This window comes from Candoia aspera, chromosome 6, assembly GCF_035149785.1.
Source record: "Candoia aspera isolate rCanAsp1 chromosome 6, rCanAsp1.hap2, whole genome shotgun sequence".
Classification (NCBI taxonomy): domain Eukaryota; kingdom Metazoa; phylum Chordata; class Lepidosauria; order Squamata; family Boidae; genus Candoia; species Candoia aspera.
Genome location: NC_086158.1, coordinates 37,119,215 through 37,695,930, shown reverse-complemented (window position 1 = coordinate 37,695,930; position 576,716 = coordinate 37,119,215). Strand labels below are relative to the sequence as shown.

The 576,716-nt window shown below is 38.3% G+C and overlaps 1 protein-coding gene across 1 annotated transcript; it reads right to left on the bottom strand.

Moving 5' to 3' along the window:
- Positions 1-104,423: 104,423 nt before the first annotated feature.
- Positions 104,424-512,785, bottom strand: LOC134499867 (glypican-5-like). The gene is made up of 10 exons (XM_063306738.1): positions 512,311-512,785; positions 509,210-509,212; positions 490,103-490,264; positions 402,499-403,193; positions 348,870-349,003; positions 343,496-343,555; positions 341,711-341,836; positions 272,756-272,876; positions 208,878-209,028; positions 104,424-104,665 (listed from the first exon to the last, which is right to left on the bottom strand). The coding sequence occupies exons 1-10, from the start codon at positions 512,501-512,503 to the stop codon at positions 104,475-104,477; spliced, it is 1,836 nt and encodes a 611-aa protein (XP_063162808.1). The 5' UTR covers positions 512,504-512,785; the 3' UTR covers positions 104,424-104,474.
- Between the last annotated feature and the right edge of the window lie 63,931 nt (positions 512,786-576,716).

Genomic DNA, 576,716 nt, shown 5'->3' with positions numbered 1-576,716 from the left:
ATAGGAGTACTTGCATGGACAAGGTTAGACAATCTATTAGCCTGCAAAGTATAGGCAGTTTCCAATTGTATTGTGCATAATCTGAGGACAGAAAAGATATTTACTCAACCAAAGATACAAAGGCAGTCCAGTATAAGTCTAATACATATCCTCTGAATGTAACTACTGCCAGTGTTGAAAACTGGGATGATTTGATTGATTATGTGCCATCAAGTCATTTTTGACTCCTAGCGACCACATAGATAGATTTTCTCCATGATGATTTATCCCTAACCTGGTCTTTCAGTTCTTCCAATGGTACATTCATTGCCACTGTAACTAAGTCCATCCACCTTGCTGCTGGTTATCCTCTTCTTCTGTTTCCTTCTACCTTTCCCAGCATTAGAGGCTACTTTAGAGAGCTAGGTCTTTGCATAAAGTGTCTGAAGTAGGATAATTTGAGTTTGATCATTTGTGCTTCAAGTGAGAACTCTGGATTGATTTGTTTGATGATCCATTTGTTTGTTTTATTGGCTGTCCATGGTATTCTCAGAGTATTCTCCAATATCAAAGTTCAAAAGTATCAATAGTCTTCCTATCCTGCTTCTTCAAAGTCCAACTTTTGCTTCCATAGAATGTCACAGGGAATGCCATGGCTTGCATGATTCTGATCTTTGTAGTTATAGAGACATCATGGCATTTGAATGTACTCCAAATGAAAAATGTTTTAATAGATCATTCAGAAGAAGTCCTAATCTATAATAATGTGATAGGTTTTAGTCCTATCACATATGCTATTATTTCCTAATGTAATTCCAAAATTTATTATCATATACCTGAATCTTATATGAACTATTATAGACTATATGACAACTTTATAGACCCCATGTATTTTGCAGCAACAAACACATTAAGTATGGTTGCTTCAATGTAGCTAAGACTGAAATAAAGTATTAATTTGTACAGGATAATTTTCGTCCAGTCTCCCACCTCACCTTTTTGGGGAAAGTGGTTGAGAAAGTGGTGGCATTACAACTCCAGAGGATTCTGGAGGTAATGGATTATCCAGACCCCTTTCAGTCAGGTTTCAGGCCAGGATATGGGACAGAAACGGCATTGGTTGCACTTATGGATGATCTCTGGCGGGAGCGGGATGGAGGCAGTGCATCCATCCTCACTCTTCTTGACCTCTCAGCAGCTTTTGATACCATCGACCATGGTATCCTTTTGGGTCGGCTCAGGGAGTTGGGGGTGGGCAGTGTAGTTTTGCATTGGTTCACCTCCTTCCTCCAGGGCTGGTGTCATGAGTACTGATGGCGAGCAGGAGGGGGCCTCTATCCAGGGGGGAAAATGCATGCATAGTACTGAGGAATTAAGCAGCCATTCAAAGAGACACAGATCAGATCCACCTTAACTCTTGGGGTTTATCTATCTGGGTTTTCCCACGCTTGTTCAGTTTGTTAGGATTTTCTGTCTTATGTAGCAGTAATAAACACTAGAGACCTACTCCTCGTCTCAGCATGATTCCTGACTGTTAGGACAGCCGGTCCCAGTCGGTGGTGATATGGGGGGAGAGATCCAACCCTCGACCTCTCCTTTGTGGGGTGCCGCAGGGCTCAGTCCTCTCTCCTCTCCTATTTAACATCTACATGAAACCGCTGGGCGAGATCATCTGTCACCACGGGATGAGGTATCATCACTATGCCGATGATACTCAGTTGTATATCTCCATCCCGGGTGAGGTAAGTGATGCTGTGACTGCCCTCTCTCGGTGCCTGGGGGCTATAGGGGTCTGGATGGGGAACAACAGGCTTCGGCTGAACCCTGGTAAGATGGAGTGGCTGTGGGTTAAGGGTTCCTCTGTATCCGGGACTTCGTCATCTTTAGTTCTGGATGGGGCTGCACTGCCCCAGACAGACCTGGTGTGTAACCTGGGGGTCCTCATGGATTCACGGCTCCTGCTGGAAGAGCAGGTGGCAGCCGTGGCCGGAAGGGCCTTTGCACAGCTTCGTGTTGTGCACCAGTTGCGCCCTTTCCTGGATCGGAAGGCCTTTGGACGATCACTCATGCCTTTGTTATCTCCCATATAGACCACTGCAATGTGCTCTACATGGGGCTACCCTTGAAGAGTATCTGGAAGCTTCAGCTGGTCCAGAATGTGGCTGCGCAGGCTATTTTTGGTGCCCCTAGAAGGGCGCGCATAACACCTTTGCTACATGAGCTGCATTGGATACCAGTCTGCTTCCAGGTCCAATTCAAGGTGTTGGTTATCACCTTTAAAGCCCTACATGGCATGGGACCGGGTTACCTGAGGGACAGCCTCTTCCCCGTAGCATCAGCCCGTTCCACCCACTCATGCAGAGAGGGCATGCTGCGGACCCCGTCAATAAGAGAATTCCATCTGGTTGGGTCCAGGAGGCGGGCCTTCTCAGCAGTAGTGCCTGCCCTTTGGAACATCTTGCCCCCGGAGGTAAGATTAGCCCCATCACTTTTAGCCTTCTGGAGGAAGTTGAAGACCTGGCTCTGCCACAGGGCTTGGGGCAGGGAGGAGAATCGACATGCTGGGGGTTGGCTGGTGCCTTGAAGTGCCCCTCCTCCATGATGGTTGAAGAGATCATAGCCATCTGGATTTTATGAGCTGGGGTAGTTAAGAAATTGTTTTGGTTTTAATGGGATTTTATTGGAATTTTATCGTGTATTTATTTGAGTTTTTACTGTATATTTATTCTGTGTTGTAAACTGCCCAGAGTCCCTCTGGTCGGAGGAGATGGGCGGTGACAAATTTGATAAATAAATAAATAAATAAATAATTTAAATGTACCTGGATGGAAAAAATTAGCATGGCAAAATCAGCTCTAGATAGCACAGAATCCAAGACATCAGGTTGGGAAAAACTGTTATGGAAGATGACAGATAGATAGCCTTGTATTGTCCTGTTTCCAATGATAAGTTTAAAACTCATTTAAATTTGACTCAGACTTTTTAGATTAATGGGCTTCTTTCCAAGGGACTTAAACTCAACTCTCAGTCATGTAAAACCTATACTTCAAAGTCTTGTGGCCACATTCAGCTCTGGCAGAAATACCTGACATTTGCTATAAGTCCTGTGAGATTATGGAGGAGGTAAATTGAAGGCCAAATGCTGTTTAAAGCATGGTTATTTCTTTGCATGAAAATAGCAGTACTCACTTCCTGACAAAAATGATTATCACTTTGACAGTCTTATCTCTGGAATGCTTATTTGAGGTCAGAAACTCAAATAAGCATTCTTAATATTCCAAAAGTGAATATTAAGGTTCGGAGGCCCATGTGAACTTGATCTCGGGCAAATAATTAGTAGCTCATATGGCGTAGGCTTGCAAAATTTGTTAGTTTGGTTAGCTTTCATATCTGGTTTTCAAATATAGAATAGTTGCATGAATTAAGTTTTATAAAAAGCATAAATAAGGCACTAAAAGTTTCACACAGGTCTGATGAATGCAGGGACCAGTCAAATTAAGGCCAGATCCAAAAATATTTTTATGATTGAATTATCATACATTACTAGCCTTCTCCAGATAGTTGTTAAAAGGAATGAGTGGAGATGAGACATGCTTTATCCTCCACAACCTCTCCCCTGCCACCTCAAATTGACAATGAAAGTCATTATGAAAGTTGTGTTTATCCTTCACAGTTCTTGATTCATGGAACACTGTAACTGTGTTAAGGCCAGAATTGAACCCTGTGTTAGGGTCAGAATTCTAACTAATTTTCAGCCTGTCCTGCATCTAGAAAGGCATATTATTCTCTTTAGATGTAATACAACTTTTATTCTGTTTTTTTTTTTTTTTGGTATCGGGAAAAACACAGCTATGTGAGAGGGGAAGGCGTAATATATAGCCTCCCCTTCAGGCAGCTAAATTAACTACATGATTACAAGCCCATTTTGTATTGTCCTCTTCATGATGTAAAGGTCAAAGGAGGAGGTAAAAGGGTTAGATTATATGTCTGCATCCCCTCCCATTTGTTATTCTGATGGATGCCTGAAAAAGTAGATCTCTGTCTGTCTGTCTGTCTGTCTGTCTGTCTCCTCTTTATATGTTCTCTCTTTCATGAAAAACCTGTAGGCAATATTCATATTGATCATAGTTAGCCTTCTTCTCAGGGACTGATCAGACCATACCCGCTTAGCTTGAGTATGGGGCTGCATCATATGTCTCCAAGTTATGCCTGTGTTAATTATACATCATATGAACCAGAATATTCCATTAAGCTTCTGGCCCCCCAGTTTCAGTAATTGCCAGCCTCACTGATCAAACACAACTTTAGCTGCTTATGGCAACTGAAGACAAAAGTAGTCATTGCTCAGAATTAGCAACATAGCTCATGAGTGTTAAAGCAGAAGGCTCACTGAAATCCAAACTTGCCTTGCCAGCAGCTTCTTGGATGAAAAACGATAGCTTGGTAGATTTGGCTATATCATTCTGCTCAGTTTTATGTCCAACATAATAGGGTATGACATTATGGGCAAAAAATATACCCACTGTAGGAGACGGAAGGAAAAAGTCTATAAAAGGGGGAATGAAAGAGGAATAGAATGAAAGGTTTTTTTTGAAACACAGAATACACTGATAGGTTATGTCAAAATAATAGACATGTATTTGAAAACCAACATTTCCAAAATTATTTAATAAGGCATACCAAATCACTGGACTCTGAAAATTAGCCATGTTACTTGTTCTTTTCACTTAACCATGAAGAACCACTCTTTCTTGTACATCCATTATAAGAAGCTAATATTAGAATCCACTACCGACAGTCATTCTTTCTTAGAGTTTAAAAGAAATACACGTCTGACAAACTAGAGTTGAAAACTCACACACATAGCATATCAGGCCCTTTCAAAGGTATTTTTCAGTTGACCAAATGGCACAGACATGTGCGCTACCTCAAAGAATTCTTATTTCCTGTACACCTGAAGTTACTTTTAAGAAGCCTGTTTGGAAGTTTCACCAACTGAGCCTAAGATCATTATAGTGTTGACTAGGACCCCTAATAGAATCTACAAGTTCAAGAGACAGAAGCAGAGTCTGGGGAAGAATGCCCAAGGAGAGCTATTCCCTTCATAATTTACATGTGGATTTTCCCCCTTATAATGTTTGAGAAACAGGTTGCTGGACTGAATAGTTCCGTAGTTAATGTGGTGGGACTTTGACATATCATAAAAATAAGAGTAGCCAGCAGGGTTAGGCCAACAGATTCTACTGCTTAAAGTAAAGCAGCAAATTGTCTCTTCCCAAGTCAAGATTCAAAAAATCCAATGCCAAGGGTCTTCAGCATTTGAAGCAGAATATCTGATAAACTCCTCTTTGGATGTGTCACTTGATGGTATGGCTGGTTGCAATGTCCTGCAACCACACTGAACTTATTGGAATTCCAGCAGCACATAAATTTTCAAATGTGATAACTCATGTCCAAAACGAAAAAATGATTGAGGTTCTTCCAAACACTATCTGTAGCACTTAATTTTTCAGTTGTTTTTATTCCTATGTAATTGCAATGTTATACCTCATTAGAAAATTGAATGTTTTAAAGCAAATTTTGTGCAGACACAAACATAACCAAGTTTATGTATATCCTTGCTGTTAAAAGGTGTAAGTCACCTCTTTTTGTAACTTAAAAAAAATTCTCTTGTTTCCACACTTTTTTAGTTTTTTTCTCTTTGTAGCTTTTTGTTTTTCTGTAGTTTTTATATTTGTCTGAAATTTAATAAAATTCTTATAAAAAAACCATAACCAACTTGACAATAACCTAAACATCAGATAGTTAGGTAGCAAGCATGGGAAACCATATTACATTGATTGGATGTATTATTATTATTATTATTAAATATGGCAAATAATGGAGGGTTTTTTGCCCCATATCCAGGCAGTCACCAGGAGTCAACACTGACTTGAAGGCACAAAAAATAAAATAAAATAAAATAAAAATGGTCTATTCTGTCCAGAAGAGGGTATTCTTGATGTATTTGGCTTAGACTCCAAGGCTAATTAACTAGGTATTCTGGAGATTTAATGTGAGGGCTTTTGATTGTGCTTGACTACTGAGTCATGCTTCTGAATTGGAGAGCTATCATGTCCAATGAAGTTATTAAGAACTTTATCCTACCTAAAAACAGGTGAACTTGCCTTGCCTTGATTTGTATTATACCCATTAATTGTAAGTTTTTGTGCCAAGCATACAGTATAGAAGAATCTCATATGTTTTCTTCGTGCTCTTTCCCTGACTGTACTATAGGCATTTATCTTACTGCACCATTCCCTGGGAAATAAAGTTCCTATTATTCACCATACTGGACAACCTTTTGGAAATTTAATCTCTCCAAACTCATAAACAAATGGAGAGCACAGCAGAAACATTGGCACATATGCTGAGCTGCAGAAGGGAATGAACCAAGGGGAAGGGCCCCAGTCATTGATAACAGAGCAAATATCTCCATAAAAACAGGATGGCCTTTTCTCACTGTAGAACAGTATTTCTCAACCTTGGCAACTTCAAGCTGTGTGGACTTCAGCTCCCAGAATTCCCCAGCTGGTTATAATGATAACACTTGAGTTCTGCTTTTTCTACCTAAATGGATGATCAGATGGACAAGAGGGATGTAAAATATAGACTGTTTACTAAACAAGGATCAGGTCATCTAGAGACTCCATAACATTTTCACAGTTAATTGTTCATACTGCACTTTGAAATATCTATTTGGACACAACCCCACTTTCTCAGTAGGCTACACTAGATTAAAAAAGTGCAAGGAGCACATCTCTTTGGAAATAAAAATAAGGAATAGTTTGGCTTATGTGACTTGTTTTTATCCTTTTAAAAATGGTTAAATTTGTTCTTCTGCCTTTCTCAGCAGAAGAGTTCCTTTATTTCCCATATCATGCTGTGATAGAATTTCTTTTCTGTATTTTCTTAGAGGGGTGGGGTTCAGGAGAGGTTGGGTAGTATGTTTTAATAAGTATCCATCACCATATCCTTTATTTTTCCTTATTCTCCAGTCAGGAGAATTAAACTGAAAGGACTATTTCCTTCCATTCCTCTTTGGCAGAATATCTATTTCCAGGCAAAGCAGCAATGCTCATAGAAGCTGCTTACTCCCAATCTATTTCATTCGTTCAAGAAATCTCAGTTGTCTCTGATCTGTCAACTAGCAGTTAGTCCTGGAAGTTTTGGATCCCATGGAGGCAAAATATCACTCCATGAGAGGAGGGGCTCAACAGATTGGATTCTGACTCTCAGTCTTTCTGATAACTCAGAGAATACCTGGACACTTTTATCCATAGAAGTTTTGTCTTCATTGCCAGACTGTGGTCCTTCCATTTTCTAAAGCAGACTTCCGAATTTGATACTTGCTAGTGTGCTGGATTACAGCTCCAGTTTCATCAAATGCATCTAAAGGGCACTAAGTTGGGGGGTGATGCCCTGTGGCATTACTTTGGTTATATTTTCTCATTTGACATTCTATAGACAAAAACCATGTAAAGCAGTCATTCTTCCAAGTGGAGCAACTTCTGCTATTGACTGTTTACAAGTTTCAGAGCTTCAGGGAGTCTACCTGGAAATATTATTATTAGCCTATGCAAAATATTCAGAAGAGATACTTGTGCATTAGTGTGAGCAAATCCCTTCACTTTGGCAAAGCTTGACAAAGCTTCCCAGCAGTTTCAAAAGCTGTCCTCAGCTGTCTCAGCATCTGTGTGCATGCACAGCCACATCACTTAACAGCTTTTGCACAGCCCTATTCATTATGCAACCAATCCCTTGTTATTAATTATCAACTCATTTTCTCATTAAACTAGTATCTGATTTTCTCTCCTATTTTCAGCATCTCTCCTGGGATACTGCAAACATTTACAACCCAATATAGGAAGCAATGTTGCAAATAATTTCAGGAGTTGTTTTAGGCTATAATCCACTTATAGTCATACATGGTTACCAGCTCCAGATGGAGAATTAATTGGCTGTGTGTGTCTTTTGCTACATATAAGGATGAATTTCCCCGTAGTATCAAAAGACAGATCCAGGTCATTCATGGAAGTCTCAGTGGTTCTCACAGTTTGCTGCAGATTAATACATCCCAGATTGCCTTGGGTGTGCACAGCAGTGGCAAATATACCTAGTGTCCTGTTCAGACTATGAGATGGCCAGGCAGAATACTAATAAAACTCTTTATTGAACAAACTATTTACGATAGCAAAAGTTCTACGATAGATTAGAATATGTTTTCAACTCAAGTCCAACCAGGTAGCAGAGGGCACGCAGGCAACACTGCAGGGTCAGGCTAGGGCAAGGCGCAAGGCAGAACTTGGCCACTTCTCTGATGGAGGCTGCGAGGTTGGAAAGAGCTTGAGTGTGTGGCAAGGAAGAGGCTTATCGCCTGTACCTACTGTAGGTCAGTGATTTTCAACCTTAGGAACTTTAAGCTGTGTGGACTTCAACTCCCAGAAATCCCCAGGTGGCTGGCTGGGGAACTCTAGGAGCTGAAGTCCATGCAGATTAAAGTTCCCAAGGTTGAGAAACACTGAACTAGGGTGCGCCCCCCCCCCCCCCGCTCCCTCCTTGGTATGGCACTGGTGCAGAAATCTTTCTCACTGAATCAAAACAATTGCCTAGAATTTAAGCAGCTTTCAATAAAGCAACCATGTTTATTGTTGCAATGCTTTTAAAGAAAAACACAACTGGGAAAAATTACTGTTATTCGTTTACCCAGTTATTTTTGAAAAAAAATCAGTCCTGAATGATTAATACATTTGAATTTCTTTTGCACATGCAAAGTTGAGGCAACACTTGCTGTAGCAAAGTTAATTGAAGTTTTAACACTGGAATCTATCATCATTAGATGTTTCCTTGTGAAAACAGTACTTAGAGATTATTCCTCAAGACAATTATGGTTTCTTTCTTTCTAATGCCTTCTGCCATAGCATTAGTAGCCCAGCTAACAATAAGAACAATTTTGAGGAATTAAGAATGAGTTTATTAACAGAGCAGAGGGAAAGGAAGGGGAAAAAAGCAGTTTGCCTACTTCTAAATCACTGATGTCACTATTGCTGTTTTATGCTACAGACTCTTTTCTTTATTTCATACAGTTGGAATGCCTTCTATACTCAAATAGTTTATTGACTCCCAAGCAAAGTCTTTGCCACAAGACCAAAAAGCATCTTTTGGAATCTGATTTCCATTTCTGAGATCCAGAGGTCTATGGAAAGGTGCATAAAAGGATCACCAACTACAAACACCTAAATTGTGGGCCTTCAAGCTGCTGGAGAGAAGAGATAAAACTATTGTAGCAGTGAAAATAACTGACAGGAGATTCAGGGCAGAAAAAAAGGTTCTCACACAATACATAGCTAGAGGATAACTTGTGCAATATATTAAATGTGTAACAAGCAGCTGTACTTTTTTTTAAAATAAAACATAAAAAAGGGTATGGGGCCAATCCTGCTCAAAGTCACATGTGCAAAGAATAAGGTTTAAATTTTTTCCCTGCTCTTGTTCACAAAATATCCCTCTGCATATTTGTTGTTTGTTTCTTTATTTTTCTTTTTTAAATGCATGTATGAGTGAGTGTGAATTCTGCAGATAAATGGCTGGGAAGAAAGTTGAAATCTTCTGAGTCCAAGATCTCTATTAAGATCAGGTTGTCTGGTATAAAGAGAAGACAAAAGGACAGCATTTTAATATTGCTTCCCTTTTGTTTTCTTTTTATGCTGTATAATTTAGCCTTAACCTACATAATTTGCTGGTATCAGAATCCTGTGGAGATGCTTAACCTGTTATTATGACACTTTATCAAAGGGGAAGAAAATGTGCGTGTTTATGCAATTTTGGCCTCTGTGCTCTTTCTCAATAGATGTGTTCAGAGGACACATTTCATCATGGCTAACTTAACCACAGTTATAAAGTTAACTCAGCTTTCAGAATTAGTGCAGCTTGCTAAACAGAAAACCAACCCTTCAGACTGGCTTTGTGCAGTATCCTAACTAAAACATGGTTGACTAGTTTGTGATTTAGCGTTCCATATGAATTAAACCAATCTCTCAATTATCAGCCTTCTTGGAATTTCTACCATAATAATAGGCACTGGCTTAGTTTATTTATTTATTACATTTCCAAACTGCCCCTCCTTTCCTAGCCTTACAAAGCCATTAAATATATTTATGAAATATAAAATAAAGCATAGATGACAACAGGCAACTACACGGAAGATAATTCTCATACAGTTATTAACAATACTGTACTAGTAAAATGAAACTTGTTTGTTAAGTGGCAATATAGAAGTGGTTACTAGTTTCTGGAAAATAAAGTACAGTGAATGGCTACAATCATCATGTCTGTTTGATAGTTTTCTGATTATTGTTGCATCAGAACAAAGAAGCCAATATCCTTTGAATGCTGAATTATTATATATTGGTAAGCTGCAAGAAAGTTTCTTGAGCACAGCCAACCCTATTGTACAAAGTATCTGTTCAGACAAAATGATTCCATTCAAAAGTCAACTGAAAAAAGAAGGCTTACCAAAATCTGGGGGCAAACTAAACATTGCTGGCTGCAAATCTTAGATTTCTAAAAAAGAAAATAATAACTTTGCATCAACCTGATGATTGACTTTCTTCCCTGAGTCCATTATAAATGGAAGGTGTTAGTTGGTTAATTTTCTTCTATGCCTTTGATTGTCAATTTTTGACTCAGTTCAGCCACAGTTTTTGTAAATGCTCAGAAAAAATTGAAAGGATACATTTGGATATGTTGAAATTCCATTCAACTAAAATATAGTAGACATATGCTTTACTATAATCACTGATTTCATAAGTATATCCAATTGCCTACTTTTTAAATATATGTAAAGCTTTCACTTTGGCTCCCTGGCAGTATAGCTATAGATTACATTAACAGGCATTAGACAGAGGATAATTCTTGTAACAGTGTGTGTGTGTGTGTGTGTGTGTGTATCTGTGCCCTCAAGTCAGTGTTGACTCCTGGCAACTGCCTGAACTAGTCCTGACAGTTTTCTTGGCAAGATTTGCAGAAGTAGTTTGCTTTTGCCTTCTTCTTCCTAGGGCTCAGAGAGAGTGACTTCAACCTCTACATCAAAATAGCAGTTTGTCTGTCTGTCTGTCTGTCTGTCTGTCTGATTCTTTGTCTCTCTCTAACTGAACACAGCATAAGCCCTTTTTTTTAAAATACCACTTTTTGTTACTCAAGGCAGCTCACAGAAACTGCAGCAAATGGGCAAAAATTCTTAAAGACAGGTTTTTAAATATACTTTTTATTAAAGAAGTTTTCAACAGAATAAAAACAATACAGATTTTGAATTGAAGAAAAGAAGAATAGGGAAAAGTAATAAGAAATTGAAAAAAATAAAGGAAAGAAAAAAAGAAGAAAGAAAAAGAAAAAAAAGAAAAGAAAAGAAGTAATAAAGAAGAGGCTTCCAATATTCTTAACAGCAGTTGTAAGTACATTTATATTTTACTCTCTAAGATTACATCATAATTTCCTTCTTTCCATAATTTACCCTTTCTAATCATCACATCCATAAATCACCGGTTCATTTTTTTTCTTTTTTCAGTAAAAAGTCCATAAGGGGCTTCTAGTCACTAATAAATATAGTTGTTGATCTTTCTCTAGGCAAATGAGTTAATTTTGCCATCTCTGCTAGTTCCGTCATCTTCACCAACTGTTCCTCCATTGTGGGTGTTTCCATTTTTGCACAGTATTTCCATTGTAATGTTGCAGCGGTGATCATATATAAAAATAAAATTCCATAGCTCTTTTCTAATGGTCTGTCCATTAGTCCCAGCATGAAAAGTTCTTGTTTCAATTGAATATTAGTCTTTAAAATTCTTTGTATCATTGTATATATTTGAACCCAAAATTTTCTGGCTTTTTTACAAGTCTACCAGGCATGATAAAATGACCCTTCATGTTGTTCATATTCCCAACATAAATTTGAAGTACCTTTATACATTCTAGATATTTTTTCTGGAGTCACATACCAACAGTATATCATTTAATAAAAATTATCTTTTAAATTATAGTGTAAATTTCAATCCTCTCAACCACATATTTTCCCACTGTTCCAACAGTATGTTATAACCAAAGTTCTTAGTCCATTTTGTCATACATTCTTTCACTTGTTCTTCCTCTGTTTCAAATTTCAACAAGAGTTTATACACTTTAGCAATTACACGTTCATCATCTGTACATAATTCTGTACATATTTTTTTACTGTTTATTATACTTATATTTATTGTATTTAATGGTACTGAATTTTAAACTTTGTTCTTGTTGTAAACTGCCCAGAGTCCCCCTTTTGGAGGGAGATGGGCAGTGATAAACTTAGATAGATAGATAGATAGATAGATAGATAGATAGATAGATAGATGATAAATAATTCAACTTCAAATTCTGTCTTCCACTGTTCAATTCCAAATGTCCTGTTATCTGCCTTAAATCTTTCTCTTAACTGTGCACATGAAAACCATTGAAAACTAAATCCCTCTGCAGCCAGTTACTCTCTTGGTTTCATCTTATATTCTCCACGATCTTGCTGTAACAAGTCTCAGTAGGTTAACCATTTCTTTTTACCTGCTGTTTCTTTCCTATAAAATGCTTCCTGTGCTGAGACCCGTAAAGGCATTTTTCGGCATAGTCTGGGTCTTATCTATTCCATATTCTCAATATGGAACTTCTAATATAATGATTTTTAAGATCTACATTAACCTTAACTTTATTGTACCATAAAAATATATGCCATCCAAGCCTCAGGTCATGCCCTTCTAGTTCTAAAATCCTTTTATGTCTCAGCACCCACTCTTCCATCCAAATCAAACAGCAGGCTGCAAAATTCAGCTTCAAATCAGGCAATGCCAATCCTCCAGAGACAGTTTTCATTAAACAGATGAGAACTATTTCTTGCACCTTCTGATAGCTGGATTTAAAAAAGTGTTCTTTTGCCATGAAATATGTAATTCAAAGGGTTGAAACAGATATAACCCCATATCAGGGGCTTAAGGCAGGGTGAAAAAAGTATGGCTGTGGTAGTCATGGCCCTAACAAATGCCCATTTATTAGAAGATAAACTGAAATTGTTCTTTCTGGACACCCAAGATCTTCCTCACCATCTCTATGTAACAGTGTATATACGGTGGTGGTAGTAGTGGTAGTATGTATAAGTCACTCACCATTTTTATCTTCCAATATGCTTACCGGACCTAAGTAGACACCATAGAATAAATATGATGGAAATAAATATGATCTGCTGTGAGCTAGTAGTTTGCTTCCTGCCAGCTGCCCTTTGTCTTTAAAAATATTATCTAAAATGTTAAAAGTCAAGAGGTAAGGAGTGTGGTAGGCCTCAAAGGACCTGTGTATGGCCACACTTGTTTCCATGGGCAGGGCTCTGGGGAACTTAGTCCTTAATGTTTTTAAAAAGTCATGTTCCTTTTTATACACAGATATAGTATTGCTCTGAATTTTTCCCGATGGTTGTATAAATAAGAAGAGGGTCTTCTCATGGTTCAACTGGGGTGACTCTGCATTAAAATAAAGCATTCAATACTTGTCCCAATACATTGTCACAGGAAAATGCCAGCTTATTAAGGCAAAGGGTGAGGAAAGAAGGGAGTCTTTAAAAATATGGTTCTTGTATAGCAAAACATGCCTTGTTGGCTGCATTGAATTGTAAGTAATCACCTCAACTTTGCTTGATTTTCAATTTCATCTTATTTACATAAATAGTGTTTTAATCCTGCATTAAAAGTACATGTTGTATGCTGTGTTTATTTCTCAAACTATGCACACTCTTTATTACCAACATTATTATCTATATTACCAAGAGCACTAGATGGTGAAAGAAATATCTTTATGGCAAGCCAACAAGAAGTGATGGAAAGTCATTTCATTTTGATGTTCTGAGTCAAACAACTGTTTTGCTTTTTATAGGAAAACTCAATAGTATAGTTTCTAGTTTGCATTCTAAAGTTTGTCATGTCTGATGGCTCTTGTATTTGTATATTGATTTATAATTTGCAACTGCTTTGATCTGAAAGGATCTAGTAATATTAATATTAGTACCTAGAGTGCTTCTTACAAAGGAGCCAAATAATCACCTCTTCAAGGAAATCTGTGTTTGCTGTCAAGCTCTACCAATCAGGACTTGGCAGTAAGTCTCAGAGATATAGTTTGGCTTGATAAGAATCTTGACTGCAAATGAGAATGAAGACATGGTTTGATTGCTCACTGCCAGACTGCATCTTATACTTCAAGTATTCCCCACTTTCCTACAAATTAATGGACTCTTCACCTGGCAGCCTTCAAGATGAATGGTTGTTAAGTATATATGTAACTACTAATTGTGGCCTAAGAAATGCTGACTGTCTGCTTACTTCTCACACTTGTAAGGAAACATTAACCAGTTCTTAGATCTAACCAGTCACTATGTATATCTTCGTGTTCAAAACCATGCTAGGGAAAATGCCTGAATCCTTCCAATGCATCTTTAGGTTACAACAACTAAAACTCTGACTTATGGCCATATTTGGCCTATAGGAGGTCAACATCTGGCCATAAGAATTTAGGAAGACTCCATTCCTTTACCCCAAATGCTACATCTTTTCTAAGGTCCCCATTCTGTCATTACTCCAAGTATCCTAAATCTATTATTTATTTATCTAGGAACAAATACTTTTTTTCTTCAAAGAAGCATTTCTTTTGGTAGGGCATACATATTTTCTTCATTTCCATGGCTTTCATTTAAGGTGCTATGTCAGTTAGTTTGATACCATCACTCTGGATGCGTTTCTAACTAAAATGTTCTTTACCATATCTATTTACTTGTTTTATTTACTGCATTGTTTATTTTAAATAAATTGCCTAATTAAGTCACTTGTGAGAGAAAAGAAAGAGAAGAGAGCAAGAACTTGTTGTGGATTGCAGAATCACAGAATAAAATGTGCCCAAACAATTGAAAAGATATGATTTGCTTCCATACAAATAATCTGTGTAAGAGAAAATGAGTTATTGTCTCTAAGTAATAAATATTATATATCAGCATGCCCTGAATTGTTGGGAATGGTGTTGGAAAAGTATTCCTCCCCCTCAGTCCTTGTTAAGGGAGGAACTCTCCATTAGGGAGATGTCAGATGACTGACCTACTTACACTGCAGCAGCTTAAGCTAATTCCTATGGATATTTTGGTCGAACAGTGTCTCTTAACTGTACAAAAAAGTGACTTACATTTTCAAAAAGCATTTGGCCATAGCTTAAAAATTAGATGTATTTCAACATGCCCTCCCTGTTTTCTTAAAGGGCAGAATGGAAGGCAGCCAGAAATCTTAAACAAAAAGGTCCATGTGGAGCATATTAATTCAGAAAGAGATTACATTCAGAGTAATCAAATAATGAGAGATTCTTCTTTTAGCCAAAACATGGCCTCTGTGCATGTGTTTACCAGATCAGATTATGTTCCTAGTTAAAAAATAATAATGTTAATAAAGGAAGATGGATATCTTGGAAAGTAACTATTTTCTTCCTATGTTAACTGTTTTGTTACCAAACATTTCAGGTGGATTTAGTAGTAGTGGAATGGCTGTCAAGGGTTATGATAACCTCAGAATTCTGTTCAAGCTTTTAATCTCAACCATTCCCCTAATGCTGTTTCCAGTGAGGAAAACATTGGACCTTTTCTAAATATTGCCAAGTTGGGTATTTCAAGACATTAGCAACAGTCCCAACAAAGTTGGATAAAGCAACCTTGTGCAGAAGCAAGAGTGAGAATGTAACCTGCCTTTAAACTAGCATTTGCTTGAAGGACTCCTTGAAGAAGACATATTAATAAAAAAACTCTAGTTACTTCCAAAATATAAAGAAGCTAATATCTTAAGTAAGCTGGGTCACTTAAACACGCCTCAATTCTCCTAGACCTTGGGGTACGTTGAGGGAGGAGGCCCTGCTGGAATGATATTTTTATATATCTCTCTTCAGGTTGCTTATAATTTGTTTATTTTCTTTTTTGTCATCGTTCCTGCTTTTTTAAATTGTAAGTTGCTCAGAGTTACCAAGAATTGGGTGGCATCCATACTGCTAAAATTAAATAAATAAAAAAACAGCATTTTAAATGGATGCAATTTCATTAGAATCCATGAGAAACCCTCTGGTGCAAGCAAGGGCTCTGGATGAACAGGTTCACTTGAAACCAAACCAAGAAGCAGATGCTTTTAGATCCTCTTCTTGTGGCCAACTAGAAGAAACACTGATTGGATTAATAAATCCAATGTATGATAAATCAATTACCTGAAATGCTGGAACAGCTGAGGCCCAAGCAATCCCCTCAGAATGTAAACCATCATGAAATGGATCTCTGCTGGGAGGGATTTACCTCCCAAAGATGCAATGGAATAGATTTCCATTTTGTTTGGCCAACTAACAGAGGATGAGGATGAAGTAATCTTTATAGTTTGTTCGTTGAATGAACAAAAGATCTCAATCTCTTGGAACATCAAAAGGTAGTGACCATGTCTTTTTGAGTCTGGTAAACGGTCTTGACTTCGTCCTCTTTCAAGAAACTCACAGAGGAACGAACAGGATTTAGGACAGGGTGACTCACACTCAGTCACTGCGTAGTACTACAGCATTTAGTGGAAAATATTGTCCAAAAGGAGCCCTGTATGCTGCCTTTATTGATTTAAAAGAAGCATTTATTTATGTCCCTAGGAACCCTTTCATCAATCAAAACTCCTATGTAAGCTCCATCCCTTTCATACTTACATCTGGAAAGGGCAGAGCTTGCTTTGCGACCCTGTTTTTACCAACTTTCCTTGTTTGGTCTTTCTCCATGGATGTCACCATTACTCTTATACCTAATTAGCTTCCACCCCACATGATTTCTTATAAGCCTGTTTGTTTGTTTATAGTATCTTAGCTTAGTGGCTTCAGTTCAAATAACACATGGTCTCTATCTTTATTTCTCATTTTGCTCCATTAAGTGCTCTAAAATTATTTTCTCTAGCTGTAGAATTTCTGATAACTATGCACATGTCTGACTTACTGGTTTAATGTCCATAAGTGTGGAATGTAATAGTAGGATTTCTAGAAGGATTAGAGGCTTCTGATTTATAGAGACATCTGTATAGTGTCTTGAAGTCTTGCTCAATAATTGTGAGGAGCCAAAGGAGAGCAGTTTGTTAGATCAAATCAGGCTCCTCAAGCTGATTCATCTTACAGATTTCAGGGTTTGATTTGAAGGTTTGTTTTAAAAAAATACTTCACATGTTTCACATGTAGTCTATTGATGTGAGCAGTTTATTCACTCTCTTTCTCTTTCAAATCTGCTTTAAGTTATTCCAACCAAGGTTTTTCTCTGTTCTGAAAAACTTTCCCAGTTCATTCATGGCATATCTATGTATGTGATACATCCTGCATTACTTCGTTAGTGAGGGATATATTTTGCAGATTTGTTGTCACTCGAATTTAGTTGATGTTCAAATGTCTTTATTTTATAAAAGATTAAAACTGTTTTTATTTATTTAATTTGTTTATAAATGTATTCACCGCCCATCTCTCCCCAATGGGGGGACTCTGGGCGGCTTACAATAAAACAAGATTAAAATATAAAACCATTACAATTACAAAATAGAATAAAAATATAAATATAATAAAATCTACATGGCGAAGAAATCTTAATCAGACCTTCAGTGTGGTAGATCCCTCCGGATCACTTCATGGCGCTAGCCATCCCCAGGTGTAATTATTCACCCTCCCATTCCAAGCTTGCTGGCAAAACCAGGTCTTTAATCTTTTGCGGAAGTCCAGGAGCGAGTGGGCTTGTCTCACTTCTGGGGGAAGGATGTTCCAAAGGGTGGGAGCTACAGCAGAGAAGGCACGCTTCAGAGACCCCGCTAGATGGAATTCTTTTACGGACGGGGTCCGTAACATGCCCTCCCTGCATGACCGGGTGGGGCGGGTCGATGTAATAGGGATGAGATGGTCCCTCAGATATCCTGGTCCCATGCCATGTAGGGCTTTAAAGGTGATAACCAACACCTTGAATTGGACCCGGAAGCAAACTGGAACCCAGTGGAGCTCATGCAACAAAGGTGTTATGTGTGCAAATCTTGGAGCACCCAAGATTGTCCACGCAGTCGCATTCTGGACCAGTTGTAGCTTCCGGATATTTTTTAAGGGTAGCCCCATGTAGAGTGCATTACAGTAATCTATATGGGAGATAACCAGGGCATGAGTGACTGTTCGGAGGACCTCTCGGTCCAGGAAAGGGTGTAACTGGCGCACAACATGAAGTTGCGCAAAGGCCTTCCTAGCCACCTGCTCATCGAGCAGGAGTCGTGAGTCCAAGAGGACCCCCAAGTTACGCACCGATAAAACAGTTATCAGTAAACTGATGTGCAATTCAGTCCTAGATTCACCTCACTCTTTTCCCCCATGGGAAAAGACATTACATGTCTGGGTGACTTATCTTGGCCACAGTTATTTCTCTCACTTCTATTTTTCCTGGATGGATCCAAACTGTGTTTTGTCACAGTTTAGCAAACTTTAAATATCAAGCAGGGAACACGTAGAGAAAAATTAATACTAATAGAGTTGTACTATGGTGTACTATGCTATAAAGAGTAATCAGTGTTCAAACAAGTTTAATTAGACTTCCAATATTTTCATAAGTCATATTTTACAAATATTTTAACTAAATTTTGTAATCTTTGATGTAAATAATTAATTTTTTATCAGCCATTAAATTTTTCCTGGATTGCACAGATAATCTGACCTGATCCCCCATTTCATTTTTTATGCATCCTCTTATAACAGTTCTTATAGCAGTACCCTTCTGAAGTAGTACCCTTTTGCTTCTTTCTTTAGTGTGAATTGAATCACAGAATATAAGGATTGGAAGGGACTTGGAAATCATATAGTCCAACTCGCTGCCCAGTACAGGAATCCACTACTACAGCATTCCTGACAGATATCTGCCCAGCCTCTGCTTAAACAACTCCAGTGAATGAGAGGCTACCTCTTCCAGAGGCAGTCTGGAATAAATCTGGTATTTACTACTCAGGACATGAAATAGAAATAAAGAAGGGCATTGCTTTCATAGTCAGGAACAATATAGTAAGGACAGCACTAGGCTGCAATGTAGCCAGTGACTACATAATATCAAGTAGACTTCATGGACAAACCTTTAATATGAGGGTTATCTAAGTTAATGCTCCAACCATTGATGCAAATGAACTGGAGGTGAATGAGTTTTATGGTCATCTTCCATCTGAAATTAACAAAACATGCAAGCAAATTTACTGCTTATGGTTGGAGACTGGAATGCCAAAGTTGGAAATAGTAAGGAGGAAAATATAGCTGGATGAGCAAATGAGTAAATGAATATTTATTACAGACCAAGACCAGATCATAAAAGTTAAAACAACCAAATTTAATTTAAAAAATACAATAAAATCTGATTAAGTAAACCTACTTCTGCTGTTGGATCTGAACTTAGTGAAGCTTTATGGTTTGGGTACAAAATTTAGCCATTGTATAGGTGATTTCCAGGTGCTTATCTTTTAGAAAAAATTCTGAATACTATTGATCTGAACAGTCAGGCAGTCTGTCTATTAAGGGTTGAATTATTTGGGAGTGCAATTCCTTGTAAAATCTACACCTCACAAAGACATGTTCTAAGATTTCAATTTCATAAGAGGCACAGGGGTATTTTCTGGGTGAAAAGGGTGTCTGACTCTATCTACCATCCATGATTGCAAAGAGAAGGCTATTGAAGTATGCTCTAGAGAAGCCCCTGAGATATCTGAAATAGGATTCCTTGTGTAAGTGTGGTGTAGGTTGCAGTTTCCTTGTTGAGTCAGGATAGCCTTGGGACAGTGGCAAGGTTATTCTAGATTTCTTCATTACTAACAGTCTTCAACAGCCAAAATGACACCTATATACATGGACATCACTAGATAGAAATCAGATCGACCATATTATTGTTACAAGGAGGTGGAAAAATTCAGTTATAACAGCAAAGACATACCCAGGGGCTGACCCATGGAACTGATCACAAACTGCTCATGTGCAAGTACCAAGTCAAGCTAAAATGGAAGAACAAAGCCAACCAGTTTCCACAATATAATCTTGAGCAAATATACACCATTTTCAAGGAGAATGTTACAGGTCACTTTGAAGTTCTGAACCTCATTGATAGGGAACCAGAAGAATAAGTTGGTATGCTAAAGGATGCCAATGGTCAGGTGGTAACTGAGTCAAAAAAGTTTAAACAAAAATGGAAGGAATATATAGAAATTCCGTACAATAGTGATTAAATATGAAGGAAATCAAACTAATGACAACAACTACAGTAAGCAGTCTTAGAAATGACAATGAAGTGATGGATATTCAGATGTTACAAAGAACAGAATCATGCAAGTAATCATTCTCCCTGTGATATTTTATGGAAACAAAAGTTTGACTTTAAAAAAGCAGGATAGAAAGAGTATTGATGTTTTTGAATTTTGGTGTTGAATACGTTATACAAAGATCCAGCTTCCTTGACCAGTTCATAATGTGAAAGGTGAAAGGAAAGAGAAGAGGATGACCAGCAGCAAGGTGGATGGATTCAATTACAGCAGTCATTACACCATTGGGAGACCTGAAGGGCTAGGATAGAGACAGATCATCCTGGAGAAAGTCTATTTATGTGATCACTATGAGTGGATACTGACTTGATGGCAAGTAGTCAATCAATAAATCAATCTAGTGTGGTGGTGAAAGGTACCCGGGCACACACACATGAACTGCATTGACTACCAAGCCTTTGAGATGCTCCTCCCTGAACATGTGAACTGCTTAAAGTGCCCTTGTAAGAAAATATTCACAGTAAGCTGAATTGACCCTTAGTGGCCCAGTAAACCAAACTGTTTATATTCACTGATCATATCTTAAAGATAGTATAGCTAGCATGCTGACCTACGTAGTAGGAAGGGATAAATAATGAGAAGTTCATCCAGATGGGTTTATCTAACACTTTCCAATGTCATACTGTAATTTACACTGTGTCTGCTTTTTCCTTTGTCCTGTCTTTATCTATCTATCTATCTATCTATCTATCTATCTATCTATCTATCTATCTATCTATCTATCTATCTATCTATCTATCTATCTATCTATCTATCTATCTAAATGTATACACTGCCCATCTCAGTATAAAAGTGATTCTGGGTGGTTTACAAATAAAAGTTGTAATGTTGTAGGCCAGGTATATAAACTGTGGTTTTGCTTTTGCTCAGGGCTGCTCAGCAAGCTGCCAATACTTTGCTGAGAGTCTACTGTACAGGGTAGTTGTTGCATGCTTAATAAATTTATGTTTTATCTTCAAAATGATTTGGTTGTTTTAAGTGAACCAGGAATAACCGAGCCAACTCCCAAGCAATATATTGCTCAAACTTAGGCACCTGAGCAGCAATATTGTATGATTCCTTCTGGGTCAGGAGCTATACTCTCAGTCTTTAATTACATGCAAAGATGGTATTGCAAGACACTGAAGATCAAGACAGCAGCTCTTCTTGTGGTCTGAGTAATATACTAGAATGTTGAACACCTGGTTGAATTGGTTCTCTACTGGGCCTGAATTAAGTGGTATTTCAACAACCAGTGCCATAGAATGCTTCTGAAAGCCCCATTCCTAACTGCACTGCAGATTTAAATGCAACATTAAGCTGTCATGCCAAGAATGTTCAAGTTACATGAATATAAGACTGCTTTTAATACATAGAACTATCTTGCTTGATGAAAGGCAAATAAAGCCTATACAGTAATAATGCTGCTGTGATTTTATGGAATTTTATTTGGATTAGGTAAACTAGCTGTGATCTGTCCCCAGTTAGTTTCCGTTGATTCTCAGCAAGTCCTTTCATGTAGCAAGACTTACAGACTAGCCAAGAACTTAGAAAACATTAAATGGAATGAATGATGTTGAACAGATTTGCAAGTTAGTACCATGGGTTCTAATCAGGTTCTTAGTTTATAAGCTGATCCCACAAGCAAATCAACAAGGAATCCCTAATGCAGCAGTAAGTTTTATGTAGTCTGTGGCCAGAAGTTTTTTTTTTTTTCTGTAAAGTTGGTTGGCACTTAAAAGGAACAGCAGTGTACATGCATATGAGGATTTAGAATTGTGCTTTGGAGTATTATTTGCTTTTCGGCATAATGCCTACAGGTATCATGGGTACCAGATGTGTATATGGTGTCCCATGGATGGAGCAGGATGTACTTTTTTTATACACCAGCACTATATCACTTGGCCTATGAACATTATAAGAACAGAGCTATAGTAACAGATATTTGGTGGATATGTAGCCAATGACTGTTGTAAATTAATATTACTAACATTTAAAAAGAACTAAATGCCATAGGAGTATCATCACCCACTGTAATGCTTTTTTTTGCCCCAGGCATTATTCTCCATAGGACCAGAACATTCCAATTATTCTGTGTTGTCCTACACCCAGATCCAGCCTTCATTTGGACATATCCTGAGATCAACACTCATTAGACAAGTTTGGGATTTGTTCCAGATGATCTCAGCCATACAGTGTTAAGTACACCTGCAGTTTGTGTCCAGTATTTTTATGGGTATCCCTTTATACTGTAACTACCTGATCAGTTTTATTCTGGAAAAGACAACAAACCTAGAAACTTGGGAGCTACGAGGAACAAAGAAAGATTTCAGGATGACTGTACATGTTTAATTATCTACATAATTGCTGAGGAAACTATAGTTCTCCTAAAGCAAAAATGACTCATGAAAAAATGATTAACTTGCAAAAGTAACTGATTATAACTGACCATTATTTGTCTAGAGTTCTTTTTAATCATTGTTTTAGAATCAGTCCTAACTTTACTTTGTAAGGAGATGAAGTAGCTAACAAACTGTTTAAACATTGTTTAATTTAGTTTGAGATTTTAAAAAGAACTAGGATATGGTATATGTTACAATTATCTTTAACACGAACAATGTATTACTTGTGGTGAGAGACATGCTGTTTTTTTGTGTGGACTAAAAGATTTACTTCTAACCACTTTCCTTCCATTTAAAGGAAATAAGATGAAACCTACATTATTAATTCTGAAGTCCATAACACCTTCTTGAGAGCTATATTATAGACACTGTCTGAAAAATTCCAACTCTTATCAGCAGAAATTCCATAGTTGCTAATGCTTTTAAAAATGCAGGTTGGAGATACCATATATGCTGACATAGTATGTTTGACACTAATTCATGGGCTGTTGGTCAGAAGTATACAGCTACCTTAGTATTTTGATCTTGTCTTCATGTCTCAAACGTTCATCTTTGAATTGAGACTAAAACCTGACTCTGGTACTAATAAATTGTTATGCAGAGAGCTGCTTGAACCATTTTTGCTGTGAAGTAAGCTTAAAGTAGTATGGCTCTAGTGTGTTCATGTTGATGCAATGATGATAATATATCCAATATAATATCATCACCATCACCATCACCATCACCATCACCATCATCATCATCATCGTCATCATCATCATCATCATCATCAGTATTTAAAAAGGCAAAATCCCTTCCCCATAAGAAAACCCTTGTTAGCTTTTGTTTCTTTCTCCATCCTGAATTACATAGATAGATTGAATTTATTACAGTCACAGACCAGAATTCAAAATAAAATATGTTAAAAATAAAATTAGAATAAAAACACAAAACAGGATAAGAATGAATTTGTGATGAGTTCATTGGTGGGCAGGGTGTATCTAATTTTATACGCAGTGTAACAGAATTTGGTTATGTTCAAGGAAACTAAATCACAACTGTACATAAAAAAGATCAGAATTTCTTGGGCATTTTACCAGGTAAGAAGGATCCTAGTTAACAGGACATGAGCTGTAGTTTTGATAGCCCCTATCCATAGGGGCATACAGGTAGTCCTTGGTTAGTGACCACTCATTCAGTGACCATTCAAAGTTGTGACGGCGCTGAACGAGCGGTGGTTACATCCAGAGCTCGAAGTTCTGTCCATCCCAGCACTCCCAGCTTGGCAACTGGTTTGCACTTATCATGGTTGCAGCATCCCACGGTCACATGACTGCGATTTGTGACCTTCCCTGCCAGCTTCCCACAAGCAATGTCAATGGGGAAGCCAGCAGGGAAGGTTGCAAGTTGCTTGGGTAAGTCTCCCCTACCCGCACACCCTTTCCCAGCCCCTGTATGCCTGTGCCACACCTCACCAGCCACCCGTACACCCTCATACACCCTCCCTGACTCTCATTGCACTTGCACCACACCTCCCTGGCCACTCACACACCCTCCCTGAGCCTCCCTGAGCCTGCACCATGCCTCCTTGGCCACTTGCATCCCTCCCCTACCAAGCAACAACCACCCTAAGCCCTGCTGTGCCCGTGCCACACCTCCCCAGCCACCTGCGCCCCACCTCATTCCTCTCCCACCTGGAAGCACCCACTTACCTGCCTACCAGCCCACTTGCAAGCTGCCTGGGACTTGCAACTTCCTGCTGGCTTCTCCCTTGACTTTGGTTATTGGAAGCTGGCAGGAAGTTGTGAGGAGGTGCTTGCTTAATGACCCACAATCCTCATTTAACAACAGCAATGGGGATATCACATGATGTCTGTGACTGCATCACTTAGGGATGGAAATTCTGGTCCCGACTGCTGTCATAACTTGAGGACTACCTGTAGTCTCAGCTCGAAGGGAACTTTTTAATATTGGCCTTCCAAAATTTCTTAGAGGGACAAGTAGCATTTAGCCACCTGACATAGAGCAATAATATCCTGAATACATTAAAGGAGTGGACAGTCTCAATCCTACCGGCCAGATGAAACTATCAAAGCCTTTATATTTGGCTTGTTGAAGCCACATATGGGGCCACTTCCTTCATTCTTTCTTCTCTTCCATTCCTTTTCTGTACATGATGATGACCCTGGAGAAACATATTATCTTAGACTCATTTCAGTCAGATTTCAGGCCAGGATTTAGTACTGAGACAGCCTTGGTCATGTTTATTAATGACCTGTGGTGGGCTGAGATGGTAGTGGTGCTCCTTGATCTCTCAGTGGCTTTCAATAACATCACCCATGGTATCCTGCTGAGCTGGTTCCATGGATTGGGAATTGGGGCACCATTTTACAGTGGTTCTCTTCCTTTCTCTGGGCACGTTTCCAGTTGGTGTTGGTTTGGGGGGCAAGAACAAAACACTTCCTAGGTGTCTCCTGTGTGTGGTGCCACAGGGTTCTACTCTCTCTCCCCTAGAAAACTTCTACAGTACATGAAACCTCTGGGTGAGGTCATCTGCTGGTTTGGGGTTTGGTGTCATCAGCAGACTGATGATACCAAATTGTATATTTCAACCCTGGGCCAGCCAAGTGAGGCTGTCAAGGTTCAGTGCCTGAAGGCTCTATGGATTTGGATGAGGAGTAACTGTTTTTGACTCAACCCTATGAAGACTGAGTGGCTGTGGGTGTTGAACTGCCCAGATCTGGAGATATTCCATTTTGACTTTGGATGGGGCTGTGTTTCCCCCTTAAAGGTTAGTATGCTATCTGGGGGTCTTTCTGGACTTGCAGCTTCTGCTTGAAGAGCAGGTGTCAGCTGTGGCTAGGAAGGCCTTTGCACAACTCCATTCTGGTGCAGCAGTCGACCCTTTCCTAGGTCAAGGAGCCTTTCAGACTCATGTCCTAGTCACCTTGCAGCTTGACTGCAATGCTCTCTACATGGGGTTGCCCTTGAAGACCACCCAGAAACTTCAACTGGTCCAGAATAAAGCAGCGCAAGCAGTAAAGGGCATGCCTCAGTATGCCCATGTAACACCTCTGCTTCATGAGCTGCACTTGTTGCCAGTATGTTTCTGAGTGCATATAAAGCCCTACATGGCATAAGGCCTAGTTACTTGAGGGACCATCTGTCTCCCATAACGTCTGCCTGGCTGATAAGACCATATAATCTGGACAGCAATATCCAATTTACAAATCAGCAAATATGTATTTTAAAGCAGTCTGAACATTCTCCATTAACTCTGATGATCAAGACTGTGCTGGACACAGAGCAAAGTCAGCAAAAACTCCAAATGGAAGCATTTGCTTTCAGCATGGCTAATCTTGGGATGCATCCAATCATCTTAACTGTATACTCGGCATTTCAAAATATATTGGAACTTCTGACTGAAGTCATTAAAATTTCCAAAAATATCTGCTGAATAACTGATCAGTGCTTTGCTACCATTACATAAATGTTGGAAGAGTGAGACAAGCCATTCTCCTCTCAAAAAGTTGAGTATGCTCCTGTACCTTTGTTCACCCTGTCAGTTATCTACAGTATATATCAAAAGGAAAGGAGAATGAATTGTCATTCTCCGTTAGTACACTTCTGACTACCACTTTTATCTGAATGTATGTTACAAAGTGAAGAAGGGAAGAATCAATATAACTCATTATCACTCTCCATCTTATATAGTCTTAAAACCATATGGAAACCTCCTGGGCTCAATGGAAGCAAAAGGAAATTAATAATCACAATGGTGGTGGTAAGATGCATTTTGTTTTTCTGCATACTATTTCTTCTGCAGAGACTGTGCAGTCTGTAAGCTTTGATTCAATTGCATATTGTTTGACTGTGCCATGTGGCCTCTGGAAATCACTTTTAAGGAATGAAAGCACTTATACATTTTTGAAGGAAAAAAAAATCCCTGCAATGTCATTATACAATCTCACTGTAGAAATTTGCCATTTGCCTTAACATATCCCCTTCAAATGGTAAGGCTCAGGAAAATGACATGCCCATGCAAAAAAATATGCTTGTGCCATAGTTTCAGTGATACATATTTTATACTTTGGAAGGTTAACTTGAGAAATTTAGGCTGAGAAGCAGGAGTGTAAAGAAGGAAAAAAACCCTTTGAAATAGATTGAACAATAATAATGTTTGAGAGATTAAAAATAATCAAGGGTATTGTGGCACCTTAAAGACTGTATATTATTGTGGTGGTGTTGTTACTGCATAATTTTTCCAGAATCACAGTCTACTTCCAGTGTAAAGATGTTAGCCCAAATAAAGGAGGAGTATATAGCTATTGCTGGAAGGAAGAAAGGGTGTTTGCAATTAGAAAAGCAGAAGTTAGTGAAAATTACCCATAATGGCATTTAACAAAGCAGGATTTAGATGAGACAGACCCTTTGGATAGTTTATAGCATTAGATAATCAGAGTTGGAGGGGCCATTTGAATATTGAGTCCAGCCTCTTGCTCAGTGCAGTGTTGCTGACTGATAACTGCCCAGATTCTGCTTGAACACCTCCAGTGAAAAGGAGTTTACCCCCTGCCTTGGTAATTCATTCCAATAGTTAAAAAAAAATCCCTCTTCCTGTTGGGTGTTTTTTTCCTAACATTCAAATGGAATCTCTTCTCCTGTAAATTAAAATCTTTATTCCATGTCCTATAATCTGGAAATGATGGATCTTGACTTCCCAATCCAGTATTCCCCCCATTCTATACCTGTGCATTTTATTTCTTTTTCCTAAATGAAGAAATTTGTATTTGTTTCTATACTTCATTCAGTTTTCAGCACATTTTTCTAGATTTTCAAGAGCATTTAAAATGTTTCTGTCTCCTGCAATTTCTCTCAGTTCTACATCATCTGCAAAACTGATAAGAATTCCCTCTACATCTTTATCCAGTCATTAATATAAACGTTGATGTACATAAGGCCCATGGTTGACTCTTGTGTTACCCCTATTAATACTTTGCTCTAGTTTGATGAAAAACTCTTGATGAGCACTTTCTGAGAAAAGATTGCAAGTTAACTGTGCATATACCTAATAGATATGCCATTTAGCCGATACTTAAATGGCCTAATAATATGAATGTCTTGGGTATTTCATCAGATGTTTTGCTGCAATCAAGTTATATTAGGCCCACAACATTCTCACAATTTAGAAATGAAGACATTGATCATAAACTGAAATTCCTGTAAATAAATATGTGATCAGATAGATAGTGTGATAAGAACATATGGACACTTTCTGGACACTACTGTGAAGCTACACAAGAACAAGCCAACCTGTTGATGATAGGATGAAATTTGCTAGTATACTGATGGAAATTTCCCAGAGTATCTGTGAATCAGATAATATGAATCTCAGATAGAAAATAGATTTTTGAGGGCAGAATCTGAGAAAGTATTGTTCTAGATGAACTGTAAAGTTGTTGGAATATTGTGCCATTCTTTTGCCCAATATTGTCTCACTGATGCAAAAGGTATATATTTCTCCACAGCTAAAATAATTGTAGATAAATATGAAATTATACAACCAGGTATACCATGACATGAAAAGTGATGGTAGTTTGTAATTATCTTTTTTGGGGAATGTTGGTATATAGGGCCTCCCATTCTGGTGTTCTCTGATAGATGGTGAAAGAATTGGAGTATCCTGTGCCCACTTTGGTAGCATAAGATCTATGGATGGAGTCCATATAACTAGACATCCCTATTGTGATAATGTCAATTCCTGAAGCAATGCATCATCCCAGTTTATGTAATATATTTCAGTTAGCAGATAGAAAATTCCTGGCTGAGGCTCCTTACAAGTCTATGCAGAATTGTTCCTGTACATCTGGAGGAAGTTCCTTCTTAGTCTTTATAATACGAGGAAGTATTCCTCGTATTATAAAATTACCTTGTGTAATACATTCCTGAAGGATTCATTCTGTTAAATATGACACTGGAGTGTTGTCTTTCAGTGTTTTCTGATGTGTTTATTATGATGAGAACTGTTTCTTTGTAGGCCCTTTTGTTTATGATGTCAGTCTAGCTTTTGGGGCTCTGGATGGCATCCTATTCTACATGGCTGAGATTGTATGGTAAATGATACTGTTTGCAGATTTAATACTAAATCCCTGGTTTAGCAAAGCAGTATTGAGTAATTAAAGAAAGCAAAGAAATGGAAAACTAACAATCATCAGTCATGATCACACAAAGGCTTAGTTGTTTTATAAGGCTAACCAGGGCAGGCCAATGTCTTTACTAGTCTTAGGCCCTTCCATTCTCCCATCTAGATTGACCCTTAAAGGCTGAAGGAAAGTAAAAGTTGTAAGTAAGGATAGTATCTGACAACTGACTGCCTCTTATATGTCAAAATTTTTAAATGTTCAGGAGTAATGCACATTGACTCTCTACACTTGTAGGCAATATATAAATGAAAAACAGTACATTTCTTCTACAGCAAAATGATAATGTAGCATTTGTATTATGAGTGAATGCTTATTTCACTAAGGCAGATATGGAGAACCTCTGCCTTGTTTGTAAGTAAGACTCATAGATATGCCAACTAAGTCTGAGCTTCAAATGTTTGGCTGATCATTAGAAAGCACCAGTTGCTAATCTGGATATTTGCAGTTGAGGCGTGTGGCTCTCTTGGTGAGTTTAACCTGGACTGCCAGATTGGATCATCTGCAATATGGGGCTTGTAGCCACCTTCTTGTCACTGGCAGGGAGAAGCACCTGATGTTTCTTGTTGGGTAAAAGGCACTTGATAAATGAGACCACTGTGCTAGTGCCCCAACTGCAGTGCTTGTAAAAGCAGTGGAAAAGTCTCCGTTGAAATCTAAGGTTTTCACCAAGGACAATAGATAAAAACAGGGATAATTGTACTTTGTAGAGTTATTATTCAAGCCTTTGTGTTCAATTTAGCATTTACCTTGGTCTTGAATTAAGGAAAAAACATTTTCCCAGCATTTCTTCTCAAGGAAACATTAATTCCCCATGAGACTTTTGTCAATCTTATCTGAATCAAACAGAAATTTTTTGAATGGTCTTTGCGGAGGCATGCCTAACTTTTGCTGCAATTTATAAGCACTGTTGGAATGATGAATTCTCTTAAATTCCAGTTCCTAGTGAATTATATTTTCAAAACGCCTGCTTATGTTATTTTACTACTGGGAAATCTGCCTCTGAGTCAGACTGAGACAGGGTTGGACCTCAGCTTTTTGAGAATGCCTAGCAATTAATGACATTTATTAATTGTCTCTGTAGAGTAGATATGGTGAAAAATGTGGCATGCTACATTTCCACTGTTCATCTTCTGCCTTTGTTTCATTTGCTCCTGGTTTATAGTCCTCAAAGGAGGATAAATGATCAAGTCCTGCACTTTTATTGTTATTTGTCTGTGGAGCAATACACGTACTCAGCACTAAATAAAAGTTATTTTTCATAAAGAGGAGAGCTTTAAGACTTTTCAAGGTCAGGAGTCTTCAAGAAAGAGGGCAGGCAATTGTAGTGGCTCACTACTTTCAGTTTTTTGTTTTTTGTTTAACTAACAGCACTCATCAAACTAGTCTGGGATGGGGTCTTCCTTAACAGTTTACAATGTCTGAAGGAAGAACTATCAAAGCAATCCGCCTCATCCTCCTTTTGTGTTAACATAATAAAAATCAAACTAAACATATACATTTTCCTGAGAGTTGCAGTTCAGAATCCCAGTTACCCACTTTGCAGTCCTAATCATAGTATAAGGCAACACTTAAGGGGCCTTTTGAATAGGCCTTTTGAAAACCTATAAAACTCATTCAGTTTTCTCAGTTTTGCAATGATTCCACCCTCTTGCCTCACTAGTTGGGAGTGAAAAGTCTAGAGGAAGATTTGTATACATGTTGTGTACATTTCTCTTAATATGTGCATATTTTATGTGCTTTCTTAATGTATACATTTTAAATGCATTTTTTCCTTGCTTAGCGTAATAATGCAGATTTTAGTATATAACTCTGGATACTGTAGGTTTAAAAAATGTCTAGGAAGTTAGTGTATTTAGGACCATAGCAAAAATCCATCTCTTTCACCAAGCATTTAACTTTGAACTATGCTTTTATTGTAATTATTTGATTTGTATTGATATAAATTATTTTTTATTCTTATGTTCTATCATTTTTATTTTTAATTGGTTTTAGGTACTGTGAATGTCCAATAAGAAGAAAAGTGAATATAAAGTTACTAAATAATAAATAATGTGAAATTTGAACAAAAATGTGAACCAAGTATTTTTTCCTCCTCTCTACAGGTTGCCAGTACATATGACTATACAAATTACTTTCTTCAGTGACTTTCAAGTCCTTAGATAGGACTGTATGTATAGAGAAATTATGGATCATTTCCTCTGTATAATTCCACTACTTCATGCTCTAATTTATATGAAAGAAGTAACTATGTCCTACATTGGGGGGGAAAAAAAGCCCAGGGACTTAAAGCTAGAGTCCTTTAAGTATAAATATACTGCATTAATTAGTATAATTAATGAGCATATATTTCCTGGCTTTGACTCTCATTACATAAGAGCTGATATTTTGTGCATGGAATTCATATTAACATTCTCTGAATAGTAATATAAGAAATATATGGGTTTGGGTTAGGCACTATATCTTCATTATACATGTGTACTTTGTTATGTATAAGAAAAGTCTTGATTCATGGCAATTCTGTTATACAAATTATAGTCTAGTTGAAGCCACTCGATGAGTTCATTTATCAATATGACCAAAAATGCAGTGGAAACATCTAAAGGATCAACATTTCATATAGTTATTTCTTTATTTTGAATGTATATACTCAGCCTTTCAACCAAATGATCCTTAAGGTAGGTAGCTTAGAAACAAGAAGCTTTAATGATACAAAAGATCTGGCCAAATTCACACCTAGAGTTCAGCAGCCCACTTTAGTACTTTTTGCCATAGATAATGGCCAAACAAGTTTCCCTTTAGTCAGGTGAATTTCAGTAGAGGAAATAAACACAGTTATCAAGTTTTAGATTGCCTTTAAACAGCATGGGCTGGTTAATAAACCATAAATAACTAGATTTGTTGAATATGCAGAGCCATAAAGAAAGAGGGTGCAATTTTCTTTCAGGTGAGCATCACAGAGCATATGGCCATGCTAGCAGGACATTATTAGATTGAACAGGACCAAAAACGTTTGTACCTTACCCCCTCTCCATCCATTTATGGCATTCATTTTGGTCGTTTAAGTAAAAAATGTTGGCCCAAGTTTTAAAGAATTTGGGTTTTTAAAGGCCTGAAATGGATATGTAGCTTAAGGCATTTGTTTCATTCCTCATATCCTCCAACCAATTTTGGGTCCCCAAAATGGTCCCGTACCTCTGGCCCCCTCCAATAGAGGAAACTCTGATGCCTGCAAAAGGAGTCTTAGGTGCTGCAGGTTGCATTCCTGTGCAACAAACCATGATTGATCATCTACTACTATTAGATCCACATCATTCTAAACTAAACCTAAACAATGACCTTTATGTCTTAGAATGATTGTAAATCCAGGTTTCTAGTCATAATAATCCTGAGTGATAGGCTGAGGTGAGAAAGAATTAAATGGTCATAGTCACCTTATGTAACTGAGGCTGGTTTGAGACCAGCCCTACTCAGTCCATCCTATAGATGCAAAAAAAGAAAAGGAAATGAATTGTTTAATTAGCATGCACACATGGACACACACATCTTTGAGCCCATACAAATTGCATTTGGTAACTTTTAATAAACACAATAGTTATTTTAATGTATTTTAATGTTTTCCCGTGACGAACAACAACATATATTGCACCTTTGCAATGGACATAGAACAAAGATGTTTTTTATAACTGATTTGCTAGTAGGAAGGATTTGAAGACTTCTACCCAATGTAGGATGGATTTTATCTATGGGGGTATAATCTACTGTTTGCATTCTTCTATTAAATCCAACTCTATTTATTTATGTAAGTATAGATAAGAATCTAGGACATATGTGATGGTTTGTGAGGTTTCAGCCCGCGTCTGACTCCGAAAACAGAACTTATCCAGACTCAGAGGCCAGACCTTGATAAAAACTCCTGAAATTGTTTTGAATTCTGGGAGTCTGTGCCCAGATCTGAATGCTGGGTGCTGTGTACATTGAGCCACCTGGGGGTATCTCCGCTGTCCTTATTGAAGGGCTCCTGGCAGCATAGGGGAGATAGGGTGTCACCTTGCCTGGTCTGTATGATTTCTCTTTATGCTATGCTTTTTATATGCATTTGTATAATCTGCCTAAACTGTGTTTCTGTCTGAACTGTGTTTCCTGTTTAAATCTGTTTGCTTAAGTTTATAATAAAGTTTACAGTTTCTTTATCCACTAGCATGTTTATTATCTCTGGATCCAAAAGAACCAATTGCCTGAGGCGCCTGATCACTGCTTAGACACTTGCCAGAACACTGGTTTCCTTCTACAAGAGGGATCCTGAGCTAGATCCTTCCCTCTCCCAAATTCTAGATACATGTTTGATCTGGAACATATAGCCATAAACTGGGTTTCTGAAAAATGCTTAACTTGATTTTTTGCATTAACCCATTATCTAGATTCACACAATACACTGAATTATTAACTAATTAAAAGGGCTGGATCCATACAACCCTTGAAGGCATACACATAAACCCTAACCAAGATTTAAACTAATCAAGCTAAGCATGCTGTATAGTACAACCCCCAATCTTTGAGCTGTTTAAGCAAGTTTTTTATGTGAACCAAGCCACTGCTGAAATGCCCCTTGGGAGGTGATAGGCAGCTCCCAAGGGTAGGCCGTGGTAGGCAGCCTGGGGCTGAAGAAGTAGTGGATGTTGATTGAGGGGACAGGGCTAGTGGACTTGTCCAATCTTCTAAACTAGTGTAGAATCCCAACACCTTTCATAATTTCTAAAGGTTAACATATATAAGGTTAGTGAGGGATATGATTCACTTTGCTTCCTCTGTGCTCATCTTTTTTTGTAGAATGTATTTATGTCTTTACTACAGTTGATATGACACTCAATCCAACAAGACTCAGAGCAGCTTATAATAACAATAAAAAACCCCTACTAAAATAGAAATGTGGATACAAAACAAACAAACAAACATAAATAGTCTCATCTTCAGCAATTGTAGTTCTGGATGTGAGCAATGGAACTGAAAATGGAAAAAAATTGAGTTCATCAAATCTCCTCTGTATGTCTCTCTTAAGAAACTATTCTCCCTTCCTAGTATTCTGAGAGAAAGTAGTTTTTGGTGGAGAAAAAAAGCCCCTCGGCCCTGCTCTGACTTGAGGAGAGAATGCTGAATACCAATCAATTAGTTTTTTAAAAAAATAAAAAAGGAAGAAGAATATTAGTGCAATACGAAATTGCTACCTGATGGGGGAAGTAGGAGCCATTCCTTGCCTTCCTCACTGGAGGAACATATAGATTGATCCTAGCAGGAATGTGTCATGTTTGACTACCCAACCAGCAAGAAAGATTTGGTTCTGTGTCATGGTTGGCCTGGGAGCCTACCCCAGGCTGCTTGAGCTGGATAGGCTGGCCTCACGGGCCGGATTAAGTCCATGGGCTGGAGTTCTCTCATCATTGCCTTAGAAAAGAAAAAAAAGGATGTTAAAAATTAGTCAGCCATGAGGGAACACCTATATATTAAATATAGTTGTGTAAGCCTTAATGTCAAGGGAAACCTTTACCTTTACCTTTACCTTTTTAAGCCTGTTGAAAGGGGAAAAAAAATGGCAAAACCTGGCTGGCGAATTCTAGAACAGCATCAAGTTGGATAAGACTGCACAAGACTTGAATGTTTCCAGTAGATATTGTTTACTTATTTAGGAAAAGTCCATTGTATATGTATCTTTACTGTTTATTACTTCATGGACACTGAGCCTGGAACAAATACCTCCAAATCACCAATCCCACGTAAGAACTGTTGGGCAGTTCTTCCATGTGTTGCTGCTCTGTAGAGAAACAGTAAGATCTAATTGTTTCTCATTATGTGCATCCTCGAAGAAAATATGGGAAGGCTCCTGTGCTGGTTATGTACTGTATATATTGGGATGCATTGATTAGATTCTCCCACCACTGTTGGGTATATCCAGTGAATACATTGGTATTTTGGTGATAGTAATATTGTTGTAGCCTAACCTGGCCCTAATTATTCCTTTTGGGAAACTTTCTGGGAGCAATTAGAAGTATTTATTGGATTCCAATCCCACATGCACTTTATTTCATACCTTATGTCCTACTTCTTGCATCATATTAAGCAATTAATTTGACTCCCTGAAAATAACCATTACAAGGTATATGTATAAGGTTGTTGTTGTTGTTTATTCGTGTAGTCGCTTCCAACTCTTTGTGACTTCATGGACCAGCCCACGCCAGAGCTTCCTGTTGGTCATCAACACCCCCAGCTCCCCCAGGGACGAGTCCGTCACCTCTAGAATATCATCTATCCACCTTGCCCTTGGTCGGCCCCTCTTCCTTTTGCCTTCCACTTTCCCTAGCATCAGCATCTTCTCCAGGGTGTCTTGTCTTCTCATTATGTGGCCAAAGTATTTCAGTTTTGCCTTTAATATCATTCCCTCAAGTGAGCTGTTGTTGTTTATTCGTTTAGTCGCTTCCGACTCTTCGTGACTTCATGGACCAGCCCACGCCAGAGCTTCCTGTCGGTTGTCAACATCCCCAGTTCCCCCAGGGACGAGTCCGTCACCTCTAGAATATCATCCATCCACCTTGCCCTTGGTCGGCCCCTCTTCCTTTTGCCTTCCACTCTCCCTAGCATCAGCATCTTCTCCAGGGTGTCCTGTCTTCTCATTATGTGGCCAAAGTATTTCAGTTTTGCCTTTAATATATAAGGTTACAGTACCATATTATACAATGCTATATTTCTGTTCTTGCTAGATATATTTCTAGTCCTCTAACTGCTATTCTGTTCTCTTAGCTTCCCTCAATTTGTCTTCATTTTTATGATATCAGTATACTCATAAATGAACATCAGTTTTGTGAGCTGAATGGGAACAAGATACTCACTTCTGAATTTTATGATGGGATGACTTTGCTTCCAGGCCTAAAATTTCATTGGCCTTTGTTGTAACATTACAAACTCATTGATGGTTTTGGCTCCTAGATTCTAATTATGTAGATGTCATGTATGTGCCTCTTTCCTGTTTTACAATAGTCTTTTCTTAATGCATAACTCTTCAAATCTTTGAAGGGTTATATAGCACTTCATCCTCCATGTTTTCCTCCACAACCACAACCCTGTGAGGAAGGCTGCCTGAGAGATAGTGCAAAGTCATCCAGTAGCTGAAGGGTGAGCTTGAAATTAAGTCCTCTCAATCTTACAGTTACATATACCAATTGAAAATATGCAGAATTTTTAAAAATGTGGAATCATGGGTAAAATCAGAGCTCTTACCCAGTTACTGAATTGTTAGCTGGCAAACTGTCACATCACTGTCCAATTCAATTAATATTGATTTCCTCACTAATAGCTCCAAAGAAAGGAAGCATAATTATCTTGAGATGTGTTTGAAGAATTGTTTCAAGAGGTAACCCCTTATGAAGAGTTATTTCTTCTTCTCTTTCATATTTGTCATTTGTGTTAGTTTTAATCTGTAACACATCTAGTTTTAAATAAAGCTAAAAGAAGTTATGTATTGTTGTTCATTTATTTTAAATATTTCTAGTCCTACTTAGTAGTAAAAATCTCCCAAAGGTTTGCATTTTGGAGCAGGAGTAGGTTACATCCCCTTGGCATCCACTGTGCCTAATTAGACATTGTTGTTGTTGTTGTTGTTGTTGTTGTTAATTTAAAATCAAATGGGACACTAGCATGTTACAGAATGATGTCCTCTAGCATTTAGGGCCTTCAGGCCCTCTTAGTAACTAAAGATGATTCTAAGGCAGCATACTTATTAGCCATTTCAAAAGAATCGTGTGTACTTACATTTTCAGGTGAAGAGAGATGCTTGTCAATCTTGAATTGACTTGGAAGCATTTGTGGTTTCAGAAATGCATTTTTATCTGAACTATTTCTCAGTGTTTTTTTTTTTTATTCTCATGTTTCCAGGGAAGTGTGTCTATCTTTCTATTCAGATTCCACAAGAGTCAGTGCAGAGCTTGGCAAAGAGGATGTTAACCTGTTGCCATTTTCCCTCCTCCCCACAGAACCATGTTGAGAATTCAGTTTGTTCCTAAAGTTTCTAAGGTCTGTGGTAGATTTTTTTTTACAATGGTTATTTAAACACCAATTTTCTAACAGGCAAGAAATAAGCATGTTTCAGGAATAACATATTCTGAACACATCTCAGCCTTCAGAAGACCTCTCAGCATCTATACACATTCTGGGTGCAGAATTGGCTTTGCCTTGCTCTGGAAATGTGGAATTTGGAATTGGAGACATCCAACAGTCAGTCTCTGACTTGTGTATAAATATGAATGATTGACTGACAAAGAGCAGACTATATATGATTTACAGCTAGCTCACATGTAAGAGTTTATTTATTTATCCCCCCTTTATTATTTTTATAAATAACTCAAGTTGGGGAACATACCTAACACTCCTTCCTCCTCCTATTTTCCCCACAACAACAACCCTGTGAGGTGAGTTGGGCTGAGAGGGAGTGACTGGCCCAAGGTCACCCAGCCAGCTTTCATGTCTAAGGTGGGACTAGAACTCACAGACTTCTGGTTTGTAGCACAGCACCTTAACCACTAGACCAAACTGGCTATACTTTCAAAGTCTCCAAGAATTGCATTTTGATTCCAGTACTGAGCTTTTCTGGAGTTCAGCAAGTTTTTACAAATATTCTAGCTGAAATATCAAACTTTATTAGAAATGGGTGAGTGGATGGCCTTCCAATTTCTGTTGCCCCTTCACTCATATTTTCAGAGGTTGATGATGGAATTTTAAACAAGCACTTGCATTCTTGTGAGTTTTGCATTGTGTGGTATTGTATTTTCCACAATTACCAAATTATACTAGTTTCACTTCTAAAATTTATCAAGTCATTCCAACTTCTCCATCAATAACTGCATTGCATATGTGAAATTGTGATGATGAATGAGAGACACAGTTGAAACAGATTTGGAAACAGTTAATATGATCTATCTTTCTCTCATAACTCATTTATAACTGTCTCATATTGCAATCTGCTTAAGGCATTCTGAATGAGGTATTTCCTCTCAGATTCTTTAGCCATACTCAAGATAGAAATCTGGCCAAATTGTACCTCCACAATGCATCATACATGCCTGTCAATTCCTTCAGTGACATGTGAATCATTCTCCCATTCAGAAAATAGTGAGACAAAAAGTTTAAATATTAGAACTTCAGATAGAATTGGAGAATGTTCTGAGTTGAATTATTACTAGGGTCTTCTTGCATGCTGTGGGCAAAGTTAGCTTTCATTGGAACATCTTCCTTTTCTGAAATTTAAATGTTCTGCTATGGAAAATTGATAGAGTCAGGTGATAATGCTGAAGTTGAGAATGCAATGGCAAAGCTATAAAGAAAAAGATGCTGTCTACATAACAGATGTTGGCTTCCTTATTTATAGCGTTTACTGAATAATAAATTGCACATTTCACATTCATGCAAATGCAAATTGAGTCCTGATCTAGAGACCCTTGTGTGCATCTGTGGGCTGTTGCATACCAGGATGTCCCAGCCAAAGAGACACTCAGCATTGTCAAAACTGACATTTAACATCCACCAGTGGTAAGGCAATGTTCTCTTATCCTAAATTGATGATTGGCCTTCAGCTATTTCTTTGCAATATGCCTACATTTTCAGCATGCATAACTCTCTCCTCCCATTCACAGAGCACGTAAAAAAAGAGAAAAAAAACATTTGAAGAGTAAAATAGATGACTATGCAAAAGTAAAAAGAAGAAACTGAGAAAAGACATAGTGGATGGAATATAAAATACTAGTCAATAGACAGAATTTACAGTTGTCATGAAATTTTACATTCTTTTTTCATTAGTTCAATGATTAAATAATTAATTGAATATACAAAACTAAGCTCATTATATCATGTCAATAAATAATTGTAAATTACTGCCAAACTCTAAAAGTTAATGTTTGTATTAATATCACCATGATTTGTCATAATCTAAAATAAATGCACACAATCTTATTAAAAAAGGAAAGAAAAAAATAAAGAATGAATAGTAAAAACAATCAGTAAAAACAATGTTAAGTTCCAGATTCCCTCTGATTGTACCCAACTTGTGATTACATAAAATTATTTATAAATATTAAAAGAGTGATTAATATTAAAGTGAATAATCGATTTTGGTTACTTTCTTTACATCAAATATTTCTCCCTTAAAAGCCATACTCTAAGAATTTGTCTTGTTGTATAACATGTAATATATAGGGAAGCCGTTCTTACTTAAATTTAGTCAAATTTCTGTTTTGGATGTATACTGTTAATTTTGCTATTCCCCAAGTTTGGTTTCCCAATCTGATATTGTCGGCAAACTATCTCTTTTCAAAAGTTGGGCCGAATTTGTTTTCATGGCGATCAACATATATCTGAGTTGGTTGTGATATTTTTTATTTATTTGTTATGGAAATATTCTTAGTAAAAACCCCGAGGTTTCAGTTCAAGCATTGTTTTTAAGATTTTTTTTTTGAATAATGCTGTGTTTTTCTTTCCAGTACTTTTGAATTTTTTTACATGATCGCCACCTATGATAAAATGTTCCACAGCATTTCCAACAGTTATTATTATATGATTTATCTATTTTTGCAATCATGGACAGAGGTACATATCGTCTGTAAATATTTGTACCAATTTTCTCTTAAATTTTAGCCTGGAGTGAATTTTATTGAATTTTTCCATAAGTGCCCTTGCTGTTGTAATGTAATTGTTTCTTTAAAATTTTGCATTACCTTTATTTTATTTTATTTATTTATTTATTTATTTTATTGTATTTATTTTCTATCCCACCTTTATTATTTTTATAAATAATTCAAGGCGGCGACCATACCTAATACTCCTTCCTCCGCCTATTTTCCCCACAACAGCAACCCTGTGAGGTGAGCTGGGCTGAGAGAGAGTGAGAGGCCCAAGGTCACCCAGCCGGCTTCCATGCCTAAAATGGGACTAGAACTGACAGTCTCCTGGTTTCTAGCCCGTTGCCTTAACCACTAGACCAAACATCATACAGTGTTTTACTTGTCTCTGTGTAATATTACAATACCAATTTATATATATACTTTCTAATAGGTGGTCTTGGTTCTGTATGCATGTTTCAAATTCTGTAATTTGTCTTAAAAACCATCCTTCTTTCTTAAGGTTGCTTTTTATTCTTCCAGCAATCTGTGAATACATCAGTCATGGTACATTTTCATCTTTGCCAAATAATTGTTGCTGTGCCTTTAGTCTATTTCTAGACTCTGGATGGACGATGTTCACAATAATTTTCTCCAGAATAAAAGGCACATGAAGGTGAAAGTAAAGACAAGATTGCTGGACTTACTGTTCTTTCTGTGGAATTCCATGTTCTTATCAAGTTCTGTCTTATAATATATTCTTTAACATTTTTCTTCTTCTTTTGTGTCCTTATACCCTAACTGTATGGAGTCTGCTGTCTAAACCAGCAGCTTCCAATACTGGCATTATGCTATTTGAGGATTTTATTGATTTGACTATCCATGATAAACAGCTTGCACAGTAACTTAATGTAAAATTTGGGAAAGCGAGTCCACATCTGTCTTTTGAATCTTGTAAAATGTTTGATTTTACTCTTTTTTACCCCTTCCAAATAAATTTGTTGACTATTCCTTCTTTGCCAGTTGCAGAATTTTTTCTGGGATTAAGATTGCTGCCATTTGAATTTTTTAAAAAAATCTTAGGTAATATATTCATTCTAACAGTCACAATTGATCCTAACCAGAAGAGTTTTAAATTTTAACACCTTTATAAGTGTTAGATATAAGTATTTTTAAAATTTCTTTCCATAATTTGGTGTAATTATTTGAAAATAAATCTTTATTACTGCCTCTTAAATGCAGTCTCAAGTATTTCACAGGGTCTTTTGTTAACTGGCAACCCAGCTCCCTCTGTACAAAACTTTCTTGTTCTTGGGATAAATGTCTCATTATTATCTTTGTTTTTGTACTTTAATTTTATATCCTGAGAATTTACCAAGCCATTTATTTTATTCTTTAACTTCAGAGTGCAATAAAACAGATGATGAAAACAATTAAAGGGTTTGGTGAATTCTCAGGATTATTTCTTTAATTATGTTGTAATGTACATTTAAATATTATTTGCTAATCTGGGTTTGCTGCTTTTACGCTTAGTAAATGATGTGTATGGTAGGCTGTACTTAAGGTATCTATTTCATTTGTTGTAACTTGCTGGTATTACAAATAAGGCGAACATTAATTTGTTTGTAATTCCCCACTAAGTCAAGTTTTGCTATTAATTTACCATGGTATTTCACAGTAAGGATAAGTTGTCACTTCTATATACAGTATACCAACAATGATTCGTTTACTGATCCTTTCTATCTTTCTAATAATACTAGTAATTCTAATAATTACTGCTATGTTCTACTGTAGTCTCTAGTCTCAATTTGTTGTTTATTCGTTTAGTCGCTTCCGACTCTTCGTGACTTCATGGACCAGCCCACGCCAGAGCTTCCTGTCGGTCGTCAACACCCCCAGCTCCCTCAGGGACGAGTCCGTCATCTCTAGAATATCATCCATCCACCTTGCCCTTGGTCGGCCCCTCTTCCTTTTGCCCTCCACTCTCCCGAGCATCAGCATCTTCTCCAAGGTGTCCTGTCTTCTCATTATGTGGCCAAAGTATTTCAGTTTGGCCTTTAATATCATTCCCTCAAGTGAGCAGTCTGGCTTTATTTCCTGGAGGATGGACTGGTTTGATCTTCGTGCAGTCCAAGGCACTCTCAGAATTTTCCTCCAACACCACAGTTCAAAAGCATCGATCTTCCTTCGCTCAGCCTTTCTTATGGTCCAGCTCTCGCAGCCATATGTTACTACGGGGAACACCATTGCTTTAACTATGCGGGCCTTTGTTGTCAGTGTGATGTCTCTGCTCTTAACTATTTTATCGAGATTTGTCATTGCTCTTCTTCCAAGGATTAAGCGTCTTCTGATTTCCTGACTGCAGTCAGCATCTGCAGTAATCTTCGCACCTAGGAATACAAAGTCTTTCACTGCTTCTACATTTTCTCCCTCTATTTGCCAGTTATCAATCAAGCTGGTTGCCATAATCTTGGTTTTTTTGAGGTTTAGCTGCAAACCAGCTTCTGCACTTTCTTCTTTCACCTTCATCATAAGGCTCCTCAGTTCCTCTTCGCTTTCAGCCATCAAAGTGGTATCATCTGCATATCTGAGATTGTTAATGTTTCTTCCAGAGATTTTAACTCCAGCCTTGGATTCCTCAAGGCCAGCTTGTCGCATGATGTGTTCTGCATACAAGTTGAATAGGTAGGGTGAGAGGATACAGCCCTGCCGTACTCCTTTCCCAATCGTAAACCAGTCTGTTGTTCCGTGATCTGTTCTTACTGTTGCTACTTGGTCGTTATACAGATTCTTCAGGAGGCAGACAAGATGACTTGGTATCCCCATGCCACTAAGAACTTGCCACAATTTGTTATGGTCCACACAGTCAAAGGCTTTAGAATAGTCAATAAAACAGAAATAGATGTTTTTCTGAAACTCCCTGGCTTTTTCCATTATCCAGCGGATATTGGCAATTTGGTCTCTAGTTCCTCTGCCTTTTCTAAACCCAGCTTGTACATCTGGCAATTCTCGCTCCATGAACTGCTGAAGTCTACCTTGCAGGATCTTGAGCATTACCTTACTGGCATGTGAAATGAGTGCCACTGTTCGATAGTTTGAACATTCTTTAGTGTTTCCCTTTTTTGGTATGGGGATATAAGTTGATTTTTTCCAGTCTGATGGCCATTCTTGTGTTTTCCAAATTTGCTGGCATATAGCATGCATTACCTTGACAGCATCATCTTGCAAGATTTTGAACAGTTCAGCTGGGATGCCGTCGTCTCCTGCTGCCTTGTTATTAGCAATGCTTCTTAAGGCCCACTCAACCTCACTCTTCAGGATGTCTGGCTCTAGCTCACTGACCACACCGTCAAAGCTATCCCCGATATTGTTATCCTTCCTATACAGGTCTTCTGTATATTCTTGCCACCTTTTCTTGATCTCTTCTTCTTCTGTTAGGTCCTTGCCATCTTTGTTTTTGATCATACCCATTTTTGCTTGGAATTTACCTCCAATGTTTCTAATTTTCTGGAAGAGGTCTCTTGTCCTTCCTATTCTATTGTCTTCTTCCACTTCCGCGCATTGCTTGTTTAAAAATAATTCCTTATCTCTTCTGGCTAACCTCTGGAATTTTGCATTTAATTGGGCATATCTCCCCCTATCACTGTTGCCTTTTGCTTTCCTTCTTTCTTGGGCTACTTCTAGTGTCTCAGCAGACAGCCATTTTGCCTTCTTGGTTTTCTCTTTCTTTGGGATGTATTTTGTTGCTGCCTCCTGAACAATGCTGCAAACTTCTGTCCAGAGTTCTTCCGGGACCCTATCTACTAAGTCCAGTCCCTTAAATCTATTCTTCACCTCCACTGCATATTCCTTAGGAATATTAGTGAGCTCATATCTAGCTGATCTGTGGGTCTTCCCTAATCTCTTTAGTCTGATCCTAAATTGTGCAAGAAGAAGTTCGTGATCTGAACTACAGTCAGCTCCAGGCCTTGTTTTTACCGACTGTACAGATGTCCGCCACCTTTGGCTGCAAAGGATGTAATCAATCTGATTTCGGTGTTGTCCATCTGGTGAAGTCCATGTATAAAGCCGTCTCTTAGGTTGTTGGAAGAGAGTGTTTGTTATGCAGAGTGAATTGTCTTGGCAAAATTCTATCAGCCTATGTCCTGCTTCATTTTGTTCTCCCAGGCCATACTTACCTGTAATTCGAGGTGTCATTTGACTGCCCACCTTAGCATTCCAGTCTCCTGTGATGAAAATAACATCTCTTTTAGGCGTGTTGTCCAGTAGGTGCTGCAGATCCTCATAGAACTGCTCTACTTCAGCTTCTTCAGCATTTGTGGTTGGGGCGTATATTTGGATCACTGTGATGTTAGATGGCTTGCCCTGAATTCGAATTGAGATCATTCTGTCGTTTTTTGGGTTGTATCCAAGCACTGCTTTAGCCACTTTACTATTAATTATGAAGGCTACTCCATTTCTTCTGTGGTCCTCTTGTCCACAGTAGTAGATCTGGTGGTCATTTGATGTGAAGTGGCTCATTCCAGTCCATTTCAGTTCACTGACGCCCAGAATGTCTATCTTTAATCTTGACATCTCACCAATAACCACATCCAATTTGCCCTGGCTCATAGATCTTACATTCCAGGTTCCAATGGTGTGTTGATCCTTAGAACATCGGATTCGCCGTTCACCACCAGCACCGTCGGCCGCTAGCCGTCCTTTCGGCTTTGAGCTAGCTGCGTCATCACGTCTGGGGCTAGTTGAGCTCATCCTCTGTTCCTCCCCAGTAGCATTTTGACCATCTTCCGACCTGGGGGTCTCACCTTCCGATGGTATACCGACATATCTCTGGTTGTACTGATCCATTTAGTTTTCACGGCAAGAATACTGGGGTGGGTTGCCATTACCTTCCCCAGGGATCGCATTTAGTCTGACCTCTCTGTCATGACCTTCCCGTCTTGGGTGGCCCTTCACGGTTTAGCTCATGGCATCATTGAGGTGCTCAAGCTCCAGCACCACGACAAGGTAACGATCCTTTGCTGAAGCTAGTCTCAATAGCTGCCTTGTTTTATGAGAATATTATGGAGATGAGATCTGAACAGAGAATTTGGAATTAGATAAGAATGTTTATTCCATATTATATTTTAAAATGCATTTGTCTATTGTAGAACTCTTTGTGAGGTTAATATTATTATTTTTTTTGTAATGGTTTGATTCAAATTTCTATTTCAATAAAACAGAACAATTTTTAAACAAGAAATCTATATTATATTTGTAAAGTAAGTTCATAGACCATCTGTTTCAAGTGACCATTCAAGATTGTGTGTTCTGTTCTGAGTTTCAGCTATAACTTTTGCCCTACCAAGTGGCCTAGAAATATTGTAAATAAATCAACCAAAAACTACTGTATAAAAGAGATAGTAAACTAAGTTGGAGTAAATTGAGTAAACTAAGTTGGAGTAAACTGTTGAGTTTCAGTCAATATTAGTTAAGAAACTGGGTTCAGTACCATAGAGAGCATTCTTACAACCACAGTGCAAACAAGTTCCTCCAGAACTGGCTTGGGGGAATTGACAATAATTTATAGCCAGACCAGGATAAACTTGCTAAAACTCTCTCTTTTAAAGAGCTATAGCTGCACATAAAATGGGTAGCATTTTTTAAACAATTGCTAGCTTCTCCTCAATGGTTCTAAAAGAAAATCCAAGGGTAGACCAGATGGTTGGCATAATCATCTATGGAAGAAGAATTCAGAACTAATCCCAGCCACAACATAAACTCAGAAGTTGGTGTTAAATATTGCTTTTATTACAATTGGTAGTTCAGAACAAACAAACAAACAAACAAAAAGTATGAAGCTAAGACCAGCTAAACCTAAGACCTGCAAATATGGCTTTATTTCTAAGCAAAACTTTCTCCTGCTAAGACCAAATATTTATGATCCTAAGGGCTTGGTGAAGTCCCAATCTCTCTGTCTGACTTGGGTACAGAAACCTCAATGTTGCAGGAAACTGGATCTGATCTTAATTGTTCTGGACCACCACCTCCAGTTTTAAAGCAAGCAAAGGCTAAATTGTGGGGCAACATCTTGGCAATTGGATATTAGGGTTGAACTGCTTTGAATCTTTTTTGGATTTCTAAATGCACTGAGTAATTCTGTTGTAAGTTGTTCATAGACTTTAATTAGCATAAAATAAACAATGTCATAAGTACTGTTAACAAATAAGGTGAGGCTGTGGACAGCATTAACTTGAAATGAATATTTCAATAATAAAGTACATTTCAGTATGATGCTGCAGATCTAAAGAAGGAAATTTAATAAACACTGAGTGACTCTATGGGAGATACCCTTTTAAAATTAAAGTACCAAAAGCCAAATATCAAGAAGTTAATAATAAACACTGTCAATTATATTAACATATGCCCTATAAAAATGGATAACAAAATATTCTCTTCAAACAATTCAAACAATATTAAAACAACTGATATTGTTTCAAACAATATTCAAACAGTTCTCTTTGATAACAAAATACATAGTCTAATTTATCTCTAGCCATTTACTAAATTAGATGCATGGCAATTCTCCAAGTTCATACAAGAAGTATTTTTTAAAAACTTGAAGGAAAAGTGCGAAGTCTCCAACACATTTATAAAGAGTGAAATTATGGGCTTGTTTGTTCATCAATACAAAGACACTGACATGAGGAACACCCTAACAACAGTCAATAAAACTGAGCATTAGGATTGCTAAGTATCCAAAGATGACCCAAGATGGGGATTTTTGTTTAAGCTACCATGTTGGAATGTGGGGGGGGCAGAAAAAAAAAAGAGAAGAGGAGGGGTTAGAATATTCTGTACTTCTACTAGTTATCCAGATATTAACAGCTCAGTCCTGGTAACATACTTTGTTGCATATTATTTTAGAATATTGATAGAGGATTTATTTATTTAATTTTTATCCTATCTTTATTATTTTTATAAAAAACTCAAGGTGGCGAACATACCTAAGAGTCCTTCCTTCTCCTATTTTCCCCACAACAACAAACCCTGTGAGATGAGTTGGCCTGAGAGACAGTGACTGGCCCAAGGTCACCCAGCTGGCTTTCATGCCTAAGGTGGGACTAGAACTCACAGTCTCCTGGTTTCTAGCCCAGCAGCTTAACCCCTAGACCAAACTGGCTGTATTGCTTATTGGCTTATTGAACCAGGTGGCAAAAATGAGGATTAGTAATTTTATTTAGCAGCCAGCAACATGGGATTCTTGTATTTGATATTTGCTGCTTCTCATTTTTATGAATAGTAGAATATAATATCTAAGAATAAAACACACAACTCATTCGTTTATGCACTTCAAGTGCCCTGACATTCAGTATTTCTTGTCAAGGAAATTTAAATAATTTGGGTGACATTTCACAAAAATACTTTGAAGAACAGTAGTGTATCTGCATAAGGGAAAACTTTTTTTTACTGGTAAATTACAGCAAATTAAATTCAATTACTATTTTGATTGTCAAATGTTATTGTATGCCAACTGTAAGAGCAAAGAGCCATCAAAACATCTGAAAACATTTATAGAGAATTAGATTTAGAAATAAATAAGCACCCTAACATTGAAAAAAAAATCTTACTTTTTTTCTGGAAAGAGGTTGTCTCAGGTCTCATTGAGATATTCAAACCAACCAAGTTATTTTCTCTATATAGCCCTCCAGGATAAGAGAAATAGCAGAAAAAAATGTCTCTCTGGAGTAGCAATTTCCATGCTTAGATTTCTATGCTCGCCTATTCAGATGGAGGACTGTTAATGTTTACACCTTATATTTTAGGTAGGCTGACCAAAACCCTTCTCCTTGACATTCTAATTCTTCATTTCCTGGAACCAAGATGAATATTGAAATATATGATTCCCACCATCAGCAGAGTGGAGTGTTACCATCCAGGAAGCCTGTACTATGTACTACTTGTGATATTTGAATTGGTTTGTGTGGCGGTGAATGCATTCTTGATATAGGGGATGGTTCTGTTGGCTCTGAAGGAGGTGGTGATCCACCTCATCCTCAAGAGACCATTACTGCAGCCAACAGAGCTGGACAATTTTTGTACAGTTTCCAACATTGCCTCTTTAAGGAAATTTGTTGAGAAGGTGTTTGAAAGGCCCTGGAGGAAATTAATTATCTGGACCCCTTTCAGTCTGGTCTCAGACCAGGATTCAGCCCCAAGATGGAATTGGTAGCACTTTTCAATGACCTTTGGTGGCTTCAGGGTGAAGGAGCCCTATATCTCTCTCCTGACCTTCCTTGATGTCTCAGTGACCTTCAGTACTATTGATCATGGTATTCTTCTGGATGGGCTCAGGGGATTGGGAGTGGGAGGCATAGTGTTGCAGTGGTTCTCTCCCTTTCTCCAGGGCAAGTTCTGAGTTGGTAAGGGAGAGAGGTGCCTCTGAGATCTACTCTCCCCACAACTTTTGTTTTATCTGAAGCCACTAGGTCGGGTAATTTGTTGTCCGGGAGTTAAGTACCACCAGTATGATGTTCATTCTCAATTGTAGATCTCTGTCTCTGGCTGGCAAATGATGTTATGTTGCTGTTTTCCCAGTATCTGAAGGTTGTGGGGATGGGGAAGAGCAGGCTTTGATTTAACCCTAGCAGGTGAGTTCTGAGATCTCCAGGGTTAGGATCTGGATAATTTTCATCCTTGGTTCTGAATGTTTTTTTTTTTCTTTTCTTAAAGCCCATGAGCAACTTGGAGGTCCTCCTGGATTCACAACTCCCACTTAAAGAGGAGGTAGTATCTGTGGCCAGGAGGGTCTTTGCATAACTTCATGTTTTATGTCAATTGTGCCCATCTGTCATGATCACCGTTGCGATGCTTGTGACATCGCAACGGCTTGCATGACAATGTAGGGAAATGGGTCCCTGGCGGATTAAGGGAAAAGGCAACTAGGTAACAAAAGAGAGCAACAGGTGCTGGCAACAAAGTATCAACTCTAGCCGGTGGCACGGAAGAGAAAGATACAATGTTGCAAAGAAAGCAATTGACAAGACCAGACCAAGAGGCGCGCCCGAGCTGTCAAAGAGATTACGAACCTGATCGCCCGGCAATGAACCATCACTGGCCAGGGAAGCAATTGAGGAAACGCCCGGAGCACAGGAGGGGCTCCACGACCCCTCATCTACCCACGACGGAACCGGCAGGGCTCGGGGGTGCAGCCGGAGTAAGGAGGGGTGGAGCACTGACCAGTGTGGGCTATTTAAATCCTGTTCCGGCGCGCTCCACTCACTCTCAGCTTTCTTAAAGGGCACGCATACTGTTACTCAAATAAATCCAGAACCTAAGCCTACGCTAGCGTCTGTGTTTTTACTGGGTAGCAGGCAGAGCCTGACACCATCTTGGGATTCAGAGGCTCTGCTCACAGTCACTCATGCCTTGGTTGTGCTCTACATGGGGCTATCCTAAACCATCCAGAAGCTGCAACTGGTCCAGGACACAGTAGTGTGGGTAGTAATAGGTATACCTCAGTTTTCCCATGTAATGCCACTATTTCTTGATCTGCACTAGTTCCTGGTAGGCTTCTGAGTGTAATTCAAGTTGCTGATTATCACCCATATATCCCTACATGGCACTGGGTGAAGTAATTTGCAGGACTGCCTATCTCCAATTATTTCTGCCCATCACACAAGGTGGGCTGCTCCATGTCCCTGCTTTGAGGGACAGTGTTATCTAATAGGAGAAACTGTGTCTTATCTGTTGCTGTGCCTGCCCTTTGGAACAAGGTCTCCCCTGAGTTAAGGCAGCTCTGGCCCTATTAGCCTTTTGTATAGCTGTGAAGACCTGGCTTTTTTCCTTTGTCAGGATGGTAACTGAGCCTATCCTGTTGAGAGAAGGTGTGTTTGTTATTCCCTGCCTCAGCAATGTCTGTGTATATTATTATGATTTGTTAAGTGGGTTTTATATTATTTTTTGTTTAATTTTGATTGTTCTTGCTTTTTATTGATATATGCCGCCCAGAGTCATGAATCATGAATTGGGCAGCCATAGAAATTTATTAAATAAATGCAAAAAGGAAGAAGTATAATATCTACATTTAAATTCAATGCAGTTGAATTTAATTGCAGTGTAGTCTTATGTTTCTTTTCTAAGAAATAAAATCTACTGACAGGGTATTCACAGGATATGGTCAAGATCCGTGTGTGTTGTGTGGGGCAAAACAAGTGGAGCTTCAATCACCCCATTGCAGCTTTACTTTTTTGACCACACCCTGCAGACACCCCTGTCCACTGAATACATGTCCAGGGAAGAATGCATATATTTGCAGCTTTAACTTTCTTTAACTTATACTCAATAATTAGGGAAAAATCTCAGAAGCAACTCTTCTGAGAATTTATCCCAGAATGAAAGTCCATCTTGACTGCTGTATTCCCTGCAAGACACCACAAACCGACATGTTAATTCTGAGTTCCAAGACAAAGGGAAATACAGAGCTAGTGAATAAAAAAATAGCCACTTCTGACAGCCAAGTCAAAGGGACAATGATAACAGTTCATTTAGGTCATTTAATTCCAGGCAAAGTGCAAACTGAGGTGCTTTCAATAAGAAAAGTCATCATACAGCTTGAATCCATCTTACAGTTCATTGTTGTATAAAATGTTTAGTTGGACTTTGTCTTTTTGTATTTCACTAAGCTGTGTCTTACATCATTTAACAATGAAATGATGTGTCATGTAAACTGCTCATCAGACTTTGAAGTCACATTCCATAGAGTTGCTTGCATCATATAAGCCTTGGTTACTGATGATAGATATGACTCCTCCTATTAATGGGACTCCCATTTTACAACTGAAGATTCTACTTTGATGACTGAGCCGATCCATTGGGCAAATAATGCAGTCTAAGATTTTCTCCAATCAATTTAATGTGTATTTAAAAACTCATAGCAATATGTGGCTTTTTTTTTTGCCTGTGTAGAGATTGTAGCTTTGTAGTAAAATACATGCTTTGCATGTAAAATATAAAGAGATGTGTATAGTCAAATGCATCTATCAAAGAAATTCCTGTGTTTCACCAAAGTAATATCTAGTATAGTAATTTTTAACATTCTACATATTTCAAGATTTATATTACTAATGTTAACAGAGGACCATAGCTCAGTGAGACAGTATATACTTCACACACAGAATACAAGGTATCTGGAAATGCCTCAGACCTTACATACTGCTGTAAATCAGTGTAAACAGTATGGGGCTAGATGAAACAGTAGTCTGACTTTCTAAATTTATAAAGCTAGAATTCCCCAGCCAACACAGGGAAAGGCTCCTTTACATGTAGAATCCCAGCTATATTTAGTAGCCAGATGCTTCTTGGCTATGAGCCATGTAAATGCTGTGGTGGAAAAATGAACTACCACATAATGTCAGTTACTCCAGGGAGGAATGCTTATGATCAGATGTGATTTTCTTTTAGGTAGCTGAAACCTTTGGGCTGCTCTATTTTAAGACATATCCAGTATCTGGCTTATAATAACCCTTTAGATCTCCTGTCCCCCAATCTTTTGCTCTTTTTTCCTGGATCAATTCCTGTACCTCCATATTCCTTTGTTCCTTTCTTTCTTTTATTCTTACAGTCTATTCTCCACAGTTATCTGCCTCATTCAACCTATTCAGGTCCTTCTGATTTATGTAGCACTGATTTGGTGAAAGCAGAACTGGCTATAACACACATTCAGATAGTGGCATATAAAATATTTATCCTATTGGTTGGAAGTTATTCTTTATGAGCCTTGGTGCCCTCATGGGAAAGTTCATAAGCAAATGGGTAAACTCTGAGAAAAAGAATGTTAATCTTTGATGATTAAATTGCACTTTTCTGGGTTTAAGTGTATTTAATATTCTTGGAGATAGAATTTGGTAAAAAATGAGGCAAAGTTTGTTTGACATATTCTTTTAGATAGATAGAACAATAATATGGTTTTCTAAAATAGCACATGGTTGTGTAACAAAATTCATTACATTTCTCTTGACCTGCCTTGTCTTTTGAGGAGCTTGAAAAAATCAGAGAAGGAATGGTTAGATGAAGGTAAATTGGACAATTTGTTTTTTTTAGAAAGAAAATAGAGAACGAAGTCACATTTTGAATAAAACTCTCCTTATGGCTGGGAATAAGCTGAAGATTTTGCACATATTATTTCCTTTTGTACAATATGATAAAGAAATGATACTTGATTAGACTGTAAGGAGATACACAAGGAATTCTATTTATGAGACATAGGTTGGGTTCATACATCATACAAAACCATGGTTAGTTTAGCTATTGTTTATAAAAACATAGTTGATTGAGTTTGTACAACATACAAGGTCATAAACCATATTTTATGAATCACAATGGCTGGCTGCAAACTGTAAGGCTTTAATGATGTTGCTGTAGTTGTTAATATTATTATTATTTACATTTAAGAAGAACGATGAAGATAATTTTTGCTTTCAAATTCGATGCTACTTTCTAGAGAAAATGCCCTCAGTCACTGGATTTCATTGCCCTTTTCTGTGAGGGTAAATTGCTCCTCTTCAACTGAGACAGTAATTACCATCACATCATACTTGTTCGACTTGCTCTGGAGTGTGACTCAGATAATCATTATGATTCTCCAGCCCTGTCTCTCTTCAGTCAGTTCCTTGGAATGACTACCTGACATCATTGATCTAATAAGTGCTCTCCTGGTTCAGGGCCTAAGTAAAAGATTAGCTCTAAGGGCATCTTTTTACAAGGTCCTGGTGACTTCAGTGGGCTTTGAGTCAGTCCGATTGATCTCGATGAAGCTACATATGTGCTTAAATTTATGCACATGCTTAAGTGTTTTGTTGGCTTGAAGCCATGTTGTCTGTATACAGCACTTGAGGACTTTTCATTCCTGAAGTAGCATCTTGTTCAACCAGGTTTTTTGAAAGGGAATACCTATATAATATAATCAAAAGGCTTCAGGACAGCTTTAGCCAAAGTTATCATTCCATTTAGCAACACAAGCTGAAGATATATGGTTAGTGTTATGAAAAGTGCAGATCTTTGAAAGCACAGATTTAATTAAGCAACAGTACTGGAATCATTCATTGGAGATAGATCATTTGTACAATGCAGTGGCCTTGCACTTTTTTTTAAACTGCAGAGTAAACCTGGTGGATCATCACTGAATTGAAGAATCACAGACAGTTCAGCATCTCATATATGAAGGAATGTGGGTTTGACTCAGAGATGGGGGAGGGATTACTGAGCTATTACAGAAAAGACATCTGAGTCCTGGGAAAGTAGAAAGCCTGAGAAGGAAACTCAAAACAACTTCACCATGACAGGGTTAGGTATACATTGAAGGGGCTTTGATAAGCTTTCAAGATACTGTTACAATACCCTAATCATATTAAGGTACATTTCAAGACTTCTAGTGGCTTCTGTTTTCTGACCTTGCCTACCTTGAAGGGCTAGCAGATGTGAACTTTATACCACTTCACATTTCACAAGAGGCTACAGAGAGTCAGACAAATAGCTTAGTAATAGCTTAGTAGTTGGTAAACTGGTTCATGAAATCAGACTGCTTGCAGTCAATGCTTGGAAGCTGGGATGGGGAAGAAAAATTCTTATCTGTAATATTTAATCTCTAGAAGATGGTAGAAATAGTGAAATAGTGGAGAATGCCATTATGGCTGCCAGGAATATTGGTAGCAACAATATACTTGTGTAGTGTTAACCATGATATCACTTGCTTCTCTTTCTGCTCTTAAAGTTTAATGTATGGGTGGGAATTCACTATTCCACTCCAACAATTTCCAGACAATGGTTGTTGGGAGTTTTGCCTTGCAAATTGCTTCACTGGCTGTTGCTATCTATTTGTCCCTTCTCACTTCTGAAACATGGCAGTGACCTTAAAGGGATGTGCAGTCATAACAGATGGTCCAGCTTTTCTCTATATGCTTGCACTTCTATTTTTTGTATAGTTCCTGATGGTATATAATGCCTACCTGTGTACATGCTCTCCTGAACTCAGCTGTTTGCTATTTCTCAGCACCAACTACTTTGCATCTATAGTGGGAGACAGAGGGCAGGCCACTCACAAGGAAGGTGGCCTCAGTATTTAGCACCAAAATCTTGGAGCTCTAGTGGCCCTGGTTTATGGCTGTGCTGCCTAATGGACTGTTGGCCTATAATAAAGCTCCCCCAGAGGAAAATGAAGAGCACATCCAACCAAGCATAGGAAAATGCCTTTCTTAAAGAGTACTTGCAGTGATAAGGTGCCCTTGTTGGACAGCCAGCCAGTAGCCCTATTAAGGATGACCCATCTTTCCTGGATGTGGAGGTATCAGAGAATATTTGCAGGGCTGCTGTGAGGATTACTTATAATGTCAGATAAAGTTGTTCAGATTTTCTTGGAGTTGAACTCTAACTATACAGGTCCTATGGAGCTGCCTGAGGCAACTTCTCCTGTCTGGTTATCAGGAAGGAGTTTAAGTCTGTTAGTGTTGATGAAGTAGACAAGGTCCTTGGAGCTATGAGTTTGGCCACCTGTATTTTATTCTCTGTTGCTACTGGTCAAGGAAGTGACATGTGGTTGCTTCCATGTGGTGGTTAATGGTTCCTTGAGGATGACAGTGGTTCCATTGCTCTGAAATAGTGTTTCCTCTATTACAATGCCTGCCCTGTGGAATAGCAATCCCTCTGAGATGCCATGCTCTGACCTTGTTGACTTTTCATAAGGCATGAAAGACCTGGCTTTTCCCTTAAACATTGGGTCTGGTTCTTAGGTGAGCAATGTTGGCTAGCTGCTTGTTATCGCTTACTGATCTTCTGTGAGATGGGCAGCTCTATAATGGTATAAATAAATATATAAATACATGACTCTGTAAGATGGAATGCATTTATTTGGACCTCTGTGGAATTGTATATTTATAATTTTTTGTAGTTGTTTTTAATAAATCTTGATTTTTGTTGATTTTGGTTTTATTTACTGTTACCCACCCAGTGTTGCTACAGCAGGATGAGCAGTCATATAAATTGTTTAAGTAAACAAAATGTATTATATATTTATTTTAACACATTTTATACAAGTCTTTGCCTTCTGAATTTTATATATTTTATATGAGTATTTGATAACTGATTATTGATATGCTGTAATAATTGATTGTTCACATACAATTTTTTCTCACACCTTGTTTTGCTTAACATCAATATGATGAAGAATTCTGATAAACTTAGAGTACAGTATTTAAGGAGAAAATATTTGATGAAAAGATTGTAACTAGAAGCAATTTTAATGTTTATAAATATTTTGATGTAATCACCAGTCAGGTACAGTAGGATATTTAGAATTTAATATTGATTTTACTGATTTTTTAATTTTTTAAAAAATTTATTACCTATTATTTTTCTTTTTTCTACAAGGTCATGTGCATTTATATGATAAATAGTGGTGTCATCAATATAAATATTAATGTTGAGAGTTTTGTAGTGATTTTCAATTATTTCTCAACATAATATAATGAATCTAGCTTTATATATTTAATTAATTTTTTAATCAATGAAAGAATGAATTTCAAATTTTATGACAATTGTAAATTCTCTGTTTATTTACTGATATTTTATTCTCCATCCACTATATCCTTTTTTCATTTTCTTCTTTTTTATTTTATGTAGTCATTTGTTCTGTTCCTCAAATACATTAAAATAAACCAAAATGTTTTTAAAAAGGATTCTGATGAACTTGAAAGCATGCATATGAGACATTTTGATTTGTCCCAATAAAATGTATTACAACTATTTGATACTTGACACCTATTAATATAATCTAAGCACTTAATGAAGAGGATGTCTGGTGAATTCTGTGTAAACGTGCTTGTATTGCACAATGATTTTATATCTATAATTCACTTTTGGTTTTATATTTTTCAGTTTAAAATATCTAAACATTTGCTGAACGTTGAATGCCTTGAATATTTACTTCTGTGGTAATTGAATCTATGTAATGGAGATGAGAGAGTTTTATTGACAACATATTGAGCAGCTAAAGTAGCATGAAGACCTGCGTCTTCCTCTAGTTTTGCGATCTTAAATTTGATTGTAGCTTAATCCCCTTCTAATTTAATGTCTCTTTAATCAAAATTGGACAAATAAATACTTTCTCTTTCCTCTTTTATGTAGGTTTAAAGGAAAAAAGAGCTTAACTCTAGTTCTGTTGCTTTCAGGAAAAATGTTTATCCATGGTGAGTTATCATGAGCAGAGCCAGGCACTCTAGAGGATTTGGGAAGAGAATTTTATGGGAAGAGAATTTTACAGGAAGTGACCATGTAAACAATGCCTGAGATGAAAATATAGCCAATATATTTTGTTTCTTATGGTGGAAACTTGATGGCAAGCATGATTAGGGAGTTAGCATGTGTTTTTATGTGCTATAATAGGTTCACTTACTGCACATCTGCATTTGGTTTGTGGACTTAAAACTGAATGCTTCAAACTTAATGCTCCAGAAAGCAAACAAATAAACAAAGACTGGTAGTGATATTATACTCCATATTTTCTATTGTTGGCTGTTGGGATGGTCATCCACGATAAAGCTTGTGACTTTGGCTGATTCTATTTTTAAAAACCCTTTAGAAATGTAATATAAGTCAGCTGTATATGTAAAGTAGAAAAATAGCAATAGAGTAACCAATATTTATGTTAATTGACTGATGATGTGCCATTAAGTCAATTTTAACTCTTAGTGATGACATAGATTTTCTCTATGATGATTTGTCTCTAACCTAGTCCTTCAGGTCTTCCAGCACTGCACTCATCACCACTGTAACTAAATCCATCCACCTTGCTGCTGGCTGTCTTATCTACTCTTTCCTTCCTATAGTGTGATCTTGTGACCAAAAGTGTTCAATCCCAGTCCATCTCAATTTGCTGATGCCTGTGATGTCCATTTGTAGTCATTTCATTTCACCTTTCACTGTGTTGAGATTTCCCATGTTGTGCTTCCTACATTCCATATTCCCAGTGTAATTCTGTCTTTAAGAGCCAACAGTGCTTAAAGGTCCTCAGTTATTTTTCAGTAGCATGTTGAGTGCCATCTAACCTGAAGGGCTCATCATCCAGACTATATTATCAATCATTTTATATTTTCTATTCATGTGAATTCCTTGGTAAAATACAGGAGTGATTTACCAATGCCTTGTCCCATGCAGTATGAAGTGACACCTTTGCCATTGTCACTAAAGTGTTCATTAGCATCCAGCACCTTCCTACATCACTGCAGCTAGATATAGGTGCCTGATTGCTTTAGCTGGGCAGCTTGGATGACCTTCACGCCTTGGGTGATCCCACTGGGAATATACACTTGCAACATTCTTTACTCATCCCTCCAAGGAACAATCCCCCAACAGGATGAGGCAGCAGAGCAGGACTTGTACATATTCATGTACTGCTTACATTTAATTGAATAATTCCATAATGCTGAATAAAATGCCTTTGTGTATGTTATAAAATGTTGTGATTAAATATTAACTTTCTCATAATTTTATGTTCCTGCATTCTTATTTATTAACAATTTAAAATATCTTATTTATGCCTGCTCTGCACATTTTTGTGAACACTGTAAAAATCAAAGAAAATGAGAGTGCTGTTTAATGCACACAACTCTGTATCTTGCTGTTGTTTCCTCATTTGTCATGTCTATCCTTTACTTCCTTTTAATGTGTGAAAGCTGTATGATTCCTTGGAGGAAACTTGTTTCCTTGGCCCAGTCTTAATACTTCAAATAGATTATTTTATTATTAAGGAGACTCCTATGGATTGCAATGTGGAGTTTTTAGCTGTTTGAAAATCATAGCTTTACCCAGGGCAGCAACTGGGGGGGGGGGGAAGTGGGACATGTGCCAGGCGCTGCGCTGGGGGGGGGTGCCAAAATGAGCACTGGGGTGGCGCCAAAATGGGCATGGAATCCTTGTTTTTCCTGGGTGACACAGACCCTAGTTGTGGCCCTGGATTTACCTCGCATTTGAAGTGCTTCCACCATTTATGAAATAAGCATATTTTAATGACAAGAGAGTTTAATGTTAATCTCATTTGTTTCAGTAAAATATATTCCAAGATGCACATTTGCAAATTGTGACCTATTTTGCTTTAGAAAATCATTTAAATACACTAAAGACACAATTAATTTATATTTCTTTTCTCACAGATGAGATAATGGAGAAATTATATTGATTTTGATTATATAGCTACTGTCTTGGATTCTCCTGAGTAATCAGTGAACAGAGAGAGATTTTGCAGAATCAACTTCTGCCATGGGAACTATTAGGGAAAACCAATAGGGTTTTGGCTGGAAATTGGAATCCAATGAAAAGGCTGGTCATTAAAGCCAGTCTGGGAAAGCTAAAGCCATCCAAATGTTTATGAACCAATCTCCCACAGTTTTTATGCAGCTGCTAAGGACTGTAACCAAGCAGTATCTGAAAGACCACAAGCTCTACACCTGTGATTTATAAGTGAACATGTGGGCAGGCAGGTATCTCCTATCTCCCCTCCTTCCAGGTCTGAGCTTTTACCACTTCCCACTTCACTCACCCTTCAATATATTGGGGATAGGCTCAGCAAGCTGCTGAAAAGATATTCCTGGCAGTTATAATTAACTACCTGATGTGGTGTCAGATATGTTGCCTATCCCCTTTTCTTTTACCCTGCCTCTTTGAGCTCCAGGAATGAGCTGAAGATTTTAAGCCCTAGCAGAATCTTTTGCTATGCCTGATTACATCACAGCTAGTTTAAATTTGATTACCAAAGCTCTTAAATTGCTTTGCTGAAAGTAGAGAGCAAACCCATTTCTAAAAGTATAGGATAGATCCTTTGTTTCCCATGGAAAATGTATCAAAAATTTATTTTCTGCTGAAAAAAGAGTTTCTCTTACTTCTGGTATTAAAACTTGGTTGTTTTAGCTATTTCACTTTCTAGCATGTACTTATGTATCTTTAACTTTGGGCAAAAAATCCCTAAATTAACCATTTATGTTCCTTTCTTCCATCTTAGAGGAAATAATTTCCAGGGAAAATAATAGGGAAAAATGGCTGGAATTTGAATATTCTATAAGCCTTATCTCATCTGCTAAACCCTTACCTGAAGTCTGGAAATGCTTGACTTTCTTACTTCCAGTCCAGCATCATTGGATGAGGACTTTCCAACAGGTAAGGTTATCTCTTTGACCTTGGCTGTGATATGTCTTAAAAGCAATATTGCTCACTTGTACTAATTCATATCAACAAGTACTATGCATGCCAAAATAGAAGTGGAGTAAGTGGTGAAATATTTGAGTGAATAAAAAGCTATTTTAGTGTTTTATTTGGTCCATTAAAACTCATATATGAATAGGACTGATAGTATGTATTTTATCCTGAGGGACCGTCTCGTCCCCATAACATCGACCTGTCCCACCTGGTCAGGCAGGGAGGGCATGCTACAGACCCCATCAGTAAAGAAATTTCATCTAGCAGGGTCCAGGAGGCGAGCCTCCTCTGCAGTGGCGCCCGCCCTTTGGAACATCTTGTCCCCGGAGTTGAGACAGGTTTCCTTGCTCTCGGACTTCCAGAAGAAACTGAAGACCTGGTTCTGCCACCTTGCTTGGGAGGGGGAGAGTGATAGCCCCACCTGGGGATGGCTGGCACCATAGCACCTCTTAGTGATTGTGTTCCATCTCCACTTGGATTTTACATTTGTTTTTATGTATATTTTAATGGTAATTTTAGGTGGTTATGTTTTTAGTGTTATTTTATTGTAAACTGCCCAGAGTCCCCCATTGGGGGAGATGGGCGGTGATATAAAATTAAATAATAATAATAATAATAATAATAATAATAATAATAATAATAATAATAATAATATCCAGTCCAAATATTCTGTATATGCAAGATCTTCTTAGAGCAGCATTACACTGAAATTCATTGCACTTTTGACAGACTTAGATCCTTTTTTAAAGGAAGTGTTTTACTTTCCATGCCCAACACATTTCCACATCACTCGAGCCACCCTTTCTTGCTGGCTGGATCAAATTTTTCTTTATATTCCAGTGAAATTTGTAATACTGTTGAATATTTCATCTCCTTTGTCAATTTAGTTTTGCTTTAATATTTATATATGACAATTTATGTAACATTTGTACAAAAATAATTTTGTTTCTGAATGCACTATAAATTTAAAATGTTATAAATTCCATAATTTCTCATATTATTGCCCTTCATTCTCTTCAACTATTTAAGAATCCAGAAATATGGTCATCCTTTATTGAAACCTGTGTGTGTGTGTCTGTATGCATGCACACATACATGTAGACACACATGTATGTGTGCATGCAGGAGAAGCTGATGTACATAATAATTGTGTTGAACTTTTTTCCTTTTTCTCTTGTTTCCCTGTTTTGCTTGATTAACTAAAGTAACAGTAGATTTTAAAAAACATAGATAGGATTGAACTGTTTGTCCCATATGAGAAGTCATTGTCAAGTTTCATTCCTCCTTTTTGCTTCCAGAGGGGATATTTATACTAGAACTTTATTATCTGAAACACGGCACTTTCTTAAAAACCTTCATGAACTGAGAATCCACAACAGCAGGAGTTACTTCAAAGTAGAGCTCCAGTGCAGTCAAACCACTAGTGTTTTTTTTAATAACTGTTCTCATGTTATTTGGATCACAGCTGACAAACTGCACAGTAAACTCCAGGAAATACCATCTCCAAAAAATAATCATTGCTTCATTTGTAAGAGCCATATTATTGGCAGAAAGCTATTTGTCAAATTTCTATTATTATGCTCTCTAACAAAAATGGGCAATGTAATGAATACAGGCCAGAAAACCCCAGGCAGTGCAAGGGCTTACAGAAAAGGTTCATTATTTTCCAGTTCAGCTTTACAATAAGAGGCAGAAATGAAAATTATCTCATTGTTACAGAACATTGTCGTCAGTTTAAAAAGCACCTGATGTAGAGCACAGATATCTGAGGGCCAAGCTACATCTTATTTGAATCTCTAGTGCAGCTGGCCTTATTACCTGAAACACAGCACTTTCTTAAAAACCTTCATGAACTGAGAATCCACAACAGCAGGAGTAACTTCAAAGTAGAGCTCCAGTGCAGTTAAACCACTAGTGTTTTTTTAAAAATAATGTTCTCATGTTATTTGGATCACAGCTGACAAACTGTACCGTAAACTCCAGGAATTCATTCCTTCCTTCCTTCCTTCCTTCCTTCCTTCCTTCCTTCCTTCCTTCCTTCCTTCCTTCCTTCCTTCCTTCCTTCCTTCCTTCACCTCCCCAATTCAGAAAGTCCCATCCGTGTAAGTAAAACAAAGGAAAAATTCTATTACTACCAGTGAAAGTCTTGCAAGATGATGCTGTCAAGGTAATGCATGCTATATGCCAGCAAATATGGAAAACACAAGAATGGCCATCAGACTGGAAAAAATCAACTTATATCCCCATACCAAAAAAGGGAAACACTAAAGAATGTTCAAACTATCGAACAGTGGCACTCATTTCACATGCCAGTAAGGTAATGCTCAAGATCCTGCAAGGTAGACTTCAGCAGTTCATGGAGCGAGAATTGCCAGATGTACAAGCTGGGTTTAGAAAAGGCAGAGGAACTAGAGACCAAATTGCCAATATCCGCTGGATAATGGAAAAAGCCAGGGAGTTTCAGAAAAACATCTATTTCTGTTTTATTGACTATTCTAAAGCCTTTGACTGTGTGGACCATAACAAATTGTGGCAAGTTCTTAGTGGTATGGGGATACCAAGTCATCTTGTATGCCTCCTGAAGAATCTGTATAACGACCAAGTAGCAACAGTAAGAACAGACCACGGAACAACAGACTGGTTTAAGATTGGGAAAGGAGTACGGCAGGGCTGTATACTCTCACCCTACCTATTCAACTTGTATGCAGAACACATCATGCGACATGCTGGCCTTGAGGAATCCAAGGCTGGAGTTAAAATCTCTGGAAGAAACATTAACAATCTCAGATATGCAGATGATACCACCTTGATGGCTGAAAGTGAAGAGGAACTGAGGAGCCTTATGATGAAGGTGAAAGAAGAAAGTGCAAAAGCTGGCTTGCAGCTAAACCTCAAAAAAACCAAGATTATGGCAACCAGCTTGATTGATAACTGGCAAATAGAGGGAGAAAATGTAGAAGCAGTGAAAGACTTTGTATTCCTAGGTGCAAAGATTACTGCAGATGCTGACTGCAGTCAGGAAATCAGAAGACGCTTAATCCTTGGAAGAAGAGCAATGACAAATCTCGATAAAATAGTTAAGAGCAGAGACATCACACTGACAACAAAGGCCCGCATAGTTAAAGCAATGGTGTTCCCTGTAGTAACATATGGCTGCGAGAGCTGGACCATAAGGAAGGCTGAGCGAAGGAAGATCGATGCTTTTGAACTGTGGTGTTGGAGGAAAATTCTGAGAGTGCCTTGGACTGCAAGAAGATCCAACCAGTCCATCCTCCAGGAAATAAAGCCAGACTGCTCACTTGAGGGAATGATATTAAAGGCAAAACTGAAATACTTTGGCCACATCATGAGAAGACAGGACACCCTGGAGAAGATGCTGATGCTAGGGAGAGTGGAAGGCAAAAGGAAGAGGGGCCGACCAAGGGCAAGATGGATGGATGATATTCTAGAGGTGACGGACTCGTCCCTGGGGGAGCTGGGGGTGTTGACGACTGACAGGAAGCTCTGGCGTGGGCTGGTCCATGAAGTCACGAAGAGTCGGAAGCGACTAAACGAATAAACAACAAAACCAGTGAAAGATTTTCCTTTTTTTATTCACATCCTCATAGAAGTAAGGATTTTGCAGTGAAGTTGGAACATATTATTATGTTCCTTTTTTCAACTTATGGCAGTTTTATTTCTGCTCTGACTAACTTCCTACTTGGGCAGGTTAGATAAGGAGAACACTCTGGTTTTGTTAGCAGCCAGGTCTACAGAAATATCTAAAAAAGTTGCCAAATTTCATTCCATTATGATTGCCATGAGAAGGTTTAGAGTTTAACAGTGGCAATGCCTGCTGGGTGGTTTATCTCTGTGTTTGTATGTCCTGTACTAAACTTCATGACCCTTTGCATAGATCTTCTGTTCTCTGTAGTCCATGGATAAGCATGATGTTTTCTGTTCTAGAAGATATTCCCTGATTCTACAATGGAAGAAGAGAATATACAATCTTCCAAAACTGGGACTTCATTCTCTGAGGAACACATGCCTTCAGCTGCTAAATTACCCAATCTTTTGGCATTTGGCATTTTTTTAAAAACAGGTATTCTGTCATGAGTACTGATGGCGAGCAAGAGGGGGCCTCTATCCAGGGGAGAAAACGCATGCGTAATACTGAGGAATTAAGCAGCCATTCAGAGAGACACAGATCAGACCCGCCTTAACTTTTGGGGTTTATATGTCTGGGTTTTTCCATGCTTCTTCAGTTTGTTAGAATTTTCTGTCTTATGTAGCAGTAATAAACACTAGAGACCTATTCCTCGTCTCAGCATGATTCCTGACTGTTAGGACATATTCCCCATAAAATTACTTCAAACTTTGTTAGAGTAAAAGGCCTAGTAGCTCCCTGCTTCTGCTTTCCACTGCCCAAGAAATCTCTCCTTTTAGTCTAAGAATAGCAAGAACATTAATTAATTAAACAAGAGAGTTTTAATTAATTACATTTAGAGGCTACCCAACTCCAGATGATTCTGGGTGGCTTATATTTTAAAGATGTGAAATTGATGCATTTTATAGTTTTGGGTTCAACATCCTAGTGACTCCAGAGATTTTCTCAGATACAACCAGAGAACCTTCTAGAGTTGAATTTGAGTGTCAACAACGTCACTGCCTCTTCTGATACTGTGACTAATGCAGACCTAAAGTGTCCAGACAAAAAAGCCTTTTTCTGCCTCTCACCACTTCGCTCTGTTTATATTCTAACCTGATGCAGAGTCCTAGAAAACTCAAAAGTTCATACTCTGTTCCATAATCTTTGAGTAGCTCTAATTAAGACATCATCCTAATATGGATACAGGTTCTAACAGAAATGGGCAGAACAAGAATAGTTATTTTAAAAAATGTCTTTGTTATATATATATTGCACCTTTCCAGTCATGTCCATGTAATCAGTCAAGCTCACCTTGCAGGAAAATGTAACCTTATGCCATAAGAGAGCACATGTAATGGTTGCCTAGTCCAAATACTCAGACTCACAAGAGGTTGCTAAATGAATTCTGATTTATTAGGAAACTTGAGACAAATACAGAGAAAGCTGAGAATGACAGAAAGCGCGCCAAATACAAACTAAAAACCCTCGCTGCCAACGTGACCCTGCCTCCCTACCAGCAGAGTCACCACCACCCATCCCAGGTGCTGGTAACCGTCATTCCTTCTAGCCTGGGAAAGCAACCTTGAACAGATGAGATAACCCAAATACATTCCGAGCCTGCAGCCAAGAGATAAACAGACTCCCAGCAGGAACCGTCCTCCCTTCAAAGATGAAACACGCATCAGGCTAATGACATGCGAAACGTTACGATGTACCAAGCACATTGAAACGGTGAACATGACAGCACAGCCCTTAGTCAACTTACCTAGTCTCAGAAAAAGCTACATAGAGACCATACAAGATTGCCTTGAAATACTTCCTATTAAAAGGGATTTTTTCACCTTATACTAAGTTGGCAGTCACTGAATTTTCTAACTTAGCTTGTCCTATGCCCAGACAAAAAAAGAAAACAAAGAGAGGTAAAAACAATCCACATTTAAAGAAGCAGAAAACAGGCATGTTTAAAGCCAGTTTAAAGCCAATGGTGATTTGTTCTTTTCTGGGGAAAAACAGAGCAATAATTATTTGAGTTGAATAATTTAAAGAAAATACGCTCTTTGATGAAGCAATTGACACTGACAAGATGAAAATGAAAGGTGGAAATATCTATTGAATGAATGAATGAATGGCTTTGTGCATGCAAAACCTTATATTTGGATTTAGTATCTTGTTTTTTAAAAAGATTCCCTATACTCTTGGAAATATTATCTTTGGGAAGAAGTTCAATATGCCATAACAGGGAGAAAATGCCTATATTTTTTAAAAAAAGAAACAAACTTAGTATTTAACTTTTCATTTCACAAAATGGAGAGTTTTATTAGTCCATTCATACCAAACAACACCATCCTTATTTCTGCTGCAAAAATATGCAAGCTATTGAAGGAAACATGTATTGCTTTTATGTAAACCCTTCAAGCCATAGAAATATCTTCACTGAAGACATTCTATTGCTATTTTTCTTTTCCTCAGGGATACCAATTATAGCGTGTTTCTCTGCTGCTTGCTTGCTTGCTTGCTTTATTTATTTATTACAGGATTTCTTCTTTACTTTTGTCTACTACTTTCAAAGTCCCAAATTCTCCTGTGTATGTTTGCTCTCCCTTTCTGGCTAGCAATAGGAAAATTATAATAATTAATCATTAAATCTCCATGGGTTTGTTTTTTTTTTGACTTTCACTTAAATCACTTGCCTTTATGTAGCAAAGGGCAATTAATTGAAACATTAGCTCTGAATGAATTTTTTACTCTGAGGATTTGATGAAGAGCTGTGAACAACATATTCCAGGTGGAATTTTGTTAAGCAAAAGCCCCAGTTATCATCCGAAAATGGAACTAGTGGATATTGATGCAGTAGGTTCTTTTAAACGCTTTGCCCCGTTCTTGCTTTGAAGCTAAAGACTGACAACTGATATTTTGGCCTGATGTGAGGATGCAGGTCTGTTCTTTGTTTTGTAAGGATTCATATGGCAGTTGAAAATAAAACTTTTATTTTCAATTGCCGAATTATTATTATTATTATTATTATTATTATTATTATTATTATTATTTTACAAGTGCCTTTTCAAAACCCTCCACTAAGTTTGTTGGCAGAAAAACTGGATGGATTATTTCTCTATTTTTTTTTCCAAGAGAAAAATAAATTGCTGATACATTTTCAAATCCCATTTAGCTTCTGAAAAAAGAAATAAGGGAAAGAATTTCCTCATCACATTTTCCCTTGTGATTTAAATGGAGCATGGAAAAAAGGGAAGCTGAAGATCACTGGGGAAATGATAATACAATGAAGGACAGCATTCATGCACACTTTGGCCATCCGTCTTTAAAATGATCACTGGCCATCCATCTTTAAAATCATCAAGTACACTACATTTCTACCAGGACAATTTGTCCTACATTGTTGTCTCTTATGAACGAATATCAAAAGCAAATTCTTTTTCATCAGACTGAATTGGGAGCTGATATAAAAATATTCAGGAGAATTTTTCCACCTGGCGCTAGGTTTAAAGCATTCTTTGTATGTTAAGGCTGAATACTGAGGAGATCAAGTGAATCCTGTCCTTTGCTCATTGAGGGGTCTTTGTAAATATTCCAAACCAAGACTTGACATGTAATTTTGGTTGTGAAATCATAGATGTGCAGTATTTAAGAGGCATGTTGCTCCTGTATATAGGCAAAACTTAAGTCAATACTCTGGCCTCAAGCTGTACCCCCTCCTTCACTCTTCTCATTCCCTCAGTACAAGGATGGCAGCTGTCAGCAAAGAAGCAAGATGGAAGCTCTTCTCAAGATTTTAAAACCTTGTGGAACCAGGCCTCTACATTTCATCTGCAATTTCTCTTTATGCAATGCAGTTGTTATGTTTTCCCCACACTTGCTCCTTATTCTTTCAGGAGAAGAGAATGAAAAATGGGGCAAACTGTGTTAAGTACATACACAAGAATCCTGGGAACTGCATTTTGATTCAAATCCTAAATCTGCTTTGATAGAGATTCTTCTCTTTCCCACAGAGCAAATAAGTCCTGTGATTCTACAGGTAAATGAACAACTTCTAATATAGTTTAAAGGGTATATTGCACACTCTAAAAAATAAATCTAAGAATTATTTCAGTATATATACAAGAAGCATCTCCAGTTAGCCATTGACCAATATTATCTATATGATACATTATCATTTTACATGCAGGTGTTGGCAAATAAGAATTTTGGCTCAGTAACTGAGGATGGTTTACAAAGATTTGTAAAAGTCTTTGCAAGGTGCATCACTGTAGGTGGCAATAACTGCAGTAGATTTCTCCTTTATTTACTGCAATCAAACAGCAGTGACAGAAAGTAATTTAAAGCAGCTGCTGACTGGTGCTGCCATTTTCTTTTTTCTCAAAACGTAGATGTAGACTATTTAATGAGTATTCTAGGAAAGGGATGGATGGCCTGCTACACATTCCTTTTCAGGAGAATGTCTAGGTTGTGGCATTGTTCTCAGGAAACAAGATAGGGAAAGCATGCTGTAGCTTCTAGAATTCTTTCCAACTACTTTACCAGCAGTGGCCCTAGGAGGCTATGTATTTTCTTCTGTTTAATGAAGAGTTAAGTTTCTGTGCAAATACATTTATGTCCATCCTGCAACACTTTGAGATGCTGCCCAACTACCTCTCCCATATGGCTACATTGGGGATTTATTTTTCTGGAATGTTTTTCTCCACAATCAATATACACAGCCTACCCTGGAGATGTCAAGATTAAAGATAGACATTCTGGGCGTCAGTGAACTGAAATGGACTGGAATGGGCCACTTCACATCAAATGACCACCAGATCTACTACTGTGGACAAGAGGACCACAGAAGAAATGGAGTAGCCTTCATAATTAATAGTAAAGTGGCTAAAGCAGTGCTTGGATACAACCCAAAAAATGATAGAATGATCTCAATTCGAATTCAGGGCAAGCCATCTAACATCACAGTGATCCAAATATACGCCCCAACCACAAATGCTGAAGAAGCTGAAGTAGAGCAGTTCTATGAGGATCTGCAGCACCTACTGGACAACACGCCTAAAAGAGATGTTATTTTCATCACAGGAGACTGGAATGCTAAGGTGGGCAGTCAAATGACACCTCGAATTACAGGTAAGTATGGCCTGGGAGAACAAAACGAAGCAGGACACAGGCTGATAGAATTTTGCCAAGACAATTCACTCTGCATAACAAACACTCTCTTCCAACAACCTAAGAGACGGCTTTATACATGGACTTCACCAGATGGACAACACCGAAATCAGATTGATTACATCCTTTGCAGCCAAAGGTGGCGGACATCTGTACAGTCGGTAAAAACAAGGCCTGGAGCTGACTGTAGTTCAGATCACGAACTTCTTCTTGCACAATTTAGGATCAGACTAAAGAGATTAGGGAAGACCCACAGATCAGCTAGATATGAGCTCACTAATATTCCTAAGGAATATGCAGTGGAGGTGAAGAATAGATTTAAGGGACTGGACTTAGTAGATAGGGTCCCGGAAGAACTCTGGACAGAAGTTGGCAGCATTGTTCAGGAGGCCGCAACAAAATACATCCCAAAGAAAGAGAAAACCAAGAAGGCAAAATGGCTGTCTGCTGAGACACTAGAAGTAGCCCAAGAAAGAAGGAAAGCAAAATGCAACAGTGACCGGGGGAGATATGCCCAATTAAATGCAAAATTCCAGAAGTTAGCCAGAAGAGATAAGGAATTATTTTTAAACAAGCAATGCGCGGAAGTGGAAGAAGACAATAGAATAGGAAGGACAAGAGACCTCTTCCAGAAAATTAGAAACATTGGAGGTAAATTCCAGGCAAAAATGGGTATGATCAAAAACAAAGATGGCAAGGACCTAAGAGAAGAAGAAGAGATCAAGAAAAGGTGGCAAGAATATACAGAAAACCTGTATAGGAAGGATAACAATATCGGCGATAGCTTTGACAGTGTGGTCGGTGAGCTAGAGCCAGACATCCTGAAGAGTGAGGTTGAGTGGGCCTTAAGAAGCATTGCTAATAACAAGGCAACAGGAGACGACAGCATCCCAGCTGAACTGTTCAAAATCTTGCAAGATGATGCTGTCAAGGTAATGCATGCTATATGCCAGCAAATTTGGAAAACACAAGAATGGCCATCAGACTGGAAAAAATCAACTTATATCCCCATACCAAAAAAGGGAAACACTAAAGAATGTTCAAACTATCGAACAGTGGCACTCATTGCACATGCCAGTAAGGTAATGCTCAAGATCCTGCAAGGTAGACTTCAGCAGTTCATGAAGCGAGAATTGCCAGACGTACAAGCTGGGTTTAGAAAAGGCAGAGGAACTAGAGACCAAATTGCCAATATCCGCTGGATAATGGAAAAAGCCAGGGAGTTTCAGAAAAACATCTATTTCTGTTTTATTGACTATTCTAAAGCCTTTGACTGTGTGGACCATAACAAATTGTGGCAAGTTCTTAGTGGTATGGGGATACCAAGTCATCTTGTATGCCTCCTGAAGAATCTGTATAACGACCAAGTAGCAACAGTAAGAACAGACCACGGAACAACAGACTGGTTTAAGATTGGGAAAGGAGTACGGCAGGGCTGTATACTCTCACCCTACCTATTCAACTTGTATGCAGAACACATCATGCAACATGCTGGGCTTGAGGAATCCAAGGCTGGAGTTAAAATCTCTGGAAGAAACATTAACAATCTCAGATATGCAGATGATACCACCTTGATGGCTGAAAGTGAAGAGGAACTGAGGAGCCTTATGATGAAGGTGAAAGAAGAAAGTGCAAAAGCTGGTTTGCAGCTAAACCTCAAAAAAACCAAGATTATGGCAACCAGCTTGATTGATAACTGGCAAATAGAGGGAGAAAATGTAGAAGCAGTGAAAGACTTTGTATTCCTAGGTGCAAAGATTACTGCAGATGCTGACTGCAGTCAGGAAATCAGAAGACGCTTAATCCTTGGAAGAAGAGCAATGACAAATCTCGATAAAATAGTTAAGAGCAGAGACATCACACTGACAACAAAGGCCCGCATAGTTAAAGCAATGGTGTTCCCTGTAGTAACATATGGCTGCGAGAGCTGGACCATAAGGAAGGCTGAGCGAAGGAAGATCGATGCTTTTGAACTGTGGTGTTGGAGGAAAATTCTGAGAGTGCCTTGGACTGCAAGAAGATCCAACCAGTCCATCCTCCAGGAAATCAAGCCAGACTGCTCACTTGAGGGAATGATATTAAAGGCAAAACTGAAATACTTTGGCCACATCATGAGAAGACAGGACACCCTGGAGAAGATGCTGATGCTAGGGAGAGTGGAAGGCAAAAGGAAGAGGGGCCGACCAAGGGCAAGATGGATGGATGATATTCTAGAGGTGACGGACCCGTCCCTGGGGGAGCTGGGGGTGTTGACGACCGACAGGAAGCTCTGGCGTGGGCTGGTCCATGAAGTCACGAAGAGTCGGAAGCGACTAAACGAATAAACAACAACAACCCTGGAGATTCCTCCATTCTGCCCAATTAATTGGTGCAAATAACATACTTGTACGTGTATATGTGTGAATATATATACCTGCCAGGAGCCCCACTTCCAAGCAAACCAACCAATCCAGGACCAGGACAATATAAAATAAAAGTATATTAATTGATTTAGTAACTAGTAATTAAAATTAAATGCCTGTAAAATCAGATACTCCATTAATTTATCTCCATCTGTTTATACACAGAAATTTACAGGCTCATATATACATCCTCTTTCCAGCAGAAACAAGAAAGTAAAGGAAGAAGAAAATACAATGAAGATTGGATGACAAGAAGAGGAATCTGCACAGAGAAATTAAGAAAAATATGAAACAAGCTGGATGGAGATGAAGACATTGCTGGATAGATAATCTTGTTCATATATTAGAGAGTACATTCACTAGCCACCTCCCAAGCAGCAGCTAATCTCCAAGCTAATCCTCAAAGGCATTCCAACTTTGGGGTGAGGATGTCTATAGCATTTGAAACTCTTTGTCATTCCTTCGTTTTCAACAGCTTATGCTATTTTTATTAATGAACTTAAGTCAAACCCCCACAATTCAGTTAACTGGGAAAAAAAACCTGAACTTCTTACAGTTCATCATGATAAATCATACCACTGATAATTTGGCAATTGCCTTAAGATGTTCTGCTGTTATCACCTCAATAGCATCCATCCATCCATCCATCCATCCAAGTATGTGGTTGGGCTAGAATATCTGTGTTGCAAAAATTGCAAATAAAATTTAAAATGAAATGAAATAAGATAAATAAAAAATGAAATAAAATGAAATAAAATAAATAATGAAATGAAATGAAATGATAAAGTAAAATAAAATAAAATAAAATAAAATAAAATAAAAGAGAGAGATGAGCTCTCTTTGCTGTCATCTGGTGTTTGGCTAGATGTTTGCATGATAGCCCTAATATGTAAACAGCTGGGAAATGCTACAAGCAGCTGTTAACAGTGGGGTTCCTTGGGGAGTTTACTTCAGCATGTGGATGCAGAAGGGGCTGACCTTTTCTGGGTTCAGAAGCTGATCAGGCCCTGATCAGGGTCAACCATGGTTAGTACTTGGTGGGGAGATTCCCAGAGTATATCAGGGCTATGGGCTACACTGGGAAGTTGAAAAAAAACAAGACTGTGGCAAATTGCTTCCATGCTGTTACTAAGAAAAATGCATGGATGTGTTTATGAGTTGCAGGAGTCAAGGTTTTCTTGAACGTGACTATACATTTTAATTTTGTGGAAAAGTTATAAATCTATTCCTTCTCAAGTAAAAAAAAAACCATCTTTAAACCTTATCATTATTAGCAGAATATGAGCACATCCAGATTACAAACTGTGTGGATATTTTGAATTTTTTCCTGATGAAGGCCAGTTTGGGAGCTGAAATATATATTATAAAATATCATTGCTAATATACATTGACCTTTTGGTATTCTATGATTCTTCCTTGAATCATTAATGAATCTGTTTGCTTACTGCTTTATGCACTTCTGTTAACTCTCCATTCAATCAAAGCTCTGTAGTCAGTATCTGTTACTACCATACCTCAGTTGTAACTTTTCACTTCTTTCCCAAAAGTCTCTCAACCTTACATTTCACCTCTTCTATTCTGTCTCTTTGCTGAATAAACATGACATTTCTGTTTTAACATCATATAATTGCCCCAGGTTCCACTTATACCCAAAAACCTGTTTGGGTTCTTACCTCCAACCCTGTGAGTTAGGAATTTCACTCCCAACCCTGTGAGATACGAATTTCTGTGACAGATACTCTGCTATTACTCAAGTGCTTGTAAACTAAAAAACAGCCTGCCCACATGGGAGTCCACTTTAGCAGGGCTTTCCTTTTTTCGGTTAAAGAACCAGATAACTGTGTTCATCTAGCAATCTGGCTATGGATAATCTCCAGGCCAGGCAAAAATAGAGGATCATTAAATAATCCCAAAGAAAGGAGTCAGAAACAGTCAGCTGAAAAATAAAACAAAACATAGGTATATTAACTAAAATTATGCAGATGCACCCATGACCAGGAGTCAAGCTCAAATTGAGATAAACTTTATGTTATCACACCAGTGTTTGGGGCATAAGTTTCTTCTGATAAGGAGGGGAAAGGAGAATGGAGTATTCTGGAAAAGGGCATGGATAATGGCATCCTGACCTGAAAGCATAATACTGTAGTATCTTGTTGAGGATCCCACTTGTCCTTTTGCAATATTTAATACCAGTGTAGTATTTTCAAAAGTTCAAAGCAATTCACATCATGAATTACCTAGCTGTGATCTTTACAACAACTCTGCAAATAGCAGATTGCAGACATTGCAGGAAGCTGAGGCTGATAGAGAACATCTCGCTAAGATTATTTAACCAGTTTATGGCAGTTATAAAATGTAATATATTTACAATTCTTTATGACTACTAGGACTATAATTTAGACTGGGGATTCATAATTCTGTCTCTTGAAGCTTCTATGCAATGTAAGATATCCTAATTACTGCCACCTCCCGACCCAATTGAGAAATCTCTTTGGGTAGCAAATGGGGTAAGGAGTATTTTGATACAGTTCTATAGTTTTGAGTCAGTTTACATCAGCATGGCATCTTCCAGGAAGGTTGGGATAGCAATTGCCAGAATGTCCTGACAATACAACTGATGGGAATTTTGGGAGTTGCAACTCAACATATCAGAAGGGTGTCAGGTTGAGAAGGTTGCTCTAAAGTTTTAACAGTTGTAAGGACACATCTCTTCAGCAAAGGATCGTTACCTTGTCATGGTGCTGGAGCTTGAGCACCTCAATGATGCCATGAGCTAAACCGTGAAGGGCCACCCAAGACGGGAAGGTCATGACAGAGACGTCAGACTAAATGCGATCCCTGGGCAACCCACCCCAGTATTCTTGCCGTGAAAACTCAATGGATCAGTACAACCAGAGATATGTCGGTATACCATCGGAAGATGAGACCCCCAGGTCGGAAGATGGTCAAAATGCTACTGGGGAGGAACAGAGGATGAGTTCAACTAGCCCCAGACGTGATGACGCAGCTAGCTCAAAGCCGAAAGGACGGCTAGCGGCCGATGGTGCTGGTGGTGAATGGCGAATCCGATGTTCTAAGGATCAACACACCATTGGAACCTGGAATGTAAGATCTATGAGCCAGGGCAAATTGGATGTCGTTATTGGTGAGATGTCAAGATTAAAGATAGACATTTTGGGCGTCAGTGAATTTAAATGGACTGGAATGGGCCACTTCACATCAAATGACCACCAGATCTACTACTGTGGACAAGAGGACCACAGAAGCAATGGAGTAGCTTTCATAATTAATAGTAAAGTGGCTAAAGCAGTGCTCGGATACAATACAAAAAGCGACAGAATGATCTCAATTTGAATTCAGGGCAAGCCATCTAACATCACAGTGATCCAAATATACGCCCCAACCACAGATGCTGAAGAAGCTGAAGTAGAGCAGTTCTGTGAGGATCTGCAGCACCTACTGGACAACACACCTAAAAGAGATGTTATTTTCATCACAGGAGACTGGAATGCTAAGGTGGGCAGTCAAATGACACCTGGAATTACAGGTAAGCATGGCCTGGGAGAACAAAATGAAGCATGACATAGGCTGATAGCATTTTGCCAAAACAACTCACTCTGCATAACAAACACTCTCTTCCAGCAACCTAAGAGATGGCTTTATACATGGACTTCCCCAGATGGACAACACCGAAATCAGATTGACTACATCCTTTGCAGCCAAAGGTGGCGGACATCTATACAGTCGGTAAAAACAAGACATGGAGCTGACTGTAGTTCAGATCACGAACTTCTTCTTGCACAATTTAGGATCAGACTAAAGAGATTAGGGAAGACCCACAGATCAGCTAGATATGAGCTCACTAATATTCCTAAGGAATATGCAGTGGAGGTGAAGAATAGTTTTAAGGGACTGAACTTAGCAGATAGGGTCCCAGAAGAACTATGGACAGAAGTCCGCAACATTGTTCAAGAGGCGGCAACAAAATACATCCCAAAGAAAGAGAAAACCAAGAAGGCAAAATGGTTGTCTGCTGAGACACTAGAAGTAGCCCAAGAAAGAAGGAAAGCAAAAGGCAACAGAGATAGGGGGAGATATCCCCAATTAAATGCAAAATTCCAGAGGTTAGCCAGAAGAGATAAGGAATTATTTTTAAACAAGCAATGCGCGGAAGTGGAAGAAGACAATAGAATAGGAAGGACAAGAGACCTCTTCCAGGAAATTAGAAACATTGGAGGTAAATTCCAGGCAAAAATGGGTATGATCAAAAACAAAGATGGCAAGTACCTAACAGAAGAAGAAGAGATCAAGAAAAGGTGGCAAGAATATACGGAAGACCTGTATAGGAAGGATAACAATATCGGGGATAGCTTTGACGGTGTGGTCAGTGAGCTAGAGCCAGACATCCTGAAGAGTGAGGTTGAATGGGCCTTAAGAAGCATTGCTAATGACAAGGCAGCAGGAGACGATGGCATCCCAGCTGAACTGTTCAAAATCTTGCAAGATGATGCTGTCAAGGTAATGCATGCTATATGCCAGCAAATTTGGAAAACACAAGAATGGCCATCAGATTGGAAAAAATCAACTTATATCCCCATACCAAAAATGGGAAACACTAAAGAATGTTCAAACTATCGAACTCATTTCACATGCCAGTAAGGTAATGCTCAAGATCCTGTAAGGTAGACTTCAGCAATTCATGGAGCGAGAATTGCCAGATGTACAAGCTGGGTTTAGAAAAGGCAGAGGAACTAGGGACCAAATTGCCAATATCCGCTGGATAATGGAAAAAGCCAGGGAGTTTCAGAAAAACATCTATTTCTGTTTTATTGACTATTCTAAAGCCTTTGACTGTGTGGACCATGACAAATTGTGGCAAGTTCTTAGTGGTATGGGGATACCAAGTCATCTTGTCTGCCTCCTGAAGAATCTGTATAACGACCAAGTAGCAACAGTAAGAACAGACTACGGAACAACGGACTGGTTTAAGATTGGGAAAGGAGTACGGCAGGGCTGTATACTCTCACCCTACCTATTCAACTTGTATGCAGAACACATCATGCTACATGCTGGGCTTGAGGAATCCAAGGCTGGAGTTAAAATCGCTGGAAGAAACATTTAACAATCTCAGATATGCAGATGATACCACTTTGATGGCTGAAAGCGAAGAGGAACTCGGGAGCCTTATGATGAAGGTGAAAGAAGAAAGTGCAAAAGCTGGCTTGCAGCTAAACCTCAAAAAAACCAAGATTATGGCAACCAGCTTGATTGATAACTGGCAAATAGAGGGAGAAAATGTAGAAGCAGTGAAAGACTTTGTATTTCTAGGTGCGAAGATTACTGCAGATGCTGACTGCAGTCAGGAAATCAGAAGACGCTTAATCCTTGGGAGAAGAGCAATGACCAATCTCGATAAAATAGTTAAGAGCAGAGACATCACACTGACAACAAAGGTCCGCATAGTTAAAGCAATGGTGTTCCCCGTAGTAACATATGGCTGCGAGAGCTGGACCATAAGGAAGGCTGAGAGAAGGAAGATAGATGCTTTGGAACTGTGATGTTGGAGGAAAATTCTGAGAGTGCCTTGGACTGCAAGAAGATCAAACCAGTCCATCCTCCAGGAAATAAAGCCAGACTGCTCACTTGAGGGAATGATATTAAAGGCAAAACTGAAATATTTTGGCCACATAATGAGAAGACAGGACACCCTGGAGAAGATGCTTATGCTAGGGAGAGTGGAAGGCAAAAGGAAGAGGGGCCGACGAAGGGCAAGGTGGATGGATGATATTCTAGAGGTGACGGATTCGTCCCTGGGGGAGCTGGGGGTGTTGACGACCGACAGGAAGCTCTGGCGTGGGCTGGTCCATGAAGTCACGAAGAGTCGGAAGCGACTAAACGAATAAACAACAAAACAAAGGACACATCTACATTAAGTAATGTGTGAAGTAGGCTAGATTTATAATGTAGATATGTCATGAGTCTGTATCAACTTACTGAAACTAGCTAAAAACATATGGAATATTTTTGTTCGTTTTTAGAAACTTTGAACTACAGTGCCAGACTGTTCCTTTATGAAAGTGTCGTGTATAAAAAAGCTAACATGCTGTGCCTAGTCATTGGTTTATATAGATATATATGGCAAACTTTGCAAAGAAAAAGAAGCAAGGAAAGTCACTCAGTAAGAGCCTCAATCTTTCCTTCAACTATCAAGAGCATCCAGAAAGGTATTGTCTGAGCTTAGAAATCTGTATAAAAATAGATAAATGAAAAACAAGAAAAGGCCTGCTTTGAAATACTTTTATGAAGGAAAATACAGTGAAATTAGACATGAGCTTTATTCAGAGAACCATCTTTGGAAAATTATACCTGGTAACAGTGTTAAGGCTTGTCAGAAGTAAAATGATTTTAGTGCAGATACAGTTCATTTGAAGAAATACCAGAAGGATTTAAGTCAAAAGGCATTCTAGGTTCTGCATATATCATTTTACATACATTTATGTGTAAAACAGCAGCCACACTGTTTGACAGAAACTGTACAATTCTCGCTTGACGTTGCTTCTTTCAAAATGGAAAAATCAATTGTTGACATTCTTTAGTACCCAGCTGTTGAAATATATCCAAAACTGAGCAATAGGATTCCCTGTTCATAGATGAAGGTTAACTGAAACTACGTAGATTTTCCTTTCAAAATTTTTCAAATATGGATTCTTTTTTCCTGAGTCTGACAACATTCATGTGATACTTCAGAAAGTCTGTAGTATAACCTCCCTAACTCTGCACTGATTAGAATGCTTTGGTATATTCGTCATGATTTTTAGGTCAAGGAAGCTGCAGCAAATAATTTCAAAGCACCACGTTTCATTGAACAATGGATGTATCTCTGAAATTCTGTGAAAACATTGCTGCTGTTTACTTTAGGCTGGCTGATTTTCAGCTTTTACATAAAGGGCTGTATGGAACCCTAGAAGTGGAGTTTGGGTGACATATGCCCATAAATGAGCTGAGCGAATGGTTCGAGCACATGACAGTGCTACCTAGTAACCTTCTCCAGTGATGAACTATATCTAGAATTATTTTAGATGCTGGGGAGTTAGCTGAAAGTGATGTATCCCATCCTAGAATCTGCATATCTCAGTCAAAACCTTAGGAATTCTCTTTTGGATGCAATTAACTAAAACTGCTTAGAATCCTATAATTGAAGGAGAATGGAAATTAGCCAAATGACTATTGGCTATGGTGGCTGGGAATTGTGGTAACTGTACCCTGATACATCTGGAAAGCAGCATATTAGAAAAACTGCTATGAATGAAATATAGCTAGACTGTCTTTGAATTCCCATTCCCCTGTCCTGCTTTTGTGTATTTTCTTCACAATCTTATTCTGGAACCTGTTTGTTAACTCTGGTAGATGCCACCCTTATCGGTTTCTGCATGGGTTTGTTCTGTGAAACAGATATAAGACTGGGGATGGGTATAATATTTAATAGGTGAAGACTGAAAAAGTATTTGTTTCCCTGACAACATTAGAGATGAATGCACAAAAGTATGTTTTTTTGACTGACAATGTTCTTTCTCTCCACCAAGGGCATTATGATTTTTGTTTGGGGTGGTATTTTTCTTTTTCATTTTACAGAAGAATTTTCTCTGTTCATAATTCAGTGCTTTACTACAAAGCAGGAAATAAAAGGAACTGCCATTAACAGGACATGAATGGACTCAATAAACTGAAGTAGAATCTCAACAAGACAAAGGCACTAGATGGATCCAAAGTGGAAGAATTCAGTATTTAATCTATTCTTGGTGGAGTTACACTTAAGTAAATGTAATTCCTTGAGAGCAGATATTTTATGGGAAATGAAGTAAAAATGTTATGTACAAACAAATAGATAACAAAATTTAAAAGAACAGATGTGCAGCTTGGAAGGAGAAGGTGCTTCTTACTTTAGGATTATCACTATTGGTTATCCCTTTCCAGCTTAATTGATTTGTTGGCTGCAGATTTTCCTGGATAAGCCTTGGCAGTGATTCATATTCTGATAACTGGGTTTGTATAAGCTCACTCTTGAAAAATATTTGAACAATTATATAGAATTTGGTAGTGAGAATTCCAGCCAGTTTACTTAGATAAAACCAGGTCACAGCAATTCTAACTACCCCAAACAATGAGTCCACAAGGGCAAAGGTTATTTGCATGGTTGCAAGACCTGTGAAAAATACACTGTGAAAACTGCCTTGAGGTTTTAATCTGTTGTTATTGAGAAGTAGAATTAATTTTGGTATTTCCTGTCCAGTGTCGCCTGAAACCAAGCTAGAAAAGCAGCAGAGTCTGTTAGAAGATAGCCAAGCAATGGATTATTCTCTGAGGCATTTCAAAATTACTATTTGTATCTTAAACGGTCTTCTTAAGTCTGGTGCTTTTGAATTCAGAGTATTATTCTCAGAATTCTCAGCCAGTATGGTCAATAGCATAGATTAGTTACTGACTAGGGATGTAATCAAATTCAGAGAGGGCAGGATGGCTGGCTGGTGACCTGAATTGCAACTGAAACAAATGCAAAGAAGGACAACAAGGATGATCTGGGGACTGGAAACTAAATGATGTCAAGAGAAATGAAGTGAATTTAGTATGCATGTTGAGAAAAGAAATGGAGTAAGGACACCATACTTAAAGCACATCCTGTAAAGGGCTGTCATGCAAAAGAAGGCCACAACCTGCAGTTTGTTGTCCCAAATTGCAGGATGTGTAATAAAAGTGTTAAATATATGGGAGGCAGATTCTAGCTGACTATTTGGAGGAATTTGCAGATTCTTTGTCCCAGCATGCCCATTTTTTGAAGTATGGCTTTCAGCATGCTCCTCAGAGGCCAATTGCTACCTTTGGATAGAAAAAAATGTTGTGCATCCTTGATTTATGGCATCTTTCTCATAGCTGAATCTTTTGGATTTGTCTAGTACCACATGACAGCTAGTTACAAAATATAGTGCATTGGCTTCCTTAGTTCCAAGACCTCTTATTATATGTGTGACCAGCCTTAGTTGGATAGCCTGTAACTCTTCTCACAACAGTATCTTTGTAATGTCAAGGACAGGTATGTGTAAACCATACTTGAAAATTATTCCTACTCTCATCTGGTATTCTGTCCTTGGATGTGCATACAGTATGTCTTAGCTTTATAAAACGTATGAAACATTTACATAGGCAGAACAAACCAGGCAGGTGAGAATGTTGTGCCTTTAAACCTAAATGAAAAATCTGAAGAAGATATGTGAGATTTCACTTATTTAGGCAAAACTGATTGCTTGTTAGAATGTATGCTGGAAATGGACATGATACTCTACCCATTTATAAAGCAAGCTTCTTCCTTGCATCTCAGTTGCCTATAACTTGGAAATATATGTTCCTCAAAAGAGAGAAAAAAAATCATTATTTGAAAAAAATAAAAAAGATATAATTAGCTTACAAAAGACACATATTAGAAAAAAGGATATAAAATATTTGACTTACAAAAATTTGGGTGAAGAATTTATCTCAAGAGAAACAAAAAGAAAAAAAAAGAAAAAAGAAAAGAATTTGAGTTGTTTTGTATATAAACCCCCAACTACAACCAGAACTTATATTGATTGATGAGCATGGTACATATGTTGGGGTGGAAGCCAATTTGCATGTTAAGACTCTGATATTGGGAATGTATGCCCCAAATGAGAATAAAGCAATATTCTATAAAGAACTTACAGACATGAAAATTGGTGTTTACTAGGAGTTTGGAATGGAGTAAACTTCTGAGAAAAATATTAAAATTACACAAGATAAACTACCAATTTTTTTTTAAATTGATGGACAGTTTAGAGCTTGTTGATGCATGGAGACATAAAAATGGCAATTCAAAGTATAGTTATTTTTCTGAAATACGTAGATCTTTTTTGAGAATAGATATGATTTGGATTTTGAAGAATTTGACTAATAAGGTTCATAAAGTAGAGGTATTTCCAAAGACCTTTTCAGATCATAATACAGTGAGTTTGGTTTTTAAATGGAAATCCAGTTCTTTCAGATGGAGGTTAAATAAAATGCTGTTACAGAAATCAGCAATTGTGGAAGACTGTAGAAATAAATTAAGAGGTTTTTTTAGCAATCTTAATAAAGGTACAGATGTAAAAATGGTTTGGGATGCAAGCAAAGCTTTTATGAGAGATTACTTTATAAAACACACACACATATATAATCCATTCAATTGTGTCTGATTCCTGGAGACTTCCTGGACAAGTTCCTGCAGTTTTCTTGGCAAGGTTTTTTGGAAGTGGTTTGCCATTGCCTCTTTCCTAGGGCTGAGAGAAAGTGACTGGCCCAAGGTCACCCAGCTGGCTTTGTGCCTAAGGTGGGACTAGAACTTGTGGTCTCCCAGCTTCTAGCCCGATGCCTTAACCACTACACCTCTGGCTCTCATACAACATAATAGTAAACTCAAAAAGAAGAGGCAAGAGAAAACACAAGCTATTTTGGATGAGATAAAAAGAAAAAAGGAGAAATTTAAAAAGTTAAGATAAATGGAAATAAAAATAAATTATGCAAAACAAAAAAAAATTGAGTTTGTAAATAAACCAGGGAAGTGGTTGGTATACAAATTATGAAAAGAAAAAAGAAAATGATATTGAAATTATAAGAGGGAGATACTATAATAACAGATAATGTGGCTATGCAAAAAGTATTTCATCAATATTATTCCAATTTATATAAAGGACAAGAAATTTCCCCAGAGAAAATAGATGAGTATTTAAAGAAATACAATTTACTGAAGATTACAGAAACAGATTAGAAACAGACCCATAACAATAAGGGAAATTTGTGAAGCTGTAAAAAAGACTACAACAGAAAAGACTAAAACAGATGGGTTGCTGGCTTCATACTATAAATGCTTTGAGGATGAACTTTTACAGCCTTTACAAAATACGATAAATTCTATTTTACAGAGGGGAAAGATGCCAGAGAGCTGGAAAGAGGCTAATATAGCATTAATACCTCAGGAGGGAGAAGATTTGACTTTAAAAATAAACTATTGGCTGATACTGTTATTGAATAACAATTATAAATTGTTTACAATGATTTTTGCTGCGAGGTTCAAAATAATTTTGCAAGAATTTATTCATGAGGCTCAATGTGCGTTTTTACCTAAAAGATAGTTAAAGGACAATGTTAGAAATGTGTTGGACATTTTGGAATATTTGGAGCAACATAAATGAAAAACAAGCTGCATTGGTTTTCTTAGACACAGAGAAGGCCTTTGACAATTTGAAGTGGGCCTTCCTGTTTAAAGTTTTGGAAGATATGAATTTTGGAGAAAATTTTATTAACTGGTTAAGATTGATTTACACTTCACAGAAAGCACAAATAATTGTCAATGGAGATCTAATAAAACCCTGTGAGATACAAAAAGGGACAAGAAAGGGATGTGTGTTGTCTCCTCCCCTGTTTATTTTAGTTCTTGAAATACTGAATAGAGATATAAGACAAGATGGGAGAATTGTGGGAGTAATGATTAATAAAGAAACTTATAAGTGAAGGGCATTTGCTGATGACTTGGTGTTGGTTTTGGAGGATCCATTAAAGGGAATAGAAACAATGGGAAAATTAAAAGAATTTTGTACCCTAGATTTTAAGATTAATAATCAGAAGACAAATATGTTAACAAAAAAAAAGGAAAATAGAGGTTCAAGCAGAACTGATGAAGAAAACAGGTTTTAAGGCTGAGAAACAAGTAAATTATTTGGGTATCTCTATGACAAATAAGAATTGTATTTTATTTCAAAATAATTATGTCAAGACATGGAATGAAGTTAAAAAAGGCATGCTAAGATGGGAGAAACTACATTTGTCATTTATGGGGAGAATTTCTTTGATAAAGATGAATGTCTTGCCTAGAATGATGTTTTTGTTTCAGACAATACCTGTTTTGCAACTGATGTACTATTTAAACAATGGCAAAAAGATATGTATATGAATATGTATATATCGATATATACATATAGATATATAGATATAGACGTAAATATATACGTTTGTATGGCAAGGGAAAAAGCCACAAGTTAAATATAAGGTGTTACAAGATGTAAAGGAAAGAGGAAGGTTGGGTTTACCTGATTTGAAATTGTATTTTTCAGCTTGTTGTTTGGTTTGGATGAAAGAGTTGGTGTTGCTAAGAAATAGAAGACTTTTAGAGTTAGAAGGACATGACCCGAGATGTGGGTGGCATGGATATTTGTGGTACGATAAAGTCAAGGTTAATATAGATTTCAAAAATCATTATTAGACATGCCATATGGAGACTATGGAATAGATACAAATCCAAGTTGTGCTCAAAAACACCTTTGTGGCTTTCAGCACAAGAAGCATTCTACAGACAAGAAATAATAGGCAAACAGAAATGGTTGACATATCGTGATATACTAGAATTTTGTTAAGGGGAATATAAAATAAAATCAAGAGAAAAATTGATGGCAGAGGGATTTTCTTATTTACAGTTATCAGAAAGATTTAAAGTAGATAAAAGAATTTATAGCATTGAACATTGTAAGACTGATTTTGAAACAGAATTGCCTACAAATGATTAACATGTGATTGCTAAAATGTATAAACTTTTATTGAAATTTGAAACAGAAGAACAAATTAAAGAATGTATGATAAAGTGGGCTAAACATTTTGGTTATAATATACAGATGGTACAATGGGACAATATGTAGTTGAAAGGACTGAAATTTACACTATGTTATAATCTTAAAGATAATTTTTATAAAATGATGTACCATTGGTTTATGACACCATAAAAATTAACTAGAATGTATAAAGGTACTTCAAATTTGTATTGGAAATGTGAACAAGAAGGGTCATTTTATCATGCTTGGTGGATATGCAAAACAGCCAGAAAATTCTGGATTCAGAGGATTTTTAAAGATTAATATTCAACTGAAATCAGAACTTTTCTGCTTGGGATTGATGGATAAGCAGTTGGAAAAAAGTCATGGAACATTGTTTTTATATATGATAAATGATAACTGCAGCGAGATTGTTGTATGCACAAAGATGGAAAGATTTGGTGATATCTACAACAGAGGAATGATGATGACAGAACTTGCTGAAATGGCCAAACTAACTTGTTTGATTAGAGAAAAGTTGTCTACGTCTGTTGGTGACTGGAAACACCTTATGGACTTTTTGTGTAAAAAATTTTAAAAAATGAACTTTGATTTATGTTTTTGGTGATTAGACAGGATAGATTATAGAAAGATGAAGTCACGATTTAACTTTAGAGAGAAAGGTCAATTTATAGTTGTACTGATAACCACTGTAAAGAAGATTGGAAGCCACTTCTTTATATCTTTTTTCTTTCTTTTCTATTTTTCTGCTACTCTTTTTCTTTTTGCACTTTTAGTTTTTCCTTTCCTTTTTCCCTTTTTCCCTTTTATTTTTCGCTCTATTTTACTTTGTATTAGTCTTATTCTTGGGTTTAAAATTTTCAATAAAATTATATATATAAAAAGGAATACTTCTGAAACATTGCAACTCTTAAGAGATAATGGGAAGACAATTTTCTTCATGGGAAATAATAATTTGTTGCCACTGGTATATTTCATTATAATCTTTGCAGTGACAATAGGTATGCACATATTTATTTATTTGATGTACTGTATGTCTTGCCTTTCCTCCAAAAACTCTAGGTGGTAGACATTGCACTCCCTCCCTCCTCCAATTTTTTCCTTCTCAACAACTTGTAAGGTACTGTTCTAACATAGTACGTTCCCATACTGTGCTGGCTGTTCCTGTAAACTCTGTACTGCAATATGATGAGCTGTGCTCAAAAATAATGGGTAAGGTTCTCATCATGAGTAAATATGTTGCTCCAGGGAGAAGAAATTATTTTCTAAATGCACAACAAGGGGAGTATTTATACTGATCTATGATTGCATATTATGATCTGGCAGATGTATTGCCTACAGGATATTTTTTCAGCGGTGCTATAAAATGAGTTTTGGAATTATATATACATGTAAGTGAAGTTGCTTCTTCTCACAGGGGAAAGGATGCTGGTACCAGTGAGCAGACATAAATATGATCCTTCTCTGGTAGGCTATCACTTTATCACATATATGTACTGCAGTGAATGATTAAGAATGTTTAAGAGGTTCATCTCTTGAAATGAAAGAAGATGAATTATTTTCTGAATACAACACAAAAAAGAGGCTTGTGTACATGTAAAACTAACCATGTTTATTAATAATTTCCTGCAAAAAGAGGGTTTCTTTGGAAACTTGGTGAATGATCATGCTTGCCCCAATTTTATGAAGAAAAGCATGGAGTACATATTTTAAGCAAAATACTTCCTTCTGTTCAGAACTGTTCACTGCGTTTGGCACCCCTCTGACCCTCTATTTTATAGAGTGGGAGACACATGCGCCTTTGGGACATGGTTGATTCTATTTGGATGGGTTGGTTCAACTTGCAGGTACCTAGCTATCATGTCATTAGGGTTTTTAAATATCAAATATAGAAATAATTCAATTGAGATGGCTCTCACCTGTTAGCATGTGGCTCCAGCATTCTGCACTGGTTATAACGTCTGAGAAATCTTCAAAGATACCCCTATGCAGAGTCCATTATAGTCATTATGGGTAGTAATTTATAGTCATTATGGGTATGATTTATTATTGCCAGGTTTACCTGTCCCCAGGAGGCTGCAAGTGGCAAACCACAAAAGCTGGGTGAAGATTCTTGTTGCCACAGTTTCCACTTGTTCATTCAGCTGTAGCTGTGAGTCCCTAAGGAGACCCAAATCACAGGTCAGCTCCCTCAAGGATCTAGATGAACCACCAGAGGCAGCAGAGAACCAGACAATCCCTTAACAAATAGCAACCTAATTTGTTTGGGTTCTTCCTCAGCTTGTATCCCCATAACTAGACTCTCACAGAGTTTAAGCATCAAATCATCAACAGCATCTTTGAGTCAGCCTGGGGTAGTGATGTATCAACTCTTCAGCTTATTGGTGATATCTCACTCTGAACCAAGGTAAGGTAACTTATGGTTTCATAAGTACTGTATATTAAATAGCAGAGTTGAGAGAAGCAATCCTTGTGGTACCTTATAAGGAAGCACCAAAGGAACCAACCTCGTCCTTTGCATCATGACTGTCTGGAGCTGCTTTCCAGCAAAAAAACAGAACCACTGTAAAATAATGCCTCTTCAGAAGGAAATCATGGTTGATAATATCAAAGGTTGCTGACAGGTCAAGTAGGGTTCATCCAGATCCTGGAGTGACCAGTGTTGTCTCAATCCAATGTCTTGGCCTGAATCCTGGCTGGAAAAAGTTCAGATAATCTATTTCCTCTAGGGCATTTTGTAGCTGGAGCCATACCACCTGCTTGGAAACTAGACAATAATTATCCGTATAGCTGGAAGTAGGAGGTAGGGAAGACCACTTAAGAAAGACAGTGTGCCAGCACCTCTTTAAAGGCAACTGGACCATTCCCTTCATCATGAGAGGAACTGACAATTTCTTTGATCCAGCCACTTGTACCTCTATAGCCTTCCAGCAAGAACATGGATCCAGAACACATTTCATTGGGGCCCACAAGCCAGAATGACTCCCAGGTAACCATATAAAGTGTTGCCTCAGGCACCACTTCAGAACTTGGACATGAGACATGATTCTGACAAATGTAGTGACTTTATCAGCAAAATTTTGTACAAAATCTTCAGACCAACCAAATGGCAGGTGACCCAGTTCACCTCTCCCTAGCAAGGAAGAAATAACTTTGGGCCATTGGACAACAACCCACCAATTCAATAAGGGTGAAATAGTGAGAATACTTTGCTGCTCTTACTGCCACAGTATGGGTTCAAACCACACTGAATTATTAATCTTGCTTGGTCAAATTCACTTTCAGTCTTTCTGTTCCAGGTTTTATAGAATCATAGGGTTGGAAGGGACCTTGGAGGTCTTCTAGTCCAACCCACTACCCAGTACAGGTCTCATCATACCATCACAGACAAATGTCTACTCAATATTTTCTTGAAAAATTCCAGTGATAAAGCATGCACAACTTCAGGAGCAGGCTGTTTCGGTGCTTAATAGCTCACAGTCATAAAATTCCCTTATTTTACAGTAAGTTTGGATCTCTCCTTGTAAAGCTTCCATCCATTGGTTCTTGTCTTACCTTTGGGTGCTATGGAGAAAAATCCAGACCCTCTTCCCTGTGATATCCTTTAATGTATTGTTATCATGTCTCCTTTCAGTCTTCTCTTTTTAAGGCTAAATGTACCATATTCCTTTAACTGCTCTTTGTAGGATTTAGCCTCCAAGCCCTTTACCATCTTTGTCAATCTTCTCTACACTCTTTCCAGTTCCTCAGGGTCTTTTTTTGTATTGTAGCAATTGAACTTGACACTGTATTCCAAGTGTGATCTGACTAGTGCAGAACTGATTGATTGATTGATTGATTGATTTGATTTGATTATGTGCCATCTGTCCTGTTCAGATTATGCAACCAGGTGGAGTAATATCAAAAATATGCTTTATTAAATAACTATTTACAATAAATAAGTCCTTGATATACGAAAACTTGGTTCAGTGAACTCAGCTGGAACACAACGAGGCAGCGGACAGGACTTCTGACTGGAACTGGAAGCTGAATGAAACTGGAAGGCAAGGTACTGAAGAAAGCAGTTCTCGAACTGGAACAATACTGGAACTGCTCTGGCACTGGAGCACTGAAGCTGAAGACTTGCGCTGGACTGGAAGCAGCAAATGGAACCTTGAAGCAGGACTACGGATTGGGAACAAGGCAGAATTTGACTAGAGACTCTGAACTGGGTTGAAGACTTGAAGCAAGACTGGAATTCAAAGCAAGGCTAGACTCAATTGAGAGCCCTGAATTAGGCTGAATTCTCTGGACTGGAGACTTGGAACAAGGCTGGGAACTCAGAACAAGACTGGACTTGGCTGGAAGACCCAGACTAGGCTGGATTCTCTGGACTGGAGACTTGGAGCAAGTCTGGGAACTTAGCAAGACTGGACTCGGCTGGAAGCCCTGGACTGGACTGGATACCAGATCCTGAACAGGATAGGTGAAACGCCTGGACATGAGTGAGCACACAACGTACGGTTGGCTGGGACCAAAGCACTGCAGTGGTGCTGGAGTTTCAAGGCATGAAGAAGCCACTTGGGAGACTGCAGAGTTTCAAGGCTGGAAGCAAAACTGAGACTGCTGAGCTCGGCAATCAAAGGATCCTTGATGGCAGCAGTGAGAATCAAGTCCTCTTCAGAGCAGAGTGAAGGTGCTGATTCCTCTTCGGCCACAGATGCTATCTCCAACACAGGTAAGGACTCTTCCGAAAATGCTGGAGCTTCTCTCCGGCAGCTTGCTCTTTGCACAGCTGCCTTTTATCCCAATCCTTGGTGCTCTTGGACCCTTGTGTAGCCAATCGGGCTGCCTTTTCCTTCACATGCTTTTCAGCCCATCGTTGGCACGCGCTGATTGGAGGATTCGAATCCTCCCCCGAGTCTTGGCCAATCAGTGCCTTGGATTCTTCCCGCACTGCTGACTCATCCTGGAGTTTTGTTTTCCCGGTTTTAGCCTGGTAAGTTTCCAATTCCTCCTCTGACTCTGAAAGTTTCACTTTCCAAATCAGAGGCAGGCTTGACTCTGCCACCATCAAGTTGTTTTCAACTCCTAGTGACCACATAGATAGATTTACTCCATGACAGGGCAGAATAGAACAGTACTATCACTTCCTATGACCTTGACACATTGACACTTTTGTTAGCTGTGGCACACTGCTGGCTCATGAATAATCTGTGGTCTACCAAGACACCCAGATCTTTTTCATAGGTATTACTGCTAAGCCACTTACCATCTATCTTGTACCTGTGCATCTGGTATTTCCTGCTTAAGTGCAGAACCTTACATTCCTCACCACTGAACAACATTTTTGTTGTTGTTATCCAATGTTCAAGTCTATCAAGATCCTGAGGTACTCCAATGCATACCTCCCTCCATGTGGACCTAAACTTATTAAGGACCATAATAAGCTATGGTTATTCAGTTAACCATAGTTGTTCAGTTAACTGTGGATCAATTTGATAGTGGGACCATTCATCCCACATTGTTCCAGTTTATCATGAAGGAGGCTATGGTCTACTTTACCAAATGCCTTACTGAAGTCTAAGTACACTACATCCAGATCATTCCCTTTGTCCAGTAATCTAGTTCCATTGTCAAAGAAAGCAATAAGACTTGTGTGGCAAAAAGCAATAAGATTTGTCTGGCTGCTCCAAACATTGTTTCTGCTGCTTCATCTTTGATGAAGTAGGCAGTTAGTTCCTTGGGATCCAATTAGTTTCACAGAGAAAGAGGATGCTTAGGAGCGATTTCACTGAACACACTGGTAATCTCCTGGCCCATTTTTTGACCAAGTGCCCCATAAAGCTGCCTGCCATATTTCTGAGAAAATTATACCTCCAGATCCATAAGATCCCTGGGGTTGACCATCCTAATTAGCCTTACCATCCTATGAAGATCCTATTCACCATTTGTTGTTTATATTACTGTTTTTTATATGTTATGTAGTTATTTATAAGCTAATTGGAGTCTTTGGAAATGGAATGGCATATAAGCTGAAGTAATACCTACCTGCCATATAGGTTTAATTTTATTTATTTATTTATTTATATTTGAAATTTGGTCACTGCCCATCTCACTCAAAGAGCGACTCTGGGCAGTTTACAATAAAACATTTTATACTTCATGAAGCCCTCCTCCCCAGGTCTGCCGAGTAAACCTCTGTTTCTGGTAACCTACTGGTGCATAGCTTAAATTCTTAGTACAGTTCTTGAAACACGTTTAGCTATCTTTCTTCACAACTTGATTTTAACCTATATTCTTACTGAATTCCATCTTACCCCAGTCATTCCTATATATGAATATAATGTCTGTTGGGAACAAGTAGTTTTCTTTAAAAAAAATGAAAGTTGTTTGCTGCTGCTTTCTTCTTATGATAATTTTACATTTTCCTAGTTTAGCCTACAACCCTGGGTTTTCTGGATTGTCTCCCACCCAATTATTAATGAAAATCGACCTTACCTAGTGTTTTTTTTCTTCATGAAAATAGGCAAACTGGATTAGCTGAAATTGGTGTATCAGAACCCTGAGTCCTGTTAACTCTTGCAGTGACAAAGCTGAAATAGTTGAAAACTTTATAGAAAAGAAACTGATTTCCCCTTAAAGAGCTATATGAAGGAATGAAAATGTAAAGTATTTCTATAATATTTGCTTTCTGCTGATATTGAGTGATTGGCAGTATGGAGTCTTTTCTTGCCAGGAGAGTCAAAAGATCATGTTGACCCTAAATCCTCAATGTGGTGCCAATAGATGTCAATGTACTTGACAGTGCCTCCTTTGCTATTGGCAGGCTCCATGAATTTTATTTTTTAGATACTTGTAATTAAAAAAAACAAAAACTCAGTGCAGTACAAAATACCAACATCTCCTTAATTTCCACAAGGACCACAGAAACATTCTTAGAAAATAAGGTGGAGGATGCATGCAATCCAGTGGTTTGTGTAGAACTGTATTTATCTCTCCAAAAATAAGATTAAGGTAAATTGAAGTGCCAGAGATTGGGAGATGTGGGGAGTGGTGGCAGATGAGAACACTGGTGAGCAGCTCCAAAAGTCTGAGCAACTTGGTAACCATTTTGAGAGAGTATGTATAACATGTTCTCAGAATTCCAAATATGTTAACTAGCCCTTGTAGAAATCATGCATCTTTAATTAATATATTTCCTTGACAGTAATCATGAGGATCATATAAAAAAAAGAGTCAACAGGGAGCTAGAAATACATTTTTTTTCCTCAGTAGGCTAGAATCAATCTTGTGCCAGACATCTTATGATAAACTCTCCTAGACTTTTTCTTTACAGTTTTGGCAGCTTTTACATTTCTAAAGAGGAGAAGTGTATAGCTTCTTGGCCTTTTGGCTAAGATCATGTGCAGTTTTTGGAAATAGAAACCTTGCTGTGTGCTCTGCTCTTAATGGACTCTGTTGCTTGAGAGGCAATACTGTAACCTCTGCTGGGACAATATTTGCACTGTTGGGCTGGTGCCCAGTAGAAACCAAAGAACTCTCCCCTCTCATTACAAAATAGGCAGCAAAAATGTACCCAGTCATTAACCGGAGAACAGTATTTCCTACTCTTTCACTGATCAGTGAGTTGCCAATGTTTACAATATCTGTTATTTGGAATAACCACAGCTTTCCCATTTGATATCAGTCTCTTCTATTCAGAAGGATAAAGAGTCAGAGACCATTTTCAAGTAGATGAAAGAGTTTCTTTTTAATGTATAGAAAAACAGAGGTTTTTCAGTTGTCATCTCATACAGCTCAGTCAATCCCATTGCTTAAGCAGCTGAGATCTTTTTCTGTTTGCCAATGAAGTGGCATGATCTTCTTGGGTAGTCAGATGGGAGACAAAAGCTGTTTAGCTATGGATCTGAATTGCTATACCTCCCATTGATCAAATATATGCATATTTTTCTTTTAGAGAAAAGTCCCAAAAATGGGGGGAGGAAAATGATGCAGAGCTAAAGAAGTTTGTTTAAAGGCATGGGTCTTCAACTCATAATCCAAGTATTTATTTCTTCAGATAAATAATTCTATGAGAACACAAGTGTTTAATTATAAAGTGTCTTTAGAAATTATGTCTGACAACATCTGTCACAGTGATAAGCTGTGGTTATTTATTTTACCACTCATATTAAAACCTTGACATGATGGCAGGGCTCATTAATTCCATTATTTTGTAAGTGATACCAATGGGAGTTAAAGTTCCTGATAGGGTAACTCTTGTTGGTAAGGTTGAAATGGGAGGGAGTAAAACTAAATGTAATCCACCAGAACCTATGGAGGTGATGGCTGGAGTTGTTCTGTATGGATGAAGGAAGCCAACCATCTAGGAAAAATTCAAACCTGAAAGAACACCATTTCTATCCTGTTGCTGGATAGAATGGACATGGCTGAAGTTTGGATGCCAGATGATGAGATTACCATTTGGAAGGCATTTCTCTAGAGTTTGGGAAGAATGTCAAACTTTCACCACCTGATCAGAGGTGATGATGTGACCAGACCAAAGTAGCAAAGCAAAGGTTGGCTTTGTGAATTCCTGGAAAGGAAAAAGAATAACCAGACTATTTATTTACTAATGCAATATCTATATACTGCCCACTTCAATGAAGAATTGGTAACAAATATGCCTTGCAATGAGTGAGATATGAAGGCCTTAGATTAGCTGTTGCAAAGGTCAGCATATTTTCTTTTCTTTAGGGCAAATAAAACTGGCTATCTATTTGTTCTATTAAAATAGAGGTATGAAAGGAAAGCTAGCATTTTGTGGTTTTAAATACAGTTGCTTGCATGCTCTTCAACTGCCTATAGAATTTAAAACCAACCCATTTTTCACTTCCTGAAAGGTTTCACAGAACCTTTCAGTAAAATCAATAAATGCAAATATATTTTGTCCTCTGTTGTTTGTCTTGATCTTTCAGAAGTGTAAAAGATCATTTTTTTCTTTCCAGGTCATTAATGATGTGATCAATGTTTTCTCAAATGTAGTGTTATATTTTTAAAGAAACAAAATATTTTTGCTTGATATTTAGTCAGCAAAGGAAAAGAACTCCCCGTCTGATAATGGAGTAAGAAAAGAGAACTGCTAGATCAGTTCATAGACCTTTCTAGTCTATTGTCAGTTAATGGCCATCCAGCAGCTTCTACCAGCAGCCATAATAACACTTGTAATGCCAGAAGCCACCAAAGGCTTTTTTCCAACCATATCATCATAGTTTAGGTTATTAGGAGGATCCCTCTTACTTAGTATTTACTAAAGTTCTGTGGAACACATGTTTTGTAGCCATAGCCTCAGAAAGATAATTACTTGATTGCATTACTGTTAAAATGAATTTGCATCATGATTTTGCATTACAACAATAGCAAAAGAAATTATATGTTCCAGGAAAAAATTAAGCTCCACCTGCTTTCCGAGCACTCTCTGAAGAGTCTGTAAAAGCCAAAAACCTAGTTGCTGGAAAACCCAGACACAGAAGGAAAAATATTTATTAAAGTAAGTTCTTAATAAGAGTTATAAAAGAAACAATTTATGATTCATAGGCAAGACAAAGCAAGAATTGATAGATCTTTTCAAATGAGGAGAATTTATAATTCAGAACAAAATGGTTCCAGAAACTGAGGTACCCATTTAATTAGACTAGAAATAGAGGAGATTCAATTTAAAATGTCTTTTTGAGTCACAAGAACAAGCATTTTTCCCCTATTTCAGCAATACCTTTTGATTCAGGTCATAAAATCTCTCTGGTCAGCTGATGCACAGAGACCATTCCACAAAGGCAGTGAGCAAAGAGTTTTACATCCACCTAAAAATTAGTCATTGGGGGAAAAAATAATCACCTTGGAGACATGTCATTGTAATGAGGTTTATTCCTAATGCCACTATTTAAATTGCCCTAGCATTTGGGGGAAAAGGAATACATCAATGATGCCTCAAGAAGGAGAACAATAATTTGGGAAAGCATGAATGAGCAAAATCAAATGTTTTTATGAGTTTTGCATAGATAGGTGGAATATTTAGTGTTAGGGATGCTTACAAGCTTGCTAGTTGAATATGATAAATATTACGAGCATTGTACATGTTTTTACCCAAGTCCTCAGTTCTATTTCAATAAGTCATTGGCCATGTGGACAAGCAAGGTGCAATCAGTGACCTTCGCATGAGAGTTTTTACCCAAAGAATGATCAATTACATTACTTTCAGGACTCAGAGGAAAACTCACAAGTTTCATCCTGTGATGTACCTTAGGAAGAAAATTTGAGTCCTTAATAATGAAATTGATCATCCTTTGGGTGAAAGCACTCAAGCAAAGATGGGTTTATGGAGCAAATGAACTAAAATTTAAGTAGAGTTCCTGTATGGACATTTTGTCTACATTACTTTAGCTCATGTGATTCTGAGCAAGTCGAAGATAATTACTCCCAGGGAAGAATGCTTTTTCTACAAAGATGTACTCCTTAGAAAACACACAGACACATTCAGGCCTACTAAAAATGTGTTATTTATTTTTCTCATGATTTTCATTTTTAGACGTGTAACCCTAGCATTTGGAGAGAGAGGGTTAGGCACTGGGGACTCCCAACTTTTGGCACCTTAAGAATTAAGAAGATTTAGAAATTAAAGACACTGTGGCTTAATTGAGAATTAGTGTACTTGTAATGATTGCCTATTCCAATAAAAGGAGTCTCATCAGTAATTACTAGAGAAAACTAATTTATTGAATGAATAGTATGCAAAGTACGAAGAAAGCTGAGAATGAGCAAAAGCGCGCCAAACACAACTTAAAAAGCCTTGCTCCCGTTGCGAACCCTCCCCTCAGGCTAGCATAGCAACCACCCACCCCAGATGCTAGCAACCGTTAGAATCGGCCTGAGAAAGTAACCTTGAACAGCAGAGATAACCCAAACATACATTCCAGAAGATCACAAGTCAGCACAAAGGAAATTTACCAGCGTGGCCAGGCAGGCACGCAACTGCAGATATGACATGTGAAACGTTACGAGGAACCATAAACATCGGAACGGGAACATGACAGTACTGAAAAAATTAAAAGCGCACTTTAAAAGCTCCAAGGCATGTAGTCAATATGTTAACCAAGAACAAAGTATGTACCCTATTTTCACAACAAAAGAATTACTTCCCATGAACATGTATTGTATATGTGAGTCTTTGTGTTTGTCTCTGTGTGAGGAAAAAGGAAGAAGAAGAGAGAGAATTCATGGGAGTTGGGGAAGTAGGAGAACAGTAGGCTTGGAGATTGACAGTCCGAGGGGCAAAATCTAATTGTTTTTGCTCCTGACTTAAGCATCGACATATAGATTAAGTTCCTGACCAAATTACCCTGGTTATCCCTCTAAGTCTTTTGTCTGAAGCATAATTATAGCTTTCTGTGTGAAATCCAGGGAAGAACAAGAAGTCTGGAGAACAAGAGGTGCACCAGAGAGAGGTGATTACCTTCTGCCATTTATACAGTCTGCTGTGAGTGCCAGATCATACATAAGATGAAAGTCTGTTCATGTGCTTTTCTTAAACGGCAGTGAAGATTCTTTTTTCAGGTTACTGTATCAAAATCAGTATTTGAGGGTTTGTGACTGGCTCTTTAATACTTTCTTGAAAGAGAAAATGTTACTAAATATATTGTTTTAACAAAACTGCAGACTTGTTACCATATTAAAATGAATTGGATTTTTTTACCAGAAACAGTTGTGAATTCATCTTTTATTCAATCCTGTCTCATTGAATTGTTCCAAGGATATTATGAGATATGAAAAGAGGTGTAGAATAATCTATAGGCAAGGAGAGGTCATAGAATCACAGAAATGGTAAGGGCTGTGAAAGTTATCAACTGCAAGAATTCAGTTAAAGGGTCCCCAACCCTTGGCTGTCTGCTTGAACTCATTCAAAGGGTGTTCAGTACCTTTGTGTTCAGTTTCAATAGTTCCACTGCTGAACTCTTCCTACCATGATGATAGTTTTCTTCACTTTCAAGTGAAATCAGCCTTCCTCTAGCTTAAAACTATTATTCCGTGTGCTGCACTCGTGAAGTCTTGAATATTATTGACTTCCTTTTGTGTGACACTCCTTCAGGTGCTAGAAGACCACTATCATATCCACCTACATTTTTTTTTCCTTTCTCAGAGCTAAACATACCCAGTTGCATAGTGTCTTCATATGGAATGGAAATGGCATTGCTTGCGCTTTTGAATGATCTCTGGCATGGGCAGGATGGCGGCTGTGTCCCACTTGACTTCTCAGTGGCTTTTGATGCCATTGACCATGGTATCCTTCTGGACCGACTCAGAGGATTGGGGGGGCGGGTGGCACAGTGTTGTGCTGGTTCACCTCCTTTCTCAATTCCAGTCAGTGGTGATTGGGAAGGAGAGACCCTGCCCCTGGCCCCTACTGTGTGGGGTGCTCTTTCTTCTCCTATTTAACATCTACATGAGACTGCTGGGTGAGCTCATCCATCACCGTGGGGTGAGGTATCATCAGTATGCTGATGATAGCCAATTGTACATCTCCACCCCAGTGATGCTTTGGATGTCTTATCCTGGTGTCTGGAGGCTGTGAGGGTCTGGATGGGGAACAACAGACTTCAACTGAACCCTGGCAAGATGGAGAGGCTTTGGGTTTTGAGGCCCTCTGGTTCTAGGACTATACCATCTTTGGTACTGGATGGGGTTGCACTGCCCCAAACAGATCCTGTGCACAATCTGGGGGTCCTCCTGGACTCATGAGTCCTGCTCAATGAGCAGGTGGCAGTCGCAGCTAGGAGCACCTTTGCATGACTTTGTATTGTGATCCAGTTGTGCCTGTTTCTAGATTGAGGGGCCCTACTCACAGTCACTCATGTCCTGGTCACCTCCCAGTTGGATCACTGCAATGCACTCTACATGGGGCTGCCCTTGAAGAGTATCCGTAAACTTCAGCTGGTGCAAAATGCAGCAGCATGAGCTGTTATGTCTGTTTCTTGTAGAACACACATTATACCTCTGCTCTGTGAGCTGCATTGGTTACCAGTTTGTTTCCAGGTCCAATTCAAGGTGCTAAATATGACCTTTAAAGCCTTACATGGCATGGGACCAGGTTATTTGAGGGACCCCCTCTTCCTGATTTCATCTGCTTGTCCCACCAGATCCAGCAGAGAGGGCATTTTGTGGATTCTGTCATCTAGGGAGCTACATTTAGGGGGACCTAGGTGACAGGCCTTTTCTGTGGTGGCACCCGCATTGTGGAATCTTCTCCCCCTGAGGTGAGGTTGGCCTTATTACTTCTGAGCTTTCAAAGGTCCCTCAAGACATGGTTGTGTCAGCAGTCCTGGGGACCCCAGAAGATGAGTGAGCTAGTGAGGTGGCTCCCCTATTATTAACAATTTGTCATCTACTTTTTGTTTTAGCTTGGGTTTTATAGTTTTTGAGGTTTTAATTGTCAATAATTGTAATGATTTTTAGGTATTAACTGTTTTAACTTCTTGTAAGCCTCCCAGAGTCACTTGTTTGTGAGATGGACAGCTATATAAATTAGATAAACAACAAACAAACATAGGATGTTGTTTCCAGGACCTTGAGTTGGACATCTATCTATGAAAAACAAATTGGCTAGAGTAAAAGGTGATTACTCCATAAAGGAGGCTGACTAATCTTACATTCTGTTCAGGGAGCACTTTCATTATGAGCACTCAGTTGTTTCAGCCTAGAAGATGAAAGTGAAGATGGAGAGATATTTGCAAGGGTATCTGCAGGGTATAGTAAAAAAAAAAAAAAAGTCAATATAGCAGCTGTGACTGTGATTGAAGCATGGCCTGGTTTTTATGTGTGTCACACATGACTCACATAAAAATGAGGCAGAGCTTTGATCAATCCATCATGGCTGCTATCTTGACTTTTTTGACCACACTCTGCAGACAACCCTGTAAATCTGTGCCTCTCTGTTGCCTCCCTTATCCTGTTTTTATTTTTGACTTTTTCCTACAGTTGCTTACAAAGAGATGGAAGAGATTTAGATCAAATGGATAATTTGACTCCTTCTCACATTAGGGCATGGACAAGGTTGGTGAGCACTAGGGGGTTTATGAACCTTCAATTCCCGAATCTCTTCCCTCTCATTTCTGTCCCTGTCTCCAATACAGCTCTTTTTGATGGTTTTCCAACTACAGAAAGAATCAGCCGCAGAAGTTAATGGGGAACAAAATACTAGCTCGGACATCATGAAAGAATCTGAAAAATCCTATGGCTCCTAGGATGCTGTCCCAGGCATCCCAGAATTATATCCTAAGACATCAGTGGGTGTGATAAAAATGAATTAAGTTACATGAGCTAATAAACTTATAAAACCCCAATAGCAATATGTTTTATTATTGTTTATTATTTATTACAGAAATCAATGTACTTACACATCATCACACTGTTATGATTCTTCAGAGTCTCTTTCTTGGAGACAGCTATGACAATAGCTTTTGATTATTTTAAAACTTGGATTCCATATGCAAAGCACAACAAATAAGCAAAGTGTAGTACCCTGGTTCAGCAGTATGTCAGTATTTGAATATGGTAGATAGTAAAGTACCCATATAAAATATCAATAATAACACCAACAGTATTTACAGGGCCAAATAAATTTCTGTGAAAAGTTACTAAAGAAAAGAAAGAAAACTCTTAGTCCAATCAAGGCCTATGAAGAGGTTTGGGACAACTTAATACAAAATAATGCTTTGCAATTTTTATTTTTGATAGCAGGCCACTGAAATGAACCCCTGATGTAAAGTTGTCTTTATAAAGTCCTCTTGACCAGTAATACAGCATTTTTTCTAGGATATTAATTGGCTTCACAGATGCAATTCAAAACACTTTTTTCCCATGATGATTCATAGACATATCTATGTCATAGATTACAGTAATTGTCCCTTTTCTAATTCTACAGACTTCCATTGCACATGTTTCTCAATGTCACCAGTGTTTAATTTTTCTTTCCTGCCTGGCTGAGTTTAGATCTAGAAACTCTCCACTTTCAAGTGTTGCTAATAAAAAACAAGTGGTTGTGAGTGATGTTCTGTCTTTGTGGAACTCCCAGTCCAAAGTGCTGTTTTAAAGTAAGAGGTAGTCTTTAGGAAGCAGAAATTAAAATCATAAATGTGGCACAATTAAAATCAACACCACTGTACAGGATACTATGACAAAGTCTGACAGGGTTTGGTTGAGTTTCGTGCAAATATTGGTAGCAAAACATGAGATCTTGGGCAGTGCTTAAATCCAGGGGATTATATCAAAAGCAAAAAGAAGCCAGGATTGCTGAGGATGGGAAACAGCAAATATTTGTGCTTGGGTACAGGCACAAAATGTAACATACTGCTGAACTTCTACCCAGATGTCACAGGAGCTAAATAAAAGAGACCAAATCATTTTATTGATTAGGGTTGGAAATGGTTTTCTGGAAAAGGCATACCCTTTTAGTTGGATTCTGCACACAAGGCAGCATTTTAAGTGAATGAGAGCCATACAATCAATATGTGGTACTCTTTTTTAATTTAATATTCTCCTGAACTCAGGGCAGGGTTTTGCACACCAACATCCATTTCATTGCAAAGCATCCTAAAGGCATCTACTCTGTTGTCCCCATGTATGTTTACTGTTGGACTTGCACAGCTTCAGCCTATCTTTCCTCTGCCAGAGTTACATGTAGCTGGCACTCAACCTGTTTAGCTCAAATCAATAATGCAATGGCTGCTTGGCTCCAGGACCACCCTGAGAATTTCCAGAGCTCTCTGAATTAACAGATGGAAGGAGGAGGAGGTGGGGAGGAAGAGGAGAAAGGTGGCTTTGTTTCCATGGGTTGGAGGATGGGGGTGATAGGGGCATTATGACATAATCATGCAAATGCTGTGACTTTCACCCACTATAGTGCACAGAATTCTATAATATTTCAGGAAATGTAGATTGAGATAGATATTTAAAAAAGGTTTTAAAAAAGGCAACGTAATTTAAGGTTTCTGGGCTCATGTTACATGCATGTCTTATGAAAAGCAAGAAGAAAATGATCCAGTGAGAGTGAAGATATATAAACATTTAACTTCTAATTGTTGAGACTAGTCTGGGAGATAACTTACAATATCACAGTTATTAAAGGCATTAGTAATCATGAGAAACAAATCATTTTGTAAGCAGTATTCAAAGGTAATGTATACATCAGCACACACTTCTTTCAATCAACAGAATCACTGAGATCATTTTCTCCCTCTATTTATACTGTCACAATAATTAGAGGTCATGATTTTGATAGCAGTTGAGGCTAAGAACACAGAAATGGCTAAGTCTTGAAGAGTCTTGTTTCACATTAATTTAGATTTTGGATTCAGATTTATGAATTTCAAAGAACAAACTGGACTACATATATTCTACAGCCATTGACAGCTACTCTCATGCTAATCTCTTGATACCTGTAGGATCTTAGCACACTGCTTCTGAGTCTACATGACTCAGGCTACCATGATAGAAAATGTATTGTGTGGCATGTTCTTAACTATAATGGCATCTGTTAGAAGGCAGCATAATAAAACTCAAAAGAGTTTGATAAACTTTAGGAGAAAGCAGAGATGCTTTCTGCTTTCTATCAGAAATGTTTAGAAACCTGTGATAGAAACATGGAACTAGGTTTAGGCCCAGCAGAAGGGATGTGCCAAATGCTTTCTGAAGCCAAATTGTCCCTCACCATGCAATCTTCTAATAGATATTTTTTCAAGACAAAGTAGCTAACCTACAGTTTAGAACCTTATACAGAAAACATGTGTTATCTGTAAAAAATCAGAAACAATGGAAAAGTATTCCATATCCTGGTTGCATATACATGTAATCAATAGTAAATGTTCAGAGTTGGCAATCCCGATAATAATTTAAGACCAAATTTTGGAAAGATCAGTTATGTTCCTCCACCAGGATCAAAGCATAGATAGTTACCCTGGCTCTAGATATTTCTCCACCTGTACCAGTCATTGATACTGTTACTGTTTTGTTTTGTTTACTGTAGCTGTATTCCAGCTTTTGGTACTAAGCTCCTCAAACCTCAGAGTACAATATCTGATGCAGCAATGCTAAGCCCTTATCTCGCTTAAAAGAATGTTAAAGCAGTGTGGCCTATATAAAATACTTGATATTGAGACAGCATCATTATTTCTATTCTAGTGAACAGAATTCCCCACTTGTACTGCTCTTCAAACTGGGTTTTTAACACAGAAATATGTGTTGGAGTTACTGTAGATCAAAACAGCAACAATTTAACATAGATATTTAAAAGCTTCTCATGTGAAAATATCATTTTAGGTGAAAAGTATAACATAAGTGTACAATTGCAAAAACTGTATAAAATAAGGAACATATCCCTTCTATGTTTCCTGTGTCCTCCAATTAAATATTTATCGCCTGAATGGAGTTTCACACTGATTCTAATTAGGTGCACAGAAAGGGCACTGTGGACAAATTATATAGGCTGTTGTAATAGACAAAGTGAGCAAATGTTAATTGCTTATACTATGCAACAAAAGATTTTTTTTAGCATGGCAGTGTTATATGAAGTACAAATAGTATAATTGCAACTTACTGATTTAATGGGAAAAGAATGAGAGAGAGAGAGAGAGAGAGGTGAAAGGTAATGATGAAATGAAAACTACATTAACATTGTCATATAAATTTAATTAATTGCCTATGTAAAATAATATAGTTGCTTTTAAATGGTATTTTGGCATATTTTATGAAATTACCAGTTAATCAGCTATTAAGACATGTACCCTTTATTTAGTTTTTGAACAGAAAAAATTCCTGTAAATTTGCTTTTTAGAAGAAAGCAGGAAGCACCTGGTTATGTCCAGCTAGAGAAGTGCAGAATAGCTTTTGTTGCAATCTTCCAACATATGAATTTTTTGTGGTTCTTGGTGCTCTCTGAGCATACGAACCAACTAAAGCCCTTTAAAACATCCTAAGTAACCCAAAAGACCCAGTAGCCTAAGAAGAAAAAACAGGAGTCATCTACAACATACAGTGTAAGGACTGTAACACCCACTATGTAGGACAGACATGCAGAAGATTAGCAGAGCGCATCCATGAACACCAACTAGCAGTCAGAAGACACAATGAAAACTCCTTAATCTCACAACACATGGACAGACTCAACCATAGTTTCATCTGGGAAACTGAGCATCCTACACCAAGCTAAATCCAAAAATGCTAGGGAATTCCTGGAACCTTGGCACTCAGACAAATCAGCCATCAGTGGATACATAGAGATAAAGCACATTCAAAAGAGACAATTAAAAAAGCTAAGAAGGAAACAAAAAGACCAGAACAAATCCTCTCCAGCAACCAACACCCAGATAAACAGGGATTAACACCAGACAAACAATCAAGCAGAAAATAATACCCTAATCAAGGAACTACCAAGGAGAGAACAACCTCTGACCCCCAACACTGTCAGGGCAAGCTACTGTATATAAATGGAGTAAAACCTCACACTCACTAGTGCTGTTACCACTGGGCAATGAAACATCTGCAAGCAAATAACCTAACTCAGAGAGCACCAAGGACTCCACAGTTCAGCCCTGAGCTATACATATATTATCTTCTATTGATATGATTTTTTTTCTTTTTACTTAAAATCACCAAAGAATGGTGCTTAACATAGGTGCATATTCTCAAATGATTATGAATGATTTTTCAATATGGGTTTGAAACATCTGAGATACTTTAAAGAAAGCTATGATAGAGAATTTAAAATTCTGTTTGTTTTAATGCCTACAAATGAAGTTTTCTCTCTAGAATCTGATATCTGCCTAATAGAAGGGCTTGTTGGTATTTGTCCAGCAAGACTGATTTTCTTGGGTAGGGTAAGGTTGTAGTGCCTTAATTATAAGAGAGCACCTTGGTCTCATAAGTTTCCATTCATTTTCTGTCATCTAGATACTATTACGCCATGTACTAAGATGAAATTGCTTTTTTTCAGACATAATGGCTTGATGACTATGATAAACTTTTTTTTAAAAGTGCCATTTATAGCAGAGTCTTCTGACTTCTAAAACTCTGGCATGTATTGTCCCATGTCGGCCATTCATCGCTATGAGGATTAAAACTTTATACAGTACAATTCCATCAGCAGATGAGCATTCTTAAATTTTCTTTGAATAGGAGAGGTCTCATATTATGAATTGTTTTGCTAAATTCAATGGGAGAAAGTGTTGGATTTGGCTGGGTTGCAACTAAATTTTAAAATAAGAAAGCAAAGCCATCTGGGAATAACAGCCCATAAGTCACTAAAGGCAGTACTCTATCTTGGTAATGATGTGTATAAGGAAACCCTTGAAGATAAATAAAACAAAACAAAAAAATACAAAAAATGGTATGCACATCAGAACTCCAACAGCAGCAAGGAACGACTATCCAGCTGTACCTTATGCTTTTATCCTGAAAGTATCAGCTAATACCTAGAACTAGTACACTAGACTGAGTATACATTTTATGCAAATCAAATGGCTGCAGTAAGTGTTGTACACATACATATCATACATACAAATCAAACACAAATATTTTACACTATATCGTTAAAAACTGTACACAGTAATGATCTTTTATCATGAAAACAGCTTTTCAGTTATATGACTTATTAGCATTTTCAGTAAATATAAATTGTGGGTATAATGGTTCTTTGTAATGGTTAATTCTGCTGAGTTTGTAGTATATAGATTTTCAATGGCATTTTAAGGATTATTGTAAAAAATACTCGTATTAGCCTTTTCCCATCTAATTAATAGTAGGATTGTAATTTCTTATCAAACTATGAAACATTAATTTTCTTGAAAGTTTAAAAAGGCTCATTACAAAACATGGAAAATATTTTTAAAATATGTATTAGAAAGTAGTAAATAACAGAAGGTATCATTATAAGTTGACATTTCTTTCACATTTTTATGTCATAGCATATCATTGTAAATAGTTACTATGGGCATACTGCACTTCAGATATTTTTTAGTTTAGGTAGTTTGAAATTTTTGTACTAGACTAACAAAGAAAGTCTGATCACATCCCATGTGTGCAAAAAAAAAAAAGAAAGAAATGTATAAGGGGGAATTCCTGCAGACATCCACAAAACAGTGGGTAGCTGGCGTATAAGCTCTAACAACCCCAATCATCTACTCTATTTGTGAAGGGTATTGAGGGATGGATTCATTTGATTTTCTTTTCTTTCATTTCTCCTCTAACAAGATGTCAAAGGGTAACTGGCTGGGGGCCATATACTGGGTGGAGCTAAAGCAAGACTTGGGTGGAGCCAGAACCCTCAAACAAGTAAGGGTACTCTTTCTTTTATGACATATTCATTTTTCTCTTTTTTTCCTCCGTCTGTCTCTCACATTCTTTTTCTTTCTGAGCATCTTTTCTTTCTCTTCCAAGCAGCAGGTGTCAGGGAGTAGACAAGTATTTATTTCCAGAGATCTGAACTGATGTCTTGCAGAAAGCTGTTGTGTTTACTCCATATGCTCTAACATAGTGTTGAGCAACTCTTTTCAAGTTGAGGGCATACTTGGTGTTTGGATGGTAAGGCAATGGGAAGTTCTAAAATGCAGTTGAGATAGGAAGAAATCCTTTTTCAACCTTAACTTTAATGATCTGCAGTAGATAAATTTTTGATAGACAAATTTATGCTAAATATTCTAAAAGGCAGTCAAGCAGTTCTACCAAATTTTGGTGGCAAATTCTGCCACTGAATTTTGGTAGTGACTGAGGTGAGGGAGGGAGTCCAACAACTGCATCAAATTATGGCAGCTGCATGCTGCTGCTGATTGCCCATCCAGATGTACCTGATTAGACCCCTAGATCAGAGCTTTCCTTTTAATGCAATACAGGCAACTGTGGCTGTCCAGATGTTTCTGAATGGCATTTCTCAATATTTAATTTATTGCTAACCATGCTGGCTGGAGTTACAGAAGATTACAGTCCAGGCTCTGGTTCCTCATTCCAGCTCTACAACATCAAGTCAATAACCATTTTTGTCATGACCATCTAATGTTCTTGTCTCCTTCTTTTTAATTCACCAGATATTTGCAACAAGACAAAATTATAATTATATGGTAAAGAAATACATGAGCAGGGAAATGATTTTGTAGTGTTTTAAAATAAATTGGGAAGTAGTTCTATTTATTGCTGAATGGTTAAAGAAACTACTATATAATGATACATTAAAGCAGCATATATTTTCTACAATCTAAATATTAAGAAATAAAGAAATTCAAGCATGCTATGATTCCTTGACCAGAATTTGATCAAACTAGTAACTTTGTTTATAATATCCATAGATCCCTATAGATATAACTTAGTATTGGCATGTAACTGAAATCCAATTATTTAAAGGAACACAGACAAAAGATAATAGACAACAGTCCAATATCAGACAAGTAAAAGGGAAAAAATGCCAACATATTAATGTATAACTTTATAACATTCTTAACTGTACCTATCACAATAACTTAACCTACATAAGTCTTCTGTCTTCATCCTTTTTCCATGCTGAGTAGTTGAGAAGTTACCAAAAAACACCTCCAGACACTGGAGACACTGTATACACATTGATGCTTGTTGTTAGCCAGTCTCAGACTAGTACTTAGCACTTAAACTAACATACCACATAATATTACAGCATAGAATTTAGAGACCCATTTAACTTTGTTTTCCCTTGAATAAGGCTGAAGGTATATATGATGGTGCACAGAAATTGCATAGTTACTGCAGTGTAATGCAGCTATGACACAAAATGCCACAAAACTGCAAGGCTGGTAATTTTAAAGAACCAAGAACTTGATGCGTGAGTACCCAGATTTCTGTCCTCTTTGTGAATGGAAAATGTTTTTATAGTAGTTGTGGTTGTGGTGTCCATCTTTTCCATTATTAGTATGGTTTTATTTCTGTCTCCTGTTTTCACACGAAAAACATCTGAAAAGAAACACAAAACAAATAGTTACTTATTTGGCAAACTATGTCAGTAAGAAAATGATGATTTTTATTGTTCCAGCACTCTTATATTTGAAAATAAGACCTGCAGCATAATCTGCTATTTGTGTACTTGGCCGTAAGTCTTGGTAATTTAACTCAATTTATACCCTATAAGCATGTTTAGGCCTAAGACTGTAAGTAATTTCATAGTAAATCCTCCGTATACCTTATGTCTGATAGATTATTTTTCAAAGAACATCTGTCAATAGTTTAATCATTAGCTTAATAATAATCTAATTAGCTAAATCAGTGGAATGTTCACAGCAGTAGACATCTGGGCATTTGACTTTGATACACATTCAAATCTCAGTAATGATGGAATTTGATTTCAGTGAATTCCAGTGCAACTGAATGCAGTGCATTTTTACTGAAAAGAATAAAATCAAGTCAACTTAAGTCTTAACACATCTATTCTACCAGTTAAAAAAAACCCTGAATCCCCTCTCCAATTGGGCCATTTTTTTCATTATTTGTATCCTAAAGCTTGGTCCTTTAAACTCCCTGAAACAACAAATTGGGTGCTCCCAACCACATTAGGGACATCATGACATCACTATAAACCATTGATTGTTAATATGATTTTTCCAGTTCTGCATTTACTAACAAATAGCTGTTTCTTTGTCTGGCTATTGGACAATGAGATTATACGAGGGATGTGAAAATTAATTATTTAATTAATTTCATGCAAATTAAATTAAAAAATATTTTCTATCAAAGCTCACTCACCTCTTTTTTTTAAAAAAAAATCCCATCCACTTTGGGAATATGACTTTAGCAAGCCATTCAGCCCTTAGCCTGAAACAAGTCTTCACATCACTAACTACTGTTTGATGTGGTGTTAAGGCAGGTTCCCATGAATGATGAGAAACTGCCAGAGGTTGTAAGCCCTCCTGTCCTTCTATACCCTCAGGGAGAAAATTCATCAGGGCTGGAAACATTCAGCAATAATTAAAAAGAGTTAACTACAATATGTAGTCATCTGATCAGAAATCAAGGGGACTAGATGAAAAGGGGTAGGAAATCAAACAAGAAAAGCAAACAGGCAAGAGAAAAGTGAAAGAGGGAATCCAAGAAAAGAGGAGAAAGGAAAGGAAAAAAGAGACGAGTATAAAGAAGCTTGACCAACAGAAACGAGGTGAGCAGGAGCAATCGAAGACAAACTGGACAGCAGAAAGCAAATCACAGTGCCCAGAAAAGCAAAGTAGGATAAAGGCATGAAAATAAATGGAAGCGGCAGCCTTGGAGAAGGTTGGATGACAAGGGAGGCAAAAATGGGAGGGAACCAGACTGTTCTTTTGCCTTGAGAGTTGTCTAAATAGACCTACAGCACGTTGACAATATATTTAAAATGTCTCTGAAAATTGCATGGGAATGAAGAGAGGAAGAAGTATATTTTGCCTTTGTGATCTAAACTGAAGGGACTGCTGTGGCCTTTTTATGTCCTTAAAGAATAATGTTTTTCAAGCCTTCTCAGTTGCTGTTTCCTTCCATGGAATAGCATTCTCTGACATCTGAATGACTCCTCCCTGACTGGCTTTCCAGAAGGCCATTAAAACATGGTGAGACCATCAGGCTTGGGGTTAGAAGGTTGTGAGCTTGTTCTCTCTGATAGTGGAAAGTCTGTTTCTGGGTTGACTGAATTTATTAATATGATTCATATTGCCAGTGTTGTTTTGATATTATTGATATGCTCTGTTTTTACTGTATAGTTTTAACCTGACTTATGGAATTGGGATGTATGCTACTCAGATTTGTTTGCAATTAGAGCTGCCTAGACACTCAGTAAAGCAATCACATCAAATCAATCAATCAATCAATCATTTAAAATCCCTAAAACAACAAAAACTATGCGATAGCAAGAATATAGAATACAGAAGTAGAATTAAAACAGAGATCTCAGTGAACAAATAGGTCTTCAGTTTATGGAAATATTTAAAATGTCCTCTCTTAGATAGCTGCATAAAATAATTTTTGTAAATGTGGCACCATAATAACAGACCAGCAGTAGATCTGAGAACTTCAGCCGGTACATAAGAGAGAAAGTATTCCATCAAGTATCAATATCCTAAACCATGGCTGGCTTTCTGTGTCATGACAAGCATTGTGAATTTGATCCCTTAGTATGCAAGAAGCCAGTAGAACTGTGTGAATAGGGTGTCCAATTTCCCAGTCTAACATTTCCCACTGGCCCACCTCAAAGTGAGCTGTTTCTAGAGCACATCACTATATTCTACTGTTGAGGTTATTAGTGCATGAATTACGGTTACCAGTGCAACTCATTTGATTGCAGTAGAGTTGTGCAAGCCAGGAAAGATTAAAATGTTAAGCTAAACAGTTAAATTGCAGGATGCAGAGGAAATAAGAACTAAGAGTTGAATTTCTCCCCATGAGACATTGTCTGGCTTGGGGGGAGAAATGGGTATGGGGGCAAAGGTGTCAAATGGGTAGTAGACAGAAAAGCTGGAAGTTTCACCCATGAGGAGGTCACCCAGTGAATTCAGTTGGGGTGAATCATGGTCAGGAGAGCAAACAGAGGGAAAAGCTAAGAGAAGTAGTTTGGAGGTCTAGCCCAGAAGGAGTGATCAAGAAAAGAAAAGAAAAGGAGAGAGAAAGAGAGGATGGGAGGGAAGGTTGCATGCAGAGACAAACACAGTGAACATATTTTCCAAGAAATTGGGTGGTTATGGGAATGGGATTTTTTAAAATATATACTGCAGTCTTTAAGGAGACTCTTCACAGTTGTGTGCGAGAAAAGATAACTTATGACTACCCTTTGTGGCTCCTGAAAAATACCTCCCAGGCACCCACCCTGAAGGTCTCCTGTTTTTCCAAGCACAACAGAGAGCTCCACACCTACCCAAAGAAAAACTGGAACACTTCTTACAAGTGCTCTGCCAATCATCATCACCAGGATGGCCTTCCATAGTAGTTAGAGATCATGTCTGGCTTTCTACTAGGTGTATTCCCTCCTCATGACTATCTAAGAAGCTAGATTCCATTCCCTCTGACAAGCCAACATTTTTTTATTGCAACGTCCGGCCACACCAAGGATATACTTTGTTTTCCAACTTTCCCTTCTGGTATGAGAATGTACTCCTTGCTCCTTGTGCACCATTGTTCTGCCACCTCCTCCCGCTTCAGGGGAAGGTGGGGAAACATTGAAGTAAAGTACATTCTAGACTCTCAGCAAGCTTGAATATTAGATTCATTGGAAAAAACTATCTGGATACTAAATGTTCTTAGGGATGCTGCAGAGGAAGTACACAACGACCTCCCTGGCTCCTTGGGGGCATACCCTGCAGATTGCTGCTTGATGTAGGGCTACAAAACTCAAGAGTTTTCTGAATCTCTTTGCTGTCATCTGTTGGTTGTCTGGATTTTGGCAGCCCAGGTCTCGCAGCCCTATTTTAATGGATTGTTTTTATTCTGAAATATTATTGTGTGGTTAGTGTAAACAGCTTTGGGATTTTTAAAAGTCTTTGTATACAATTTCTTGTTATAGAGAAAATGTTAATGTTTAATTTTTGAGTCAGCAAGCCATGAAATCTTTCAGGATACTCCACATCCCCAGCTCACTTCAATCTACAACAGACAGCATCTAGAGACCACTGAATTCTCACTGGACCATTTCAGCAGTTTTTTTCCCCTTCTTCCTTTTTTTTAATCCTTGCATAGCTATGGTAGCCCTGAGCATCTTTTATGAGAGTTCAATTTTCATTGCATAAACATTAGCACTCATGCCTGAACCTCAAAAGCAGAGGGAAGGTTTAGAAATAAATCATGGGAATAGGTGTTTTTCTGAAAGCACCTGGCCTTTCTTTCCATCACTGTCATGCTGTCAGCTGTGGTAAAGGCACTATTTCTCCATCCTTTTATATCATCCTACCCTGCTGACTTCAGCTCTCTAGAGCCTGCAGATTAAATAAAGACTTCACAAAGTTAAATCTATTCCTCTCTTTCACTTGACCATATCCAGGGTTGTAACTTGATTTGCTGCTATAAATTGGCTAGGTTGGGAAGTATTAATCCGTTTATTCTTCTGATATTGACTTAAGCAAAACGTCTGAAGTAAGATTGAATGCTATCTGAAATAAAAGAAAATGGGGGAGTGTTGGCATTTTAACAGCCTTCCCTTCAGTACTACAGCACTGCTTAATGCACTATATAACAAGCATTAAATAATACATCAGGAAAATCTGCCTTTAACCTTCCTAGGGAAAGGCCCCCAATCTAACTTTTCTCTTTCACTGTGGATTCACAGCAATTTCCTTTTATGGCCTGCTGGCAATCAAAAGGTAGGAAGGTTAGATGTGCCGACAGGGCATTTTGTAAATCTCTGTTTAAAAATTAAATACATGTTGTTTGATAAAGTACTGTTATTGTATAGGGCCATCTTTTCACTGGTAAAGCCTAAGCTTAGCAGGATTGCAATGTTTTACTTATCTTCCCTGGGAATTATTCCCAAGACACACACATAGACACAAAGAAGACAGAAAAGTGCTTCCTCTTAAATATCAAAACTATTAGGAACAAATACCTGAGAGAATGTAATAGTGGTTCTCAGATATTCTCTAGGCTGTCGTTATAAATAACTTGAAATGCTATCATTGACTATAATGCTGCCCCAATGGCAAACATGAATTTGGTAGGGCTCTGGAAGTAAACAAAGAGAACTCTCCCCAACAGCAGAAGAAAACTAGACAGTTTCATGATTTCAGCTTGGAAGGAAGGAATTTATTTCTGGTTCATTGCACTTTTGCATCTTTTTTACCCATATCCTAATTCTCTCTATATATTAAACTGATATTTCAAACAAATCTTCTCCAAATAGGATGAGGAAGTTCTACTTTGCAAGTTATAAATCTGGACCACAATACTTTATAAAGCCATTTTGAAGGAGTGCTTTATTCGAAGCTTTTCATAGACCCAATTTTAAACCTGTATTTTGATTGACCAAAACTGCTGAACAATTTCTCTCACAACATCTGGATAACTGCAAATTTGGATAAAAAGTTAAGTTATTTCTGATCCACCCATTAAAACTGAAATCACAGATTAGTATGTTTTTTACAGGAATATAAAGACCGAACTCTTCAGACATCTCTAGCCCATCTTAATGATGTCTCTATGGGCACAACTCGATTCCATAAAGTGAATGCTTAGTGTTCCTTCTCTGAATGGGCAGGGGAATGAAACAGTACATGGTCTCCTCTTTAGAAATGAGAACTCCTTTACCCATTTTCACCTACCCACTATCACCATTTGAGGAATTTTCTTCACTTAACCTGTAATTCTCATGTATGCCTTGCTACTGTTAGGTCTCAGCTCCACTCAGCCAAGTCCCATGGACATGAAACAATGGCTTTAATTTTCCTTTACAAACCTAGACAGTAAGAATTTCCAGCACTTTTACAAACTCATGTAAATAATTGGACCCTAACAGGCAGCAAAATTCTTTTTTTCACTTTCCAAGCCTAGCTTCTAACTGCCATAAATGCCATTCCTCTTCCTGAAATATGAAAAAAAATCTTACTTTTTCTAAATGGGACTGCTCTCTCTACGAAGAAGAAGTATGCCATCTGGGCGTTCTTCTAGAGTCATTGTCACTGGAGCTCAAATAACCTCTATATCTAGGACTGCCTCTTACTAGCTTTGTCTGGTGTATCAACTAGGCACTTTCCTGGACAGGGACAGCATAGCTGGGTGAAGAGGTAAGTTTTAAGCAGGCTCGTAAACAATAGTATAATACAAGTATCCCAAATCTTAGGGAAAAGAGAATTCAATAGCATGAGCATCATCATAGAGAGGGCCCACCTAAAGCAGCCTTTGGATTCAAAGAAGGCTTCTTCAGGAGTGGGTGGACCATGGGTTCCTTCAATACAAGCACACATTCACCACCTGGTGAACATCACTCAGCTAGCTCAAATGAGTCATAATAAACAGAGATCAGAAGAGGCCAAACAGCATCTTGTCTGCATCTCATAAATCAAAAGCGATTCCATACAATTGGTCCAGAAGATGTACTGGCTACAAATCATATATGTTCTTGGCAAATGCTATATCAAAAGCAGTATTTAAGTCAACACAAATTCAGGTAACTTTATCCTCAAATCTATTTATCCTCAGAAAATCCATCACAGCAGAATAGCTTACATAAATAAAAAAATACCAGCAATAAATATAAGTTTAAAAAAAACTGTTAAAAATGTACATAAAGATGGCATCATATCTATCCATTTGGAACTGAAGATCCTATAAAAACCTGAATAATAAAAAATAGAGTTTTAAACCACTTGAATGTCACAGGGATAACAATAACAATACTAGATGAATTTCCCTGAGGAAAATATTCTAAAGGTGGGTACCATCACTAAGAAGGTCTGTCTTCAATCTCCATATGTTGGAGATAATGTAAATAAATTACTATAAGTGACGGTCTTGGAACTTTGTTCAACTGTTTTGGACTGAAATTTTGAAATAGGGCAAATTACAACTCATTCTATTAGATTAGACCTTATCAAGCTCTTCTGATATTTTAGAGCATTAAGAGTTTATTGTTTTTCATTGGTTGCAGTCAGATAGATAGTGACAAAATCCTGGAAACAGGAAAGGATTTGAATATTTCCATACTGTTGGATACATATTGGAAAACTTTTGTAATGGAAAACTTGAGCCCCCCACCACAAAATATCAATGTTATGATAATGCAGAAGATGATTTTTACCCCATCTGGTTTAAACTTATTAAATATGTGCAAGAAAGGCATAATTACTGTCTACTACCTAGTTCCAGGTTCCTAGATAATTTATAATTTTTAAATAAGTTATAATATAATTTATAATTTATAAATAAATATGTATTTGGCTTTGTACTATATTCTTCACCATAAATAAAATAAAACGAAAATGAAAAAAATATTTGAAAACAAACAAATAAATAAAGCAGGAGAGCTGTAGTATGGAAGGAGCACAATAACTATTCTACAGAGATCCAAAAGTTTTATATTTATCTACGGCAGTACTGTCCATTGTGGTAGCGATGCTGGGCATACACGTTTTAATTTTATAGACTGTGAATTGGGGTAGGCTGTTTTATGTCCTTTCGTCATCCATCATAATCATGGACTAAAACGTTAGCAAATATTTCTGAATAAGTATGTACAAAAAAGTCACTTTTCTCAAAGTAAACTTTATTATACTGGTCTTGTTATTTTGTGTTATAGTCCACATGCTACTCTTCGAACAAAGCTTACAATCCCCTGTGTAAAGATAATAATTATAAAAGATGTCAGACACTTTACTCATGATCAAAAGGTTAGCAGTTCTTTCATTACTGAGACATAGTAACTATCAAAAGATTGTGGGTTGTGGGTTGGTTTTTTAGGGGGGTACCTTCAAGTCAGTGTTGACTCTTGGGAACTGCCTGGACAAGTCCCTGCAGTTTTCTTGGCAAGAGTTTGGAAACAGTTTGCCATTACTTTCTTCCTAGGATTGAGAGAGAGTGGCTAGCCCTAGGTGACCCAGATAGCTTGTGACTAAGGCAGGACTAGAACTCATGGACTCCTGGTTTCTACCCTGGTGCCTTAACCACTACAGCAGACAGGCTCTCCAACGATCAAAGTACTAAAGTATTAATAATGATGTTATCTTAATGACAGCCAATAATGAAATATATTCACTCAAAAGAACAACTTATCAAAAGTTTAAAATGGAAGAAATTGTGCCAGTTTCACCTAACTACCTTCAAAAGCAAATGCTTCAGGATCCATGGATCACAGGTGATAATCATTTCATACTGTAAATATTGACATTAATAAAAAACTTCAACCTTTCCTAATCTTAAAAATAAAAAAATAAAAGTAGGTGTAAAAGTACATGAGCTTTGTATTAAGGACAGACCACATCAACCATTATTGGAACTATGAAAATAATTAATAAACAACAGACTTGCCTTAGAATATAATGATTAGATATGAGAAATAGCATAAGGAAAAGAAAAAAAGAAAATACAACAGTATTTAATCCAGATAAAATTGACTAAATTCTATATGGTTTATCATCTGCATATGAAGACCAAGCCATTTTTGGATGAATAAATATTTAAATTTTAATAACTAACAAGAAACAGATCATTTAGAACACAGGACCCAAATTAATCAAGCCTTTATTATTTTCTTTAGATGTCATCTCCAATATTTGTAAGGCACTTTAATTCTTTGTTCTAGTTGAATGAAATCATATTTCAGAGTAACATCTTGTGCCTTCTCTTAGGACCCAAAGGTGCATTACAGTGAGAATGTTGATCCCCGACAACTTCCAGTGGGATCATGGTGGACTGAGCAGCTGTGCCGGCAGGCTTAGCAGGTGGAACTGACAGTGCAGCAATTTTTTTCAGGCTCAGGCAGGTTTTCCTGAAGCCCAATAAAGGAAAACACCTGGAATTACCCCATCTGTCCTCCAGCTGGCGCTGTAGACTTAAAGGGACATTAATACCAGCCACCCCGTTTCTAAATCCCCAAATTTATATATTTTTTAAAGTATGCATACCCTAAAAGAGGCTTTCTACAGTGAGAAGAATCTGGCTCTCTTGGTGCTTATTGTTATTTTTGGGATTACTTTTTTTTTCAAAAAAATCTTTTTTAAGTTTTGGAATTCATTTTCCTTCCAAATATAAAGGAGGATTGAGAGTAAACAATTGTCTTCCTGTTATTATTTTTGTATTAAATTTGAAGATACCGGCATTTACCTACATGTTAAATTGGCGGATTTGAACATCCAGCTTTCTGTTTCTATTTTCCCATTAGAACTGTCTGCCTATCTCACTTTCGCTTGTGTAAATACACTCCGGAACTTTTCTATATCTTTGACTTTCGCTGGTTAAGCTCCTAGGGGGTGTCATAATCCACTGCGTGAGACATGGAAGATTTTAAACATATTTTTTCTGACTTCCACCAAGATTTTAAACATATTTTTTCTGACTCCTACCAAGCTTTTATGCAAGACATACAGGACATTGTGGAAAATATGAGGTCTAAAATGTGTCATCTGGTTGGGGATGTAGTGGATGAAATTGAGGAATTCAACAGTGATAGAAATGTTCCTTCTAAGAATGAGATTGGGATTTCTATTGAGTTGCTGGATGAAGATTGGATAATAGAGTTGGAGAAATTTAAGGGAAAGATCTGCAAGCAATAAGTGAGCTTGACTTTCTGGTGAAATGCCATGAAAAAGAAGAGGTCATTATGTATGGGAGGTTCTCTAAAGAGAAGTTGGAATTTTTGAGGGGGGCAGTTGGGCTGTTTGATTTTTTCAAGAGAAAAGCTCTGCACATTGTGGGGATATGTAAATGCTCTGGTTTATACTGAAGTGGGACAAAGGTTATAGAATGTTTATCTGGATTGCTTTAAGGGTTTGACTGATGGTATTTGCTTTTAAGGATTTGGATTGAGATTATTAGGGTATAGAAGTGTTTATTTGGATGGTTTTAAGGATTTGATTTAAGGCTACTGTTTTGAATTGTTTTTGCTTTTGGGGTTTATTAAGATTATTAAAACTAATGTACTATTAAGTATAATGGCAGACAATTTATGTGCTTTTTAGTTTGATTTTTATTATAGTAGACAGTATCTTTGGAGAGGAAAAGAGAACAGTTAAAGCTGTCTGCGGAATTAAATATTAAGTAACATCTAATTTGGCTTTTAATGATAAGTTACCACTAGTTCTATAACCCACCAAGCATATGCTGTGAGACAAACAGACAGGCATCATTATATTAAACAAGTGCTAGTCCCTGTGGTGATTGAAGGTACACACAGATTTTGTTTGGAATGCTAACAAGAGAAACTAGCTGTAGATGTTCTGAGCAAGTACACAGGTTGTTTTGTTTTTTAAACACTGGGTTTGCATGGTGCATGCTTTTCAGGTAGAGGTATTTTTTCTATCAGAAAGCTGGATAAACATCCATGTATGAATCTAATTGGCCTCTTTATGAGTTGCAGAAGGACCAGTGGCAAAGTAAATGCCTTCTGTCTAAAAGGCCTCAGTTTCACTTAATAAGATCTTCAAGGAATCCAGAAATTCCAGAGGATTGAGCTAGACTAACTGGTGGTCCAGGTCAATATATGGTTGCTTCATATCACATCATTAGCATAGGAGATTTGAGCTAATTATTGATACTGTACAAGAAGAAATTAAGGATATTATGGTACTTCTAAGGGATAATTATCTTTAGATTGTCATCTTTTCTCATTTATACTTTATGTGAATTGCAACATGTCCGATTTTTTTGTTCTTTCAAATATTGCCTTCAAAAGATATAGTATATATGTCATATACACATGACAACAGTGATTTTCCAACACTTTCAAAATGATACATTTGCACAGGGCAGTCTAGGATAAGTGGGTTGTGAAGTTAAATCTGTCAGTTCAAAACATATTTACTGTGAAGTATAATTGTTTTTAACATAGTTTTTGTTCAAGCAAGTGCATTTAGATTAGAAAGGATAAATTTTAAAGCTGCTCTCTCTACACACCATCTAGGGAATATATCATGTTGCACTCAGTGGGGAATTAATTCTAAATAAGAGCAGACATGGGAATCTTAGTGCATATGTTTTTGCCATGGCTTTGATAAGTCATCACAAGTAGAAAGAAAAATACATAGCATCCCTCTAGATGAAAAGGCAAACTGCTTGTTGTGATATCAGTAATTTGTAGGGACCACCCTCTGATCAGAACATTATGTTTATTTATGTTTATTTATTTATCAGATGTTTATCACCCCTCATCTCCCCCACACAGTTTGTTGGTTGGCAGTTGTGTGAGGAAATTAAAGAAAAGTGCAACACGATGGAACAATATCTTGCATTACAATAGATGTTGCATACTGTTATTTCATTTTTATCACTTTTGGTATCATTAGTTGAAATTGGCTTTACGCATCCTAAACAAAGACCTCTCAAAACATGGTAATAACCATGGAATGTACAGTTTTTAAATAGCCCCAAATTATTTCCAAATGATGCATTATCTTGACATCCTAACCAATACTAATTATTTTCAAATGTGGCTGGAGCAGACAAATGAGGAAAATGAAAGAGTGTGCTTCTTAGAATGAAAGTGGCAATTATAGAACCCTCAAACTGCCATGCCTGTAATATTCATTATGCACGTCTGGGTCCTAATGAATTCCTTTCTGACGATGATTTGGTTGAGCAAGTCAATTGATATGTATTAATGCAATAGTATGCGTGATTAATAAGCATGGTTTATAGGTTTCTTCTGTTAATAGCTGATACCTTTTTGCTTTTAGAATAGAAACGGAACAGACCCAAGGCTTTATTCACTGCCAATTTATTGTTTTAGCCAACATATGGCAACAGTGAATTAAAAAAAAATCTAATAAATAGATACACATGTCTTGGTCTGAGTAAAAAAGTTAAGGAGAAATGGTAAATGCAGCACAGGAATGGAAAACTCCAGAAATTTCTGGTCTATATCACTGCATATGTTTTCACTTGTATGTCCATTAAATCTAATTTCCCCATTTCACTGAGATTTAAAAAATACACAAAAGCACATATTTGTATATAGCAGGCATTTAAATAAGTATTTATTACAAATACATGCTAAAATGTTTTCATTAAACATATCATTTTTAAACAATTTTTTCTCTCTCAAAAGATGCTTTGTTAAATCCTTTTTGACATTTATTTTTTAAGTTGAAAATTGTAGTACAAATTTTGGAGATGTGTCAAATGCAGTGGACAGGTATGCCTTGATTTTACACATTTTTTCTAAGGAGTTCAGATTCTATAAGAATTTGCAAATATTAACATCTAAAACATTTATTCGGTTAAGGTTAACGTCTAAAGTATTGACGTGGTCAGCGTCCTGTTTTAGTGGGGTAGATCTATGAATATTTGGAAGAAATATGTAGATAACAACATTGCTTCTAGACCATATGCCTTATTTACACTCATCAGTATAAAACAAGCAAAAACAAGAAAAAAGTGTGCAAACTGAATGTCAGACTGACTGCTTTAGGAAATACAAATGTGGGTTAAAAAAATAGCAGGGCAGTAATTTTGTTGGACCTCATCCAAATGTCACAAAAATACTGTAGATGTGCAATGTTCTGAGTTTTCCAGAAATTCTAATCAGGCAAGATGTTACAAAAACAGGCAAGACCTGATGAAAACAGGAGAATTCAAAGTGTGCAAGTTCTTTGTACTTTGTACTATTCTGATTCATACCAAGAAAGTGATTGCGCTTGTACAGTAGTTGGACTTTTCTTCCCTCAGAGACCAACAATACTATTTTCATTGTAAACATACAGATTAACCTCTCTCTCTTTTTTTTTAGAAAATATAAGTGACACCAAAGTTATCAATTATGGAATGGATTAATAAGAAATGGATTATATGTTAATTAATACTCTTCGTTTTAGTTGTTCTACATGGTATTTTTCTAAAACTAAAATTAGGAACAGTTGATGCATATTTTTGAGCAAATATTGCATGAATTGCTAAGATGGCACTAGACTGATTGTTTATCTATTTATAAGACTTAGAAGGCTGCCCATCTGATATGCTATAACCCCAATAAAAACAGAAAATTGCAGTGAAAGCTCCCAAAGCCCAGAAAGCAAATGCTCCTCCTACATCTGCATTTCAGTTTTCCTGGGTTCCAGCCTCACCCTACCCCAAGGCTTGCAGGAAGAGCAGTTCTTCAAGAACTTCTGGAAGGCATAATTTGTTTATAAGGAAAATCAAGCCTTGTTCTTTGGATACTGCTGAAAATTATTCCAATATTTCTTTTTAAAACATTTTTTAAAGACAAAACATAGAGATCCACATAATTCCTCCCAGAGTAACACAGCTCTGAAATAAAATAGCTTAAAATAACATTTTAAAACAGAGAGTGAAGATGAAAAATCTGTGATGGGGCTGTTAATAAAGCAAATTATAGAGAACCCACAGCATGACAACCAATCTGATAATAAAAGCCCAGCCGATTACAGAATTATACTGAGAGAACCGTACCACAAGATTTTGACATAAGGTTGTTCTTTAGAGCCATGACGCTTATCTATCAGAATATTTTGTGATACTTTGCAAATGAACATCAAGAGTGTCAGCAGCTGGAACATCCTGTCTGATCTCAGAAACTAAGCAGGACTGGGTTGGTTAGCACTTTAAATGTGAGAACACCAGGAAACCTCAGGGCTGTAGGCTAAATTAAAAAAAAAATCCCAGAAGAAGACACTCCCATACTGTTGCCAAGAAAACTGGTGGGTTATCACCGTGTAGTCATCAGGAACCAAGTTCAGCTTGAGGGCATCTCTACCTGTCTAGTAAACAAATGACACCACCAAGACTGGGATAGAGTAGAAAGTCCATGGTGTAGGATAGCCCATGGTGCTGAAAATGCAGATACCTCTTACCAGCTCTACTTCTCACCCAATCCTATCCCTAACATTTCTGTCTACAAAATATTTTGAGCATGCAGCAGATAAGGGTACATCTGTTCTCAGCCAAACCTGTGTTTTTCTGAGATACATAGGAAGCTTCTGTCCTGGCAACACTACATAAAGTGCAGTTCGGTTTAGTTCTGCCTGGGTTGAGGACTTTAAAGTATGACCTTTTCTGACTTTTGTGACCTCCAATAACAAAATGTGTTTGTAACTGCGTATTAATGAAAATGTATCAACAAATATAAATATCAGTGAAAATTGCATATCAAAACATTTTATATTGCAAGGAATGTGTCTTGCAAAAATGTATATATTGGGAAAAACTATTCACAAGAATTGTGTATATTAGGAGAAACGTTAAGAAATGCTTAAGTTCCCTACAAACATTCATTCAGATTTTTGTAAAACTGCAAACATATGAAAAAAAGAACAAGCTGAGAAGAAATTAAGCAAAAGTAAAACTGACACACTAATCTATCCTTGCCTGTACTAACTTTAATTCTTGCACAGCTTTCAGAAAATTCTTCACTTTGCCATCCCCTGAAGCTTTGGAGATAAACTTCCCTGAATCCTCTCTTCCCAATTGTAGGATACCCCCCAATTGTAGGGCATTTTGTTCTATTCAGTCATTATTGCAGTAACCAACAATGAGTATAATCAATAGTCCAAAAAGGTTGCCTGACTTGGCTTCAAGGAGTGATACAAAGAGCTTACACATTATTTACAGTGTTGCATTTTCTGTAACTATGACATAACACAAACCCAATTCATTTGATACAGAGGCTGAATAATAAATCTCTCCTGAGATGGCATTGTAACAAATGCTGCCAACATTTTAAAGGTTTTCTGTGATGTATCAGAATAAAGAAATATTTTCATGTTGCGTGATAAAACTCTATCAGCTTCCCCAGACCTCCCCAAAGAAGGAGTAAACCCACAGATATGATTCTAGAGTCAAAAAAATAACAATGTTGTCTTGGAACAAATCATTGAAAATTAGGACGCAGATAATAACCTCAAACTTGCATTGCAAAAACAAAACAAAATATAATCTGAACTTTAGGTTATTTTGTACAAAACCAGTTTCAAAGTAATACTGAAACAAATGATTCTGATAGAGAACAAAATTTGATGGCATGTTAGAAATTCTTTTCTTCATGTAACAAGTTGCCCAAAGTTTCTGACTATACTTTGAAAACCTGATTAGTGTTTCATTGCAAAGAAATATATACATGCATTATATTGCAGTCAAGGAGGCATTTCTGTATGTGATTTAGTGCCCTGAGCAGGAAGCTGGACTTGATTGTTACAGTACAAATATAAGTGTACAATGTAAGAAGGAAAGCAGATATGAAGGCAAGAAGACACAGTAATTAATAATTAGACCTCATAATTAAGTTCTTTACATGGAGAAGGCAATGATCCTGACCCTGAAAGCGTTCATTCACTCAAAAGCATCCATTAAATTTAATGAACATTAGGAGAATTGCCAATACTGAAGGAATAGCTTCTGTGGCTACACAGAAATGTTGCTGCATGTTTCAGAACTAAATATTTCTGTCTATCTGAGCCACTGTATTGAAGACATCTGTTAAAGATCATTCCACAGCTAGAAGATGCAATCAAGACATAATTTTTTTAGTAATAATTTAAAATACTATAGCTGATGACTTCATTGTGATGACCTCTTTGGCCTTGGACCCAAACCAAGTTATCTTTTCTGCTAAAATGGAATAAATAATTCTTTTTTTTGACATACACTAGTCAACAATGCTTTGCAAGTTTATATGGGCTTTATGTTAAAATAAACATGTATTTGAAGAGATACAAAAAAGGAAAACTATCAATTCCTTGTGAACTATCTTCTCTATTACTGAACATAACACACTATCAGGATGCGTAAAACTGTTTGAATGGGTGAATGAATGCTTATCAGGAGCTCCAAATCTTGTCATGGAGCCTCCATGCATTGCTTGCTCCTCAGCCATTACCTGAAAATATGCAAGTTTACCAAATTTGTGGGTGACTATGGAGCTCTCAAGACATGTCCACATTTCCCTGTCAGCATCATGTTGCTATCCAGAAAAGCAAAAAAGACCAAAGAAAGACTTGGAATAGAGAATGGACAGATAGGGAGGAAAGAAAGAATTTTCATAGAAAGTGAGGGGCAATGTGAAAGGAATATGTGGACAAGGAAAAAGAACAAATGTGGAATAGGAACAAAGGGAGAGACATATGTGCATGAAGAGGGAGGAGTAGGACAGACAAAGAAAAAAGCAAGGAATAAATGGGAAAGAACAAGAGGTGAGCGGGGTTGACAGGAATATGGGAGACCCAAAAGGAATTCCTGATCCTCCTAGCAGGACCAATGAATAAGCTCTTAGAAAATATTCATGGTTTTGTCAGAATAAAAATTTGTTTTTTAAGCCTAGATTGTGATCACCTTTGGTGGGGGGAGGGTAGAGAGAAAGACAGGTGAAATAATTGGGAGGAGGATGTTTCTGCATAAAACATGCAATTTCTATGTTTGAGATAAATATTGAAACCACCAAGCACCAGAAACTGGGCTCTGGAACCCAACATTTAGCTGCAGTTTTTCTCTGGTGTTAACTTTTGGCAGATATTCAACATATATTTCTCCTTCTCCCCATTTCACTTCGACAGGATTATCCAGCCAACCCGAACTTTAGCTCTATCACAGTTGACAGTTCCTGATGGAAGATTTTATTAGCACCATCAGTCTGCCAAATATCCATATCAAGAAGAGCACATTAGGTGCAGAAACATCAAACTGGTTTGAGACATAATTGTATTAATCAGGTGCTTTGAAACCAATAAGCCCATGAAAATGGATAGAATGAGCTATTCATTCGGGGAAAATGGTTGTAGTTGTTCATAATCACTTCTGGAACTATTGTTTAACCAATTTTTCACTTATGGCAGAGGTAGATGTTATTTTCATCACGGGAGACTGGAATGCTAAGGTGGGCAGTCAAATGACACCTGGAATTACAGGTAAGCATGGCCTGGGTGAACAAAACGAAGCAGGACATAGGCTGATAGAATTTTGCCAAGACAACTCAATGTGCATAACAAACACTCTCTTCCAGCAACCTAAGAGACGGCTTTATACATGGACTTCCCCAGATGGACAACACCGAAACCAGATTGACTACATCCTTTGCAGCCAAAGGTGGCAGACATCTATACAGTCGGTAAAAACAAACCTGGAGCTGACTGTAGTTCAGATCACGAACTTCTTCTTGCACAATTTAGGATCAGACTAAAGAGATTAGGGAAGACCCACAAATCAGCTAGGTATGAGCTCACTAATATTCCTAAGGAATATGCAGTGGAGGTGAAGAATAGATTTAAGGGACTGGACTTAGTAGATAGGGTCCCAGAAGAACTATGGACAGAAGTTCGCAACATTGTTCAAGAGGCGGCAACAAAATACATCCCAAAGAAAGAGAAAACCAAGAAGGCAAAATGGCTGTCTGCTGAGACACTAGAAGTAGCCCAAGAAAGAAGGAAAGCAAAAGGCAACAGAGATAGGGGGAGATATGCCCAATTAAATGCAAAATTCCAGAGGTTAGCCAGAAGAGATAAGGAATTATTTTTAAACAAGCAATGCACGGAAGTGGAAGAAGACAATAGAATAGGAAGGACAAGAGACCTCTTCCAGAAAATTAGAAACATTGGAGGTAAATTCCAGGCCAAAATGGGTATGATCAAAAACAAAGATGGCAAGGACCTAACAGAAGAAGAAGAGATCAAGAAAAGGTGGCAAGAATATACAGAAGACCTGTATAGGAAGGATAACAATATCGGGGATAGCTTTGACGGTGTGGTCAGTGAGCTAGAGCCAGACATCCTGAAGAGTGAGGTTGAATGGGCCTTAAGAAGCATTGCTAATAACAAGGCAGCAGGAGACGACGGCATCCCAGCTGAACTGTTCAAAATCTTGCAAGATGATGCTGTCAAGGTAATGCATGCTATATGCCAGCAAATTTGGAAAACACAAGAATGGCCATCAGATTGGAAAAAATCAACTTATATCCCCATACCAAAAAAGGGAAACACTAAAGAATGTTCAAACTATCGAACAGTGGCACTCATTTCACATGCCAGTAAGGTAATGCTCAAGATCCTGCAAGGTAGACTTCAGCAATTCATGGAGCGAGAATTGCCAGATGTACAAGCTGGGTTTAGAAAAGGCAGAGGAACTAGGGACCAAATTGCCAATATCCGCTGGATAATGGAAAAAGCCAGGGAGTTTCAGAAAAACATCTATTTCTGTTTTATTGACTATTCTAAAGCCTTTGACTGTGTGGACCATGACAAATTGTGGCAAGTTCTTAGTGGTATGGGGATACCAAGTCATCTTGTCTGCCTCCTGAAGAATCTGTATAACGACCAAGTAGCAACAGTAAGAACAGACCATGGAACAATGGACTGGTTTAAGATTGGGAAAGGAGTATGGCAGGGCTGTATACTCTCACCCCACCTATTCAACTTGTATGCAGAACACATCATGCGACATGCTGAGCTTGAGGAATCCAAGGCTGGAGTTAAAATCGCTGGAAGAAACATTAACAATCTCAGATATGCAGATGATACCACTTTGATGGCTGAAAGTGAAGAGGAACTGAGGAGCCTTATGATGAAGGTGAAAGAAGAAAGTGCAAAAGCTGGCTTGCAGCTAAACCTCAAAAAACCCAAGATTATGGCAACCAGCTTGATTGATAACTCGCAAATAGAGGGAGAAAATGTAGAAGCAGTGAAAGACTTTGTATTTCTAGGTGCGAAGATTACTGCAGTTGCTGACTGCAGTCAGGAAATCAGAAGACGTTTAATTCTTGGGAGAAGAGCAATGACCAATCTCGATAAAATAGTTAAGAGCAGAGACATCACACTGATAACAAAGGTCCACATAGTTAAAGCAATGGTCTTCCCAGTAGTAACATATGTCTGTGAGAGCTGGACCATAAGGAAGGCTGAGCGAAGGAAGATCGATGCTTTTGAACTGTGGTGTTGGAGGAAAATTCTGAGAGTGCCTTGGACTGCAAGAAGATCAAACCAGTCCATCCTCCAGGAAATAAAGCCAGACTGCTCACTTGAGGGAATGATATTAAAGGCAAAACTGACATAGTTTGGCCACATAATGAGAAGACAGGACACCCTGGAGAAGATGCTGATGCTAGGGAGAGTGGAAGGCAAAAGGAAGAGGGGCCGACCAAGGGCAAGGTGGATGGATGATATTCTAGAGGTGACGGACTCGTCCCTGGGGGAGCTGGGGGTGTTGACGACTGACAGGAAGCTCTGGCGTGGGCTGGTCCATGAAGTCACGAAGAGTCGGAAGCGACTAAACGAATAAACAACAACAAAAGTCTGCCACACTTTTGACTAAAGTTTTCACACTTAATGCATGATACAAAAATAGAAATAACATCCCAGCTGTCAACAAGAAATAATATAGACAAAATGTTGTTGTTTTTTATTTGTTCAGTCGCTTCCGACTCTTCATTTTTAATGTTATGTTGAAATAAACCTGAATATTGGGTGTGGAGAATCTGATTGATCATAAAGGATAGACCACTTCAATTAGTTAGCTATTGTTGTTAATTATTATTTTGGCAGTTTCTGCCAAATTCTGCTCTGACTCTAACATTCATACTTAAAGTACTAAACTGTAATGTGCTTATCTTTATGTCTGTTCCCATTTAATATGACTTGTAAGAATAATAGTAGATTTTCTTTTCTTTTAATAGTTCGTATTAAATATTTCCAATGGCATGGAAGATTGAGTGGCCCTATCTGTTCCTGCTCCTCCCTCCTTGGCTTATTTTGTTGAATCTGACTGAATAATGGATAAGTTATCTCTTTGCTTTCTCTTAAACTCATTACTTTGAACATGATTTTTTTTTAGAGAGAGAAGAAACTCCCGATTTAATTATGCCTTGTAAGCAGCAGATAAAGTAAGTCTCATCCTCTTCAGCGAATGAGGATGTTCCTAGCTGGCCGTCAATAGAAGCATTAGTCCTGATGGTAAAAATCTCAAGATGAAGCTGCTTCTCAATATTCAGCTGGAAAAATCTGAATTGACTCCTGATACAATACAGGTTGAGTTTGGGGCTTCTTCAAGGAAGAACGTGTTCTCCTGATTACCAATGCAGTTACAATCAATGTAGCAGATTACAGTCAAGCTAATCAATGTGAAATCTTATGAAGTCTAATCATGGCAAATTATGCTGTGAGATGGAATCAAGCCATGGCAAAATATGCAGAAATTGGCTCTATTTGGGGGAAGATGGCAACTATAGAATATAATTTTAGAATATAATTATTTTGGTTATTAACATGAAATCATTACATGATGAAATGAAAAGCATGCAGGCACAATTTACCAAGATCCATCAAGAGCTGGACAATCTAAAAACAAAAATTACACATTCACATGAACCAAGATTTAAGACAGCTGAATCTGTAATTCAGACACATGTAAAGGACATAACATCTACATAATAAAGCTCTGAATTACTTACTTGAATTAAAGTTTAAATTACAAAGCAATCTGACTTGTAAACATTTGAAAATACTTGGTCTACCCTTGATATTGGATGTTCAGAGGCTCTTCCTGACTTTTTGGAGAATTAAGGGATTCATTTTCAGTACCTTCTGATTTTGATTTCCAAATTGATAATACCAATAAATTATGTTCTAGAGCAAATATCCCAAGAAGTAATATTCATATTATCATATATTAACTGCCAGACATGCAGTTGAGGGCATGATTTTAAGAAAAGCATGTGAGATTCCTACTTTGAATTTTAAAGACTATCATCTCCACATCTTTCCAGACATTTCTCCTACACTGATCTCATTGAGAAAGTAGTTTGTTCTTGCTCAGTTAGCTTCAACATGATGAAACATAAACAAATATTCTGAGATGATCAATGGAAATAAATGTATTACCGAAAAATCAGCTGATCTGACAATCCAGATAATGGCAATATAATATAATGAACTTTGTGTTTGTCTATGGTTGGAAAGATGTGCTTGAGATTCCTAACGAGCCAGGGAATTCACTAGATTACTTTGTACTTACTAGTCTAACATACTTTACAGAATTCTCATGAAAATAAAATGGGTTGAGGGAGGTTAAGGATTTGTGTACTCTCCTAAGCTAAATTAAAGAATGGTTTGATAAATAAGACTGACTGACATTTTACTGGTCACTTAGTTGCATGTATCAGGTATCTTTTTAAAAAATCAAGTCAGTTTGGAGTAGTAACTTTTAAAATTAATTTATATACCATTTTTTCTTCAAGAAGCCCAAAGAGATTTTGGAGATGCTTCCATGCAGTCATCCATCTGTATATCTTTAAGTAACTGACTTAGTTAACTAAAGCCCTGAGCCTTGTTTTCCCATATCTTCTCCTAAGCCTTTGCCAATCATTGTAGATAGTATCGTGCTAGATGCAGAAATCTGATTCACTGTTAAGATAATACACAAGTGATACACTGAGAAACAAAGTATTTTTGTGTTCATTGGAGAGCTACTATTATTAAAAGGTATTGTTTGTGGTGCAAAACTACAAAAGCCTGTTTGAACTTTTAGTATATGACCTAATTTTGCTGTTTTTGTTTAGGAATACAATATTATCTCATTTCCATATTTTTCAAATCCATATACTAATTTCCATTCTGAAAAGAAATTCTTCAGGACATAGGGAAAAGTACTAGAAGTGACAATCTGTTTTGTTGGGTCTGACAATCTGTTTTGCTGGGTTTGGTGCCTTTGTTGTGTTTTATTAATAAACATCTTAAGACACAAATTATGCAGATATTTATTAAGAGACCAACAGGTAGATTATTCATGTAGCACAAGGAACAACAACAACAGAGCTGACTTCTTGTGAACCTCTTGTGAGTTCCCATAAATGCCTTGTGGATACAGTACTGATGTTTCTGTTGCAGAATTTAGTTATGATAAATTGCTAGAGAAAACAATGACACAGATGATTCCTCATATTCATAAAAGCTTCTCAGAAGCTTTCAATGCCTGAAGAGAATATTACCTCAGCAATATCAGGGTTCAGTTTCAGTTAGTGTACTGGTATCTAGAGCACGAGACCCAGTTTGGTGTAGTGGTTAAGGCACCAGGCTAGAAACTGGGAGACCATGAGCTCTAGTCCCGTCTTGGGCACAAAGCCAACTGGGTGACCCTGGCCAAGTCACTTTCTCTCAGCCCTAGGAAGGAGGCAATGGCAAACCACTTCTGAAAAACCTTGCCAAGAAAACTGCAGGAACTTGTCCTGGCAGTTTTTGAGAATCGGACATGAATGAACAGATTAAAAATAAAAATCTAGAACATAACCATCAGCAATTTACAAAGTTGGTATCAATAAATACACTAATTTGGGGGAATTGTACTACTTAGGGAATATTACCCAGGTCTACAGTTTAGCTGTTGCACCTTATGGGAGTCTCTTCCATTGGGAAAAGAAAGATGAAACAGTAGGAATGATATACCTCCTGTGGCAATGAATGAAAAATGGCATTTGTGGTTGTTGCTAGTAGAACTATGGCTGGATTCACACACTGAACTCAACTATAATGTGATTTGTTTTGTTGTGACTTTAGTGTGAAGTGTGAACCCAGCCAGTGAGGTTTTAAACTATTATGGCTTAGCAGTATGTGTGAACAGGAAATTATATTTTTTTAATCAAACATGGTTAAAACAAGCCACTGGTTAGTCTTCGAATAGAAGCAAGTTCTTTTGAATGTAAATACTTGCAACTCTTCAAGTGAGTACAGGTAGTCCTTGAGTTATGATGGAAATCGGGACTGGGATTGTTGTTGCTAAGCAATGTGGTCATAAAGTATGACATCACGTGATGACAATCCTGGCAGTCCTGGCTGCCGTTGTAGCCCCAAGATATGCAGGTCGTTAAGTGGGAAATGCGGGGTGTCCCAAGTAAGAAGCGTAAGGGTGCCACGGGGTGGTGGTGGAGGCCAGGGGAGGAGATGGGAGGGCTGGTGCAGGCTGTGCATTAGCACAAAATGGCCAGGGGGTGGATGGCACAGCACAGTGTGAGCACAGGAAGGCTGGGAGACTTACCAAACAGACTTGTGACCTTCCCTGCCAGCTTCCCCATTTACTTTGCTTGTGGGAAGCCAGCAGGGAAGGTTGCAAATGGCAATCATGTGACCACAGGACCCTGCTACTGTCATAAGTATGAGCTGGTTGCCAAGCACCTGAATTTCTACCATGTGACTACGGAGGTGCTGCGATGGCCAGAACTTTGAGGACTGCTTGCAAGTACCACTTATGCAGCACTGTTGCAACTTCAAACAGTCACTGAATGAGTGGTCGGTAAGTGGGGACTACCTGTAAGGGTGAAATTGACAAAAATTCTGCTTTCCCTTTTGATAGTATGGGCGTGGGAAATGGGCACATTATTCTTTGACCAGGTGCTTTTTGCTCCAGATCTCATGTACTCTACCACAACATTTCAGTGAAAACAATCAAGGTTGATCTCTCTTAGCTAGTTGCAAAGTCAAGAAAAGTGGCCTTTCTGCATGAACAAAAGCCCCTACTGTGGAGCTTCACTGTGTATAAGTTTGGGGACTTTTCTCTTCATCTGGGTGCTTTCAAGGAGCACACTGATCAATCCTTAGTCAAAGTGAAGTGCCCCTTTGAAGCTTTGCATAGCCTTATTCAGCAGGGACTATCCAACTGCAAAGTTCCAGGCTATGATTTGGGATTTGCAAGCAATTCCCATTTATTAGAGTTATATTATAAGTGGAAGCTCTGTTGGGGGTGGGAAGGAAGAATAATTGTTACCTTGAATTTTGGAGCCAGAAGGAACAGTAAGGCATGAATTCTTGCCATTAGGCAAACCAGACTGCTCAGAATACAGTATTCTGTGTTTCAGAATACTGCAAAAGAAAATACTAGCTTTTTTGTGGTTTCAAATATGCCACAGCAGAGCCAGAAATCAATCTGTTCAGGTCTTAAATGCTACAGACATTGTGAGATCATATAGCTCAGAGGTTGCATTTGAACTCACACCAAATCTTTACATGGAAGTGACACACAAAATTGTTCAGAGTAGTTGTAATGGTACTATGGATATCAGCAACAATCTGTTGTATAGCTTTTATATGGGCAAAAAATTCTCATCCAGTTCTTTCAATGAAAGAAAATGGGCTCACAAAATTCCTTTCAAAGAGGAACGAAATTTTAATGGCATTCCTAGCATGATATGAAATGTCATTGCATTTATTTAGTTATGGAGTGTTTGAAAAGCAAGTGTGAATTGCTGGAATTCAACTTTACACACACAGGCTTCTGCACCTATAAACTATTGATCCCTAGGGTCAAAGAAAATCCGGCCCTTGAGACAAATTTAATGAGATCACCCACTGACATTTTCTGTGCACAAATATGGATGGAGAATTTTGAAGGACCATTTCTTCCAAGCTGTCTAATATTTTATCAAGTACAAGCTGTTAAGCAATTGCATTTTGGGTATCCTCCCATTTCCAACCTGGGAAGTATGATTTGGCAATGTACTTCTAGGGATTTTATGCACCAGCAGTATCGTCTGAGGAGTGAGACAGAGCACAGAGTGAAAACACATAAAGCTAGGAGCTAGTAATATTTGGCTCTAACTTTTATTTGTTAAAGCTTATATCATTTTGATGTCGCTTTAAGGGCCTTGATTTCTGCATACAGATGCTTCATACATTCACATATAAATTATCCTGTACAATGAATTCACAAACATGTATTTTGTGGCAGGAAGATAGGGACATGAGACCATTTAAGTGGGCAAGCAATACTGCCCACTGGGAAAGTGCTTTTTGTGTAGAAAAAGCTAACACGGAAAGCTATTCTAGTGTGTGTGTGTGTTTGTGTGTGTGTGTGTAGAGGATGTATGTTTTCAAATCAGCTGGTCTATAGTCTTCCAATTCGGCACTTCCTGGAAACTTCCCTGAGGCAATGATGTGGTTGATATTAGCCGCTCCCTACTTGCAGGGTAGGACTTTTTTCCCCCCTGATAGTCTTTGAATAACAGATTTTCTCACCCCTGCATTCCCTAATGAAAACAGCTACAAAGCCACGGATGCTGTTTGCTGACAGTTCTAATAGTCTCTTTTCCATTACATCAGCCTGTCCCCACCCCGATCATGCAGAGAGGGCTTGTTACGGACCCCATCTGTAAGAGAACATTATTTGGTGGGGTCCAGGAAGCCGGCCTTTGCTGCAGTAGCTCCCACCCCGTGGAACATGCTGCCCCCAGAGGTGAAATTAGCCCCATTGCTCCTGGCCTTCCGGTGGAGCCTGAAGACTTGGCTGTGCCGCCTTGCTTGGGGTGGAGAAGGGAGTAGCTCCGCTTGGGGATGGCTGGTATCTTAGACCACTCCTCCCACATACGGGCTGAATCAGATTCTTCTGCCACTTGGACTTTATTCTTATTTTTACTCTTATTTTTATATTTATTTATTAAGAGTAATGATATACTACATATTGTATTTATATTGCATGTTCGTTGTTTTAATTGATTATTCTCTTGTAAACTGCCCAGAGTCCCCTGATGGGAGGAGATGGGCGGGGACAAAATAAACAAACAAACAAACAAACAATGACTCGTAATAGCAGCAGGAAAAATAAGTACAAATAAAATCACCTATGTTTCTCAGAGACAAAAAAGACAAAAAATGATTGATGCACCAATCATTATATGGAACAGTGTTCAGTGGGAACAGACATCATATTCATCTTCTTCAATATATTATCAATGAAAAATAGTATAGAACATTTTCAATTAACTGAGGAGTTAAATTGCAATAATCTCCTATAAACGCTGAGTTGGTACTCTTGCATGTCATTCCCCAGATCTATGATCAACCCATATGAAAACCAAGGAATAATAAAAACTTGGCAGGCTATTGAGACATGCAAATGCCTCAGTGTGCTGGAATAGGTCTAAAGAATGATTGCCAAACTTTCATGTCAGAGCAAAACAGAAAGAAAAGTATATTGAATATGAGTTGACTGAAAATGGGTATTTATTTTGGTTTCCAGCTGTCTTTTCTCTGTTCTTGCTAGGAAGTTATACCACCCTGACATAGATGGCTATTTTTACCTTAAAGAGAAAAAAAGTTGGCTCCATTGGACTGGCATATTCAGCTGCTACAATAATCAAGGTGTAAAACAATTCTTTGCCTTTCCATCATCTCAGCATAGTTCTTAGATACATCTGTAAAGGTAGAGTTTGAGTATTAAGCCAGACATTCCAAATCATAAGAAATTATGCTGGTGGACAGGATGGTAATAAGCCACTTCACTGTTGTGCCATTTGGGCTGTCTGCTGTTAGAGGCTTTATTGTCCAAATTCTGTGTACCTAGCAGCACATCTAAAAGAGTATTGTGTCAGACAAAAGTTTCACTTCTGCTTTCAAGAGCAGGGATAGCTCTTTATTCATTTTTATTTTCCTCTTTTCTGTAGACAGACTTTCTATTGCAGAATAACAAATGATGGGGAAGTCCCTTCGAATCTAGATAAATTGCCAGGGTATCACTTGATTACAATTATGTACTTTTTTCTTGATTCAAAAGGTTTTTTTTTTTTGCATAAATACGAGTCAAATTGCCTTGACATGTATCTGCCACAAGCATCTGAGAAGTAGTCCTAAATTTACTCGAGATAATGCCAAAAGCATAATTTAGTTCACGGTTCTGATGAGAGTCTGCAAAATTAGAAGTGATGTAGAAGAAACAAAGGAAGTTATTCTGTGTTGCCTTTGATACCCATGAGAAAATTCCCTGGCTTAGCAGGAAGTATGAACTACATGGTAAAGTATATGACTCCTTTTACCAGGTTAAAGATGCTGAAAATAACTGAGTAAGGCCTTTAAGCCATATGGTTGTAATTGAAAGTAAAGAATTGCTAGTAGTCCCCTGTTTCGTGATGCAAGGAAAGTCATCGCTGAAGAAAGGAAATGAAGTAATTAAGGCTGCAAGACTCTTCCATTAAAATCAATTTTGTATTTGATTTCAGTGGGAAGACTGAAGTCTGCGTATGCATGTGTATTCACTCTTTTCCATTTTTCTGAAGAAACTGCTTTCTATAAGTAGGAAAAGATAGCTGTCTTTAAAAACCCACCACAGCAACCTACACTTTACAAACAAAATCATGAAACTGACTCAATAATACAAGGACAAACCGTTTTTTAAAATCTCAGTTTCTTTATTTTCTTATGAATTTTGCTTATTCGGGCACATTTTCTTGGGAACAAGGACCGGTGGAGTTTTCTTCAGACGGACATGCACAGACCTGCACTGCTGACCTCTGATCTTCATCCCTGACCCCTTAACATTACCACATGACTTTTAAGAGTTTTGGTCTGCCAGTAAACTCTCTGGGCTTTTGGGAGACATTATTTTGCAATTTCTATGAAAAACTGGCAAATCACAATGATGCATTTTGATGTGAGTTGAAATGTATTTTTGCCTGTTGGGTGATACTATTTCCCCCCTGACATTAATAAACTAATATTTAATGTCCAGAAATGATACTTAGAACATTAGAAGTTTGGAAAAGATGAAAGGATCTAGCTTCCCTTCTCCATTCCTGTATTATTATTCTTTTAAGCACAAACAGACATTTCTTTGATAAAAAGGATGGGGAAATGGAGGGTTTTATAGCATTAGGAACTTGATTATTAATGGGTAATTTATTCCAACTGAAAAGAATGGGAAAAGAATTGGTCACAAGTTCAGCTTGGTTTCAAGTAAGTGAAGTTAAATTATTGTTTCAGAACTCTCCTAGATAATATTATGACCACTATCAACATTCTAAGAGCAATGTTTTAAACTTCATTTAAAAGCAAGGGAATTGCTTCAACGTGATACTAAATTCTTACATTAAGCACAGAAGAAAATTGAGATAATAACTTATTATTTACCAATGTATATGGCAAATGAATAATTCATCACCAGCATTATAAAAGTAATGTACTCAAGAAATGCATGGTAAGATTGTAGAAAATAAGGACAAATCTTCAGAATTATTTAAAATATGATTATTAGCAAGGTTGTTTGCAGAGTTACATTAATGAATAGGTTTTCAACAAATGTTTCACATAAAACTGTATGCTGGGTCCAAAACTGGTTTCAATGGAACTTTTTTCCAGGTAAATTTGCTTGGCTGCAGAATCCACTTGTTTATATGTTTATGCTATAAGTGTCGGTACATGTGTATGTTCTGCTTATAACATTTAAGCAGCTACAATAAAAATATATAAAATATATAGCTTATTTTATAGCAGGTGGAATGTACTTCTTTGACTAATGCTTGTGCTTATCATTTTAAAGAAGACCCCTTCAGAAAATAAAATTAAAGCAAAAACAAAACAAAATAAACAAGCCTATTACAGTATGCAATCAGTAAATAAAAAAATTAAAAATGGTGTCCAAAATCATTCTTCCTCATTCTGTTTTGACAACTTTTAAGGTAGAGAAACTAAATAAGCTTTAAGGTGTGATAAGCACAAAATAATTTTATTGCAGCGACATGATTGACAATATCAGTTTTTATTCTAAGTGTAAAGGGACTTGCACATCAGATGTTCTTTTATGTTTGTATAAACATAACATCATTTCACACCACATCACGGATATCAACACCTTATTAATTCCATTGTTCAAAACTTCCAATTCATTATCCTGAAAACTAGGAAAATAGGGCTCATTTGCATAATGAAAAAATGAATGTGGAAATAGCATTAATTGCTTCTCAAAGTAACAGCAGAAGGTGCTAAAATGCTGTTTTTCTAATTGCAGTGGTTGCATCTAAACTTGCCTTTTTTAGATGGGAAGAGCTTTTGATCTAACAGCTTTCCCATGCCCCCAAATTTGTTATGGGAAGCTGGGATATTCCTCCTCCCAAAACAGTGGAGAGGGTAGCATGGTTGATGGCAAAAGAGAGGGAGAATATCATTTCAGTGGAGAAAAACTGAGATCATCTCAGCTTTAAAGTTCTAAAACCACATCCTTGAAATATGTATTTCATTTTAGGGACTTTTGCTATTATTTAATTTCTGCCTCCACTTCTGCTTTCTTTGTTGTTGTTTATTCGTTTAGTCGCTTCCGACTCTTCGTGACTTCATGGACCAGCCCACGCCAGAGCTTCCTGTCGGTCGTCAACACCCCCAGCTCCCCCAGGGACGAGTCCGTCACCTCTAGAATATCATCCATCCATCTTGCCCTTGGTCGGCCCCTCTTCCTTTTGCCTTCCACTCTCCCTAGCATCAGCATCTTCTCCAGGGTGTCCTGTCTTCTCATTATGTGGCCAAAGTATTTCAGTTTGGCCTTTAATATCATTCCCTCAAGTGAGCAGTCTGGCTTTATTTCCTGGAGGATGGACTGGTTGGATCTTCTTGCAGTCCAAGGCACTCTCAGAATTTTCCTCCAACACCACAGTTCAAAAGCATCGATCTTCCTTCGCTCAGCCTTCCTTATGGTCCAGCTCTTGCAGCCATATGTTACTACAGGGAACACCATTGCTTTAACTATGCGGGCCTTTGTTGTCAGTGTGATGTCTCTGCTCTTAACTATTTTATCGAGATTTGTCATTGCTCTTCTTCCAAGGATTAAGCGTCTTCTGATTTCCTGACTGCAGTCAGCATCTGCAGTAATCTTTGCACCTAGGAATACAAAGTCTTTCACTGCTTCTACATTTTCTCCCTCTATTTGCCAGTTATCAATCAAGCTGGTTGCCATAATCTTGGTTTTTTTGAGGTTTAGCTGCAAACCAGCTTTTGCACTTTCTTCTTTCACCTTCATCATAAGGCTCCTCAGTTCCTCTTCACTTTCAGCCATCAAAGTGGTATCATCTGCATATCTGAGATTGTTAATGTTTCTTCCAGAGATTTTAACTCCAGCCTTGGATTCCTCAAGGCCAGCTTGTCGCATGATGTGTTCTGCATACAAGTTGAATAGGTAGGGTGAGAGTATACAGCCCTGCCGTACTCCTTTCCCAATCTTAAACCAGTCTGTTGTTCTGTGGTCTGTTCTTACTGTTGCTACTTGGTCGTTATACAGATTCTTCAGGAGGCATACAAGATGACTTGGTATCCCCATACCACTAAGAACTTGCCACAATTTGTTATGGTCCACACAGTCAAAGGCTTTAGAATAGTCAATAAAACAGAAATAGATCTTTTTCTGAAACTCCCTGGCTTTTTCCATTATCCAGCGGATATTGGCAATTTGGTCTCTAGTTCCTCTGCCTTTTCTAAACCCAGCTTGTACGTCTGGCAATTCTCGCTCCATGAACTGCTGAAGTCTACCTTGCAGGATCTTGAGCATTACCTTACTGGCATGTGAAATGAGTGCCACTGTTCAATAGTTTGAACATTCTTTAGTGTTTCCCTTTTTTGGTATGGGGATATAAGTTGATTTTTTCCAGTCTGATGGCCATTCTTGTGTTTTCCAAATTTGCTGGCATATAGCATGCATTACCTTGACAGCATCATCTTGCAAGATTTTGAACAGTTCAGCTGGGATGCCGTCGTCTCCTGTTGCCTTGTTATTAGCAATGCTTCTTAAGGCCCACTCAGCCTCACTCTTCAGGATGTCTGGCTCTAGCTCACCGACCACACTGTCAAAGCTATCCCCGATATTGTTATCCTTCCTATACAGGTTTTCTGTATATTCTTGCCACCTTTTCTTGATCTCTTCTTCTTCTGTTAGGTCCTTGCCATCTTTGTTTTTGATCATACCCATTTTTGCCTGGAATTTACCTCCAATGTTTCTAATTTTCTGGAAGAGGTCTCTTGTCCTTCCTATTCTATTGTCTTCTTCCACTTCCGCGCATTGCTTGTTTAAAAATAATTCCTTATCTCTTCTGGCTAACCTCTGGAATTTTGCATTTAATTGGGCATATCTCCCCCTATCACTGTTGCCTTTTGCTTTCCTTCTTTCTTGGGCTACGTCTAGTGTCTCAGCAGACAGCCATTTTGCCTTCTTGGTTTTCTCTTTCTTTGGGATGTATTTTGTTGCCGCCTCCTGAACAATGCTGCCAACTTCTGTCCAGAGTTCTTCCGGGACCCTATCTACTAAGTCCAGTCCCTTAAATCTATTCTTCACCTCCACTGCATATTCCTTAGGAATATTAGTGAGCTCATATCTAGCTGATCTGTGGGTCTTCCCTAATCTCTTGAGTCTGATCCTAAATTGTGCAAGAAGAAGTTCGTGATCTGAACTACAGTCAGCTCCAGGCCTTGTTTTTACCGACTGTACAGATGTCCGCCACCTTTGGCTGCAAAGGATGTAATCAATCTGATTTCGGTGTTGTCCATCTGGTGAAGTCCATGTATAAAGCCGTCTCTTAGGTTGTTGGAAGAGAGTGTTTGTTATGCAGAGTGAATTGTCTTGGCAAAATTCTATCAGCCTGTGTCCTGCTTCGTTTTGTTCTCCCAGGCCATACTTACCTGTAATTCGAGGTGTCATTTGACTGCCCACCTTAGCATTCCAGTCTCCTGTGATGAAAATAACATCTCTTTTAGGCGTGTTGTCCAGTAGGTGCTGCAGATCCTCATAGAACTGCTCTACTTCAGCTTCTTCAGCATTTGTGGTTGGGGCGTATATTTGGATCACTGTGATGTTAGATGGCTTGCCCTGAATTCGAATTGAGATCATTCTATCATTTTTTGGGTTGTATCCAAGCACTGCTTTAGCCACTTTACTATTAATTATGAAGGCTACTCCATTTCTTCTGTGGTCCTCTTGTCCGCAGTAGTAGATCTGGTGGTCATTTGATGTGAAGTGGCCCATTCCAGTCCATTTCAGTTCACTGACACCCAGAATGTCTATCTTTAATCTTGACATCTCACCAATAACCACATCCAATTTGCCCTGGCTCATAGATCTTACATTCCAGGTTCCGATGGTGTGTTGATCCTTAGAACATCGGATTCGCCATTCACCACCAGCACCGTCGGCCGCTAGCCGTCCTTTCGGCTTTGAGCTAGCTGCGTCATCACGTCTGGGGCTAGTTGAGCTCATCCTCTGTTCCTCCCCAGTAGCATTTCGACCATCTTCCGACCTGGGGGTCTCATCTTCCGATGGTATACCGACATATCTCTGGTTGTACTGATCCATTTAGTTTTCACGGCAAGAATACTGAGGTGGGTTGCCATTACCTTCCCCAGGGATCGCATTTAGTCTGACCTCTCTGTCATGACCTTCCCATCTTGGGTGGCCCTTCACGGTTTAGCTCATGGCATCATTGAGGTGCTCAAGCTCCAGCACCACGACAAGGTAACGATCCTTTGCTGAAGTCTGCTTTCTTATATAGAGTTTAATGATTACTGAATCTGATACATCACAGGCCTGCTACCCTTGTTAAACAATGGACATGCAAGAAGAAAAGCCTACTTATTTCAATGTGTACAACAAATAGACAAGATCCCTCTCTAAAAAAATCTAATTTGTTTTGATTCTGGTGAGTGGTCGTTACTGTTGCACATGAGAATGTAAAAGTGTTGGAAAATATGTCATTTAATTTCTACTGCTGTTCTCTTGTTAGTCTAAGCTGGGAGAAGCTCCTTTGCTTCTGCTTCCCAGTCCCAGAGCAGAATAAGATGGGCTATTATTCAACTATTTTTCCATGCTATTAAGCATATGTTCCTATTCACCAGTGTCTTTGACATCTGCTAAAAATGTTACATATGTTTCCAAAAACTCATGCCATTTTTCCTTCACTTGTTTTTGTAATGGCTGAGGAGAAAGATAAATATTAATAACTCTAATATGGTAAAATCGAAATTGGAAATGTACAGCCGTAGCAAATAGGCTGGAAGATTTCAGTTTAGTCCTCACTGATTAAATCAATTTGAGACACAAATGCATAATCCTCCACTTGGCTCCCCTTCCTAAAGCTAGTAGCTTTTGAGAGAATGTAATTGTCAAGCTCTACATCATCAGTGGACTATGTCTCCTGTAACAGGATAATGTTATACTTAGAAATATAATCCAGGAAAGATCTATCCCTACTTTTAGAATAATAGGCAGCAATGTTCCAGGAAAGAATGGTCACTTCCTGTAAATACCTTGATTGTCAATTAACAGGCACAGCTAGACTATCTGTCGAACAGTGTTTCTTGGACATGTTCCTAGCTGGGGACTTTAATGCCAGGATTGGTATAGACTTTATGAACAATATAACCCTAACCCTCTTTCAAATCTGGAACCAGATATCTCCCTCTGAGGCATGTCAAATAAAACGTGATGCTTGCTAATCATCTGATAGCCCGCTCTCTCTCTGCACAGTTACAGATTGTTCACAAAGTGCAGTTCACCTTAGTGCCAGGACAGTGCAGGGCAATAATTTCATCCAGCCAGGGATCTATGCCAGGAACAAACACACACGCACACTCCACCCCAACACACATTAAAAATTCAGGCAAAAGGAGTCAGGAGTCAGAATGCTGGTCGGTTTCTAAGGAATTGGTACGTCAACACTGTAATGTGGGCTGTAGTTTATTAGTCAAACCTCTTAGCATCATCATCACTCAACTTTCATCTGCCTATTATGAGGCCTGGGAGAAGGAGAATTACAGATAAATATTATAAAAGGATAAAAGATGTATTGTACCTACCCTTGAATTTGAAATACAAGAGGTTAAATTGGTCAAATATATTTTTAGAATCTTTGATACTTCCTATATTATATTATAGTTTATTATATTAAATTGCTGACAATGATGTTTAGGCTGGTGCTAATGGATATCATTACCATTTAATAATTGGGACTATATTCTGTACTACATCTGCAGTTTGTGGTTGGATGAGTAGCATTCATTACAAATGAACTTATCAGTGTTTCACCTGTCACCAATTGTTCCCTCTATTACTCTAACTGGAACAATGGTTTGCATTAGAAGTAGGAATAACTCCATCGCTACGCTCTGGAGATTAAAGGGACGTGATTTGTGTTGGAGTTAGAGAACATGAGATACACTTTACTAATTGCCGATTACCAAAACAGCACAGGCATGATTTGCAAACGGGAAATAGCATTAGCATCAATACCACATCAATACAGAAAATGAAACGGCAAACAGAACTACAGCTGTAGTTGATGAGCCCCACTGTGACATTTATTATTTATTGCAGCAGTGTGGATTTGATTTTATCCAAATAGCTGAGCTGGTTCCTGACTCCTTTGTTTTTTATGCAAATGTGTAAAAAGAAACAGGACAAATCATGTATAAGAATTGCCCTATCTCCTGGACAGACACGAGCATGCATTTCATTAAGCAAGATTAGGATAAATGGACACTTAACGATTTTTACACTCAGGACTGATATACCCACACATGAGTTTGTGGAAGCCTGGTATCGCTACCGTAGCCCATTTGTTGTCAGGATGCAGCAGTCATAAAGAACTTTTTAATGTTGCCTTTATTATGTTCTACAACCATTATCATATTGGTGCCTCCATGCATCGTACCTACAGATAATTGCAAATCAGGACTTACTTCTGTTGATAAATGCTACAAATTGGTTTGTGGGTATAGAAATCCCTTAAATGAGGATCTGAGGGGTTTTAGTGGGGTTATGTTTTATGAACCAAAAGAGAGAGCAAGAGAAAGCCTTTTGTCACTTGTTAATATGTTCTTAATAACTGTGTTAATACGATGCCTGGAAGAGAAAGGCTTAAAGATGTCAATACTGTACGATATTGAGATGTATACCAAAAATGTGGAATTGATGTACGAAGAACTCTGGATCTATTGGTTACAGACTATAACGTAAAAGATTGTTCTACTTAGACAGAAAGACTATGGCATGATTTAAATTCATGGATTGACAATATTTATTTACTTTTCTCCTTTTGTCTTGATGTGGAATTAAAATGGGCCAGTATATTTTGGTGTCGTCAAAGTTTAATTTGTTTAAAAGCGTTATTTTCTTAATTATGTATGCTGTGATACATATATTTTGCCATTTTGATTCTCCTAGATATTTATTCAGTTCGGGAAGAAAAGACATGGAGTCCGTCTTAGACAATGTGGGTCTCAGTTCGATACCTGGTTTTACTAGGGCTGAAGGGAGCCAATCTAAAATTGAAACAGTGTGTTTTTCATATTGATCTTCACAGTGAATGAAGTACTACTCCCCCCCACACCCCTTTAATGTGGGTAGTCTGGGTGGAAGACCTTTTAACCTAGCAAATTACCTGACAAACATTCTGTGTGTGTCACATTGAGAGCTTTCTCTTTGATGAGATTTGACCCCTGCCTCCCATGCTATCCAAAGGGATACAGTAATACCTAAATCGGATACTGACTACACCTTGCAAATTGGGAGTTATTGAGTCATATTGACGCATGTTTTATTCCACTATCCTTTTTGTGCAGTTTGCTGCATAGACTTAATAATACGTCTTTTGTCAAATTGTTGAGTTTGGTCTGATGAAGAGAAAACTCATTTCCTTTTAGTTGTGCATTCTGAAACATCCGAAAAAGTAGCTGAGCATTGTGCAATTGTTATTGCCGTTAGGAGATGGATGATTTAGATTTTTGACTACTATATAACCAATATTTTATAGGCTTATTTTCCTCATTCTAGGGATAAGATCAATCAGTAGCTAATTTCCCATTTTATCTATTTTTCCATATATAACTTTTTATTCATTAATATCTTTTTATTCTGTTTTACTTTACATTGTATTATGTTTCTTTTTAATTATATTAGTCTGTTGGAATGTGTAACTATCTTATTTGGCCTCAGACCATAAATAAATTTGTTTTTGTTATTGAAGTTTTCTTCCAGCTTTCATATTGCTCTGTTAATTTATGGTTTTATTATGTTTGCGTAGTTATTTATTTCTGACTTTTATTTTCTTTATACCAAAAAGGATAAAATTATTTTTAAAGCAAATTTTCATAAAGAGGAAGAGAGTCTCTTTCAACTGCTAAACCATCAATCCATTTTTAATAACAATCAATGAAATTTATTTTATTAAAAGTAATATTTATTTTTTTATGCCTTCAAGTCAGTCTTGACTTGAGGCAACTGCCTGGAAGTCCCTGCAGTTTTCTTAGCAACAGCTTTCAGAAGTAGTTTGCCACTGCTTTCTTCCTAGGACTCTGAGAGAGTCATCAGAGTCCCAGAGTCATCCAGGTGGCTTCACACTTAAGGCAGGACTAGAACTAACTCATGGAGAGAGTATAACTGGCAAATTAGTTTTCCTGCTTTAAAAAAGTAACAAGTCACATTTGGAAGATGTTAGGATGAAGGTTTAAGTTTCATCCTGGTTCTTATGAGAAATTGACTCTGTGGTGGGTAAAAGGGAGATGTTTTCTTTTGTTTTTGAAACCTGGGCAGAAAAAATATTAGTACTTTAGATCAATTGATTGTTAAATGTTGTTCAGGGTGTTCAAGTTACTACCAAAAGTATTAAGGCTGCCTAAAAATATTAAATGGCAATATATCCAATTAAAACATGTGTTGGTTTCTCAGACCTGGCAGCCTGAAACCCCTGAAATATTGCACATACTGTAAAAGGTCTTGGTGGAACCTATGATATTAGCTCAATAAAGAATTGCATTAAGGTAAGCAATGATAATTTACAAGAATTTTAGAATAAAGAGTTGGAATATTCTATTTTACCAAATCAGTAATCTTGCATCCTAAAGAATGTCTAAGTTCATCCTTATGATTTTAGGATGATATTAATTCATCAAAAAAATTTCGTGTTTCTTGGATATTCCACTGGATGTTCAAAAGAGGCTGGTTGCCAGATTTTTGTACTGGAGATGTAATAAATTAAAAGGAACTTTAACAATTTTCATTTAAAGTTGCTATGTGATTTAATAGTTGCTTTTTTTATTTTTTTTATATAATTTTTATTGAAGATTTTTACATGAATAAAAGACAAATATGAAAACGTATATAAAGAAAAAATTAAGAAACAGGAAAAAAAGATGAAAGAAAAAAATGTGAAAGCCAATAGAGATAAAGAAGGAAATAAAAAAGATAAAGAAGCAATTTCTGATTTTCATTGCAGCAGTTATAAACAAATTAACTATCCCTCCTCCCTAAGATTACATTACATATTTCCCTCAATCCTGTATTCAACCCTTTTTAATCTACAATTCATTTTTTTCCATTTTCAGCAAAAAAGTCCATAAAGGGTTTCCAGTCTTTTATACAAGTTCTCAGTTTAATCCCTGATCAAACAGATCAATTCTGGCATCTCTGCGAACTCTGCCATCTTCACAGTCCATTCCTCCGTTAACAAGTCTATCCCTGTAGTTCCCAAAGAGGCTTCCTTAGCCTCTTGTTGTATCTGTTGTGCTTCCTTTTGATCCACTTGCATCTCCTCCAGTTCCAATATTCTGATAAGTATTTCCTTGAACAAAATTACTTCTGAATTGTTTATTCTTAATATTAAAATGTTGTTGTAGAGCCTGGTCTGTTGCCTTTTTCCTGACAAGGAGCACAAGTATATCTCTTGGCACATTTTTTTAGTTTTGCATATCTTTTATTAATTCTGCGCACTTGTCCACCTCTGCATCCATATCGTCTTCATCCCATTCCAAAATTTTTACTAAGGATTCAACAACCCTCTCTCTAATATCTTCACCAGGTTCCTCTGGAACTGCTCTCAGTCTAGAACAAAACTCTTTCTCCCTTAATTCCAGTAGTGCCAAATTACCGAAATCTTTTTCCATTTCTCTATATTTATTATAGATAAATATAGACAAATGGAAATATTTATTATTTCTGTCTTATTTTTCAAAATCTCCATTTTTTTCTTTAAATTGTTTAACTTCTCCACTTATCTGTATTACAGATTCTTTGATTTTTTTTATTCATCTTTTCTTCCATATTTGCAAATCTTTCCTCCATTGTCCCTTCTAGTAAAGCCAGATCTCTTTTAACTGATGCAGTTATGGCTGCAGCTACAGCCTCAGTCACTGATGCTGTCATTAATGCTGTGACATTCGTCCCCATTTCTTCAAATATCTTGTAAAATCTCTGGCATAATTCCTTTTTCTGTTATTTGCTCTATAAATAATCCTCTCCTCCCTTCTGCGATTTTTGTTACTTTTTTAGCAGTAGCCATTTTTCTCTTTTAATTTGTAACCCAGAAAGGAGAAGTAGAAAACAAAGAGGGGCTTCCCTCCTCTCCAGTAATCTTTAACTCTTTAATCTCTTTTGGCACTCTGTACTTCTATAGCCACATAGTCTTTCACAGCTTCCAGTTTTCCTTATCTCTTTATTTATGGAAATCAAACAATCATCCTTCTTAACAAGTTTAAATAATCCTCTTTCCCATGGAGGTATGTATTATTTATTTAATTATTTCAAAATTACCTTAATAGGCAATATTCCAAATTAAAGCTTTTTTATTTTATGATTTTGAAAAGAGAATTAAAGGTAAAAGATGTGAATCTAATGTTAAACTAGGTACCAAAAATGTGGAATGTGTTGATCTATGAGGAACTATAGGTATATAGAGTTTAGTGTGTACCAAAGAAGATATTAATTTGCAGTTGGAAAGAAACTACAACCCAGATATAAGGGCTCTTTATAGATTTAATGGAAGGACTTATTAATAAGACTCCATGTGGTCAAGGTTCATCATGTTGTTGAAAAAGTAAGATATTTATATTGTGATTGATAGTCCTTTATACTTATTTCATGATGTAATACGTTGTATTTTAGTTTTAGTTTCATCTTTTTAAAATTGTCCTTTTTTCCTTCATTTTCTTTGTATTTTAGCAAAGGAGGAAGAAGAAAAGGAACATTATACCAGATGATTCCTTCCTTGCCACTGTATCTGAACTAGGCCCACCCCCGCTGCCCACCCTTCCAGTCAGAGATATCCTGCTCTACATTAATGGCTCCTCCTTGGTTTAAACTTCACAAAATCAAAATTCTAAACCAAAGGGGAAACTCTGTGCATGTAGCAGGCTCTCCTACTTTTCTTCAGTTTTTCCTCTGATATATAGCCAACAGGGGTGGGAACAGAAGGTGATACAATGATTGGTATAGGGCAAAGAGTACTATTGTACTTTTTTCTTCTACACAATTAAAATTGCATGATGGATAACATGCAAATAGGGCCACTGCCTGTCAACACACTGAGATAGCAAAATAATAATAATAATAATAATAAAAATAAAAATCAAAGAAAGAATGTTTAAAAATTATTTAAGCTTCCTTCCTTTGAATTTTAATGTGTATCCATTTAGGGCATAGGGTTTAACTTGGGCCTTGAAGACTAGTAAATATATTCCCTTTTTAGAGTTTGAGTGAGATTAAAATCTAGGATTTGCAGGCATATTAACTTCCAAATGACAAGCAACTTGGACAGGAATTGAGACTTTGGACAAGTTTTCTCCAAGCTGGCACTATTCATATATTTGGGGGCTGCTTTGGATTACTCTGGTTTGTTCTGAGATAGATGTTCTATTGGACTTGAATTCTCTCATAAGGAAGATCTTGTATAGGTGTGTGTAAGGGAGGACTCTATCTTCTGACATAATACATACACAATCCTTCAGATAACTGAAAGTTCCAGTAGTATATAAGCTTTGTTTGAATTTCACTAGCATTATAAACATGAAAGAACAAATAAATAATTGGCTTTCTAATCCAGATAAAATACACATGTGGTGGCTCAACCACTTACCCTTCCAAATTTACACAAGGCTGTGTACATAATTTAAGTGAAGAAATACTCTTGTATATGAGAAGTAGAGCTAATATCTATATTACTTTAAGTAGAAATGCAGCCTGGTTTAAACTCTCTGCTAAAAGCCCCATTCATAGTTTGTGGGTCAGAGTTACCTTCAGTCTAAATGACCTTCAGTCTAAACATTTAATGGTATGGCCTGATGCAAAATATAAGTTACTTGAAAAGCTACTTGATAAAGAAAAGTTATCTTGGTTTCCTAGCACTGCCCTTGCCTTTGGATTTGTGAAAGGGCTATCATGTGTTTTTCTTCTGGTAAAAACACATGAGAGAACAGTTTACTGAAGATTAATTGCATTCCTTTTGACGTGGGATTCTTCACTAAATGTGTTTGTTCCCATCATTCTGTTTTACTGAAATGACAAGCCTTCTGATAAAAATGCAGACTTTGTATAATTCATCAGGAATTTAAACAAACACTGTTGCAAACTACTAATTCTTTCCTCTCCAGTTCCACAGGCATTCTCCAAAGTAACAGCTTCTGATGTGAAAACACCAGGCCATTTGTGGCATCTTAAGGCTTAATAAAGCTCTTTAGAACAGCAGATAGATACATTTCTTAGAACACACATACAGCCAGAATGCTTCTGGGTTTAATGGCCTGAGGTCATGTTATTTAAGGACCAGAGACTGGAGTTTATATAATCTGCCCATTTGTTTGTTACAATATGAAGCTGACTAATTTCACAATGATGACGTTAAGGAGGAGGACGGGGTAGGGTGAAAGTCGGCTGGAATTAGAATAAACTCTGAGGGTTGCTGACTCTGAAACCACTGAAGTATGGGACTTTTTTTTAAAGATTATTTTATCCCACCTTTATTATTTTTATAAATAACTCAAGGTGGGGAACATACCTAATATTCCTTCCTCCTATTATTATCATCATCTATTATTTAATTAATTATAGATATTGTCCTAACAGTCAGAAATCACGCTGAGACGAGGAGTAGGTCTCTAGTGTTTATTACTGCTACATTAAACAGAATCCTAACAAACTGAAGAAGCGTGGGAAAAACCCAGACAGATAAACCCCAAAAGTTAAGGCGGGTCTGATCTGTGTCTCTTTGAATGGCTGCTTAATTCCTCAGTACTACGCATGCGTTTTCCCCCCTGGATGGGGGTCCCCTCCTGCTCGCCATCAGTACTCATGACAGATATTATTAATAATATCAAACTTTGATATTATTGCTCTTGATCTTTTCATTCACTGAGCGCTGATATTCATATGCCAAACTCCAAAAGTCATATTCGAATGATAACTTTAATAGCCAATACAGGATCACAAAATAATGTGCACATTGATTACACAGACTTCCTCATCTGGTAACCATTGTTTTAAAAAGTGGTGGGGCATACACCCACAGCCAAACCCACATCAGTTTTGGAGGAATAGAGTATCAAATCTGAGTTGTCCTAAAACAATTCTGCTGTAACTAAATCCAAACCACCAAAATATCAATGTGGACATCTTTTTTCTAAACTTTTTTCTAAAGTGGCTGTGCTCCACCTCATGATGCTGCCTCAGTCTGGCCTGTTGGAGCAATCGGATTCAAAATCATGCTTTTACTTGGAAGAGCAAGCCATTCTGCCTCAATCTCTTAAGACGAATGATTGAAATTGAGTGTCTTGATCCATCTGTTTTCTTCACTCCACCAGAAATGGACATGTAGTGAAGCCCCTTTAGTGCTGGGATTGAAATGGCCCAAATACTCCAACCTGCTGCTTCATGGCAATAACTTCATGGCTGAAGAATAATTTACACCAGGGACTTACTGAATCATTGTTCAGAGTAGTCTTGCATAGGCATTCACTTACACAGTTTATTAGCATGTGGGATGTGAGCACACATGTATGACCCTCCTCATGTCCCCAGCAGTCTTTTTGATTTTGACATGTTGAACAAGACCTGAAAAGGATTTTATAAGTGCACTTTGCTGAATGTCCTTAAATTGCTTCTGTGATCAGGAACCCTGTTAAAGGGAGGCACTTGGCTGCAAATGCATTTAGCCAAATATACCAAAAGCTAAGTCGGCATGGGTGGACATGTTGCTGGACTTATGTACATGCCCATATTCCCTAACCAGTTAGGCATATGCTTGTTAACATCAAAACTTGCATAGTCTGCTCATTTATTTGGCATTTAGGTCTGAGTAGTCTTGGATATGACTGCATAGTTTGCCATCAGGCATGGTATCTAAAAATCAGACAAATAGAACAGTTTTGTAATAAGGTGTTTGCTTGCCTTGTTTCTGAGTAAATTATACTTTCCCCCTGCCCATCCAAAATAGTAGCCTGTTATTGTGCCAACATTTCCTCAATGTTGGGCGTATCATGTGAAAGACACAAGAATTACAGCCTTCTGAAGCTTTATAATTTGCATATAATAATTTTTAAAGTTCAGAGGAATACTATAATTTGGCTTAGTTTCCAGTCAATACAGTGAAAAATGTCATTCTTGTTTTAGCAAAAGACAGCAGAAATGCAATGCAAGGAGTAAAAATGCTAATATAAGAAATCGATATATATTACTGTTTAAATCACATTTGGGTCTTTTAAGAAGCTATTGCTGGTTCTATTTGTACTAGAAATCACTACAGTGTCTTTCGGGCTTTGCTCTGGTTTACTTAAAGAAAAAAGCCACTAAGAAGCCAACATGCCTCCCTCATATCATCCTTTCACTCTCATTTTCTAAATGTGACATAGGCAATAAGCAAAACTCAAGTAATTGCCTTTTCAAGGTACAGCAGATAAACACTTTGTGGCACACAAGTAACTATTGGTATTCCAAATGCATTTCACTGTGGCACCTTCCTGGGATTTCATTGGCAGAGTTCTGCTATTACCTCTTTCTGAACGAAATATTCAGTCCAGGAGTCAAACAAGGCTATTTTCCAGACCCCCTAGAGCAGTGTGTCTCAACCTGGGCCATGTGAAGATGTGTGGACTTCAACTCCCAGAATTCTCCAGCCAACTCCCAGAAGTCCACAGATCTTCACGTGGCCCAGGTTGAGAAACACTGCTCTAGAAATCAGATTAGGATAGTGGAAGAGGCTTCCTCCCTTTATTTCGCGAGAGAAAATAAGAAATGGTGCTTTCAGCAAGGGGTGCTTCAAAGTGCCAGCTCAGCTTCAGCCGCTCCATGCCTTTGCTTTTTGGGAAAGGTGCAGGGTAGCACCTAACCAAAGTCAAGTTCGGCTTGTAGCTATTCCCTCTGTCCACTCTGTGCCTTCCTTCATCTCTGCCATAGCGGACTATTCCAGACAAAAACTTGGATCAAAGTTTTATCAACATGCTATTGGAATTAGTCAGTAGTCCCAAATGTGGGTACATTCTTAATTTTTAATGGTTCCTCAAATAGATGGTAATTCTATATGCCCTTACTGAGACATTTCACTCAATGAAGGTTAATTCCTGAGTAAAGATGAATACGTTTATATTGCAAACTTATTTTCATATACCATTTTTCTTTTTGTCATTCCATCATGATATATAATGATATAATCTGGAATAAAAGACAATTCCAACATAACTAATTAAACCAAACAACCAAAACTACCATTTGCACACTTTCCTGGTTAAAAATAATAGCATTGTTGTTGAGGAAGTAAGAACCTAGAAAAATCTAGGAAATGTGTATTGCTGCATTTATCTTGAACTTTCCATCTGATTTCCTGAGGATTTTTTTAAAGCTCATTAACAATGTCTTTAAGAAATATTAGCAAATATTATCCAATTAGAACAAAAAGGGCAGTTAATAGGTTGTGTACATTAACTTGTGCAATAAACCTCTCATGATTGATTATGTATTTTTAATTCTTATAATCTCCATGAGCTTAAATTAATCATTAGTTTGAAAGCATATTAATATTGGGCTCTAGTGACATATCTCTGCTGTTCAGCATGCCTTAAGGAACCATAAAAATAATTATTAAAACAACCAGAGCTGGCATAAGCATGCTATGATGAAAGGAAATGAATTTTTGCATTGAAAAAAGAATCCTAGAAGAAAACTACAATATGCACCTTAATATGTATTAGAAAATTACATTTAAGTCAGAAAGTGAAATATACAGTAAAAGTGAATACATGTGGAACATCCAATTTACTAAAGCTAATTGGGTCTGGATCCAGACAGTGTCCACATGGGAGACCACATGTATAATAGAAGAAAAGAGGGATATGTAATAAGCACCACAACACAAAGCAGATCATTCTCACATTAACTATCAATGTATCAAAAGATGCTCACATGCAAATATTTCATAGCTATGCTATTTAATTTGAGATTGAGTTAGTTCACATGCACATATACAGACCATGCTTTGCCAAGCTTATCAGGCATATTATGACAGCATGATATTATGGTGAGTGCCTCCGATGGTTTTGTCTGGCTTCCCTCCTCCCATGTGGTCAAAAGGTAGTGATTACTGAGAAAAGATGGGAAACTGGATGTGGCCAAAGATGGCACTGCCTCGCCAGCAGTACCTTAGATTGAGAACTGGGTAGTATAATTTTTGCACATGGGGCTGCTTCTCACAGTGATATTGGGTTGACCCTTATCAGAACAGGATCAGATGTATACTGCCCTGCCTTCACAAGAGAGTCAAACTTCCATCTACCTATATTGAAAAAGCATGAGGAAATGGACAAGAGTTTTTTCCATCCTACATTGTCTGTATGTGAGATTTGAAATTAGAGTTCTTGATGGAATTCTTGTGTTGTAACCTTAACCTTCCTTCTAATACATACAATTAATCAAAGCTCTTAGACTCTTGTTCCTTGGATTAACTGTTTTCAGTTTTGTCAGCCCTTTGAGGAAGTCCAGACAAGAAGCACCAGCTATGAGTACTAACACTACCTTCATTGTAAGTTAGTATCAGAATCTTGCAAGCCTGAATCTCTCCCCTCTTGCTTTTGCAGTCCAAAAAACTAAGGAGGGTTCCTTCTGAAACATTTGCCACATTTCCATTGCTTCTGTGGGCTAAGTTGCCTCTTATCTGACCATTGCCTAGTATGCTGCTGCTGCTCCTTCTCCTGTCTCTCAAGCACATTCTGAGAGACCATTACAAGTTTAGACTGCAAGTTCTGATATTAGTTTTGGTTTCATGTGTGAGGAGAGTTGTTTGCTCCTTTTTTGAACTAAGTAGAATGTATTTATAATTTGTAAACACAGAATAGTATTGGAGTAATATTAGAAATGTGTGTAGGAATCAACCACCTGATGTTTTCAGGTAATGCAGCTTTCTAATTAATTACCATCATTTTTTGAACTGTTGGAAATTATTGTTGTTATAGAAAATTTGTATGCAACAAATTGTTTCAGATTTTCTATGAAATGGAGTGAGGTATTTGGTCACCATAAAAAGCTGTTTTTCTAATCTACATTATATGCAGTAATAAAATAACTTTAGGCTTATGAACCATTTCTTCTTTTTTCAAACTCTTCACTTCTCAGCTGGATTACTGTATTTCACTTTATCTGCTGACCACCCAGAAACTTCAGCTGGTACAGAATCTGGATGGTTATATGATGATGTGTTGGACCTGCTATTGTCATATTGCACCACTATTATGGGAGCTGCACTGGTTACCAGTTGCTTCCAAGTACAATCCAAGGTACTGGTTATCACCTAGAAAGCCCTATATGTCTTGGAACCTGGGTATTTTTAGGACTGCCTAACCCTGGTAGAATCTACCTACCCATTGCATACAAACTGAGAGTGCCAGCTGAGGGTTCCCACCTACCAGGTTTTCCAGTGGGATATGGTGCTGAAGCAAGCATTTACTGTGGACGTTCCTGTTAGGGAATTGACTGCTCCCCACTATGGAACATTTTGCCCTGGGAGGCAAAAGTAGCCCCTTCCCTCATCATTTTTCAAAAAGCTGTCAAGCTTTTATTTTGGAAGACATTTGGTTTTTTCAGTTGCTGTTGCTCTGCCAGGAAAGTTGTATGGTAGGATGAAATTATTGTATTTTAAATTCTCAGTCTAAACAACCTTGATTGATTGACTGATTGTGTGTCATCAAATTGATGTTGACTCCAAGAGACCACATAGATTGATCTTCTCTAGAATCTATCTGAAATCTGACTCTTCAGATTTTCCAATGGTAAAACCATTGTTGTTGTAATGAAGCCCATCCACCTTGCTGCTGGGCATCCTCTTCTTCTCTTTCCTTCTACCTTTCCCAACATTAAAGAGAGTTAGGTTTTCACATAATGTGCCCAAAGTATGATAATTTGAGTCTGGTCATTAGTGTCTTGAGTGAGAACTCTGGGTTGATTTATTTGATAATCAATTTGTTTGTTTTCTCAGGAGTCTTCTCTGTGTAATGGTTTGTAGAAAGATTGCATGATTGATGTCAGCCTTGCAAGGTAGACCAGACAGGAAACTTGTCCAAATGAGTTAATTCTACTTTATTATAAGGTTATATTAACAGAATCTTGCAAGTCTGAAAGTACATCTCTCCTCCCTGTCTCTTTACAGTCCAAGAAACTCTTGCCCAATCCACATTCCTGCTGTGGGCTAAGTTGCCTTTTATCTGACTGTTCCCTTGGCTGCATCTCTTCACCCTGTCTCCCAAGGACATTACCACAAACCATTACACTCTGACACCAAATTTCAAAAGCATCAATACTCTTTCTATCCTGCTTCTTCAAAGTCCAACTTTTACTTCCATAGAGTGTCACAGGGAAAAAACCTGAAAGCAGATCTGATATTTGTAGGTATAGAACTGTCATGATATCTGAATTCTTTCCCAAGACCTTCATTGCTACTTTACCAAATGCTAGTCTGCAGCATATTTAAGTCTCATTTTTTTGGTACTGACCTCTTTCAATCTGTTGTTCTCCATTGTGTTGTTCTCTGGTGGCATAGCTATATTCTTCTCCATGTTTGCTGGCATAGCTTAGAACCTTTACTGATTATTCTTTGTTATTTGCCATATTTCTGTAGATATTCCATCAATTCTTGTAGCCTTCTGACTTGGTAAGAACTGGATAATGATCTAACTTTATCTTCTGGGACTAGAGGTTCTTGTAAGAACCTTTCAATCTGTTTATTTCACATGGAAAGAGAAATATCACACCTTGTGACTAAGTGATATTTAACAGAACAAAATGAATTGGGTTTTGCATTTTTGAGCAGGCAGTTCTGGAAACAAGTCACCTTAATAGGCAGTTGTCCCCATTATTTATTTATTTCTTCTACAAGGGCCCACCTGCCATAAAATGTGGCATCAGCACTTAATTTGAATTATTTGTTAACATGGCACATGCCAAAAAGTCTTCATTCATTTTTGCAGTGATGTACTAAAGAAAAAAAGATGTACTTCTGGTACCACAACACTATTAGTGGCAGCCATAACAATCCAGGGAAAACATCTGGGGTGTGTTCCCATGAGAACTGCTATCAGCTTCATTTTACCCTCTGAAAATATTAATCAGTATCTATATATCTTCTCTACATTGCCTGCTGTAAAGTGCACTGAAAGCTCCTTTTACAAAACAGGCTCATTTAGCAGATAAGTCTGTCTTCTTGATCAGAGTTTTGTCCACAGTGTTCTGTGACCTGGATAATCCCTCATGTTTTACATTTTCTGTGAGGAGTTAAGCAACTAATTTTGTGTAGAATTAGGCAACTCTTTTTGTGTGCTTCCAGTTGATTCACCTAGGAGATTAGATGAAAATGAACTGTAGGTATGCCACCTTCGTTAAAGCTCTTTTCCAGGTATTCTCCAGGATTTTATCTAGTATGGAGAAATGGAGTGTGAACCATGCCACTGAGCAATTTCCTAACCTTTTGCAAGGTATTACTGTCACATCTTAATTGTTCTCACACTGACATAAGCATCGAAACAGAAAATGTCTGGAAATAAGTTGTCAGCTTTCCCTGTGCAGGGATCCTTATTAACATATGGATATCAGGGCTGTAGCAGATATAGTAAGAATGAACTGGTCAATTTTACTTTTCTATGGCTCCTTTACAAATGTAAGCTGCTTTGCTCCAACTTGATGCACCCATATATTAGCCTTCAGCACCCATAATGCTGATATCATGGCCAACCGGTCAGGAATTATAAAACATGAAGTTCACCCCATCTGGAGGGGTACTGGGTTGAGGAAAATCTGATTCAGTGTGAGTAGCTCAAGTCCATTGCTGAACTATGTGGAACTGCTTGCATTGGTTGTGGAAAAGATCGTTAGAACGTTTTGTGAGTTGAGTTTCCCTTTGCCTGTAGCATAAATCTAGATATATAATGAGAACAATTAGTACCCTCACTCCTGTAATAATACCAAAAGCTTTGACACTTAACCATGGTGAACATTTCTGTGTGCTTGTCTATTCAACTGTAATAAACTAAATTAAACTAAATTAACAGCAGTGGCTATGCTCATAAAACTGATCCTGGGGAAAAACAGGGCAGCATGTAGGTGAGATGTGTGTAGATATCTCAGAAAGTACTGTAAGGGATAGGGCTAATATTGGATGTGTAAGAATGGAGGACCTCAATTCCCTTAAGTAGACTGGGTCTATTCATTTTTAGGCCATGTCAAGAGAACCATATTCCTAAATATTCTAAACAATTGTTCTTAGAACATGTTCTGAGTAGAGGAGGCAACCTGAATTTTATCCTAAGTAGTGGCTATGATCTGGTGCAAGACAAAAATGCTGGGGAACTAATAGGAAACAGTCACCATAATACTATTACAATCTGCATCATACAGATAGGAAATTGCCAGTAGGTTCATTACAATCACACATTTTTCTACAAAAGGGAAAACTTCTAAAAAAAAAAAAGGAGAGTGTTGTAAAATGAACAAAAGAAAAAGTTAAAGGGGCCTAATATTTTCATCATGCCCTATCTAGGCATGATGAAAATTCATATGGCATGATTTGTAAAAGGTGCTTTCAGTGCACTTTACAGATTGAATGGTTACAGGCATGTTGTACTATACTCTCACACACATTTAGTTTCTGAAGCTACAGAGAAATCAATTACATTTGTAAAGAAGAGGAATAAAGCCACAGCTGATAGTTTTCAAAACTAGAGCAAAATAAGCATGACACTGTATTTTTTAGGGTTGTGTAGATGTTCAAAGGGGCACTTTGTTCCAAGAGGTGCAAAACGCCTCTTCAAAGTACAACTTCCCATTATCAAGGCGGATCAACCTCATCCCCATCCATCATCTCACCAAACACATTTCCATGAGGCAACACAATCTACTGTATTAAATTGGGTTCCAGCCAATATGAACAGGAATATTATCTTTATGAGCAAAATGCTACAAACACAACATCTATATTATAAATTCAGTTACATTGCAGTACTGTGATCTTGGCTGAAAGACATATCCTTACATTATTTGTTGAACTCAGAAAAATCATATTTTCCCATGCCATTGCCATATTTTACATTATAAAATACTTTATATTACACTATACAAGACAATCAGATGATCATTAGGGCATTTTGTGTAGACTATTACCCGGAATAAATTGTGCTAGATGCTGTGTCAATAGGGTATGATTCTAAGCGGTCTACAGAAAATGTACAACTTAATTATAATGGTTGAAGGTGTGATATTTCCAGAGCATCTGGTGAATCTTTGTTGAAAGTAATTCATGGTGTAAAAGATGTCTTTGTTAGAAATGGCAGGATTTAAATTTAATTACACATATATACAGTTTGTAGGATATTGATTAGTACTCTTGTAGCAGATGCATGTTTCATTATTAACATTACGTGTTACCTTTATTAGTATGTGATTTCTACTTTTATTTGTAAGATACCTCAATTGTGATTTTACCATGGACAGAGATACATAAGAGGAATCCAATGTTTGTTTCTCCGATGTGGATGTACATTGGATGTACATTGACTCTGACTTCACTAAACTTTACTTTTGCTATGAAATGTATTATACGTCAACAATCAAATAATATTGGATAGAAATATGCATGAAATAGGAAAATTATGTTCAAAATAGCAATAGACTTTAGAAATGGATATAATATTGTGAATGCTAGAGATAATTTTATGGACATGATTATAAGAAATTAAAACTGCTTGCTATAAAGACCTGTCACAGGCTAATAGCTAAAGGGCATGAGAAATAATGTACAGATGGCACTAACATTGCCGCAAAAGAACACAATGATTCAGGTGATTGTCTCCATATTTCATAAACATAGGAACACTGCCAGCTATGGTGATAAATATGTTTATGCCTTTGGAAGCAAGAAAACAGCTATAAAATTCAAAATCCTTTTTTCTTCTACTTGGAAAGAAAGCAACAGAGACTTATAGCAAAGGCACCATAGCAAAGGAGCTAAGCATTCTGCTGTCATACAGTAAACTTCTTAGACAAAGCACAGTGATATCTTCTCCAAGGTATGGTGAACATTATTTTGACCAATTTTAAAAGATGTCAAAAGACCTTAAAATATTCTATGTATGTCTAGACATGCAAGCAAATAAGAAACTTGATGATGCTAAGAACAAGGGTACATAAAAAGGAATAATCACATATTGATCCATGAAAAGCAACCCCAAATCCATACTGAGTAATATCCTCAGTATTAACTGTGCCAGGGAGGTGTTAACATGGAAGTGTTAACAAGCCATTCAGGTGTAAGGACAATGCAGCCACCCTAGAAGACATATATGGGGTCCCCTCACCAACCTTTGCCCAGACTGAAGAAACTGCTTGGACAAGCAGCAAAATGTTTCAACCAAAAAGAAAGAAATCCAGTTGCTATGACTCAACCTACAGACAATTTCACCTGGATGGCTGAGAACCTTCATCGACATATACCACCTCTTTTTATCTTTTTCTTTTTTCCAGACATTGGGCAGACACCCAGAGACACCATGTTGCCAATACCTGATATAAAAAAGTAACACTTTCATTGCCAGTGTGGCCTAATACTGAAAATATTTTTTTAACTATTTAAAAAATTAAAATTTGAAATTGTGCAAGAATAACATCAAATTGATCAAAGGTGTAGGAAAGTAAAGAGACCTTAACAGTCCTCCCAGCTAGCTCTTGTCATGTGCCTCTTTTCAGCTGACCATGGAATTAGTGGGAATCTTGCATTTTTGGATAGCATGGAACATGGAATCATTGACTAAAAAGAGGCAGATTTTTTTTATTATTAGTCATTAAATGAATTAGAATCAAAGTAACTATGCTACAAATCTTTCTAACACAGAACAATGAATTAACAGTTTAATGTTTTAATTGGAAGTCCTGATGCATCATCAAGTGAGAGCTCAGATGGATCTGAATCTTAAATAATGACATTTTCTATCTGCTAATTTATCAGATCACATTATGATGCTTTTCACTGAAGGTTTTAAAAAGGCCTATGCATTGTGCAGCACTCATCATGTGATAATATTAATGTATCTCACCTGAAGAATACATATTAATAGTTAAATAACACATGCCTATTCTGCAAATAGATTTTCTCATATCTAGAAATGTTAAAAAGCTCTAATTATGCACAGGCTAAATCAAGCAGATAATTTCAGCTGAGTATGTACATTTAAGCTTCCTCAAAAGGGAAATGCTGCAGAATTCTTTTATTTGAATCAAAAACACCTTCAAACAATTTTTAAAAATTCTCACAATTTATCTTTGGTCCTATTGCTGCTAATTTTACTTTGCCAGAGCTGGTACAGAATTCTCAAAAGGACGCTTCTTAGATATTTCACTAGAATACTTGTCCAATGTAAAGCTTCTATTAAACCAAAATGATTTTAAAAGTACAGAGATGAAAGAAGAAATCTTTGAAGACAGGTTGCTCACCTGCCTGCTTTGCTCCTTACTGTGAATTATGTCTGATATAATCAGTAAACAGTTCCTGTGGAACATGAATAGTGGGAAATTGGTTCAGCTTTATTTTATGTAAATTCACCCAATCTGCTCTTTCCAGTCTTATATCTGAACAGGAGCAAGTTATCTTATTAAAAATAACCCCTGCTTTTTTCAGAATTTGGTTAGTAAGCAAGACAAAAAGATGCACAGACAAATGCAGGTTTATTAAAAACATACATAAAAGCTATTGTGGTTTGTGGTTAAAATGTTAGACTAGGACCAGGAAGACTTGGGCTCAGGTTTATCCTCAGACAGGAAAATTCACTGGATGAATTTGGCCTGCCACTCAGGAGGGAATGTTACATATACCTTAAGCTTGCTCCATCTATATATCCTTTGTTTGAAAAATGTGTAGAAATAATAATAGTATCTTAGGACAAACATGGACAAAAATATTCAAAATATTTTGGGAAACTTTTTTCATTTAACAAATTATAAACTGATATAGAAATGGATTGAAATGCATCCAACAGTCAGAAATTTAGAAAGGGAAGGAAATGGAGATTGGTCTATCTCTACACCATGGAACATCTGCCCATCTAATGCTTGCAGTTAATTGGTAATAGCAATGGACGATGGGCTCATTTTTTATATATATAACAGGAAAAGAAGCAATTTTCTTGATGCAATATTGGATATTAAAAGTTGTTCTTCGGTTAACACCATTATGTACCACTTGTCTCTGACAAAACTGACCTAGTCAGGATTAAATAATTTCTAATTGTAGCTGCTTTGCAGAATACTGCATATACCCTTGCTGGGATCATTAATCAAGAACACCAGACTAAGGTTTATTGCTTTCAGCAGCTTTATAAATCGTTACAGCAGGGATCTGGCTTGGAAAGTTTTCTAGGAACAAAGGATCCAGCTGCTTATTGTGACAACAGAACTTTTCCTACTTCCTCTCTTTTCCAGGGAAACTGTCCTTATCAGCACTCTTTTGGAATAAGCTCAATTCTCACTTTTGTGATTGGATTATTCATGTACTTGTCTGTCACACAAATAGAGAGGGTTGATATTGTTCATGAAATCCCCAGTCATCTCTTGACTACAAAAAGTATGAAGCACATGTTTTTGATGAAACACCATGCAAGCCTCAGTTATTTCTTATGGACTCATACTTACTGTCTCCTGGAGTAGAATCAAATCACAACCAGGCACAAGGGCAAGATTTCTCAGTCTACTATTCACATTTTTTCCCATATTTTGAGAGTATTTCACTAAATAAAATTAGAATTCATTCTGAGCATTTAATGTTAGCCGGAAATGATTCATTCTATTTTCAAACTTTCTGTAAAGATATAGGTGGGTCCTTGCACTTCTTCATTTCTCTTAGGTTATTTTCTTACACTATTTAATATTTACATTTATTCTGAATGCTGTGGCCTCTCTTTTACCACTGACAGATCTTTGGATCTGGATTTCAAAAGTAAGGCTTCTATCTCCATAACTTTAATGTACACAGGAATATTTTAATAAATGAAACAGGAAAATAATTCTTTGAAATGAGTTCTTTTGTTATCTGTATTTACTTCTCCATGTAATTACCACCATCTGCTAATACTTCTGCCAATAATGGACAAGGTTTTTAAAGCTCTTACTCCATACTTGGTCTCTTCAACCAAGTCCTGACTGCTCTTTCTACCTCTTCATTTGAGTAAAACAGATGCCCACAAGGTATTCCTTCAATTTTGGGAAAAGGTGGAAGTTGCATGGCACCAAGTCTAGCATGTAGGATGGACAGAATAAGAAGGTGAGATCCAACTTCGCAGTTGCCTTGTGGGTGGCTTGTGCAGTTAAAAGCCTAGTGTTGTCATGTTGCAGCAAAATTTCCTTCTTGTGCTTCTGAAATCTGTTTAATTATTGTTTCAAAGTTTTGAGTGTTGCAATATAGCATTCTGAGAGAATAGTGGTGCCAAGTTCAAGGAAATCCATGTGAGTAACATATATGCCTCAAAAAATGTAATCATGAGTTTTCTGCTGAAGCATGGATTTTGTTTTGGTTTCTTCTGCAGGTAAAGTTCCATGGACTGATGCTTTGTTTCTGGGTCATAAGGATGAGCCCATGTTTTGGTCACTGTCACAATCCTGTGAAGAAATTTCTCACCTTCATTCTTGTAGTGTAAAAACGATTAGTGGCAAATTTCAACTCCCAAAGCTTTCATCTCTGCTATCAGCATGTGAGGAACTGATCCGGCTTTTGATATTGAAGAACATCAATTATGTGACCCACACAGTCTTGTGAAATGCCAAGTTTCACAGCAATTTCCCTTTGAGTGATATGCCAGTTGTCCTTATCTGTTCAATTTTTCTCACGTGAAACACATTAGCTGCCACCACAGGTCATCCACTTTGTTCTTGATCACACAGATCAGCTCTTCCAAGCTTACCATCTTTACATAATTTGGCCCAGAGATGCACAGTACTCACTTCAGCACAGTTATCACCATAAACAGACTACATTCAATGGTGAATTTCAAATGGAAGGACTCCTTCAGCAGAAAAAAATGCTACCATGGCATGTTAAGTAAAGGGCACTGATGAGTACCTACTGCAGGTTTCCATTTCATGAACAATAGCAAAACCACCTTTTCTCACAATAACTTCCTATCAATTGAAGTGAAATAACAGATGCTAAAAAACGTGTCTCATCTCCTAGCACATCAGTACTGTCATCTGTTGGCAGCTTATAACACTGGAGACATTTCATTTCATTTAATCCTTAGAAATCATTTAAAAAATGCCCACTGTTTATGAAAAACATCAAATACATTTTAAGATCCATATTGCCTTTGTGGGATAGTATTGTATCAAGAAGTAAAATGTATTTGGAAGAATTGATATGAAATGTATTAATATATAGAAAATGTTTTTCTATAGTTTGCAAGGAATATTAGGAAATTGGTGTAGAGAGTAAAGGAGAAATATACAAGAACCATTATTTAAGCAAAGAGGGCTGAAATATTCTTTATGTCCTGAGAAGCAAGATAACATTTGGAAGTGATTCAGGCAGACTTCCCCATGGTTCACTGTGGTATGAGAAGGAGGGGAGGTACAATCAGGCTTGCAAGATATTATTATTATTATTGTTGTTGTTGTTGTTGTTGCCTTTCTCAATGAAATATAGTACTGCTCTTCCTCTGGGGTTTATTTTTTGTTCTGGTCTATCTAGTGGGGCTGACAACAGGGCACATCATTATGTATGTATGTATGTATGTATGTATGTATGTTTTTAGGTTTCTGGTATCTATTACCTTTCTTTTATCCAATGAATTTCTTCTTTATTGTAATTAGGTTCACTTGGGATTTATGCAACCGTGCTCTCCAGCACAAGAGCAGATTCTTATTCTTTTAGAGTTAATACAGTCAATATTAATAAACTACCAAATTAGGAGTGGCCTCTTTGACATCAGCAGGCTGAATGATTTCAATAGTAGTAAATCCATTTGGATCAGCAGGATACCTACAGCCAAACTGAATTCTGCTGAGTACTTTCTCTGACATACTTTAAGTGTATCTTGGCAGAGGTATCTTGGCTTCAGATGTCATTGCAAGGAATGGAGGTTCTAAGGGTTGCGTAATTATTTGAATCAGAGGTTGAATAGCAATGCTGTGAACTGGAGTTATAAACTGCTATGAACTGGAGTTTTAACAGGCTTTTGTGTATGTGCAACCACATTTCCAAATTAATTAGAAAATCCAAATCAACCTGGACTGATTTTGCGAATGAAATAGCAAATCTTAAATATATTTTTAATAATTTTTATTGAATGATTTTACATAATTAAAAGATAAACAAGAACAAATGTGTAAAAGAAAAGTAGAAAAAGAAAAAAGAAAAAGTCCTAGACAGATAAAGAGAGAAAGAGGAAAAAGAAAAAGAAAAGTTAAAGAAGCAACTTTAAGGATATACAATTAGAAAGGACCCATGGGCAATTTTATATATGGTAACTGCAGCAAGGCTACGATATGCACAAAAGATGGAAAAATACACAAGTACCCACAATGGAAGAGTGGATTGTGAAGATGGCAGAACTTGCAGAAATGGCAAAATTGACCTGTTTGATTAGAGATAAAACATTAAGTACTTTTATAAAAGACTAGAAACCTTTTATGGACTTCTTGCTGAAATTTGATATAAATGAACTGGTTATTTCTGGGTTTGCTGATTAAAAGGGGTTGAATGTGGGAAGAAGGGAACTATATAATATAGTTCTAAAGGGAGAGAAATGATAAAGGTTTGTTTATAACTGCTGTGAAGAAGATAAAAAGCTGCTTCTTTAGCAAATTTTAACTCATTTTGACTTTTCAAATAAATCTGGATCTTTAAACTAGTTCAAGGCTGACTGATACATCTCTGGAAATTACAGATCACTTATGAAGTCTGGAATCAATGATCAATTCCAATAATGTGATATTCACACTGGTAGCATTTAGTAACCATATCTTCCTTTAAGAGCAGCAGTTGACAATCTGATTCACTCTGTGCATGTGGCTCCCAAACCACTTTTTGGTGGTATTTGAACTCCCTCCCCCTGCCCAAATTACAACCCAATATCTTTGTTGCCCAACTTTACTAAGGAAACAGTAGGGTAATACATGCAGAAAGAACTACTCCACCTGAAAAAAAAACCCCTCTCCTGTTCCTTCTGTTAATATTATTTTACTGCCTCACCCATATTGGGACTTAGACACACTAAGAATAATTTTAGAAGTGTGCCCTCCCCCCTCCCAAACTACTGAAGGTTACTGATCCCTGTTAGGGACAGAATTAACACCCTGAACTCCATGATACCCTGAAACATCCATAGGGCTAAGCATTATGGTTTCACATGAAAAATGGAATTACAGATCCAAATCATGGCAGTGACTGGAGAAGCCCAAGTTAATGTATATAAATGCTGAGTAATTGTTAACAGTAAGGAGGCAACAGGATGAGTCCTGACTGTAGGAATGTTTCTCTATATCTATCATCTATCAATCTCTTCCTATGCATATTGGAAGTCTTCCAGCACTAGGAGGCATAATTTTTCTAGAACAGAGCTATACCAAACTACTTGAAAGTTGTTGGCCACTAACTACATACGAATAAACAAGGGAGGAAATTTACCTCTTACTTCATAAGAGACAGAGAATATACTATCAGGTTTCCAATTCATTCATTCATTCATTCATTCATTCATTCATTCATTCATTCATTCATTCATTCTTATATAAGATTTGGTACTCTGCTGAATTTGTGAAATGCTCATTATCCTACAGAGGTCAAAAATCATTTTTCACAAGCAGAATATAAGTGTAGGAATGAGAAAGGTGCATTAAAAACATAAAACATAGGTAAAATATATGTAAAACTGTATGACAGAGAATTGAAGCTTTGCTGAGTTACAAAGAATTAAAGCTTATTGTTCCAAATAATGATGATGTGTTAGACTTCCTAAACAACAATACATTGGGGAGAAATGCAGAAGAGTCCATGCCAGTAGACCTAGTATTTAATACTGAAATGAAATTCTTCTTTTTCTATTGCGGAGTCAGCTCCCTCTGTTATGGTGCTCCTGTGGTATTATATAGATAGTTGGCCATCATGCTATTTTCATTATTTAATCATAATCATTATTTAATCATTATGATTTAATCATGATCATTTGCAGTTCTGTATGCACTTGAGAATAAGTTGGTTGACTTCTGAATAGACACAAATAGGATTGCAACCTTTGTTATGCGTGGTAATCCCAAGAGTCAAAGTGCTTTACTACCTCACACATTCAGTTGGTTGTGCTGCAATACCAGTTGATCCTTCTGGATAGACTTTTTAAAAGCCAAGATAAATCAGAGATGAACCAAATGCTGCTGAACCCAGCATTGATTAGGCTGGTGAGGAGGCACCAAGAACAATAATTCAACAAGTGTTGCTGCGCTGTAAGTTCTCAACATAGTCCAAAAGAGATCTTTCAGGCAGGACATGGGTTAAGAAGCAGAAGAAGCACTTGCTAGTATCAAATGTCCAAATTATCTATTATCAGAATGTGCACTTTACTAACTGATAATCTAGCTCTCTGTATTATCACATCAAATAGTAGTAAGAATATAATTTCTCCTCCATCTCCATGTTTCTAAATAAGTATGCTCTGACTATTTCTAGCATCCTGGGGGACAGTACCAAAAATCAAGTAAGAGTTTACCTGATCATTCCCATTCCCCAAAAAGCTGGTGCAGCAAAGAAACTGAGCTGTGAATTAGGCATCTCTTCTCAATTCTTCATCCTCAGTCTCTCCATATAAAACATGGGGAAATAACTGTGCTGATGTAAATTTTCTGATGGTTGTAGAATTACAACCAGATGATGCTTGCTTAGAATACAGGTCAGCCCCCAAAACAGCAATATTCCACAGAGGATCAATATGTTAGTCCAGATTTTAAAAGAGGAGTTTGAGCTTGAAAACTTGCACCTGCAGAAAGCAAAACTAACCATGGTTAATTAATTTTAGTTAAGTGAAAGGTAAACATAGATGTGAAAACAATATACATTTAGTTAACATGCAACCAGTATGCACTAGCTTTAATTGGTAAGAAAAAATGCAGGCTGGGTGTACTTTCCATATTGCATGCTCTTTTCCAGCCCATTTTTGATGTATAAGAAGTGGCAAAGACCTCCAGGCTTTGCATTTATGGGGACTCAAATAGGGCAGCATTTGAAATGAGTGTTATTTTGCATTTAAAATAGCAGTATAACTTAAGGATTCTCTTTCTGCTGTCTCATTATATGTCATTCATAAATCATCATTAAACTACTGCATGTTCTTCTTCATTCACCAGCATTCACTTATGCAGCTTCTCGTTTAAATAAAACCCCACTTAAGGTAAAACAGGCTATTGTGCCAGGAAAGAAGTGACAGTTGGCTTTACCTAAAATTAATTAAAACAATTAAAAGAGAAATGGAAGAGGAAGGAGGAAGAAGCTACATTTCAAGAGACCCTGAAATGAGTTTCAGTATATTCCGAAAAAAAGGTGGGAAACCTTTTGAGAACTGTCAAGAATTCTGGCAGTTTTTACTGGGTAAAAATAAAAAAAAAATCCACCATATGATTTATTATTTGTGTGATAATCATTTGGGAACTCTATGTTCTGCAAATGCTTGGGAACATCAGTTGGGGAGGACTATTACAATTTGTGGGTTTCCTTAAAAAGCATGATTGGTCATTGTGGGAAGCAGAATGTGGATTATGTGGACATTTCCCTGATCCAATTAAAAAGGGCCTATAAAAGGGTTTCCTCATAATATCCTCCCCCAAAACAGGAATGTACAAAATGTTGTCTGAGGAAATCACCTACAGCTACTAGCAATTTTTTTGTATCTTCTGAAGCTCTGCTCAGGGTGGGTGGATCACAATATTAGGGCTATTTTTTAATTGGGGCAAATTTTACAGATGTCTAAGGTACCCATTTCACTGATTAAAACTCCTAACTCTCCAGTATTGCATCCTTAACTTCTTTCAGAGTGCATCCTTTGACAATCTACGCAAAGCTTTAATTTAGATTCCAGGAATGAGCAGGGATTTGACTCTGGTTAAATAGCCCCTATTTATCACCCCATACCCTAAGCATATTTGTTCTCCTTTAGCAAAGAAAATGGAAACCAAATTCTATGCCATAAAATTGAATAAAAATGCTTGAAAAACAAAGCTGAAGAAAATGATCAGAAAGTGTTAATCTTAACATGTTCTGGGGCATCATTTCCCGGCACAGAACACTGGATTTCTAATTCCAGTAACTGCAGAAAGAACAAATCCCAAAAGAAATTTATGAACACGATCAGGAACATTGTTTTCAATTAAGGAGAGGCCAGGAAGGTATGTATTAAAAAGGAGTCCAACTGTCAATTAGCTTTCATCTCTTTCCAAATGTTGAATTGGACTAACTTGAAAAAGGGGCAGGGGGCAAGGAGAGAAGGCTGACTTAAGGAATGATTGCATGCAAATTCAGTGGGTTCTGAAAACTCAGCTTGAACTCAGATTTGACTTTTTCTGTGTGTGTATTTTTTTAACAATTAAACTTCCTTGCTGCAAATCTAGCAATATTGCTAAATAAGATCAAACCAAAAGTTCTACAAACTGAAACCCAAAAATGGACTCTTGCCAGGAAGAAGTAATGTTGTCTGTTGTAGCAAAACTGTATCTTAGGAACTAGCATTTTTTTCCTGAGGAAATTAATTAAATTCAGATCTGAGCAAACAGGTGCAATGTGATATCTAAAAGGCAAACTCCTCTCCCTTTAAAGTAATAGAATTTTGTCTAGAGTCTTCAATCAGTACCTCCTTATAGTAATGAGAGTTAGTGTGAATGCTAGCTTGATTTTCATATAAACATATAGATAATAGAATTTTTTGAAAAAGTAGCTACAGGTTATCATGGCAGCCTGGATTAACTATCAAACGGATGGCAAGTCTTAATTGGAGAATCAATACCATAAGACCTGGCAGCGCAGCTCATGGAGCAGAGGTGTCATATGCCCATCATTCGTCACACCACTGCATTTGATGCATTAGTGCTCTGATATCAGCATGGACTTTCTGCAAAGTTGTAGGGAGCCTGCATGATGGCTGTACTGTGTACAGTGTTTAGATGGATGTTCTTTTCCCGCAATCTTGCTTTTATTTATTTATTTTTTAAAAGTGTTTTAGCAGTTGTGACATTGTTTTAATTGTTGGTTGTATGCTGCCCAGAGTCACGTTCAGTGAGATGGGTGGCCATATAACTTTGTTAACTAAATAAATGAATGGTGCCCTGTCTGCCACATTTCTTATGGGCTAGTCTGAACTGTACTTTAATTTGTACTGAATAGCTTCTTAACAGTGCTCTGAGTGTTCCTCTACTGTAGTTTGGCCATAACTTTGTTAAGTTATTATCATAATGGGCAGATAAGACTTTACGGAAGTTACTAAAGTTAACCATGCAGGGATGAAGAACACAACCTCTTAGCATGTTAGAAATGTTGACCATGAATTGTTTAGCAAAACAGGAGGGTGTCATAACTGATGTTACTAAAGGAAGCTTTCCTTTTCCTTTCAATGATGCCCCTTTAACTAAGGGAATAATTGCTTAAGGCCAGCTTTTTCAGTTTTGTAGTTATCATTACAGCCTATAAATTCTTATTACTCAGTGCTAAGATCTCTTTAATTATCATCCCTGCCTAATAATTTCTTTTCCACATTGTTCAGCTTGATCCCTTAGCTTTGATAAAGTGGGTCTCCATTAACAAAACAAATGAGGTCAAAAACTGTTGGCCTTATAATTGAGAAGATTCAGAACTGTTATGCTGTGATAGTTTGAAGAATTAAACCAATTAAATTTGTTTTGTAAGTTATTTTCATGCCAGTTTGGGTTAATATAGAGATGTTCTGGTATCTACTTAATTTGATGAACTGGAATGATGGCATATACAGTATTCCTTATTAATACATGGTTCACATGTATGTGAAAATTGCTCTATTTATATTCTAAATCACTCAGTTCTCAAGCCATTGATTCTTATTTTATTTATTTTACTTATTTATTCAATTTGCATAGCCACCATCTCACATTTGTGAGTCTGGGTGGCTCATATTTAATGCAGAACCATCTTACAGAATACTATGGTTCTGAATTAGAATAGGTAACCTAACAAATTAAAGAAAGAAGAAGATAAGTTTGAAATTTTTACTTGAGAAAGAATGACAGTACTGTATAAAGCAACTTCACATCTAACCTTTTCACCCAGGGAGTTTAATGTAACATATCTGGAGTGACCGACTGGGGGAAGCTGTATGAATTTATAGGACATTTGCTAAGTGTACCCTATGTAATAAGTTTCTTGCTTTGTAAGATGTAAAGGCAAGCGTTATATGGTCAAAGAAAGAGTTGAGATACATTCTACTGTATTTATTTGTGCAATTGTTTGCATTTTGCAAAAGTTGCAGATTACATCAAAAGACAGAATAACTAGTAAGGTAAAATGTTTTCTTAGTCGATCATGACATTTGTTAAGGAGAATTAGACCAGGCCTGAACAACTTGTAGAAGGGAAAGGGCCACACTGATAAATTAAAAACCATTGTGGGCTCCACAGGAATACCTGGAGTGCTGATCAGCTGTTCAATGGCTAAAGGAGTGACAGCAGCAATAGAGCTGGTGGCATCAGTGAGGCCAGGAAGCACTGGAGGCGCTCGGCACCATGCCTTTTGGGGAAGCCGCAGCAGTGGCGATGTTTGGCAGCAGTGAATTTAATGCGTTTTTTTTTTTAAATGCCAGCAGGCTGCACAAGTCTGCATGCCAGGCCAAATGCAGCCTGTGGGCCATATATTGTATAAGCCTGCTGTAGACTATAATAACATAACCCTTGCAATGTATTTTTCAGCATTTCTAGTATCATAGTAGTTGTTAAAAAAAATCTGCTTATAAATGGCATTCAAAACAGTGAGCTATATAGCTGCTTAAAAATAAGATGCATTTATGGCAGCAATTTCAGTTCTCTTTTTGCAAAGGGTAACTAACATATCACTGTTTATCACTGTTACTCCTACATTTCTGCAATCCAGAATAACTTTAAAAAAAAAAAATCTTATTAAGGATTACAATTATATAGATAAAAACTAATACAAACTACCAAAAAAAAAAGAATGCAGATAAGAAAAAGAAGAAATATATAATAAATATTGTAAATATATAAAAGGAAGAAATAGGAAAAAATAATAATACAACAAAGAAAGGAAAGAAAATATAAAATGTAAAATCCAATTCATCACAAGTATAAACAATTTAAACTACTTGTCACTTTCTCTTAAAATCCAACAAATGATCTCTTCATCCCATATTTTATTTATTTATTTATTATTCAAATTTAATTATCGCCCATCTCCCCCAAAAGAGGGACTCTTTACAATAAAATCACATCTCTTATCTATAGATAAATCCTAAAAACCTAATTGTTCAGTCCTGGTCAGCAAAAGTCCATTAAGGCTTACCAGAAATAACAACATTTGTTTTAACCTTGATCAAATAAACAACTTTATATTCCTTCCCTTTACTATTAACAATCTTGGTCTTTAGTCCCTTCAAATAATATCCTAGTACTTGATTTCTTTTTTTTTTTTCTTTGTCCCTTCTCACCATGTCTTTCAAAACTTTAACAGGTCTCCTTTGTAAATCCAAGATAAGAAAATTATTGAAATCACTCTTCTGATTTGTTATTTGTATGTCCCTTTTAATTATTAAAGCATCAGCCAGTTTCATTTGTATATCCAGTATTTCATATTTTTCCAGATCATTCTTGTAGTCGGTCATTTTTAAAGCTGTGTTCAAATCTATTTCCATCTTATCCAGTAGAACTTGTTCCATTACATCATGCACACACAGTCTATCTATGATGACAGACATTCTTAAAATTAACTTCTGAGTCTATTGTTCACAAATATCCTTCAGTACATCCAGTATTAAAGTATTTTGCTCCATTCTGTGTTAACAGGTTGAATAGGTGTTCCTCTCTTTTAATTATAATCTTTACTTCCTTCTGGCTTCCTCTAGTGTCCAACCTTCAAAATCCCATCCTATCATACTGTTTTTTTTCTGGAATTCAAAACACCAGCCATCTCTCATGAGAAGGATTCTTTCAATTAATTTCAAAATCCCATTTCAAGTCCATCTAGACCCTTAATCCATTTCCAAAAACAACACTCTAATCACCCTTTTGCCATTTATTCCCACATATTGCGAAGTCCTTAAACTCATACTTAAAAACTTCTTTCGCTGAGGATTGGAACTCACCCATCTTTTACTACTGAAGGTTCCTAATATTTGAAAAGTAATAAAAAAGGTAATTCCAAAGGTGATTAAGAAATGAGGCTCAGCCAACTTTATGTCCATATAGGCTACATTACAATGTGGGCATAGTTGGAATCTCTCGACTTCCAGCCACTCAATTCACCAGCCAACTGCAAAAACTCCAGTTTCTACAGTCTACCTGTGAGGAGTAGCTGTACAGAGTACATGTGGGTGATCTCACGATCTCTCCTTTCTCTGGAGAGCTTTTGCCAGCCAGGATCCATCCTCTGGCTGCCACTTTCAGCTGTAATGCTGTCCCTACTCCTTCAGGGACGTCTAGCTCAGCATGTCTTCACCAGAAGTCTCTGCAATCTATACTAGCTCTGTGACTGAAAGTATTGATGGTGTTACTACCTGTCTCTGTTTACCACATACTGTATATTTCAGCAGAATGTATTGCATAGAAAGAGTAGGCTTGGATACATCTATGTCACCTGTTGCTATATCAAAATACACCAAACTGCACCACTCTGCCATCATAGACTGCCAAAGAAGTTAGTGTAGTATGAAGCAAATAATTTAAATGGCAAAATACTGAAATGAAATGAAGAATTCACCAAATGCCAACAGTATTTTATGGAACAGGTCAACCTAGCAATGTGGAAGTCATGCCATTATCTCACATAAAGTATTTTATCAAAAGCAAGTTGCACATGCAATGGAAAACAAGGAAGACTTGAAGTGACATGGTGCTATTTGTGGTGCTAAAAATTAAAAAGGTCTTATTAGCACCTAAAAAAAGACAAATTGCATTCATGTATCTCAGTCTAATTAAAATCTGGCACTATGTTTTAGGTGGAGTTAGACCACCTAAAAGTTAGGCTGGAGTTAGGCTGGTGCCATTAAGCAGCTATATACATAAGGCTGTAAGATTTTACACAAATCCAACAAAAACAGAATATTAAAGTGTTTTAAAATAAGCTCCTTTCATAGCTGAGCCTGCAAATTATTTGTCCCTAGTTTCAAAGCTGTGGTTTTAGTGGATAAAATAAAAGATGACATACCAGCAAGATACAACTGTGTTGCATTATCCATAACTCCCCAGGATGTCAGCACAATAATAGCACAGGAACCTCCTTTCAGAAGCCAGGGCTCATTTGGATATCTGGAAACTATTTGTACATTTTGCAGATTTAGGGCTGCTGTTAGTTCCCAGAAGCTAAATCCACCCTGAACTGTTGCAAACAGAGTTATCCATTAAGAAGATGCACACTGTGGTCCACAGGATATTTTATAATAAGTTTTTCCAAAGCTTCTGTGTCAAATCCTGTTTTCATAGCCCAGCTAATATATCAAAGTATGGTAAAGAATAAATAGAGAGATTTTTATCCACTATAACATTTTTCTAATGTAAGTTTCAGTGTATCACAGAAATCTACCATGTCCTCTTCTATAATATGTCACTTCACATGACATACCAGACTATGGAACAAAGTCCTGATACCTTAAAATGATTCAGATTAACTCTTGCCCTAGTTATTTATAGTATTTGCATTATTCATGGTAAAATTAATTGTAATTTTATAGGATTCTTTTGCTCTTTAATACCTGCACTCTGTAATTTTACCTTAGTAATTTCATATTTACCTTATTTTATGCTATCAATATGACTTTTTATTTGTATTTCTATTTTAGGGTAATGATTATGTTACTAGTTGTATGCTGGTCTATGACTGAAATAAAATTGATTGATTGATTGATTGATTAACTCTTGAAAGTTATTCATTCTGGACTTCTCTGGCTTAATTTGCCTTTGCTTATTTCTCACTGTTCAATTATTTCTCAGTATTCCATAAGTTTATTAACCTTAATTGGAGCAGTAATTTTGGCAAGATTCCCATTTGTATTTGTTTCATGGCATTATTTATTATTACCACCACTTTTAAGCTTTAAATCCTTCTTGCTGATGGCATTCTCATGTTACTTCCCTTGGTCATTGATTATGGGAATACAATACTTGAATTTGTATAAATTGCAATTAGGAAATAGAAATTGCTCCTCATACTGTCTACTCTAACTACTTTCCTTGGGCAATAGTTTTTAGTGCCCATTTCCCAAGAGTATAATTTGCTAATCTTGTCCTTAGTAAATGACTGTCACTATTATAGCATGGAGGTACATTTGTCTACGGGAAGTAATAACTGTAGTATGCATTCTGTCATATGATGATAAAATATTCATAAATATCCAAAATGACTTAGGTGGTATGTATAAAGGCAGAATGCCAGGTAGTTAAGAGCAATCATGGTCTTTGTTTTTGTCTAGGAGAAGCTTATAGCCTTTTGAAGATATGGCAGCCTTCTCCAATCTAGGTGTTTCTAAGATGGATGGCCATCAGCTTCCAGAACTCTTAGCATGACCATGCTGGTATATGGATTACAGGAACTGCAAATACACTGCAATAATGCATCTCATATTTAAAATGAAACTATTTGTATATCTAGGGTTAATCTTGGAAAGGGCATACTAGGGACCCTGTCTGTAAGAGAATTCCATCTGGTAAGGTCTAGGAGGCAGGCCTTCTCTGCAGCAGTTCCTGCCCTTTGGAACATCCTTCCCCCAAAGTGAGGTTACCCCCTTCCTTCCTGGACTTCAGAAAACAGTTGAAGACCTGGTTTTGCCACATGCTTGGAGTGGGGAGAGGAACAGCCATTCTTGGGGCTGGTTGGTTCCCTAGTCCTGCTGGGACGGGTCTAATTCCCTTATGGGCTGAATTAGATCTGCCGTTACTTGGATTTCATTGTATTTTACATTTATTGATTACTGGTATTATTTATGATTTTATTGAATTTTAAATTGTTTTATTGTGAACTGCCCAGGGTCCCCTGTGTGGGGGAGATGGGCGGTGATAAAAGTATGATAAATAAATAAACAAACATAAACACCCATTGCCATAGACAGAAAGGCAATATGGAAAAGAAGGTTCTTATATGCACTTCTTACAAATTGAGATTTTACAAATGATATTGCATATCACAAGATTGTTTTATTATTCCTTTTTGCAGCACACCACAACCTTATCAAACTCAATTCATAAAAAAACAAGAGCATAAAACATTCTTCTTTCTTTGTTCACCTAAAGGGCTGATTTAGACCTAGAGAAATAACATTGTGATGGTCTCGTGCTGCCTTGTAAATGCTGTTTTTCTTGTCTTTGCTTTTTATAGCCAATACACTACCCTTGTGATGGCTCTACCACTGCAATAATCCACATACTTGCTACTCTCTCAAAAGTGACTACTATTTTTTCTAGTGAAGAGGACACATAGCTGATTACAAGCCTGTCCTAACCAATCATATCTTCCCATGGGAGCAAGTTACTCTACTTGTTGATCCATTTATGCCTTGAAGCATGAAGATTAATATCCTGGGTGGCCATTAACTGCGCTGCCTCCAAGAGACATCTTTGCTTCTGTTCCATTTATTTTTCCTGACAATATCAAATTTCTTATTTGTCCTAGACAGCTCATTTGAGAGAAGCCATACTTTAGTGGTGAAAGGTATTAATGCTCTTAGTAACTACATATTTCAAATCCTTCTGCTTCCTTTCCAGCTTGCTGTTCCAAAGAGGTGAAGGCTGTTTTGATGGATTCTTGGTCCTGGAAATATTAGGTTAGAGAAGGAACCTTACAGCCAATCTCAGAAGTGAGATACTAATTCCTGATCAGGAACATAATCCCCTCCCTCAAACTCTACCTGATTCCAGAGGGGAGGTCTCTAAGGTATAATATCCCTAAACAGTTACAGATTAGTGAATCAGAAGTGGATTGCAAAGCACAAAAGGAAAAAAGAGTTTGAACCTCCAGTTTAGCCTCTACCAATCTCATACCCTATAGTTGGATTGAACGATGGTTCCTTCAATTCCCAGGCTGGGAATTAGGAGACAGTAGGAAAAGCCAATATTACAGATGATATGTGCTATGTTAATAAATTACATTTGATTTGTGAATTTAATTTTGAACTAATTAAACATAGTGCAATATTCTGCGATTCAGCCTTCTTTAGGATTAGAATCTGTGTCATAAGGCTACTGGATATGGCAGGGTTCACAAGCCTGGGAGCTGATGAACAGATGCAGGCAAACGCACTTATGCAGCTCTGTTTAAATCATCTCATGCAATGTGTGAAGACAGCAAAACCTGCTATTTGTGTGGTTAAACCAATTAACCTGGGATATCTGTCATCAAGCAATGCCTACGATCAGTACATAATCTCCTTTGCCCTCAAAAATTCACACTTTAGCATTCCAAATCAAGTTTTAGATTTTGAATAGCTGTTTCCAAGCAAAATATACCCTAAATATCATGTTTCTACTGGAGAATTCTTCTTGGAATCCTCCAGAAGAGGCACAACACTTAAGATAATAAAGTTTTTTCACAGAATTTTATGAAATGATAATTCATCACAGCCTGAAAATAATGTGATGCTAGCTTGGAAAACAATACCACAAAAGTGAAAAATTAAAAGTGAACCTACATTATATTTTATACCTTTAATTAAAAAATGTTTCACATTTTCAACTATTTCTGTCTCTTTTTCTATGCATATAGAAAGACACACACAATTATATATTCTTTCACTTTTATACACACATGCACAAACACATACACACATGCACAAACACATACAGAGAGTGAGAAATATACCCAGGTACTCAAGACTCCCCAGAGACATAGGAAATGATTTCAAGTTTTGGTAGAATGTATGAATTCATGGCGTAGGATCTGGCTATCTGAGGGAGTGCCTTGCTCCCATTCTGTCTGCCTGTCATTTTGAATAGGCAGTCATTACACTGCCTGTCTGGTAAGATCTGCAGCTTAACTTGTATTCTCTCCAGGGTGGGCATGCTCCAGGTCTCATGTTTAAGACAGTGTCATCTGATGAGAGCTAGATGACTCCTACCCTAGGGTTCAGTGAGAGGTCACTAGGGGTTCTCTGGGAGATCACAATTCACTTAAAAAAATATTTCAAATTTGGGCAATTTCACATTAAAGAGGTAAATTTCATGCTTTATTTTTAGTTTAAGAACACTGTTAATGCATATATACAGGCCTACACATGAAACGGATATAATTTTGTAACTTCTGTCCTATATTTAAGCTTGAATGTGCAGAGGTTCACTAAGGCCTGAAAAATATTTCAAGGGATCCTCCAGGGTCAAAAGGTTGAGAAAGCCTGCTCTGGAGCAACATTCTCCTGGAGATTCAAGAGGCCCTGACCTTAAATAGGTCCTGAAGACCTGGCTGTTGAATTGGATTGGGGAAGTAAGTGCCTTCTGTGGGAAGTTTATTCATATGCTGGATGTATTATCACATTTTTTTTTTTGCTTTTGTTATCTTGGATGTATTTTTAACTTGTATTCTGTCAAGAGTCATTATGAGTATGATGGCCTGTATACATTTGTTATAAGTGGGCAAACAAACAAACACAAAGCTGAGCAACATCAGAATACTGATGACATCTCATCTTACTGTTGGATGACCTCTTCAAGGCAGAACTGTATTAATTATTTTAATTATTTGAAAAGTGTTCATTTCCCTTGTTCCTTTGCAGCTCATAGTTGGCATATTAACAAGAATAAGATGAACAGCATTTTATACTTTCTTGGCTTACAGTGTATTCAAAGGAAATATTACAATATAATCATTGCTAAAATTTGACTTTACTGTCTTAAATGCACAAGAAATTCTATTGAAGAAGCTGCCAACTTTTTTTTTTCAACATGTATACCATTCTCTGTCATGTTGCTATTAGCAGAGAAGAAAGGAAGGAAGGAAGGCCTACTGTTATAACATTTTTGTACACTGAAGTCCATTAAAAAGGTTTGATTCTCTAACTGCTTGGGAAGGAACTTTCTATATTGCAAAACACCCAATATAACCTAGAATGATTATAATCCTATATGGTAAAGGCAATACCATATCATAATGAGAGTTATTTTTAAAGAGATTTTTTTCCAGGCTGTGTGAGACAACTGGGATTTTTGGTTTATGACTTCAGTTTCTCAAAAAACACTGGCAGTTTCTTCAAAATGATAGGATCCAAATGGAAACACATTTCAGCTGCACAAACCACAAGAACCAGGTTACTATGGCTCTTTCCCAAATCGGTCCCATACTAAAAGGCAAACTATCCCCCCTTGGATATTTTCTACCATACAGTGTGATCTTTGTGGGTTGCGCTTCATTCCCCAATAGCTAATGAAAGTATTATGGTACATGCTTATTCTTCAGTTTGAGGTTTAATACAGGCAAATATCTGATCAGTACAGAGCAGTATTAGGAACATCTGACTAATTTCATTCTTACCATCCATTAAATATTTGGAACAATTGGGTCATTCTCTTCTAAATCATCTCTTTTATCCAAGAAGATCATTTTATTTCATTGTATTCTTTTAAATTACTATAATAAAAGAAATGTTATTGAAAAACTCATTTTTACTACACAGATTACCCTTGCATCAATATAAATTTGCTGTAACAACCAGTTCCTTATGATAGTGCTCTGCTTTGAGAACTTTGGCAGCTTTAGAAATATTATGAGGCAATGTTGCTGACTCAAGAATCTGATATGTTGCTGTTGTCAGTTGGAAATAATCAAAAAGATGGAATCTCTTGAAGTGAAGGTTAGAACATGAAATAGAGGACATCTGAAATATATTGATGATTCTGATGTTTGAAAGTAAAGTAGCAGGCTTTATATTAAAAGTTGTTTGGAACTGAATTTTCAGTCATTTAAAATATTCATTTTGATTTCTACTATATTCTGTCCCTCATTAAGAACTCTACATATCCTAAGAAACTTCATATATAAATTGAGCTCCAATTAAAAGAGAGAATAACAATAAAAGCAGTCAAAATACCAGTTAAATCTCCCTAGCTGTTTTAATCTGGGAGCAGGAAATCATCTACCCATTTAAACTTTCCAGTTTAAGTTTGCTCACTGATCTAATGATAAACATAATAAATCAATCAAATGTAAAAAATTAAAAAACGTGACATGCATCTCAATATGTTCATCTTTTATCTGCTTTGCATGCATTATTTTCAAAATGGACCATTTTATGAGCTAATCAAAATATACATCTCTATCTACAGCCTAAAGTTAGATCAGGGCAAGAACCCAATTTTGCATTTCAGACAGGTAGTAAAACCAGCTGCACAACATGAAAGCACTGAGTTAATTTCAAAAGGCAATGATAAAGCTCGGTTTGTTCTTAGTGATATTTTCATATAACTAAATCTGACTGGCTATTGAGTGTTCCCTATTTAATCCTTGCTTGATTGGAGCCACACAAATTAAAACAAACAACAATAAACACTTTCAGTAAAGATAGTAGGAACATCTGTATTTGAAACACTAAAAAATACACTGTTCAGACTAGACTACACATTACAATAAAACTGGTGTATATTATTCTGGCAAACCTGATTACTACACAAAATATTATCCAGACTTTTTTTTCTTAATAACAGTAAAATATGTGATTCCTCATAATATACATAATGAAGATAAGACTGTTTTGTAACTGAGGCTGAGTACCTGAAATAACACTTGAAATTCCTATCACTATAAGCCTAGACAGTCTAGAAATGTATTAAAATAGAGCCCCATTTGACTGAACAATGCAAAATATCAATTATATTAGAAAACTACACATTTTTATATTCTGGTATATACACATGAGACCATTTTCATATTCCAGTTTGGTGTAGTGGTTAAGGCATCAGACTAGAAACTGGGAGACCATGAGTTCTAGTTCCGCCTTAGGCACAAAGCTGGTTGGGTAATCTTGGGCCAGTCATTGTCTCTCAGCCAAGAGAATCGGACACGATTGAATGGATTAAAAAAAAAATAGCATCATACAGTTTTCATGTAAAAGAATTCAGTGTGCCTTGGGGACAGGGAAGGTATCAGCAGGCTATTAAGGGGGTACTTTCAGAAGAGATTACACAATCTACAAAGAGGGAAGCATGAGAAAGAAACTCAACATAAACTCCCTCCCACTACATTTTAGTGTAGGATGGGATAAAGAGAAACTCTGAAGGCTTTCAGAATAGAAGTCAGTCTTTAGATGTAGGCCAGGTCAAGAAACATGCATGGCAGGGATTCCAGGAATGATCTTTATTATGGTAAAGTAGAATAACAGAATCTGGAAAGCCTGTTATTTCATCTGCTTATGGATAAACATTGTGGTAACATTAAATGAGTGTTGCTTGGGGATCTGGATGTACATGGATTTTTGTTTCCGGTTATGGCTTGTTGTTGGCTGAGAACCTAAATGATTTGTGGTGAATAATAGACTGTTAAATAGATTTTGTAAAACTACAAGGAGTATGGATATGAAAATTAATTAAGACTTAGTATGTTTGAAACAGAAAATGAAACTAGAGCAAACAAATCGATTTGATAGAATATAGATATGAAAATGGTTAAAGAAATATTAAGATATGCAAATGCTCATAGAAATGTGGTTGGTAGTATGTAGTCTGTTGTGAGGAATTAATGTTTGTCAAAAGAAGTGAAAATGGCAGAGTATAAGAGCATGCTTTTCTCACTTAACTCACTTGGATATAGAGTATCAGGAGAAACATAAACACAAATTGAATGTAGTGGAAATTGGGTACTTAAATGTTTATAGTAAAATAAGGAAAGGGTGAAGAATTAATGGGAGTTAATATGTATTGAATACAAAATACAGTGACCTGTATGAAAGAAAAAGTTGAGATGGTCTGGTTATCAAAGAGAATTTAAAAAGATTGGATTGCAAAACATATAAATAAAATCATGAAAGGGTTGACAAAAAGGGAGGGCAGGTAAATTTGGATGGAATTGATGAGATCTTTAGAAAGGAAAGTTGAGAACTTTAAAGAAAAAAATCAGTGCATGAAATGGTGTACTGATGTGATGGAAGCAAGGATGGTTTTCAAGGATAGAAATGTATGGAGAGGTATAATGGATAAACTAGTTTTAGATATGCTTCCTTTTCTTTTTCCTATCTCATGCCTTTAATTTCTCTGACTAATTTCTTATTCCTTTTCTGCATTCTGCATTATATTGCTTGTTTTGAAAGGAAATAGTGTGATGCAGTGTTTCTCAACCTCAGCAACTTTAAGATGTGTGGACTTCAACTCCCAGAATTCCCCAGCCAGCATGCTGAGAACTGAGGTTGAGAATCACTGGTGTGATAGATACTTATGTATGTGTGTTATGATTAATAACCATAGTTACGTCATGAAATGTTCTAATAGCAAAGCCAGGCAAAAACTGCATCATATATTTGATTCAGTATGATCAGCTTATGCTGGTTCCATCTGAACAAAAATAATATGCAGGAATACCTCTCCTGAAATTCTAAGCACATACTATTTGAGGAAGCAATATAATAAGTTAAACTTAATTCTAAATGAATGTATTTAAATGGGAGGTGCCAGACTGAATGTAAATAAATTCTAATGTGCTTTACCTTAAAAGGCTCATGCAGTACTTCAGACTAAGAAATCAATCTTTAATAATATCAGTGTCAAAATGCAATTTTAGAAGCAAGTTGGAATGTCTTTCTGGCACATGTATTAGCATTTTTCCTGACTTCACATTACTTCAGAACTTAGCAAGCACACAGATGATGAGGGTATTTAAAGGCATTAAATTAGAGACAAATTTCTCTAATTTCTGTTCAGAATAAATCTCCTTAAGTGTCTATGTCTGAACACTTCAGCAGAATAATGTTCTTGCATCTTGAGACATTAATGGGAAAATGTTAAAACACTGGCACTGTACCATCCTCTGTTATTGGGTACAATTTACAATAGTACAATCTCATCAAGAGATTATTTTTTACAAGAAAAGTAAGGATGCTATAAACCAATGGCTGGGGTAAAACTGAAATTAAAACCGAGCACAATTGCATGTTTTCCTCCAGAAATGGAGCTTTCTTGCATAATGGAGAGCTCTGCATGATTTTGAGCTGTGTCACATAAAAGCCTTTGGGGGGGGCGGTCATACATTCTTAATAGGTTTATGGGGAAGAATCTGAGATTAAAGTTGCATGCTTCTTCTTAGTGATTGTTATAAAAAAAGTCTAATTTCTTAGCAGTGGAGAAACAGAGATATTGAGAAAGATCACTAGGGGCTGTGACTTCTCCCCCAGTGGCTTTTGATAGGAGTGTTGTTTCTCTGATTCTAATGGAAGTGAAGGAACAATGATCTTTAGTAGATGATGAAGCAGAGAAAAGAGGCTGCGGTTCCCAGCAGTTTGCTTATCACAGAGATGGGAGTTCCAGGCTATATGGATTGCCTATGAGTGTCCTAGACATAGGGAAACTGTTCAGGGAAAGACGCTGTTGTGTTCATTTAAATATATTCCTATTTAAAGGAAAGCTGTGATTCAGTGATCTAAAAGATGATTAATGCAGCTATACAACAAATGTTAAGCAATCTGGTAGACATACATTTCAATCACATTTCTACCGTCCCCTTGGAACAATTTTCCTGAAACAGAAACAGCACAGGATCTGAAAGTAACATGTTCAAGGGATATTTGCAGTCATTAATAAGTGCAAGATTTTATAAAAAGGGAAGCAGAAGACAAGCTGGAAGTCTCTGTCCCTCCCTGTCTTTCAATTGTTTAGACTGTAGTGATGGAGCAGTATTAGGAACTATATTACCAGAAGGTCCAAGGTACAAAACTTCAGAAGAGCTGTGATAGATCACACCATGTAATCCAGTATTCTGTTCTTAGAATAGCCAGCTAGATGTCTCTGAAGATGAATGCAATAATGTTCTTCTATATGTGCAAATAGAACTGACAGCTCTTGATAGACTTATTCTTCATGAATGTGTCTGATCCATTTTAAAAGCTATCCATATTGATAAGCAATTGTTATGAATTTCTTAGCACCATACAAACTTTTTCAGTCCCAAATTCATCACTATTCAAACTCTTCTGGATGCCACCAAACTCTGGAATTATGAAAGAGGAACATAAATTTCCCTCTTATTTTTTCCATACCATGCATGTTTCTATATGATTATCACTTTAGTCCTTACTTGATTTTTTTCAAGTGTATCCTTTCTCCAATTTCTTGATCATTTGGCTTCCTCTTTTATGTACTTACTGGCATTTTTAGTTAAAAATATCAAGTATCAGGTGATGAGTAAGGCCTCTTATCTGAGACATAGAAGACTCAGGGCCCATCAGAGTAATCACCTAGCTAGATGGACCACTATTCTTAATTGTATATATGGCGACTTTCTCAAACATAATACTTTGCATGTATAATTTTCACTCATCTCTATTGATGCTTTTGAAATTTGGTGTTGGAGAAGGCTCCTGAGAATACTATGGACAGCCAAAACCCCCAAACGAATGGATGATTGAACAAATCAACCCAGAGTCTTACTTGAGGCACAACTGACCAGGCTTAAATTATCCTACTTTGGACACGTTATGAGAAGACCTAGCTCTCAGACTTCCAGTGGGGACATGGTGGACTGAACAGCTGTGCCTGTGGGCTCAGTGGGCAGAACTGACAATGCAGGAGTTTTTTGGGCTCAGGCAGGTTTTTCCTGAAGCCCAGGAGTGTTTTCCAGAAAAAGGAAAACACCTGGAATCACCCCATTTGTCCTCCAGATGGCTGCTCACAGACAGAAGATGGCAAACAGCATTTGTGCTTGACTGATAAGAGCTAGCTAAGATGCTGGGACGTCACCATTTCCAAGCTGTGCTGTAGCCGTAAAGGGACACTAAGACCAGCCTCCCCATTTCTAAATCACCCAATTTATATTTAAGTACATGTACCCTAAGAGAGGCTTTCTACAGCAAGGAAAAGTGGGTACTCTTGGTGCTTATCATTATTTTTGGGATCATTTTTTAAAAAAACTTTTTAAGTTTTGGAGTTTGTTTTCCATCCAAGTATTAAGGAGGATTGAGAGTAAATAATTGTCTCCCTGTTATTTTTGTACTAAATTTGAAGATATCAGCATTTTCCCACACATTGAATGGGTTGTTTTGAACTTTCAGTTTTCTGCTTCTACTTTTCCTGGGGAACTGTCTGCATATCTCACTTTCACTTATGTAAACACATTTCAGAATTCTTTCATATCTTTGACATTCTCTGGTTAAGCTCCTAGGGGGTGCCATAATCTACTGCTTGAGACATGGAGGATTTTAAAAATACTTTCTCCATCAAGATTTCACTTCCATCAAGATTTTAAACAGATTCTTTCTGATGGAAAACATGAGGTCTAAAATGTGTCATCTGGTTGGGGATGTCATGGATGAAACTGAGGAATTTAACAGCGACAGAAATGTCTCTTCTAAGAGTGAAATCGGGACTTCTGTTGAAATCCTGGATGAAGATCGGATAGTCAAGTTGAATAAATTAAAGAGAGAGATTGAGTTGCAAGCCATAAATGAAATTGATCTTCTGATGGAACGCTATGGAAAAGAAGGGGTTATTATGTATGGGAGGTCTCCTGAAGAGAAGTCAGAGTTTTTGAGGGGGGCAGTTGGAAAAAAGCTCTGTGCGCAATATGGGGATATGTAAATGCTCTGGTTAATGTTGAAGTGGGATAAGGGTTAAAGAATGTTTATCTGGATTGCTTTTAGGGTTTGGCTGATTTCATTTATCTTTAATGGTTTGGATTATTTGGATTATTAATCCAAATCATTAAAGATAAATGAAATTATAATGAAATTATAATAAAATGAAATTATAATAAAAATAATAAATGTCTGGTTTGGGGTTTAATATTAAGATTATTAAGATTGTTGTATTATCAAGTACAATGGCTGACAATTTATGTATTTTTAAGTGATCTTTATTATAATAGACAGGAATGTATAGAATAGTAGTAGGAAGGAGGGAGCAACCTTATTTAGTGATTTTTATAATGTGCCAATGGAATGATTTATAGTAATAATGCGATTTTGGTTTAATATAGAGTAAGGGATTGATTATGGAAAATTGTTGTATAACCTTGTTGTTAAAGGTCAGAAGTCATCTCTTTTTATAATTTTGAAAAATTTTCTCTTGTGTTTCTATACTTTTTTAGTTTTTAGTTTTTTTCTTTGTAGTTTTTAGTTTTTTTCTTTGTAGTTTTTAGTTTTTTTCTTTGTAGTTTTTAGTTTTTCTGTAGCTTTTATCTTTGCTTGAAACTTAATAAAATTCTTATTAAAAAAGAGAGAAGATACAGCTCTCTGGAAAAGGCTCCAATGCTGGGAAAGGTGGAAGGAAAGAAAAGAGGATGACCAGCAGCAAGGTGGATGGACCAAGTTATAGTGGCAATGGGTGCAATGTTGGAAGACCTGAAAGACCAGGTTAGGGACAGATTGTCATGGGGAACATCTAAGTGGTTGCTAGGAGTAAAAAAAATGACTTGATGGCACATAATCAATCAATCAATCAATCAATCAATATCTATTGAATATATGAATGCTGAGGCATATATATGTGCTGAGGCATATTATATGTATGTGAATGAGTTCTGATATTTGCTAAAAAATTAATCTACAAAAGTTCTGGAAACAAGGACCTCTTCTCCCTTTATTTCATAACAGGCCTGAAGATAAACTTGGAAATTTAGAGAAAGATCTTTAGTGTTTCCAGCCAAGATGGGAGAAAAAAAAGAAAAGAAAATCAATAAGTCATTCTGGTGATTGGCAGTCTGATAATTGTTAAGCTTTGACAATGGACATGTTCATGTCATATGTATGCATGTGTGTATGTGGGTGGGTGTTATCTTTGCTTTGATCTCCTTTTTCTTCTATAGGTAGTCCTCATTTAGCAACCATAATTGGGACTGGCAACTCAATTAATAAGGAACGGAGTCGCTAAGTGGAAAATCACATGAGTGTGACTGTGTTTGCAATTCTACTTTGGTTTTCCTTTCCCCCCATTCCCCTGCCCTTTGGAATGCTCACCCCAGTGCTGGGATAATTACCAACAAGTTCATTGTAACTTTGAATGGTCACTGCACGAGGCAGTTGGTAAGTGAGGTCTACCTGTATACCTAAGAAAACTTCAGATTATGAATTATGGGGCAAGGTATTGTTATATTTTTATATTTCCTGTGGTAAGTTTACTTTAAGCAATATACAAAATAGATGAACAAAGTCCACTTTCTACATAAAAGTCTGTGAAATGTTCTTTCACATTCTTATAGGTTAAGAAACAGTAAGCAGAAATAGAGTGGCTACATCACCAGAATTGATGGAGTGCATCACCAAAAATGGGGTTAATAGGACAAATTTGCACCAATAGCTTATGTTACATATACACACGTGTGTGTGTGTGTGTGTGTGTGTGTGTGTAATGCAAAAACAATGACCTGAGCTTTTTCGGTGTGTTGTCCATTAGTGCTAATTACTGGTGGGTAGTCCATGGAGAACTTCAGAGAGCTGCCCTCCTCTAGAAAGAAGTGCATACACTCACTTTATAAAGCATGGAATTATGCACATGAAGAGCTGGGGGCAATGGCAACTCATATTGGCTGCAGTCTGAAACAATTGAATAACCTATCCTATGCATATCATCTTATGAATCAACTAATTTAAATCAGTAGACTTACTTCCAAGTAAACAGACATAGGATTGCCCTGCATGGCTACATTCCTATGTGCATTTGCATATTCTCTCTGGCTAACTATCTAACAGAATTATTCAGAATTATGTCTGCGATCCGTTGATACCAAACCCAAGCTTAAAAAATATATATACAAGGAAATATGGTAGTATGTTAAGTTAGCTTCTTTTACAGAACTGCAGAAGGATTTTTAAATTGATGATTTGATATTTAACAAAATGTGGAGAGTTTGCACTTGGTTAGTCAATAGTGCAGTACTTTACATAAATGCTTTACAAATGCTGACAGTAATTGCAATTCCAGCAAATGGTTATTATCTGCCTTTTCTAAATTTTCGAGACTAAGTACAAATTTCATGCGTGGTGAGTACATTTGCATTAGTTCAATTCATTCTCCTTTTCCCTCCAAAATGGCTTTATAAGGTAAGAATAATATCAATTCCAAATTACTATTCAAGTGTTATCTGTAGTCATTTATCACCAGCTGAATTCTAAAGAAAGTGAATCTGCACTGTAACTATGTTCAGTGTTTGCATAATCCCTTGGAGAAATTTATTTTACCAAGTTGTTATTTGCACAGTTTTTACAGATCTTCCTGTGATATAATATTTGCATTTGTATATGTGTGTATTTATTCGCATACGTTTTAAGGTTTTATCTCCCCACACAGACATATTTCCTGGCATGAGTTAATAGAAATAATTTGGTCATAGTTTAGATGACATTGTGAGTGGTGAAAGGTCCCCTTTGCAAGCGGTGAGTCATGTCTGACCCTTTGGGGGGATGCCACTATTGCGACGTTTTCTTGGCAGACTATGGCAGGGTGGTTTCCCAATGCCTTCCCCAGTCGTCACCTTCCCCAGCAAGCTGGGTACTCATTTTACCGACCTGGGAAGGATAGAAGGCTGAGTCAACCTGAGCCAGCTACCCAAGAATCCAGCTTCTGCTGGGATCGGACTCGGGTCGTGGGGAGAGTTTTTGGTTGCAATACTGCCACCTACCACTCTGCGCCACATGAGGCTGCTACTTTAGATGACATTACTAAGATGCAATTCATTAAATCTTACTGATGCTATAATTCATGCATGAATTCAGATGACTAATCTTTAGCACCTAAGTATATATTTATATATTTGGTTCCTTCAGGGTCTAAGAATTGTGAGGCTCCCACTAGACCTTCTCTGGTAGCACATTGCACAAATACTTCCAGAAAATATGTCAAACTATTGAGACGCCTCCATTAAAAGGCACTATTTGCAGGGATTCTCAATTTTTTTGGGTCAAAGCCCACAAAAGCACCGATGGCATAGCAACTCTCACAAAATAATTGCCATAGTGTGGATCACCTGCTTACAAACTGGTTGCAGTGGTGGAAGTGCTTAGTTGTAAAATAATCTAGCAGAAGACAAACTGGTGAAGCTGCTGCCTGCCCCCAGTGTTAGCCTTCCATAATGCTCCATATCAATTCCCACAATTTAGCTTTGTCATTTGGGAGGGGGAACAGATGTGCACATCTCCAAATAAACCATAGCTCTGAATTGTTACTTGAAATTTGAATGGTTATGCATTTTGAAGCCATTAGTGGACAGCTAGGACCACTGAATGGAGCAGAGCTTAACACAGCGGAGAAGCTGCACACAGAAAAATAATATTATCTTAAATAGTTTTAATGAGCACATCAGAGAAATACAGGTTATTGATCTTACACAGCCCTCCCAACCATAAAGAATCACACACTTGGACAAAGTAGGTTTAAAAGTAAAAAGAGTCTTACTGATTTTATTCTTGGTTCAGTTACATCCATCTTCAGTGGAAAATGAAGATTCTTTGTTTCTTCTTTTCCTAAAACTTAATGAACACTTAGCCCTCATAGCTGCTAAGAGCTGCATGCAAGAAAATGGCCACAATGGAAGGAGAGAGAGCAGCGAAACCATGCTGCCTCCTCAGATGGTGGAAGAAGGAGGAAGAGTGAGAGAGGAAGTGGGAGTGGAAACAAACAGCTTCCTTGCACATAGAGTCTGCATCCCAGAGCAACTCATACATATGCTAAAATGAGGCATGCTGATTTGTTAACATCTCCAACACATTTGACAGAAGACTATAGGGTGCAGCATCACTCCTGGAAACAAATATGATTATGCTTTGCTTTGTATGATGCCAACTTACATTTTTTTAAAAAAATATTAAAAGATACTAAACAACTTTACTAGCCACTTTATTTTGTTGTTGTTTATTCGTTTAGTTGCTTCTGACTCTTCATAACTTCATGGATCAGCCCACGCCAGAGCTTCCTGTCAGTTGTCAACACCCCCAGCTCCCCCAGGGACGAGTCCGTCACCTCTAGAATATCTTCTATCCATCTTGCCCTTGGCCGGCCCCTCTTCCTTTTGCCTTCCACTCTCCCTAGCATCAGCATCTTCTCCAGGGTGTCCTGTCTTCTCATTATGTGGCCAAAGTATTTCAGTTTTGCCATTAATATCATTCCCTCAAGTGAGCAGTCTGGATTTATTTCCTGGAGTATGGACTGGTTTGATCTTCTTGCAGTCCAAGGCACTCTCAGAATTTTCCTCCAACACCACAGTTCCAAAGTATCTATCTTCCTTCTCTCAGCCTTCCTTATGGTCCAGCTTTCACAGCCATATGTTACTAGGGGGAACACCATTGCTTTAACTATGCGGACCTTTGTTGTCAGTGTGATGTCTCCACTCTTAACTATTTTATCGAGATTTGTCATTGCTCTTCTCCCAAGGATTAGGCGTCTTCTGATTTCCTGACTGCAGTTCTTACTGTTGCTACTTGGTCGTTATACAGATTCTTCAGGAGGCAGACAAGATGACTTGGTATCCCCATACCACTAAGAACTTGCCACAATTTGTTGTGGTCCACACAGTCAAAGGCTTTAGAATAGTCAATAAAACAGAAATAGATGTTTTTCTGAAACTCCCTGGCTTTTTCCATTATCCAGCGGATATTGGCAATTTGGTCCCTAGTTCCTCTGCCTTTTCTAAACCCAGCTTGTGCATCTGGCAATTCTCGCTCCATGAATTGCTGAAGTCTACCTTGCAGGATCTTGAGCATTACCTTACTGGCATGTGAAATGAGTGCCACTGTTCAATAGTTTGAACATTCTTTAGTGTTTCCCTTTTTTGGTATGGGGATATAAGTTGATTTTTTCCAATCTGATGGCCATTCCTGTGTATTCCAAATTTGCTGGCATATAGCATGCATTACCTTGACACCATCATCTCACAAGATTTTGAACAGTTCAGCTGGGATGCCGTCGTCTCCTGCTGCCTTGTTATTAGCAATGCTTCTTAAGGCCCATTCAACCTCACTCTTCAGGATGTCTGGCTCTAGCTCACTGACCACACCGTCAAAGCTATCCCCGATATTGTTATCCTTCCTATACAGGTCTTCTGTATATTCTTGCCACCTTTTCTTGATCTCTTCTTCTTCTGTTAGGTCCTTGCCATCTTTGTTTTTGATCATACCCATTTTTGCCTGGAATTTACCTCCAATGTTTCTAATTTTCTGGAAGAGGTCTCTTGTCCTTCCTATTCTATTGTCTTCCTCCACTTCCGCACATTGCTTGTTTAAAAATAATTCCTTATCTCTTCTGGCTAACCTCTGGAATTTTGCATTTAATTGGGCATATCTCCCCCTATCACTGTTGCCTTTTGCTTTCCTTCTTTCTTGGGCTACTTCTAGTGTCTCAGCAGACAGCCATTTTGCCTTCTTGGTTTTCTCTTTCTTTGGGGTTTATTTTGTTGCTGCCTCCTGAACAATGTTGCGAACTTCTGTCCATAGTTCTTCTGGGACCCTATCTACTAAGTCCAGTCCCTTAAATCTATTCTTCACCTCCACTGCATATTCCTTAAGAATATTAGTGAGCTCATATCTAGCTGATCTATGGGTCTTCCCTAATCTCTTTAGTGTGATCCTAAATTGTGCAATAAGGAGTTCGTGATCTGAACTACAGTCAGCTCCAGGTCTTGTTTTTACCGACTGTACAGATGTCCGCCACCTTTGGCTGCAAAGGCTGTAGTCAGTCTGATTTCGGTGTTGTCCATCTGGTGAAGTCCATGTATAAAGCCGTCTCTTAGGTTGTTGGAAGAGAGTGTTTGTTATGCAGAGTGAGTTGTCTTGGCAAAATTCTACCAGCCTGTGTCCTGCTTCGTTTTGTTCTCCCAGGCCATGCTTACCTGTAATTCCAGGTGTCATTTGACTGCCCACCTTAGCATTCCAGTCTCCCGTGATGAAAATAATGTCTCTTTTAGGCGTGTTGTCCAGTAGGTGCTGCAGATCCTCACAGAACTGCTCTACTTCAGCTTCTTCAGAATCTGTGGTTGGGGCGTATATTTGGATCACTGTGATGTTAGATGGCTTGCCCTGAATTTGAATTGAGGTCATTCTATCGTTTTTTGGATTGTATCCAAGCACTGCTTTAGCCACTTTACTATTAATCATGAAGGCTACTCCATTTCTTCTGTGGTCCTCTTTTCCACAGTAGTAGATCTGGTGGTCATTTGATGTGAAGTGGCCCATTCCAGTCCATTTCAGTTCACTGACTCCCAAAATGTCTATCTTTAATCTTGACATCTCACCAATAACCACATCCAATTTGCCCTGGCTCATAGATCTTACATTCCAGGTTCCAATGGTGTGTTGATCCTTAGAACATCGGATTCGCCGTTCACCACCAGCACCGTCGGCCGCTAGCCGTCCTTTCGGCTTTGAGCTAGCTGTGTCATCACGTCTGGGGCTAGTTGAACTCATCCTCTGTTCCTCCCCAGTAGCATTTTGACCATCTTCCGACCTGGGGGTCTCATCTTCCGATGGTATACTGACATATCTCTGGTTGTACTGATCCATTGAGTTTTCACGGCAAGAATACTGGGGTGGGTTGCCATTACCTTCCCCAGGGATCGCATTAAGTCTGACGTCTCTGTCATGACCTTCCCGTCTTGGGTGGCCCTTCATGGTTTAGCTCATGGCATCATTGAGGTGCTGATGCTCCAGCACCACGACAAGGTAACAATCCTTTGCTGAAGAGCCACTTTATTTACTTCCCTGCCTATCTGTCCCTCCCAAAAAATCATTGAGGGAAAGAATATTTGAAAGTTGGCTGAGATTCAGGGAAATGATCCCAGTGTTCACCCCTAGCAACACTTTACCTTGGCATGAAAGAAATCTATCATGGATTTCAATAGGAGCAAAAAATGTCATCTGGTCAGTATCTCAACACTGACAGGCTCTAATAGAGCTTGCTAGCATCCATCCTTCAGTCCTCTAGAGTTTGCCAAAATAATTATGTGTTTGGGAAAGAAATGTACAATCCTGCCTGCCTCCCCTTCTCCCATAGATATATTTGGAATAGAAAACTGTGATTAAATAAGAATACTAACAACAGCTACATTCAAATATATAGATTTCTGAGATTTTAGAGATAGTTATGTTTTTAAAAAGTATACAATAGAGAGAGTTTCATTAAAAGCTCTGCATATTAGGGAAAGTAGTAATTGACAATAGAGGTGGATTTTCCAGCATTTGTTATGATCACATATAAATAGGTGGAATAGAATAATGCAGTGTTTTTCAACCTTGGCGACTTTAAGACGTGTGGACCAACTCCCAGAATTCTGGGAGTTGAAGTCCACACGTCTTAAAGTCGCCAAGGTTGAGAAACACTGGAATAATACATAAAGCTTTCAGTACTGACACAGGCTGGATTTAGACTGCTGCACATATCCATATTTACAGATGCATTATATTCTACAACTGGAGAAGTAGTGTTAGGACAGGGACCAATTCCTCACCTTGCAAGCATGGATTTATAGGTCAAGGATATTTTATCTAAGCCATGTAGGCTGCTTGATTCCCCCCTTCTCATTTGCATGAGCACTGAAAAAAGTCAGATTTGGGGGTTGACTATATAAGTTTTCTCTTCTCACATTTGTTATCTTTTTTTATGATGAGTAATTCAAGTTGTCCAGTTTTTCTGACATTGTACCAAGTTGTGGTAACAGAATGGTTTCTTGAATATATCATTTTTATATAGCTAACAGCTTTTGTTTAAACCAAGGCACAGACCAAATCTGTTTGCAGAGCATGTGATCATGACTTCACTATTAAATGTGCTCAGAGGCTTTAAAGAGACCAAGAACAGGGCTTACAAAGGCCATTGCTGGTACTAGTGCAGATAGTTGTTTTAATTTCTGATAAATCTGTACTTCTTTGCACAGAGCCGCCACACCAGATCAGCCATGTGCACTGGAAACAGTTTGGAGCATGTTCTGAATACCACCTCCTATTTTCACAATAATCATGACTTTCTATAAAGTATATATGGTGTAGTCTAGTGATGAAGGTAGTGGACTAGAACCATGGAGATCCAACCAGGAGAAGTCCTGGAGTAACTTTGGGCCAGTTGCTCTTTGTTATCACTAGCTCACATATCATGGTGGGGGAAAAATTGGAGGAGGGAGGTCTGTATAGACTGCTTTAAGCTTCTGGACAAAAGGAAGGATATACTATAAAACTAAATATATTATATTTATAGTGTAAATATAAATTATATATAAATAACCAATTTTCTCCCTCTTTCAAGGAAAAAAGAAAAATTTCAAGAAATGTGGTATGTGTATGGGAAATAAACACATGTCATCACATATCTTTATCTCTATATAAAATTAGACAGGCTTGAAATGAACATGATAAAATTTAACAGGCAGGAATGTTCTGCATCTGGGGAGAACAAAATAAAAGGCCCAAGTATAGGATAGGGGAGATCTAGCTTGGCAATTTATATATCCAAAGAATCATTTCAGCAAATCACAAGCTGAACATGAAGCAACACTGTGAAAGAGCTGCTAAAAAGGCAAATGTTGTTTTAGGATGTATTAATATGAACATAGAGTCCAGATCATGGGAAGCAATTGTCCTATTCTATTCTGAGCTGGCCAGACCCACATGGAATACTGCGTCCAGTTCTGACACATTGTTCACAAAGGATGGTGAACAAAGCAAGTTCAGGGAAGGTCTACCACGATGGCAAAAGGTCTGAAAACCAAGCCTCAGGAGGAAAAAATAAAGGAACTGGGTGGAGAAGACTGAGGGGAATAATGGTAGCAGTCTTCAGATATCTAAAGGGTTGTCACATAGAGAAGGAAGTGGACTTATTCTCTATCATCTTGAATGTGGTATGTTCCCATTCCTAGGTCTCCAAGCAGGATAGATAGCCCTGTGTTCACAATCCTTTACAAGATCCTGCATTGAACTAGATGACCTCTGATATCACTTCCACCTCTATGATTATATAGAAAACGAGGTCTTGTCTTCTACAGACCTCTTTAAAAATATGCCTCCCACATATTCAACACAAGGCTTTCACCCCAATGTGCATAGCTTGACAAGATAACATTTCCTAGAATGAGCATGTAGCTCTCAATCTCTTCACCAAAGGATATGAAACTTGCACTCTGTTGGATGCCTCTGATCTTTTATTCAAACCAGACTTTACTTATTTTTATTTTTTCAGTATTTCATTATATTATATTAATTGTAATGTTGTGAACCATCTTGATCACTATTTGTTGAAAAGGTTCAGTAAAAAAGAAAACATTGATGCATTAGGAACATATCTTTGTCTAATTTTTTTTTTAAACAGAGAACTTTTGTCCTTTTACCTGACTGAGATACACCTTGATTTGAGACAAAGAGGCATGGGATAGGTGCAATCAGATACTTGCAAAACACATTCAGTCTGCTGTGTGTAGAGATAAATTCTTAATTGGAAACCTCATCACCAAAACACTTGGCTTAATTTTTGTTTCTTCCCTCATCTTCTCATGTTTTACCACCAAGCCCAAGGAGCAGTTACTGTGAATTTAAAAAATTCACACACACTCTGGTGGCATTTTGATTGTTCCTATGAAAGTATGGCCCCAGTACATATTGCGGATTTTTTTATTTCCTATCTTGAACCATTATTATTTAGTGCGGGGTTTTAAAGTATATTTTATAATATGGTTTTTATGTTTCTTTTGTAAACCACAATGAAAAGGTTGCTGAAGGATAGAATGTCCATTTTAAAAAGCAAACAAGATTACATGACAACATGAAAAGAATTGTGATGAAACCATGTACAATCCCACTGACATTTAATTATATATATATATATATATATATATATATATATATATATATATATATATGGTGTGTGTGTGTGTGTGCGCGTGCGCGCTCATCATAGAGAAAGAGGAATTATATGCAATTGAACTAATTAGCTGCACATGCCACATTTCCTGAATTTATGTTAGAAGTTCTCCTATTAATCAGAATTAATTGAGGAAGAATAGCAATCAGGGCAAGGCAGACTTATGGAACAATAATAAAAAGAAACAGGGGAAATCCACTCATTTCTAAGACTAATAATATATTGGAAGGTGAAAGGAATACTGATATGCCTGAAGCCCACTCAGGGATTTGCCAAAATGGATGGAGAGCACAAAGTTGGAAACAACCGGATTTATGTTTGTAACCGCACCCAAATGTTTCTCTAACCGGCATACACTCAGTCAGTGGATCCGGTCTATTCAAACTCATTATCAGGTAGAGAGAGAATTTGCTTTTGGAATTTCTTTCAGAGAAATTCAGTGAAATGTTACTATGGTTTCCAAGGTATCTGTATATGTTTCTGCATGCATATGCACTGATTTTCATTGTACGTACAATCACTTTTTCAGAAGTCTGCAGCCTCCTTGGCTTTCCATGGTTCAATTAACTCCCAAGAGAAAACGTCTTACAGAAACACATCCCATTTGGTTTCTCAGATTATTAAGTGAACACAACCAGATGGGCTTTGGATAACGGAAAGGTGGATAAGAGAAACTGTATCATCAGTGCCTCCCTCTGCTGTGTTTAACAATAAAATATTATTTCTGTTATTAACATTATCTCTGGAAAATAACTGCATGCAGTACAACCCAGTTCAAAGCTACTTAGTCAATAAGTCTCATAAAACCTATACCAAAGACCTTGAAAAATTGTTGCCAAAAAAAAAAAAAAAAAGCAAAAATTTGGCTAGGTAGACTCATGATGCATCAGGCACATTCAAACATTTGGCCCATAATATCCAGCATGATTTATTACTTGGCACTTTTCATGGGGCTAGAATAATTGTGATTCATTGAGTTCAGGTATTGTTGATCTGACACTCTTGATGTAAATAGTCCTAAACAGACTCTTCAGTTAATTGTTGCTTCAATTGAGCTATTTCCAGGGGACTTTCAGTACCTAATATATTCCTGTTTAATGGCCAAATGGAAATAATACTTTGGTGCAAAATGGACTGAAATGCTCCTCTAAAGAATGGCCATCTTTAATAACTAAATAGAAACAATTAAATGAGCAATTATTAAGTTACCTTTTGTGTTCCAATTGCATCCATTCCTGCATCCATTCCTGGATTGGGAAGCATTACTCACAGTCACTCATGCCTTAGTCACTCCTGCTTAGACTACTGTCATGTGCTGCACATGGGACTGTTCTTGGAAAGCGTTTGGAAGCTGAAGATGGTACAATGTGTGGTTTCCCAAGTGGTGATGTGTGTATACCCACTGTGTCAACAGCTGCCTTGGTTGGTAGTAGGCTTTCAGGTGCTATTCAAGGTGTTGGTTGTTAGGTTTAAAGCCTTACATGATTCCAGACTGGGTTATCTGCAGGACAACCTTCTTCTGTATTCATCTGCCCATCTGATCAGGTTGAATAGGGTCAGCCCCCTCTGGGTCCCATCCACAAGAGAATGCCACAATGGCATCCCAGAAACAGACATTTTTATCACTTCCCCCATGCTATGGTATTCCCTCCAAACAGAGATTCACTCTGGTTCTTCCTTCCTGAGTTTCAGGAAAACAGTTAAGACCTGGATGTTCCATTTAGTTCAAGAGGAATGCCTGGTGTGATGGTTGTCTGAAACTGATTTTGATAGTTCTGATACCTCTGGTAGTTTTGTTTATATTATATATAGAGCTACTTCTTATTTTTGAGGGGATTATTTTTAACCTATGAAATGATTTGTTAGCCACCCAGAGCCTTTGGGAATGAGTAGCATACAAAGCAAACACACAAAGCTTATGAATGATTTTCTTACTTAAAATTTATTTTATTATGATAGCATCTACAAAAATTTTCAAATATAAACTTAAAACAAAAGTGCTACCTGAAAAAAATTGATAGTTTTCCATTACCTCTACAGTTCTCACCTTCAAATACATGCTATATATCTTTATTTTTAAAGCTCAAATATAGAGGTACCCATATAATTCTAACTACCACACCTAAGCATACAATATTTGCTTGTTTTTTTCCCCCTTAAAAACCTGCCTTGATCAAGAAAAATGTGTTATGCTGTCAGGAAGCACAATATCAGGAAGTGGAAATTTATTTACCTGAAATGAAAAACAGATTGCAGACTTCAGGGATATATCAGTTTGGAAAATGAACAAACTGTAGACTTGACACTGGGCACTTGGGTATAGGAAAAAAGGATTTATATTCAGTTTCAAAATGTAATTCAATCAAAGTATTTTAGTTGCAAGTTTTTTTAAAAAATGTTCCTGCATTATTCCCCCATGATTTCAGGTTTAACAGCCAATAGGAGTAACTCAGAAAACAGCAATAAAACACTTCAGAGGACTGGGGCCAATGCACTGTGAAAACAAGCCAGCATTACAGTCCTCAAATTGAGTACTCTGGTGCTGAATTTCAAAGGACTGCACTGGAAGCTCCTAGTTTTAACCATGTGGATTTAACCAATTTTAACCACGTGGATCTGACTGAATGCCAAAGTCAAATCTCAACTCATGGTGAAGAGGAGTTTAGCCAAATGCTGCAAATTCCTTGACTTTAATATCCAGTCAGAAGCAACTATCCATACTTACTATACTTGTCACCATATGGTGACAGTTTCATTTTTCCTGGTGAAAAGAAATAGGGAGAACTCAAAAAATGTTGTACTTAAAATATTGCTCTCCTTTCCTTCCTTTGAAGAGCAGAACTTATGATTTTCCACATTTAGTATAGGTCATGAAGAAAAAGATTGAAGACCAGACAAGCTGGGGGAGAATATAAAATAAAGTTATGGACAATTTGCCTCTTCCAAAGCCATCTTGACTCACAGTTACTAGGTGAAAAGGTAACAGGTCTTTTGACAAAGAAGCCTAGCAGATCTTTAGGTTTTGTTTTTTTTAATTCTTCCCACTAAAACCAATGGAAGAAAATTTAATTATATCACCAGCTCAAACCTAGCACATTTGATTTTGTTCTTGTCCCCAGATCTGTAGGATCTAGCAAGCTCAAGGCTAACCCCAAATGTCTTCCCTCTAAACCAGGGTTTCCCAATCTGTGAGGTGTGGGAAGGTGCAGACAGAGTCCAGGTGAGGTGTGAAGAACCTTTTAGTTACGTTGTTACAATAAATTCACCTTTCCCAAAATGTCATTGTATTGTTTGCATTGTTCATTTGTCTTCATTTTTAGTGTTTGGATTTTTAGAGGTGGTGTGTGCATTAAGATTACACTAAAGGGAGGTGTGATGGCAAAAAGTTTAGGAACCTGTGCTCTAAGCAGTGAAGGAACATTTTTACTCATCCTGCTATGACTCCTTAACATATGAATCTAACTGTGAGGATGACTCAGAATCCAGCATGTCCCTCCTTCATATCTCTCCACCACCAGACCTTCTAGACATACCTCTCCTCTCTTTCCACTGAAAAAACCCACACCTACTTCCAAGCAGCCTCACCACAATTGTCAAATCAAATCAGATAAAATCTTTTTTACAAAGATCAGAAGTTGTACACAACACAGAGAAATATGTGACTGTAACACATTTCAGTTAATAAGAAATAGTTCCTCTTAGTAAGCTAACATTCAAAATAGGATTTATAAAATGAAATTAAAATTAGTTGGAAAAGTCAGCTGTTCTTGTGTCTTCACTGTGGTCTCAGAAAAGTTGGCAACACTTCTTGTTATATCTTGATCAGATCTGATAGTAGCAGTTTGGTGTAAAACTCATCTGTTTTGCCTGGGAATCAGTGGAAGATGGGTGCTAGAATGCATTTCTGACAGTCTCTGTAGCAGTCACAATAAAGCCGCACATGTGGAACTGCCTCTCTCTCTCCAGACTCGCATGGGCATAAATGTTTGTGTTTAGACATTTTGTTATATCTACCAGTTATCAGGCAGAAGGTGAGACATTATGCCTAGCTCTGAAGAATTCTTTTTTTGGGCTGGAGGAGGTTAGGGTGCTCAGGTACTTTGCAAATTTCCAGCTATTCCCGGTAATGAATTTTCTAGAGCTCCATGCTAGGAAGCTAATTTCAGTTTGTAGTTGTAGACACATGGTATACAATCCTTTAAGCCCAGTCAAAGCAAGCAGAAATAAGTTGTTCCTTGGACAATCCAATGATATTTAATTCATTTCCAACTGTAAAGTCCATAATGAGGCGAAATGATCTGTTAAAACAAGTGGTGCTTAGTCCTATGGAAGGAACAGCAGTTTCAACCAATAGTGACCTCCTGGTCCAAAGTTTGTTCCTGGGCATTCTTACTTGAAGTCTAAGGGCTGCATTAGAGAAGCTTCTTGGAGTAGCAAGTATTGTCCTCAGAAATTTGGTTTGAATAACCTCTATAGAGTTAACAGTAGACTGAACCATGCTTTGTTTAGAATCTGGGCAAGAGTTTTGGCCTCAAAATGTTTAAGAGTTGTGGGAATGACTTCTCTTCTTCTGGTGAAAAAGAACCTTCTATTGGCCATTAAGGTTCTAGCCACTGTTTCATTTATATTGTCATAGTGGGATTTCTAAGACCCTGTAGTGTGAAGTATTGTCCTGAGGTATCTAAAGAAAGACACTTCTATCCTTGCCCCATTTACCATCCATCTATGTTGCTTCACCTTTTGGCCAAATATTATTATTATTTAAGACTTCTAGTGGTTTATAATCAACTTATGAACATCACAGAAATGCATACTAGTGCTCAGCATTCTTCTAAGGCCAATTTGAGTATATGAGATTACTACAGTGGGGTAGGGGGATTTGATATCCAACAATTTTAGAGGCTTGGATATCAGATGAATCCAGAGAAGTTGAATAGGGTTTATACTAGAATGCAACCCTTTTGAGGCATATGCACTCTTTTTAGCACTCCTTGAGGGTTGCATCTCACTCAGAGCGACATAGTTATTTGTAGCTTCTGTATTAAAAATAAATATGTTGGTATTTCAGAGCTTTTCCCATAATACGGTTCAAAATATTGAATCAAATGTTGATGTGAAATCAAGAAAGACACATGTAAGGCCACATATAAATTTGTGCATGTATTTTTCTATTACACTGTAGAACACAAAGATGTGATCTACCATTGTACATCTGATTACCACAACTAGCATTTGAGGCAGAAGACCCAAGAGCTTCATGGTAGGGTGCAGCTACATGCCTGCTTTGCCAACTACTCTATGTAACCAGCTCAGTTGGTTGTGAATCAGTGTTGAACAACATCATTGCAAAAACTTAATATTTTTTTCTTTTTCATCCACATTTGGAATGGCAACTTGCATTACAGACTGCTTTTTCTGTCAATTTCATTACAGATTTTGGCTCCTGAAATTTTGCTGCAAACCCTATCTATTACAATTGCATTTCCTCCCTTTAACAACTACTCCTCTACATTTCCTTCTTCAGTCTTGTTACTGCCTCAAACTGCCCTTGTTCTGACCATTCTTTCCATTAGAGACCAATAACCGTCAGCCCAAATTGGACACTAGCCTGCACCTCCTGTCCAATCTCAGTAGTTGCTATTGTGTTGAAAAACAATGATTCTGAATGGTTTATTTTTACACCTTAAGACATACTGATCCAAGCTAATGCTTCCGATATATTATGAGAATTTTGATCATACGTGTTTATATTCCTAGTGACAAACCACTGATGGATGGAAACAGCTTTCCAAGCAGAGAAAGGATATATATTTTTGGATGAGCCTTTGCTGAATAATTCAGTGGACTTGAAGATGATTTATTTATGCTGAAAGCTAATTTGGGTGTTCATGGTTTGTTAAATTATTTTAATATTCCTTTTCAGTTTCACATTTTTAGTTACTTCATTAGATTTCAATGCCTCATTGGTGCTGGTTGCCTTCTAAGTTCTGTGAGAAAATTATTTTTCTTCAGAAAATGTGTACAGGCTAGAGGGAAAATGTAACTTATGGCTCAGAACTAAGCAAGCATCTATTTTCAAAGTTTACAAACAACTACATAAAAATATTAATGCCATCTGTAACTACACATATGCAGCTACCATATTAAAAAAACAGTTGGTGTAGTCATGAAATGCTATCTTCAAAATACTTGGACAAATGTAACATTATAAATAGAAAAGTGGAGTGAGAAAACGGCTTCTGCTTTGATGGAGGGGAGTGAACGCTGTTCACTTGTAGTACAGCTTCAGAACCTGTATGCAGAGAGTCCAATCAGGCACAATGGGCAATCTATGCTCATACGGAGTAGAGGATATTTGGCCAATATAAGCATTAGAAATTGAAACTGGCTGAGAGGAAGAGCTTGATGGGGGCATTGCAGTGGTGTGCAAACCTATGGGCTTGGTGCTGTATGTGGCTCCTTAAGTGCTTTCCCCTCTGCCCCTCTTTCTTTCTTTTTCAACTCCTTTGCCACCTTCCGTTAGAATATACCTAATCACAAACGGCCTTTTAAAATTCTCCACAAAAATTAGAATAAGAGCAGTTGGGTGAATAATTTTCCTAAATAATAATAATAGTTCAGTACTTTCTCAATGGCAGGACTCTCCTTTAGTGGGAGTATTGCTACAGAAAAGCACAGTGAGAAGACTTACTTTATTAATTAAATAAGAACTGGTAGAAAAAGAGTAGAAAAAGGTCTCTATATTATACAGTGCTGTTGAAGTTTTGGTTCTCTCACCAGTTTGAGGTGCAAACAAATAACAATTGTAGTATATTGCTAAAATAGACTTCACATAATTAATGCCCAGCTGTAAAAAACCTTCCTGGAAAAAGTTGAAAGTCTTGGACCAGACCTAGCCTATCCAGTCCATTCTGTATTATCGCTTGTCCCTAACCCATAAGCCATTAGGTTTCACTTCTTCCCATACTGTAAACTACAGGGCTCCAATCTGTGGTCTACATGTGCCCCCCCCTTCGGTGTCTGTGTGTGTCTGTGTGTGTGTGTGTGTGTGCTTTCAGATCTTTCAAGATCTTGGTGCTGAAATTTGACAGCACAGTTTTTTATCATCTAAAATAACCATAAAACACATCTATTTTATTTATACAAATATCTCAAACCCACCACAAAAATGAACAATGAATTTCAGTCCTCTATTTGAAACATGACCTTCCATACTAGTTTTTTGCCCCATACAATGCTGAGACATTTATCATATTTTATTTTTATAAATACCCTATCTCATGTAATCCTTTTAAAACAATGACATACTTAGTAAAACTAGTCATCTTCTTTAATTCAATTCAGCACTAGATAATTTTATGATTTACTTGATTGGACATAGCAACAGCCAGTTACCCAAAAGAGGCTGTTTGGGGTTTTCTCTATATTCTATAAAATGAGATTAGTGCTCAGAAAACAGAAGGAGTAAGAGAAGCTTGCTTAACATCATCCATGCATGGGCTCCAAATGATCCTTGTCCAATCATCCTCTGTGCAATGAACTCTGAACATTTGCTGAAATGCAAGATCGTACATAGGCAGATAATAAGTTACTAGTTTGGCTAGGCTGGTTGTATCAATTTTATTTGGAACATTCTGTGTGGCCTTCCTTTGCTTTCCTTTATTTGTCTTTTGTCAATAAACTATTTTTTATATCTAGAGATTATGGTACGAACATTGGGCCAAATAATTCCATCCTTGCCATTGCCTACAAAGTATTCCGTATGAAAAGTTCCTGGTTGCACAGCTACTTCTTATGTTCCAGAATTGGCGCTAGTGTGTTAAGTATTTTACTTCTGGGCTTTGGGCAGGAAAATCCAAAATATATCTCTATTTTAACTAGAGCTGAATTGAACAGAGAAGTCCTTGGTAGAATTCCTAAGAACTGGCAGATTAGTGTGTCAGAAGGTTCAATCTGGCCTGAAATATTCTGGCTAGACCTCTCCTTTCATTCACCATCATTATCACTGACTGTAAACTTCCTGTGCCTACATATAGGCAGGAGAGGAAAAAACTCTGCAGTGTAAATTGATTGCCTTGTTATATCTGAACACAGAATCCTAGACAAATATGACTAGCCTCTCAACAGATGGAGTGGGCTCAGAGGAAATTGAAAGCAATTGTGATGGTTATAGAGATTATGATTTTTCTAAAAATGGAAATCTAAAGTCACTAAATATAAATATGGCACTATAAAGTGATCTTGAAGTGATTTATACACTGAGATGCTTAGGATGTTAGCATAGCAGTCCCTGGGAACAGTTAGATTACTTCCTCTGAGATCTGGATGCTGCTCAGCCAGATCCCTTCCTGAGCTCCTGGATCTAGTCTCTGGGCTGATGTTGTAGTCCCCTTACCTATTGGGTGACTTCAATAACATCCATCTCCATGTCTTAGGAGCTGGGGCTGGGAAGGCTCAAGAGTTCATGGCCTCTATAGTGAGCATGGGCTTATCCCAGGTGGTATGTACTGGAGCCCTGGATTTGAGGGCATAACATTTTTGCTACGGTGAAATTTTTCCAGATGAGACCAGCTGCTACCCAACAACTCTGCAGGGTAAATGAGCTTATTAGAATAGCCTGCCCCAGCCACCTTATGGATCCAAAAGGATTCTGGCAGGACTTGGTGAATTTCCCAGCAGTCTGGTAGGCAATTGCATTGATTGCCTGATTAGCACTGGCAATAGGAGGTGACTCAGTCTGTTGATGTGACTGTTTACCAGCTGCCTCTCTCTGTTTGCTGATCCCAGCTAGCTTCTTGCTTTATCAAGGACCTCCAAAACATGAAGTGTGGAATGCTGTTGGTAGAAGATGGCCAAGCATGGGCATGGGCTCAAGTTTGAGTCTACAACCTTGTGGTAAGAAAGGCAAAGTGCACTTACTTCTCCTTCTTATTGCATTAGTGTGCTGTCAGCTGGATCCCGGAGGTAAACAATGCCTCATTATGAGAAGAAATATTTCCTGCTGCCTTGAAAGAGGTTATAGTACTCCTCTACTTTAAGAGGATCTCCCTGGATCCAACTGCGTGAGACAACTATAACTTTTCTTTTTAGGTAAGTTTGTTGAGGCTGTGATGCGAAGGCAGCAACAGGACATACTAGAGGAAAGGGACTATTTGGACCTTTTTGGACAGAATTCAAGTATGGGCATGAAACAGAAGCCACACTGGTTAGGTTGGTAGGTGAGGTCTTCCTGGACTCCCAGCTACTGCTGGATAGGTATACTGAATATGTAAGTGGAAACTGTAGCCTTTGTCCAGCTCTGGATAGTTTACCAGTTACAACTCTACCAGGAGGTCCTAAAAACAAGTCATGCACTCAAAATCACATGTTTTCTGAGCAGAAAGATAGCAATGTCATATTTAGTTTACGTTTAGTTTTGTTGGTAGTCACTGGTTTTATTTCATGAACCTATGAATGGATGAGTGGAACCATACATATGAATTCCACCAAAGCTTTTCCAGACATGTTGGCTCTGTCTCTGACATTATTGAATGTGAAGAGGAATGCTAGAAGCATGTTTGGTTGATTAAGGCTCTTAATAATTTAGGAGGATTCTAGATGTGCTTGGCTGACAATGTTTAACAACCCTTTGGGGCCTGCTTGATCAATGTGGGGCAGTTCAAAATGGGGACAGCATCTGCAAAGACAATGGAAGAGGCCTTACAAGTACAATTCAGCTCCTCCTACTTGGGTTTCAGGCAATAATGCCTTAAAAGGACTAGAGTGACATCAATTAGCTAACAACAATGTAGCCTGAAGATGAAACTATTAGTTTAGGACAATCTAAACCATCTGTCTTGCTGCATGTAGCATTTCCTCTCCTCTTAATTTGTGTGCCATTCAAGCACTGACTCTGCCAAGCTGCCTATGTTCTAATAAACTGTGAGGAAAGTATAGACCCACTGTGTTGATAATGGGACCAATTAAGCAATTAAGTCATAGTTAGAAGAGTTCCACTCAGGAATCTGAGGGTGGTATTGGGGTGGGTGGGTAAGGGGGTTAAAGCAAAGTAGAGTATTAGGCTCTCTTTAAACAAAATGAACCACCAACAGTGGCATGACACTGAAACCATTTGTAAGGATTATAAAGAGTGCCAGATGAAAACAAAGCATCTTGTGAAACACAGGACACTGTACCAAAACAAAAACAAAACAAAACAAAACCTGAAAGATGCAATTGTTTTCCATTACAGAAGCAGAGAAAAAATATAACTGAAACAAAAAATATGAAAGCTTACAAGGAGATTGAGAGCTGTTGAGATGACGATCCAGTGATATCCATGGCAAGCTGCCAACAGATGTTCTGCTCATTGAATATTGATGAAATAACTGCTACAAAAATCACCAGTTGTACAATTACATATTTAGAGACATACACATCTTGGTACAACTGAGAATATGGCACATGGGATTGAAGACTGATTAAAATGTAGGGGAGTTTATGCCCTACATTGGTGATGAAAAGAGACATAGAAGTGTTAGCAGAGAAGAAAATAATAATGAGGGCTAAAAGGTTCCTGACATGGGAAAAAAAAGGCTCATAATGAGTGAACAGTGACAGAAACGTATTAATTTTCAACAGCTATTGAGATGTGACATAAATGAGGCAAGAAAATATCAAGAACGTATTTTTTAAAAGCCAACCATTAGCATATCAAAGGATGACGTGTATGCCAATGGCAGATTTACCCTCTGAACATGGATCATTGTGTCGTCAGAACTGCACCATCCACATGGAAAACAGAATGGAGTGTCTTGGGAAAGAGCATGACTTGCTGGCTGAAATGCTAATTAGGAATATTGGACATTGCAACATTTTGCACAGTCATTATTTCCAGAATAGAAAAGCATGTTTCTATGTGGCAGTTGTATGTTTATGTTGCCATGGTGTGTGATATCATCAGAATGCTGATGATACCCAGCTGTATTTCTCTGCCCTGGACTACCCAGTTGAGTCTTTCCCATCCAAGGTTTTATCCCAGTGCCTAGAGGCTATGGATGGGGGAGAACAGGCTTTGGCTCAATCCTGGCAAGACCAAGTGACTATGGGTTTAAATGCCAGCCAGATCCAGAGATTTTCCATCTTTAACTCTGCCATAGTTCCTGCTTGAAGACCAGATGGCAACTGTGGCTAGGGAGACCTTTACTCAGGTTTATCTTGTGTATCAGTTGTGCCCATTCCTGGATGGGAGGCCTTGTTCATGGTGACTCATACCTTAGTTGCCTTCCATTTGGATTACTGTAACACATTCTACATGGTCCACATTCCACATTCTACATTCTACAGCAGCAGGGCAAGTTCTGGCATGCCTTGTTTTACCCATATAACACCACTGTTCTGCCAGCTGCAGTGGCTCCCAGTGGGCTTCTGGGCTGATTCAAGGTGCTGGCGATCACCAATAAAGCCTTCTATGGCACAGGGGCCATAGTATATTTTCAGGACCATCCGTCTCCCATTGTTACTGCCTGTCCCACCAGATCTAGCGGGGGGGGGGGCATACTCCAGGTCCCTTCATCTTGTTGGACCCCAGAGTCATGCCTTCTCTGTGGCAGTGCCTGCCCTGTGCAACAGCACCCATTTGAAAATCTGGATGGCGCTAACTCTGTTACCCTTTTGTAAGACATTGAAGATGTGGCTGTTTGTCCAGGCACTTGAGTCAGAAGGCTATGCAACCTTTGTTGGTTAAAGTTGCTTTTATAAGTTGGAGCTATTATTTCAACCTTGGACATTGTGGTTTGGATTATGAAATCATCATAGAATCATAGAGTTAGAAGGGACCTAAGAGGACATCAAGTCCAACCCCCAGCACACTGCAGGATTCACTACACCATCCTTGATAGATGACTAACCAGCCTCTGTTGGAAAATCTCCAGTGAAAGAAACCACTCCATGTATTAATCTATTCCACTGATTGACAGCTCTTAATGTCAAGACGTTCTTTCCAATGTCTAATCTGTATCTACATCCTTGAAGTTTCATCCCATTTGTTTTAGTCTTACCCTCTGGAGAAGTGAGAATAAATCCAAATCCTCTGCAATGTGACAGCACTTCAGGTATCTGAAGACAGCTATCAAGTCACCTCTCAACCTTTTCTTCTGCAGGCTAAACACAACTACAGTAGGTCTTTTAATTGTTCCTTGTAGGACTTCTTTTCCAGTCCTTTCACCATCCTGATAGTCCTTTTCTGGACTTGCTTCAGTTTATCAATGTCCTTTTTATACTGTGGTATGAAGAACTAAACACAATACTCCAAGTGAGGTCTGACCATGAAAGAGATAGACAAGGATAATTGCTTCCCATGATCAGGACTCCATGCCCCTCTTGATGCTATTTAAGATGTCATTGACTTCCTTTGCAGCTGCATTACACTGTTGGGACATGTTGAGTTTGTGATTCACTAGTATATCCAAGTCCTTCTCACATGTGCTGCTCTTGAGTTAGGTTTTCCCTATTCTGCACATGTTTCTTTTGTTTTTCTCATCTAGGTGCATGACTTTATATTTCGTCCATATCATTTATAAATACATTGAACAGGACTGGGGCCAGGACAGCACCTGGAGCACCCCACCCAAATATCCCTCCAGGTAGATTTGATGCCATTTATAACTACCCTTTGAATACAATCCTTGAGCCAATTGTGGATCCACCTATCAGTTGAGTTGTCAAACCCATATTTGACATATACCCATATTTGTTAATAAGGATTCTATGAGAGACTTTGTCAAAAGGCTTGCTAAAGTCAAGGTATACTATAACCACAGCATTTTCCCAATCATCCAGTCTAATAACTCTGTCATAAAAGGAGATCAAGTTAATCTGGCATGACTTGTTCAGCATTAATGCATGGGGGCTCCTGTTAATTTATGAATTCCTAATTAAGAGCTCACAGACATGCTGTTTAATAATCTGCTCAAGGACCTTGCCCAATACTGATGCCAAGCTCACAGGCCTGTAGTTTTCCAGCTCCTGCTTGTTCCCCTTTTTAAAAATAGGAACAACATTAGTTCTCCCCCAGTCTTCTGGGACCTTACCCGCTCTCCAGGACTTCTCAAAGATTACAGACAGCGGCTTTGCAATTACCGCTGCTAGTTCTTTCAGTACCCTGGGAGTAATTCATGGCCCTGGAGACTTTAATTCATTTAGATTAGCTAGGAAATCCATCACTTGCTCTTTGCTTATGCTGAGCTGCAGTTCACTTTTCCTCCCAGTGGCACAGTGAGGGCCACCCAAAAGTTCGTTCAGCTGAGACAGAACAGATGCAGATTAATCTTGTTCACTGCCTATGATCACTGGTGTAGGATGGATAGCCATTTATTATTATTATTAATATTGTTCTTATTCCATTGATATTTTATTCTTTATTGATGGATGCTGTAAATTACCAAGATACTCCTTGATTTAAGCAGGTATAAGTCCAATACATCTATACATAAAGAGAAACCAGCGCACGTGGTAATGACTTATGATGCATCATCTAGGAATTTTACCACTTTTGTTTTCTTTATTCTCTTAAATGTCATCTGATGTTTTGCCAGATGAGCCTAAACATTTCATTTTAGGTTAAATATATTGCTGGGGGCCTTCTGGGGATACTACCTGCTCCAAACCAGCTAGGTCATGAAGAGAAGAGTTAGACTGAAGGAATTTGTAAAGGATATGAAGGGGAATGAGAGTTTTCTCTGCTGTTCTGTATCTCAGCTAGTATAATACAATTTTTGAATATTTTTCAGTGAAAATCACAGTACCATTTAACGTAAGTAATTAGTCAAGATAAAACTTCTAACCAAATTCTGTTTTTTTTCCTGCCATTTTATTGAAGAACACTGGGCACATTAACCTCTTTGCATTAAAGTAACTTCAGTGCCATTAAGTGTGAGTTACATATCTGAATATGGATGTGGACCATGCTCATGGAATTATCTTCAGTACGGGTGTAATTGAATACACTTCACCACATTCAACCCAAGAGTCAACAAATTTAATTAGATCAAGGTAAGGAATCTAAATGGCCTGGTGGCTTCAACAAATAGGAAGACATTTCTTCTTTTACAATGAATCCTACTGTGAATATTTTCACACATTTTCACAAATATGTAAAATAAAAAAGGGATAAAGTAAGTTTCATCAGTGGTAAAGAGAAATCAGTCTATTGTTTTGGTTTCGCAGATGTCTACAGTATAGACATCTTGATAAATTCCTGAATTGTTGGCTCGACTGGCTCAAATGTATGCATGTGTTTATGGCTCTGTAGCCATAATTAAATATATTGTGCTTAAATATCAAGCTGGTAGTTTCAAAGCCTGTAAGTGCAATAAATAATTTATAAATGATTATACATCTTTTTTGTTTTGTTTTGTTTGTGTTTTGAATCTTTTCCCTGAAAAGATTAAGGAACATAGAGAATTCTATTAGGATACTTTTAGGAAGGCAGTATTCTCTCTTGTATATGGACATGGTGCTTCATCTTATTGCTGTATAAATATATTGACATAGTGAGCCTTATACCATAATCTCTATGACCATAATAGCCTTGGAGGATGTCAGCAACAATTTCTAGTTGCACTTGTCATTTCATATACTTAGGACATAACAAATTACTTTAAATAGAGCCATATATACAGTATATATCTCAGAGCACTATATAAAATAAAAAACAATTTTCAGTAGAAGCAATTAAACAAACAACAGAAAAGCCATCTATCATGACATAAAACTAACAGTAAACACAGCCATTAAGATAAGTTAATTAAGTGCAGTCTAAAAGGCATTCTGATCCTAGAACTCTTGCTAGCCTGAGAATTCCAGTGTGAACAAGCATGTCTTCAGTCTTCGTTTCAGATTAGAAGGCATGAGGGCAACCATATTTCCCTTTAGTAACAAGTTCCACAATTAGGCTGCTACCACCAAGACAAGCCCTATTCTTGGCTACCACACTGGCCCACTCAAGAGACAGTGTGATCTCCGAAGAAAGCTGATCTTAGCCTCTCCCAGGTTCAGTGCTAACATTGGCCAAGATTATAAGAATCTGCAGAGGTTTTATTTTCCATACTAAACAAAAGATTATATACTTTCTTTGCCTGGGAATGTTTATTTTAATCTATCTTTCTGATCTGAAAATAACATGAAAGAGTTTCTTTCTGTGACACAATCCCCTAAAATAATCAGTAATATTAAGCATAAACTCATAAATATTTCTACAATAATCAGTAAATTCGGTTCCTCCCGCTCCTTTGTTCAATCTATTTCTTTACTATAATGGTATCACCATGGATATCAAAGCAATGGAAAGATTCTTTTAAAAGAGAAAGGATCCGCAAATGAAATGGTTGTAACAATGTCTGTGTTTTTCTGTACATCAACCAAACAGAAACCTACAGAACAGAATTCGATCTGAAACTATTTCTTGGCACGGGCAGAGGTTAACAATAAACCACTGCAACTGAAAAATGTATAGTTTTTCAGTATTACCTGTTGCATAAAATGCATGACTCATTTCTACAGTTTGATTAGGACAAATGTCTACTAAATACTCATAAACTCCAAACCATGGAATAGATCAATTGGAATGTGCCCAAATTAAATAAACTCCTGATTTCTTTGGGGATAGTTTTTGATGTTCTAGATCATGATGAATCTAAAAAATGATCATAGATATTACTTGCTGAGATTATTCATACATGTAATAATGCAACTATGAAAGCAGGTATACATGTTCCTTTTCTTCCCTACTGCATGTCCTTCAATATTTTCTATAAAAGCCAAAGTGGTCAGGATCATTCCTTCTGTTTAAAATGTTGTTGGAGTAGAGAGTGAAGAAGTCCCCTCTTATTCTTAAAAATGAGCTATTAGTTCCTCTAAGTTGGGTACTCCCCACCAAACTAGCAAGCCAGTCCAGTCCTCGTACTTTTGGGTGGAACAATCAATCTCTGCTCACAATGCTGAGGGGAAACAAAAGGGGGGCTTTCAACCAAGGTATTATTAGTCTTATTTTTAAAAAAGTTAGTCAATGGTAGAGTTGCAGCTATGTAAGAACATAAAAATTGCCCTGGACTAGATTTAGTACAGTGTTTACTGTCACACAAAGGCCAACCAGAGGCATCGAGTAGGGTCATAGACATGGACTGGATGGTAATATCCTTTCATTATTGTTCCCTGGTATTTCAGATATGCTGCCTCTAATCAAGAAGGTAGCAAACTATCAACAAGACTACTAGTCACTGATACCTGATTCTCCATGAATTTATTCAGACCCCTTTAAAACATCTGCGTTAGTAATTATTACCATATCTGTTGCTACAGTTGAAGAAATGTGAAAAAATTGCATCCTAAGAGGGTAGAAAAATTCCAGCACAAAAAGTTTTTCATTCTGGAACAAGGATTCTGATGTATCTAACTGGCAAAATACATACATCTATATTAAATCTAACTAAAACTATTAAGATTTATATCATTGTACTAAACATATACTAAAATAATTACTCTAAAGGAATCTGGTAGCATCACAGACAACATGGCTCTCCTCCTACATTGTCTGAAAGAATTACTAGAATTCTGAAAAATCATACTGCTCCTTAAGTGAAGGAGTTATGCAATTACATCTAAATATGCAAAACACATGTGCAAGTAACCCCAATTATTTAAATATACTATTACTTTTATTAATAATTTTAAATACTAAATATTTTAAAGTTAATCACAAAATACCATTATAATGTTTTCAAGATGGAATTGCTACTTTTAATGGTACTAGTTCAAACCATTCACTACAGTTTATTTGGGCTATATTTTAATGGACATAATTTCTACAAAAACATTATTCTTCCTTTCTATTCCACCTCACCTCCTCCCAAATCCATGACATTGTCATGGGAAAATCATGGACTATTTTCAAACACTGTATTTGTGTTGGTAAGCCAAATTTAAAATGCTTTCTTCTACATTACTGGATAACTAAAACTAAAACAAAAAAGATTCTTGCTATTATCTGACAGAGCATTGATAGCGTAATAGTCAATAGTCAACTTCCATAGCAGCACCTAAAGCTAAAGGTAAAGGTTTCCCTTGACATTAAGTCCAGTCGTGTCCGACTCTAGGGGGCGGTGCTCATCTCCGTTTCAAAGCCGAAGAGCCGACGTTTGTCTGTAGACACTTCCGTGGTCATGTGGCCAGCATGGCTACACGGAACGCCATTACCTGCCTGCCGAAGCGGTACCTATTAATCTACTCACATTTGCATGTTTTCGAACTGCTAGGTTGGCAGGAGCTGGGACTAGCAACCGGAGCTCACCCCGTCACGTGGATTTGAACCGCCGACCTTCCGATCGGCAAGCTCAGCAGCTCAGCGGTTTAACCCACAGCACCACCACGTCCCTTATAGCAGCACCTAGCTGCAGTTTAATTTGGACCAGTTTGAAATGCAAACAATTTACTTAAAGCATTTGTTAAATTAAAAAATAAAAAATCCTGCTGAACGAAGGGAAATGAAAATTCTACAAGAGTTGCTACAATGAACTTTAAAACTAAAATAATTGCTTTACTTAAATATTATTTAACTGCAACCATACTTAAAATTAAGAACTTGCTGTCATAGAATTCTGATTCTAGAAAGCAACACAGTTCTTTAGTTCAAGCTTATGCATTTACCTTAAATTAGTCATATTTCAAAAAAAAAAAAATGAAGTGATCACATCATCTTTCCAAGGAAGAACACCAAAAGTAATAGACAATGGAATAACAATCTTACAGTAAACTTTTTAAAATAGTGACAATATATAGCTTTGGGTATTATACATACTTGTCCCACAACATTCAACTTAATAAAATTAGTTGTTGAACCATAATTTTCAAAGTTCTTAAATCAAAATGGTCATATTGGCAGCATTTACACATAAAACTAAACCATGATTTAAAGTTACGTGAATAAATTTTCCCAGCATTAAGAGAGACACAAAGAGGAGGAGCTAATATTTTCCATCTTGAATGTACCTAACCACTTCCTAGGAATCATGATTTAAAATTAACTAATGGCAAGTTTTAATAAATTAGCTTTATAATTCATGTTTGACCCTGCTTAAAAGTCAAATGACAATCTTTGGCTTGAATACATGGGAGGCTGCAGTTAACCAAGCCTGAGAGCAAAACCCTCCTCTAAATCAAACTGGAAGGGGAGAGGGTCTGAGCCTTGGAATAAGTAAGGTTTATTCACATTGAGTTCAACCATGGTTTATGTTCATCTATAGACAATGGCATAGACAAGCCAGCTTTGGTGAATTTTCTAAGTGCATATATGAAAAATTAATAGCCCTACCTTTTGTGTAGCTTTTATCACCTGATCCTTGGCATCCATCTTCATCATCACAATCTCCACTGGATTCTGTCTCTTTGTCCATTCCATTCCCACTGCCACCTTCCCTGTCAATCCAACTTTCTGACTGTAAACTTGTTGTGTGGGCTGCCAGCTACAATGCAAAATAAAATATTGGTGAAAGTTTTCAGACTTCAGGGGGAAAAACATGTACCATTGTAGCTTGGCTCTCCTTATATCATTGCTCAGTTTTCCCATTAGAAGTCAGTCAGGCAGTTTAATATCAACACATTAAAAGCAGTATGAACCACTAAATGGAAGATGGAGCATTATTTTTAAAAATAATTTTTATTAAAAGTTTTACAAAGAACATAAAAACTAAAACAGTGGGAAGGGAGAGAGGGAGGGAGGGAGGGAGAACGAAAAGAAATAGAAGAAGTTTCCGATTTCCTCTGCAGCAAATATAAGTACAATTAAAAAATTAACTCTTACTCTATGGTTACAAAAAAAAAGCTCTAACTTTTTTCTATTATCCAGTTTTTTCCTAATAATCAAAACCACAAATCATGAGTCCATTTTTTCCTGTTTCATGCAAAGCATCTATAAGGGGGTTTCAGTCAGCCAATAGTGTAGAATTTGCTTTTTCTCTGATCAAAGAAGTTAACTTAGCCATCTCCACAAGTTCCATCATCTTCACCAGCCATTCCTCTGTTGTGGGTAGTGCTGAAACTTTACACTTTTGAGCATATAATAGTCATGCTGCAGTTGAAGATGGAGCATTACTGATGAGCTCATAACTGAAGCTCAAGGTATTTTACTAGATATACTTTTGCACATCTTTCCTTCTCTTCTAATATCAGTCTTTTGAGTTTTTTGGTTTACAACTACTGGATTTTATTTTCAAAACCAATGGTTCCAGAATGCATCAATTGGCTATCAACCATCATACTTCCTAGCTTTGGTTATTTACAAGTTATGCATTCATGTTGGCTCCAGTATCTGAGGCAGTATACCTCTCAATAATACTTGTTGGGAAACACAAGTGGGAAACTGCTATTGGGTTCAAGTCTTGGTGGTGGGATTCTCTTAAGGGATACCAGACATCTGGCAAAAGGAGGCATGGCCTTAAAATCAAATATTGTCTGGTTTTTTAAGTATCTAACAAGCTTATCTCTTCCTGAGCAGCTTTTCTGTGTAGTGTGGCACTTCCCCAATAAGTGCTAACTGCAAGTTAATAAGCTCTGCTCTGTGACCTTGATTAGTTGATTCCTACCCTCCCACCAGCTTGCTTTGCTGCCTGAAATTCACAAGATCTTTATCAGTTACCCACTGAAGGCTTTCCCTCCTAAATGGCTCCAGCACATTCCTGCAATTGAGCAACCAGTCCTTCTGATGTTGGAAAAAGTAATTTCATATAATGTAGGCCTACATACATTTTTCTTGGCAGTTTTTGAGTATAATTTTGTCATGGATGCCAAGAAAGTTAAACAGTGTGTCCTCCTTTCCCCCCGTTGTCCTCCTTTCCCCCCATTTGTCCTCCTTTCCAATTGTCCATGTCCTCCTTTGCCTGTTCCGATATCTGGTAACACTAGTCTTAAGCATCTAATTGGTAATATGAAAACATTGCTTCTGTTTTATCAGTTGCCCCACCAAAAAATACTATTTGTCATTTTTTGTTTTGGTCCACCCTCTTCAAAAAAAGATTCTCACTATTAATTTCTGGGGTTGAATTTTCTGTTTTTAACAAATCAACTGATGTGCCCCACCATCCATATAAGAATCTCTCTGAAGACTAGTACAGTGGTGGCTTCTAAAAGAAGTGAATAATGAATTTCTATTTGTACAGCATTCAAACAATAGAGGAGGTAGCTAGCATGATTTGAGACAGGCTGAATCTGTTGATATATATTTGCATTATGCATCATTCAATGAATCATTACCATCTTTTATGGAAGGTAACAAAGGCATTCATCATTAACAAATGTCCCTTTCTCTTGGAGAAACATTGAATGATTATTCAGCTCTGTTTTTAAAAAAGTTCACCCAGTGTCACACTTTTTACAGATTATTTCATTTATTGGTGTCAGAGGCATGATTTGTGCCAGTAAGACAATATCTGATAGTTTAATTTTATTTTTAAACAAGCAGCTTGATGTTCTCATAGCAGTTATACGCTGTCTAAAAGCCTGATGTCATGCAGACATGGTTGAAGAAAACTGCTTTTGAAAATGTTCTGTACATGATGAATACATGCTTAATTATCTCTCAGATTTCTGATATCTTTTGACTGTAAGACCCTGGAGTCAGAATGGATTGCAAAAGGTTATCTACCCCACCTCCGACTGAAGCAGAAAATTTCCTGCTTCTATGAATCGATTATATGATCTAATTTTTAATAATAAATGCCTGTATTTTTTTATATTTTTATGCTTTGAAGGGAGTGCTTGCCAATGAAATTAATATTTTTCACAAGTGCTGAATAGCTTTTTCTAAACATTCTAAAAAGCCTTCTTAAGGGTTATTTTGCATTTGGGAATTATCTTTGAGAGCTTTCTTCTCACAATCGAAAAAGGTAAATCCTATTGGATTGAATGAGTTATGTTTTCATGCCACTGCATGTTTGATAACAGTCAAAATCTTTTTACTCGCAGTTAGTCTTGCTTTGTGCAAAAACTGTGCAGCTGTTTACTACACTATGTACAACAGCTGTTCCCAATCTAGTACCCTCCAGGTATGTTGGATATCAGTTTCCAGAAGTCCTTGCTGGCGTAATGTTTAAGAATTATGGAGTTAAAATAAAAAATGGAAAAAATGCATTTGGACACTGCTGCTGCAACTGCCTTGTTAAGGTTCTGATACTAATTCTAAATCAGCAGTTCATGCTGTGATGAAGTTTTACTAAACCTGCCAGAAATACCTACTTCATTTGCAGAGTTCATCTGAACTTTGCTTTTACTGCATTCTAATTTTATGTACTAATCCCTGACTTGTTTTGGTTTCGATTAGCAAAGGCCCCTGCAGTGTTACAACATGTTTCTCTTTTTTTCTTTGCAATTCTTTACTTGGTGTTATTAGTAATTGAAAAGCCAAGCAAGCTGTGCAGGAATTAGTCTACTACCAAAAAGCTCCATATGCTGATTACCCCTGGTTGGATCAACAGCTCTAGGTTCAGGTCAGATATAATGTCAGGCAGTCACTGAATTCTGCATGGTATCTCTCAGAAACAAGTGAATCTTCTTTTACTGTTCACACTATTGGGACATGGTTTATGACCTTTCCTCCTAAGATTCACCACAAAATTACTAAACAAAAGTTTGTGATTTCAGTTTCTAAATGTTATAGTCTCACCAGGTAGAAATAGAGAAAAAAATACATTCTGATGCAGTATCCCTCAACAGGTTTTACAACAAGATAATAGACACTCTTTTTCATAAAAGAAATCCTGAGTAAGAATTTGAACGCAAAGTCTCCATAGACTGTCAAATGTTCTTTCTGTTGTATCATATTTGTTTAACAAGGAACATAGTTTACTTAAAACTGTGAATCATGCTTTAAGTGAGGGGACTTGAATTCTGTATAGAAACTCCTTTGGTAATCCTTCAGAAAGTTGTCTGAGAAGTAATCATGATCAATTTTCAAGCCTGTTGAAGTCTCCTGAATTATTATAAATAATGAAATGTGTTTTGAATAATTCAAAGTCTACACAGTCTACAGTATTTTTTAAATAAGCAATTTACTAATATCTACCTGAATGATACTTTTTATTTGCAAGAATTCTTGGATAAAGAGTTGGAATAACCCATATTAACGAATTAAGGCCAATTGTCCTACAAAAATATTAAATATGTCCCTTATAATCTTAAAATTCAATGAAGATTCAACAAAATATTCTTTTTAATATTTATTGGGCATCCCAGAGAACGTTTTAAAGAAGTTAGCTGTCATCCTTATTATGGTAGAAGTGCAAAACAATGGAGAGGACAATAAAAAAAAATGATACAAGTTTGTCCCACTATTTCCCTGTTTGGTTTAATATCTGTAAGATTATTAATTAAAGTGCTAAAAAGATCAATAGAGTTTAAAAATATGACTGTATTTTTAAATCAATACCAAAACAGTGGAACTTATTAGCTAATGAAGAACTGTGGATTCATTGAACCTGGGAGGCAGCAAATAAGATTATTATTCAAAAGATTATTTATTTCTTGAAAGACAGTGTGGTGCCAAATATTAATAGCAAAAAAAAAAAGAATATTACTCCTAATATATGCTGTAATTTCTATCCTTAAAAAAATGTGGATGTCATTTTTAACTCTGATTTAGTATTCTAAAGTATTAGCCTATCCCCGTTTGTCACTTGCAAATTTAGTAAGAATTCCTTTAATTCTATCTGCTTAGTCATTTATAAAGATATTGAATAGTACAAGGCTGAGGATGGAACCTATTTATTATTTTTCTCCAGGAAGATGCCGAATCTTATATCCAGGGCTGGTCCCAGTCAGTGGTAATAGGGAAGGAGAGGTCGGCCCCATGGCCCCTTCTTTGTGGGGTGCTGCAGGGAGCGGTACTCTCTCCTCTCCTTTTTAACATCTACATGAAACCGCTGGGCGAGATCATCCATCACCATGGGATGAGGTATCATCAGTATGCTGATGACACTCAATTGTGTATCTCCATCCCTGGTGAAGTAAGTGATGCTGTGACCACCCTTTCTGAGTGCCTGGGGGTTGTGGGGGCCTGGATGGGGAGCAACAGGCTTCGACGGAACCCTAGTAGGATGGAGTGGCTGTGGATTAATGGCACCTCATGTGCCAGGAATTTGTCATATTTAGTGCTAGATGGGGTTGCACTGCCCAGACAGACCCAGTGAGTAACTTGGGGGTCCTCTTGGACTCACGACTCCTGCTCGAAGAGCAGGTGGCAGTCGTGGCCAGGAGGGCCTTTGCTCAACTCTGTGTTGTGCACCAGTTACACCCCTTCCTGGACTGAGAGGCCCTCCGGTCAGTCACTCATGCCCTGGCCATCTCCCAGATAGACTACTGTGATGCGCTCTACATGGGGCTACCCTTGAAGAGTATCCGGAAGCTTCAGCTGATTCAGAATGCAGCTGCATGGACAATCTTGGGTATTCCAAGATTTGCACACATAACACCTTTGTTGCGTGAGCTGCACTGGGTCCCAGTTTGCTTCTGGGTCCAATTCAAGGTGTTGGTTATTACCTTTAAAGCCCTACATGGCATGGGACCAGGATATCTGAGGGACTGCCTCATCCCTATTACATCGACCCACCCCACCTGGTCATGCAGGGAGGGCATGTTATGGACCCCATCCATAAAAGAATTCCATCTAGCAGGGTCTCGGAAATGTGCCTTCTCTGCTGTAGCTCCCACCCTTTGGAACATCCTTCCCACAGAGGTCCGACAGGCCCCCTCGCTCCCGGACTTCCAAAAACGACTAAAGACCTGGTTTTGTCAGCAGGCCTGGAATGGGAGGGGGAATAGTTATACCTGGGGATAGCTAGCGCCCTAAGTGATTGTGAGGGGCGTCCTACGCTCATGGACTGATTAAAATCTCTTTGCACTTAGATTTTACTATATTCTTATTTTATTGTATTGTTATATTGAAATGTGCGGGACGCGGTGGCGCTGCGGGTTAAACCGCTGAGCTGTCGATTGGAAGGTCGGCGGTTCGAAACCGCGCGGCGGGGTGAGCTCCCGTTGCTCGTCCCAGCTTCTGCACACCAAGCAGTTCGAAAACATGCAAATGTGAGTAGATTAATTGGTACCGCTTCGGCGGGAAGGTAACGGCGTTCCGTGAGTCATGCTGGCCACATGACCCGGAAGTGTCCTATGGACAACGCCGGCTCCAAGGCTTTGAAACGGAGATGAGCACCGCCCCCTAGAGTCGGACACGACTGGACTTTACGTCAAGGGAAACCTTTACCTTTACCTTTTATATTGAAATGGTTTTAAGTTTTAACTGCATTTTATTGTACACCGCCCAGAGTGCCCCATGAGGGGGAGATGGGCGGTGAATAAATTTATAAATAAATAAAATAAATAAATAGAATATATGAGTACCCTTTAGGTGTACTTGTGGAAATCCACTGGACTGCAGCACTATTCAGTCAACATTTACCCTTTGTGCACAAAGATCTCATGAGAAACCTTGTCCAGGCTTTACAAAGCTCAAGGTTCATTCAGAGCAGTTGCTTGGTCTATCAAACTAATCACTTCCTTTAAAAAGAGAGAGAAGGTTATAATGACACATTTGGTTTTGACAAATGCTGGAATATGTTTTATTAATCGTGTACTATAATATTAATATTAAGCAATATAAAAAGGCAGAGAGAATATTATAATATAATATTTATTATTATAATATAATATAATATAATATAATATAATATAATATAATATAATATAATATAATAATATTCTCTCTGCCTTTTTGGGGAGGGGGCATGAATATGGATTATCCCTGGGGTGTGGGTCCCTTCACTATTACGTCACAGGAGTACAGGACTAATTTATTTCAGTGGTGACATGCTATATATCTCTGAATATCACATATATAAGAAATAAAATAGATTTTTTTCCAAACCTTGGATAGGATTGCGAATTTCTGAATTCCTGACTAAAGGAATTCCCAATGGTTGAGAACTATGAAAGCTGCAGCCCCAATAAAACTAGAAGGCAGGAGGTCAGAAAAAACTGCAGTTGTGATTGGCTGTTCCTTACGTGTCCTTTGTGTATTTCCTGGAGAACGTAAATTTATTAAGAACACAAGTTTAGTCCTGATGGATTTTGGAATTGATCCAACACAATACTTCCTTACTTTGAAATATCAGGCCTTATGTTTTGCAAATCAAATCTTTAAAACAATAAATGTCAAAGTCTTGCAAGCTGGTAAACACTTCCTATGCTTTCCCCCAATAGATCTGAAAATTACTGCACATAATGAGTATAGCTGGGTTTTTTATTTTAATTTTTAGGAAGGTTGTAGAGCAATAAGAGCAAATGAGCTAGGATCCATTTGTAATGCGATGGCTGATGATCAGCTTTAACCTGTGATGAGGCTGTCTTGCCTCTAAACATTCACACCTGCCAGCTTTTAGTCCTATCATAATAGGGCAGAAACATTCTGTTTGATCAGACGTATATAGTGTGAAACGAGAGGTGCTGCAATCAAGGAGCTCATCTCATTCCACCAGTCCTTGAATAATACCATTTTGGGAAGACATGTTCTGATGTGTCAAGTCAGTAAATAGTAGCTCCCTCTGAACTGTCTGAAGGAAGTGAATGAAACATTTCTCATTGCTTTGTACTCAAACCGCAATTACCCATCCTGTTTGCTGGAGGAAATGTTCATGACATGCTCTAGTGTGTATTAATTCTATTCCAAATTCTTGGATAATTATCTGTTTCCAAGTTTGGCATAGGTGGGAATCAGTTTCATGGCAATATGAAAAGTGGACATTTCTTCGTGAAGACCAGCAAAGAATCTCACCATTTATAGCAGCAAGGTCTCAGGTAGTGTCAAATTAATAAAATCACATAGGCTATGTTAACTGGAGCTGGGAAGAAAATGGATGACTTTATCCGAACGCTCTGGTAGAGAGAACAAATCACATTTTATGAATAGGAAAATGAACTATTTAGGATTGAGACAATTTCCATACTGACCAGAAGAGTCCAAAAATGTATTTCCCTGATAATACCCAGGAAGTTGCTGCTACAACTTTAAAAGCTGGGTTTTAATGACTCTCCTAAAACCTAACAAGGGGGCTACTCTGATCTCAAAACAAACAAATGGATCATCAGACATATCTGCTCAGCCCAGAGTTGCTCTTAGTAAGATGGGCAGTGATGAAATATGATACATACATACATACATACATATCAACCAACCAACCAACCAACCAACCAACCAACCAACCCAGAATCTCACTGAGGCACAAATTCTCCTACTTTGAACACTTTATACGAAGCCCTAGCTCTCTGGAGAAGGCTCTAATGCTGAGAAATGTGGAAGAAGGAAAAAAAAAAGAGGTTGACCAGCAGCAAGGTGGATGGACTCAGTTACTGTGCAATGGGTTTACCATTGGAAGACCTGAAGGACTAGGATGGGGAGAGATCATCCTGGAGAAAAGATCTATCTTATGTGGTCGCTAAGATTCAATGCCAACTTGATGGCACATAATCAATCAATCAAACAATCAATCCATATCTAAATATGAACATCTAATAGCTAGTTAATATGCAGGTGTATATCACTATACTCAGCTAAGTACAGGAAAACTACATGGTAAGCTACTATATATTTTGAAGCAGTTTCCCATAATATACAGGTTATATTTAAACAGTAATATTTAAGGGACAACTTGGATGGACTGATTTTTATTTCTTTATTCTTAAATAAGCAATTGCTTTTCATAGAAAAAAAGCATGGTTTTAACAGAATTAGGTTATTGTTCCCATTTATTTAAATATTTACAAATATTCTGTTATATTTTCATTCTTCAAATGGGCACCCAGCATGTATGGAAAATCATAATTGTTTTTTTTTAAAAAATAAGGAACATTTTTTGCAAAAGATAATGGCTTCTGTATTCGTTAACTTGTCAGTAATATTTATAACCTATTAGGCTGCCTTTATTTAGCCTCAGGCATTTCTCTCACAGCTACTTATTAAATATCAAGAAGATGGCATAACAACGTTATGATTTAAATAATAAAACATAATGTTCTCCAGTTTATGTTATCCTAGTTTCTTTCTCATAGCTTGGGGCTTTCTTTTCAGATTTTGCTTTCCACAAATGGCACACTGAGGCTTCAGTGACCTCAAAAACTGACTAACAATCAGGTTGACCACTTGGCCATTATACATAAGCCCACTTCACAAAGTCATTGGAGTCACAAGTTGCCATAAGCCGTGGTTTGCTACCTGTATTACAATTGGTTGGGTTCACAAAGCATACTAAGACATACAACATGTTTTCCCAAACACAATGGCTGGCTTTGCACATTTAGTCAAAACCAAACCAACCACATTCTGGCTTTGTATCACCTGTGAACAAAGCCATTATATTTTTATTAATACACCTATATCCTATTCAGACTAAAGCATATTTTTGGCTACCAGTGTACATCCTAAACTTTCAAATTTCCATATTTACATCATAACGTTTTGCCTAGGTAAGCAAACCTTGCTTAGGTAATGAAGAAATCTTGATTTGCTTAGGCCCCTATTAGCAAATGTCCATTTGTAGGGCGGGGGGGGGGGGGCGGAGAATGTTTTACACGTTCCTGTGTTGACTGTTTTTTTTTTCATGATCAATTGATTTCTCTTCATCTATCCCCACTGTAGAGGAGGCCAAGAGGGAAGCAGTGTGTGGCTAGTAATAGTAGTTATTGTTGCTGAAAAGTAAGTGGCATTGAAACAGTGTGTAGGTTTAATCTCCTGAAATCTGGCAATTGAAGTCTTGATGTACCAACCTATGGGCAACAGTATCTACTTTCTAGATGCTGTGGGGTAATTGCTCTGCAATTGCTCCTCTTAAGGGAGCATTTACACTCAAATTCTGGGAGCTGAATCCATGCCCCTGAACTGATGTGTATCCTTGAAGAAGAAGCAGAGGAGAGGGCAGAGGGCAACATTAGATGAGCAAATGAATGATTCTCACAATTCCAACCTTAGTGAAAACTCTAGCTGGGTGCATAAAACTTCATACAAACTGGCTGACATTCATTTTTTCCCAATCACTTTCACTGGTATCCTGGAACACTATGGGTCAGAAGGCCAAATGTAACAATCCAAATATTATAAATTACTTAGGAAAGTGTAAGCTTGTGCTTCTTTAAGCGAATTAAATGCAAGGCAAAATATAGATGGATGGATAAAGTACAATTGCTTTAGATGCAGTAGAAACTGGAGAGAGGGACCAATGAAGAGGGGAACAATTTACCCATTTTCCCACATAGCTTAAGGCAATACGTGTTCAACCACACTCCTACAGATGATATGTAGCAGCAAATTTAGAGTCTGCTGCCTTTGGCTGATAAATCCTAACCCCATCTGCACATGCTTACTACAAATATATATTATGTAGGTTTATTAGCTGCACAACAAACCTAACAACCAGCTTCCCACAAGCACCAGTAAATATAGGAGGTAACTTTAAGGCCAGGATAGAATCTAAGTATATCACCTTTACCTAAAATTCCAGCAGTATCTCCCTTACAAAATATTAGTACCCCTCTGTGGCACACCAGACTAAAGATACCTGTGATAATTTTTCAAAGCTTTTCTTGGCTCACATCTTTACTAATTTAGATCTAAGTATTTTAAACAGGGCAGTCAATGGGAACTGTCCTGGAGAATTTATACACTAATCAAGGGACACCATGATTACCACTAACTGTATAGCAATCTCTTATAAGTTGCTAGACTTGCTGAACAGCCTGAAGATTGATTGCTGCCTGAGTAGTGATCATCTCCTGCTCACTTTAATCTTTTTCCCTTGGCTTAGGATATATTCATGGATAATCTGTTCCAGCCAATCTTAGGGGAAGATATTAGACTATCTTGCATAAAGTGGTCAAGAAAAATCAGTAATTCTCTGGTGGAGACTGAACTTCACCCACCTTTAGCAGATCAAGCCACAATAATCTGTATATGAGAAACTCATACAGGTTCATCAACATTATAGCATAAGCAAACATGCCCCTCCCATTTTCATCATTCAAAACTTGGCTTGTCTCTGAATGTGTTGAAACCCAAGTGTCCTTATTGCTTATGCCTACAGGATGAACTCCATCCATTACCCCTAACAGAGGGTCATATAAAGTAAAAAGGGAATATAAGTTACTGATAACAACAAAAACAGAACAGAAATGTAGCAAAAATTAATTTCAACAGCCAAATTCAATGAGGCAACTGGTCTATAAGCAAGCAAAGGCTACGCCAAATTAGAGACAGGTAGATGTTAATAACCAAGCAGAGCTTGATATCTGTTACACAAATATTGGAGAAGGAAACCATTATTCCAGTTCTAAACCAACAAAGTACCTTGAGAAGGTCATTCTTCCTAAACAGCACAGAGCATTTACAATCACCTGACTATTTATTCAGTGATATTGGAAGGAAGGTTCAGGAAGCACCTCTACAGGAACAGAACCCATCCTTATGGTTCAGCTGCCATAGAAACATGGGTATACATCTTGTATTGTTGTAAAAATGCCTGCTTAAATTGTGAACCAAAGAGACTGGAGATAGATGCAACAAAGTATCTCCCATTGGCTTGTACAATTACAGTGATCACTGGGCTCCCTGCCAAAGGAATGCAGAATATCCCCAATGCCCACCAGGTTACAGGTTATAGACCTTCTGAAATGATACATAAGAATTGCAAAAGGCAATGTAAATTACAGCATGACTTTTACGGCCAAAATGTAGCTTCTGATAAGGACGTGGGATGATCTTACAATGGGCTGACTGGCACATTTAAAGTCTACATTTCTAAGGAGGCTCCAAGCCCAACATTTCTACTGATCCCAGCATCTTTTAACATTAACAATGTCCTTTATTATGCCCACATATTGCCTCCATTCATACCAAGGTTTCTGATTTCTGTTATCTGTCGTCTTCCCTCCAGGGTCATCAGGAAGTTTTCCTGCTACTTCCCCTGTACAATTCAAAATCCCTCACAGTGATCATGTATGTAAAAATAAAACATTATTTGTCTCCCACACTTGCTTTATTGTAAAAGATTCTTAGCACATTATTCCCTCTGATTAGGAGTATTCCTACATGCTCTAGTGAATTCTATATTACACATCTTCTGAATGACCAATGTACAAACTTAGACTCCAAGTTGCCAACTTTTCTTTTTACTCTTCCTGGAAGTCTAGGACTCAATTTACCCTGAAGTAGATTATGACTGAGAACCAATTTAGTGTAGAAGTTAAAAGCAGTGGGCTAGAAATGGGAAATTGTAAGTTCTAGTCCTGTTTTAGGCATGAAGCCAGTTGGGTGACTTTGGGCCAATCACTTTCTCAGCCATAAGAAAAAGGCAATGGCCAACCACTTCTGAGAATCTTGCAAGAAGTCTGCATGGGTTTGTCCAGGCATCTGCCAGGAGTTGAGACTGACTGACTGAAAGCACAAAAGGAAAAGGAAAATATAATGGTTGCATTTATTCTGGGTATTAATATTTCCTGCATGTGGAATTCACAAAACTGTTAAAAGCATCCAGCCGGCCCATGGACAGTGATAGTACTGAGCTACTGTTTGTTCTTTCTTTTAAATAGATTAATAGTTTTGTTTTGTGGGGTTTTTAATCTGGATTTTATGGTTTGTGAAGGGTTATGATAATTGCGGAGGCTTTGTTATACTGTTGTAAACTATATGGATTCTTTCTGGATTGGACTAGTCTACAAATTGGTGAAATAAATGAAAGATGCTGGGGTAAATTGTGAATACCATTTAGCTGTTCCTTTGTATTTTGGTCTGTGGCTGTAATAAAGTTCTATCTGTCCATCAATCTATCCATCTAGCTTTTGTCTGCCAGGAACAAGAACAGCTCTTCTGTTAGCTTGGAAGTCTCTTGAGCAACTTCCACTTGTCATGGAAACCTATTAAAATTATTGGGAAAAGTGATTGCTGCATCACTTTTTGAATATTGCTAGTTTACCTGAAACATTAAGTCTGGCTGAAAAATTAGTATACTCCAAAAGGTTACCAAAGCATATTACAATTACCAAAATTAATGCTCCCTAATTATAGCAAATTACATATTGTATAAAAGCAAGGAAATTAAAGAATCATTTTTAAAGAACAACTTGCATAAGTTGTACTGTTTGGTTATCCAAGCATCAAATACATTAATTTTACTGGAATTAATATTTTTAGGTTAAAGAAATGGGTGCAGCCCATTACTGCTATGTACTTCAACCTCTTAACATTTCAGTCTCTTGGATACATTTTATGGGAAAATTATTGCTTTCTTGTTTGGACAATTCTTTGTCAGAGAAGACCTTTCATCAGAGAAGCAAAGTTGATGATGGGAATTCACCTAATCACTGTTTGCTGGTAAGGTAAAGGTAGCTTTCCAGAGTCCCGAAGAGATGGAAAATATGGACAAAATCTTGCTTATTGTGGTAGCTAGTAAACAGATTCACAAAATAATGATATCTGGGAAAGAAATATTTCCTTTTCCAATTTTTGGCACTGTGTATATGTGTGTGTGTGTGTGTGTGTGTCTAGGTGCAGCAACCAAATTGACTCCAGACTCTTGTTAGCACTTTGTACACGACTACTCCTGACAACTCCTCTCTATCTCTTCCTTCTCACATTTACAGATGGAAAATCTCATTGCTTTCTATCATTATGAAGTGGCTATTTCTGTTCTGGCTAGTCAACTGCATCAAACTTGGAAAGTTGTGAACAAAGGTTTCACAGATACCAGTGAAACAGGTGGTAGAACTACTGTGCTTGCATTGTGCCTTAAGAAAATTCTTCAGTACAATCCTTCGATACAAAACTAACAGAACTTTTATGTTTGTTTTCAATATTGTCAACTTCATCTCCACATTGCATCTTTTCTTGATTTGTTGGGAAATCTTAACTCAGTATTCATCAGTGTATGAGATCTGAACATATTCAGATAAATAATAAAAAGCATAAGAACTACCTGTTCCCATGGCTTGATTTAAAATGTGTATGGATAGTAGAGGTGGGCTGGCTTACGAATCAAGCAAAGACAGAAGCTGATACTGTCGGGATTGGATCATGTAAATGAAATTATAGTTTCCTGATTAATAAAGATCAGCTAGCTCAGCATCTCTCCATTCAAAGCATGAATTCAGGGATGGTTTTTGGCAACTTTACAAGTCTCTCCACACAAACAAAAACTGCTCTTGTTTGTTTAAGATGTACTGGGGGGCAATAATTTAATCTTACATACATGCTAATAATAGATTGTCTGGGCTGTAGCCCTTAACATTATCTAAGGTTTTACAACAACATATTTTTCCCCTCTGCCTATCAACTTCATCTCTTAGCCCCACTTTTTTTTTCCTTCCTCAACTCCACCTTCCACTGCTGAATTAAACTGACTAATCATCCCTTATTCATTCAGTAGATTTGTTGAAATGAGCTCCTAAATTTCCTGGTTCTGAATATGTTTGTGCTGTTCTCAAGAGTCACATCTGTAAATATATGTAATCTGGAATGTCCACCTGCCATGATAAATGACAGCAGAGATTTGGAAATTATTGTGAAAAAGAAATGTTTTCTCCAGCATGAAGAGTTGTACCTGAGATGAAGGGTGTTGTATAAACCCCACCTAATCTAACTTCTTCCTCACTATTTGTCAGCTCAGGAGTATATTTTAAAGAAAAACGTCACTTGCTATAATTACCCTGTTGGACTGCTCCAATTATTTCATCACTCAGTACAAGAATATGTGGAGAGATTGGCATATTAAGTAGATATACTGTACATTGTCTACACAGCAGATAATGAATCCATGAATTTTTATTAAGAAAGCACAGACTGATTTTGCTTTTTACGTAGCTCAGAATTTTCTCACTGGTGTAATTTGAGAATGTTAATTCTACAGGAAGTATACAAAGATAATAAAAAATGGAGCTTAGATCACAGATGTATATATATGTAGAAATCAGCAGAGTGAAAAAGAGTATGAATAAAATGAAGAGGGAATAAAATGGAACTACAATAAAGAGCCTTCTGGTGTCACTTTTTATCATTAAAAGCCTTGGATTAATATTAAAAACACAGCTGAGGTACCTGTGGTTTGAAGTGCTCGAGAGACTGTCTTAATTGCCACAATCTGTTGTTCCTCTCCAATGTATCTGAAAGGTGTTCAGCAAGGCATGTGCTTTTGCTGATGAGCTGCTCTGCACTTTGTAAAGCAGACATGTTTTGGCTGGTGTGTCAGATGTTGGTATTGCTAAAACGTAAATGTTTGAGAAGAGGAAATGAAGGGATGAAGACTGCATAGTAATGGAGAGAGAGACTCAAGTACAGTAATGTCTGAACTAATAGCATGGGGAAGATTGTGTAGCTTATTGTATAGCTTCTTTTAAAAAAACAGAATCTAGAAATCTGCATTTAGGATTAGGATATTTGCTGGAAACAAAGATTTCCAGCAGAATGTATCTGATCAAATATGCAGGACCACTAGCATATGTCAATCTGTTCTAACTGGCAAAAAAACCCTTGCTTTGCTCCTTCAAAATTACTAAGCTTGATTTAGATCATAGCAGTGAATTAGTAATAATGTAGAAGTTATGTTCCTTAATATATTCTTTTTAAACTTTGGCAGTCTATATAATATATTCCCAGGTCTGACTTATAAGTTTATTAGTTATCCCCCACAGATCAGCAACATACATTGTTGCATAATAGCGTCTATTGCACAAATTCCTTCACCTGGCCAAATTTTCAGAATATCTTCTTCATTAGTAGATCATGGAAATGACTCAATCCACTGTCTAGCCTGCATGCCTTTCCTAAGATGGTACATATAAAAACAACCTTAACAACAGACATGTGCATTGCTTTTGATTTGATTTAGAAGAGGTACTTCAGATATGTGAGAGCAGAGCTCTACTTAACAGTTACTTGTTTTTCTTTCTATTTTTAATGAAACAATTTGGAGAAATTTCTTTTTTCTTTTTCATAAAGCTTTATTAATTTCTCAGAATATAATTAAAACACAAAATACAGAATATGGAACAGATAGAATACAAGCCTAAAAAAGAAAGAAGAAAAACTAAAACAGTGCAAGAATAGACAGCAAAACATGAAAGATAGGTGACTTTCAACCTTCTCCAACACAGATATAAAAGCACATAAAAGTTAATCTCTTACTATTAATTAAATATTTAGCAACATTATTTCTGTAAAATCAAACCATTTAATCATCAAAACCCAAAATCAGGAACCTCATTTTTTCCCATTACCAGCAAATAGTCCAAAAGCGGCTTCTAAAGAGAAACAACTCCAGTAACAGTATTTTCTCTTATCAATGCTGTCACTTCAGCCATTTGCACCAGTTCCATTAACTTAATCATCTACTCCTCCATTGAGGGATTGTGTGCATCCTTCCATCTTTGAGCGTGTAAGAGTCTTACTGCTGTTATCATGTATAAGAACAGAGTTCCATGTTGCTTCTGAAACTGTTGGTCCATCAAACCCAAGAGAAACAGCTCTGGTTTCAATTGTAAGTCCACTTTGAGAATCTTTTGAATAATAATACATATTTGATTCCAGAATTTCTTAGCTTTTCCACAAGTCCACCATAAATGATAGAAAGTTCACCCTGTAAACATTTTCAACAAATATTTGATACCCCATTATACATTCGTCTGAGTTTCTAACACCTCCACTCGATCCTTTACTTGTTTCACCTCTCCAGCAGTTTTTTTCCATTTGGTGTTCAATCTTTTTCTCAAAGTCAGAATATTTACTTTCCATCGTTTTCTCAAAGTCTCCATATTTAATTTCCATCTTTTTCTCAAAGTCAGAATATCTATTTTCCATTTTCTTCTCAAAGGCATCAAAAGATTGTTTAAAGATATTAGTAATTTCATCAATCATATTTCTCATCATCTCCACATTATCAGAACCGTGATGAGGTGGTTTCCTAGAAGCCATGATTAATTCCCTCTAGTGGTTAAAATTAGCCAATACAGCCAAATCTTAAAGCCAGTAGAAATATACTAGAGACTAAAATTGTTCAAAAGCGAAAGTCTTGCCACTAGAGGTGTTTATGGGAAGTATCCAATTAACTCCAATAATAAATCCAAGAGCAGCAACACTCGCTCACTTTCTCACAATAGCCATGGAAGTTCCAATTCCAGCAGGACAGATTTGTTAAATCCCAAAAGGAAACAATAAAAATACCACCAATTAATACACACACACACACACACACCTCTGCTTCTGTAAAATAAATCCACAGTTCAGCTTTCAGTTCTTATTGCCCAAAACATAAAGTACAAAACCAAGTTCAAATGCTCAACAGTTAAGTTTCAAAAATAATGTAGAAGTTACCAAGAGAAATCTCATTTCTGTGTTGGAAAAAGACTCTTTTAAACAAAGAAAAGGCAAACAAATTGGTGCATTAAGAAATGGGGTGGTCAGTTTTAAAGTCCGTTTAACTGGCTGCAGCACAGCTTGGGGAAGGATGACAATCCCACCTCCCAGCTGATCACTCACCGCTGGATCTATAAACTCTGTTACGAACTTCTGGCTATGACTAGCGGTCTGGAGGACACAGGAAGTAATTCCTAGGGTTCTCCTTTATCCAGGGAACACTTCTGGGCTCTAGGGAATCCTGCCAGAGCCTTACAAATGCTGTGCTGCCAGCTCTACTTGAGAAGCTAAATGGCAAAGAGAACCTGTTCAAGCCGCCATTCCCACCGGAAGCCAATTTGGAGAAATTTCTGATAAATAATAGCAATGTAAAATAGTATATACATAATGTGTGTATGTTATAGTATAACGCACCACACCCCCACCAACACTGGCAGGGAAAGGTACTATATATAAACAGGGAGCAAACCCATGCTCACCAGCACTGATAATGTTACCAAGTCAGGTAATGAAATGTCTGGAAGCAAACAACCAAGCTCAGAGAGCACGAAGGACTCCACTATAACACAATAAATTATTCTTTATAAATTACTGTTTCTCTCACAGAGATCATATTATTTATTAAATCTGTAACTGTATATCTGTAATTTTCTCTTTATTCTGAAATAGGCATTCTATACAACTGTGTTCACTGATATTTCATATTAGACTGGTCAAGATTTACAGAAGTCTTTAAAATATGTAAAAATGAAGGTTTCAGAAGGCATCCTTCAATCAGAAGGATGTCCTATTGAGATTCCCTCCCTTACTCTAGTCTGCAGTGAATATCCTTTGAAACAATGATGGTTCATTGTTTGTTTCTTTATTTAAGCAATTTATATGGCTGATTATCTCACAAAAGTAACAGTAGTTAAAAACAATTTAACAACAACCATAATGCCAAAAGTACCAAACATAACTCAGCTCATAAAAGTAAACATTAATGAACAGAGCTTGCCTAACCATATGGCCCAAATGCCTAAAGAACAGCCAGGTCTCTAATGTTGGATTAAAGGCCATCTGGGTCAAGGCCATCTGGATCTATGGAGGGATGCTATTCCACAGGGCAGGTGCTGCCACAGAGAAGGCACGACTCCAGGGTCCAAAAATAAGACATTGTTTAATGGAAGGGACACAGAGCATGCACTTCCTGCTAGGTTCGGAGAGGAAAACAAAGACTATGGGAGAAAGGCAGTCCCCCAAATGCCATGTGGGGCCTTATAGGCATAGCACCCTGAATCATACCCAGAAGCCCACTGGGAGCCAGTATAGCTTGCGGAGCACTAGTGTTATATGGGTATAACAAGTAATATAAAAAACTGCCCTCATCACTGCATTCTGGACCAGTTGCAGCTTCCAAATGGTCTTCAAGGGCAGACCCTTGTACAGTGCATTAAAGTAATTCTTACAGGAGTGACTAAGGTGAGTCAACATCAGCAAGGCCTCCTAGTCCAAGAATGGACAAAATTGGTACACAAGGTAACCCTGGGCAAAGGTCCTCATAGCCTGGCTGCCACCTACTCTTGAGTAAGAGTCCCAAGTCCAGGAGGATCCCCAAATTGTGCACCAACTCGGACTGGGAAAGTGCTCCTCCTATGTAGTGTCAAAGATGGAAAATGTCCATAACTGGGGGACTTTAAATCCCACAGCCACTCAGTCCTGCCAGAGTTAAGTCTCCTTAACTCATGAGTCACACAGGAGCTCATATTCTCTCTTCCTGAAATGTTATTGTGTAGTCTTCATCAACTGGCAATCTCACTTCAGGGATTAATTCTTGATTCTTATTTCTATTTTAGCTTCCATAATAAAATTAAAGTAACCACAATAAGGACTGGGTTTTTTTTGTAAGATAGACAAAATGATGTATCTGTAATAAAGGCCAACATAATAAATTACCTTGCTTCATTACAAGAATCTTGTTAACATTTGACATTCGTGCAGATTTCCAGTGCAAACTTGAGTTCCTCATATGACATTTTAAACCTTTGATCAATGAAGAGTCTCATGAAGCTCCAGACCACATATAACAACGTTCTGTATAATTCCAAATAATTTTCAGCAAGTAATTATATAGTCTTAAACTCCAGCAGCTAAATGATGAGGTGTTGCCAGTGCCATGCTTGTAATCATGTGCCAGAACATTCTTTGGTAATCATACACTACCAGTATGAGAGCAGAATTTCACAGCAGAATTTTACAGGAAAATAGGGCAGTGAAGAAAGATTGCATAAATAAATTCTGCCCAAACTACGAACAAACTGCTGATTGAGGCAGCTACTTCTTCATTTCATTCTGCAAACAGGGTGTAGGGAAAGGTTTACAGAATGTGTGAACAACCTTGCCCTTTACAAAACCACACACTGTCACATCTTCTCTGAATGATATTCATTAAAAGAATACAGCTATATGTACAAAAGAGCCAGTTTGGTGTAGTGGTTGGGGCACCAGGCTAGAAACCAAGAGACTGTGAGTACTAGTCCCACCTTAGGCATGAAGTGACCTTGGGTGACCTTGGGCCAGTCACTCTCTCTAAATCATAGGAAGCAGGCAATGGCAAACCACTTCTAAAATCTTGCCATGAAAACTCCCAAGATGGTATCCTCTAGAAGGGATAGCTACTGGAATTGAGGAAGGCGTAATCTGGAGGGCTTCAGGTTGAAGACGACTTAACTATGGGATCAGTGAAAATATTTTCATCAAACTTAAATTACTAAAAGGGGGATGATTATGTAGATCCTGGGCATATACATTTTTGAGATAATTAACGGCTATTGCAAATATATAATATATAGTATATGCTCCTCAGTGATGAAGTTTATGTTTTCAACCGCTAAGCCCATATTTTTTTATATGACACCTGTGGGTACTGGTTACAGATACAGACTAAAAAGAGCTTTTGCCTTAGATCCAAGAGAATTATCTTTCAAATCTGACACTTTTGAATGAAATATCCCTGCATTTTCTTTAAAGTATGGTGATTGGAACAGTTTGGGATTTATTTTTCCCTGCAAAAAAAAAAAAAAAAAGATGCCTCCACTGAGTCTTCTCCAGATATGTTACATGCCACCATTGTTGATATATTTAAGTGTATTCCAGAATATGACCAGTGGTCCAAATCAAACAAAGCGAACAAATGACATTCTTCAGGATAACAAAAATCGATGGTTAAGAATTTCCTCATGTTGAATAGTTCCTACTGAACTATTTCTTTCATTTCAGAAAAGAAAATGGAAGCCTAGAGTTCAATTAGTTTATTTATAGCTTTTTCCCTTTCAAGCAAAAACAGAAAAGAAAAGTCAATACAGTTTAGATAAATGATCAAGTGTGCTGATACGGACATAAGCTGCTCCCTTTCAATCTAAGCCATTCCTCAGGCAATCTGCACCCTCCCCATATCACTTGAGACCATTCTTACCTTAGAGGTTATAGCATTACTTCCATGCTCACGTCAGATTTACTTTTTTCTATATCTTCTTTTTAAACTCTTCTCTGACTTTCAAATAACCTTAAACATGGTTTCATTTCATCAAAGGCATACAAAATCTGCTTTCCCTGCAGCACTGATAGAGGATTATCTTGTGCTCTTGGCAGACATAGTTCAAAATTGATATGCAGAACATTGTTTTGATCTGCATGAGAGATTTATAAAATGAGCTCTGATTTGGGGGGTGGGGTATGGTAATTAATATACAATGTCTAACCTAGGGCTGCTTTAGATTAACATATTCCTGTTTGAATTTGGTTTTGGTCTTTGCTCTAACATTACCACTCCAAGATTCACCCCTCCCCCAAAGAACCAAATGAACAGATTCATGTATTTCCAACAAATATTTAAATTATAGGGTTTGCACTCAGTCCTTGATGTCTGACATTCGTTCACAGCATTGGTTTGCAAATCTCTTCTGTGCAAAGTATACCTCAGTAGAATTTCTGCAGACCAAAAGAACGCCAAATCTTTTTCAAGACACGTACCTCATTTTCATAAAAACCAAGCAACATTTTGACCCCAGAATTCTCCTCCTCCAGAAGGCCAATATATTGATATTAACATTATGAATCGAAAAATTTGGTATAATGCAAAGAAATTAACTGGTTATAGAAGATGCAGGACAATTTCCTAAGATAACTATTAAACTGCTTTGAGTATCCACTATCACACTGTTCTTGGTGAGGTTTTTTGGCAATATTCAATTGAAATCCATCTTCCTGTAACTTGAATCCATTGTTTTGTATTCTGCAAAACAGGCCTTGACCTTCTTCTGTGTGATATGCTTTCAGGTCTTTGAAGAATCCTATCGTACTTTGCCCCCTTCCCCTAACATTTCTGAAGGCTAAACATACCAGCTCCTTCAGGCTCTCTTCAAAGGAGTACATTTATAATTCCTTGGTTATCACTGTTGCTCTTTTCTGAACCTTTCCCAATGTCTCTGAATCCTTTTTAAAGCATTGCACGTAAAAATGAACAAAATACCAAGATGGGTACTTTGGCCTTGATCAGTGCAGAGTGAGGTAGAAATACTACTTCCTGTGATTTATTTAGGAGCTATGCTTCTGATGCATTTACATTTGCATTTTTTTTGCACCCACATCAAATGGCTTATATTTAGTTTTCAATCAACGACTCTTTCACAACCTTTTTCACAAGTAACCAAGCCAGGAACCAGCCATCCGATATCTATGCATTTTATTTACATTTCTTTGCATTTGTCTTTGTTAAATTTCTCTCAGCTTACTGTTTTGAATAGTATTTGTGTCTTTTGGAATATTAGCTACCTCACCTATTTTGTGTAATCTGCATTTTGATCAGCATTCCTTCTAAAACTTCATCCAACTTATTATTAAAAATGTTGAAAAGTACTAAACTAAATGAAGAATAATTAATGAGCACTCTTTAAATGTGATTATCAAGGCACTTATTCTTCCACATAAATCATTATACCATCCAGTGCACACTTAACTAGTTTGCTAATCAGACTATCATAAGGTACTTTGTCAAATCACTTCTGAAATCGTGATATATTACATCTACATCAGGCCCATAATCTTCTAAGGAAGTTTCCAATTAAAAATGAGATAAGATTAGTTAAGCAAGACCTGTTCTTCATAAATCCATGTTGACTTCTTGTAGTTACTGCATTGTTTTTGAGGTGCTTAAGGATACATCACTTTATGATCTGCTCTGAAACCTTCCCAGATATCCATATCACACTGAGTGGTCACCTTTTGACCTTTTTTACATAGGAACTTTTGTATTTCTTCAGCCATCTGGCACTTCACCTTTTCTTCAGGAATTGTCAAAGATAATACACAACGTTTTTGCCAGATCATCAACAAGTTACTCAGTAGCCAGGGATGCGATTCATCTGGCTATGGGCATTTAAACTCATTCAAACTAAGCATATATTCCCTGGCCATGTTTCTATCAAAAATCTGCCTTTAGGAAAATTGAGAAAGGAGAGTAAAAACCCATCCCCCTTTCAAAGGACCTTTTAGGCAACAGAGTCCCCCACATGTATGGTTTTTTGCTTCCCAGCACCAGCATTATCAGGTCGCTCTTCAAAGTAGTGGAGAAACATACATGCTTTGAATAGTGGATTCATTTGTGGACTGAGTCATTTAGGAAGAAATAATTCAGATTTCCTCTGAACCTATACAACATGATATAAAGGAGGAACTTGCCCATCTCTATGAAGGATACAAACTTCAGTGCTGTTTTAAGGGACTCAGCCTATCTGAATTCAGTGCAATAGTACAGTCTGACTACATTTGCTAATCTTATGATGCACCTATATAATATGAAAACTATTATGGATTCTAGCAACTGATATTAAACGTATAAGATATAAGAAAAAAGCATGCATTTCATCCTTTATTTGATTTATTTGATTGATTGATTGATTGATTGATCAAATTTGTCACTGCCCATCTCCTCCCACCAGAGGGACTCTGGGCAGTTTACAATAAAAACAGTCAATTAAAACAATAAATATAAAATGATACAATATATAAAAATATAAACAGCATTAATAAATAACTATAAAAATAGTAAAAATGAAGTCCAAGTAGGAGGATCTAATATAAACCATGTATGCAAGGAGCGCTCTAGGGTGCCAGCCATCCCCAAGTGGAGCTACTCCCTTCTCCATCCCAAGCAAGATGGCAGAGCCAGGTCTTCAGTTTCCTCCAGAAGGCCAGGAGCATTGAGGCTTGCCTCACCTCCGCGGGCAGCGTATTCCACAGGGTGGGAGCTACTGCAGAGAAGGCCTGCTTCCTGGACCCCGCCAAATGAAATTCTCTTGTAGACGGGGTCCGCAGCATGCCCTCTCTGCATGATTGGGTGGGGTGGGCTGATGTAATGGGGATGAGGTGGTCCCTCAGGTAACCTGGCCCCATGCCCTGTAGGGCTTTAAAGGTGATAACTAACACCTTGAATTGGACCCAGAAGCAGACTGGTACCCAGTGCAGTTCACACAGTAGAGGTGTTATATGTGCCTATCTAGGGGCACCAAAAATAACCCTTGTGGCTGCATTCTGGACCAGCTGAAGCTTCTGGATACTCAAGGGTAGCCCCATGTAGAGCACATTGCAATAGTCTATGTGGGAGATGACCAGGGCATGAGTGACTGTTCAAAGGGCTTCCTGATCCAGGAAAGGGCGTAACTGGTGCACAACACAAAGCTGCGCAAAGGCCCTCCTGCCCATGGCTGCCACCTGCTCTTTGAGCAGGAGCAGTGAGTCCAGGAGGACCCCCAAGTTACGCACTGTGTCTGTCTGGGGCAGTGCAACCCCATCCAGAACCAAAGATGACAAAGTCCTGGATACAGAAGAGCCATTAACCCACAGCCACTCTGTCTTACCAGGGTTCAGCTGAAGCCTGTTGTTCCCCATCCAGGCCCCCATAGCCCCCAGGCACCGAGAGAGGGCAGTCACAGCATCACTTACCTCACCTGGGATGGAGATATATAATTGGGTATCATCAGCATACTGAGGATACCTCATCCCATGGTGATGGATGATCTCACCCAGCGGTTTCATGTAGATGTTGAAGAGGAGAGAACCGAACCCTGTGGCACTCCACAAAGGAGAGGCCAAGGGTTGGACCTCTCGCTCCCGATCACTGCCCATTTGGACCAGCCCTGGAGGAAGGACGTGAACCAGCACAAGACCATTCTGCCGACCCCAAACTCCCTGAGCCACCCCAAAAGGATACCATGGTTGATAGTATCGAAAGCTGCTGACAGGCCAAGAACAGCCAGGATGAATACACTACCTCCATCCCACTCCCACCAGAGATCATTCATAAGTGCAACCAATGCTATTTCTGTCCCATATCTGGGCCTGAAACCTGACTGAAAGGGGTCCAAATATAGTAATTTAGAAGGCAGAAACCTTATTGATTGTAACAACAATTCTTGAAAATCAGTCTGGTTTTGATTTTAAACATCGTCCCTGTGAAAATGTGAAGTACAAAATAAAATATAATGTAATATATCCACAGAAGAACAGAAAGACATTCTGGTTAACTGACTGTTTTGATGCAACTGTTCAAGAATGAAGCAAATATTTCCAATTGTTATTTGTATAGAGAAGGATGTCAGTGATGTCCCTTGTAACTATTATATTATTTGATTGTGAGTGAGTAGCTTTTAGAATGTCATTAAAAATCCTAAACACTTCGCAATTTTCCCATCAATCAATACTTGAAAATTGACCACATATATTGACCACATTATTCATATTAAGCCTTGCCTCTCTCCCTGGGGGAAAACCTCCATGTCATGTTTCCTCAAAGGCTTCCCTGCTCATGACTTTTCCATTGGGGTAAAGCTGAACAGCAGCTGAACAGCTGCCAGCACCTGAAATGTACTGAGTTAAAATAATTGCTTGCCTCTGATTTTCTCCAAACCTGAAATCTATCAGCCCATCAGTTACTAAGAAATATTTATATATCTATCACAGCATTTAAATTAGGCTAATTGAACCTATGGCCACTTTCGTACTCTACAAAATGTGATACTAAGAGCCTTTATTCCTCACACAGAACACAAAAGGGTGAATATAGGAAACAATCAGTAGGCACTAAAACAATTTCCTTAATAAAACAAGAATTTTCTTAATGGATCACCCTCACGTAGCTAAAGAGAATAATAGTAAAATAAGCTTTATTCTTCCCTAAATAACCATAGTATTTGATATGAAACATAGTAAAACAATTAGAAAAAAAACAATTCATATAGCCATACAACTAATTATTTTCTACTGTCTAAGAATGATATAGTTTGTTTGTTTGTTTAAAAGACTTATATGGCTGCCCATTTTACAACACAACTCTGGCAGCTCACAACAATAAAAACCAAAGCAATAATAATACCAAAACCTGGTAACTCAGCCATTCTTCTCCAACACATCTAGCAAAACCATCCCCAGGCTCTAGAAGATCAAGAAATATCTTCGTATTTTCAGTGACAATTGTGTTTGCTATAGGCTACAAAATGAGATGCCATAAAGTTAACAGTTTTCACAATGAAGTCTGCATATATTACAGTCTATCTGGGATCAGCTTCAGGTGTACTTTCACATTTAGTTAAACATTCATTGTTGACAATGCTAACTGCCCATTGGCAAAAAGGTATTATGACTTCATTTACACCTCTTTCCCTTTTATCATCCCCAAGTTACTGACACTATCCACCATCGTTATAGATCAGTGAATACTCACCAGATATGTGGTGTCTACATGCTCACTGGGATTCTCAAGATAGCTGGCTAGCACAAGGCTGGGATGACTCTTGTAGTAGATTTGTTTGGCAAGTATCCACACCGAGAGTGTTGTAGGCAGCAGCCTGTATGCAGCCCTCTGCTGCTCATAAAAGGTTTTGAGTTGCTGCCCACAACTCTAATGTGAAGATACTTAGCAAGTTGTTGAGGGTCTCTAAATATTAAATGATTTTTAGTACTAGATATTTCACCAGCTGTCGTACAGCTCTAATATTAAATATTTAAAGTATTTTCCCTCATAGCTGTTGAATGCTATGTTTTAACTCCTTGCATGATTTTTCCAGTACATTTTATGAGCAGGTGGTAAGGGCAGTAAGAACAAAATAAAAGTTTGTCGGGATTTTCCATTCTGCTTCCTGGAATGAAAAGGTATTTAATGAGATGGGGAGTGAAAGGCATCTTTTGGAACAGGTTGTACATGAAGTATATCTTAAAACAAGATCATAACATTTTAGAAAATGAGTTATAAATTAGTAATTTATGTAGTTACTTTTAAACATACAGTACAATCTCCTTCTCTAAACGGAGAATAGTCTTTCATCAATGTGAAATTGTTCTAGTTTGGGTCAATGTAATTTATTTAACATTTTGATTCAGTTAACTGTTAACACCCTCAGTTAGTAGACAAAACTGAGGGTTATGGAATTAGTTACAGCAATTATTCCAAAAATGAAAGGTGTTCCTGTCAATGCTTTCTGTGCTCCTTCTGGTATTTCTGGTTGTGCAGCAGAGTAAAATGGATTAGCTGTCAAACCCTAATACAAATTCAATGAAATGCCACTTATATCATTAGTCAACAATTTCTCACAGTACTACTGAATACTACACATTTTACCATGTATTATGGCACTGTAATCTGTTTTAGGCTGGCTAAAAACTAAGTAGGAAGGGAAGAAGCAAAAAGGAAATTAGAGTGAAAATGCAGCATACTTGTAGATAGCACCAGTTACATGTAGGTGAAATCTTAAGCAAGCTGAAGCTATGTCACGTCACCAATCAAACATAGGGAAGTACAGGACAGATTTCTCCTTCGTCAACTAAAAATTTAATGGAAAAAAATCATCTCTGGTTTTCAAAATACATTGTATTTAAAATAGGCATGTAAGATGTGTTGTATATTTTATCAGTAAAACTCTAATGCATATACAGTACTTAATGTGTTAACAATCAAGAAAAAAGATCAGGTTAACCAACTAATCAGTTGTAACTCAGTTACAAATTGTATTTACACTTGATTTCAGTTTGTTGTTTAATTGTGTTTAACTGGATGTCATTAATGATACTATGTTTTATTCTGTATGGCTGGATGTGCTCTGAAAGCATGGACAGCCCTCAGCCATTCTTTGTAAGGGTAACAGAGCCCCAAGCACCTCCCTGCTGATCAACATTCAGCTAGATGGTGGGGAGCAATTGTCACTACCTGGTATGGCTATTAGCAAGTAAGTGACAGGAATCAGTCAGGATTTCTGTCAGTTTCCTTGGCATCTGTCTGAAACCAAAGGTGATTCTTTTCCAGGCATGATTTTCAGAGTCTCTTTAGCAAGATTTATTCAGAATGAAGAAATGGGGTTACAAAAATTTTGGCAACTAATTTATTTCCCAGCTAAAGCTAGTACACCCCAAAGTTCATTACAGCAGAACTTTATTTTCTTTCTAACTGGCTTTTTGGTGGGTCTTTTCACTGATAATCAAAGAGCTTCGAGGTGCTTATTTCCATACAGTAAGTGGTCTCCTGAATCTTTATTGGTCTGGAAATCAGTAACTGCTGTGGGTGAGGGTAGTAGTACAGAAGCAGCAATCTAATCTCCTGTGAGTCCCCCAAACAGTCTCTTGATGGGGTGGGAAGAGGGAATGTTCAATGGTCAGCATCATACCCTGCATATGATTCTCAGAATCAAATGGCAAATGTTAGGTGATGGATGGATGGATGGATGGATGGATGGATGGAAGGAAGGAAGGAAGGAAGGAAGGAAGGAAGGAAGGAAAATTATTTAAGAGCAGGCCTTTCTAGTTAATTTTGCTCATGTTTTGTTTTCCTGCTTCATAGTTAGGAGTTTTTGTTTAAATTATGGATCCATAATTCTTTGGAAACATTGTATGTGTGCTTTCACAGGATGGGTGGGATGGTGGCAGAACAGAAATTCCTTCTCTGGAAAATTCCCAATTTTATTAAAAGAAAGATTGCAACCATAAAGTGATTTGGCAAGTTCACGGCACTAACAATGGGATCAATTGGAATAATTTGGTTTTCAACATCTGCTGTTTGAATATTTTATAAATGTATACATTTGTTTATAAAATTATAGTCTTCCTGCTTTTTAACATTTCCGATAGATGCTCAATTGTATAATGTCAGCTTGAAACTACTAAACAAATCATTTTTCATTCTGCAGAGAAAAGAATGGCATGTCTGACATCAAGAATTAGTTATGATGTGCTTTTTTTAAAATATAATTTTGAAAAATATGTATTAACTCATAGTACTACCATATTTGTAAATTCACACAATTTGACAGAGAGAGAAGAGGTTCAGCTAATTCTATTCAGAGAGAAAATGGGGCACTAGAGGAGGTTGCCTATCCATGTGCATTATGGATCCGAAGATAATAGAAGTTTGATTCTGAAAATTATTTGATTTCAAAAATTCACCAAGTGTTTTTATTTTTACGGCCTATTGACTACATGAGAAGTGAACCTTCTTTCTCGTTTCCTCTGCTTCTTCAATAGAGTTGTGTTTTATTATATGGATAATACAATGAGATGCTTCTATCTCTTCAAGATTGGCATGTATATAATGCCAATGATGCCTCTATCAGTATCAGGGATACTACATTTGTAATAATTATACACAAGGGAATTGCTATAGGTTCAGTTTGTCATGGAATGATAGTACTGGGGTAGAAACTATAGATCAGGAATCCCAAGTCCAGTATCCACAAACCAACCCTTTATTTATAGCTTTTTCCTTACCAATGCAAAACATAAAACAAAACCCCAAAACCCCAAAACCTTAATATTAATTTATTCTGTATGGCTGGATGTTAATATTAATCTGCAATACATTTATTTCTGCTCTGTCAGGGAAATATGGCAGTAAGAGATTCTGTGGCTACAAAGAATGCAGAGAGATAGACGGGGTTTAAATTTAGAGAGCACAGTGCAACAGATGTAAATAAATCCATTATCATTTGTAATAAATCAGATAAGTTGAAAACCCAAGAAGATTTTTTAAAATATAACTTAAATAGAAATGTTTGTGTGTTAAAAGCAGATTTCCACTCTTTATCCAAACTATATATTGTGGTTATACACTACAAATAAGAAACTATATTACTAATACAGCTATTGTCAACAGTAGTCAAACAAGGCCTAGCAAAAGTCTTTGTTCTTGATTGCCTTAGGCAACAGTTCTGTTTTCTAGCTCAAGAGATGCTTCACTAAACTTATGTTCACAAAACCTTGTTTACTCAATTAGACCAATATTCTATGACAAACAGTGCTTCAACTAACCACAAGGATCTGTACAAAACAGCACGTTATATGTGGTTGCCAGTTGCTGTTCAATATGTCATGCACATGTAGCCTAAGTATGCCCCTGCTGAATAGGGTTGTTTGAGGATGCTATGAATAATTAACAATTTAGATTCAGAAACTGCTATTTGAGATCCTGTCAATCAGTCTTTTAGCAACTCCATGTGCCACACTTTTATCTTCACAGATTATCAACAACTGAAAATGATTGTAACATCTCACTGCCTTCCCTACTCTATGACATAATATTATTAGTCATCGGAATGATAATTGTTTTAGTTAAGTCAGAGCTTTTATAAAAAGCGAAAACAAAACTTAAGGTTTGACATCCTTGGGCAGTTCCTAGGACACAGATAGTGCCCACTGAAGCTGACTCCAATGCCCCTCCTGCCACACTGCCAGTAGGTAGGCAGCCATGCTTATTAATTTATTTGCAATATTTTTATATCACACATCGCAAACTGCTGAGTGGTATAGAAAAATAAAAGTCCATATAGTAAAGCACCATAATCCAACAGAGGGTAAAATACTCCCCTTCCCAACAGAGAGAAACATATAAAACCTGTAACCCAGTCTCCATGTATCCCCTCTCCATACTGTTTAATATCTTCATAAAGCCTCTGAAAGAGGTTCTCTGTCAGTCTGAATGCTGATGGCACCCAATGATTCTTTGCCCCTCCAGCTCGCACTAGGAATGGCACTGAAGTCCTTCCCTGGTCTCAGGCCACTGTGAATCCCGTGATGGATTAAATTGCACTCAGATGAAATCTTGCAAGATGAAATGCTTGTTTCTGGGTGTGCTTTCCTGAGCTTCAGCAATTGCCCCCCTACAGCTGACAGATAATTCTAGGAAAAAAACATGAATGCTCTGAATCACATTTGCCCTTCAATCATTTGACAGATCATCAAGCAGTTCTGCCCTCTGTTGTAGAAGCTTTGATTAACATTCACCACTACATCTTGAGACCAGATTGTAATTTTACAACTGCTGTTTGTAGATAGGCATATGTGAGAGCTGACAATCTTTATACAGCTAAGCTGCCTAGCCCTGATGTATATGAATAAACAGTATATTATTTCATGGAATCCCAGTATGATTTTATCAGATGATTGAACATCTCTTTTCTTGACTAGTATTGTTTTTAAAAACAGAACACTGTTATGTGTTTGGTAGGCATTAAAAATAAACAATTATACAAATTAGGTAACTGTGGTTCAAAATGATAAGAATAATGTTGGAATCTATTTAAAAATCTTCATGTTCCCATTTATTTAAATGAAATCAGTTTAAATCCTTAATTTAAAAGCATGCTGGAAAGTCCCGGTACTTATTCCCTGGAGGAGGTAGACTAAGTAATGCACAGTCATGTATGCAAAATTGTTATAGGATCATACTCTTAACTTATTTGAAGTCTATTACTTCTATAATATTGTGCTTGAAATTTTTCCAAGGAAATTAATGTTCAGTTGACTGTGAGTTATTTGATTAATTTCTGTTGGCCAGAAAAATTATGAAGCTCAAAAACAACAACATCTCTGTATAAGTTAGCCAATGTTTGGGAAACAAAGAACTAAGTAGAGATGTTGGTTGGTAATATACCAAAAGAGGTAGGCTACTTATGTATGCATTGAAAAAACAGTGAATTTAGCTGAATGGATTTTTCCCCCTCAACCTTTTAAAAAGGGAGGGTTTTCTTAAAAACTATAATGTATTAGGCTGATGCATTCCTCCCCCCATGTAATATTTTGCAGGGGAGAGTGTTGTCTTTAATCAGGCTTGGGGTTAATACATTATTGAGGCACAGGAAAGATCTATTATGTGGACTTCCCAGAAAGAAATGGTGGACTGAAGACGGCTGCACAAAAAGAGGAGCTGACAACCATGGCAGAATGAAGAGCCAGCGAGTGGACTGGCTCTTCAATAATTCATCTCTGGACAAGGAGAGGACTTGAGATTGCCCACAAGACAGTGGTCTCCAGCAGGTTTATTGGTCTGGAAGATGGAAGAGCCACCTTGCTCAAAATGCAGTCAGCACCTTTGAAAGGTCACTAAGATCGCATACTTCCTTTTCTAATCACTTTCAGAAACTGCTTGAAAATTGCTTGCTTGAAAAAGCTTTTCAGCTCTTAGGAACCTTTGGACCGACAAGTTTTACAGCATTGGGTGAGTTTCCTTCAATCCTTAGTGAAAGAAATTTTAACTACAAGTTTAAGAACTTAAAAAAAAACTTTTTGGGAATAAACAGCAAAAGGGTAATTAAAACTTTGACTTTAGAAAGTTACAAGCAGATATTTCAAGGGAAGAGTTAATCTGGGTTATATATTTCTTAATTTAAAGGTAGTCCTCAATTTACGACCACAGTTGGGACCAGAATTCCCATAAGTTGTGGTCATAAGTCGAGTCACCATGTGACCGGACCCAATTTTATGACCATTTTTACGGCAGTCATTAAGCAAATCACAGGTTATTAAGTGAATCACCATGGTTGTTCAGCAAGCGTTTTGCGAGAAAATGGCAAAAAAGTAACAAAATGTTATCATGTGACCACAGGATGCTGCAATCAGTCATAAATGCAAGCCATTTGCCAAGTATCCTAAATTCAATCAAGTGACCACAGGAAGTTAGTGCAACTTTTGCGATGCTCAGAAATGCTTTACAGGCTGTAAAGCACCCATTCTGAGGCCGTTGTAACTTTGGAGCATCGTTAAACTAACGATCGTAAGTCAAGGACTACCTGTGCCAAAATCTAGATGGAATGTCTTTATGTGGACTATAATATTTTTAAGGCTTTGTGAATTTTTCAGGGTAAGTTTTTGCTTCCCTATTACTTTAACAAGAACTACAAAAACAACAGCACTTTTTGGTTGATGAATATACTCCCATTACAAAAGCACCTAGAAAGCAGCATAGAGATTAATTATCTTCTTGTTTCTTCCAAGGTCTGACCCACTACCTTATGTTACTATACATTATGCTTTTAGTTTGTAGGACAAAAGTAAAACCTGTAAAAATTCTTCAGGTTATTAATATATCTAAAAAAGGAACCTCCAAATAGGTGGACATAGAAAATGAATCCACGGTAGACAGGTTTCAAACTAAGCATATATTTTTTCAAAGTAAAAAGCATCTGCCAATTAATGTATAGCCATGAAGAAGAACAAGGTGGTGCCACATTCCATGCATCTTATGAAGACTCTATTCCACAAAAGATTATATCATGATTTCTTGACAAATGGGACCATTTACATTTAGGAACAACATTTACTCAACAACAGAATTCCAGATCTGGCAGATTGAACTCCCATAATCCCCAGCCAGCATGTATGCTAGGTGGAGATAACAGGAGTCAAAATTTAATATATATAGGGGGTACCAATTAGGACAAGGGTGGCAGCTCTTTGGTTACTGGGCCACATCTACAAATTTTTTGGCGGGTTGAGGGCTACAGGTTACAGTGGATGGAATTATAAATTAGAGTAGGAAGGGCTATGTCATACATGTGGACTGAGTGAGATTTTTGAGATTTCTTTCTCTTTTTTTAGGAACTGTGTTGAACCTATTTTATGATAAACATTAAAGTAGTTATGGATCTTCCACCAAAATGTGGCAAAAAACAGTCTACCAATTTTCAACAGTTATGATCAGAGGGGATTCAGAAGTGGAGGAGGAGGAGGAGGAGAGGAGAGGAGGAGGAAAGGATTCAGAAACTGCTTGTAACACTGGAGTTTCAGGTTGCCCACTGGAGGTTAGGAAAAGGACCTCATAAAACATATCATATCCTATTAAATCAATTTATAGCAGGATCCATACAAATGTTATGTACTAAACAGTTTCCCATTTTATCAACAAGAAGCATTAAGCATAACAATGATTTAAATTCACACTATCTTCATCAATATGGAACATTCATATACAAATCCTTAATCTTATCCTTCCCATATCATTCTCATGTTCTATGTATGCCCCTTTTTGTAACAAGACTTATTTTCACTCTCAGTGAATAGAGTGATCCATTGTGTGGAAGGCTGCAGAATTTTAATGAACTGCAAAATATAGCTAATTATGAGGGGGAAAGCATCTTCTGTACTTTCTTATGCAAATTAGACAAATTAATTGGTGTTCAGAGACTTCTTTAAAAAAAAAAGTCATGAAAACCTTAAAGGAAAAAAGAGAAGGGAGGGAATGACAATTTTCTCTGTTGTCCATAGTAAGTAAATGAAGACAAATTGAAAAAGAAGATTTTAATAGGCTAGACAATCAGTTTTAGAACTCTGGGAAATTTATTAGGTTTTTAAAAATCATGTATTTCCCAACTTTATCATACTGAGCTTTTACCAAATAGGCCTTAGATTCAAAGCACCTCATTCACAGCACCATGATTTTCTTCCCAATATATAAGGATAATGGAAATTTCAACTTCATTTAGATGGTTCACTGTGCATAATGAGGCATGTTCTGGTAGACTGGAATATCCCTTGGGTTTCCTTTCTAGGTTTTAAAATAAAAATTACATTTAGAAACTTTTTTTCTCCTAGTGCCAGTTTCCAGATGTCATCTAAAATTGGCCCTTAGTGCACTGGATATAGACACATTTTAGAATACCCTGTGGGTTGGGAAGGTAGAATATGTGTAAGATGGCCACTATAACAAAAACATTGCAGCTATCTCATTTTTGCAGTAAAGAACTAAGGTGGCTCATTGGTCTCTTTTTCTTCTGCAGAATAACTCAATTTCAGGATAGTTGGAAGCAAATCCAGGTAATAGCTAAATTGGGTAATATAAATGCAAAATTGTTGTTTTGTGATTCGTTACCCTACCTTAATAGCCATTTTGTGAATAGGCAAGTCCCCAGAAGGCAGCCATTTTGTGAGAATGCTCACAATAGGGTCTTAGATTTCTAAATTTGTCTGTCTCTGTTTTATATGGAATTATATACATGTTATGTTTCTCTTGCTTCAGAGGAATACTATAATCAATACAATGTGGGGAGCCATGGCTAAAAAGCTTAGTAATCCCCTTGGAGGAACATTCCGTATGCCATATGTTTCAGAAAAGGGGTTATAAAATACTGTGAAAACCAAGTGTGAGATCAGAATAAAATCTTGGGCATCCCAGATGCTCTTCTGATTAACAAATTCACTAATTAATCTTCACAGCATCCCCCACAAGGCAAATACTGGAAGCAAAATTCACATTTTAGAGAACAGGGAAAGTGAACTGTTTCAGTGTAATAAATTCCAGCTTGTAAGGGAAATAAAACCTCAACAAGAAAGATGAACAAGAAAGATGAAAGAATGATAAATGCTATATTTTTTATCAAGGTAACACAGTTCAAAGCAAAGCCAACTATTGCTGATATTAACTGAATGGAAGAGAGAACAGCCTACAGATATTACACCTGGCTTTAATAAAATGATTGATTTGAAATATGCATTTTAAAAAAGCAAAAAAAAAAAAACTCTTGACACAAAGCAGGTGGGATTTTAATGACAGATGATAGATTGTACTATGATAATAGTAAAATAAAGAAAATTCAAAAGGAATTGGTAGGAAATGACAGAAATGTAGCTTCCTAAGATGATGCAGATGCTTAAAACATAGCGAGTGCTTCTATACTGGAAAATTTAAACAGTTTCACTGATTTTTGTGAAGCACATTATCAGATTCTTAAAACTTATCATAGCTGATGTACATACATGCAGACAGAAATGTGTGCAAAATCTTTCTTTTTATAAGATAATTTCATTTATAAAACATTGTACTAGAGTGGAAGAAGAATTTCCACTTTCTTCTGTACATGAGAGAAATGATGCTCTGTTAGACTGCAAATAAGCACAAGTGAGAAATTTTAGGAGCACAACCCTATTTCCTTTAATAGGTTAGAACTGAAAATGAAGAAGGGAAGGCTCAAATTCCTATTGTTCCTGGTAGTGGAATTTGGAATTCAGAACTTTTTTTTTTTAATCCACACCCCTAACATTCTGACAAGCAGGATGTTGATCTGATTTTTAGAATTCTAAACAAACTCAGACTTGGTAAGATTTCCACCAGATCAAAGAAAGACAGCAGCTTGTCTATGAAATATTACATTTTTAAGCTTCTAGATTGTATTCTGGATTGCTTTTGAAACAATCTTGTTCAAACATAAAGAAATCTTTACCTACATTGTTTTCCAATCATTTTTACTATTTTAGATATTATTATTCTTCATTTTGGCCTGATTTATATACACAACAAATATGAATTGCTGTAAAAATGCAACACAAGTAGATGGGACATTAAAGAGCACCTGACAAGGCTTGAAAGGTATTTGTGGCATTATTCACCATGTTTTGCATCCAGGTTGTATATTTACAATGCTTGAATGATATGATGATGTTGAAATAATTAAAGAGAACATTCTCAAAACTAGTCAATTCTCTCTTGACCCAAGAATACTCAGAGTAGGAAGCTAAAAAGAAAGATAAATTTTGCTCAGTTTGTATTTATCAATCTGCACATAGCCAATCTGTTTGTGAGCTGGAATGCAAATATTCTTTGGTATTCATATCTTGGAATGTTGGAACACATTATATTTAGGACAAATTTAAAATAGTGTATATTATGCAAAGTTATATTCATTAAAAAGATACAAAAATGCATACAATTTTTTATACTGAATATTGTCCTCTAAAAGACAGAATAAAATAAACGATGGGGAAAATAAAAGAAACTAAAATTGACATTTATCATCCATCTTCATTTGGGACAGAGACACCAACTTCATGGCGCATATTGGTACAATGCCTTTGTTAGGATTACGGGTTTATGCAATATTAGCAACCCATATATAATAGCAGTTAATGAGATACATAACTTTTTTTAATGTATATTTCTTTAGTCTTCATATTGCAGGTTTCCAGCATTTAAACTGGGATTTGGCATAACAGATTTAAATCAGCTGAATGCCAAGCATCACAGCTCTGCAATGGACTTCAATCTTAAATGCCAGGCAAGGTTCTCTCAACAATAATCAATCATAATGCTGTTGATTTAAAAGGTATTGTTTCAGTCCTCAGGCATGCAGAACCAGGGTCAATGCCATTGACTACAATGGAAACAGAATCAGTCCATCAGGAAAATTAAACTTCCCTACAAATAACTGTTACAAAGCTCATGTTGATTAGAGGAAGCACTATGGAATAGTTCGAAATTATAACCTCTAAAGGACATATGAATGTCAAAAAGATTATTCTACAAGGTTGAAATTCATAACAAAAGTAATTTTCTCACTTAGAGTGTGCCTTTATAAAGATAAGCTATTTCAAGCTTTTTATTACTGAATCTTTTCTTGATTCTGATGAGTTCTAGAACTGGCCCCAAGTCATTGTGGCAACACATTTGGGAAAGCTAATTGGTATTGATAGCTGATTGTTACTTCTCTGAAGAGCATTCCTGTTATAGTAGTAAAAGTTGGATTGATACCCAACAGCACATCTATATCATGCTGTTGTGTGGATTATAAAATTTATCATTGCAAAGTAGTTTGAACATGTAAAGAACTCTTTAAAAGGGCAAGTAATAATCTTTTCAGATAAGAAAAAGCACAGCAGAAAATGTAAAGCATAGACAAAAAATGCTAATTCATGTTCTCAGATGAAGCTAGTGAGCACTGAACTTTTTAGGCTAGAAAGAAGTGCCCAACCCCCATCCACCATCACAGCATTTCCTAAATGAATGTTAGAAGCCTAAAACCTATCAATCAATCAATTTGTTATTATGGTATTAGACCAGCATAGCCTAAAACCTAATTCCTTCAAGGCATAGAAGTATTCTACCTGGAATACCTGGAATCCTGCCCGGAAGACTGAACAGCTATTGAAGAATATTGTGGAATCTTCCACAAGAATCTGGTGGTGCAACATGATCCATTACACTTTATCAATTCTTCATGCTTTTCATGAGTCCTCTTATTTCCAGTTACCGAAATGGCATTGCAAAATAGCAGATCTATTTACTTGACCAATTTGCTTTGAATAGGGTTCAGCATTTAAAATCTTAGCTATTAATTCAGTGCTCTGAAATCTGAGGATGATGTCACAAAGCTACCTGTGGGAGTTACTTACTAGGCTATGTAAGGCAGCTTGGGTTTGCTTTGACTAGGAAATGGAATGCATGGAAATGACAAATTTTCTTGCAGAAGCAAAGAAGTGACACAATTTTCCTCAACAAGGTACTTCATGTTAACTTGCAGTCCCAACCCAGCTCTTCTGATAAGCAGAACAGGTATCTGTGTGTGATGGCACATATACAGAACCTTCTTCTGGTGCTTTCATTAGTAGACTAGAAGCACTGGAATGGGCTTTTGAGGACATAGCACATAAGCAAAAACGTTTTCCAGCTCTTTGGAGTGCTAGAATGAGGCTATGAAGCTATTGGACCATTTTGCTTATAGAAGTAAGGGAAAGGGGTTGCTTCATGTATTTGTCATGATGGAAAGATTTAATTGGATCACCATTAACTACTACAATGAAGCTTAGTATAGTCTTATTGACTAGGGGAACAAAGGTTAGCAAGTATATCGGAGGCACAGTTTGGATAAGAAGTGGACCTAAATTATCTCACCCATCCCATCTATTCCACAGTTTGAGCATTGCCTGTTGGAAAAAGCTCTTTTCATCTTTGAACTTTGCACAATTTTGAAGTTCTCTTATCTGTGTATTTACTATATGTTCTTCAGTAGCTACCATTGCTCATAAAAATGATGCCTGCTTATATTGAAAGCAAAATGCATATAATACAGGTTACAGGTTTTATGACCACATACAACAATTACTCCTATCTAAAAACAAATATATTTTTAAAGATTTTGTAATCTCTTTAATGCTCCATTTTTATTTATTGGGTATATCTCCCACAACTAATTACCTTGCGAATCCCAGCAATAAAAGCAACAGTAAATGTACCAACCTCTAAAGTGGTACTTACTCTCACACAATAATTATTGCAGTGTTGGAGATTCAGAATGTAAGAGAAAAAAGCAGTAAGACAACCCTCTTCAAACATGCTTGCCTACTAAAATTAATGGAAAAGCAACTAAGTCGTCCATTACAGATCTCTCTCCCTCGTTCTCTCTGACACATACACACACACATGCATACACATACGCATGAACATATATGGAGAGAGAGTCAGAGTCAGAGATAGAGATTAGAATATTTGGGGGGAAGGGAGAGAGACGTCTTTCTATATGAGGATTAGAGGTTTCAACAGAATTTCACCAAAAGCAAATTCAAAGGAAAAATATTAGTGATAATTTCATACTTTCAAATAGGTGTGAGGGTGTACCTTCCATATGTTGTTTAATGTACTGTAAATCCTCAAGGCACAATATAGTGGATAGGGAAAATGGGATTCCTAGACAAACTTATAATGTACAATAATAAAATTGTGCAATGTGTAAATTGCAAGTCAAGTATCAGATGGATAAAATACAATGTAATAAACACTGATTCATTCAGGATACTGGCCAACTCACATCCTGCTAAGCCCTTTTCCTGTTACTCCAGATCCATCTCCTTTCTACATTTGCCCGGAGAAGCATGCATGCATGCATGCATGCATGCATTTATTTATTTGTTTGTTTGTTTGTTTGTGAATTAGGTTTAGAGGCTGCCTAACTCTAAAATGACTCTGGACGACTTACACTAAAATATGAATAAAAAGAAAATATTTTTTAAGAAAAATGCCAAGTGTTCAGACAAACACACTCCCTTTAACAAAAGACACCAACAAGACTTCACAAACTCCCTCCTCCAAAGCCAAGTTCTTTGGGGAATGTTGTTCCAGATATAACCCGTTTCTTCCAGTACTCCCTTTCTAAGACAACTGTGTCAATGAAAACAAGAGTTGCACCTCACTTGAAGCATTTACATCACTGCCTAGTTCACTCATGGTAACCACAAAAGTATTTGTATATAAAAATCAGTCCCAGACACAAAATAATTTGCAGGGAAAGTCAAAGGCAAGGTGAGAAAGTAGGAAGTCACTCCTAGAGAAATGATAGCCTTTTCACTCATCAAATCAATGACGAGAGAGTGAAAAGCCATTAATTTCTTAAAACAAAACAAAAAGCATTGCCTTTCAAAGAAAAAAAATGGAAGCAGACAGCAACAGTGCATCAGTCTTGAAATATGTGGGGGGAAAAAGAGCCACAATCATTACTTGAGCTTTCTCCAAAAAAGGGAAGATGCGTACATGGGTTTCTTCCATCTTATTATTGTTATACAGTATTTGAGAGAGTACCATCATATTACATGAAACCTTTTGAAGACACAAAGACGTAAGAGAGAAGACCTAAAACTGATAATACGGCAATGGAATGAGAAACAAAGGCAAGGAGAAAAGAATAGGCCAATGAGAATAAAACTGTTAAATTACAGACTGTGAGAAAAAGGCAGACTCTGAGGAGGGATTTGATAGAATGGGAAGTGGCCCAGTAGATTTCTGTATCTAATTTTCAAAATAGGAATTTTTTCTGTGGCAAGGCCCATACTTAGAATTTTATGTTATGTAACTATTCTTATAAGCTGCCTAGAACAATTAGAATGGGTAGTACTTTAATTTATAAATTAAACATTCTATGATCTTTAAATCAATTAGCCTGTACCCAATGGGCATATGAAAGGCTAGCCTTATATTCCCTGAAAATCCTCTGCAGGGGATGAGCATTTTCTGAATAGTCCTATGGGATATAGTAAAAAGAGAGAAACATTTATATTAGGTGAAGGGAGCTTTCTGCAATGAGGATTCTGCTGATGATAATCACTTTGTTTCATTTCTAATAATATCCCCTTCTGTGGTTCCCACATACCCTTCTAATGGTATGTGGGAATGACCTTGGGAGATGGAGGAAGAGATGTTGCTTAGGGAATGATCAGATAAGAGGGGAGAAGAGCCCACAGCTGCATAACAGAAAGAGAAAGAAACTCAGAAAGGAACCTAACTTATCAGGCTGTAAAAAGAGGGAGATTTGTACTTTCAGATTTGCAAGATTCTGTTATTTAGCCTTACAATAAAATAGAATTACAGTAGCTCATCCGGTTGGGTTTCCTGTCTGGTCTACCTAGGAAGGCTGACACCTTCACACTGCTACCAAGTACAATTAATGGATGGAACTCATCACATGTTCCAAATCCAGTTCTGTAATCCTGAAGTCAAATACTAAACAGTATTTCATGGAAACCAGTAACTGAGATGTTACTGTTCAAAAGAAGTTGACCCTACTCAAGTCTGGCTAATAAAAATAATTTTGATGCAAACTTCTGAAAGCTACTTTTCTAGAGAAGAGAATTCCAGTGACAGAATTATGTTGAATATTATTTTAAATATTTGCTGTTCGGGTCCTATCCTGTGACTTTAAAATCAAATTATTTGAACTTATTCCATGCTTTCAACACCATCAAAGATCACTACAGATTTCTATATCTTCCTGTTAAACCTTTATGTATGATGCAATGAGGATATGCTAAAAATATAATATGTTATGGGTTAAGATCATGTTACTTTATCAGTGCTATCTGATCACCTTTAGATTACATTAATTTTGGCCCTTCAGTGCTTTGTTTTGAAATATATTGTTGAATTGTTCTTGCAACTTTAGTACAAAGTTATCCGGGGGCAAGTCAATTGGAAATAGAAGAATTATACAAGTGAAATGATTAATTCTGAATAATCACATCCATTTATACAGTATGTAAAAGACAGTTGTCAACTCTGTGATTCAGCTCTCACAGAACAGTTTAGCAGTTTATAATTTAATGTTCAGCAATAAAGTGAATAGTGCAAGATTAATTTAATGTTGACTATGGCATCAACTATAAATGTCACTCCTGAGTTCGTAATTTACATTCCCCAGAAACCCTGTGGACAGTGAATGAAACATACCATATATAAAAACTATAGTAGCTTAGTTACAGGCTTGCAATAAATCAATATATTACAGTTCTGATCTTGGCCTTCCAAATTAAGACTGTGCTATAAAACTAATGAGAATCTACAGACTAAATAAAGGCCTGTCATTTCTAAAGCAATTGCCATTTAAAAATAAACTGAATGCACTAGTTTTATTTAAATACAAAATTTACAATTGTATTTGTTTCCTTTTTAATATTAGATCAGATTTCCAGACCAGAAGTAAATTACACTTATGGTAGTATCTGGTAATTTTTCAGTTTACTATACTATATAACTGACAGTGATTACTAGAACTATGGAGGGGAAAAATACAGAATTTATAGATGCATTTTAAGCAACAACATGACTAACAAGAAAGTAATTTCATGTATTACAATGTATTGCAATAAAAATTAAATTACAATTTTGTGTGCCACCCAGGGTTGTTGTTACAATATGAGTAGCTATATGAAATAAAATAAATACAATACAATAAATTCTTTTTTTATGCATGGAGGAATGTTGGTTCCCCTGAATGAAGAATACTTCAGCAGACTTATGGCTAGCCCTTAGCACCATGGATTGTGACCTCAGGATGGAAAATAAGTCTCATGTTTTAATGATGATGGAGAGGTTTTCTGCCTCTGCTTGAATATTATAAATACAGATCCCTAAAATAAAGAGCCCAAGTGCACTACATTACACAACTAAGATCCAGAGGAGATCTGGGAAATCTTAGGCCAGTCAATTTAATGTCTGTTCTGGACAAATTAGTGAAAATAGTAATCAAGGAAAAAATCATGCACACAGGGAACACACCATGTTGAAGGAACAGCAACATGAAGTTAGCAAAGATAAAACATGCCTCATCAGCTTCTAGAGTTTTTTTTTTAAAGTATCAACAAGCACATAGATGGAGGTGATTCTCTCAACATAGTATACTTGGTTATTCAAAAAGCCTTTGACAAAAAACCTCAACAAAAGTTGTTGAATAAATGTAGCAGCCATGAGGTAATAAATTTTATGGATAGCTAACTTGTTAAAAACAGAAAGCAAAGAGTATCAATAAATGGGAAATGTTCTGAATGGAGGGAAGTAAGAAGTAGAATCTCTCAAAGATCTGTGCCTGGACCAGTGGTGTTTTTTTAAACTTGTTCTTAAATATTTCCTGCCCTAGGCATGAAAGCCAGCTGGGTGACCTTGGGCCAGTCACTCTCTCTCAGCCCAACTCACCCCACAGGGTTGTGGTTGTGGGGAAAATAGGAGGAGGAAGGAGTATTAGGTATGTTCACCACATTGAGTTATTTATAAAAATAATAAAGGTGCGATAAAAGAAATCTAAAATCTAAATTACCTTTAACGGAATGTGAGGAGCTCCAGAAGAATCACTATAAAGCTCAACAGTCAACCAAATGTCAAATGTGATTCAATTTAAGTAAGTGTAAAGTGATGCACACCAGGGGTGGAGGAACCTTTTAGCTTCCCATATATACTAATAGGGTCTGAACTGTCAGTAACTAACCAAGAAAAATATTTTGGGGTTACTATGGCCCTTAACAGTGCCAGCTCAATAAAGATGTTGACTTTGCTGTGAAAAAGTCAACATCAATATTATAGAGCATTAGGAAAGGCATTGAAATAAACCTTTGATTATTATAATACCCATATACAAATCTTTGGTATGTCCACATCTGGAATACTACGTAGACTTCAGGTTGCCACATTTGAAACAGGATATAATAGAGCTGGAAAAAGTATGTAAGAGAGCAACTAAATTATCAAGGGGCACAAATATCTTCCCCATAAGGAATTAGTAGAATATTTGGAATTCTGTCATGGGAAAAGAGCAACTAAAAGGACATGATGGAGGTTTATAAGGCTTGCACACTATAGAGAAAGTAGATGAGGAAACTTCCTCTCTCAAAACACTAGAACCAGGGATCATCATTGAATTAAGCTATTTGGAGATGATAGATAGATAGATAGATAGATAGATAGATAGATAGATAGAGATAGATAGATAGATAGATAGATAGATATGCTGTATAGTATATCTCCCAAAAAGCTTATACGGAATAAACTTGTAGCCTTTGTTTAAGCTATTTTCCTTTGTAACTAAGCTTGCTTGTTCTTGCAATAGAGTATCTTATCTACTCAAGCAGAGTTTTTGTCTTCCTGAAACTGCCGAGTTTCAAAGAAAGAATTATTGCAGGGCCCTTGCAGGCAACCTCTATGGCAATTGATGTCTCAAAAGTGGCTAACTGCTAAAGGTAGCTCTACTGATGGTTTGTATCAGTAAAGAGATTCAATCCCTTGCTATAAACAAGTGATTTTTATCACATTTTCAAAGAGAAATTCCAGCCCTAAAGGTCACCAAACTTCATGTTTAGCACTTCATTCAGGAGGAATTCCATCAGTTATAAGGCCAAAGTTGGTAGTTTTCCATTTATCATTCATTTTGATTAGGTTATCTTTCACAAATACGGTATCCATTACAATCTTATTACAATGAAGTGCAAATCATATTTTATATAATCCAATTATTACTTGGCTTGTCTGCCAGATTACTCTCATAAATGTCTTTTTTGAAAATTTTGAGGTAGGCTTCATGTACACAAGAGGAAACAAATTAAGCAACAGGGTATCAACATGACATTGAGTATTATTTTATAGTAGAATGCTTGACATTCATGAAATTTAATTGTTACATTGTTTTTTTAAAGCACAGCTGATTTTCAGACCACAGAAGATGCATCAGCAGTCCTTTCGATCACCTTTGCTCAACAGTTTACTTCCATATTGTCATTATCTTAAGTGAGCACAGTTACTTAATAGTTTATTAAATTACCAGATCATACAATCCATACAGATTCCTGAAAGTTACAGTAACTTCAGTAAAAAATAACAGAATGTAATGATTAAACAAATATTATTATAAACTTAACAGTGCTGGCTCCCCATCCACCAAACATTCTCCAGGGAATATCAGTATTCACCAACTTCCAGAAATTCATGAGAGTAGGTATTAACCTAAACTTAATGTGGAGCCTTTTCCATAAAACAAAAGCTGCAACTGAAAAGCACTGTCTATGAAACCTTCCCTTTGGCATCTTGAAATTGGGAGACCAATAACAACTTCTGCTGGGGAGTGCAGAGAGGATGGATAAAATCCACCTGTGGTTCTAATGGTACTTAGGAGCTAAGCCATATAGAGGTTTACAGGTTAAAATCAACATTTTGAATCACACCTGGAAACCTATTGGCAGCCAATGCAGAAGTCACAGCACGGGTGTCAGATGGCTACAGCATTTCTCATTCACCAATAAGTAGGGTTTTGTATTTTGCAACAACTGCAGTTTCCAAGTGCTATTCAAAGTCAGCCCTATGAAGACTGAATTGCAGTAATCCAGTCAGGTGATAAGGGTTTGTTTCACTGTCAGCAAGTATCACACCCCAGGTAGATTTGTCACTGATACACCAGCCAAAGCTGGGTGAAGATCCCATGGCCACAGCTTCCATCTATCTATCCAGCAGTAGACATGAATCCAGCAAGGCTCCCAAGTCATGGACCTGCTTCTTCAGGATGACTAACCTACTAGAATTACAAATGGTCCTGACTGAGGCCCTTTCTGGATAAACAGGAACTCTATATTACTTAGGTTTGATGTCAGCCTTTGTTGTCCTAACAAGACTCCAACAGCCAATAAGCATTGAGTAAAGCTTCCCAATGGTTTCATGTAGATATTAAGGAGCAGTGAGGAAAGAACTGAATACTGGGCATCACACATGAGGCCCACCTGGATGACTTCTCTCCTCCCACCAGGAAGAAGCTAAACCACTGTAAGACCATGCCACCTACTCCCAACCCTTGTATACCACTAAGAGATCTAATGCAACCATGTCATTGGGCTTTTGTGGGTTCACAGGATCTGATAATACACAGGACTGAAAAACACCTTTTGTGAGTTGTTTTTCTTTTGTATTAATGCAGTAATGCAAGAAAAACAAGTTTCTATTTTTAATTTGAGCTCAGCATTCTCTGCAAGAGTTCCTTATAACTTGATAAGCCCAAAGTCTTCTGCCTGCCTTTGCCCACTTGATTGATAACAGCGATAAACTGACACTGAAGTTAGAAGTGACTGGCCAGGCATTTTAAAAATGGACTGTTCTCTTTCCAAGATACAAACAGCCTGAATAATGGCTAAGCATTACTAAGGCATTGTTTTTATACTATCAAAGTAAAGCTTCCTGCAGTGAGAAGAGTCTGCTTTGTTATGTGTATAGCATAGCATATAAGTATTGCTACTTCTATATCTAAATTTTATTATGAACTGCCCAGGGTCCCCCGTGTGGGAAAGATGGGCGGTGATAAAAATATGATAAATAAATAAATAAAATTTCTTTTCTACTTTGAGATAAGAAAGGAACTAAATATACTGGCCACATTCTCTCCATTTCTGATTGGCTTTGGCTGTCTCTCTGGCTAGTAGAACTTGGTTTCTCTCATTTCACTCTTCAGCCTCTCCCACTGCAGTGGCATTGTGGAAGATTGGCAAAAAGCTAGGGATGTGATCCATTTTTCCTTTCTGCTCATATAAGATAGTTGCTCTAATAAGCTGTTGCAAATTGTAGCAACCTTTGTGTTGTAAATTGCTCCACATGCATGCTTAGAGTTATCTAGCAAGCTTTGTGGATTGCATCATTGTACTGTAAATCACTATCACCTTGGAGCTTTTTATCTGTATTCCTTCTTGTAACAATTAAGATAAAGAGGACAACATGAGTTCTCTGATCTAATATCCACTTGGAGGGATAGGTGAATGAAATAACATTTGCCATAAAAAACATTCTTAGCAAAGGGTCAACTGTCAGGGTTATTGATAAGATATCCCCAACCCCATGTGTTGCCTGTTGGATGTGATGCCGTATTTAAAATATCTCCAGCAGAGGATCAAGAGACCCTGTTGACAGACAATGTTCATTACATTCTCCCTTCCCACTCCTGGAGTCAAGACTCCTGAAGGCACTGAAGCCCAAGAGCCCATATATTTGAAAGGGAGACATCACCACCAGATTTTGGTAATACACACTAGGTTCACTTGTCCAACTACTACCAGATCATGGATGAACATGGCCTTATTACAAATTGACTTGGTATTTACTGAAAGCAGTTCAAAGCCAAGTCACTAGCAATCCAGCTTCCTAGACAAAAGATTGAAGCATTTGGATTGGAAGTGTCAAATTGTTTGTCTCCCTTCCCCTTTAATAGCTTGCCCAAGCCAGCTCTGGCCAGTTGGCGGAAAATATATATGCTTTTCAATGCATTTTTTTTAAAAAAAAAACTCTTATCCAAATGTACTTACTAATGGGACTGTCTCAAGGTTTGGGGGAAATTCCAACAAACAGCTGTTTAGTAAGCTGTTTGATGGCCATCTCCAGTAGCCATCATTATAATTTCCTACAACACCACCCAGCACTGAATCTGATGTCTGTGGGAAACATAATAGCTGCTCCCACATGGGCCACCATTTAAATGAGAAGAGCATTTAAGCGTTGTGGAAATGTAGATGGAAGCACCAAGATCCTTTTAGAGAGAAGCCTTGCTATATGTGTAATTGACAGGTGCCTTTGAGTTAGTGTTTACTCCTGGCAACCACCTAGACAAGTTTCTGCAGTTTTCTTGGCAAGATTTCAGAAGTGGTTTGCCACTGCCTGCTTCCTAGGGCTGAGAGAGAGAGGGACTGGCCCAAGGTCACCCAGCTGGCTTCATGCCCGAGGTGGGACTAGAACTCATGGTCTCCTGATTTCTAGCCTAGTGCCTTAACCACTATACTTTAACCACTACACCAAACTGGCTCATATCTATACATCCTACTATATCAAGAAGGTCTGGAAATTTTCCTGAGTAAAAATTGCATCAATGTACTTATCTGGTAAGATAAGATGCTAGTATTCTCTCTTACCTACCTTTCTGCCTATCTATATTATTTAACTATCTTATAATGATTTTACTATAAGGATATTCATCTTGGATTACTACCTTTGCATTAGTCACAGAAAGTAAATTTTTGGCTTGGATTCTCTTAATAGAGTGATAGCTTGGCCTTCCTGCTTCTAGAACTGTCTAGCAATGTGGTCTTTGTTTCATTATATCCGTTTTATGGCCCTGTTCTGATAACAGCATTTTAAAGCTAGATTCACACACATGCTAAGCTAGGCCAAAATATCATTTGGTATTTTGTGGTTCAATGCATTGTGGATACGAACATTTTCTTAGCATACTGGGAGCCATAATATGGTTGATTTATTTGAGCATAGCCAAGCCACTGGAACACAGTAATTGTGCTTAGTAACCTGCCTTACAGATTTAGTATGCTATATGATCCCAGCCATAATTTAACACAATATGACCCCCTACAACAGTCTTCTTATAGAGACTTTAAGAAAGGTGGGTTTCATGTCTGGGTTCCATGTAAACTGCTTATTTGGAAGCTGTGTTTTTCACTAATGGCCCCCCCATGGAAAATTTCCTCATAGTGGTAGTATTAATTGGTGAAGCTGGAATTGTTCATGAGAGCTTTCAGGGAATGAGGTTGCTGCATGGTGACTTGATTGGTTAGGCTCTTATTGTTATGAGTTTTTTTTAAAATATAATTTTATTATTTAAAATACAAATTGCAAAACACATAGAGGTTAAGTTATAAAGTTATGTGTGTATGTTTTTTGTTATTATTGGTTGTGTGTTTTTGTAAGTTGTTACGAGTTTTTAAGTATTTTAATTATTATGTTTTATTTTGCATTTGCTGTATGTTTTACATTGTTAACCACCCACGTCTAGGATGCAAACTTAATATATAAATACACAAAAGGAAAGTTCAGCAAGAATAGCAAATATACTGTATGTGAAAGAAGAGAAGGGGAAAGTATATTAAAAATATGGGCTGTGTTTAGTTAATTGCTACTGTGTGTAAAAGAGGAACTTCTAGAAACCAGATAATCAGATGGAAGCTCTGAGGATTTCTTTCCTTCTGGCTATTTTCTTTGCTTTTCACACAAAGTCATATTTTTTATTTATTTAATCTAAGAGTATGGCTTTGTTTTGGATTTGGGCCAATGTAATTCATTGCACGCTTTGTCTCAGTTAACATCCCAACAGTGAGTTAAACCTGGAGATTACAGAATAGCTATAGCAATTATTCCACAATAAGATATGTTGTCCAAATCCCTGCTATTCTCTTTCTGCATATTTCTGTTCTTACATTCAAGTAAGATGATTAGCTACCAAATGCATACAGTATATCTGACTCCAATGAAATGCTGTTTATATTATTAATAAACAATTTATCACAATACAATTTAATAATACATATTTTAACCATTCATTAACTTAATGAAATCTATTTTAGGTTGAACAAAATCTAAGTTGCAGGGGATGAGGCAGAAAACAAACCAGACTGACATAAGCAGATCCATATTTGCTGATGGTCCAAACTATGTTACTAGTCTTACTTATGGATGTGCAGATTGGTATAAATTTCATAGGTTTTACTGTCCACTTTGCAGGGCAGACATTTGCTTTTGTAGTATCATGTCTACTTTCTTAGTTTAAAGCTCTGGTCATTCGTTTCCTAGTCTGTTTGGAGAAAAAGGGCTTCTATTTACCTTTGAATATGTATGGGGCAATGGGATCCTTGACCTTTGGTTCATTTTCAAGCAACAATGGTGCAAGAGAATGGGGCTCTCTGCACACCTTCTCCTTTATAGCACTTCAGTCCCATGGTCATTTCAGGAAATACTGTAATGTCTCTGGGGAGAACATGATCCCGCTGTGTGTATATGGGCTATACTGTATATGCCTTTAAAAAAAAAGCTAAGAACTCTGGTCACTTCCTACATTTTCAAAAATGATATAATGATTTGGATTCCCCACCCCCCACCCTGCTGTGGATCCACAGTGAAGTAAAACCCCAAATCTGCTCCTAGGAAGAACTTTGTAAAATTCCTTTACCTCTGTAGTCATACAACAAAGGAGTTGAGGCTACTAGGAAAATGTGGGAACGCCTGTATACTATTTGGAAACTTGCCCAAGATCTTAAAATGTTATCATGAGATATTCAGAGTCCCAGTGGAGAAGGGACATACAGTTCTTAAGTGTATCTAATGGGAACTAAGGTAGAAGTATGTGTGATTTAGATACTGCTTCTGCTATTACAGCTGACATGACACACTAATAACAACAAAGCCACCATTTAAAAAGAACAGCGCACATGATTTACCAAACATCTACAATTCAGCTCTCCTACATTTCTGGACAGCTTTCTTACACCATATGCTGATGGCATGTTATGAACAATTAAACAGCTAACTGTATAAAAATGTAATTATACAGTAGATATAACATTTTAAATACCTTGTCTTGAATCATGCGTATAATTGAGCTGAAATGGGGAATATTTTCTATGAATGTTTTCAACAATCCCACCTTCAGTAATTTGGGGTCCATGTGATAACAATGAAAGATGAAAAAAATGTTTGCTAATTACAATGAAAAGCAATCCTCTCACTTTCAACTGGTTGCTTTCTTTATTGTAAATGCTCATTTAGCCAAATTTGATAGATATGCAACATAATGTCAGACAAAGTCTCTATCATGCAGGGATGTTATTGGACTTCTTTCTAACAATGAATGTCCTAACTACCAGGAAACACACTGAGACAATGAACTGGTCTCTAATATTTATTACTAGTACTTAACAAGAATCCTAACAAACTGAAGAAGCGTGGGAAAAACCCAGACATATAACCCCCAAGGGTTAAGGCGGTCCCGATCTGTGTCTCTTTGAATGGCTGAACAGTTCCTCAGTGCTACGCATGCGCTTGACAGTCTGGGTGGGAGCCCCCTGCTCGCCATCCTTACTCATGACAATGAAGATGGCAAAATAGTGAAAGTTGTTCTATGGGATCAGCAGAGAATGTTTGCTAAATACTTGGCATGGGAGAGGAGATGGCAGCAAGCAACCAATAAAAAGAGTAGACCTTAACCTGTTGGTGTCCACCAGATATATTGAGACTACAAATAAGAATGCAAGGATTCATACTCCCAGAGCATCTGGATGCTACCAGGCTGCAGAAAGCCATGTTTCCAAGGACACATAAAATATTGATATAAATCCAAATGCCAGATGGGTAAATAATTGCCTCAGCTAAAATCTTGCCTCTCATAATCTTGTTATCCCTGTTCAATCAGCATAAGGTTGGTATAGTGGAGATAGCCACCTCCCATTTATCTTTAAAAGACTATCAAGTACCTGTTTTTTTTCTCCCAAAAGTATACAAAGCCAATTATTGACATTTAAAAGTAATAATCCAAAGTCCTTTGGTAGAAGTTAATTCCTGTGATGCCTGCTCTGATTGTCTTCTTTAGAGACTGGGTAAGAAAGTTTGTCTATTCTTTCTCTGCCTTTACCCTATAGACATTCCGATTATCCCCCTCACTTCCCTATTCATGATTAAGTTTACGCATATATAAAATACCACACTGTTTTACAGCTTTTGGTCTCTTTGTATAATTCAATTATAATTAGAATAATTCTTCAAGGATGCTGAGTGACTGAAGCATTTTGATCAGTTTCATTCCAAACAATCACAACAGAGATAGGACTGAATACATATATAGCTAGATTAAGGTTTCATCTCCTCAGGTAGCATTTGTAGATTATCTGAATAATAAGTGCTGACTCTCAGGTTATACTGTAGGTCTACCAAGACATATCCTCTCAGATTCCACCTGGAGTGATTTCTGAGGGTCTGGGTAATCTGTGGATAAATCACCCAACAAACAATAATTTCATAATAGAAGTTTCACTATGGGACCTATTGGGTTTATTTTCTACTTGCTTCAGTGCATGGAATAGTTAATATCCATACTTAGGAAGAGTTATAAGACAAAATATTTTGGAGAGCAGTAAAAACATTTAGAACTTCTTTATTATAAGGTTAACAACAAGAACCATTAATAGTCCAAGAAAATAATGAAATAATACTGAGAATAGCAATCAGCAAGTCTGGATACCACATGCCAGTTTCTAAATTCTAAGCCTTATAGCTATACTTAAGCTTTAACATTTAAATCTAATCTAATCCACAGTAAAAAAAAATGCAGCCTTATCCATTAAGAGCACAGCTATGGAGAAAGAGCTCAGATGGATGTCTCATTCTCAATGTGAGGCATCTGCTTTTGTTTTTATATCTTTTTACAAGCTGTTAACTACAAAAAGTCCTTGCAAGGTCTGCACACATAGATAACCATGAACATCTTCAGGAAATCTAACCACAAGCCTACTTCAACAGGCCTGCCCAAAGCATTTTGGGGGGGCTTTGCTCTACAAAGATCCTAGCTCAAATATTAATATGGAGTTTCCCTCCTTATCTTTAGAAAAGGCCCTGTGTCCTAGTCAGGATTTCACCTTTAGGTGTTAGTTACCAGTGCTGATTGCAATACCCAAGTACATATTTGTCCCAGCTAATCATCTCCTGATAGCCATGACAATATTAAAACAAATATGGACTGCTGGGTATACCTCCTCCAAACATTCTTGAGGCATCACTCTTATGCCCCTTCCATCTCAGCCTTTTCCTTGAACAACGATTCTGATCTCTGCATTTCACCTGCTGTAAATTTGAGACTATATTACCTCCTATCTAGTTTAATTTTATGCCAAATATAGATGTAAAGCAAACCTGTCATGGAGTTCTATAGGTGCAAAGATGGGTGATGCACGAAAATGGACTATGTCACAGCATATAGTATATAGGTAGCAGTATAGCCTCTGCTAGCCTCGTGTGGCACAGAGTGGTAGGCAGCAGTATTGCAACCGAAAACTCTCCCCGTGACCCGAGTTCGATCCCAGAGGAAGCTGGATTCTCAGGGAGCCAGCTCAGGTCGACTCAGCCTTCCACCCTTCCGAGGTCAGTAAAATGAGTACCCAGCTTGCTGGGGAAGGTGATGACTGGGGAAGGCAATGGCAAACCACCCCACGCTATAGTCTGCCAAGAAAATGTCGCGAAAGCGGAGTCCTCCCAAAGGGTCAGACATGACTTGCTGCTTGCACTGGGGACATTTCACCTCACATAGACTCTGCTAATGTTTATTGCTCACAGTTGAAAATTTCATGCAAGAAAGCATTTCTTTTTGTGAAAATGAATTCAAAGGAACAGATATTTGCCAAAATTGCGTATGAAAAGTGACTAATATTGGTAGCATTTTAAAAAAGTAATATGCAACCACTAACTCAGATTTTCCAGCAGACATAAAAAACATAAAAATAATAAAGGGAATAGAATTATACATAAAACCCTAAGAGTTCACATTAGACAGATCTATATATTCCTTATGGAATATGCCTTTTACAAAAATATTTTTCATTTTAATTATTTCTACACTGTACATTCAATACATATGCTTCTATTTGATTCTATCACTATGATTCAGTATAGCATTCTGATTTATTCTGATTTATTTTTCCTAATGAAGAATTAACAACACAGAAAGGCCCACACAAAATGTATACAATGGGCCATCTGGGCAAATAATTCTTGAAAGGGTTTGCAAGAGGAATGATACCTGTATACTCCGAGAAACAGCACATGAATAATAAGCAGTTTCTTAGGGTTATATATTTGCTAGCACATAATAAAAAGAGATGAAGAACTTATATATTCTTTTTTTTTCTTTTAAAATGTTGTATTTGTGTTTAAATGAGACAATGTTTTACAGAATCAGTATCTGGGGTAAAATCTTCCTTCTGTTTTTAACTCTGAAGCCCATTAGTAATCTTTAGTTTAATTGTAGTTGAAGTTTCTATATTTTTACAAAACAAACAGAAAATCTGTAGTTTGAACTACATCAAAAACGCACTGACAACCTTTAAGGCATGAACTACATTTCATACCAGATGTTAAATTAAGAAATGACAGTTTCCAGAAATATTACTTACATAGAAAAACAATGTTCTCATATCTCCACCTTGGTTTTCTTACTCGATTTAGGACAAATCTGGGTGCTCTGAGTATGTTTCTTCATCCAAAATCTCCCAAACAACTGAATCATCCTTTGTGGGACGTAAAATGTTTCAATCTATCTAGAAACAAGCTGACCCACAGGTGCTACATCTAGTTAAATCTCAATAAATAAAGGCTAGGCGGGAACAAAAAATTGGGGCTGAACAGCATTTCAGTCCACTCTGTTCTTTCAAAAAGCACTAGATTTTGGGAAGGTGCTAAAGTTCAGTGGTAGAGTACAACTATTTGCACTTTTGCCATCTTCACTTTGAAAAGAGTAAGGAGTCCATGATATCTCTTTACCTGAAATTCCAAGAAACCAGTTATCATCAAAAGTGACAAACCAGGGCTCTATGGAAAAATGTTATGATTTTGTATAAGGCAGTTCCCTATATTCCCATTATAGTGAAAGTGCAGCACAAAAACAGAGATGAGAGGAGGATACTCAGTCACACTGTAATGCAACGTACCCAATTTGAGAGCCAGTTTGGTGTAACTGGGAGACTGTGAGTTCTAGGTCCTGTCTTAGGCACAAAGCCACCTGGGTGACTTTGGGCCAGTCACTTTTTCTCAACCATAGGAAGCAGGCAGTGGCAAACCACTTCTGAAAAACCTGCCAAGAAAACTGCAGGGACTTGTCCAGGCAGCCTCTGAGAATCGGACACGATTGAACAGATTAAAACAAAAAGAATTTGCAGCTTAAGAACATGGACCAATACAATGAAAGTTAAAACCACTGTTCCTATAGTGCTTAAATGACAAGGGGGTAAGGATTAACCACCTTTTCTGCCCAGATGCAACTGCACAATCCTCTGCCCTAAGAACTCTGCCCAAGTCTCTGAAATCTCACATGTGAGATCATCCAGGTCTAAGATTTTTGCATTCTCTCACAATATCTTGAAATTTTGGTGGCCCGCTAAGATATTTTTGGAGCTGAGGTCTGTTTGAAGGTCTAATACCTATTAGCAACATAAACATGTTGTCACCCCTAGCTAGCCCCTTTACAATTTTTTAGGGCTAGGATTAAGATGCTTAGATCTCACACTGGAGAGAATAAAGTAGTGCTGTCTGTGGATTTATTTTCCTAGGCTAAACTCAGCTGGGATGTTCTGATGATGTGGAATGGGACTATATTTTAAAGCAGGGCAAAGACTTAAGACTACACATTTATTGGGTATGCTAATGTTTAAGTAAGCATATTCAGGATTGTGCTTAATATTTCTTTATATGGGTGATACTGACGAATTGCATATTTATTACCAATCAATTCATTAATTGAGCACAATATGGCTCAACACAAAACGTCCATAAACAAAATTTCCCCAGGATCGGCAGCTGGGAAGTATGTGCCTTTGGTTTTCATGTGAAGACAGTACAATTTTAAATAATTTAAACTTATTGTCATTATGGAGATGATAATTATTTCAGCAGACATCCCTAATAAAATATATTAACTGCATACGTTAAAAGGTAGAACATCCTTTGATTTCAGCTCTGCTCAGAGTGATTTCATGGACATGTCTATGTAGTTTTCTTGACAGGTTTCTATTAATGGAGCTGTGAGGGAAGCAATATGTGGTACCCACTCTCTCCAATTCTCCCTTGCAACACTCATGCCCCTTCCTGTGTTGTTCCAGAAACAACCCTAATATTCAGGTGCAGTTGGAAGCATGGGGGCTGGAAGGAGAAGGAAATAGCTAAGAATATTCTTCCTCACGTTCCATTCCTGTCAAGATCCAGCCCATTTTCAAACTTAATTATTCCTTTGCCAGGGCCAAATCCTGCAACATTGCTCAAGGGAGTGGCCACCATGCCAGTCTCTCTTCCCTCATTACTATTGACTAGAACTGACCACTAAGGAAGTAGTAATGAAAGGTGGTAGTAAAACAGTGCCTCCAATCCATAACTCTCACAGGTTGTCCTGAAGGATACTTGCTAAATGTGAAAGGATGCTGAAAGGTCTAAAAAGATCAGGAGGCCCACTTTACACTAGGTGTACATACAAAAGACAGCATTTGCATTGTGATAGCATAGCACTGATTTTGTCATTTGCCCCTCTTGTTGCCTCGGTTGCCCACACACCATGCCTCCCTCTCATAGCCAGCACAATGTTAACAATCCTTTTAACAATTTTCTTGAATGGATGAAGTGAGGCAGAATGTGTATACATTTTTTCAGATGATCTAGTGAGTAGATGACAGGGTTTTCCCTCTGAAGTACAAAGTTTCTAGTTTGTAAATTGCTGCCATATCCAAGATTTAAAAAGAAGATGAAATATATTTAGTTTTTCATAAACTATTATATTTAAAGACTGAGTGGCTTTGGGTTTGTGGGCCTCCCAGTGATAAGGTTTTTCCATCTTTGGTCCTGGATGGGGTTGTACTTGTTAATGTTTCCTACTGCAGATTAAGGTTGTTATATGTTAACTAATCATTTTGGCCGGGTGAAGAGGTTGAATTTGATTGTCTCCTTTTCACGTGCTTGATGGCTGCATCGCCTGGGGGGAGGAAACTGCCTGGACTTGTTTCAGTTCCTCTTTTCCTTTTGTGCAGGCATGTAGTAGAGCCAGGCTGCTCTCATTGAGAGCCAAGTCCTTTAAATATGTTTTGCTTTCATTTTGTTTTCTGTAAATAAATTATTTTTATAAAAATGCCTGATGTGTGACTTTTCTGATCTCTCCTGGGCCAAAGGCTTTCCCAGCAATCTGCCAACAGGTTATGGGCCCAGTAAACAGCCCAGTAAGGCCAGTAAAACCCAGAGAGAAAAGAGAGATCAGCTTCACACCTCATGCACAATTTAAAGGCAGGTAGCAAAGACCTGTGAAGATTTTCTTTGGAGCCACCTGGAGATTTTCCAGCAGCTGCCGGTCTACAGGACAAAGAAGCCAGCTGAGGTGACTTGCAAAAGAAGGAAGAAGCCATGGCTACCTCCCAGCCCTCAGCAATGCCTCTGGAGCACCTATCAGAGACCAACTATTTGAATTGGGCCCTGAAGATGGAGATGTATCTTCGCAGAGAGAATCTTTGGCTGCCAACTGGTGAGCAAACCCCCCAAAATCCCAGTGCTGAATGGCTGAGACAGGATGAGCAGGCTAGAGCCACCATTATCCTGGGAGTTGAGGACAATCAGCTAGTCCACGTGCGAGTCATGCAGTCTGCAAAGCAACTTTGGGACGCTTTAAGAGACTTGTATGTAAAGGCAACAGCAGGGAGTAAAGTTACTGTCATGACCTCATTGCAAGGCACAAAGAGCCTCACAACGTGGATCATGATCATTAAGGAAAAGGGGAAGGAGATAATCAAACCAGGGATTAACACAAGCACCCAAAGGCACCCACACCCATGGACCCATAAGCAACTGAAAAGAGAGACATCAGAGGAATGAAGATAAGACGCACATGGTGCCCCGGAGGACACAACCGTCGCAGGGAGACAAAGAAGACACCGGGGAAAATGCCCAAGCAGCCATCAAGGGTCCCATCAAGAGGGATCGGGGCATTGAGGGGTGGGGAAGCCCGGGGCAATACAGGAGGGTATAAAAGGGGCGCCCCCACACTACCTACCCCGTTCCCGTTTTTCGTTCTGTCAGCTATCATTCCAATAAACCAGAAATCCTTAATACCCATTAAGTGAGTCTGTGTCTTATTGCGAAGCGAGGCTGGCCCTGACAGTTACCCTGACGAAAAGCCTACCTTGCAGAAGGAGATAGCCTTCCTGAGCACCTGCATTATATTCAGCAGCTGTTTGTTGAGTTGCAGGAGAGAGGAATGGAATTTATACCTCTCACAAAATCCTATATCCTCCTGTCCTCACTAAATGAAATGTGGGACACACTGATTTGTACCCTGGAGGCTATGCCTGAAGCAGACCTCACCCCATCGTATGTTACACAGCGCTTACTCACTGAATGGGAGAAGAGAGAGGAAAGATTCCCCCCCCCCCATCTCTTCTGGAAAGCTGCAATACCAGAAAAGGGAAAAGAAGGGAAAGGAAGCTGAGGCCACCGTGCTAGCCAGCCAGCGATGCTTCACTTGTGGTTCAGCTGGACATTTGCAGAAAGACTGTGCCTTGAGACCCAAGAGTAGAAAGACAGAGAAGAAGAACACAATGGCAACACAGAAGAAGGCTCTTCAGACAACCCAAATTGCACAGGTTGCTGAGAAGGGTAATTCTGATGTATGGGTGTTAGATTCTGGGGCCAACTGTCATTTATGTAATTGTAAAAGCTCTTTTGTGTCACTGTCTAAAACTGAAAGACAACGTGTATCTTTGGCTGATGGGTCTGTGACCAAAATTATGGGACAGGGTGACTTGTATTTATCCTGCTTGGGAGAAACTGTAAAAGGTGTGTTGTATGCGCCAGATTTACAATCAAACCTTTTATCTGTGGCACAATTGGCTGCAACAGGGTATATCATAACATTTAAGAAAAATGGTTGTGAGATACGTAAAAATGGGAAATTGTGTGCTACTGGTATGTTAAAAGACTCCTTGTACATTGTACAAAATGCAAGGAAGCCAAGCTGCAAGGCTGCAGTTGGCAACATGCCATATCATGACCAATGTGTACACCTGATGCACAGGAGATTTGGTCATGCTAATTTCAAATATATAGCACAAATGCCACAGCTGTGTGCTGACCTAAAGATAAAACCCTGTGATAAATACTTAGACTGTGTAGTTTGCAAAGAATGCAAAACACGAAGAGCTCCTGTGAGTAAGCACAGTGACAGAGTTATAACTAGACCTTTGGAAATTGTACACTCTGACATTATTGGTCCTTTTGCTCCAAGTCTTGGACAAGCAAGGTATGCAATGACCATAATTGATGATTTCTCAAGATACACATTTATCTACATCTTAAAACATAAAGATGAGGCATTTGAGAAATTTAAAAGTTTTGTGACATGGGCAAATGGAAAATTCCCTAGGCCTGTATCTGCACTCCAATGTGATAGAGGAGGAGAATACCTTTCTCACAAATTCAAAAGGTTCCTAGTGGAAAAGGGGATAGAACAAATTCTTTCTAACCCTTACACCCCTCAACAAAATGGTGTTGCTGAAAGAAAGGACAGAACCTTGCAAAATGCAATGGAATGCATGCTAGAAGATTCACATTTATCTTTTAAGTATTGGGGAGAGGCCATATCTATTGCCTGTTATGTACAAAACAGATTGTATAACTCTGATTCAGGACACTCCATTCCATTTGTTTTATGGTGTGAAACCAAAGGTAAACCATCTTAGAGTGTTTGGTAGCACTGCATGGGTTCACATTCCAAAACAGCAGGGAAGGAAAGGAGGCCCCACAATAAAGAAAGCCATCTTTGTTGGCTATGAACAAAGCCAAAGGAGCTACAGGTTCATAATGGGAGAGAAATTGATAATTAGCAAAAGCGCTTCTTTTGCTGAACAAAACTGGGGGAGATTAAACTCTAGCTCTGACCACCACAAGAGAACAGCAAGGACTTGCTGATGGTGATCTTTTGCCTGATGAGGACATTAAACCAGAAAAGCAAACTGAAGATCTGTCTGATGAGACAGATGCTTCTCAGGAAAGTGATAGGAGTCAAAATATAAGCCCTGTATTACCTCGCAGATCTCAGAGGAGTAATAAAGGCATTCCTCCATCACGTTTTCAGGCTGAAACAGTAAAGGCTTTTCACATATTCACAGAACCTGAGTCTTTAGAACAAGTGAATGCTTTACCACCTGAGATTGCACAAAATTGGCATTCTGCCATGCAACAGGAGTTAGCATCCTTGAAAGAAAATAAAACATAGAAACTGGTAAATCTACCTCCCAATGAACGCTGTCTGGGTTGTAGGTGGGTTTTCAAACTGAAAAGGGATGCTGATGGCAAAATCCAAAAATATAAAGCAAGGTTGGTTGCAAAAGGGTTCACTCAAAGGAAAGATTTAGACTTTGACAAGACTTTTGCGCCAGTTACTAAAGGTGAATCAATTAGATTACTGTTAAAAGTTGCTGCACTGAAAGGAATGTCAGTTCACCACTATGACATTCAAACTGCATTTCTCTATGGTGATTTAGACCACAAATTATACATGCAGCAACCCCCTGGCTATGAAAAAGGGGAGAATCTAGTTTGTGAACTGCAGAAATCAATCTATGGGTTAAAACAAGCTGCTAGATCCTGGAACCAAAAATTAGATGAAAAACTGCAGAATTTTTGGTTTTGAAAAAGGAAAGGCAGATCCATGTCTATATAAGAAGAAGGACAAACAAGGCTATACGTATCTGTGCATTTATGTTGATGATTTGCTGCTGTTCACATCAACAGAAAAACAAAGGCTTGATTTTGAAGCCTGCATGAAAAGCCATTTCACATTAAAAAGCCATGGAAATATAACAAATAACCTGGGTTTGGAAAAACACAGGGAGGAGGATGGTAGCTTTCTGTTAAACCAAAGGGGAGATAATGTTAAAATAATGTGAATGGAAAGACATACAGAGTTGTCAAAGAAGATTGGTTGGCATCTTAATCTGTAGTATAAAAATGGGATTGTTAATGTTTCCTACTGCAGATTAAGGTTGCTATAGTAACTAATCATTTTGGCTGGGTGAAGAGGTTGAATTTGATTGTCTCCTTTTCACGTACTTGATGGCTGCATCGCCTGGGTGGGAGGAAGCTGCCCGGTCTTGTTTCAGTTCCTCTTTTCCTTTTGTGCAGGCATGTAGTAGAGCCAGGCTGCTCTCATTGAGAGCCAAGTCCTTTAAATATGTTTTGCTTTCATTTTGCTTTCTGTAAATAAATTATTTTTATAAAAATGCCTGGTGTGTGACTTTTCTGATCTCTCCTGGGCCAAAGGCTTTCCCAGCAATCTGCCAACAGTACTGCTCCAGACAGACCCAGTGCACAATCTGGGGGTCCTCGTAGACTCATGGCTCCTGCTAAAAGAGCAGGTGGCAGCCATGGCCAGGAGGGCCTTTGCACACTTTCGGGTTGTGTGCCAGCTGTGCCCATTCCTAGACCAAGAGGCTTTGCTCACAGTCACTCATGCCCTCGTGACTTCCCGTCTGGACTACTGTAATGCGCTCTACATGGGGCTGCCCTTGAAGAGCATTTGGAAGCTTCAACTGGTGCAGAATGCAGCTGCATGGATAGTAAATGGTGTCAGATACTTGACACATGTAACACCATTGTTACGTGAGCTGCATTGGTTGCCTGTGTGCTTCCCAGTGCAATTCAAGGTGCTGGTTGTCACCTTTAAAGCCCTTCGTGGCTTGGGACTGGGTTACCTAAGGGACCATCTTCTCCCAGTTGTTTCTACCAATCCAATTCGATCTAACAGGTTGGGTATGTTATGGGTCCTGTCAGCCAGGGTGTGTCAGTTGGCAGGAACTAGAAGGCGTGCTTTCTCTTCCGTAGCACCTGCCCTCTGGAACATTCTCCCTCCAGAAATTAGGATGTCCCCAAACCTGTTGGCCTTTCATAAGGCCATGAAGACCTGGCTTTGTGCCCGGGCCTGGGGCCTCGAGCGTGTGGATGGTCCCATCTCTTGGTTATATTAACATCCATACATTGCTTACTTGGAAGCCATGCATATTTATCTTATATTTATTTTGTATTTTAATTGTCTTAATTGTAATTGTTTAACTGTTTTATAGTTTTATTCTTGTAAGCCACCCAGAGATGGGTGGCTATAGAAATTGAATGAATGAATGAATGAATGAATATATATATATATATATATATATATATATATACACACACACACATACATACATACATACATACATACATACATACCTACATGAGGTGTTCAGGGTATATAGGATAATACTGTAATATTATGGTTTATACTACAATCCTGAACATGTTTACTCAGTAGTAAGCCCAATTAAGCTTAACAAACATGCATATAGAATTTCAAACTCAGTCATCTTTGAGTGTCAGTTTTATTCACTAATTAATCCAAGTCCAGGATAAAAATCTCTACTACATCTCTAAAAAATTAGAATCTTCTTTGATTATTTCATCTCTGATAAAAGCTCACTAAAATCATGAGTGAAGTAATTAGTAATGCTTAACAGTAAGTCTTAAGGCAATAATAAGGATTTTCTTTAATCCATGCAATGAAGCACAATTTACAGAGCTGTGTTTGTTAGGGAAAGAACATCACTTAAGGAATGTTTTCCCTTACAGGTTAATGGAAAGTCACAGAATAAACCTCTACTTGGTGAAGAAGTAATTGAAGACAAAATGTAATGTTATGCCATTTTTGGAATTACTATTTTTCAAGTACAGGTTATGTTCTATTTTTTATTTATTTAATTTAATTTTTTAATTTTTATCCCGCCTTTATTATTTTTATAAATAACTCAAGGCAGTGAACATACCTAATACTCCTTCCTCCTATTTTGTCCACAACAACAGCAGCCCTGTGAGGTGAGTTGGGCTGAGACAGAGTGACTGGCCCAAGGTCACCCAGCTGGCTTTCATGCCTAAGGCAGGACAGAACTCACAGCTTCCTGGTTTCTAGCCCAGCACCTTAACCACTAGACCTTGCTGAAGGCCAGGAACTAAAAAGCTACGGATGGCACCAGCAGCCTGAGCCTAATGGAGTACTTAATGTGTTCTTCCTGCAAGGATAATCCAAGACTTTTTGCTGTCTGTGTTGAAAAATAAGATGACATCCTCTCCCATTCCATGTATAAAATTGGATAAGGACTCCTTTTTTAGCAATCATAGTGGGATATTCTTCACCACTGTTGTAGAAGGTAACATTCTTATTTAGGAAGTGCTGGGCAGATTGTGTGGCTCATAGCTTTTTCCATCAAAACTTTACCTTCCATCATCTATCATCTAAGGGTCTCTCTTATCCTTACTGATGGTGAAGGTGACTTGGTCCCTTTGTATGGCAGGGCTTCTTACCATATCACACATTAAAAAAGGTAAAGGTAAAGGTTTCCCTTGACATTAAGTCCAGTCGTGTCCGACTCTAGGGGGCGGTGCTCATCTCCATTTCAAGCCGAAGATCCGGCGTTTGTCCGTAGACCCTTCCGTGGTCATGTGGCCAGCATGACTAAACAGAATGCCGTTACCTACTCACATTTGCATGTTTTCGAACTGCTAGGTTGGCAGGAGCTGGGACTAGCAACGGGAGCTCACCCCGTCACGCGGATTTGAACCGCCGACCTTCCGATCAGCAAGCTCAGCAGCTCAGCAGTTTAACCTGCAGCGCCACCGCGTCCCATATCACACATTACTTTTGATTAAAAAGTAAACATTTGCAAAGTGCATCAGGTTGGAGATTTGGTTTTTTGTCGGCATAAAGGACTCAAGTGCCAGAATAAAAAGCAAAAGCAATGAGTTGCAGAACATACAATGTTTCTGTCTTTCTAAATGAATCAGCACAATCAACATTACCACCAGTAGCAATTGTCAAAAGTTGCCTACCTTCTAATAGGTAGGGGAGTGAAGGTACCCTGTCATTACCAACCCATAACAACACTTTCTCAAGTTGGACAAGAAAATATGCTTACATTAATGAAAAGCAATTTCTGTTAAATATGGTAGGTTGTTCACGCTAATTTGGACTGACAGTGTCTACACATTAGTGCAGTGTAATAATATGAACCTTAATATATTCAGCACCAGAAGACAGATCAAAGTTCTCAGCAGATGGCTGCACACAGCTCTCAGAGCTCAAGTGAATAACTTGACAGTACAAGTTCATCATGATTCTGACATGCCTACTGGCAGATCATCTTTTGTTCAGAAAAAAAAAACACTTTCAGGAAAACTTTACAAGCTGTTTTAATAGTGCCACATATGGTTAGTGGAGGATATTTTGAAATCTTTGTGCACTGAGCCTCATAAACAGAATCTAACTCTATAAAATTCTACATGTTACTAATACAGAACGATTGGAATATGAGGCCACAATCAACCTCCTGGCAGCCATGGGAATTTACTGTGACATCATGTCATCTTGCCAGATCAGTAGACATACTCTGAATGAATGTACTTCTTTTAAAAATTGCTGAAAAGTCAATGTGGATAAGCTTAATTTACACATTGTGTATCTCACAATGTGTGTTTTAGTTCAGTTCAGTTCAAGATTTCTTATTAGGCAGAAGACAAAAAATAGCTACATTCTGGTGTTCCTCCACTACCAGTGATACCTCAGATGAGATGGAGGCAAAAGTCTTTGGTATTATCTTACAGTACTGATGTGGGCATTCTTCAAGGTTGTGTGAAGGATTATGAATGGTGTGAGTAGCCTTTGTGAGTATAATATGGTCCTCAATGAAGATGTTTGCCCTCCAATGTGTGTGTGTGTGTGTGTGTGTGAAAAGAAAGAAGAGGAGGGCAAGAAGGGTCAGTAGAGAAGCCACATGAGAAGAGCTTTCACAAAAACCTTTTCAGTTTTCCAAACATAAATACTTACCTGATTAAAATGTTTCAACTTGTCAATTAAATGAACTATCTGTGGATCCAGTTCTCTGACTTTCAGCTCTGGATTATTCATTTGGGCTTTCAATCCATTTGTAACCACTCTGCTTGTATAACTGTAACAGAACAGGAAAGGAAAGACTGCCATGAGTGAAATACCTTTAAATATGGGAAAACAGAACTCTCTCAGACATCTATGAATAACATATTTTGATGAATTTTTGTTTCAGTGAAATACAGACCTGAGGCTGTAAACAATCCACAGTGAAAGGATGCTTCTTTAACAGTCTAAGGAGAAAAGATTAAGCACCCTTCTGCCACTGCAATAAATTATGTTTAACCTTTGAATCTACAGTTCGCCAGTAGCAGAATCGGTAGGATGGTGATACCTTTGTTAAAGCCAAACACTTTGTCATAAAATAGTGACAAAGTTTTGGGATTTTCAAAATCCTTTGTCAGATTTCATTAAGAATTTTAAAGAAATCAAAAGAATGTTGCTATTTTTTCCAGTTGGTTGAATCCAAACCAATTGATACCTGAGGTTGATTTGGGATTTTTTTTTTTAAAAATGGCCATCATATTAAAGTTATTCATAAGTTTTATCTTCCAGAGAAAATCAAAGAAGAGAAATAAACTTTCAAAATTGCTGCATTGTTCTTACAAAATAGTTTGTTAGATCTTTGATATTATGTTAAACTTCTCCTTGCTTCCATTCATCTGATTTATGTATTGTTATCTGACAGGTGGTAAAGATAGACATTTTGGGCATCAGTGAACTGAAATGGACTGGAATGGGCCACTTCACATCAAATGACCACCAGATCTACTACTGTGGACAAGAGGACCACAGAAGAAATGTAGTAGCCTTCATAATTAATAGTAAAGTGGCTAAAGCAGTGCTTGGATACAATTCAAAAAACGATAGAATGATCTCAATTCGAATCCAGGGCAAGCCATCTAACATCACAGTGATCCAAATATATGCCCCAACCACAGATGCTGAAGAAGCTGAAGTAGTTCAGTTCTATGAGGTTCTGCAGCACCTACTGGACAACACGCCTAAAAGAGATGTTATTTTCATCACAGGAGACTGGAATGCTAAGGTGGGCAGTCAAATGACACCTGGAATTACAGGTAAGCATGGCCTAGGAGAACAAAACGAAGCAGGACATAACAAACACGCTCTTCCAACAACCTAAGAGATGGCTTTATACATGGATTTCACCAGATGGACAACACCAAAATCAGATTGACTACATCCTTTGCAGCCAAAGGTGGCGGACATCTATACAGTCAGTAAAAACAAGACCTGGAGCTGACTGTAGTTCAGATCACGAACTTCTTCTTGCACAATTTAGGATCACACTAAAGAGATTAGGGAAGACCCACAGATCAGCTAGATATGAGCTCACTAATATTCCTAAGGAATATGCAGTGGAGGTGAAGAATAGATCTAAGGGACTGGACTTGGTAGATAGGGTCCTGGAAGAACTATGGACAGAAGTTCGCAACATTGTTCAGGAGGCGGCAACAAAATACATCCCAAAGAAAGAGAAAACCGAGAAGGCAAAATGGTTGTCTGCTGAGATACTAGAAGTAGCCCAAGAAAGAAGGAAAGCAAAAGGCAACAGTGATAGGGGGAGATATGCCCAATTAAATGCAAAATTCCAGAGGTTAGCCAGAAGAGATAAGGAATTATTTTTAAACAAGCAATGAGTGGAAGTGGAAGAAGACAATAGAATAGGAAGGACAAGAGACCTCTTCCAGAAAATTAGAAACATCGGAGGTGAATTCCAGGCCAAAATGTGTATGATCAAAAACAAAGATGGCAAGGACCTAACAGAAGAAGAAGAGATTAAGGAAAGGTGGCAAGAATATACAGAAGACCTGTATAGGAAGGATAACAATATCGGGGATAGCTTTGATGGTGCGGTAAGTGAGCTACAGCCAGACATCCTGAAGAGTGAGGTTGAATGGGCCTTAAGAAGCATTGCTAATAACAAGGCAGCAGGAGAAGATGGTATCCCAGCTGAACTGTTCAAAATCTTGCGAGATGACTCTGTCAAGGTAATGCATGCTATATGCCAGCAAATTTGGAAAACACAAGAATGGCCATCAGATTGGAAAAAATCAACTTATATCCCCATACCAAAAAAGGGAAACACTAAAGAATGTTCAAACTATCGAACAGTGGCACTCATTTCACATGCCAGTAAGGTAATGCTCAAGATCCTGCAAGGTAGACTTCAGCAATTCATGGAGCGAGAATTGCCAGATGTACAAGCTGGGTTTAGAAAAAACAGAGGAACTCGGGACCAAATTGCCAATATCCGCTGGATAATGGAAAAACCTAGGGAGTTTCAGAAAAACATCTATTTCTGTTTTATTGACTATTCTAAAGCCTTTGACTGTGTGGACCATAACAAATTGTGGCAAGTTCTTAGCAGTATGGGGATACCAAGTCATCTTGTCTGCCTCCTGAGGAATCTGTATAACGACCAAGTAGCAACGGTAAGAACAGACCACGGAACAACAGACTGGTTTAAGATTGGGAAAGGAGTACGGCAGGGCTGTATACTCTCACCCTACCTATTCAACTTGTACGCAGAACACATCATGCGACATGCTGGGCTTGAGGAATCCAAGGCTGGGGTCAAAATTGCTGGAAGAAACATTAACAATCTCAGATATGCAGATGATACCACTTTGATGGCTGAAAGTGAAGAGGAACTGAGGAGCCTTATGATGAAGGTGAAAGAAGAAAGTGCAAAAGCTGGCTTGCAGCTAAACCTCAAAAAAGACCAAGATTACGGCAACCAGCTTGATTGATAACTGGCAAATAGAGGGAAAAAATGTAGAGGCAGTGACAGACTTTGTATTTCTAGGTGCGAAGATTACTGCAGATGCTGACTGCAGTCAGGAAATCAGAAGACGTTTAATCCTTGGGAGAAGAGCAATGACAAATCTTGATAAAATAGTTAAGAGCAGAGACATCACACTGACAACAAAGGTCCGCATAGTTAAAGCAATGGTCTTCCCAGTAGTAACATATGGCTGCGAGAGCTGGACCATAAGGAAGGCTGAGAGAAGGAAGATAGATGCTTTGGAACTGTGGTGTTGGAGGAAAATTCTGAGAGTGCCTTGGACTGCAAGAAGATCAAACCAGTCCATCCTCCAGGAAATAAATCCAGACTGTTCACTTGAGGGAATGATATTAAAGGCAAAACTGAAATACTTTGGGCACATAATGAGAAAACAGGACACCCTGGAGAAGATGCTGATGCTAGGGAGAGTGGAAGGCAAAAGGAAGAGGGGCCGACCAAGGGCAAGGTGGATGGATGATATTCTAGAGGTGACGGACTCGTCCCTGGGGGAGCTGGTGGTGTTGATAACTGACAGGAAGCTCTGGTGTGAGCTGGTCCATGAAGTCACGAAGAGTCAGAAGTGAATAAATGAATAAACAACTGACAGATGGTATGTACTATATTAATGATTTAATGAACACAAAGGGAATCAACTAACTCTTTAGATGTTAAGACTGTACAGGAAAGTTCCATGAAGAGGGCACAGCTTTTGTAAACATTATGCCCACCTTCAGTGTTCCAGAATGTCTTGTCTGGCCCTTGCTAATTTCAGTTTTCCTTCAGTGGGTGGGAAGGTTTTAAATGGACCTCTATGCAGCTTTATTTGAAACATTTAAAAGACTTCCTAGAATAACTCTAACAAACGGAAGTATGTTCCACCAGTTATACAACCTGATCTCTCCACTTAGTGATGAGAACTCAGGAGAGAGCAGATGTGACAGTAATGTTGGAAGAAAGATGTGAATATGGTCCCTTGCTCTTGCACAAATGTTTAAGTGTATGGTATAAACTTAGTTGTGAATAGCATAAAACCCAAAATGACCCATTTGTTTGTTTATTTCTTTATTAAACTTATATGGCTGCCCATCTTATGAAACACAACTCTGGGCAGCTCACAATAATAATACTGTAAAAAACAGTAAAGACAGTAAAACCAAAATCCTAACACTTCAACCCACATTCTCTGGTCTATCTAAAAGTACAATCCCAACCTCACCCTATCCCAACACTTTGGAGGAAAGCCAGCCTTTACAAGTTTCCAGAGGGATAAAAGGATGGGGGGCTGCCAGATTCAGGGCTGGGGGTGTTTCCTTAGGGCAGGGGCTGCTATGGAAAAGGCACGCTTCCTTGTCCCACCAGATGGCACCATTTAAGGGAAAGGACCTGGACCGTGCCCACCCTATATGACCTATTAGAGCAGGCAGATTATAGGAAAGAAGCTGACTTACACTGAATCAGTCCATTTTTCTATCTACCAGCATAGTCGACAATTACTGGCAATAGCTCTCTAGAGTTTTGCACAGGATATTTTCTTAGCCTTACCTGAGAACTTTGTTTATAAACCATCTGCTTTATTACTAAGATATACCATCCCCCCACTCTAAAGTTAAACTAGAAGAAGTGATATATTGTAGACATTTCAAAAATTTAACACATTGAAGTAAAATATTCCAAAGAGTTATGAACACAGCTCTTATGGATGGAAACTATTTCCTTGCCTAAGTACAGATTTAAAAAGCTTACCTGTACAAGAATCATATTTTTGTAATCCGCCCAGAGCCACTGTGAGTGAGCTAGGCAGCCATATAAATCTCTTTAATAAAAAATAATAAAATACAGTACAGTATGCACTTCAGTTCAAGATGAAGCAGGAATTGATCAGACGTTGATGAAAAAATGGCATGATATATTATGTTTACTGCAACAGTGAAAACAAAGAGGACAAATAATTTCAAATAGTAAAGAAATAGAAATGAAAAGTTGGCTTACTTTTTAAAAGATGAAACTTCACTGAAAAAGCAGTCTTAGTCTAGTGTAATCACATTTAACTCAGGGCTAGACTGCCTGAAAATGGTTCTACAGTGATATTAATTCTTAACATTATTCAAACCGTCAGTTAACTTCAATCCCAGAAAATGTGTCACAGTTTCATGCAATAAATTGCTTTTGCTGTATATAATTTACCTTCCATGGCCTCATTTGATAAGATTGGTCAAGGTGCTCTTCTAACCCTTGTCATTACATGTGCAAGTACTTATTGCTATCTTTTGCTCATGTTGATCCAATAGCTAAGACAAGTGTTATGTGTCTTTAGTTTTGTATAACATGGAACAAAAATTAAGAAGACAAAATATGAAAATGAATTGGCTAGACTGTACTTATGGACTTTGGTACAGCATCCCAAATACTGTAAGGTTGCTGGTATTTCCCACCCTGAGGTTGGGGACAAGGCAGAAATCCCCAAAGGGTTCATGCCATAGATTGATGCATAAAGGACCACATGGGCTTATGCTTGAGCATGTGTGAGTGTCACAGAGTGGAAATAAATTTATTTGTCCATCCTGAAATGTATACTCAATATATATGTATATGAATTCTATTTGAATAATTTCAGATTCAGCTCTTTTCTAAAAGTGCTATGAGGCAGAAGTATACTTTATCAACTTGTCCATTGTTGTTCTCACTATGTAATAGCTTAGAATAATGATCAGAGGATCATGAAAAAAAGAAATCAGAAGCAGTGCCCTTAATCATTAGTGAATCATTTAAGAGGATTCACTAATTTTCCAAATCAATGAACCTATGAGGGATTTTCAATATTTGATAATACAAATCTCATCCTAATTTAATTATGCATCTTTGACTAGATCTGCATCAACATTTGCATATTATTTAGGCAATACCATATTAAATGTCTCCATATAATTATTTTTGGCTGGCTGAACTAATCTTAAGGGGAACAGAAGACTGTATATATTTTGTTTTATCCAGGTCATTTCTAACATTTTTCCTCTGTCTAGTATAAAACAAAGCTGTTTAGGCAGATTCCCCATGGAACCATGCCATTCACCAAAAGTTGTTACCAAATTGTAATTTTTAATGTAACAGAAAGAGAAAATTGTAAAAGACACGACATATAGCAATTCTATTAACTATAATGTTAACTAAATTTAAATTAATTAAATTTAAGGTTAAATGCAATCAAATCAGATTTAGTTCCTGGCCTGGTCCCACCTCCAGCTTTTTGGAGTACAACCCCACTCAAGGACCAAGTACAGCCTGGAAAGAGTTATCTAAAATAATTTTAACTGTTTTCTCTGCTGTAAAAAAGATAAAAGACAATCACCCCCAAAGAAAAAGAAAAGGCAGTATTAGAGAATCACCAGGGAAATATATCTGCAGACATTTGCAGTTTGAAAAGTACTACATTGTCATTACTAAATAGAGGAGCCATTCTCTAAACAGAAACTGTTAGAATTCATTATCATACTACATCCCTAGACTCTGTTTAGTGATCTAGAACTGGATATCAGATTATAACTACCCTTTCACTCACACACAATCACACATATCAATAGCCACTGATCCTTGTATTGTATTGTATTATAGTAATTTATTATTAATAAAAAAAATCTAAGCACTGTATAATAAAAAGAAATACTATTTGTGGTAGATTTAGTAGTCTTTTATTGACCATCGCTCCACTCCTACCTTTAACAAATAAGCTTCAAGATTTGAGTCACAAAAGTTTTTCTCAGTTTTACTAAATCTTGAAATTAAAAAAAAAAAAACAGTCCCTAACATGTTGATTTGAACTGCAGTGAGAAGTATAGGTATTTTATAAAACTCTAAAAGTTGTAACTCTATTTCATCATGAACCAGAAGCATGCAGTTTGAGACAAGTTCAACAGAACAGCATTGTTTCCATGCTGGGTACTCTTTCAAAGACTACGAAAAAGGCTGTCTCTCCTTTTCTAAACATATGCAGACTCACATATTTAAATCCCTGGAAGCTCTTTTTCATGGAGGTTCTGCTATTGTCTGCAGAGACTGCTCTGGAATCAGTAATTTGAAGACTGCTACCCTGAGATATGTGTAATTAAGGTAAAGATAATAGCTTTAAAGTACTCATGGGAAAATAGTAAATGTAAGCAAAGCAATATGCTATCAAAAAACAGTAATAGAATGGGTACCTTCAAAAGCTAGACTATCAAGCAAAGTTTGAACAAAAAATATTTGGGAAAAATAAGAGGAAAAACATTGCAGAATATATATATATATATATAGAGAGAGAGAGATAGAGAGAAATATACATTTAGATGATTGAGTTGTTAAGTTTTTGTAGAACAAACAAAATGGGAAACCATATTCTAAGTACTCCCCAGTTGTCTTTTATGAAGAGTTCTAATGATGAAATGTGTTCTAAAGTCCATATATCAGGGTGACAACTTTTTATAGTCTGAGGATTGTACTTATGGTATTATTTTGGCTTCCAGGGGTTGTAGGCTGCATACCCAGTCACATAGCAAAAGAACAGGAGCAAGGCCAAATTTTTTTCAGCTGCCCTCCCCCTTCCTGGAGGGTTTGTTTTTTAAAGATTGAAATATAACTAGTAAGAATGTTTTTTTTCCCCAAATACACCTTTGCTTTATGAAAGCAGATGCCAAAATGCCTTTAGTCTTTAAGATACTTCTGCTGCAACAAACAAACATTTCTATCTCTTTAGAAGACAATAAATCAGGAGCCTGAAAGATTCATCCTGAAATTCTTAAACAGACAGACAGACACTTGTGGTATAAATTTCATAGCTGTTAAAAAAGAGTAAAACTCAAGTAAAATCCCATTACAGCAGACTGATAGGATTTCTTGGCAGGGAAGCAGAGGAACGTTTCCAAATATTTTATATAGATGATCTGGTTTCATAAAATTGTTCTAACAATGTGGACTATCTACAAAAATGAAGGAAATATGTTGAGGAAATTGGGTCATTTAGAGGATTGAATGAGGATTGAATTGCAAAAGAAATATATGAAGGAACAGTATGTGGGTCAAGAAGAAGGGGAACACCAAGAAAGTAGTGGTTGGATAGAGCTGATGAGATCAATTCTGTTATATTTAACTTCTCATCAGCTTTTGCTTAAATTAATTAAAGCACTGTTGCTTTCTTTATTATTAAAGACATTATAGAATACAATGCTCTCTAGAGCTACTTTGCATATAGGTATGTAAATAAACTCTTTTCTGTGTATACCTAGCTCTATCAAATTATCAGCAACTGAAGTATGGTAAAAATATGATTAAACTATTGAATGTCTTCAAAGTAAATGTAGAGCTTTAAAGGTCAAAACCAGCACCTTGAATTGAACCCAGAAAAAAACTGGCAACCAATGCAGCTCAAGAAGCAGAAAAGTAACATGTGTCCTCTTAAGGGTACACGTAACTGCCTGTGCTGCTGCATTGGCACCAACTGAAGCTTCTGCATACTCTTCAAGGGCAGCCCCATGTAGACCACATTACAATAGTCCATACAAGAGGTGACTAGGGCATGAATAAATGTGGGCAGAGCCTCACGATCCAGGAATGGGTGCAACTTGCACACAACATGAAGTTGTGCAAAGGTCCTGCTGGCCACAACTGCCACCTGCTCCTCAAGCAGGACCCCCAGATTGCAAGCCAGGTCTGTCTGGGGCAGTGCCACCCCATCCACTAGAAAGATGGTAAAGTCCCAGATCTGGAAGGCCCTAAAACCCAAAGCCACTCAGTTTTGCCAGGGTTCACTTGAAGTCTGTTGTTCCCCATACAGACCCCTACAGCCTTTAAGCACCAGAACAGGACATTCACAGCATCATTAATTCACCTAGGGGCAGAAAGACATAATTGAGTATCATCAGCATACTGATGATACCTCATCCCATGGTGATGGATGATCTACCCCAGCAGTTTCATGTAGATGTTAAACAGGAGCAGAGAAAGCACCAAACCTTGTGGCAACCCACACATTAGGGGCCAAGGGTGGGATATCTCACTCCCATTCAACACTGACTGGTATCGACCCCTGAGGAAGGAAGAGAAATAGCACAATACTGTGCCACTCATTCCCAATCCCCAAAGCCAATCCAGAAAGATACCATGGTCGAAAGCCACCAAGAAGTCAAGCAGAGCCAGGATGAATGCACTACCACCATCCCACTCCCACTAAAGATCATCCAAAAGCATGACCAATGCCGTTTCCATCCCATGTCCAGGCCAGAATCCTGACTGAAAGAGGTCCAGATAATCTGCTTCATCCAGGGTCCACTGAAGGTGCTGCAAGACCACATTCTCCACAACCTTCCCCAAAAAGGGAGGTTGGATGCTGGATGAAAACTGTCTGGTATGGTGGGATCCAGCGATAGCTTCTTGAGAAGAGGGCAAACCAAACCTCCTTAAGAGACAAAGGAACCACCCCCTCTCCCAAGGATGAATTAACCACTGCCAGAACCCAGCCACATGTCCCCTTCCAGGCAGCCTTAGCCAGCCAGGAGGGGCACGGATCTAAAGATCAGGTGGCTGAGCTCACAGTCAAAAGAACCCTGTCTGCTTCCTCAGGTACAACAGATTCAAACCATTCCCAGGTAATAGGGCATGCCTGTACCCCAGGCATCTCCACTGGAACTGTACTAAAAATGGTGTCTAACTGGAAACAAATTTGAGTGATTTTGTCCAACAGATGCTCCAAAAATTCTTCAACCTGGCCTTGCAGATGAATGGGTTCCCATTGTCCAAAATGGCTTGGGTCACCTGAAACATTTTCCAGATAACAAAGGAACATACACAAGTCCCCCTTTTGGGGGAGATGGGCAGTAGCAAAATTTGAAAAATAAATAAATAAATAAATAAATAAGACTGTAATTCACCTGAATTGCCCCCCAATAGTATTTCAAGCTCTTTTAGGAGAAATGTTTCACTACAACTTTCTCTGCAGTTGTGCAGAGCTTCCTTGGATGATATGGTTTAAATTCTTACTTCCTGCTGTATAATATGCTTTTGGATGGCACATTTCTATAACAGCTGTTCTAAAGTATGACATCATTGTCAGTTGAACAGATAAAATTCATACTCAAAATTGAGTGATCTAATCAAATGGATCTTTCCCATCTTGAAATCAATGGCAAGCTATGGTGGCCTAGGCATGGACAGAAAATATCAGGATTAAAATGACCCTGTGTGATCTGGACCTCAGGCATATGAACTATTACGATGATTCAGTAGGTCTGCAGTGACTTCAGCACTGCCACAATAATATGACCTTGGCCATCTAAAATCAGAAATAGATACCATCAAGCCAGCTGGAATACTACATGCATTACCACTGCAATCTTGAAGTGATGGACCACAGCTCCATAAATCCCAGTCAGCACCCCTAGGGATTTTGGAAACTGTGACTTCCAATACATCTGGAAGGCACAAATTGAGGGGAATGATGCACTATACGATTTCAGTTTTAACTTTTTTTTATATTTGCTTGCCACATACTTTTCTCTTTCAATAAGACATCTAGATTTAATAAATTCTGGAATACAAACAAACAGAAATGTAAAAGGTACAGTATAAGATAGTCAGCAGTGTCTTTTCATCTCCAGGATATACAACAGCAACTTTTACAACAGCAACTTTAGAAAACATTTAAAAATCAGACTTTCGTCATTCTATAGAAGGCATTATTTTCCAAAGCTTGGTAATTGGCATATTTCACCAGCACTAAGTTCACTTTTAAAAGGGAGGTCAAATAAATGAACATATATGCTATAGAAAATCTGAAAAAGGAATGATTTAGGAAGTCAATTTACTGAGCCAACATTTTTCAATCTTTTTGCTGATATTGGTGAAGATTTATGGCTGATTATCATTGCCTTCCCTCATAGTTTAGGTTCTCCTTCTGCAGAAGACTCATATTCCTGGGTTTATGGTTTCATAGTTTTTGTCATAGATATAACTGATGCCACAAATTTGGCATTATGTATTCATTGCAAAACTAGACTGAGCAGATACCAGTTTTTTAAAAAAAAAAATCTGAAAACACTATATTAAGAACACTTTGCAATACTGAAGAAAGAACTTTTGAAAATATGTAAAATGAAATTTATTCATGCTTAATGAGCGGTATGTTTTTATGAAAGGAAATTCAATCCTTGCCATAAAAGTGTTACTTTTGGAGTAAGAAACTAGATAATAAAGAGGTAGAGCATCTGCTCTGCATTAAAAAAAAAAGTCCCAGATCCCATTTCTAGCATTTCTGAAAGCTACTGCCAATTATTGGACACAAAGTTGGACTGGATGGATTGAAGTTTAGTTCAGTACAAGGCAGTTAGCTTAGTGCCTAAGTAATATAGTTAAAATTTTAAGTACAGTTTTTTGAATATTGTTAAGCAAAAATGCATTAAATATGATTTCTTGAATTCTATGGGAAATAAACAGCATAAGTACAGATTAGAACACAAAGTGGAATAAATGATGTTATTGTCGAATATCGAAAATGGAAGCTACGCTGGGCAGGACATGTTGCACGCATGTTGGATGGCCGTTGGACAACAGCAGTTGCTCTTTTACAAGAGAAGTAAAAAGACCTATCGGCCAACGTCCAAAGAGATGGGAAGATCCAATAGTCAAGGACTTTGGCTGAACCTGGAGAAGAAAAGCCAGGATCCGAGACGAATGGAAAGCGAGTTGCGACCAGCAGGACTTTGTCAGGTGACAGTCTGATCAATCAAGGTGATCAAGGTGATTTATTTATCAAATTTGTCACTGCCCATCTCTTCCCACCAAAGGGACTTTATATTTAGAACAAACATTCTGAACATATAATATAAATTATAAATAAAAAAAACCACCCAGAGTCGTTTGTTGAGATGGGTGGTGAAGAAATGTGATAAATAAAATAAAATAAATAAATAAATATAAAACAATATAAAACAGCATGCATAATCTCTGGCCCATTGAAATCATGCTTGGTTCTATATACCTTTTTTAAAAAGATACAATTCAAGCCAAGAGATGTAGAGATGTTAAATGGAAAATCAACAAATACTCTTCTTCATAAGCACTTGAAACTCTTTTCTGCTTGCCAAAAAAGGGTGAATACAATGTTTTGTCCTATGTGATCACTGTCTTGTGAAGGATGAGAGGCATCTTAATTATACCAGATTTGAAGTAAGATTAGATTTTATTTACTCAATATTTTTAATTTTTTTCTCAACCATCTGGTGTCAACCCAAACTTAACTAACCCAGAATACAGCTTGTTCCAGCAGTTGTTGTTGTTGTTGTTCTGCAGCAGCAGTGGGAAACATGCCTTTCACTGCCTAATCTATACAGTTTGTAGATGCAACAAGCTGAGACCTTTGGCAACGATGATTTGCCCTTATCCTCCCAGATAAAGGGTGATATGCTGACAAAATATCCTAGACAAAACAGCGATATGCAAAACAGAAGGGTTTCTCAATGGAGTTTTCAATTTAGGCTTGCCTACCTGTGGCCTTGGGCATACTTGCCAGTAGCCCTGCAACAAGTTGCTGCTTGAAGAAACAAGACTCTCAGCTGAAAAAAAAAAATCTCCTAATGTATGTTATCAATAGTTCATTGTACGCTTCAGCAAATGCAATGGATGAAATAGCCAATTGTGCTACATGCGCACTGTTGTCCAAGTGCATGTACTTATATATGCATTCTATAAAAACAAAATATAGCTCTATGTCCCATTCAGATATTGATTTCTAAAGTGGAATTAAACCCTGAACAATGACAGATCTAGTAATGCAACAAACAAAGTCTAAGACACTTCCAGACAGCAAAAACAAGACAAGGTAAGGAATCCATTTACAAATAACACACAAAAAAGTAATTTCTGAACAGGGACAATTGGAAGGTATAAGATCTGAGAGCATCAACAGATCAAACCACTCATTCATAAAAGCCAAAGTTGGGGAAGTTGTGCTTTGAACTTTTAAAAGTTAGGATTGACCAACTGAGCTATTAGCTGACTGACATTACTATATATCCTGAATAGAAGAGGTGATGGTGAGGTGAATTTGTCACAAAGCAAGCCTCTGATTTACAGTATGCTGCTTAAGTGAACTGCCTATTAGATAGAAGAGAATCCACAGTCCCATGCAATTGGGATTGATGGACTCAGGGCTGCTAAAACTCTTCATATAAAGAGTAGGTAAAGGTAAAGGTTTCCCTTGACGTAAAGTCCAGTCGTGTCCGACTCTAGGGGGCGGTGCTCATCTCCGTTTCAAAGCCTTGGAGCCGGCATTGTCCATAGGACACTTCCGGGTCATGTGGCCAGCATGACTCACGGAACGCCGCATATAAAGAGTAGTTAACAGATAATTCTTGACTACATGATGGCTGCTACTGCAAAAGCCTTTTCAGAAGTTTATGGTATGCAAATCATTTGGTTATGAACTGGGGATCTAAATGAAATCTCCACATACAGAAGGAGATTACCTCTCAGTATTAGATACTGGGGACAAACAGCTCAGAATAATATCATGAGAGAAGCTGACTTCTGAAAGATCAAACTGTTTGTCCATCTAGCCCAAAATTATCTTGTCAGCAGCTCTGTGATGTCTTTCCCATCATCTGGTCCCTAGTTCTTTTTATTGGAGATGTCAAATATTGAACACAAGGTAGGATGCATTGAGGAGATGCTCTACCACTGAAGTTCATACCTTGGTGCTTACAAGAGTTTCCTATGACATCTCTCTTGGTGCTTATATGAACTTCCTCTGATATCTCTAGCTACTATAAGCAGGCTTAGTTAGATGGACCTTTGCCTGATTCAGCAAGGCAATATTTCTGTTGGGCACATGCCTGCAGCCCCCAGATCAAATTGCAGCCAGCAGAAAACAGATATCGCTGGAGATGTGGAAACAGTAAGTAGTCAGCTTTTAAGCTCACATCCTGGGAATGCAGAGTATGCAGAATTGCATCATTTTTCTTTAGGTAATTTCTCATTAAGGAGGAGAAATTCCATTCTACCCATCGAAGTTCTCCATATGTTTCATGCTCCTTTGTTGGTTCTTGCCCTGTCCATCACTGTAATAATTATCAAAATTTAATGGACTTCAGGTAGACATGTATATTCAGCAATATAATGATCTGTAATCTATTTTTTCCAAAGAATGCTAGATGAAACCTCAGTGAAAGCTTTGCTTTGAGCTTATGATGTAAATTTAAGAAATTGCTTGTGGGGAATAGGAAAAAAATAGATCAATGTTTTTGTTGGTTACATTTTGAATACAGCAGTATGCTGCCCACATCAAAAAAGAAAGTGAAAAGCTATGAGAAATTTGCTGATGATTACATGAACTCAATATAGAAACTAAGCATAGCAGATGATCAAATTATATGACTAATCCTGTGTTATATCTACAGAAAAAAGGACAGGAATGTTTAGACCTAAATCTTTTATAAATGGAAGAAATGAAATATTTTTGAGACACACAGTTTGCACTTTTGTGAATGTTACACAAAAACATCATTTCACTTAGAAATCTATCAGGATGTTAACTTTGTCACTGTTGATGAAAAATGCATTTCTGTTATTGCAGTCAGAAGGCCAGATTTCTGATATGCTTCAACTACAGGACTCCAAGTCTGTAATTTGATCTCTGTAACACCTGTGTGGATCCTCACTATTCTTAGGCAGTTCCATAAAAGTCCAAGTACCTGGGCTAATGGAGCTGAATCTAGAATAGTAGCTATATGCCAGCTCCTGCAATGAATGCAAATAAGACTATATCAAGGAATGTCTGAAATTTCTCCCTTCCTAGGCCTGTTCTCTGCAAGATCAAGGGATGTTAAGGTGTGGAAAAATATATTTTAAAAGGCAACGGTTTAACTGAAGAACAACTGGGTTAATATTTTATGTGGTCACTGTCTGGAGGAATAGCACATTAAGCCTCTTCATTATACAGTGAAAAGACTTATTTAGACATAGTTGAATAAAAAGGACATAATGTTATATTCTATAGTCCCTGCACTACAAGCAGTATCCCAAGCTTGCCAAATGCTGCTGCAAACAAAACTCATCATGCTTAGCAAACAAACACACACTCCCATCAGCCAGAGTTATGCCTGACGTCAGCATTAGCTACCACATTCAGTGAATTTTGCCCTGAACTACCATGTATTTCTATTTAATTAAACTGATGAATCTGAATTCTATCTAGTATATTTTCAGCCAAGATTTTCACAGTACTGTGAATTTTCCCACACTGAGTATGGCGAAAGGTTTTACCTTGTAGTAAGAATGGAGTACAAGTTTGAAATACTTCAGTTAAGCAGAGGAAGTGTTGATAATTTAGGAGATAAAAGCTATAATTTGCCAGCATGTTCCAATATTCCTCCTGCCTGTTGTTGTTTTGGGCTCTATCAAGGAAATAAAGGTATGATTTTTCCACTTAACTTCTTAGATTGATCAGGATGATAGGATATGTTACTACCTGTAATAAGATACAGGTAGTCCTCAGGTTACAAATGCAATTGGGACCAGAATTTCCATTGCCAGGCGATGCAGTCATAAAGTGTGACATCACATGACTGCATAACTTAGTGATGGCAATTCTGACAGTCTTGGTTTATTTATTTATTTAATTTCTATAGCCACCCATCTCAACAAGTGACTCTGGGTGGCTTACAATCATAAAAAACTATAAAACAGTTAAAATAATTAAAACAATTGAAAGTACAAAATAAATATATATGGTTGCCAAGTAGACAATGCATGGATGTTAATATAGCCAAGAAATGGGGCCCTTAACATGCTTGGGGCCCCAGGCCCAGGCACATAACCAGGTCTTCATGGCCTTACGGAAGGCCAACAGGGTTGGGGACATCCTGATCTCTGGAGGAAGAATATTCCAGAGGGCAGGCACTACAGCAGAGCAGGCATGCCTTCTAGTCCCGGCCAACCAACATTCCTTGGCTGACAGGACCCATAGCATGTCCAACCTACCAGACCAAATTGGATGGGTAGAAACAACTGGGGGAAGATGGTCCTTTTGGTAACCCGGTCCCAAGCCATGAAGGGCTTTAAAAGTGACAACCAGCACCTTGAATTGCACCCGGAAGCACACCAGCAAGCAATGTAGCTCACGTAGCAGTGGTGTTATGTGCGTCAAATATCCGACACCATTTACTACCCATGCAGCCGCATTCTGTACCAGTTGAAGCTTCCAAATGCTTTTTAAGGGCAGCCCCATGTAGAGCACATTGCAGTAATCCAGATGGGAGGTCACGAGGGCATGAGTGACTGTGAGCAAAGCCTCTTGGTCCAGGAATGGGCGCAACTGGTGCACAACCGGAAGATGTGCAAAGGCCCTCCTAGCCACAGCTGCCCCATGCTCTTCAAGCAGGAACTGTGAGTCTACGAGGACCTCCAGATTGCACACTGGGTCAATCTGGGGCAGTGCCACCCCATCCAGGACCAACGTTGGAAAAACCCTGTCACCGGAAGGCCCACATACCCAAAGTCTTGCTTGGATTGAGTCAAAGCCCATTGCACCCCATCCAGGCCCTTACAGCCTCCAAGCACTGGGACAGGACATCCATGGCATCACTTGGACAGCCCAGCGAGGAGATATAAAGCTGGGTATCATCAGCATGCTGGGTACCCAGCTTGCTGGGGAAGGTGATGATTGGGAAAGGCAATGGCAAAGTACCCTGCTATAGTCTGCTAAGAAAACATCGCAAAAGAGGCATTCCCCCAAAGTGTCAGACTTGACTTGGTGCTTGCACAGGGGACCTTTCACCACATCATCAGCATACTGATGATACCTCACCCCAACCCATAGGATCATCTTACCCAGCAGCCTCATGTAGATGTTAAATAGGAGAGGGGAGAGAACTGAGCCCTGAGGCACCCACAAAGTAGGGGATGTGGGCTGGACCTCTCCCTCCTATCAAAACCAATTGGAACTGACCCCAAAGAAAGGAGGAGAACCAGAGTAACACCGTGCTGCCCACTCCCAACTCCCAAAGCCAGTCCAGAAGGATAACATGATTGATGATATTGAAGGCTGCTGAGAGGTCAAGAAGAGTGAGGATGGTCACACTGCCCCCATCCCGCTCCTGCCAGAGGTCATCTAAGAGTGTGATCAATGCAGTATCAGTCCAGTAACCCAGCCTGAACCCTGATTGAAAAGGGTCCAGATAATTCGCTTCATCCAGGGTCCTCTGCAGCTGGTATGCAACTACTGTCTCCACAACCTTCCCTAAAAAGAGACTGGATGAAAATTATCCGGACAGGTTGGGTCAAGCTATGGCCCCTTGAGGAGAGGGCACACTACTGCCTCCTTAAGAGTCAACGGAACCACACCTCCCTCAAGGAATTACTTACCACCGCCCAGATCCAATCATGCACCCCCTCCTGGGCAGCCTTAACCAGCCAGGAGGGACACAGATCTGATACATAGGTGGCTGAACTAGCAGCTGCAAGGGCCCTGTCCACTTCCTCAGGTGCAACAGGATCAAACTCCCCCTAGATAACCATGCAAGACTTAGCTCCATAGCCTCCACTGGTGCTGCCATAAAGCCGGAGTCCAGCGTAGAGCAAATGCGAGTGACTTTACCTGCTAGATGTGCAGCATATTTCTCACAGCAACCCTGTAGGTGAAAACCAGTATTACTCCCTCCAAGAAGGGACCGGGTCACCTGAAATAGGACTGCCAGATGACAATCTGCAGATGCAATAAGAGCAGAGAAATAACCACATTTCGCTGCCCTTACCGCCACAAGGTAGGCTCTAATAGTGGCTCTTGCTCGTGTTTGATTGTCTTTGCTCCCTGTCTTCTGCCAGTGGTGCTCCAGGCATCTCTTAGCCTTCTTAAGCTTCCTCAGTTCTTCCGTATACCACGGGGAGCTATGGGAGCCATGGGCACAGAGAGGCTGCTCAGGCACGATCCGATCCAAAGCCGTGGCTGCTCTCTCATTCCATGCAGTCACCAAGGCTTTGGTCGGACTGTGCAGCAGACTTTCTGGAACAACCCCAAGCTCCCTCTGAAACCAACTGGGCCCATCAGTCACCTGGGGCGGGCCAATCTAATAGGCCCAACCTCCCTGAGGAAGGGGGTGGCACCAGAGAATTGGCACTATCATTAAGCAAGGACCATACAGGTCATTAAGCAAGGACCTCACATGATAGGGACTTCCAAATTCCTGCTGGCTTCCCCATTGACTTTGCTTGTGGGAAGCCAGCAGAGAACATCGAAAATTGCAATCATGTGACCATCGCTTGCTGTGATGTAATCATGAGTCAGAAGCCAAGGGCCCAGATCATGCTCACATGACCACAGGGATGCTGCAATGGCCAGAACTCCAAAGACTGGTCATAAGTAGCGTTCGTTCAGCAGTGTCATAATTTTGAACAGTCTCTGAACAGATGATCATAACCCAAGGACTACCTGCATTAGGAAAAAGAGGATTGAGCTGGTTAATTCAATTGGGTCATTAACCCCTTTCATTTTACATAGCTAGTTTATAACCTGCAGATCCAATGACAGTGGGAAGAAAGAAGGAAGGAATTCTAAATGTACTGATCAGCATCATGTATGAAATATCATATTGGTGAAGGAAGGCTTGCCCCAAGCATTCAAGATGTTTGTTGTGTCCTTGCACTTATGGGAGAAAGAATCTGGACTTTAAATAGCTTGCTTCATTCCAGATTAGATAATGAATGGAGGAAACCAGAAATTTGCCTTATATCAGACCCTTGTTCTATTCATCTAACACATTTAATTTGGTTACTGGATTAACACATTTTCTGGGTTGCACAATACATTTGGACCATAAAGTAGTCAGAAGGACCGGGTTTGCATTATTCCCTAAATCTTATACATGCATACACACAAACTAGCCAGGCTTAGACTTTGTATGAATGTAACTACTAGATTTGTAACTGATCTGGTTAAGCGTGTTCCGTGAATCTAGATTGTCTTATCTGACTGGCAAGACATATCACATGCTTGATCCTTTTAACTAGAAATGGCAGGGGCTGAATCCAGGACTTCATGTGTTCAATGCAGGTGCTCTATTACCAAGATTTAGATGAATCTACTTGTTATTTCATGCCTTCATTCATGGCTGTACGGGCAGCGTTGCTTTGCTGTGACCCTCAGAGTTCCTGTTATGTATTACGCTGCAGGGAACACAGCAGAAAACTACAGCATATGCTCAGTCCTCTCATGTATTTATGCTTTTCATATATATCATTGAAATACACATAGGTTTATCAGATACACATACTTTGATTTAAAATATCAATTTTTTTGAATGTGCATCTCTTTAAAAATAAATTAAAGTAGCTCATGGTAGAGGCATTTCTAATGGCTCCCTTTTGCTAGAGTGAATTTTCCCCCAATGAGAATTAAAGACTCATGTCTATACAATTGTTTTCACTAAAGACTCAAGACTCAAAGTGCCCTTTCTGTGATAAGCAGCAGTAATTAATCTCCCAGCTGTAGAGTAAAAAGAGTGGAAATGAAAAGTCTTTTATTGGCACTCTCATTATTTAATGATAATTAAACTCCAGAGTCCCATAACTGCCCCTAATTTTTATTTTACAAATACCATTCAGAGTCGTTGCTCTTCCTACAGCTGTCTTACAAATCTGTTGCCAGCCCCAAATTGAATGAAATGGGGCACAAAAACACATATAATCTGGGCACATCTTAAAACACTAGCATAATCTCCCCAGTTTGCTGCCCTCCAGATGCCCTGGGAATACTGGACATTGTGCTCCATCTATCTGAAAAACAGCAGATGGGGAAGACTGGGTTAGAAAGTCTTAAGTTACTTGATTGTTCCACTTATTATGAGCCATGAATAATTCTACAGGGACTTAGTTATGATCCTGCAGCCACCACCGAACTAATGTTTCAACTGTAAAAGCAGGAAAGCAATCCAGATCGCATTTACATTTGCAATCCTTAAACATTTTATGATTTCCAGTGATAGATCTTAATTTTTATTTATATTTCTTTCAGGGGTGGTAGTATAAAAATATCAGGAGGGACCCAAAAGTGCAAAAGTGAACTGCAACACAGACGTTAGATTTTGAAACAAAAACAATTGACTTCAAGGGTTCATAAATAGTTCATAATTATTTGTCTGAGGGATATTTGCCCATTTCCACTCTCTGGAGCTCTGATTTCTTTTATAGTTATATAAACCAATCACCAGTGTAGACAGACTTGTGAATTAAAACTTTCTCCAAGCTGATTCTTCCACTTCTAGAGAAAAATTAAGACAATTTGTTTTATTTGGCCAATATCAGAACTTCCTGTCATGGGGTACCATATGGTATGAAATTTTTAGCTATATTGGGAGAATTGTTAGTGGCAGAAAGTAATAAAATGTTATTGTAAGATTAAGAGACTTGCAGCTGAAGAATTATTTGTGCTGTTACGTGCTCAGTTATAGATCCACTGCTAAAGTTACACTGCAAATAAGGAAATAAAAAGAACTTTAAAAATAAGGATTTGTATGCTTGTTCATTTACATGCACCTTTGAGTTCACACCATACTTTTCTATGTGTGTACTCAGGTCTCCTTATTTCTGTCATGATGATAAATGAATAACAAAGGTTTAAATAAGTATAAATATCTACTAAATGAAGGATTAGCTTATCCTTGATTTGACATGTATCAATTCAGAAACAGTCCATTACTTGTTCATTTCAACTAAGTTTCCAAAAGCTAGAAAAGAAGGTCACTCTTCTTCTGGCCTCCCAGCACGTGCGCTCTCTCTCTCTCTCTCTCTTTCTCTCTCTCTCACTCTCTCTCTCTCAGTTCTCTCTCAGTTCTCTGTCTCTCTCAGTTTTAACAGAGCCCTTCAGTCATGGATAGACAAGCGATGGAAGACATGCTTGGACTAGAGCTGAAAATATGCCTTTTGGCACTGCCTTTTCACTTTCAATCTTCTGAGTTGATAGGGGAAGCCTGAAGACCAGCTTTTACTCTATAGGATCAAGAGCTCTGTACAATCAGGATCAAAGGGTTGCTAGGTAACCTTTTCCAAGTTGAGACTAAATAGTGGGGTACTCACTAACTATGTCTAGATGGGTTCATATATTGCTCTAAGCTATGCTTTGCTTTAATCATTTTTCTGAGCAAACAACAATGGATGGAGTCTATAACTTACTAAGCTGTAACTATGTGGCTGGGCTCACACATCCTCCCAAACCAAAAAGAAGCAAGCAACTTTATAGCTTAAAATGATAGGGCATCCTTTACCAATCTACTTAACACCATTGCATGATCTCACCCACTGAATGTAAGGGAACAAATTAGTAAGGCAGAAATCAGCGGTTATTCCTCAATCTGACTTCAAAATCACAAAGCACCATGACAAGTATGTAGGATGAAGAAGCCATGAGCTTAAACCCTTCACAATATATAACAGTTCCTGACTTCTTTGCTCTGTAGTGGCCAATCAGCTGCGTTTGTATAGCTTCATTCTTGTCTGCAATAAAGATCTAGCCAAGCTGTATCCATGAGGCTTCTGCCAAGTCCAGCAGAAAAGCTGAGTTAAAGGGAAGCATCAGGAGATGGGTGATTAACTGCTGAGCCCAGGTGTGAAGCCCGACAGTGAGTCAGACACTCCACTTTTTTTTTTTTTTAAAAAAAGTGATATTGCACAAAGACTTTGACAATCTTTTCACAGAGATCTTGTAGGAGAAGAGAGGAATGCCATAGTTTGCTAATTTCATGAGATCCATTAAAATTATTTTAACTTTAGGGAACTGTGGATACCATCTAGGAGTTTTATGAGTGCCATGCTGCTGAACTGATATCCAATAGTGCAAAAGCCCTGTTCCTAAAGGATAAAAGCTTCATAATGGAATTGGTGATGAAGGAAACATAGCTTTATATCAAATATTCTCATAAAATGGCAACCAAAGCAGTTTTATCTTGATTTTTTTCCCATTTACCTACCTACACATACATAACATGCCAATCCAACTGCAATAGCAGCCTTTGTTCCTTATATTGCTATCAATGCTTGAGTAAGTCTCTCCAAATTCCTGGCAATTATTTAGTAGGTCATTCAAGGTGAAGATAAGGTTTGCACTAAATGTCAGTTTTTAATGAAAGAAAATATTTTTTTTAAAAAAAAGAATACTATGTAATTATTTCTGTAAACTTTACGGCATTCTTGATAACATTTACCAAATGGGAGCAGTCCCATTTTAGTTTTGTACAATTCTATCAGAGTAAAACTATAGTTACAGTTAGTACTTTGCCACCATTACAGAGTGATGTGGTATAATACTGAAATTGCAACCAGGAAGAAAACAGTCTGGTGACCTCCTGACATGTTATTCTTCAGTTTCTGCAAATGCTTCCATTAACTAAGCTGGCTAGGGCTGATGGGAGTTGAAGTGCAAAACATCTGGAAAGTATCAGGTACTCTACTTCAGGTATTAGATGCATTTTTTGTGCTCTCATTTTCAGATGATACTGTAAATATGCTCCATTAATGTGTTTTAATTGATTTTTTTTTAAAAAAAACTATATATCCATTAATTTAATATAAAGTATAATATAATATTTCTAGAAATGTAAGACTACTGGTTGGATAAAATGAAATGGAAATCTGGAGTTATTTCTGAGAAAAACCAAGATAGATAGATATGCAGTCTATATACCAGTGTTTCTCAACCATGGCTGGCTGGGGAATTCTGGGAGTTGAAATCCAGACCTCTTAAAGTTGTCAAGATTGAGAAACACTGCTATATACACATCCCTGATTCTAGGGGGAACATTTTCTCATACACTAGAATCTAATACCCCAGTTTACACAAGCAATATTTGCTGTTCGCTAAAATGCTAACCCTATTATTTTGAAGCAAGCTGGAGCTGGAGCTCCCTCTAGTGCTTAAAGGCTTAATTACCATTATGATTGCAACACTTGGTCTTGCAGAAAAGACCTGAGGGTCAACAGTCTCTTTTTACCAAAAGGCACTCTTTTAACAGGAGGGGGGGAAAATGTGTATAAAGAGGGAAAGGCCTGCCTGATTAATTAAACAGCAAAGTGTAGATTTAAAAAAAATCCCTACAACTGACGTTAGTCATGTGCTCAGCAGAAGAAGTGTTAAAAGAAAGAAGACAAGAGAAAAGAAAGCATATCCCCAGCATATATGAGTAATATATTCAAATCTTTGTTTCCACAGGCATGACCACACCTGTCCAATTTTCTTCCCAGTGATAGTTCAGTTAGGCAGTGAAGGCAAGGGCCAAGTAGGTAGTCCTGCTCAGCATGGAGGAATTCAAGCTCTTCCCTCATTTCTGCAATCCCACTCTCACATTAGGATGCTTGAGAATTTTGTTCTGTCTGCATTTTTAAGTGACTGGCCTGATTCACTATTCCTGGGCTAATACACAGATTGGAACATAATTCTCAAGAGCCTTCTTCAGGGACAAAGAGACTATCATATAACTCTTACTGGAATGTTCCAGTTCATTTCCTTGCATCTGTATCTAATAGAGCAAGGTGTGTGAATGGAACTTACCAAACCTATGTAATGGCCCCAAAGGATAAGTACAGTTAATTAAGAAATGTACATGCTTTGATAGAAGGCCTCTATCTCTGGCCTTTATGTCTTCGTGGTAAGGGGAAAGGAAAAGAAGAAGGAAAGAAGGAACCAGGCTAAAAGGGAGGAAGCTATAGGAAGCAAGCTAAAAAGGAGAACCTAAAAGGATCAGACTTTCACTGGGGGGGGGCAGGTAGAAACAAAGAGAGGGGGCCTTGCTTCCTTTCTCCAATCCTAATTGCTCTAGTGATCAATAGATAAAAGAGGCAGAGAATTGATGCTTCTGGACATGGACATCCACAGTCAATTGCCTAGTAGCTGCATCTCTAACACTGTTTCCCGTGTGCTCCAGGATTTTCATAAGGAACAAGGACAATTCCCCCAAGCCCCATTTGGCGCAGGTGGGCCACAAAAAGTATAATTAGTACCTATGATGCTCAGATGGGTTGATACTTTGATAAAGCTAATCAATTCCAGTGTAATTCTGAGATATGTCACTATATTAGATTTCCCAACGCATAACATGTTCCTATTTACTGGGCCATTAACTTCAGGAAGGAAGGAGGGAGGAAGGAAGGATACATTGATATAAGGTGAAATGAGAAAAAAGGGAGATGTAAGGAACAGCTCAAATGAATTCTCTGCTTCATGGCATCTTAGAATCTTAAAACGGTCCTGTAGTTAGCCTCTGGGTTTCATGAAAGGTGAAAGTGAAAGATCCCCTGTGCAAGCACCGAGTCGTGTCTGACCCTTTGGGGGGGATGCTGCTTTTGCGACGTTTTCTTGGCAGACTATAGCGGGGTGGTTTGCCATTGCCTTCCCCAGTCATCACCTTCCCCAGCAAGCTGGGTACTCATTTTACCGACCTCGGAAGGATGGAAGGCTGAGTCAACCTGAGCTGGCTACCCAAGAATCCAGCTTCCACTGGGATCGAGTTTGGGTCATGGGGAGAGTTCAGTTACAATACTGCCACCTACCACCCTGCACCACATGAGGCTTGCTGGGTTTCATAGTCCTCTACATTTTGATATATACTCAAATTCAAAATCCATATAAAGTGAATACTTTGGAGTAGAAGAATAGAAGAATACAAAAGTATGCATTTTAAGAGCAATTTAATCTTAAATTTAAATCTTAATTTAAGGTGAAGATACTGCAAGCATTTTAAACCATCATGGGCAGACAGAATACAGTCTCAGATATGAAATAAACCCACCCTTTCTGTTACATCCATTACCAATTTCATTTTTTTTTCAAGAAACTTTGATTTGCTGTTAGTTATGCAACGGTATTAAAAAAAAACATCAATGGCATCAATTGTTACTCTTCCTCCTGGACCAGCCAGCAGAAGCAGGAATAAGGCATAAAAGACTACATTTCACCCTTAACAAATAACTCTCTTATTTCCTGAAGGCATAAAGAGTTTCATGCAGTGACTTAGGGATAAATATAAAGACTCATTAACTAGATTAATTATGAGCCACAAAGTAACTGTCTTCTTCAGAATATTAACCTGGCAGCTATTTCTGTTCTTTGGCATTAACCTTTACTACTGTATTACTACAGTAGTATCCAATCTTGATTGATCAACTTGAAAAAACTGTGGAAGTTCATACCCAGGGCATTGCAATAAATTTCTCTCCAAGAACTCCAAGTGCAAAGTCTCTCCTGGGAAGTGAACTCATTTCATCTTGAATAGAGAAGGACTAGGAGGTTTAAGTAGCCCTAATAGCTATGAAGATTGGCTTCTACACAGTCTAAGAATCTAGCCACATCTGTATATGTGTGTCCCAAGGTTTAAATCCTGAGTTTAAATCTTTCACTGTAACAGCTTTCTTTAGGCTGTTGATGTGACTTGCACCTTATTTATATTACTGTCTGGGGTTTTTTAATAGCTTTTATTAGTCCATTTTCAAACAAACAAACATAAAATAAAATAATCAACAATTTACCATACACAAATACTCAAGGAAATAAAAACACAGACGTGTCAGTGTGTGTGTATGTGTGTGTATGTGTGTGTATCTATATATCTACATCTATATCTATATATCTAATTTTGTATCTAATTTTATGTTTTTATAATATTGTATCTAATTTTATAATTTTGTAAGCTTCCCAGAATTGCTGTATGTGAGTTGGGTGATCATATAAAAGTATTTAATAAATAATATTTCTATCTCTAACTCTATATCTGTATAATTTTACAGTCTTGCTGGTCCCAGGCTCCAAGTTTCCCACCTTGCAAAGTCCTACCCTCAGAAATATAATAGCTGAATAGATTTAAAAGAAGTATAGGGGCATCTTCCAAAAGATTACATTAATAGGGTCTAATTGCCCAAATAGATCTCTACATCCATACATTTCTTCTGCCTTTACTGTTGGAGGTTCTGTCTCATAACTAGATTGTACACTTCATTTGTAGGAAAGGGTGAAAATATTGTTTGATTTTATTTTCTTTTAATAAGAATTTACCAACATTTACCTTTTTAATAAGTGGTCCAGAAAGAATGTGAGTTTTTTTTTAATTGTGAGATTTTGTGTGGTTAACTCATTGGTCTGAATTTGAGTCCTTGATTATTAATCCAGGTATTTTTCCTCTTACAAATTTCTTATCTTTAACAGCTCCATGCTAGACAGGATGCTAAGAGACTCTTTTTTAAAAAATATAATTTTTATTAAGAACTTTAATTACAATAGTTAGGAGTATGAGGAGACATACCCATAGAATTGCTTTGTGGGGACCTCCTCACTAGATTCTCCATTTGTTTCAGCTTTGATAAATTCCTCATTTCCTCCACTTTCACTGCTGTCTGATATGCAACAAAACTGATGGGTATCATTAACTCAAAATAATGATGGAAGTACATGGCATAGAAATGATCATAGCTAATTCACATGAGTAGCTATTTGAAAGTTTGAAGAAGGTCCATTTTGGATCTAGAGGCATCCATAAAGGTGTTGGAGATCCAAATCCAAATCCAAATCCAGTGGCATTGAACAACCACAAGTGGTCAGCACAATGTAGATAGAAGGTTAAGGCTGTACTCTATGTCCTCTCTTTGGCTATTACTCTGCCTCTTCTTTGCCTAAGAGGTAACTAATCTGAGGTCACTCTTGTCTGCCTTTATTCTCAGGTACACATAAAAAGAATCTTTGACTCTTCTCCTGGTAGGATGAAGTTAGCTAGATGCTAGGCTTTGCCTATCCCTATAATATATTCCCTGTAAATAAATCTCCTTTATGCTGCAGTTATAAAACATGTTTAATCATGCCTCAAGGCAGATTCCAGCTCTCAGGAATGGTCTCTCTCATATACAAAATGCTTCAACTTTTAACAAAAGGATTTTGAAGACAGCCAAGAAAACCCACACCAAATACACAGATGTGTATATTGAAAAATTATTACTAAAATATTGAAGTACAAACAAAAATACTTGCTTCTGGTGGAAGAATCAGACTACATTTAAAATGTATTGATAGTCTACAGTATATACAAGTCAGGAAGCCACAGTACAGATGGATCATGGACAGGTTCAGGTTGGGAAAGGAGTGAGACAAAGCTATATACTCTTCCCTTATTTATTCAATTTATATGCTGAATATATATTAAGGGAAGCTGGATTGGAAGATGAGTATGGAGGAAGAATGGAGGAAGAAACATCAATAACCTGTGCTATGCCAAAGTGTCATGTTCACTGTTTCAATGTACAGTATACATTGTAACGTTTCACATGCCATGGCGCTGACGCGCGTTTCTGTTTGGGAGGGAGCTGCTGTGAAACCTTGTACCAAGCTCTGTATCTGTATTCATTACAATGGAATGTGTTTGGGTTATGTTCTCTGTTCAAGGACTTTTCCCGCAGACCATCAGAAACCGTTAAGAGCACCTGGGATTGTGAACTTGGGAAGATTCTACAGGGGGAGGGATTTCATTTGCACCGAGGGTTTTTAGTTTGTATTTGGTGTGCTTTTATCATTCTCAGCTTTCTTTGTGATCCTGCATACTATTCTTTAATAAATCAGATATCTTTGAATTCCTGCTGAGTCTGATAGTGTTTTAGAATAGGCAACCATTACAAAAAGCTGAGAATCACCAAAGTTGTACCATTAGCTCCTACCAAGATTAGTTTCTTGCGAGGGAAAATAGTTAACAATGGCCGAGTCGAAGCTCACAACTGGGGGACTTGAGGAGACAGCTAGCTTGATGCCCGAGTTGACGGTCAAGAGTGGAGAACTGAGCCTCACCCCAGAACCTTCAGATTTCCGGGATGAATCGAGTTCCAGTCCTGAGGTGGAAGAATCTGACGATGGGGGAGAACCAGAGCAACTGGCACCCAGCGAATCGCTCGCAGAGTTGATCACCTGGGATGAAGTGGGAGACCCCCAGCCAGAGATGTCCCAGGCATCCTGGAAGTATCGGTTCCCTCTAACCCCAGACAAAGAATCTACTACGGTGTCCACAGAGAGAAAGCCGGACACGCGATGGAGAGAGGACTCTCAAACCCCTGAGAGACTAAGAGTGATGGAAGCCAAAATAGAATCGATAGAGTACATGTTAAGAAATCTGTCTCTATCACTGGAGGAGCAGGGGAGATGTGGAGGAGATCCCAGCTTCCCGCAACCATCCCCCATCCTCCCATCCGGGCTGCTGGCGAAGCGGGGCTGGAGATGGCTCCAGGACGAATCTCCACCCCACAGGGCTCGATCACCAGTGTCCCCACCCCAAAGAGGGAAAGCTAGTGTAACCTGGGGCCCAGCCACTCAAGTAGCTGCCGATTCCACTCCAACCGGAGTGGGGGTGAGAGACTTTCCTGTCAAGTTTGATGGGGATCCAACAAAGTTATCTTTCTTTTTAACTAATGCTAAAAGTTACATGAGGCAGTTTGGAGCATACTTCCCTTCCGAAGAGGCTAAGATAACTGCCATTGCCACCAAGTTGAAGGGTCGAGCAGCTGACTGGTATGTTCAATTAAGTGATGCTGACTCCCCTGCACTTGACCATTTCGATGAATTCATGTGGAGTTAAAGCTGCATTTTGAGGATCCTCTGGCCAAGGCAAGAGCTAAGCAGGCACTGAAGGATCTTACCCAGGGCCAAATGTCCGTAGCTGATTACACCCTAGAGTTTAAAGCTCTAGCTGGGAAAATCCCCGACTGGTCTCAGTCAACCTTAATAGAACGGTTTAAAGAAGGACTCAACTGGGACATCCTACGGTGGGCGTTGTGTAGAGATGACCCAGAGTCATTGTACGAATGGATCTGTCTGGCAGGCAAGGCTGAGCATGCTCAGCATACCTTCATGCACGCTAGAAGATCTGAAAGACCACCCGCCACCATGAGGGGACCCCGAAGTGCTGCGACTGCTGCCCGGCCAAGCTATAGAGCCTGGGATGAGGAGAGAGATAGGCGCTACACGAGGGGTCAGTGTCTCCGATGTGGAAAGGAAGGGCATCAAGCAGCTGATTGCCCGAAAGCCAAGGCTGGGGATCGAGTGGGGAAGCCGCCGGCCAAATCACTACTCTAAAAACTGAAGATGCAAAGGATCTGCAAGCTCTAGCAATAAAAATCTATCTATGTGATTGCCAAGGGTTGACACCAACTTGATGGCACATAATCAATGATTAAAAAGGCTATCTTTTCTCAAAGTTCATTCTACATAGTAATTACAAAGTAATTCAGAATAGAGAATATAGTGCCTCAGAAAAAAATGTTTTTGTAAACTACTGAGCTGCATTCATTTATAATAGTATTTTCTTTATGATCTTATTTTACAGTAGTTTTGATGCCTTCCTCCTCTTTTTCTGGGACCATGTACAGTTATAACACTCCCAGGATTCTTAGCAATGCCAGTATTGGCTGGGGAGCTCCTGTAGTTGAAATCTATACATGTGGATGATTTCCGGGTTAGAAAAGGCTGTTCTAGACTCTTCTGCCTATCTTACTTGGCTCTACCCATGTCAGAGGTGGCAGTTGACAAGGGACAAACTTAGGAATCCCATACACACAGAAATGCCTGTGGGCAAAAGGGGCAAAGACATTAAAACATGTGAGTTGCATGAAACTCAACTCTGGATCAAAGCATACATAGAGAAAAGATTAAAGATCTTTCCACCTTTTCTGCCTACCATCTACTGTGAGATGAGAAGGCGACACATGCAAGAGAAAAAAGTGAATTCACATACACAAACACACAGATACTGAGAAACTCCTCAGTATTGCTAATTTGCCTACTGTTGGCTGGGGCTTCACCCAACGTCAGTTGTGGCCCCTATGTACATACACTGAAATCATATGCACCTTAAAATGATTTTCTACACATCCCTTGTGGCCTAATCAATTTGATTACACAGAGATAATATAATAGGAAAAGTGATTATGTATTCAGTGGTACTGTGTGTTCCATGAATAATTGTTTTGTTTTAAAGAACACATATATAGGATCACATGCCAGAATACCAATTTAACTTTCAAAAATATTTTGAGAAGCCATACCCAGAGGTTTTAACTATCTGATACAACCAAATTCTTTTTTGTTTCTTATGAACAAATGTAGTATGTATCTCCCTCCACTTTTAGCTGTTCAACTGAAATTGGAAATTATTATGGTTTAATCTTGTGTAGCATCTGTGTTAAGTATGAATTAATCAGTATCAGAAAAGAGCAAATACAATTATTTACATCTTGCATTGCTTCTCCTTTACTTGGTAATTTTCCAAATAGAAACTGGTACCTTCACAAAGTCAGCAGTAAAACACTGTTGAAACAATATTATTTAATCTCAGAAAGGTAACTATTAAAAAGATAAGATATGTATGTAGGCTTGAAAGCTTCTTGACTCATCTGTGATGTATTCATTTGGTGCTATGATAAAAGGTACAGTATTATTAAGTACACTGCTGTTACACATTAAACACTGTAAACATTCATCTTTCAGAGAAGGTACTATACTGGAAATTAATTTAAAATTTGTTTAAAAAGTACTATCTGTTTTACCATAAGAAGCAAATGCATGAGGAAAGGAGGAAAATATCCATGTGTTACTGAGACATTTGTTTCACTCCAAAAAAGCAAAGCAGATAATCATTTACACTTTTTTAAAACTTCGAGGTTTTAAAATACACATATTTCAACAGAATGGTGTTCATAAGCAAAATCCTTGAATCTGTAATCCTGATCCGTGGCTCACCTCTACTCCAAATCTCCTCCGAAGAATCTAGAAATGCTCTCAGTCAGATCTGGAGGGGCTTCATGAGAAGAATAAAGAGAAAGGTCTACCTTCTAATCGGAAATCTTCCCCCCTAATGCTGGATGCAATCCACAAATATTTTGTTAAATTAAAACATGTACTATAGTATACCAAAACGTTACTGGCTACCCTGGAAACCAGAGCTCATTAACAAAGAACATGCAATGCAGCCTGATATTCCCAAACTCCATGTTTAACATCTTTCTGGGCTAGCGGGATACTGTATATAGCCTGACCAGGATTGCTTGAAGATGTCTTTGAATTCTTATTGATTTATTTTTGCCAACTTATATGGCCACTCATCTCACAATAGCAACTCTGAGCAGCTAAGAAAGTTAAAACACACTAAAAATAACCAATAAGAATAATAATTGTACATACAGTGGCAGCTGAGGACAATGATCAATAGCACCCAACTCACAGACTGCATTCATCTCCTAGCTCCACACCTGGGAAAACAGCCATGTTTTTAAGCTTTCCCAAATGCCAGCAAAATTAGAGCTAGCTGGATCGTGTGTGTGTGTGTGTGTGTGTGTGTGTGTATTATATTCTAGAGGGAGGCACTGTAACATAAAAGGCCCATTTCCTATGTCCTGGCAGATGACATTACCCAATAGATGAGACCCAGAACATTCACCTTCTGTTGGACCTAGTGGCGCAGGTAGTAACTGTTGGAGAGATACAGTCCCACAAATCATCTGGCTCTGTGCCATGAAGGGCTTTATAGGTAACAATCAGCACCTTGAATTGCACCTGGATGCACACTGGATGCAGCGCAGCTTACAAAGCAGAAGTGTAACACAGGCATACTATGGGAATACCATGTGATGCACCCATAACTGCCCCTGCATTCTGGATCAGTTGAAGTTTATGGATGCTCTTCAAGGGCAGCCCCAGAGTGTATTCCAGTAATCCACTCAGGAGGTGACCAAGGCATCAGTCACCATGAGCAGTCTCCTGATCCAGGAAAAGGGGCAACTGGAACACAAGTTGTAACTGTGCAAAAGGCTTTCTAGCCATGGCTGCCACTTGTTCCTCATCCAGGACTAAGATCGCAAATCACTGGATCTGTGGGCTCTAAACCCCAGTGCTACTTCATCTTGTTAGCCTTGAGTTGAAGCCTGTTATTCATTCAAGCCCCTACAGTTTCCAGACACCAAGGAAGAGCCTCAAGAGAATCACTTGGTTGGCTCAAGGCAGAGATGTACTGTATAATTGAGTAACATCAGCATATTGATGCTACGTCACCCTGTGCTGGTGGATGATCTCACATAGTAGCTTCATGTAGATGTTAAAGAGGAGCCAGTAAGTTTTCATTGATATAGAAATGGGCTTATAAATGAATATGTGTGAAACTGTCATGAAATGGAAATACATAATCCGTTCATCTCTAAGAGGCAATAATGCCTCAATAAGGCATTTTGCTATGTTTTGAAAGGTTTTAAGTGTTAATTTTCATTAGACTAGTTAAAAAATGCACAATTGCCCTTAGGCTGCCATCTTGACTTTTTGACCACACCCTGCAGATAGCCCTGTCTGGAGCACACCAAAGACCTATTTACTTCAACATTCTGTTACCTCAGGCATTTTCAGGAAGATGATAAGCAGAATATGTACAGTATATAACAACTCTCTCCTACTAACATTCCCCAACTATGGATATTTACAATGGGGTTGTCTCCAATATTGGATATTGTTTATGACTATCATTAATTTATGACTACTGCTGATAGCTTTATCCTCCATGAATTAGTCAAATGTTTCTTTCAAGCTAGCAAATTTGGAGGCTACAGCTTATAATAAATTCTAGGGACTAACTATATGTGACGGAAGAAGTATTTTCTTTAAAAAGTCCATAATCTTCCACCAGACTCTTTTGTTGGGTGTTCCTAAATTTCACATTTGTAAGAAATGGTAAACAACATATTTGTGTAGCTATTTTAAGTTACAAAAATTATAGTATTTCTTTGTTTTTCCTTTGTGAAAGGATGTTCCTGAGAAAACAAGGAACAGGAATATGCACAATTATAAGATTAAAACTTGAACTTCCAATAATTTCCAGTTTTCTCTCAGGTTTCATAAACTTTGCAAAACTTCTCTGACTATTTTTGGCCCTGAGAGAGGAAACTAGCAAAAAGTACTGAATACTAGAATGGTACAGCAATATATTGTTTCAATATATTACTTCAGTGTTCCCTAAAGTACTTTACAATTGTTTCTGAAGTTAAAAATTAGAGTTATTAGTCATCCAACTAGTCTCTTTTCTCTTCTAAAAGCCCTGACATTTTCCACGTATGAAGAACTTAAGGAGAAATCTTTGCAGGAACAATGCCTGGGTTCACACATTGCAGTAAGCTATTGTGTGGCTTGTTTAATTTTGACTTAATATATTGTGCAAATCTAGCCACAGTGGTTTTAAACAATGGTTCTTGACTTTGATATGTGAAGTCAGCCATCGTTAAAGCACAATATGTAACCCAACGATTTCTGCACCTCTCTACTCCTCCAATTGCCAAGTCAATAATGAAAGATTTGGAACCTTGATTTGAGCAATTCATTTTGAATTGGATATCTCCTGAATCTACTAAATCAGCCTAATTAAGCTTGGCATTCATACCAGTCTAATACTTAAACCTAAATAAATGTCCTAACAAGAGCCAAACATATCAATATATGAAACTGCTGTATAGTTATAAGTTCATTTTCAAACTTTTTGTATAATGATACTCATAGTTTAACTAGAGATGCTAGAACTCACTTCCTTTTCTACTGAGTTAAGGGCCTTCACATTTTAATGTGACATAGTAAACTTCCCACCCAGATGTGCTCTCAAAGAAATTTACCTTAAAATTGCAATTTTCAATTTTTTCACTGTTGCCACTTGGCAAATTTGAGACAAGGAAAAAGTATATATGGGAGAGAACTGGTGGGCCCTCAACCTATGTTAGTGTTGTTAGGAAGGCTCAACTACTTTCTTCAAAACCATTATCACCTTGATCAGCTTGATTGACCAGACTGTCACCGGACAGAGTCCTGCTGGTCGGAACTCACTTTCCATTTGTCTCGAATCCTGGCTTTTCTTCTCCAGCTTTGGCCAAAGTCCTTGACTATTGGATCTTCCCATCTCTTTGGAGGTCAGCCGATAGGTCTTTTTACTTCTCTTGGATACCATTCAGCAACTGCTGTTGTCCAACAGCCATCCAACATGTGCGCAACATGTCCTGCCCAGCGCACATGTTGGATGGCTGTTGGACAACAGCAGTTGCTTCTGTTTTTGATCAAAAACAGTAGCTTCTGTTTTTGATATTCGACAATGACATCATTTATTCCACTTTGTGTTCTAATCTGGCTGCTTGTGATGTGGTCTTGGAGAGAAACTTTCAGCATGGATCTTTCCATAGCCCTTACTACTCTTGAAGGCTCTTCCTCTTCTGCCTTTGTTAGCGACCATGTTTCACTTCCATATAGCACCGCCAATAAGACAGTCAAATTAAAAAGATTAGCACACAGTTTTCCTTTGATCTTCTCATTCTGTAAAACTTCCCTAATATAGTTGTATCTAGCCCATTCAGCTTTCTTTCTTCTGATCAGTTCTTACCTTTGATCGTTGTTCATTTTGATTAGCTGTCCCAGGTAGACATAGTGGTCAACCTCTTTGATAAGTTCATTCTGAAGCCTCATTTGGAATTTTGGAAGGTTCCCTGTCTGCATATTCATCTTTAGACCCACCTTTCTGCTTTCAGTGTCAAGTTGTTGAAGCATTTTTTTTGCAGCTTTCAAGCATCCTTTGTGATCATTATGTGTATATTAAATTGCTGGCTTATTTATTTATTTATTTATTCATTCATTCATTCATTCATTCATTCATTCATTCAACCTATATGGTCATTATATATTAAGGGAAGTTGGATTGAAAGAAGATGAATGTGGTTTTAAAATTGGAGGAAGAAACTCTATGCTAATGACACCATATTGATAGCTAAAAATGCAAAGGATCTGCAAGCTCTAGTAATAATAGTCAAGGAGCACAGTGAAAAAATGGGACTAAAATTAAATATAAAGAATACCAAACTAATGACAACAGGTAGAACAACCAGCCTTAGAACTGATAATGAAGATATCAAAGTAGTAGATAGCTTCTGCCTTTTAAGATCAACCATCAATAGTAAAGGAGCAAGCAGTCAAGAAATATATCACAGACTAGCACTTTGTACAGCAGCTATAAAGGCCTTGGAAAAGATGTTCAAATTCTGTGATGTATCTACACTTACAAAGATCAGAATCGTACAACCCATCATATTCCCTGGGATACTCTATGGAAGTGAAAGTTGGACTTTGAAGAAGCAGGATAGGAAGAGTATTGACCCTTTTGAACTCTGGTGTTGGAGAAGACTCCTACAGAATTCTAAGAATACTGTGGACAGCCAATGGATCATCAAACAAATCAAGCCAGAGTTCTCACTCAAGACACAAATGACCAGGCTCAAATTATCCTACTTTGCACACATTATGTGGAGACCGACCTCTCTGGAGAAGGCTCTATTGCTGGGAAAGGTGGAAGGAAAGAGAAGAAGAGGATGACCAGCAACAAAGCAAATGGAATCAGTTATAGTGGCTATGAGTGCACTGTTGTAAGACTTGACAGACCAGGTTAGGGACAGATTGTCATGGAAAAATTCCATCTATGTGGCTGCTAAAAGTCAACAACAACTTGATGAACACAGTGAGTCAATCAAATTGTTGGCTAAGGCTACAAATATTTAGGCCCTTGTGTTGCCATCATCAGTAATCTAACAAGCAGATTCTCAAATTGGCTAGACCAGATTAAAAAGAGAATCTGGTTTACAGTTTAGTTTTTTTTTTTCCAACTAAGTAAAGCCTGAGTACCTGCATATTTCTTTGGAATCTGTTGTCATGCATGGAATAACTTATTATGATAGTTTAATGTGATACAGTAGAAAAGAGAAATTTAGATTGATTTGGCTTCCAATATATGGTAGTTTTTAATAGAAAGTCATACCAACTTATATGAAGAATGATATATAAGGACATATTTTTTTTCTCAGCTGTTCAATCTTCAAAGGCAATAAAAACAATACCATGCATTTATATCACATCTTTATCTGAGATACCAAAGTGTTGTCTAAAACACTGGATAGGAGAGCATAAAGCAATATTAGAAGTACAGCCATTCAGGGTTTTTAAAAAGATTAATCTATTTCTGTATACTATATTATATATTGTTGATACTTGAGGATAAAAGGAAAAAAAACTCTAATATGTCAAAATATAAAACACAGAAAAAACAGTATTTTCCCATATTTAGGAAAATAGTAAACACTTATGAGCACCCTTGTGCATGATTTTAATGGAAAAATAGCAATTCTCATCTTGCCTATTTTTAAATGAGCTCTAGAGACATTTTAGAAACTGAAGAAAATTTTCTAAGAATCTCTGATTTTCATTTGTTTTCCACAAACATTATTGATATGTTATAATTTGTTATTACACATTATTTTATGTTGGAAAACTATCTTTTCTTTACAAAAATCCAGCTATTTCACTCAATTTATTCAGTTTGGATTTACAGAATAGATCTGCACCTTATTAAATTCACTAAATCAAAGTGGCATAAATCTGGTCTAATGCGGTGATTTGATTAAAAAAATGTTGACTCAAACCACCCTGTTCAACGATGTTCTTATTAGTCAGTGACCTGTTTCTTAATTTGTGTATTTTAGTTACATTGTTTCTTCCCAAACCTTCAGTGAATATATTGGGTTTCTTGGTAGATGATAGTCCAAACTCTAGCCAGGCCTTGATCTACTTAGCATGTAAAAAATAGCTTCACCATATGACTTCAGGCCATGCTGTAGATAGAGATCAAGAACCAATGGCTTTCCAGATGCTACTGAACTACAGTTCCTACTTTTACTTACTATTGTTTATAAAGCTACCAATTGCTGAAAACTATAATTCAGCAACATCTAGGGGGCTATACTGTACCTTTCCTTTTATTAGCCATGCTGCTCATCAAATACTATTATCTGCTATCAAAATTCGTTCTGGATTGGTGGCAGATCCTCTATGGCCAATCAGAGGTGACACAAAAGCTACACAGGGAAGTGACTAAGAGAAGAAGACTGCACAAATAAAAGTCTGCTCATATCAAACCCAGTTTTATTCACTTTATACTGAAAATAGTAATGATAATATTAACAAGGTAACTGCTTCTACTATTAATATTCTTTCTTAAAAATAAACCTTTCACAAATTGAGGGAGTGCCTCAATAAAGTTTTATTCTCTTTTAACTATATCCATTTTCTTAAAAAAAACTGAATAACTTAATTGACTTCAAAAGATTGAGATTTACAGTGGAACAAATGATGAAAGAATTGGGCCACAGACCATTACACTATCAGTAACAAAGATAAGGCTGATCGTAATGTGATCTTTCTGGCTTATTGGTCATAATTACTATTACGATATTTAAATGTGAATTACTGATAGAAGATTAATAAGCATATTTTGACATAAGATGAGTCGGTGCACCCAAAATATGCACAAATCAATGGTTGTTGCAATATTATAGAAATGAAAACACAATTTAAGTTAATTTAAATGGCTGGTACTTAATTCTCAATTTACAAGACAGCATATGTCAATGTAGATTTACTTAGCTGAGCAGAAAACACAAAGCAAGGTACAACTGGCATTACTTTTTAGAACTGCTTCATACATGAGTTCTAGTCCTGCCTTAGGCCCAAAGCCAGCTGGGTGACCTTGGGCCAGTCACTTTCTCTCAGCCTTAGGAATTAGGCAGTGGCAAACCACTTCTGAAAAACCTTGCCATGAAAACTGCAGACTTGTCCAGGCAGTCACTGAGAATCAGACATGATTGAATGAATTAAAAAAAAAAAAAAGGATGCCATGGCCAATTCTAGGAGCTGGCAAATGTGTTGTAAAGAAAACTGGACAAATTCTTCAGAAGCTGGACAATATATGGTATTTATTTTCTTTTTAGGGCTGGGAGGCGTTGCCATAGTGGATTATTCATCTAAAGCAGGTGGTAGGAATTTGTGCCCCACCAGATCTTGTTAAACTGTAACTCAATTTTGAACATTGAGCCTCAATGCCTCAGTGTCACCCATACAACTGGGAATTGTAGCAACTTTTGAAGGGTCATAGATTCCTTACCCCTGACCTAAATGACAGAGTCAAAGTGTCAATTTGTTCTTTTTCTGAAACATGAGAAGTAACTTATATAGCTTTCTTTCAATATTGTGAGGTAAGAAATCTGTTAATTCAAACTAGAGTAATGTAAGACCATATAGGACTATGGTTGGGTGTGTGTGTGCATGCTTGTGTCTCATTCTTTATTCCTGCACTACTAGAGTTCTAATTCTGTAGCAAACCAAGAAGATTAGTTCAGATCAACTAATCAATAGATCAACAGTACCTTTTATATTCCATTACAATTAGAATGCTAACTGCTGACCCCATAACCTAGTAAAACTTCTCCAATTTTATAAATCTCTAATAAAAGACAGCACTGTAACCTGTTCAACTCATCTCACTAAGCTGCAGTCCCTTGGATAGTTTCTAGGCACAGTAATATCTTAGCTTTAAATTAGCATTATCTAAGGATGCCCAAAAACATGGTGGCTAGACACCATCAAAGCCAACAACAGCCAGAGCATAAAACAACTAAGAGAACGCCGTACAAGATTGGAAAATGTTGAGAGAGCTGGTCCATAGAACTGCTGAGAATCAGACATGATTGAATGGATAGCATCATCATCATCATCAAGTTTCCATTAGTAGAAAATTTGAAAGCACCCTCTGACATTCTAATAAGTAAAGGTAAAGGTTTCCCTTGACATTAAGTCCAGTCGTGTCCGACTCTAGGGGGTGGTGCTCATCTCCGTTTCAAAGCCGAAGAGCCGGCATTTGTCTGTAGGCATTTCCATGGTCATGTGGCCGGCATGACTAAACGGAACGTCGTTACCTGCCCGCCAAAGTGGTACCTATTAATCTACTCACATTTGCATGTTTTCGAACTGCTAGGTTGGCAGGAGCTGGGACTAGCAACAGGAGCTCACCGCATCACGCAGATTTGAACTGCCAACCTTCCGATCGGCAAGCTCAGCAGCTCAGTGGTTTAACCCGCAGTGCCACTGTGTCCCACTGACATTCTAGACAAATCCAATAACTGTCTTACACAAATTCTGAACTAGATAGTGATTATTTTTCTTCAGCTGGGCACTACTCTCATACTTCCTCTTTCTTGACTTGCAGAGTTCTTAGAGAAGAGGTAATAAATGAACTATTTTCATGTTTAGAGTCTACAGTGCCTGACACATGCTCTCCCCTTCAGTGATTGGTTGCTGGCCTAGCAGGAAACTGTATCAAAGTCCCAAACTCTGTCAAGATAAATATAAGACCAAGGACACTTCTTCAAATGTATCAGGAAAATATCATTTATTTATTTATTTATTTATTTATTTATTAATAAATCAATCATATTTTTATCACTGCCCATCTCCCTCATACAGGGGACTCTGAGCGGTTCGCAATAAAACAGTTTAAGATTTGATAAAATCATAATATCATTAATCAATAAATAAATATAAAATGTAATGAGATCCAAGTAATGGCAGATCTAATACCACCCAGAGGGGAGCAAGACTGGCCTCGGCAGGACTAGGGAGCCAACCAACCCCAAGCGTGGCTCTTCCCCTCCCCACTCCAGGCATGGTGACAAAGCCAGGTCTTGAATCGTTTCCTGAAGTCCAAAAGAGAGGAGGCTAGCCTCACTTCCGGGGGAAGGGTGTTCCAAGCTTGAAAACATTTTCTTTAAATTATAAATTGGAGATTTTCTTACACTTCAAAGAGAACTTCCAAGCCAGTAAGTTGTGTTGCGAATTATCCCACAAAAACTCTGCTGTCAGCAAACAGAATGAAGCTGATAGCCAAAAAAAAAAAAAAATTATGAGGTTGTTTCAAGGAAGTCATACAACATTTGGATTATGAGTCATCTTCAGAAATGGATCTGCAAATGCTGATTAGCTTCTCAGCAACAACCCTTTTCTATTACAGGGGGAAAAAAATCTCCAAAATCCTAGCTAAAACTTTACTTTTAATAGCACTATGAGATTCTGATCATTGCCATGTTCTTTTCTTTTTCCTCCTTTTTTCTTCAATACATTAAAATAATCTTTTTTTCTTAAAAAAATAACAAAGAACAAGAAATACTACAGAGAGTCATTGTTAAGTCTGTCACAAGGCCCCAGGTAGTTAAGTACATGTATTCATTTATGAGATACTAAGATCTTTTCTTCTGAGCAAAGCTGTCTGCACAGCTCTTGCTACTGCATTGGTAAGACATTTCAGGTGAAATCTTTAAGACTCAAATAAGGAACACAGTGTTACAAAAACGAAAAACATATCTCAACTTCTTTCTCTGAAGAAAGAAAGGGGGAAAACGTCTCATAATTAGTTTTTATGGATATGGGCTTCTTGATTTTGAAAAGATCCTGACATTTGTCCATACTGATATGCTACTCAGAAGTATGCCTCCAAATGGGGAGTGTTTTTGATTAAGCATTATTTAATTTCTTAAAACAAAATATAGTAATTGTATATAAAGAAATAAAAGATATAGAACATAGCATGATTATAACTGAAACACAATCACAGCTATAACACAGACAAAAACATACCGTAGCTAGATCATATACCAAAATTTATTGCCATTTTGTATAAGCTCAGCATCGTCTGAGATTTGATTACTTACAGCAGATGCCTTCTATGGGACACAACAGACTCTCACTGCAGGTACTAGACTATGCAAATACCTGAAGCTTTTTCTTTGCAGACATACAGCATTATCTTGAATTTATAAATTTATGGATTGTGTCTTCTGCAAGCTTTGATTATGTGGGAATGATGATCATGTACCATTCATGTGAAACAAGCCTGGGTTTTCACATTATTATTAAATACATCTGGGTTAAAAAACATATCAAAAATTTTTGTTTGATGTATTTTCACAATATTGCATCATTAACTGCAACTCTACAAATGTAGCTTAGCTGTATTTAATAGGAATTTATTCACTGGTAATCCTATATGTGATTGCAGCTCTAGTATTATCTCAGAGCTACTTAACTGAATCCCAGTGGCATCTCAACTACTTGGACATGAACCACAAACACAGAATTAATGATCTAATAATAAATTATCCTTGGCTAATACAGTTACATCCCAGTATCTTTTTCAAAAATTGTAATAAAATTAGTGTGTAGCAACCAAATATGCTTATGTTCCAAGTTGCAAAAACAGAAATTCAGAGATGCATATAAAAGCTTTACTTAAAATAATCAAATCAGTATGTGTACTGGTTATTGTGACTTACAAGGAAACACCTTCTTTAAGAAAAAATATTTTTAAATACCACAGTGAAATTGAAATATAATCGATACAACCTGAGCAGAGCTTTCAAATATTTAGTATTTTTAGCTTATTACTGCAATCCATATATCCATTTCATGGCTTTAATTACTATACTGATACAGCTGTTTGGACATGGTATGATATCCATACCCAAGCTTAAACAAGGCACAGAACTCCAACTTATACATTCTTCTTTGCCAAAATCTTTAGGCCTATACATTGAGGAATAGACACTCTTGTTCAAACCTGTTTCTTTCCTTCCCACCTTTATCATCTTACAGAGAAATTAAGAACATATGTTTCTGCCCCCACACTGCAAAATAGTCATTTAGTATAACAAAGTCCCCTTATGTCAGTAATAGAAGAACAGTAGAAGATGGAGCTCCTTACATAATGAAGGCATGAGTTTTTTCTTCTTCCCTGTGATGATAAAGTTTAATATGAACTAAGTATTCCATATTACCACCCTAGTTGTATGGAGTCCCTCGCTGTGTGATTCTTCTCTATCTTTTAGAGAGAAAAGAATCATGAGCAGAGCATCATCGCAACTGAACAGATGCAAAATGTAAATAGTACAGGGCTGCAGAACAAATTATGAGTGTCCCCTTTCTCATCAGAAATATGAATAGTGACCAAGATGTGTGCATGCCTGAGGTCCTAAACCAGGACTGGGAAACTTGGCCCTTTAGAATTTGTGCAATCAACTCCATCAGCTGCAGCTAGCATTGTTATTGATTAGGCATGATGGCAGGTCTGGTGGTCCAACAAAATCTGAAGGACCACATGATCCCACCTCGTTTTCTAAGCAATATAAAAGAGAAGGAGTTTGTCCTGGTTTTGCCTGCTTTGTCCTTTCTTTCCTTTTTGAGAGGAAAAAGCAGTTTACTTAATCTACACTAGTAGATTTTAATATCAGGTACAGAATATCCAATGCTATAATCTTTACTTTTTTCTGTATGATGAATCATGTATGGGAAGAGTGGATGCATCAGAAGCTGTCTGTTCCAGCTGTCGTTTCAATCTTGAATGTACTTCCAAGGGTCATGTAGCACTCAAACCTAAACCTGTTCGAAGAAAACAATACAACCCTTTGTACCTGAATTCCAAATATTTATATTAATGCAAAATTTGTTGCTTTGTTAATTAATCAAATTACCCTGATCTTTACTTCTTGGATAAAAAAATGGAATGTTATCTGAAGGTGCAAACACAGAGATAGCTTACATAGCTGTCAGATAGAAGCTCTGTTGGAGAGATGTATTTCTTTCCCTGTGTTAAAAAAAATATGTCTGCTTCCAATTTTAATGAAGTCACTGTTCAAATGAAGCCTACCTAGGGATCTTGGACAGAGATACTTTTCTGATGGAATACACAATGAGCTTAGCCTACTAAGAGTTATCATCCCTCACAACAGATTTTAGACTACATATTTCCTTTTACAGGAAATGGCAATCAAGAAATGACTTTATATATGAAAGGTCAGTGACAATTTCAAGAGAGAGCTGCAGGCTATATGATTTGACTCTTGCACACAGGAGATGGAAAATTAATTATATTTAATCAACAATCATACCAAATGTACAAATGGATTCAAAAAATAAGGAACTCATTAATTGAAGGAGACTGAAACCATTTATTGTGGCAACAGGAAATTAAAAACCGGAGTGACACAGAAATTTAAAATGTTAAAACCCATCTTTATATAATTCAGTGAATATCTCTCCATAGTACGATATTTACCAATCAGACCAATATTTTCAGGAAGAAAACAAAAAATGGAAGGCAATCTTTTCTTACCCAAAAAATGAATGTGAGCAAAACATCTCTTGGAATAAAATTAATGGATAAATCTTTCTTCATTTATTTCTTTCATAGACACAAGTATAGTGCGTCAAGAACCCAAGGGATGTTGTTCTTGCTAATAGTTCACATCTCTTCCCAACATGTCTGTGATATCCAGTTAAAATAGATGAATGATGTGTTGTCACTATATTCAAATGACTCTCCATTCCTTTTGTCTCATGGGGAAAAGCTGAGTATGATTACATTATGTCATGCATCTGCTTTAAATAAACATTATTGGGAAAAGTAAGCTGTAATGTGTGTACCATATTTATAATAATGGTATTTGTACTTTATTTGGTTAGATATTACTTAAGTAAAAGACGTAAAATAGTACATCATTTATTTTATGTTACAAATGTATGAACTGCCCACTCTCAAATGCTTTTGGTCAGCTTGCAATATCAATGTAAAAATGTCCTAGGAGCAGAAATCCCCTAAAACTCTAAAAGGTCTGGATAAAAAGTAAGATTTAAACCCCCACCTCACCCACCATACAAAGAAGGGCACTTGCTTCAACTCCAGTTTGTTCCATGACTAAGTTCCCACAGAAAGAGTATACTTTTCTGCTGGCATTAGAAGAACCCACAATATGTCCCACTAAAGATCTAACATCTAAGCTGATCTTGCAGAGGGTCCTGCAATAACCTGGGCCTAAATTGTTTAGTTTTTTTATATCAAAATGAGCATCCTAAAATGGGCTCAGAAATAAACTAGCAACCACTATACTTGTTTAAACACAGGAATAACATAGCACTTCTGGGTCAGCTTCAGTTTCTAGACTGACTTCAACAACCACCTCACAAAGAGTTCATTGTAATAATCCAACCGTGAGATTACGAATGCCAGCTTTCTATCTTCAATATTAGTACAACTATTTTAACCAATGCTAATAAAAGCCACTACAATAAGACCTTCAGACCTTTTTGTTAAAGAGGAGGGTGACCCCATCCAGGAAACAGGCTTATTATCTAAATCCTGATGTATAGTCCCTGGAATTAGCAACAATTCCATATTGCCCAAATTCCTCTTCATTTCACCAAGTTGCTGCTATGGCATCTTCAAGTTAAGAAATAAATCTACAGAAACCAGTCAATCCATTAAACTTTGTTCTACCTGTATCCAGATTTATTGAATAAAAGTAAGTTATCTCTATTTTTCTTCATCTAACTACAGTGTGAAGATTGAATTTATTTCTGAATGCAATTAAGCTTAATGTGCAAGTCCTCTTTTGGTTCCTGCTTCTACTCTGCAAGATTGCTGTTAGCTGCTTGGAGTTCTTTTATTAACCTTTAAAAACTCCATCAGTCCTTACCCCTGAGAAGGGAATTTGCTATGAAACCCCAATCTTCACTAAATATTGATCTGGTAAGGGAACCACTTTTGGGATTCCAATATATTAGAAGTTCCACCAAGGACACCAATCAAGTGGAGGACATGACTTGCCTCAGAGATTGGTCCCAAAACAACCAGTGTAAAGCCCATGGAAGCCATTTAAGAATCCCAAGACTTAAAGCTTTGTAGCTTCCAGTGCTACATTTGAGAGCGTCTATATCAGTTCAGCCAAGGATTAAATCTAATCCAACTCACACAGATCAGCCTCTTTCCCTCCCAAGATATTTCCCTTTGCCCCACACTATTTAGATAGTGGCATTATTGCTGCTGGAGGAGGCTGAAAAATGCATGCCCAGGCTACAGGAATCCCATTTGCTGCATCAAAAACATCTCAATGTCACAAAAAATAACAAGCATTTAAAATACACATGGGGAAGAGAGGAAAGAGAGACAACTAACTATCACTTGGATTTTATTATATTTTATATGTATATTTACTGATATTATTCTGATTTTATTGTATTTTATACTGTTTTATTGTGAACTGCCCAGGGTCCCCTGAGTGGGGGAGATGGGTGGTAATAAAAATATAACAAACCAACAAACAAATGGGAGAACACAAAATCAGAACATCTCTCAATCTTTGGCCCTGCTTACACTTTTAAACAATTAGAAATGACTGATTCTAAAGTTCACTTTGAGACTTGGGACTGATGACTGCTGCTCAGTCCAGCATAGCCCATAATGTTGTTGTAGTAAGAAAAAGAAAGAGGAAGTGTCATATCTGCTTCCTTGAGCTCCTGGGGAAAAGTGGGATATACTGTAACCCAAAGAGCCTCTTTTCTTGCCTCTACTGCAACTTTTTTGTCCTTGTCCTTCCCTTTCCTGTTACTGTTGTTACAGATCACTCTATAAGGCCTATAACAAATCCTGCTTCCCCTTCCAGTGCACTTGTATAGGCAGGGCCAACAACCGTCCTCTGTTGGCTACATAAAATAGTGACTTTCCTATATTCAAGTGACCTGAAAGTAGTGACGGGCTCCATGGATCCACCAAATGATTAAGATCACCTTAATAGGCAGAGCAGCAGCTTTACATGCAGTATGTGCAACCGATATGTCAATAGGAGATTCAGGATGATTGTCCTGTTCAGACTATGAGGCAGCCAGGCAGGTTTATTATCAAAACCACTTTTTATTAAATAACTATTTACAATAAATAAGTCCTTATGGTCAAGAGGTAGACTGGTTCTGATCAAGACCAACCAGGTAACAACAGGGAAACCGGCAAGGTTGCAGGAGGAGACTGTGGTAAAACAGCAGAGCAGGATTCACTGATGGGAGCTGGAAAGCTGGGAGAAGCTAAGGCACTTGGCACTACTAGAACTGGAGCTGATCGTCCGCAATCTGAGACGCCACTCGAACTAGGCTGGCACTGGAGAATTGGGCAAGACCGAACTGAAACTACTGGATAAGGCTTGGCTCGAGAAGCAGGACTGGACCGAACTAGACAAGTCAGGCTGGACTGAGTACACTGGGCTGGAGACTTGGAACAAGGCTGATAACTCAAAGCAGAGTTTTGGAGATTCTGGGCTGGGCTGGAACCTTGGCACATGACTAGGCTGGACTGGAGGTTCTTGACAAGGTGAGGAGCTTGACACATAGCTGGACTGGACCACAGGTTCTAGACTAGATTGAAAACTCTATTTGAAACAAGATATATCTGAAGTTCCTGGACAACATTGGGCATCCGGAATGCAGCTAGGCTGGACTGGAGATCCAAGGCAACACTGAAGGCCAAAAGCATGACAAAACCGTACTGGAGACTCTGGACAAGGCTGGGAGCTGGAGGCATGGTAAGGCTGAACTGAAGATCTTGGGCAAGGCTGAGAACTGGAAGCATGAAGAAGCTGAACTGGAGACTCTGGACATGGCTGGAAACTCGGAACAAGGCTGGAAGTATGTCTAGAACGTGCACAATGACAACAAAGAGGCTGAGGTTGATGGGCTCAGCAGGGAGAAGATCCTCTGTGGCAGTGGGTGCAGGATCCAAGTCCACTCCAATAGGAAACACTGGTGCTGATTTCCCTCCAGCAACAGATGAGGTTTCTGACATGGGTAAGGACTCTTCTGCTGGAAGTGCAAGCTTGAAGGATTGGTTGTTTCCGGCAGCTTGCTCCTCGCGTGTCTGCCTTTTATGCTGATCCCTTGTGCACCTATTTCCTTCTGCAGCCAATTGGGCTGCCTTCTCCTTTGCATGCTTTTCAGTACATCTTTCGCACACACTGATTGGAGGATTCAAATCCTCCTCCAAAGACTGACCAACCAGCATCTGTGAATTCTCCTGCACTGCTGAGTCATATCTGGGTTTTGCTTTCCCAGTTTCTGCCTGGTAAGTTTCTGTTTCCCCCTCTGACTCAGAAAGAGTTTTGTTTTCTGAGTCAGAGGCTGGCTGGAACCTCACAATGATAAGCTTAATATTATAATCTGTGAACCACTGAAGATCCAGTATGAGCTGTTGATTTGATTCAACAAGTGCATTTGATTTAAATGTTTGAATCTGATGTATTCAACTGAATAAAATATGTTTGTGTACATATACAAAAGTCAGTTAAATAATTGAGTCAAATCAAAGGCACTTGAGTCAATTCAGTGATTCAATTTGAAGAGGTATTTCAATCCAATTGCCCTTAAATCAAAGCTTCACAGAAGTCTATTAAATATTATGTATTTGTATGGTTTTATAGGCAGCCTTGAAAACAGACTTCTTTAATTAATATGTACTAAGAATTTGAACCCAAGAGTTTGAATCCAGGAGTATAAACACCTCATGGTGTTTTGTAGTACAAGTACTGGCAGTGGCAGTGATGCTTCCAAGGAAAGGGAGTATATTGTGTCATCATCATCAACAACAATTTACCCTTAGGGGAAGATTACTGTTGTGTTACAGTTATTTAAAAATAATTACATAAAATTGCTTTTAACAACCTACCTCATCTTTCATCCAAATGTTAAATTAGCAGTTGATTGTGGAATAATATTCTCATTGATTTGTTGAATTAATGAGAAAAATGCTATGCTTTTATTTAGTCTCAAACTATTTCATAAATCAAGCATGATCCTACTACTTTTTGCTCATGGAAAGCTTTACCCACATATAAATAATTCTTTCTCCATTGTGAAAACCCAAGTGACAAGAATTGAGCTCTGCTACTCTCAAAAAGATTATCAGAGGCTGATGTTGTTTCTGCAGCAAAAGCCAAATAGATCTGGGTATAGAATTGCAAAAGATTTGAAAAGTCGAATTGTACTGTGTTCCACAGGGAAATGATTTATCCCTTTGTTGGAAAAGCTATCACTGAGAAGCAGCTCAATGACAGAACATCTGCTTCAAATATGAGGGTCCCATGTTCTATATACATTATATTAAAAGGATCTGGTAGCTAATGATGGGAAAATATCTCTGTTGGAGACCCTAGAGAACCATTGCCAGGCAGAATGGCCAAGCTTGGTTAGATATGCAAGGAGACATGTTACCAGATTTGTCATTTAACAAATGGTGTTAAAGAATGCAATTAGCTACCACACTGCCATTTAACAAATAATGTAGTATCAACAGTACATTAAACAGTGAACCAAATGCCTGCAAATTTTCTAGAAACCTTCATATGAGTCACCTTTTCTTTCTTTCAGATCTTCCTTCCCCATCTCAGTGATAAAGCTGTCTCAAAGAGAAAATAAATAAGACTATATTTTTTTTAAAAAAATGAAAAAGTGGTAATAACTCACTTTAACTTTCCAGATTCCTATACATTCTTCCCTTTAATCAGGAGAATGATGCTACATAGCTTCTGCCTTTGTTAAAAGAAAAGATCAAAAACCTTTCTTTTGTTGAGAGAAATGGACTGGGAAAATACGATTCTATAAGTAACCACCAGCATTTCTCCCTCATAGATTCTATGTCTAAGATGACTGAATGTGTATCTGGTATCTGCCATGAAGACCTGACAGTCTAAAGTATTATGAATATAAACTGGCTTTATACCAATCAGTATAACACTTTAACTTCGTAGTACTTTTATAGTAGTTTTATACCAATCTTATATGATAGGCTAATATCATTACCTTCCTATTGCCAGTGCACCAAGCTGACATCTGATCAGTTCTTTCTAACCTATTACATCATCTTAAGCATCAGTGGAGATCCATTTTCCAGTGCAAATTTTTGTGTATTTCCTCAAACCATTTTATTGGTTTCATTTGTTTCTTCTGCTTGGAAGAAGGCATACATTTCATACTGGGCAAACCTAAATGCAATTAGCTGGAACATACATACATACATACATAAGCAAGCAAGCAAGCTTGTTTAACTCTTCTCTGAATTTGCATTTCTGATTATTATTTTGGAGACTTCATTTCCCTGTCTGTGCAGACTCATTTACAGAAGCTCTCATTAGCAGCCTGAGATTTCCTAGTCTTTCTCCTTGTCAGACATCACTCGCTTTCCTAGAGTTTTAGAAATTACCTGGGGGAGTGGGGGAAGAGTTGGCACATTATTAGTAATATGCATATCTTTATATGAAATAGGATTTGCCAACAGCATCATTTTATTAAAAAAGTAATGCCATAGTATTCAGAAGCATTAATAAAATTCCACTCCACAATTATCCACAGATATATATGTACAGTCAATATGGGTGTCTACATGTATATTCATATTCAAGATTTCAGCATTAAAAAGTACCTTTAATCTGCTGCAATAGCAAATAGTTTCCATTGACTAAAGTGGAGAGAGATGCTTTTAAAAAGAAGTAATTTGCTAATTTTGAGGAAAAGAAAGGAGTTTTGTTTTCAAAAGATATGAAATTACAATCAAGATAAAATGTAAGAAAAAAATTACTTTGATAATAGTGGTATTATCCAATCAAACCTTTCACAGTCCAGTTGCTTTTATAATGGCCTAGTGCCAAAAACTCATGAACACTGGCCAGATGTCATCAAGAAATGTGTTTAATGTCAAAGTTCATATGATCATCACTTTACCAATTCCATAATCCACTGTCCATATTACTCTCATGATATAAGATAAATAGCATTAAACCACATTCTATAGATGGCAAAAAATAAAGAATGAGTGACAGGGAGCCAAACTGGATGTTATATTAATTGTGTGAAAGCAAAGCAGTGAACACATACTTCTTACCAATATAAAGAGCTACCATAGTGAAAGAGAGACAAAATCAAAACTGAATTGCCACTTGGAATATCTGTATCCATTTAGTTTAACTAGGGTAACCAAGGGGAAAGGGAAAAGGAAAAAGGAGGCCCTTCTATCATCTGTTGTATCAGACCTACAGCTGTCCAAGAGAAAGTTTTAACTGGCAGATTTGCTACAGCATCAGTAGAAACCTTTCTTCTGATGAGAAACTATCAAAGTAGCAGTCATCCCCACATGAATCTTCCTGAAGTCTCACAACTACTTGAGGCAAACTTTTATATTGATAATCTGACCAGAAACCGTTTTTTGAAACTATCAGTTGTATTTTCCTCTAGATCTCCCAAATGTAACCTCTTCTTCAGGCCTTTCTCTCCGACTGTTGTTGCCACCTTCTTCTTGTTTGTTTTCAGGCTCAGTTTGCCAAATTAAGAAGCCTGTGATTGCCCTTATACTGTATAATATCTAGCTAGAACTGGACATTTCCATTAACTGTCACCTCAATGAACTATATTTATGAGCCACTTAAGTACAGCAAATGGAAAGTCCATGAACTGGCCTGTATAAATGTTATATTTTAAAAATTCTTCTATCCAATACATAAATACCAGGTCCAATTGTAAACCTGGTAGGTATTTTGATGGGTAACATTAATATCTTGACTGATTGTTTTTGAGTGTATACACACACACACACACACACAATTATTTATAGACTGTGTAAGGTCCAGTCCTATCAGTGGTAGGACTGGACCTCTAAGTTATACGTATTCATAACAGCTTTTACATTACATTGCATTATACCCATTAGAGTTTTTTTCACAACGGAATACAGCATTTACAGCATCAGCTAAGCTAGAGGCAAATGCAGATAATGTGTTCATAATGTGAGCTGCACTTGCTTCCAGTCTGGGCGGAAAAAAATCCCATAACTAATTAATCACAACTAAATTGTACTTAATTATGAAGCAGTTGATTTGGAATTCTGCTTTCACACAACAGCATGGATATTGTTTTCTCCCAAGCTTCCCCAAGCAGTTTCTGCTGATTCTTCCTCCTCTGCATTCCTTTGTCTGTAGCCTGCATTGTTCAAGGGGTAAGATCTTTTGAGAAGCTTTTGGGGAAGAACAGCAGATTGCAGGAAAGAAGAAGACATGGGTGAGCAGGGTCTTCAGTTCACACAACTTTAAATCTAATCAAATTCGTCCAACACATGCTATTGTGTTATATGTAATGGACCTTCTCACTTGTAGACTTTTTAAAAATTGTGGTTTAACAATTGTTCATAGTATGTTACATTTTTTTTTCACTTAATGTGTGTGCTGCCCTTAAGTAGAAAAGTAGAGTGATACATACTCTACTTCCTGTTATGTGTGGACTGTAATTGCCAAAGTAGACAGAATTCAGGAGGAGAAAAGCAACATAGCTGAAAAATATTTTTCATTAAAATCCTGGGCTCTAGCAAGTAATGGACAAAAAATACTTCTTTTCCTTTTATTGACAAAAAAATTGACACAATTTTTCATTCAGTGTGGAATTAAGTTGCAATTGACCTCTCTATGTGTCTGCATTTAATAAATGAAAATGAGTTTATCTTTTATTCTTTAATGCAATATTTCTCTATGATTGATACATTTTTTTTGTTTCATTGAACCATGCTAGCTGTAGTCCATGTCCTCATTTAAGGAAATGTCTGGATAAGTTACTTACTGCTGAAGGGAAAAAGAAGTAGGCTTAGTTTGCTTGCCAAAGACGAAAAGTCAGGAATTAGCATATTGCTTTTGGTCTAAACAAATGGGCAGGGAAAACCCAATTTGTAATTTGATAAAAAGACCAGTGACAACTAGTAATGCAGTTCACTGGAGGGAACTACTCATTCCTGTTGGGCAACAATGAAAAAAGGAAGAGCGGGTCTTGAAAGACAGGGAGCATAAGTGAAAATTGGCTCAGTATGTTGCCACTGTTTCATTAACAGTTCCCACTGATAACAGTAGTCTTCACTTGTTTGAATTCTACCATCACTTTTCAATAATTGCCTAAAAGGTAATTACTATATCCACATATCATAGAAAACAGTTTTCTGGAATAGTGGTCATTATGGAATAGGATGTGGCCTAAGATGGATTGATACTGATCTACCAAGGTTATAGTATGATTATAGTAGTATGATTATAGTAGTGATAAACCAAAAAGGGTTGACTGCCAGAATTCTTAAGTTCTTTCATGGCATATGTATTTATTTATCATGTAACTGAATTCTAAATCATAGCTGTCGCTGATGTCACAGTTAAATACAAATAGTAGAAATGTTTACAAAGCTTCGTTAAATAAAATGATCTATTCCTAATTGACAGAGATGAATGGATCAGAATGGCAAATTTGTGTTGTTCTGATGCTGGTGGATGTATAGCTGCTTAATTACTCTGTTCTGGTTTTTCTCTTGCCATCAACATTTGCAGAGTAAGAAAAGACTAACAGGGTTCCCCAAAAAATCCCTCAGTGGCATCCCAGATAGGATTTCTAATATCTATATCCTTTGAGAGCTAGATTCCAGTAGAACAGTAGACTTTTTTTCTTATCCACGAGGACAAAGTATAGTTTCAAAAGTGAGGCAAAGAATTATACAATGGCATACATTTCCCTGCTTCTGGATAGTCAAGAAAATGGATGCATTAAGCATTTTCTTAAATGACTAGCTTGACCTTTAAAATCCAAGCATTTAACAGATAATAATTCTTCCTTTTATACAAGTTCTGTTTTAGGAAAAATATGTACCAGGATTCCTTCTGTTTTATATTTTCTCTCTCTATTCCTGTCTTCCCCTGGTACTGAAACAATGCACATCACCAACCAAACAGGGCTGAATAGTAAGGGCATTCTTTCCAAAACCTAAAATTGATGCATGCTGGTAACTTAACCCTAGCATTTGAATGTTTACATTAATCCCACCATATTTTCAGTGTGATTTGCAGTTACTGGACATTAAACTGAATATCTTATTGTCTACAATGCAGAAACAAAATGTAGTCAAATGCTGACAAGACTGCAAATACATGGAGATCAGCTGCCTTTTATCCCATGTCTAGGGATTCAAGAGGGCAGCATAAAAATCACACAGAGGATTCACACTTTATGGAAACAATACCATGCATACTTCATTTGCAACATGCACCTGTTGGGTGGAATATATGAATAGATTTATGATCAACTTGCTCTAACTTATGAAGGAATTAGGGTGGAAAGGGAATACTTGCCTGCTATAAAACCTGATCTGCTTGAGATCAAATTCTGCTAATGAATGATTTTTAGTTAATTGTCTATTTCTTTTGACTTCCTCATATTCATATAGGATTATTTGTTCAGCTGATTGAAGGGATTAACTAAAAACATTGTATGTCTAATTTTTCTTTCCAATACTTTGGCAAACTAATTCAGTTGGAACATGCAATACCATCTACACAAAATTTCATTTTAGCGACCAAGTGAGCTGGGTAATCTTTAATAGGATCAAAGATGATTTCATTAAACCTTTAACTGTGAGTATAATTTAGGGCAAAGAAGTTTCTTTCAGGAGTATCTGACAGTTGCTAGATACATACCCACATAGTTTTAAAAACATCTCTTTTTCTCTTTGGATATGGATCTCTTCAGAGATCCATAAGCAAAGCATCTCTCTCACAATCACTGGCATCTTAGAAAAGGATTTCTAATAATTATTCTTTCTCATTCTTTTCTCTGAATTGCATATGGTTGACCAGTGTTGATTATAATGATATATATTGCATAAGATTTTTTTTTAGTATAAGGAGTGACAGTATATAATTGCATATTTTATATTACCAAGATCAAACCACCAAGGAATTGTACACTAAAAAAACTAAATGAACAGCTGAAAAAAATTTCCCTAAGGAGATCTGTTCTAACAAAAGATGGATTTAATGCCTGAACAGCACTACATAAAACTCTCTGAAATAATAAAAAGGGACAAATCCTTGTCAGTAGTAAAGGGAATAACCAGGGATAATAAACTATCCTTGTTTTATTAAACTTCAGTATAAATATTATAGCCCTTAGAGTGCTGTCAGTGGGAGATGGGGTGAGCAATTATTTGTGAAGAGTGTACATTGCCTTATTCTCATTTTGGTTACAGGCAGTTATATAGTATATAATATAATCATGAACTATATAATATGAATACACAGATGAACAAAATGTTAGTAACAGGCCTTCTCCTCCCACCTATTCTATAGCTACAATACAGTAAACTAGCTGTAAAATTTGGTTTTCAAAGAAATCTGAGTAACACTGATTGGACTTGCACATTTCATCTACTTTTCTTTAAGCTCCCAACAACAGTTCATGGGCTTGAAATAGTTCAATAATTTGGTACTTGGATGGTATTTCCATTATGCAACAACTAAAATACTTTGCTCTATCATCTTAAAATGCAGCTCTCTTAAGAATTTAACATGAGACTTAGCAGATACACTCTATGGGAAAATGGATAGGGATCAGGAGGAAACCACAACCAGCTCAGGATAAGAACAGACACGCTCTTATAAAATGACTTAAGTCACTTGGGGACTTATCTGTCAATAGAACCCTATGTACATTTATGGAGTCATCTGTTATAAATTATTCAGGAATCCTTATAAGTGTACCAAAGAATAGAGCTTGCTCTATAAGCTCTCCATGATATTGCAACATCAAATTTATCCCCAAAGAGCTACGTATTTGTGCCAATGTCAGATTGTACACACAAGTGCATAGTTTATAATTCACCACTGAGGCAGAATATCAACCAAATTAAGACTTCTCTTTAGATTCTGTGCAATTATACTAGGCAAAATATTCTTTAAGACATGACCTCTAACATTCAGCATATTATAAACTTAAGAAAACATGCTCCGAGATTCAAAACTAATAGGAACCTAGGTTTCACACCTATTTCACTGATTCTTTAAGCTGAACTAAGTAAGACCTTGTTGTTGTTGTTTTTCAGTTGTTAAGTCATGTCCAACTCTTTGTGACCCCATGGACCATAGTACGCCAGGCCTTCCTGTCCTCCACTGTCTCTGGGAGTTTACTCAAATTCATGTTCATTGCATCAGTGATGCTATCTAACCATCTCATCCTCTGCCATCCCCCTCTCCTTTTGCCTTCAGTCTAGGGTCTTTTCCAGTGAGTTTTCTCTTTGAATTAGGTGGCCAAAGTATTTGAGCTTCAGCTTCAGTATCTGTCCTTCCAATGAGCGGTCAGGGTTGATTTTCTGTAGGATTGGCTGATTTGACCTCCTTGCACTCCAAGGGACTCTTAAGATTCTTCTCCAGCACCACAGGTCAAAAGCATCAATTCTTTGGTGCTCAGCCTTCCTTATGGTCCAACTCTCACAGCCATACATTACGACTGGGAAAACCATAGCTTTGATTATACAGACTTTTGTCAGCAAGGTAATGTCTCTGCTTTTTAATATGCTGTTTAGGTTTGCCATAGCTTTCCTCCCAAGGAGCAAGCATCTTTTAATTTCATGGCTGCAGTCACTGTCTGCGGTGATCTTGGAGTCCAAGAAAATAAAATCTGTCACTGCTTCCATTTCTTTCCCTTCTATTTGCCAGGAAGTGATGGTACCAGATGCCATGATCTTAGTTTTTTAATGTTGAGTTTCAAGCCAGCTTTTGCACTCTCCTCTTTCACCCTCATCAAGAGGCTCTTTAGTTCCTCTTCACTTTCTGCCATTAGGGTGGTATCGTCCACATATCTGAGGTTGTTGATATTTCTCTGGGCAGTCTTAATTCCGGCTTGTGTTTCATCCAGCCTGGCATTTCTCATGATGTACTCTGCATATAAGTTAAATAAGCAGGGTGACAAAATACAGCCTTGTTGTACTCCTTCCCCAATTTTGAACCAATCGGTTGTTCCATGTCCGGTTTTAACTCTTGCATCCTGACCCACATGCAGGTTTCTCAGGAGACAGGTAAGGTGGTTTGGTACTCCCATCTCTTTAAGAACTTGCCACAGTTTGTTGTGATCCACACAATCAAAGGCTTTAGCATAGTCAGTGCAGCAGAAGTAGATGTTTTTCTGGAACTCTCTTGCTTTCTCCATGATTCAGCAAATGTTGGCAATTTGACCTCTAGTTCTTCTGCTTCTTCAAAACCCAGTTTGTACTTTTGGTAGTTCTCAGTTCATATATTGCCAAAGCCTAGCTTGTAGGATTTTGAGCATAACCTTGCTAGCATGTGAAATGAGAGCAATTGTGTGATAGTTTGAACATTCTTTGGCTTTGCCCTTCTTTGGAATTGGAATGTAAACTGACCTTTTCCAATCCCGTGGCCACTGTTGAGTTTTCCAAATTTGTTGGCATATTGAGTGCAGCACTTTAACAGCATCATCTTTTAGGATTTTAAATAGCTCAGCTGGAATACTGTCACCTCCACTAGCTTTGTTGTTAGTAATGCTTCCTAAGGCCCACTTGACTTCACTCTCTAGGATGTCCGGCTCAAGGTCAGTGACCACACCATCCTGGTTATCAGAGATATTAAGATCTTTCTTTATAGTTCTTCCATATATTCTTGCCACCTCTTCTTAATCTCTTCTGCTTCTGTTAGGTCCCTGCCTTTTTTGTCCTTTATGGTGCCCATCTTTGCGCAAAATGTTCCCTTGATACCTCCAGTTTTCTTGAAGAGATCTCTAGTCTTCCCCATTCTGTTGTTTTCCTCGATTTCTTTGCATTGTTCATCTAAGAAGGCCTTCTTATCTCTCCTTGCTATTCTCTGGAAATCTGCATTCAGTTGGTTATATCTATCCCTTTCTCCCTTGCTTTTCACTTTCCTCCTTTCCTCAGCCATTTGTAAAGCCCATCAGACAGCCACTTTGCTTTCTTGCATTTCTTTTTCTTTGGGATGGTTTTAGCTGCTGCTTAAGTAAGACCTACTTAAGTAAGATTTCCCTTAAGAAAATTGTGATAGTTTTCTTCTAGTTTCTCAGCTGCAGCCTTACACAAATGCAACAAAATAGGAAAACTAAGTTTTATCCATTACTAAGCAACCTGCAAGGGCAGAGTAGTAAACTATTTAACTGAAGAGTTCTTACTTTCCACAGCCCATATCTACTAGTTTCAGGAATTTCCTTGCCAAGTTCCTCTTGTTCTGGTGGCATCTGTGAACCTATTCCAAATCTTTGTCAAACTGTTTAGAAAAAGCAAGGGAGAAGAATGACAGCCTAGGTCTAAAACTACAACAACAATATGATAGATGTTCATTGTCTTGCCTGGCCATTTGAATGGAGACAGAGTATTCAGACATTTATTCTTTTTTACGGCTTTTGAAAAATTCAAGTGATTTATTGAAATAACATCAGATTTGTAAGTAGCTGAAATTTCTCCCTTTGAAAAGTTCTTTATTCTATTTATTTACAGGGCACGTATGCTATCCCAGTCATCAAGTCTGAACAACTCCCAACATACTACAAAATATTAAATGTATCATGTTTTTTTTCATGTTTTCATTTCTCTCAAAGTTGGGGGCACCAAACTAAAGTCCTGACATGAAGAAGAAGTTCTTCAAGTTTTCTCTGCAATCTATCAAGTGTTTCTTCTCTCCAAACTGTGACAGTTACTGTTCTTCATTTTAATTATAAATTATATCAGCAATTTAAATTCCTTGCAACCAGACAAGGAAATCCATGGCCACAACCTATATGCTACTCCTAACCATGCTTTCTTATTTATAATTTTCAGTGTTTCCCAAGATTATACTGCTGAATTTAGTGCAAACTCTCAAATTATAATAGTGCACTTCTTGGCTGATGTTGGTGGGAAATCAAAGGAAAGGAATATGTTAAACCTAAAAAAAGTATCACATAAACGAGAGAATCAAGGATATGCCCCTTATAGCACTTAGCTACTGAATGAACTATGAACTATGAACTTCTCTCTCTCTCTCTCTCTCTCTCTCTCTCTCTCTCTCTCTCTCACACACACACACACACACACACACACAAAACATCCTAACAGGGCATGCAGTTATTGAGAGCACTGAGATTATCAATGATGTAAAAATTAACCTATCAAGACTTATTTTCTGGAATTAATCCCCTTATAAAATCTGCAGCAATAGCCATGGAACAATCAGCCCAGCCTCACTTTCCTTCTTGGAAAAGCTGCCTAGATATATAATCGAGAATCACAATCAGTGTTATGTCAGATGCAGTATGAAGGGAACGTTATTTTTCAAGAGCCACCAACGGCTCAGAATGAAAACATCACCACCACCCCAGGAATTTCAGTGTTTGCTACAAATTAGAATGTTACAACAAACCTTGAAGCAGGCTTCCATTCTATGCTATGGTTCTTCTCCTAACATCAGACCATGGTTTGACTATCCACATGAAGCATCTTAGCACTGGATGATGAAATAGAGGAAGACTGTATCATCATAGCTTTATTATAATAAATGCAAAGTACCTAAATTAAACATGAGCAAGAAAACAAAGAGGTCTAAGTAGATTGTGGTAAATATATCAGAAAACTTATTATAACCCAAGTAGTGGAATGATCAATGAATGATCATTTTATTTGGGCTATGAAAAACTCATAGTGCTTTTGGAGCTAGAACGTTATTTTATTACAATTTTTGTTTTTGTTCTTTGTTTAGACATTTTAAATGCAAGTAAAATAAGTACCTCTTATTTTAGTTGGTAAATGGATTCTATACATACCTCAGGAATTTGCCGCTGACCTTCAGACTACTCTGTTCCTACTTAATGACATTCTTCCTCCTGTTGAATTTGTTTTCAAATGCTAGCATTGAAATCCCTTTGAAATTCAAACTCATTTGTCAATTTGCATTTGCATTTGAATTTATACAATACTTCTTTCAAAGCAGGTAGGGGGAAAAATCTCAGGACAACTAGAGATTTATCCCCACAAAGTGAATCGTATCAACTATAATGAAACCATGGCAACTGTCAATTTAAACAATTTAAAAGAAAATGAATTAGTGCAACCAACTCTTGAACTTCTGTGTTTTATCACCTTTGAAAATACATACTGATTCCTATATCATGAATTTTATTATAGTGAAGGTAGCCTTTGACTATTATTTTAATCAGTTATTTCTGATCTACAGTCAGCAGTTCCCCCTGGATCTCAATCTGTACCACAGGGGAGAAAATGAAAGGATTTCCATTTCAAAAGCATGGGGCAAAATGTTGCCAGAAAATGCTTCTTTTAGAATAACACAGAATGAAATGAATTAACTGTAGATTTGCCCTGTAAAATATTGCAATGTCCAGCTTCACAAGTTTTGCACAAATATTAACAGCAACCAGAGATTAATTAAACATATCCATTTTGTTGAACTACATTTAGGTTACATTCCTGAATCCCACTGAATTTAAGTAGCCATACTTTAGAGTAGACATATAGAGATTTGCATACTTAGCAGAATAAATTATTGTTAGAAATTCTAAGGCAAGGTGGGGTGGGGAATGACAGCAGCAAAATGGTGGGAATCTATGCTATCAGCTTTCAAGTGTCAAAATTTTAGGACTCCTAAAACCACAAAAAGGGGAGTTGAGAGCCTTATGGGTCCTGGGTCTACAGGTTACATACTCATGTTCTACAACATCTAAATTCAGGACCCCCTGTTTGGTGGGTTGGTAATCACATTCTGTGTTCAATTCTTGTGACATTATTCAAATAATAGAAAAATCTAATATCAGAATTAAGCAGCTGTAGTAATTGGTAAGCCTTTACCAGGTCCTTAACCTTCTGCATATTTTATAAGCATCTTGCTATACATAACATTTTTACTCTTACTTATAAATAGATAATTAGATTATTAGCTTTACAGATGTGAAGAAGGATAGATTTGCCCTGTTTTAATAATTCATTCTTTTTAAACAGTCAGCTATTAATTTGTGACTAATAACATAATAACAATAAAACTTTGTTAAATATGGGAAACAATTTAGCATTAAATATACTTCTGAGGTGGGGGGGAGAGTTTGACAGTTTGAAAGCCCCAAGTGTTAATTTTTCTAAGATCCAATAGTTGCCAGACTGCCTGATAATTGCCAATAGTCTCTGACAAATTCTTTAATGGTCATAAAAGATTGCCTTTCTCATGTTCAGCAACATGTTTTAATTAACAATGGCATGATTTAAGTTTTTCCAAAGAAGCTATGTTTATTGTGGTTTGGATATCTAGCCAAGAATCTGATAAATAATAATACTTTTTCAAAAATCTGCATACACTTTTCTGATATATATTGTGCAGATTAGCACCCTTGAAATATGTCAAGCTTTTCAGAATAATTACTCTGTTCTTTGCTAAAGCAATTGTACTGCTTTTTTGGAATACTCTAATATCAGATGTTCTAAGTAATTGAACACCTGACAGGGCAGAATTGAGATTGGGAAGATATTTAATGCTGTCTAGCCTGGAATATAGAGGAGCATGGGTGGAGGCCTGGAATTCATTGAACCCATGCAGATTTGCATCTTTATCACCTCCACTGTATTTCTTTCTCCTCTTCCTGGCATTGGGCTTCCCAGTAGAGGAAGTAGGAGGATTGCATCTGATATGAAATTTCCCTGCCAAGACTACAGACTAAATTAATATTGCATCTACTTCATTTGCAACTAACCATGAACCTATGCCTATTCTGATAGAACTTTTACAGACATTTGATAACTAAAAGGGCACAGAGGTAGATGTCTATGCAAGACACACACAAAAAATAAGAAAAGCTGTCCAACACTGAAGACTGATTTCTCGGTCCATTCATCTTAATTTTTGTATCAAGTCACCATAGTAGCTGACATATCACAGAACTCTGGTCCTTGCTTTTTTGTCTTTCTCAAATAAGGAACAGTACAAAGGCCTTCAGTTGTACAGTTGTAGAACAAGAAAGGTGCAAGTCTTTATCAAGCAAGGGACAGCTCACCTGTCATAATGCCGTGCCTTATCAGATACCTGATTAAGTCCTAATTTGGAAAACCAAAGCAAGCTGTAAAATACAAAGCTCCTTGGCAGTGACTTCTAGTAATCTAGTCTGGTTCCAGACAGTGAGTAAAAAAAGGGGCTAAGTTCATAACTTCCTTGTATAACCCACTGTGTGCAGATACTATATGTATGCATGTAATAATAACACTGAAAATATTGTTTTTGTAGATTTTTGAATTAGTATTAGTAATTGGTAAATAGTAATTAGTAATTTGAATTAGTAATTTATAGAATATAAAATCAGTACACTAATTTTTATATTCTTAGAACAGTCATTTTAATATACTGAATATAACATCAAAATTTGTAATGGTATGTAAGAAAGACCTTGAGAAGTGGGGTGAAGAGATGCTGCCTAGGGAATGGTCAGATAAGAGAGGGCATAGCCCACAGATGCATAATGGGAGGAGAAAGAGGCTCAGGAGGGACCCTTCCTAACTTCTCAGGTTGTAAAGGAGATGGTGGGAGATTTGTACTTATGGATTTGCAAGATTCTGTTAATGTAGCCTTACAATAAAGTAGAATTAGCTCATCTGGTCGTGTTTCCTGTCTGGTCTACCTGGGAAGGCTGACAAAATTCAAGTTGAGTGCACAAATATTAAACCATATGATTAAGCCTAAAAGTCAACATAAAATGAATGTGTTTAATTTTGGCTGGACTTAATAGCCTGGAAATAATAAAGTCAAAATTTTAAGAAAACCCCTTTTTCTTCCTAGAAAAGAATGCCTTCCCTTAGGGATGGGACAATTTAAGCAAGGATATAACATTTGCCTAGTTAATGCCACCTACAGTATTATTTGGAACCTGTCCTTTGGGAGGGTGGAGCAGAGGGTTATAAACATGGCCTTCTGCCAAAAGCATTTGGTGCCCTTCCTCCCGCTGTTAATTCATCAGAATGGGTTTACACTGTTCAGGTTTCCAAGTTATGATTCTTCTCCTTTTCTCCAACTGATTAATCTTTCCTTGAGCTTGTTTTTCATCTACTCTCTCCTGCCTTTCAGGTCCATTTTGAAACTGAAGGTTAAGGAGGTAATTTATTTCTGAAAGGATGTTACTACTGAATAGTAAATTGTACTATCATTATTGAAAGTTAACTTCGGTAATCTTGATCTCCATTAAGGTTGGCTATCTGTTCAGTTACAAAGGCAGGAGTGGTTGCAACTATGCCTTAGCAATGTGTTAATACACAGGTCTGACCTTGGTCTGAATGCTTGTCCTTCCCCAGGCAGCCAGAAAATATTTTACCCTGCTTGGCTCAAGATGAAGAGCTAACATGCATATGGAGGAAAGAGACCTCAATTATCCAAGCACCTCTAATAGACCCTCAGCCTTTTAGAAGGATCACAGTATCTTTCCAATCGAACAGTTGCCTCTAGTACCATGCCTAATAATAAAATTCTTTCTCTTTCTGACATTTTTGTGGTGGGAAGGGAGGAGTAGCCAAATATTTAAAAACTCAGGAGTTAGATTCTGTAGGAACCATTTAAAAAGGGATGACTTTTTAATTTTTTTAAATATAAATTTAAACTAAACTTGTTGCTGAGAATAAAATGTAGGTATACAAGTCCAGGAAACAATTTGTTTCAGCCAAAGTAGAGGTGATGGAAAAATGGTATTTATTAGATAGACATCTCTTTGTACATTTGAAAAGTCTGTTTGTAATCAGCTGCCTCCGTGGGTGATAAGAAAGTTTTGGGTGTTGTGCCAAATCTCAGTGTGTGGCCACCATATGAAACTAGCTAATTCACCCCACTTGGAAATTAAGAGGATGCTTGGTTTAAAGGCAATGGAGAGAGAAGTGGGAATGCTGTAGCACATACTCGCCTGAAACTGAAGAAAATTAAATCTAAGAGTTTGTAGCTGTTCCCACTGAAGTCCTTTGAGGAATAAAAGCATCTTGCATAAGTGTTAATTCTGTTTCTACTTAGGAAAGGAAAAGCTAACATCACACAACCACCCAGACTCTAGAAATCATTAGTAATATACTAACTGGAATTATCTTCTATTTGAACTGTTATTTGATAATAAAATGGTAATATCATTTTGCAGTCTACTACTAAATTACACAGAATAGGATGCATGGCTATAACCACAGCTGAAATAGGCACCCAGGGGTTGCAAGTCTCTCATCACTCTCTAATCTTGGGATCCACAGTGGGTTCTAAGGCAATGGTGTTTTTAGGTAACATCAGACTCTGTAATGAAGGGCCCAAAAAGGGTATTTTTTGAAAGTAATATATAGTGTGTCCATAATTTCAGAATGTGGATAATCAGCATTTAATAGTGTTCCCTGCTCATACAGCTGACTGACACCCAGAGAATTCTGTGTGTGAAGTATCAGTATTCCTTCTTTGATGAATGTATGGGGAATGAATTCTTCATGAAGGTAAAGATTCTGAAGATGATGTGGTAGGGCATGTGTACCAATGTACCCTTGATGCCATCTTTTACTGGCACTTTCCATAGAGTTTCAATATGGCAGGTCATACCTATTCCAGTGGACTTTTGATTACTATAAGAATCTTAATAGAAGCTAGAATCAAAGGCGTGTGTGTGTGTGTGTGTTTTGAGAAATATAAGAAAAGAAGAAAACATTTCCTGAATGTAGAAAGGATCCCCCTCTGTGCTACAGACATGGTTTTCAATGCTGATGAATAACCTGAGGTTTCTCAATACAAATATATGTATATTTCATGCAATACTGTACAATCATCAGTTCTCATTAACTGTAATAATACTAACTCATCCAAATCATCCATATTCAGCTTAGTTTAAACAAACACTAGTTACAGAGATATAAAACATAAATGGTCCATTGGCTTAAATATAATGTGCAGTAAAATGTTTGTATTGCATAAAGAAACAAACAGACAAATATTAGTTCCAGCCAGAGTTAGAAGGGTTTTGACATTGTGCAGTTCCTCTTAACATCAATTCCTGTCATGAGTAAGGATGGCGAGCAGGGGGCTCCCATCCAGGCTGTAAAGCGCATGCGTAGCACTGAGGAATTAGGTAGCCATTCCAAGAGACACAGATCGGGCCCACCTTAACCTTTGGGGTTTATATGTCTGGATTTTTCCCACGCTTCTTCAGTTTGTTAGGATTTTCCTGTTATGTAGCAGCAATAAAACACTAGGGACCTGTTCCTTGTCTCAGCGTGGTTCCTGGCTGTTAGGACAATTCCCCCATGCATAGCTAGAAATCTCAGTTCTCCATACACAGACTCCTTATTCAGGAACTGGCTTATTCAGCAGAAGACTCATGGATATAATTTGGTTAGATCAGTTACTTTATTGCAGACTAGAAAGAAGCTGTACACAACAGAACTGCCTACTGCAAAGTATGACAATCAAAGCCTATATAGAGATATAAGCACCAAGGTTTAAATCCTAGGCTTTTTCTTCCTACCTTTCTAAATCAGTGGATTTTTTGCTGTTCTTGTCAAGACTATGGGAAGCAAATGATGTGTTGCCATAATGGTTTTCTCCAGCCTGGGAATTACTAGTTGTTTTTCCAACTTCATTCCTAACATAGATTTTTTTTAAATTCTCCACAGTACATGAGAACTAACTCATAAATCAGATCCTGTAAGATACTAAGAATATTCTCAAATGAGAGCAACATCTGCTGCATCAGTGGGAGCCAAGAAGCCAGGAGAACCCCAGATCATGGACCACTCTTTGGGGCAGTGTGGAACCCTTCCAGTGCCAACATAGAAGCCAACTTTGAATCAAGTTTCTGGATGAATAGCAACTCCATCTTGTTGCTTGGGATTCAATTTCAGCTCATTTCATCTGATCAAATTCCTTACCTTATACATACATTTCCTGTGTAACTTCAAAAAGAATCAATTGTTTATGATGAATAAGAGTTCCTCCACAGTGGTCAATATTGACCCCCAAGGGTTGATGGGACTATCCAAAGGGCCGATGTTGTTGCTGTTGTTATTATTATTAATAGTACTATTAGTTAAAGTAATATTTATTACATTATTTTCATATAATAAATGTTTAGGGGTCAAAGAACAATCTGAAACTTCATGAAGGGGTTGATGAGCTGAAGACCCTTGCTGTAAAGGTTCTGCTAATTGAACCATTGATAGCTGAATGGTGGTATTCTCCTGCAGGAAAGTAGTGTATTAGTCACCTGCAAAAGGAGGATTTATGCTCTTCTCCTTAGCTTTTAATATAGGGGTGGGTAATCAGGTTTCCAGAAACGTATCTGGGGTAGACACAAACATCCTCAGTTTTTATGAGATGAGAAAAAATTCCATCCATCTCTAAATATGGAATGCCTGAAGATTTTATTCAATTCTGCATTTGGGAGGAAACATTTGTTTCACTTTTAATCTGCCAAATAATTGGAGTTCTGTGGGTAGATTTTATTTAATTTCCCATGGCTCTTATATATTTAAAATATAGATACTTTTTTAAAAATGACATACAATCTCTGAATCAGCCTGCCGTTAGATCCAAAAGTATTTATTAATTTTTTAAAAGTTCTGAGCCCACTAGCTGAAGCAGTTTTAATACAAGGATTCTTCCTTTCTTCTATTCTGTTTATCATGGTTAAAGCAACATGTTTAAAATATACACCATCACACTATTCTCTTTTACGGAGAGAATGTCTCTATCTTATATAAAACATAGAAAGGGAATAAAGAATGGTAAGAAGAAGAAATTAAGGCTTAAGCTTTAAAAATGGCAGTGACATTTTATGTCTAATCTGATTTATACTAATACCATGCACTGTATCTCTCCATGCCTTTTAATCGTGTACAGCATCCTTACTTTCATCATATTCATAATCATTTCATACAATGACTTTTGTGTTGTTTTTTTTAAATTAGGGGCTATTAAAAAATGAATTCCAGACCGATTTACTGTTTGTGTTTATTCAGAAGCAAGTTGCAATAACTCAATGGGGCTCTCTAACAGGATAATGGATGACAGACAGAACTGTTCTTTCGTTCCCCTAAAACCAGTGGGACAATTTAGCCCCACTAAGAACCAAATTCACTGAAACTCAGGATGCAACCATTGAATATTACATCTGGCATTTTCTGAAACTAGAGCCTCCCCTCCCTATCATTCCACAAAACAAACTTATTATTACAAAACTACTGCAGTATTTGGCTAAATACTGCAAAATACTGCAGTATTTGATAGCATGGAATTCTATGGCATCATTTGCTGCTGTTTTACTGTAAGAAATGAATGGAATCTAAATACAGACTATTTGCATTTCTCAGTAACAGAAGACTAAGCAAATAGGCCTTAAGTATTACAGTCCCTTCTGTGCTTTGATGAAAGTGGTTCCTGTGTGTGCAGTCCCTGCACATATGCCACTTGCTGAGTGAAGCAGAGCAGTCATCATACTTCACCCATTGGAAATGAGTCAATGTAGAGCAAATCCCAGAGACATTTTGAAAGGGTGTTTCACTTGCAGCTTCACAGAAGTAAAGCTCTTCTCCAAAAATTCATACAACCTGTAAGTAAATATCCAATAGCTTGACAATATATGCTTAAAACATGTCAGGCTTGACATGAAAAATGTCCCTGATTGTTTGATCACAGAGTAACAGCTGTATAACTATTATTTGCTTTTTAAATGGAATTCTAAGATACTTCAATTTGAGTTTCAATATAACTTTTTGGAAAGCTGCTGAAGTGTTAAGCCCCTAATCAGATTACCCTAGTGAAATATATGCCATCTCACTGTCAAGTAACAAAGACCCTTTATTTAAAATAATCCTTTGTCTTATTGAGTTACAATTTTCTGATAAAATAAAATGCACATCACTAAATCTGTAGCAAGCAGGTCCAAAAATTGGCCCAGAAAGCAAATATACAGCAAAACAGCACATACAGAGTCAGATGTAAGGACTGTAACAGGTAAGTTTTTCATGCTCTGATGCCATCACGGACAGAGATTATCTTCGCTTAAAATGGAGAGGCCAAACAGTGTTTGTTACATTTAGGAGGTTAATTCCATCATTACAGGATTTACACCAAGCTAAGTACCAGTTTGGCAGGAATTTCATGGTACATGAAATCCATGTCCTCTTGCCCTAACCCATTGATGGTACAAACATAAAGTGTCTTCAATTAGCAAATTAGCCAAAAACTAATCTTCCTACTCTGACAGTTATGATGATTATGGAAAAATAAAATCTTGGCTAGACTGAATTCGTACTGCACAGAGCATGTGGCAGTGCAGCCACTGCAGCTGCTGCCACCACCCAGGGAGCCTAGAGCCTACCAGGTTTTAGAAATGAAGGAAGGTGAGCCGCTAACAAAGGCAATCCATCACTTTCTCCAAGGCTGCTTCAAAGTAGAAACAATCCAATCTACTTTCCAAATATTGCCCCTCTCACTGCCTGAATATCCCCAACTTTCCACTACTGATCTTAATCATGGTTAAGAATTATTCTTCAGGTGGATAAAACTCCACTTTGCCCTTAAAGATTTGTATATTAAGCCCACATCCACTGTAGTCAAACATTAGCCGTAGTAATAGCACAGGCAATCTTTAAGGCCATCTTAGTGAAATGGCAGAAGTTTCTTTAGCTGATTCCAAATGAAAATAATAATGAAAAGGAAAGCCATAAAAAGTATTCTGATCATTTGAATAGGAAATGTAAATCTTTGTTGGTGATTAAACTTTCACATATGTCTAATGTGTTTTTCACAGTGTTTATGAAACCAGTCAATTTATTAAAAATATAAGGAGAAATATTTAAAAACATTGATCAAGCTATTTAGATCAGAGGATCTAGGGAGGGCCTCTTCTGAGACATTTGCCATGCCCCAATTCTTTCTGTGGACTCGGCTGCCACTTATCTGACCATTATCCAGTCTGCAGCTCTTCCTCCTGTCTCCCAAGGTCATTCCCACATACCATTACAAAAGTTCAGTTAGTTCAAATTAGAATGGCTAGACTGCTCACTGGCCCTGGCCCATATAAACATATTTGCCATCTACACTGGCTGCCAGTCCATTTCTGGACCCAATTCAAAGTGCTGGATTGGACCTTTAAAATCCTAAATGGCTTAGGACCAGAATAACTGAAGAAGTGCCTTCTCCCATATGAACCTACCTGGACTTTAAGGCCATCTAATGAGAACCTCCTCCAAGTTCTCTCACCAAAGGAAGTGAGGTGGCCCTCTAAAGGGGGAGAGCTTTTTCTGTGGTGGCACCCCATTCATGAAATTCCCGCCCCAGAGAAGCTTGACTGGAATCCACACTAGCATCATTTCAGTGCCAGGTGAAGACTCTTCTATTTTCCCTGGCTTTTTAACCATCTTGTAATTGTATTTTTATTTATTTATTTATTTATTTATTTATTTATTTATTTATTTATTTATCAAATATATTCACTGCCCATCTCACCCAGAGAGTGACTCTGGGCGGTTTATACATTTATAATGTTTAAGTCTAAGCAGAAGTGCCGTGCAGCGGCCTAGTCTATATGGTGTTTGAATTTTGCCTTTTAATTATATATGTTTTTATTCAGACTGTATTTTTGTGTGTTTTATTCTAAACTATCCAGACAGCTTTGGCTATTGGACACTTAAAACATTTAAATAAATAAATAAATCATATGATCATAATATAGTCTTTTATCAAAAATTAAGTGCTATAAAATCAATTGTGACTATTCAAGGGTACCCAGAAATTGCTGCAGTGGAACATCTGGTAATCAGATGAAAGATCACAAAGTTTAATATAAACAAAATGAGTAATATAGGCTTCCATTCCTTATCTACTGTATTCATCTCTTAGCCTTTGTATTCCATTTCAGCCTTTAACCAGGATACAATAAAACCCTCATCAAAACTGCAAAACAAACTATTTCATTTTTTCCTTACCAACCAGCTAAAACAATACTATGCTTGTTTTCAGTGAACTTATTTTGAAGCACCAGCTAACATACCTTCTCTTCTTTTTAACAGGTAAAAAAAAATCCTTTTAGGTATAACTCTGTGATCCAGGAAAACTAGCAAGAAATGCACAAAATCTAAAGGTACATATTTAATGGATAATTAGGGCTTAAGAGACAAGTCTTGTCTCTTTAAGTGCAAACTTACAAGAATTAAGTCACAATTATTCTAAGCTGAGCTGGCTTGCCTGGGTGATAGAGCTTTACTAATGCTTCTACCCAAACATATTCTAGTTGGAACCCATTTGTGGTATGCAGAAACAAGATCTTTCAATTTTCACATGTAGACACACTTGTGCAACATACAGGATACCTCTTTTTGGCAACCTGAAAAGCACTATCAAGTGTTATCCCCAATCCAGAAATTCATCCAATTAAATTATCTTTTTGAATATTACATTAGAAAAATCAGTGAAAAATGATCAATATCAAGATGTAGTCCCTCCTAGAAATCTTTCACAATTACCTTTCTACAACATCTTTGCCATTCCAGCAAGTTGAGCTGTCTTTCATCACGAGGTCACCATCACAGAGCCTTTCTGTCAAAGAGGCATAAAAAGTTCTGGATCGTTTCATATAATTGATAAACTCCCTAGAAATTAAATAGAAAACATTTAAAAAATCATTAACTATATCACACTGATTTTTTCCTTATCTTAAAAATACAATAATTAAATTTATTAATAAATATTTGAGATACATAGATCCCTCAAGGTTATTTAAAAAGTGGGTGAAGAGATGGCTGTTTCATTCTTTATTAAATTCTTAATTCATAACTTGAACTAGACAAATTGAATCATATCTAAGGATGTCAGTCCAACAAATCCATGAGGTATTTGAATGTTGAAGTTGAATACTATATTATTTCTTCCTCCCTTTCTTTCTGTGTTGGTGTCTGGGTCTGATAGAGAACAAAGTAAAGAAGATCTAATGGGCAGGAAAAGCCAAGTTTGTAGCTTTCGATTTGATTAAAAAATTCTTAGATTAAGGATAGCATTTAACTTTTAAGTGATATATGAAATGTCAGCAACTATTGAGACATCCTAGTATTTCATTTAGATTTCATTTTTTTAAAAAATCAACAACTATATTTTTGGAATCTTAAGCAGTAGAGTCCTCCCATGCATTTCTGTTGTCCTTCTAATTTTTCTTAAACCTTTTCTTTCACTATAGCATTAAGAAAGAAAAAAGATGGAATTGATGGACAATGTCTCTTATTTGGTATTATAAGCAGCTGTCCATCTTGATGTACAGTACCTCTAAATAAATCTGTTTCCTAATCCTATCTATCCCATGCATAGAAAAAGAAAAAGGAGATGATCCAGTGTGTCTTTGGACTGAGTCTAGACTGAGTCCAGTACACACAACAGGATTTCCTTGTAATTCCGAAGTTATTTCTTATTACAATTTTGCACACACCCGTGCAAGAAGAAAGATGCCTCATGCCACAAATACAACTTGACTGGCCTTGAGATTAGTAAGAATGAGATAGCCAGTATCACCAGCTGATTAACAGGGACCTTGAATTGAGAAGGAAAGCACATGATATGCTTCATTTTCTCCTCTTAGGTGGTTCTGGCCAAAGCCTAATAAAAGATTAAATCTGACTTTTGGAAGTTACAAAAAAGTAAATCTATCTAATTGCATATTGAGTTTTAAAGACCAGCAAGTTACTTTTCAGAATAAAAGAAAAAAAATGGCTTGTCTAAAAAACAAGATAGATTTGGATAGCAAATCTGGAACTCAGCAGCATTTGTATTCTGTTGTCCATGTTTTGCAGCTTTCTGTAAAATTAGTATGGCTGTGCAGCATTTCAGATTTTATTCCAAAAATATGCTTTGGATTGTGCAGGAGTGTGAATATAGCAGCTGTCTGCTACTCCTTAAAACAGTTGTGTCTTTTCAAATGTCAGTTGTAGGGGACAGCTACACAATCCCAGGAAAATATGTTGATGTTTAAAAAGTTGCAGAGAGGAAAGTTACTCCCAAATTATTTCAAAAGCACAAATCAAATTCTGAAATATGTATCCAGTATCCATCTACTGGATTTGTGTTTAACAGTAATTTTAAATTTAGATTTTTGGGGCCATAGTTTAATAACTTTTGGAGAGCTATACTTCGCCAACACCTGTTAATGATTATTAAAAGTATATTATGGTAAAGTTGAATTAACCCTTCTCTTCTTAGAATGGAATGAAGAACCTTCATTAAAATGAAGAGACAAAAGTATGTTGACTTCTTTGCATTCTTACCGGGACATTTTTTTCAAACTTCTGGATTTGTCATTCTTTGAAGCTTTCAGAGGTAGAGAACTGGAGAAGGCCAAGGAGAATAGCCAAGGGGAAAAGAGGGAATTCAGGTAAATGAAGAAAGAAATAGGAAACAAAAAGTAATAAATTATTTGAAAGAAAAGATAAACATGCACAGGATTAAATCAGAAAAGAATAAATACTATTAAAATATGCTTCAACCTATATTTTAAAAATAGTATAGTCCACCCACTTGTAGTTTAATTCTCTCTTAATGAATTAAGAGAGTTTAATTCTCTTTACACTGTACCCTTTCTGTTGAGGATTTGGACTGTTTTCTAAATAATATAGAAATACATTTATCTCGAAAGAAAGAAAGAAAGAAAGAAAGAAAGAAAGAAAGAAAGAAAGAAAGAAATGGATATGACTACAAAATAAAGCTTAAAATGATGAAAATCTTTTTTTTTTTTGTATATCCAAATGTCATGTTAAAAAGTTATTGATATATGTGAGAACTACATAAAGAACCATGATTTGTGGATGAGAAGCATGTACTGTTGTTAGGAAAGCAATAACTTTCAGGGGCACCAAAAATTAGCTGTTTTTCTTTAAGGAAAAGGAAAAGTAAATTGCCTCCTGGGTACTTTGAAATAGGCACAGCTACATAAACAAGTAAGTGAATACACATCTGCTTGCTTGTTTTAAACAAGCATAAAGTACCACAATTTGTTCAAAGGAATTTCATGTCAGTGGTGGAACACATGGTTCATGTGAAGATGTTCCCAGGTTCAGTCCTTGGAGTCTCTAGGTAGTCCTGGGAAAGACTGTCTGATAATATATTTGGTTTTATGTGTTGTGTGTTTTTACAATTATGTATATTGCTGTATTAAACTTAGAGCCTTTATGGCAAATGTGCAGCCCTATAAATTGAATCAAATACATAAATACAACAATCAGGATGATGGACCAATTCTCTGGAAACCTTACAAATTTGAACTAGTACTTCAAAAACAGTTCAGCTTACAGGAGACCTTAAAGATCAAGAAGCCCTTGAGCTAAGCTCAACTTCTGGTGTCTACATGGACACAACAATGTGAGAGGGAGGTTGGCAGTGTTATAGAACTGGTTCACCAAGTCCCTTGTTCTGGAATGATTTTTGAGCTCCAGTCTAGCTTACAGCTCTGGGTAGATGAGTCATCTGCTATCCAGGTACTAATGAGGTCTGACACTGTTTCGCTTTTTGAAATCAGCCACCTTGTTTACAGACTCCTTATAGAGAAAATATAAAGGGATGCTTATATTGCCCAGAATTTCTCTTTTATAATTTATTGTTTTTTTAAAAAAAAAAACCAAAAACAAAAATGCCAAAACCAAAATTCCAATGTTATATAAACTGTTCCCTTCTACAATCAAATGTCGAGCATTTAATAGAATGCACCGCTAGACTATTGAATGTTGGGATGTCCAGAAGAGGAACTCAGATATCAGAGTCAAGCGATTGGGGTTGCCAAACAGCCTGAGCCAAGTGTATGAAATGTGTTTCTACACATGCATGTAGCACTTCTCCCTTTGATTTGTGATTTCAAAATGTTGTACTGCCCTTAATATTGAAACTGTTAGGGATATTTTAAAAAAGCATTTACACTGCTTGTACATTTATGCTTTGATGAAGGACAATTAAACAACCACTCCTAGCATCTGTTGAATAGGTTTATCATTGCATGCATAGCTCAGGTTAACTAGAACAGCATGCAGCACAACTTTCAAACAGGCAAGCACTGTCCCAGAGACAGGTTTCACAAAATTGGAAAGATGTGGGAAGAGGAAAATAAGGGCAAAGAGTAGTAAAATAGGAAGTTACCATTTTGAGAAGCCACATTAGCCATAAGGATAGAGGAAAGGAACATCAGAAGTGAAATGCTTATCCATCTGGAATTGATTACATCACCATCTTGGAAAATGGTGCAAAAGTAAGGCGATCACAAACTTTTTCTCTACCTGTATAATTATTTACCAGTTACTTGCTGGTTTACACTAGTGGAGATGGCAACTGGCCAATTCACTTAAGAATCACTCATTTCAATTGCTTCAGATACCTTAACAAGCGGCACAGTCTTTAGTGTGAAACCATTCTACGTGATAATTTTGTAATATTAAAGCAACTGAGCCTAAGTCAATGGTAGAAGTAGGACCTACTGTTTAAACAAGTAAAAGGTGCAGAACTTTCATTACTGAAAAATCTAAGCCTTTGACCTCTAGGCACTGCTTCTACTACGGATTTTATTTCAGTTCCTCTCATCATCAGCGTATGTGTAGTAAGAGTCTGAAAACTGCTGGCACTCCACTAGTGCAAGCTATGGGCCCGTGCTAACTCTCTATTCTATATCCTGATTCTACAGCTGATTTTACACTAAGGTACTTGTTGCCAGATTTTATATTCAAGATCATATTCCCATCATTTATAAATTATTGAAATCTACGTCTTCTTGATTGAATTGCTGTATATTGACTATAAATTAATAACAATATACAGTATCTAACTCAATACTAATTTTAGATGGGCCTTATCCAGAGCTAAAATAAGCTTCTGCTTATTCAACTTCCTTTATTTTCATTTTAAAAAACTAAAATATGACTGTCCTTTCAGATCTGCTTTTCATCTGTCTGAAAAACAAGAATCTTTGGTACACAATAGAAATATGGGAGAATAAGAATTACTATCATCATCATCCTTCAGCAAAGGATCGTTACCTTGTCGTGGTGCTGGAGCTTGAGCACCTCAATGATGCCATGAGCTAAACCGTGAAGGGCCACCCAAGACGGGAAGGTCATGACAGAGAGGTCAGACTAAATGCGATCCCTGGGGAAGGTAATGGCAACCCACCCCAGTATTCTTGCCATGAAAACTAAATGGATCAGTACAACCAGAGATATGTCAGTATACCATCGGAAGATGAGACCCCCAGGTCGGAAGGTGGTCAAAATGCTACTGGGGAGGAACAGAGGATGAGCTCAACTAGTCCCAGACGTGATGACGCAGCTAGCTCAAAGCCGAAAGGATGGCTAGCGGCCGACGGTGCTGGTGGTGAATGGCGAATCCGATGTTCTAAGGATCAACACACCATTGGAACCTGGAATGTAAGATCTATGAGCCAGGGCAAATTGGATGTGGTTACTGGTGAGATGTCAAGATTAAAGATAGACATTTTGGGCGTCAGTGAACTGAAATGGACTGGAATGGGCCACTTCACATCAAATGACCACCAGATCTACTACTGTGGACAAGAGGACCACAGAAGAAATGGAGTAGGCTTCATAATTAATAGTAAAGTGGCTAAAGCAGTGCTTGGATACAATCCAAAAAACGACAGAATGATCTCAATTCAAATTCAGGGCAAGCCATCTAACATCACAGTGATCCAAATATATGCCCCAACCACAGATGCTGAAGAAGCTGAAGTAGAGCAGTTCTATGAGGATCTGCAGCACCTACTGGACAACACACATAAAAGAGACGTTATTTTCATCACGGGAGACTGGAATGCTAAGGTGGGCAGTCAAATGACACCTGGAATTACAGGTAAGCATGGCCTGGGAGAACAAAACAAAGCAGGACATAGGCTGATAGAATTCTGCCAAGACAACTCACTCTGCATAACAAACACTCTCTTCCAACAACCTAAGAGACGGCTTTATACATGGACTTCACTAGATGGACAACACTGAAATTAGATTGACTACATCCTTTGCAGCCAAAGGTGGTGGACATCTATACAGTCGGTAAAAACATCCTGAAGAGTGAGGTTGAATGGGCCTTAAGAAGCATTGCTAATAACAAGGCAGCAGGAGACGACGGCATCCCAGCTGAACTGTTCAAAATCTTGCAAGATGATGCTGTCAAGGTAATGCATGCTATATGCCAGCAAATTTGGAAAACACAAGAATGGCCATCAGATTGGAAAAAATCAACTTATATCCCCATACCAAAAAAGGGAAACACTAAAGAATGTTCAAACTATCAAACAGTGGCACTCATCTCACATGCCAGTAAGGTAATGCTCAAGATCCTGCAAGGTAGACTTCAGCAATTCATGGAGCGAGAATTGCCAGATGTACAAGCTGGGTTTAGAAAAGGCAGAAGAACTAGGGACCAAATTGCCAATATCCGCTGGATAATGGAAAAAGCCAGGGAGTTTCAGAAAAACATCTATTTCTGTTTTATTGACTATTCTAAAGCCTTTGACTGTGTGGACCAGAACAAATTGTGGCAAGTTCTTAGTGGTATGGGGATACCAAGTCATCTTGTCTGCCTCCTGAAGAATCTGTTTAACGACCAAGTAGCAACAGTAAGAACAGACCACAGAACAACGGACTGGTTTAAGATTGGGAAAGGAGTATGGCAGGGCTGTATACTCTCACCCTACCTATTCAACTTGTACGCAGAACACATCATGCGACAAGCTGGCCTTGAGGAATCCAAGGCTGGAGTTAAAATCTCTGGAAGAAACATTAACAATCTCAGATATGCAGATGATACCACTTTGATGGCTGAAAGTGAAGAGGAACTGAGGAGCCTTATGATGAAGGTGAAAGAAGAAAGTGCAAAAGCTGGCTTGCAGCTAAACCTCAAAAAAACCCCAAGATTATGGCAACCAGCTTGATTGATAACTGGCAAATAGAGGGAGGAAATGTAGAAGCAGTGAAAGACTTTGTATTTCTAGGTGCGAAGATTACTGCAGATGCTGACTGCAGTCAGGAAATCAGAAGATGCTTAATCCTTGGGAGAAGAGCAATGACAAATCTCGATAAAATAGTTAAGAGCAGAGACATCATACTGACAACAAAGGTCCACATAGTTAAAGCAATGGTGTTCCCCATAGTAACATATGGCTGCGAGAGCTGGACCATAAAGAAGGCTGAGAGAAGGAAGATAGATGCTTTTGAACTGTGGTGTTGGAGGAAAATTCTGAGAGTGCCTTGGACTGCAAGAAGATCCAACCAGTCCATCCTCCAGGAAATAAAGCCAGACTGCTCACTTGAGGGAATGATATTAAAGGCAAAACTGAAATACTTTGGCCACATAATGAGAAGACAGGACACCCTGGAGAAGGTGCTGATGCTAGGGAGAGTGGAAGGCAAAAGGAAGAGGGGCCGACCAAGGGCAAGATGGATAGAAGATATTCTAGAGGTGACGGACTCGTCCCTGGGGGAGCTGGGGGTATTGATGACCGACAGGAAGCTCTGGCGTGGGCTGGTCCATGAAGTCACGAAGAGTCAGAAGCAACTAAATGAATAAACAACACACAACATCATCATCCTCATCTGGGGATACTTTCATCCCAGAATTTATGAGGAAATATTTTTTTTTCAGAATTACCTCCTTTTATTGTTAAGAGTAGTCGAGTGGGCCATTGTTAGAGGTGGTCTCTCTATTATTTCCTTTGCTTGAACTATGCTGTCCGGCAAAGGTTTCACTTCTTTTTCTGCAGGATGTCCACACACTTTATCTACCTGTAATAAGACAGGAGGAAAAAAAAAGGTACCAGATCAGAACTAGCACATATAATATGAAGACTACAGCATTTACGGCAGAATAGGGTTGTTTAGTGTTTCACATTTGAAGGAGAAAAGGTCCTTTGGAACACGCAAGGAGACTCACATAGCACCTGTCAGCAACTCCTTCAAGCAGCTGCATCTTTTCCCAGGATCACATAGCTGCCCTCCCTAACTACAGCATAATCCTGGGTTGAAAGAACTGCCAACAGGTGCTCTATTCACACCCATCCATATTTTTGCCTTTGAATCCAAAGCATTGCACAACCCTAAATACTCAACTTCTTTTAGACCAAGGGTTGCCCTTGGTTTTTGAGTAGCATACTAAGAGCCATACTTCAAGAAGCAAGAGAGGCCAGGGCAAAACAAAATTTGACTTTATTTAACTGAAAGGTAACTACATTTTAATTACATCCCTGTAGTTTTGACTTTGCACTAGATCATATGTTCTGCTACTGGGGATAGATAGTACTGAGTCTCAGTTTGGGTTTAATAGAGCAATCCAAGACAGGAAATTGCTATAGAACTATGACCTACTCAGAACCTTATTGAAACTCAGCTGAGCAGAGAAGAGAGTGAAAACCCTTTCATCCTCCCTTGATTACACTGAGAGGGAAATCCAATGCAAGGCTCAGGCTGGTACAAATTAAGGATCCAATAGTAGAATATCTGTTGCAGGATTTTTGCTGGCTTTGATTATTAAGAATACCTCCTGAAGCAGTCCATATCCATGAAGCTTTACATGGGAACAAGCAGTAGGCCTGTGCAAAGTAGGCATAACCCATCTCATTGCTTTAATTTGAAGATCTGGTATTCCAAGTGAAGCAACAGAGGTGACATACATCATCTGAAACATCAAAGCAGGGCTGCTCCATTCCAATTGGCTACTTTGCAAATGGCTTCTCTGTGTGTGCTGTGTATATACAGAAGACCAATGAAGAGTCAGAGAAGCATAAGTAAAAGCACCATGCTGCTTCACTTCATGGATCTATTTCAATGAAATGGAAGCACTCCACTGAAGCTTTGAATAAACTATACAAAAGTCAGATGGTTGTAGCTGGTGGAATTCTTTTTCACTGACACAGAACCTTTCCCCACTGCTGAATTAAAGTACTATCACCAATCCTTGTGTTGGCAGAAAACTATATAGGCATGACATTTGCTACCCCTGTTGCCAATTTCCTATCCTGCTTCTAATGCCTCTATTCCAAGTCCCTAGTGAATGATGCTATCCTGACTATGCATGTACAATGTGTGATAAGAACAAATATTGGTTTAATTCTCCATCTTAGCTGCCTTCTGTCTGCAGCACAGTGTGAGAAACATCCTGCAGTCAAGGCACCACAACAGGAATGGGGCAAGTCTCTTTCCATCACGTCTAGGTTCATTCCTGGGGCAATATCTTATTCTGTCATCATCATCATCAACATCATCATCCAATTGAGAATTAGGGGAATTGAGTTGCAATTTGGGATTTGTCTTCCCTTCCTTTCCTTCTAGATTCCTCCTCCATTGTTCAGAAGGCAATGTGTGTGTTGGAAGTAAGGGACTGGAGTCATTATTCTACTGTTAATGCTATTTCAGTCCTAGGCTAAACTGGCAAATGCCTAAAGCAGATAGAATATTACCCAGTGAGCAATCTCATGCAATTTCACAACAACTACTACACAATCTAACCTACTCCTAATCACGTGACTTTGCCTCCAAAGTAATGAATGGATAAGTGTAACAGATTTTACATATTTTGTGTCTGTTCCTATGGGCATCATGAGGCTACGATAAAAAAGGATGTTGGCTAAGTATGTTTGTGGCAAGGTTAGGTGCAAATATGTCATAAATCGGTGCAGCACCTAAATCCCTTCTAGCCTATGAATCTGAGAATTTATAATTGCATTATAAAATTTTGAGAGCTAATCAGAGAAGGCTAACTTCACTCAGAGGACCGAAGGATTTTGTAAAGTGATTGAAGTGGGATGATACAAGTTCCCCTCCTGGCATAGTGTTTCAAATCAAGACTGTGTCCCCAAAATTTGCATTGGCATAGTGGGAGCCCTGAAGGCAGTTCAGTGCTATGTTGAATAGAAAAGAAAGCAGAGGCACTTACTTAAGAAAATTAAGAGAGTTGGAAAAACAGAAGAAAGCAAAGATGAAGGAACTATATATAGCCAGTTTACTATAGTACTTAAGAAATTGGATCAGGCTGGACTCTGGCAAGCAGCCATTTACTTTCTTTCAACCCAACCAATTCCACACAGTTATTGCTGTGGGTATAAAATTAAAGAATACCTTCATATGCATTGCCTTGAAGATAAATACAATAAATAAATGTATAATGTCATGTGCTGAGGTAATAATCACTAAACTGCAACAAAAGCTGTCAGTGACATTATTGCTAAAACCCAAGCTGTCATTGGTCTGTATTACATTGGGTGGGATGCAGAAACATGATAATAAGCTACAGCCATAATGTTCAGTCATTATACTATTAATAAAAATGCTACTGATAAAAAACAGAACTGATGAAGAGCCAGTAAATGGGATGTAGCTTCCTATCAAATAACCCCTCTTTACGGTGCTATATATTTTGTTGGCTATTTGTTTGTCATGGCAATGTCTCATTGATAACTGTAACTGTAATCTAACATTGTTACTGATGCATTTGTCTGCTTATTTTTTCTAACTTATAGATTTACATAGATTAATGGTTTGCAAATCAGGAGTGGCATAATTGTCCTAATAGACTCAGTTATTACTATTTTGATGTACACTGTGTGAGCCTTCCAAGACAATGTCTCATTAAACGCATTTCCTAGATATTTAAACTGCTTACATTAAATAGAACAACAATCTACTGGCCATGCTGATTTGAGTTTATGGAAGTCTAAAATTTACAGAATGCATCAGATTGTCCATGCTTGTCTAAAGTCTGCATTCCACACCCAATCCACTACGTGATCAAATTCACACTGATGTGTTTGTAAGAACCATTTAGAAAAGTATGATATTCCTAGATTATGTTCCACCATTTCTTTTAGAGACCCAGCCTATCTGCAGAGAGCTGAAGAAGTACTTAAAGTTCTTGCAGGCAGTATCAAATTTGCAACTCATCTATGCTGCAAATAATGCAGTGCATAAAATTGAAAATTGCAGCAGTGTAGTGAGACTGAAGGCTGCATGACCAGACAATATTTAAAAGGATAATGACAGTCTGAACAAGGGTATCTGTAAGATCAAGTAGCAATCATTCTTGACTGTCAGCTTCTACCTTATTAGTGGTGACATTTGGTTTTGGATATTGACAATCAGCAAAGGTTATGCTTAAGGGTATAATTACCATGGTCCAGTAAATAAAGAGAAAATCTATAGGGAATCAATCCAATCAATCCTTTTAAAAGCTTTCGAAGTATGAAGTAACTCTTCAGAAAGACAACTTGAATAAAACAATTCAAATGATGTTCATTTTAATTTAATTCCCATTCTATCATTCTGAAGATTAATTACATTAAGCTAGAGATGTGTTAGCACCTGGTGCTCTATTTTATGTAGATGAAATTAAAATTATTATCAAAATGTTACTGAAGTTTTTTTTGTCACTTTCTCTTTTGATACACACACAGGGAAACATGTTAATTCTTCAAACTTCTGTCATTAAAACAAAGGTAGTAATCTGTCAAAAGCTGCCTTACAGAAACCATGCAGAACAAAATTCTACCATCTAATTTTAAAAAAAAACCCAAAGATTTCCAATCAAACCCTGTGCAGGGAGAGGGCTGCCAATTCTTAACTTTAAAAAATGAAATGTTTTTTAAATGTTGCATTCCCCCTGCATAGGGTTACTAGACATCTTGCAAAAGGAGGCCATGTCCTCCTTTTTGTTCTCATGTCCTCCATTCAGCAGGCATAAAGTATTTTCCTTCTTTTTTTTTTGAGTAACTACAAGCTATCTCTTTTTGAGCAGCTTTTCTCTGCAGTACAGTGCTTCTCTAATAAGTTCTAATGGCAAGTTAACCAGCTCTGCTTTGTGACCTTAATTAGTTGATTAGTATCCTCCAGCCCCTTGCACTGCTGCCAGAAATTGACAGACTCTAATCAGTTACATGATGAAGGCTTTTGCCTCCTAACCAGCTCTAGCACATTCCTGCAATTGAAAAACCAGTCCTTCCAATGCTGGAAAAACTAATTTAACATACATGTAGGCCTAAGTAAAACAAATTTTGAATTTTTCAGTTGTAATTTTTGTCACGGATGCCAAGAAAGTTAAATAGTTAATGTGTCCTTCTTTCCCCCCCATTTGTCCTCCTTTCCAATTGTCTGTATCCTCTGTTGCCTGTTCAAATATCTGGTGACCCTAAGCTGCGAGATCTAAGTTGAATTTTCAATCTAATAGTTTCAATCTCTTATATTAAAAATTATATTTTTATATTATAGACAGATGAGTTAAAAAGCAATAAGTAAATCCCCTAAATCAGGGTTTCTCAATCTTGGCAACTTTAAGATGTGTGGACCTCAATTCCCAGATGTTAGCGGGAGAATTCTGGGAATTGAGGTCCACACATCTTAAGTTACCAAGGTTGAGAAACATTGCTTTAAATGTTTGCTTGGCATACTCATCTGTGAATCAGAGAGAACTTAGAAGAAGCAACTCTATGAACAGATACTGAGAAGATAGGTAAGAGGTAAATTTAAGCTTTTATTACTATAACACTTTGGACTAGTCTTACTCTCTTATCACTTCTTTCAGGCTAGTTCATATATTCAACTGAGGAGGTAATACTCAGGCTGGCCCAATTCAGGTTTAGCAACCTGATCTCCTAAAAACTCGGGCTTTCTTTCTCCCTTATGATTAGAAGCAAGCCAGGAGTATGAACTCCTATTTTTATGTCCCACTTTGAAGCAAATATTTAACCTCAAGTTTCCCATAATCCTTGGGATTCCTGTGGTTTGACAAATCAAATTATGTTTTGTTTCAGCATAAAAGAAACAGAGAAGAGAGAGGATGGAAGCACGATAATAATTTGTTTTCTAATATACCTTGGAATATTGGGCCAAAATAATTATGCTTGAACAGGTTCAATATCTGTAACTCAGTTCACCTTCACTGGGAAATGCTGCATTGAAACACCAGGAAAATTTGGTTGTGACCAGATATATCATGTAATCAGTCCTATGTACTGATTACAGTTACAGTCCTATGTATATGTACATGTACATGCACATGCACACACAAACATGTGCACATACACACATCTGTATGATATGTGTGCATGTGTCTGTTGCTCCCAGATGCTTTCCACAAAAAGTGGAGTATTTTTTTCTTTAATTCATTCAAGTGGTGGTGACAAACAGTGACATTTGGGAAGGAAGCATATTGGGAGGGAAAAATGGTTCTAATTTGCTCACAATTACTTTAGAGTAAAAGAGTACAGTCTGTTCTACATTATTTATTTATACATTTGTATCCCAAAATTTATCATTAAAAACAGTCCCAAAGTAGGGGCTGTTTTTTAATAAATACAAGTTATACATTTATTTTAGATAGATGATAGATAGAAATTATAGATACTAATCAAAGAGAATATCTATAGCTCAGAGTTGAACTGTGGAGTCCTTGGTGCTCTCTGAGCTTGGTTGTTTCTTTGTAGACATTTCCAAGAACCACCAACTCCATCAAACAATCAAGCAGTAAGCAACAGCCTAATAAAAAAAAAACTACCAAGGAGAGAACAACGCCCCCAACACTGTTAGGGCAAATTACTGTAGATAAACAGAGAACAAACCCCACTCCCTTCTAGCACTGAAGATGTTGCCTAGTCAGGCAATGAAATGTCTGCAAGAAAACAACCAAGCTCAGAGAGCACCAAGGACTCCACAGATGATAGATAGTTTGACTGATGGGGGTGTGGGATCTTGAGGCCTTCCCCTTTTATATCTCCGAAATCTTTTCAAGCACAACTGAGAAAATTAATGGCATGGTTTCTCTCCTACCATTTTTAAATGGGAAAGACACAAACAAATCATTAGGTAAATTCTAAAATCATGTTCAACTTGCTGTAGTTCTTCAAAAAAGAAAGAGAGAAAGGGAAACAAACCTGACACTGCACACACATATCACTCAGTCCTACCCACTTGGTAACTTTATGTCCCTCCACTGTGGCCATCATCCTCCCCCAAAATAAGTTATGGGTGCCTTTGATCACCAAATGTCTCCCCACTACAGAGGAAAAATAAGAGTTGAATGACTGCTCTCAGAGGATCCTAGCAGTTCATTCTGGCATGGGAAATTGGAAGGGATCCAATAGGAAATAGGAAGTATCTAAAATGGGTAACAGATGCAAATTTTTATTCAAATGCATCCAACTAGCATATTCCTTTATATGTAGAAGTCTGTTTTTATCTATTTCCAGGTATTTTCTGGAATCAAATAATTAATTTGGAACCTATTTAAGATTTTTTATTTTTTTAGGAAGAGTTATATGTTGCATTAACTAGAATTACTATATATTCTGTAAAAAATGTTGAGGTATTTTTTTCAGCAAACAAGCATTCTCAACCCATGGATTGTTCCAGTTCACATTGGGGATGCAGTTATACACATGCATACTGGGAATGGATTTAGGTAGCCCTCAAGGTCACGTACTCAGTTCACCCATTTCAGAAACATTTAAATAAAACTTATAAATTGATAGAAAACTGGATTGTCCTTTCTTTTTTATAAGAATTTTATTAAGTTTCAGACAAAGATAAAAGCTACAGAAAAACAAAAAAACCTACAAAGAAGAAGAAAAAAGAAAAAACGAAAAAGTTGTGAAAACACATGAGAATTTTTTTTTTTAAGTTACAAAAAGAGGTGACTTCTGACTTTTAACGGCAAGGATATACAACAATTTTCCATAATCAATCCCTTACTCCATATTAAACCAAAATCACATTATTTCTATAAATCATTCTGTTGGCACATTATAAAAATTACTAAATACAGTTGTTCCATCCCCTTATATTAAAAGAAAGAGAAGAAAAACACACACACACCCCTCCTAATCAACTACCCCCTCCAGGATAAGATTTATTTAATTCTTTCCTTCCTACTACTAGAAAACTGGATTGTCCTTTCTTGATAATTTGTGCTTTAGAAGTATGTGTGTAAAGCAAATTCATAGATTTCATTCTAAATGCAAAACAATTTTCTATATAGTCGTATCAGGTTTACCATAATAAACTGGCATACTATGAGTGTCATAACTTTCCATTACCAATTGATCCATAATGTTCATCTTCCAGATGAGGAATTGGGATTCATGACTTCTTCAAGAAGCATACAACCAGGCTATAACCTTCTGAAGTAAAGCAATCAATTTCTGTTTGTCATGAGATAATCAAAGTGATGGTTATGTTATATGCACAAAAACGACTTTAATTTTACCCTGAAATGGAATGTTTTATGTAGTGGATTATATTTTGACCTACAAAGTTTTTTTTTTTAATGCCAATATAAGTATCACAAACCTTTGTATGTAACTGGTCCTCTAACTGTGTGATTTTCAAAGTAAAGTGTAAATAAGCTTTTTAAAAAATGTACTATCGACATATAAAGTATCACACAGTATGACGTTTCTTGGATAGACTGAAGATCATTAAGAAGACCATGGAAACAACTGTAGAATCCACAGGATTCTAAGAGTAATGTTTGTGTTTACAGTGTTTTAACTCTGTAAACTCAGTGTTAATATTTTGGCAATATTAACTTCTATATTAACACTCAGTGAGAACGTCTTCAGAGACGATTTTCCATTATAAGGAGAGTACTAATTTAAAAACCAAAACAAATAATGCCTTTGGAATAAGAGTTGAGTGCAATTTATAAAGTTCTAGCTTTAATATGAACTTAGAAATGTACTTTCTGAATCTGTACATCACCTGGAAAGCAGTTGTATATCAAAATCAGTCTTTTTCAAAATTTAGTGACACAACAGTAAAAATGTCATTTGTTATAGCCAAAGGTCAACAGCTTAAAAACTGCCTACAAGATAAAAAAGGTATTGCCATAATATAACAGAAAATAGCAAAAAAAAAAAAAAAAAACAGTGGGAGATTGTTTGCTACAACTATCAAGAGAGTTGGATTAAGTTATCAACATAGGAAGACAGCATCAGGCAAAGCATTATCTACTTGCAGCTGGTAGAGGGTTGTTGTTTTAGTAGTAGTGATATGAATTGTTTTCAGAAGGAGACGCGGTGGCGCTGTGGGTTAAACCACTGAGCTGTCGATCGGAAGGTCGGCGGTTCGAAACCGCGCGGCGGGGTGAGCTCCCGTTGCTAGTCCCAGCTCCTGCCAACCTAGCAGTTCGAAAACATGCAAATGTGAGTAGATCAATAGGTACCGCTTCGGCGGGAAGGTAACGGCGTTCTGAGTCGTCATGCTGGCCACATGACCCGGAAGTGTCTATGACAACGCCGGCTCCAAGGCTTAGAAACGGAGATGAGCACCGCCCCCTAGAGTCGGATTCGACTGGACTTAACGTCAAGGGAAACCTTTACCTTTACCTTTTAGAGATGTTATGATGTTAGCTGGAAAGGAATAATGAAAGGAGAGGATGGCATTTGTTGTATGATTGTTGTGAAGAAAGTTGAGGAAAGGAGAGAAAGAACTGGATGGCAGAATCTGACAAGATCCAAAGAAGAATGAAGGCTGAAGGACTCTCATCTTCAGATCATCTGGCCCTGCAATGGTGGCAGCAACAGTGGAAGCTTCCATATTGTTCTAAACTGTGGCAAACCAAGAAAGCAATCTGCTGTCTATGATTGCTGGAATTGCAGTCATAGGACACCAAGGCCCAGGTAGTCAGATAGAGTCATGGCCCAGCACATAGTTCTGTGGGCAGCTCATTCAAATCTGGTGGAATTGGAAGAAACAAATGCTATGAGAAATAGCTCCCTGTGGAGTCTGGTTGATGAGGAAACCTATGGATTTTTTTTTAAAAAAAATTGGGACTGTTGTGAGGAAAACACAGTGTTGCTAAGGGCAAACCAGCAGGTAAGCTGGAATGGTGGTACCAGACATGCAAAAGAGAAAAGTGGATGGCACGGCCACAAATATACTTCTGCAAGAAGCAGATGGTGAGGGTTGAGAGGGACAATTAATGAGAAGTTTATTCTTGATTAATTAGAAACTTATTATTCCTGACAAAGCCATGCAGAAGCTACCATGGGTTTATCAAGAATGAATCTTGCCAAATTAACCTGATCCTCTTTTTTGATAGAGTGACCAATTTAGTTGATTCCAGGAATATGTTGGCCTTATATACTTTGACATCAGGAAAGCATTTGACAAAGCCTTTCATGATTCTAGCAGAGAAAATGGCAAAATGTCGATTGGATTATGCTGCCATTAAATAAATACAGAACTGTTTGGACAATTGAACCCAATAAATGTTTTTTAATAACTCTGAGTTAAGCTGGGAAGGAAGTGTTCATTAGGGTATTCTAGACCCTGTGGTGTTCAACTTATTTATAAATTACTATATAATTTAGAAAATATGATTACCAAATTTGCAGATGATATAGCAAACAACTTAGATGGCAGAATCAAGTTTCAATAAGTTTTTGACAAGCTGGAACAATTGGTAGAAACCAGCATGATTAATTTTAATAGAAGATAATATATGTAGCTCAGGGTTGAACTGTGGTGTTCTTGGAACTCTCTGAGCTTGGTTGTTTGCTTGCAGATGTTTCATTACCCAAGTAGGTAACATCATCAGTGCAATGATGATTATCATCAATTGGGTAATGAAACGTCTGCAAGCAAACAACCAAACTCAGAGAGAACCAAGAACTCCAAAGATTAATTTCAACAGGACCAAATTCAAAGTCCTACATTAGGGTAAGAAAATTCAAAGGCATGAGTATAGGATGGAGAGGGGTATAGCGGGCAGCAAAATTTGCAAAATCTGTGGTTTTGATGTATCAGATCCAGAAATGAAGCAACAATGTGGTACAGCTAAAAAAGAAGCAGATCCAATCCCAGTGGAATCAACAGAAGTATAATGTCAGGACTGCAAGAAGTCATTTGTCCTTTCTATTCTGGTTCGTCAAACCGCACCTGGAATACTACATGCAGTTTTGGGTGCCACTATTAGGAAAAACATTGATGAATTGGAGAAGATTCTGAAAAAAGTAACCAAGACAATAAAGGAAAAAAATTATAAAAAGCAGAGTTATTGGGTAGGTTGAACCTAGAGAAGACACAATTGTGGAAATACATGATAGCTTCAAAATCTTCCATTCTCTTCCAGCTCTCATATTCTGTGATTATATGATTATAAGTGCAATACTGAATTAGTGTCTTTGTTCCTAGCTCATCAAAGCCCTCTGGTGTGTGTGATAATGTTACAGCATCTTTTGCACAGAGTAGTAACTTTTTGCTGCCCATCTTAGGTAGGTGAAAGTCCAGATCTTGCAAGACTCTTTTAAGAAATTAGATCTTGATAAGTAGAGGAGTTATTTCACAGCCTGGTTTGACCTCTTTTTACATCTCTTTTTGTGCTTTACATTTCAGAGTTTGAGAGAGGTTATGCATGGAATCTACAAGGAATTGGTCTTGATCTGGCTGTCTGAAACATATCTACTATCCAAAAGAAATTAATTCAATTTCCGTAATGGAATCAGTTATTAGAATCAGATCTGACCTGATTCACATAGATCTAATTTGCTTTTTTTCCCTTCATCCATCCCTATGCCATCGCAATCAGCAACTGGCCAAAACAGATTTAGATAAAATGAGAATCTCAGTATAACCAATACTGAAAAATTTCTCATTGCTTCTTTGGCTATGGGAGTGTATGCTATATATGACCAAACAGAAACGCTTTTAATAGGCTTCTTAATCTGAAAGAACCATTATTGTTAAAAATGCCAGTTGAATGCAGAATACATTTTACACATACCCCCAAAACCCCACTCTGATTTGCCTTGAAGATGATTAGAATATTTTCCATAAAAGTAAAAGTAAAGGTAAAATATAGCTTATATAGATGTCAGCCTTGTGAGGTAGATAAGACAGGAAACACGGACAGATGAACTAATTTTACTTTATTGTAAGGTTACAATAACAGAATCTTGCAAGTTTGAAAGTATACTATATCTCTCCATCCAACCTCTTTATAGTCCAAGAAACTAAGGAGGGTCTCTTCTAAGCCTCTTGTCCTTCCCACATTCCTTCTATGGGCTAAGTTGCCATTCATCTAACCGTTCCCTTGGCTGCGTCTCTTTGCCCTGTCTCCCAAGGTCATTCCCACATCCCATTACAATAGATAAGCAGAATCATGTTGTATGGACACATAGTTCCCACACATATTTGTCTACATCCAAGAAATCATTTCCCAAACTAAAATATCCTGTCATTTTTCAGGAGACTTTTTAAGCTTGCTCAATTTTTTACAGAAGTCCTATAATTAATTTAGCCAGGCTGGATGCTGAGAAGCAAGACAGAGGTTGGAAAGAAATAGATAGCAGCAAATTAGGGAGACAACTGCTTATACACTCAGTGCTCATTAGGGTTGCTAAGTCCATTTTGTTCCAAGTTCTATTTGCCCTGGTCTTTGTTAAATTAAAGACAACAAGTCTATTATGTATCACTGTAAATAGCTAAAGGTTCTTGTCATTATTCATCTGTCCATAAATCATTCCTTCATTGGTCTTGTACTGTGAAATTTTGGAAGTTAATTCATGCAGTGCCTGGCTTGAATCCAATCCATTACATTAAAAAGAAAGTATTTTTCTTGTGGAATGAAAATTATGCCTGTGCTTATATTTCACATATAGATGTAACCTGCCTCACATATTCTGAAGGTTAACAATGAATCCATGCAGCCAGAGCACATTAAAACTATCAGTAATCACTGAATGAACTGACAGGCTTGAAGATTGTACTTTTAGAAAAAGTAGTGTTCCAATTTCTTAATTAGGAAACAAGAAAACACTGCAAAAGCAAATTTTAGCAAATAAGTCTGCCAACACACACACACATAGGCATACAAACATACAGCATGTTTGATCTGAAATCAACAGGACTGTTATACTTTCAGGGGAATCTTGTTTAATTATTTGACCTTAGTATTGTGAGAGAAATTGCACAAAAGCCAAAGAAAACCCACATTTTTACCCACAGTCTGGGAGGTAGAAATTAAGACATATTGGAATCTGCAAATATTACATTCTTTTAATATTTCTAGTTGATCTCAGACAACATAACAGTTTATTGGTTTCATCTGTAAAATGAATTGTGACAAGTTGCAGCATGTACTGGATAGGGGTTTGGTATTTAAAACTACAAAATATAAAGCAAGCTGTGCAACCCTTACATGAGATGATGCATGAATGTACATGGAACTGGAGCTGAAGAGATGAGTGAGTGTTTACATTCAAAGAAGCTTGTGGTCCTGCTGTATTATGAAAACAAAATTGAAATGAAAATTCATATTCATATCATTTCATGCTTATATGATTTTTCAGAATGGCAGACATATTTTTACATTTTCATGGAAACAGTGAGAACTGATGAGAACAATGCTGACTTCACAGTGAGAAATGGAGAGCTAGCGAGTCTCCAAATGAGCAGAGATAACATTGCGGTCATGACCAAAGGACGGGTATGTAGACCAGTCCCATGGAAACTCTCTGGATCAGGAAAGGACAGGAGATTGCCCAATTGGCTCCAGATGGCAGCTGCTCACAAGGAGACCACCAGATAGCAGTTTCCCATGGGTCTGAGCACCAGGATACGAAGGGAAGCCATCATGGTCTCAACCATGGAGGAGTCTTTTAAAGAACACTTGAGTTCACTAACCTCACTTTCTAATCACTTTTGGAAATTGAAAGTGCTCATTTCTACAGGTTATCCCCACAGCTTGTAGGGGACATGAAAAAAGAATGCTTTCTCTCATTCTATCCTCTCATATATTGCTATGTTGGGGTTGTGGCTAGACTTCTCCCTATTAGTTAAAATGGGAAAGGGTTAAATATATATTTTTATGCAGAACTTTTAATGTAGAACTTTTATGAAGCCTTTTTAAAAAATGTTTTCACTGTTACATTTACTTTTAAATTTAATGTTAGATATTGTAAGCCATAAATTCACAATACGGTAGTGGCAGCACACACAATTTTAAATAAATAAATAAATACAGAAAAAGAAGGCCTGGCAATTTAAAATGTGTATAGAAATGGAGTCACAATGAGGCAGTGGCTAAAATAAAAACAGGAAAGCTTGGTAAACAAGATGATAATGTTCTCAGCACATATGTATCAGCAATACTTTAAAAAAAAGGAGAGCAAGAGAGAGAGACTGAGAGGTAGACAGAATCCTAACAAAATCTTAATGTAAGATACTTGAATAATTTTTAAAAAGGAGTAAATGAAAAACATGCAAAGCCATGTATGTATGTATGTATGTATGTATGTCAGAATTGCCTTTGGGCAGTCTATGAAACTCCAGAAATGTAAAATATGAAAGTAATAAAACATACAACATGATAATGATCTTTTTGAGGGGGAAATTGGAGGATTTCTGGTGACCTTTGATGAAGCTGAGCTCTGCTTTTAGCTGAACTTATTTGAAATGAAAACTAAAACAAAAACAGCTGTTGGAAGAACATGCATGGCAAACATTTTCACTGGGAAAAATGTTGCTTTAGGGCTATTTTGTTTTGGCTGATTCTAACTAGACTGGCATTCAGTGAATATGATTTCAATACCAAGGTATTTACAGTAGCTGTTAGTGGCATCCAGTAGATCCATTTGGACTGTCAAGCTAGTCAAAATGACATTGTCTGAGTCAATAACACCAATGCAAGTTTTATATAGCCAGGTAAATGTGCTATCCCTTGATGTTTTAAAAAAAAATCCCTTGATTTTTTTTAAAAAAATGAATCCTGGAATTATGTAATAGCTGTGGACAATGTTTTTTTTTTTATCCATAATAATTTCCACAATCTATGGGAACTCTGAGTCATCAAATTAATTTTCAAAATTAATGCAAAAAAAAAAAAGCATAGTGAGCCTCCACTACTACATTTTCCCATCAGGCTTACCCTCATATCACATCACATCCTCTACTTTCTATGCAGTGCAAAATGCCTAAAGGTGAGACTAATAAAGATGAGGCCAACATAAGGACCTGTTTATGTCTGCCTATGTTCTTTGCTGCCATGGAAATATAGGAGGAAGATCTCTCTTCTCTCCTCAAAAAAAGTCTTTCTCCAAGCTGGTATGGGCATTTTAAGGGAGGTGATCTATACCAAAGTTTGCGAATCTAGACTATTCCAGAGTATTTCTGGATGGAGGTAAAGCAATGGTTTTATAAAAATGGGAGAGGATGATTTTTTCAGTCAGCATTATTAAGTGTGATTTTCCAAGACAGCTTCTGCGGAAAAAAAAATAGATGAATTTTGAAGAAGAAACTAGGATGAGAACATTAACGTGATTAGACTGTAAAGAAAGATATATATTACTGATTTCTCCTAAAATATCAGAATAATATACCTAAAGGCAGGAATGTGTTCCAACCTACTTTGATATAACACTGGTAAAGATTTTAAGAAGAAAAAAATAAGTTGAACCGTAATGTAGCCTTTTGAAAATAAAGTTTCATTTCTGTAATCTTTTAGTTTTTAACACAAAAATAATAAACTCAGACAATCTGAAAGGCACCTTTGTAGTTTCCTGGAGGACAGCTCCAAATTTAAGCATTCCTTTCCTCAGTACTGTACAAAATCTTCTTTCAGCCCATATATCATAAAACCCTTTCAGGAATTGATGACACACTAAGATAGACTGTAGAGATTGCTCACAACAACCTGAAATCATTCCTTATGAGAGCAATGGAAGTAAATTACTATGGTCAACTCTTAAACCACATGCTAGAACTGCTTTGATTTAAACACATTGAAGAACTGAGACAGTTTTATTTTCCTATGCAATTTTAAAATTCATTTTTGAATCTGCTTTTTGCTACATTCATTTTTTGGCTGGGTCTGGATATCCACTGCCAAATACTTTCTCACATACCTGATCCTATATTGTGTCCAATACAACTCTACAAAAGTGCAAGTGTACTAATTGCCAGGTCAGGTAGAATTATTTTGTATATTCTACACAAACATTTGTGACCCAGCATACTTCAATAGGAATTCATGGTTTCTTGACAAGTTTGCCTGATGAATGTTTTGTGAAGTCTGGTTCAGTTCATTTACATTTTTAGGCATGCTCTGAAGATGCTTTAAGTGTCTACCGAAGATTTTATGTCCAAAATAGACACCAAGAGGCAAGCATATTCCCAACATCAATTTTCATCACAATGTCACTCAGCCCTCTTTTTATATTCCAAATCATGCTTCACATTAGCCTACGGCACTTCTTCCTTGGCCTGATTTAATTCATGTCTATATTTAGTGGTGTCACCATATGAGATCATTTTTCTACCATCTAGACTAATCTCTGTCATCTGAGGAACAGAATTGTAACATGGAATACTAATCTGGATTGTGGGTTTATCATTAATGATTAAAGTAGGCATATGCTTATTCCTACTAGCATAATATAAGTATAAATGGTAAGTAAGTATACTGTAGGCAGGTACTTACTGTTATTTTGTATTAAGTTTTCTATGATTCAAACAAATAAAATCCTAGAAAATCCACATTTTTTGTCATATATAACTTTTCATAATATATTTTTTAAAACACAGCCTTTAATATATGCTGCTTAAAAGTAAACTACACCCAGTACACATATATTAGGAATGTATTCCTACAGTAATTGTGGTCATCTCTCTTAAACATACTCTTGAAAGTATATTATATTTACTCTTTCAAGAGTATCCATATTTAGGAATACACACTTTTAAACTTCAATTGTTTCATTCAAAATTTTAGTTGAAAAGCATTGCTGCACACTCTATTTAGGTGGAAGACATCATTTCAGTCTCAAATCTATGGACCATTTGTTTTGCTTTCGTAGATGGACATCACTGCCATGGTTACCATTGTGAAATTAATGACACCTGATTGGCTTACACTGCTGACTTGAAAGTAGAAAGATTCCCTTTTGTTTCCTGGGATTCCTAAATATTGTGGCAGTACCAAATAGAAATTGCTGAGTTGGTGAGAGATTTATCTGTACTCAACACCTGTCATTAGCCAGACCTATCCATCTATCCTGATTCTTCCTCTCTTCTCAGTGCAGGAAACCCAAGCTCTTTAGTGCTATCTTTGTATGCAACTATTTCTGACCCAACTGGGTTGACAATCAGCTTCTCTATTCCCCACACCCAACAGCCTAGTGCTTGACCTGTGCTGAGGCCAGATAAGTGGGCCTAATGGGTTGAGTATATCCAGTGGGAGATTGACCTGTTTGGTATGACTTTTTTGGTTCTTAGCATATATATATTTTAAAGGCCTCATTCTAAAACTTCAGGACTCAGTTCATAGTCCCCCAGAAGGATCCCAAATGACAGTGCCTTAGAAATGCTCAGTAGCTGCAATAGGGTTGTTTTCAACAGCAGAAAAATCTTGAGCAAATAAGTAAGTCATACTATCTTATTATCATACCTACTGAAGCATGCATTTTCCATTTGTTTCAGTCAGTATTTACAAACATTTTCCCATGAAGTTGAAGAACATGTTCTTCGCTTTTTGCTTTTCAATTTAGCTGAGCATCTGCATGCCTTGGCTATTGCCACAGCAGAGTGTGGTGGAAAGAAAGACAGAGACTTGTCATTAACAGCACAGCAGGAAACATACATCAAGTACAACAAAGTATGTGTGTACCCTGACTCCAGTAACCTTGCCCCCCCCCAAACAAAATGCTAAAGCAATGTCAAAGATTTAACGGTAAATCTGTTCTCTAGCGTAGAAAGAAGGAGAGCAAATGAGAAAACTCTTACTCCTGTTACAGTTGAAACAATTCTCATTTCGGACTAGAACAGGCATTTTCCTTTGTCTTCACAGGCTAATCAAATCCAAATGGGACAGTGGGATATATGGAGTCACTATCTAAAGAAAAAAAAAGTATTATGCATGCCATATTTATGTTTCTAGGCCTAGGAAACTACTTTCTTGAGTTTAGAAATCCCAGGTGATGACTTCTGGTGAGCTATGCTTTGTGCCAACAAGCTAAAGAACTTAGCTTCTCCCTTATGTCCCACTGCAATTTCTATGATGGACTGGCTGTGCAATCCAGGCCAGCCAAGCATAACATTTATGTTACAAGGACATATAGCCCTATATACAGACAAAAAGGTATTGTCCTATTTTCTGGATCGTTTTTAAAAATTTATTTTAAAGTATTTAACTTTTCATTTAAATTGCATACATTTTTTTGTAAAAGACACACCTTATATACTGTGCAAAACATATATTTGTCAGTTACACCTTCCAAAATTGTATAAATTTAGCTCACAATTTAAGAAAAAGATATATTGTATTTCAAACAAGAGAAAGAAATGTAATTAATTCACTGAAAAATATGAAGCTGAGCAAAATTCTTTGATTATTTCTACTCCTGAGAAATATATAATTAAGCAAATAATGAAAAAAGAAGAATTTTTAAATTATTTCAGGCTACCCAAAAACTTTTTTTTCCTGTAGTACTGAATAGTTAACCTCGCTAGAAGATTCACAAAATAATTCAAAGGAAAAAATTTTACTGTGTATGCTAGACAGAACACAACATTATGTTCATAAACATGGATATTACTTTATGTAACATAGAAAAAATGCAGAAATGGTTGAAGCAATAACACTACGCATGAAGGAACTGATCCATAATTTGGATCACCAACTGGATTTACAGCTCCTGCTTGAAGAGGTCATGAGTAACGGGGGCTTTGCCCAGCTTTGACTGGGGCACCAATTGCAGCCTACCTGGTACAGAATGACCTAGATACGGTAACTCAAGCTTTCATTACTATCCTGTCAGACGACTGCAGTAAGCTTCACATGGGGCTGTACTCAGAAACTGCAACTGATCCAGAATTTAGTGGCCTATATACTTTCTGGCTGCTAGCATAGGGAGCACACAACACTGATTCTGCAGGCCCTGCACTGGCTGCCAATTTAAGTTCCTGGTATTGACCCCTAAAGCCCCCCATAGGGACCAAATGCTCCAATCTGAATTTACCCGACCAACTAGATCTTTAGGGAGGAGTTACTTGTAGTCTCACACCTCTGGGAGGTAAGGGGGAGAGGAGACTAGAAGCTTTTCAGTGGCAGCACTGATGCTCTGGAATAGCCTTCCTACAAAGACCAAACTCTTTGTTGATATTCAGAAAACTGCTAAAGACAGAATAATTCTGGATTCCAAAGCACTATGCCTCCTTCTACTCTCCCTTTTTAATTTTTGTTTTTGTTTATTCTTATTCTCTTTTTGTTGAGGGTTTTATGATGTCACTGTTTGTTTTAACTGTGCTGTGAATGTTTTAACTGTTGTTATATTATATGTGAAAGCCACTGAGAGTCAGAATGTGGCAGGGTATAAGTTAAATAAATAAATAAATAAATAAATAAATGCATTGTGGACACTGATTATTTACCTTTTTATATGTTGCAGTTATTCTGCTTGATAAACATAAGTCAGGCTTATTAATATTTGTTCTTTTTTTTTTAATGGACTGTTTGAGAAAAATTAGTAGAAGATTGACATGCAAATGAACCAAGAAACAAATTCCTATCTCCTCAAAGTAAGTCTTATTAAAGAAGCTTCTTTCTCAAAGGATAATTTGTGAGTTTGAATTTCCTCATATAACAGTTTCCCTTTATAATGCTAAGTGGGTGGTAAGCCTGCTTCAAGACATTTTGCCAATTTTTAATCATTCCAAAACAGTTTCAAGGCAATATTATTCTGTACCTCTGGAACATAATGTCCAAATCAAGGAATAGCAGCATTAAACTGAATGGAACCACAGAGAAGCCAGCAAAGCTACATCATAGCAATTGCTCATTGAGTCCTTTCTGTAGTTCCATTTAGATAATTTGCTTCAGTTGTTTTAATGGCAGAGTTAATAATAGTCATAGTGAAATAGTCATACCAACATCCACCCGTTATGTGAGATGTTTGATCTATTCATCACAAATGCTGGTTGAAGGGGAAGAAGAGTGTTATATGTAATGGTTCTCAATAAAATATATCCACCAATTAAAAAGCTTATGTTAATCAGAATTATATGTTCAAAGGTTTGAAGCAGAAACAAACATATATGTTGCTAATTTACAGAACTTCAGCAGTAATGATCAGGAATGCAGCCAAATGCAATATCAAAGAAACAAGCATATGAAATGTCAGTAATTAATTGCAGCAGAAAAATGTGCAAATAAAGTTCAGGGATGACTAAAACAATGAAAATTGCCTCTGCACTGTAAGTCCTTTCAAAATGAATGGGAGCTGTCATGTGAATGTGCTCTTGGACTTCTATGAAACCCGTCATCAAATATTATCCATGACATTTAACTCAGTTGACATCATTTTACAGAGTGCCAAATGATCCTGTGCTAAAATTAAGTCATTATCTAAACAACACACATGTAAATATATAAAAGCAGGACTTGAATCAAAATATTGCAGTATGGATTATTCCTATTCAAATTTCCAGGCACCAGCCAGTCTCATCCAGTATAGTATATTCTGTTATCACCCTGGTTTTCCATTTTTCTGTTTCAATTATCAATCAGCTGACCTGTACAAATGGAGCTTGTGGAGAAGAGTTCCTCTTCTCTTTCAATTCTCTCTTTCTTTCTCTTTCTCTCTCTTGGCTATTTGCAAACCTTGGGGTTTTCCTAATTATCTTGTGCCTGTGTGGTGCCATTTTGGTTATTGAAGGCTCCACATTTGGAGAATAATGTTGTTATCCATATATAGATTACTGAAGAAAGACCACAGATACTGTGCTTGTGACATATTGAATTGCTTATGTGTAACCAGTCAAAATGCTCTTTCCTCCTCTATAGAGTTCTAATAAATTTATACATTTCAACCCCCATTCAACTGTTAAAAAATAACCCTTATAATGAGCAGACAGTGGGAAAAACCCCATGCAGTTCGAACTAGTCTCACATACATTAAGAAATATTAATAACAATGATTTCCATTAGATACAAATGTCTACTTAGAATACAAAAAGAAATCTAGCAGCTGGATTTTCAGATTCCTAAATCAAGGAAAAAAATAAGAGAAATACCCATATTTTTTCAATAGAAACCACATAGCATCCATATTATCCAGTTAAAACAGTTTGACTCTTCTCCTTCCAACAGCATCTTCCTGAACTTCCTGAGAAGCTATTCTAAAATCTTAGACATCTTTAAAAGTCCTTTAATGTTTGATTTTAGAGAAATAATGTTACTAAATGTTTAATTAATAGCAAGAGATTAACTTTTATGTACTTTTATATCTGTGTTGGAGAAGGTCAGAAGCCACCTGTCTTATATGTTTTTCTGTCTATTCTTGCACTGTTTTAGTTTCTCTTGTTTCTTTTTTAGACTTGTATTCTATCTGTTATATATTCTGTATTTTGTGTTTTAATTATATCTTGAAAATTAATAAAGCTCTATGGAAAAAGTCATTTAATGCAATGTAAGTTCCTTCACAGATTTCATATAATCCAAGCAGACTTTTCATTTTTCAGGTTTTAGATTGTTGCCAGCTATGGCTATGATGCTGCTAATTAATTCTTGACCTCTCAGGATAATCAACCTGTAAAAAAAAAATTCTGTGTAGAGTACTTTATGGAAATACTATAAATGAATGAATAAACTCTAAAATTTGACAGTAGCTAAGATTTTACTGTGAAGAAAAAGATCCTCATGCTTTCTCATAATCTGTCTCTTTACTTTAAAAAATGAACCCATACAGCAGTTTATCACCATGATCTCTCAGCACATCCAAAGAAACAGGAAAAAACAGCTATCCAGAATACTGGACAGTCCAACTGAAGATAGACTGATGTTTACCTGACCATTGACCCTAACTGGCATCAGACAAACCTCATGTACCTCTTTGGGAACTGTACTTTTCAGAACAAAGCAGGGACAGCTTCACCATTTCTAAACAAGGGATGTAGGATATCAATGCATCCTGAAACTGAGTTTTAAAACAATTTAAGAAAAATAAAGCTGACTATGAGAATTCTATGTGGGCAATAAATTTCCCAATGCTGCAAATGAATCAAAAGTCCCAGAACATCTAATCCTAAAGACAATAGATTCTCAAGTCCAGTACAGTAAATAGATTACTTAGATTTCAGAAGCAACAAGGGATGTGCAAAACAATATTTTTATATTTAGCCTATATATTTTCCAGTCTTTTGGGGCTTCTGTTAAACTCAAGACCTTTGCTGTGCCAAGACAAGAGTGTTTTGCAATGCTGAATAGTTTTCATGAGCTGGTTGGCAATAACTTCACCAGAGCAAGGTGGGAATGCAAAATCTTCTGTCTTCTTTTCAGGAGGAAAAACACCCATTGTTATGAAAGGGAGCTGTAAAGCTGCCTTTATTCTCAACATAAGGCAATATATGGTACTTTGATGACTTCTCATCTGTAGGAAGGGAAGAAAGCCACGGAGTGAGGAAGTGGGTGTGAGAATCTAGCCTGCCTCTGACTCAGAAATCAAAACTCTTTCTGAGTCAGAGGAGGAAACAGAAACTTACCAGGCTGAAACTGGGAAAGTGAAGACTGGAGATGAGTCAGCAGCACGGGACGAGTCAAAGGCGCTGATTGGCCAAGATTCAGAGGAGGATTTGAATCCTCTAATCAGTGTGTGCCAACAACAGGCAGAAAAGTGCATGAAGGAGAAGGCAGCCCGATTGGCTACAGAAGGGTCCAGGCACATGAAGGATCGGCATAAAAGGCAGATGCACAAAGAGCAAGCTCCCAGAGACAACCGATCCTACAAGCTTGCAGCATCCACAGAAGAGTCCTTACCAGCATCGGAGACAGTATCTGTTACTGAAGAGGAATCAGTGCCAGTATTCTCCACTGAAGAGGACTTCAGTCCTGCTTCTGCTGCTATCAAGGATCTTCTCCTTGCCAAACACAGCAGCCTCAGTCTCGCATCCAGCCTCAGATCTTCACGTTTGCCTTGTGTGTGTTCCAGGCATGCTTCTCACCCTGTTTCAAGATTTCAGACGTGTCCAGGGTCTCCAGTCCAGCCTCGTTGTGCCTCCAGTCCACAATCTCACCCTGAGCCTTCAGTGCAGCCTTGAAAAGTTTCTAGATCACTGCTTAGCTTCAGGTCTCCTGTGCAGCTTCAGTGTGCCTTCGACCTCCAGTCTCTCAGTGAATCCTCGGTCCAGCTGAGCCACGCTTTGAGTGCTCGACTTTGTTCAGGAGTTTCATGCGTATCTAGTTGTGAACCTGAAGTGCTGCCTAGTTCAGGGCTTCCAGCCGAGTTCAGCCTTGCTCTGAGTTCTCAGTCTTGCTTCAAGTCTTCAGTTCCCAGTATCCCATCTAGCCCAAGTCATCAAGTCCAGTCCAGTCCAGTCCTTAGATCCCAGAAGTGTCCAGGGGGCTCTGGCCAGCCCCACCCAGAGTTCCGGTGCCAGCCTAGTTTGCGTGATGTTCCAGTTCGAGATCCTTTGATTTCAGCTTCAGTAGCGCCTTGCACTCCAGTTTCTTCCAGCCTTCCAGTCTCTGTTAGAGAGTCCTGCTCTGCTGCCTTGCTGTCATCTCCTCATGCAACTTGCCAGTTTCCTCGTTGCTGCCCAGTTGGTCTTAACTGAAACCAGTTCTTGATTCTAAGGACTTAATTATTGTAAATAGTTATTTAATAAAGAGTATTTTTGATAATTAATCTGCCTGGCCACCTCTAAGTCTGATCAGGACAGTGGGATTAGATTCAAGTTCATGTTATAGGAAGAAGACTTGTTCCCAAACTTTGCAAAACTCTTAACAAATCAGATACACAATTTGTGCTGCAGTTGAACCAGAAATAAATTGGCTCAGCTTCCCAGTGACAACAATGGCAAAGGGACACAGAGGGACTTACCTGGAAGCACCATGAAAACCCTGCAAGGAAGTGCCCTTCTATTTAGCAGATACCTGACTAGTAACCCTGTATAACAGACTATTATGCTACCAACATCTGCATGCTACCAACATCTCTCAATATATTTCATTTCCAAACTTGCCATCCAATGAATGAAGAGCTGCATTGTTTGCTTGAGTCTGGATATAATAACAAAACAGAAGGTGGTCACAGAAGTAATGAAAGGAGTGTGATGGAAAGGCTACCAGTTATGGAAAAAGAATGAAGAGGCAGCTAGAAGAGTTCAGAAGAGACAAGAGATAATTAAAATACAAGTTGAAGATACTAGTGACAAATTAAGTTCAGGTACAGGAATTTTTTTCCTATACCTGAACTTAACTTTTTTTATAGGAATTAAGTTCAGGTATAGGAATTAACTCCAGCAAAGGAACATTACCTTGTCATGGTGCTGGAGCTTGAGCACTTCAGTGATGCCATGAGCTAAAATGTGAAGGGCCACCCAAGATGGGAAGGTCATGACAGAGAGGTCAGACTAAATATGATCCCTGGGGAAGATAATGGCAACCCACCCCAGAATTCTTGCTGTGAAAACTAAATGGATCAGTACAACCAGAGATATGTTGGTATACCATCGGAAGTTGACACTCCCAGGTTGGAGGATGGTCAAAAGACTACTGGGGAGGAACAGAGGATAAGTTCAACTAGCCCCAGATGTGATGACACAGCTAGCTCAATGCTGGAAGGAGGGCTAGCGGCCAATGGTGCTGGTGGTGGATGGCGAATCTGATGTTCTAAGGATCAACACACCATTGGAATGTAAGATCTGTTATTGGTGAGATGTCAAGATTAAAGATAGACATTTTGGGTGTCAGTGAACTGAAATGGAGTGACTACACTCACATCAGATGACTACCAGATCTACTACTGTGGAAAAGAGGACCACAGAAGAAATGGAGTAGCCTTCATAATTAATAATAAAGTGGCTAAAGCAATTCTTGGATACAATTCAAAAAATGATAGAAAGATCTCAGTTTAAATTCAGGGTAAGCCATTTAACATCACAGTGATCCAAATATATGTCCCAACCACAGATGCTGAAGAAGCTGATCAGTTCTATGAGGATCTGCAGCACCTACTGGACAATACGCCAAAAAGAGATGTTATTTTCATTACAGGAGACTGGAATGCTAAGGTGGGTAGTCAAATGACACCTGGAAAGTAAGCATGCCCAGGTAAGCATGGCCTAGGAGAACAAAATGAAGTGGGACATAGGCTGATAGAGTTTTGCCAAGACAACTCACTCTGCATAACAAACACTCTCTTCCAACAACCTAAGAGATGGGACTTCACCAGATGGACAACACCGAAATCAGATTGACTATATCCTTTGTAGCCAAAGGTCATAGACATCTATACAGTCAGTAAAAACAAGACCTGGAACTGACTGTAGTTCAGATCATGAACTTCTTATTGCACAATTTAGGATCAGACTAAAGAGCTTAGGGAAGACCCACAGATCAGTTAGATATGAGCTCACTTATATTCCTAATGAATATGTAGTGGAGGTGAAGAATAGATTTAAGGGATTAAATTTAGTAGATAGGGTCCCGGAGGAACTATGGACAGAAGTTCACAACATTGTTCAGGAGGCAGCAACAAAATACATCATACAAGAAAAAGAAAACCAAAAAGCCAAAATGGCTGCCTGCTGAGACACTAGAAGTGGCCCAAGAAAGAAGGAAAGCAAAAGGCAACAGCGATAGGAGGAGATATGCCCAATTAAATGCAAAATTCCAGAGGTTAGCTAGAAGAGATAAGGAATTATTTTTAAACAAGCAATGCGCGGAAGTGGAAGAAGACAATAGAATAGGAAGGACAAGAGACCTCTTCCAGAATATTAGAAACATTGGAGGTAAATTCCAGGCAAAAATGGGCAAGATCAAAAACAAAGATGGCAAGGACCTAACAGAAGAAGAAGAGATCAAGAAAAGGTGGCAAGAATGAATGGAAGACCTATATAGGAAGGATAACAATAACGGGGATAGCTTTGATGGTCTGGTCAGTGAATTAGAGCCAGACATCCTGAAGAGCGAGGTTGAATGGGCCTTAAGAAGCATTGCTAATAACAGGAGACAATGGTATCCCAGCTGAACCATTTAAAATCTTGCAAGCTGATGCTGTCAAGGTGATGCATGTCATATGCCAGCAAATTTGGAAAACACAAGGATGGCCAGAAGATTGGAAAAAATCAACTAAAGAATGTTCAAACTATCTAACAGTGGCACTTATTTCACATCCCAGTAAGGTAATGTTCAAGATCCTGCAAGATAGACTCCAGCAATTCATGGAGTAAGAATTGCCAGATGTACAAGCTGGGTTTAGAAAAGGGAGAGGAACTAGGGACCAAATTGCCAATATCCGCTGGATAATGGAAAAAGCCAGGGAGTTTCAGAAAAACATCTATTTCTGTTTTATTGACTATTCTAAAGCCTTTGACTGTGTGGACCATAACAAATTGTGGCAAGTTCATAGCGGTATGGGGATACCAAGTCATCTTGTCTGCCTCCTGAGGAATCTGTATAACGACCAAGTAGCAACAGTAAGAACAGACCATGGAACAACAGACTGGTTTAAGATTGGGAAAGGAGTGCAGCAGGGCTGTATACTCTCACCCTACCTTTTCAACTTGTACACAGAACACATCATGTGACGTGCTGGGCTTGAGGAATCCAAGGCTGGGGTTAAAATCACTGGAAGAAATATTAACAATCTCAGATATGCAGGTGACACCACTTTGATGGCTGAAAGTGAGGAGGAACTGAGGAGCCTTATGATGAAGGTGAAAGAAGAAAGTGCAAAAGCTGGCTTGCAGCTAAACCTCAAAAAAACCAAGATTATGGCAACCAGCTTGATTGATAACTGGTAAATAGAGGGAGAAAACGTAGAGGCAGTGAAAGACTTTGTATTTCTAGGTGCAAAGATTACTGCAGATGCTGACTGCAGCCAGGAAATCAGAAGATGTTTAATTCTGGGAGGAGAGCAATGACAAATCTCGATAAAATAGTTAAGAACAGAGACATCATACTGACAACAAAATTCCACATAGTTAAAGCAATGGTGTTCCCCATAGTAACATATGGCTGTGAGAGAGACCATAGGGAAGGCTGAGAGAAGGAAGATAGATGCTTTGGAACTGTGGTGTTGGAGGAAAATTCTGAGAGTGCCTTGGACTGCAAGAAGATTAAACCAGTCCATATTCCAGGAAATAAAGCCAGACTGCTCACTTGAGGGAACGATATTAAAGGCAAAACTGAAGTACTTTGGCCACATAATGAGAAGACAGGACACCCTGGAGAAGATGCTGATGCTGGGGAAAGAGGACAGCAAAAGGAAGAGGGGCTGACCAAGGGCAAGATGGATGGATGATATTCTAGAGGTGACAGACTCATCTTTGAGGAAGCCGGGGGGGGGGGCGATGACCAACAGGAAGCTCTGGCATGGGTTGGTCCATGAAGTCACGAAGGGTCAGAAGTGACTGAACGAATAAACAACAATAGAAATTTTTATCAGGAGTGGCACATATCAAGAGTTATGGTAAGAACAACTGTGAATGTTCTTGCCACTACTGTTCCCACAACATCAAGCATGGTTATAGCCTTCCTAGAAGATGCTGGCAGCACTTGGAATGGTTAATGATAAAGAGGATAAAGCAGAAATGTAAAGGACTCCCTTAAGACCTATCATTGTTTTTTTTAAACAAAATAATAAATAAGAGAATAAAAAAGAGAAATACTCTTCTTCCATTACCTCAAATTCTGTCATCTGGGTGTGAAGTCTAAAATAGTATAGCATTATGTGCCCTGTACCAATAAAAAAAAAATAGGAGACAGAGCTACGTATTTAGTTTTCTAGGGATGAAAAACCACTGAAGGTTTCAGAGGTCTTCATAGTAATTACTTGCATTGAAATCCATTTAGTACTCCAGCAACAGGCAGTCTCGTATCATGAAATACAACAAATAATGTAAATACAACAGATAAAGACCATTACTCTATTTCATTTCACTTATCTCTAAACCAAATGCACACTCCTACAGGGGTTGACTAGATTACCTTGAAGATACCTTCCAATGCTAGAATTCTATGAAATGCAAAATGTAGTTACTGGATTTATGTGAATAAAATATAGATATCAGAAGAAATTAGAGACATTATTACATGCACATTTTCATGCAAACTTTAGTTTAAAATCAGAAACTGAAACAGAAATGGGATGAAATGAAATTGGAAATATAAACTGAGCAACTCCAGTTGGACAAATTTGTCTGACCTAGTCATCTGAGAAATAGTTGAAGATAAATCTATTCTTTGTGATTTTCAAATCACAGGCTCCTAGGTCACCAGGATGTAAGACTGACCTTCACTCGGCTTCATTTTACTTTATTCATTTGTAAAAGCATGCCCTCCCCAAATATGGAGCTCAGTTTAATATTTGCTATATTAAATATTATATAGGATATCATAGCACTGGCAACTAAACAGTTAAGAAATCTTAAAGGAAGCAGCAGAATTAGCTGTTGCTGAAACAATTTTATGGTCCTTTCCACTTCACTGGAGGTAGTTTGTATGGATGACTGGATTCTATTCAATGCTGTCAAACATCTAACACTCCCATAGCTAGGCACCATACAATGAATAACAAGCAGTCTAGCTGTCAATATGCTAGGACTGCATTATTCATCAGGGACTGGACCTTAAACTAGCAACACTCCAGAATCAGTGCTTGATGCCTTGTTAATTTATGAGACCAACAATTTATCACAACAAACTGAGGTGCCAACAATTCCAAATTGAATTTCCAAACTTAAATTTTCAGCCTAAATCAACCCATAGAAATAATAATGCTAAGCCATAATAATAATAATAATAATAATAATAATAATAATAATAATAATAATGCATCCAGTTGAAATTTTCCAATTTATAATATTTCATTAAATTGACATTTAAACCAAAATCCATGTACTTTATCTTTTCTTTATACATTCCAGTTCTTAACCCTCCTTGTTTTATTTTTAATCATATTAGAAAAGTTGAAGAATGAACGACAACTGGTAGAACATTTTTAATACTAAAACATAGAGACAAGGTAGTAGTTCAACATAGTTGGATACAGAAATGTTTGGAATTATTTAGCATTAATCCAAATGTCTAGAATGTTATAAAACAAGCTATGAAAAAATGGAAAACAACGTTGATGGTAAACAGTGATGAAATTGGAAATGTAAACATCAGGAAAGCATGTTTTTCAAGGGAATTCTTTGTCTCCATTGTTTTTTACTATTTCAATTATATCCCTCACTTATACCAAAACTTGGATATGAACTGTTGAAACAATGTAGAAAAATATCCCAGCTTGTAAAGTATACATGGTTTGAAGCTAAATGGAAAATCAAAAATTGAAACTGAACCCTTAACTAATGCTGTAAAGCTATATAGTGATGATATCATAATAGAGTTTAGATTTGACATATGTGTGAACCTCAGCAAAAAGAAAAACAAAATGAAGAAATATAATTCAGAAATTGGAATCTTATAAAATCTTTGCCCAAAGAAGAATGCTATAAATACAGTATCTAGGAATATTCAAATCAGATAATACCTTGCATGGTAAAGTTAAAAGAAAACCAGTTTAGAATATTTAAAATAAGTGTGAAAAATTCTAAATTCAAAGTTAAATGGAGGAAATACAGTCAATCATAAATACATGGGAGACACCAGTAATCAGATATACTGCTGGTGTAGTAAATGGGACAGAACTTGAATTAGACAATTTAGATTAGAAAGCCTGAGAACTGACGACAATGCATCATGCATTATATCCACAAATTGATATTGATCGACTATACTTGATACAAAAACTTGGAGACTGTGGTTTACTGCAGAAAAAAACAGACAGCTGAAGGAGAAAAACATGGATTAAATTGGATTAAATGATTACATCAAGGCCATCAAAGAGAAAATGCTCAGAACAGTTTGCAAAGAAAATATCTTGAAAGCAAAAGCGAAAAATAATGGTAAAATTGTTGGAAAACCATTTAGAAAATTGGAGAAGTAAACCATTACTACGTGGCCAATACATAAAAGAAACTGAAAATAAGTAGGCAAGATCAGAAACTGACAATGTTTATGAGCTGGTACCATCCAGAAGGAAAAAGAAGGATTCATTTTTGCAGCGCAAGAACAGGCATAACTCAAAAGCATGATGAAATCAAGGATTCAACAGGTATCAGACAGCAGCAAACACAGCCTTTGCAAGGAACAAGATGCAACTGTGGACACAACAAAATTGTTCAGATTAACAATGAATGTCATGACAGAAAATTATAATATTCATTCCTGAAAATGGTATAATCACAAATTTTAAAAAGTTGTTGAAAAAGATGTTAAAATGTTATCAGATTTTCACATACAAGCTGATTGCCATCTAGAACCGAACAGACAATAAAGGAAAAGAGTAAATGTTATAGATGTGGTAATACCTAGGGACAGCAGAATCAAGGAAAATTGGAAAAAAATTACAAAATACCATAAAATGGGTAGATTATGGAAAAGATGTTGCAAAGTCATCCCTATAGATAGGGGTGCATTAGATGGAATAACAAACAGATTAAACATATTTTTACAAGAACTAAACATCAGCTGAATAATTCCTAGGTTGGAACTCTAATTTCCAAAAGAATAGCAGTCAAAGATGTGATTGTTTTTGCTTGTTCTTTGTACTGTGATATTCTTTGATGAATAAAAGCATAATAATACTACATCCAGATGAACTAAACATTCCTGTTGTTGCCTTTCATAGCCTGAATGAAATTGCAAGGCCATTATATAGTGAACATGTTTGCCAAGACAATTTCCCTTGTATGTAATTCCCTCTTAAAGAGACATTGGTTTGCCTCCTCTTCAAGAAGCCATGGCTAGATCCCACTATACTGGACAACTTTCATCCAGTGTCCAATCTTCCCTTTCTAGGGAAGGTTGTAAAGAAGATGGTTATGCAGCAGTATCAGAGGACCCTGGATGAAGTGGATTATCTGGACCATTTTAGTCAGGATTCAGGACCAGATATGGACAGTAACGGCATTTGTCACACTTTTGGATGATCTTTGGCCAGAGCAGGATTGGGGTAGTCCATCTATTCTGGCTCTACTTGACCTCTTGGCAGCTTTCAATGCCATCTCTGGACTGGCTTCAGGGATTGGGAGTGGGCGGCACAGTGTTGTGCGGGGTCTCTTCCTTTCTATATGGCCAGTTCCAGTCAGTGTTGATTGGAAGCAAGAAGTCCCACTCTCGGCCCCTGCTATGTGGGGTGCCGTAGGGTTTGGTACTTTCTCTGCTCCTGTTTAACATCTACATGAAGCCACTGGGTGAGATCATCTGTATCCTGATGACACTCTGCTGTATATCTCCACCTCTGGTGAGTTAAGTGATGCTGTTGAGGTCCTTTCTCAGTGCCTGGAGGCTGTGGGAGTCTGGGTGGGAAACAACAGGCTTCAGCTAAACCCTGGTAAGACTGAGTGGCTTTGGGTTTTGTGGCCTTCTGTATCTGGGGATTTACCATCTTTGGTCCTGGATGGAGTTGCACTGCCCCAAACATACCCAGTGCACTATTTGGGTTTGTTCTGGACTTGCAACTTCTGCTCAAAGAGCAGCTGGCAGTCGTGGAGTATCCAAAAGCTTCAGCTGGTGCAAAATGTGGCGGCATGGGCAGTTATGTGTGCTTCAAGAACTGCACATATTACACGTCTGCTTCACAAGCTGCATTGGTTACCAGTTGCTTCTGGATCCAATTCAAGGTGCTGGTTTTGATCTTTAAAGCCCCACATGGCATGGGACCAGATTATTTGAGGGACTGCCTCTCCCCAGTGACATCTACTCATCCCATCAGGTTTGGCAGGAGAGGCATGTTGCAGGTCCCGTCAGCTAGGGAGTTTTGTCTGGCGGGTCCTAGGAGGAAAGCCTTTTCTGCTGCAGCCCCCGCCCAGAAAAACATCATTCCCCCCGAGATAAGGCTGGCCCCAACCCTGTTGGCCTTCTGGAAGGCCCTCAAAACATGGTTTTGTCAACGAGCTTGGGGATCCCATGGTAGAGTGGAGCCTGTTGGACGGTTATATGATCATTAACTGATGTACTCTCTGTATGCTGGCCACCATCTTGTTTATTTACTTTGTTTTTATTTTAAATTTAAATTATTGTTTTATTGGTTTTATGTATTTTACTTTTATGCATTTTGTTTTATTATGTACTCTGCCCAGAGTCACTATGTGAGATGCAGCTATGCAAATATGATAGATAAATAGATGATAGATAGATAGATAGATAGATAGATAGATAGATAGATAGATAGATAGATAGATAGATAGATAGATATGTGAAGGATGGTTCATGCTTTGACCTTGTAGCAAGCTGCTAATGATCCATCCTGAATTTTCTCAGACCAGGGCTGGCCAAGGTAGAAAAGCAGTACATGGCCAAAGAATGCAAGTGAAATATTCTAAGAATAATGTATGCTGGATTTCTGTTACTAGTATATGATTCATTAAGACTATTATTTTCTCTAGCTGCCAATGCTTGATGGATTGTGGCACTTCATTTGTAGCATATGAAGAGTGATTGGCTACTAATACACTTGATGACAGCACATGGTGATTGTCTGAACTTCGTCTCCTTAAGAGGAAGAAGCTTCTCAGTCTTTTTTTTATGGATTCTTGCCAAATCACCAAGAGTGCTTCAAGATGCTGTTCATTCTGCTTAATCAAGCAGTCCATGTCTAGCTGTATGTTTGATATAAAGCTCTACACTCTCAACGTATTTTCATCAATGGAACGATTGACCATTCATCTTTGATCCAGGAGTTGTATTGTCCACTCCAGGCATACTTCAAAATGAAATCATGGCTCACAAATTGTTTATTATATTTTGAATCTGGACACTCTAATGGGGATGATACAGCACATACCAGCTATGGTTTTATTCAGAGACAGGAAAACCTATTTTAAACATTTCTTTGGTCATAAAGCTTGCTTGGTAGTCTTCAGCTAAATTTTATTTAGTTGTTTTGAAGATGCAAAGATATAAACTCAAGTAAACCAATATAAGCATAATGATGTGCTGCTACCAAAGAAATAAAAATGACCTATTGATCAAACAAGAAAAAAATTGATTCCTGATTTTCTAAATACTTTTAAGTACATTAAAAATACATTAGAGTACTTTTAAGAATAAGACCCTATCATATGTATGAACTGTTATTATAACTTGCAAGTATAAACAGTGTGGGATAAGCAGTGAAGACAGATGACAGTTTGCAATATTGTGGAGTGATAAGACTTAACATCAGGAGTTTGGCAGCACCTTTGCAGACTAAAAAAATATTGAAAAGTATAACCTTTAATGAACTACAGATCACTTTATCAGATGCATAGGGTGGTAAACTGATGTAGGGTTTAAACTGGGGTGGAAAATAGGGTGAAGATGCAGGTTACATGTGAGACAGATTGCAACTACCTCACCAATTAACAACTGAAATGTGATAAAATCCCATTGTGCTTCTTGAAACCTTCTGAGGTAGCCTGAAACCTTTTGATGCATGTGAATTCAGCCATTTCTTGTTCAACTGTACTGATGAAGTTTATTTGTTCCAGAACAGCTACTTTGAAATCTGTAACGGATGTCCTGGGAGGTTAAAATGTTCAGCTAGAAATTTGTTCTTGTTCTGAGTCCTTGTGTCAACTTTATGTCCATTAATTCTTTTGTGCAAAGGCTGGCCTGTTTGTCCTAAGCAGAATGAGGAGGAGTATTTGCTGGCAAATGACGGTGTATAACTGTGGTGGTAAAAGGTACCTCCCACATACTCACGTAAACTGCATTCACTACTAAACTTATGAGATGCCTCTCTAATACATATGCACTCCTTAAAGTGCCCTTGTAGGGAAACATTTGCAACAAGCTGAATTCACCCCAAGTGGCGGCAGGGAGAAGACACGGTCAGGAACCTGTGGCCCGGTGAACCAAATTGTTTCTATTGACTGACCATATCTCAAAGATCGTATGGCTAGCATGCTGACCTTGTAGGAAGGGATAATTAATTAATTAATTAATGTCACATGGATGGGTTTATCTGAAATATTCCAACATCATGATGTAATTTCCACTGTCTCTGCCTTTTTCTTTGTTTTGCTTTTGCCTTTCTTTGCCTTGCAATGTAGTAGGCCAAACGTATATAAGCTCTGGTTCTGCTTTTGCTCATGGCTGCTCAACAAAGTGTCAAAGCTGTATTATTGATTACCTGCAAATACAATTATGTTGTATCTTCAGTGTTTTGGTTGCTTTAGGCGAGGTTGGCCACAGCATATCATATTAGGGAAGACTGTGGAAAGATGCCTCTAATTCTGTGTGTGAAATTGTTGGGGCCTATGATGATGCTGATGTAAATGTGAGGGCAAAGTTGGATTTGTTGCAGGGGGTTGGTTAGCATATTTTCCGGTCGTTTCTGGTTGCTTGTGAATTCTCTGTATGTAAGTATAGAAAATACAGTGAGAAAATACAGTGCCTGAGAAAATGTCCGTGTTCAGTATTGTTTGTAGCTTAGTAATAATCAATGACTGTGAGATGTAGATAATAACAAGTGGTGTTGTGTTGGTCTGTTTCTATGGTCTACCTTTTAATAGGTGCTCCCAGAGAATTGCTTGGAGTTGCTCCCAGTTGAATGCCAGCCTTGGTACAGGTCCCATGGAAATGCCTGGGGTGCAGTCTTGCTCTATTATCTGGGAGGAGTTTGATCTGGGGCCTGATGAAGCGGACAGAGTCCTTATGATTTTGAGCTCAGCCACCTGTTTATTATATCCAAGTCCCTCCCAGTTGGCAAAGGCCTCCTGGGTAGTGACGTGGGGTTGGGGTTTGGCAGCAGTTAATTCTTCTTTGAGAGAAGAGGTTGTCCCTTCACCTCCTAAGGAAGTGCTGGTTCACTCCCCCCTCAATAAACCATTGCTAGACCCAACTGTACTGGACAATTTTCATCCAGTATCCAACCTTCCCTTTTCAGGGAAGGTCATTGAGAAGGTGGTTGTGCAATAGCTTCAGAGGATCCTGGATGAAGCAGATTATCTTGAAGACCTGGCTGTGTGCCAGGTCTTGATCAGCCTTGAAGACCTGGCTATGTGGCCAGGCCTGGGGTCCCAAGTGTGTGAAGGGCCCTGTTTCCTTGTGCTGATACCAACAGATTTTAATATCTCTTGACTGCTATTTGTATTTAATTTCTTTTGTACTGTTTTAATTGTTGACTGTTTTTATGACTGTTAGCCACCCAGAGTCACTGGTTTGAGATGGGCAGCTATATACACTGAATGAATGAATGAATGAATGAATGAATGAATGAATGAATGAATGATCTGGACCCCTTTCAGTCAGGTTTATAACCTGAACATGGGACCGAAACAACATTGGTCATGCTTTTGGATGACCTCTGGCATGAGCCAGATAGGGTAGTGCCTCCATCCTTGCTCTTCTTGACTTTTTGGACCATGGTATCCTTCTGGACCAGCTCCAAGGATTGGGGGTGGGAGGGACTGTAGTGTGCTGGTTCTTTTCCTTCTCCAGGGTTGGTTCTAGTTGATACTGATCAGGAAAGAGAGGTCCCACCCTTGGCCCATATTTTGTGGGGTCCCACAGGGTTTGGTACGCTTTTCACTACTGTTAAGCATCTACCTGAAGCTGCTGGGTAAGATCATCCATTGCCATGAGGTGAGGTACCACCAATATGCTGATGATACCCAGCTGTATATCAACATCCCTGGTGAATTAAATGATGCTTCCTGTCTCGGTCTCTGGAGTCTGTAGGAGTCTGGATGGGGAATAACAGGCTTCAGCTCAACCCTAGGAAAACTGACTAGCTGTGGGTTCTGGGAAGTTACCACCTTTGATGCTAGATAGGGTAGCACTGCCCCAAACAGACTCTGTGTGCAATTTGGGGGCCCTTCTGGAGTCACGACTCCTGCTTTATGGTAGCAGACATGGTTAGAAGGCCTTTGTTCAACTTCGGGTTATGCACCAGTTGCACCCATTCCTGGATTGGGAAGCTTTACTCTCAGTCACTTATGCCTTGGTCACCTCCCAAATGGATTATAATGTGTTCTACATGGGGCTGCCCTTGAAGAGCATCTGGAAGCTGCAACTGGTACAAAATGTGGCAGCACAGACAGTTATGTGCACTCCTTGATCAGTGCACACTCCATGACCTGCTTTGGTTGCCAGTTTTCTGGAAGTTTGCTTCCTGGGTCAATTCAAGGTGCAAGTAATAAAGCCCCACAGGACATGGGGCTGTGTTATTTGAGGGACCACCTTTCCCCAGTTACATCTACCCATCCCATCAGGTCTGGCAGAAGAGGCATGCTTCTACTAGGGAGTGTCGTCTGATGGGACCCAGCAGGAGAGATTTTTTGCTGTGGTATCCAGCCTTTGGAACAGCATCCCTCTAAGGTTAGACTGGTGGCCTGACACTGCTGGCCTTTCAGAAGCTCTGACGACATGGTTTGCCATTGTTGCTGGGCATCTGGTGGAGGTATAGAGCCTGCAAGTTGATTGTACTGCTTGTAATGTATGGATTGTACTTTCCTGTGGATTATCTTTTATGGTTTTCTTTTTAATTGGCTTTTAATAGCTCTATTTGTTTTGGTTGTTTATTTGCATTTGTTTATTGTTTTTTTATTTAATTGTGAGCTGCCCAGAGTCACATATGTGAGATGGGCAGCTATATAGATTGAATAAATAAATAAATAAATCTGGCTCTATTGATTTGTCTATTGATTTTACTGGGTGACTAATTCAGTCTCCTGAATGTTTGATTTAATTCTATCAGTTGAGCATCTCTGTTAAATAAGTCAAAACAGATGCAGCTGTTGCATAAAGCCTGGCTATACATAATAGATTTGGTGATGTGTTCTGGGTGCAAGCTAGAAGAATGTAGGTATGCATGGTGATCTGTAGGCTTATTGTAAAATGTGGTGTTTATGAATCCATTGTGTATTTTTACCATGATATCAATGGATTTGACCTGTTCTTAGCAGGGCCGCAACTAGGGTCTGTGTCACCCAAGGCAAACATGGATTCCGTGCCCATTTTGGTGCCCCCCCAGCACTCATTTTGGCACCCCCCAGCGCTCATTTTGGCGCCCCCCCAGCGCTCATTTTGGCACCCCACCAGTACAGTGCCTGGGGCACATGCCCCGGTTGCCTCCCCTAGTTGCGGCCCTGGTTCTTAGATAGGTTGAGGCTAAGGTTGATGGTGAGTGGAAGTTGTGAAGCTTGATGTAACTTGATGAGGGATTCTTGGGTCCAAATCATGAAAATGTCATCAATGAATCTCAAGAAAAAGAGGGGCTTTAGGGCATAAGAGTTGACAAAGTATTGCTTTAGGACACCATGAAGATGTTGGCATATTGTGAAACCATGGATATGCCCACAAATGTGTAACTGATTTGCAAGAATACTGTACATTGTTGCTAAAGGTAAAGTGGTTATGAATGCACATTCTGGTGGCAAGCTGTTCTGCACTGACATCAGTGATGATGTTCCTGAGGGCTTAAAGTCCATATTTATGTAGGTTAATGTATAGTGTCTCAACATCCATGGTGGCTAAAACTGTATCGTTAAGGCGATTGCCAATAGATTTCAGTCTTCTTAGGAAGTCTGTGCATCTTATGATGCTGGTGGCATAAGGTCTAAATACAAAGTCCATGAACCTGATATTCCAGCTGTGATGGTTCCACCACCATGGGACCATCCCAGATTGCCTGGTTCATGTATTTAGGGAAGTAGGTAGAAGATGCCTGGTTGGGGCTCCTGGGGCATTTTCATGTATATATGACCTTACATGTCCTTAGGAAATTCTTCCACCAGATTGTGCAGTTCTTTCCTTACATTGCTATGGAATCTGAGGATAGAAATTGGTAGAGTGTATTGTTGGAGAGTTGCTTCTTAGTCTCCTTGACATAATCCATTATATTCATAATGATAATTTCTCCTTTATCAGCTTGTTTGATTATGATGGTATTTCTGTCCTTAAGCCCTTGGATGGCATCTTGTTCTGCCCTACTAAGGTTGTGAAATGTGTTATTGTTAATTGTGGCTTCAGCTTGTGTAAAGCATGCTGATTAGATGGTTTAAAGAGTTTCTTGGACAGAGTATATAGCATAATTTTTGGCTGTAGTCTATACAGTATGTACACTGCAGAGGGTCCTTCACTTGCAATCCTTTAGGAATTATGTCATGTGGTTTGCATTTGGTTAGCTCACTTCATCAGATGCATGGTGTGGCTAGATTGAGGTAGGATTTAACCTCATCCCAAATTAAATTCTACTTCAGTTTAGCCTCTTCGTGCATCTGATGAAATGAGCTGTAGTTCATGGACACTTATGCTTTTTAATAAAATGTGTTAGTCTGAAAAGGTGCTAACAGAATCCTTCTGATTTATGGTTACCATGGAGTAACATACATAATATTTATAATGCTTAACAAATTCCATTACTGAGAGAAATTTGAGAATGGTCACGTTTACATTATTTTATGTATTTATTTTATCTCAGCAATTATACATACTCTCTAACACATAAAAATGTGTTATGCTATGCAAAGATTTAAACTTTACATTTTAAAAAAGTAAAAGAGCCAAGTTTTATTCCCTGACTACCAGTAAATACACTCATAAAAACAACAGCAGAAAGTTGATTCTTAGTTGCTACACTGCACTTTGTTTGTGGCACTACATTCAATTTACTGTGTGTATTAATGCTGGTACAGGTAGTCCTCATTTAGCAACTGCCTCAGACAGCGACTGTTCAGTTACAATGGTGATGAAAAAGTAACTTTGCAACAATGCCTGCATTTACAACCTTTGCAATGTCTCTTTCTTTCTTAGTCACATGTACAAGATTACAGTCAGTTATGCGTTGTCCTGTGCCTGACCCAGTTTTTTTTTCTTTTCCCATGCCTTGCGGAGCAGAGAAATTGCCTAAACAAGCTATTTCTTCCTGAGCTGCTTTTCTCTGCAGCACATGTCCCTAAACAGTGTTGACTGCAAAATAACAAGCTCAGCTCTGTGACCTTAATTAGTTGATTAGAAGCCTCCCTGCTGGCAGCTGCTACCTGTAACTGATAAGACCCTAATCAGTTTCATACTAAAGGCTTTCTTTTGCTTCCTAAGTGGCTCAATAGGCAAACAACCAATACACATTTCTTTCAATGTGTATTCCCCATTGTGTGCCGGCTTACTCTCTTGTAATCCCTTCCTCTCCAGTGAATGTAAATACAAGCATCAGTTCTCTTCTTGCTCATTATCCCAGCACTGGGATAAGAATTCCAAAGGGTGGGGGAGTGGGAAAAAAGGACTGTAAGATTTGCCCTTTTACCCAACTTCCCTGTGAGTCAAGTTCCGGAAGTCTCCCCCACTGTTTGGGCTCACCCAACTGTTTGGGGTTGAATCCTTCTGATACTGTAAAACAAAACAAAAAAAGCTGAAGTAAAATTGTAAGCACAGCCATGGTCACATGATTTTTCACTTAGCACTGCTTAGCTTAATGACCAAGTTGCCAGTCCCAATTGCGGTTGCTAAACAAAGACTACCTGTACCTATTTTTATTACATCTAATGAAATAAATTTTATTTCTAAACGTTATTTCAAAAAAAAAGAATTACTGTGTAATTTTCAAGGATGATTTGTGATGCTTTTGAACATAGTCACAAGGTAATCAAAGATTGTGTCTCCCCTGCATTGCTCCCAAGATTCAATTCAGTCAGAAGAAAAGAAATCATGTGGGAATGCTTCCCAAGTGGGAAGTAGTTTCCAGGTTAGGAAGTACAGGCTGCCAGGAAAGCTTGAGACTGATGAAAAGATATGTAAGAGGAAACAACTCCAGAGTAGTACATTTTGAACAATCCTTCCAGATCAGTTCAGAGCCAACTTGTGATCATTTTTACTCCTGCCAGCTATAAAATGTTGAAAACATGAATGGAACTGTGAGCCAAGCAGCCTTATCTACAGTTAACCCCCAAATGAATAATAGGGGTTAACTAAAAGCAAATTAGTTTAAGGTCTTGCTTCTTGAGCTACCATTGACTCTGCAACAAGAAAACTATATTCACCCCCTATTCAAACAGAACAAAAATAGAATAAATTGCAAGCACCCCCATTTACAGTATATTGTCACTACATTCTGTGTACAACTGTCTAGTTCTTTGGAAGGGAAGGGAAGGGAATTTTGAATAGTTGCTATGAGGGGATAATCCCTGGATGAAATGATGCCATTCCTCTGTTGAAAGCAGATTTCAATACAGCATTAATCTACTCACTCTGTCTTGTGGAAATATAAATATGTATACCTTGCTCTTTTATCAAGGTATTTCCATTTTTACCAGTAGTACAACTTGAGAGAAAGTTGGTTAAATAGAGACAATATTCACAACAGCAGACCTTGGCTTTTAAACACACACACACACAACCCTAAACAGTATTGGAACTCATTAGTAAATAGACTGGGACCACAGAGAAATCCTAGGTCTGTAAACTAGACTGGGAAGTTGAAATAACCACCTCCATGTTGTTATTTAAAAAACCCTTCATGGACATGTCCATGTAGTAATCAGGAGTCCAGCTCAACTCAAGGGAATCTTTACATCTACCTGGGTTGATTAAGGGTACCCTACACATCTGGCAGACTGTTATTAATATCATAATTATCACAATTAGAAAAAAAAATACCAGAGATCATTTTTTGTTGATGATAATGACATATTACAATATCTAATATTTCATAATTTTTGTACCTTATGCTTCGGTAATAAATGTCATTACTTCCATGGATCTTATTTAATTCTAATGGAATTTAAGCAAAATGTTACTTTATCATTCAGCTTCTTGAAATTAACTTAACATTATGACTGGAAATTCAGTCTAATATATGACTTCTTCCTTCTGTAATTGGTTGCAATATATTATTGATAATTTTAAATTACTAGCCTGTCAGATGCCAAGCTATATCAGAGATCTCCCATGCAATTAATTTTTATCTTGCACTTTTGTCCAAGTCAGCTTTGGTGGCTTGGCTTTCGTTTTCACAAGTTATGGTATTTCCATTTTTTGAAGATGCAATTTGTTTTCTGTTCATATATTCTGAAATATACTTCATCTTGACTGTTATACAAAAATATTGAAATCTTGTAGGAAACGGGGCTATCTGGATTGAAAGTGTAGACCATGGTTATCAACAAACACCTATTTAAAGAAATGTGGTTCTTCAAGGAAGGCATAAAGAGAAGAAAAGATACAGTAAATGTGTATGTGCCTAATCTCACAGTCAGCCAAAGGTATGCACATAGCCTAAGATTACAAGACTATATACAATTGATTCTGTGCACAAATGTGAAAATATCACCCTCTTTCCAATCCCATGGATAGAGCCTATATGTACATAGTTAAGTATGTACATTTAATTGGTATACCCAAGGCTCTGTTCAGATCTTCAGATACCTTCTCTGGATAATAAGTCAGATATTGAAATGCTATGGTTTCTGTATTTGCACGGTCCAGGACAAACAGTGATGATGTGAATCTCTCAGATGTATGCACAGTCTGGAACTTACTGTTTTAACTATGCTAATTTATCAGATATGATACTAAAGTACATTTCAAAGGGAACTTTAAAAATATTTGATAATTAATTTTCTTAAACATCATTTCTTTATCTAGAGTGAAAAGAGATTAAGGGAGGGAAACATGCAAATATACATGTCATGACCTGGAAATAAATGCATTTGCCCATCTTGAGACAAATTTGAGTTTAATCTGTTTCTTCTCATTGTGCTCACTGAATATCAAAAAAGGCTGCTACGTATGTTCAGCTAACATTCAATAATCCAAAATCTGAAGAAGTACACAAGATTTTCCACAGCATTGCCTGTGCCACATGTAGTCTGTCCTTCCTGGTTAGTTAAAGCCTCCAGGGAGATGACAAGGGCCAGAGTTGGAGTAATGATAAATCAGCCTTGAGTAATACTGCCATCCTCCCTGAAGTAGGTAGTAGTGTGTCCCCTCCTCAAGAAGTTGAACTTGGGAGTCTTCCTGGACTCACAGCTCCTGCTTGAGGAGCAAGTGGCAACTGTGACCAGGAAGGCCTTCAGACAGCTTCACCTGGTATACTAGTTATGACCCCTTCTGGAATGGGAGGCTTTGCTCACAGTCATGCAGGCTTTAGTCAGCTCATGATTAGATTATTGTAATTTACTCTACATGGGACTGCCCTGGAAGAGCACTGAGAAACTTTCTCTGGTCCAGAATGCAGCAGCTCAAATAGCTAATGTGCACTTTTCATTGTCCTCAAATGACACTGCTGCTTCTCGAGCAGTGCTGGATACCAGTCAGCTTCCAAGTGAAATTCAAAGCACTGGTTACCTTTTTTGAAGTCTTTCATAGATTAGGGCTTGGATATCTACAGGACTACCTGTAGTATTTATAATTTGAGTTATTTATAAAAATAATAAAGGCGGGATAGGAAATAAATAAATAAATAAATAAATAAATCTAAGAATGAGCTAAGAAATGAGCTTAGCTTAGAAAGCTAAGAATGAGCTAAGAATGATTCTTAGAAAGACAGAGCTCAGCAATGAAGGCTAATTTCAAAAAAGGGAAGTGACAACCAGAGCAACACCTTTCCCCCCTCTAAAATACAGAGAGAATGAGTAGATGACATGTGCTTTGACTTTTGATCATATCACAAAACTCTTACAGTCGAGAGGCAAGAGATACTGGGAGTTGCTTAAGAAACTTCTGGGGTCCCAGTCAATCCCTTGCTTTGCCTATAAGAGGACAAGGAACCTCAAAGATATGAATTAGAAATTATTTAAGTACAAAGGATTTCTGCTTAGTGAACATATTTATTACAGGATCATCCCCTCCTTTCCCTGCAGCCAGTGCACTTATTGCAAATGCAGACATTTTTTTTTCATTAATTCTTCAGAGGGACAGAGGCAATCCTTGCAAAGGTTCACTATAAGCATCAGCAATCAGATGGTATATGCCATTACAGTGCCCTTGTCCTAAAGTTTATGTGGGCAAAACTATTAGTTCTCTTAAGATTAGAAGTGGAGAATATTTAGGCAACATAAGAAAACCAATAATCAGGGCCACTGTAGTGAAATATATTTCAGGAAAAGCAAACATGGTATCTCAGGTCCGTAATTTTGGGCACAGACCAGTATGGGGGCAATAATCAGACTGTCATATTAAAAAAGAAATCAGATGGATTCTACTACTGAATAGCCTTATTTGTCAAAGGTTAAATGAAGACATTCAGTACCTACCTTTGATTTTAAACATGTCTAAGAATTCTGCTGTTGTAGTCCACAATATTTTTTGCATAATAAATCACCACAGCTACTCTCAGCTACAGTACATTCAGTTTTACACAGCACACCAGCTGACTGGTTTACAGATATTTCAAAAGGTAAATAACAACCACTACCACCATGCTTTATTTTGTCTTTAAGAGCCTTTTCACTTCTATTTTCATTTGCATTAGAGGCAAAAATGTACAACATGCTTTAGGAGAGTCATTTTCATTGTAGTACATTATTTTTATACTTTAATAAGTATAAATAAATATAAGTAAAAATAAGTATACAGCAACATTCTTGTCTAATAATTAAGCAAAACATACATTCTTATTTTAAACATTTACTGAGTTAGAATATACTGTACATAAGAAGAATCACCTATTTTTCAAAATATTGATATATGTCTGTTGTAAATCATTTTAGTGCATTCTTTTCTATTGTTTGTTTTTATAATACCCTTGAGAAAGGAATGCATTTCTAAAATGCACTGGTCTTTAATAAAAAAAAGTTTCTTCACTGGCCCTTGAGATTCAAATAAGTGAACATATTTGTTCACTTTGATGCTTGCCCTCTTTTGCTGTGATAAGTTATGAAAAATAAAATAAATAGTAGACATGTGTATAGTGGGGTGCACATCTGCAGATGTGGTGCATTAGCCATGGACTCTTAAGTGCTTCCCCCATGATTCCTACTGTTGCACCTATTCACACTCCAGAGAGGGGGAGTCTGTTGGTCACTGCCACCATCAACTGGGGGTGAAGCAGAAATCTGTTGTCTCCCCTTTCTTGCCTTTCGATAGCTAGCAGAATGGCCAGGATGCATGATGAATTAGGTTCCCTGTCAGAATGAGACTACTACTTTCAGAAAAGATACAAGTTGTTTATAAGGTAGAAGAAGGTTAAGGAGCTAATTGAGAATTGAAGACAATGAGAGAACAAGAAAAGGAAAACCCCATGAATCCTGGAGGCTTTAATTTGCGGCTAATCATCCAGCCATGAATACACATTTACACACATAAACAATATGGCAATACAGGTAGAACAAAAAAAGACCAAGAATACCAAAACAAAAGCAAAAAAAACCCCAACAACCCACAAAAAACAAACAAAAAAACCCCTCCAATCAATCCACATTTCCCCACCACAATTCCCTAGAGGGCCATTTCCTTGTGATTCTCTAACCCTTCTCCAGGTAGGAGTGTATTTCTTAGATGGCAAGAGCTAGTTTGGGAAGACAGAACATTTCTTCCTGGCATGGAAGGCAAAAAAAAAAAGGGGGGGGGAAATGAAGCTGGCCCCTCCCCTTTTAAAAAGTCACCTGGGAGGGAAACCTGACTCCTGATTGGTTGCTTGGAGTTTGAATTTCCTGAGCTCTGTCCACTATGCCAATTGGCAGTTTCATTTTAATTAACCCTGTGTTCTGATGAAATGAGCTATAGCTCACAAAACCTCATGCTTTTTAAGGAAAACGTGTTAGTTGGGAAATGTGCTACCAAACACCTGACTTTTTGCCTTTCATCAGATAATAGGTGGCATGGCTTGCCTCTTACAATTAACTCTCTTGTATCTGAACCTCTTGGATATTTTTCACCTCGCTACAATTCGTGTGAATCCATACTGTTCAGGAGTGAGGTGTCTGTTTTCAATCTAAGTATGTTTTACTCTGACTTAAAAAAAAATACTCTTTAAATTTCCATTCAGATACAAATACAACCTAAATATATTATTGTATATAATATCAAACTAGAAAATATATGTTACAAATGTTACTTATTTATTCAGTTTATATTGCTGCTGATTCACAAGTTAATCTGGGTTAAATTGAATACATTTTTAAATATATTTTCTTTAATAAGTAATTTCCTTTACTCTTTGGCTTTTTTAGTCTTAGGAGTGGGTGTCTCTCTTCCATAAAATTTACTTTTGAAACCCATTGGGCACCTGGTATTAGTTAACATAAATATGGTGGTGATGGAAAAATATAAAAAAACCCTACTGGTAGTTTTCATTTATCTTCAGGCAGTTTTCATTAATAGCCATTGCTCACTTTTTCAGAACCGTTAACATTTTTAAAATAGATATACGCTAAGCGATGGATTAATAGAAATAATTTCTTTTAAGATAATTACATTCTTGGCAGTGAAAAATGGAAAGTTGGTTATTTTTATTTTGTTGGGGAAGAAGGTTAAGCAAAGCATTTACTGTATTTAATAGAACTGCTCACCCCATTTGGAAGCAAAAAAAAGTAAAAAGGATTCTGCTTTATGTGGAACTGCATAAATAGCTTATAGTAATAATTTCCATTGATGAAAACGAACTACTTGAGTGACCTGCCAGGTATGTATGAAGGGTTACCATTAAGATATTAACCACTCCTGGACTTGATGCTTTTCTTTATACAACGCCATGTTATTTGCTCAGTAATGCTGGCTTCTACCCAACTACTTCTGCTAATATGGATTTTCCAGTTTGTAGCATCAGCAAACACTGCTATTATTTGCTCTTTCATCTGCTGGAATCTAATTGTGTGTCATACTGGAATGTGCACCATAATGCCAGATAGGTTGATTTAACTTGTTGACCCTTGACCATCATTTTTTGAGTCTTTTGCTCTTGTTTTCTCTTTGGAATTATGTTCTGAATGTGAAGCCTGGTAGAATTTAATTCATATTTATTTGAGTTCTTAATTCCTCCCCCCTCTCCTTTCTGTTGTTCATTGGTCTCCATTTCTCAAAGGTTTTGAAATAGGCTAGTAACAATTTTAACAAAATGCAGAAAGACTTTAATATTGTTTTCTCATATGCAATCCTTGGGGGAAAAAAAAGAATGTAATTCTTCATGGAATAGAATGTTTAGCTGTAGATATAGAAACAAGGTCCTGCCTCCCTTGCTGAATCGTTGAGCCACCTGAATAATAAATCACCATTTACTTTCATCTATTCTAATGATGTTGTTACAGAGCTACAATGTAGTATAATCAGAATTTTAAGTTTATTAACACATTAAAAGCACTAAAGGAGAAGAATAAAAGGGTTTGGTATTGGTAGGATCTGTCATGGAAATGTTGAATGATAAACTTTTCTACACATCAGTATTTATCTGGCTGTAGATGCTTTTTTGTCTTTGTCTGCATTTCTTTTGTTTTGCTTCTGAGTAAATTTAGAACTATAAACATTTTTTGTTGACAGTCCCAAAGACAAGTTCTTCCATTTTGCTGATAGTCACAAAACAGGGAGTCCAAGTAACAACATAGTTTGTTTCCATACTTAAATCCTGCATAAGCAAGTTTATATATAGAAGGCATTACTTTTGTTTAATGGAGTCATTAGTTCTTCCACCCACTCACATGAATGTTCTCAGAGAGGTTTTCAGTTGCATTTCTTTACAGCTGTATTCCCAGAATTCTTTGTGGCTGACATAATTATGTCATCAACCTCAGCAATCTAGTTACTATATTCCCAGTGGATATATAATTTTTTTTCAGCTTTGGAAAGAGTTGGTTGTAAAACTTCTGAATGTGAAAAGCAACATTCAATGTAGAAAGTTCTGGAGTACAAGTAGCGGTTCATTTTTAGAGTTGCTTATTTCAGAATTGACTTAGCATGCAAGTTTTCCTGACCACTCTAAAGATATTGTTTTTATGCAAGTTCAGTCTGAATCTGTTTACAGTATGCGTACTGGCATTTTTAAAATTTTAAGTGGGAAGGCAGCCTGACTCACATTCATTTTCTAGCCACCAAACTGGAGATTCCTGTGATATTTAGTTTGTAAATGTATCCACTCTAAAGTTTACAAAAAATAAAATACAATCAGATCACAATAAAGTTAAAAATCTGGCTTTGGAAACTGCAAAGCTGGGTCAGTAGCTCTGAAAATTAACATTAGGAGGGTCTCCTTGGCTGATCTAATGGATTATAACTTGGTACAGATAAACAGGCTATTTCTCTGTATGTCAGTCCTTAAACCTTTCTGTCTTTTCAGTCAAAACAGGTACTTCGACTTGAGCTTGAAAAACTGGTTGTTGGCCAATGTGGATGGTGGACTTCTGGTTCATCATGCTCCATCTGTATCTTATTTTAAAAAAAAATGATATATTTGTTGTCTGTGTAGCTTACTAGGTATTGTTATTACTAATTGATGAAATATGCTTGTAAGCTTGTTATGTTGCTTGATTACCTTGGGCTGCCTGTATATGTTGTAATTCTTGAAGAGTCACTGGAGTTCATTCTTCTAGAAGCTTCAGTAAGGCAAACAGGAAAAAACTGACTCTTGCCTCTTTTGTTGGATCAGTAGAAAAGGCACAGCAATGGTGAAGATGTGTGGTCATAAAAAGGCATCTCAAGCTTTGCCTTACCTCTGAAGGGGGAGCAAGGGCAAACAATAATGCTGAACCAATTGTAGTGAGTAAACAAAAAGGAAAAAAGAGCACAGCAAAATGGCTGGCTTTATTGGGAAGATTAACATGTTTGATTATTCCACAACAACTGCACTCTTTCTCACATATCTATTGATATGCTGTTCTCCAGCCTTTGAGTTGTGAGGAGAAAGTTCATTTCCAAAACTGCTGCCCCCACAGCATTACTTTTACCAGGCCTTGTCAGCAGTATAGCAGCTGCCCCCACAAGGAGGTGGCTTGAAGCTATTATTAGGGGCAGCGCTGTCCAGCAAGAGATCCTTCCTATCCGTCTCTCTCCTTCTCTGTCTACAAATCTTTTGCCTTTCCTGCCTCATTCTTCTTTTGCCTGCCTTCCTGACTCTCTCCACCATTGCCTTTCTCTTTGTGCGCCAAGAAACACTGACAAATACCCACTGTCACCCTCCTCTAAACTAGCTAAGTCCCTCTTGTGCCAAACACACTCAGCTTCCTCCCTTTCCTACCCGTGCAGAGCAACAGTTTGTCTTGTTCCTCTCCTTTGTTAGTCTTGCTGTAGCTGTGCACTGACCCAGAGAGAGACGGATAAATATCTCAGGAAAACATTTCTGCTTCTCTGCTAAAAGCAGCTGTGCCAGGCTGCTGTTTTTCCATTGTCTATGCAACTGAGATTGATCTGTACCATCACAAAGCCCTCATTTTTGTTCATTAAAATGGAGTGTCATATTTAGTCTTTGCTTTCTAGAAAAGGAGGTTTCTAGAGGCACTTCTGGACCAGCTGCAGCTTCTGAGTGATCTTCAGGAGCAATCCCATCTAAAGCGCATTGCAATAATCCAAACAGTAATTCTTGCAGAATTCTTAGAAGAAAGTTAGTTCTGGAAGTTTCAGTAAAGCAAACAACAGAAACAACTACTACTGACTCAAGGGTCTTTAGATCAACAGAAAAGAAACAACACTCTGATTTATGTCTTCAGTGAAACATAAACATATCTACAACATGTTTTTAAGAAGTGCTTACTGATTTTAATATTTATGGATTTTACAGATGTTTTTAATGTAACTATTGTTAAGTCACCTAGGGACTTGTTCAATTAGCATATAAATAATTGTGATAAATAATTGTAAATAATTAAACCTGTCATGGTCAAATGAATTCTTACTTTATTCTGTGAAGAAAGTTCTGCCTGTGAACATGGGCCATGGCCCTGTGATCCTAACACAATACAAACATACTGCTCAGCAAAACTACGATAAGATTTTGCCTTTGGCCCTTTATTGCTCTCCTGCCATAGGTCCAAAGATATGGCACCAAGAAGCATTTGTATATGCTTTATATAGAATGGAAGGGAATAATTCCTAGGAATCCTATCATAACTTTTATCTGAAATCATCCTGTAAATTTACTTAAGTTGTCATTAGAACAATGATATTTCTTTTCAGAGATTTCAGTAAATTTTGCTTTTCTCAAAATCATTACTTGGCTTTCCCCTTTCCCCTCAAATTCAGATTGTTGGGGTTTTCCACATAGGTGATAGATAGATAGATAGATAGATAGATAGATAGATAGATAGATAGATAGATACACACACACACACTGTATATTTAATTTTTATCCCACCTTTATTATTTTTTATAAATAACTCAAGGCAGCAAACATACCTCATACTCCTTTCTCCTATTTTCCCCACAACAACAACCCTGTGAGGTGCTTTGGGCTGCGAGAGAGAGTGACTGGCCCAAGTGTTCTTTAAATTATGATTATCCTTGAATAATCTTAAATATAAAAATACTGATCTGGTTGTTTTCATATTGGGTTGCAGATATGATGCTGACCTTATGTTTCTTTAGCTAATGAATACTTTGGCCACCCCAGGTTGACAACTCCTGTTACCTACTAGTAAAATTAATTTTCAATTTGGAAATAGTATTTCAGTATTACAATAAGTTAGGCAAGAAATTAGTTGGAAGACATGTAATTATTTACAAAATCTGATCATGTGGTACACTGGTATATAAAGAATGTGTATCAAAAGTTACCAATATGACCTTATGGCCAATGGGGAAAGAATATTTTTTAAAAAATAAACAAATGGAATGAATGACTTTAAATAAAAACCTACACACTGAGAAATTTGTAAAACAGAATAATTGCCAAAAACAATGTCAGCCTGGCAGAGAAAAAGAAATATTTTCATGAATCTTAAGCAATGTATAGAAGACTAACATTCTTATGTTGGATTTAGTAAGAAATTATACTCAAGGCAGCTAACAATATACTATACTATAAGTACCAAAGAAACTTATATGTTTTCTTGAGTTTTTAGGAAGCAAGCTGGGTTATGTATTATGCTTTGCGTAAATGGCATCCACCTATCATTTATGTAAGGTTCAAGTCTGACTCTGACTCTGAAAACAAAACTTATGCTGAGCCAGAAGGGGAAAACAAAACTTATCTGGAAGAAATTGAGGAATTAGAAACCAGGAGTGACTCACCAGAGCTGTAATCAGCAATCCAATCAGCACCCATGAGAGGAGAGCTGAGAAGTGAGCAAAGCAAACGGCAACCCAATTCGCTACAGAGAAAAAACAGTGTGAAAGGGATTGGATAAAAAGGCACCAGTGCAGGGAGCAAACTGCTGGAGACAACCGATCCACTGAGCTAACAGCTTCTTCTCAAGAGTCCTTGCCGGAGCTCAAAGACTTGCCTGTAGCCGACACGGAATCAGTGCCAGCTCCTCCTATCAACGTGGACTTACCTCCTCTGCTTGCTGTTCCAGCCGAGTCCAGCCTTGCTTCCAGTTCCAGGCCTTGTCTTGCCATTCCAGCCAAGTCCAGCCTTGCCTCCAGTTCCAAGTGTCATCTTGTCATTTCCACCAAGCCCATCCTTGCCTCTAGTTCCAAGTCACGTCTTGCCTTCTCCTTCAAGCCAGGCCTTGTCTCCAGTTCCAAGTCGTGTCTTGCTGTTCCAGCCAAGTCCAGTTGTGCCTCCAGTTCCAAGCCTCGCCTTGTTGTTCCAGCTGAGCCCTGCCTTGCCTCCAGATCTGAGCCTTGTCCTGCCACTCCAGCAGAGCTTAGCCTTCTCTCCATGCCAAGCCCTGCAATTGAACCTCAAGCCTCCTCCTTGCCACGCGCCTTAGCCACACCCGGTCTTGCTGCCTTGTTGAGAGGGTTAGCTGAGTTCTGTCTTGCTGTACTGCTAAGAATTTCTGCTACTCCAGATCCTACAGCCTTGCTTTGTTTCCATCCTTTGCCTGGGTGGACTTGAGTGAATTGTATTGTCTGTTCTATGAATTCTTATTTGTTGTAAATAGTTGACTGTAAATAAAGGACTTCCTTTTGTATTCTACCTGGCCGTTCTTTAGTCCAAACAGGACAATTTAGCTGGATAAACAGCTGAAAAAAATATTCAGTTTCATATCTTTACTCCTTAAGGTCAATAGTTTAAGATTTTTAAGTACTCGAAGTCTAAAAAGTAGAATGCAAGGCTATTAGTTAAGCTGCCTAGTCATGATGGGAGTTGTAGTCCAATGCATCTGGAGGCACCAAATTTGGAAAGGCTGATTTGGATGTTGTTAAAATCTAATTTTTTCCCCCTGCCTCTAAGTTTACCAGCTTGTTTCACCCTGTGAAACAATAACTAGTAGTTCAGAAAAAAATATCCCATAGAAATCCAAGTGCTTTCTCAAGAGAAAGAGAATTAGCTTTATTCTTGTTCTGAGCCAATTGCCATGTATTGTTTTTGACAATAAAGCCATGCTTCATGTAAGTACAACTGGCTGAATCGTTACACATATCTATCATTTGCTTCCTGGTATGAACTCATCATCACATTTATTACAGCCCTAAGGCCAGACACAATAAAACTATACAATAGCAACAATCTTACATTCATACATATATAGAACAAAAGCAATTAGTTTACTACAATCCAAAATTAAGAATGAAAACACTAAAATAAATTGAAATAAAATACTATGTGGATAAATTCTAAATCTAAGTGATGATGCGGCATATTGTGCAGATGGTAGCACAAAACTGGGCAACCTGGGAGTATATTTTCGGGTCCTTGTCCAAAAGAAGTAGCATTAGATAATGGATATATAAGCATCTGTCTAGAGTCCTTATATAGGGAACAGTATAACAACATATGGCTTAGGGTTTCTATTCAGCCGTCACCACATGGACATCCAAAGGTGCATAGGAATAGCCTTAAAATGTCCAAATAGGACTGCTGAGGACAGAGCATCCAGCCTGGCTAAGGTGAAAGCTTTACAAAATTTCAAAACTGTGATATATGATAAATAAGAAGCTGGAATGAACCCTTCCAGAAGATAATGACAGTGATTGGGGTGCAGCACCTTACTTAAATTTGTTTGGAGATCTATATCCCAGATTCATTGTTTCAGGGTGGTTCTAGCATTATCAAATCCTAACGAGTGCTGACTTTCCATAGAAAAGCCCAGCAATTTAATTTTGTCGAAGGCTTTTTTTAGCCAAGATGACTTAAAATGATCTCTAAATATTAATGGGACTAAACCTATAGGCAACAGAATTAACTTCAGCCAGAAGGTAAGAAGAAGAAATCATGCTCTGGCATCTAATGAAACTATACCTATTTCTACTCATAGGATAGCATTTTTGATACCATCAAAATGGCCCTAATAAACTTATTCTGAATGGTTTCAATAGAATTGAGCTTAGCAAGGGAGCAGATGGTATGATTGCTTCCTGGTACGATTCAGGTGCCTTTAGTGAGGGAAAGTGAGAGCCCTTGCTTCATCAAGCTTACTGTCTTTGTGTTTTAAGCTTTATTGATTTTATTGTAAATTCTTTGTTGTAAGCTGCCCAGAGTCATTGAGAGTCAGACAACATACAAGTTTAATATATTATTATTATTATTATTATTATTATTATTATTTCTTGAATAGAAAACTTGTCTTTTTTGTTTATTCTGTAATAATTTAAAACCCACAAACTGCACATTGAATAGTTTTCTTGTGTAAGTATATTGCATAGTTAAGAAGTATCACACATAATCTGAATATGTCTCATTATTACTTTCTTGGCCTAATTCCAGAATATAATTTTTGAAATTTTGAAATTGAATTAAAAATAAAGCTCCAACCATTATTGTATACTATATCACATCCTTACAAAGAAAATAATCAAAAATGAATTATTTGAAAGAAAAGTAGCAAACAAATTTCTTAAGCCATTCCTCTTTTTAAAACTCTTCTCATTTTTGGAACGAGGGTAATAGGAGAGTTAATGATATATCACAATGAAGAAAGAAAGGACAAGAAAAGATACATATGCTAAATTATACTTATAGATGCAAATATAGAAATAAAATCCAACCAATTCATCTTTAACACATTCTTCAATTAATCCTTCAATTAATTTATACTGATACTGAATTTTAATTCTGTTTTCGTAAACCGCCCAGAGTCCCTCCTTTGGGGGGGAGATGGGCCGTAATAAAATTTGATAAATGAATAAGTAAATAATTTGCATCCCAGCATGTAAATGAGACCAAATGTCTACTTCAATTAACTTTCCCTCAGTCAATCATCTGGTTTGCAGCCTGAAAGGCAGAATGGAAGAGAGTTCTTAAAGAAGCAAAAACTTCATTCCTAAAGGACTTACCATGGACGGTTTTACTATGCAACAAAGTGATTAGACAGTTGTAAGTCTTTTGAGGGTAGAGTGATTTTATGTTTTTTAATCCAAAGACCAGCTTTTTGCTCAATACTGGCACTCTGTGTAAAGCTTCTACTTACCCCTTCAACGTTCAGATTACACTAGCTCATCCTCTCTTTCTTCTTTCTTCCCCCAGTTAGGTCCAATGGTACTAATTCTACTGATAAACTCACACGGACACACCACCCCAAAAGCCTGAATCCACTTGTGGTTCTCTCTGCACTGAAGACCACAGAAGAAAGGAAAGAACACTAAAGTAATAAATTGCCCAGACCATCTACTCATAAACAAACAGAATCCCTTGGAAAACTTGAGTTTAGTATCTAGTAATTGATTAATATGGGTCTCCAATAGGGATGTCAACAAAAATCTTAATTGAACCTAGGCCTTAAACATACAATAAATGACTGGCTAGTTTTTAAAAGTGCTTCATACAGATAACTGTACAGATTACCTTTTAAAATAAACTGAAGAAATGGTTTAATAAAACACAATGATTAAATGGGTACTTTCTGTACATTTTGCTTCTCATTCACCATTATGATTGCACTCTAGATAAAAATAACCACAAAAGATAAATAAGCATGCCAGTAATTCACACTTAATTGACTAATACCATTATCTGTTTCTTCATTTTGCTGCTTTGGTATTTCTTCTTTCCTAGGACCAACATGGTTGCTAACCTTTTGACTTACAAATAACACTTCTCTTTGTCTTTTAAAACAGGTGCATCTTAGGGAGCTTTCTATTAATCGACAGGCATGTGAGGAAGGGAGGAAATCCTGTCGACAACTGATTATTTACCTATGTGGCAGTAAACAGCAATTCAGAGCCAATTTATTCATCAAAGATTAAAAGCAGGAGCAGTGGCAGTGGCAGAAATGTGCAGACAATTCAGGATCATGATACTTACAGTAGCTGATAGCTGGGGTCCATTAAGTTGTGCCTGTAAAATGGCCTCATTGATTGAGTACCGAATACCCAGCAGTGCCAGTTCCAGATCATGAGTTCCAACCATTTCATTTGTGAGGTATTCCAGGATATAGATATAGTCCCTCCAATGAACATCCAGCTCAGATACACCAGCAAAACAGCCTCTCATCACATTTAGACAATACCCTTCACAGGGCCTGATGAGGGTCAGGCCTTGGCAGTGAGGACAATACTGCATTTTCACAAGGCCTCGGATACATTCTTTGGTCAAAGAAGCATGCTCAGTGGCATTCAGCACTTCAACGCCCATGCCCAGGGCCTGGTTGAATGTCCTGCTTGCCCTCAGAGACTTTGCTAGCTCCGTAACAGCTTCCTTAGAATAGTGCCCAAATGGATTGATGTCTTGTCGTGTTTGTCGCAGGCATTCCATATAGTCTTCTGACAAATCCATCATGCCTGGGTTTATCAAGCGGGTATAAACTAAAGGGAAGAGGCTGTCGAAGAACCGGAAAAATGCTCTTTCCACTCTGGTCTGAGAACCCAAGAGGTAGAGAGAGAGGTCTGTAAAAAGTTCCTTCACAGGCTCAGCTGCCTCCTTTGACATGGGTCTGTAGACAGTCTCAAAGAGAGAAGTGGTGTGGTTCTCAGCAAAACGAAGCAGGGACTCAAAGGCTGCTGCAGAAATACATTAAAAGTGAAGGAAGAGTCATTGTTTCCTTAATTCAGCTCAACAACTTGACCCTTAATATTTGACCAGTAGTAAGTATTATTTGGTTGCTTTACAAGCTAGCTAGGCATTTTCTTTCTGCTTTACAAATTGGTTGAAAGGGGGAAGGGGATCTCACTGCTTTTATTAGTTTTCAAGACTGCTTTGATTACTGCTTGATACTGACATAGAGTCTCTGAATGCTGGAATACCTGGAAAAGTCTGGATAAATTGGATACCTACAAGATTTCAACTCCCAGAATCTGCCAGTAATGGGTTCATTGAAGAGCTGAAGCTGCACATCTATAGGGTCTTCAGTTGGGGAAGCTGAACTAGATAGAGACTCCTCCAAAACTAAATCCATGGTGGAGCAGAAAACAAGGGCCATCGCTCAGTGGTAGAACATGGAGCACTTTTGTTTCTGTGCAAAATTCCCAGGTTCTGTAACTGGCATCTCCAATTAGGACTGGAAAGACCTACTGAAATCTTGAAGAAATGTGGACCAATGCAAATTGAATGTAAAAGGGTTTCCTATGTAAGTCAGCTTCTTTTGTGAGACATTTTAAGAGCAACTGGGAGGGGGAGGATTAAATCAGGCATACAACTGTCCCACATCTGACTGATCTTGCCTGATATATAAGATACAACTGGATTGAAAAGTACCATCTGAAATAATCTCCAGTTAAGGCTATGTAATCACACATTATATATAAAAATCATATTACAAGAGCAAATAAATAATAAAATATAACATTTATAACAAAGTAACTAAAGTTTCTAAAAAGGTTAGTAAAAGAACTCATGAACATTTTTTTCTCTTTAAATGCACTCCAGCTTTTGATTCAGAAGATGGAATTTCTTGATTTCTTTTCTAATGCAGAAACACCTGTAGCTTGGTAAAGTGCAGATTTTTTGTTTCTCAACACATTGCTTCATTTCCCTTATCCTATTCACCATTGCCTGCTGCAGTTGTGATCTTAAACTAGTGCTATAATTAAAAAACCTGAGGTGCCCACAGATGTTGAAGGACAGAACTATGAATACTCAGCCTGCTCCACAACCTTAAGCGATATTGTGGTTTTAAGTTCAGTGGAAAATCTGTGCAATTTACTATTAAAATAAGATTCAAGCTTAGACTTTGACCTTTAAAGTACTAAATAGTTTAGGATCTGGCTAAGAGAGTGGTCACCATCTTAGTATGAACTTGTGTGGCTGCTAAGGTCAACAGCAGAGGCCCTCTTAAAGATGCATCTTGGAGGTCCATTCATTAGATACATAGGATAAGGCATTTTTCTGCATTTCTAGCAAGCTATGTAACATAGTACTTTGATAGCTACCTTAACTTCCATTGCTTCTGCCTTTAGGAAAGAAGCCAAGATTTTCGTTCCCAGTCCATACCTTTGCAGTTGTTTGATGAGGATTTTAGGTGTGATTGATAAGGGAAAGCCTTGGTCAAGAGTCAGATGAACAAATGACTAGAACAGGGTTTCTCAACCAGGGTTCCATGGAACCCTGGGGTTCCATGAGATGTCGGGGTTCCCTGGGAGATCATGATTTCTTTTAAAAATTATTTCAAATTTGGGCAAATTCACATTAAAGAGGTAAGTTTCATTCTTTATTTTTAGTTTAATAACACTGTTAATGCATATATACTGCCCTACACATGAAACAAATATAATAATTTTGTAACTACTGGCCTATATTTGAGCCTGAATGTTCAGGGGTTCCCCAAGGTCTGAAAAATTATTTATTTATTTATTTATTCAATTTGTCCCCGCCCATCTCCTCCCATCAGGGCACTCTGGGCAGTTTACAATAATCAATTAAAACAATAACCACACAATAAAATATATAAATATAAATTATTCTAATAAATAAGTATAAATAAGAGTAAAAACTAGAGTAAAAAATATTTCAAGAGTTCCTCCAGGGTCAAAAGGTTGAGAAAGATTGGACTAGAAGAACCCATAACTATATAGTTTATTGCTCTAAATAGTTTCTGAAGATACAGTATGTGTGCTACATGTTCAGTTTTGAAGCTGACAATTCTATGTGATCAAGACATCAGGATAGGTACTGACCAAATGACTGGAAATAGACTGCATATGTTACAATAGTTCAAAACAGCTCCATGATTTAGCTCTTTCAGAACCATGCCAAGATAATAACTTACAAATTGAATGGGTTTTTTTTTTTTTTGTATTTCTAGGAGCCTTGAAAAGAAAAGAAAAATCCAATTTAAAAAGTTTCACTCCCACATACAAACCTAGACTGCCGAGTTTCATACTGAGGCAGCTTTTACAACTGAATTGTAGAATCGTGAAAATGGGGTTTATAATGGAAAGACTGACGTGGCAATAACTAATCTTGTAAAGAAAGCTGTGGGTCTCTAAATAAACAGTGTTTTCTAAAATACCTCTATTTAATATGTATTAGTGTAAGTGGAATTCCCCCCTCCCAAGTCCTGCTGTGCTGCCTCGTCATGGCTGTGGGGGTGTTCCTGGGAGGGATGAGTGAAGAACATCAGGATTATATGCCAAGAGTATATACTTTCAGCAGGATCACCCAAAGTATGAACGTCATCGCACCTATACTGGGCAGCAGCAATAGGCAGATGATCACTTTAGTGGCAATGGCAAAGGCATCAATTCATGCTGCGTGGGAGAAGGCACAGGTAAACCACTCCTGTATATTTACCAAGAAAACCACATAGATAGAAAATGTAAATGAACGTTGGACTTTGAAGAAGGAGGATAGGAAGAATATTGATGCTTTTTTTAAATGAAAAGTACTGAAATATAGATTCACAAGCAAATCAAACTACATCTGAATTTGGATTGTTTGAACATCAAGTTCTTTTTTTTTTTATTTGACCAATTGAGTCTCCTTTTAATATTAAAGGAGCAAATTGGCACAGGTGCCCAGCCTTTCCTTTTGACAGGAGTAAAAGTATAAATTACTCTAAGATTTTTGTCAGACCTTTGAATTTTTAAAATACACATGCACACTGACTGCTGAATATTTCATGAAAGCAGCCCAAAGCCATCCTCCAAGGAGAGCATTCTGTTCAAACATTTTATCATGTGCTCACAGCATGCTTGACTTCACAGCTGATGTTGCGTCTGCAGTGCCTGAACACAGCTGATCAAACACAGCTCACCTCTGGAAATCATGTCTCAATTGCCCTTCTTTAAAATTAGCTGCTGGAGAAGAGCCAAACTATTACAAGATTTCACATTTTCTTTGACTTTGTATTGGAGGTATGAGGAAACCTCCATGCTGGGCAGCTAATGAGTTTGCACCCTAGGGAATTCAGCTGATGCCTAACATTAACAGACAATAAGAATGAGACAATGCTTAATGCATGACACAGAAAAGATTACCCCCCAATTATATACTGGTCTCCTACACAGCAGGCTTATTCAGAATGCTTTTGCACAAAACAGTACATTCTCAATGCATGCAATCATTGTGGGAGAATAAGGCAAAAAATCTGCTTTAGAATCCTTCCTTCACACAGGGTTCAGGAATGTAGACGTTGATTTGTTTTCCTGAAAAGAGGATAAAACCAGAGGTTTACTTGATTTTGTATTTCTTAATGACCTAAACTACCTATATGTCATGCGCTGCCTACCTCTGAATAACGTTCAGACACTGGGTTGCAAAGCAGGCTCTGGTTTATTTCAGGATAGGTACAACGTTGTTAGAAAAAGCTGAGAGTGACAGGAGCGCGCCGGTGCGGGGTTTAAATACCCCGCGCCGGTCAGCGCCCCCTCGCTCTCGGTCACGTCACCCCCCTTTGTCCCATGCGTTGCCCTGCCATTGGTTGAGGGTTTCTAGGATCGCCCATCCTCAGATTTTCATTCTTCTGCTGATTGCTTTCAGCTGGGCGATCCCCGTGGTATTGCTGCTGATGGCTTGGGTGGCTCCGTGATCCGTTTATCTATTGTTTGTTAGCCGTTAGTCGTTGTGGGTTGATGGCTACTTAACTTGTACCCCTTCACCTATTTCCTTGTCATTGTCATGAGTGCCATTGCGCTGATTACTTTAGCTCAACGGCACTCATGACATACTGCCCCCTTTCCGAATAGTGTTCTCCCCCGGGTTTCTGGGTTTTCCCCCATGGAGCTGTCAAAACGCCATTTTTTTTTTTTTTTTTTTTTTTTTTTTTTTTCAAAGTTCCCGCCGGAGTAGTTGTCGCCCCTCCCTTTGCTCCTCCCTCTACCACGTGCCTTCCCAGGGTGTGTCCATGGTGCGCATGCTCGGGTTCTGACCTGGCGTGCGCATGCTCCAACCACACCCTGTTTGTTTGGCTCAGTTCGGCGAGGCGAGAGGCGTGGCTGGTCGGGTGCTGCTCAGCTCCAGGTAGGGCCCTTTTTTGCTTATTTGGAGTGCGTCGCCTTTGTTGTGTCTCCTGGGCGTTGCCCCCAGGTTGCCCTGTTGACTTGCTTGCCACTCCCCCGCGGCCAAGGGGCGGGGGGAGGGTGCTGGCGATCGTTTGTCACCACCCCGTGGGCCCGGGGCGGGGGGAGTGAGTCCCGGGGGGGGGAAGGTCCACCCAAGTCGCGGGCTTGGGGGGGGCCCTTTCCCTTGGGGCACGGGAGGCGGGGGGAGGCCTGCGGGGGGGGGGGTTGGTTTTGCTGACCTTGATTGCGGTTTGTCGGGGTATGCCCGGTGGAATGCTCTGGTCAGGTCAGGCGCTTTAACGTTGTGCGCCGCCACCCATTCCGGGTGGGGGAAGTGTTTCCACCTGACCAGATAGTGTAGGGTTCCTCGTTGCTTGCGTGAGTCGAGGATGTCCCTTATCTCGAAGTGGTGTTGCCCGTCGATCATAAGCGGTGCGGGCTGAGGCGTGCTTGGGTGCCATCGGGAGGTGGTTGCCGGTTTTAGGAGGCTGGTGTGGAACACCGGGTGGAGCCTCCGGAGGTTGTGTGGCAGGTCCAGGCGTATTGCTACCGGGTTCACTATTTGCGTGACTCGGAACGGCCCGATGTACTTAGGCCCCAGTTTTTTCGAGGGTTGGGTTGACTTTAGGAACTTGGTGGAGAGATAGGCCATGTCCCCCGCCTGGAACGTCGGTTGTTGGCGCCGGTGCTTGTCGGCCTGCTCTTTGTAAGCAGCCTGTGCCTCCTTCAGTGCCGCCGTGATTACTGGCCATGCTTCCGCGATCTTCCGTCCCCAGTCGCTGGCGTCCACCTGGGGTTCCGGGGGTTGAGGTAGCTCCGGTATGGGGACGAAGTCGCGCCCCGAGACTACTTCGAACGGGGTTTTTCCCGTGCTCGTGTGGACGGCGTTGTTGTATGCGACTTCGGCGAACGGGAGCAGTTCAGCCCAGTCGTCCTGGTGGTAGTTCGTATAGGATCGTATAAATTGCTCTAAGGTGGCATTAAGAACCTCAGTGGCTCCGTCCGTCTGCGGATGCCAAGCCGTAGACAGGGCCTGTTGGGTCCCCGTCAGCTTCAAGAAGGCCCGCCAGAATTTGGAGGTGAACTGTGTGCCCCTGTCGGTCACCACACGTGCGGGACATCCGTGTAGCCTGTACACGTGGATGAGGAAGAGTTTGGCTAGTTGTTGTGAGGATGGGACTGACGTGCAGGGGATGAAGTGGGCCTGCTTTGAGAAGTAGTCCTTCACCACCCAAATGGCCGTTTTCTTCTGGCTGGGTGGGAGGTCCACTATAAAATCCATAGAGATTTCCTCCCATGGGCGGGAGGGTTCTGCCACCCGTTGCAATAGCCCCGCGGGTTTGCCTGGTGCCCGTTTGGCCCGAGCGCACGTTGGGCAGGACGCCACGTAGGTTTTTACGTCTCGCCTGAGCGCGGGCCACCAGAATTGCCGCCGTGTTAGGTGTAGGGTCTTGAGGAACCCAAAGTGTCCCGCTTGCTTGGCGTCGTGTGACCTATGCAAGATCGCCTGGCGTTGCGAGTCCGGGACGTAGATTCTGCCTTCCCCCCATGCTAGGTCTTGCGCCATCGTTACCTTGTCGGGGTTTGCCAGGAACCAGGGGTCGGTTTTGAGGGCGGCGGCGAGGTCCGTGCGCATTCCCCCTGGTAGTTGCGGTTGCCTTCTTTCCGTCGCCGGTTGTCCCGCCGTCGGCTGCGCCGTAGCGTCGAGCTGCCTCCGTGCGCCGCTTCGGGTGGTCACGGCCATCCCCAGTTGCGAGGCGGATAGGACCGTCCCAATGGTGTCTGGGGCGGGCTCTTCGTCTTGGGGCAGCCGGGAGAGGGCGTCGGCCAGGAAGTTCTTCTTGCCCGGCATGAACTTCAACTGGAAATCAAAGCGGCTGAAGAATTGTGCCCATCGGACCTGTTTTGGGCTAAGGCGTCTAGGCGTTCGTAGGGCCTCGAGGTTCCGGTGGTCCGTCCAGACCTCGAATGGTTGGGTGGCTCCCTCGAGTAGGTGACGCCATGTTTCTAGTGCCGATTTCACCGCAAAGGCTTCTTTCTCCCAGACGTGCCATCGCCTCTCTGTCTCGGAGAACTTCCTTGACAGGTAGGCGCATGGTTTCAGGAGCCCCGTGGAGTCTTTTTGTAGGAGGATGGCTCCCAGGGAGAAGTCTGAGGCGTCGGCTTGGACCACGAACGGCCGTTCTGGGTCCGGGTGCGCGAGGATTGGCTCCGTCGTGAACAGCGCTTTCAGCTTGTCGAATGCGGTCTGGCACGCGGGAGTCCAATTCAGCACTGTGCCTGGGTTCTTGGCGCGTCTGGTGTCCCCCACCCCTTTGGTTTTGAGGAGGTCCGTTAAGGGTAGGGCTATCTCAGCGAACCCCCGGGCGAAGGACCTGTAGAAATTCGCGAATCCCAGGAAGCTCTGTAGTTGCCGTCTGTTGCGGGGCCGCTCCCAGTTTAGTACCGCTTCGACTTTTGCGGGGTCCATCTCGATGCCGTCCCCGGAGATTCGATACCCCAAATAGTCTAGGCGGTCTTTGTGAAACTCGCACTTTGTGGGCTTTGCATAGAGCTGCGCCCTTCTGAGCTTGTCGAGGACTTGCCTGACTAAGGTTACGTGTTCCTCGTATGTTTTTGTGTAAATAAGGACGTCGTCGATGTAGACCAGGACCCCTTTAAACAGATGTTCATGCAGTACCTCATTGATGAGCTGCATGAACACCCCAGGGGCCCCCGCGAGTCCGAAGGGCAGTACCTTGTACTGGAAAGCGCCTAGGGGGCAGTTGAACGCCGTCTTCCATTCGTCCCCCTCCCTGATTCGGATGCGATAGTACGCCTCGCGCAGGTCCAATTTGGAAAAGACTTTGCCCGTGGACAGGTGGGCGAGCATGTCCTTCACCAGGGGTAAGGGGTATTTGTTGGACAGGGAAGCCGCGTTTAGGCCCCGGTAGTCGGTACAGAGCCGTAGGGTCCCGTCTTTCTTCTCCCGGAATAGGACGGGGGCTCCGACCGGTGAGCATGCTGGCTCTATAAATCCCCTGTCTAGGTTTTTATCGATGAACTCCCGGAGGGTTGCCATCTCCTTCGGGGTCATCGAATAGATCTTTGGTCTAGGTAGGGGGACGTCGGGCAGTAGGTCGATTCGGCAATCCGTCTTGCGGTGGGGGGGTAGTTGGTCTGCCTCTGCTTCTCCGAAGACCTCGGAGAAGTCGGCATATTGTTCCGGTAGGTCTGCAGTGGTAGCGGCGTTGTCTTGTGTGGTCGCCTCCGCTCGTCCTACCGTGGGGTTGCTTTTGCCAGCTGGTACTGGTGCTCGATACTCGCCGTCGCCGAATGTGAAGGTGCGGGTCGCCCAGTTGATCCGCGGGTTGTTTTTCGCGAGCCATGGCATCCCCAGGACTGCAATGGGCCGTCCGATGGGCGTGACTACGAACGATGTGCGCTCGGTGTGAGTGCCCATTTGCAGGGTGACCGGCTCGGTTTGTAGCGTGGCTGGTTTCCCCCCCGCTGTGGAGCCGTCCAGCTGGTGGAATGCCAGCGGCGTGGGGAGGGGGAAGCAGCGGAGTTCGAGTTTGGCGACTAGGTCGGGGTGGATAAGGTTTTTTGAGCACCCCGAGTCCACTAGTGCCGCGGCCGTGGTGGCTCCGTTGCCGGCAGAGAGTTGAATTGCTGCCAATATTACGGAGCTTTTGTCGTTTCGTTGAGGTGGTTCGCGTTGCTGTCCCGCCGCCTGCCTCGCCACGCGTTTCAGGGCAAGCGGGGAGCATTTCCCGCCGGCTGGTCGGGGTCGGTATTGTCCTCTTCTCCCCAGTAAGCGTCCCAGCCCTCTTCCGGTGTCGCTGTGGCCACGGTCATTCGGCGGTGAGGGGGCGGCCCCGGGTTGGGTGGTTTGGGGCTAATTTTCGGGGCGGGCTTGGGCGCGCTGGTCGGCGGTCGGTTGGCGAAGCAGTCCGCCGTCTTGTGCCCTAATTTGCCACACCTCCCGCAGGGCTCCCGGTTGAACTTCTTTTTAGGGTATATGGGGCCGGCCATCCCCCCGTGTGGTGCGGGTACCTTTTTCCCGACGTAGTTTGTGTCTTCCGTGGTTGTCATAAGGAAGGTGCGGTGCGCGTGTTCGGCTTTCCCCGCGAGGTGGATCCACCCGTGTAACGTTTCTGGGTCGTCGCGGTAGAGGGCCCATTGGAGAACGTCGCGGTTGAGCCCCTTTTTGAAGATTTCCAGCAGGGTGGTCTCAGACCAGTCGCAGACCTTTCCCGCGAGGGCTTTGAACTCCAGGGCGTAGTCAGGGACCGTGCGTGCGCCCTGTTTAAGTCTCTGGAGTGCGCTTTTCGCCCGTACTTTGGCTAGGGGGTCTTCGAAATAGTTTTTCATCTCGTTGATGAAAGCAGGGAAGGTGGCGAGGGCGGGGGAGCTGGACTCGTACAGTTGGACGTACCAGTCCGCCGCCCTGTCTTGGAGTTTGATTGCCACGGCGCCGATCTTGTCGGCCTCGGAGTCATAGGAGTGTCCGTGCCTCCCCATGAACTCCCTAGCGTTGGTGACGAAAAACGAGAGTTTTGAGGGGGTCCCATCGAAGAAGATGGGAAAGTCCTTTGGGGCCCGGGCGTTTTGCGCGGCCCCGCCTCTCGCTTCCCGGGATGTGGTGTCGGCCGCCTGTGCCGTCTGCTGGCTTTCCGCTGGCTCGTGTGGGTTCGGTGCTTCGCTCGGGGTGTGGGCTTGTGCGGGGACGTCATTGGGTGGCGCGGGGGGCATAAGCGCCTGGAGCATGGTCCGGAGTTCCGTCAGCTGAGCCCGCATGGCCGCGAGTTCAGCTCGTGCCTCCTCGTCCACAGCCCGCACCGCCGCTGGGGCCGGTTCCGTTGGCGCGTCCTCGGGGGGGGGGGGTTCATCGTCCCTCCGCCGCGGGTCCGCTTCCTCCTCCGTCTGATGGGTGTCTCCGTCGTCCTCCTCCGTGTCGAGCACCGTGGGGCTGTCGCTCCACGCCCGTTGCTGGGGTGCGATGTGGGGCGCGGGGTCCTCCGCTGGTTTCGGAAGTCGTGCTGCTCCCTCCCGCGGTCGGGTTGCCTCCGTCGCCATCTCCCCTTGGGGTTGGAGCTGAGGCTCGGGTCGGGTGGGGCGGGCGTCCATGGCTCCGGGAGTCCGCGGTGCCTCTGGCCTCGGTCGGTCCTCCTCTGTCTCTTGCCGCGCGGCTCGCCCTCCTTGCCCGCGCCGTTCCGGCCTCATCTTGCTGGTCTTCTCGCCGTCTACTCCTCCCGCGGCTCGTTGTCGTCCGGTGGGGCTCGGCGAGGCTGAGTTTATGACTCTCAGCTTTATGTCATGCGCTGCCTACCTCTGAATAACGTTCAGACACTGGGTTGCAAAGCAGGCTCTGGTTTATTTCAGGATAGGTACAACGTTGTTAGAAAAAGCTGAGAGTGACAGGAGCGCGCCGGTGCGGGGTTTAAATACCCCGCGCCGGTCAGCGCCCCCTCGCTCTCGGTCACGTCACCCCCCTTTGTCCCATGCGTTGCCCTGCCATTGGTTGAGGGTTTCTAGGATCGCCCATCCTCAGATTTTCATTCTTCTGCTGATTGCTTTCAGCTGGGCGATCCCCGTGGTATTGCTGCTGATGGCTTGGGTGGCTCCGTGATCCGTTTATCTATTGTTTGTTAGCCGTTAGTCGTTGTGGGTTGATGGCTACTTAACTTGTACCCCTTCACCTATTTCCTTGTCATTGTCATGAGTGCCATTGCGCTGATTACTTTAGCTCAACGGCACTCATGACACTATAGTCCAACAGAGCCTCTATTATACCTATCCAAACTATAACCAGCATTTCACACACTTCACTTTATGTGCAGAACCTGACAATGATAGCACAGTTGAATGTACGTGTCTTGGAAGCTGTAGAAAAAAGCTACATGAAAGAACCTGTAGGGAAAAAAAAGTAATATCATAAAACATGGACATGACTTCCGTTTGATACATGCCAAGAAAAGGAAATAGCAAATTTCAGTAGAGAACATTGTCATGTTCACTGATTCAATGTAGTTTATACATCGTAACGTTTCACATGCCATGGCGCTGATGCGCATTTCTGTTTGGGAGGAAGCTGCTGTGAGACCTTGTACCAAGCTCTGTATGTGAAATCAGTGCAACGGAATGTGTTTGAGTTATCTTCTCTGCTCAAGGACTTTTCCCGCAGACCATCAGAAACCACTAGGAGCACCTGGGATTGTGAACTTGAGAAGATTCTATGGGGGGAGGGATTTCATTTGCACTGAGTGTTTTTAGTTTGAATTTGGCGCACTTTCATCATTCTCAGCTTTCTCTGTGATCCTGCATACTATTCTTTAATAAATCAGATATCTTTGAATTCCTACTCATGAGTCTGGTGGTGTTTTAGAATAGGCAACCATTACATAAAGCTGAGAATCCCCACAGTTGTACCGTTAGCTCCTACCAAGATCAGTCTCTTGTGAGGGGAAAATAGTTATCGATGGCTGAGTCAAAATCCACGACCGGGGGACTCGAGGAGATGGCTAGCTTGATGCCCGAGTCGACAGTCAAGAGCGGAGAACTGAATCTCACCACAGAACCTTCAGAATTTCGAGACTTGTCAAGGGATGAATCGAATTCCAATCCTGATTCAGAGGAATCTGACAATGGGGAAGAGCCAAAGCAACCGGCACCCAGCAAATTGCTCGCAGAGTTGATCACCTTGGATGAAGTGGGGGAACCCCAACCAGGGACATCGGGGACATCCTGGAAGTATCGGTTCCCGCTAACCCCAGACAAAGAATCTACTACGGTGTCAACCGAGAGGAAACCAGGCACGCGAAGGAGAGGGGACTCTCGAACCCCTGAGAGACTAAGAGTGGTGGAAGCCAAAATAGAATCGATGGAGTACATGTTGAAAAACCTGTCTTTGTCACTGGAGGGGCAGGGGAGATGCGGAGGAGATCCCAGCTTCCCGCAACTATCCCCCATCCTCCCATCCAGACCGCCGGCAGAATGGGGCCAGAGATGGCTCCAGGATGAATCTCCACCCTGCAGAGCCCAGCCATCAGTATCCCCACCCCATAAAGGGAAAGCTACTGTAACCTGGGGCCAAACCACTCAAGTGCCTGCTGGTTCCACTCCAACCAGAGGCGGAGTGAGAGACTTTTCTGTTAAATTTGATGGGGATCCAACAAAGTTATCTTTCTTTTTAACTAATGCTAAAAGTTATATGAGTCAGTTTGGGGCATGCTTCCCTTCCAAAGACGCTAAAATAACTGCCATTGCCCCAGGTTGAAGGGTTGAGCAGCTGACTGGTATGTTCAATTAAGTGATGCTGACTCCCCTGCACTTGATTATTTCGATGATTTCATGTGGTCGTTAAAGCTGCATTTTGAAGATCCTCTGGCCAAGGCAAGAGCTAAGAAGGCGCTGAAGGATCCTACCCACGGCCAAGTGACAGTAGCTGATTATGCCCTAGAGTTTAAAGCTCTGGCTGGGAAAATCACTGACTGGTCTGAGTCAACTCTAATAGAGTGTTTTAAAGAGGGACCCAACCGGGATGTCCTGCATTGGGCGTTGTGTAGAGATGACCCCGAGTCATTGTATGGCTGGATCTGTCTGGCAGGAAAGGCTGAGCACACTCAGCATACCTTCATGTTGTTGTTGTTTATTCGTTTAGTCGCTTCCGACTCTTCGTGACTTCATGGACCAGCCCACGCCAGAGCTTCCTGTCGGTCGTCAACACCCCCAGCTCCCCCAGGGACGAGTCCGTCACCTCTAGAATATCATCCATCCATCTTGCCCTTGGTCGGCCCCTCTTCCTTTTGCCCTCCACTCTCCCTAGCATCAGCATCTTCTCCAGGGTGTCCTGTCTTCTCATTATGTGGCCAAAGTATTTCAGTTTTGCCTTTAATATCATTCCCTCAAGTGAGCAGTCTGGCTTTATTTCCTGGAGGATGGACTGGTTTGATCTTCTTGCAGTCCAAGGCACTCTCAGAATTTTCCTCCAACACCACAGTTCAAAAGCATTGATCTTCCTTTGCTCAGCCTTCCTTATGGTCCAGCTCTCGCAGCCATATGTTACTACAGGGAACACCATTGCTTTAACTATGCGGGCCTTTGTTGTCAGTGTGATGTCTCTGCTCTTCACTATTTTATCGAGATTTGTCATTGCTCTTCTTCCAAGGATTAAGTGTCTTCTGATTTCCTGACTGCAGTCAGCATCTGCAGTAATCTTTGCACCTAGGAATACAAAGTCTTTCACTGCTTCTACATTTTCTCCCTCTATTTGCCAGTTATCAATCAAGCTGGTTGCCATAATCTTGGTTTTTTTGAGGTTTAGCTGCAAGCCAGCTTTTGCACTTTCTTCTTTCACCTTCATCATAAGGCTCCTCAGTTCCTCTTCACTTTCAGCCATCAAAGTGGTATCATCTGCATATCTGAGATTGTTAATGTTTCTTCCAGAGATTTTAACTCCAGCCTTGGATTCCTCAAGGCCAGCTTGTCGCATGATGTGTTCTGCATACAAGTTGAATAGGTAGGGTGAGAGTATACAGCCCTGCCGTACTCCTTTCCCAATCTTAAACCAGTCCGTTGTTCCGTGGTCTGTTCTTACTGTTGCTACTTGGTCGTTATACAGATTCTTCAGGAGGCAGACAAGATGACTTGGTATCCCCATACCACTAAGAACTTGCCACAATTTGTTATGGTCCACACAGTCAAAGGCTTTAGAATAGTCAATAAAACAGAAATAGATGTTTTTCTGAAACTCCCTGGCTTTTTCCATTATCCAGCGGATATTGGCAATTTGGTCTCTAGTTCCTCTGCCTTTTCTAAACCCAGCTTGTACATCTGGCAATTCTCGCTCCATGAATTGCTGAAGTCTACCTTGCAGGATCTTGAGCATTACCTTACTGGCATGTGAAATGAGTGCCACTGTTCGATAGTTTGAACATTCTTTAGTGTTTCCCTTTTTTGGTATGGGGATATAAGTTGATTTTTTCCAGTCTGATGGCCATTCTTGTGTTTTCCAAATTTGCTGGCATATAGCATGCATTACCTTGACAGCATCATCTTGCAAGATTTTGAACAGTTCAGCTGGGATGCCGTCGTCTCCTGTTGCCTTGTTATTAGCAATGCTTCTTAAGGCCCACTCAACCTCACTCTTCAGGATGTCTGGCTCTAGCTCACCGACCACACCGTCAAAGCTATCCCCGATATTGTTATCCTTCCTATACAGGTCTTCTGTATATTCTTGCCACCTTTTCTTGATCTCTTCTTCTTCTGTTAGGTCCTTGCCATCTTTGTTTTTGATCATACCCATTTTGGCCTGGAATTTACCTCCAATGTTTCTAATTTTCTGGAAGAGGTCTCTTGTCCTTCCTATTCTATTGAGAACACCCCGAAGTGCTGTGACTGCTGCCCGGCCAAGCTATAGAGCCTGGGATGAGGAGAGAGATCGGCGCTACGTGAAGGGTCAGTGTCTCCAGTGCAGAAAGAAGGGCCATCGAGCAGCTGATTGCCCAAAAGCCAAGGCTGGAGATCGAGCAGGGAAGCTGCTGGCCAAATCACCCCTTCCCCTCGCAGCAAATGACTGCAGCCAAAGGGACAGCCAATGCTGAAGAAGTAATCTACTTCTCAGGAGAGGCTGAAGATGACTCTAAGGAGCCAGTGGGAAATGCCAGCCACCTGCCATGAAGGGCGCCAGTGGGCAGGTGGAAGAGGATGGGCACGAGGATGCTCTGGTGAGTGCTGACTGTCCCACTTTAGCAGTAAAAGTGAAATTGGGTTCCCGCACAAAAACTACAGAGGTATGGGCTTTAGTTGACTCTGGATGTTCCAGGTGTTTAATTCACCCTGATCTGGTTGCTGCTTTGGAACTGCCTAGTTTCCCCCTCCAGCATCCTTTGATCTTCACACAGTTGGATGGTTCAACAGCAGGGGGGGCAGGGGCAGCGGCAACCCATTTCACTGGAACTGTGGCAATGCAAATGGGCAGCCACCGTGAGACTTTGAAATTCATTGTAGCACCTGTTGGTAATCCTGGGGATCCCCTGGTTGACCTATTGAAGCCCCTATATAAACTGGGAGCACAGAACTGTGACTTTTAAAGATGGATTTTACCAAGCTCCTACAGTGGAGATAGTTGCACATGCGGGGGTTGGAAGGGCAGCTATCACCACGCCGCGCCCTGACTTGCCACATTTAGAAGGCTTGCCTGCTCAATACCAAGACTTTGCAGACATATTTGGGGAGATGGAAGTAGATCAGTTACCCCACCTCAACGGAAAACTGAGTGTGCAATAGAGTTGGTCCCCAATGCTCAATTGCCCAAGCCAAAAATTTATCTGATGACTCAGAAGGAGCTCGAGGCATTACGGGACTTCATTGACAAAAATCTGTCAAGGGGGTTTACTGAACCTGCTAATTCCCCAGTTGGGGCTCCTGTGTTACTCCAGGAAAAGAAAGATGGCACGCTTCGACTCTGTATGGACTATCACGGGTTAAATTGCATCTCTATTGTCAACAACTACCCTCTGCCCCTCATGAAGGACATGTTAGCTCATTTGGCAAAGGGCAAGATTTTCTCCAAGCTTGATCTTTGCGAAGCCTACTTCCGCATTTGCATAAAAGCTGGGGATAAGTGGAAAACTGCTTTTAATTGCCCACTAGGATCATTTCAATACAAAGTCCTTCCTTTTGGGTTGGCAGGGGTGCCTGTAGTCTTCATGCAATTGATTAATAAAGTATTACATGATCATTTGTTTAAAGGGGTTCTGGTTTATTTAGATGATGTTCTCATTTACACTGAAACCAAGCAGGAACATGAACGCCTCCTCAGACAGATGTTATGCAAACCTAGAGATGCCAGACTCTATGCCAAACTTTCCAAATGTGAGTTTCACAAAACTCAACTTGACTATCTGGGCTATCAAGTGTCTGACCAGGGTATAGAAATGGACCCTGCAAAAATTCAAGCGATTCTAAGTTGGGAACGTCCCTGCACCCGGAGGCAATTACAAAGTTTCCTAGGGTTCAGTAATTTCTATTGGCAATTTATCCAGGGGTTCGCTGAGATTGCTCTGCCCCTCACTGATTTACTTCATACCAAGGGCTTGGGGGAGATACGCAAAGTAAAAAACCCTGGGGCAGTGCTGAATTGGATGCGTGAATGCCAGGCAGCATTTGAGAAATTAAAAACCCTTTTCACTGCTGAGCCTATTCTACAGCACCCTGATCCTGAGTGCCCCTTTGTGGTCCAAGTTGATGCTTCTGACTCCTCTATTGGGGCTATTTTGTTACAAAGGGATGCAGAAAATCGCTTAAAACCCTGCGCTTATCTATCCAGGAAATTTTCTGAAACAGAATGCCATTGGCATGTTTGGGAAAAGGAGGCATTTGCTGTAAAAGCAGCTTTAGTAACCTGGCACCCTCTCCTTGAAAGCGCTAAATGCCCTTTTGAGGTTTGGACCGATCATAGAAATTTGGAAGCCCTCCGCACCCCACGACATCTCAGCCCTAAACAGATTCACTGGGCTCAGTTTTTCAGTCACTTTAACTTCCAGTTAAAATTTATTCCAGGAAAGAAAAACTTTCTGGCCAATGCTTTGTCATGTTTACCTCAGGACCTTGACCAGGTGGCAGATGTGGTTGGGACTGTTCTCACAGAACCACAACTGGGCTTGGTTGCTGTCCCTCAGAGCCAGACCCGTGCGCAGCCAACCCCACCCCCAGCACAGTCTGGGAAGCGGAAAGTGCAATTTCCTTGTCAGTTACAGAAGGACTTTCTCCAGGCACTGAAATCTGACACTTGGTTGCTAGCTAATAGAGACACTGTTTCTTTTGAAAACAGTCTGGCATGGGTGCAACATCACCTTTATGTGCCTGAAATGTTAAGGGCTGCTATTTTGCAGCATTCCCATGATGATAAACTTGCTGGACACTTTGGTTTTGTCAAAACCTTGCATTTGGTTCGCTGTCAATTTTGGTGGCCAACCTTAAGATGTGATGTAAAAGACTATGTTGCTTCCTGTCCTGTTTGTGCCATGTCAAAACGAAAAGGGGGGAAACCACAGAGGCTTTTACTGCCAGTGGCCAGCCCATCCTGCCCCTGGGATGAGATTTCTATGGATTTCATTGTGGAACTCCCTCCCAGTCAGAAGAAAACTGTCATTTGGGTTGTAAAGGATTTTTTCTCTAAACAAGCTCATTTCATTCCATGTGCATCCATCCCAATTAGCGCACCTATTTCTCCACCACATATACCGTCTCCACAGTAGCCCCTCCCATTTAATTTCTGACCATGGCACACAGTTTACTTCCCAATTTTGGAAATCATTTTTAAAATTGATTGGCACTAAACAAGCACTGTCCATATCATCCCATCCACAGACTGACGGTTCTACTGAGATTTTAAATGCCACTCTTGAACAGTTTCTTAGAGCATACATTAACTACCATCAGGATGATTGGGTGGAGTTGTTACCTTTTGCTGAAGCTTACAACAATGCTGTGCATCAAAGTACTGGACAAACCCCTTTTCACTTGGTTTCTGGTCACGACTTTGTTCCCATCCCTGAACTGCCACAGCCCCCTTCCCCAACATGTTCTATGTCTGACTGGGCTGTTAAACTGTCTGATTCCTGACCAGTAATTCAACAAGCTTTGGCTAATGCCCAGGCTGCTTATAAGTCTCAAGCTGATAAGCATCGTTCTTTACAACACGACTTCAAAGTTGGGGATCAGGTGTATCTATCTACTAAATTTATCAAATCACCTCAACCCTCTAAAAAACTTGCTCCCAAATTCATTGGTCCTTTTCCTGTTGTTCATCTTGTCAATCCAGTTACTGTTAAATTGGAACTGCCTCACAATTTGAAACGCTTGCACCCTGTTTTCCATTGCAGCTTGCTTAAGCCTGTGCACCACTCACTGCATTGGCACCCTCAACCTCCTCCTCCTGTTCCAATTATGACTGATGGCCAACAACACTTTGAAGTCAAGGACATCATTGATTCTCGCAAGCTTCAAGGCACCCTGCAGTAACTGGTCCAATGGAAACACTTCTCTCATCCTGAATGGGTGTCTGCCCACCATGTTAATGCTCCTGATTTAGTTAACTGTTTCCACCTTGCTTATCCTTTGAAGCCTGCTGCTTAATTTATTCTTCATTTGGGGGGGGCAGTATGTCATGTTCACTGATTCAATGTAGTTTATACATCGTAACATTTCACATGCCATAGCACTGACACATGTTTCTGTTTGCGAGGGAGCTGCTGTGAGACCTTGTACCAAGCTCTGTATGTGAAACCAGTACAATGGAATGTGTTTGGGTTATCTTCCCTGCTCGAGGACTTTTCCTGCAGACCATCAGAAACCGTTAGGAGCACCTGGGATTGTGAACTTGAGAAGATTCTACGTGGGGAGGGATTTCATTTGCACCGAGAGTTTTTAGTTTGAATCTGGCGCACTTTCATCATTCTCAGCTTTCTCTGTGATCCTGCATACTATTCTTTAATAAATCAGATATCTTTGAATTCCTACTCATGAGTCTGATGGTGTTTTAGAATAGGCAACCATTACAAACATAAATCATAGCACAATCTATCATATTAAAGTTCTTAATGAATCACTTATCCTTAGGAACATATGTGGTTTATATGACATTTTTCCAGTCCAGTGCCCTCTATTTTTTAGACTTCAAGTCCTATAATGCCTAACCAGCACAGTAAAAGGAAAGGCTCAGAGTAAAAGGGAAGGTCTTCACAATTGTACTATCATTATTGTTTGTTTCATACTGTACCCATAAAAGAAAAAGGCCTTTTGATGAAAAGCTATAAGATCTGGACTGCAAAGCTTTAGATGACAATTAGATGACAATAAAGTGTTAGAGCTTTCTGGATCTCTATGTTCCACCTCTCATGGTCAACTGGTCTTTTTTAGAGCCTAATACTCATTTGCTCAGTTTATTTGACAAGCCAATAAAATACCATCTGGTTTGCAACCCTGTGTAAGAAAACAAAAAAATGTGGCCTTTCTTAGTTACACTGAAAAGTCTAGACTGCAGAGAATATAAACATATGACTATCCATGCCTACTCCCTTACAGAAGCCTCATTTCCTGGAAGATTTCCAAACTGAGACTCATTGGATAATTTAAACAAGGGTACAGTGTTCCATCAGCAGCTTTGGACAGTGGTTGTCCAAAGGAGGAAGGATCTCTCTCCATTGCAGGATGGGAAACAGAGAGCTTTATAAGTTCTGGTGGCATGCTCCTCCCCTTTTCCCCAGGCAGTACTTGGCAGCATCTCCCACTTTGCCCACTCTGTATTCAGTGGCACAGGCATATGTTGGTTATTGCCTTGTGATAATCTTTTCTTCCTCCTCCAACCTTTGATCCTCCTAGCACTCCCCACTGCATTTTTTGGCCTCCTTCAAGGCCTGAATTTACTGAAGAGAGCATCTTCCTTATCAATTTGCTTCAGTACAATAGCTAAATTGTTACTTGACTTAATCTGAATTCATCTTGGTCTCCATTAAGGTTGGCTAGTTGTCCAGTTAGAAAAGTGAGGATGATTACAACTATGCCTGTGCAATATGTAAATCTGAACACTTGCCTTGAACTTGAGGGCCAGGAGGTGCTCCTTGAATTAAGCCTTTGTGGCATGGATGGCACATGCAGGAAGCAAAGCTGGGTAACCCCAGTACCTCCAGTTCTGTGATAACAACCAGCCTCCTCTGAGACCAGGGCTACCTTCCCTGAATAGCCAGATGCAAGCTAGGCCTCCAAGAGGCACCTTTAACACAGCTCTCCAATGAAACTGGTCTTCTTGTCTCACCACTTTTAAACTCTTAACATCTTTAATTCAGGGTGAGAGAAAGAAAGGGAAAATATAAACACATACATGTATTATGAATTTATATAGTTGCATGTTTACATACTGTACTTCTGAAAAATCAGACTATGCAATTATTTTGAAAGAACAATGTCCAAGGCACTTATTAAGAGTAAGTTAAGAAAGAGACCCTTTCTATCTTTAAGAAAAGAGAAAAATGTTTAGATAACTTTGTAAGCTTTTTCCTTTCCCATAAACCCATTGCTATATTTTTCTGTCCCACAAATAAATAAGAACTTTATTTTCACCATTTAGAAATTATTATTATATGCTATTAATTTTCTAATGCAATAAATGTTCTGAAACAAACAGTTTTTTAAGAACTGGATTAGTATAATATCAAAGATGTAACAATAACATTCAATTCTATGCTTCCTTCTAACCCTCTTAGGCCATCATGGATACAAGTGACTCAAAAGAAAATTCCACTTTCAAACAATGTAATTGAACACTATCAAAATGTTGATTCAGTATACTTAGCACACTTTTGAATCAAATCTATTATGGAATTATGGTAGCTCTTTCTTTTCAGCTCAACTTTGAGAGAAAACAAAAAGTATATTCTTTCATTAGGGACAGGTTGCTGACATTTATCCATGTCTTGATCATATCTAGATTAAATCACTACAGTTCTTACAGTAGGACTGTATGGCATATTAACTAGAGATGTCACCTAGTACAGAAATATGAAAGCAGGATTACAAACTGAAACTAGTTGCACAAAACAATTTGCCAGTATGTAAGGAGTTCTCCTGGCTCCTGATATATATCCAGTCTTTATCCTATTTAATGCAGCTTTGCTTGTTTCATCACTGTATTTCTATGTTCTGTTGCTTATTATTTTCAGAAGTGTCATTACTGTTTTTTAAGATGCCTTGTACTTGAATGAAAAGCAGGATATCAATATATTCATTTACATGGACAATATGTCAAGGAGAAGCAGATTGCATACAGTTATGGACTCTTTGCAAGGCCCAGACTCTACAGTATTTACTTGCAAGTAAATCCCATTAATTTCAGTTTGGACTCATCCCAAATTAGGTGCATAAGGCTGCAGTTTTAATCTAATGAAATAAATTGGCTTACCACATTGATGCATGTGTGGCATGCTTGATATAGTTTTTATAATTGTATTAGCCTTTGAAATCTGTAATTAGGCTGAGATCATCTATGCCCAGCCTGGATGAAGTTCAGACTCTGTAGCAAGTTAGATCTTCTGTTCTTTGTATTACTTTGTGCCTCGTTCTCCCTAACCTAATTACAAAAATTATATTTCAGACCTGTATTAATCAAAGGAATTCAGCTATATTATAAAATATAGCTGATGCCAATTTTATCTCTAATTTAAGCATGCTACTGCATCAGTCTCAGTCAATGGCCCATAAAATGTCAGAATCCAAATCTGTTTAGGGACAATGACATGGCAAGATCTGCAGATTGGATTTTCAAAAAATATGTCTGGACTCCTATGTCAAAATACTGTAAAACACAAAAATGCTAAGGAATGGGACCAGTGCAATGGTTGACTGGCTAGCTATCTTTGGCCTTGAGTGCTGTGGCATTATAATTTATGGATGGGAGAAATTGCTTCCATAGACATTTAATATGAACTTTGCAAGTTGCATTCGACAAATCTAGACCTGAATTTGAACACAGATAAACATTAAGATCTGATTTTTGCCAAATGTCAGAAGTTTGAATTAATAAAAAATATATACAAAAATTGCCAGTCAACCCCATCAAACATAGCTTAGACAAAATTAGTAGGACTGTACAAAAGATTAAAATAATATTTTGCAAGGCTATGTGGAAGGCTTGCACAGTATAACTACTTCAAATGCTGTCCTTGACTGTCTACAAGTATGCCTGTGCATGAACAGCCACTTTGCTTTAATGCCAGTGACATCAGAAGTGTAGTAAAGTGGGTACACACACAGATGCCTGAGCACAACCTTTCACAGCAAGTGCCTAAGCTTTCCAGAGGACCCACCTGCTTTAAAGCTTCAAGGGGAGGTGCTTTGCTTACACCAAATTCCTTTGCAATGCACTTCTCATTATTTGCATAGACCTAAAAATTATCCAAGGTCATGAAATAAAACCAAGAGGGTGGTTTTAGGGTTAAGCTTTCCTCATTCCCTCTAATATTAAAAATAGATCTTCCACTAGACATGTGATGAACCCAAGATGGTTTATCATATGTCCAGTGGAACATGTGATGATCCATTAGACATGTGGAACATCACATGTTCCACTAGACATCATTTTAATATTATATTTTCATTCATTAAATTTATATCTTGCCTATTCTCTGAGAATTTAAGGCTTTTTTCGGGGGGGGGGGATTCTGCTAATCTTATTCAAACAATAAAGCCCTGTGATGTAGGTGAAAACAGTGTTACCAGCCTACAGTCATTAAGTGGGTTCCATTATTGAGTGAAGTCCAACACCTTAACCACGTCATTACATTTCTGTCCTCAGAAAGACTTCTTTACAGTCTGGAAAATATCTTGGCATACTTACTTTCTTAAACTTTCCTTTTGAATCAAGCTATTTTCAGACCTTCCAGATTTTATAGTATATAAAAGACAAGCAAGTTTTGTATGTCCAAAAGTTGGAAACAGAATCCATGTGAATTATGAATAGAGACTATTGGCCCATATCAGGTAGAATTTAAAAACTGAAAATACTGTAAAACTCAAAGGAGTCTGTAGCTGCTCTAGGGAAAACAAAGTGGAAGCCAAATCACTGACTGCCTTGAGTTAGCAAGCAGGATTAAATGGAGGCAGAAGCATCTAAGGTTCCACTGAGGCAGAAGGTTCTGATGCTGTACCCTCTCTATATGCATTCCAGTGTGTTCTAGTAGTTCATCTCCTTCCTCAGTTTTAGTCAGTGCTGATGGAGGGAAGAGGTCATGCCCACAGCCCCTCACTTCTGGGCCTGAGGGCTCATCACTCTCCCCTTTCCTGTTTAGCATCTACATGAAACCACTGGATGAAGTCATCCATCAGTTTGGGTCCAGTATCATTACACTGACAATCTCCAGCTTTACTTGTTTGTTTGTTTGTTTTCAGAATATATATGGCCACCCATCTCATACAATAATTCTACATGGTATAGAACAAGCAATAAGAACAAGCAAGGAAGAAAAAAGAAAACTACCTCTCTACTCCCCACCCCCAGGCCAAACAGCCTCCCAGCTGAATCTCAGCCTAGCCCAGTGCTTGGGGAACAGCTAGGTCTTCATGGCCTTATGGAGGCTAAAAGGGTAGAGATCCATCAGATCTCAGGTGGGAGGCTGTTCCAGAGGGCTGGGGCAGCCACCAAGAAGGTGCGCCTTTGCAGTCCCATCAGGTGACAACATTTAAAAGAGGGGACCAGGAGCACGCTCACCCTAGCTAACCTAGTTTCATGGCTCCAGTTCTAAACCCAATGAATCAGTACCCTTGACACAGGCTGTTTAGGCATATGAAAGAGTCTTTATTGGGCAAGCGACTCAAAGCACATTAAAGATCTGAGTAACTTAGTGGTTCACAGATGACAGTGTAAGTACGTTCGTCCCCCTCCCATCAAAGCCTCTGGTGTGCCACTTCCTTCCCCGTCTCGCACCTCTTGGTGAGAATTCCCTGACAGCATCGCGAGCTTTCATCTGTCCAGGGTGCTGAATTACTGTACATGTCTGAGGGCTGGTGATTTCATAAAAGCAGGTTTGCCACATTTCATGTGTTTGCTCTTTCTTGTTGCTGATCTCTATCAATGGGCTGATGTGTGCTTTTCTTTTGGCGCCATGCTGGGGTGGCCTAGCATCAGCCACTTTATGGTAGGATGGCTCCATGCAGTCTGGCATGTTTCACATGCCAGTCCCTTCCTGCTGGTTACTTATTTTTTTACGGCAGGATGGTACCCTGGGGGGGGGGCATCCTGACACCTAGTAGGATGGGCTGATACCCTCAGGGAGAGGCATTCATGCAAGTAACCGGCCTTGTGCCATGTAGGGCTTTAAAGGTGATGACCAACACCTTTATATCTGAACCTTAGGCTGTGCAAGTGAAGCTGTCGATATACTTACCCAGTGTCTGGGGGCTGTTCAAGCCTGGATGGGGCCAAACAGACTTCAGCTCAATTTTGACAAGACTGAGTTGTCAGCCCCCTGGGTTGGGAATGTCACCATCATTGGTCTTGGATGGGGTAGCACTTCCCCATTCAAGACTGGGGTACAACTTGGAGGCCCTTTTGGACTCACAGCTACTGCTTGAAGAACAGGTGGCAGCCTTTGCAATCTTGTGAGGCAATTGCACCATTCCCTTGACCAGGAAGCCCCTAAACCCATTACGTATGCTTTGTTCACCTCACAATTGGAGGATTGCAATGCTCTGTCATGGGATTGTTCTTGAAAACCACCCAGAAGCTACAACTGGTACAAAATACAGTGGTGCAAGCAGTAATGGGCACTTCTTGGTACACCCATGTGTCACCGCTGCTACATGAGCTGCATGGGTTGCCAGTCGGCTTCCAGGTGCAATTCAAGATGCTGGTTATTACCTATAAAGTCATGGCATATGGCTTGGATATGGCATAGGGCCCAGATATCTGGGGGATCACCTAACTTCAATTGTTTCTGCCCACCTGGTACATTCTGGCAGAAGGGTTATGCTCCTGGTCCCTTCTATTAAATGTAGTCATCTTACAGGACAAAGGAAAAGTGACTTCTTTATTGTGGCCCCCTGGCTTCTGGAACAGCATCCTCCCCAGAGATATGGGCAGTGTGTGGTTCCAAAAAACCCTTAAGACCACACCTGGGGTTAATATATTGTGGGGGCCCAAGTGTGGTTTATTATTGTTATGATGGTTTTAGTCTGGGATGCCCAGATTGTGATATGTTTTTAACTGTTTTTATTGTTTTTGTATTTTGTAAGCCACCCAGAGTCTACGACAACAGACAAAAATCAACATCTGACAACTGTTTGTTGAAAAGGTAACATGCAGTAGAGAGTCTTCTCAGAATTCAAAGTAGATAACCTGATTTATTTGGGTCTTTGTAAATTATTGATTTGTGTGCTTTATGGTGATTATCCAACTTTACTAACAAAGATAATAGTGTTGTGTTTTGATTTATCTCAGTCTGTGAACCTAGCCAACATGATAGTGTGAACCAGCCAATAAAAGATGGCTAAACCAACTGTGTTGAATGTCATCTGTTAATCCAGCTTTTCAAAACTCCACACTTTATCACATCACTATATTGCCACCATTTTGAAGGAATTAGCTATGCTGCTAATTTATCACACATTTGCACTGAATCTTCTGGATGAGATCACCTTGCTTTATAGAAGCTGTAATAATGAACTAAGACTCTCCCACATGATTTTACTTTTTCTGAATTTATTTTTTACATAAATTATTTTACACTTTGATTTTACTACATCCTATCTTAGTACTGTTGTTGTTTCTCATTTGTTCACAGTCCACTGAAGTCAGTGACTCAGTAAAGAGGAATGTGTGGAGAAACTCAAGACACCGAAATAACTCTTGGGGATTATGTTTTAATGGATTAATTTTATTTTCTTCAATGAAAAATATCTATCCATCTGATCATTTCATATAATGATCTGATTTTGGGCGGGACTTCCTCTGTATGTTTGGCATAATAGCAATTGTCCTCTATTCCTGCTCTTCAAAAAAGGGTCTAGGAAAATGTAGCTCTTAAATAAATTGGGCTGATGTGCTGTTAGTCAGTCTTGTAAAAGGAAACCCAAAGTGAGGCAGTGACAAGGTTCACAGAGCACACTACTCTCTATTGTGGTTTGTTTGCATATTGTGGGAACCTAATTACCATAGTCTGTAAGACTAGTTGTGACTTATTTAATAAGGCATAAAGAAGCTTCTGTTTAGCAACCTGGATCACCAAGGTCTCTATCTCCTGTTCCGAATACTTTTCCGAATATTGGTTAATGCACTTCACTGGCATTTAAAGTTGGCAAACCTGAATTATTTTTAACACTTTTTGTGAACTTAAGATGAAAACAAAACCAAGTATTATACTAGAGCAGGATTTCTCCACCAGGGTTCCGTGGAACGCTAGGGTTCCACAAGAGGTCACTAGGGGTTCCCTGGGAGATCACAATTTATTTAAAAAATTATTTCAAATTCGGGCAACTTCACATTAAAGAGGTAAGTTTCATTCTTTATTTTTAGTTTAGGAACACTGTTAATGCATATGCCATATACAGAACTACACATGTAATGAATATAATAATTTTGTAACTTGTGGCCTATATTTGAGCCTGAATGTGCAGGGGTTCCTGAGGCCTGAAAAATATTTCAAGGGTTCCTCCAGGGCCAAACGGTTGAGAAAGGCTGTACCAGAGCATATGGTATCATTTCTGCTTTCATGGTTATTTATGGGATTAATGGGATCCCTCACTGTTAACATTTCCAGAGCAGCTCACTCTAGATAAGGAACTAATACCTATATAAAAAACAATTCAAATAATTTAACAATAAAACAGCAGAGTGTACAAACTCATATATTTTATTAGATTAAAAAGTTAATTTATAGCCTGAAGAATGAAATGAATACATGAAAAAGCCCCACGGCTGTCTCTGAAAGTACTAAATGTCATTGGCATTATTAATTTGTAGTATGTATGCCATTTTCTCTCTGTAGTACGAGACATTCAGAAATGTTTAAAAATACAAGTCAAAATAACTATAATCAATTAAAAGATAAGTAAGGGGATAGAAAAGAAAATACAACATAGTAAAATAAAAGCATTAAAAGCAGCACCAGAATTAACCATAGTTTTGTGCTGATATCTCCAGATGTTTTCTGTAATTCCTGATAGGCCCCAGACAAATGACAAATTTTGCTCATGGTCCATGGAAACTGTACCTGATGAGTGCCACAGGCCTTTCCCTAATCTACACTATCTCCTTTGAAAAGAAAGAGGTCAATTAGATTTCAGAAATACATAGCTTGATATAAAAGGTTTTAATGAAGAGGCATTAATGAAATGCAATGTTTTCATTTCATTTAAGATGTTTTCTCATCCAGTGTACAGTGGATTGTTTCAAGACCCAGTTTTGTGATATGCCAAGAGGCAAATTTTGGGTTTTTGATTAAAAAAAAATGAACTTACTTCATATTTTTCCAAAAACATTGGACATGAAAACTCCAAAGGTTTTGGGATATTACTCTGTAGGAAAACTGTGAGGAATCGTTCCCTCCATGCTACAGAAATATATGTGTGCAGCTATGTTTGCGTATGTGTAAAATGTATGTATTTTCAGTTTTTACACCATAGCATAATTTGCTTCCATTATCATCTTGCTGCATTCAGAAATGTTCTGGCATTCTATACAGCATACAATGTACAGGATGTATTCTGCTTATATAGTAAAGGAATCACATGAGACCCATTCAAGTTTCTATCGACAGAATTCTCAGATATGGCTATGCTGGTTGGAGAATTCTGGAGTTGAGGTCCCAGAAGATCTGGATGAATATTAGATGGCAACAAAAAGCCATGTATATCTCTTTGCTGCTCTCTAGTGGCTGTCTAGTTTTTTGCAACCCAAATCTGATAGCTGATTCCTCAAGCTCTGGAACGTGCATCAGCAACAGTAATTTTTATAAACAAAAAAGAACTCTGCTCATCCATTCAAAATATACTATGACCATCATCATGGCTGGTTATGGCCATGCTTGGAATGAATGTAGCCAGAACATCAGATACAATTGAACAGTAGTGTAATTAGATAATTTTAGATCCTGGATTTATTCATTTGATATGCCATAAATAACCTTATCCCATTCCACACCTTCCATGATTTACTTTTGCTTCTAGCTAGGAAAAAAATAATAAGGGCTAACCATGTACAATCTAATATTTTTAAATTCACTTAAATCATGGCCTCATCATGACTATAAGAATAATCTGGAGTTTGCTTCTTCTGCCCTGATGCTGGAAATAAGCATCGTTTTGTTGCAGAAAAAAATAATAAAATTTAATAATAAGAAGGAAGATCTTTAATCATCTACATGCTTGGCCATGTACCTTGTGACTCTCTATTTTTTTTTAAATAAAAAGAAAGAAAGGAGGTTTGAGCAAACGGTGACACCCCAACAAATCACAACAATATGATTCCATATGCTGGGCCTGTTTGCCACTGCCTGCATCATCTGCTGCTCTCTGGAGGGTCACATGGGGGTAAGAATTCAACTGAGAATAAGTACTCCTATCCATAATTGCCACTAGAGTATCCAGCTGGAGAATCTTCAAACCATGAATAGGATTTTTCAGTGGAATTGTCTAGAACAAGTTATTCCTGCATCATTAGGCTTCCTAAGCAGACATTCCTCTGCTTTGTCTCTGGATTTAATTTCAGTTCATTTACCAACTCTACAGCTGCCCCAAAGTAAAATGGCAAGGAGATGGAGCTGAATGTCACCCACATATGGATGAAAATTATGTCTCTAATGATTTTAAGAGCCCTTGGTTTGCTAACTCGAAGTGGATTTCACTGAGATTGTATATATAGAATGAATGGCATCACAATTTAAAACCTCATCTTTTGAAACACCATCTCTAATTTCAGATGGTATGTGGGAACCAGGCTTTAAACTGGATCCCATTTCTTCTATGTATATAGTTTAAAGGCATCAAAGTCAGAATACAAAGGCAATAGCAGTTTAAGAAATTCAGTTTATATTGCATCTCCTAATCTTTGCTAGATATCTATCTTTGTGTTTGTACATTCTTGTATATATCTTCTTTTACTGTAGCTTTATGATATGCTTAGAAAAAGCCTCATAGGATCATGGAAACTGTTCAAATATCCATGTGGTACAGCCCTCCTATGGGGAAGGACTGTAGGAGTGACTGTCTCACATGTCAAAACTTTGAATGGTGGAAAGTTTGAGTTTATTTACTCAATTGAACATGAATGACTATTTTGAAAAATTCCCTGTTCCTGTTCTACTTTTATCTTTAAAGTTTCTGATGATACAGATGCTAACTATAATGGATTATATAAACAAATAATGGGTCTTGTTTACTATTCTCTATATTACATTTCAACATAATTGTATATTATTTTATGTACCGTAATTGGATCGGGATGTTTATTCTTGTAAAAGTGAGTAGCTTAGAGTAAAGCAAATTTGTACAAGCAAAGAAAAGGCTGCACTCCAGATGTGAAATAATTTGTGGGACGGTAACTTTCTTCTGTTGAAAGAAAGAAATTGGGGAAATCTTAGTATGTTACTACAGCTAGAGGCAACTGCTTTTCTCCTAGAGAGAATGCAAAGACAAAATGGAAAGCCTAGGAAATGTAACTTAAATTTATGTAAAATGTAAAGAGTTTGTATTATTGCCCACATATAAAATAACTTTATAGGAATAATAAAGTATGGTCACATATTTTTTCCAGTCTATGGGTTGCATTTGGTCATTAAAAAGGGCAGGTGTATATTATATATTAAATTCATTAATTATAGTTGTTATGATTATTATTTCTACGTATATGTGGGGGAGATGGGTGGTGATAAAAATTTGATAAATAAATAAATATTAATTTCTTCCCTTCTGTCAGATTCAATTACAAATTACAATTCAGCATGAGGCAAGACAATGGACACCAAAAGCTTTTAGGGACTTCAGGTGGTCTTTGTTTGATAGCAGATAACTTTATACAGTGGAAAGAATGCATGGAAAGAAACATCAAAGATAGGAACAGAACTTTTGTGGGAAACTATCCATGAGGATGATGCTACTGTGTAAGAAAATAAATGTAAATTTTGTTTAAGAAATGATATAGTAATAGGAAAGCTTATGTTACATGTCTATCTACAGCTAAGAGATTGTAGTGGATTCTCCTTCATGAAGGGGAGGAAGTAAGGTAAGAACTTGAACTGCACAAGTTAGACTCAAAAAAGAACTGAACTGACAGCAGAAGGTAGTGATTAAAACTCTGAGATTATCTATCTAGGCAATAGGAGACATGTTACATAGAGACATGCAAAATAAGTCTTCAAGCCAAGAAAAGACTTAAAATGCAGAGTCCTTTTTCTAAGTATCTCTACTTCTATTTGGCTGTTATACTCATTAGGTTTATAGGTACAGAAAACCAGTGAATTCAAAGTTGAATACCAACAGGCCTGGGGTTTCAGATTATAGAGGTCAAATAGAATGTTTAACTTCCACTTCCACAAGGCTCCAAGAAATGTGAAACTGAAATGGATCTGAATGGATAATTCTTCATTAATTTCATTTCTAGAGACAGCTCAGTGAGGCAGATGTTCAGAGTCTAGGTCAGCATTCCTAATCTGGCATCCACTAGATGACCTGGAACTACAACCTTCATCATGACTGGAAATTGTGGCAGTTATCATTGCAATATATCTAGGAAGCATCAAATTAGAAAAGGTCTACCTCAGTCTTTATAGGGTCTGGCTGTAGAAATCTTCTGATAGAAACAAAACAAATGAGCTAATCAGATGTGTCAGAACAAAGGCTCAACACTGAAAAAGGAGCCATTAAGGTAAGCAGGAAAAGGCAGGCCAGTGCAAGAGAAGAAGCAGGTAAATGCAGAAGATAGCTATAGAATAGAATTTCAGCAAAAATTCAGTGGAACAGCTTAAGTGACAAATGGATTTGACTGAGGAACTTATATGAAGTACAGTGTCATTGATAATAAATCAGGACATGGATATAATTGATTTCCTAAAATAACTTGACCTCTATAATCAAAAAGATCCTGATCAGAGACTCTGTCTTGAAGACCCTGCAATTCTGTCTTCTGGTAACATTCTTAATGGCACAGGGAATACATAGAGAACTGTGTCTAGAATGACAGCTCTATAATAACTTACCCAAACTGAACTTACAGAAACTAACCTGCCATTAAACTTTACTGAAATGTAGAAGTGCTTTCCAAACATCACAGAGTCCTATTAATTGGAGACTCTTATCATCAAGACAATGGCACTGTATTACTGCTCCTCTAGAAGATGTTGATCAAAATGGGAGTGTGTTTAGTTTAGACCTAAAGAAGTCAAGTGGTTTTCAATTATCAGTACATAACAAACAAGTGGTTTCTTGCTGGTAACTGAATGGAAAGGCATACATCATGTTTGCTTTTGTTTAGATCTACATACATGTCCTCCCTCTCAAGTGCTCACCAAATGATAAGAGGATGACAGTGTCCAAGGATACTCTCTTCTCTCAATCACTAGAGTATACATCCAGTATTATTGAGAAATGCATTTACCTATAATAGCAACAACTACCACAATTAATAATCACTTAGAGATCAAACAGTTTACTCTGGTATTTGTTATTTTAGGCCCAAATTTATCACCTTCTGTTTTATATTATATTGGATATATTTTTAATTGTATATGCTGCCAAAATCATTTTGAGGTAGAAACCCTATAAGAGTAAGCTATATATAAATGTAACATAATCAAGGTGCTGGACCTATAAAGCCCTACATGATTTGGGGCTGGGTTATTTTGAGGGACCACCTCTCCCAAATCACATCTACCATCCCATCAGGTTCAGCAAGAAGGGGATGTCATGGGTCCCATCCAAAAAGGAATGTTATCCAATGATACCCAGGAGAAGAACCCTTTTCTGCCACAGCACTCACCCTCTGTAACATTACTTCCCCTGATTGGCCCTGACCTTGCTGTCCTGAAGACATGGCTTTGCCATCTGGCCTGAGGATCTGGTAACATGGGTATGGAGCCTGCAATGGGGCTGTATTGCTAGGAAAATTGAGTGTGCTCTCCCCCAGATTAGCAGCTCTCTCACTGAAATATGGAGTTTCCAACAGGGCATGTATATGCTTGGTTCTCAAAATCTTCCCCTTTTTTCCATAAAAGAGCTGGAAATATTGTGAGACAATTTTTTCTCCATTTTCAGCTGGTTTGACTAATTGCAATTTTATAATTGTGGCTTGTGGCTTTATAAATCCAAATAACAAAGTATGCATGACTTTTTCCACAGTTGCAACACTGTGCACTGGAGTGTGACACTTGATGGTCTTCCAGACACAATAACTTCTGTGATGCATTCATTACCAGGAATTGTGGGCATTACAAAACTATCTTTATCTATCTATCCATCCATCCATCCATCCATCATCTCAAGACAATGGTGGTTTGAACATAAGTTGATCCAGTACAAGTTTTATCTTGTTATGATTTTCATAATCTACTAGTATTCATTTGCACAAGTAGATATTTCAGCAAGTGAAACTTTAGGCAATTTTCACATTGATAACACAGAGTGCAGAATTAAAGTGCATTTTTAACAACACTGGAGAAACACTGCCAAAAGGCTTAGCAAGAAATGTGAACTTGGCTAAGTCAAAATATTGTGACTTAGAACATTATGAGAACTAAAATAGTCATGTTCCTTTTGCTGTAATAGCATGATAAAAATAGTAAGATATTGATATGGCATTTTCTATGCAGTAAACCAGTAGCCTTATGTGCTGTGCAATTATTTACCATAAATGTCAACATGCCAAGATATTAATTTTACTAATATACCGTAATTATTTATTCACAATTTAGAAACAATTTCATTATCCATATGCAACTTTTTAACATGTGATTTTTTTTGTTGTTGCTGTTGAGCATGTATGACTACAGTACACAAAACTGAACGGTTTTATTAGTTAACAAATATCAACTGTTTCCAAACCTAGCATGTTCTTTTTCCTAACATGAAGAAAGAAATATAGAGGAATCATTTCAGATGAAGAAATTTATTGCAAAGGAAGTATATTCATGCTAATGTACACATTATTAATAAAGCAAATCACAAGTCATCATTTGAATTAGAGCTAATCCAATATATCAGGTGAAATCTTTTTAGCATTGAAAAGGGTTGGAGGAACAAGGTTGGGAAGAGGTTGGGAGACAATTCTTAGAATTTCAGGGAAGTTAATGGTGAGATTGTACTTTAGATCATCCTTCCCCAAACTGCTGTCCCCAAGTGTGCTGTATTCAGTCCAATAAACATTGACAGAAAACTTTGGGCCAGTCCCTCTCTCTCAGCCCAACCCACCTCAGAGGGTTGTTGTTGTGGAGAAAATAGGAGGAGGAGGAAGGAGTGTTAGGTGTGTTCCTGGCCATGAGGTATTTATAAAAATAATAAAAGTGGAATAAAAAAATCTAAAAAAAATACTGCTCTAGGCAGAAGGCTAGGTTTCTCCCTGGGGTGTAAAGCCTTCTCAGCCACAAATCCTCTGTTACTTTCCAAGTTCTGGCCTGTTTCCTCCATGTTAGATCCCCACAGTATATATGTGTCTCAGTCTTGTCACCAGTGAGTAGAGAACCCTTTTGAAAATGTTAAGGGTAAAAGAAAGTAATAAAAGTTGCCCTTTCCAAGAAGCCTAAATCTTCTCCTCCCTACCTTTCCTCAGGGGGAATGCATAATCCCTCTTTACTCAGCCAAGGAGACTGCCAATCCTGCCAATTAACTAATCTAAGAGAAAATATTACACCCAAATCTGTTAGTATATTAAAATCTCTCAAACAAGATGTTGGATATTAACCAGTGCAATTCTATACACATCAGCTCAGAAGTCATTTTCAACTCCAAGTTAAGTGAGTATAAACCACAATCAAATGTTCACTAAATTGTGAATAAATATAGTATCACTGAATGCAGTGTATAGGTTCACACAACATGCTAATCCCAAACTGCATTATGGCATAATGTGTTGTATCATCTTAGCCAACTATGGCTTTTTCAACAAACCATGGTTGAGCAAAACATGGCTTAGCATTATACAGTAGGTATATATAGTATTATACATTATACATTATGCAACTAGGTCACTGAATAAATATGCATAAACCCTGGATCCAGGTCATATTTTATATTTTCACTTCATGTACAGCTTTTAAATGGGAATAAATGTCAAAAGATCTCGCAGAACTTGCCAAACAGCACAATCTAATACCCCATGTGTATATTACCATTTTGTTCAATAACTTCCTGTATTTTAAAGCTTATATGCATTATACATACTGCAGATTCAAATTTTAAAAAACACATTTGTTTTAAATGACATGTAATTGCACACTCCAGAGATTTGGAGATACCCAATCCTCATTCCTAATGAATGCTCATCCCTCATCACAATAGAGTGGGAATGGAGTTATAAGCACATTTCAGTATTGCACATGGCATCATGTACTTCATATGGAAAGGAAATTAAAAATCATTCTGCTAATCTTCTTGCTTTTCATGCTTTCCAATTTTAAAAGTGAAATGCTGATAAGTGCAAATTTGGAAAGAGGTAAATACATTTTATTTTCTATGTGAAAAGCGAAGCTCTGCTTCTATACATGGCTAATCATTTTAAACAGAACAAAGAGAAAGCCATTCATTTTCAAGTCAAGGTCATTCATCACAACTGGAGTCTGTAGTCAAAAATGCATATTGTATTGTAATTCGATTCCCTAAGACTCAAGTAGGTATAACTGACAACATGATGGCAGCCCAGGAAGCAGGCTAGTACATCAGTTTTATTAAACCATTTCTAGCCAGGAGAAGTAGGCAAGATACAAATCCACTCAACATATTAATCTCAGGAAGGAAGGAAGGAAGCAAGGAAGCAAGCCAGCAAGCCAGCAAGCCAGCAACTGCAGATATTAAAATAAATATACATATACCCAGCTACACTAGTTGTCAGATATTAGCAGCAATGAACAGATTCCATCATCGTACAAAATAATTTAATGTTGATGGTATGCTGGTGTAGACAGATGGCAGATCACACAAATGTGAGTTGGGAGCAAGATCTCCAGGTTTTCCAAATGCAGTGCAAAGTTTTTCTCCATCAGCTACTTCACAGAATGTCATAACGATGGATGGTGACAGCTGTGCATTTTAACAGTTGCATGTGACTAAGAGAAGCAATGGGGATAAATCATGCCTCTCAAATGCCCTGCCTTAGGATTGCCTAACTGATGTCAAGGATTCCTCAATCATGCTGCTGTGTTATATATTTTTATATATATTTGGCAAAAGAACTCTCTCAAGTTGCCAGTAAACTTCTCTCTCTCTCTCTCTCTCTCTCTCTCTCCAATAAATTGTAAGCTACGAGGACTCTGATAGAAGTCTGTTGTTTTGTTGATCTGTGTTTTTGATGATAGTAAAGGGAATTATTTTATTCCACCATTTTTAGATCCATCACAATCCAGCAAAGAGGAATGTGATCTTGCTGAAAGGCAGGGCACTCTGAAGACTTCTGAGAACTTTTTCATTAACTGAGTGGCAAGTAGATGAATGTCTCTAGAGACACATGGTTTGACACTCCTATTACAAAGTTCAACTGGGAATTTGTTCCATGAGCTTGTGAACCATTTCATGATTTCCAGCTGAATTGGTTAAGTGGTCCACCACTGACCCATTCTCAAACTCTAAAAGGAAAAATAATAGCAAAAGAAACTTCTGAATTTAATAAATCTATTTCCTTCTTCCCTTCCCCTTTTTTTAAAAATGCATACACACAATACACAAATACTTTGGAAATTCAAGCAAAGTGGGTGTGTATGGAAAGAAACAAATGAGTCCGAGGACAAAGTTACTCTGTTTTCTATAAAACTCTCAACAGTTTATAGGAAAGAATTAGTGCACATTTACAAGTGAAATATGAAGAAAACAATATTTTATGCAAAACTGCAAAGTATTGCATCCACCCAACAATTGGGAGTTTCTAATCCAGAAGTGCCAGCTGGCCTGGAAATCAAATACCTTGCAGCTCATAGACCAAGATTCCAGCTCTCAAGTGCATTGAGGGGAAAAGAATCATCACTTCATTCAGCCAAATACTGAATGACGCCACTTTCACTGTCCCCATGTTTCTAGTTTCATCAAAATGGTAGGCTACAAAAGGGTTCGTGCCAACCCTCACAATGCACATAAAAAAGGGTGTGACTTTAATCACATGGTTGTGGCCACCATCTTGACTTTTTGGACTCCCTTTCTGCAGACACCCTTGTATGCTTAAAGCCACTAGGTTCAATTGTTTGCACTTCTCTGTGCTGACTTTGTGGCAGGCAAAATCAACACCAATAAAGGAACTTCTGGCATTCTCAGGAAAAGTTCATTTGTTTTCTTTTTTATTATTACAAACAAGCCCAATGAATGGTAGAGCCAAAAAGGTCTCTCTGTTAACATTTATATGCCTAATATCTTCACCAGTTTTCATTGTAAAAATTAAACTGTGGACAGCTCAGATATTTGAGTCCAATAGGGATAGGTGAATACGTCAATTTCAGTTTTCATCAATTCTCAATTTTTGGATCATAAATTCATCCCAGCCAGTTTAAAAGAAAGAAGCCTGAACAAAATTTTACATGCATGTTCTATGGACTTCTTTGTATATAATCTTTTGTGTTCAGTTTGCTTTTTAAACATATTTTTGAGTTGCAGAAACTGAGAGGGTAAATACATTCCACATTGCTCAGTGATCCAAAAGATATGAATTGATTGAATTTGAATAAAGGACTGAATGCATTTTCCTTTCTTCCCAGTGACAAAAGGACAGTGCCATATATGCATAAATTCTCTTACAGTATAGCAGCAAGTCCTTGTTTTCTAGTTCTTGCCTCTGTTTCTATCACTGTTCCAACAGTTGCCATTTGTTACCATTTTATTAGTAAGAGTTGCTGAATGTCTTTTAAAATGCAGCTTCTGTTTATGATTCTTTGGAAATTACATTTCCAAGTGGAGGGGACCACAAAATTTGGCTTCAGCATGCAAATACATCTGCACTGGACATTAAAGATATTATACAGAGCACAATTCACCATTTTATACTACAGCTGAGTTACTGTTAGAAGTATGATAGAATATGTTTACAGAGCTGTAACGTTCTATAACAGCTTTGCTCAAATATTTTTTTCACTCGTCTGGCTCTGAAACCAGTGAACAGGTTTGAATGCGAGCAGCATGATCAGTGATTTTTGCTATGAGAACTGGAGCATCAGAAGTCTGTCCCTAGTTAACCTGTGAAATCATGGAGAGACACTGAATTCTCCAGGACTGTTTTCTGACAAATGCCATTTTCCGTGGTTTGCACTGACAGAATTATTCTAAGGGAGATATGATACATAGGTAGGAATAGGGGAAGAAATTGTTATTTCCAACAATAATAATTCCCTATAAGAAGAAGCACACAGAGAATATCACTTTTCTTTCCCCCTTGCTGTTTTTATTTATCATGCTTATAACCATCTAGTGCCCAGGAAAACCAGGCCACAGCAATAAAACCAATTTTAGCTTGAAAATGATAATAGTGTGATTCACAGTGTATTTAAGTTTTGTTATCACGACTATCACTCCTCCCACTTCTTTTTCTCACTAGATCCTATACCCTGTCTGAGTTGCTGTGGAACAAGTGGCCATTTCACCCACAATGCCTTGCTCTGAGAAGTGAAGTGAAGCATTTCCCTGGACTATTATGCTGGTATTTTCCTGCTCCTGTAGGAAGAAAGCAGTCATCAGGGGATATCTAGAATGCACAATTGCCTTGATGTCTTACTGAGGAGACCCTTCAATAGAGGCTGGGTGGGAATTGCTGCTGTTCAAGATCCTCTACCTGAAGCAGAGGACTTCCTTTATCTCACAACAGTCCTGTGGTTCTGTCTTTATAATCTGCTGTCCAAACTGTCTTCTATCACATATTTGCTTGTAATAAGCATAGCCATAATTGCAGGTGTTTTAGCAAAGGACTGTCAGGTCAATCCAAAGAACAGTACACATTCTCAAAGGCCACTATGGTTTTATGTAAATGAATATAGAATCAATGTCCAGAGAGAAAAATAGGTTTGCACCCATTAGCCGTACTCCACTCATTTTTGCTCCTGCAGTGCCAGGTGATGGACTTGGTGGAGGGGGAAAGCGGGGGGGCTCAGACATAAACAAACACATACATACAAACTCATTTACCAGAGCATTGCCAAGCAAGATCAATTTTTATCACACACACACAACCCACCCTTGTGATCCTGTTCTGGATTGCTATTTCTCTTCATTAGCAGCAGAGAAATAGAGATCTTGAATGGGGAAATGTTCACACACCTCAAAGGCTCAAAAAAGCAGTTTAAACATCCAATCCAACCTACACTATACAAACCTCTACCATTATTTAGGTCTTTTGTATAGAGTTAATGTGTATACCAATACTTCCAGAATGAAACAGCAGGAGGAAAATTGTATATGCAATAACAAATCATATAACCTCTGTGTAGAAAATCCATTTGAAATTTAAAGGTTGGGAACAGAATTACTCAGCATGATACCATCACTTTCTTTACCATTTTCAACTTCTGCACAAGACTTACAATCAAAGGACAACTAGCAATCAGAATTTAAGACTTTTATATATTTAATTAAAGTCTGGAGGATTGTCTGATAACCATTCATTTATAAATATCAGCTATCCATTTCCTTTTGCTTCTCTGCATTCTTTTTAGGATATTGCGCACTGCAACTGGATTGGATCTTGATTGGTTTCAAACTCTGATGGTTTCCTTATGAATGTTATTAAGCCTTGAGATAAATGTATTTTAAAGGCTTGGTTCCAATAGTTTTGCTATGCTTACTCAGAAGTAAAATTTACTAACTTCAGTGCACGTTACATATTTCCAGGTACTTAGAGTCAAATTTTGTACAAAGTTCAATAGATTTATTTTGATGAATATACAGTAATTGGTTATGTCTATAATCTGTCCCAACCCAGTCTTGGAGTAGAAGATATGGAGTACATTTTTTGTTTGGTTGGTTGGTTGTTGCCTTTAAATCAAGACTCCAGGAGATTATATGGACAGTCCATGTAGATTTCTTGGCAATATCTTTTGGAAGTGGATTGCTGTTGTCTTTTTCCTAGGACTAAGAGAGAGTGACTGGCCCAAAGTCAACCAGATAGCTTCATGCCTAAGAATATGTAGTCACATGGAAACATACCAGTAATTTAGCCATAAATGCAATCATATTATTTCACTAAGAATATCTTTGTACACTCTCTTTCAGAATACTAAATACTTCAATAGGTATAATTTCTTTTATTTTTCTTTCTGATTTGCCAGAGACTTTCTGAATATATTAAGCTTCTTAGTGGGAAAACAAACCATAAAATATTAATATAATGTTTATATATTGAATTAATATAAGCTTGTCAAGTCTGAATCTTTCATGTGTAATTTTAATACCTCTCATTTATATCATGTTGTTAGAATGATGCAGCTTTCTCCAAATAGCTTGAAACTGCTTGAAACAAAATTAGCTCTACAGCATAGCAGCCTTGAAACTACAGATGTATTACATAGAAAAGGAGTGCAGCATAAAAGAAAGGTCAAGTTTAAGCATGGTTAAAATTGGGCCTGGAAAAAGAAATAAAAGCATCTATTGAGATTCTAAAACAAACAAACAAAAGACATATGACACTGCAATCTGTCATACACACACCCCAACTTTGGCATGGGTTTCTGCAGGCAGTTCTAAACCCACAATACAACACATTTAAAATGCAAAATACAACACATTCAAAATTACTAAAAGAAAACAAAGAAATTGTTACATAGGGAAAACAAGCAAAAAACATCAAAGCCTTTCCCATCAGTGAAATAAGGAAAGGTTCTTTCCTCAATTAAAGAGTAAATTAATTGGAAAAAGAAGAAGAGTACATGGAAAAAAAAGAAAAATGGAAAAGAAAAAGTCAAAACTACAAGCAGATGAAGTGGATTACATGATGCAACAAAATAATATACAGTACTTGGTTTTGAAAGTATACTCATTTTTAAAAAGTACTACATGTATACATATGGAACCCCTTGTTATTGCAGATATCCTATTGTGCTAATAAACTTCACCAGGCCAAGAGTACAGAGTTTGGGAACCCATGCTATAGAATATTAAGCAAGGTTATGTGTTCAAGAAATTCAAAAATGAATCCGTAATTTGAAACAATTGTATGGCTTCTTGTCACACAGAAAAGCTAGAGGTTTCAAGTAAAGCTGAAAAGTACAAATAAAGAAAGCTCAAAGCTTAAATATATAGTATTAAGGGTTCTTGACAGCAAATAAAACAGCAGAGGGCAGGAGGTTTAAAGGTTTCTTGCCATAGCAAAGAATGCAGGAAGCTTAGGAGGTGGACACACAGACTCATGCACACAGACATACAAATATGTGTTAAAGGGAACACTTAGCTTGAGAAGGAGAGAGACTACTGAGAGAGAAGGTTAAATTTGAAAGGATTAAGGAAAACTAGCATTTTGTTATAGAGAGAAGTATCACCTTTCCTGGCAGTGCTAGGTTGTGCTGGCTTGCATTGCTGGCATAATGAGTTCCTCAAGAAGGCAAAGGGTTCCCAAATGAAAAAGAGTACAGAGGCACAGGAACAAGACCTCTTTTCTCTCTTAATCTTGCTTTTTTTAGAAGCATTATTTTTATAGGTGAACAAGGCAAAAAGATTGTTAGTTCAGGAGTGTCCAGCCAAAGCAGTGTTTCTCAACCTTGGCAACTTTAAGATGTGTGGACTTCAACTTCCAGAATTCCCCAGCAAGCATGCTGACTGGAGAATCCTGGGAGTTGAAGTCCACACATCTTAAAGTTGCCAAGGTTGAGAAACACTGAACCAAAGTGTCTGATTTGGTTCACAGCACCTTTTTCTTGGGATAAACAAAGGAAGCCAAATAGGTTCATAGCCTTGGGAGGATTTTCCAGGCTCAGTCTTTTCTTTACCAAGGAAGATCAACTAGTCATAACAAGGGAACTGCCAGATGTCATTGTCTTATCAAAATCCTACAACTGGCAATGCTAATAAGAAAGCATTGAAAGGATGTTGACATAAATTTTCATAATTATGAAACCTGTTTGGGAAGGTCAGCCTTGGGGTCACTTTATTATTTTTTTTATTCCCCATTACTACCAGAATTTGTTGACAACAGGGTCATTAATTGGGGCTCTGGGGATCCCATTTTTCTGCCAGGATATTTTCCAAGCCACCTGTCCTGCCTGCCAGTTTTCTCCTAGCATAGAAAGTGCCAACTTTCATTACAAAAATGCTGTTTGTTGTAACAGTGTTTCAAGGGTCATGGCCTGATGCCACACAAACACTGAGCCACATTTAGGGAGAGGGAAGCAAAATAGGGAAAGGGATAGCAAATTAGATAACACCATAAATAGCTCGCCTGAGTGGCCACAGGCATAGAAGAACTTGACAGGAAGTTAAATCTACCCACACTTCCCCAGCCCTGCCTCATCACACATAAAGGGGAGTAATTTTTCCTCCTCAATGGGCAAAACAAAAAACAAAAACAGAACCAGGGACTGTAGGGAAACACCACTCACCAGTATCATTCATGAGGCAAAATAGGGCCCAGCAGTCAGGACAGTGTAATTAATGCCACCATACTTTTCTTCCAACTCAAGGACAGGAAGATAGCAAGTAAATGCGGGCATGTGGAAGAGTCACATGGCAAGTGGGAAGCCGTTGAATGAATGAATTAAATAAATGAATGAATTAAAGAGTAAGAATCTATAAAGTATGTATTCATGCACAACTAGAAAGCCATCACTTAGTAATCCTTGAAAGTAAATTCTATTAAGCAGGGGGTTGTAGTTGATGCTATAAATGTATCTTTCAATTTTACTACTTCATACAGTAATTGAAAATCAATTTTCTTCTGAAATGAAGAAATGAAACCTTCTGTAAATAATGAATGTAATGAGGAACAGTATGAAAGAAAACATTGGGGACCCATTGACCCAAGACCCTACAGTAATGTCTTTTTATTGAACAAGAAGAGTAAAAATAATCTATGATGTTCATTCCATAAAGTATCAGCATTACATGAACATGCTTCAGAACAAGATTAAAGATGTCTCATTGCACTCAACACTGAGGGCTTCCTAGAAACAGTCAACAGATCACTCCTAGCTCATTGACAAAAGTTTCAGAATATCGTGCTGTTCCTTATTTTCTGGAGCCTTTATGAGCCTGTCTCCTCTATGCCTTCTGAATTAATCTCAGCTTATGTTTCAGGCCATTCATCATGTTTGTCAAATGTTAAACATCTCTTGCTATCCTGCTTTTTGGTTTCTTCCTGTTGCCAGGTATATGTCATTATTCACGTCATCAAAGTTTAGAACAATTTTCAGAACAGTCTATAAACTGTGTCTCGCAATTTTTAAGGCCAAAGATTTCAATTAAAGCTTAATCCATGAATGAGGTTTTTTAGAGAAATACATATATACATGCATACCAAACATGCTTCCTCTTCCATATTAGAAAAAGCAGTGTTATCCAAAACTCAGAAAAAAAAGTTAGAAATAGGAAACAAAACAAACTAAAAGCAATGTGTGTGTCTCTGTCTCTCTGTCTCTCTCTCTCTCTCTCTGTGTGAGAGAGAGAATAGCTAAATCTAGTTTACAATAACATTTACTGTATCTTTCTATACCTTTCTATTTTTGCAAGCCATCCTTGCTCCCACCATGTCCAAACATCATTTTGTACTGTTTTTAGGGACCCTGTGGTTTGACCATCAGCCTCATTCTATAATTGGTCATCTAAATGTGGAAAGAATAATTTTACTATGCTGCAGCTTGTAACATTCCAGGCAAGTAAAGTAAAGCCTACCTCAAGTCAAATTCAGCTCCTGAATTTACATGGGCGCAACCATTCATTTTGCTTGGTAACTATATGAAATTGTCTTTGCTGTCTTCCAGAATATTTCTCACATTTCCGCTCTAGCCTACAACACTGAGATTCCTGGTGGTATCCCATTCATGTACAAACTAGATCATACCCTATTTATATTTGAAACCAAGGAAAGATCAGCCAGGCTGCCACTTGCTGAGATCCAGTATTAATCAATCAATCCATCCATCAATCAATGCAAAATAAAATGCTGTTCTGAAGATCAGCATCTTCTTTGAAACCTTTAAGTAGTGGATAATTAAAGTTAAAATAAAAATCAGACCATATGTTTTGCATTAAAGTGATAACAAAAGCAATCAATGATTCCAGCAGTTTTAAAACAAAGAACAAAACAAAAACCATACTGCATACAATAACTTCGTTAGACACGTCTTTCCCACCACAGTCCTGTTGAAGCGGGCAAAACCAATCAGAGATAAAATGAAGTTTCATTCATCTATCTGTGTTCCTAATTATGCAAGCAAAAGCCTTCCAGAAGGCAGAAAAACCTGTCTTAATATTTAATCCCTAGAAGTTGGAGGGCAATGTGGTAAACTTCCTCACAAACCTTGTTTAGCCTCCTGTTTTCTTACTTTGGTCATGAGCTCCCAACCATTTATCCTCTTTTTAAGGAGAACTGAGACTATTAGACCTCTTTTTTAATGTGACTATACTTTAATGTCTCCCTATGAAACAAACAATGTTCAATGTTTCTCTAAAGGAACTTTATTGTACATAGGTTGAAACCCAAACATGTATAAGATGCCTTCATTATGTACTTTTACCAGCCCAACATCATCTCTAAAGAAAAATGAAGAAAACTGCAATTCAAATCCCCAGGCTATGCTTTTATGGCCATCAGTTCCAGGGATAAAGACCACAGTGTCTCTCAAACTAGGGCATGAGCTCAGCAGAAACATTACATATTGTATCTTTACCTTTGATTTCCACACCTTAGCCACAGTTTATTTAGATAACTTCTGCAGAGTTCTCTTTCCATCAGTGTGGCTGGTCAGTACCCAAAAGACTCTATCCCCTGACCATGCCCACACCTTAAATACTGCAGTTGGAATGACTAATGATCACAAAGGTCATTCTGATATCAAGATAGCTCTTTTGATCTCTGAATCAAATACCCACTTCCCTTTCCTTCCCATTAAGGCATTTTATATAACCAAAGACAAAACCTTTTTGAATTTTCTCTTTTTTGCAGTAGCTATCATTTCACCATTTGCTACACAATAGAAGAAAAATGGAATAAAAATGTAATAAACAAATATCATGCTCTTTTCAGAAATCTCTTCACGTGAAGCTTCCACATAAATATGAGACACATTCTGAATGTTTCTGGGGTTTTTTTTAGTTTAATGAAGCCTATTCTCTTAAAATAAATTCTTTACAAAGCAACAGAAGACAAGTCTTTATTACTGATATGTTTTGCAATTAACCCACTGCCATAAAAAATGAAAAATGATATAATAAAACAAACATCAAGCAATAAAATGTGAAGTATGAAAGATTCATCTTATGTGTCAAGGAAAAACTTTAATCTCATTGTTTCTGGAGCCCTGGAACCCCTCAAACGTATTTATTTCTTGTTGGGAGTAGGAGGGATTTATTTATCTATCTGTCTGTCTGTCTGTCTGTCTGTCTGTCTATCTATCTATCTATCGGCAGTGTATAAATAAATAAATAATTCAAAATCAGATGTATTATGGTTTAAATACCAGCTAAAAGAAATAAGGACAATCCTGTCATAGACTTATATGAACTTAAATTATTTATGATTTACAGTGAAATTTCACCAAGAATACACAATATACCATTTAATTTTTGGGTTTCCCAAGTATGGACATTATATTTCTTATAATATTTCCAGTTCAAACACTATCCAAGCTTCCATAAACAAGAGGGAAGCACTGTTGTTAATTACAACTTTTCCCCTGGTACCATCAACTGCTTCAGCTTCTATTCCTGAAGCCCATGCTAGCTGGTAAGGAGCTGAAATCTAATTTGTCTACATAAGGAACACAGATTTTTTCTCTTTTTTTTTAAAAAAAAACTTGGATATTTTTGGCACAGTATGCACAATATACTTAAACCATTCAGTCTGAATCTTTAGTCATGACTGAGTCATAACTACCTCATGTAAGTCCTAACTCAGTCCTAACTCCCAACTCTTACTGAATATGGACATAATCATACTAACCAGGTCATAGGCTACTATTTTGTGGGGAAAGAGTCTGGACTCACTTCCTCCATTCTCCCTTGGCATCCTACAGTCCCTTGCACTAAGTGAGTCTTAACTCTTAAATACACCCAAGACCTCTTCCCAGCTAGTGTTTGCAAAGTGCTGCAGGTGTTGGCATGGACTTTTGTAACGGAGACTTTGCAAGTGTAGGTGTTCTACATGCCTCCTTCTAATTTCATTTCCTTGAAGGCATGGCTTTGGGATTTTGAAATTCACAGAAAGTATCTGACTGGGGAAAGTTAGTTTCACAGTGATGCTCTGGTATAGATTTAGGGTAAAAGGCCCCTCCTATTACTGATTGGCTGGCTTTGCACAGTATGCCCCTAGGCTAAATTGGGGTTGCATACTTGTGGTTAAATCTGAGGACCTAGCCCATGTCTTCACATGTTAAATGAGCCAGGTTATCCCATTAAAACATACTGTAATGAGATTTGTTTGTTTAAACATAGTGTGCTATGTTAATGAAGCAAATGTGTTCTGTAAACCCAGTTTAAGATTTAACACATGCTTTAACCCAGGCACTGCTTTCCACTTAAGGGTGTCTGCTTCATTCATGGTACAGGTTCTTCTTTTCCTTTCAATCTTTTCAAAGAAAATGTAGCAAGGGGTAACCAATCTCTTTAGGGATAAGAGCTCCACATGATCTCTGAGTGGCATTGGGAGGGCTTCATTCCAGGGCCAGAGCAAAAACTGAAATTGAGTTAATTAAAAGTAAACGTTAATTACTGAAACCCAGTTAATATAATTACTCTCTCTATAGTTAATAATTTCTTCCTTCAGTTGCTTGATGGAAACTACTGGAAGGTTTCTTGCAGTTGCACTGAATGGTTTGGAGCAGTGTTTCTCAGCCTTGGCAAATTTAAGATGTGTGGACTTAATCTCTCAGAATTCCCCAGCCAGCATACTGGCATGTACCTCCTAGCTGAGATGTAGTCCCTATTCTCCTGGTTAAAAAAAAAAAGAGATTAATTTGAAAAATCAACTTGGTCCCCAGTAAAAGCACAATAATATCAAATGGAATATGAGGGTTTAATGAGATCAAGCACAATATTGGCTGGAGTTCTCCTACAGGACAGACAACCAGAAAACCCTAGCAAAGTGGTATAACCCTACTAATTTGTATTACTGGCCAACTCACTCTGACCCTCATCTTCGAAAAAAAATGTTGAGTACAGCCTCAGTCATCCAAAAGCTGCTCAACCTTTATAGGGCATATTCTTAGGCTATACAAAATAATAATGAGCTATGTGTTCATCCCAGCTGTAATCCCACCACCACAGGAGACATAAACATTTGGATTATACAGTATGTAGATTTTAACAGTGGAAAGGAAGCTATGGAATAAAATCCTTTAAGAAACAGCTTAGTTTACAGTGATCCAGAGTCCCAAGATCAACAAACTTTTTTTTTAAAGTTGAATGCTAGCATTCTGGGACGGTAATTGGCACCAAAGGGTACATGGACAGGATATTCAGTTATTTTCTCTCTCTTAGACACAAGTTCAGTAAAAACTTTTCTTGTTCCTGGGCATTGCAGGTTGCATTAAAATAAGAAATCTCTCATACTGCCCTGAATAAGAGAGGTTGGGTTGGGTTGTACAAGATGGATGGGAGAGCAGTTTTATCCAAATTATGGGTGAGAAGAATAACTAATTTCCCTTCCATGTACATTCCAGTCCTGATCACAGTTCTGTCACTTGTGCCTGAGACATATTCTTGTTCTTGTTGTTTTTTATTGCTATCAATTCTAATTTCCAGTCCTTAATATTTAGTGGAATGCATAGCCAGTTTGGTCTACTGGTTAAGGCAACAGACTAGAAACCAGGAGACTGTGAGTTCTAGTCCTGCTTTAGGCATGAAAGCCAGCTGGGTGACTTTGGGACAGTCACTCTCTCTTAGCCCAACCCACCTCACGGGGTTGTTTTTGTGGGGAAAATAGGAGGAAGAAGGAGTAATAGGTATGTTCCCCACCTTGAGTTATTCATAAAAATAATAAAGGCGGGAAAGAAAATAATTAAATTAAATTAAATATTTATTACTCCTACCTACTTCACAGATATAGTGAAGCTTGTTTAAACTTTAGCTGCTCCATCGTGGCCAGAGTGGCCAGCCTGGGATCCAACAGTTGCCTATTCCTGCCCCAAATTACTCTAACATCTCTAGAAGATTATTCTCTCCAGAATCACTACCAGAAAAAGTTGCACTCTCCCTAGGTTTTAATGAACCAAATCCAAATGTTTCTTCAAAATATAAAAAAAGTTGGCAAATGTTTGTTTTTTTCAGGGAGAAAAAAATCCTCAAATCACAATCTAAAACAAAACAAAAACAAATAATCCACACAAAAGGCCAATTAATCTGCTTGCATGGCACAAATCTCTATCAAGGAGCAATAAACTAAGGATTTATGTTATGCATTAAATAAATCTTCAGAAGTATTTATGTAGCAACAAAGAAGTTATATTAATTAGGGTATACTTTACAATTCATGCTGTATTTCTAAAAAGTAGAAATTGTGATAGGTAAAGGTAAAGGTTTCCCTTGACTTTAAGTCCAGTCGTGTCCAACTCTAGGGGGCGGTGCTCATCTCCGTTTCAAAGCCGAAGAGCCGGTGTTTGTCCATAGACACTTCCGTGGTCATGTGGTCGGCATGACTACGCAGAATGCCATTACCTGCCCGCCGAAGCGGTACCTATTAATCTACTCACATTTGCATGTTTTCGAACTGCTAGGTTGGCAGGAGCTGGGACCAGCAACAGGATCTCACCCCATCACGCGGATTCGAACTGCCGAGCTTCTGATCGGCAAGCTCAGCAGCTCAGCGGTTTAACCCACAGCGCCACAGCATTGTGATACACATCAAAATAATTTTCTAATTCATACAGCTTTCCTTCCTAACCTGACATCTTATCAGTGCATTAAATTAGTCTGAATAATATACCAAGTGTAGAGCCATGGCTGGCATCAATGAAGCAATGATGAGCTTTCAGGCTGAATGGCCATGGTCTAGTTTTCTCTTGTTCTGACATTTCACCAGCAGCTGTGGCTGGCATCTTCAGAGGCAGAGTGAGCTGCTTTGTGATGTACCTCTCAACAGTTCACAGGCAATTGAACTGGGCTGACTGGGTTCTTATATTTGAACCTGGAAAGCTAATCTCTGATTGGTTCATGTCGTGATACCGTGGTACTCTTGAAATTTCTTCAAAATAGACCAATTGGACAAGAACCAGTCAATAACCAGCTTTGTTAGTGTGTTGGTTACCATGAAAGAAGCTACATCTCTTTTGATCTCTTACTGTATCGGCACTGTTTGCATCATATCATTGTCTATGATAGTATAAACATTCCTGCATTTAAAAAAAAATCATCATGGTTTTGTTCAGCTTAATAAAACTAGAAGGATTAGTTAATGGAGATTCTACTGAATTCTGGTAGAGTATGTTTATCTGGGAATACCATTTTTGTGGTAAAACTAATTTTTATAATTTTTGAGCAATGCCTTTCAGCTGTGAATATTGCATGAATGATTGGACTTCTGAGACTTTTTTTTAAGAATAGCTTTTTATAAATACAGCCTCTTTCCTCTCACCCTCCCCCCAAAATACCCTAGAAAACTTCTATGTGGTTGAAGCATGATTTAACATGGCACAACAATTTCTGACCCTGGAAACAGGAACCCAATCCATGTCACAAACATTTAACTTTTTGCCCTAAAGGGATTTTTTTAAATATACTGTGTGTGTGTCTCTGTGTGTGTGTGTGTGTGTGTGTGTGTGTATTTCTTTTTAAAGATTATACTAGTTCTGTAAATGCAGGAATGCCATTATGTCACATTTTCTGTTTTGATTCTTCAAAAGTATTGAAACAATTTCCCTTAGTTTTCTGAAAGATATATAGTTACAATGTTTCTGAACAAGTTAATAACAGCTATCTGTCTTATCACAGGATAATCATTTAGTAGCAGTAGAGGCTGACCAAAATGGCCAGCTTATACTATATTGTTTGTTTCCCGGGACTAATTTATTACTGCACTAGTCTCTTATAATCATTGGCTCAGACTGGATTAACCAATGAAGCTTAGCTATGACATTCACAAATGAAACACAAAATACTATGCCACCACTCTTACCTACCTTTAATTTTTGTATATTAACAAAAATATTTTTAAAAACTTCTACTGCTTGACATAATCTACATATGTAATGACAGGGCTAAAATTTACAGACTATCACCATTTCACAATTGTTACAGATCTTTAATTTCTTTATAGTACTCATAGGGTAGCTTTGCAGGAGCATACAGTATGCATTTTTCTGATTTTGAAAAGCCATTCATCCTTAGGAACCTCTAAAGTGTACAGATTAAAAATGTATCAACAACATATCTAAAAATTCCATTTTTAGATATGTTGTTGAAGAGTCTGCATAAATACCTGATACCAACATAAGGTGATATGTAAATAACATATTACATGTTATTACTGAACAACTCACATTTCATAAAGCAGAGTTTGAGGATAGCTTTTTTATATAGAAACAAGAATTATGTGGAGTCATCATTTGCTCTTACAATTTGGACCTGATACATTAGCAGCATTTGAAACTCAAAATAATTAATAACATTGAAAAGAGTTTTGAAAGTTTCTAAATTTACAGTTAATTTCTATGTGCAGTTGAAAAGATAAGTATGGAAAAGCTGCAGGAAACCTGGAACAGAGAGATGGAATATTATGTTTTAACAAACCAATTAGCTATAATTTTAAAGAATGTTGAATCTGTATCCCATGATCTTAAGATGTGAATAACTCACAGCATTTTCAACTTCTGAGACACCTGAGATACTAGAACAACTTGTTAAAAACCCTACTGTTAGTTTTTGTAGATATTTGTTATGAATAAATCAATTTGATATGCAGATGCTAAGACAGGAGTGGAATAAAGAATTAGAGATTCCTATATTGCCTAGACAATGGAAGAGTGTCTTAACTTCTATAGCAAGAGTGTCGATAGATCTTAAACTACGACTTATATAACAAAAAATCATATTTAGAATTTAATGGACTCCAATACATTTGTATAAAAAAGGATTGCCTAAGACAACATCCTGCTGGAGATGTAATAAGGACAATATTTCTTTAAAACACATGTTTTTACAATGCCCTACACTTACTAAGTTTTGGGAGAAAATAGTGGAACATATAAATCAGACTGTGCGACAAAAGCTAAACGTTTCAGAGGATAATATTCTTTTGGATTACATACAGTACCTAGTACATGGAACTGGATAACTGGACAGCGTAAATGGATTGTCTGTGCCTGTACTATGGCTAAAAGATGGATATTGCAGCATTGGAAAGATAAATGTATAGCCCCATTTACTCAATGGATTGAGGACGTGATTGCACTTGCCACTTATGAGCGGATTGTCTACAGACATAGACTTTGTATGGATAAGTATAATGAAATACGGGATTCATTTATACAAAGTACAGTAGGCTTTAAAAAAATTAGTTATACAAATGTATTAGAAATACATACGTTCTTGAATAATATTTCTGTTAGATAAGTATATATAGAATTGTAACTGGTTACTGCTATAACGTCATATATATTCTATTTTTTTTTCTTTTTTCTTTTTTCTTTTTTTGTTGCACTTTTGTCACTTTTTTTGTAAAGCACTTTCTATGTTTCTTTCCTCTCTATGACAATGTTTCTATCTCCATCTGTATTATCAGTGTTTTGTTTTGTTTTGTTTTGTTATTAATTAAAAAGCAATAAAGATAGATAGAGAGAGATAGAGAGATAGATAAATGATTAACTCAAGAAAAGATTCCCCCCCCCCCATGTTTATTGGACCTTCCAGAATATGTTTTGCAAGGGTCGGCTTTGGAATTCTGTATGCTAGAAGTAAAATATATTGGGTTAATTTTGATAAGGCTGTTAATATGGTGTTTGGAAGATAAATAAAGTTTAAAGATGTGAAGGTGTTGTTAAATTATATACCAAAATTTCAGAATTTACTAATGTGGACATTCCAATCAATATTGCTCAGTGTGATCAAAGTTTAATGTGCTGATTAAGGGCTGAAACATTATTTTTATTTTAAATAAATCCATTTAATTTTGTACATATTTTGATTTTTTTGTGTGCTTTTTAATTTTTCCATTTACTTGGTTAATGTTTTTCTTTTGCTTATATATTAACACAATGAAAAAGTAAAAAGTAAAAAGAGTAACATTCCATATTGTTTGTTCCACGCACATGAAGTTTCTTGGAAAATGAAATTCCATGTATTTCCATCTTTTTTTCTTTTTTCAGCTTTTGAAGGTTGGTGCCTAGTTTTTGTTTTTAGCCTGCCATCTTTTGTTAATGACTGATGTTGCTGTTGGGTGAGGAGAGGTAGATATTGTGAGCGACTGCTTTTTATGCTTAGATAAAAATATGCACTACCCAAAGTCAGTATATACTGTAAATTTTATTAATAAATAAATATTTACAAGTTTATTTAGCATTCAGTCCTCACATTTTCACTCTGACTTGCAAAGCACCAAATGGTGATAGTGATGTGTATTTGAATAAATATAGACTGTTTTCTTCACCAAACTAGGCTAGTTTCATAAGCAGGCAAGGTATTTACAAGGAGACAAGAGAAAAGGTAAATAGCAATGTTTTCCTTTCACCATTTCTGCAGAGTTCTACAGGTTTGAATACTAATTATAAACATGAAGTTCCATCAGTTATCTTTACAATGTGTTTCGATTCATTTTCCAGCATAAAAAAGAATCAGCAGAACACAGCCTTTCTAGATGTTGCAATTTGAACAAGCCGTATGCCATGACCTCTGTTCAGATATAACCATGCATGTTCAATCCAAGGTGGGGGCAGCAGCAAGCAGATTCACCCCCTTTAATCCTACTGATAACCTAAGTGAACTGACAATCTCTCTCTCTCTATCTTTCTCTGGACATTTAAAGAAATCTTTATTGTTAGAATAATGAGATATAAAGGAAAAAAGTGCTCTACAATGAATAGTAATATTTGAATAATATTAAAGAAGCAACTGCTGAGCATTGATCAGAAAAATAAAAAAAACATTATGAGAAAACTTTCTAGTAACACATTCTTACCTTCCCTTCTGTTTATTTCCCAACTGCTGACCACAATATATTTATACCATACACTAAAGATTAAAGATTATTGCTAGGAGCTACTTAAATCCTTTCATATATTATTTTGATTGTTCTTATATCTTTATTTCTAAAAACCATACTGTATTCCAGTTGTCTACATTTTTCCTATTGTGCAGTGTGTGAGTATATACAGGAGCCATTCTTGCTTAAATTTGATTATTATGGATATATACTGTCAATTTTGCCATTGCTGCATATTCTCCACTTTTGGTCTCACAACCTGATATCATTGTCAAAGTTCCTCTTTTCTAGTGTTGTTCCAAATTTGTTCTTGCAGCTGTCACAATATATCTTAGTAAACTGATTTTTTTTTTCATTTATGTTTTCTGGAATTATACCTAATAAGAATATTTGTGGATTTAATTCAATAAAGTTAAAGTTTAATAAAGTTTTATTTTTAGGATTTTATGAATATTCTGATGTATTTCTTTCCAGTACTGTTGAGGGTTTTTTTTTACATAACCACCATATATGATAAAATATTCCTTCTTGGTTATGGCATTTCCAAAATTTGTTATATAATTTGTCTATCTTGGTAATTATTGACAGTTATATACCACCTGTAAAACAATTAATACCAATTTCCCCTTAAATTGGTATTACAAGTACAAGTACATTTTATTGATTTTTTCCATAGCTCTTTCTACTGTTGTATGGTGATTATTTCTTTGAAGTTTTGCATCCATGTTATCACACAATTTTTGATTTGTTCCACCTCTGTGTCATCTTTCAATAATCATTTATATTTATGTCATTATTTATGGTTTTGTGTAAGTGCTTCAAGTAAATTGACAACTACCACCCTCACAATCCAACTATCTGTAGTATGGAACTTAACACTGCATGGGATCATTGCCATTTAAGCTACAACCAATTACATGTAGAGCTATGCTCCCCACAGCAAGCAATTGTGTTTTAAGCATGAAGACCATCTCCTCACTTGAAACGGGGAAGTGGAAGTGGGCTTTCATTGCTTTCTCACTATTTGATTAAAGCCTGAGCAGGGTTATGCAATTCTGGAAACTCATTGGCAAGTGAGGAACCAAAAACATATTGCACTCTAATCAATATTTATTCTAAGCCCAGTCTATCTTCTCCATTTTTACTTCCTATTTCTTTTTATGAATTACATCCTGCCTTTCTACCTAAGTGGGATGTTTCAATTAGATGTCACTGTTCAACTATGTTGTATGAAAAAGTATTTCTGTCTGTCTATCCTGAGTCCACTACATTCAGTGGATGATCTGGATTCAAAAGATACTATGTTTTTATAACAGGCAACAGAGAGAGGTTCTTGTAGTATTTTCTTTTCCATATGCCAAAATAACCCACATAACCTGCCTACTTTTGCTGTTCTATACTATTCCACAGTATCTATTCCATTAGAGTTAAGTGGGTGTTAGTTATCATTTGATGCTTAACTTCAGCCAACCAAATGTCTTGGAATAGCCATGATTGCTCTGGACCATAATTTTGAGTATAATATTATATAAAAGATATTCCTCCATCCTACTGGTATTTCAAAAGGCCCTGAAGACATGGCTCTTCACCCATGCCTTTGGTGAGAAAGAGTGAGGCCCCTTTTCTTCTTTTTTTTTGTTCCCATATGGGTTTGTTCTCTCTGCCGTCTTTGTTTCTTTTGTTTCTGTGCTGTTTCTGTGTTGTTTCTTTGTTTTTAAATGTTTTTAACAATTTGTAAACTGCCCAGAGTCACTGGGAGTCAGGCAGCAGATAAATGTATTATTATTATTATTATTATTATTATTATTATTATTATTATTAAGGGACGCGGTGGCGCTGCGGGTTAAACCGCTGAGCTGTCGATCGGAAGGTCGGCGGTTCGAAACCGCGCGGCGGGGTGAGCTCCCGTTGCTCGTCCCAGCTCCTGCTCACCTAGCAGTTCGAAAACATGCAAATGTGAGTAGATCAATAGGTACCGCTTCGGCGGGAAAGTAACGGCGTTCCGAGTCGTCATGCTGGCCACATGACCTGGAAGTGTCTATGACAACGCCGGCTCCAAGGCTTAGAAACGGAGATGAGCACCGCCCCCTAGAGTCGGACACGACTGGACTTTACGTCAAGGGAAACCTTTACCTTTACCTATTATTATTATTATTCCAGATACATTTTTATAATATATACTGTAATAATACACTAAAATTCATGCTATATTGCATGCTAAACTTTCAGTGATAAATGAACTTGGTTAATTGCCCTATTCTAACTGAGGAAATTTTCAACCAATTAAATGCATAAAATATTATAACCAAGACTTCAAGGACTGCGTGGTGCTCTCTAAAAATGTTCATGTTATAAGAAATAATGTTTTGCCTTTTCCCCCCAGATTTGTACAAGAAGGTAGAAGCCCTCCAATTGTACCCAATGGGTAATAATTTTCAGATAACTTTCTGTGTCTTTACAAAGCCGATGAATCTAGTAGCAGCCAGAAAGCACTGACAGAACCTGTTTATCAACATCTTTCAGCAATTCATCTACAATTACTGATTTGTTGATCCATAATTTAATCATGCTGGAAATCATGAATCTCACCACCAAGCATAACTCAGAGAGTTATGAAGCCTTGGCTACATTAAATCACAATTATACTTTTGGAGAGAGGAATCTTCGAACCATAGAAAACTCGCCCTTACTGTTAGTCTTTATTTCATTAAATTAGATGACAATGAGCCATATGGTCCTTAAGAAATCACAGTACATATAGTCCATAACACCAATGTTATTATTTTTATCCTCAGTGTAGATTTACAGCTCCAAAATAGAGCAAACTCTCAAGGTATGAAAACTTATTTAGGACTAAATCCCACAGAAGTCAATGGGATTTCCTTCTGACTAAAACTGCATTTGATCAAGCTGCTCATTGCCTGAAATTCCACAATTAAGTGATTATATCTATGTATCTCCACACCAAGCTAAACCTTTGTTCTATTAATATCAAACTACTGTTAAGACACAGGACTAGAAGCAGTGAAATAAGAACTAGGAAAGGAAAGGCAGTACATACACTTAAGAGATGCTTAGAGCTACGGAGCTACAGAGATGGAGTTAAGGCAGACATTTAATATAAAAGACCTTAAATAAATAAGAGTGGTAAGATAATTAAGATATTTCATATCTATAAATGCAAGAACCTTAAAGCAACCAATGTTAAGCTTGTGACATATTATATTTGGATTTTAAAAGTAGACTAAAATATGTCCATGTTATTGTACTTATCCTAGTAATGAGCTGCTAAATGATATTTGCCTCTCATTATTGTAAAGGATAAAGAGCCTTCACTTTTCAAACTGTAGCAAGACACTGATTTTCTTATGAGTACATCCAGGAGTGACGGAGGTGGCTTCTTTAATTATATTAATCCATAATTCTGGCATGGAAACTTTCAAACTGAGATATCCCTCTAGTAAGTACTGTTCCTTGAAGAAGGAAGGACAAACATATTTTTAACAGGAAATAAAGTGGTACAAGGGTATAATCCACTATTATCTCTCCTCCAGTGGTGTCATTAGGACAGGATTTTGAAGTAGAAGCCCAGGCTCCTACTCAAATGAAGAGGAGAGTCACCCATTGCAATAGGGATAATGTATAACGTTTTGAAATAAGTGAAGTAAAACACCTTAGGCCTTTACGTGGGTATCTGCAGGGAGGCAAGGAGAGCCAATGACAAAACATGTTGCCAGCATCATCACACAGATGGCATGACTTCTATTTTGGTATTAAATGTTGACACTCAATGTGATGTCAACATTTACACGATGATGTCACAATATGTCATTATTTTGGAGTCATTGTGGTTTGCTGCAGATGTCCCTGGGCTTTAAAGTCTGAATATTATTTCACATATTGCATATGGAGGGAAGAAAACTAAGAAGTAAAGATGTTTAAGGCCAGCTAGTGAGTTTGCAGTAGGGGTAAGATGTATAAGTATGTATAAGATAGACCTCCTCATTCATAGCCATCTCTCAACTATAATACTACAGCAGATCCTTTCCCTACCTCATATTCAGATCTTTCTTTCTGTCATTAGAGACAACATTATGAAGACATCTTGCTAAGGCTTTGCTAAGTTCAAATATAAATATATACAACTGAAGATGACCCTGTTTGAAATACTCTGGAATGATAAATAATGATGAGTTCAGATTCTGTGCACTTTTCATTTATTTCTTAGCTGTATAGCCTCCTTTTTTATTATTCAGTGAAATAATATTTTAAATGTTAATATCTTTATATGCTATTAATTATGATTTCATTATTTCATGTGTGGCTCTTTTAAAGATGATATAATTTTATACAACAGAAGAATTTTAAAGTTTTTTTAAAAAGTCATAAAATGTTCCTTGCCTAACTCTTAAAAGCAAGAATCCTGTATATGCAACTTTCACCTTTTTTGATGGGATACCGTATTTCTAGATGGTTTTGCCTATCAAGCAGCAATTTAAAGCCAGGAAGCTTCTCTGACATAGGAAGAAAAGGAAGGAAAAATGGTATCCAGACTGGTATTTCTCCATTTTAGGAAAGTTAATGTACATTTTTGGGGGGTAAACTCTGATATATTTACTGAATGTTTTTAAAAGATCTGAGCAGGATATCTGATGTCAAGTCTGATTAAACATCCACAGTGTACAGAATGAGGAAACCTTCCATTCCCTTCCCGAAATGTTGAAGTTTGCATTCTATTCAAAAAGGTCAGAATCAAGAATCCAACAGACATTTGACATTTACACGAACATTTAAGCAAATACAAATATAATTTCATTACCAAGAGTACAGATCAGTAACCACAATGATAGATTTTAGATAATAACTGAGATAAACCATGTGCAAATAGGTGCAAAGATTTTCATAAAAATGCAATGCCATTTCTGAAACTAAATTTCAGTTATGAGCCATAGAGGTAACTGAAAAGGAATTTGATCAGTTCTGATATTTCTGATTGGCTAAAGAAGCTACAAAGTAACTATTTGCTCCCCAAAATACTGCTTCTGAAATGAAGCCTGAATTATACACCATTCCAGTCCATTGCCAAAGCCCAGTGATTTCAGGAATGGAAATGCAAGGTCATAAGGAAACAGTGCAGACGAGGCTTAAAACAAAATCTTCAGTGATCAGTGCCAAAGTTCCACTGCTGGGTTAAGTTGGCTGCATGTAAGGAAGAGAGAAAGCCAGAATGAAAAGTAAGTTAAGACCATATTTGTAAGACAGACTTCCAAAATAAAGATAAATTACAGATTGTTTATGGGGAAATGCTCAGGTCTGGGAATCCCATTGCTACCACTTTGGGATTATAGCCTGGGTCTGCTACTAGATCTGCTACTGCATTTATATGTGGCAAGAGCAAGCCAAGTGCTGCTGTGCTCAGGTGTGGTTCCTGAGCAGCCTTGCAGAACCAGTTGGTTTATCCCCTATTTTAGACACAGCTGGAATGCATATATTCTAGTGTATTTATTGCCATACTTCTGTAAAATATTGCATTCTTTTCCTCCCAGCGGAGAAAAGGAGAAACATGGACTGGCTGGCTGAAGTATCTAAGCCCCAAATGTTGCCTCCAACCCTTCATGAGTGTCAGCTTTTCCCAGAATTCTGGCTCAGAGAAATCATGGCAGCATGTTAAATGCATCTGTAAGGTGCCACTGGTAGAGACAACTTGGTACCTTGAGTTTACAGTGCTTTGGACACACTTCTGAAATCAGACTGTGTGGTGTTTCAGACTCTAGAACAGATAGAATTTGAATTCAGTGTTATCAGCTTTTCTGTAATGGTTGACTCCCAGGCTGATAAAAATTCAGGAGATATAAACAGCCATCTGCAAGCCTCTCCATTATCAGTGGAAAAAACCACCTGATCACTGATCACAGGAGGGCTATTAGAAAGAACTTAAAGAAGTCTCTGCCTAATCTATTAGGGGACAACTTGGTTCTAAATGGGAAATAGTTGATGAAATTCTTATTCTCCCTTTCATCTCAATAAACCATGCTGAAAAAGACTCTGGGAGTATCTTTCTGCCAAAGAGCCTGACAGTTTCAGTCCCCTTCCCAAGGTGACATTTTCTTCTTCCACAATGTCACAGGGTGATTCTCAAGTGTCACTGGAGGCAGAACACTAGACATAGGTGTTCATAGCCCAGAAAACTTCCCAAATGCAAGGGACATTTTCTTTAAAAGATTGTACTACCAAGGGGGTGACTCCGCTCTCTCCCAAATGGTGTTCCTCCCTTTTTATTCACACTCTCTTCATCTGACCTCTTTGCAGAAGCTTTTCTTTCTCTTTAAGAAAAAAAAATGGATGTGCCTCAGAGGGTTCAATGGCACGTGCCATTGTCATTTCTCTAAAGGGTATCTTGGCTTCCCCTGAGTCCACTAGTTTTCTCTAGTGTTGCTGCACCTTCCTCTGGGCACAGACAGCCTTGTTTTCTAAAATGGTAAGAAAAATAAAGAATTATCTTGGTAAAGATATTGAGGCAAGGTAAACAAGAAGAAAGAAGGGGAGGACAAACATATAGGAAGAGAAAAAGTGATGTTTATGTGCGGGGCTGGTTCTAGACGTGTTGGCACCCTAGGCAAAGCCATATTCTGGCACCCCCCACCCCCCTCCCCATAGTTTGATTCACCTGATTTTGTTAGGAATTTCAAAAAGGTGCCCTCTTGTTTCTTTTTTTTCTTTGGGTTTTTCAGCTTTACCCTTTAGATTTTGAGACAACATTTTTTTTTTTTTTCCTCACCATTTTCATCCTATTTAGACTGTGAAATTATATTTAACCCTCAACTGGGCACACTGGCTCGTGGACTGTACCATTACTGCTTTTCACTTCTTTACTGTGTTTTTGAGAAGTCTTTTCAATGTTGACATTCCCTGAAATTTAGCACCCCTAGGCCAGTGCCTGCTTGGCCTTAGCTGAGAGATGGCCCTGTGTGCGTGCGCTTTCTGTGAAAAGAAACAGCCTTTTTAAAAAATTCCTCCCAGTTTTCCAAGCACCAGGATCTTCTTTGATGACTCTTGCCTTTTTATTATTTAAGTTTTAGCTTCATTATTAGTGTTTCCAATGAGCAATCTAGTCTTATTTTATCTTGTTTGAATTATTTGTTTCTCAACAATTTTCCAGGATTCTCTCAACAATTCTTTCCAGCCCAATTCAAAGCCATCAACTCTTCGTTGTCCCACGTTCTGAGGGCCCAGCTTTCACAGCCGTATGTCAAAACGAGAAAAATCACGGCTTTGAAAAGGAATACTTTTGTTGTCAGTTTCCACACTTCAGGGACTTTCTTACAGAGGAGAGAGAGTCTGTGATACACTATTTCTGCATACATGTACTTATGTATTTGACTTGCAGGGGATCAAAAAAAGAGGCTAGCAGAAGCCAAGATGGCTAGATACTATCATACTGATGACACAAGCAGGAGTTTATACAGACTAAGAGAAGCAGTTACTGACAAAAAATTCTGGTGAAATTATGTTCATTGGATCACAAAGAGTTGGATGCAACGAAATGACTGTGCAACATGCACGTATCTATGCTCTCTTTCCTCCAAGGAGCTCAAGGTTTCCTTTCCCCTCACATCTTTTATTCCCACAGCTACCTGATGGGAAAGAGGCAGAATGCTTTCCTGGAGTTTCAGATCACATCTTTATTATATCATACCCCAATATATCCAAGGGAAGACAAATGTTTAGCAGCCAAAGACCACACCATTCTTTTCTGTTTGGCGTGGCTGGGGGTGGGGGCGGGCGGCGGAATAGGACATTATGGTGGGCATAAGCATAGTTGAAATATAATAGACCAGAATCTGATGAAAATTGGTTGGTAACTGCACCACAGCTCTTTAGTGCTTTGCTGCCCAATTTTAGCAATATGTCCTTGAAGCACTAATGGCTCAAAAAAAAAAAAAGGAGGTTCAAGGACTTCATGCAGCTCAGAAGTCGTATATCCATTTGGCTTGCTGACCACACAAAAACCATGGCACTTTTCAGAATATAGAAGTACAAAACAGGTTTGAGAATGAGTATACCTTTTGAATACCTGTGTTTTAAAAATTATATGGAAAGAGCATTACATAAACTGTATGGCTTTGGGATGCTTTTCCTTAGACAGATTATAAAGTTAGATAAAACTATATTTCTGCAAGTGATGACACAGAAATAAAAAAGTTTAGCTGAAGCCAGGAGTCTTTAGATAAGATTTATGTCAGCCTTCCAGAAATAGTTATCTGTTTCTCTCTTGTCTGACTTCCACCAGGTGTTTCTTCATGAACCTAAATCAAAATATTCCCAATTCACATGAAATTCCACCTACAATAATAAACTGTAGTGATAAATTATTTCAGAAGCCATCTTTGCTATTGTTGCTTATTTTTTTCCCCTACATTTCCAGTTTTAGATCTCTGTTTTTTTTGATGTTCATTACATACAGTACATAATTTTGAACTTAGAGCCATCAGCAGAATTTAGGTAATTCTTTCTAAAGAATTCTTTAGCACAAGTTTCTTTGTAGCACAAGTTTTTTTTTAAGTAGCACAAAGAAAAAAAATTACTGAAAAATTAATATTAGCAATTGAAAATGTTTGTAGCATTGAGATAACTAGTATCTTATTTTTTTTCTCCCTTCATGCTATGAAACAACATTTAGAGATCAAGCCACCTCAAAGTTGTATTTGTCCTGTATACAGGTAGTCCTTGCTTAATGATCACAATTGAAACCAGAATTTCAGTTGCTAAGCAAAGCAGTCATTAAGCAAATCACTGCAGCCATTAAGCAAACCACATGGTCATTAAGCAAATCACACAGTTCCGCATTGATTTTGTTTGCCAGAAACCAGCTGAGAAGGTCAAAAATGGCAATCATGTGACCACAGGATGCTGCAATGGTCATAAATGTGAACTGGTTGCCAAGCGCCCAAATCGTGATCATGTGACCATGGAGATGCTGCAACAGTCGTAAGCATGAGCACAGGTTGTAAGTCAGTTTTTTTCAGCACTGTCATAAGTCTGAACTGTCACTAAATGAATGGTCATTAAGTGAGGATTGCCTGTACTGTTTCAGTTTGGATTACAAATGTTAGTGGAAGGAAGATATGAATACAGTATAACAAGCTGTCATTCTCCATGCAATGTATACATAATGTATCCCTCATATAATGTAATACTATCTCCAATTTTTTTTACAAAAGAGTCTATATACTGTAAGTGTTATAGTAGTTCACAAAACTTAGCAAGTACTTTGTTTCATTAGTGGAGATATGCTGAATAGGTACAGTAAGGTTCCTTGTGAAGGTAAATTTGTGATATTTTAAAAACATTACAATGTATGAAGTTACAGCTTGAATCTATGACAATTCTTGGTATTTTTGAAGGGGAGAGTAATAACTGATGATGACAAAATTGTAGAGAATGGCAGAATTTCCATCACTAGAAAATTGGAGTTAAAATACTGTAAAGTATACTAAAAGGGTACACTTCTTTAGTACAAATACCTTTGGGAATTGAAATTTTCAGGAGAAACTGAACTCTCCAGTATTGAACTTGATGAGACCAGCAAAATGCTAAATTAACACAGAACGTGAAATAGATGGATAAACACAAGTAGATATATGTCAGACTTAACTGCTCCTTTAGCTGTACTTTCTTTTTGTTTTTACTTTCATTTTGCCCTCTATGTTGACTTTCTTCAGTGATTTAAAAAAAAATGAAAAGGAACTATAATAAAAAGGCAGTAAGTGTAATCTGCATGATGTTTTCTTTCAATGCTTCTTTACTTTCTATAATCCACTGTCAAAGATATTGACAAATTGCTGGGAGAATTTGGAGGCAGAATGGCTGATTGCTAGAAGGATGTTTCTCTGGAATATTGTCATATTTAAAGATGAACTAAGCATAACTCACAAACTTGTCAAATTGTCTTATTGCTTGACAGATTTCAGAGCATAAGAGTAGTGGCCATTAGCCCCCACAATTGTGTCAGCATAAATGATGGGTCTCACAGCATAACAACCACCACCACCACCACAACAAAAATTGCATTAGCATGAGCTTACGCAGGCATATTTGAGCTGTTAGTTATAATATCCCTTCTCCCCCATCCATTCTGAACAACGTACCAACTGAGGCTCCAGCCATATCTACCATCCCCATTTTCCCAGCATGACTTTGGAAAATAAAACATGTGGGCAGGTGGAACCTCCACTGGCTTTTTGCCAAATGAAATAGTAGCAGAAAAAGAGTGGCCAGGGCAGCATATGGAAGGGAATTAAACACAGAAAGTGGAGATTCTGTTGCTGCAATTGAATCTTGCAAAAGTTGTGGTTTAGTTCATGCTCCTGCATGTTGTGAAGCAACTCTTTTAATGCTTTGCACAATCCTATTCTTAAGATCTGTATCAATTATAGATCACCATTCCCCTTTTCAGCCCCATATTCCAGACCTCAGACTTGACTTTTTCTTCTGTCCACCCTCTTAAAATGGGAAATCCTACTTTTTTTCTTGAATACAGGGAATGTTCTCTATGCTACCACTCACTGGCTAAAACATCACCCAAGAGCCCTACATCTGCACCAGTAGGCAGCTAAGGATGTGCAGATTAGACTAAACGTATCCTGTGTGAGTATGACATACTTTATTCTATTTGGACTAATTTGCTTTGCATTATTTTCTTCAGTTAAGGGACACAAATCTGCAATTGTGATATCTAATTTCTCCAATACATTCTTCTATGCAAATATTTCAAGATGGTTTCTAGCTATCTCTATTAATAAAGATCCCAACAGCTCCACAATAGATTTTATTTTGGTGATTTATGCATCCCTACTAGCAGCAGCTCCTCCAGCACTATTAAGTAGTCTCTTTTAGTTCTGTTCAAAACAGTCCTCAACCCCCGCAAGCCAAGCAAAAATCATACTACCATAAATCAGCCATTTTGTCCTCAAATTTCAGCAGTGTAGCCTTGGGTCACACCAGGGGATACAAAAGGCATGCTGAGGTAACAGATCTGCATTGAGTGCTCATTCCTATTTTAGATCATGGATATTGCTAACAATTCTTAGAATTAATACATTGGGAAAAACTGTCATACTTACTCATTTATTCATTTATTTTTCAAATTTATACAGCTGCCCATCTCACAAACAAGCAACTCTAGGCGGCATACAGAGAGCTAAAACCAATCAATAAATACATTAAAATATTAATTACAGAAATCAGTGTGGCTGATCTGAAACTTATTGTTCACATATTTTTTTCCCATTTAAGCACATACCTCGACTGCTTCTGTAGAAAAAAAATATATAAGTAGAATATACCTTTATTTCAAAGTAATCTGCTGTTGCTTATTATATTCCGGTCAGGACAGAGTTCTAGAAATTGCTGTTGTTGTTGCTGTTTGTTTGTTTGTTTGTTTATATTTCAAATTTCTGTCACTGCCCATCTCCCCCAAGGAGATGTTGTTGCTGTGTTGTTGTTGTTCCTGTTGCTGTTGCTGTTGTAGAACATTACTTTCTTACAAGTTTAATTTCTAGCTGAAATCCAAAATGGGAATTGTAGAACTATACAAGAGTTTCTGATTTATTGTATTCTGAGTTCATGGCAATGTCTTTTTGATTCCATCTGTGCTTTTAAAAAAAGCCTTCATCATGGATGAAAGATACATTAGACATCAAGACTTTAAACTACTATGCTGTTCTTCATTTTCCTTCTATTGATTCCATTATTTCTTTCAACAGGAGACTTTAGGTGTTCCAAAACAGAAACTAAACTTGAAGAGAATAAGAGATTCAAGTTTCTGGCTGTCCATTCTAGATGCCATTTCAAATAGCAGAGGCAAACTACTTAATCATTCTTTTAAAATATTAAAAAATAATTTCATACCTGGGCTTATAACATTCAAATTATAATTAATACAACCCATATTTTTTTTTGAAAAAGGAAATTAATACAGTGAATGTTCTTAACTGAAATTGTTGGCACTTAATTAACCTAATGGGTGGTGTTGAAGGCATAAGCCACTGTAGTCAATTCTCCCACCTCAAGTAAGGCTGCAATGAGTGAACCTGTTGCAGCTGGGCAAAGGCCCCCTTGTCCACAGTTCCACTTGCTGATCAAGCAGGAGCCATGAGTCCAGGAGGTCTTGCAAGTATACCCATGTGTCACCACTGTTATGCAAGCTGCACTGGCTGCCAGTGGGCTTCCAAGTGCAATTGAAGGTACTGGTTATTACCTATAAAGCCCTGTATGGTACAGGCCCTGGATATCTGAAAGACTGCTTATCTCCAACTGGTTTTGCCCACCCAATACGTTTCAGCAGAGTAGGTATACTCCAGGTCCCCTCCATTAAACATTGCCATCTTATGGGACCTAGAAAGTGTGTCTTCTTGATTGTGGCCCCCACCCTCTCGAACAGCATCCCTACAGAGATAAGGACAGCACCCGCTCTTCCGGAGTTATGGAAATCTTTGAAAACCTGGCTTTGATCCCAGGTCCGGGGTTGATGTTTATTATTTGTTCAGTGGCTCCTGTTTTATTCTGTTGTTTTTGCTGTCTATTAGCTTATTTTAGTCTTGGCTGTCTGTGAGATTCAATGTTTTTACCTGTTTTTATGTTTTCCCTAGTTTTGTACACCACCCAGAATCCACTGGAATTGAGTGGCCAATCAGTTTAAACAAACAAACAAACAAACAAGTTGCAGAGCTGTTCCATCAGGGCAGACCCTATCCAGAGACAACATAGGGGGCATGGAAGAATAGTTATGCATCTGTGTATTTATACAAACAATAAAGTGAATGCATGAAGTCTAAACCTGTAGAGGATTGCGCTGCATGTGCTAGCCCTACTATTTACAGCCCTATATCTTGCCTGCACCACCCATATTTCTTTTGGCTTCTACATGCTCAAATGGGAGTTTCTATTCATATTTGCTAGAATGCAAAAATATCATCTGCATGATCTCAGAAGCAGATAAAGCACAGGCCTCTGATTCTGTACAGAGCATTACTCATCATCAGGTGAATGTAGGTACAGCTCCTTCATAGCTCTTAGAGGAATAAGATTTGGAGCAAAAGCTATAGAGGCAACTGGGATGTTAAAAAATCAGAGGTAGGTACAGTGCACATGCCCTTTTCATACCTCAAGCCTAGTTTATTAGAACCTCTGAAGAGGATTTTTATTATACACGAAGTGGCCAACAGAGAACTTCTGGGAAATAATTATATGACATCTACAAAGATGTAACTAATTATATGAAATGCAATTATGATTTAAGGAGGAGCTCCTTCACATTTAAGATCATATATTAGATTTGTGGTGTGGTAACTTAGGAAAGCTGATGAGCCTGTAATGTTCCCTTTCAGCACGATTTATGCCACAGACATGCTTCACAAAATTATGGAGTCAGATTTCAATCTTCAAGGTATTGTTTAGTAATTCTGAGTACAGAATGATTCTAAAACCCTGCAAATATTAAGGCTGCCTGCCATTTTCATAAGCTTTCTTCAACTGTTTATTTGTTTGTTTCTTAATATAAGAAAGCAAGGATCTGATTCCATTATGAAAGAGGAGTATTTTGGAATTATTTTTAATCAGATTTAATACTAGTATAAACAGATGGAACTTATAAAATTAATGCAAGTATAATGGTGAGGCTGAAGCTAATTTGTGTACAGTACATAATCTAATTTAGTGTAAGGCACCTTCCTGACACATTGACTGTATTCATGCAATATGCAATTTAAGCTCGCTGTTTTAATTGATTATTTTATTGTAAACTACCCAGAGTCCCCCGATGGGAAGAGATGGGTGGGGACAAACTTAATAAATAAATAAATAATAAATATACTTACCTTGCTTACTAAACAAACCCTTTTTCTAGATTTGAACAATACATAGAATCCTAGCTAACCCAAAAGGCTGGGTTTACAGAAGATGCCAACCCCCCAAAAAACCCCTAAATGCTTATAGTAACTAACATATTGTGCAATTGCAGTTGCCAAGCCTTCACTGAACTGAACACAGCCAGTATGGGCAATATAATAACGGTTGTGCAGTAAAATGATCTGTACTTGGGCAAGGGATTTCTGTTCACCCAGCAAAGGCCTAGCTGACTTCTTATTCCCCATATCAATACTGACACTACCTTCCCTATCTTTACACCTCCAGCTACATTCATGGAAGTAGAAAATGACTACATACTTCATCTCATGATCTTACCCCCCCCCCCCCGATCTTTCTTGTGGACCTTTAGAGCTTATTTAACAAACTGCGGATCATACAAATCTCTTGTGTTGCATCTTTCCTTACATATACAGTTTATCAAGATTTCTGGTTTCTATCTATGTCCATATAGCTCTTGCAAACTCTCTATGAAGATAAAGTGTGTAAGAGTTCTAGTGTAATGAGACATTGTTTGGCCAACATACTTTCAGAAATCATTTTTTTCAGCTTTCCATAGAATAAAATCCAATTATTGTTTTGTTTCAGAGCCAAATGTGAGATAACAACAACTTGAAATTGATACCCATGCTTTGGTTGGTATAACCAGAGAACTAATATAATAATTGCAGATTTCAATGAACAAATGAACAAGTAAGGCAAATCTTTATGCTTTGCCTTTTAATCCTCTACTGTTCATCCAACCCCTTTGAAAATCTCCTTAACTGAGGGGAACCACATTACTTAAATTTTACATTAAGAGTTTCTAACATTATTAGTGTGGAAATATCACAATTGAATCCTCTGCAAATTTCACATCAATCGTCTCTCAATGACCTGCATTTCACAGTATCCCCAAAATAATCTCATTTGCTTAGCCAAGTGGATAGCTGATCCCATTTTATGCATTCCAAGGTCAAGTATTCTCAGGTTGCACAAGCTTAACAGACCATTTGTTCATAAAGTAACAGTAATATTTACTAATGCTGCCTGAGTTAAGAATGTTCTTAATACATACATGTGTATACATGTGTGTGTATATGTACCCCCCATTAAGTAGAGAGCTTAGGAAACAATAGCAAAGCATATATTTCAACCCTTGAGGTAGATTCAGATTATATCATACTTAAAAGTACAATTTATTACTAAAGACTAAAGGCATGTTACATGCAGTCCCCTGGCCTTTTAGCTGACAGAAAAGGAAAACATAAATTGTGCTGTCCCTATGGCTGAGCTCTACTGTGCCTCAGCAATAAGACAAGGGAGTGTTGTTGTTCTTGCACTTTTAATGGAGGATAGTTTCAGGGCTGCAATTGCTGGGCTCCCAGCTTTCTTTCACTGCAGTCCCTGCAGTTTTCTTGGCAAGGTTTTTCAAAAGTGGTTTGCCATTGCCTGCTTCCTAGGGCTGAGAGAGAGTGACTGGCCCCAGGTCACCCAGCTGGCTTTGTTCCTAAGGCAGGACTAGAACTCACAATCTCCTGGTTTCTAGCCTGGTGCCTTAATCACTATACTCTCAACAGGGCATTATAGTAGTCAATTATTTCAGTAAGATTGATATGAACTTGGACTAAAATAATTTAAGTTTGTGCCCACACAAACTTCAGAATAAAACAGATCTGAGATTTTTACCTAATTCAGCTTGTACTTTTAATAATGACTGGATACAAGTCAGGCAAAGCTAAAGGTTTGGGAGTCTCTTTGATTTTGGCATAATATCTGAGCATACAACATTTTCCTAGTCAATGAACCGGTTTATTTCATTAAATGGTGTACAAGCTCTGTTACTTAAAGATTGGGGTGCAAACTCCATAGTCCCTGCAAAATTTTTCCTGAAACTGTACCTTTTTAATGAATGGAACAGAAAAATTATTAGGTGGGAGATAATCATATTAAAAATATTTAATGAATTTAATTAAAATGTAATTACATCTAAATTTAATTAAATTTGCAGGAAAAAAATCCAAATAGAAACAATAATCCAAATAAAATAGAAATCTGGTTTTGAAAGCACTTATAAAGTTCTTCTAAAGTTCTTTTTGGGGGGTTTTAATTTTCCAGCAAACACATTACTTTTTTTCTTACCACTAGTTTCACAATATTCCTTCTTTCCTCAGACACCAAATGTTAACTAGTGTGGAGTAAGACCTTACTTAAATGTTAAAGATATTTTTAACAAACAGTAACTGACAGGACCTTTTCATGCACACCAGGAAATACTCCTTGGGCCATGGTACTCAAGTGAAAGATGATTATGGAAACGATTTTGTCAGTATTGTCTGTTCCTCAGCCTTTCTACTTGCCTCAAAAGACACCATAATTCAATGGAAAGAAGAGATTCACACTATTTAAATGCAACAATAAAATACTTCATATGCCTTTTTAAAAAATATTGCTTGAAAATCATGGATGGGTAATTCATTAGGATTGCATTTTTCAATTTTTCAACAGAACATCATACAAATACATTCCAAACATCAAAACTTGGGTTTTCCAGATTGCACACCTATTGGATATTGTTTTTATATATCCCTGTGGATCACATTGAGACTATGAGTCTAAATAAGGGCCATTCTCAACTGCTTTCAACTTTTAAATCAGAAATTTATAATTTACTCCTTTCTAATCAGATTTACCTGTAAACTCCATCAGTGGTATGCAATTAAAAATTATGGTGACACTTGAAAATATTTATTAGCTTTCCCCACACTGAGCCTTAGGTATTTTGACAAGCAGATAATCAGCACTGCTGTGGCCAAACGCAGGTACACCCCTCAGTTAAGCACATGGATAGCTTTTTCAGAATAGTAACCAAGCTTATAACTGATTTAAAAAGGAGTGCTGTTATTGGGAAGCAGGGATCAATGAATCTGACAGTTTTGTTTTCTTCAGTTTCCCATTTTTTTTCATTCTTCAGCTCATTCTATTTCTTTAGTTTAAATATTTTTATTACAGGAAATACTTTCATCTCTGTAATTAATATTACACACACGAGCATATTTCTTTGAGAATGATTTGGAAGAGGTTTCTTAGATTTCATGTACTGTAAGTATATAGACTTTAATCAACCTATATATATATATTGTTGTTGTTTATTTGTTCAGTCGCTTCTGACTCTTCGTGACTTCATGGACCAGCCCACACCAGAGCTTCCTATCGGTCGTCGCCACCCCCAGCTCCCCCAGGGATGAGTCCATCACCTCTAGAATATCATCTATCCATCTTGCCCTTGGTCGGCCCCTCTTCCTTTTGCCTTTCACTTTCCCTAGCGCGCGCGCGCGCACACATACACACACACACACACATATATATATATATGGTGCAGATGCTACAACAGTTGCATTAGGATGATACACCTTTATTTGGGCTTATACAGAAGGCTGAAAAACATATGAACAAACAGTATGTTTTAATTAGCAACAGAGTGTCATGTTCGCCGTTTCAATGCCTCCGAGACATCGTAACGTTTCTCATGTCATTAATTGGTTGCGTGTTTCATCTCTCATGGGAGGATGGCACTGCTTATCTCTTGGCTTCGCTTTGGAATGTTTCCCTATTATCTGTTATGTTCAAGGTTGCTTTCCCAGGCTAGCACGTCTGACGTTTGCTAGCACCTGGACCGGGCGGGGCTGCTGTAACGGGGGCGGGACACGTGTGCACTGGAGGAGTTTTAAGTTTGTATTTGGCGCGCTTTTGCTCATTCTCAGCTTTCTCTGTATTTGCCTTAAGTTCCTAAATAAATCAGATTTCATTTAGCAATCACTTGTGAGTCTGAGTATTTGGGCTGGGCAATCATTACATAAAGCTGAGAATCTAAGATCCCAACTCCGCTGGCCCCTTTCCAGGATTGGGCAAGTGTCTAACCCTGTGAGGGAGAGCGCCGGCGATGACCGAACCCGATATCGTGATGATGGAAGAAGGGGAGCCGGACTCAACCGTGAGGCAACCCGCCCGACCGTCCCAAGTGGGAGAGCTGTCAGCCATCCTGGAAGAGGCGAGCTCGGAGTCGGACGGTGAAGTCGGGGGCATGAAAACTGCCCCGGAGACCACAGTAACCACCCCGGGTGAACTGGTCACCTGGGATGAGACCCAAGGGGATGTCTCGGTGGCGGGAGGTCCGTCATGGAGGCAGAGGTACCCATTATCCCCCACAGTGGTCCAGGTGCAGCCGACGGAGGGCTCCCCCACCCCGGATCGTATCCGGGTGCTGGAGTCGAAGATGGACTCGTTGGAGACCATCCTGAAGCAGCTGAGTCTCGACGTGACTTCGTTGAGGGAGACTCGGGAGGGGTCAAGCCAACGGCATTCGACTCCTTCGTCCCACGGGCAGTCCCCGGAGCAGAGGCGGACGGCGCGGGTGCGAGAGGGAGACCAATCGGTCCAGATGGAAATTGCCCCCTCACCAGGGCGGCCAACCCCCGCCCTGGCACCGCCGGTACCCCAAGAAGCACCACCCGCCGCAGCCCCGAGGTTGGGGCGCAGCCCGTCGGGAGGCGGGATGAGAGACTTCCCTGTCAAGTTCGATGGGGATCCAACGAAACTCTCCTTTTTCCTGACGAATGCAAAAGCATACATGGAGGAATGGGGGTCGCTTTTTCAATCGGAAAAGGCAAAGATTCTCACCGTTGCCACCAAACTGAAAGGGAGGGCGGCAGACTGGTATGTCCAGATGTGCCAGTCGGAAGCGCCCGAACTGGAGAAATTTAGCGAGTTCCTCTGGGCATTGAAGCAACACTTTGAGGATCCCCTGGCGAAAGAGAGGGCAAAGCGGGCTCTGAAAGAACTCAAGCAGGGGTCGAAATCCGTGGCTGATTACGCGCTAGAATTCAAAGCGCTGGCTGGGAAAGTAGAGGACTGGTCCCAAGCCACCATCATTGAGTTATTCAAGGATGGCCTGAACACCGAGGTGTTGCGCTGGTCCCTGGGGAGGGACGACCCCTACACCTTGTACGAGTGGATCCAGCTCGCGGGAAGAGCTGAGAACGCCCATGAGACTTTTGCACATCGAAGAGCTGCCAAAGCGGGGCGGGAGACGAAACCCAGTCGCCCATCGAGCACTGGGGGGCGGCCCGGACAACGAGCCTGGGACGAGGAGCGCGAGAAGCGGTATGCGAAGGGCCAGTGTCTGCGATGTGGTAAGGAGGGCCATAGCGTGGCGGCGTGCCCGAAGCCAAAGGGGGAAGACCGGCCAGGGAAGCCGCCGACGAAGTCCCCTTCTCTACCCAGCAAGCAGAAAGCAGCGGTGGCGGAAACCGAGGGAGACGAGGTGATGTTCTTCGAGGATGAGGGGGAGCCCGAACTACTGCAGCCGGCGGGAAACGGCAGCCACCTGCTTTAAAGGGCGCCGCGGGGCAGGTGGTGGAAGAAGGGCGCGAGCCTTCATCGGTGAGTGGCAGTTACCGCATTCTCACAGTGAAGTTGGAATTAAGTTCCCGATCCAAGACTGTGGAAGTGTGGGCCATGATTGATTCGGGGTGTTCCAGGTGTTTGATGCACCCTGATGTGGTAGCCACTCTGGAACTACCCACATTCCTTCTGCAGCGACCCATCGCCTTTACGCAGCTGGATGGGTCCACGGCAGGGGGCAAACCGGTCACCCACTTCACAGGACGTGTGGCTTTGCAGCTGGGCAGCCACCGGGAAAATTTGTCCTTTGTTGTAGCTCCGGTGGGGGGTCCCTGGTTGGTTCAGCAGAACCCTCAAATAAACTGGGTTTACCGGACTATCACTTTTAGGGATGGCTTCTACCAAGCGCCAGACGGGAGGGGTACTCCAGGGGAGATGGTGGGGGTAGCGGCAGCTGCGACTCCGCATTGCCCGGCCCCTCCTCTGGAAGGCTTGCCGTTTGAGTACCAGAGGTTTGCTGATGTGTTTGGCGAAAAGGAGGCGGATCAATTGCCCCCTCATCGGAAAACGAACTGTGCCATTGAGCTGCTGCCCAACACCCAATTGCCCAAGCCAAAGATTTATTCCATGACCCAAAAGGAACTGACTCTGTTAAGGGAGTTTGTGGACAAAAACTTGGCGCGGGGATTCATCGAGCCAGCGAATTCACCGGTAGGGGCACCGGTCCTTTTCCGCCCTAAAAGGATGGGACATTGAGACTCTGTACAGATTTCCGTGGGTTAAATGCCGTCTCAATTTCCAATAAATATCCCTTGCCCTTGATCAAAGACATGTTGTCACAGCTGGCAAAGGGCAAAATATTCTCTAAGCTCGATTTAAGAGAAGCCTATTACCGTGTACGCATTAAGGAGGGGGATGAGTGGAAAACGGCATTCAATTGCCCGTTGGGAGCGTTTCAGTATAAGGTGTTGCCTTTTGGTTTAGCTGGGGCCCCTGGGGTGTTTATGCAATTAATCAATGAAGTACTTCACGAGCATTTATTCAAAGGGGTATTGGTGTATTTGGATGATGTATTGATTTATACTGAAACTATGGAAGAACATGTATCCCTAGTAAAACGGGTGCTGGCCAAGCTCCGGAACGCAGAATTGTATGCCAAATTGTCTAAATGTGCCTTTCACCAGACGCAAATTGACTACTTAGGGTATCGAATTTCTGATAAGGGCATTGAAATGGACCCTGCGAAGGTGCAAGCAGTTGTGGACTGGGAAAGCCCTCGCACACGCAGGCAACTTCAAAGTTTCCTGGGGTTCAGTAACTATTACAGATTATTCATAAGGGGATTTGCTGAAATTGCCCTGCCCCTAACTGAACTGCTTCGAACCAAGGGGCTGGGGGATACTCGGAGAGTAAAAAACCCAGGAGCGCTGCTGCGCTGGACGCCTGCCTGCCAGGCGGCATTTGAGCGGCTCAAAGCAGCTTTCACCAAAGAGCCAATTCTGCAACACCCTGACCCCACTAAGCCGTTCGTGGTGCAGGCTGATGCCTCCGATTACTCTATTGGGGCACTGTTGATGCAAGCGGACGGGGCAGGATGCCTAAAACCGTGTGCCTACCTCTCCCGCAAATTCTCAGAGACTGAGAGGCGTTGGCATGTATGGGAGAAAGAGGCTTTTGCAGTAAAAGCAGCGTTAGAGACTTGGAGGCACTTGCTAGAAGGGGCGAATCACCCTTTTGAGGTCTGGACAGACCATAAAAACCTAGAAGCCTTGAGCACCCCTCGCAAACTGAGCCCGAAACAGGTCCGTTGGGCTCAATTCTTCAATCGCTTCAATTTTCAACTGAAGTTTATTCCGGGAAAAAAGAATTTCCTAGCTGATGCGTTGTCACGACAACCTCAGGATTCCGGGGCAGCACCAGAAGTGGTAAGCACCCTGTGGACAGCGCCCCAGTTGGGCATGCAGGCGGTGACGCGGAGTCAAACGCGCACGCAACAGCCCACCCCTCCAGACACCGCGCAGCCGGCGCCGTTGTCAATTTCTTCCCCGTTGCAACAAAAGTTTCTCAAGGAATTAAAAACTGATACTTGGTTGCTTGCAAACATGAACAATGTTACTTTTGACCAGGGACTTGCTTGGAAATCCAACCGCCTTTACGTGCCTGAAAGCTTAAGGAAAGAGGTGTTGCTCCGTTCACACGATGACAAGGTAGCAGGACATTTTGGGTTTGTAAAAACCTTGCACCTAGTTCGGAGGCAGTTCTGGTGGCCCACCCTGCGCAAAGATGTTAAGGAGTATGTTGCCTCCTGCGCTGTCTGCGCGATGTCCAAACGCAAAGTGGGTAAACCCCAGGGGCTGCTGCAACCCGTAGCTACCCCAGCTTGCCCTTGGGATGAAATCTCCATGGACTTCATTGTTGAACTACCCCCCAGCCAACGCAAGACTGTCATCTGGGTGGTCAAGGACTATTTTTCAAAACAAGCCCACTTCATCCCATGCGTGTCCATTCCTTCGGCACGACAATTGGCCCGCCTGTTTCTTGTACACGTGTACAGGTTACACGGATGTCCCTCTCGCTTAATTTCGGACAGGGGCACACAATTTACCTCGCAGTTTTGGCGGGCTTTCCTCAAACTGCTAGGCACCAAACAAGCCCTGTCCACGGCGTGGCATCCCCAGACGGATGGGGCCACGGAGGCTTTAAATTCTACTCTGGAGCAATACCTTCGGGCTTTTGTGAATTATCAACAGGACAATTGGGTGGACCTCCTCCCCTTCGCTGAAGTTGCTTACAACAATGCGGTCCACCAAAGCACGGGCCAAACCCCATTTCGCGTGGCTCAAGGCAGAGACTTCGTACCCATCCCGGATGTTGTGCTCACATGAGACATGAAACGTTACTTCCAAAGGGGTCATAGCCTGTACGTACAAAAATATACATTAACACTGAATGCATTTGTTAAAGATACGTAAACAGGTTTTCCTTTTTTGCTTCTTTTTATTGTTCTTTATAGCATTCTATTTGATGAAAAGTTCTGGAAAACATTTGAAAGCTTGCACATTTGTGTGTGTAATTTCACTTGCTCCTAATAAAAGTACTATTCAATTACAGATTTTGGATTCAACTTCCAAGTGCTTGTCCACCTTGCTGGAAAATCTAACTCTGAAAGGGCAGCCAAGTAAGATGCATGCTTACAGTAACAGTCAAGAATAAACTCTTAGAAAATGCTTTTTCTCTATCTGTCATTCAAGAAAGTTCAGAAATACCTAGCTGATTCAACAATGTCCTGAGAAGAGATCACATGTAACCATCTCCAACTGAAATAAGAATGTACACAAATGATATGGGCCGGTCTTATATTTGATAAGTCATAAAGGAGAAAGGCTATACTTAGCATGATTACACACAGAGTAAAAGAAAGTGGAACTAATTCTCTGAGTAAGGGACCTAGCATTTGAGAATCATGATGACCTCATTTCAAACGGTAGTTTTAGCTCTCAATCATCATATGGAAAGTAATGGAAACTACAGCTGAGATCTGTCTGTTTTGAAATAGCCCTTTGATTTTGAACTGCATCCATCTGCAGCACTGCGCTTGAACTATTAACAACAAACCAGGATAGATATCTTCAATCAAAGCCTGGTTTTAAATATGTTATTGCAAATCAGGACCGTTAATCAAACATTATTCTATTTATCCCCAGATGTGTTGCCAAAATTGTTTGTAAACGCGAAAGTATGACACAAAATTTAGAATTGATTGATTGATTTGATTATTTATTTATTTATTTATCAAATTTTTATCACTGCCCATCTCCCCCCACAAGGAGGGACTCTGGGCAGTTTACAACAAAACAAAATTTAAAATTCAATATCCATATAAATACAATGAATATAAATATATAAATATAAATATAAATAGACAATAAAATATAATATGTAATAAAATCCCAATGGCTAAGGTTGTATCTTAGTCTGTAAATGTAAAAGGCCCTTTTAGGGCACTAGCCATCCCCACAAATGACTGTTCCCTTTTCCAGTCTATGCATGATGACAAAACCAGGTTTTTAGTTCCTTATGAAAGTCCAGGAGCAAGGGGGCTTGTCTCACCTCTGGGGGAAGGACGTTCCAAAGGGCGGGAGCTACTGCAGAGAAGGCCCACTTCTCAAGCCCCACCAGATGGAACTGGGTCCGTAGCATGCCCTGTCTGCACGACCAGGTGTGACAGGCCGATGTGATGGGGATGAGACAGTCCCTCAGGGAATCTGGCCCCATGCCATATAGGGCTTTAAAGATGATGACCAATGCCTTGTATTGGACCTGGAAGCAAACTGGGAGCCAGTGCAGTTCACATGGCAAGGGTGTTACATGTGCCGACCTTGGGGCACCTAAAATTGCCCACGCGGCTGCATTTCATGTGATGTTGCCATTTTTAGGCTCAGGGACCAGTTGAACCATTCCATTCCATTACTGCTGACAATGGATATAAAGAATCAGGGCATTCATGTGTGTATCCACATCTATTTCATAAATGGCAAATCAACTTTTTTAGCTTTTAAGAAGTTCTCAGTTTCTGTGGGTATAATTTTTTTACCCCCTGTCACAAAAACAGATGGCCACATCTTGTCTAATGAATACTGATAAATTACAAAACGCTTGAAAAAGTAGTTGATATGGTGTTGACAAATCAATTTGTTTGAAAAATAAGGAATATTTAGAAATTAAAGGTATTTAATATATGAGCCAGCATCATATTCTATGGTCCATTAATACCAGTAAGTAGCAGGAATACTTATCATGGAATGAAATACACTATGATAGGTTGCACAAGTAATGGAAAATATCTGGTTTAGATCTTAATGTTTTGCTTTGCTAGCTCTTTCTTCTTCTATTCCTTTGTGGATAAAAACTAATGGAAACCACAAATTTGAGCTTCTTAATAGTGGTCAGTGCATAAATTCATATTCATATTCATTTAAAGTGATGTCAAATAATTATCTTCTTCAGAAAAGTTCCTTCCTCTCCATGTGTTAGGAACACACCTTACACCACATTATTTTTTCCAATTGTCTTCTGGGCAATTTAGAGGCATATGGACAACATAAGCATATATCATGAATCATATGTTAAGTGTGTGGCCATATAGATAGATAGGTAAATAAATTGTCAATAACCTATGCCAACAAAACCCTCAGCGGAGCTGTCTCACTGTTTTCTCAGGCATCCAGGTTTTCTGGAGTTCAGTAAAATAGAAGGCTTAGAAAGCTCAAAAATACACATCCTTGCTTGAAAATGAATTTCATATTTTTCTATCATATTTGTTTAGTCCAAGTCAGAAAAAAGCCTAGAATTCAACAATCATTAAGAATGAATTAATCAGAACAGAAAAGATACAAATCACATCAAAATTAAATTTGTCCCCAACAGTTGACTTTTTAAAAAAAAAATCACTTTGTGACAATCCCTAATATCTGCTAATTTATCAATGGAAGCATTGATTATTTCAAAGAATAATTTCTTGCAAAACTAGACCAAAGTCAGCCTTGGTGGTAGGCTTGGTATGACTATCCCTTTGGACAATAAATTAGTTTTATTAAGCCTTGTAAATAAATAAATATAGAGAGTGAATGTAACTTAGGGTGGATTTGATGATGGACCAAAATATGGAGGATTAATCATGACACCGAGATAATCCTTATCCATGCACTAAGAGCAGGCTGTCAGTACCAGCAGCACTTCTGCCACTGAAATCAAATACATGGCAACAACTAAAAGCCATATTTTATAAAGTAATTGATTGGTTTGTTAATTATTTGCTCTCACAATGTTTGCTAATATTGCAAATCTCTTTCTAAAACAGACCATTCTGCAGCAGCACTAAAGCCTTACCACATGAATGAAATGGGCTTTAATCCAAAAGTAACAATATCAGTTTACAGATGTGATGTATTAAGTACAGTGTTCTATATTAATCATTATATGTGACTGGTAGCTGTTAAAATTGTCCCATTTCAACCTAATGTGCAAAACTATTGAAATAGTTTGTAGGATATATTTTAAAATTTAAGATCTTATAGTCAAAGTGTTTTTTCTAAGAAAACTATAAAGCCAACCTTGTTTAACAGCAGTCTACTGCCAATTGCTCTTTTCTGCCAAATTTTAAGTCAATAACTACTTAATATTCTCAAATATACACAGCAAAATCTTTAAAGCATTACCTTGACAGACTAGAAGAGTCTTGCAAAAACCAGCCTATTGGCCAACCATACTTATGTGACCTAGCAATCCACTAGATGGGGGATATCTATTTCTGTGTTTATTTAAGGTGGAATTCTCAAAATGTGGGGCATGGAACTAATAGTGGCTTCAATAACAGCAATCAAATTAAGCCAAGGTCAGGTCACAGTCCTTTATACTAGACTGTTTTTTTGTTTTTTGTTTTTGTTTGTTCATTTTTTTGCATATAGTTATAATTCTACATAAGGCAAGTGAGTTCTGAGAATGAAACATCTTGATCTCTAAAGTTATTTGGCTATATAAGACAATTATGCCCATGGAAGAGTGATAATTATGAGTACACATAAATGTTATGAATATTTCAATAGCAATTTTAAAAGATCTGCTCTTAAATGGCACTAGTTCATCAATAGTTTCAAAATGAGTGTTTTTCTTATTTATTCATTCATTATCAGTATTTGCACTTGTGCAGTTCTTCATAGCTTATAATATACAGAATTAAAACCTCCATAAAAACAATCTCACATTAAAACAGAATCTGTTGCTGTCCTAATTAAAATCATCTTACTCAAATGCCCAGTGGAAAAGGACTGTCTTTACCAGTTCCTTGAATGACAAAAGGGTGAAGAAGCTGCTACCCCAATTTCTGAGTACCTGCAGCATCCTCTCCATACTATCCCATGCAGAGCTGGCAGATTCTATATGGAAAATTTGGTCCTGAAGATCATAAAGGCTGAAGCCATATAAAGCTTTAGGGGTAACCACCAGCACTTGAGCACTGGCATAGACATGAGACAGATACAGCATTGGTTGCTCTAGGACAGTGTTCTCAACCTTGGCAACTTTAAGAGGGGTGGACTTCAACTCCCAGAATTCCCCAGCCAGCATGAGGGGAATGGGAAATTCTGGGAGTTGAAGTCTACCCCTCTTAAAGTTGCCAAGGTTGAGAAACATGCTCTAGGATCTTGAATGGCAGAATGCACCCTTCTTAGTCCTAGTTGCCCTCTTGGAGGCTTTTGATACCATTGACCATGGCATCCTCCAAAACTGCCTACAAAGGCTGAGGACTGGGGGACATCTAGACAGTGGTAGTGGAGAAGGAGGAGTCTGCCTAATTGGGGTGTTACAAGGGTCAGTCTTTTCCCAGTCATATGAAGGCACGGGGAGATCATCTGATGATTCAAGCTGTGATACCATCAATGTGCTGATGATATGGCTGGCTGGGGAATTCTAGGAGTTGAATTCCACACATCTTAAAGTTGCTAAGGTTGAAAAACACTGCTCTAGATGTTAGACTGACCAAACTCATTCAGAGTGCCTGTAGGAAAAGACTGTTTACTTTTACTCAGATATATTTATTTATTTGCTATTATTTTATTGGTTTGATCTTGTGGATATTGTATTATATATTCTTATGTGGATACATTGTATTGTAGTATATTGTTGTAAAACACTATGAATCTAGAAGACTCATCAACATACCCATTTGATAAATAAATAAAGCAAATTTTATTTCAAGGGGTATGAATCACAGTTTTCAGCAATTTTTCAGCAGCTTCCTATCTAAGGGATGCAATTGGCAGACCAGCCAGAACTGTATAAATAATTTTCTAGCCACAGCTTCAACTTGCTCTTCTAGCAGGAGCTGTGAGTCCAGGAGAACTTCCAGTTTGTGAATTAGTTCCTAAAGTATAAATACAACTCTTTCTAGAGCAATAGATAAAACATTAATGGAAACATGGTTTCTTTACTACAGTAGCTTCATCTTGCTAGGATTCAGTTTCAGTCTGTTTCATGCAATACAGTTCTTAACAGCTTCCAGGCACTGGGTCAGGATTTCCACTGGATCTCCTACTTGGCCTGGGCTAAAGATATACAGCAATATATTGGTTGTACTTAACCTGATAGATGATCTTCCCTAGTGTTCATGTAGATGTTAAACAGGATGAGGAAGAGAGGACAAGTTCTGGGGCATCTCACATCAGAACAACACCAGTTGTGATTGATCAGTAAGGAAGGACAGAGCAAGACTCCCCTAAGATCCTGCTGCAAGAACAGCCAATGTGGTCTCCATCCCACAACCAGGACTGAAGCCCAACTGGAATGTATAATCTTTCTCATCCTCCCTAACTGAAGTCCAACTATCTTCTCAACAAGCTGACTGAAAAATGGTAGGTTTTAGATTGGTCAATAGGACAGCCAAATGAGAATAATGGCTTTTTAGAGAAGGGTGCACTACCACCACCTTTAAGAAGGCAGTAATATCTTCTCTACCAAAAATTCATTCATCACCTGTACCCATAATGTCATGCCCTTTCTGACTGCACATGTCAGGCAAAGATCTAACTTGCAAGTAGCCAAGGTCATATCACAGAGGACCCAATCAACTTCCCCATGTGTCACAGGAGTCCCAGGTGGTTTTGCAAGATAATACCTCTGTCATCTCATAAGACTCTGTCTATCCAGCATCCAACTCTGAACAATTTTGTCCTCAAGGCTAGCAGAGTTTCCTGGGGTACCAGTGTCCAGTTCCAGTCCAAGCATGGACTGGATGAGGTTTCCGAAGTTTACTTCATGATGCAACGAATGCAACGAGCAGTGACAGGTATGTGTACAGTTGCATGCATTAAGTTTACAGGAAGATAGAGCTTGCCCGCAATGAGTCCAATTCCAAGTTTGTAGACAGAGGGCGCTGTTAGGTCATGGTCCAAGATTCAGGCATTAATGGGAAGGTTGTCAGTTGCTCAGGGATTTCAAGGCTTGACTGCACAATGTCCAGTTTGGCTCATTCATTCCCAAACAGTGCCAGGCTGGGTAGGGCCACTGCCAGGAGGGAACCAATTAAGGTTGATGCCATGCTTGTCTGGCAAGAAGACACACTCTGTTCTGTTCTCTGGAATACAGGCTGCATACAGGGCCTGAGCAATTACTTGGGATCAGGAACCTCGTCATCTGACTGCCAATGCAGTTGCTCTGGATGATTGTGGGAGGAGTCAGCCTCAGGTGCTTGATTGCTGGCTGATTCCCAGGGCTCACATTTGACCAACTCAGCCAGAGGAGGCTCTTCACCATCAGAATTTTCTGAATCTGCTTCAGGCATGACAACCAGAACCTCAAAGGGAAAAGGTCACCCTAAGTAATGCTCCTGATCAGCACTCCACAAATGCAGTAAATATGGAGAAGTATTGATGTATTACCTTATTACCATGATGTAAGCCTGAACATAGGCTTGCATCCATGTAATTAAAAAACAATAAAACTTTACATTTTCTACAGTTATTCATATTTCAGCATTGTTTAATTAAAGCAAAATTATAGGGAAATGGCTGCTGAAAATACGACTTTACTATTGGGAATATCAGTAACAGGACTCTTTCTATTTCCTATCTTTTTATGATTTGCCTGAATACAAGAGGTTTGTGGTTTTCTGGATAGAGCAGCCCATCATGTATTGTATTTTATAGAAGTCTGTCCTCTGTCTAAAATGCTTGGAAAAGACATCTGTTATCTTGCCTAAATTATAATTAAAAAAAAACTTTAGGAGAAACATTCTGGGATATTTAAAAGAAAGCAATCAGAACTCTGAGCAAAACATAAGAGAACTATACAGAGAAAGAAAGAAAGGAAGGAAGGAAGGAAGGAAGGAAGGAAGGAAGGAAGGAAGGAAGGAAGGAAGGAAGGAAGGAAGGAAAGGTTCCTGAAGACACATATTACAGATTGTTCAAGTTTTGAATTGGCTAATTTGATATTCAGTCCAAGTATCAATGGTTCCACCAGCACAAGCCTCATGGAAAAGTGAAAGGGGCTTATGTCAGCAGATCCACTTGAGGCATGCCGCCTTTAATGTTTCATAGCGATGTCACAAAACAATAAGCCAAGCTAAATGCAGGGAAAATGATTTCAGAATGAAAAAAGAAATGAAAACCAAAGATCCCTGCTTAAGCAATAGAATGTTGATACAGTGTCATCTGAATAAAAGATTTAGAGCACCTTTTGAAGCCTCAACCAGCCCAATGAACAAATGACCCTTTGAGACTTTAAGAAGGCAAAGCTGAAATGCTGGCATGTTCTCACCTAAGGTGGACAAAGCCAGTTTATAATCATTTACAATACAATAATTTGAACAGCCATTTCTGGAAAGTGCTTGTAAATTCAAGCTACTTTGAAATGTCTAATGACTGATTTCACTCACTTAAGCAATAAAGCTGCTTGACTGACCTCAGGGTCTGACAGGTTAATCTATTCTGACCTTTGCTTTATTCTATAATGATGTTGAAAGATCACTTGAATAATTCACTGTCAGTCAACAATGGCTCTGTATTTCCCCTTTGGCACACCAGAAGAGTCAAATGTGACTCAGTGCCAGATTTTCAGAACCACGTGGGATACTATTAAGACTATTTTCTTCCAGGCAGTGAAATAAAACAAATTGCTTCTTCCACACACCTCCATCCCAGCTACCCTCCTCTATTGCTTGCAGTTTAGAATACGAAACAGGCAAACCAAATTCCACCATCCAAATAACAATACATTTACTGTGTTACTTTCAGGAACAAACAAGTGGGAAAAGCTGTGCTTTGTTGTTCTGCCTGTGGGCTTCCAGGAAGTATTCACACATACTGGCATCCACTAACTTCTCACAGAAAAGGAAATATCAAGATGCTGCTATATTTTAAAGCAAACAAATTGCTTCTTCCACACACCTCCATCCCAGCTACCCTCCTCTATTGCTTGCAGTTTAGAATACGAAACAGGCAAACCAAATTCCACCATCCAAATAACAATACATTTACTGTGTTACTTTCAGGAACAAAGCTATTGCTTTACTCCAATAGGGAAAGAAGTGAGGATGAGAAGCAGTTGCTTGGCTTCTTTATGATTCTAATAGTTTTTTTAAATGTTTTTAATAATAATGCTAATGGTTATAGGTATTTATTAATTGTTTTAGCTCTGTTGTACACCACCCAGAGCCGCTTGTTTTGTAATATGGGTGGCAATATAAATTAGACAAATAAATAAATAAATAAATAAAATTCCTTGATAGTTCTGTTAATTGCACAGCAGAATTAATTCCTACTGACCCCCAGACATATAAACCAGGTACATAGCATAGTAATTCTGGATCTGAGTCAAGAAACCTAATATTAGTATTACACCTTCCTTCCAGAAGTTCAAGGCAGCTTACATAGGGGTCTTCCTTCACTGTATCTCCACAATAAAAACCCTGGGAGGTTGGGTGGGCTGAAAGCAAGTCACCCAGTGAGTTTCTATGGCTGAGAATGATTTAAACAGAGATCTTCCTAATGCTGCTAACCAGTTACTATTCGTGACTTCCAAGATTAGCTGTCTGAGATGGCTGTCTCACTTTCTACTGAATTTTTTTAAAAAATCCAATTTATTATCCAAGAGTCCAAAAAAATACAGGAAAAACTGGTTTCCCTCCCCGCCCCCATTTTTCCCCATATGTCTTCACACCTCTATATAAAGTCAATCCAGTTTAAGGCAGCGCTAGGCTAGATAGCTACCTTTCTAAAAATCTAAAAATCTGACAATATGTCAGATAATATTCAGAAACATCCCCTTCAACATTACAGGAAAAAAAAAACCTAGGATCTAGCAGGTCAAAAGATGAGTGAGAATTTCATTGGCTTCATGTTTTTTAATTAAAAGTACATCCTTAAAGGGCTTAAGAGTCAAAGAATTAAAATGCAGGGCAAAGTGAAGCTGCCAGATTTGTCTGTCTCAGGCAGGTATCTGGTGCTTCAAGATAACCTCTGTAGCAACTATTGATATTTACAGTATTTTAAAAGAAGAATTGCAATACTGATAAAGACATAAGCATGGAGATGTACATTGGGGGGAAATGACCAACTATAGCTCTCTGCAGTAAGCTTAGATAATGTGCAAAAATTTAAAAATATAAAACCTGTTAATTAGGTATAGCAGGTAGCTCTCCTCAATCTACAGCAACTCCTATTCCCCTTGCATACAGTAATTAATGACAGAAGACATTATATTCCATGTTTTTTGTAGAACATACTACCAGTCCCAAAAAAATAGAAATCTATGGAAGTCTAATAATGGCAGGAGATTGCTTATATGCCATCAAGTCGGTGTTAACTCTTAGTGACAACACAACTAGATCTTCAGCATGATGATCTCTTGCCAACCTGGCTCTTCAGATATTCCATAATGCATCAATTGCCATTGTAATCAAGACTATCCATCTTGCTACTGGTAAGCCTCCTCTTCTCTTTCCTTCCACCTTTTCGAGTATAATGGACTTCTCAGGGGAACTACTGTATATCTTAACATAATGTGTCCAAAATATGATAATGTGAGCCTTGTCATTTTTATCTTGAGATAGAACTCTGGATTGATTCATTTGTTTGTTTTCTTGGCTATGGCTGTCCATAGTATTCTCAGGAATCTTCTCCAACATCAATGTTCAAAAGCATCAATACTCTTCCTATCCTGCTTCTTCAAACTCCAACTTTTACTTCCATAGGCTTCCACAAGGAAAATATTGCCTGCACAATACTGATCTTTGTAAGTATAGACATATCATGGCATCTGGATATCTTTTCCAAGGTCTTCGCTGCTACCCTTTGGTAGTCTGCAGGGTATTTCTTTACTGGTAGTTCCTTTACTGTTGATAGTCAATCAGAAAAGCAGAAACTACCCACTACTTCACCACTTCAACATTTCCATTGTCAGTTCTAAGCTTGGTTCCTGTACACATTGTCACTAGTTCACCCTTTTTTTATATTTAATCTAAGTTCCATTTTATCACTGTGCTTCTTTATTTTATTACATGAGCTTCCAGAACATTTGCTTTTCAGCTATCAGGATAGTGTTCCCCAATTTTCCCCTCAGTTTTGAAACCATGCTTATCTTCTTCAAATTGAGTCTCCCTCAATTCAGCATGTAGGCTGAATAAATAATAGAATATCCAGCCTTGTTTCACTCCTCTGCTAACCTGATACAGATTGTGACTTCCTTTCTTATATATAGGTTTACCTTGAGGACAATTAAATGTTCTGGGATTCCCATTTTCCTAACATTCCACAGCCTGATACATTCAACACAATCAAAGGCCTTTCTTTAATCAATGAAGCACATATTGACATATATATTTGTGGTATTGTTATGCTTTCTCAATTATCCAGTGTGCATTGGCAATGATGTTCCTTGTTCTCTGGCCTTTTCTAAAAGATGAGCATCTGGCATCTCCAGATTTAGGGCTCTATGTCGCATTTTTTTGCTACATGTGAAATTAAGGATATTGTGCAACAGTTTGCATACTCTCTTGTCTCTTTGGTATTGGAATGTAGACTAACCTCTTCCAATTTCTTGGCCACTGTATTGTTTTCCAGATTTGTTGTCATAGCTTGGTTAGAATCTTTACTGATACTTCTTCTGTTGCTTGTCATGTTTCTGCATATATTTCATCAGCTCCTGTAGCCTTCTGACTTGGTAATGACCAGAGTACTGATCTAATATCATCTATTAGTACTAGAGGTTCTTGTAAATAGGGAACATATTATAAGGTATCCAAAATGCTGACATCTCTACTGTACAGTATTTCAGTATACTTGTCCATCTTCATCTGATATACTTTTGAGTCAGTCACTGTCTGTGCATTGCTGTCCCTTAGCATATCAATTCAAGGTTGAATAATTCTTCTGAGTTCAAAGATCTTTTAGAAGACTTTCCTTGTTTTTTTCACATCTGTTTCCATCTTTGATATCTTGACAAATGTTGCTGTAATACTGCTTCTTGTCTCTCCTAACAGCTCTCTGGAATTATTAAGTTCCTTCCTGAGTTCATTGTCTTTCTTGTCTGTGGCTCTTCTCTTCTACCATCTAACATCCAGTTTGCCTTCTTCTGCTTTCAATCTTTGGCAGTCACTTTTCACATTCATTGTTAATGGTTTCTTTGTCTTCATTCTGCAGTTCCTCTGGTTCTCTGTCAATGAGGTTCAGGACTAAAGTGATTCTGATGTTCTTATGAAAATAGTGGATATAGGCTTAAGATTACATTGTGGTAAATGGTTAGCTTCCTTCTTCCACTTTAGCTTGACGTGGAACTTGCACATGAGCAGTTCATGATCTGTTCCACAGTCAACCTCCAGCCATATCGTTGTTTTATAAATGAGCTCTTGCACCTTCTTGTATTAATAATGTAGTCAATTTGATTTATTGTACTCCCTCTGGTGATGTCCATGTATATAGGCATCCTTTTGGTTGTCTGAATTAGCAATGAAGAAATCATTGGATTGGCAGACACTGATAAATTGCTTTCCTGAATTTTCTTCCTTACTATTTCTTATGCTGGCATTCCAGGCTTCAACCATAAGCAGTGCATCTTATTCAAATGTTCTATTAATTTCAGATTGTACTTGACCAGAAACCTCATCTATCTGCTCTTCTTCTGGATCAGTGGTTGAAGCAGAAATTTGGATAATCATCGTATTAAAGGGTTGCCTGCAAAATCTATTATTCAGTTACCTATGTACTGTCCTATGTATTGTACCTGTGTACTGTCCTAGCCATATCCTTCTTCACTATGAAAGCAATGCCATTGCATCTTTGTTTTTCATGTTTTATAGTAAACAGTGTGTTTTTCAGACTAAAAGCATCCAGTCCAATTCACTGATGCCTAAAAGGTCAGTGTGTAGTTGATTCATTTCACCTTTCACTGTGTTGAATTTCCCCGTGTTCGTGCTTCTTATGTTCCATCTTCCCTCTGTGGTTCTGTTTTTGCAGCTTTGGGTTTATTTTCCTGCATGGCAGCATCAGCAACTAGACATCATGAAGATTTTAATCTAGTACTATTATTCTCAGTATCAGTATCATGCTGAGTGCCATCCTATCTGAAGGGCCCATCATCCAGCACTATATTATCCATCATTTTATATGGTCTACCCTTGTGGTTTCCTTGGTAAAATAAAGGCGTTTTTACCATTGCCTTCTCCCGCACAGTATGAAATGATGACTTTGCCATTATCATTCAAGTGAACATCCACCTCCAACATCTTCCTACATTGCTGCTGCCCAGTATAGGAGCCTGATTCATTAGCTGAGCAGCTAGGATGACCTTCATACCTTGGGTGACCCTGTGGGAATATATATTCTTGGCATACATACACTCCCAGCACTTTTCACTTCTCTGTCCCAGGAACATCCCCTAAGGCAACATAGCAGGACTTGGGGCAGGGAGGGCAGGACACAGCTCTATAAATACCAGTAATATAACTTCTAAAACTTTTTTTTTAAGTTCTTCATCACAGGACTGCCTTAAAATTGATTGTAAAATTGCACTTGAATTTAATGCTTTTCATCAAACTATGATGCTGAAATCCTAACAACTATAGGTGACAAGTATTGCCTTACCTACCCCTAAAACCACAGCTCTATATATCCTGCATATCACAATAATTAAACAACCTGTACATTCAGAAGTGTATCTCTGAATGCTAGGGACTGATGGCAAACAGTGTTAGAGAACTGTTTCCTTTACACCCTGTTTTTAAGCTTCCACCCTGATTTATTTATTTATTTCTCAAATTTATACTACCACCCATCTCCCCCCTAAAGAGGGACTCTGAGCGGTTTACAAACCACTGATACTGTTCCAGAAGCAACCTGGCTGTTCTCCCAGGCCTTGGGGAACGATGGCTGCGGAGCCTCTGTTGTGTTTTGGTAATATATGTCATGTGTTTTGTCCAGACAGTCATGGTCTCTTCTGTTCTTTTTATGTATTCTTTTGAAGTGTAAGCCACCCATAGACACTTTGGAGTCAGGCACCCTTTAAAATAAATAAATAAATAAATAAATAAATAAATCTGACCACTTACGTATGTTGGAAGTAGCAATACAGCAAACATGATCTTATAAATGTTTATATGAATGGGAAAGTTTCATCGTAATGTTGTCAGGGTTCCTACCTTGAAAAGCTGTAATGTGGCCAACGATCATATATTTCAGTTCAAAATTCAGAGTCTGAATGTTCTCTATCCTCTCTCTTCGAACAGCTGCTTGATAATTTTCTTCCATTTTCTTAGTGCAACATGTTGGTGATTTGTGTTGGCAAATCTGTAAGCTGGAATCTGTAGCAACAAAAAAAGCAATGGTAAAAATACCTTTAGCAACACCAGAAAAGATCAACATTTCTTACTAGCAAGTAATGTTGTGTCATTAAAGAATAAAGCATTCAGACTCTCTGAACTGCTCAAGCACTGAATGACTACAGTTTCATTGATATCTGTATGTGCTGAAATGAGTCTCTAATCTTTCTGGGTTTTTTGGAAAATATTTGAAGGTGCATGAGTTGAGATACAGAACTGCATATGTGTGTCTCTCTCTTACCCCTGTTAGAGTGATACAACCATCATAATGCAGCCAAGTTGTTCTAGTAATTACAACTTGCTCATAAATTTATTTATTTATTTATTATCCCACCTTTATTATTTTTTATAAATAACTCAAGGCAGGGGGCATGCATAATATTCCTTCCTCCTCCTATTTTCACAACAACAACCCTGTGAGGTGAGTTGGGCTGAGAGTGACTGGCTCAAAGTTACCCAGCTGGCTTTCATGCCTAAGGTGGGACTAGAACTCACAGACTCCTGGTTTCTAGCCTGTTGCCTTAACCGCTAGACCAAACTAGACCAAATCATGGGCTATTTCTGTTCATTGGAGGACTTAGCTTAGTAGCTGTATTTTAACAGGAAATCTTACAAACTTTATCCAAAGCAGAACATCAAGTTCTTTTTCATTTTAAGTTACATACTCCATAGGATAAATTACTGGCTTTGACATATAAGGCTGCTCTTTTTTGTTATAGAAAAAACACAAAGCAGTATTAATGAATAGTATAAAACAGACTATGTAACCTTTGTCATCCCAAGACTGTATATCATGAAGACATGGAATTTCTGCAGGTGTTGCTACCTATGCATCTCACACTGGGTTTGATAAAAATATTTATCTTCAGGAAAACTATTAATCATTATTGGAAAAACAGAAGAAACGTGACACAGAGACCTTAGCAGCAGTTGGCTGCTAAGATTCCTTGCCCCATTAATTTCTTGGACAAACACATAGAAGGTTGCACAGAATATCTGGAGACCAGGGCCAAAAGGCAGTAAAAAGATTGCTCCTAAATAGAATGGCACAGGTCTTTTGCATGCCAAAGAATACTATACAAAACAAAGAGTATTTAAGGACAAAATGTAAAGCAAGCCACATTCTCACTATAATGTCTCAAAGTCACCATAAGCATCACACTGTGAGTTTGGAAACTTTAGTTCTTCAGTGCTAGCTTTGGGAGAGAATATTTCACTACCGAATTCCAATATAAGCTTTTTTGTACTCAATTGGTCTGGCTGTTGAAAATTAGCATTGTCACAAAATTAGAGATGGACAGCTATATAAATTTAATAAATAAATACATAAAATACATAAATTAGCAATAACTTGAAAAAGAGCACAATTCATACTATGAAATTTGATGTATAGCATACCACCATGGGTAGAATAGATGCACAGGGAAAGGGGGTGAGGAAAAGAGAAAAATCCAGACAGTAGAATAACTGAATGGCACATTGCATATTACCACTCAGAGGAATGCATACCAGATTTCAAGCTGCGGGTACATCTGCACACCAGCTTCCCAAGCTGCTGGGTCAATGCATTCAATGACCCACCTTTCTGCAGATGCTGCCTTTGGAGCCAAATTAAACTATCCAAAACAGCTAACTTGAATGAAGATCTTTTTTATAGCGGTAAGCTTCCCAAAGAAAGACAAATCAATTGGGTCTCTAAGATCCTCATGGCTCAGAATATATATTGATACTAAAATTGGACAACCAAAATCTACCAGAACTGGAAGGCAAAGCCACTCAGTATGGAACTTGCATGAAAATAAATATTTAAACGCAACAATATTTTTATATATTAATCTTTCATTAGAGATAACATCAAAATGTAAAATTACAATTGTTGATTCACAAAATAGACTATGTCACAGTCAATTCTCAGTTATAATTGGCTAATAATTCCTTTTTCTAAATAGATAGGAGAACAAATAGGTCACACAGCCAATAATTATTTCTCAGAAAATCTGGTAAACTATGTTTCAGAAAATCTGATCTCACAGCTAATAACTACTTCTCATAAAATCTAAAGAACTCAGTTTACTAGATAACACAATAAAGTCTTGACACAGAATGAACAAATGAATAATTCATGCTGCTTGCATGAGAAATATAACTATAATATGAATATTGAAAATTTAGTAGATTTGAATTAAAAATTAGAAAAGCAGATTAAGTTAGATCCTATTCAAATCATACACTGGGTTTGGAATTCCAAATCAGATTATCAAACTGAGTTAATTTGATTCAGGAAGCAATTTGACCAGGAAAGAAAACTTTCTGTACATGAGCAGAAGGCCACTAATTGTTAAATCAATTCTGATGCAATTCATTTCATTAGATTATTTTCAATCCAATGTAACCCAACTACCTTCAAATAAACTCTCTTAATCCAATGTTTTCATAGCCTTATTAAAATATTCACCCAAAATTACTGTAAAGGACCTACAAAGCAAGATGGTATATGTATGTTTCTTTTTATTCAAACCTATTCTGTCACTGAAATATTTAACATGAAGAAAAGAAATGTCTTATGATCCATTTAATAATCTACAGAGATTGGAAAATGTCTGCACAGTTTCACATAGGATTCTCAATATTCTCTCTGGAAATACTGAAAGTTGAAGAATGTGCAATAAAAGTGAGCAAATTTGCTTCCTGTTGAGATCTAGTGGATCTTGGATCCAGAGCAGCATGAATAAAAAATGGATTGTATCTGAATAAACATCATATGAAATATTTAGAGATTTTAATGCATAGCAAATTAAACACAAGCAGGGACAGAAAGACAAATGCAGGCTGCATTGAGTTAGCATCAGTTGTTCAAGACTTGAAAAAAATCACTGATACTAATATAAATTATTTTAATTTGAATTTGCAACTAACATCCTTATGTGATGTAGAAGATTCAGCTGGAACATTACATGTGAGACACGTATTTAACAAAACTTGCAATGTTTGAAAAGACAGTCAAAATATACCCAATAGATGGCAGATAGAAGGCAATGAGATTGAATACTTGAGTTATATTCTAGTCTTTGAATATATAGGAAGCATGTTTTAAAAACTCAGTGGAAAATGCATTGAGGAATGCAGGTGTGATGATGATGATGATGATGATGATGATGATGATGATGATGATGATGATGAGACAGATAGTGGACAATTTATCATGGCACTTACTGTTTTCTAAGCCAAGTGGTGTAGTTGCTTTGTGATGCTTCAGTTTACATGCTTAAAGATTATGATCTTCCAGAGCTAAGTTTTTACCTCTTTCCAGAAACTAGGAGACTGGGGACAAGCTGTTCCACAGAACAGGCATCAACACTGCCTGTAATTTAATCTCATTGTTTTATTATTAATCCTTTAAAATTACTGAGGATGAAAAACATAGCTACAGGAAATGCAGATTTCCTTTTGTGATGCTTCCCTTGATTTGTCAAAAATGCCTGTATCACACAATATACTTAATTTCATATGCTTGCAAGATAATGCACAAGATCATCCAGTAGAGATTAGAGCCCTGCATGGAAAGAGACATGCCAGCTGCTCAAGCTTGTTTCTGAAAAAGGAAAAGAGAGCAGAGGACATTATTGCTGATGGACAAAAGGTAGAGAATACCAAAAAGAAATCAATATGTGTTTCACTGCCTACAGAAAGGCCTTTGACTATGCAACTGTTCCATATTAAAATGGGTGTACCAGGACAGTTCACAAAGGAACTTTGTGAAACAGACTGGTTTCAGATTGGCAAACAAGTAAGACAAAGCTCTATACTCTCTCCCTATTTATTCAACTTATATGCAGAACATATAATGTTCTTACACAAGAGGTGCTGGACTGGATGAAGATGTGTGTGAATTTAAAATTGGAGAAATAAACCTCACTAATTTGCACTATACAGATGGCACTACTCTGATAGCAAAGAATGTAGATGATCTTTAAGTAATGAAAATCAAAGAGCACAGCAAAAAACATTAAAGGTAAAGACTAAACTAATGACAACAGGTACAGCAAGCAGTCTCAAAACTGATAATGAAGACACTGAAGTGGTGGAGAGCTCCTTTAAGATCAATCAGCAGCAGCAAAGAATCTAGCGGTCAAGAAATACACTACAGAATAGCCCTTGGTGGGGCTGTAATGATTCTTTGCTGTTGGTGATTGATCTTAAATGACAAAAGCACATGTTATCAAGTGTCTATAACAACAAAGATTAGAATTGTTCAAGACTTTTTTCTTTTTTTTTGCTGGAACACTCTATGAATGCCAAAGCTGGATTTGGAAGAAGCAGATTAGAAAGAGTATCAACATATCTGAACGTTAGTTCTGGAGAAGACTTTTAAGAATGCTATGGATAGCCAGAAAAACATACAAACAGATCATAGAACAAATCAATCCATAGTTCTCACTTGATGCACAAGTGATCAAGCTCTGACTATCATATTTTAGAGACATCACATGGAGATGAGATTTCCCTTGAGAAGTCCATAATGCTTGGAAAAGTTGAAGGGAAAAAGAGGAAGATAATGTCCTGTTCTAGACTGAGCAATCACACAGAAGCAAGTTGCATCTGGTTTAATGATGGGATTACAAGAATCTAAGTTGCTGCTCATGCTTGTTGTCTCCCTGATCTGCTTCAGGTGACTGATTATCTGCCAGCACCTGAGGCTGACAGCTTGTTGGATCAGGCCCTTCAGCCACTGATGAAGAGAAGTCAGCATAGATCATAATAGATGGCCAGAGGCAAGGTGAAATGATTCAGTTACAACCACAATGAATACACCACTGAGCGACTTGAAAAGGCCAAATTGGACAGATTATCCTGGAAATAATCGATCCATGTGGTCGCTAAGATTTGACACCAACTTGATGGCACCTAATCAGTCAATACATTGTACCAATATGCTGCAGAAGGCAGTGGTAACAACAACAAATATTACTGTGTTAGTAGCACAAATGGAGCTCAGCTGTCTTGCATTTACTTCTTTTCTACTCTCTGTATGCCTTAATATTTAAAACCAGGCATTATACTTGCTACGTATGTATGTATGTATGTATGTATGAGAGAGAGATGAAGGAGAAATTAATTTGCTCTGAACTTTTGTGAACTTACCCAATTTCTACCTATGTGAAACAACTAGATTTATTTGGAATGCACAAAGTTTTCAAAAGTTTGTAGTATTCATAACTAAAAAGTTATATTAAAATCTCTATAATAGGGGAAACTGTTCATAAAATGTTTTATATTAATAGCAAATCTGCGTAAGATATGCACACATTGGAAATAAATACATACCAACACTAAAATGTATTTATATGGAGGAAAGTACATCAAAATGCTTACATTTTTTCTGCAGACCTTGTTTTTTCCCAATTCCCTATGTGTAGCAGTTCTACCATTTCAAAACAAAGACTTCCAAAGAAAGTTCCTTGGTCAATTGTATGTGTCAATCTTCTTTCTTACAGATATTCATGCTGAACACATAAATGTCTGCAGGAGGATTTACATCATTTTACAGCAAACGTGGTGGTGTTACCAGAGCACTCAAATAGCCCCAATTCCCTTAAGTGTGTTTATAGATCTTATTCTGGCATAAAGCCTATAGAGGGCTTATTTTGTTTGAATGTATGCTTCCAAATGCATGTGGTTTTATTTCTTTTATTAAATCTAGATTTCATTGAGATGATGTTTTATAGCCAATGGCAACTATTTTTCAACAGCAGCTTCATTGGAGGAAAGGTGAATTAGTAACTGATCCAAAAATGTTTGTGCTAACTTGCTGTCAGTCTACTGCACTTCTCTTGGTAGCTGCCATTACTATTTCCTGATACAATGTGCATGGATACAGCATCTAGGCCAAGAAAAAGCAAATATTTTTTCTAAATCAATCTATGGTGGAGGATGGGAGTTATTGATAGAGGACTACAGCTACAAGAAAAAAAAACTTTTACTTCTCCCCAACCAACTAGTTCCCCGAGAATTTCCATTGAGTAAATGTGCATTATTAAACTAGAATGATGATCAAGGGTGCCCATTCAAGGCCTATCCCAATACATTCTGGCTCCCCTGCTGATTATTGTATGTTGAGCATAATGATGTGAAATGTGTTCTAAATGCATTGAGGTGAATGCTTTTAGAATCTTTCCCATAAGTGTGGACATTATTAAACGAATAATCTTATCTGCAGGAAGGCCTGAATGCAGTCAAAACCACCATTTATGCAAAATTCCAAAGCTTAGTTCCATAGGATGGAGAAGTCCAGGGAAAGGCGGGGGGGGGGGGGCGGGCAGGATGGAGGAGAGATTCAGAAAGCATAGTAAATACATTAGACACTTTTTTAGAGAAGCAGATGATCAGTATACACTGCTATGTTCTTCCTGTTGTGAAGATTGGGCAAATGTTTAATGATTTAACATTAACAACTACAGCAGAACCTTTTTTATGCTGTATTCCAAGATTCCATGGATTGAACATCACACATCTATCCAGAAACCACCTGAGCACTGGGAATGCTTTCCTTTTGTAGTCATGCTATTTATGACAATCCCTATTCTTTGCCAGGTGATAGCATGGAGATACCAATGAGGAATAATAAAGTAAAACCAGAAACTCTTTAATGGAGGGTGTTTGTATTTTTCCATGATGCCTTAATATGCACACCCCCTACACAATAAGGAAAGGAGAGGGAACAACTGAAAATAACAGGTTAAAAACAAAACAAAACCCTTGATCCAATCATTAACCAGGGCCAGATTGCCTAAATTGACCGAGAATGCTTAAGTGATCAATACTTACCAGATACTATATCACCAGGAAAGAATTATCAAATTGGGTGACCTCTGACATCCTAAATCCTGAAGATGCATAGTAAAGGTAAAGGTAAAGGTTTCCCTTGACGTAAAGTCCAGTCGTGTCCGACTCTAGGGGGCGGTGCTCATCTCCGTTTCAAAGCCTTGGAGCCGGCGTTGTCCATAGGACACTTCCGGGTCATGTGGCCAGCATGACTCACGGAACGCCGTTACCTTCCCGCCGAAGCGGTACCAATTAATCTACTCACATTTGCATGTTTTTGAACTGCTTGGTGTGCAGAAGCTGGGACGAGCAACGGGAGCTCACCCCGCCGCGCGGTTTCGAACCGCCGACCTTCTGATCGACAGCTCAGCGGTTTAACCCGCAGCGCCACCGCGCTGCGGTGCATAAATGTGTTTTAAAAATAAATAAGAATTTTATGTACTTATTAAAAAAAGTTCTGGTTGTTGCAGCATGATTATTTTTATTAATGTTATTTTATTCATTTATCACTTTTCTGTTCTGTCCTTTCCCCAAGATCAGGGTAGTATACAGAGAGAGGGAGTGTGTGTCTGTGTGAAATCAGAAATTTGGCTGTGGATTTTCCCACAGTAAAATGAAACATCTTTATGTCAGTCTAAACAGAAAAAATTAATTTGGCAATACCAGTGGAAACTGATCTCCATCCGGAAGCAAAAAAATAACAGTTCTATTTAACTTTAAAGCGCCAGATGGAAAATGCTTATGCAAAATAGCAATCAAGTTTCCAATGCCGCTACTTAACTGGAGATTATTTGATAAATACTTAATTTGCAATGGGTATTATAAAAGACAAATCAGAATTAATTGCATTTGCTGATAGCATACAATTAGACCATCAGCTCTCAAATCAGACTCTCCTGAGCACATGTCAAAGGCCTGCCTGAATGCTGTCTAATTCAAATGGCAAGAATCCTCAGGGTCTCAGGCCAGCATTTTCCAGTCCAGCTATACGCAATACTTTATCAGAGTGAGGAACCTGTGGCTTCCAAATAGTGTCCAATAGTCAGAGCTGATGCAAGTTGGAATCCCATAGCCCAGAGAGCCAAAAATTCCCCATCTGATTTAGGACCTAATGCCATATTTATAAAATCTGTAGAGAGTTATAACAGTCTGTTTTTGAACTGAATTTGTAGGGAATGGAACCACAGCTCAGTAATAAAATTACTAGGGTGAGTGGCAGGTTACTACTCCCAAATTCCAAGTAAAATGTGTGGTTCCAATCCACCGTATGGTTGAAATAGGCTCGGTAAAATTCCCACAACTAAAACAAAGTTTTATTATCTTTATTTGGCATACTGGGGACCTGTAATAAGGTAAACAATGTGTTTGTTAAAAACATGTTTGAGACCTCCGCAAAATGCCAGCATGGAGAGAGGAATAGGGAGAGGTGGGAAGGGATGGAGTCAATAAGTAAAAGGGAGTTCACATTTAATCATGGAAAACAGTTCAGCTCAGGAACTTTGCAATGCTGCTTTAAAACTTCCAAGTACTCACCACTTCAAATTTTAATCTGCATATAGACCTATTTCCATGGGGAATTCAGTGCAATTAACCCAAGGTTTTATACATACCCATATTTCCTCCCAAAGTACTCAAGAATATCAGTCCACTGCAATTTTATATTAAGCAGCATGCTCAATAGAATTGTATTTAGGCTGACTGGGATCAATTATTTATTTGAAGTGGGACTGATACCCTCATATCCTAATTGATTATATGCTCCTGCAGTCAATTAATATTGGATTGCTTGTACTATTAGCTAAGGATCCAAAGTCAGTCATTTGTTAAGTATGGCTTACTGGGTTAGTGGAACAGATTCAAACAGCCCTCTGAATTTGAATAACTAGAGTTACATTTTATATCTGTGATATAAGCCAGAATTCTCCGAAAGAGTTTGCCTTATTGATAAACAATTAAGTCAATGACATTTGAAGTTACATCATAATTCAGAAGATAAAGTTTTAATTACTCATTCTTAAAAAGCAAAGTTTTGCAGAGCTAGTAAAATGCATTCCACATATGGCATATGACAGAACACTGGTGTGCAAACTATACTCTGTCTTTATAAAATATGTTTCTTTTTTCAAAAAAAGAGTGAAGTAGAGAAATGGAGCAAATGATCTGTTATACAGAAACAAAAAAAAGACAGTTAAGTCCAGCTAGAGCCTGTTCAACCAAAATCCAATCCACTATTTGGATTTGAAAGGGAATATTATAATAAGGGAGATTGTAAATATTTGAGTTGTTTAAAAAGATCATTATGACTCATATAAAGTACATATATCTTCCATCTCTCAAGTGTCTTTAATGCCTTTAATACATAAAAAGGAAATCTTACTATGAAACCATCATAATTCCAAACCTTAAAGAGAAAGAAAGGGATCATTAAAAGGTTAAGTGATAAAAAAGGTCTCACTCAAAAAAAAAAAAAAGCAGATCTTCAAGTAGTCAGGAGGGTTTATTGGGCCCTTACAAGGTACTAGAAAGGGCCCAATTTGGTCTAGTTTGTCAGTTTGGTCTAGTGGTTAAGGTGCTGGTCTAGAAACCAGGAGTCTGTGAGTTCTAGTCCCCCCTTAGGCATGAAAGCCGGCTGGGTGACTTTGGGCCAGTTACTCTCTTTCATCCCCAGCTCACTTCACAAGGATGTTGTTGTCGGGAAAATAGGAGGATGAAGGAGTATTAGGTATGTTTGCTGCCTTGAGTTATTTATAAAAATAATAAAGGTGGGATAAAAAAATTAAATAAATATAAATAAATAAATAATACTTCTCTTCCACTGCTGAGCAGTCTTATTTGCAGAGTAAACCATAGATTATGCTGAGTAAATGTATCTGGTGTCAGATCACCAAATGGAACAACTGCAGGACAGAATGTCAGCTATTGGGACTATGGTTGCTAACCAACTGGAAAATGAAATTCGTGCTATTCCTCAAAGAGCAGATTAATCAGAGGACTACAGAGCCCTCCTGTCCTCCCTCAGTGACATGGGATACAAACTGCCTAGCTACATCTCTGACAATATTCTTGGCTGGAGAATTCATGCGTGGTTTAAAGATTTCTAGGCCTTTTCTCAGAAAAGGCATTGCTTTTCTAAAAAGCCCATGGAGCAACCTTCCTCAGAAGCCCACAAGACTACAAGCTACAGGACCTTTAGTAAGCCACAAAATCTTAAGGGCTTAAGGACTTCCACACTTTTCTTAGACCTAAAATGAAGCTTAATCACCTTCCCAGGATATCAACAGACATTTTTGTTCTGGTCAGTTCTGATTTCTACTGGAATGGTATCAATGAATGTTTGTTCACTAGAATGTAATGGAGTTTGTCATAGGTTACTGTGATGAAATTATAGTCTCGTCCTTGCACAGGTACACAGCACAGGAACAGCATATAGAAGTCCCCATTATCTGATCCTCTACAATGTCTGTATAAAGTTATAATATGTTGTAGCCTTTGGTAAAGGCTGCTGCAAAGGGAAATGTTTTATAGCTACTGTAGAATGGCATGTGTTTCAGTTCCTTTAAGATTAATTTTTGGATTGCTAGATCATAACACAAGGTTACCTTATGGTAATCCTTGGTGCTTTATGTAAGGTTGCTTATGTTTTCCAACAGTTCTTGGAAGCTGGCATAGTATGTTTCTCAAAGAAAAAGTGTACCTCTTTATCTCATTAGTAATTTCAACATCTGCAACTGAAGTTAATCTGTTCCAACTGTTGTATCTCTATTAATCCTACCTGTCATGATCCAGGATCCAGGGCTTTCCCTCAGTGTATAGTAAAACTGAAACTGGGTTGGAGGAAAACTGCTGCTGATGCATTGCTGGGTAGGGCAAAGTAAAATACCACCGTATCAAAGGTGCTATACCTCAGTCTTCTGAACATCTTTGGCCAACCAACCCATTTGACTAAAAGTAGAATTTCCCTTACCCTCTTTTTCTGAGCACCTTTTCAATTCTGTACATGTACTGTTGGTCAGCAGGGACCTTTTGGAGCTCTTTTTGATAACAATAGTTTTTTACATACATATTCTGCATAGTCTTTTAATCTATATACCACTCTTTTGCCTCTTGTCCCCAATTCTTTGATTTCATTTGTGTAGGTTTGCTAACAGCTGTTTTTCAAATCTTCCTTCAAACTCAATACTTCGACATGATCCCCCATCTTAAGATCTTTCTACTTCCTTTTGCTTTTTAATGTGTCCTGTACAGTCTTACCCATACCTCCTGTTTGTTAGACAAGTTTCTGGGTAAAATGTGGCCCAGATGCCATAGCAGTAAGTACTACTTTAGCCCTGAAGAACATTGCCCAAAATGTTGTATCTGTAAAATATCTCAAGTTTACTTTTCAGGGTGCAATTAAATCTCTCTATGACACCCACTTTAGTTTCACTATGAGTAACTAAGTGATGAACCCTATAACATTCTAAAAGTTTCTTCACAGGGGTGTTTAAGATTTCTTTACCTGTATCTGTTTGTAATTTTCAGGGCAACACCTTCTTTGGAAGATGTTCTAAAAGGCAGTGGCTACCTTAGGTAAAGGTAAAGGTTTCCCTTGACATTAAGTCCAGTCGTGTCCGACTCTAGGGGGCGGTGCTCATCTCTGTTTCAAAGCCGAAGAGCCGGTGTTTGTCCATAGACACTTCCATGGTCATGTGGCCGGCATGACTAAACGGAACGCCATTACCTGCCTGCCGAAGTGGTACCTATTAATCTACTCACATTTGCATGTTTTCGAACTGCTAGGTTGGCAGGAGCTGGGACTAGCAACGGGAGCTCACCCCGTCACACTGATCTGAACCGCCAACCTTCCAATTAGCAAGCTCAGCAGCTCAGCGGTTTAACCCGCAGCACCACCGCGTCGCTTAGTAGCTACCTTACTCACTGACTTTTCAGGTAAAGGGATGGCCTAGGCATATTTAGATAGTATGTGTATGGCCAGTAAGATGAACTTTATTTTCCTGATCTTCTTTGGAAAATGTTGAAACATCCATGAGATCAGCCTGCCATTGCTGGTCTAGGCCAGCCAATATTGTTTTATTTCTAGGGAAACTGACCCTTGCAGGATTATGTAGAGTATCAGTTCCTCACCCTGTTTCATGCATTGCTTTTTATCATGTCTTCTGCTCTCTTGAAATAGGGAATTCGTACCCCCATAACTCCCTACAGTAACATATTAAAGACTGAGGGAAAATAATCACACATCAATTTAAAAATTGATAATGTGATTTATTTAATTTATTGATAATGTAAATACATACAGTGCCATGACACTGGAGGAAAACCCCTCATCATCTTCAGAAGAAGTATTGTGACACTTCTATCATATGTGTGTGCTTTCTGGCTGGTCTGCATCCATGAATCAGTCCCACAGTCACAAACAGGCCAGTTTTCACTTGAATTACATCACTCAAATCACAGTAAAAATAGCAAAGCCTCTCTGTTGTAATAGAATCATAGCTGCATTCCAGATCTGGAATAGTCTCAGAAGATTTTTGATAGTAGCAGTCATCACAGTAATATGAACATGGCTTCCTTCAAAGGCAGTGTTAATTCAGAGACTGCAAAATATAGATCAAATCCTTTAGTGTGAGTCCAGCCACTGGTATTTACAAGCAAGAAGTAAAAACTATTTACTTACCTGCCAGGGGTCCTTTGCTGAGATATAAAAGGGGTCTGTTCAGCATTTCACAGGCTTACTGGTTAAGTATTACATTATATTGCTTCTATTTTCCTCTGTTACTCATCAGCTTCACCAGAATTGCAACACTGCTTTTGAGAACCAAACAAGATTAGCCTGAAGAAGCAATTTTCTTTATCAAGACTGAAACAAACTCAGCAGAAATACATTTTTATTAGAGCTTTCTTTATTGTAAAAGTGCTCAAAATAGGGCTTGCTTCAAAATATAGGTTTTCTAGGTCTTTGCACTCAAGTGGAAGGTTATATTATTCATGAACTTTAGGACTGGCAATGAGCCTTTCTTGATGGGATTAGGTAATATGTCATACGTGGTAGGGGTCTGTCTTGATGACATCTTTCCTGATAACCATATCTGGTAGGGATTGTCACCTGATTATGGCTGGCCCATGTGCATTTTGATTATTTACTTTGATGACATCACTAATTAAAATTACTGATAAATGCCCATTATAAATTAGTACACACAGTGAGGATAGTGTGAACCCCAGCAACTGCAGAAGCAAAGAAGGGGCAAAGAAGAAAGACTGTTTTGTTGAGAAGAGAACAGCACTATAGATTTGGTAATAGGAGGACTACATATGAGAAACAAAGCGGAGAAGTAAACAGTCACAGATATTATCATACTTAGATGAGCAAATACTGTATCTACTTCTTATGCCAAGGGTGGCATATGTAGATCATGTAGAGCATACATTTTTCCTATTTCCCCAAATGGGAAAAATATATGCTTTAAGCAATCTGATTATGTTAGCAGAGGATTAATTATAACATAATGTTTTTTGATAAAGAAGCAAATATTGAGTGAATTTGAGCCCAATTTCTCTAATCATGAAGTACTAAGCAACTTTTCCTACAGACAATTATGAGAAACAGAGAAAAATGTGGATTGTTCATTTCTCAGTGTGCTCTATGATTTAATCCTAAAATCAAAAAGGTAATTTCTAAACTTTAAATCATCTTCTGATCTGGAAGCCCCTTTTTCTAATTTCCATAGTAATGAACCTTCTGGGACCAGCCCTTCCCATGATGATATAACATTCTGCTGACATAACACTTAGGGCTGTGCAAAGCAATCAAAAGGAGTGCTTCACAAATCCTATTAGCACAAGCAAAGCATCTCTCCTCGGACTAACCACCTCTTTTGACAGGCTGACAGAGCTGCTTCAAAGGCTGTCTGCATACTTGTATGCATATGCACAGATGGTCCACTGCCAGTCCCAGCAGAAATGTTGCCTATGCATGCACATACATACAACCAGGGACAGCCTTGAAAGCAGCGAGCAAGAAGGAATGCTTCACTCGCACCAGTGCATTTTGCAAAGCATCCTTTTTGAATGCATGGCTTATGTGTGCATGAGTGGAACAACTTTTGCAAGACTTGCATGGTCGCTTTAGGAACTGAATAAGTGTGTGAAGACAGCTGAGAACCTTTGCAGAAACAGCCATGTGTGCCTTGCAAAATATGTGAGACTGTTTAGCAATTTGAAGAAAAGTACTTGATTCATGCTCCCACATGTTGCAAAGCACCTCTTCTGAATGCTTTATACATCTGTACTGAACATGCTATAATGTCCTAACTTTGGTGGGAAGTTACAAATGACAATCATGGCTGGATTCTCACATGGACACATCAAACAGGAAGGGGAAAGTGTTTTGAATTATATAAACTATACTGCTATGGTAATACTATGGCAACTTGAGGAAAGAGAAGATGTTTGCAATACAGAAAACCCCATAGGCTAAATCCAATAAATCAAGGTCCTGAGATGACAAGGCCAGTATTCCTATGATGCTGTAAATAACTCATCAAGAAAAGCAGTAGGTGTTCTATTGTTATTTCAAGGTAAGAAAAAGTTCATCTGCACATGGTCAAAGTCTTTTATGCATTTTTAGTTCTCAGGCAATCTGCATCTAAGAATTGGATAGCATTCTAGTGTTATAGGGCTAGTTCTACATTACATAATTTCCTGCAATGCTGCTGCTGTAAAACAAGACTGAAAATAGCTTATATCATAAAAGTTGTTATTTTCTATACTGATTGGAGAGTTGGGGGGCTGCATTGTAAGGGGGTAGAATTAGCATTACCTTTGATCGGGAGACCCAATTCCTATTTTGGAAGGACAAACTCACTGCCCAGAACGAGCAGGTGTTTCTGCTTCCCTCCTGGAATTGAGAATTTTATTTATTTATTTATTTAATTGGATACATTTATATGGCTGCCCAACTCACACATGGTGACTCTGGGTGGCTTACAAGATTGAAATCCATAAAACAAAACACACACCCCACAGCGGCAACAAGCACAGTCAAATTAGCCACTTGATCGGATCCGTATTTGACCTGGGGTCCCCAGGCCCATAGACAAATCCATGTCTTCAGGGCCTTCCAGAAAAGGAGCAAGGAGGGGGCCAATCTTATCTCTGGGGGAATGATGTTCCTTAAGGAGGGAGCCACTACAGAGAGTTAGAGTTAGAGGGCTCCCTCTTTCAATGGGAAAGAGATGCCATAAACTGGATCAGAAACCGAGTGTGTGTGTGGGTGTGGCAAAGAGGAGTTAAGCCAGGAAGACTGCAGAGAAGCTGGGGAAAAGCCTCCGGTTCAAAGGCAGGCAACTCGGTGGCAGTTCCATGACACAAGGAAGGACTATCCTTGGAACCTTCCCCTCATGGAACCCTCACTTTCCCACTGACACAGGCAAGACTCGCAGAAAGAGCCAAATGTAAGCCCACTGTGTGCAACAGGAAACATGGAGTTTTTCAAACCATCTCCAGGAACAGAGGACTATGAATCCTGGGGGGCAGGGGAGAGAGAGAGAGAGAAAGGCTCCATACATGTCAGGAGAGAAGGAGTGAAAAGGGTTTTCAAATGTAAATGGACTGCCTTTGGCTACAAGAGCTGAAGACTTGGGGAAATAAGAAAGAATTAAAGAGTTAGGAGATCGAAAACATGCAAATGTGAGTAGATCAATAGGTACCGCTTCGGCGGGAAGGTAACAGCGTTCCGTGTCGTCATGCTGGCCACATGACCCGGAAGTGTCTACGGACAACGCCGGCTCTAAGGCTTAGAAACGGAGATGAGCACCGCCCCCTAGAGTCGGACACGACTGGACTTTACGTCAAGGGAAACCTTTACCTTTACCTTATAAACTTATAGCAATAGAAATCAGTGTTTCTCAATCTTGGCAACTTTAAGTTGTGTGGGCTTCAACTCCCAGAATTAAGACAGGTAGGAAGCAATTCAAATAGGAAATAAGCACAAACATAAAATTAGCATTAAAAGTCAGAAGTAGGACTTTCATTTTGTACAATAAAACAACCTCTAGTGGGGCAAAAACAAATCTAAGCCTTTGTGTTTGTCATCTATACCAGATTAAGAAAAATCCTAACACTGACCTATAGCTTTCCATTTTATTACTTATTTATCTTATCTATTAAATATTTTAAACCACCCAAAAGCTGAAGCTGTTTGGGTAGTTTGCAGTAAAACACATACAAAAAAATACAGTCTGACTATGTGTATACACACAAACACACACACAATAAAATCAGAGAAAAAAGAAAAAAAACACCATATAAACTAAGCAACAGCCCAGCAGTCATTCAAAAACTAAAAATTAAAAGCCAATTAAAAAGCCTGGAAAATAGAGGGGTCTTCATGTGGCACCAAAATGATGCTAATGTGGGCACCAGTCAAACCACCATAGAAAAGCTCTCCTCCTTGCAAAAGCCCACTTCACTCCTTTGTACAATCCTCATCTTTCCATAAGCACACTAATTCAGCCACTAGGCCACAACTCCCAGGTACAACTGAGAAAGATCTCGACTTTCATTTCCTGCATCCAAATCTGAAACTGACATAAAAGAAGACACTGATGCAGCAGTCCTGATTATAACAAAAGCATCAGCCCACATACCTTTTACAAAGCTATAGGGCAGACAGCGTCACTTGCCCTGTTAGATGTTAATGCTTTCTCAGTAAACTGTTTGAAAAAAACAGAAAGTTGTTCAAAACACTCAAAACACCAATTACTTTCTGAGCCCTTCTTCTTAGGAACTTGCCATAAAAATCACATGGCTTAATCAAACCAATATCTCCCAGAACGAGAGCAAATAGCAAATGCTTCAGAATATGGTTCTAAAATGCTTCTACCAGCTTAAACACTTCCTGAATTTGAAGAATCAGCACTTAATTTGTGAGCCCAACGAAACAAGGGCAGTGGATGGCTTTGGTATGTGTCATTCTTTGCAATTGTACTCACAAATGCATTTAATACAACACAAACCTATACACACAGATGCTATATGAATGTTTAGTCATTCTGAGTATTCCAGGTAATAGTATGATCATGCAATAAATGTGCAGCTGTTATTTAGTTGGGGTGAAGGTCCAAAAGTCATTTCCGGCATGTCTGTCTGTCTGTCTCTCTGTCTGTGATTATGCTTATGAATACTCACACTACAATGTTTTGCTGCTGAAAAATTGAACTTGGATGCCAAAACTGTACCTAGAATAGTAGTGAATTTAGCATAGACAGGTTGTATCAGTATTAGAAGTATCTACAGAGTAACAGCTTTGACACCAGTGTGAACATTATTCTCCCTTCTTTACTCATGTCTAGATAGTCTAAAATGTTGTCTTCTTTGAGTGTTTTGAGCATTCCCCAGAAGTGCTCAAGCAAAAAAGAGCATGAAGCCAAAAAAATCAACAAACCAAAACCCTCACACCCTGCTAAAACCCTAAATCTGCAATCCTATCCACATTTACTTAAAAGCAAATTCCACTGGAAAAAACTGGTCTTGCTTCAGAGCAGATTTATTTCACCCTCCTGCAATATGAATGTTCAACAACTCTAAGACATTTTAGAGAAAGTTTGCTCATGCAATAAAAGTGCAGCTGTTACTTAGTTAGGGATGGGGCAGGGTGGAAATGTGAAAGAATTTCATGCAGTTATTATGGATTATTTCATTATAGCATTGGTCTGAAATTTTAGTTATATGGATCCAATCAAGTGGTTAATTTGAGTGTACTTGTTTGGAAACTATACTTTTTCCTAGTAAATCCTGTGCTCATGTCAGAGTGTTATTTTCCCCTTCCTATCACCTTACTAAGGGCAGCTATTTGAAGCTGATTTCTAGTTTATCTAATCTTTGTGTTTGCAAAATAAAGTAGCTTGATTTCTTCTTTAAAAACCCAATAAACACTCACTAAATTTAAATAGTAGTTTATACATTTGTGGGATTATCACTGATTCAGTTGTTAAAAGACATTCCATATAAAACTCTCAAGTGGTGAGAAAAGTCATTCTGCCTTCAATTTCATATTCCATAATACAAATCTAAAGACAACAGAAGCATCTGTGCTAAAATGTAATGTCAGTTTTAGTAAAAGTGCGAAAATTCCATTTGATAAACGTGCAGTTACTGCAGCAAAGGCAAAGCTGCTATTTTTAACAAGAAAAAAAGTTTCCATTTGACTTTTCTACAAAAAGTGCTTTACTGTGGTCCACCTGCGATTGAGTTAAAACTGATGTTATAAATTTTGTCCACTTTTCATGGCTCTTGCAACAAAGTGGTCTGGATTAAATTCTTTCTTGGCATGGCTCCAAAACCTCCCTAGGCTTGCAGTTCAGAATCATTCAACTCTGCATTTATTTCCCCCTGCACCAAGTGATCACAGCAATCTCATTTGGTGAGGCAATAGACTCATTTTTCTATGCCCTGGGATGTCAAAAAGAGATTTCCTAATAGTTTGGATTAGAATGCAGATACTGATCTGCTACAGGGTTTAGCTAACAAAAGGAACTGTGCAGAGTTCCTCTAACCCTTCAGGGGAACACTTACTCAGTTTCAATGCTGCTGTGCCTTCCACTTTACTGAGTTGCCCCCTAAAGTGAGAAGTGTTTCTGGAAAAATGTTTCAATACTGCATTGCTTTAATTCACAATTGGAATCTACACGGTGCTCAGATAATTGGGGAAAAGATAGGGGAGGCCCTTTCTGACTCTTGCTTTCCCTAAAAACAGGTGGTACAATTTAAAAGGATTGTACCCTGCCTTCAGTCTGATCAAACATTCTGAATCTTTGCTTCTTGATTGCTCCCTGTCACTCCAGGATAAAATAAGAGAGATGTTTATGTTTCAGATATAGAAATTACATGATACGAAATACCTAGCGACTTGAATCAGTGCATCTGTTCTTGACCCATGCATCATCAGGTTGTACCCTGCACAGCATGGCTATGTCATCCGTTCAGATCCTAAGGAATGTGACACCAACCAACTGCTGCTCTTGTGTCCATGAAAAGTAGGTAGTGATGGAAGGAAAAAGTTGTCTTCATGTATCTGCCCATGTGAAGGGGAACAAGATGAGATACCAGCTGCTCCTGCATCTCTCTCTCTCCCTCTCTCTCTCACACAAACACACAAAGTGTGTGTGTGTGTGAGAGAGAGAGAGAGAGAGTAAAGAGTTTTACCTTACTGGAACAGACATATATAATTAAAATTGGGGACCCAAAAATGATTTCTGCCCATTCTCTGGAGGCTCTAATCCTAACAGTGTGAGAGTATAGAAGCAAGCTGAATCAACTGGTTATGGAAGCAGCAGCTACTGCCTTCTCTCTTCTGTTGTATCCTCAATAGTGTTTTCTCACTCCTGAGCAGCTAACCTGTAGACTAGGTCATTCTGTAAGGCAGATGGAACCACCTGGAGGAAACAGCAGCTATGACGACTTTCCTATCAGGCTATTAAAGGGCAATAAGGCAGAGAAGACTGAACATTTCCACTTCTGTCCTGCCTACAGACTGAGGAAAGGTGATTGACTCTGCTTTGGTACTCTATCCATCTCTGGATAGAACGGCAGGGAGGAGGGTTGTTAGCCTCAGTCACTAGCCTGCTATCTCCTTCTAGGAGCTCTGTTGCCCACCAGATGTGGGAAAACTCCCACATTCCAACTAGCATGTACATTTTGAAAGTATAGTCCAAGACATCTGGAGAACAGCTCTTCTGTTCATCCATTTTCTGTGGACTGGGCCTAATAATGCCACACAGAGGGAGGGAAAGCTATTGTGGTAAATAAATAAATAACCACTGCCTCTACTTTGGGGTCATGGTAAAGGGTAAGAGAAGAATATCCATAGGAAATTATAGTGGTTCTTTGAAGGGAAATAATGAAAGGTAAGAATGACTATTGCACAGGCTCCAGCAAAATGTAAACTGAAAGGTGCCCAAAAAGAGCAGGGAGAAGTTTATCTGTTCTTTAATCTTCACTCCCCAGCAATTCCCTTTCCAACAAGATTGGTGAGGGAACATGCACATGCGGGTTTTCACACCCATCTACCCACACGCAGTCACCACATGCAGCCTTTGGGAGAAAGACTGTCATCTACCTTTGATCTATAGAGAGTATGAGAATAAAGTTCATAGAATAAGATTAACAGTAAGGAGGCAGCTGTATAACGCTGTATTTCATTATCAAAATTATATTTTGGTTATATATTTTATTATAAAGTTTTGTTTACCAATGAAAAAAGCAAAAACCTAGTACAGAATATAAATAAGGAAACCTGATATGCCAGTGTGTAGAAAAAATAAATAAATACAGTTTAAATAGATCACGTTTTTTAAAGAGGTGTGTTTTCAAAATATGTATTTGTAATTTAAGTAATTATGTCATCTGAAAGCAAGTGATTTTTTAAAAGGTTTTAAGTTAATTTTCAGATTCATAGATTAGCTAGAAAGAAGAGGGGCACTGAAATATAAATAAAAGATTTTACTCAATTATTTATGGACATTAACTTGGGGTCTGTAAAAATACTGTGTAACAGGGGTTTCTACTACACAGAAAGAATTATATGATGTGAAAAATTAAAATTAAATGCTCAACTGCCCCAAACCACTTTTTTGCAACCCCAGGAACCCCATCAACATTTAGTCATTTCCTGCCCCACCATTTGAGGAACTCAAGTAGAAAAAAATAGTTGATATCTTACAATAGAGCCTCAAATACTGAAGGGAACTTTCCGCCCTTTCAAACACAGAGAAGATTCCATCCCTCCTCACTCCCATATGGCTCCACCCACATCTTGTCATGGTTCTTGTCCTCTGAAATAGCATCCTGTGGCACCTCCAGCCACCACAATTCCTCAACCCTGTAGACAGCTGGGTTTTCTTCCCCAGGCTTTCAGATAGATGGCTGATGGTGTGCCCATTTGATGTGTAGGGTTTGCCTGGGCTTTAGTCTGCTGTTCCCTCCGTGGTGCTCTATTTTTATATTTATTGTCTCCTTTTTAGGTATTGTATTGCTTTTTAATTGTACACTGCCCAGAGTCTGTGTTGAGTTGCACCGCCTTATCAATCTAAATTATCAATCAATCAATCAATCTATTATAAATATGACACTGTCTCCTCCACCACTGTGGCCCTTAGCAAACATACATGAGCACACAAACACACAGAAAGCTTGGCCTTTAACTGGCAAAAAATTGCTTATTCCTGCCATCAGTTTGGTTTAGGAATCAGTATGTATAGATGACACTGACAGCTTTACCAGCCTGTCATTCCATCCACAACCCTGACATTCTACATTTCTCAAATCCCACCTTCGCCCATCTAGACGTTTTACACGTGGAGTAATAAAGAAATACACGATCCATGTAATTTCATTATCCATTCCGTTTTCTTCAAAAATCCATTCTGTACTTTATTAGTTGCTCGCTCTTTCGCCCGCATTGATGGCAACGGAGGCCAATCAGGTCAATAGTCATGCTCCGCTTTCGGTTTTTCCAGTGGACATTCTCGTCCTTTTAATGTGCTCTCTATTTCGGCGCCGTCTGTTCTCTTCCAGTTTGCATAGAAAGGAAGATGGTTCGGCTGAGTCCAGTTCCCGCTTTGGGTTGCGCCGCCCCAAAAGCGACTGAGCAAGAGGGCACACGGTTTCTCCTTGCGCGAGCAACTGCTTCTGCTGCCTTACACACCTGCGCTCGCCGCCGGTCGGCATGCTGACATCCCGTAGCTCCGGGAACCCAACCGATGCCAGAAGTGGAGGGCTTTCCAGGGTGTTACCGCGACAACCCCCCCACCCGCCCTGGGGAGTTGCTCCCTTTCGTTTCTCCATTAGCCCCGGGCCCTGGAGCTACTGTACTTATCGCAAGCAAAGCAAGTTGTACCAAAGATTTATTATGAGGGGAGACTTCCTAATTCCACCCGGGTCCCATTCAGTGCTGCCGCTGCCCGCACCGTTTAAACTCTCGCCGCTTTCCCCACCCGCCCCCCAGGAGCCCGACTTTCATGTCTCCGTGTCCTGTCAAAAGGCTGGCCGGACTGATGCCCTGCTTGCCCACTCTGTTCAGATGTTCGCAAGTGGGGTAGAATACAGGAGTTAGGTGTGTTTAAACGGGGGTCGGGGGAGAGAGAATCCTTGACGATTCCGGTGTAGGGGTGGGGTGGGGTGGGGTGGGGTGGGGAAATCGTACTGACCAGTTGTGGGAACATCGGGAACCAGCTTGATGGGACCGATCTGCCGGATCTGAAACGCCGCCCTTACTTCATGGCAGCTAGGATTCTTGGCTCCAACGACCCCGCTGCATAGTCCGGTGGCCGCCGTCGCTAGCAGTAGGAGCTCGAAGCGTCGCCAACACAAGAAGACTCCAGGGCTGTTGTCACCGGCCATTTCCACATTCCCCACAAGGGACAAAGATAAACCAGGGACGCCTAGCACGTCCCCAGAAATAAACCAACACGCACACACGCACGAAATGAAGGAAGAGGACGGGGTGAAAGGGGTGGCAGCGAGCGTTCAAGTTGAGAAGAAACTTGTCCTGGATAAACTTGAGAGCTGTGGGCGGGGGATCGAAAAGGGAAAAAGCCCCGCGGAAGTGCTCCGCTGAACCCCTCCAAGCCCTTATCCCAGGAACGGCGACGTTCCAAGAGCGGGACGCCGCAACCCGTAGAGCCTTCGCGTTTGCCCCGGGCGTTCGAACAGTTGGATGCCTCCGAGATCGTCAGCTGGGGAGACGCCAGTGTTCGAAATGTGACTTTTTCTCTCCTCCTCCTCCTCCTCCTCCTCCTCCAATGAACGCGCCTGGCGGGAGGTGGTCGTGGTCCTGCCGCCCATCCCTCTTTTCTAAGTAGTGGCTGTAAGAGGAGAGGTCGATCTGTTTATTAGCTTACGCTATACATTACACTTTTTCCAATAAGGACATTTCTTTTAAAACCACATTTACAGAGGAGATCCCATACAAACTCGTCGCCGGGTACTTTTCCTTTACGACAGTAAAAAGGGAAATGTTATATTGGATGCCCTCTAAATTCCCGTGAGATTTAGGACGTATTCGCTGACTGGCGTGGCCACAGAAAGTGTCATTAGTCAATCATGAACAAAGCGGAAGACCCGGTATCCGACTAGGCAGCCAAAATGAAATCAGAACAAAGAAATAACAACAGTGAGTAGCATTTAGATTCAGGAGCTTAGAAAAAACTAAGTTTGATTCCTGTGAGGTAGCCAATGTAAAGCAAAAACCATACCCAGATGCAGGCTTTAATAGCAAATTGGTTTCAAAATAACCACGTTTTATCTGCATGCCCTTTGGGCCAGTCACTCTCTCAATCCAACCCAACTCACAGGGTTTTGGTTGTGGGGAAAATAGGAGGCAGAGAGTTGTGTACACTGCCTTGAGTGGTAAAAATTAAGGTGAAATGTAATAATTAAAATAATGTCAATATTGATCAGCAAAGAAGAAAGATCCTGAGAAGAACTCACACCAGTCCCAACAGATCTAAATTTGCAGCCCAGAGCCTTCACCTAGCGCTGAGCACAAATGGCTTTTCGAAATCCTCACCAAATTTATGGGCAGACAAACTGAGTAGATGATTTTGTCCTGGGGAAAGAGCAATTCTCCACCAATTTCTCAAGGGCAAAAGCCCTACAAACTGGTGACAGTCCTGTTGCTGCTGAAGAAAAGCCCAGTGAAGATATTCCCCAGGTTTTCCCTCGGCTTTATTCAAATCCTGAATAAAGAAAGAAAGGTTAAGAGCACTGGAGAGATTAATGTACAATGAAAGATGTTATATGTATTATGCACACTTTGGCTGAACTTTAATTAAATGCAAGATCTAAAGAATCCTATTTAAATGTAATTCTCCACCTATGAGTATTTCTCCAAAATTCTCTTCCCTTTTGAAAGAATTTCTAAAGTAACTTTCATCAAATGGGGTGAGGACTGATAAACAATTAAATAAAATACAGAACTATTTATTTGTTCTGCACTACCTCCAGTATATTGTGGAGTGTAAACGCTTAAATGCAATTGTACTTCTCAATTCTACATTGACCTCCATCCAGCCATCCATTCTTTCATCCATCCAAAGACTGGTGCTCCTTTGAGTAGAGTAGCTAACCATAATGGTTAGCTAACCATAAGCAGGACAGGTGGAAGGCAGAACTATGGCTAACAGTGGACAGAACCACAGGAAACTGAGCACATACATAGATGGTAACAAGGATGTATAAGTGAGTGTAGGTGTAAAAAACTATCACTTCAGAGAAAAGCAACTGCCATGCCTTGGCAGAATTCCCTGAAGTTTTTAAAGACTTTCCTCCAGATGTATAATAAAAACCTTGTTCAGCAATACTTCTTCTCAGTCCTGAAACAAAGGTATGAGCTTAAAGTTTTGTAAGGCTGCACTATGCGCACTAATAGCTTTTCTTTGTATAGAGACTCAGTAATGTGGGAAATTTTACATGTTGTCTTTCTGTCAGTTGTGCTTTGTGTTATTTAAGACTTGGGAGCCCTGCTGTAGCACACTTATCAATTTTAATGTATGTTAACCATAAGCAAAGCTTAATTTAAAGCAGAATTCAGTTCTTCTAACTGCCAAAGTCAGTAACACTTGAATAGTATCTGCTGCTATTTAACAGTTATATTGTTAAAGCAGTGTTAGGTGAGAACTATTCTGCAAAACACAGAAAGGAAAGGGTCAGACACACTAAGGAAGAAAGAGGTAACAGCAAAGATATAACTAAGATAAGGCTAAGGATGGCTCAAAATCTTAAATGTTCCTGATAAATATATTTTTATAATAACTTTATTAAATTTTAAAACAAAGAGATAAAATCTAACAGAAACTAATAAAAAGGAAGAGAACAGAAATGTAGGAAAAAAGAAAGAAAGAGAACAGAAATAGAAAAAGGAATAACTCCTGACTCCTTTACAACAGATTTAAGTAAAACAAACATTAAACTCTTACTCTGTTACAACATAACATCCACTTTTTCTATTGTCAACTAATATTGTTAATCATCAAATCTGTATATCATAATTTCTTTCTTTCCTGTTTCATGCAAAAAGTCCAAAAAGGGCTTCCAATTCACCGTAAAATTAGTCTATGTCTTTAATGTTCCTGATGAAGATCAATTGGCAATGAATACAGACTTCACCATCCTCTGTTGTACAACTACCATACTCAGTACCTTTCCCTGCTGCTGAATTAAAGTGCTATCATTTCATCCTTGCGCTGACAGAGTACGATACCAGCATAAATGTTGCTATCCTAAGTGCCAATCCTTGTCATGTTTCTATGGTTTCCATTCCAAGTTATTACCAAATGGTGTTGTCCTGATTTGTTTGTGTCAACTTGTGCTGGCTAAGTGATTGGTTTACTTCTTGGCTTTGCTGCCCTCCCTTTTCAGCACAGCACCAGATGATGGGGAAAATATTCATCGATCAGCAAAGGCTTTGACACAGAATCACTCTAATTAGGCAGCTAGGGTATGAATTTAATTCCTTCCTCTGCCCTTCCAATTGTTACTTCTATAATTTCTGCCATGCCTTATATTAATCCTATAAGTGAGTGGAAGGATAATACAGATTCATGGGTAGGTGACTTCAGCATGGCAGGGAAGCATTGAACCTAGGTGGAGAGTGATTGTGTTCACTCCAATATCTATTTGGGGGAGTGCATTGGTGATGTCTTACTATCAAGCTCCCTCCCATAAATATCTTGGGTCCCACCATTAAGTTGAACTAAGGGACCTTTGTGAAGCCATTTGCACAACAGCTCTTTTTAATAGATGAAGTGGATCACAAAGATTTGGAGAAGTCACGAAGGAAGAGTGCAAAACCCTGCTTTGACTGCACCTCCTCATGCTTTCAGTGAAAACAATATCCATTGCTGATATGACTACAGGGGCTATCATGTTACAAAATCACAAAATCTACTCAAGGCATTTTTTTTCCCCAATGGGACCACTAACAGAATAACTTCCAAGTTTTCTAGAACTCTGTCAAACAGTTTGTTCAACAAGAAAGGAATATGGAGAAAAAGTGGGGGGTGATACAGGGAGTAATGTAATTGCTCTAGAAATCTAGAGTTTATTTGTTTGCTTATAATTTTGTTTTATCAGGCCACCCGAACTCAAAACCAGTTCTGGAGCTCAAAGGAAGTTTGAAAGGCATAAAATATTTTCTTTGAGAAGTGCTAAGCTTGTCAGTGGCCCAGTTTTCATAGTGTTAGAAACTTGTTGCTTCATATTATCTCCAAGCTCCTGAATTCAAGACAATCATTATTCTCCCACCGCTTGAAATCAAGGCAATGATTATTCCCTTCAGTTTAGAATGTCTCTCTAAGGAACTTCCACTGCATGATAATTGCTAAAAAAAGAAAGGGAAGATTTCTTTCTCCTTCCTTCCTTCCTTCCTTCCTTCCTTCCTTCCTTCCTTCCTTCCTTCCTTCCTTCCTTTTTTATTGCTGCTTCCATCAGATGACTCTGGGCAATGAACAGAAAAATCCCAAACAACTATTTCCCCAGTAGAAAATTCAAGATAATAAATACAACACAACGAACTGGAGTGAGGGAGCCAAGTGAATTTCCAGGTTTAATATATTCCATAATATACTGTATAACCAACTGCCTTGCCTTCCTCAGCTGTGAGGAAGAGGTATAAGAATTATGAGACAGACAGACAGATAGACAGAGAAGTGGCCAGGCTATGAACACAGTTGGTTCTAGTGCCATACGATGATGGCAATAAAGTAAAGAATAGCTTAAAGAAGAAAAGAGTAAATCTGTCCTGATGCCATTGGTAAAAGGAGTCCCATGTCCCAAAAAACTGTTGGAGAAGTGCTTCATCCTTCCCTAAGAACATCCAGAAAAAGTATTATCATCAATTGCATCAATCATAAATAGAGAATCTGGGGAGGCCATTTTCTATTTAGCCCTAAGCTTATGTTCCCAGAACTAATTTTGTTATTTAATTGAAAAAGAGCATCTAAATTAACCTAAATTAATCTGTCTTGCCTAAATTTTTGAGCACCTAAAATCAATATGCATATTATGACCATAATAACATATATTATAATAATACTACATGTGTTGTACTTTTATATTTTTACAACTAACACTACTATCCTCATGGAAACATATAGATCAAGCATTTCTATAGGTGCTGATCAAGTGACCTAAAATAGCCACCTATCTCTGGTAAACTTCCCCTGTCCTAGTATGCAATTCACAAATTTCTGTGATCTGTAATCTTCCAGGTCCTAGTAGAGAAGCACTAATGACTAGAGATTAGCACACCAGGGACAGTTGACTATTTTTGGGGACAAATTTCTAATCCTGTAAATTTATTTCTACAATAAATAATCCTTCATTAATAATCCTTAAAATAATTCACCATTATGGATAGAGGTTGTTCTAAATGTTGAATCTTCCTTTTCTGCTTCTATTAGAAAAAGACAATCTTTCAAAAATCTTGGTAAGTTTACAGCAGCATGAGAGGTCTTGGAAGACGCTTCTTCCCTATTTTTGTTCCTTACAGTTGCCATGTTACACGGCCTAAAATGGTCTACAAAACTCCAGGGAACTTGATAGCTGCCCTTCTTCATTCTAAAATCCCTGAGGATTTTCATTGTAATGGTAACCCAATCAAACCAAAAGTATTCCAGTGTAACATAAAAGGTTATTATCCATCCCCTTGCCAAACAGCATTGTAGAATAATCCTGAGAAGTCATTTGCCCTATAACATGGCTGATTGAAGTCATTTGGGCATTTTGGCACAAAATATAAATGATATCCTCTGTCCAATAATAAACATAAACTCTTGAACAATCCTAATTTATTTTAGTGGATCTATGCAGACTAACATCCTGCTTGGCCTGTTCCCCATTGGTCAGATTCATCTGTCAATATGCCTCTTAGTACTTGAAACAGATGCCTCCTGTTAATTCCTGTTGAGGATATATGTGCACATTAAATGGTTTCAGCTCTTGGAAACATTCATTCTAGTTTTCAGCAGATCTCCTGGCAAAATATCAACAATCTGAAAATAGCTGTATGTTTTAAAAATAAAAGCAGTCCCACATACACATTCATTCTCTCAAATATATAGCTACCACCTGTAGCACAGGAGGATCAATAGTAAGGTTCTTCTCAGTCATGTGCTACTGCTACCAACTAAATCATCATAATTAAATCCTGATGGCTAAGGAATACATTCCAATATTAGTTGTAGTACAAAATTGTCAGTAAGTCTCTAGTAATTATACAGCACCAATCTATGCTTAAAATCATATGTGAATGAAACATCTGATTGATGCTATCAGTTCTATATCATTAACAACATCAATCTAATATCTGTAACTTGCAAGTACATTATTTATATTTTCATGAAGTCTTCATGATTTCATTGGCTTTGCATTCTTATCATGCTGCCAAAGAAAACTTTATTCATTAATATAAATGTATAGCTTTCTCTTTTCTAAAAGTTCCTGACTGATTAAAAACCTTCTATAGATGGGTATGTTGACACCCTAGCCTCAAAATGTCTAATGAATAGGTGTGTTATTTGTAATCAGGATTTTCTCCTTTTATTGATTTTATTTTTTAAATAAACTAAATAAATATTTATTTTAAATAAATAAATTTATTTTTAAAATTTTGTATCACCTTATTAAACTTGTTCCACTACTAAACTTGTTCCAAAACACTACTTTAAAAATGGAACAACTAAAGATAATTTTAAGCTACTTCTGTTGTGATGGGGGGATAAGAAAAAGAAGGGAAGGTAATATAAGAATGAGTTACAGGAGCATGCTTGAACCACCAATTAAGGAGGTATGAAGGTGAACCATGAAATCTGTGAACCATGAAAACAATATGAATAAATTACTGGTTGGTTCTGAACTGTGGTTTAAATGGTTGGCAAAGGCTGGTATTATGTTAGACCTTGATTATTTTTAACATTTATGTAGAAATTTCAAGCAAACAAAATACCTGACAAAATTCCTGACATACTGCTCAAATCTTTACAGCTACTATTCCATGTTTTAAATAAGTCTCAAGGAAGATCCCCAGAGGAAAATCCTCCAATTTGGCTTTTTTCAGATTGGGATGTGGCATCCAAGAAGGCTTCAGAGTGTACCAACTCTGGCCAAAAAACATTATGAGTAACAGCAGTACCATCTCCACCTTTTCCAACAATAATAAACTCAAAACCACCACCATGAGAAATTCTGTACAAAACCCTGAGCCAAGGGCATCCACAGAGGAGAGGACAAAAATGTCAAGATGGCAGTTGTGACTGCATGATCTGTCCCTTTTCTACACCTAGCTTCAGGAGGCAAGGGGCAAAATGGTAAAAGCAGTGTAGTGCTATCACACTGCAAGCTCCTCCCCTTTTATATGCATGTTGTGACATTGCATAAATGTATAAAAGAAGCAGAGCTTGTGTTGCAACCACACACCTCTGCTTTTTGTCATTTTGATGAAATCCTTTGATCCTGCAAATGCCTCTGTCTATAGATCAGCTTTCTCCAACCTCAAGCCCTCAAGGAACTACCGTTCCTAAAATTCTCAGCTTTTCATCTTTCTGTTCTGACAAACATTCAAAAGCTTTGACCCTTTATATACAAGCTGCCAAAGTTTCAAATTGACTGTAGTGTGAGAAATTAGTTTCTAGACCAATGCAATTTAAAGCTGTATTTGCCCTCAGCAGTAGAGATAGCATAGCAAGATAGTTGACATTCTGTAAAGACCAATCTTTTGCATGCTCTTTTGGCAGAGGATACAATTTTTTAATGCCCAAACTAAACAATAATAAAATCCACATGACAAACTTTGGTCATATCTCTCTTGTAGGGCGGGTCACAGAAAAGGCAAATTTGTCCACATTCTAGGGACTGGTACTTTAAACATATGTTTGTAACCATGTAACATGAGAAGCTGTACCCACACAAAAGACTTCTTCTATTAAGCAGAAAAAGAGCCAGCCATTGACTATTAAATATAATAGGCTGAATGGTACTCCAACTAGAATAAAACACATTTCAAAGCAATTCATTATTCAATAAGCGAATTATTCAGCAGACCCATTCATCCTGCTTACTTTCTTCTGACAGAATACCAATTCGAGTTAACCTGCAATCTCTAAATAAAATATGGAGGAATGAGAAGCATGTCTGATGAAGGGAACACACCTTGCAGAAGGACAAATACAGTTTGGCTTGCTTTCCAGAGTGTTTTTGTCAAGCTGAAAGTGCAGATGTTTGTTACTGATTTGGGGATTAGAGCTTCTAATAAGGAATGGATAAGGAAGGAAGGGTTCCTGCACTGTTTCCTGCTTACCCTTCTCTTTTTAAATTCAGCCACCCAAGCTGCTTTTACCTTGAAGACCAAACACACACACATGCACACACAAATATAACATTTTTAAATAGTTATGAAGTCAGGCTAGAAAGAGCACAAGTATCTGGGATTCTGAATACCTCAGCTTTTGTTGTATTTTTGCATTGGCTTCTTCAAATATTAAGTGCTTGTAATGACTTTCTGCAGTACACATTCCTAAGGTCACTGGTAGCTGGCATTGAAACTCTACCCTCCAATAGGGCTCTAAGTCAGAGTTTCTCAGCCTTGGCAACTTTAAGATGTGTGGACTTCAACTCCCAGAATTCCCCAGCCAGCCAAGCTGGCCAGCCACACATTTTAAAGTTGCCAAGGTTGAAAAATACTGCTAAGTAATGCTTCTGGACCATGCTCCTGTTATTTACTGGACTCCAAAGTTAGAATGTAAGTCTGGGAAAGGGATCAATGATGACCATGCATGATTAACGCTTTCCTTGTTCACCAAGTATGAATTTTGCATCTAATAATTTGATTGTGTTGTGTCAGGATACAGCCCCTGTGTTTAAATGCACAGTCAATGGTATTCTCAAAGTGTAAGACCCTTCAAGACATCACAGTTGAGTATCATCATATTCTCACAAGTTTTAATATTGTTGGTAATCCCAGCAACTGCAACATTTATATAGTGGGTACACTCATTTTCCATTCTTCCTTCATAGACATCATGCCATCATCACACATCTTGGACACAACCAAGAGACATTTACTCTATCAAACAGACTGTGATTCATATTTGTTTATAACACTTTTTAAAAAGTGTAGTGAAGTTAACTGAAAAATAAATACAGATTAGTGAACAATCAGCATTCATTTGTCCCCCTAGTTTCACATGCAACAAACCTATATGCCATCTCTCGCTCTGTGTGTCCCTTATCATGCCACTGCTGCCTTAAATGACACTTGTGTCTGTATGTACCAGAAAGAATGAACTCTGTTTGGAGGGGATGGGCAGTGACAAATTTGACAAATAAATAAATAAATAAATATTTTTCCCCAATTATTTCTCTCTCTTTTTTCGTTCACATATTTAATTTATTTTAAAATAAATTTAATTTTAAGAATAAACCTAAGAACCCATTCATATATGCAGTAGAGGTTTGGGGATCACTAAAGTTTGTGTTTGTTTTTGTGTGTGTATTAAAAATGTACCATTCAAATAATAAAATTAATAGAAGCAATAATATTTATTTTTACCCCAGGCATTTTAAAAATATTTTCATGTGGCACTATCCCCTTTTGCAGTGCTGCCCCCTGCCCTAGGGTTATTAGAGAAACTGAAAAAAAGTGACAGAATATAATTATTTGGGCATAAAGGATAGACAAAAAAATAAATTACATCATTGCTCCAAAGATATCCATGATCAATATATAAAAAAACACTTGAGAAACAAAATTGACATTGGAACAATATATGACCCAAGTAAGGTCAATGATCCCCAGAGCTCTATATTACCAACAGTGACTCCAGAGTTTCAGACATGAATCTTGTCTAGCCCTACCTAGAGATTCTAGGGAATAGGAGAAGGAAGGAGTATTAGGTATGTTCGCCGCCTTGAGTTATTTATAAAAATAATAAAAGCGGGATAGAAAATAAATAAATAAAATAAAATAAAATTAATGTGGGGTCATCTGCATATGATGTTAAGGCACTCCCCACTGCTGTACAGAATCATTTCTTCAGATTGATTCATCTAGTTTTTGAAGTATGTATTCAAATTCATCCCAACAGAATCACTCTTCTCCCCAGTCATATACTCACTATGTAAGGGTATAAGGAGGGTATGTTGGAACAGTAAGTACTCCTGTACCATGTCTACTCTATCCAAGAAATCCATGTATCCAAGCAAAAGATTACACACACACACAAATCAAATGTATCTGATGACCTAAGAATTATTGTAATGTTATGGATAGGCTTGTAAGAATGGTAGTTACTGTTTTCTTTTTGGCAGAAAAAAATGACCCCATATTTTGTTTAGCTGAACACTGAAAATAATTTTTAAGCTAAGTGTCAGAACTTGAGTTTAATTAAAACTAATTAAGTAATACTACTGGATTTTCAAATAGTTCCTGTAAAGAGGGATAGTTTGTTTCATGACACTCTCTTACATACTCAATCCTTAATTTATTTGCAATGTATGCATCTTCTATTCCTACCAAGCTGTGCTAGCCAGATCAATTGCTCTACAGAGATGACAGGTAAGGTTCAATAATTTACTATTAGCACAGAAGAAAATGTATTTGTAAGTATGTAATTAGACATGAACAGTTAGTGTAATCTCAAAAGTATTATATGTCTTACATAACCATGCTTCACTTTCATCCTATTTCTACATCCAAGTGAACAATTGCATGCCTATCTCACAATATCCCTTCCAGTGACCCCTGATCCCATGTTTTCCTCACCTGTGGAAGAGGCTTTTGTTTTTCTGACTCATTCTCAAGATGATTTTCTTTACATTTTATTTTGGTAGTATTTTTATGATTACATTCCCTTTAAGAAATGGCAGATGTTCTTTTTGTGCTCATTCTCTCCATTACTCTGCAGCTCCCGTTATGTATTTTCTGAACTGAAAAAGCATCATGGGAGGACTCTGTAGTCCTCCAAGAATGAACTGCTAACATTGGCCACATCCACACAGCCTCCTTGTCCTGACATGAGGGTACCCCACTAACGATTTTGACAGGACATGTCTGCATGTCACCACCTGTATCTCATTGTCCATGCACAGCAGAGGGTTTAGATGCTTCATTCTAGAAATTGTGCTTTTCCTCTTATCCCAGATCAAGATCTTCCACCTAGACAATCCATCATGCATGTAGGAACAGCCTTGAGATGACATAGTCAGGGGCAATGATCTGCTTGATCCCATCTGGCAGGTCTGCTGTGGGACTCCCTCCTTCTGTTCAGTTCCTGGGCCCTGTACCTGTTCTGCAGTTCAGGTTTGCTGTAGGGAAGATTGCAAGTTCAGCTTCTATAGCTACTTTTTAAAAAATTTTAAATGAGTTGGTTGGTTGTCAACCTAGAGAGCCTGAAGTCCTGAAACTGACTATCTGGTCCCTAGCTTAATGCATGCAATTGAAAATAGAATTAAAAATAATTGAAACACACAATATAATTGAGTGTGGTATTTCTGTAGCCGGTATGGCAGGGATTCTCTTCTCAGTGGCTGCTGCTCTCAGGAAAACCTTGGCTCCTCATTATCAATCTTCATGTAATATTGTTAATGTAATTTACAGCTCCTCACAGCAAAATCCCTTTCTCAAACTTCAGCACTGCAGCATTCATCCAGCAGTCGCACAAACCAGAATGATGACTAGATGGCAGCTAAGAGAAACAAAAATAACTCTAACTCTTTGTTGCTACCTAGAGGTCAGTATTTGAATGGTCAGCCGATAGTTATATGGAGTTTTTAAGGAGTTCAGTCAGTTGACAATACAACAGGAAATAAAAAAGGAAACAATTTCAGTCAACCGAGTAACTAAAGTGTTGGTAATGCCAACTGGGTGAGGAGGGGGGCAGACTTTTCACATGGTGGATTATATTAGTCAGGACTGAGATTTCAGCCAAGGGAACTACCAGTCACGTAGTCATGTAGAAAGTCATGTACTAAAGCTGAATAGCAGGTTCACCATTAAGGCATGTTGTGGGGGGCAGCAAGATTTTATTTATTTATTTGTTTGTTTGTTTATTTAAATTTATGTCATCGCCCATCTCCCCCCAGTGGGGGACTCTGGGCAGTTTACAATAAAATTTAGGGCAAAATGATTTCCTGGTGGCCTGGAGTTGAGAGGATGTAGCTCTTTTGTTGTTTATTCATTCGGTCGTTTCCAACTTTCATGACTTCACGGACCAGCCCACGCCAGAGCTTCCTGTCAGTTGTCACCACCCCCAGCTCTCCCCAGCTCCCCAAGGTCAAATTCTGCAGAATTCTGAAAGCTAAGACCTATCAGCCATCCTGTAACTAAAATAAGTACCATCTCCATGCACTGTGCCCATATAATTTTACTGGCATTTTGTTCTTTGGAGGATAAAAATCCAGTCTCTTCCATTGAAAAAAGTCTTTATAGTATCTTACATGACAACCAATTCCAAGAAGTTCTTTCTATTTCACAAGAATACACTCAATCTCTTTTTGGAACCGGAACAATAAAAACTGCTATAGAGTGACATATTATGTACGTAATACTAGCCAAATTCTTTTGCAAGTTGTTGCTCACAGCACTCCCGCTCTTTCTTTTTTAAAATGCAATTGCTCTTTTGCTGGGTTTTGATCTGGCACAGTTGATACTTGCTGACCAGGGACCTGATGTCCAATTCTGTTTCTCTGGCAATATAAATTTGCTGCAGGAAAGACAACAAATGAAGAATGGATTCCTCACATGGTTTCTCCCTGTGTGTACGCATCTGTTATTCAATACTGTCCTGTCTATAGTTTGAGGCAATTTGATGTTACACCTTCAGCTCAGAATCTTCTTATACCAGAAGGAATTTATACCCTTCCCTTCTGAATGGAGAGAAGAGGACCACCAGCAGCTAAGTGGATGGACTCAGTTACAGTGGTAATGAGTGCACCATTGGGAGACCTGAAAGAACAGGTTTTGGGGGGCGGGGTTGCCATTCCTAAGTACAGTAATGTACTTCTCCTATTGCTTCTATATAGACATCTCAATTTTAGCTCATTTGCAGGGAATATCCAATGGCCTTTATGTTTCTTTCCTTGAGAGACTTTATGAATATAACTTCACTTTGAAATCACTGGAAAAATTCTGTGCAGTTAGCTATATTTCCCCCCCGGCAGCAGAAGGAATGTACACTTAAAAACATGACTCATGCAAGGTACTGATTTTTATTTCCTCTTAAATAAAAGAGATTCTTTATCCAAGGCTAAAAGGTAAACATATCTACCCATTATATAAGCACATCCTCCTTCCTTCCTTCCTTCCTTCCTTCCTTCCTTCCTTCCTTCCTTCCTTCCTTCCTTCCTTCCTTCCTTCCTTCCTTCTTGTCAATTGATACTACTGAAGTTTATATTTTTTATTTAACTGTTCGGAAGGAAGGAAGGAAGGAAGGAAGGAAGGAAGGAAGGAAGGAAGGAAGGAAGGAAGGAAGGAAACATGAACATACATATAACTTTGAGCTAGAATAGAAAGAAAATATGGGAACTATACCTGTGCTTTTACTGTGTAAACAACAGGGGAGAGATGACAATCAAGGAATGTAGCTGCTCTCTAGTTTCCAAATTAGACACAGTTGAATATAAAAACTGAATGAAGAAATTCTGCCAAAACAAAACATTGGGACAAGGATGAGGTTTGTGAAAGTGAAGGGTGAGAACTGGTGGATCAGTCAGCATATCATCACTCAATAATGTCAGAGCTTTAAAGGGAATAGAGTAGTTGAAAAACGCACATGAACTTAGCAGCTATGTGGTTTGAAATATTGTGTTTTCTATCATGCAGGTGTACAGAAATGGAACTGATGGGAAAAGATAAGGCTTCGTTTGTGTTGGAAATAACCAGCATTCATTCCTGCAAATCTGTTTTCAGTGCCAACATTTAGACCTGGAACATGTGAACTAATGAAAATGAACATCCCTGGGCAGGCACTGCTTATATTTGCCTCCACGCTGAGTAACTATATGATTAGAGGTCCAGGATTTTCCAGGTCAAAAAGCAGAGCATCCAAGCAAATCTAAAAGCTAATTATTAGATGAAATATGTGTTCATTTTTTGAAATTATAGCATAACGATCCTATGCACATTGTAGTAGAGGTAATTCTTACTGACTCCACAAGAACATTGTTCTGAGTATAAATGCATTGCACAGGATTGTTCCATAAATCAGTTTCAGACTTACTTATCACTTGTAATTTCCACTTGTGTGGGTATGTGTATGTATAAATGACTATTTTAAGCATCTACAGATCCCAGGGTTCTGTGAATTAGAAGCCCAATGGTCATACAGGCTAATGTTATCTTTGTCTGGGTTCTAATATCACACTAATATAATTTGTTTGGCTTAGAGGTAGTGTGATATTTGAATCCAGGCATTATAGCTTGCTTGTTTTATGGCATATACAATTTGTGCATGAATGCAAGTATATGGTGTATATCCAGGTTTTCTGCCCATAGGACACTAAGTATGTGAAACTAGCTAATTCCTGTCCTAAGATCTTGGTTAAAATAAACCATAGGTTAGAGAATTTTGTGAATTGAGCCAATGTGAAGTTGCACTAAATTCAGCAAGACGTGCAGATAGTTAATGTATCCATCTGTTTCTACCATGTGTAGAGAGTAAGGAAGATGACATTGACAGAGATACACAGAAACTGTTACCTAGACAAAAGGAGCTAACACATTTTTTAAGTCCAGAACAATGAGATAACATTCAGAAGTGGCTCAGCCAGGTGCTTTCCTAATTACTGGACTATAAGAATGAGGAGGAGGCATAGCACAATCAGGCTTGCAAGATTCTGTAAGAATAGCCAAGCTCAATAAAAGTAGCATTAGGCTTCCTGTGGAGTTGATTTCCTGATCTGGTCTACCTAGTGGGGCTGACACCACATCCCTGATTTGTATTTGTAGAGTGAATGCACAAAAGAGAAGGAGTGAGATTATGCTACTGACTGCCACAGATGTTACATGCCCTTTGCACATAAAGTCAAGTGTCTTAAAAAGTGGCACCAATGGATATAGCCATACATGAATAGGTGTTTCATATAATCCAGATTCCTTCTTCATGACTGTGATTTCTGATACTGTAGGTGCTCCATTTTCGGATCTTTGATCATGACACTTATTTCTGGTTTTGACTGTTGGGAATGACCTGTTAACTTTTTATTAGAAGTAAACATCGATCTTTGAGGGTTAATTCCCTTTCTAAAGTTTCCTGAAGTTAAGGATCTGATTGGATGAGTGAATATGCTTGATTTCTAGCATACGCATCAGTGCTTCTGCAGAACATTCAGACCCCACGTAAGTGATCAGACTGCCTTTTCACAAACCACAGCTAATGACTGTGAAGATAATAATTCATGTGCTAAAAAACAGCTATATTTTAAAATTATAGTTTAGCTAAAAGAATTAGCCCCATTCGGGCTCCTGGCATCCTGGAATATATAGCAAAGTATAAGATAAGATGGGGACATAATTTGGAAGAAGCAGTCAGGTATATAAGATTGTGAGAGCTTTAAGAGCTTGCTGATATATTTGAAACAGGGATCAGAGATTTTCAAGGGAACAGTGACTAGTATAGGGATAAGGTACAACAAGGTCCAATTTGGCTAAGAATAAGCCAAGCTATCTTCCATCTCCTGCTTATTTAGTACTGTAATTTTCTGTTCCAAATAACAGCTACAGGTAAATTGATTATTTTCTTTTTCTGATTTATAGCTTGGCAGGAGCTATAAATAAGAGATTTACATAAAACAAAATTCTTCCAGACAGACATAAGCACAGCCAATGCACAGAGAATAATTAATTGTAATCACAGGGTCTGTCTGAAAATGTCTATTCATCTTTTTGATTGAAAGCATTTTAATAAAAGCTATCTACAGTGGACCAGATATCAGATAATATTTTATCGGTTAAGCATACCTACAGCTTTCCTGAGCAGCCAATATGCATAAAACATTCTGAGGATTTGTTTTTCTACAAAAATAATTGGTTATGTTGACAGCAGAATAAAGTAACTCTTCCATTAAAGCCCACACATAATCCTGTCACAAATAGGAACGAATGAAATATATTTAGACCACCTTGGGTGGAAAACTATGCCAGAAATTAGTGCCAAGCACAGAAATCCTGCCATCCTTTTTTCTATCATCAAGCCCAGTTGCGATACCACTGGAGCAATCTAAATGAAGTTCAAATTCACTTCCATGTTACATGTCTTCAGTGATTAGGAACCAGGAATCATCCAAGGAACCAGAGGCTCAGTTTGGACTACAGACTGGGAGACTGGGAGTTCTAGTTCTCCCTTCGGCACAGAAGCTGGCTGGGTGACCTTGGGCCTGTCACTCCCTCATAGCCTAACCCACTGGCTGTTGTGAGGAAAATATGAGTAGATAGTTCTATGTACACTGCTTTGAGCTGTAAAAAAAAGTGGAATATAAATCTAATATATAAATATTTTACCATACAACCATCTTTCTGGAAGGGTGCGGCTTTCCTGGCTTCCTACATTTCAGTTCAACACCAGGAGAAGACATCATTCTCATTCTCGTTTGAGTTTTTTAGCAGTAGTGTTGAGAAATCCAGAGAAATTGTAGAAGCATTTTGAAGGGCTATTGAGTCACTGTTTCTGCCTGGAAGCAGCAGAACAAACTTATCACGTTCCATAATGTTTTGCTTTATTTTGATATATCACTTTTAACATTAGGCAGAAAAAATCCAGGTGTTCTCTATCACCACTGGAATTTTTCTGAAAAATGTCCTCTCATCTTCACACTACTTGCAGATGGAGATCTAAAAGTAGTTGAGCAATAGCAGTACTCTTTTCAAATTAACTCAGGTTCTGCAGCCTTTGCAATGATTTCATTGAGATTCTGAGTTATCTCTATAACCTATCTATATCTATCTATCTATCTATCTATCTATCTATCTATCTATCTATCTATTTCCAGTTTGGAAATCTTGGGGGTACTTTCAGGAACCAGAACTAAGGGTAGAAAGTTTCTAAAGTAAATAAATATTCACTTACGATTATGAGCAGCAAACATGAATGGATATTAAACCAGTATTTTTATATAGAAACATGAAAACAAAATAGTTTTAGTGAAAGATTGTCATGGGGCGACTTCAATTGTAATGAATAGAGAAAATGTATATAAAGAAAATGTACTTAAAGAAAATTACAATTGTGATGCAACTTTTATGTACCTATATAAGAACAATGATAGCTTTCTTTTCCAAAACCTATAACAAAAATGAATACATTGCAGGAACAAATTTACCACAGATCAAAGGTACACATCTATCTTGCTTGTAAGAATTTGTATCAAGCAAAAGAATCATTTTGATATTTCTGTTATTTTAAACCATATCTTACCTATAAAATATTATCATTGTCTTGACTTATTGGGATAAAGTAATAATTCTAATATATAAAACAGGAATATTAATCAAATACACACTGTAGGGATCTCACTGTTGGACTACAATTCAAAGGTTTCCTGTAACAATAATATATGACTTTTGGACTCCTACAAGTATTTCTCATGTTATTTATACAAAATGAAGTAGGATTTCATAGTTCTGAGCCAATACTTATTCAGAAGATAAGTATTCATACTTAGGAGATCATATGTTGAATCATATAGAATATAGGAATTCAAATCATTTTTACTATCATGAATTCAGAAAAGTTATTTCATCTCAGACAGCACAGTTAGAGGCAAAGCTGTCAGGATTTTTTAAGACTACTTAACATTTGGCAGGGCAGAGATAAATTCACCATCCTCCCCCTCCTGACCATATGCCTGGTAAACACACCCTTGCAGAGATTTATTATAACTTAAATCATTCATATTTTAAACATCTCATGAAGAGATTACATCAATATTTGCTACAGACCAGAAACTACAGCTAGCATCAATTGCTAGTTTCAACCTGTTAAATGAAGAACTGAGATTATGTGACAGTGATTCCCAAAACATTGCATTGGTAGTTTGTGAATTACTAGACCTGATTCAAGGTGCTGAAATTTCAGCACAGCACAAAGACCTGTGTTGAAAATATGACTTAGCATCCAAGTATATTAAAAGGTGCTTTTCAGACTGGTGGATATATGCTTTAAATTCAGCCAGGCAGACCCTGATTGATCCCATCAATAAGAACTGTCTTCTCGATCAGAAAAACTTTTTTGTCATGGAGTCTTTGCTTCACCTTCTTCATCTTTGTGACCTGCCTGAGGGTGGTGGGTGGCAAGTGACGCGTGATAATACCAAAATGGGCTGGGTTCAGATTTGTGTCCCATTTTTATCAGACTTATGTTTTGGGGTATTTAACAGGCAAACAGGGTGCTTGGTTAGTCAGAGCCACAGTTTGGGCTGTGGACTATGTTAGGGAGATAACTAACCTCAGAACGTTACTGTTCCAGGATTATGTTTGCATTGTGATTCATTTTGTTTGAACTTATATTTGGATGTTAGCTATTCTGTAGAAATTATGGGTTTTTTTGTTGTCTGGTGCACTTCTCTGAGTTCTTCAGAGGAAAAAGATAAAAAATAACCACAACAACACAGCAAAAGCTGGGAATGGAGCAGTTACAATTTTGTGTTTTCAGCATCTTAGAAGAATTGACATACTGTAATTCTTATCATCATAATAACTATCCAAAGATGATTAGATAATTGTTTGGGTAATTATTTAAGGAACATCTTTTCTCTCACTCAGTCCCTAAAGTTGTCTAGATGGCTGGGAAGCCCACTTGAAAAACATGAGGTGAAATATTTGTGTGTTCAGGGGCACTGTCAGAGGGAGAAAGAGGAAGGAACCCTTCCTTCCATAAGACTGAAGTGGATTGTGATCCATAGAACTTAGGCAATAATATAATAATGTAGATATTAGATAGATAATATAATGCAGATTCCTTTCTTCCATCTTCTGTGCATCATTCCATATTTGGGGTGGGGGGTGGGGGGTGGACAATAAAGCTTTTTGTTGTTGTTTATTCGTTTAGTCACTTCTGACTCTTTGTGACCTCATGGACCAGCCCACGCCAGAGCTTCCTGTCAGTCATCAACACCCCCAGCTTCCCCAGGGACGAGTCCGTCACCTCTAGAATATCATCCATCCATCTTCCCCTTGGCCGGCCCCTCTTCCTTTTGCCCTCCACTCTCCCTAGCATCAGCATCTTCTCCAGGGTGTCCTGTCTTCTCATTATGTGGCCAAAGTATTTCAGTTTTGCCTTTAATATCATTCCCTCAAGTGAGCAGTCTGGCTTTATTTCCTGGAGGATGGACTGGTTTGATCTTCTTGCAGTCCAAGGCACTCTCAGAATTTTCCTCCAACACCACAGTTCAAAAGCATCGATCTTCCTTCTCTCAGCCTTCCTTATGGTCCAGCTCTCGCAGCCATACGTTACTACGGGGAACACCATTGCTTTAACTATGCAGACCTTTGTTGTCAGTGTGATGTCTCTGCTCTTAACTATTTTATCGAGATTGGTCATTGCTCTTCTCCCAAGGATTAAGCGTCTTCTGATTTCCTGACTGCAGTCAGCATCTGCAGTAATCTTTGCACCTAGAAATACAAAGTCTTTCACTGCTTCTACATTTTCTCCCTCTATTTGCCAGTTATCAATCAAGCTGGTTGCCATAATCTTGGTTTTTTTGAGGTTTAGCTGCAAGCCAGCTCTTGCACTTTCTTCTTTCACCTTCATCATAAGGCTCCTCAGTTCCTCTTCGCTTTCAGCCATCAAAGTGGTATCATCTGCATATCTGAGATTGTTAATGTGTCTTCCAGAGATTTTAACTCCAGCCTTGGATTCCTCAAGCCCAGCATGTCGCATGATGTGTTCTGCATACAAGTGGAATAGGTAGGGTGAGAGTATACAGCCCTGCCGTACTCCTTTCCCAATCTTAAACCAGTCCGTTGTTCCGTGGTCTGTTCTTACTGTTGCTACTTGGTCGTTATACAGATTCTTCAGGAGGCACACAAGATGCCTCCTGGCATCCCCATACCGCTAAGAACTTGCCACAATTTGTTATGGTCCACACAGTCAAAGGCTTTAGAATAGTCAATAAAACAGAAATAGATGTTTTTCTGAAACTCCCTGGCTTTTTCCATTATCCAGCGAATATTGGCAATTTGGTCTCTAGTTCCTCTGCCTTTTCTAAACCCAGCTTGTACATCTGGCAATTCTCGCTCCATTAATTGCTGAAGTCTACCTTGCAGGATCTTGAGCATTACCTTGCTGGCATGTGAAATGAGTTCCACTGTTCGATAGTTTGAACATTCTTTTGTGTTTCCCTTTTTTGGTATGGGGATATAAGTTGATTTTTTCCAGTCTGATGGCCATTCTTGTGTTTTCCAAATTTGCTGGCATATAGCATGCATTAGTGATAAAACTAAAGAAAACAATAGGGTCCAGGTTAAAATCCTCATATATATCACTGACAGGATTCCTAGAAGGGCATGCAGACCTGATCTAGACAGTCATTTATGTCCCATTAGCTGCATTTTTAAATATTTTTCCAAGTCTTTATTTTCACACTAGAACAAAAAGTGGCATTACATATGCACAAAATGCAGTAAGAACAAATATAGCAGTAGTGAGCAGTGTGTGATATTGCCTTGACTAATGGAAAGATCTCTTTTTCTCATCTCCTTGTATCTGCCACCTGCATGCTAATCCACATTTTCCTAACACTGTCTTGCTTTTAACAGATAATGGGTCTCCTTCTATTTTGTTACACTTTTCAGCACTGTAGCCTGATATACCCAACCGTTTTGTGTTGTTCAGGGATTTGAAGGGAAATGAAGGATATTAATGTAGGTGGCCATAAATCAGTCTAACAGTACAGAGACTGTATATTTGAGATATTATTCAATCTACAGAGTGGGGTTTTCTCTTAATGTGATATTTGTAAGTATTATTCTATTATCTTTTTTCTAGCTGCATTTTCCTCATGTTGTTTTTAGTATAGCAAAAAAAAAAAACACCCTGTTCTGCAATGAACTCTAGACCCTAGTTTTAGATATTCTTAATAGTACTATATTTTGGGTGAGCAAGAAAAAACTGTTCCCTCTGCTTTTGTTTCTAGCCTTTCTTTGGCAGCCCCAATATCTCTCACATGTAATGAGATGCAGGTCTTCTTTGCATCCATGGTTACTATTTACTAACAAACCTGATGATGTCAGATATTTAATTAGGTTGTTCCTTGCAAAGGGGTTTTAAACCATGAAATCATTATAGTGTCTAGTCTTTTCTGTGTTTAGTTTTCATTCCTGCTGCCTTTAAATAAGAGAGGGAGAAGTCTAAGCCACTATTATTTTCTTAGAGAAAGCCAAGAATTTTCAGAGCATTGCCAGGCATAATATACTAACAGGTTTAAGAGTAATTAACACATGCTGTCCCATACAGGGCCTTCTCTCTCTCTTTCTCTCTCAGCAGCAGACACAGCCTTCACTGGCAAGGATGTGCTTTAGGGGTGTGTCATTATATATCCATTCTTTGAGAATTTGAATCTTGGCTTTTAAAAAGATTGGCTTCAAACTAACAAAAGAATGACATACGGATTTAAAGCAAAGTTGTTAATGGAATGCTCTGTAAGAAGCCTAAGGAATCAATTTTTTACTGGGCTGCATCATTCCTTTTTAGCTGATTTGAGATATACAGTACCTGTATCATTTATATGAAGCAATCACTTTCTGAATTGAAATAATCACTCACAACAGCCAACAGACACTCACATCACACCCTGTGGTGAAATGATCAGACCAAAAATAAGAATGATTTTTTTAATGAAACAGCAATTAGCCACTGGACCAACCTGTCAAGAAAGAGGATTCATGTATCACACATAGACACAGTAACGTTTTTTCTTTGATTTTGTGAGTTCAGAAATGAAGCCATTCATGGCAGCTTGAAGAAGCAAGTTTACAGCAACCACTTCCTGATATACTAAATTCCAACACAAGTAGAAAAGAATATCAGAGCAAACCATGTTTATTAAAGGAGAGAAACAAACGTTTTCAGAAACAAAATAATATATTTATTCAAGCACTAGAATAGTATAGAATTTAGGCCAATACTTTTTCTATTTCCTCAGGGACCATATTCTCTCAAGGTCAGCTGATGGGGTCTACACAGAGGGCAGGGGAGGAGATGAAGCAAGGAATGAGTAGAACCAAGAATGGATGATACTACCTAGTCTCTCTCTTACATCTTTTCAGCCCCTATTTTTCAGTCATTCTTTTTCTGGCCTCCTCTTCCTTGCCTCCCAAGCAGCAGACTAAAGGGAAGGGAGAAATACATTCTACCAACTTTTACCAACTGTTCAAAGTCCTCTCTTGCAGAGAGCTTTCAAAATTGAGTCAAGAGCTTCATGTGCCCCTAAGGCCACAGTTATTCATTCCTGCTATAGACAAAAGACCTGACTAATCACAAACTTCCTCACCAAGTGGCAGGATACTCTAAAATTTGGAACAGTGGTACTTTCAAAATAAGAAATTCACAAAATGGAACATTTTCAATCTGGTCAGCAGTCTAGCTGCTTCATTTTGTGCTAGCTTCTAATTCCATATTATTTTAACAGACAGTCCCATGGAGCTCATGCTATAGTAATTCAATTAGGATGAGCTTTTTGTAATAATCCACCTGGATCCAGGCAGGCATGTTTAATATTTGCTCTTAAAAAAAGAAAAATAATTGCTGGATATTGCTCTGTATATTGTGTCCATTAAAATATAATACAGAATGGACAATCTATGCTTCCCAGATGAACTACTGTTTCCAGCATCAGTCACCATTAACCAGGCTGCTGAAAGTTCCAATTTCAGGGACATCTAAAGTGTCACAGCTTGCCCATATAAGCAAATACAAATTAATTGTGTTTGCAGGGGTCACAAAATAGAGGTGAACATAAATAACTGGGATAAAAGACCAACAGTTTTATTAAAAGAAGATCAGGAAACTGCTTTTGCCAAAGGTCAAGATATCATGATTCACAAAGCAGTAGAGCAAAGTGTTTGGCTCTAGAAATGTTATATTAGCTTGTGAGTGCTTCTAGCACAGAGGAAGAACTATTCACCAAGAGTTCCAGCAGCCTCTTCTTTATTGTCAGGAGATAAAAAGATCCAATGAATGAGATGTTTAAAATTCTAATTGATAGGGATATGTTCATGCATGAAATTTCTTCCCCAGAGAAAGAAAATCAAAGAAATAACTTCAAAGTTAAATATGATAGAAAGGAAACCTGGAGGAAAAAAAATTGATACAATCATGACAGCAGTCAAGAGATCCAAAGAATTCTTTTTTATTCTATCTGAGAAAAAAGACTTTGAATATAAAACTGATAAAGGCAACTTGGCAAAAGATCATGACATAGAAATAGTTTTTAAAAAGTGAGCAAAGAACTGTTATGGTAGTTCAGCTTTGAGTTTGCCAACATCATCATCACCACCCAGAAAATAGAAAGTAAAACATATCAATAATACACATCAGTGTTAAATACAGAATTTAAATTGAATTTTCTTAGCCTGTTAGCAATTAATGGAAGCAAGCTTTGATCTCTGTTAAAAGCCATGCAGTTTGTGAAAAATGTTTGTTGTCTGATATGCTGAGTCCTAAAAAGAGCAAATATAGGATCCAAAGAGCCATGAAACTATGTTCATGGGTCCAAAAGTTTTTTTATTTGTTTTTTTCTTCAACAAACCCAGTATCTTAGTCTTTCTTGCTCTAAACCAGATAGCATGCCAGCTTTAAACTCTTTCGGAAAGTATAGACATGAGAGAGAAATCTAGCCAATACAAGTGAATATTAGCTGCAGTTCTTAGGTAAATTAAGTCATTTTTTTCAAGAGCCATGCTGGAAGAGACAAAAAGTCCATCTAATCTAGCATTCCATTTCCCATAATGATTCTTTTGGGAAGCCTTCAAGCCACCCATAACCTCACAAGGAAGGTAACAGAGAACTTGGGGTCATAGCAAATGATGGAGGGCTACAAATACCCTACTCAATGCTCTGGCAGAACAGGGAAGGGACGGAGGGTGATCTATGATACCAGTAACCTTAGAATCTGTCATGGACAATGAGGTCATTGGCAGTGTATCTGTAATGGTTGCCTAATCCCAAATACTCAGTCTCACAAGCTCGGGCTTAAAGATAACTGATTTATTAAAGGAATAGTATGCAAATACAGAGAAAGCTGAGAATGAGCAAAAGCGCGCCAAATACAAACTTAAAGCTTTGCCTGTGAGCCAGTACCGCCCCAGTCACCCGTCAGTGCGCACCCCCTCCCAGGTGCTAGGAACCGTTACACGCGCCTGGGTAACCTTGAACAGAAGCGCAAACCAAAACACACATTCCAAGGCTCCAAAACAACGGAGGGCGGAGGAATGGAAAAACCCTGTACGGGCTAATGAACACGGAACAGGAGTTGACATGTGAAACGTTACAATGTTAACAGAACATTGAAATGAGGAACATGACAGTATCACATGGATTATCAGTTTCTCTTCTCATTGTGGCACCTTCACAAGCAGGACATTAGTAAAAGTTATAGGTATTCCCCTATTGTCAGCCCTTCAAGGCCAGGTCAAGAAACTGATGTTACAGAGAGCCCAGGAATGCTACTTTATTTTTGCAGGGTATAATAATAGAAACTTGAAAGCCTGTCTACATTTCCCTTTGTCCTATCTTACACTAAGCAAAATCAAGGTGGGGTTATTCTGAGTTTCTTTCTCACATTTCCTTTAATCTCTGGACTGTGTAAGCTTTTACCAAGTTTCTTCTTAATGGCTCTTTCATACCTGCCCCAAGGTCAGCTCTAGTTTCTTTTACATGTATTTCCTCTGCCCTTAGAGGAATATGTATGCAACTATTCAGTCTGTTGTTTTCTGATAAAAATGTACAGTACTCAAAGCACTTCTGTGATGTCAATTTCTTTCCTATCCAAATGCTACAATTTATAAGCAGCACATGTTATTCTGGTTGGCAGTCCCTCCTATTAAAGAGTTTCTTAGGTTTTGATATGTAATTTGTGCTTGTTACTTTTAAAGAAACAGATAAACAAGCAGAGCGCAAGCCTTCCATTCAAGCATCTTATGGTCATAGCATTCGAAATCTGGATAATTGGTTTTAGCCCATAAAGTCATGACAATATGAAGGACGCCATACAAAATCTACTATGAACTGAGCAGGATCCTCTTTATATAAAGAAGTGTACAATATTTGCTAAAGCACTAGAGACAGAGACAGTGACACAGTCATGATAGTTTTACAATATGTTACATACAATTCAGTATGCTGTGTGAGAGGCACTGTGGTTAGTTAGTTAGTCAGTGGTTAGTGTTAGGCTAGGACACTCTTCTTCAGCAAAGGATCATTACCTTGTCATGGTGCTGGATCTTGAGCACCTCAATGATGCCATGAGCTAAACCGTGAAGGGCCATCCAAAACGGTGAGGTCAGGACAGAGAGGTCAGACTAAATGCGATCCCTGGGGAAGGTAATGGCAACCCACCCCAGTATTCTTGCCATGAAAACTAAATGGATCAGTACAACCAGAGATATGTCGGTATACCATCGGAAGATGAGACCCCCAGGTCGGAAGATGGTCAAAATGCTACTGGGGAGGAACAGAGGATGAGTTCAACTAGCCCCAAACGTGATGACGCAGCTAGCTCAAAGCCAAAAGGATGGCTAGCGGCTGACGGTGCTGGTGGTGAACGGCGAATCCGATGTGCTAAGGATCAACACACCATTGGAACCTGGCATGTAAGATCTATGAGCCAGGGCAAATTGGATGTGGTTATTGGTGAGATGTCAAGATTAAAGATAGACATTTTGGGCATCAGTGAACTGAAATGGACTGGAGTGGGCCACTTCACATCAAATGACCACCAGATCTACTACTGTGGACAAGAGGACCACAGAGGAAATGGAGTAGCCTTCATAATTAATAGTCAAGTGGCTAAAGCAGTGCTTGGATACAATCCAAAAAACAATAGAATGATCTCAATTCAAATTCAGGGCAAGCCATCTAACATCACAGTGATCCAAATATACACCCCAACCACAGATGTTGAAGAAGCTGAAGTAGAGCAGTTCTATGAGGATCTGCAGCACCTACTGGACAACACGCCTAAAAGAGATGTTATTTTCATCACGGGAGACTGGAATGCTAAGGTGGGCAGTCAGATGACACCTGGAATTACAGGTAAGCATGGCCTGGGAGAACAAAACGAAGCAGGACATAGGCTGATAGAATTCTGCCAAGACAACTCACTCTGCATAACAAACACTCTCTTCCAACAACCTAAGAGACGGCTTTATACATGGACTTCACCAGATGGACAACACCGAAATCAGATTGACTACATCCTTTGCAGCCAAAGGTGGCAGACATCTATACAGTCAGTAAAAACAAGACCTGGAGCTGACTGTAGTTCTGATCACGAACTTCTTCTTGCACAATTTAGGATCAGACTCAAGAGATTAGGGAAGACTCACAGATCAGCTAGATATGAGCTGACTAATATTCCTAAGGAATATGCAGTGGAGGTGAAGAATATATTTAAGGGACTGGATTTAGTAGATAGGGTCCCAGAAGAACTATGGACAGAAGTTCGCAACATTGTTCAGGAGGCAGCAACAAAATACATCCCAAAGAAAGAGAAAACCAAGAAGGCAAAATGGCTGTCTGCTGAGACACTAGAAGTAGCCCAAGAAAGGAGGAAAGCAAAAGGCAACCATGATAGGGAGAGATATGCCCAATTAAATGCAAAATTCCAGAGGTTAGCCAGAAGAGATAAGGAATTATTTTTAAACAAGCAATGCGTGGAAGTGGAAGAAGACAATAGAATAGGAAGGACAAGAGACCTCTTCCAGAAAATTAGAAACATTGGAGGTAAATTCCAGGCCACAATGGGTATGATCAAAAACAAAGGTGGCAAGGACCTAACGGAAGAAGAAGAGATCAAGAAAAGGTGGCAAGAATATACAAAAGTCCTGTACAGGAAGGATAACAATATCGGGGATAGCTTTGACAGTGTGGTCAGTGAGCTAGAGCCAGACATCCTGAAGAGTGAGGTTGAATGGGCCTTAAGAAGCATTGCTAATAACAAGGCAGCAGGAGACGACGGCATCCCAGCTGAACTGTTTAAAATCTTGCAAGATGATGCTGTCAAGGTAATGCATGCTATATGCCAGCAAATTTGGAAAACACAAGAATGGCCATCAGACTGGAAAAAATCAACTTATATCCCCATACCAAAAAAGGGAAACACTAAAGAATGTTCAAACTATCGAGTGGCACTCATTTCACATGCCAGCAAGGTAATGCTCAAGATCCTGCAAGGTAGACTTCAGCAATTCATGGAGCGAGAATTGCCAGATGTACAAGCTGGGTTTAGAAAAGGCAGAGGAACTAGGGACCAAATTGCCAATATCTGCTGGATAATGGAAAAAGCCAGGGAGTTTCAGAAAAACATCTCTTTCTGTTTTATTGACTATTCTAAAGCCTTTGACTGTGTGGACCATAAGAAATTGTGGCAAGTTCTTAGTGGTATGGGGATACCAAGTCATCTTGTCTGCCGCCTGAAGAATCTGTGTAACGACCAAGTAGCAACAGTAAGAACAGACCACGGAACAACAGACTGGTTTAAGATTGGGAAAGGAGTACAGCGGAGCTGTATACTCTCACCCTACCTTTTCAACTTGTACACAGAACACATCATGTGACGTGCTGGGCTTGAGGAATTCAAGGCTGGGGTTAAAATCTCTGGAAGAAACATTAACAATCTCAGATATGCAGATGATACCACTTTGATGGCTGAAAGTGAAGAGGAACTGAGGAGCCTTATGATGAAGGTGAAAGAAGAAAGTGCAAAAGCTGGCTTGCAGCTAAACCTCAAAAAAACCAAGATTATGGCAACCAGCTTGATTGATAACTGGCAAATAGAGGGAGAAAATTTAGAAGCAGTGAAAGACTTTGTATTTCTAGGTGCAAAGATTACTGCAGATGCTAACTGCAGTCAGGAAATCAGAAGACGCTTAATCCTTGGGAGAAGAGCAATGACCAATCTCGATAAAATAGTTAAGAGCAGAGACATCACACTGACAACAATGGTCCACATAGTTAAAGCAATGGTGTTCCCCGTAGTAACATATGGCTGCGAGAGCTGGACCATAAGGAAGGCTGAGAGAAGGAAGATAGATGCTTTTGAACTGGGGTGTTGGAGGAAAATTCTGAGAGTGCCTTGGACTGCAAGAAGATCAAACCAGTCCATCCTCCAGGAAATACAGCCAGACTGCTCACTTGAGGGAATGATATTAAAGGCAAAACTGAAATACTTTGGCCACATAATGAGAAGACAGGACACCCTGGAGAAGGTGCTGATGCTAGGGAGAGTGGAAAGCAAAAGGAAGAGGGGCCGACCAAGGGCAAGATGGATAGATGATATTCTAGAGGTGACGGACTCGTCCCTGGGGGAGCTGGGGGTGTTGACAACTGACAGGAAGCTCTGGCGTGGGCTGGTCCATGAAGTCACGAAGAGTCAGAAGCGACTAAACGAATAAACAACAACAACAAAAGGACACTCTTGCCCCTATCTCAACAGGGTTGTTTATGAACGTATAGAGGGTAAGACCGCATATACAATATACAAATTTGGGCTCTTTTGAGAAAACAAGGAAGTGGAAGCAATTTTGCATAATATTCTTGAATAATCTTTCTCTGTTCCTTCCAAGTATATCACAAGAAACCACATGGGAAAATAGACCTATGTCATTAGCTGACATTTTTTTTTTCTTCTAAGGAACCACATCACCATCCTACACTATAGCCCACATTTTTAGTTGAAAATATCAAATGGGGGAAAAAAAGAGTGCATGATCACCATCCAATATTCTTTCACTCTCTCACTCACAAACAAACCCATGATTATATCATTAGTAGTCACAGTAGTATTTCTTTATTTACCTCCTGACTTCTTCTCAGAGGGCACTCATGCACACCTCTGAAGCACAGATTGATTTTCTAAGAACAGCTAGAAGTTCCAGGGTGGAAGATCTATTTTACATCCTCTGAAAGAAGGTCACTGGAGTTTATGGGTATTTTGTAATGGATGTGCTCATTTACAAACATGCATGTTGAGCAGAGATGGAGCCACAACACTCAAACAGGTTTCTATATCAAGAGAAACAGCACCCAAAGATGAGCTCATTTGCAAAGTCCCAAAAGCTCTACTGTCTCTTTCTCTGTTTTCCTCAAACTGCCTTGATTATTATTTCCCCTGCAAAGCTCTTAATTAATTCTTCCTTTCTGGAGGCATAGGAAGAAGGGATGCTTTTTTCCCAAGAATTCACTCTTGGAGAAGTCTTTGGCATTCTGTAATCATTGAAGTCATTTAACAAAGGAGATATTTGGCAATTTTGTAGGGATTATTAAGATAGTCTCTGGTGTCCATTAATCTAATTGTTTTAACCCAAACTCCATCCTTACACAAGATTACCTTTAATTAATGTGGCATTAATTTCCTTTACTTTACGCATTATAATTTTAACATTTCTGATTGGAGTTTGATTTTATTGTAAACCGCCCAGAGTCCCTCTTTTGGGGGAGATGGGCAGTAATTAAATTTGAATAATAAATAAATAAATAATGCACCACCTAATCCACATTTTCTCAAACAATTTAATGCTCTTTTTTGATCCACAGAATGAAAATATATTTGCAGTTATTACATGCAGACCCAAACTAGCCAACTTTGATTGTTTACCACTGTAATTTTGTTTGTTTTCTTCTTAACTACAAACTGTTATTTGCCCCCACACAGAGCAAGGGGGGGCATAGAAGGAGGAGGAAGAGGAGAAGGAGAAGAGGAGGAAGAAGAGGAAGAAGAGGAAGAAGACAACATCAGGGAAGGGAGAGAATGTATGAACACAAGTCAAACATTACTCTACTCCCCAGGAATATGTTTGCATAGGCTGATTGTCACCCATGTGATCAGGTGATACAAGACTTGTCAGAGAGCCAGCTGCTCAAAGAGACTGAGAAGGAGAACCTTTGCCAAAACTCCAGGTGGGGGGAAAATGAGCAACATTCCTGAGACTTTGCTTTCATTGTGTTGGCCAAAAAATATTTGAAAGATGGTGAGGGCCAGCCAGCAGAAGAAACCTGGAGCAAAGGTCTTGAAAGGCAGCTGAATGGTTTATTGTCATTTCTTGCCCCTGTGAAATTCCATTCTGAACTAAGATGGGTAAATAAACACCCAACGAGACAGGGATTTGGAGGAGGGAATAGGAAAGGGGATAATGTGGAGAAAGTAAAGCCTGAAAGAGACTAAAAACAGCAGGAAGATAATAACAGTTTCAGGCAAAAGTCCCTGTAATTCTGTGAGCACATAATTCTAAAACTTGATAGTGTCTTTTCTTAACTGAACTTAGTGACAGTTATAAAAGGTCTTGAAATAATGTACAGAATGGGGCTGCACACACTGGTCCCATCCCCTACAACCATGGGTGCCAAGGCTTTTTCTCATCAACCTATTCAAAGTCAATATGAAAGTTGTACTCCTGGTCACTTGACTCACCAGCAGTAAGGCTGCATTTGCACCTTATGCTTAACTAGGTCAATTAAAGCCCTAGCACAGGGGTGTTCGGGGAAGGAGGGTAAGAAAAGCCAATATGGCAGCCATGACCACGTGATCAAAGCACCACCCCTTTGTTTTACTTGTGTCACAATGCTCATAAAAAGGATGGGGCTTTCATCACATAGTTTTATTGACTTTATGACTTCCTCCCTGCAGACATCCCTATCCTAGCAGCTGCATTTTCACATCAGAGAAAACCTGATTAGTTTTATCCTTATTAGTATTTCTACTGCATTTGTGATTAAGACTACCAACTCTGGGCTGGAAATATCTAGGCAGTGGAGTCCTTGGTGATCTCTGAGCTTGGTTGCTTGCTTGCAGACATTTCATTACCTGACTAGGTAACACTGTCAGTGCAAGTGATGTATACTCTCTGTTTATATACAGTTGGGTAATGAAGCCTACTGTATATTAACAAGTTAAATTGTTTAAATTAAAATTGGTTAATTCAGTAATCAAGTTAAGTAAGTTTGTCAGGCTCATGGCAAGGAAGATTAGAGAGATTTTACCTAGCCCAGTTCCTGGCCAGGAAGCAATATGAGAACATGCTTTGGCTCCATGAGTTCTCCTGCTTGGTCTGAGCTAGAGGAATTGCTAGGATTAGAGTGATGCTTCTATTAACATAAAGCCTTTATGAGTAGGGTTCTTGCATTTAACCCAGTTACAAAATAGGTGAGAAGTCGATACCACCTTTCACTATACCAGCATCTCTCCTATGATCTATGGTTTTCCTGGCTCCACATATATCTTGGTCAACCTTAGTCTTTGCCAACTGTCAATAATAAAAATAATTGCTAAAATACCACCATTTAGAAATTCTAAATTCCTCCTAAGCATGAGGTAGAAAAACAGGTGCTTTATTCACCAGAAAAGAAAAATCTTGGGAAATTGGCACCGGTTAAAAAGAATACGGTCTTCCCTTGCTGTTTGAATAAAGAATGAAAATCTCTATTTGAACTCATTTTGTAGCACTTGGTTAGTCCCCATTAAACTTCCTTTCATTGCTAAGAGGCTTAGTTAGGTATGCTTCCTTTTACCTTCTTGGCATAAAAATTATTTTGGCTTTGGTTTGTATTTTTTTACATCTGTGTTGCTTAAAGTAATTGCAAGGTGTATCATAGTTTTAGCGTGAATATATGCAAACAAATATTACACATGCATTGGTATTTAAAAAAAACACTTTACACCATTACAGAGCAACAGTTTTCTTGCTTCTTTACACCTGAGCAAACCCAGTGAAGACTTTTGACACCTAATTTCTCAGGTTCAAACTGATATAACTCTTGTAACAACCATACAGTTTCTGGGTTGCTGTTAGTCTTCAGTTTAGCTGTCTTGTTGGCTTCTTTCATTTAGAGAAAACAGTCTTATTGGTATTCCAAGCCTCACCACTTCAGTTAGAAACTTTTTAGGAAAGGGGAAAGGGAAGGTTTTGCTGTCTTTTATATTCTCAGCTCATTTTTCTTCTAAACTCTCACACCTCACAACGTGAAAGATGCTGGAAAGAAATCCAGACATTTGAATATAATTAAAATCTAAACAAATAATGTGTTTCAGTTATCCTTCCTTATATTTTGTTCTGGATGCTGAGCTTAAAATATTTTAAGCTTATATTTTGTTCTGGGTGCTGAGCTTAAAATGTATGTGCATTAAATAGGTATACAGTCTTCTGTCTTCTGAACAGTTTTGAGACTGCATTCAGAATGTCATTGCTGTATTATTAATATTTTGCAAACAGAAAGTGTTTGTTCTATCTATTCCTTTTTTGGGGTCATTTTGAGGTGTGGCTGGTGCTCCGAGGCAGCTGTTTCCAAACTGAATAAATCTTTCCCTTTACTCTGTGGTACATTAAACTGCCAGCTCAGCAGGTGGTAAACTGCCAAAGCTTTTGGCTTTCATTTAACCAAGGAAAAATGCAGAAATATGGAGAAGTTAACAACAAAAATGCCCCCCAGTGTAACAGAGACATAGGTCCATTATTTTTCAAGACCCATAAGCTGATAAGCGTAATCAAAATATAGGAATAGCTGTGTTTTATTTTAAACCTTTCAATCATATTGTGAAACATAGGACAGAATATATGTATTGGGGGGTTGGGGGGATGATTTCAAAGTGGCCATTGTATAATAACGCCAACTCCAAATAGTCAGTGACTGACCATAGAAGTCACAAGGTTACTTTAAAAATACGTGCTGTATCATTATAGGTTACTTTCTGTGGTTAAGGCAAGTGAATAGTTCTGCAACTCTGTCATCCTATACAGTCCCAGAATTCTTTAAATCTATTTCATGGATCCTGGCCAAAGCAAGCAAAACAAGCATCATTATTGTACAATTCCTAATTTTTAATTCCAGTCTATTGCTCAACTACAGGTTCTATCATTCCCATCCAGTGTGGCTAATAGGCAAGGATGATTATAGCTATCCCCTATCATCATCTGAATCCAAGACAGGGAACCACTGAGCTAAATGAAATGTAGATTTCCTAACTACACTGAACAAGACAAGCATTAAGACTGGATAAGATAATGACTGGATTCACACCTTGCATTAAACCATAATGTATTTTGTTTGGCTGTGATTTGGTGAAGTGCTATTATACATTTTTTAAAACATCAAGATTTGTGGCTTAGCAATATGTGAACCAAACTAGTGTGACTTGTTCAGTAAACCCAATCAGGGCTTAGCAGGATATAAGAAGCAAGCTCTAGGGATAATATCCAATAGACTATAACTATAATCATCCTTGCCTATTAGCCACACTGGATGAGAAAGTTAGAAGCTGTAGTTGAGCAATAGCCGGGAATTAAAAATTAGGAATTGCACAATAAAGATGTCTGTTTTGCTTGCTTTGGCCAGGATCCATGAAATAGATTTAAAGAATTCTGGGATTGTATAGGATGACAGAGTTTCATGTTTCATATTCATATGTTATATGAATATAATCAAAAATTTAAAAACTGCTGAATTAATATAGTAAAATGTTCTGATTCTTTCTTGGTAGTATAGAATTGAATTATTGAATGACTGTTGTTGCTAAGACATATTGCAGTCAGTCACAGCTTTGGCTTCAGATATTATGACAAATCTTTTGGAAAGGAAATGTTGCTAGAATTGAGTGTGATTTGTTACACAAATACTGCTAAATTTAGGTAATGGAATAAATTATTTAATAATTTTGGTTGGATAATTTCTTTCTATAGACCTAGTGATGTGTCTAAGTTTAAATTATGTTCATGAAGATTATTTAGTTTGCCTCTAGCACTGCTGATGTAAGCTATATCCACATAAGTATCTTTGTCACATCAGTGTGCATACTATGTATTATACAGTATATAGATAACTTAAAATATCAACCAACAACACTTCAGGCAAAATTATTCTGGATCCAGGATCACTTAAGTGAGAATTGAGGAACTACAACCCGCTAAATGTTTCTGAACTTCCACTGTCAGAGATGAAAAACACTGGATGAAGCAAGGAGGAGAACCATTTGTTAAATGCATCCACTTCCAGACAGGAGTATGCATCCAATAAGGCATTGGGTGTCTCCCTCTGCAGACGATGGCTGGCAAAAGTGATACTATTCCATGTTTTCAGTCATTCACGGAACAGTCATAAGAAGGTAGCAAACCTTGCTGCCAAAATATTTTGTGTCACTTCCTTATCTGTAAGCAGTATCCCTTCTCTCACTGCAGGAGAGGCCCACTTTGCCTTTCTTCTGCAGTTGCTGTTTTCCCATTGTAGCTGCGTTCCAGCTTGAATAGGCAAAAGAGCCCCAGTGCAGCAATCCTAGAATGCCAGAACTGGGAGCTTTGTAGGGGATGTATATAAACATGGGGGAAATTATATTGTTGTATTTATTTTCTTTTTATCTCTTCAAAAAGGAGAAAGATAAATTTTGGCATGAACCTGATGGCTGGCATTGTCTGGCAGGTGAACATTGATTAACTAGCTATTCTTTATGCTTGACTACTGAAGTAGAGGGTTAGTATTGATTGGCTGGCAGGTCTCTGAATGTAAACATTCAGGATATAAAACCTCAGGCTAGAATCAATGGCTTTTCTTTTAGAGATCTAAAGAAACCAGCATGAATACACACAGAGTTCTCTAAATGCCTAAGAGAAAAAAGGACAAATATAGGAAACTGAAGGGGGACACCAAAACAAGAAAAGAACACAAGGTAGTCTGAAGACCCCCATTCCACCAAAAGGATTCTTTGGCTATGTTAGAAACAATAGTGATATGGTTAGTGATATTATCCAAGTTGAGATTCTTTTGTAAAGAAGTCCAACCTTTATCCTTCTGAATGCAGTGTTCTTGAATTATATAGCATGTTTCCCGTAATACTTAGCAAATCTGATCATCTGAATAGAAGTGATTATAGCTGATCACTGTTCTTTTGGGGACAGGGGTCAAAACTGAAGAGTTATTGTTTACTTATGAACTGAATAATAGGGCTTCTTTGGAACATGTGGGAGCAGGAATACATCTGCCTGCAACTCATTAAAGCAGCTATGTTCCTTTTTCCACTATAGCGAAACTGCTACTATCCTTCACAGATACAGCCCAATTCATTCAAATCTGATGCACGTTCCTAGGGCTGAACTGTTGTGTATAATTATGTGCTTATATTCATCCATACACAGCCAAAAGTATATGTTAGTTTAATACTGAAAATTTTCTGTAAATGATTAAGCAATTAAATAATATAACCAATGATTGAAACTGAAAGATAGGGTTTCTTGGCATCTCTCCTAATGAATAATTAGAATACAATATGCATTGTGCCCGTGTTAAATAAAAAGGACAAAATTATATAAGGTTTTATAATCTGCTAACAAAGAAGCAGATTCTTTTCAGTGTATTGTTGCTTGATTGACTCCAACAGGTATAGTTAAATTGCAATATAAGCAAGCCTTGGTGTGAAACAAACAAAAATATATTTATTTAACTGTACAAAATGGACAAGACATACCACAGAGATAGATGCTGATTCTACCCATAGAATCTTATTAAGACCCTTGCTTTCTTGATTTAAAGTTCTAAGGAGCCAGAATATATAGCCAGGATGTAGATTCTGGCAGAGTCACTGTATTTATTCAAGATATAAATCACATGCTAAAGAAGGAAAGGACCATGCAATTCCTATCCCAACAAAAGGGCAATTCACCTGGTAAATGCTATGCATCACTGAGTGACTGCATTGACACATTTCCTAAAATCCCCATACCTTTATTTGAAAATTGATTTGGTCCCATTTTGTCTATCCCATGGTTTCAGAAATTCCTGCTTAGTTCTCTTAGTTCTCAGATCCTGGACTTCTCATGTCTTATGAAAATTATACCAAGAGTGCCCAATGCTATTTCCAATTTCCTTAATAGCTACATCTGTAGGGCTGACAACATCTGAAAATATTCTTATGGACCTATACGGACCATGTACATTTCAATTAGGGATGGCAACTGGAGCCCCTGGGTTGTATGAGCCCTTGAATTTCCTCTGGTGACAACTTCAAAAAACAATGGTTTCCTGCCATTTTGAGGTAGGAACCACTTGGAAACTAAAATAAGCCCTAAAATAGACCCCACAGTTTTAAAGATGCCCCTCAAACTCCCCCCCCCAAAGAAATCAGGGGAAAATTATTCCACCCATATAGATGATACAGCTCTATATACTTTATAGAGTATCATTACCCCTCACACAAATACTACATGTTGCCTATAGCATCCTCAGCTTCCATCTAATTAAAATAGCCATGTTGCATTGTATTCTAAAGTTTGTATCAGTAATTCCAAATGTATTCCTTTATAGGAATCACCACATAATTACAGAAAACTTTTGTGGGCTACCACATAAGCAAGCTTTTTAGATATGCCTTCTTTTGAGCTTACCAAATAAAAGCCACCAATCATTGAATTCCCACATTCTAACTGTTGAATTGTAAAAAGAGTTGTTTCATATTGATGTTGCACAAAAGCACTATTATTTAAATTCAGAGAATGTTATTAATTTTTTCCCCTCCTTTGGGTATGTATTGACTCCTGGCAACTGCCTAGACTAGTCCCTGCAATTTTCTTGGCAAGATTTCAGAAGTGGTTTGCCATTGCCTGCTCCCTGGGGCTGAGAAAGCAGGACTGGCCCAAGGTCACCCAGCTGGCTTTGTGCTTAAGGCAGGACTAGAACTCAGTCTCCTAGTTTCTAGCCCAGTGCCTTAACAACTACACCAAACTGGCTCTCCATTATTACTTTACCTTCCACAAGTCTGTACCTTCCCTAGAGACGGAGTGCAATATTCTTGCATACCATCAGTGGTTTGGTCCATGCACCACAGGTTGGAAATCACTGGCATAGACCATTGTAATCATACAGCAATCTAATGAAAAGTGTCAGATGTTTCCAATAACATGGAACTCTGTGGAGACAGGCTCAGAATAAACTGGATTCCTAAGGACAGTTTTGAGAGACATTTGAGAAACGGCCCCTTAATGTGACTCTCAACTTAGTAAAAACTGGCCATACCCAAAGCTCAGTTTGTAGTCATTTGTCATTTTCTAATATTGTGGTAAAAGTTCTGACATGTACCAATTAGGCTGTACAGTATTTAATGCAACCCATCCTGCTGGGAGGGGAGGGGAGGGGTCATGTGAGAAGGCAGTAAAGATAATTTTACTTAGGATAAAGCTATCTGTCTTATTTGGAAATAGTTAATCATGGCCTTTTGCTCCTGATAAACTCAGATGTTGAAATGAATGTACTGTGTAAGGCTAGGATAAAGCTGTGAGATCCGCACAGCAATATATGACTGATACATCAAAAAGAAAGTACCTGTTATGTGAAACAAGCAAAAAATCAAGTGGAAAAACAGCCTATCTCTTCTGTTTTGTGCTTATAAATCATGGTATGTTCTAAGATTATAGTCATTGGAAAAAGTGTGTATATGCAACCTCTCCCTCATTGCCAAGGAATGTACAGCTGCATGTGGCTATAATAATGTAGCTTTTCACCAAAGTTTTGTTGACTGATACAGATATGGCTACACTGAGTTAGGGGAAAGAATTAAAGAGCTTTGGACACATTAAAAAGATTGGTAAAAGCTGCTAATGGAAAAGCTTCTGACCTACCAAGTTAGTAAGCTACAGGAAAACAGGTTTGCTGGGGGAAAAAATTCATTTCCTGCAACAAAGGCAAAGATACAGGCAGTCCAGTTGTAAGTCTCCAGAATGAACCATTGAGCCAATATAAAGCTGGCAGTGGCAGTGCTGAATCCAATCCTCCCAAGCCAGGTTTTTGTGGGCTTCCACATATATATTCAAAATCATTTAGAACTGTTCTCAGCTAAACCTATCTTCATGGTGTCTTTGTGGACACCTCCCAGTCATGCTGGGGGTGGGCTGGTATAATTCAGCAACCATATTTATCTTTCCTTCTTGGCCTCTATTTTCACTCTTTTGCCAGAATATCTCGAAATTTCTTGGCAAATGTTGGCATCAGCTAGCAGAAGTTGTGCCTCACCCAGTTCTTTCTGATGTATTTTTTATTAAGCCACAACCCTAACATTCTAGTCCTAACTATATTTACTTAAAATATTTTCTATTAAAATAAGATGCTTATTATATGATATATTCACATAGAAATGCAGCATTATTCATAAATATATTAGTCTGAAATCAGTACATCTTCCTTCTAAAGAAATGAATTTAAAACTGGGTGGTGGTGATCTTATCAGCTATCTGAAAACTTTAAGGGGTTTACTGTGGATTCCAATATTATCATGATATTGTAAACGCTGGATTTTTTTTTTCCAGAGAAAAGGGAAAATACTGCAAGGTTATTTTCCCGTCAACAGAAATTTTACTTACTTACTTACTTATTTGTCGAATGTATTGGCCACCTATCTTGCCAAAGGTGAGATGGGTAGCCAATTACTGTACAACTCTGGGCAGCATACAATAATCCAATAAAATAACACATGTATAAAAACAATCATATAAATGTATAAAAATCAGTGTTAAAAATTAAATATTATTAAAATTAAAGTTAAAATATATAAACCCCAGCCATGGAAAGGGCAAGTATATCCACCTTGGTAATGAAGCCATCTAAGCATGTCTCCGCTTCCCTGGGATCCCATGCCTGGTGACATAACCAGGTCTTGAGGGACTTACAGAACATTAAGAGGGATGGAGCCAACCTAACCTCAGGGTAGGGAGAGAATGTTCCACAAGGTGGGTGCCACGGCACAGAAGGCCCGCCTCCTGGGACCCACCAAACATAAGTCCCTGGCAGATGGTAACTGCAGCATGCCTTCTCTGTCGGACCTAATGGGATGGGCTGATGTAATTGGGGAGAGGCAGTCCCTCAGATGACACAGTCCCATGCCATGAAAGGCTTTAAAAGTTGAACTGGATCCGGAAGCAAACTGGTAGCCAATGCAGCTCGCAGACCACAGGTGTGACATGTGATATTCTGGGAGCACACATAACTGCCATGCCATTGTGGGATGGAATTGGATGGAACTGTTTCCCTCTAAAGGCAATTGTACCCTTCTGTCCACACAAACAATCTATATTGGTTTTCTGTACATGATCTGTTTTCATTCATCATCATATCTCCTGGCGAGACAGAAAAGATTCTGAAGGACTTGCAATGAAATTTCAAAAAGCTAGTACGCCTCAATAGCCACTTCTAAGCAACATCTATCTGCATCTTGCCTACTAAGGTTTGAGCACACTGAGTAAATAATGGGTCTTTTGCTGACATATTTATTCCAGTAGATCATTTCCTGGTATATTAATGTAGAGCACCTCTGAGTGGAATGAGTTTAAAATGAGAAGAATGTTTTCATGTTAAATCCACACCCTTCCTTTTTGTACTGCTTCCTTACTGACATGCTGACATCAAGAAGAAATATTTAAGATGAGATCATGTCCTGACAATCTCAATCTGACTGTTACCAGATGGTATTGGTGGTTTTGCTGGTTCTCATACCAGAAACAGACTTAGTTTCCCAGGAGATCAATGATTCAATTTATGAATATTTTTAAAAATAAAATAAAATCATTGGACCATATTTATCTACATTTTGGTTCGATGTAATATAACCAATGGAACTGAACATCAAGGATGAAATGGGATATATTTTATATGAATTCAATCTTATAGCTGTTTAAATTATATACTTAAGTTATAGAGTATATACACAATATACTCTAATGGCTATTTTTCCCTAAATCACTGTTAACAAAAATTGGCATATTAACCAACCCCTTTTTTCATTAGACCATATTAAAACACGCAGACAGTGAAATCTGTGAATCACCTTCCAGACAGTACATTTATTTGATGTTTTTGTGTTAGAAATTCCCTTGCCATTATTCCAACACTTCAGTCTTTCTCTGATCTAGTAATGACTATAGCATGTGTATTGCAAGGATCCTGAGTGTGAATAGTTTGTTATTCAATGCATTTCAAACTCATACAAGAAAAATTCAGTGGGTAGAACAACCCTTGCTCCTAGGTTATCTTTGATTGAGAAAACTGAGTTCAAGTGAGGCTGAAATGTATTACTATTTCCATCTTCAAAATTATATATTTATTTTATGTAACATCTACTTCCCAAAGAAACCTAGAGCCATGCAAAGAATAAAGGCAATAAATAATCTTTCTTTTATTTATTTTTTAATCAGAAACATCAATAAAAGCACAATCGTAGAAGAACTCTGCAGTAGCTCCCACCCTGTGGAACACGCTGCCCCCGGAGGTGAGATTGGCCCCATCACTGCTGGCCTTCCGGAGGAAACTGAAGACGTGGTTCTGCCGCCTCACTTGGTGCAGAGAGGGGAATAGTTCCACATGGGGATGGCTGGTATCTCCTCCCACATACAGGCTGTATCAGATTCTTCTGCCACTTGGATTTTTTTTACTCTTTTTTACTCTTATTTTTATATTTATTTATTAAGAGTAATTCTATATTTATATATTATATTTATACTGTATGTTTGTTGTTTTGATCGATTATTTTATTGTAAACTGCCCAGATTCCCCCAGTGGGAGGAGATGGGCGGGACAAAATAAACAAACAAACAAACTAGGTTTAGCTGTTGAACAATTAAAACAAAATGTATCAATTGATAATTGAAGGCAGTTTTATCCTAGAAGAGTTGTAACTCTGAAAATGTTCATGTGAACAACTATGGCTTAAGCTGTCATCTGAAATTAGGCAGATGGGGTCCAGCCCTACTTCCCCTGGGACAGAGTTACGTATTTGAAGTACTGTCAATCAGACTGCAAACAAGGTTCACAGGTGAGATTACTATCTTAATATATAAGGTGGATGGTACTGGAACAGATAGTTGTTAAGTATGTGGTTCTAGAACATTTGAGGTTTTGAAAACTTGTGCCAGTACCTTGAACTGGTGTTATGAAATCACAGTTAACTATTCAACATACCAGTCTAGCACATTCATGTTTACACTAGTTGCAATACAGGTAGTCCTCCTTCAGCGACCACTCATTCAGCAACAGTTTGAAGTTACATGAGGGTACTTAAGACCATCCTTGTAGTTGTGACCATTGCAGCATCCCCCACAGTTATGTGATTGCAATTCAGATACTTAGCGACCAGCTTACACTCATGATGGTTGCAGTGTCCTGTGGTCACGGGATCACCATTTGCGAACTTCACTGCCAGCTTCCAACAAGCAAAGTCAACAGGGAAGCCAACAGGAGGTCACAAATGGTGATCACATGACTGTGGAACACTGTGACTATGTGGGATTCACCTAAAAACAGCAACTGGAACTGCCGCAACTGCTGTCGTCAGCACAGTCACATGATGTTGCACTTTACAACTGCACTGCTTAGCATCAGAGTTAACAGTCCCAATTACTGTCATTGAGGACTACCTGTATATGGACTGTTTTCAGAGGTAGCTCAATATACAGCACATTGCAGAAGCCTAATTATAAGCAATAGAATGCAGAACATACTGTAAAAGGTAGGCTATCACATATAGGAAAGGTCATAGCATGCCCCCTTCTGACCATGCATTCATACATTTTGTGAAGAGTCTATTTGTAATATTCAAGTCTCTTCCATCTGAGAAGAAATCTATAGCCATTTAAGATTCTCCCCTCAATAAAGAACTATGTACAAACATAGGTACTCACATACAGCCTCTTCACTGAATGCCAGAGCATGCTGGCTGCAGAGAGGCTAGATAGCCAAATGGTCATGATCCCATAACCATTCACAAGTCTTTTCTTTGAGCTCTCTTTTGCTCTCACTCTGTCTCTCTCTCTCACACACAGGGACAGATTTATATGCACACACATATCAATGCACATCTCTTTCTTTTATCACAGAAACCCCATCAGTCTCCAGTGTCCTACTTCTAAGGAAGCCAAATCTTGCATGAACACTAGAACCTGAAAATGTGGTACATATTTATAACATTACTAGATGTTTTATGAAATAGGGCTGTATTTTCAAACTATCTGTGCATGAAATTGAAATAGGAAATAACTTACCCAAGGCTATCTAAAGACTTCATTGATGAATGAAAGCAGAACCCAAATCATCTGAGACTAGTAGCATTTGTTTGAGAGTACACTGAAAGTGTTGGTACTTAAATATTAATTTCTATAAGCCAAAATATGCTCTGATTATACTTTCCTAAGCATTTATTCTCAACCTGTACATTCATTTCCGTTTCTTCTCTGGGCCCTTACTGAGCCTTTGTTCTTGAAATAACTTCAGATGTGAATAGAAAATACAATAGTTGAGTTGAATGCAGAGGAGCATTTTGGCTATAGTCTTGTCTTAAATATATATACCACTGTTCAGAAAGACTATTCAAGTTGGCTGCCAGTTAACTAGCATCCATCCTAGCATCTGAATCAGTATAACATATATATCTTGTGAGCTTTGCACAAGATCCATGCTGCTTATTCCTCCACAATGAAAACCATGGAATGTCAATCTATGTACCACTGCAGTGCCTGTTAACTGACCTAGATTTATGCTGACTGTTGTATACTTTTGCAGCATACATTCATAAAATAAAACAAAATTTTGGTTAGATTTTGAGTTGGATCCAAATGAAAATGAGGAATGAGACATAAATTAAAGGTGCTATTATTTTGATAGTATAAATTAAATACCATGGTGCTATTTTTATGATAGTAGTAATAAAAATGATAAAAGTTTGAACCTTATGTTATTGTGTTTATATGAGTAGAAACCTCTTATAGAAGAAGGCAAGTAATAGTCAGGCACCTGTATATGGAGAGCTCAGAAATTATCTTTTTTCTTAGTAATGTCCTGTGTGTATATATGTGTAAGGAACATGTAATATCATAGGCACCCTTGAGCCTGTGGCTGAGGAAATGATCACCTCTTCACGACAGTGGTAGGAATGTATGTGTGCTTTTGATTTAGTTTCCATGTTGACCAAATGAACTGAGTTGCATATACACCACAAGGTTTCTTCTTCTTCACGTAACTGGGAGAGTCACTGAAACAGTCTTCTGCAGCCATCGTATTTCAGAAAGATTTTTTTTCATGCCTATTTTTCTTTCTTTACTTCCACCAGTCTGGAGACAAAGTTTGGACCTGGAAGTAATTTATTCCTTTTCTGAAAATTATGCAAGCTCCTATCCTCTCTGTTTTCAAGTGTCAGGGAAATGGAGAGGAAACATTCTTTTTAATTAAATGTTCTCAAACAGAAAACAACCAACAAAATAAAACAAAACTAAAGCAAAACATCCCCAAAGCAGCTAAATACTAAAAATTGTGTTTAATGAAAAGGAAGACTCTTCTTGAAATGAATGAGGAATTCATCCTTGAAACAAGCAAAAAAGATGAGGAGGGGTGGGAAGAACATAAAAGGTTACAGTCTGAGAGAGCTGGCTTCTTTGTAAATTAGATGCTGCTCTGCCAAAAACATTGGCACAAAGTCTCATTTGCAAACTCCTGGCTCCGTTGTTGTTTTCCTTGCCCTCAACCATCCCAATATCAACTTTCTCAGAAACTTTTTGGGGGAGGAGGGGCTGGAAATGGCAGAACATTCCAGAGAAACAACCAATATTTACCTCAAGAACTATTTTTTTTCCTATTGAAATTGCTCCAAGTCTCCCCTTCAATTTGACCTAATCCTTCAAGAATTATTATTTAAGAATAGGATTGGGATTTTTTTGTTTGGTTTTCAGGATCATGGTTCATACACTGGATTCATGCAATTATACCAAGTTTGAATAGACCTAGAACAGATGAATTGCTGCTCTCTTTCCTCCTTTTTCAGGAAAGCTGAATGAAATGCAGACATTTGCAATTAATCTTTGTGAATTGTTTCATCTGAAGTAGATAGCTTCATAATAAGTTAATGGTTAACTTTGTTTTATTCAAGCACCTACTATTTTGGGCTTATGTCAATGAGATATGATTATCAAACCCAGTCACTGTTTTTTCTCTGTGGCACTCCCTCCAAAAGCAGAAGGCCCTAGGCCCTAGCATAATTGTAATTAAAATAACAATGCCTGAAGCTTTCAAAAGTTTGTGTTCATCCCACAAGAAGATGCTCAGCTGCACTATTAATCAAGCTACAAATTCATCTTTATACACAATTCATGCACCCAAAGTTATAAGCAACCAGGAGAGCAATGCGATAAGCCCTGGACATCCCTCCTGGTAAACAGGAAGCTAATGGAGGTGAACAAAGCTCTGCCAAATTTTCAACAGACCAGTAGGATAGAATGTTGTTGTTTATTCATTTAGTCGCTTCCGACTCTTCGTGACTTCATGGACCAGCCCACGCCAGAGCTTCCTGTCGGTCGTCAACACCCCCAGCTCCCCCAGGGACGAGTCCGTCACCTCTAGAATATCATCCATCCATCTTGCCCTTGGTCGGCCCCTCTTCCTTTTGCCTTCCACTCTCCCTAGCATCAGCATCTTCTCCAGGGTGTCCTGTCTTCTCATGATGTGGCCAAAGTATTTCAGTTTTGCCTTTAATATCATTCCCTCAAGTGAGCAGTCTGGCTTTATTTCCTGGAGGATGGACTGGTTGGATCTTCTTGCAGTCCAAGGCACTCTCAGAATTTTCCTCCAACACCACAGTTCAAAAGCATCGATCTTCCTTCGCTCAGCCTTCCTTATGGTCCAGCTCTCGCAGCCATAGGTTACTACAGGGAACACCATTGCTTTAACTATGCGGGCCTTTGTTGTCAGTGTGATGTCTCTGCTCTTAACTATTTTATCGAGATTTGTCATTGCTCTTCTTCCAAGGACTAAGCGTCTTCTGATTTCCTGACTGCAGTCAGCATCTGCAGTAATCTTTGCACCTAGGAATACAAAGTCTTTCACTGCTTCTACATTTTCTCCCTCTAGTTGCCAGTTATCAATCAAGCTGGTTGCCATAATCTTGGTTTTTTTGAGGTTTAGCTGCAAACCAGCTTTTGCACTTTCTTCTTTCACCTTCATCATAAGGCTCCTCAGTTCCTCTTCACTTTCAGCCATCAAAGTGGTATCATCTGCATATCTGAGATTGTTAATGTTTCTTCCAGAGATTTTAACTCCAGCCTTGGATTCCTCAAGGCCAGCTTGTCGCATGATGTGTTCTGCATACAAGTTGAATAGGTAGGGTGAGAGTATACAGTATTTCCCAATCTTAAACCAGTCTGTTGTTCCATGGTCTGTTCTTACTGTTGCTACTTGGTCGTTATACAGATTCTTCAGGAGGCATACAAGATGACTTGGTATCCCCATACCACTAAGAACTTGCCACAATTTGTTATGGTCCACACAGTCAAAGGCTTTAGAATAGTCAATAAAACAGAAATAGATGTTTTTCTGAAACTCCCTGGCTTTTTCCATTATCCAGCGGATATTGGCAATTTGGTCTCTAGTTCCTCTGCCTTTTCTAAACCCAGCTTGTACATCTGGCAATTCTCGCTCCATGAACTGCTGAAGTCTACCTTGCAGGATCTTGAGCATTACCTTACTGGCATGTGAAATGAGTGCCACTGTTCGATAGTTTGAACATTCTTTAGTGTTTCCCTTTTTTGGTATGGGGATATAAGTTGATTTTTTCCAGTCTGATGGCCATTCTTGTGTTTTCCAAATTTGCTGGCATATAGCATGCATTACCTTGACAGCATCATCTTGCAAGATTTTGAACAGTTCAGCTGGGATGCCGTCGTCTCCTGTTGCCTTGTTATTAGCAATGCTTCTTAAGGCCCACTCAACCTCACTCTTCAGGATGTCTGGCTCTAGCTCACCGACCACACTGTCAAAGCTATCCCCGATATTGTTATCCTTCCTATACAGGTTTTCTGTATATTCTTGCCACCTTTTCTTGATCTCTTCTTCTTCTGTTAGGTCCTTGCCATCTTTGTTTTTGATCATACCCATTTTTGCCTGGAATTTACCTCCAATGTTTCTAATTTTCTGGAAGAGGTCTCTTGTCCTTCCTATTCTATTGTCTTCTTCCACTTCCGCGCATTGCTTGTTTAAAAATAATTCCTTATCTCTTCTGGCTAACCTCTGGAATTTTGCATTTAATTGGGCATATCTCCCCCTATCACTGTTGCCTTTTGCTTTCCTTCTTTCTTGGGCTACTTCTAGTGTCTCAGCAGACAGCCATTTTGCCTTCTTGGTTTTCTCTTTCTTTGGGATGTATTTTGTTGCCGCCTCCTGAACAATGCTGCCAACTTCTGTCCAGAGTTCTTCCGGGACCCTATCTACTAAGTCCAGTTCCTTAAATCGATTTTTCACCTCCACTGCATATTCCTTAGGAATATTAGTGAGCTCATATCTAGCTGATCTGTGGGTCTTCCCTAATCTCTTTAGTCTGATCTTAAATTGTGCAAGAAGAAGTTCATGATCTGAACTACAGTCAGCTCCAGGCCTTGTTTTTACCGACTGTACAGATATCCGCCACCTTTGGCTGCAAAGGATGTAATCAATCTGATTTCGGTGTTGTCCATCTGGTGAAGTCCATGTATAAAGCCGTCTCTTAGGTTGTTGGAAGAGAGTGTTTGTTATGCAGAGTGAATTGTCTTGGCAAAATTCTATCAGCCTGTGTCCTGCTTCGTTTTGTTCTCCCAGGCCATACTTACCTGTAATTCGAGGTGTCATTTGACTGCCCACCTTAGCATTCCAGTCTCCTGTGATGAAAATAACATCTCTTTTAGGCGTGTTGTCCAGTAGGTGCTGCAGATCCTCATAGAACTGCTCTACTTCAGCTTCTTCAGCATTTGTGGTTGGGGCGTATATTTGGATCACTGTGATGTTAGATGGCTTGCCCTGAATTCGAATTGAGATCATTCTGTCATTTTTTGGGTTGTATCCAAGCACTGCTTTAGCCACTTTACTATTAATTATGAAGGCTACTCCATTTCTTCTGTGGTCCTCTTGTCCGCAGTAGTAGATCTGGTGGTCATTTGATGTGAAGTGGCCCATTCCAGTCCATTTCAGTTCACTGACGCCCAGAATGTCTATCTTTAATCTTGACATCTCACCAATAACCACATCCAATTTGCCCTGGCTCATAGATCTTACATTCCAGGTTCCGATGGTGTGTTGATCCTTAGAACATCGGATTCGCCGTTCACCACCAGCACCGTCGGCCGCTAGCCGTCCTTTCGGCTTTGAGCTAGCTGCGTCATCACGTCTGGGGCTAGTTGAGCTCATCCTCTGTTCCTCCCCAGTAGCATTTTGACCATCTTCCGACCTGGGGGTCTCATCTTCCGATGGTATACCGACATATCTCTGGTTGTACTGATCCATTTAGTTTTCACGGCAAGAATACTGAGGTGGGTTGCCATTACCTTCCCCAAGATAGAATAAATAAATCAAAATGAAAGACCTTGTAATCCCTCCACACATGGTAGTAAATCAGGAACAATTCCATAAAGGAGAATGAATTTTGCCAACAGTATATGCTTCATTACCTGCTCTTTCAGAATAAATAAGTGAGACAGGATAAGCACTATTAGTAAAAGTCTTATCACTATTTATACCAGCATACTTAGACATTGAGGTTAAGGCTACATTTCTGAAATGATTGACTTGTTATAGGTGTTGATACTAAACTCTAAATGCCAAATGTGCATCACAACCAAAAACTGTCACTTGCATCTCCTTTGTCTCAGGAATGTTCTGCCATTGGCATGAGGACAACTCTAATATGCATGTAGTATCAGCCACTTCCAATAAAGTTGCCACCAGATTTGCTTTAGACAATTCATACAAGCTACAAATAGTGTTCATACAGGCAGTGAGCAGTACAGCAAAATGCACAAAAGAGAGCAGAAGACTTCTATGCATGGCTTAATATTTAATTAATTCCCATGTGATGATAACATTAAATGGTTCAGTCAGATATCTGCTTTCTGCCCTGGCCTTCATGATGGTTCTTCTGCCTTGCAGATCCTAGGAATGAAAACTTTCATCCAGTTGTCATCTGTTTTCCCTTGTGCTAAAAAACTCACTAAAAGAAATGTCAACAACTGGAGAAATATAAATGATTGTTTTATTATTTAGAAAGCTAGCAGGTTATGGTGAGTACTGGTCTCTTGCTCCAAGATGAGCCAAGAGCAAGACCCCCAAGTTTACATAGATCTTATATAGAATGTTGATTGAAGAAAGTTTGAGCATGCATATACATTAACAGGAGATCGCAACCAAGAGAATTGCTTTACAGCTGATAAGGAAACAAGATAACTAAGGGAGACACAAGTATCGTTCATGGCGTGAAAACATTGCAGAGACATTCTTTGGAAGGCAACATAGCAGCTTTGATACAGGAGAAGTGTCAAAGCTCTGTTATTCTAATAAGCTGATCCTGTACTTTACTGCAGCAGGAGGCAGTGATAAGGAAGTACAGCAAATGTACATCTTTGAATCTCTGTCTTTGGTCTAGGCATAAATTCTATAGTCATTTAATTGGCATTATAAAAACAATTCCCACTTAAAGCAGACATCACAGAAATACAGCTGAAAGCATATATATGTAATAACATATAAAAATGATTATCAAATAGTGGAATTAATTCAGGGTAAAGTCTTAATTTATTTTATAATTCACATATCTATCACTGCCCATCTCCCCCTAAAAGGAGAGTGCTAATCACCACTCTGAATTTCTTTTAGAGCCCCATTGTCTTTGTCTTCTACACTGTCCTCTTTCTTTAGCCCTAAATGGGGAACCCACCATCTGTAAGTCTCAAGGGCCTTTTCTGTGCTCCACTAGAAGCTCCCAAATATTCCCTCCCCAGAGCTATCGCAAGTGCTATCTTCAAATGTTTTAGAGCATTCTTTAGAATGTCATCATAGCCTTATAAGGGAAAAGTATATCCTTATAGTAGCAATTCATATATTATGTTTAAGTCACTAGATGAACCATATTCTAAACCAGTTTTCATCTCCCTGCCATAAATAGTAAGATTTTCTACATACAGTTAAGTCACATAAAATATTACTTTTACCAATCTCCATGTAATTAACAAATACCATGAGTACATACTGACTTGGAAGATTGCAAAAGATGAAACAAGACTACACTAGATTCTGTTGATATTAATAACAGCAAGCTAAGTGAGTTTTAAATAATAATTAAGGGGTATATTTCCAAAAGTGCTTAGGATCAAATTGTAACTCAGCAGTCCTTCAGTTGTGCATTCCACAAATTCTAATTTGAGAATTGTGGTTCATGGATGGAATCTATAAACCACATCCTCTGGAAAGATTCCATAAACATCAGTAAAAGTATTCTGTAGTAAATAGCTTGTTGATAGCAGTTTTTCTCAGACATTGTGTAAAGGAAATAATCTTAGCATAAATTCTTTGTTTCAAACGTAATTGTCTTTATCTGCCCTTACCCCTGTAAGTCACTTCATGCCATTTAGCTTCTTGCAATGAAGCCACTCCCTTTTCCATCTAGGCCTTCTGCTGTTGAGCTAAAGAAGAGAAGGGTAATCTAACTGTTTAGCTTGTATCAATCTTAGAACTCAGTCTACTGTCCAAGTTAACTGCCATCAGGGGTTCAATTCTGTTCACATGTTTGTTTTTATCCCTTTCCTTTCTCCCTAGCAAGGATTGCCTTTTACAGCTTGTTTAGTAATTGATACAAGACATTTTAAACACAATATTTAAAATAGGCACATTCTGATTTTGCTCTTGAAACAGTGACTAAAAAATACAGCAACCAGTCTCTTTATACAAATGAAGTGATGATGGTATATGAGAAAGTATCTTTCAAGGCAGATAAGTGTAACAGCCTTAAGTTGTCAGTGCCAAGACAGCTGCTGACAAACTTTCCCACTGCAATGGAGCCAATGTTAGAAAGTGAAGAATGTAACATGAATTTATTCATTAGATGTATGTCCTGCCTCTCCTCCAAAAGCTCAAGGTGGCATATGTAGCATTCCCTTCCTCCACTCCTTCCCCACAGTTCTCTGAGATAACTAGGCAAAAAAGTAGAAGTTGGGTCAAGCTTGGTAGTGGAGTTCCATATTGGATAATGGACTTCAGGCTCTATCTCTCTGTTCCTAGCCCAACACCTTAACCCCTACATCATACTGGTTCTCATACTGATGAAACTGTCTGGAGACAGGATCTATGTTTATTTTCTTTTTCTATGAACTTTCTTTTTCTATGAAACTCTGGCTGCCAGTGACTATTTTGTATGAGCAATGATTTGGTCATGCATTTATTTAGAGGCATGTGGACAAAGTTTATTGTTGTCAGTCCAAAAGAGACAACAAGTATGATCTGCATAGAAATCAGACTTTGATTGGAATAAACAACTTCACAATAAACTCTGTCTTAGCATTGTGGATCCAGACCACAGTAAATTATAAAATTATGCTCCAACCAGGCTAGGAAACATAAATAATAGAGAAGCTATTTACTGGAAACTTTCAGAGAACATTCATAATCCACTTTCTCTCAATATTGTATCATTTGCTTAAAAAAATGGCATAATCCTACAATTTTACTCTGTGCTGAAAGCATCCAGCTATAAATTCATAGTGACTTTTTCCAGATTGCTCAAGACTGCCTCTAACAGTCATCACTACTCAGTCCACTATCATCTCTCTCTCTCTTTCTCTCTCTCTCCCCCATCTTGATTCCCAACAATTCCCAATATAGCTAGCACTTGGCATTTTGAGGTGGAAAGAAATCTTACACAGTGGAAAGAAATAAATTCCTACTTTGGGAATAAATTGATAGAAAGTACAACTGTAGCTTTTCTTAGGTTAATACATGGTGAAAGAAAAACAAAGTGAACTAACTTTTAGTTTTAAATAGGCATGGGCATGTTGATACAGTCTGCTGGAAGAGTAGAATTACTAAGTGTAAATAGATGGATGATAGATGATATACTGTAGATGGATTGATAGATACATAGATACGCATGCCTCCATTTGATGAAACAAGCTTCTTCACTTAAGAAAGAGAACAAAAGACTCTAACTTTAATTATTGATTGTGTAATTCTGTGGATCACACAGAAACAGTCTAATCATTTTATTCCCCTAGTTATTCCCCTAGGTTTTGAAACAATCTTCTATCTTCAGTTAATGTTAACTAAACCTGAGAGTACAGTGCTACAAATAGCAAGAAACTAGCACAAATGTTTCAGACAAAACCAAGTTCTTGAGATCTACTAGTGAAGGGAATACAGAACTGGAAGAGACCTTCTATTTTAGATAATCACCATCATGAAAAACACATTTATGGACTCTTTTGCACTGTATATTCTTGTTTGCATATGAACATGTACTCATATATGTTAAGATGTCACTATGAATATGGAAATGAAGTGACCTCTCCTACAGGCTTGGCACATACATAGCATTTCAGCAAGGCAGCAAATCATTACTTTGAAGTAAGAGGAAACAGCTCAAACTGGGTTGTTTTTTAACAAAAAAAGTAGAGGCACTTTTAAAAGCCTACACCCATCTATACACATATTGCAAAAGAAAAAAATGGTTAAGTTACCATTTATAATAGGTCAATGTTCTGTTGTATTCTAATAAACATTATACTTTTTATATACTTTTTATATTCAGGGCTCTTTTTCTCCCAGTTTGTAGTTTGGGACTTTCATTTTATTTCATTATCTTTTATTTTTCTATCAATTCTTTTTCACTACTCTTGCTTAATTAGTAGCAAAAATAAACATAGATCCTGTATCTTTAATAGTTGCATAAAAGAAAATTGTGAAAGAAAAATTGCAATAGCTCATTCCATCTTCTACTCTCCATACAACTGTTTGTAAACCTGGATAAAAGAAAAGAAAATTCCAGAGGTAGTGTAAGTGGGGCTCACTATAGATTTAGATTTACTTGCTTCTACATCCCAGCCCACAAGCTGAAGACTTATCAGTGCTGCAGCACCCAATCTGATATACCTTTTTCAGATAAAGTGGAGTAGGACAAACATGAGCCCAAACTCTGCAACCTCAATTCAAAATAAATAGTAGTGAAGTTGAAGAAAACCCATAATAAGTATGTTGGCAGTCATAAGAAAATGGAAAAGAGTATCCAGGTCTCTGAACCATACATGCTGTAATTTAAGAAATGGGAAGGGGGAGTGAATTCTCCTAATGGAAAAAAATTAATAATAATATTCAGTGAATGAACTTTTTTTGCAACTGTCTGCATCTTCTTTGATGTAACTACTTATATGCAAGCAAAGTTACTTTCATGTAAAAAGGTAAAACTCCAACTGTTTTGAAATATAGCAATAAGAAAGAAATGCATTGCCTAGTTTCTAGTAAGTTTCTCCTTCATATGCTGTATGTTTTGCTTTGTAGACACTGTCTCCAGTGGAAGAGCCCTTATCTAAAGTTGTGTTGAACTGCTAGGCCATGAATAGGATGGACATGTTTCTGAACTGGGCTCCAAAAGCTCTGAAAACATGAGTCTTGGTGTAGATCAATGAAAGATAAAAGACCTTTGCCTGGTTTAGGAGGAAAAGCTTGAAATTCTGTTAAGCCACAAAGAGTGTAGCCTGAACTCAATAACTTGCTACTAAGGAATTGACCTTCTAAATGATAAAATCATATTTATAAGAAACCACTAATTGCAAGAATAATTTATTACAAATTACCTAAAACTTATAATGCCTCAATTTCCAATGGCCACCATTCCTACTAGTTCCTGATCCTGTCTTGTAATTGAACTGCTCTTGACTTTTTGAAAGTGTCTCTCTTGAGCCTTCGACTTATTCTGTATTCCAACTTCGGATTTTGCCTCTCATTTTCTGAGTCTCACTTGAACTCTATGTAGAAACTCAGGTCTGTTCAGATTCTGTTTTCAGATATCTATGAATTGCAGCTCCTGATCATGCTAGCAATCAAATTATCTTATTGTTTTGCTGTTCCTCAGTCAGGACATTCACATGTATTGTCCAAAAGTTTATTTAACCGCTTTGGAAGCATCTCCCATGACATATCAACTAGGAACAACTAGGAACAACAACATACCATATTGCCACAACAACCTACCTACTTTCTGTATTGGGTTTACTTCACACCAGTGGAACTGGACAAACAAAACTTCCAATGTTGCCTTTTAAACTTAAATTGGAGTTAGTTAAGTACTGTAGTATCACAAAGCTATTAACATATTTAATGTAATAGTGAATGCCATTAAAAATCTTGACATTTACCAAAGCTATCCATTAAATAAATAACACATTCTGTGGCAGCCCACACCCCTTATATACTGCAAACCTGTTAGGAAAGATAAATAGAATGATTTAGAAAATGTCAGCTTTTGAATAGGGAATTGTTGCAGGCACCTTTTGATAATTTGTGTATGGGTAAGGCAACCAAGCTATCCAGCAGACTGCTCAGATGACAAATAAATCTTCATTCATTATGGTTTGGGATGTAATCTGATATTTACAATGCCATAAGGGGTCACCACTGACATTTCAATACAGACAGGTATAGGCACTGTTCATTCCCCCATCCTAACTTCAGAGCTTTTACTACTTAAAATCTTGTTGTAAGGAGACATGTCTCTCTAAAAGAAATCATAACTGGCATTTACATTGTGGCAGAAATAAATATAAGGCAAGTTGCTGCAATGAAAGTAATATGAAATGCATTGAACTACAACCCTTAAGCAACAAAAATATGTTTCTAGTACTTACTCACGAGCTTCTTCTCTTGCCTATTCTAGCCATTGGTGCAATCCTCCATTTTACCATGTCACAGTCTTGAAAGATGCCCTGAAGTGCACCAACTTTGCCTGATCTTACCAGATGGGCAGAAACCATGGGAGATAGGTGGGCCCTCAAATAACCTGAACCTATGCCATGAAGGACTTTATAGGTGACAACCAGCACCTTGAATTGTACCCGTAAGCTTACTGGCAAGCAGTACAACTGATGAAGCAGTAATGTCATATGAGCATAACAAAGCATACCCAACACTGCTGTGCTGCTCCGTTCTAGACCATATGTAGCTTTCTAATGGTTTTCTATGACAGCCCCATTTAGAACACATTGCAATAGTCCAACTGTGAGGTGACTAAGGCATGAGTGACTGTCTGGAGGGCCTCCCGATCCAGGAACAGGTGCAAGTGATGCACCAGATTCAGCTATGCAAAAGGTCTCTTAACCACAGCTGCTACCTGCTCTTCAAACAAGAGCTGTGTGTCCAAAATGACCCATGGATTGTGCACCAGTCTTGAATGAGGAAGTACAATCCTATCCAAGACCAAAGACAGAAAGTCTCCAAATCCAAGATTCACTACTAATCTTGGCAGGATTGAACATGAGTCTCTTCTTCCCATCTGCATCTGCATAGCTTCCAGACACTGAGACAGGATATTGACAGTACCACTAGGCCAGCCCAGAGTTGAGATCTACAGATGGGTATCATCCACATATTGATGATGCTGGTCCCTGAATAGACAGATGACCTGGCCTAGCAGTTTCATGTAGATGTTAAACAAGAAGGGGAAAGTGTTGAACCCTAAGGGATCCACAGGTGAGGCCAAGGATATCACCTCTCACCCACTCTGTCAACATCCACTGGAGCCAGCCACTGAGAAAGGAGGAGAACCGCTATAATATGGTACCTCCAACTCCCATCCAAACAACAGGTCCAAAAGGATACCATGATCAACAGTATTGAAAGTCACTGAGAAATAAAGGAGCATCAGGATGGATGCACCACTCTCATCTCAGCTCCATGAAAGCTCATCAGCAAGTAAATTCCATCCTGAAGCCTGACTGAGATGGGTCCAGATTATAAACTCCCTCCAGTATCCTCAGCAACTGCTGTCCAACCATCACCTCACCCACCTTTCCTAAGAAGGAAAAGTTGAAGATTGGACAATAATTGTCCAAAATCTTCAGGTCCGCTGATGGCTTTCATACGGCTTCAGATGTTCCTGTATATGCTTGCCATACTGAATTGTCAGGACTTTTTTTTACTTTTTGTAGTAAAAAGTATTTTTTTTTACCATTTCTTGATGTGAAGTTATTATATCGTAATTGTGGGAGTCATTCTGTCAGCTTTCTCATGCCTATGACATTTATTATCCACGAGGGATGAGCCACTGCCTTACAGGCTCCTTCTCACATTTATTGAATTCAATATCACCAGAATACAATAATTTCATGTAGGTTTCTTCATTTTGAAAAGAGTATGTTTTGACTGATTCTTTACCATCTTTGAATATCTTGATTATAGATGGTGAAATACTACAGATGAGTTATAGACGTGGGCAACATCTTCAAAATTATGTTATTTAGTCACTTTATCATTTGTCCCAGATACCATGAAAAACTCAATACTGTGTAGGCATGGACTGGCATGCTGCATATTCAGAATCACTAGCTATGAGGGTATACTCATACAAAAGGGCAAAATATTTTATTTTCTTCTAAGAGGCAAGCTTTTGTGCTCTTCTTTCAAAACCATTGGGAAAAACAATTTAGTGGCAAATTCACTATATTTACTTAAAAATCATGCATTAACTATTGCATAATTTTCAGAATTAAATACATGATTGTGTGTTTGAATTACAAGGTCTGCATGAAGCAGTTCTTACACAACATTGTGCAAGCTCTCATCTAGAATGTCATTGTTGCTAGCTTACCTAGCAACAGTTCTTTAATAGAGCAGCATAACATATATATAAGGATAGCTAGAAAGGAAATCTATCACCACAATCTTCTTCAACTGTCATCTAATGGTAGCCATTCCATCCAGCTACTCCTTAGATGGATTACAACTTAAACAATTTGGGTATAAGTTTAATTTATACTCTTCCCTCTCTATCCATTTTCCCTTTTGGTCATATATTTTAGGATATATGAAAGAAGTAAAGACTGCCTTTTTACTGATCTGGAAGCTGGAAGTTGCAGCTACATCTTTTTGGTAGTACTTGGAGTCAAAGTAATAATAATGTCATCTTGTGATGTATACAATCATTACTTACACAATTGCCTACTATCATACAGTCTGCCATGTGTTCTTAGATCATTAATGAGGCATCTTTTTCTGGGCTCATCACAAATGTGCATATCATCAAAAGCTTCTAGTGGATAGTCTAAGTGGCCATAAAACATCTATTTTCATCCAGATTTTACCAAATCTTTTAGAAAGATTTTTGGTTGGTTAGTTGGTTTAGAATTTATATGATGCTGGCTTTGAATGGTTTGATAATTTGGATCTTACTCTGCATCATGTTGCAAGTTGTCTAGAGCCACAGAATGGGAGTAAGCAGCAAGTGACTGTTTAAATAAAAATAATTTAAACATCTGCATTATTTCCACTTCTATTTTCAGTACTCAGTATGGCAACAGATTATTTATCAACATCCCTATCAGATACATGGTTAAATAAATCTGCAATCTTAACAAGAAAATTAATTGGTTGAAAAACAATTCAGATTTCAGGTAAGAGAGGTCACCCATTCAAGAACAGGTAGTGGCAGCAGAACTATCTGCTCAGGTACAACTCTTTCACCTGTGAGAATAGTATACCCAGATATCTAAGAATTTATGTAAAGGAGCTGTGAAGACACCTCTGTCTACTACAAAATATAACATTTGTATTGTGAACTGCCCAGGGTCCCCCATGCAGGGGAGATGGGCAGTCATAAAAATATGATAAATAAACAAATAAACAAACAGACAAACATGGTTTTTCTTCAATGAATGCCACATTCGGTAAAATGTTATCTTCTTTCACAGTTCTACATTGTCTGAAGCATCCTCTTATTCACTTCCTAAACATCAAAAGGATGCTTTAAAATTTTTAATATTTCTGCTTCTTATACATGCATATACATAAATTCTAAAGTTTTTTGAGAGGATTTAATTCTACTGATATCCATGAATATGGCTGTTCATATTTAGTTCTGTATATTTTTGTCAGAGTTGAAGTCCTTCAAATGAGAAAAAGTGAATTGCAATAGCTCCTGACTGGGCAATACTAGGAGCTGGTTTCATTCTTTCTTTTCCATTCTCTTTGTTTTTCATATCAACAGATAATGGCATCTTTTCATGCAAGTTTTGTATATTTGATAAAGTGCCTGAGAACTTCCTTTCTCCATTCTCTTATTCCATACAGATTCCTAACAGGGATTAAAAGAATTTCACTAGGAATCCTGTTGCATTTTTTGCTGGCAGTAGATCTATGGCAGATCCATGGCAGAATGAGTAGTTGCTGGAACAAAGTCCAGTTAGATTGTTCTTTCACAGAAAAAAAAGCCTGGTAAATGGGAGCTGGACTTATTTTGTCACTTTTATAACATTGTCAAGGAATCCCAGCTGTCTTTAAAAAAAAGTAATTTCTTCTACTTTTAAAAAGCCTGGTACTTTCCGAAATAGCCATGCAACCACAAATATTGCATTTACCACATAAGCATTCCAGGAAGAGTGGAGAGATGCCAATAGAAGAGAATATCTGTAGCTCAGGGTTGAACTGTGGAGTCCTTGGTGCTCTCTGAGCTTGGTTGTTGCTTGCAGATGTTTCATTACCTGACTAGGTAACAATATCAGTGCCACTGATGATGTTACCTAGTTGGGTAATGAAATGTCTGCAGCAAACAACCAAGCTCAGAGAGCACCAAGGACTCTAGAGTGGAGATGTTTATACTTCAGTATTTAAAGAGCTTGGGGCTGCTGCAAGTGTGCTGGTCTTTTTAAAAATTAAAAAGATACAGAAGGGGCTCCTCAGGCTCTTCACACACATTAGAAAATAACTACAACATCTGTCCAGCCTGGTGATCTTCATCCTTACAGATTTAATCCCCTTTTTTTTTTCTTATACAATAAAAACTGGTCCAAAAAGCTGAGAGATCAGAAATCTGTTTCCCAAAGTAGATAGTTAATCATCAATAGATATACCCTTGTCTGCAAATCTTTACCAGAAAGTTGCTTAGAATCCTGGCTCAGCACTGCAGTCTGACGGATAGTATACATTTTTTAGGGGTTTTTTTCCATCGGATGAAGTATCCTTCAGGAGCAGACTTTTGACTTGTTCTTTATACCTGTGAGTCAGAATAGATATTATATCCAATGTATTTTTAAATCTAGTGCTGGGGATGCCAAGACAAACAGTTTGGTTTCCTGTGGCACCTTTATTAGGGCTACAGTATGAGGAAAAGAGCGCTAAAATTAAACTGTTCCTGCCCAGTTTTCCAACTGAAACAACATCCCAGCAACTTCTTTCCATGGCATTCAAAGATTCTTTTACTGTATTAAGATTTTAAATAAAGAAATGAGAAAAGGAATTGTTACATTTGCACCCTTTGCTTGGCAGCAAATGCTAACCCAATGAAGAGAAATGGTAGCGAGAGCAGAAGGAGGACATTTGTTGCAAGGCTCTTTTACACAATGTGGAAAGAAGAAAAGGGGTAAGTAGAAAAGGAATTTCTAGGTCAGTATTAATGAGGAAACCCTCAATCTGCACATGTGATATGAACCGAACTTATGAGGTCCTCTTTAGGAAGCATCTTGCTTCACTGTTGCTCCCTACAGACTGGCAGTGGTGCTGCAGCAGTATCAGAACCTTTTATCTCTTTGCCCTTGGAAACGACCATGAAAAATATTAGTAGCTTGAAATATTTTCTGATGAATATTTGTCATCAAAAGCAGAAGATGTGAGTCCTAATCACCAGAAGGATCAATAAAATTGGGTTGTTTGCACATTTCCTTAGTCTCAGGAGCCCATTTATGTTGGCTGTATTTCACAGGTAATCACTTGAAAACAAAGTTGGAAGGAAGCAGGGGGACGGGTGAGGAGAGGGAGGTTTGTCTTACCTCTGAAAGGGACCTTTGGCTGCTGAAGTTAAGCAGACGCAATTGCAGCCAGATCTGCTGAATGAGCCACAGCATTCATCTACACATCTCCAGGCTAGTGGCCAAATAGATCCCTGTCTTAAGTAAAGTTATTGATTATAATCTATAATTAAAATATTAGCTCCAGATTTGTTTGTTTGTTTATAACATTTGTAGAGCCACCGATCTTAAAGCCAAACTCTGGGTGGCTTACAATCCAAAAGATGTTTGTCATAAATATCTTCTTAACATCATGATGTCATGAGTATTGGTTTCAGAAGGTAGCTTACTCTTTACAGTAAGGAACTGTCATGTTCGCCGTTTCAATGTTTTTGATACACCGTAACGTTTCGCATGTCATTAATTGGATGCGTGTTTCATCTCTCTGGGGAGGATGGGAACAGTTATCTTTTAGCTTTGCTTTGGAATGTATTTGTCTTATCTACTGCGCTCAAGGTTACTTTCCCAGGCTAGCAACTCTGACGATTGCTAGCACCTGTGCCGGGCGGGGCTGTTACGAGGGAGGCGGGATACGTTTGCACCAAGGGTTTAAGTTTGTATTTGGCGCGCTTTTGCTCATTCTCAGCTTTCTTTGTACTTGTCTTTAGTTCTCTAATAAATCAGATTTCATTTAGCAACCTCTTGTGAGTCTGAGTATTTGGGCTAGGGCAATCATTACATAAAGCTGAGAATCTAAGATCCTAACCCCGCTGGCCCCTGTCCAGGAAAGACAAGTGTCTACCCTGTGAGGGAGAGAGCCCGCGATGACCGAACCCGACATCATGATGATGGAAGAAGGGGAACCGGACTCGACCGTGAGGCAGTCCGGCCGACCGTCCCAAGGTGGGGAGCTGTCAGCCATCCGGGAAGAGGCGAGCTCCGAGTCGGAGAGTGAAGCCGGGGGGCTGAAAACGGCCCCGGAGACCACCGTGAATTCTCCGGGTGAGCTGCTCACCTGGGATGAGACCCAAGGAGATGCCACCGTAGCGGGGGGCCCATCCTGGAGGCAGAGATACCCATTGTCCCCCAACGTGGTGCAGGTGCAGCCAACGGAGGGCTCACCCACTCCGGATCGGATCCGAGTACTGGAGTCCAAAATGGATTCGTTGGAGGCTATACTGAAACAGCTGAGCTTGGATGTGACCTCGTTGCGAGAGGTCCGGGAAGAATCAAGCCAGAGGCATTCAACCCCTTCTTCCCAGGGGCGGTCCCCGGAACGGCGACGGGTGGTGCGGAGGCGCGAAGGGGACCAGTCGGTCCAGATGGAAATCGCAGCATCGCCAGGGCGATCGCCCCGGGGCCCCGTGCCGCCCCGAGCCAGGGAAGCACCAGCCGCGGCAGCACCAGTGGTGGGGCGCAGCCCGGCGGGAGGCGGCATGCGAGACTTCCCTGTCAAGTTTGATGGGGACCCGACCAAACTCTCGTTCTTCCTGACGAATGCGAAAACTTACATGGAAGAATGGGGGGCGTTTTTCCAATCGGAGAAGGCAAGGATCATCACCATTGCCACCAAACTGAAGGGGAGGGCGGCAGACTGGTATGTCCAGATGTGCCAGTCGGAAGCGCCTGAACTGGAAAGTTTCGATGAGTTCCTCTGGGCGTTGAAACAACACTTCGAGGACCCCTTAGCAAAAGAAAGAGCAAAGCGAGCCCTGAAGGAACTCAAGCAGGGGTTCAGATCGGTCGCAGATTATGCTTTGGAGTTTAAAGCGCAAGCTGGGAAGGTGGATGACTGGTCCCAAGCAACCATTATCGAGCTCTTCAAGGATGGCTTGAATACAGAGGTGCTGCGCTGGTCCCTGGGGAGGGACGACCCATATACGCTGTACGAATGGATCCTGCTGGCGGGGAGGGCTGAACATGCCCAGGAGATCTTTGCCCAGCGGAAGACCGCCAAGTCGGGGCGGGAGGTGAAACCCAGCCGCCCAGTGAGCACCGGGGGGAAACCGGGACAACGACCCTGGGACGAGGAGCGGGAGAAGCGGTACGCAAAAGGCTTGTGTTTGAGATGTGGTAAGGAGGGGCATCGAGTAGCAGCATGCCCGAAGGCAAAGGGGGAGGAACGGCCCGGCAAACCATCGGCGAAGTCCCCTGCATTGCCGAGGAAGCAGAAAGCCGCAGTGGCTGAAGCCGAGGGAGACGATGTGTCTACGACATTGAAGGGGAGACCGAAATCCTGCAGCCGGCGGGAAACGCCAGCCACCTGCTCTAAAGGGCGCCGCTGGGCAGGTGGTAGAGGAAGGGCGCGAGCCTCCATCGGTGAGTGGCAGTTACCGCATTCTCACGGTGAAATTGAAATTGGGCTCCCAATCCAAGACTGTAGAAGTATGGGCCATGATTGATTCGGGGTGTTCCCGGTGTCTTATGCACCCCGACGTGGTAGCGGCTTTGGAGCTAACCATTTTCCCTTTACAACGACCCATCGCTTTTACTCAACTGGATGGGTCCATGGCAGGGGGCAAACCGGTCACCCATTTTACAGGGCGCGTAGCCTTGCAACTGGGCAGCCACCAGGAAGGGTTGTCTTTTGTCGTGGCTCCTGTGGGGGGACCCTTGGTGGTGTTGGGGGTCCCCTGGTTGGTGCAGCAAAACCCCCACATAAACTGGGTTTACCGAACTATCACGTTTAGGGATGGGTTCTATCAAGCGGCCGAGGGGAAGGGTGCCCCAGAGGAGATGGTGGGGGTTGCGGCAGCTGCGACTCCGCCTTACCCGGTCCCTCCTCTGGAAGGCTTGCCGGCCAAGTACAGGATGTTTGCTGATGTATTCGGTGAAAAGGAAGCTGACCAGTTGCCCCCCCATCGAAAGACGGACTGTGCCATAGAACTGCTGCCCAACACCCAATGGCCCAAGCCAAAGATTTATTCCATGACACAAAAGGAACTGACTCTGTTGAGACACTTTGTGGACAAAAATCTCGCGCGCGGATTCATTGAGCCGGCGAATTCACTGGTGGGGGCGCCGGTGCTTTTTCGCCCAAAAAAGGATGGGACATTGAGACTTTGTACCGATTTCCGCGGATTAAATGCCGTCTCAATTTCCAACAAATATCCCTTGCCATTGATCAAGGACATGTTGGCACATCTGGCCAAGGGAAAGATCTTCTCTAAGCTTGATTTAAGAGAAGCCTACTATCGTGTACGAATCAAGGAGGGGGATGAGTGGAAAACTGCATTCAATTGCCCGTTGGGAGCTTTCCAGTATAAGGTGTTACCATTCGGTTTGGCTGGGGCCCCTGGGGTATTTATGCAATTAATCAATGAGGTACTGCATGAACATCTGTTTAAAGGGGTACTGGTGTATTTGGATGATGTATTGATTTATACTGAAACCATGGAAGAGCATGTGGCTCTGGTAAGGAAAGTATTGTGTAAACTCAGATCAGCTGAATTGTATGCCAAACTGTCTAAATGTGCCTTTCATCAGACCCGAATTGACTACTTGGGGTATAGAATTTCAGATAAAGGCATAGAAATGGACCCTGCCAAGGTGCAGGCTATCATGGACTGGGAGAGTCCCCGCACTCGCAGGCAACTGCAAAGTTTCCTGGGGTTCAGCAACTACTACAGATTATTCATAAGGGGGTTCGCCGAGATTGCCTTGCCACTAACTGAACTGCTTCGAACAAAAGGGGTGGGAGATACTCGGAGAGTCAAGAATCCCGGGGCGCTGTTGCGCTGGACGCCTGCTTGTCAAACGGCGTTTGAGCGGCTGAAAGCAGCTTTTGTCAAAGAGCCCATTTTACAGCATCCTGATCCCTCAAAGCCTTTTGTAGTACAGGCAGATGCCTCCGATTATTCCATTGGGGCATTGTTGATGCAACAAGACGGGACAGGATGCCTCAAGCCCTGTGCCTACTTATCCCGCAAATTCTCCGAAACTGAGAGACGTTGGCATGTCTGGGAAAAGGAGGCGTTTGCAGTAAAAGCCGCGTTGGAAGCTTGGCGGCATCTGTTAGAGGGGGCAAATCATCCCTTTGAAGTATGGACTGATCATAAAAACTTGGAGGCGCTTAGTGCCCCTCGAAAACTGAGCCCCAAACAGGTCCGTTGGGCTCAATTTTTCAATCGATTCAATTTTCAATTGAAATTTATTCCGGGGAAAAAGAACTTTTTGGCTGATGCGTTGTCAAGGCAACCTCAGGACGCTGGGGCAGCGCCAGAAGTGGTTAGCACCCTATGGACGGCGCCCCAATTGGGCATGCAGGCTGTGACGCGAAGCCAAACGCGCGCGCAGCAGCCGCCCACCACGGACGCTGCCCAGCCAAGCACTTTGTCAATTCCCTCCCAGTTGCAACAAAAGTTTCTGAAAGAACTGAAAACGGATACTTGGTTGCTGGCGAATAAAGACAGTGTTACTTTTGACAGAGGCTTCGCTTGGAAATCTAACCGCCTCTATGTTCCTGAAAGCCTCAGAAAAGATGTGTTACTACGTTCACACGATGACAAGCTCGCCGGTCACTTTGGGTTTGTAAAAACCTTGCACCTGGTTCGGAGGCAGTTTTGGTGGCCCACATTGTGTAAAGATGTCAAAGACTACATTGCCTCCTGCACTGTTTGTGCAATGTCTAAACGCAAGGTGGGTAAGCCCCAGGGGCTTCTACAGCCGGTGGCCGCCCCTTCTTCCCCTTGGGAAGAAATCTCCATGGACTTCATTGTAGATCTACCACCCAGCCAGCGCAAAACGGTCATTTGGGTGGTCAAAGATTATTTCTCTAAACAAGCTCACTTCATCCCTTGCGTTCCATTCTGTCGGCACGTCAATTGGCTCGCCTGTTTCTTGTACACGTGTACAGGCTACACGGATGTCCCTCCCGCTTAATTTCGGATAGGGGCACACAATTTACCTCGCAATTTTGGCGGGCGTTCCTCAAACTGTTAGGCACGAAGCAAGCCCTCTCCACGGCTTGGCATCCTCAGACGGACGGGGCCACTGAGGCTCTTAATTCTACTCTGGAGCAGTACCTTCGAGCTTTTGTGAATTATCAGCAGGACAATTGGGTAGACCTCCTACCGTTTGCTGAAGTGGCTTACAACAATGCAGTGCATCAAAGCACTGGCCAAACCCCATTTCGGGTAGCCCAGGGTAAAGACTTTGTACCTATCCCTGATCTACCGCAGCCTCCTGCAGGATCAGCCACTCCAGATGATTGGACAACGCAACTGGCTGACTCCTGGCCAATGATTCAACAGGCATTAGCTGATGCACAAGCGGATTATAAACTGTATGCTGATCGAAAGCGGGGCCCCCAGCCTGCATTCCAAGTCGGGGACTCGGTGTACCTTTCCACTAAGTTTCTCAAGTCCTCACAACCTTCAAAGAAACTTGCGCCTAAATTTGTGGGTCCTTTCCCGATTACCGCTCAGATTAACCCTGTGACTTTTAAACTTGACTTGCCTCATAACCTCAAACGCTTACACCCTGTTTTTCATTGCAGTTTGCTCAAACCGACTATTCCTTCTGACCGCTGGCATCGCCAACCTCCACCTCCAACCCCCATCATGATTGACGGTCAGCAACACTTTGAAGTTAAAGAAATTTTGGATTCTAGACGCCTTCGCAATACTT

Excerpts from the sequence above, each read along its gene's own strand:
- LOC134499867 (XM_063306738.1), bottom strand. The coding sequence starts at position 512,503 with ATGGCCGGTGACAACAGCCCTGGAGTCTTCTTGTGTTGGCGACGCTTC. Across the intron at positions 343,556-348,869 it reads ACTCTTAACAATAAAAGGAG|TTCTCTACCTCTGAAAGCTT; the intron begins GTAATTCTGAAA and ends GGCCTTCTCCAG. Across the intron at positions 209,029-272,755 it reads AGTTGAAACATTTTAATCAG|CTGGCAGCCCACACAACAAG; the intron begins GTAAGTATTTAT and ends TTTGCATTGTAG.